Raw genomic sequence first — 576,716 nt, 5'->3', positions numbered from 1 at the left:
TTCTGTTCCTTTTGGATTGTGCTTGATTTGTTGGAAAAGGGCGTGGGTTGGAACACTACCTGTTACAGGAGAAGTAGGGGACAGACACCAGTAAAACAAACCAAAAAGTGCCAGTCAGCTTCCACTTTTGTAAAAGGACATTGTGATCTCATTAATAGTTACTGCATCATCTTCCGTCGGTATTTGCAGTAACCACAGCGATGATATTGATGGCAAGAAGTGGTTTTGAATGAGAATAAGCCGAGGATTCTTGCATCAATCCAAACTGCTGTAGGCAGTGGGAGGCCTCAAAGCCTTTTGTTTTGCTCTTTTCTTATGCATCTAATTCGTTTCAATGGTCCATTTACAATTAGTAAAGATATGTACATACCGGTCAAATCAGACTGAATTGACTGGAGCCCAGTAGTTGACGCTAATTCCTTGCAAAATATCTAATTTTACATTTGTTGTTTTTTCCCAGTGTATATTATTTATTTAACAATAAAATGAGAATGTATTGATTTGAAACCTTTCTATTTGGTTTTCCTAGGAATAGTTGTACATATTGTAGGTAGGAAATAGGGAAACTTCCGTCTTTTAGAATATATTTCCACTTTTCCCTTTTTGGTTGATCCTTGGCAACAAAATGTGTTGGCTCTGGCAACTTGAGATAAGCTAGTAATTTATGGCTTGCTATCTGCAATAAGTCTTAGATCTAACCCTTCTGGATAACTATCTCTTTATTTGAACAATCAATTTGATTTATGACAAGGATAAACTATCACAGTTGTAAAAACTGAACTTTCTACAGCTGGGTATTTACCTGTTTCACATAAACTCATATAAAGCCCATATAAAGAATTCAAGTTTCTTCTATTTTTCAAGCTTACCATGCTTAAGCTTTTCCGCTATTCATTATTTCCTTGTAAGAAGAAAGGGAAATGCTGCCTGAAATCAATTTTTAGAAAGCTGAATGAGGAGTGCTAGTATTTTGCTTCTATATATATATAGAGAGAGAGAATGGTTTTTTCTTCATCCTGATTGGTTGGGATGAAGAAAAAACCACTCTGGCACAACAGATGGCTAGCACCAAATTTAAAACCATATGCCGGTGAAAGTCTGACTCACAGACGAACACTATACAGAAGCCTGATGATGGCAGATGAGATTCTACCGAAACGTTGCTACAGTTTTAAAAGCACAACTATAATGACATGGGAAAATACCCGAACAAAGCTGAATACTGAATACTAAATATATATATATATATATATTACTCTTGTAAATGTAGATAAATCTGAAAATACATTTTTATTTGTCTTTCCGTTGACTAAATCATCATAATTCAGGATAGAACATGCAAATGTTTAATTCAATACACCATAAATCAAACTAATCTAGCTATCTACGCTTATCTGCTGTCTTAAAACTGTAGATTAATCCAAGAACATGAACAATCATTTTATTATTTCCTGTCATGAAGAAAGTAATGCTTACATCCATTCTGCTGTCAAATAAGAACAAAAACGTATGTCTGTCTTCATATCTCGGTACCTGTAGAACAATCTGGCATTGGTTTTCCTTCACATTTTTTATATACAGTATTCAGAAACACATTAGGCTGAGTTTTAACCTAATCTTCACAAACAGACTATCTGTTCAAGGAAGGGATTCAATCTGTTAGAGCAGAGTGTCAAGCTCACATTGTCACAGTGTCATCACATGACATATTGGGACTTTTCCCCCTTCGCTAAACCAGGCATGGGTGTAGCCAGTGTGCAACACATCCAGCTCATGGGTTGGACGTTTGACAGCCCTGTGTTAGGGTATAGAAGTACAATAGTCCCTGACCAACAACCATTTGTTAAGTGACCATTCAAAGTTACAATGGCACTGAAAAAAGGTGAATTTATGACCAATCCCCATACTTACAACCATTGCAGCATCCCCACAGTCATGTGATCAGAATTTGGGTGCTTGGCAACTGCCATGTATTTACAATGGTTGCAGAGTCCCAGAATCACCATTTGCAATTTTCCCAACCAGCTTCTGAAGTCAACAGGGGAAGCTTGATTAGCATGTGCTTCCCTTAACAACGGCAGTGATTCTTCACTTAACTGTGGTTTTTTTAAAAAAGTTGTAAAATCAGGCATGACTCACTTAACAACCACCTTGCTTAACAACAGAAATCCTGGTCCCAGGTGTAAGCCGTAAGTTACCAGTAAATAACCTAGAAGATTCTTTGGCTCTTCATACCAGTTCTCAACTGTTCCTGTTAGCTTCAGATCAGCTCTGTGGAACCTAGGCGGGAGGAGGAATGGACAAATGTTGCTTTTCTGCATCCTCCAAGGAGAAGATGTCAGGAACAGAGTTGTCCTCTTGAGTAATTTGAATTTGGATTTCAAATCTAACAAAGAATTTGTTGTTGTATCAACCTGCCAGCAGGTATGCTGGAAGGGAACTTGTTTTTGTCGCTGTTCTGCGCTTACCTTCACATTATTTAGCCCGTTCCATTAAAGATGCTACTGAATTACAAATGAAGGATCTGGGAAGTTCACAGTTGGGCCACTAAAGTGACGAGATACACGTACAACTGTGCTACATCACTGCAAACTGATTTTATAAAAATGATATTTATAAAGCTAAATCTGTGCGAATAAATCAAGTTTTTAATTTTTGTGATAGCTTATAATTACTGAAGGTGTTGAGCAAGATTAGAATGCAGGGCTAAACTTTAATCAAAATCTTAAGTGTTACCATCTCATTACTACAAGGTAGCAAAATAACTTTTACATTATCCAAAAGCATGTAAACTTGGATTAGTTAACGTCCCATCTTTTAAAGCAGGTCCAGAATTGTGCAACTAATACCCAATGAATGGGAAAAATAGCAATATTTTGTTATACTAACGTTATCACACTCATTTCATAAAAGGTACTTTCAAAACAGGCACTAAAAATATCTCATGCTGTTATTATTTATACGTTGACCTTTGGGATGAGAAATCTGCTGAAGAATTATGAACAGTGTGAGTTTATATCAAGGAGCAAGATGTAAAGCTGCTTCAAAATACTTGTTTTTCTTTTTTACTGCTGCCTCAAGAAAGTACATATTCTTCTTCATCAAGTTTAGATCAGTAATTTATACAGTTTAGATTCCCACATACATAGATTCACAGTTGAATATGATGCAATGGAGAAAACACATTCTGCACATAGCTAAACTATTAAATTGCACACATTTCCTTTTTCAAAGAAAAGTAGGTGCGTTATATTTCTCAAAGAAATAATATGTGCCAGCTAAATTCTTTTTGTCATTTTTTTTCCATAACACCACATGCTGCACATAAGTGCCAATTTCTCTACTTTTTTCCTGGAAATTTTCTGTAGTTCGTGCTATACAAGTTTTTTTTTATTGCATTTGTAGACACTGGAGAATAATAGACCAGAGGTCTCCAGCCTTTGAGATAATATAATGGTTATCATCAGACAATGGCTGCCATGGGAGAAACTGCCCATTCACAGAAGGTTGCAAAAATAAGTTGGGGCATTTATAGAACACATATTTTACCAAAAGAGAAAACTGGTGATAAAAAAAGACTAATATCTTGCCACAAACCTGAACACAGGAGACAACAGCCTAAAACTAAGACTAATACTACAGCATTCTTCTTCAAGAAACCAAAGGTTCAGCATTGCTGATTAAACCAGAAGGTTTAATCAGCAATGCTGAACCTTTGGTTTCTAGTTTTGTAGAAAGGAAGTAAAGTTTCAGATAGATGTGTTTATAGGCATCCCCTTCCTCAGGCATTTCCAAACAAACACCAACTATTTAACATAAAGCTTGTGCTGTTTACAATCTCCTTTGTGTTCTGTGCATGTTATATTGCGAATGTATTGAAATATTTTGAGTCACTGTATATGTGTATGTGTACATAAATAAAGTATTCTATTCTACATCTATATACCCACATCCAAACTCATGGAGACACACTCCCACCTAAGAGCAAGGAAAATTGTAACTTGGAGGCCAAGTTGTAAATAGATACAATTTGTGACAATTTATGAATATTTTGACACATATTGCTCTAATTACACAGAATAGAATAGAATTCTTTATTGGCCAAGTATGATTGGACACACGAGGAATTTGTCTTGGTGTAAACCGAGTTCAAGTAGTTTGATGTCAAGATTACACGTTCACTATGCGTAACTTATACAGAGATATCGAAATGTCTTTTGTCAGCCTCAGATGGTGTTTGATGTTTTGAACTTTAAACTGCTGATTCTTTGGGCTGCTTGGTGTCTTTATACGTGGATGGAAATGGAAGAAGGGGACTACTATTATATTACAGATTTTGTTCTGATTCTGTTTTGATCCATTCAGTAGGACACTTTCATCTTGGAGTAGGAGATAAAGGGGTACTTTGTGCCTTTGTGGTGAGACTTACATTTCTTTGAAGTTTTGCTTAGAACCACAAGTTCTTTGGAGGCTTCCCATGAATCTGTGATGGAAATGTATGCAATAATTTTCTTCTTACATTGAAAAAGAAAGGCACTATGCTTTATAAAAAGAAAACAAGAGTTTTGTTTAGCATTTTTGGCCTTTCTCAAGAGTATATTGACAGTTCTAACATCTGTTTCTGCCAGTTGATTTTAGTGCAAGCCATTGGGGCCTGATGTCACATATTCAAACTAGTGGTGGGATTCAATTTTTTTTACTACCAGTTCTGTGGGTGTGTGGCTTAGTGGGTGTGGTGTGGCTTGATGGGTGTGGCTTGGTGGGTGTGGCTTGGTGTGCATGGCAGGGGAAGGTTACTGCAAAATACCATTCCCTCCCCACCCCACTAACCTGCTTTTCAGCTCCGTTCTCCTGTGCAGGGCAACCAAAGAAGACCCAGCCAATCAGCTGGGATTTGGGAAGCAGATAATAGATGGGGGCAGGGCCAGTCAGAGGTGGTATTTGCCTGTTCTCCAAACTACTTAAAATTTCTGCTACTGGTTCTCCAGAACTGGTCAGAACCTGCTGAATACCACCCTGATTCAAACATACAAGTGATACATTCTTTTCTCTTAACCCCAGCAACTGTGATCCATTATTCATCATTATACCTCATGGTATGCTATGTGTAGTTTTTATTCATTTTCATTGACAGGTTCTTAAGTTAAACTTCTGGATAGTTTGATAAATAAACCAACAATCACTAAATTCTTCTATCTGAAATGTTTAGCTGAAAAACTTGCAGTGAGACACCCATGTTTATTTAGAATTAGCTCAATCCTTTAACTAATTATTAAATCCAGACCTTATAGATGCCTATGGCTAAGACTTCTTGTTTTACAATATAAAGACATTTTAGAACTTGATAGAAGGCATATCTCATGATAGAAGACACATCTCGTGATATTTTAAAGAATGTTAAATGAACATTCTTTAAAAAATGTATTATTTATATCCCACTTTTATTGTTTTTATACACAACTGAAGATGGCAAACATATCTAATACTTCTTCTTCTTCCTATTTTCCCCATAATAACAACCTTGTCAGGTAAGTTGGGCTGAGAGAGTGAGTGTGACTGGCTCAAGGTCACCCAGCTGGTTTTCATGGATAAAGTGATACAAGAACTCACCATCTCCTAGTTTCTAGTCTTGTGCCTTAATCACTAGACCAAACTGGCTCTCATACATAAGAGGTATATGTTTATTTCCACCCACATGGAATACTTCTTTTTTTCCAAACCCAGGCCAGACAAAACAAAACAAAATATAGAATGTCAGATTCCATATTTCTGAAATTCAACATTACATTTAAATCTTCTATTGTTTGTCCCCAAACTTATATTAACATAAGTAATATTTTGAAGCCATAAAATTACCATAGATTTAACCAAATCAGAAGAATTAGAGAGCTCTCAATTTTTTTGCAATGATAGTACAAGAAATCAATATCCAACCCTTTTAAAAGATTCCTTGGTGAGTCCAATAAACATGGAACAAGCTTTTCTAATGAATTTGCTTCATGTCTAGACTATAAGAAAAATATTTTAAATTTCTGAAAGTGTAGTTTTCAATTGGATCACCCAGTTTTTATTTGACATGCCATTTATGAGTCAGAGCCCATGAACAAAGTCTGGTCCCATAGACAATCTATTATATAAATTACTTTAAAGGTTTGAAAGGGTTGCCATTTTCTTCTAAACCCTTTCTCATTTGACACATGACCTTTAAATATCCCTGAGTATGGTAACATTTTTTCTAAAACAAATTAATAAAACATATTGTGACTGTGATCTATGGGATCTGACTTTCAGTATACCTGGTCTATTATCAATATTAATTTTCAAACCATTTCTAAGTATTATGTAAAATTAGATTTGTTTTATTTCAAATACAGCATTTCTTAAACTTCCGTATATTTCAGGACATCCAAAATTGATAAAGCATCTGGGCCATATTTTATTAGTACATATTGTAATTACCTATATTGAAAAACAAAATTATTCAGAGAAATAATATTTTAAAATCCTTATAATAGTTGTTATAATCAATTGATTCAATGCTTGGCAAGGATTTTGACTGTGTTGTGAGGTAGTCCAGACAAGAAACACAACAAGAAGTACTAGATCTACTTTATTATAACATTATGTTAACAGAATCTTGAAAGTATCAAAGGTACATTTCTCCCCTATCATCTTTATGATCCACAAAACTAGGGAGGGTCCCTACTGAGATGTTTACTACACCCACATTCTGAGGCTAATCTACTTCTTTTCCTGTTGTTGCCTTGGCTCCAGATCTCCTCCTGTCTCCCAAGGTCATTCCCACATACCATTCCCACATACCATTTGTTGGGTATATGGATACACCAACTGGTTTGGGTTGAATAAATATGTAAACCTAGGATTAAGTGCTATGTAGCTTTAAGCACAAGAAACTGCAATGTCATTGTGGGTGCGGTTGCAGGCAGCCATAAAGGTAGGAGGGGAAACTAATAGCCCCGGCTTCTGGATGCAACTGCCTGAGTCCGGCTTCTGGATGCACCTGGTTACTGTTCCTAGTCTGCTGCCTACTGTGTATTGGAACGTCTATCTGCTTACTTTAGAGGCTACTGTGCCAGATACCATTTCACCTGAACACAAGGACTGTTTTACTGGTGAGCTGTGGATTCAGCGTTAGTACTTGAGAGAAAGGTATCTTAAGAAGAATGATTACAAGCAGATAAGGACATTGTATTTACTGTAAATGGACTTGATAACTGGATTGATAAACTGGATACTGACATATGGACTGAATGACTATTCTTAATATCTGTATGAATTAAATACCTATTTAAACCACAAACAGTGTATTTGTCTCAAGTGTGTGTATACTCTAGGGCCCAGCCTCACTCTCATTTGGCTGCCTGGCTTGACTGCTGCTGTGCACTCAGCTCAGGGGTTTATCCCCAAACACTAACATTGGTTATGGACCCAGCAGTGTGCACAGTCTAGCTAACCAGGATATACCAGTGAGAGTTTGGTCAAGAGTTACACATTGCTGTAAAGACAAACTGTTTGTTAAATAGTTATTTTTCTGCAGAGCAATGGCACAAATAAATTTGCCAAGTTTGTCCATGATATCCAGACTAGATGGAACAAACTATGTTTCATGGTCAATGAAGTGTGGTTTACTGCTACGAAGAGAAGGTTTGTGGGACATAATAACAAACCCACCAGATGTATCAAACTTAAATCCTAATGATGAAGAGGATTATAAACTGATACAGGACTATGAAAGAAAGAATGAACAGGCTTTGTGCATCATAGGTCTCACCCTGTCTGACCAGCAACTCATTCATATCCGTGGAGTGGAAAATGCTGCAGACTGCTGGGATAGTCTTAAAAGGATTTATGTTCGAGACAGTGTAGGAGCTCATATCAATCTTACACGGAAGCTGTTTAGAACACATCTTGAGATAAATGGAGACATGTTGACTCATTTAAACTGTATGAAAAGCATTTTTCAACAACTGCAAGAAAAAGAGCTTATATTTAATGAGTTGCAACAAGTATACATCATACTGTCTTCTCTGGATCGAAGCTATGATGATTTTGTGACTGCATTGGAAGTATTGCCTAAAGACAGTTTATCAGTAACTGAGATAACCGGCCGGCTATTAGAGGAAGCCAGGAGAAGGAGTGAACGTGAACAGCTGAGGGAAGATAAACATAAGGAAGAGAAATTATCTTCAAAGCCTGAAAGAAACCAGCTGTGTAAAGGAAAGCACCCGGAAGAAGAGAAGTTATCTTCAACGGTATACACAATTAAAAAGTGTTTTAATTGTGGAGGCAGAGGACATTTGGCAAGATTCTGCAAAAAAGGAAAAAGCCAGAATTTAAAGAAGCCAAAGAAATCCTCTGAACTGGCCATGTTTAGCAATTGTGATATTAAGAATAATAAGTGCACACTGGAAAGGGATAACAAAAAGGTAACTGCAGCTTTAAATGGAGCATTGTATGTCTTACATGATGGTAAGAAAGGGGAGGCACAAACTGTATTTAATAATATCAAGCCTCATGATGAATGCATCCATTTATTGCATAGACGTTTGGGGCATGTGAATTTTAAAATGCTAAAACGTACAGTAGAGTTATCTGAAGGAATAAGGTTAAAACCTTGTGAGAAATATTTGCGTTGTAATGTCTGTTGTGAAGATAAGAGTAAAATAATGCCTGCAAATAGGCTAAATGGTTTCAAAACTAAAGAACCTTTAGAAGTAGTATTTGCAGACATTATAGGTCCAAAGAAACCCAGTATGGGGGGTGCTCGATATATACTGAGCATTATGGACCATTACTCTAGATATGGGTTTTGCTACCTAATGAAAAGCAAAACTGAAACATATCAACATTTCTTCAACTGGTTAAAGTTTGCTGAAAGAAAAAGCAAACGGCAACTGATAACCTTGGTGACAGATAATGGCACGGAATTTGTTAACAGCAAATTCCAGAATAGATTAAAGGCAGCTGGAATAGCTCATAAGACATCTGCACCATACAGACCACAGCACAATGCATATGTTGAAAGGCGAGGCCAAACATTGCAGGCGATGACCCGTGCTATGTTAACTGATTCTGGGTTACCTGATTCTTTGTGGGGGGAGGCCACAATGTGTGCTAATCATTTATTAAATAATGTGGTTAACTCAACCACTGGTGAAATACCATTCACCATGTGGCATGGCAGGAAGCCTGATCTGAGTTACCTGCACACATTTGGTGCACCAGCATGGGTGCATATCCCTACACAACTCAGGCGTAAAGGGCAACACAGAGCTAAACAATTTTTCTTCGTTGGTTACCAAGCTAACCATAGGGCATATAGATTTTGGGAGAAAGGCACATCTAGGGTGTTATGTAGTGCCAATCCCCAATTTCTAGAGCACGTAGGATGGGATAAGTTAGAGCAGGATAGCAATAAAGAGGTGGTTATTGAATCCTACAGAAATCCCATTAAGTATCCCTGTAACTTTAAGAATAAAGTAAAGTCAGAAGTACAGGAAGAGATTGTGCCCATAGAAGAAGAAAAGGAAGAAAAAGCTGAAGATGAGAAACAGGTAGTAACTCAACCAAGCCCTGTAATTCCCAGAAGGACTACACGTATATCTAGACCGCCTGATAGATACCAGGCTAATACAGTGTGCCAGGAAAATAGAATCCCAAGTACTGTGGATGAGATTAAAAGGTATCCTTCTAAAGAGAAAGAAAAATGGTATGCAGCAATTAATAAAGAATTGAAGTCTCTGAAGGATATGCAAGTGTATGAAAACGTGAGATTACCTAGTAATGAAAAACCCATTGGCTGCAAGTGGATTTTTAAAATAAAAACAGATAAGGATGGAAACACAATCCATAAGGCAAGACTAGTAGCCCAAGGCTTTAGACAAAGTGCAAAAGACTATGATGAAGTATTTGCACCTAGTCTGAAAGCAGCAACTTTAAGGGCAGCATTAGTGTGGGCAGCAAGCAAGCAATATATAGTTAACCATTTAGATGTGGAAACTGCTTACTTGCATGCTCCACTAAGACATACTGTGTATATGAAAAGGCCTAATGGATATAAAGGAGACAATAATAATGATAATGATTGTTGGTTATTAAAGAAGAGCCTCTATGGTCTTAAACAATCAGGCTATGAATGGAACCAGTATATTGTAAAGGAACTGACCAATATAGGATTTAAAGCTGGTTTAGCTGACCCATGTCTATTTAAGAGAGAAAAGAATGGGAAGATATCATTATTATTATTGTTTACTGATGATATTGCTCTGGTTACTAAAACTAATGATGAAGCAAATGAAATAATTGCATCATTAGCCAAGAAGGTAAAAATCAAGCAATTAGGGGAGATAAAGAGATATCTAGGATTGAATATACTGAGAACACAGAAAGGGTTTAAGATATCTCAGGAAGATAAGATATCGAAATTGCTAGTAGATTATAAAATGGAACTTTGTAAGCCTGCAAAGACTCCAATGAGTCAGGATATTTGCAAAATGGATACACAAAGTCCCAAATGTGATAAGGAACTGTATCAATCTTTGATTGGTAGCTTATCATATATTAGCAATTGGTCAAGGCCAGATATTGCTTTTAGTATTAATCAGCTGGCTCGACACAATAATGACCCGCTTCAGTGCCACTGGATAGCATTGAAAAGAATCCTAAGATATCTTAAAGGTACATTACACCATGCACTGTATTTAGAACCAGAAGGTGATCTCATATTGAGTGCTTATGCGGATGCTAGTTTTGCAGCAGAAAGAGATACTAGAAAGTCGACTTCAGGAACAGCCATAATGCTGGGTAAGACATTAATAGGCTGGAAGTCTATAAGGCAACAGCACATAAGTTTGTCTACTATGGAGGCAGAATTCTCCTGTTTATCTTTATTGTGTACTGAGTTGATTATGTACAAACAAATGTTGAAGGATATGGGTATAACTGTAAATTACCCTATAGTTGTACATGAAGATAATCAGGCAGCAATTAAAATGGCCACTAATATTGCAGTTAAAACGAGAAGTAAACATACAGATTTGAGATATCTTAATGTAAGACAGTCTGTACAGAGTAAATTGATACAGCTGGAGTACTGCATGTCGGAGGACAATGTAGCTGATCATTTTACTAAAGCCCAAGGTGCTATTAAGCATCTAGAGAATTGTAAAAAATATGGGTTTAGAATGTAAAGGCATTACATATTTATGTCACCCAAAAGGGGAGAATGTTGGGTATATGGATACACCAACTGGTTTGGGTTGAATAAATATGTAAACCTAGGATTAAGTGCTATGTAGCTTTAAGCACAAGAAACTGCAATGTCATTGTGGGTGCGGTTGCAGGCAGCCATAAAGGTAGGAGGGGAAACTAATAGCCCCGGCTTCTGGATGCAACTGTCTGAGTCCGGCTTCTGGATGCACCTGGTTACTGTTCCTAGTCTGCTGCCTACTGTGTATTGGAACGTCTATCTGCTTACTTTAGAGGCTACTGTGCCAGATACCATTTCACCTGAACACAAGGACTGTTTTACTGGTGAGCTGTGGATTCAGTGTTAGTACTTGAGAGAAAGGTATCTTAAGAAGAATGATTACAAGCAGATAAGGACATTGTATTTACTGTAAATGGACTTGATAACTGGATTGATAAACTGGATACTGACATATGGACTGAATGACTATTCTTAATATCTGTATGAATTAAATACCTATTTAAACCACAAACAGTGTATTTGTCTCAAGTGTGTGTATACTCTAGGGCCCAGCCTCACTCTCATTTGGCTGCCTGGCTTGACTGCTGCTGTGCACTCAGCTCAGGGGTTTATCCCCAAACACTAACACCATTACATAACAATCTGAGGACCCAGACTGTTGGGGCAATATGCTGACTCTGTAAACCACTTAGAGAGGGATGTAAAAGCACTGTGAAGTGGTATATAAGTCTAAATGCTATTGCTATTACAGATTTCCAATAAAACTAGATCAATTTATTATGGTTTGTTGCACAGTCAGGCAGATGTTCAGATTGAATTTGGCATTTTTATCCCCCTCTGAATTCCTTCCAAAGGACCTAGGATAGGGAGATGTTTATGTTTGACGACATAGAGGTATCATCGCAGGATGTAAGCTGTTCCAAGTAAAGCTGCCTTTTGCAATGGACTGATGGTGAATTTGTCAGTGCCAGTGGTATTCAAGTGGTGCTCTATTTATGTGGGGATTACACTATTCTAGGTGGCTTATAACAATAAATAAGATAACGTAGGCTAGCATTATAGACTGTGAGGAGCACAATACAATAATCTGGTGGTTAGAAGAAGCAGGTTTTACTATCTCAACGGTTTGAGCAACATCAGCAAGCAAAAACTCCAAATTTTATACTTTATGATTCTAGCTTTGGATGACCTTACAAACCTCCTGTTGAACTTCACAGTGTTGGTAACCTTAGCAAGTTGCTACCACATATCCTACTTTACCTGCACAGATTTACATGAATTTCAGTATACTATAGAATATATCAATCAAATTTGATTCCATTGTATCATAAAAATATAACTACCAGTTTTGGCCCCAAGCATCTTCAGACTATTTCTTACTATTTCACACATTGCACTCGATCTGGAATGGCCAAACCATAAACATTCAAGCTATATCCTTGATAGTCCCTAAGTAAGTTCTATGCACAAAATTTAAAATCTGACAAGTTTCCTTTTTCCTTACTTAAATCTTAATGAGTGAGTATAAATAAAAGCTCAGATTATTGCATAATAGATAGTTTTGCACCGTAGAAAGAATGCATGAAGCAAGAAGTTCTAAATTAAGTGTGTAATTTTTATTTCAAAGAGTATTCTTCTCATAGTTGTGCGAAACAAAACGAGGATAACTTTTATTTAGGAAATATCATGATACTTCGAAACTTCAAATTACATCTATGCCAAAGCCCAAAATTTCCCTAATATACAAACTGGCTAGATCTTGATAAGCTTGTATTGTATGTATTCTGATTTTAAAAATTAGAGTGCAATTATTTACTTTTTTTTTGGTTAGGCCAATTGACCACTTTCTCATAGAAAAAAAAAGGTCCCATTGATTAATTTTCTGTTTTCTATGTTTTCATCCAAGTTTGCATTCATATATCTTACTAGCCTGAGAGTACTTTTGCATGTAATATTGACATTAGTTCTGCAGTTGCCTTTAGATACTTAAGCTTCCTACTCACGTGACAGCAATGCAGCCTTTCCTTGATGTGTACACCTTCTGGCAAATATTTCTATGGCTGATGAAAAGTCTGCCGCAGTAACTGTTTATATGTACCAGAGCTACCAATGCTGCCCTTTATCAGCTATTGAATTACAGACGCTTGTTTATTTATCTTTAAAGAAAGTTGCTTTGATTGATGTCTCTAATTTATCAGCCTTTGGCAGTCCAATTCCTTTGGAATTTGCCTCTTTCATTCAGTCTTTTTGAATGAAAAGACAGATAAGCTTTGACCTTATCTGGGAAGGTTTTGTACAGATGCAAGTTGCCTCTGGAAATGCAACATTTCTGCCAGGTTGGGTGAATGCTTCTTCCTCTCATTCTATTATTTCTTAAATGTCCTTTCTGAGATGATATTCTAGCAAACATTTTTGAACAAAACTTAATGTGAAGTTTTCTTTCATTGGAATAGTGTTATTGATGCCCTCATATTATGGCCCTCCACAATCTAATTGGAATGGGGGCAAGGGAATATAACAGAATAACAGAGTTGGAAGGGACCTTGGAGGTTCAACCCCCTGCTTGGGCAGAAACAAATGGTTGATCAATCTCTAAACACTTCAAGTGTTGGAGCACCCATAATTTCTGGAGAAAAGGCATTCCACTGGTTAATTTAGTTGTTTAGTTTAGTTTACTTTATTTTATTGTCATTGCACCTCATACAACGAAATCAAACACCATCTTCAGTGCACATCATGACCATGAAAATAAAGACAAACACACATCCTTCAACCTCTACACATTGAACCGAAAACCACAACACCGCACCAACACTGCACTATACAGTAGAATTCAACAGAGCTACTGCCTTGGGGTAGAAGCTATTTGTCAGCCCGTTTGTCCTTGTTTTTATTATTCTGTACCGTCTGCCAGATGGTAATAATTCAAAAAAAGGGTGCCCAGGATGAGATGGATCTTTGAGAACATTTTGAACTTTCTTAAGGCAGTGGGAGCTATAAAGCTCTTCCAAAGAGGGGAGAGGGCAACCAATGATCTTCTGGGCAATGACGTTAACCTTCTGGAGTGCTTTCCTATCTTCCACTGTGCAATTGGCAAACCATACAGATGCAATAAGTTAAAATACTCTCTCTATGGTGCAGTGGTAGAAGCAGTTTTTCATTCAGTTGTTTTCTGAGAAGTCTCAAGTAGTATAATCTCTGCTGGGCCCTTTTGACCAGTGCTGCAATGTGAGCACCTCGGGTCAGGTCCTCTTTTATGGTAACACCCAGAAACTTAAAACTGGCCACTTGCTCCTTTCCGTCTCCACTGATAAGCAAGGGCTGGATGTCTGATCTGTTCCTTCTATAATCCACAATAAGCTCCTTGGTCTTACTGGTGTTGAGGACCAAGTTATTGTCTCCATATCATGAAAACAACTGGTCCACCTCATCTCAGGAGGCAGACTCATCCCACCCACCCCAGAGATGAGTCCCACCACTTTTGTATCATCTGCAAATTTAGCAATAGTATTACTAGCGTGAGTGGGAATGCAGTTGGAATTGTTCAGTTGGAAGAAAATATCCTTCTGGGTTCAGTTCCAATAGGGGAAAAAGACACTGGAAACATGGAGGCTGTTTGGAAAGATGGTTTAATGGTGAACAGGCTCACACGCCTTGGATCTCCTGCGAGAAAAAAAGGAAGGGATGCTGAGAGTCCCTGGGTTTTATGCCCTCTGTTGGGCTTTGAATTTGAGCTTATGTTCTGTTTGGTTGTTAAACTCCCATGGGGCCATGCAGGGGCAACTCTGTAGGCTGTCCTGAGTCCCAGGCTTGGTTGAGCCTTGCTGGATGATGATGTAATGAAAGGGCTTTGGGGTTCCTATTATGGGTCTGCCTGAAGGAGGTAGATCTTTGTTATGTAGAATAGACTGGCCCAGGCCTTAATGGCCTATTAGCAAAGATAGAGAGGCTGAGTTTCGGCCCCTCTGAGTTTCCACTTCTCTTTTAGGGGAAATATTCTGCCTTTTTAATATATCCTAAAATATTTCATTTCCCTAGGAGAGGGGTGGCTTTTAACTTCCAACAGTTCTAACTGTCAGGAAATTCCTTACTTCTCTCCTTGATTCAGTCCCCTCTATTGTTTCTTGTCTGACTTCAGATCTGACTAAAGAATGCCAAGAAAGCAGGGGTGGGATTCTACTGGTTTGAACCGATTCGGTAGAAGCGGTTGTTATGATTCTCTGTAGTTTGGAGAACATCACGCGCATGCATGACCTTGCTGCCTGCAGCCTGCTTTTGTGCACCCACCAGGCTAGCCATTGCTGCCCGCCTTCCACTGCGGCCCCCCCTAAACTGATCTCCCTGGGTGAATGAGGGTCTACCATCACCGGTCACCTCTCCCTCCCCATACCATTTGCCTTTTGCCACTGCTGCCGGTTGCCTCCCCCCCACCACTTGCCTTTTGCCACCATTTTTATTATAAAAAAACAGCTTCCAATCTTACAGTTATAGATGAGAGAGAGAAAGAGAGATGAGAAATAGAGAGAAAGAAAGAGAGAGAGAGAAAGAGATGTGTGTGTATGAGAGAGAGATGAGAAGGACAGAGGGAGAAAGAAAGAGACACAGAGAGAGATATACCTGTTTAAAAGAAAATAGAAAAATGGCTCTTTCAATGTTTAAGGTTGCAGACCCCTGGGTTAGGCAAACACCATGGTCATTAAGTGAACCTTGTGGTCATTAAGCAAACACTGATTGTTAAACAAGTCCATTTTCCCCAATGGGCATTTTTAACTGGAAACCAGAAGGAATTGTTGGAAACTGGCAAAAAACATAGAAAACTTCAATCAGAAGACTGTGTGGGATGTTGTAACTGGTCATAAGTGTGTGAGTGTGTATGTGCATGAGTGCATGAGTGTGTGTGTGTGTGAGTGTGTGTGTGTGTGTGTGTGCACGGCTGTCAAAACATCAGAAACAGGTCAAGTCACTCTGGGGAGGTCAGTCATAAATTAGAACACTTGTGTTAGGAATATAAGTCACCTAACAGGTATTGGGGTTAGATATATAAACCAGGATAAACATTTTAGTACTATGTCCTTAAGAGATTGCAAAAACTGCAATTGGGTGTGGTTTTTCAAATGGCCATAAGATGGAGCCAGAAACCTGGATTGTATTAGTCTGAGTCTCAGAAGAGAGTGTGAGTGTATCTCTGTTTCCTTCTGTTGTAAAGTATTGCCGTTGCTCCATTTCTTCTAATTGACTGATATTTCTGGATTTAATGTAAGTCTGATACTGAACTGTTTTTTGACACTGGACTTTGATATTTGGATTATCCCTGGATTGAAAACTGACTGATTTACTTGTGAATGACTTTGGATTGCTTATTTTGGACTTTGCTTAAACCTTTCTGGAAGTAAAAACCTACATTTACTGTACAATGTATCTGTGTAGTGTGTGTATATTATTCAAAGACTTCTCTCATATACGTCTCCCTGTACGTGCTCTAATGGGGAATTACCTCAACAACTTGCTAAGCAAGTGGCCAATAAGTGAGGACCACTTATATTTGGTTTGCCAGTCACATTGTCACCTACCCACGCCCACTCATCACATGACTATCTAGTTACACCAGCCGGTCACATGACCAGCTAGCCATGCCCAGTCAGTAAGCCATGCCCACCCAGTCACATGACCGCCAAGCCACATCCACAAATTAGGCCACACCTGCAGAAATGGTTGCTAAGAAATTTGAATCCCACCGCTGCAATGTATTCTAAGAGTGTATGGCTCCTAACAGGTCACCCCTGGTCTGATCTAGCTAAAGCTATCAGACACCTGTATTTCAGGCAGTAGGAATCTATGGAAATGCTGAAAGCAGATTATGACTCTAATGACGATAGCAAGGATGCACAAGAAGGCAGTGGCACTTTACAAGAAAAACAATTGAACAGGCATGATAGAATGATTGACAATGTAGTGCTGGATGACAGCTGCTAAGTTTGACTGATATGAACGTGGGTCGGGAGATAGCTAGGTCCTGGAAAAGTAGAAAACCTGGGAAAGAAACTCAAAATAACTCAATGGGTTAGATATAAGTTGAACTAGAGAGAGCTTTGATAGTTTTTCAAGATTCTGCTATAATGCTCTAACTGCATTAAAGTACTTTCTAAAACTCCTAGCAGTTCTTGTTCCTGACCTTGACTATGGCAAAAGATGGCACTCAATATGCTTGAACAAATAACAATGATTAAGGCCGCCAGAATAGCAGCAGGAGAATTTTGTATCTCCTTCAATACCCAAAGCAGTAAAAGAAGAAGAGAAAGAAAAGGAGAAGAAGAGGAGAAGATTATTGATTTCATAATCAGGAGAACTATAGCAAATGCAGCACTTGTATATATTATAAACTAGTGAATGACTAAATAAGGTCAGTTAGACTTTGTGGTCAGCCCTTAATGATTATTCAAATTTATGCTCCAACCATTGATTCAGAGCTGATTAGTTGTATGGTCACGTTTAATTCGAAATAGAATGTGCAAGCAAGATATGCTGCTTGTGGTTTGAGACTGGAAAGAGGGAAATAGTAAGGAGGAAAATGTATTTTATTGCATGGCCTAAGAAACAAAAGAGATAAGAGAATGATTAATCAATTTCTGCTAGTCTAAAAATTGATCATTGACAACACATTTCTCAAACAACAAATAGATTGATTGGTTATGTGCCTTTAAGTCAGTATCAGCTCTTAGCAACTACATAGATTTTCTCCATTATCAAACAATAGAAATGACTCCTATATACATGAACATCACCAGGGAGTGCAGATAGGAATCAAATTGACTATATTACTGCAACAAACAGGTTTAAAAACTTAACTAAAGAGCAAAGATGTGATTCCCCTCAACTTTTATATTCTGTATTTCATTCTTGTTCCTTGTTATATTTATTTATTTAACGTATAGCATGTATTAGCCAGGGATCACTGAGGTGGCTGGCTGCCTCTGAAAGAAAAATTTTGGGGCGGTGTTATCTTTACCCATGAGACGCCTGATGTAAGCAGTCGGGGGAGGCTCCTTTCTTGTCCCTTCTGCAGTTTATTTGCTCTTGGGAATCGAGCCGCTGAGCTGTTGACCTCAGTGGTACGCATCTTACCATGAGAGCGACCCCTCCTTGTTATATATCTTACCTGTACAGTATGTATATATATACACACAGTGTTTAATATAGGTTTTATGTCACTGTTTTCTATCTTTAGGCTTTAATAAAGTTATTTGATTTGATCTGAAATCTGGAAAATAACACAATGGCCAACACATTGGAAGACGTTAGTCTACATACCAATACTGAAGAAAGGTGAACCAGATTCTTTAATTTTATATGCTAGCACAGTAATGCTGAGGAGAATCCAATGCAGATTAAGATGCTATGTTGAAAGGAGATGCCAAGTGTTCATAAGGCTGAAGAACAAGAGAAGATACTGCAAATGCATATTGGAGAATTGAGAAGGCTGTGGCGGCATCTCCACCCAGACTTGAGGGAGGTGTTAAGAGGAGGCCAACTTTAGAGTCCTTGCACTGCAGAAAGTGGCATGGTTCTGATCCCCCATAGAATCTCTGAAGCGGCATCTAACTATTTCCAAGGAAATGCAGTCAATCTGGAAACATTATTGTAACATTTTGGTAGCTAACAATAAAGCTTCTGCTTGAGACCATTCTCAAAAGATTCAGGTTGCTTGTGTCTGACAAAAGCCCAAGAATACTGCCACAAAGCCAACATGTGTTTCAGTGACTATGGAAAGGAGTTCTAAACATGTCAAACTGTGGAAAGATTTTGGAAAATGAGAATTTTCACACAGTTGGTCTGCAATGCAGAGATCTAGTTTGTGGAAACATCAGTAATAGTTATATGAGCGTCTTACTAAGGATTTAGTGAAATGAAATGGAATTAGAGATGATAGGTGTGTTTATGTTTATAGGTTGTTTTTTTTACTCTATTTTCTAAGATTATTTGGAAACTTTTAAAGTTTTCCTGAAGCCTTTTTCTTAAGTGTCATGATATTAGCATATGCTGGAAGTTAATTGCTCCTGCTGCTTCAAGGCAAATCAGCTTCTCAAGGCAATTAAAAACTAATAAATGGAAACTGCTGACAATTTCAAACTAGGTACAGGGTGAATTGCTTTAAAACATAATTGTTTGATGTCCTTCAACAAATGCTATTGTTTTCTGTTTGCATAATAAAAATTCAGCATAGGTGCTATCTATCTATCTATCTATCTATCTATCTATCTATCTATCTATCTATCTATCTATCATCTATCTATCCATCTATCTATCTATCTATCTGCAAGTATTGAATCCAAATGAAGTTCAAAATGTCTAATATTATTTTTTTTAAATTAGATCTCCATCTTGTGCCAGAGCTATAGATAATAGCATGCTTCAGCAAATCCTCAAAATAAGATATTTATGTGCCACTACCTGACTAGTTGGTATTATAAGAATGCTAAGCTTTTCAGGTGAGTCACAAAAACTGAGCAACATATAGTATAAACTCTGTGCATGTTTTACTTGAAAAAGAAAGCTTACATTTCACTTTTTTTCCTAATGAAACTGCAAACAACTATAATTAGGATTAAAAGTTTAAAACATTTAAATGACAAGAAGTTTATATAGTTTAACACATATTTTCCAGGCTTTCAAATGTTGGCAGAAAACTGTCCCAAACAGGGTTGTTGTTTTTTAAAGAAAGCCTTCAAGTGAATAGGAAAATAGAAAGTGGCTACTATTTTTCTTCGGCTGAATTTAACATAAATCAAAGTGATGTGTGGGTGTGCCCTATTTATTATGGAGTAGTTTATTTAACCTGTCAAGATCAACCTTTGGCTTAGTATAAAACTATAAGAGAACAATTTCATAGCATGCATATATTTTAATAAAATACATGCCATTCTGGAAATAAATTAATTTGGAACAAGTATGGGTATATCCTACACTATAGAATATCATCCAGAATTTGAAAGTCATACTGGTGTGGCTACGTCAATATATTGACAGCTGAAAAATGTGTGAGTGACAGAGTGAGTCCCATTTAATGAAGTGATGAACATATTTTTGAAGGTTTGAACTTCAGATAATCAAAGATGAAGCCAATGCTGGCTACTTGCTCCAACAGAGTCAGGCAACGGGAACCGGTGACACATCTTTTGGAGTTGTAATCCACCCACACATGCAGAATCTCCAATCACTTCCCTGCATCCCTACCCCAACCATGTTATCTCTAAATGGGTTCTGGATCAGAGAGGAAGAAGGCTAGGGAAGAAACTGCAAATGTAAGAAAATTCAAGGATGGTCTGAATGCAGCAGACTGGTCCAGCTATTGACCTTTCAATCCTTCTGGCTATGCTTGACTCTTATGGGAGAAATGCCTACTTAAATAAGGAACCAAAGCATTTGGAACTATATGCAACAAAGCATCTTTTATTGGCATGTTTAGCTACAGTGATCACTGCGTCCCCTGCCAAAGGAATGCAAAGAGACCCAATTTAGGCAAGGTTATAGGTTACATACTTCAAGAAATGCTACACTGGAATGACAAAGAAAACACTGTAAATCAAACGGTGACCTTTCCAACATATAGTTGTTGATAATACTATGGAATGACCTTATTATGACTATTCCAGCACCTCTACATTTTTATGGGATTCTAACGTGCCTGAAGGATGGATACTAACACTGTGCACAAAATAAGCCATTTATTATACTTATATATTGCCAACGTAATAGGAAGAAGGAATGACTTGAAGAACAGGAGGAACAGCTGCTACCACAGCAACAGTCAGATAAAGGCCAGAGTTGCAGTCAGAGAAAGTATCTCAGACAAAACCCTTCCTAGTATTCAACGAAGATAAAGAGAGGGTGGGGAAAAACACAATCAGACTTACAGACTAACAAGATGATGTAATGGTTGCTTTATAATAATAGCAATATTAGTCTATGTGACTTTGATTTCTTCTCTCATCTACCTAGATAAACTGACAACTTCCTTTCACAACTGCCTGGTTTATATTACTTGTGTATTTTTTTCCCCAGAGTCATCAAACATATCTGGTTTTCCTGCTCCTTTGTATTTTTGTGCCTTTCCTTCCTGGGCTTATGCTGTGTACCTGACAACCTTCCACGTGTTAAAAGAATTTTTCTACTAGGAACCTATGAACATTCTTTTAATATACATATTGTTGTAGTGATCTGCTATTGCAGAATATTTTTTATCTACTTTGCTAAATCCACATTATGCTTTGGATTCTGGCAAAAGTGTCTTTTCCCCACCCCTAAGTCTGACTTTCAAAACACTTTGATTGTGGCAAAAAGGACGCTGAAATGAGAAACCCTGGCAAAAACAGGTTTTCAGTTCCATTAATTTATATTTACCTACTATTAAAGTGTTCATTAAGTTAGAATAATGTTTAGTTATAAACATACATAACCTTTTATTTTCTAGTAATTATGAGTTATAATGGATCGTAAGCAATATAAAAATGTGATTTAAGGATACCGTGACACCATTTTTTCCTCATTCATGGATGGAAAAACTTCTGTTTGGGGACACAGAAAAGCATCCTTTTAATGTCATGATTGCACATTGTGATCATTATAATCTTGCTAATGTGATGGATAAAGTGTCAGTTCAGCAGGCTGGCAAAATAATAAGCAGATGCTAGCAGTATATTTTTATAATACAAGATAGAAATGACACCATGGCATTTTGTTTTCTAAAGACCAAGCCTGTTCATTGTAACTGTCCCTTTTCGGTTGATGATTAAGCAAGAAACTGTACAGTAATATTCAATATAAACTAGCAAAATACTGTTATGGCTGCTAGGTTAATAATGGTCTATAAGATATCATGTAAATGGAGCAATGTAACAGTTATTATTTTCTCAATGGTTATTAATAATTAGTAGACTTCTAGAGATTTTTCAAGACTAAGCCATTAGCGATTTGAGAAGTTCTCTTGACTTGTAGCAAACTTGTCTTAGAAAAACAGAAGGGAGGACAAAAAGTGCCTTTTCGTAAGGGACCTAATGTCAAATAGTGGACTTCCTAACTAGTGGAATGGTACTGTCATGCCCCTGTTGGTATCTGATTCCAAGGAGGAAGCCGAGCAGCTGACAGGGAGTGGGAGTGTGGCTCCAGTGGCTGTGGAAGAAACTGGGGAAAGGCAATGTCTGGCTGGGCAGAGCAGGGGAGAGGTAAAGCAAGGCAGAGGGAATTCAGAGGAAGATCAGGCCCACCCCCTCTTCATCCTAGGGAGGAATGGGGAAGGGAGCAATGTGAGTTGTGTGGCTTATGGGGAGGAAAGGGCCCTGATTCCCTTCATTAGCTGCAGCTGGGAACATAGTGTTTAAAAAAGGACTTTGCGCACAGCAACTTGTGGGAAGCAAATTGTGTTATCTTTTATGGTCGAGGTTTATCTGGGTTCCTGGCATCTTCCCAACTGTGTGTGTTTTGTTGGCCTTTGAAATCCGCAATTCCTTATCCTGCCCTGTCCAGTTAATTGCTGCAGCGTGGTTTGTGTGGATTTTTATTTACAGTTTATATGTACTTTGTTTTCAGACTGAATTTCCTTCATTTAAAGACTGTTCTTGGGAGAGTTTTTTCTCCAGCCAAAAGTAACTGGACATTGGGGGCAAAGTTGGAGATTATAAAAGGACTTTTCTTACTTATGTGACTGTGTTGCCTTTGTGCCACGCCCCGGGTCATCACATGTATACAGGTAGTCCTCCATTTACAACAGTTCATTTAATGACCATTCAAAGTTACAAAGGCACTGAAAAAAATGACCATTTTTTCACAGTTATGACCATTGCAACATCCCCATAATCATGTGATCAAAATTCAGATGCTTGGCAATTGGTTCATATTTATGACCTTTGCTGTGTCCCAAGGTTCATCTTTTATGACCTTCTGACAAGCAAAGTTAATGGGGAAACCAGATTCACCGAACAGCTGAGTTACTAACTTATCAACTGCAGTGATCCACTTAACAACTGTGGCAAGGAAGCTTGTACGATGGGGCAAAACTCACATAACAAATGTCTCATTTAACAACAGAAATTTTGGGCTCCTTTGGGATTGTAAGTCAATGACTACTGTACTTACATTTGTAGTCTACAGGTGAAACTTGAAAAAATTAGAATATCGTGCAAAAGTTCATTTATTTCAGTAATGCAACTTAAAAGGTGAACCTAATATATGAGATAGACTCATTACATGCAAAGGAAGATAGTTCAAGCCGTGATTTGTCATAATTGAGATGATTATAGCTTACAGCTCATGAAAAACCCCAAATCGACAATATCAGAAAATTAGAATATTGTGAAAAGGTTCAATATTCTAGGCTCAAAGTGTCCCACTCTAATCAGCTAATTAAGCCATAACACCTGCAAAGGGTTCCTGAGCTTTTAAATGGTCTCTCAGTCTGGTTCAGTAGGAATCACAATCATGGGAAAGACTGCTGACCTGACAGTTGTGCAGAAAACCATCATTGACACCGTCCATAAGGAGGGAAATGTTCCCAAAGTGCTGTATCAAAGCACATTAATAGAAAGTTATGTGGAAGGGAAAAGTGTGGAAGAAAAAGGTGCACAAGCAGCAGGGAGGATTGTCAGGAAAAGGCCATTCAAAAGTGTTGGGGACTTTCACAAGGAGTGGACTGGGCTGGAGTCAGTGCATCAAGAGCCACCACAGACAGACGAATCCTGGACATGGGCTTCAAATGTCGTATTCCTCTTGTCAAGCCACTCCTGAACAACAAACAATGTCAGAAGCATCTTACCTGGGCTAAAGAAAAACAGAACGGGTCTGTTGCTCAATGGTCCAAAGTCCTCTTTTCTGATGGGAGCAACTTTTGCATCTCATTTGGAAACCAAGGACCCAGAGTCTGGAGGAAGAATGGAGAGGCACACACTGCAAGATGCTTGAAGTCCAGTGTGAAGTTTCCAGTCTGTGCTGATTTGGGGAGCCATGTCATCTGCTGGTGTTGGTCCACTGTGCTTCATTAAGTCCAGGGTCAACGCAGCTATCTACCAGAAGATTTTGGAGCACTTCACGCTTCCTTCCACAGATGAGCTTTATGGGGATGCTGACTTCATTTTCCAGCAGGACTTGGCACCTGCCCACACTGCCAAAAACACGAAAACCTGGTTCAATAACCGTGGAATTACTGTGCTTGATCGGTCAGCAAACTCACCTGACCTGAACCCCATAGAAAATCTATGGGGCATTGCCAAGAGAAAGATGAGAGACATGAGACCGAACAATGCAAAAGAACTGAAGGCTGCTATTGAAGCATCCTGGTCTTCCATAACACCTCAGCAGTGCCATAGGCTGATAGCTTCCATGCCACGCTGCATTGGGGCAGTAATTACTGCAAAAGGGGCCCAAACCAAGTACTGAGTACATGTGCATGCTTATACTTTTCAGAGGTCCGATATTGTTCTACGTACAATCCTTGTTTTCTTGATTGCATGTAATATTCTAATTTTCTGAGATTATGGATTTGGGGTTTTCATGAGCTGTAAGCCATCATCATTACAATTATGACAAATCACAGCTTGACCTATCTTGCTTTGCATGTAATGAGTCTATCTCATATATTAGTTTCACCTTATAAGTTGCATTACTGAAATAAATGAACTTTTGCATGATATTTTAATTTTCCGAGTTTCACCTGTATATTATGTGTTCACCATCTGAACTTTACAAAACCGTGTAAAGTTTCTTCCCCCACATCCTTCAAAGGCAGTCAGCTTCATTACAAAGCAGTGGATTTTTGTGACATTTCAGGCAAATGGATATTTAAGAATACCAACCATAATGGTATATTTGAAGGAGTCTAGAAAGATACATTGTCCACCCTTTTAGATCCATATTATTGAACACTGTTGGTTTGCTATTCTTATTTTCAGCAACACTGCCACAATGTTCTCACTTTTTTTGAGCGAGAGGGCAAAAAGGACAGGAATGTTCTGAATCACAAGAGCACATAAGCTAAGCCTGATCTTCTATTGCAGTAGTTAAATTCATGGAAAGTCATAGCCTCAATTTAGAACCTTATTTGTTAGTCACTCTGGATCAGTGGTTTGCAACGTTTAAATGAGAGCCATACTTGATCTTTGAATGGCATGTTAAAGATTCCATTCTAAAAAGGAGAAAGGGCCAGGATGAAAAACTAGGTGTAGCCATGACAAAAAAAAATCTGGTGTGAAGCTCTTATTTTATGTTTGGCTTGAACTTGGAATACCCCTTGTAAAAATGCTGATGCATTATTGTAATCAATCTCATAAATTGGTGTGGTTAAATTTATGTACCCCAAACTCTTTATTCTTCTGAAGTGAATTCTAAGACCCTGGTATGCCAAATGTTAAAATGCAATGCTTATATGAAAGCCTCCATAGAAATTTTCCAAAATTCCCCATAATATCACTTCATAAGAAACTGCCTGAAGTAAGGTAGGATTTCCCTTTTCATTTCTCCTGAAACATCGCTCTGGAACAATGTTTTTCTAGTACAAAATAGCAATTTTTATTTATGAGTTTTCTTGGATAGTATTATAATAATCTTAAGATATGTACTGTAATGAGCCATGTAAAAAATGTGTTTTCTGATGTACTTCTCCTTCCTTCCTTCCTTCCTTCCTTCCTTCCTTCCTTCCTTCCTTCCTTCCTTCCTTCCTTCCTTCCTTCCTTCCTTCCTTCCTTCTTCTCCACACTTTACCTCTCTGATTTCCTTAATTTCTCCTTTAATTGCTTGAAATTTATTTTATTTATTTATTTGTTTGTTTGTCAAACATGTACAAGGAAACAAGTATAGATATGAACATAAACATGAACAAAGGAAATAAATACAGATAAATGGGGACATATAAATGAAAAGAAATAGACCAGACCGGCTGCTGTTCTAAATATCATGCTAATTTGAAAGTATAAAAAAGTTTTGAGAATGAAAAGTGCCAAACTTAATGAAAATTGCCACACAGCCATTTGGAAACTAAACATATGGCAGTAAAAGAAAGTAATATTTCAATAGCTTAACAGTCATATAATATACAAAGAGATAACTTAAAGTTGAAATAAACCCAATGTTTTTAATTGATGGCATGGAAACAGAAATACATGTTTTTCAATAAACTAAGCAAGTACAGATGGTTGGTTTAAGTGCTCTAAAATTATACTGTCCCCAAAAGCTTAAGATGAACTATATTTGAAAGAGATGTTTTAATTCTTTGTTAAGAAACTGAACATATTCAATTTAGTTTAAAAAAAAACCAGATCCGCAATACAATAGCTAAACAGTATGGCTTTTAGCAAACCACTTCTTATAAGTGCATTATATTATATATAAATGTAATTAAAAGTAGCTCACATAATTGCACTATCATGGGGTTTAAAATTGCTTGTAAAACTTAGAGCAAAGAATATAGAATGTATCTCTTATTGATAATACTGCTCATTTTATTGAAAGGATTATCAAAAGGCGAGCTGAAGAAAATGCTTTGTCCATAGTTTAAATCATATTGTATGGTTTTACACATTTATTTCAAGGTAAATTATAACAGAATGTAAAAACACGTTATTCATCAGAGCTGAAAATCAAGTCTGTATTTCAAAAGCAATGGAAACAAGAAATGGAAATAAAATCCATGAATCTAAGCCCTTCCTATGTTTAACTTTTAGAAGTCTCTTCTCATTCCTCCTTTAAAATACTTATAAGAATTCAAACAAAATGATTTCTACTACAGATATTTTTCACATCATGATAGCAATTGGCACTGGGATTTCTGTTGCTAAATGATGCAGTCAGAAAGCACAAATAACAGCAGTGCTTAGTGGCGATCCCAGCAGTTGGGATTGCTGTCATAACCCTAAGATGTGAGTGTTGTTAAGAAGGAAGTGGAGGACATACATATATCATTAAAATGATGGTCCAATAACAAAACAACGCAAAATAAAAAAATAATGCCCCTGCTTATTCTGATTTCAAGGAAGTTGTGCTGGTTAGACAGTATATACCGTGTTTCTCACAAAATAAGGCTGGGCCTTATTTTATTTTTTTTGAGCCCCGAAAAAATGGCTAGGACATCTTTTGGAGGGTGAATTAATTTCTTCCCCCCCGCGCACCAGTGCTGTCTCCAACAACAGTGTCTGAGTCACTCCTGCTTTTCCCGTCCCCAAAACGAGGAAAAAAAGATTTTGAGGTACCTGGGAGTGCCACGTGCTGCATTTTGGTTTAATCCCGAGCGGCTGGGTGGGTGTGAGAAGAGCCAAGTGAGCGTCTCTGCTACTGCTACCCTTGGGACTCCAGCCTCGGGCTCTGCAAGTTTGCAAAAGTCCCAGTGCGCAGCCCATTCCTGCATTCCAAGCGCCCAGGCCAAGCTGCGACTATTCCTCTCTCGCCAGCGCCATCTCCAATAACAGCGGCAGCAGCGGCGGGAACCATGGAAGTTACAGAGGAGGCTCCCCCCACCTGAGAAGCGGCTGAAACACTTCCACGGTTCCTGTTGCTGCTGCCGCTGTTGTTGGAGATGGCGCTGGTGAGAGAGGGACAGCTGCAGCTCAGCCTGGGCACTTGGAATGCTTGGGCGCTTGGAATGGGCTGCGCACCAGGACTTTTGCAAACTTGCAGAGCCCGAGGCTGGAACACCAAGGGTAGCAGCAAGCAGAGACATTCGCTCAGCTTGTCACACCCACCCAGCTGCTCGGGATTAAACCAAAACGCAGCTTGCGGCGCTCCCAGGTACCTCAAAATGTTTTTTTCCCCTGTTTTTAAGGGGACGGGGAAAAAGCAGGAGCGACTCAGATGCTGTTGTTGGAGACGGCACTGGCAAGAGAGGCGCCAGCACCGGTGGGAACCTTGGAAGCTATGGAGGCCTGAGAAGTGGCTGAAACTCTGCCGGACATCCACGCTGACGCCGCCCACCTGCTGACCCTGGTAAGGGAGAGGTAAGGGAGCCCTCTGTGCTCCACCATGATTGGCTGTTAGGAGTGGCTGATGGTGAGGCGTAGCTGCCCACGGGTCACTCCTAATGGCAAGTTCCCCCTGCCTTCCCCCCCCCCCAATTTCACATGTTTTAAACTAGACCTAAATTTTGGGGGAGAGGCTTAATTTCATTTTATGCCTAGAAAACATGCTGGGTCTTCCTATTGGGGGGGCGTATTTTTGGAGAAACACGGTAGTTAGTTTGGGAATGAGAGCTGCCCCCTTAAGGGAATGCTTCATGGGAAATATAGTTAATGCTACTTAGGAGATGTAGTTCATGTCACATGGTCACATCTGTAATCCTGATTGGTCACTGAATTGGGCTGAGGGAGTTTTGGGGCATTCTTACCTGGAGCCCAGCATCGTGCTGGTGTCTTGCCTTGGTATAATGCTATGGGATGAAGATAACCATCTTTTCACACTATTGAGGTGACTATTGAGGCGACTATTGAGGCAAAGATTGGACGTTAGATGAATCTTGACATAACTGTGCGTTATATTTGAGGATGCCTAATAAAATCCAATACATGAACTTTGCATGGAAGCCTTTGTAGTGTTGAACCGCTTGTCTCTATAATCAGCCAGAAGATTAGAGACTTGAAAGTGAAAAGGAAGATTAGAGACTTGAAAGAAGTTGCCTACCACAGTCAAAAATCATTTCTGCAAAAGTCAATGAACTGGTCAGGCTTGGCATAACAACAAGGCAGAAGCCCAATGCTACTCTTAAATAATAACAATAATAACAACAGCAGCAACAACAACAACAACAACAACAACAACAACAATAATAATAATAATAATAATAATAATAATAATAATAATAATAATAATAATAATGAAGGAGAAGGAGAAGGAGGAGGAGAAGACAGGGACATTTAAGATGAGAGGTCAGGCAAAAAAAAAAGAAATAACATGTTAAGGAGTAATAATGACATGTTTCAACAACGCTTTTCGTCAGAAGTGAACGTGGACCTAAGAAAATAAGTACTCTAATTATCATCTAGGAATAAATACAAATATCAATTAAGGCTTATGGAAATTGTCAAATTTTTGGTCAATCATTCATCAAATATTTGTTCAAGCAAAGAGCTTCCTTCTTGTGGTGTTCTTTCAACCAGGACTATTCTGATCCAATAATTAACTGTTATATGTCAATGGAGATTCTCAGTCATCCAGGTCATGATTGTCCCAAAGACGCTTTTTCTAAAAGGCAACTGGACTTTTGCCTTGAAGATGTTTTACTTCTCACTGAAGTCAGAATTGAAGAAGCTTTTTGGATGAGAACTGAAATGTCTTCAAGGAAAAACAAAGTCCAGTTACCTTTTGGAAAAACCACCTTTGGAATAATTGTTATATGCTTTCTACTTTCTAAGAAGCATAGAGTCAAGGTATCTTAGAGTCAAGAATTACATCACTGGAAATTACATTCATAGTTGGAATAAAGATTGCAGGGGTCATTAAAAAAAACCCTACTGAACTCTTCAAATATTTGTTGCCCTCCCGATTTGTCAAGGTTTCTGTTTCTAGGAAGATGAAAAAAAGCAAAAATAACCTGGATTTCAGTAAAATATCTAGTTTGAGGAATTTTCCAGCCACGATTTTGGCCAAGATTTCTGTTTGACAACCAAGTTGCATCCAGCTTTTCTAGCCTCCCCACAATCTCTGCATCAATTACTGAAATGGATGAGAATCTTACAATGAGTGAGGTTCTGTAGGAGAAATGTCAACATTTTAGGGGATGTGACATGAAAACGTCAACACATCTTGTGATGTGACCCAGAACTGCACTATGAAATAATGATCCATCTTCAAACCTCTAACAAATCATATTAATTGTTGAGGAAACAAACTATTGAAAGCATGGGAGAGGAAGAACATTTCATGTTTCCTAGAATGTACGATTGCTTTCCTTAAGGTTTATTAAGGCATCAGTTTAACAAGTTAATTTTATTAATTATGCTAAACGAAGCACTCTATGTTTCCTAGAATGATTTGATTATTGTACCCTATGACTATCGTTAAGTGTTGTACCCTATGATTCTTAATGAATGTATCTTTTCTTTTATGTGTACTGAGAGCATTTGCACCAAGACAAATTCCTTGTGTGTCCAACCACATGGCCAATAAAGAATTCTGTTCTGTTCTGTTCTGTTCTGTTCTATTCTATTCTGTTCTATTCTATTCTACTCTTAAAATCTGAAACACTATATTTAATATCATGTTCTCCTATTAGTGTAACAGGATTTTGAAAAAGCCTTGATTTTTGTAAATTAAAAGATAAAAAGATTTAGGGAAGTGATAGTTGCCCACTGCATTCTTGTTTAGAAAGAGAAAATTGATATATAAGAGAAAAATACTCATGACTGTTCAACACTTCCAAGTTTTCTGTTTACATAATGTAATTTAGATTAATTAAAAGTGATTCAAGTGAGGATGGTGTATTTAATTTTTTGGCAGGCAGATAGTATTTGGATTTATTTCAGTTCTATAGAAGAGTAAAGAAGATTATCTTCTTTACTCATTTTTTTTATTTAACCAGCAAATGTTTTCCAAACTCATCCAAATGCATTTAAGATTTACATTACAACTAAAACTGATCAATATTTGAAGTGTGTAAACCAATCCATTTTCTTCCCACGCATCTTTCTAAGATTTAATTGATTTTGGGGGATACTTTTCTATCTACAAAATTCAGTATTTCACTCCTTTATCCGGCCAACTAATCAAATTATTATTTAAAAAAATCTTTCTGTGCTGTTTAAGGTCTCAAAGTTTTATCAAATAACTTCTTAACTCAAACAAATTTATTTTTACTGTACGAAGCACCCTAGTATTAACAACTGTAACATTAAGTGATTTTTGCTATGTCAGCTACACTTCCTGGAAAGAAAATTGTATTTGTTCACTGTCTATATATTAATAATTTATGCATTTTTAAATTGGTTAAATGTTTTCACCTTCTTGAATACCAAACATTTATTTACAGAGTCTTGGAAAGCCTAAACTGGAATTAATTCAAATCATTCTATAATGTTATGAATATTATAAATGAGGTGGACCGGTTGCTTTCATGGTATGAAGACAATAACTTGGTCCTTAACACCAATAAAGACCAAGGAGCTTATAGTGGACTATAGAAGGAACAGATCAGACATCCAGCCCTTGCTTATCAATGGAGACCGAGTGCAGCAAGTGGCCAGTTTTAAGTTTCTGGGTGTTACTGTTAGATCTGGGAGGATGGTTCAAGAACAGAGGCAAGACTCAGATAACAACAACAGCTTTTATTAGTACTTCAGATCTGAGCAAACTATCCCAGCCACAGCAGCCCCTTATATAGGGCTGGCTGCGGCTAGGCAGCCAATGATTGGCAGGGCCAATCGCGGCAACCCGTTTACTGGCCAATCGCATCAGTCTATGGCGACTGTTAACTTTGGGTAATGAGAGGCTGAACCAGAGCATGAGTGCAACAAATACTTTATTATAACAATAAAGGACTGACCGTGCTTGCCAAGCCTGGAACTGGCTCGCAGCGATCAGCAACTGGTTGGACCCCGCAGCCTGCTTTTATAGCTGGCTGCTGGGGAGAACCAACCAATGAGCGAGGGGAAAACCGCCCCCGCAATGTGAACGGACCTGAGTGGGAACTCCTAGAGTTCCAGGGACATAACACCCCTTCCCCCCAGATGCGAACACGCATAGTCTTTGAGGTAGGCAGGAGGTTTATGCTGGCGCCCAGAACGGCGCAGCTCTGGTGGGTTGTCTGTCAGTTCAGAGTCTGTAGGGGAAGGCAGAATCGGTAGGGAGTCACTAACGCACCCCTCGGTTCGGGTTGGCTCGGGACTCGTAGGGCTGGTCACTGGGGACGTGCTCCCGTTGACTGGTTCGGACTGGTCAGCCATCTGGACGTCGCTGTCCGTGTTCAGATTCCCTGGAGCGGCTGCTGGTGTAAGCAGGTCACTGGGATTGGTGCTGATGTGGGGTTGATGCTGAGGCCTCGCCCCGGTTTGTAATTCTGAGTCACTGCTGACGAGGGTGCTGTGACGCCTTCGCAGCTGGTCCAGGTGCCTTCTCCATATTCGGCCGTCCTCCAGTCTGACTCGATATGACCGGGGTCCGGTGATGGCCACGATCTCGCCCGGAATCCACAGAGGGTCTCCAGCGAAGTTCCTCGCGAATACGGGTTCCTGTAAGATAAAATGTCTAACCCCGATGTGGAAGCGAGGGAGAGTCAGGGCAGTAATGTGGGTGAAGTCTGTCCAATACAGTCCTCAGGCGCCTGCCCATCAGGAGCTCAGCTGGGGACTTATTGGTGACTGAGCACGGAGTTGAGTGCTGGCTCATCAGGAAACGCGAGAGTTTGTGGTGCCAGTCATCCTTGCTGAACCTAGCTAGGGCTTCTTTAGTGGTCCTAACGGCTCTTTCAGCCAATCCGTTACTGGCAGGATGAAATGGGGCCGTGAAGATGTGGCGGATGCCCAGGTTGGCAGCGAAACGGCTGAACTCGGCTGATGCGAACTGTGGGCCATTGTCGGAAACAATGGAGTCAGGCAGCCCGTGTGTTACAAACAGGCGAGTTAATACCTTGGTAATCGCTAGTGTGGTGGTCGTGGATAGTTGTGCCACGTCAATCCATTTAGAGTAGGAGTCCACGACCACTAGGAACATTTTCCCGTGCAATGGGCCAGCTAGGTCGATGTGAATTCTGGACCACGGAGCGCTGGCGCTTTCCCACTTAGTAGGGGTGGCAATAGGAGAAGCTGGACGGGATTCCTGGCAGGGATTGCAGGAGCTTACCCATCTGATGATGTCCTCGTCGAGGCCCGGCCACCATACGTAGCTGCGTGCTAATGCCTTCATTCTGACGATGCCAGGGTGCCCCTCGTGCAACGCTCCAGAACTCGGAGTCGCAGTGAGGTCGGGATGACCACTCGAGTGCCCCACAGCAGACAGCCCTGCAAACTGGATAATTCCTGCAGGCGGGTCTTGAAAGGTGTAAATTTGTTTTCAACATCACCGCCCGGCCACCCCCTCCTCACCCAGTCCAGTACCTGGGCGATTGTTTTGTCTGCCTTGGTTTTGGCAGCAATGTCAAGGGCAGTGATGGGGAGGTCCAATTGGGTGACCTCAAAGATAGCGTGGACCGGAGCAGGGTCTTCAGCTGGAGCCAGCAAGGGGCAGCGGCTGAGAGCGTCTGCGTGGGACAATGTTTTACCTGGGAGGTGTATGAGTCTATACGAGTATGCCGCTAGGAAAAGGGTCCATCTCGTCATTCTAGGAGAGAGGACTTGAGGGGTCTGTTTGTCCCCAGCTAGTAGACCCAGGAGAGGCTTATGATCTGTGACCAGCTCGGAAAAGTGGCCAAAGAGAAATTCGTGAAATTTCTTCACTGCTGCAACAGCTGCTAGAGCTTCCTTATCGATCTGGCTATAATTGCGCTCTGTTGCAGAGAGCGTCCTGGAGAAAAAAGCGATGGGAGCCTCGGAGCCATTGGGGAGCCTGTGGCTTAATACTGCCCCAATTCCAAAAGGGGATGCGTCTGCTGCTAGCACTAATGGAAGGTTGGGGTCGAACTGAATAAGGACCGCCTCTGACGTGAGTAGTGATTTGACGGCGCGAAAAGCGGAGTCTTCTTTGTGACCCCAGTGCCAAGGCGATTTTTTATCCAACAGTCTGTGCAGGGGTTCTGCCACTGATGCTTTATGGGGCAGGAAAGACGCGTAAAAGTTCAATAGCCCCAAGAAGGCCTGCAGTTCAGTTTTGGAGGTTGGAGTGGGTGCCTCGTGAATTGCCTTAACCTTGGACTCCAGGGGTGAATGCCTGAGGCGTCAATTTTATAACCCAGAAAGTCCACCTGTCTAGTGGCAATGGCACATTTTTCTTTTTTTAATTTGAGGCCATGCTGTCTGAACCTCTCTAACACTGCTCGAACTCTCTGGAAGAGTTGGGGTCTGTCCCTGGCTGAGACTAAGATGTTGTCGAAGTAGGGTACTACACCAGGGAGGCCCTGCAAAATCCGCTCCATGAGGGATTGAAAAATGCCTGGGGCAACACTTACGCCAAATTGGAGACGCTTGCACCGGAAAGCACCCCTGTGGGTGACAATGGTCTGGAGTTCCGCTGTTTGGCTGTCAACAGGGAACTGTTGATACGCTTGAGACATGTCCAATTTGGCAAAAATGCTGCCAGGTTCAAAAGTGTGTAATAAATGCTGAATGACGGGCACTGGGTAAGCGCTAACTTGTAAAAACTTATTAATTGTGGTCTTGTAGTCCGAGCAAATTCTCAGGCTACCGTCTTTTTTGAGGGGTGTGACAATGGGCGTCTCCCATTTGGCGAAATCTGTTGGCTCAATGACCCCTTGTTTTAATAATTTATCCAATTCTGCATCTAGTTTTGGCCGAATAGCGAATGGGACTCTACGCGGTTTTAGCCTGATTGGGACTGCCTGGGGGGTCGACTGAGAATGAGATAGGGGTACCGTTATAACACCCCAGCTCATCGCTGAATACATCTGAGTAATCAGCGAATAAGGAGTCAGTGTCAGAGGTTGAGACAGCATGGACTCCTGTTAGCCCTAGGCCGAGATGGGGAAACCAATCGAGCCCCAAGAGTGTGGGGAGATTGCCGTTAACTACCACTAGAGGTAGGTGACCTTTGAAAGCTTTAAAATTGACAAGGAACTTGCCTCTGCCGATTACAGGAATGACCTTCCCCTGGTAGTCCTTCAGGCTAAACTGGCACTTCTGGAGCCGGGTAGTAGATAGGCTGGGGTGGAGTCTCTTGAGGGTGCTCCACGAGATAATTGAGAGCGCTGACCCTGTGTCAACCTCCATGCGACACAGTTTACCTTCTAACAAAACAGAGAGAGAGATTTTACTAATGGTATGGCAAGTGTGCTTGGCATGGTGGTGAGTGCGACAGTTCAATACTTGCCTCTGAGGTCCAGAATGTGAGAAGGAAGGGTGCCTTTGTGCCGAGTTTTGAGAGGCTTGACAGACTCTCGCGATGTGCCCCCTTTTGTGGCAGATGTTGCAGGTGGCTCCTTTGAATTTACAGGCGGCCCTCGGATGAGATCCACCACAGGATAGGCACAGGGTGATGTGCTTGGGTGGACTGATGCTTTCTTGCTTGGCTCCTACCTGCGGATGCCTGGCGTTGGTGAGGCGGTGGATGTCGGTTTCATCACTAGGGGCTTCCTCTACTACCACCTCCTCGGAGTGGACTGGAACTGTTGTTAGCTTGGAAGTTGGACCATGGATTTCGGTGGCTGAGTGTGCTGCCAGTTCTGCTGCCAGGGCCTCCTCGACGGCTTGTGCGAGGTTGAGGTCCTTCTTAGTGAGTAGGCGCCTTTGGAGGTGGAGATCCTTGACCCCGCAGACTAGTTGATCGAGGAGCATGTCCTCCAGGTAGGTTCCAAACCCACAATGGAGTGCTGCGGTCCTGAGGGCGGCCATGTATTGGTTGATGGTCTCTTTGTCTGATTGCTTCCTCATACGGAAGGTGAATCGCCTGGCAATCTGTGAAGGTCTGGGAGAATAGTGGTTAGTAAGGATTTCTAACAGTTCAGACCATGGAACGTTTTTTAACTCACGTGGAGCCACGAGTGCTGTGGCAGTGTCAAAGACGATGGCTCCACAGTAGATCAGGAAATATGATTTTTTCCGGTGCTCCCCTGCATCAGCCAGCCCAATTGCATCGATGTAATGGTTAAAGCGGTTCTTGTATGACTCCCACTTCTCCTCATCCGGTTTGAACGCTGGGAAGACTGGATTGGAATTCATAGTGAGGAAATCGGTTGTACAATCTGTGGAAAAAAATCTCTCTGGGGCAGCAGCAGAAGGTTTCTAGTGCCTGTGGCAGGCAAGTGATTTCAGCTCTGGAGAGGCTTTTTCACAATCCTCTCTCTCTCTCTGGGCTAAACACGAGGTTAGGCTGCCGGCCGTTGGCAGCGTTTTGAAATTCGCGCCTGCGTGGGCGTCAGTGACTTGACTTACAGCACCGCGCTGTACTTTTTAGGTTTGAAATTCAAATGACAGCCGTTTGAATTTCACGCCTAAAGAAACGAGCGGCTGCGGCTCGCAGCGCTTCACTTTTCCTGTAGCTAGGCTAACAAGCGGCTACAGACGCTTCTCACTTTCGTTGCTGGCTGACCGCTTTCTCTGGCTGCGGATCAGCGTTGCTTCTGTTGCTTGCTGACCGCTTTCTCTGGCGGCGGATCAGCGTTCGCTCTCGTTGCTTGCTGACCGCTCTCTCTGGCTGCGGATCAGCGTTGCTCTTATCGCCGTCCGATCGTTCTCTCTGGCTGCGGATCGGCGGCTAGTGATTCAGCGGTTGCATTGTGCTTCTGGTAGCCATCCCACCCTCGTCGCCAGTGTTAAGTTTGGGTAATGAGAGGCTGAACCAGAGCATGAGTGCAACAAATACTTTATTATAACAATAAAGGACTGACCGTGCTTGCCAAGCCTGGAACTGGCTCGCAGCGATCATCAACTGGTTGGACCCCGCAGCCTGCTTTTATAGCTGGCTGCTGGGGAGAACCAACCAATGAGCGAGGGGGAAAACCGCCCCCGCAATGTAAACGGACCTGAGTGGGAACTCCTAGAGTTCCAGGGACATAACAGCGACCAATCACGATTGGCTATTCGCGGGCCAATCAGAGTTGCAGGCTTTTGAGCCTGCTAGTCTGGAACAGTTACCATAAAAGAGGACCTGACCTGGGGTGCTCACATTACAGCACTGGTCAAAAGGGCCCAGCAGAGATTATACTACTTGAGACTTCTCAGAAAACAACTGAATGAAAAACTGCTTCTACCGCTGCACCATAGAGAGAGTATTTTAACTTATTGCACCTCTGTATGGTTTGCCAATTGCAGAGTTGCTGATAGGAAAGCACTCCAGAGGGTTAATGTCATTGCCCAGAAGATCATTGGTTGCCGTCTCCCCTCTTTGCAAAAGCTTTATAGCTCCCGCTGCCTTAAGAAGGTTCAAAACATTCTCAAAGATCCATCTCATCCTGGGCACCCTTTTTTTGAACTATTACCATCTGGCAGACGGTACAGAATAATAAAAACAAGTACAAATAGGCTGAAAAACATCTTCTATCCCAGGGCAGTAGCTCTTTTGAATTCTACTGTATAATGCAGTGTTGGTGCAGTGTTGGGGGTTTTCGGTTCAATGTGTGGAGGGTGAAGATGTGTGTTTGTGTTTATTTTCATGGTCATGATGTGCACTGAAGATGGTGTTTGATTTCGTTGTATGAGATGCAATGACAATAAAGTAAAATAAAGTAAACTAGACTAAATTAAGAATTTGTTTGGTTAAAAAAAAAGAAAGAAAACCATATAGCGGTTTCATTCTGAGGCAGAAAACCAGAGAGCACATCTAAACAAAACTGATCACTTTACAGGTAGTTCTTGACTTACAACTGTTCATTTAGTGACCATTCAAAGTTACAACACCACTGAAAAATGTAACTTATGACCGTTTTTCATACTTATGACTGTTGCAGCATTGCCATGGCCATGGGATCAAAATTCAGATGCTTGGCAATTACCTCATGTTTATGATGGTTGAGTCATATGATCCCCTTTTGTGAATTTCTGACAAGCAAAATCAATGGGAAAGCCAGCCCATAACAACCGTGTTATTAATGAAACAACTGCCGTAATTCATTTAACAAGTGTGGCGAGAAAGGTTGTAAAATGAGGCAAAACTCACTTCTCACATAACAACAGAAAATTTGAGCTCAATAATGTTCATAAATCGAGGACTATCTGCATTGTTATAAAGCCACTTATTTAAACATTATTCAGGGCGTACACAATGGATTTACAACATCATAAAAAGCAAAGGACCAACCACAAGAATACTAGTGTACAGGTAGTCCTCACTTAAGAACTGTAACTAGAGCCAGAATTTCCAGCGCTAGGTGACACTGTTGTAAAATGCAATCGTACATTACCATGCCATTTAGGGACAGAAATTCTGGCATTTCCAGTTGTTGCCATTAAGCAAATTGCTGCAGTTTAGCAAGTAAGGATGTCATATGGTCATTGTTTCCAACCTTCATTGTTAGCTTCCCTATTGACATTGCTTGTAGGATGCTAGCAGAGCAGGTCACAAATAGTGATCTGGTAACCATGGGACACTCCAATGTGATTTCAAGCCAGCCACCAGGTGCCCAGATCATGACCCCATGACCGTGGGCATCCTGGAACTGACATAAGTATGAGGATTGGTTGAAACTACCACTTGTTCCGCACCGTCATAAAGTTCAATCATCTCTGAAGGAGTTATTGTTAAGCAAGGATCCCTATATTGGAGAAATATACAGTAAAATAAATAAAAGAAATCCCAAGAACCATTCCAATGGGATCACAATCCTAGGAGCTGTGATGGTGTCGTGGTAAGAATAGAGTATTGCAGGCTAATTCTGCTGACTGCCAGGGATTCAATTCTCACTAGCTTAAGATTGACCCATCCTTCCATCCTTCTGAGGTCGGTAAAATGAGGGCCCAGATTGTTGGGGGCAATATGCTGACTGTGTAAACTGCTTAGAGAGGCCTGTAAAGTACTATGAAGCAGCATACGAGTCTGAGTGTTATTATTATCACAGTCACCTTAGCCCAATTTTTGAAAGGACAAGCCTGAGGCCAAAGTGACTTTGCAAGAAGCATTAATACAGAGGGCAAGAGGGTTGACTTTTCAAGCAAAATCAGACAGATAACCTTGTCCTGCATTAATAAGGGCTTTAAATATTAAATCCATAGTGGTCAGAGAAAAAAATTGGTATTCCAGAGACTGAACAATATTGAACTAACTTGTTATACAGCTATTGAATTTCTGAACTACCAGAAGTTTCTACAGTTCTTTTCAGAGACAACTCTACACAAAGAGCATTATAGTCATTCAGTTACTGCTGTAAAAGTCTCTCTGTGTGTGGATTGGAATGTAATATGTGTAGGAGAGTTCATTAGGAGCAGGAAAGAGAGAGAATATTTGTATCAATTTTAGATGTATATATGGATGACAATACAGCAGCTTGCATTTATATATTTATTATAATTATACTGGTACAATTGTCAATTGTCGATTTGATGATTTTCAATCAGAGGATATCATATTTGTATCTTTAATATATATTATCAATTTAATAATTAAAGAATAGTACATGTGTACTCATAAGTGTATATTTCTTTTTCTATATAAATTTTATTAACAGTTTAAAAGGGAACATAAAATCTAACACATTAATACAGAATAAAGAAAAGAAAGAAAGAAAAGTAAACAAAAGTACAGAAAGATAAAAAGAAGTAAAAAGAAAATTGTGATACCCATTGCAGCAAATTTAAGTATGATTACAAAATTACCTCTTCTTCTATGATTAAAAAAACCCTCACTTTTTCTATTATCCATTTCTTTTTCTAATCCTCAAAGCCAGGAGTGCAATTTTATGCACAAAGTCTATAAGGGGTTTCCACTCAGCCCTAAGTATAGATATTATCATTTCTTTAATCAAAGAAGTTAATTCAGCCATCTCTCCAAGTTCCATAACCATTCCTTTATAGTGGGTAATGTACTTTTGAGCATATAGTGGTCTTGCTGCAATTATCATAAACAAAAACATAAATCCCAAAATAAAAGTCTCTGGTCATGTACATTAGTCTTTAAAACCTTCTGAATTAATGTATTTATTTGTATCCAAAATGTTTTGGATTTTTTACATATCCACCATACCTGATAAAATGTTTCTTCATGTTGTTCACATTTCCAGAAAAGATTTGAAGTATCTTAATATTCTAGACAATTTCTCTGATGACAAATATTATCACTTCTCTTAACATAATATTAATTTCAATCCTTTCAACCATATATTTTCCATAGAGCCATTTGTATATGGTAGCCAAACATATTAGCCCATTTTACCACAATCTCTTCTTCTCGTCTTGTCTTATAGTTCAACAAAAAATTATATATTTTAGCAATAATCTGTAAGATACACGTATTTAGAATAGAATAACAGAGTTGGAAGGGACCTTGGAGGTCTTCCAACCACTGCTTAGGCAGGAACCTTATACAATTTCAAACAAATGGTTATCCTATCTCTTCTTAAAAATTTCCATTGCTGGAGCATTTACAATTTCTGGAGGCAAGTTGTTCCACTGATTAATTGTTCTAACAGTCAGGAAATTTCTCCTTGGTTCTAAGTTGCTTCTCTCCTTGATTAGTTTCCACTCATTGCTTCTTGTCCTGCACTCAGGTGCTTTGTAGAATAGCTTGACTCCTACTTTGTGGCAGCTCCTGAGATATTGGAATACTGCTATCATGTCACCCCGATACTTTTTTTCATCAAACTAGACATACCCAGTTCCAGCAACAATTTTTAATATGTTTTAGCCCAGGGGTCGCCAACCTTTTGGACCTCAGGGACCACCAAATTCATTATTTTAAATCCCAGGGACCACTAACCAGCTTCTGTGGGCATGGCCTAATTTGTGGGTGTGGCTTGGTGGTCATGTGACTGGCTGGGCATGGCTTGTATGTAAATGTTATAAATATTTATATAAATATTGAATTATTTTATTTAAAAAGAGCAACTTTCACCCAAAATCAGGCAAAGCAGGCAGGCAGATTGAGTTGCTCACAGAATCACAGATTCATTCAGAGATCTATCTAGCTGCCATTGGCTAGCTCAATCTGTCACATAAAATTTGCTTGCAAGCAAACTCACAAAATTAACTGACAACATACCATGTATGTAAATATTGATTTTTTTTATAAAAAAGAGCAAATTTTACCCAAAATCAGGCAAAGAAGGCAGGCAGATTGAGTTGCTCACAGAATCATCCAGTGATCTATCTATCTGCCATCGGCATTTGGAAGCCTACACTCACAAACAAAAAAATCTCCACACCACAAGCCAGGCAAACACCTGGGCACAGACAGATCCCCCCTGATACCTCCAGCTCAAACACACCCCAACCAGGCACCCAGATGAAACCTAGCTTCCTAACTAATGATAGCCATCCATTTACCCGGAGCCAAGCTGCACTAAAGGCCTCCAATAAAGTAACACAATGTTGCCAGCCAATCAAGATACAAAAAGAGCCAAAAAACAGACAGAAGACATTAGAAACACCAATCAAGCAGAACACAGCAAACTCCAAGACCAATAAACACAGACCAAGACTCCCAACCAATCAGGGTGAAGAAAAAAACCATTCTGGCACAGCAATAGGCTGCCCCAAATTTAAATCTGAAACCACTGTAAAAGTCTGACTAACAGATGAACACTATACAGAAGCCTGATGATGGCAGATGAGATTCTGCCGAAACGTTGCTACAACTTTAAAAGCACAATCCACCATCACCCAAGACTAGGCACGCACGCCCCTAACTACCTCAATTCCAACTACTGCTGGCCTTAAATGCAAGCTACTCAATGCAAGAAGCCTTGTAAATAAAATACCTGAATTTTTCCTCCTACTAAATATGGCTAAATTCGACATTATATTTCTCTGTGAAACATGGCTCAACGCATCTCTCCCTGACTCCATTACCACAGTAAGAGACTATCATGTTTACCGATCAGATCATGAAATTCGTAGAGGAGGTGGTGTTGCTATCTTCTATAAAAAGTCCTTACATTTAAAAAATATCCAAGTTACCCAGGAGCTTGCTCTTCCTGAGACCATTATCTGTGAACTATCCTTAAATATCACAATTCGATTCTTACTATGTTACAGAGCACCTAATTATGACATCAAACATGTAAACAAGCTAAATACACTGCTAACATGGGCAGCATCCTGCCCATACCCTTTTATCTTTCTTGGTGATTTCAATCTACCTCATATCGACTGGACCCTAAATGAATGTACAACTGAAACAATACACGCAACCTTCTACAATGCTGTTACAAATCTGGGACTGGAACAACTAGTAACCAACAACACTAGACTAAACAACTGCCTCGATCTCATCTTCTGCAATAGTTTGAATTTAATTTATGGAATACAAACTAAAGAACCCTTTTCCAGCAGTGACCACAATATGATTGACTTTTGTCTCAACATACGTCCACACAAAAACCACCACAATGATATAATCCCCAATTATAACTTCAAAAAAGGCAACTATGATCTTATAGAGAACAACCTCTCATCCCTTGATTGGCAATCTCTATTCACTGGATGCAATACTGTTGAAGACCATTACAACATATTTTTACTTGAAGTCAAAAGAGTCATCAAACTATATGTACCAACAACAACTCCCAAAACAAAACAAAAAAACAGATTACCCATAACAATAAGGAAACTTCAATCCAAAAAGAGATCACTCTGGCGGAAAAACAAATCTGGTCATGTTGCCAATTTCAAAAGCCAATACAAAAATTTATGCCACCAGATAAATACCGAATGCACCAATTATCACATTAAACAAGAGGAAAACCTTCTAAGCACCAATTCCACCCATGCTTTTTACAATTTTGTAAACAACAAACTAAAAGACTCAAGGTCCATCCCACCCCTGATAGGACCTAATGGTAAAGTCTGCAACGGCGACACCATTAAAGCCAACATCTTTAACACATTTTTCGGCTCAGTATTTGTAAACAGCAATGGATCGTGCCCAGTATTTCCTAGCCGAACCACAGATAACTACAATGATCTAATACATATCAATTTTACAGAAGACAATGTTGAAAAAGCACTTCGCAATCTAAAACCATCTCTATCTATTGGACCGGACAGAATATGTGCCTACTTCTTAAAAAAGCTACCAACTGCCATAGCCAAACCTCTAAGCATAATCTTTGAAAAATCTTTCAGGACCAGTTCCTTGCCTAACCTATGGTCACAAGCCACAGTCATCCCCATCTTCAAAAAGGGAGACCCCAGCCTAGTTGAAAATTACAGACCAATCTCCTTATGCTGCGTCACCTGTAAAATCATGGAATCAATTATTAATCAATCCATCATCCTCCACTTAGAGACAACCTACTCTCCAATAAACAATTTGGTTTCAGAAAAAAACTATCCTGTAATCTGCAACTCTTACACTGCAAAAACATATGGACTACACAACTTGATCAGGGTAAAACAATAGATGCAATCTACATAGACTTCTGTAAAGCCTTTGATTCAGTGGTACACGACAAACTACTCCTAAAAATAAAATCCTATGGTATCTCTGGACAACTGCATAACTGGATAGAAGCATTCCTGTCAAACAGACAACAAATGGTCAAAATTGGGAGCGTCCTATCAAATTCTGTACCTGTCAATAGTGGTGTCCCCCAAGGCAGTGTTCTAGGACCAACTCTCTTCATACTCTACATAAATGACCTCTGTGATCATATTAAGAGCAACTGCGTTCTTTTCGCTGATGATGTAAAGCTGTTCAATACCACAGACAATACTGCTACCCTTCAAAAAGATCTTGACTATGTATCAGAATGGTCAAACAAATGGCAACTTCAAATCTCAACAAATAAATGCTGTGTCTTACATATTGGCAAAAAATAAATAAATCAGAAAATAAAATACAAGCTGAATAGTCAAGAACTTGTTGATGATCCAAACTCTGTCAAGGATCTTGGAGTACTCATCTCTAATGATCTAAGAGTTCTAGAGCCCACTGTAACTACATAGCCAAAAATGCATTAAGAGTTGTTAACCTAATCCTACGTAGCTTTTTCTCTGGTAATATCACACTACTAACTAGAGCATACAAAACCCTGATTGGTTGGGAGTCTTGGTCTGTGTTTATTGGTCTTGGAGTTTGCTGTGTTCTGCTTGATTGGTGTTTCTAATATCTTCTGTCTGTTTTTTGGCTCTTTTTGTATCTTGATTGGCTGGCAACATTGTGTTACTTTATTGGAGGCCTTTAGTGCGGCTTGGTTCCGGGTAAATGGACGGCTATCATTAGTTAGGAAGCTAGGTTTCATCTGGGTGCCTGGTTGGGGTGTGTTTGGGCTGGAGGTTTGGGCTGGAGGTGTTTGCCTGGCTTGTGGTGTGGAGATTTTTTTGTTTGTGAGTGCAGGCTTCCAAATGATTGACAGTCTGGTGGAATCATCTCTTCTATTCATGCTTTCTGGTCTTTTTTCAATCTCTATGGCTTCTCTGATGATTCTGTGGCTGGGGTTTTCTATAGTGGCTAGGGTTTTGGTGCCATTGAAGTTGATGCTATGACCTGTGGCTTCCATGTGTTGGACTAGTGAGGAAGTGTGTTCCAGCTTTTTGACTGCATTTTTGTGTTCATCCAGGCTGGTACTTATTCTTCTATTGGTCTGTCCAATGTATGTGGCCGGGCATGATGCACAGGGGACTTCGTATATGCCTTGGTTTTCTAGGACAATTTTATCTTTGGGGTTTCTAAGGATGGCTGCTATTTTTCTGTCTGTTTTGAAGGCAGTCTTGATGTGATGTCTGTGCAGTATCTTACTAATTTTGTCTGTAATACCTCTTATGTAGGGCAGGACAGCTGTTCCATAGGTCTGTTCATCTTCTGGGTCTCTATTATGTCTCAGTGTGTTTTTGTGGATCAAGCCGGTGATTTTGCTTTTGTGGAAGCCTGATGATGGCAGATGCCTGATGATGGCAGATGAGATTCTGCTGAAACGTCGCTACAACTTTAAAAGCACAACCACAATGAGAAAATACCCGAACAAAGCTGGGGAAATACCCGAACAAAGCTGAATGCCATGCATGTAAGTACCCGTGAAAACTTAAGAAAACACACACACACACACACACACACACACACACACACACATATATATGGATCTTTGGTTGTTCGGGTTTTCTCCCGCGTAAGATTCGAAGTATCTAGGCAACGTTTCGATGAAGTCTCATTCATCATCTTCAGGCTTCTGTCTTCGGCTCTTGCTTCTCAGAGTGATGTGAGATTGCAGCTGCTTCTTCCTTTTAACTGCTAGTGGGGGTGGGACTTGATTGGGTGGGGGCTTGGCTGTGTTCTGATTGGGTGGGGGTGTGTTCTCATTGGTAGGGGGTTTGGCTGTGTTCTGATTGGTTGGGGGGTTGGCCATGTTCTGATTGGTTGGAGGCGTGTTCTGTTCAGGTGGGGGCTTGGTTGTGCTCAGGTTAGTCTTAGTTGCTGGGGGATTTGAGTTGGTGAGCTGTGATCTTGCTGTTTGGCTTTGAGTTCGTGGTCGTGCTGCATCTTCATAGTGGGTGTCGGTTTGCTTCATACTTGCCTAGATACTTCGAATCTTACGTGGGAGAAAACCCGAACAACCAAAGATCCACATAAAAATACCCGCGAGAACCTCAGAAAACAAATATTGCACCTCTACGGGGAGGAAACCCACCATCTGACCAGGACTTATGAAAAACTTGAAGTCCAAAGAGCTTCCATTTTATGTGACCTTGCATTCCTATGCAACTGCCGAGATCAAAATTTAATTCCCACAAGCTTCCAATTGAAATTCCACACCAACACAGCAGCCACCAAACGCATCCTAAAAAGAACAGAATTGGCCCTAATTAGAAATGAACTTCACACAAAAAGGTTTCTCCTAGACCAAATCAACAAAGATCTCCTCACACTCCACCTCAGACTCAGCAACAAGATTCACCCCCTACTTTGGGACAAATCCAAACAACTCGCTGTCTGGAGAGCCGAAACACAGACCACCCTCAAGACAGACACACACACCAACAAACTCAGGAAACTACAACAACGCCAGAAACCAACTCCTCCCCGCCCACAGCCACACATGAAACAAACAGTGCACAACATCTCAGACAAGATCCTCACCGAAGCTGAAACCAAGGTCCTTTCAAAAGGATTCAACTTTGCTGTCGCTCCCAAACACATCCCCACAGAAACCATCATATGCGGAGTTGAAACCAGCCTGACCAAAACCAACCCTGATGATGCTAACAAAATCAGACTCGAAATCACCAACATCCTCTGCACTAGCAAACCACCCAAAAGCAACTTATCCAAAAAGAACAAACTGCACTACTTAACCTGAAAGAAGACACCAGCATAATAATCCTACCAGCAGACAAGGGCAACGCGACAGTGGTTATGAACACATCTGACTACCAAACCAAGTTAACCAACCTACTCCAAGACCCCACATACAAACCCCTAAAGACAGACCCCACCACCTACCTAGAAAAAACTACCAAATTCAAAATAAAAGCCTCCCCCATCAGTGAAGAAATCCAGCAAAGAATCATATCCAGAGAGAAATCATCCAGATGCCCTAAGCTTTATGGTCTCCCCAAGATACACAAAGAAGGAACCCCACTCAGACCAATAGTCAGCTCCATAGGCTCACCTCTACAAAACCTGGCCAAATTTCACGCCAAACAACTACAACCCTATGCAGAATCCATCAACTCACACGTAAGAAACTCATTCCAGTTCATCGAGATCATAAAGAAACAAAACTTACAACCTAGCGACCTACTAGTAAGCTTCGATGTCATATCCCTCTTCACCCAAGTGCCAATAAAAGAAGCCTAGACAGCCATCCAAAACAAATACAACCCCCCAAGCACATCCTAGATCTGACCATCCACTGCCTATCCAATACATACTTCACCTACAATGGACAAAAATGCAAACAAATAGAAGGAGCACCCATGGGATCACCCCTCTCACCTGTCATCGCAAACCTCTACATGGAACACTTTGAAACACAAGCTCTAGAAAAATATGACCACAAACCCAAACTCTGGCTCAGATACGTAGATGATACCTTCATAATCTGGCCACACGGGAAAGAAAAACTGAACAACTTCCTCACACACCTCAACAGCCTACACCCCAAAATACAATTCACCATGGAAACAGAAGCCAACAATCAACTTCCCTTCCTAGATGTCTTGGTATACAAAAGATCCAATGGCTCCCTAGGACACACCATCTACCAGAAGAAAACACATACAAACCGCTATCTACATGCACTCTCACACCACCACCCAGCACAGATCAATTCCGTAGCCAAGACACTCATCTCCAGAACAAAATGCTTAGCCGATGAACAACACCAAAAAACCGAACTACACACTCTCACCAACGTACTTACAGCCAATGGATTCCAAAGAAAGAAGATTACCCACCTAATCCAAAAAGAAACCCCAACCAAAATCCAAGACAAAGAACAAGAAAACGGCAAAGCCCTCCTCCCATATATAAAAGGCACTACAGACAAAATCAGCAAGATCCTCCAAAAACACAACATTAAAACAGCATTCTGCACAAACAGAAAAATATCCACCATCCTAAGAAACCCCAAAGACAAAATCGAATTAGAAAACCAAGGAGTATATGAAATCCTCTGCACTGCCTGCCCTACCACATACATTGGACAAACTAACAGAAGAATAAGTGCACGCATTGAAGAACATAAGAACTCAATCAAAAAAGAAGAAACGACCTCTTCCCTGGTCCAACACCTCAAAGCCACAGGACATGAAATTGATTTTAAAAATACCAGAACTATCGCCAAAACCGAACACTTCAACAGCAGAATAATCAGAGAAGCCATAGAGATAGAAAAACGCCCACACAGCATGAACAAACGAGATGACACCTCCCGCCTTCCAGCCATTTGGAAACCCGCCCTCATGAACAGACGAGTACCTAACATGAAGAATGACACCAGACCCACACCCATGAGAGCCACACAAGATGCCACCACCACACTTTCATGTAGAAAACAGACTCACACCCACTCAGAAGATGAGACACGACCATGGACCAGAAGCTGCACTGCAGCTGCATCACTACCCACTTCAAACCCCTCCGAGCCATACATGAAGCAAACTGACACCCACTATGAAGATGCAGCACGACCACGAACTCGAAGCCAAACAGCAAGATCACAGCTCACCAACTCAAATCCCCCAGCAACTAAGACTAACCTGAGCACAACCAAGCCCCCACCTGAACAGAACACGCCTCCAACCAATCAGAACACGGCCAACCCCCCACCCAATCAGAACACAGCCAAGCCCCCACCCAATCAAGTCCCACCCCCACCAGCAGTTAAAAGGAAGAAGCAGCTGCAATAAAATCTCCACACAAACATACTTTGGCCATTGTTTAAATGGTACATGAGTTGTATTTGTGTGAATGGTTTCATATTTGGACTCAGAGCTGTGCTCGCTTGGAAGGACTTTTGAGGAAAAGCAGTATGACAGCTGTGAAAAAGGCAAATTATTTTATAAAAGCAATATAAATCACTTAAGTAGTTAGAAGTCTCTGAAGTGTCAACTTATTAGCCTGATAAATTAACAGACAATCTTTAATAACAGAGCCTATCAACTCTCATATGAAAAAGATCCTGATACTAGAGAAATGGGACCATTAAAAATACATTCCCAAGTATTCATTTACTACAAAAGTTTTATGACAAAATATTGGGTCATGATTATTTTTCCTTGGAGGATATTGCACTGCTAATCCTAGCATATGCAGAATGCATTTGTATTAGTAAAATAGTGCTAGTAATACTTTCAAATATACTGCATTTTATTTTACAATTTATGCTGCATTTTTAAAAAATGACAACATGGTCCATTAGTCCTATTATGCAAGTTCCTCTGAAAGGGTTCACAGAGGTTTTTCTTCAATGGTAGGAAAGGAGATTTGCAAGAATAATGTCAGCCTTATCAGGTAGACCAGAGATGAAACATGGCCAGATAAGCTAATTCTACTTTATGATAAAACTACATTAATAGTAGTCTGAATAAGTCTGAAAGTTACAGACTTTTACAATTCTTCTGAAATCACCTTTACAGCCAAATAACGTGTGGCTGCCTTGGGATGAGATGGGTAGCAAACAAATTTAATGAATAAACTTAGAGAAAAGTCTCTCTTGTTCCACCCATTATGCAGCTGTGGACTACCCTCCCTCTTATTTGACTGTTTCCCTACGCAGCATCTCAGTCTTCTAAGGTCATTCTCACATACCATTAGAAAGCACAATGGATGAAAAATCAAGTCTGGGTGGCTTTCCAAAGGGTTACAAGGGAGGGGGACTTACCAAGTGTTGGATAGGTGTTCCATAGGTTAGGAACAATCATGGAATACACATGCTTCCAAGATCCTATTAAGAGGCAAGGAAAATACCTTGATCTGGTGGGACTGTCTAGGGGAGGCATGGTCCTGCAAACAACCAGGTCCTGTGCCATTGTAGGGCTTTAAAGGTCATAACCAGTACATTAGATTGCATCCAGAAGAAGAGAGTTGAAATCTACACATTTTAAAGTTGCCAGGATGGAGAAATGCTGCCCTAGAGATCGATCTAGCAGTTTCAAAAGGGCTTTCTTGCTTTGAATAGGACACTAGGTAGGATAGTGGGAGGGAAAAAAATATAAAAGTTTTATGTCTTTAATGTTACTGTTTTATCCCTGTCTACACTGGCTAATCGTGCTGTAAAACTGAAATACAGTGTGCCAAATTATGAAATAAATTATAAGCATCATGATTAGTTTGGTTATAAATATGGTAGAAATGGAAAAGGAAGTGCCAATATCTCCCTATGACTCAACTGTACTTTAATTTTTCTATTACAGTAGAAAGCCAGCAGGAACTTCAACAAACACTGAACCATGGAATGATATACTGATAAATCTGAAATATTTCTTTAAAAGTCTAATAAAGGAATATTTTATTTTATAAGCCACAGTGATGCAGTGGTTAGAGTACATACTGCAGGCTACTACTGCTGACTTCCAGCTGCCTGCTATTTAGGCTCAATATTGACTCAGACTTCCATCCTTCTGAAGTGTGTAAAATGAGGACCCAAATTGTTGGGGGCAAGATGCTGACTCTGTAAACTGCTTAGAGAGGGCTGTAAAGCACTGTAAAGTGGTATATAACTCTAAGTGCTATTGCTATTTTTCCCAACCAGCCAGCAAGTAATCAAATAAACTACTTCAGTTATCCCTTTTAAGGAAAACAAAAGGAATTAATGACATTGTAGTGTGCCTTTTCTTAAAGACTAACATAAATAAGTTTTTTCCTCTGTCCTCATTTTCACAGTCCTCCTTACTTGGTCATGAGGCTTGCAGGGATATTAATGGAATCAAAGACTCTCATTTGGTATACAAGTCATCCTTGACTTACAATGATTCATTTAATAAGTGGTCAAAGTTACAATGGCACTGAAAAACATGACATACGACCAGTCCTTGCCCTGTTACAACTGCTGTAGCATCCCCAAGGTCACATGGTCAAAATTCAGGCGCTTGGTATCCACCATGTATTTATGCAAGTTGTAGCATTCCAGGGTCTCTTTTTTGCCTTTTGCAACCTTCCCAGCCAGCTTCTGACAAACAAAGTCAATGGGGAAAGCTGGATTCATTTAATGACTACATGATTCACTTAACAACTGCAGTGATTTGCTTAACAGCCATGGCAAAAAAGGTCATAAAAGCAGGAGTGACTTAATAACCACCTGGCTTAGCAACAGAAATTCTAGTCTCAGTTGTGGTCATACCTTGAGGAGTACCGACATTCCTATAATTGCGTCCCACCAAACACATCCATTGACATTTTTATAGAATGTTTGTTTGTTTCATTTCCCAGTTGTCAGTTTTTCACCACTGAACTAAAGTAAAGCTAGGAAAATCAGCAAGGAAAACAGCATGATCCTAGCCCTGAGGACAAATGATGGTATAAAACTTTCAAGCTCAATCACAACTGGCAATACTAATTATGAAGCAAACGATAGATCTCATCATGTTGCAATATTTATTTTGAGAAACAGTTGCCAGATAGATACATTGAATACTAATTTGATAACTATGTATTTTAAAACCAAGTTAAATACCACTAATTGGCTCAGCATGAAATGAGTGTCCTCTCAAAAACTGTAATTATCATTCAGAATTTGTTCTTAGAAAATAGATCATAATAAAATCTCAGAGCGTTTCATCCGAGGGGGGGAAAAACTGTTTCAAAAGTGACAATAACGTTACCTGTAGGTTAGATGAAGTTCCATAAAATAATATCCAGATTTCTTTTTTTTTTTTTTTACTTTTTTGCATTTTCACAATCCTTGTCAAGGTTAGAAAAGGAGATGGGAAAAATTCACGGAAAAACACAAAAAACCCACTGAGATTGAAGCCATACTTATGCCAGGCTTCAACAGATTGTCAACATGCAATTTGGCTATCAGATGTAAACCTGATGTGCTGGAGAATGTCCTGAAGTTTGCTGGGAGAAGAAATAGGTGATGGCTCATCTCCCATGTTGTAGAAAACTAGTGCTATAGTTTAACTGCTTTCCCATACTTAGATATCATCTTACACAAAAATGAATACAAAATTGAAATTAATTGGACTGGAGTTGGGAGTACTTTAAAAAAAAAAATCTTCCATGGGCCCTAGAGATGTGATAGTGATCCAGTGGCAGCACTATAGAAGCCAAGGACCTGGAATTCCTTCCTTCCTTCCTTCCTTCCTTCCTTCCTTCCTTCCTTCCTTCCTTCCTTCCTTCCTTCCTCCCTCCCTCCCTCCCTCCCTCCCTTCCTCTGCCATCAAAAACTTCACATGCACATTTAGTCTTTGTTTTCACTTGACATTGTCTCAAAGCCTATAAGAATGCATAAAGGCTGCCTAAAAATTATGCAGTCTACTATTTTGTAGATAAACTAGTTTCAGCACATACAATACATGCTGTGTACGGATGGTCCAAATAATACCCAGAATTCAGGGATTTAGCCAAGAGATATTTATCATCTTATTACTTTCAGAATTGCACTATGGATTTCGCTGCCAAGGAATATAGATTTCCTTGCGAGAATCATAAAACATCACAAATTACTCCTGTGATAAACTAGGAATAAGTCATTTAGAATAGGCATGGATTCTAAAATGCTCTGAAAATATATTTGCTATATTTCTAGCTATTTATTTTTAGAATAGCGAAGGCATAGACAGATAATTTCATCACACTTTAGAGTATCTGTCTATCTCTATCTCTAACTTTTTACTTTAAACATTCTGAAAGGACTTGGAAGGGAATTCTGGAATTTCATATCAAACAGTTATTAGTTATCACTGGTTGGTTGACTGGCTGACAACTTGACCTTGGCCTAGTTAAGCCTTCTACATCTGTGAGAAAATGACTGAGAATCAACTTCAAGCTCGAATGAATTCAGATATCTGTATACAGAATTCAGGTACTGAGAAAATGCTGTACCTAAAATACCACGTTCTATCATGAACATCCTTTTGAAAATGGCAGTAAGTCACAACACCCTTTCATCTGGCATAAATCTTACACAACTTTTAGTTATTCAGTATGTGGAGCAAGAAGGATAGTAAAGGGATTAAGGCGTTTCAAAGCAGGGATGTAATATTTAAATATGTTGAATAGAGCCTAGGGCTTTTTAAAATATGTATCCAAATAGACTGTTTTCGGTAAAAGCCCATTTGTGCAATGCTCTTCAAGCTCATTTACAATTAGCTTAATTGTATAAATTTTCAATAACAAATGAAGACCTCTCTGTTTACTCAAAGTTTGATGAAAGTTGCACTGGTGTATTTTCATTTTTTGTTATTGATGTTCCATACCATGTAATAGGGTTTTAAACAGTTTTACAGTTTTTTAAATTGCTGGGTTTAATTTGCTGCATCTTTGCTTTGGAATTATTTTATCATAAAAAGCAGGTTAGAAATTTTGTGAACCTGAAGTTCCAAAAGATTTTCCAGACAGCTCTAAAACTGAATCATGCAAAAGTCATATTATCTAAGTAATGAAAAAAGTGACTGTAGTATTCTAGAAATTATACGAGTTCAATCTCTTATTCATAAGTACTTATTTCTTCCCCAGCTGTCAAGATTATTCCTGTAGACATGGTTGACATTTTACACAAACATTTATCAATGCTTTAAAGATTAACAGAATCATTTTAGAAAGCAGGATACCTTTTAGAACAAGTTTTTCAATTTAAGGTGAACTTACAAAGACGCCAGAACAATAGCCAATTGCACATTCATAAAAAGGCTACAATAAGATTCTGCAATAAAATATTGACCTATGGGTGAAAAAACACTCTAAAACAAAATGTGCAAAATGTGCATAGATCTTAGAGCGAGGATTTTTATTAAATGTAGTATTGTCATCCACTTCGAAAGACTCTGGAAGGTTTACAAAATCCAAATACACAGGTAATCCTCAATGTTGACCAATCGCTTAATGATCGTTTGAAGTTATGATAAACCCTGGAAAAGGGACTGACACAGATTTGAAATTTTTAACAGATTAATAGAGTTGGAAGAGGCCTTGTAAGTCATCTAGTCCAACCCCGCACCCAAGCAGGAGGCCCTACACCATTTCTGAAAAATGGCAGTCCAATCTCTTCTTAAAAGGCTCCAGTGATGAAGCTCCCACAACTTCCGAGGGCAAGCTGTTCCATTGATTGATTGTTCTCACTGTCAGAAAGTTTCTCCTTATTTCCAGGTTGAATCTCTCCTTGTTCAGTTTCTATCCATTATTCCTTGTCTGGCCTTCAGGTGACTTGGAAAATAGATTGACCCCTTCCTCTCTGTGGCAGCCCCTCAAATATTGGAACACTGCTACCATGTCTACCCTGGTCCTTCTCTTCACTAGACTAGCCATGCCCAGTTCCTGTAACCGTTCTTCATATGTTTTAGTCTCCAGTCCCCTAATCATCCTAGTTGCTCTTCCCTGTACTTTTTCTAGAGTCTCAACATCTTTTTTGAGTTCTGACATGTCCCCTCCAAGTCACGTGACTCAGTGGTGGGATTCAAATATTGTTGCCACCGGTTTGGTGGGTGTGGCTTGGTGGATGCACTTTGTGCATGTGCACACACTTTGTATGCACGGGCGTGCCAAATGTGCACTTTGCGCAGGCGCAGAGGTGTTTGTGCAGGCACAGAGGCATGCTAACTCACCTCCTGCAAGCTTGCATGATCCCAGTCGCTTCAGCAGCTGCCGCATGGCGCTATTCTGTGCTGCGCAAAGCACTTCAAAGCAGCAAATAAAAGTGAGTATGAGAGCCCGGGCGGTTGGGTGGGCCCAACATCAGAGTTGCGGAGAGAACCATTAGATATCCACTGCTCATCGTTCCTACTGGCTTGCCAGAACCGGGCCGAACCAGTCGAATACCACCATAGAAGTGACTATATTTTGGGTGCTTAGCAACTGACCACATTTGCAGCCATTTGCAGCTCCCCGCAGACATGTCACCTCGATTTACAACATTTCTGAACTTTATTTATTGTTTCCAACTGGAGCTGCCCCATAGTGAAAAACTGATTCATTTTATGACAATGGCATTCACTTAATTGACCACAGTTTGCTTACTGACTGCTGCAAAAAAAATGGTAGCAAAATCGAGCACGGTCATAAGGTGACCCTCTTTGCAACTGTCATGACTAACAGCTGAAATTGTAGGCTTAATTATGGTCATAAGTTGAGGACTATCTTTATAACAGTTAAAAACATGACAACAAAATGAGGCACCCCATAACAATTATAACAATGAAAAACATGGTAAGTGCTCCACAAAAACACTAACCCCAGGCCTGCGGACAGAGCAAAGTCTTTTTTTAAAAAAAAAAACAACTTTATTGATTTTATCAATTAAAAAAAGCAAACAACATAGAAGAAAAAATTAAAAGGTTTCAACAACAGATTGTGGTATCCCATTTGTAACATTATTTTGTGCAATATTTACAATTAATATCTTATGCGGATATATATTCACTACAGTTACTGCTTGTCTTCTTTTACTGTTTAGTATATAGTCTGTCTTCGCTCAATCCATTCATACCAATAATCCCAAGTCATATAATACTCTGATGATTCTTTATCTTTTAGGGCTAGGGTTAATTTATCCATTTCTGCACAACTTATTATCTTTTGAATCGTCAATTCCTCTGGTGGAGTGTAAGACTGTTTCCAACATTGAGCATAGGCCAATCTGGCCGCAGTCAGTATATAGTATTATGTATTTTACATTTTTTGCATATTTTTCCTTAAATATCCCTAATAAGAACAATTCTGGTTTTAGTTCAAAGGACAGAGCGAAGTCTTAAGGCTTTCCAGAACCTCAAAAGTGTTGAAGGCCATGTGTGATGAAAAAAAGAAAGTTCATGACAAACCATATCTGTATTGTTGCCAAGAAATCTACATGTAAGAACTGAACTTGATGGGAGAGTGTCTTTTTATTAAATTATCTGTTAATAATACCTGATTAAAACAAGTGATAAATGATTAATGAAGGAAACGCACAAAGGAAAAGAACAAAGGTTTGGAGTTAGAGATAGTCCTTGGCTTACAACAGTTCATTTAGTGACCATTCAAAGTTACAAAGGCACTGAAAAAAGTGACTTTTGACCGTTTTTCAACAGTTGCGATCTTTGCAGCATCCCCATGGTCATGTGATCAAAATTTGGACGCTTCATATTTGTGAGGTTTGCAGTGCGGCCTTCTGACAAGCAAAGTCAATGGGGAAGCCAGATTCACTTAACAGCCATGTTACTATCTTAACAACGGCAGTGATTCACTTAACAACGGTGCCAAGAAAAGTCATAGAAGGGGTCAGAACTCATTTAACAAATGTCTCACTTAACAACATCAATTTTGGTCTCAATTATGTCGTAAGTCGAAAATTACCTGTTTCTTCACTGTCAAGGAAACTAGGCTCCTGCTAGCAAATACATGACTGCATAAGTGTCAGAAACGATATTGTAGAAAACTGATTCTCCTCCTTTCATCATTTGCAGCACATCAACAAAAGTGACAGCAGCAGAAAGAGTTTAGATTAAATTCCCACATGGTGTTCCCATGGGAGAGACTTTCTGTTCGGTTGCGCTGTGTTTCAAATCACAAGGATCTTGAGACACAAAGCTTTGGATTTTGGGAAAGACTCCAGCATGTTCAAGTCATCAAGTTAGATGGACTTTTGCCTCCTGGATGACCTTTTAACCAATGAGCCATGGTGGCAGAGTGGTTAGAATGCAGTATTTCAGGCTAATTTTGCTGACTGCCAGCAGTTTGATTCTCATCGGCTCAAGATTGATTTAACCTTCCATCCTTCTAAGATCGGTAAAGTGAGGGCCCAGATTGTTGGGTGTAATATTCTGACTCTGCAAACCGCTTAGAGGGGGCTGTAAAAGCATTGTGAAACAATATATAATTCTGCTATTGCTAACTCTGTGTCCAATTTATTTGCTTCCTTAAGTTTTAATTATAGCCTGTTCAAAGCAAGAAGAAACAAATTAAATGCCTACAATTACTACAATAACTACTGTTTCTTCCTAGTTTTCTTCCTGATGTAGGGGAAACAAAAAAAAAATGAAACTAAGTTTGCTATATTTGCATGTCTGCTTCTCTGTCTTTTTAAAATTTCTCTTCAAATAAAGTCCCATTGGCATTTATGATAGTTCTTTTGTGGATTTAGAATACTGCACGCTGTTGCATTTGTACGATCAAGAGGCCTGCCTGAGAATTTTCTTTAGGTCTATGTAAACGTCTAAACTGAAAAGGGAGGAAAAACAGAAGCTGAAGTAGGAGAGAAATATGGAAATGTCTGCAGGACTTATCTGTATCATTTAACAAAGCTTGCTTTTACGTACATAAGCAGATGAGGGTTGTGGGACCAAAGCAAAGTGAAAGGAAAAAGTAAAAAGCAAATCTTTCAGTACCTTTTTTGGAATAATGGAGGAAATTTTGAGACAATGCGTGACTTTAAAAAATAAACTGTGGGCATCAAAAGTAACAATGAGCAAAGAATAAACAAGGAAATGGATTCAAGATAACTCGATGTCATGGAACCAGTGAAAGAAAATAATACATAACAGTGGAAATCCCCATGAATATTGTTAACAATCCCTGTTCCTTTTGCCACATTCAAATTTGCTCTCTGCAAAGATTTCACTTCACTCCTGGGTGTTTACTGTGCTTTTTAATTCCTTCTGAAGTTTGTAAGTTGTTTTCACTCATTTGACTTTTTTTTCTAAATGCAAAGGGTTTTCTTTGTGTATAAAAATGATGGAAGTTATCTAAATTACAACTACCTAAATGTGTGATTCCATTACCTACCTTGTCAACTCTTCCCTTTAGGTTGAGAAATTGTTTGAAAATTGAATTGAACACTTGGCATTTTGATGAGAGACAGAAACTATTCATTTGTCCCTGGGCTGCTGCCAAGAAACATGTGTATGCATCTATTTTTGCGTGTGCTGATATATAAAAACCCTTTTTTCTTATTTTACTTCAGAAATATATTGAGAACGAGACATTTTTTTAACCCAATTAGAAGCATCTGTTTTTTTTGTGACCTTCCATGCTGAGCAATCAGGAGTTATATACCCCCAGTGAAAATATTATTAAGAAAAAAATGGCCACCACACTTAATGAATGCAAGCAGTTATGAAACAGATCTAACTTGTTGCAGCTTCCATGCAAATTGGCTTTTTATTTTTTAGCGTCTGGACTTTCCTGTATGGAAAAAAAATGGATCATAGCTATTAGGACTTGGAGATCATCACAAATTTCAGAGCTGTTCACAAGACACACCCCAGAAGAAGGCAGAAACAAACCAATTCCACACTGTTGCAAAGAAAATAGCACATCTATGTAGCTATTACAACTTGAATTTAATTAAGATGTTACTTCTGTCTGTGCTTTCTCACAAGTAGTCCAGATTTTACTCAGAAATATAAAAGCACGGCAAAAATCAATCCAACAAGCAAGCATAAATAATTATAGGTGACTTCCAACATTCTGTGTCTTGAACGCTCATTTTTTAAAAAATGGATTTTTTTTTTTTTTACTGAATGAGAGAAGAATATATCTGTCTCTCTGGGTACTGCTCTCCAGAAATCTGCTTCCTATACCAAGTTCCCTTAGCCTTAAAGAATCTTTGGTAGGCTTTCTCATGATGCTTGGATCATATGGATGGAATAATACTGGACAAGGTAGTCCATGATGTGTCCCAGTAGCACACGATATATAACTTTATATATCATTCAAAAGAGACAATAAAAACAAGAAAACAAAAATCGCAGAACACATTTTCTCCAGCAACCAACACCCAAATAAGCAGGGATTAACACTAGACAAACAAGCAAGCAGAAAACAATACCTTAATCAAGGAACTACCAAGGAGGAAATGGCACCCCTCACCAAAATTGGCAGGGCAAGCTACTGTATATTGACAGGGATCAAACATCACACTCAGTAGTATAGATGTCAGCCCCTAATCAAGTAATGAAACATCTGCAAGCAAACTACCAAGTTCTGAGAATAGCAAGGAGTCCAACATAGGTGATTATCATAGGTGATTATTATCATAAATGATTATCAGCACTGTGATTTGTTCCTGAATGCATATGGGTAGCAACACAGAGACCTCAAAATAAACCTAACTATGCAAAGATGGATTTCCCTAACTCGTACTTTCCAAATCATTTCAAAGGCAGCCTCACCTAAAGCATGAGGCACTAATTCAATCACAAAGTAATCAGATTGTGAGTTACAGTATTAATACCATAGTATCTTGCTCCATGTAGGTTCAGTGCTGGCATATTAGTCTGACCAGTAGGTATATAGCTAATCTGTTTTCTTGAAAGACTATCTGAATTAAATTCTTACGGGCTTCTTAAGAACCTTTCCCAAAACAAGACTGGAGAGAGGGCAAAACGCAGTGAGATCAATCTCTTCAACCAGGACATGCTACCATCTCCTTTGAGAACAATGGCCAAAGAAGCCTCTAAAATGTCCCAAATCCAGCTCTCACACCTGAAAATGCCAAGAGGAACCTGGCTTAAACTTTACAAGTGGCAGAGTTCATATTATAAAGGATTCTAATAATAGTATGTTTCAAAGAATCCATAATGGAACAGGTGAACAGAAACCCTCACCACTTCTAACACTTCTAGCTCAGAAATATTTTAGGCTTGAAATGAGATGGAGATTTTAGCAAGACAACCTTCTGAAGCCTGCCTTCAAACCATCCATTAAGTGCTCTCTGGAAGGAAAGATAAAAGCTTTTGATCAGTCTTCAGTACTGACTATTAGTGAAAATCTGTAGAAAGGTTTCAAACATGCAGTACAAGCAAGAAGACCAAAGAATGTTTTTGAGCTAAAAGAGTTTGTCAAAGAAAAGTGAGGAAGAAAACATTACAAGAAAAATAGAATTGAAATAGACATAGAAATAGAAAGACTCAGCTGGCTACAGACAATATTTTTTTTTTACTGCCAAAGGAAATGCTACAAAGGACCCAGACAGAAACGTCCAAATTTCTTCACCTATTTCATTCATTGTTGTCTTATTTGGATTCATAAACATCTGCACCAAAAATGTTATGTTTCACCTTGTACTCAGTAAAGCTTCTACCACCTCCTATTACGGTTCACTGAAACATACATCCTGACTAGGTGTACCTAACCTTGGGCCTGCACAAAAGAGTGACCCATATATACAGGTTTGTGGTGGGAGGGCACTTCAAGGAATGAATTCAACTAGAGTTAGCAATTTGGTTTCACACAAAGCTGAGCCTAAATTGGATTTGGTCTAAGTTTTATGCCCTCCCCCTTTCAGTCCAGGAAGTTTTCCTTTTGGGAACTGTATCTTAAATTCATGGTGGTGTTCCTTTTTGGATAAATGTAGGATTTAAGTTACCTTCAGTGCCAAACAACATTGCAAGTATCAGAAAATGGATCATTTTGTTATCATGAACTGACATCAGCTGCAAGATAACTTTTACAATGTGGATAAAAGCCTACAGGAAAAATAATAAATAAATCAGGGTTTTCAAAATTCATAAGGGCAGAAATGTAAATGTTTGTGGCTAAATGTTCATAAATGAATAATTACATAATGTAAGCTTTAAAAGCTGTGTTTTAGAAAAAGCCATCTGATACCATTTTGTCTTCCCTAATGCACCAGCGTCTTCTGCTTTCTGCTTTCAATGAAACCTGCATGATGCAGTTACTATCTTAGGAATGACTAAAAAAAGACAAAGATACAGAAAAAAAGGGGGGCGGGGAGAGAGGGAGAAAAGAATTTTATTCAGAAAACAAAAATCCCAATGTTTCAAATGGATCTCATTGACTTTTTAGAAACATTTTGAACAATTGTATTAGCAATTGTACCATAATGATATGCCCTGTTATAAAATATAATGCTAGGTAACTGTAGGCGTGAAAATTTCACAATTGGCCGTTTAATGGTTGCAATTATGGCAAAAGAATAATGAACCTATTAGAGAAGGAACTGGCAATTACTCTAAGGTTTATTGCAATACAGCTGCAGAAAAAGTAATACAGAACCATGCTTAAAAATGGTTATTAAAAAGAGATAATGCATGATGTTTACCATCCAATGGAAGGGATTTCTCTGTTCCTTTTCTTTCCAAAAATGAAATGGGGCTTTTGATGGTCAAGGTGCAGAAGCAGTTATCAATTCTTGCTCTTTCAAAGTCATGTATTTTGAGATCTAGAATTCCCCTTCCTATGAAAGATAAAAAAGGATTTACAAGCAAATAGAAGCAGCCAAGATGTAAAGGCAGAGATTAAATCACCAAGCAGATGGCAGAAATTCAGAGAATTTTTCAAACTAGACAAATGGTGTAATTCATTAACAAAACTATTATACATCTTAAGCTTTTTGTCTCAAAAACTGATAAATGGGAAGCCCAATCCCTAATGAAGGTTACCAATGAGTTATCGAAACAAATTCTTATTTAGCCTATTAGACATCTGAATGTATTATCCTTTGTGTTCTTTAGACTTGCAGTGATAGCAAAAAACACAAAAATATATACATTATCTTAAGGATTTAAATCAAGGCCCAGCCAATCAAACATTCAGCCTTTAATAGTGACTAAGAAGATGTCTTTAGAAGCTACCAGCAAGATCTGAAGGCAATCCTCTATTCATTTGTCTCCATTATCTGAGAAGAAGTTACATCTTCCCCATCTCACTCTGACGATACATGTCCTATCACTCTCACCTAATGTTCAGGGACAGGCAGCATCAAATTGTGGGAGGATGGATTAGGTGAGAACCAGAGGTGGTATTCAGCAGGTTCTGACCAGTTCTGGAGAACTAGTAGTGGAAAGTTTGAGCAGTTTGGAGAACCAGCAAATACCACCTCTGACTAGCCCTGCCCCCATCTATTCTCTGTCTCCCAAGTCCCAGCTGATTGACTGGGTCTTCTTTTGTTGCCCTGCACGGAAGAATAGAGCTGGAAAACAGGTTAGTGGGGTGAGAATGGGGATTTTGCAGTAACCTTCCCCTGCCATGCCCACCAAGCCACGGCCACCAAGCCACACCCACAGAACTGATAGTAAAATTTTTTGAATCCCACCACTGCTCTGAACATGATGTTCCATTGAGTTGCCATACTTTGGATAATATCTGTTCACCAGCTTCTCCTATCATGAAAGAAGAAGGTTAGCAATGAATCAAAGGCGCTTTTTCAAGAGGCAACTGGACTTTCTTGCTTTTCTTTGAAAATGTTTCACTTCTCATCCAAGAAGCTTCCTCAGCTCTGCAGCGGTGTTGAACTGCATAGGACAAGAGGGCTTTATGTTGAGGTATTAATATAAGCAACACAAAAACAATGAAGTGAATTTTGGTGTAAATTAGTATATTCATAAATAGGAATGCTAACCTATTGCGTCTTGTTTTAAGTCTATTATGATCTGACCTGCACCAATATTCCTACGGATTGTTTTCACTTAACTGCACTAATTGGGACTAGCAACTCCATCACTTAAACAAAGTGGTCTTTAAGCAAAACATCATGTGACTGCTCTGTTTATTTATTCATCATATATAAGAACCAATCATCTCCCTCACAGAGGGACTATGTTTAGCTAGTGCTTGCAGTGCCTGGATGATGTCACCTATTTTGGTAATGAAATGTCTGCAAGAAAACCACCAAGCTTAGAGAACACCAAGGACCCCACAGTTCAACCTTGAGCATACAAATATTCTCTTTAAATCAGCATTCTGATTTAAAATGGGAAGCAGATCTCCCCATATTTTTTTAGATTTTCTGTGCTTGCTACTTTTTACAGCAGCTTAACGGTATTATGCTTTGAAGAATGTCAGTTGCTGATTTCTATATAACAAGTTGCAATTAAAATCACTAAAAAGTAGTTATCAGCTTACAATTCTATGATTTTCATACATAATATTTTTAGTGGTAAATTGTCAACTAATTCCTGGGAAAAAAAAGTATTTTAAGCTCTTACGTGTTTGGGGTTAAAAAAGAAGAATGGTCCAAATAGGTAGGTGGTGAAATGTACTTACTGTATTTATTTTAAAAAATGTTAAATTTTACTATCAGCAAGACAATTATCTCATTGGGGAGCCTATTATTTTGAGGCATAATCATGTATCTCAGAAAGATGAATTATGTGTGAAAGTCCTTTGAAAATCATTTGTAATTACCCTCATCAGGATTTCTTGTGCAGTTAGGCCATAGTTCCTTTTTTCCTTCCTTCCTTCCTTCCTTCCTTCCTTCCTTCCTTCCTTCCTTCCTTCCTTCCTTCCTTCCTTCCTTCCTTCCTTCCTTCCTTCCTTCCACCCATCCATCTATCTTTCAATCAGTTTTTTACTCCTGGAAAATACCTGGCTAGTCCCTGCAATTTCTTGTCAAAATTTTTCAGAAGTGGTTTACCATTGCGTCCCTCCTGGTGACTGGCTCAAGGCCACCCAATTGGCTTTGTGTCTAAGACAAATCTAGAATTCATTGTCTTCTGGTTTCTAACCTGGTGCCTTAATCACTACACAAAATTGGGGTTTTTTTCAGGATTAATTTGCTAAAAAGATGCTTTAATGCTTTAAGCACACATACACACACAGAGAAAGACAGACAGAAACAGAGATAGAGACACAGAGAATGAAAGGCAACTTAATACAGAACTAAAGCAGCTGACAGGACATATTTAAGTCATTTTTGACTCCTAGCAACCGCACAGATTGATTTTCTCCATAATGATCTATTCTAATACGTTACACTGTAACCAAGTTCATCTACTTGACTTCTTTCACTTTGCTCTTTGATTTTTAATATTAGGGCTTGAAGATTATTTGTATTTTCAGCTATCAGGGACATGTCATCAGCATGGTGCAGGTAACTGATATGTCTATCTTCAGTTTTAAAACCATGCTCACCTTCGCCCAATGTACCTTCCCTAGTTACAATATGTATATGGCATATAAATTGAATAAAAACTGGGAAATGTGTAGCCTTGTTGCACTGTCATGCCAACCAGGAGCTAAGCTTTCCCCACGTTCTCTCCATATTGTGGCTTCTTTCCCCACGTTCTCTCCATACTGTGACCTATATATAAGTTTTTAACAAGGACAATGAATTCATATGTTTCTGGCACTTTCCACAGCTTGATGTGATTGACACAGTCAAAGGTTGTTGTTTTTTGTGTAACAATCGATAAAGTACATACCAACTTCCTTTTGGTATTCTCTGGCTTTCCCCTCATGGCTCTCGACTTCTATAAAAGTCTTTGCTTTTCTATTGTTGCAATCCCTTTTTCTTGCAAAGCAGACAGGCAAGTACTCATTGACTCAAGACCTGACCATTTCTCCTCAGTGTTCAGCTCCTGATGTGGATTGTTTTCCACAATTCTTGTATGTGCAAAAAGAAAACATTGGAGTGCAACACTCCTTGCTGATCTTCCACAGCGACAAAACAATGTGTTGTTGTCGTTTTCTCTTTATGCCTTTCCCTTGTCTTTTTTTTCATGGACTCCCTTTCTCTCCATTGACAGCCTCACATTCCCAGCAGACTCTATCTGACAACAGCACTGTTCAAATAACTGTCACGCTGAATTGTGAGCACATACTCCATCATCGCTGCTAGAGATGACATGCTGGCAAGTCCCAGTGGCAGACTAGATACATAAACATTTTCCAAGCACACAGTGAAAAATGTGAAGTGTGACTATAGCAGATAGATGGTTAAAACCCATGTGGTATGCTCAGAATATCTAAGTGTGTAACGCAGAGGTGAGACTTAAGCTGTCGAAGCAACTTTCTTTCTAGAAAGGTTTTTTTCACTCCTTTTACATATTCAGTTCAGCAGCACCCATTTAGAGGCACAATCCTGAATACATTTATCAGGCAGATCTTAGAAGCAGAAGCAGAAAATCCAGGAGTGAAATTAAGAAGATTAAGTGAAAAGAAAATATGTTAGGAAAATATCGATTAAAACAGGATATTAGGACTGTCCTATCCTAATCTAGGAATAGACTTGTGTTCCAAATATTAAATAAACATTCAGAAGTTGGAAAAAGAAGTTGCTAAAACAAAATAAACATGTCAAAGTGGCTTCCAGATTTTATGGTTTCTCCATCATCATAAACATTAGCTAAACCCATTCTTTGAAGAAACAATTTACAGTATTTGGTGGAAAATATACTTTAAGACATTTTTCAGATTTCCTGTTCACAGATTAATATTTCATCTGTTTTATTGTTATAGAATTCTAGCAATGGGAGAAAGAAGGTGGATATTCAGATTTTTCCATTAGTTGATATTGGGGAAACAAGATTGGGCATTGACACAGAATATATAGAAAAATTAGGAGCCAAAGAATTGTGTAAATGACATATCTTAATATTTTCTTTTGTCTAAGCCTGATAACTACTTAACACAGTATGATAGTAACCTAGTAATCAAGGTTTTCCTGAATCTTGAAATGTATGCTTTAAGATATATGTCTTGTTTTGCTTACTGGTTGATTATTTTACTGTAGTCAGTCTGATTTCATGCTTTTAGCTGTTTTTATGGGTTTTTTTTCTAGTTTTGTATGCCACTGGGGTCCACTGGAGTGGAATATCCAATAAATTTCAATCAATCAATCTTAAAACTCCTCTACAATTCCTGAGAATTAAGAAATCAGAATTCTACATTATTCATTCTATACATTGTCCCAATATATGTCTAATAATATCTATGATCAGCTATATATGTCTAGATCTGACTTTCTATTAATTGCCTGATTATTTGACTATTCATTATTACTTTATCTTATCTATGTAATTTTAATCTGACAATGTTGTTTTTAAGTTCCACTTTGGGCTATTGTTAAATTAATCTGACAAATCCCAAGATACCTTATCATGCACTGCTTAACCATTTGTGTAACTCAGAAAGAAAGCTAGTTTGAACTGAAATGTTGAAGAATATTTATTAGGACTTTTATTAGCTCATTTTCAAAGGCTGTTATGTCATAATAATTGTCACTGTCTTAGTTAATCTCTCTCTGTCAATAATATGTTACATTAGATTACTCATCAAGAAATAATTTTCAGCCTCCTGTGATATATATTGATTAATTTGCACAGAATTGATTTTTTTTCAAATTAACACAGTTCCAATTTATTTGTATTATTTTTAAAATTTGCATCCATTTGTAAAACATCTATCCTACTTTTCACTGAGAAATCAATGTGATTTATGGAGGAACATTCCTAATTAGTTGAATTACTAGACAACATTTTTTCCTTTGATCATATTCTCCTTATGCATCAAACTATTGCTGGCAATCAAAAGTAAACACTTCTGACACATACAGCAATTATATTCATGTCTTTCTCTAATTTTTTAAAATTTCAACACATTTAATAGAATAAAATATTGCTGAAACAGGTCCTACCAATTAATGTTAGAAGTGAGCTATAAATCAATTATAAAAGAGACTTTTTTCCCAAATAGTCATTTGTGGAAGTATGATAATGGAGAACCAGAACTATAAGTAAATATCTACAGCCATTTCCATTGCTGGAACTCACTTCTTTTACAATAGTGAGTCTTGATACATGCTGATGCTCTGGAGATGTGAAAGTTAGTCAATAAATACTTGTGGCTGACTGCATGGGTAGTTTAAGAGATAATTATAAAATCTTGGCAAAACTTTCCTACCACGGAAGACTTTAGCCTCAAAAGTGAAAACTAATTAGCAACATGAATCCATATGGCGTTTTGCTTATTAACAATGAGTGTTACAGCAATTGTTCTGAGTATTTCTAGGGTGAAACAAGATGCAGTAGTCAAACTCTCTAAGGATGACAATCGAATGGCTCACTGATAGAATGTCAATGAATATGAATATGAATGGCAGTTGCCAGCAATGATACTTCATGTATACTTCAACACCCCATATTAGCCCTCACAATCTAGAGGAAATAAAAAATTCACTTACAACACAAAGTCTCCATCTATCAGCAGTCATCTTGTCTGCCCTACTTCTTTGTTTCTGAATATTTTAGAATAATACTTTGCACAGCTAGAGATAAATTGAAGCTGTCACACCCACTTTTAGAGCAGTATTAGGACCGAGTTGAAACATTTATTGAGCATGATGGGGGTCAAGTTTCAAGCTTTGATGGCAGGTTGTTTGATGTATTACTGATAGCTTGCCAAAGAAATAAATCTGAGTTGTTAAAGGCATTTTCTCTAGAATTAACTACTGTTAATTTTCATGACAGATTCTGTTGTGACATTTTTGCTAATGTGTATAATTTTCTCCTTTTCACTTCTCATGTAACTAAAATGGAAATCTTGGCTTGCACAGATAGCACAAATACATCGCTAAACAAATTTAATGTAATGATAATGGTGTCCTCTAAACTCAAACACAATAGAGCTACTGCTGTGAAAGAAAACTGGGATAGTTTATAGAAATATTGAATATTGTGATAAGAAGAAAACTAGGGTATTGAGAATCCCTAATAAGTTTATAAAATGGCTTCATTCATGTATGTATGTATGTATGCATGAAACTTTTTTTAAGTTGTACCCCATGAAAAAAAAAAACCTATTCATTTTTCTTTTATTTTATTTTGCAATATTTAACAATATTTAACCTGAAAAGCAATTTACAGAAATGTAAATTTGTGGCATAGAAACCTGAATCAACATTGATTTTTCTCAACCTCCAAGTTCCCTGAATATGATACTGATGTTTTTAATATGCTATTGTCCATTTATGCTTAAAAGAACATAATCACAATGACATCTACACATCCATAAAGAGGAAACAAGAAACCTGCTACTGACAGATGAAGCATCCTGAAAAAGATATGTTTTATTTAGTACACTGATCAATATGACTAATGCAAAGCAAATTGTAGGAAAGGGACCATTTTGTAAAGCTCTTTCCTCAGTAAATAAAATTCAATTAGTTCCTAATGGAAAATACAAAGAACAAATATGTTTCATATAATACAAATGTTATGAGTATTTATTCAGAAACCATTCCACTGATTTGTGTTGGATGCATGTATCAAGTCAGATCCTGGTGACTCTGTTTGCATTTTTTCCAAGTACTGTACTGTACATGATTTTCATTATATTTATTGTGTTTTTAAAAAATATTTAAGGCACGTTCAGAATTTTAGTTAATAAGCAGTATATAAATCTATTAAATGGATAAACACAGAGACACTTCTAAAGGGATCCTCAGAGGCACAATTGTTATGTTAATTAAAATATCAGATGTGTACCAATATTTTTCAAACTTGGTAACTTTAAGATGTGTGAATTTCAGCTCCCAGAATTTCCTAGCCTGCATGCTGCATGAAGCCTGCCAAGTTAGAAAAACACTGTAATACATATTACTACATATTAATACTCAATGGTTGTTACGCTGTGGTACAACTTTTTTTAGGCTTCCATGCAAACTCAGAACAAAAGAGTGCTGTGGTTTGAAAAGTCATATTTGATTCATGGAGCTGATTCACTGAAGCAACACCCCATTTGGGGGTTGGCTTTAAAGTATGCTTTGTGTGCATTCACCTATGCTGCAAAGCATTTCTGTACAATCATTTTCAAAATATACTGAAGTCTCCTTGGTATCAAATCTCAATGAATTCAGTGGGGCTTATTTCCAACTATACAAGGGTATTCCCAAAAGTGCTTTTTCAAGAGGCAACTGGACTTTCTGGTTTTTCTTTGAAGATGTTTCACTTGTCATCCAAGGAACTTCTTCAGCTCTGATTGGATGGTGGGGAATGGAAGGATTTATACTCCTTGCAAATAGCTGGTCATTTGCATTCTTTTTTTTTATATATAAATTTTTATTATTTTTTTAACATAAAAAACACAACAACAAAGCATAAAAGTATCAGCTCCCCATATTTTTGTACACACCGTAAGTCGGTTGGTCCATCGGTTTTGTGCATTCACCTCATAGTCACAATTACAGTTACTTTATATAATACTCTTATCAATACAAATTTATAAATCCTAGTATCTCTATTAAAGAAAAAAAAGAAAAATTTGACTAAACTTTTATTCGGTCATGCCTTTATGAGATAACTATATTTTAAATATTTTATTCTAAACAAATCTTATAATCATACCAATTCTATCCCAAATATGAAAAGAAAGAAACAAAGAAAGCTATTATATAAATATAGTATCAAAAACCAATAAAAGGAAAGGGAAAATAAAGTCATTATTATTCCTTATTATCTAACTTTTATATTTTAATATTTCATCATTCAACCATTGATAGAAAAGATCCCAAACTAAATAAAATTGTTTATCTTCTTGCTCTCTAATTTCAAAAGTCAATCTACTCATCTCAGCACATTCCAAAATTTTCTTTACAACTTCTTCTTGCAATGGAATTTTCTCGCTTTTCCAATTTTTTGCAAATACAATCCTAGCAGCAGTCAATACATTTACAATCAAATATTTCAACTCTTTACTATAAGTATCTGGTAGTATTCCCAATAGAAAAAACTCCGGTTTCAAGTCTATATGCTTCTTTGTCATTTTTTCCAGCCACATGTGGATTTTAGTCAATATTTTCTAGCATCCTCACAAGTCCACCACATGTGATAGTATGAACCAGGTTTCTGATGACATTTCCAGCATTTTTCGGATTTGTTCTAAACATTCTTGCTATCCTTGTCGGGGAAAATGCCACCTGTAAAACATCTTATACAAGTTTTCTTTATAGGCTGTAGACATTGTCATTTTATAATTTTACACCATAATTTCTGCCATTTCTCTAAATCAATCCCATATCCAAAATTCCTCCCCACGCAATCATAGTTTCTTTAACTTGTTCTTCCTCAAGCTTAATTTGCAATAAATAACCATACAATTTTTAATCACCTTTTCATCAGTACCCATCAAAATCTTATCCAAGTCAGTTTGCTTATCATAAAATCCCTCTGCTTTGGAATCCTCATGGTACTTTGAATATATTTGCAAATATGAAAACCAATTCATCCGTATACCTTGTTCTTCCAATTTTTGCATCGATTTAAGTTCACCCTTTTCATCTAATAATTCCCATAGTTAACTGTTTGTTCCTTTTTATAGATTATAGGATAAGAAAACGCTTCTATCGTCGATAACCAAACTGGAATTTTCAAATAACACTGTTTTTTTATCTTCTCCCAATTCAACCACAGAGACTCCTGTATATAATGCCTTCTAAAATACCCTGTGTTTTAGTTCCCTTGTACCATAAAAAAGCATGCCAGCCCAACAACAAATCATGACCTTCTAATGTCAACAATCTGGTTTTCCTTAATGTTATCCATTCTTTAACCCACGTCAAGTTTGCAGCTTGGTAGTACAACTCCCAGTTAGGCAGTCCAAACCTCCTCTAAATCTAGCATCCTGTAAAAGCTTTAACTTTATTCTTGCTTTCTTACCTTGCCATATATACTTCAAAACAATTTTATTTAAATCCTCAAAATATTCTTTTCCAAGCCTAATTGGTATTGTTTGAAACAAAAATAAGACTCTGGGTAAAATGTTCATCTTAATTGTTGAAATCCTTCCTATTAATGACAATTGTAAGTTCTCCCATTTTTTCAAGTCTTGAGCTATCTGTTGTTTAAGTTTAATATAATTATTCTCCTTCAATGTACTACATCTTGATGTCAAATATATCCCCAGATACTTAACCTTGTTTGTAACTTGAATTTTTAACAGTTCTGACAACTCTTCCTTTGTTTCAGCAACATATTCTTTGACAAAATCTTTGTTTTATCTCTATTTATTTTCAAACCAGCCACCTCCCCATAGACCTCTATCTTTTCCAACAGTTTCAAGGCTGTTTCTATAGGGTCTTCCAAGATAAAGACTAGGTCATCTGCAAAGGCTTGTAGTTTAAATTCTTCCTTTTTAATTTTCATTCCTTTTATAGTTTTATCTTCTCTGATATTTCTATTCAACACTTCCAAAGTCAATACAAATATCAAGGGAGAAAGAGGACAACCTTGTCTTGTGCCTTTTCTTATATTAATAGGATCTGTAAGTTCTCCCTCCATCATTACCTTAGCTGTTTGTTCATTATAAATTGCTTCTATTGCCTGAATAAATCTTCTAGCAAAGCCCATCTGTTCCATTAAAAGTAACATAAATCTCCAATTCACGTTATCAAATGCCTTTTGAGCATCTAAAAATATCAAGGCCATTTGCTTTTCAGGATGTGCCTCATAGTATTCCAGGGTGTCCAGAATTACTCTCTATTGTCTCTGATTTGTCGCTTTGGCAAAAACCCATTTTGGTCTGAGTGGATAAAGTTATTCAAGTACTTTTAAGTCTTTCTGCTAATATTGAAGCAAAAATTTTATAATCTGCATTTAGTAAAGAAATCGGTCTATAATTCTTGATTTGCAGTAGGTCCGCCTCCTCTTTGGAATAAGTGTAATGTAAGCCTCTGACCATGTTTTAGGTATCATCTTTTTTAACATAACTTCATTCATAACTTCTAACAGTGGAATACACAGTAATTCTTGAAAGATTTTATAAAATTCTACAGGAAACCCGTCTGACCTGGTGCCTTTCCATTATTTTGTTTCTTAAGTGCTTGACTTAACTCCATCATTGTTATATTACTTTCTAGCATTTCTTCAATCTCTTTGGGTATCTTAGGTAGATTTGCATTCTGTAGGTATTGTTTAACTTTCTCCTCGTCAATGTCTTCTTTCTTATACAAATGCTTATAAAAACATAAATAATCTCTTTTTTTCTTTGCTGCCATAACAAATTTTACCTTGGTCGCCTATTAACTGCGGTATTTTCCTCGACTCTTCTCCTTTCTCAATTTGTATGCTAGCCATCTACCTGGCTTATTTGCATCCTCAAAATAATTCTGTTTAGCATTCCTAATTTTCTGTGCCAGTTCTTCTTTCTCTATTAAATCCATTTTATGTTTAGTTATATCCAGTTTCATTTAACATCTTTTCTGTGTGGCATTTTCTGTAATTCTTTTCAAGTCCCTTATATTCATCATCCAAGGCTTTAAGAGTTCGCTTTTCCTGTTGTTCTTTTTCTTGTATAGTCTATTATCAAGCCTCTAACATAGGCCTTCATTGTGTCCCAAACATTCTGTATTGAGGTGTCTTCTTTTCTGTTCTCTTTAAAGAAGAAGGCCAATTCTTTCTCCATCCATTGTATAAATTCCTTATCCTTTAAAATAGAATTATTTAATGTCCATCTCGATCTTTTCCTTTGTCCCTTCCATTCAATTGTCAATGGGTTATGGTCAGCCCAAGTACTTGTTTCAATATTTACTTCTTGAATACTAGACATTAAATCTGTTGAGATCCAAATCATATCCAGTCTGGACCATGATAAATGCCTATTTGAATAGAACGAAATTGCTTAGATTTATCATTTCTTTCTCCATATGTCTTTTAAAGTTAATTCATCTATCATTTTAAAAAGGATTTAGGAAGAGTTTTCTGTTATGCTTTACTGTTGTTGCAATATAGTCAAGTCTATTATCCACAATTCCATTAAAGTCTCCCATCATAATTACATTAGCATAGTCAAGTTCGCAGTCTTAGTATGTAATTTTCTATAGAATTCTTCCTGTTTATCATTCGCATAAATTGCAATCAAAAAGTATCTTTCTATTATTGTCCATTATTTCTACCATTAATATTCTCCCATCATCATCTGTATAAATCATTTTGCTGGAATGGCCTCTTTAATATATAAAACCACCCCTCTTTCTTGGATTGTGTCAAAGAGGTATACAATTTCCTAATTTTGGTTGTAATAACAATTGTTCATGTTGCTTTTTAATATGAACTTCTTGTAAACAAATTATGTCGAACCTTAATTTCATTAATTTATGGAAAATCTTCCTTCTCTTAGCAGCTAAGTTCAGTCCATTTATATTCATTGTAATCAATTTTTTTCTTCCATAATTATGTTTATATTTAGATTTAACCACTCTGTGGTCTTGCCTCACGTTGATCTTTAATATCAACTTGTCCACCTACTGCACCTTCTTCTTTTCCAACCTCCATTTGTTCCTCTTGAGATTCAATTGATGGGACCTCCTTTCCTGCTCCTCCTTCTCTGCCTCCAAAAATCTCTGCGCAAAACAGTTCTGCTTTCAATTGAATCAATTCTATGTCTCTGTTCCTGCCACGTAAACATCAATCCTTCTGGAATCAACCACCTGTAAGACACCTCTTTTCCAATAACCTTTTAGTCAGGAATCGGTATTCTCTTCTCATCTCTCTCACTCTTCTAGGTATTTGTTTTAAAACCAAAATTTCTTTACTTTTGTATTTCAGTGGCTTCTCTCTTGCTACTTGCAATATTTGTGTCTTCAAAGATTTTTTAATAAATCTAATATGAACTTCTCTGGGTAGGTTATTTCTCATCGTGATATCTTGTAAAAACTCGATATATCTCATCAATTCCATCCATCATCTTCTCTTCTGTTATCTCGAGTGCCTCCGCTCAAGATTCCTACCATTATCGCAAACCAAATCTTGTCCTTTTTCTTCTTCTATATTTTGGAATCTAAGATAAAATTCTGATCTATCCAACTCCCACTTCAACATCTCACTTTTTTCTTGTTCAATCGCTATTAATCTATTGTCGATATTTCCAATTTTCTCCTCTCTTTGTTTGCCTCCCTCTTCAACATTTTGGAGTCTCTCTTCATATTTTCCATCATCTGTTCCATCCTACCTGTTCTTTGTTCAATAGTATCCATTTTACCTTAAGATCTTGAATTCCTTGCATAATCATCTGAAGGATACTCTTTCTTGTTCTTTTCTTTTCTCCTTATCTTGCTTTAACAATGTCTGAATTGAACGCTGTCCAGATGGTGGGGAGGCAGAAGCAGACATAGAGGCACTCGAAGATATAAATTTCTACTCATTTTAAGTGGTTCCAACTTTCTTCAAGTTTTTTCAAATTTTAGTCCACAAAAAAGAGAAAGAAATATGAAATTTTAATCCAAGGTAAGAAGGCCAACAATAAAAAAGCCAAAAGTGAGAGAGAAAAAGAAAAAGAAAAAGAAAATTCTTCAAATTCTTCCTGACCTTAGTTCAATAAAAAAGAATGAGAGAAAAAAAAAACCATAAAAAAAAAAAAAAGTAACAGTAAAAATAAAAACCCAATAATAATAATAAACAAGACAAAGCCAAAAAGGAAGAAGGGAAAAAGAAAAAAGAGAAAAAACAAAAACAAAACAAAAACCAAGAAAAATAAGTTTCTTCAGATTCCACACCTTAGTCCAGCCAGAAAAAAAAAAAAAAAGAAAAACCTCAATTAAAAAAGGAAAAAGAAATAGTCCGCTAATGTACATTAAAAAAAAAAAAAAGGAAAAAGAGAAAACAGGATCCAAATAGACAAAAGAAAAATAAAATCAGTTAAATCAAAATAAAATATAAGTAGAAAAAGAAATTCAGAGGCTTCCTTTGCAAATAAATCAAGCTTAAAAGTCAGGACCTTGATGTTAGTGAAGGGGTTGGCAGAACTCAAAAAAAAAAAAACAACAACACTGCACTCTATTTAATTATCCAAGGCTCTAATTATAACTCCTTCTCTTTCCCACAAGCTTCAAAGCTGAGCCATGTATATCCAGAAAGACACCTGTAATAATATTCCACAAAGTGCTTTCCTCTATCTTATCAGGGATGTCCTTGAGAAGAAGAGTCTATTTTCTTTTTTTTAAATATTTCCGAGCCTCTAGGTGGCAGTGTTACAAAGTATCATAGTTCTCACTTTCCCCTCCTCTTTTAAGGGAAAGCCGTCTTGCAATACACAAAACAAACACCTAAAAATCAAACAAAATCAAGAGAAGCCTCTAGCCCAGAAAAATAAAAATAAAAAGTCCAGAAAAAAATAAAACATATGAATATATAGAAAAAAGAAAACAGTCCAGTTATCCAATAAGTAACAATAGAGTCCGAAAGCAAAGAAAAGAAAAAAAAAAAATGGATTCTCTCTTTGACGTTTCCTAAAAAAACGCCGCTAAATCAATTTTGTCAAAAACAAAACAAAAATCACACAGGTTTCTTCAGATAATTAGAGTAAACTTTCCAAATTCAAAAATTAAATAAAAAAAGAAGTTCTCACCCAACCGACAAACTCTTTCTCAAACTCTTTCCGTCTGAGTCGCCCGCCTCAGCAGCATGGGGCTGCCTCTCCGCCGCTGGCAAGAAGAGCTTCACCCGGGCTCTCCAGGGATTTTGCGGTATCCCCGAATCCTCAGGATATGCTCTTCACGATGGCTGTCCCTACGGGACAGCGTAGGTCCGTTGGACCGGCCAGTGGCGGAGATATCGGCTGCAATCGAGGAGCTCGATTGCAGACCGTATCGCCACGGCGCAAGCTCCTCCCATCTCCCGTCATTTGCATTCTTTTAGCGAGTCGCTGAGGTCACCTGGAGGTTTATCTTTGTCATCAGGGTCATCTGAGTGGTGCAAATGAGTGTGGAGCCTTCTTGGAACTGCTGAAAGGACTGTGTTGTAGACTGGAAATGGATGATATCCCATCCCTACTCCTCTGTTGAGAAAGGGATGTTCAGTTTTGACATAGATGGCCTCTTTGATCCCTCTTTCAAACCAGTGGTGTTCTCTGTTCAAAATGTGAACTTTGCTGTCTTCAAAAGAGTGGAATTTGTTTTTTAAGTTCAAGGGTATTGTTAGCCCCATCAAGGTAGTCCAGAAACTGGTGCACACCAATTGTCCAGTCTGTGATTCTCCTCCTCCTGTTTACCAAGGTCATTTCCACATACCATTATAGAATGCACTTCTCCCTTCCGTCTCTTTTACTTTCTTAAAAGGTGCAGAGGGTCCCTTCTGAGACACTTCCCAACCTTTTCCTTCAGTGGGCTGTCATACCTTTTGTTTGTCAAGAGTTTCAGCTCTTCTTCCTGTCTCCCAAGGTCATTCCTGCATACCATTTCAGGCATCCACCGGGGAGGTTAAAAGAAATAACCTAACGTGTACTACTGTGTGATTGAAAACTCATCCTTTTTAACATGCAATACATCACATAAAAACAGAGGGGAGGTTTCAATTTGTATGGTCACGCCTGATGTACTTTTTAAAAATGTATTTAAATTTTATGTATTTATGTATTTATTTATTTTTATTTATTTATTTATCAAGCTTCTTAACCTCCCATGTCTCTCATAGATCTTCATCTTGATTATCCTCCAATTCTGGCTACGTTTTTTTTGGAGCCCTGCTAGTTTTTATGTACTGAGAAACTAGTTTTTATTCATCAGCAGAACTACATTGAAATTTTAAAAAAATTACAACCTGTTATAGTTTGGTAACTTCCTCTTTGAAAAATGCAGCCATCTAGGAGACAAGAATTCAAATGAAATGCACTTCCTGTCATTCTCTAAATTTTGTCTCAGTCCCCAAGGGCGAATGGCACAAGCAGAGTCAAATGCCTTTACCCTGAATTGAACTTGGTACTCATGTGCAGCCTTCTCTGGATTCATCTGATAAACATATTAAAATTATTCTGGTCTAAGTTTGTAATAAAATACCCATACTAAAATTTCAGAGTGCAAAGGGCCAATTTCCTATTTAATAACATCAACTATTCATTTCAGAGCATTGCTCTTTCCCTTGAGCTATTGCTATACCCAAAATCTCATCTTGCAACTCTTTTCTTCAAGTATCGAGCATTTAACTGGCAGAATATATGCTCTGTCAGCTGGATTTTTCTGCCACACTGGTAATATTTAGTGCTTGATTGGAAAAGTTTTAATGCTACGTTTCATGTGGATTTCATGGAGCGCATTTCAGGCTAGTGCATTTTATACCATAAGCAGTATCCCAGATAAATCCCACCATTTCATTCATTTGTCATTCCACAACATCCGTTCCTACCTTCCTCTTTAGATAACTTTTATGTCTGGGATTTCTCTACCATTCAACTTTCAATTTATATGAAAAAAAAAAAACCCAGGCATTTGTATGTGCCAAATACAAAGTTGTATGCTCACATTTAAAGGACTTCTGTTATCATAATCATGTATGACATCACACGCACAGGGAAACCTGAAACACAAAATATTCTGTGTTTCATTCCAACTTTCTTACATGCTCTTCTAATATTTTCAGGCAATACTCAAACTCTGACATTAATAAAATAAAGCTTGGGTGGAGGTTTTTTTTTTTTAATTGTTTTAATGAAATTTTAACTTCTTACTGGAAGTGTTGGGATTCTAGTATGAAACTGTGATGACCGGGGCATGGCACAAAAGCAACAAAGTCATAAAAGTAGGTAAAGTCCCTTTAATACCTCCAACTTAGCTCCCAATGTCCAGTTATCATCGGCTGGAGAAAAAACTCTCCCAAGAACAGTCTTTAAAGGGAAGAAATTCAGTCTGAACCCAAAATAAATATAGATGATAAATAAAAAACCAACACAAATCATGCTGCAGCAATTAACAAGACAGGCCAGAATAAGGAATTGCAGACTTCCAAAAGATAATAAAACACACACAGTTAGAAGGACTCCAGAACCTAGATAAGCCTCGACAAACAGAAATAATGCACGCTTTGCTTCCAGCAACTTTGCTATGCATAGTTTGCCTTTTTAAACAGTTTTCCCAGCTGCAGCTAATGAAGGGGATCAGGGCCCTTTCCTCCCTCGTAAACCACATAACTCACATTGTTCCCTTCTCTGTTCCTCCCTGCGTGCTTAGGATGAAGAGGGGGTGGCCCTGGGTCTTCCTCTGAATGCCCAGCTGAACTGTGCCCTTTCCCAGAGCCACCGGAGCCACACTCCCACTCCCTTTGTAGTTTGGCACTAATTTGTGTTGATACCACTTCAAAAATACCTGCTTGAATCTGCCCTTGACTCAATTTTATGGAGGTTACTACTACAAAAGTCACTGTCCTTGAAATAAATTGATCAAAATCAAATCTAACAGAGCCTCAAACCATGAGTGAAAACACATGCAGTCCTCCAACTGAAGGAAGCCCACTAATTTAATCAATCAAATGCCCAGAAATACTTATGAGCTTTAATTATAGAAAGAATGTTAAATGCTTTCAATCTGAGAACTGTCTGATTTAGTTAGTACTTTCATGACAATAGCCAAATTCATTTGCAATTGCCACTTATTATAGAAATGGGGAGCATATGATCTTCCAGATGACATTCGGCTAAAACTTCTAGTAGCTCCAACCAACATTTGTTGTTGTTGTTATTGGTCGCGAAGTCGTGTCTGACCCATCGCGCTAGTAATCCACTAGCAATGAGTATAGTAATGAGTATAAAGAGTCCTTGGTGTTCTCTGTGCTTGTTTTTTTGCTTTCAGACAATTCATTGCATACCCAGGTAATACCTGTTTATATACAGTAGTTTGACTTTCCAATGTTTTGGTTTCTGGGTTTTTTTCTTGCTTGTTCCTAGATTAAGGTATTGTTTGCTGCTTGATTGTTTGCTTGCTGTTAATCCCTGCTTAGCTGGTTGTTGATTGCTCTACCTCAGCTTTTTTTTATTGCCTCTTTTGATTGGTATGTAAATAAGCTTTATTTCTATGTGCCTATTGATGGCTGTCTTCCAGCTTTTATAGCTTTTTCTATTTTAGAGCTACCAGTTATGAGTCATAAAAATCTGGATAATCAAAATCCAGATCTCATTAGTCCATTTTATTCTTCTTTATGTAAATTAAATTTCATTTTATAAAATGGAGACTAACTAGCTGTCTTTTGTCTCGGCTTCATGCAGACAGTATCAGAGGTGAGACCTAGCTGTTAACTAACAATGCTCTAATTCTGCAGCTCTAATTTTACAGCTAAAGGTAATCCATCTCTCCTTTGTTTTGTTCCAACAGTTTATACATCCAACAACAACTTTCACTTGACTTTCCACATCCAGACATTCATATCTGAATGCTTAACTAGGCTCTTGCAGTGCTAAATTGGAAATCTTCCATATCCTGATATGGTCTTCAATGAAAAGTAGGATTAATATGTATGAAATAAAATAGGATTTCTTTTTAAAAATATATATACTTTTAACAATGAAAAATGACTGGTGGTATTTATGATTTGTCTTTTGCAGTTTAAGGGCTGATTTAACTTTGGCTTCCATTAATTAAAGATGGCTAAGTGGAAAACTTCTTTCTTTTCTTTTCTTCTTTCTTTCTTTCTTTCTTTCTTTCTTTCTTTCTTTCTTTCTTTCTTTCTTTCTTTCTTTCTTCCTTCCTTCCTTCCTTCCTTCCTTCCTTCCTTCCTTCCTTCCTTTCTTTCTTTCTTTCTTTCTTTCTTTCTTTCTTTCTTTTTTCTTCTTTCTGTGATAAAATGGATGCGGCAATAAATTGTGCCTCTGAAGTTGAGAGGCAGGGAAATTTGGAATGACAACTTTAGAAAAACTAAAATTAATGCAGATAAAAAAAACTGCAGGAGAATGAGGAGAAACCACTCTCTGGAGAGAAAGCAAAGTCTTTAGATCAGAAAATGAGGAGTCAAAAGCCCTAGTAATTGGTTCAATAAAAAAGAGTCACCCAACTTGACAATTTTGATAAACACATACCATGCTGAAAGTAAATAACTTTTAAAATTTATAGGTTATTTGTAGAAATCATTTAAATGTTCTTTAGACACCAAGGAAAGATCCATATAAGTAAGGAAGAAATTTATATGAAACATTTTTTCAGTGCAACTGGAATACAGTTAGAAATAGAAACTATTTATCAGGTGAGTGTCTGTTTCCATTCAACAAAAAATGCAATCCTATTGTAATGAGATTTTTAACAGGGGATCATATCCTACATTTATCTCAGCAAGAGCAACCTTTGGAATGGAAAGCAAGGAAGACAATTATTTTTCCTTCACACATAGTTCAAAAATGTAAATTATTTGACAAAATAAAATAAAATTCCCCAATTCCCTAAAGCATTTTTAAAGCCATAAATTCTGGGATAGGGTTTTTATTTACAAATTGCAGAAAAGTTTGGGATCATTTGAAATAAACAGTGGAGATATATAAGTGATGATATGTATGTACGTGTGTGTGTGTGTTTATGTATGTATACACCCACCCACGGACATACCCCTGTATTTTCAGTGCATCTTTTTTTGAAAATCCTTGTAGAATATTTTTTTAAAAAAAAAACTAGCTTCTTTAAGGGTTTTGGCTTTGTATATTTCTTTTTTAACCATATATCATTTTCTTATTCAATTTTCCTTCCTCTTTTTTCTGTTTGTGATTTTTTTTAAAGTGTTTTTCTTTTTAGCTCTTTCAAAGCTTTGTCTTAGTTACATAACAATTCTTCCCCCCACCTCCTTAACCTGGTTTCCTTATGTACTCTTTTTTTCACTTACAAAGTCTTTAATTGTTTCCTAGCATGTAGAGTAGATGCCTTAAATCTCCTTGAAAGAGAAAGTGGATACTTGCTAAATAGGGCAATTTAAAATCTAAAATTTGGGATTTTGCAAGAAACACATATTCTTCCACATAAGAAATATCTCTCATCCAGATATATTAATAAAAAATATAATTCAAAATCTGCAAAAGACATGGTCAATACGTTTAATAGGCTTTCAAAATGCAAAATGGATAAATCCAAAATGGATTCATAAGAATAATAATACTAATGTATTCATTATTCTGGCTTTAATAAGAAACATCCAAATATTTTATATGGGTATCTTTAATTTCTTTTTATTTTAGCTGTGAAATAAATAAATAGCTGGAGATTTTAATCAAGTTTTAAATCCTTTGTCAGATGATAATATACCTTGAAACTGAGAATAAATTTATTTGTGATAATGAATTTATTTACAGAAAGTGCTATAAAGTTATTATTACTAAAACATTAGTAAAATATATATTATTTTATATTAAATTTGTATATATGATGACTTTTTATACCTTTATAGGAAGTTATACTTTTTTTGGTCCCTAACTCTTCATCCATAGTTGTTCAAAAATAAAAAAATATCGGTTCTATTGTAACATTTCATCATGTTCCAATAACACAATTATTGTTTTAAATTGTCCTATTTTTTTGAAGATGGAACTTGAAAAATCAGAACAAAATTGTTACAATAAAATAAGCAGAAATAAGAAACCTTTGAGAATATATATTTATTGTATCCCAAAATATGGAAATGACATGCTGCTCGTCTTGAAATACCTAGTTGTCCATTCTGTTTATAATGCTGAATTGAAAGTGATGCTACCGTTTTTCTCCAACAATACGACCTCCACCAATAGGAAGCCCCATCATGTTTTATTGGCATAAAATCAAATTAAGCCTCTCCTCCCAAATTAAGGCTCATATTAAACTTGCAAAATGGGGGGGGGGGGATGGCGGGGGGGGAGGGCTTGCCATTAGGAAGTACTTTTGTTGCATGCCCAGATATGGTGCTGCCTGCATTGATGGGGCACTTCATATCGGGAGACCTTCCGCCACCATTGCTTTCCCTTCTCCCTTGCTGCCACAGCATTAGAGCAATGCCAGGGCGTTTGGCGCAGCCACATACGGCCAGCCAGGGCTCCTCCCTGCAACCAGAGCCCTGCAGAGACACTTGGCTTCAGGCGCTCCTGTCGCCGCCTTCCCTTTGCCTTCGAAGGTAAAGCGAATTATTTTAAAAACGACACCCTACTACAACAAAGCCTCCCCTGCCCGAGAGGACAGCCCAACCCCACGTGGGGAGGCAATCTCCCAGGGCTGCAGTTCAGGATCGGCCCACCTCGGGAGAAGCGCCCAGCCGCCATCCCTGCCTGGCGCCGGGCAGAGCATGAAGAGCTTCGCCTGGGATGCCCAGTGCAGCTGACTGGCGGGCCCTCCTTCCCGGCAGCAAAGCTCTCACCAAGGCAGCGAGCGCCTCCCCACCGGGCCCTCCGCTTATCCCGCCAGGGCCGCACCAGAGCCGTGAGGGCTGGGCAGAGTGGCAAGGGAGAAGGGAAAGCAATGGTGGCAGAAGGTCTCCCGAACATCTAAGCTGTCGCTGCCCACCCACCCGAGGATGCAAGGGGGGGGAATCAAGTCACCCCCAAAAAGACGGCCTAGCCATTTTTTCGGGGGTCAAAAAAAAATAAGGCCCGGCCTTATTTTGTGAGAAACACGGTATTAACTTGTTAAGGAATTGTGTTACAAGTTATCTTCTGCATGTACAAGAGAACTTCTTCTGCAGTTCTCTTAGTGTTTAGAAATCAGGAAATATGGATTTTTATCAGTCTTCCAACTTTTCATTTTATATTCTTAATATAAGAATATATTATAAGATAGAAGAATATTCTACTTTATTCTTTTCAATACTATAATAATATATTGCTAATATAGAATGAGAAAGGCGGGAAAATTTGAAAGAACCCATCAGACATTTAGCCCAAACTGTTGCTCCACACAAAAAATCCAGCCAACATCTGGAAACAGTTCCAGACTCAGTCTGAAGGCTTTCAGTAATGGCCCATACAACACTCTTTTAGGCTATTGATTGCACTATCCAATGTCTCCTTGCTATCTTGCAAATTCCATATATATCACTCAAGCTCATTCAATTTGGGCCTGTCTTTGAGACAATAGAATTCAAGAGTTTGTCTTAGTGTAAATAATAAGCTCCAGAGAATGTTGTCTTTTAAAAAGAAATCCTTAGGGTATGTGGGGATGAAGGGGGGTGAGTTGGAAATAAAATAATGAGATTGGAAGTCCTAATCTGGGGGAGAAAATGAACCTTCAGTCTTTTGTTCTTCAGGTTAAACACATTGTAGGGTCAATTAGAGACGGACCAACTGTAGGGCAACTACTGGAGCAGGCATATTTTACTAACCTGTGCAAGGAAATATTTTGCACAACTTGGATACACCTTGCTGCAGTTGCAATCTGTTTGGCTGCCATACAACTTTCTTGTTTAAGGGATCTCTTTATGACATTGTCTAATATTCCATGAGTCGATAGGATTGGAGCAGTAGAGCAAATTTCAGAGATAACCTTGTCCTCTGCTCCTTCCTTACTCTACCCAGGCTGTGTTTGGAACAGCTCTTTTTTCTTCTTTAAAAATTGTATGCTGCCCTGCAGTAGCAGCAACGTTATTTTGCAGGCTCTTAGCTAATCTGAGAAATGAGGATAGCAGTGTGTGCAGAATGCCTCTTATGGTGAGCAGAATGCCTCTTATGATAGAAATTAATTTTAAAGGGCTCCTGCTGTTGTTTTCATGTCGGGGGGGAGGGGCAAAGCTATAGATCTCTGGAAATTGAGCTTTAACAATGCTGGTGATAATATGTAGCTGGAGCCGCAGGCCTTTTCCTTCTGAAAACAAACGCAACACAACGAGTTATAACAATCTGTTACAGGCTGCTGTGTTGTTGTGGGTTGGATCTAGACTCTAACTTTAAATTGTTCTTTTCGGATCCAGAATTAATGTCATAATCCAGCTGTTTTATTTTCACCTGGAAAGGCTTCCATATTTGTTATACATCAGTATAATGTGCCATTTCCACTGTCCTATTGAACTGTGTTATTGACTTACAGGAAGTTCTAACAAAACATTTCAAAATTAACGTTTGGCATCTGCACTGTTAACTTAAATCTCGAGGAGTGCGTATTTCTCCTTTTAAGTAAGAGGTACGATGGCTACAGTAGCTCCCCTGAAAAGGGAATTTACCTTCCAACTGTCAGACAAAATAGGCATATGCAGTGAGAATGATGTTCACCTGCTGACTTTGTTTAAGACAGTATCTTGAGCCATGGTGGCACAATGGTTAGAATGCAGTATTGCAGAATGAACCTGCAATACTGTATTCTATCCATTGGGCTGGTTCGGCAATTCAATTCTCACTGGCTCATGGTCGACTCAGCCTTCCCTCCTTCCAAGGTTGGTAAAATAAGGACCCAGATTGTTGGAGGCAGTATGCTGACTCAAAAAACCACTTAGAAAGGGCTGCAAAGCACTATGGATCAGTATATAAGTCTAAATGCTATTGCTATTGTTGTTATCTTTAAGGGATTTGAGGTAAATCATTTTTTTTTTTGTATTTAGCATAAGCAAAAGGCAGCTTCTAATTTAGCCTTGAAAAAAATCTTCATTAAGTTCTTTCTCTTCTCTCTCTCATTTAAGAGATGCAAAAAAAAAAAAAGATGCACTTTTTAAACTATCAAATGAGTAGCAAGGAAAGACTAATTTAATCTTTCTTTGATGTTTTTGTTGCCGGGAAGATGCCTCCACAGATGGGATAGATAGTGTATTTCTCCTCTGTATATCCATTGTCCGTTCTCGGTGTACATGTGCAGGTAATGCTTTTATGAGACATTATTCCAGGCTCACGCAGAGGTGTGGTGCTAAGGGAGATTAAACTGTTTCTGTTATGTCTGTTCAGAAAATATCTTTTATTTGGTAAGCTTCAGGCTGGTTGCAAGAAGCGGGTTTTAATACTTAGTGATGGCGGAACACAGGGGCTTTCAGCTGCTCAGAAGAGTAGATTATGTTGAGAGAGTATGGCTACTTAATTATGCATTTTGTTTCGTGAGGCATACAATCAGTCAACCCCTTCCAGAAATTTAAAATTTCCCCCATGGCTAAAAGTGTTAAAGACTGGATTTTTTTTTTAATTGCTTCTGTTGCTTATCGAAATGGAAGCAGAGAGAGCAGCAAATAGCCCTGGGAAACATAATGGAGATCTGAGCATGTTTCTGCTGAAATTGTACAGCTGTAGGTAGGAAATACTTTACCCTAACAAATTGGCAGCAGATGGACTACCTGGTTTGGCATCTAATTCTGCATCCAAGGATAGCAGAAAAGTTCTGAGTAGGGGTTGGATGGAAAGTTGTTATGCGGATTGAGGCAGCTTTGAAATGTGGATCAGAAGCGCCTCCAATGCTGCTTCAAGAGTTTTGGGCTCGGCACATTCATTTTTCGGCATTCACAGCTTGTTTCGATGACATTGCAACTGTCTCCCCGAGGTGGGGATGAAATTCGATCACAGCATCTCCAAAGTAAGCTGTTCCTTTCCACGGGAGCAGCTTAGTGGTCATATTCCTGCATTTCAGAATATTCAGGAATTTCTAGAATATTAGTGCTGTGATCACTTTATTAGTTACAAAAATATTTAACGACAGAAGATATGTATATATTCTTCATAAGCAAATTCAACCTTTATTGCAAGATTATAAAATACTTGATTGGGCTTTGCAGATTTATTTCCTCCCTCCCTCCCTCCTCCCCTTCCCTGCCCTTCCTAATATTTTTTTGCTTTAAGATTTTATATAAAACATATTCTAAGAGTCAAAACTGGAGGATATATGGATTTACTTTCAAAAATTCTTTGACAGCATATTTATTGGATTTGTTAGTACACTGCATTAGATTGTTCTATCCAGCTCAAGTTCCCTCAACAGAGGGAATAGTTCCACTGAATTTTCCTTGTCAACAAACAGGGCAACTCAAGCAACTACATATAAAATACGTATGGCACTCAACTAGAACAAAGAACATATTTGACAAAATGCCTTCACTAAAGCTCTTTTCTCATCATTTCAATACAGATAGTTCTAGACTTACAACATTCAACAGGGAACCAGTCAAAGTTACAACACTGAAAAAAGCGATTTATGACTGTTTTTTATACTTAACCACCATTGCAGACCCTCCATAGTTCCATGATCAAAATTTGCATACTTGACAACTAGCATGTATTTATGATGATTGCAGTGTCCCAGGGTGACGTGATTATCTTGAAAGCAAAGTCAATGGGGAAGCCAGATTCACTAAACAACTGTGTTACTATCTTAAAACAAGCAGTGATTCACTTAACAATTATGGCAAGAAAGGTTGTAAAATGAAGCAAAACTCAATTAGCAGCTGCTATGCTTATCAATGGAAATTTTGAGCTCAGTTGACGTAAGTCGAAGACTACCTGTACCTGGATCCATAGCAATATTTGATATCAGGCTATGGCAAGGTACCAAATGACAAGAAAGTCAAGTAATGTTTGCAATATTTTACACCTGTAATTTTAAACAGTTGAGTTGAAATGAATTTTATAAACTGTCTTTATGATTTTATGCAATCCTACACAAGTCTAGTCATAAATATTGTAGCTTTAGGTAAACATTATATAGGACTGCAGCATTAATGCAACAACTGAGGTATGTCACATAAAGAAGCACCGTACCTCTTTCTACATTAACAAGAAACTCAAATAAAACTGAATTAAAACACAACAATGTATAAAGAACAATGACATCCTAAAATACTATTCCCTCAGTCCACCTTATTATTCTGATTCCATCTGATGAGTCTACACATACACACAAACACACACATATAGACATACAGAAGGGGGGATTAATGAGAACTATTTCCTTAAAACACATTAAATACCACTGTCAAAATGTATAATTCTTCATTAAGAATAAATGAGAGTGTTAAATATTCATGAATTGTTGCTCATGTTGTATAATTAATCCCATGTCCAAAAGCATTTAGAATATGAAGAGTTGAGAAAATGCTGTGGCAGAATGATCATATTTTAAAAGAAGCTGTTGAAATCAAAGAAAAGAAACATATTAAATCTTAAACATTTGCAACAACTTCTAATTTTTTCCCCTCAGTACTTAATGGATACGTCAAGATACTTCCACAATCTTCACTCTCTATTTCTTTCAAGGGGGAAAAAATCCTAATAGACACAAATTTTCTATTGTTAAAATGTTATGCTTATTACATGGGTGTCAAATGGAATGGTATGCGGGGAAGACCTTGGGAGACAAGGAGAAGAGATGCTGCCTAGGGAATGGTCAGATAAGAGAGAACACTGCCCACAGCTTTATAATGGGTGGAGAAAGAAGTTCAGAAAGGACCTTCCTCACAGATTTGTGTTTTCAGACACCTGAAATTTTTGCTCAGTCAGTCTTATATGTTTACTCAGAAATAAAGTGTCAGCCTTGCAAGATTGGGATCGGCGTTGCCAGGCAGATCAGACAGCAAACAAGACCAGATGAGCTAATACTGCTTTATTGTGAGGCTACATTAACAGTATCTTGCAAGTTTGAAAACACAAATATCCTGCCATCTCATTTGCAGCCTGAGAAGTTGGGGAGGGTCCCGTCTGAGTCTTTTCTCCAGATATTTTGCAGATGCAGGCTATATATTCTCTTATTTGACCATTCCCTAGGCAACATTAGATTGCCTTCTCCATCTCCCAAAGTCTTTTTCACACATTATTACATCAAACATGGGATTCTTTTGGAGGGTGGGGGACAATGAATGGGATTGCAATTCTTATTGATTTAAATAGCTGAAATTTTTGCTCAGTCAGTCTTCTACATCTACTCAGAAATAAAGTGTTCTTTCAAGTGAGTGAATGCATCTATGCTTGCAGCCAATATAGCAGTACTGTTGGGATATAAATCTCATAGCAGTGGTCAGTTTTTAAAAAGTTGCATAAGATGACAATCCAATTCTCCTAATGTGCCCAGAACCATTTTTCTTCAAGAACTAAAATTACAGTGGAATGTTACTGGTTTTAATCCTTAAGCCAACTATTACATTAACTGAAGAGTTATGAAACGAGCACCAGAGGTACTTGTGGTGGCAGAACATCCTGGGGAAAAAAGAGGTTAATGGGAAGTGACCTTATCTGTTTCTAATAGTGACCTTACCTGTTTCTAATAGGAAACCTGTTCTGATTTGGATCCAAAGCTAAAAAGCTGCTTTGGAGCAGAGAAGGTGCCCAACTGCCCATGTTGGTGAATGCTTAAATCAACTTTTGTTGGGTTCTTTCGTTGGGTTGTTCAGAAGCTGCATGGTTTCAGGAAAATGTACATTTGAGCTAAGATGCTATGCAAATGCTAGGCTGGAAGATATTTTGTCAAACCTGCTATTGTTTTCTCAACCTTACATATTGTTTTTTAAAGTAAACAAACCCGGGAAAAGTTGTGGCATCATTAAGATACCACTTCAGAGAGGAGTGGCACAACCCAATGGAAAACCTCTATGATGACCCGCAGTGTCTCAAAATAACCCAAAACATACATTATAGTTCGGTAAGGCCTTCAACTTAAACTTCACTGTTTTATTAGGCACAGTTTAAAGTCACAAAAGTAAATAATGAGGCAAACAGAAAACCAAAACAAACTGCATTGATGAGAGTTCCGAAGCAAGCTAAGATAACTAATCATAAACTCCAGGAAAATACCCGAGAAAAGTCCATGGGAAGAATGCCAGCAAAGATAAACCTCTTTCAAGGTGAACACTAAATTGACTCCTGAAAATTCTCATTGCGCAGTTGCAAACTTATATACATAGCTCCCACCTGCAAGCCACAAACAGGATCATGGTAATCTCCTCTTGAGTAGACCTCGCTTTTCCCTGATTCTCTCCTCCCTGTGTGACCTAGGATGGATAGGGGATGGGCCTGGATCCTCCTCTGACTGCTCAGCCGGCCTCTGTCCTTCCCCAGCCTCCTCCACTACCCCTGGAGACACAGTCCCACTCCCTGTTGGCTGTTCCTCCTCTTCCTCAGAGTCAGTCTCCACCAGGGCATGACACTATCCCCCCCACAGGGCCCCCTTCCCCGGGATCAGGCAGACAAGGACGTTGAGGAAATGAGAGTGAAAGTCCTGGACCAAACGAGGAGCATGAACATCAGTGGCATCGACCCAGGTGAAGTCCTCTGGTCCATAACCTTTCCATGCCACCAAATACTGAAATCAGCCCCGCAACTGGTGTGAATCTCGGATGCTATCCACTTCATACTCCTCCTCTCCCAGAGGAACTACTGGGGCCGGCAATGATGGAGCCGGTCTATGTGGACTGTCGGCTGAGGCAGGGACTAACAGGGAATGATGAAAAACAGGATGGATATGCACGGTCCATGGCAGGGAGAGATGATAAGACACAAGATTGATCACCGCCTCAACCGGAAAAGATCCCAAGTAACAGTGATTGAGCTTTTTCGATGGTCGCGTCATTGGTAAATATTGAGTAGAGAGCAAAACCCGATCGCTGACTGCTAAAGGTGGAACATCGCGATGATGTCCGTCTGCAAACCGTTTATAGTTTTCCTTGGCTCTGTCTAGTTGATCATGGACCATGTGGTGCATGGCCTTTAACTCCTGCAAAATGTATCCACTGCCAGAACTTGGGAATCAGGCGGGGCTAAGGGGAAAAGTCGTGGATGAAACCCATAGTTAGCAAAGAAAGGGCACACACAGGTGGATGCATGTTGAGCATTGTTATAAGCAAATTCTGCCACCGGCAGCACTTCCGCCCAATTGTCTTGTTGAGTATTTCTGAAACAGCAGAGGTACTGCTCCAAAATACTCTCTCTATCCCCCCATCAGTTTCGGGGTGATGAGCAGACGACAGACACACCTGAACCTGCAGTTTCGCGAGTAGGGTCTGCCAGAAGTGTGCTGTAAATTGTACCCCCCAATCTAATACCATGCGGTCTGGTAACCCATGCAACTGGAAAACATGGGAGATAAACAATTGAGCCATTATCTTAGCCAATGGACACAGAATCAAGTGGGCCATTTTAGTCAACATATCCACCACCACCAAAATGGTTGTGGCATCATTTGATGGTGGTAACCCAACGATGAAATCCAATGAAACTGCCCCACATGGTCGTGGCATGGACAAGGGCTGCAAGAGACCAGGGAGCACATCAGGAGCATACTTTGCTTGGTGACAGATCCCACAGGACGCCACATATCTCGACATAACATGTTTAAGTCTCAGCCACCGAAATGCCCTAGAGATGAGGTGCAATGTTTTGAACACCCCAAAGTGTCCTGTCGCCGGACTATCATGACATTGACGTAGGATAAGGCCATGAAGAGGACCTCCAGGCACATAAATGCGATCATGGAACTGCAACAGGTCCCCAATATATGCCCAAGGGGTCTCTTGTCTCCCATTCTCATCCAATTCTCGATGTCGAGCTGCCACAAATGGATCCTGCCACTGCGCCTCCTGATTCCTCACTCGAAGGTCCACAGGTTCTTCAGTGGCCACAAACCACTCCAACAGAATCACCACCCGGGGCAAGATTTTATCCTCCCTTCGGGTATATGTGGGCTTCCGAGATAGGGCATCGGCGTGTTGATTCCCTCCACTCGGAACATAGGTCACTCGGAAATCAAATCGAGCAAAGAATAAGGACCATCTCTCGCTAGTTCAATGTCCGAGCTGTACATAGGTGTTCCAAATTATGATGATCCATCTGAACCTCGATTTGGTGATGAGCCCCCTCTAGGTGGTGCTGCCATGTCTCAAAAGCAACCTTAACTGCCAATAGCTCCTTGTCCCAAATCGTATAGTTGCACTCTGGAGCCGACAACTTCTGGGAATAATAAGCACACGGGAACAAGGTGCCTGCAGGAGCATAGGCCTGGAGGAACACCGCACCAACAGCCATATTGGAAGCATCTGTTTCCACCACAAATGGCTGGCCTGGATCAGGGTGTTTGGGGATAGGCTCAGAAGCAAAGGCAACTTTCAACACCTTGAAAGCTGCCTGCTCCTCAGCACTCCAATGGAACTTCTCCCCCTTCTTGAGCAGATTAGAAAGGGGAGCAGTCAAGGTAGCAAAGCAGGGAATAAATGTGCGGTAGTAGTTCGCAAACCCCAATAGTCATTGCGCATCCTTAATCCATTGTGGAGGTTCCTACTCCTGCAACGATTGAATTTTTTCCGGGTCCATTTCCATCCCAGCAGGTGAAATACAATGTCCCAAGAAGTCAATCATTGTTTGTGAAAACTGACACTTCTCACGTTTAGCAAACAGGTGGTTATCATGCAAACGTTGCAACACCAGCCGCACATGCTGCCAATGTTCCTGCAGGGAGTCTGAGTAAATCAAAATAAATGACCACGAATTGATCCAACACCTGGTTGGGCTGGGTCAGCAGAGGCGTTGCCCAACGTGCTGCAGAGCTTGACAACAAACTAATCAAAAACCCCACCTTATCCCTGTCAATGGGAAAGTCCTCAGGCCAAAGGCTCATGTAAAGCTGGCACTGCCCCCAAAATGCTGGAAATTGGGCCAGCGAACCATCAAATTTATCTGGCACTGCCACTAGGCATTTTTGGCATGTCTGGGCAGCGTGCATTTGTGCCACCTGTGCAATCAAAAGAGCCACTTGCTGGGTTAACTGGGCAATCTCTGCTCTGAGCTGATCCATGGTCACCCTACAAAAAACAAAAATAAGTTGAAGGGATGGCAGGAGTTAAATGTGATGACCCGTAGTCTCTCAAAATAACCCCAAACCTAAAACATACATTAAAGTCTGGTAAGGCCTTCAACTTAAACTTCACTGTTTTATTAGGCACAGTTTAAAGTCACAAAAGTAAATAATGAGGCAAACAGAAAACTAAAACAAACTGCATCAATGAGAGTTCTGAAGCAAGCCAAGATAACTAATCATAAACTCCAGGAAAATAACCGAGAAAAGTCCATGGGAAGAACACCAGCAAAGATAAACTCTTTCAAAGTGAACACTAAATGGACTCCTGAAAATTCTCACTGTGCAGTTGCAAACTTATTTACATAGCTCCCACCTGCAAGGAGGATCATGGTAATCTCTTCTTGAGTAGACCTCTTTTTTCCCTGAACCTCTCCTCCCTGTGTGACCTAGGATAGATAGGGGATGGGTCTGGATTCTCCTCTGACTGCTCAGCCAGCCTCTGCCCTTCCCCAGCCTCCTCCACCACCCCTGGAACCACAGTCCCACTCCCTGTTGGCTGTTCCTCCTCTTCCTCAGAGTCAGTCTCCACCAGGGGCATGACAACCTCTTTGGCTTCTGAACTGAAATGCAGCATATTCCCGGGGTGGGCTTCAAACATTTTAGCAAAATTCTCTGCCTAGTTGCTGGGTGAGCTTGACCATGGGGGGCATGGCCTAGTTGGACTCCTGCACCATGGTGGGGGTGCATTTTTGCCCTCCCCAGGCTCTGGAGGCTTTCCTTGAACCTACAGGAGTGTGAAAATAGCCTCCCAGGCTCTGAAGGCTCTTTGGAAACCGGAAATGAGCCTATTTCTGGCCTTACTGAACTTCCAGGTGGTCTGTTTTTCACCCTCCCCAAGCCTCCACGCGCACCCTACACTTATCTGTCTTCCAAAATGGACTGCGGGGGACTCCTGGAAGGGGACGGGCGGGTGGGGCCAGCCAGGAGTGGGATTTGGGGATTTTCTGAACTGCACAGAATCTTAACTAGGGGCTCTCCTGAACCCCTGCAAACCCCCAGCAGCCCATCCCTGCATATTCCTCTTTTCTTGTTAATGGATGTTTTTTTGGATGACCACAGCAACTAGTTTGTAGGGCATCTGTAACATGCTCTTGAAATGTGATCACTGAATTTAAAAAAGTCCCCTATCTCAATAAAATAATTCTAATTTTGGAACAAAGTAAATCTGATTTCAAAACTCCACTTAGATTTGAAATATAGTAATTACTCTCAAGAAGTGTTTTTCTATCACCAAGATCTTTTGTACAAGTTTGTATTGTGTATCAGTTGTACCAGCCCCTGTCTGCTCTGGTCATTTCCCCAAATGGATCACTGCAAAAAAAATGTAGCGGTCCATAAAGAGCATCCAGAAGCTTCATCTAGTGCAAAATGGGGTGGCATAGGCAGTTATATGTGCTCCAATATTCCCACATGCTAGACCGCTACATCGTGAGCTACGTTGATTGCCAGTTTGGTTTCCAATATGTTTCAGGGTGACAGCTTTGACCTTTAAAAGCCCTTTGTGGCATGTGCCAGGTTATGTGAGGGATCCGCCTATTCCCAATTGTATCTACTTGTCTCATCAGGTATGGTAGGAGAGACATGGTAAAAGTAGGGACTCAGCAACCCATGAGCCTCTTCTACCATAGTTCCTATGCTCTAGAACATCATCCCTCTGAAGGTAAAGTTCACCCCAAGCCTTGTGGCCCTATAGAAAGCCCTCAAACATGTTTCATTAGCTTGGGGGAATCTTCTGTAATAGGAAGTTCACATACTGGCTGAATTATATATAATATCTTCCCTCTTGTGATCTTGCTTCATCTCCGTTTATTGTTTTAATTGGTTTTGTAGAATGTTTTAATTGCTGGTTTTATTGTATGTTACCCACAGCCACTATGTATGAGATGGGAGGCAATTTACATTTGACAAATGAATGCGAGGCCCAAGAATATAACTGGAAAGCTTATATTATAATTTTAAAGCCCCCTCCCGACTCCAGTCACCTCAAGGGAAGAAAGTACAGATTCATCATTATAAGATCAGTCCTGTTTCTTTGTGCTACATTTGAGGAATGGAGCACTCGGTTATGATCCAGGGGCTCTCCTTAAATAAGACAGATTTAGGGTAACACTATCTGGAGGTTTGTACACTTCAATGTCTTTGGAATAAAAAGCTGAAAATCTGGTTGGACCCTGAAATAGCATGATCATGTTCCAAACCAACCTAAAAGAATAGATGCTATAATGAGTTGTGATTGTGCATACAAAGTGCTATTCAGTGCTTATTCTGCTGCTGAACTGGATGTGTACAGCTGAAGAAAAATATACCAGATGTATGAATAAGCATGCAATGGAGAAGGTGTAATTTATCCAAAAGGTTGCATCATGCTATTAGTATTTCTTTCTGATAATACGCTAATGACCCTGAATAAAACTTAAAAAGAAAATTCTGAAAAAGCAAGAGACACTATTAATAGACTATACTTTATAAAATATACTTTGAAAGGTCCTTTCAGCCATAGCAATATATAAGAGTGCCCAGGGAGTAGTTTGCACTGATAAAGAGAAAATTGTATACTGCTATGTTGTATTTGTCTGGGATTTCTGAAGTAATACTTAAGAAGAAAAGGCACTTACTTGGAAAGCTGGATTCCCTAAAACCTGAATGTTATATTCTTTCTGAGAACTGGGGCTAATAGTCAGACATTTATTTGAGCTGCATCATATCTATCAGGTTGTTCTTGATGGATGCTACTCTTTTGTCAAGGGCATAAACACAAGTTGTCCAGGGCTGTAGAAATCCAATAGCTGAATAATTAGAGGCCCTGAGCAGTTTTCTGACTTCAAAAGCTTCCTCTGCTCCCAGATAAAACCTAAAAATAACATAATCTTCCAAGGACTCTGAAGGTGACTGAAATTTTGGAAAATCTGCCTGGCTTTGCAAAAAGCCTGACAAAATTGTATTAAATTTGTAAAAAATGGTAGCATTTTTAATAACATCCCAGACATTGTGTAAATTGTGAGCATGGGTGATCTTGGCAGCTAAATGTAGTAACAAAACCACAACTCTTTCTCAACCTCTGGGACAAGTTGTGAGAGGCAAGCTTTTCCAGCTTTTGTTCAGGCAACTCCCCCGCAACTCAAGTTAATGTGAGTGCAATAAGCCTATTGATTTGCAAATTATTATAAACCCTTCACCTTAATGATTGATCAATAAAATACAGTTGATAGATTTTTATAGCATGTTGTTTAAAGAAAAGAGAAAATCCGGAGGGGAAAGTGTATATGTTTATTAAATTTAAAATATTCCAGGCACATTTTTTTTTCAAATACAAAGAAAAATCCTTTTCAAAGCATAAAAATATTGAAATGGAAAATGAAAGGCAAAATAATTTACAGTTAGAAAACAGACAAATGACAATGTCAAAAGTATATTTTAAAATGCCTACAGAAAAAAGTGACTCCAGATTCTAGAGGGAAATATATTGTGCACACATCTGTCAGTACTAGCCAAACTTCAAAGTAATGTAGAAACATAACTAAAACATATAAATAGTTTTTGTTAACAATGGTTATTTGTAATTTAAAAAAATGGATTGCATGTATAAACTGTAGAGAAAGAAATAAAAATAAATAAAGCATAATTCTAGAAACTAATGATAGTTTCTTACATAGTTTTGGAAACAGAAAAATGAAGGCTTCTGATTTCCATGGGACATAATCCATGTGAAGACATATGAGATAGCTACAGACATAAATAAAACAAATCAACAGAATCCGTCTTATTTGCTTGGTTATCCTCAATATTTTTGAACTCAATTTTGCTAGTCTCCTCTATACATCCTCTTCATGCTATTCAAGACAACCTTGTTTGTATTGAAACGTCCACCATCTATTCACAATAAGCACAATGCAGTTTGTACTACAAGCTTTATGAGCAGGTATGGAAGTTTGCCAATCCTATCAGCTACCTCCCTCTCCCTCTTCCTTTTCTATTACACTAGGCTACTACTACTTACTTTTGGGACAAGGAGTACTAAAGGAGATCAGTGGGGAGGCAATTCCCAGTGTTCTTCAGAGCATATTTTCATACTAATACCAAACTGCTTGAAAATATATGGGACATATTTTCAGGGAATGGATATATAGATAATATGAGATGCAGCCAGCAAATCACAAGGTATTTTAAATGCAACATATTATTCATTATTAACCTATCATATTAGATATTTTTAGAACAATGTTGGAAAAACATATCTAAGGAACAACAGTGTCGAACCATCATTGCATCATGAGTGTCAGAACTGCCACCTCATGCCTGCACTCAGTGATCATCTGATGCCAGTCTGCTATGAACCCTTGGGGGAGGGTGAGAGGGAGGAGAAGTGCTTGAGGGTGGGGGGAGATAAAATGAAGGTTAAGAAAGTGATGGTGCCTCTCTGAGACAGCGTTTCGAGGTTGCTCTGCTATGAGAAGAACGCAGCTGCAAGCCAACCTACCATCAGAGTGTCCATTTCAAAAACATCTTGGAAATTAATTGGATGATGAAGGTTCAGCAAGGGGAAGTGCCTAAGCAAGGGAAAAATTCACTTGGGGATTTGGAGCACAACTTTCAGTACTGGCTTTGCTTTACTGTGTTTCACTTGACCTTTAGTAAACAATACCTTTCTCAACAAATGGTGCCAAGGATCATTCTTGCTTAAAGGTTAAAGTTGAGACAGAACTGACAATAAGGTAAAGATTAAAAGAAACAAAAATGGAGCAGAAATTTGTAAGTCTGATTAGTTATTCATCAACTATGACTTTCAGGCAAATATCATCAAGTCATAGTTGATGAAGCATTGGAAAGATATATTAGATTTGCCTGATATTTTATTGAAATGTAGAAACCTGAGAGCAATAAAATTACCAGAACATTTCCAATCTTGATGGTCTTCCATTTACGTCATATCCATTTTGACTCAGAACTATTTTTATAACACTTATTTGATATTTATCTTCTTGAAGATATAAACATAATTAACTAAAGTCCTCAACTTTTTTCAAAAAGTAATGCATTCTTATATAAAATCATCTTGCATGACTTCTTGAATCATTTCAGGAGGTTGCAGTCCAGCCTGTATTGAACTATGTTCATCAAGCTAAAATTCTAATGTATATTTATTTTATTTTATTTATTTATTTTGATTTGTCAATTGCTTACAAGATAACAGGTGTAAGTATAAACATAGTTATGAATACATGGATACATATAAGAAAAATAAAAGAAACAATATGACAGGGACGGTAGGCACGTTTGTGCGCTTATGCACACCCGCTACAGACCTCTTAGGAAAGGGGTGAGGTCAATAGTAGACAGTCTAAGGTTAAAGTTTTTGGGTTTGGGGAAGAAACCACAGAGTCAGATAGAGTATTCCAGACATTGACCACTCTGTTGCTGAAGTCGTATTTCCTGCAATCAAGTTTGGTGTGGTTTACCTTGAGTTTGTATCTATTGTGTGCTCTTGTATTGTTATGGTTGAAGCTGAAGTATTCATTGACAGGTAGGACATTGCAATGTATGATTTTATATACTATACTTAGATCGGACCGAAGGCGGCATAGTTCTAGGTTTTCTAGGTCTAGAATTTCAAGTCTGGTGGCATAAGGTATTCTACAACGAGTAGGAGTGGAGAACTCTTCTTGTGAAATATTTCTGGACTTTCTCAACTGTGTTAATATCAGATACGTAATGTATCTGATACTGATGAGCTGTATTCAAGTATTGGTCTAGCAAAAGTTTTGTATGCTCTAGTTAGTAGTGTGATATTACCAGAGAAAAAGCTACGTAGGATTAGGTTAACAACTCTTAATGCATTTTTGGCTATGTAGTTACAGTGGGCTCTAGAACTCTTAGATCATTAGAGATGAGTACTCCAAGATCCTTGACAGAGTTTGGATCATCAACAAGGTCTTGACTATTCAGCTTGTATTTTATTTTCTGATTTATTTATTTTTTGCCAATATGTAAGACAGAGCATTTATTTGTTGAGATTTGAAGTTGCCATTTGTTTGACCATTCTGATACATAGTCAAGGTCTTTTTGAAGGTGTTGAATAGCTTTATATCATCAGTGAAGAGAACACAATTGCTCTTAATATGAATATGATTAATATGAATATGATTAGTATAGTTCGTATTTCTTGTAAAATACTTACTTTCTTCCAGATTGTCTCAAATCAATTTCCCTTCAATTAAGCTAACTTGAAACACTAACTTTCTTTCAGTTGTTTCAAATCAATTCTGCTTCAATTAAATCCTTTCCAAATCAATTTTACATCGAAAATAAACCTATTTCTATTTTTATGTCCATTTTGAAGAAAAAAACCATTTAAAAATAAATCTATTCCAACTCCTTCGGTAAGGTTGATTTCTATAGAGGTCTAGATAAATACCTTTTTATTTTAAAAATATTATCCAAGAAAATGGTTTGTAAGGAAACTGGGTGGAAGGTAAGAAAACTTAAAATTGTCAGCAAAATAGCTAGATTGAAGGACGGTGAAAATATAACATTTTAAAATAGGTAATTAGGTAAACAGAGGTACAGAAGAGATGGATTTTTTTTTAAAGATGTCTCTGATGTCTCATTATAGCTCAATTAATACTAATGGGACAATGCTATTAAACAATGGAAAGGAGGAGAGAATGAAGGAAAGTAAGTAAGAGAAGGAGCTAGGAAGCTATTTAAGAAATTTAATAAATTCAACTTAAGGATAGACAAATGATAAGGAAAGAGGAAAGGGTGGGGAAGGGAAGGAAAGGAAAGAGAGGGAAGGGGGAGACTATTTGTGTTCAAGAGATGAAGGAGAGAACTCATGAGGCATGCCAGAAATAATCCTCTGGATTGGTAATCCTCTGCTTGGTAATCCAAACAATATGAAGACCTGGAAATTTGAGCGAAGTGGAAGATTCTGAGAAGCTGTTTGGAAGTTTAACCAAGGAGAAAAGCACTATGGGGGAGGGGAGACACAAAGAAAGGGACCAAAAATTGATTGAAAATCTGACTCATGGAGGTAAGCAGCAAGCAACCAAGGCCAAGGTCAAGATGGCCAAATGCAGATCAGTCTGAGTGTATTGCTCAGTGTTTTGCATATACTGCACCAGCACTGATTAATACATCATGTAGTGCATGCAAATGCTATTCCTTGTTCAAGTAGCCCAGATTATGCAAATCTATGCCAACTTCAAGCTAAAGATTAGCTAATTTAAATAACAGCTTTGAGCTTCGTTTTTTTCTCCTCTCTAAAAGCAAACTGCAATGTGATTTTTCTTCAGCTGGGAGGCCAAAGGTGCATATGGTTAGCTTACTACAATCATTCCAGGTGTTATTATGTTCATAATTTAATTGCAACTTTCCCCTTTCCTATGGCATCAGTAAAAAGAAACGATTCCAGTATCTTTAAGAAAGAACTAAAAGTATCTTCACTTTTGGACAAAAAAGTCTTCAGAAAGCTGTGGATTCCCAGGGGAGATATCAAGGGGGCCCTGCAAAAGTGAAGCTGACAACTATGGCAAAGATCAAGGAATCAGTGAATAAACTTGTTCCTTGGAAGGCCTCTAGTTAAGGAGAGGATGGGAAATCACCCACATATGCTCCAGATGGCTGCTTCTTGCTAGGAGATAGGAGATCATTTCTCTGCAGGTTTGAGCACAAGGAAATGATAAGAATTAACCATCTTAGTCACAACCATAGTAGATCCCTTTAAACAAAGTTAAGTTCACAAATATCACTGTCTCATCACTTTCAGAAATGGCCTATTAACTATAATGAAGTGATTAGAGCACTCTGAAATGAAAATTTTGAAAAATCATTATTGGGTGAGTTGAAGATAAACTCTGAACAAACAAAAATTAATTATAGGGTTAAGAACTTAAAGAATTTGAAATAAACAGCAGAAAGCTAAATAAGATTTTGATTAACTTATAAAACTGGAAAATGTTTTCTTAATGGATTTACAAAAGAGAAGAAATCTATGCAAGGGGGTAAAGAAGAATTGAAAAAAAATAAATCCTATGACAATATTTGATTGAATAAAATATTAAGAGTATTAAATGTAAAAGGAATGAATATAAAATTGGTTTATTTGATCAAGCTTCAGTTGAGATTTTTATTTGCAATGTTCTGGCAATTCTTTATGGACTTTTTGCTGACAGTTGAACAGTTCATGTTTTATGGATTTGGTCATAGATAAAAAATAGGATATGAGTGGAAGAGATCTCTTTAACTTTATAAGGCATGAAACATTTTTAAATTTGTTTATATTTATTGTGATGAAGGTTGGAAGGAATTTCATTAAATATTTCTTTTCTTTATTGTAATCTCTTTTTCTTTCTTTTTTATTCTCTTATCTTTCTGTAAATTTAGTGTTGTAATTATAATTATTAATAAAAACTATACTCAAAAAAGAAAGCTGCAAATGATACAAATCATTATGCAGATGATCCATGTATTATTTAAATCCTTCATAAATAGTTCTTGTGGAAAAGGGGATCTATATGTTATATATTCAAATTAATTAAAGGCTACTTAATTTGTTTTCTCAATATTTTAAGTAAAATATGCCACTAAATCTAAATTTTGTATTGCTTTCAATAAACCAGGATGTATGAGGAAAAGCAAAAGAACTATACTAAGTTTTAAAATAATGCTCTCTTTCAAATTGTCCATATTAGTCTGTTTATTTAAATGTAATAATCTATTTTTCCATTCACACCAAGCTAAAACAAGTGCTATTGTATATATTGGCGTGTATTAGTGTACAATGGTAATTCTTCAAAATAAACAATCATATGATGGAATATAATCCAGGACTTATCTTTTATTGGAGCTATGCTTCTGATTAGCATAAATCCCAAACTAGAGTGAATTGGGATTCATTTTTAAAATAGTGTATTGAAGAAAAGTATTGAAGATAAAACAGACAGCTCTAATCTGACTTTATCCAATTTAAAATAATATACTCTGCCTTCATCATTTAATTCAGGAGCTCCCTTTGGAACTTGTTTTTAGAAAGAAGACCATTCTTCTTTGTAGGGAAAAGACAGAGCGTGTAAATCCAAGGACCGAGTGCTTTCCCCTCTGAGAAGAATCACCCTGTGATCAGATGATAATCAGTTGTCCTTATCAATGTCTTGAGTAAACACAAGGATATTCTTCAAAGAGAATCCTTACTTTGACCATTTATTTAACTCACAATTTTTTAAACTGAAGACATTTTGTTGCTGTTCTAGATATGTAGCTGGCTTAAGAATTATATTTTGTTTTACTTTTCCTCACCTTCAATTCTTCAGGGCAGTGCTTCCCACCCCAAACATTTTCCTTCATTATTCCAAACTGCTTATCAGAAAGTCCTTTCCACCCAATGTGAGTAAAACGTAAATGTCCCTATTGTGATATATAATGAGTACCCAATTTCGGGTAATTTATCCAAATTTTGAGAAGTACTGCCTTAAAGTCTGCTCTACCATATTCCGAGAAGAATATTGTTAGTTGCTACCACTTTCCCCTTTGCACAGAAGCCCCATCAAGCTATATGGCATTTGCCAGATATTCCTTACACTGGGGATCAATTTTCTATCTCAAAACACAAAAGGTATTTATGTATTGTTAGATGTCCAATTTATTGGAATTCATCACAACTATGATAAACTCTGTAATATATATTTTTAAGATATGTAGCTCAAAAGCCTGAGTTATTCCTGTGATATTTGGCATCTTTCCTGTATACAAAGTATGAACCACTTCTGCAATTTCCAAACCTTTCTGTTAGAAAGGGAGGGAGAGAGGAAGGAAGGAAGGAAGGAAGGAAGGAAGGAAGGAAGGAAGGAAGGAAGGAAGGAAGGAAGGAAGGAAGGAAGGAAGGAAGGGTGTAGCTATTTATTAATTTTGCATGCTAGATAATGGGAAAATGGAATATCATTTTTTCTTATTCATTGTCCAGATTAAGAATGAGCTGGAATGAATATATGGACTAATATTCTGGGCCAAGGATATAGCTGAAAAATGATTTGGGAAATCTTCCTGCAGTTCTGTTTATGATAGTTATTTGATAATTTATAATACCTGGAACTGTTGTCTCTCTGAGGCACAATGTTGGATACTCTTAGCATCTCTTGAATCCTACTAGAGCTTGCAAAAATCTAAAAATCATGTTGGTGATACCTTCAGGAAATTTTTGTTCAGAAAAAAAGGTCCTATGTTTTTATAAATTGACTGTTATGTATTAATTCAGCCCATTTCTTGACAGTTCTAGGTAATGGAATACAAATTCCATTCCACCTATATTATCTCCATTTTCAATGAAAGCTATATTCCTATTACCTCCACTCGTCTACTTATCTCTAGCTTGCACCAAAAACTAGCCAATAAAGTAGGTAACTTGCAACTCTGTCTGATTAATCAACGATTTTTGCTGATGGCAAGCAAGTTAATCAGTTTATGAAAGTTTAATCTTAAAATAAGTGTCTGAAGTATTTTTCTCAAATAACCTATTATTTATATTAATTTCAGTGTTCACAAAGTAAGTAGTAGTTAACAATACAACAATCTATTAAGTCTGTTTGAATTCTTTATTTGTTCAGTGTGAAAGGAATTTTAGTTTTTTTCTTCTCTATTTTTATACAACATTTGTGGATTTATATATGGGATAAATGAAATGTAACGACAAAACTTTGGGAAAGCAAGATACAAAGAATATTCCACACTTCTGCACTATGGTGTTCTAGAAGACTCCTGAGAATACCAGGGGCAACTAAGAAAACAAACAAACGGATTATCGAACAAATCAATCCAGTCTTTTGACTTGTGACACAAATGCTTGCTCAAATTATCAAAGAACTTGCCTCTCTGGAGAAGACTCTAATATTGGGAAAGGTGGAAGGAAAGAAAAGGAAAAGACCAATAGCAAAAAGGTGGACTCAGTAACATCAACAATGGGTGCAATGTTGGAACACTTGAATGACCAAGTTGGAGAAAATCTATTTCTAAGAGTCAGCTTAGAGACAACACCTCTAAGCTGGCTCTGTTTGCTAAGAGTCAATACCTCCTTGATGGCACATAACTTGTCAACTAATTACAAATAAACAATCAATGTTTTGTTAATTACTTTATTTATTAAATTTATATGCTATCCATGTCGCTGTCCAAGATGACTCTTTTGAATAACCATTCTAATTTCATTCATTTGTTTTAGTTTATCTATAATTTTATTATCTCAATTATTGCAAACCCAATGGCCTCCTGAAGTAATGGCACATACAGATAAAAAACAACCAATATATAAGTATTTATATATTAGCTTCCCACAAATTTACCAGTTACTTTAATAGGTGTTAGATTGAGCTAAGAAATTTCCCAGTTTATTTCCATATTAAAATCCTAGTAGGTATGTTTTTAAAAAAATCACAGAAGAATACATTGGCAAATTACTTCACTATCATCCCTTCAATATTAATGTAAGCTTCCAGGAACTGAGCTCAGTCAAGATACTATCTCCTATGATTTTCTTGTTCCTATATTTCAATTTTCAATTTCTCAAATGGCATTTTTAAAATCCTAACTTGCACTTGCACAGCTAAATTGCTCTTTCAAGCATCCCAAGCTATTCACCAAATCATTTTCAGACATCTCATGAATGGAGAAGAGGCATTTCCCCATGTTTATTTGTATTAGCTTAGGTTTCTTATTTGGTCAAATTATTGAATTTTTAACTTTTTAACTTCCTAAACATATTTTTCATCTCCATTCCAAAATAGAGAGCAAAATTAGTGGACCATTAAAACTTTCTTAATTAATTTATTATAACTGAAGGGAAAAAAAGTTGCAACGTATGATTGAAATAATGACCTAAAATGGACACCTAACATCAAAAACGTCATCAAAAAAGCACAAGAAAGAATGTTTTTTCTGCACCAACTCAGAAAGCTCAAACTGCCCAAGGAGCTGCTTATACAGTTCTACAGATGAATTATTGAGTCTGTCATCTGCACCTCTATAACTCTCTGGTTTGGTTCTGCAACCCAACAGGAGAGACACAGACTTCAGAGAATAATTAGGACTGCAGAAAAAACAATTACTACCAGCTTGCCTTCAATTGAGGACCTGTATACTGCATGAGTCAAAAAGAGGGCTGTGAAAATATTTACATCCTGGACATAAACTGTTTCAACTCCTTCCCTCAAAACAATGCTATGAAGCACTGCACACCAGAACAACTAGACACAGGAACAGTTTTCTCCCAAATGCCATCACTCTACTAAACAAATAATTCCTTCAACACCGTTCAACTATTTACAAAGTCTGCACTACTATTACTATTAACCTTCTCATCACTCCTTATCACCCCTCCCTTCCCACTTGTGGCTGTATGACTGTAACTTTGTCGCTTGTATCCTTATGATTTATATTGACTGTTTCCTTGTATGTTTTGATTGCTGATTGTACCCTATGACTATTATTAAGTGTTGTACCTTATGATTCTTGACTCTTGACGAATATATCTTTTCTGTTATGTATTCTGAGAGCATTTGCACCAAGACAAATTCCTTGTGTGTCCAATCACACTTGGCCAATAAAGAATTCTATCTATCAATCAAATTTCTCTCAGTGCAATATATAGGTATTTATGTAATTTATGCTGCCCTGGATTGTGAAGTAGCTAATACCAAATTAACTTGGTATCTAAATTATTTTCTTAGGTCTTTTTAGGATAATTGTTGATAGTTAGCACCAGTTGGAATAGGTTTTTAAAATTTATTTTACTTGTGGAATAAGAATAAATTCAGTAAAATAAGTAGCAAGTTAAATATAATTTCTGTACTATTTAACTATAGTAAGTTTCACTGAAACCTATTTTCAGTTAGGAAAGCTTAGAGTTCTAAAGTTAGCTTTTGATTCCGATGTACTTACCTGGAAATCAATTCCCATAATCAATTGGAATTAAAATAGATTCTTCATCATTACCACCAGTTACTAAACCAATATTTTTGCAGATTTTATTATATATATTATGCTCTTCAATAAGTGGGATATTTTGGAGGAATATGTGAGTATAAATGCCAGGTATAATTAGTTAAATTATGTTAGGAACAAAATTTCTAGCCCCATTCTTAAAACTACACTTGAGTAGCAATCTTGAAAGGTATAAGATGTAGAAATGTAGAAAAGCAACATAAGAAAATATGCTCATTAATAGGGGCCTTCAGTTATGCTAGCATATAATTGCTTAAGATCAAGGTAAAGATAAAAAAACATTTTATATGATAAAATGTTTGTACCATAGTACAGAGGGTGCTAAGATAAAAAAACAAGACAGCAGGTCAATTGACTGGTAGGAGGCTATGAATGCAAATATTATTTAGGTAGTCCTTGACTTATGACCACAATGGAAACTAATATTTCTATTCCTAAGCAGGGCAGTTGTTAAGTGAGTTGTGCCCCTTTTTACAACTTCTTATGCTGTTATTAAGTAAATCATAGGGTTGTTAAGTGAAGCTGGCTTCTCCCATTGACTTTGATTATTAGAAGCCAGCTGGGAAGGTTACAAATGGTGATCACATGAGCCAGGACAGTGTAACTGTCATAAAAACATGTTAGTTTCCAAGCTTCCAGATTTTGATCATGTGACCCATGATTGTAAGGGTGAAAATCAGTCTTTGGTGCTCTTGTAACTTCCAACAGTTACTAAACAAATGGTTATAAGTTGAGGACTACCTATAATTGAATCCAAAACACTGCAGGGCACATCGCTCAAACATCAGGGTAGTGTGGAAAATAAATCCATCTGTTGGAGGTAGATTTGTATTGGAGGTCTTTATTCCATCAGAGATAATCTGGGCTAGCAATGGAAAAAGCAAAGGATGATGGAATACAGAATCAGAGCTAAATATAATATGGATGCTACTCTCTTTTTCTTTGCCATGCCCTTTTATTTTTACTTTTTTGTACTTACCTTCTCCCGCTTTTTCTTCTCTTAGCCTCTGCAAAATGACAAGCTATTCTTTCTACAAAGCTGAAGAACTGATTGCTCAGAGGAAAGTTGGAATTAGTTCAAGGGCAGCAAATTCAAATTGCCAACATCTGATTTATCCCAAATGGCAAACCCAGAAACTATTAAAATCAAAGAGATCTGTACAACACAATCAAGGGAACAGTTAAATGACAACCAAGTGTCTCCTCTCTTTCTTTCTTTTAGATGTATCAATGACCATATTATCTATTTAGTATTAAAACTTCCAGCTCCCACTTCGGTTGCTTCTTCTCTGTGAACATCTACCCTACAGACTCCAAAGTGATTTAATTTCCCAGATTTAATTTCATGTAATTTCAAGAAATACTGAGGATGTCTAGGAATCAACTATTCTTGACACTGTTCTAGCTAGGAGGATTTTCTGGAAAGAAACTGTATTATAGAGGTAGTATAAAGTGGATATATGTGGGTATTATACACGTGATCATAAATTCCTAAATCCCACTTTAATATCTCATTAGCATTCATACCATCCTATACCTGCCAAGTACAATGCATATGGAGTTCTATAAGGAAGAGAAATACCTGGCTTTCAAAAAGAAATATAGCATATGAAAACAATTCAAACAAATCAGAAGTAATAATATAGTCTTGAGGAAAAAAATGGAATCAACTGAAGAATAGTAAAACTGCAGAGTAGTGGAATATACTGATGGTAAATGATATTTTCCATACACACATTCTGTTTTAACCCTTGACTGCTGAACCATCTGACACAACTTTATGTTTTCTTTGAGGTAGTGACAAATTCCCAAATAAAACAGAGACTTGTGGTAACTTACTAGATGTTACCAAAATTTCCCAGGATAAAAATGAACAATTTACCTTTGGATAGGGGTGGGTTTCTACTGGTTCTGTCCACCTCTGTAGAACCGGTAGCTCTGAAGAGCAGCAGACATAGAACCAGTTCCATGTCTGCTGACGTTTTTGCCCACCCACCCAGCTGGGCTCTTACCTGACCTTTATTTTCTGATTCTTTCAATTTCAGCTGCCGTGCGAGGCACAGTTGCAGTTAAAAAAGCAGGGAAAAAGGGCTTTTTGAAAGGCTGCTTCTCTGCATGCAGCATGCTGATGACAATTTACAGGTGCGCGGCGGCAGCGTACAGGAAAGCACATCGTAAATCACCAAACCTCGTAAATGACCGAACTGGTAGTTAATCCTGTCAGAACCCACCCCTGCCTTTGGATACTGGAGCAGAAGATAACTAACCTTCAAAATACTGTCAAGATAAACAACCACACAATATGTAGCAGCATGGTACTTAGTAACCGGAAATGGGATTATCTAGGACCTATAGACCTCCATATACAAATATACAATACAAAAACCAGTCCTTATACAAACTTTTTAATATGTAAAAATACGACTTTGCTATCGCCTTTTCATGATTCAGCAAAGCAATACAAAACGTGGGATGAATCCAATACTTAGCCTCTTTGAACATTTTATACAAAAATGATGAATACATCTTTTTGTTCAAGTTTTAGCAGTATGATTACAGTATTGCAGTTAGGATATCCAAGTATTTTGCAGATTTTTAAGGAACTTTTTGAAATGATATGGATTTTGAAGTTATTTAGGCTGTTTTACACACACACACACACACACACACACACACACACACACACATACAACACACATACTTCTCTGATATAAATTGAAATAGTTCCTCAACTTAAAAAATAGAATGAAATTTTGGTATAATGTCTGTCATTTCTTTTTTCCCTGCTTTTTAGATCTCATATCTCTGTAATAAATCTTTCTAAGTAAAACGGAATTTAAATGATCGAATGCTTTGTATGCTCTCTGTGACATGGATAAAACAAGGCGTGTAGCACTTCAATTACACATGGGCAGCTATTAAGCATTCCAGGCTCTCTTACCATCAAAGGAGGGGAAAAATATGCAAAAAAGAATCTTTTGAAGAAATTAATCTACATTGAGCTTCTGGAGCTTTTGGAATATTGCTGTAGAGTTTTAAAGAAATGATTTCATACACACGGGCTTAGTATTCTTAAATAGGAGAGAAGGAGGAATATGTGCCAAGAATCCATGGACTTCTACAAAAAAATATAAATAAGTATATTTGATTGATTAAAAAAAATCACTGCACTAGCATTGATTTCTCTTCACAACACCCTTTGTGAGGTAGGTGTTCGAGAACTGAGAATCGCTCGAGATCACAAGAAATGTCATTGCCCAATACTATATACCTGGACTTAGACACCATTCTTAGTTGTGCTCCAAAAAGGGGGTATAACTTAAATAAATACATGCTGAGAAAATGGAGACCATGTCAGAACACTTGGAGGTAATGGAGCCATTTTGCCATATGGATTGTTTCCGAGTTCAGACCTACTCAGTTCTCTTCTAAAAATCAAGTGCGATCAGGATCTTCTTAGCACATCTCTATGTGGCTCATTTGCAGTAAATCTGCAGTCATGCAAACTGTACATTTACAAGACTGATTTGTCTGCCTGTTACTGCCCAAAGGTGGGTGGGTTGCTTTAATAGTAATATTTATCATTTAAATTCAAGTACTAGAGACATTATCCACAGAACCCAGCACAGCACTGAGCTTGCATTAGGACAGTGCTTTCCTTTCTTAGCAGAAGTTCATCCTCTAAGCAGATAAGCTGTGGTCATGTTGAACTTCTAAGAAATAAAAATTCCAGTTAAAATGAGACAGAATAAGAATCCTCCATAGTTGAGTACACACAGACACACAAACAGCACACAGCAGAACCATCACTTTCTGCACTTTCACCTAAGGAGGATTGCCATTTAAATCCAGGGCCTATGTTGTGGAATCCTGGGACAACGAGCATCAAGACAAAGTCCAATTAGGGTGTGTAAATGTTATTGTATGTTTCTTAGCCCATTCAGCAAATACTTTCTTTTCTGTGATGAATCTGTGGCCTCCGTAGGGTGCATTTTCATGAAGGAAGTACTCATCGCATTCACTCCTCCCAGGTTCATAGTAGTGATACGGGACTTTCCTAAAGCCTTCTGACCTAGAACAAAGTCAAAACACAGACATCCATGAAATACTCTCCCCCCACACATGCCACCACAATGGTGAGACCCTTCTCTTCTGCTGTCCCCATCCCATGGAATATTTTTGTCCTCAGAGATGAGATTGACTAATAGTCTTTTGGTCTTCTGGCATTGTTGGAAGACTTGCCTCTGTCAACTGGCTTGGATATTCAAGAGTGGCGCGCAAACTGGGTTGGTGATGATTGGTAACCTGAATGTGTTCACTCTGCCTTATAACTCTCCTTTTAATCTCTAATTTTATTTTGTCCTTCACTCTAATTAAGTATCTTTTATATGACTTCATTGTTTGTATTTGTGAACTACACAGGGTCACTTAGGTAGGCATTTGATAAATAAATACGTTTTATATATATGTTTACCTGTAGGTGTACAAAGGAGCTTTTTCTCGCCTGTAACACCCATATATTTGTAATAACAACCTTCAAAATTCCAGAAAAGAATAGTCACGTTGACTTAAAATTCTGGAAGTAACAGGTCAAAACAAATGGGAAGTCCCAGGTTAGGGAAGGCTGCTTTATCTATAAAAAAAAGACAGATAGGTAGTCCTTGATTTACAATCATTTAATTAGTGACTGCTTGAAGTTACGATGGCACTGGAAAAAAAATGACTTATGATCATTTTTCATACGTGTGACTGCAACAGGTAAAGTTCTATGGTATATTGTAAGGATGGTAGAGAGTTATGGTGGCTTTCATTTTATCATACAGTATGATTGTTAACACAGAGATTCTAGCTGAATTACAGCTTGCAGTGTAACAAAGCGAAGAGATAAGCCTTTTGTTTTAGTTCCAAACATGGCCATGATTGTCATCCCTGGGCATGAAAAGATTCTGACTCTGTAACTGCATGACAGAAAAAAATTAATGCCAGCCATATTTTTTTACAGCCTGATTCAAGGCCAGTGTGAAAGCAGTTTTGGGTTTTTGTGGTATTAGCATGAAGGCTACATCAAAAAAAAAAAAGTCAATTGATATATATTCTGGCTCAGTTGCAGTCTATTTGAAACCACAATAAAGTTAGTTTTCTCTTTGAAGGACTATGAGACATTATGGGTGGTTGGTTTTCACACTTGTACAAACTCTGGCCCAATGAACTTCCCAGCTGTTTTTGTAAGGAGCAGAAGTGAGGGAATGCTTGGTTCTTTGAGACTTCCAATAACTGAAGAATTGAGAGCCCTTTTCTCTCCTCAGCATTGAGAAGTTGGCAGAAGAGAAGGCTATCATCTATTATCTTCAAACTGCTTTCATGCAACTGGAGGATAGAAGCAGTGACAGTACAGAAGTGCCTAATTCAGAAGCTAGAAATGTGCTGATTAACATATTTTCACACACAGACATCAAGTCTATCAAAGATGGTAGAAGATCCAGAAAAAAATTGTGGAAAATAACTACACTTTGTTACGGTGCTTGAGAACAGTAATTATCCTTAATGGCTTTCAAATATTATACAATAGTTATAATATTCTACAATTATTATATGGGCAGTACTCAGCTTATGACCACAATTGGGCCTGAAATCTCAGTTGTTAAGGGAAGCAGTCATTAAGCAAGATGTTTTGTTCAATGACTACAATTCTGGCTCACCCACACTTTTGGCCTGTTCCCCATCTCTTGCACTATTCTTCAACTGGATGTTATTACCATGATCCTTAAAGCCTCCTTAAAAATGGAGCCCAAAGAATTGTGAGATGTGTGCCCATTTACAGAATGGCACAAGATGGCCCCTGCAGGAGGGTTGTGTCTCACATCGGCTGAGTCATCTGTCAAAAATTGCAGATGAATGGAAAGATACATGGCGCCCTCTTGGGCACTGGAGCCGGCTGAGGGTTCTTGTGTAGGGCAGGATGGGGAGCAGGCTGAAGCAGTGTAGGGCACAGCAGCTTCATTTGTCCTGGGAGGGCAATATTACATTTCAGAACAGCTGGAAGTGCTTTATGGGCCATCAAAGCTCCCTTTCTGAGGCAGTGATAAGTCAACAACTACTTTTAATATTGGAACAATGGATGAACTGTCAGCACTAGATATGTAGAAAAAATATACCTGTAACATCTTAGTTTGATTAGGCTCACCAATTTTAATTGAATTATTCCATCTCATACCTGATGTGATGATCTAGTCTAGCTTTCTGAAACAAGGCCATAAACAGATAAAGATTTTCTATATATTTTGGATATACAGGTAAATTGGAAACAAAATTTGTCTATTAAAAGAAATGAATATTGTCCTTACAAATACCTGAAAAAAGTCTTCTAAAAGCAGTTTCCACAAAATGATTTTATATCTGTCTGTCTATTATTTATTTATCTATCATCTATCATTTATCTATCTATTTGTCTGTCTGTCTATCTATCTATTATCCCTCCTCCCTCACGTCCCCTCTCATCATCATCAATATCACTGAAACATGACAAAAAAGAGATAAAGTTTTTATATATTTGGGATATTCAGGGGTGTGTGTGTGTGTATATACCATGCATCTATTATGTTTAGATTTTATGTGTGTGTGTGTATGTGTATATATATATATATATATATATATATATATATATACGGTATTCAGCTTTGTTCGGGTATTTTCCCACGTCATTATAGTTGTGCTTTTAAAGTTGTAGGAACATTTCGGCAGAATCTCATCTGCCATCATCAGGCTTCTGTATTCTGTATTATATGTATACGTATATGTATATGTATATGTATATGTATATGTATATATGGCATACATACACATATACACACAGATACATACACATAAAATCTAAAATCTACATTTAGATAACTCTAAAATGGGGGAATTTAGATAAAATCTCAAAAGTCTCAAAATATATATAACTAAGTCATAATACTTTTAGATTCAAGAAGTAATTAGTAAAGGAAAGCAATGCTGGTTTTGACAGGAAGATATGAAAACAATATAACATCTTGTTTATTAGGCTATAGCAGGCTTATAAGTGAGTTTATAGGTTTTGTTCCTGCATATTAGGGAAGAGTGTTTGTGTGTTTTTTTATTATTTTAAAAATGTTCAGTCTTTGGGGAGATCACAAAACAGCCTTCATTCTTCAAAACGACAGGAAACTATTGCTATTTTTTGAGGATTGTAATTGGCAGGGAAGGGAGAGTAGGGGGCAAATTAAGCTGTGAGAGTGCAACCTCCTAATTTGTGGAACATAAGGAGACTTTGCAATGAACGATAAACAGAAGACACAATATTTTTCTCTTTTGGACTTTCCTTAAATTGGATCTCACTTTATATCCACAAAGCACTGGATTTTGCAGCCAACTCGGAACTTGAGCTTTTTACTGCTGTAACAGAACTTCCTAATGTGTACATGATTTATATCATAGGTTTCTAATCTGGTAGGAAATAATTGCGCATCAGCCTCTTTATTTAAGTGATGGCACTGTGGAAGATGGGGGGATTTGCAAAGTTCGCTAAAAATCTGCTCAGGAACAAATTTGTGCATCCTAACCTGAACACTCTCAACTGTACAAAAACTGTGGAAAGCAAATACGCCTTCCTATTTTTCCAGTTCAGTCCAACTTGGCAGAAAGTGCTTTGATGTTAAGAGGCCTTTGTAACATTGGTCATTACATTTTTATAAATACTTTTATTTAATCAATACAGTATATCATACAGGATCTAAATACACTGTCAATAAAGTGCCATGCCAATATAGTTCTCCTAGGCGGCAGCTGCCTAATATATTTGTCGGGTTTATGATATTCAAATGAATCATTAAATTTTGACAGGGCATTAGATCTGTGGATGCATCAAAAATAATGTGCTGTGATCTTACTTGCAGTAGGTGTCATTTATCATTCCGTAGACATGTATTCTGTAGCAGGCATCCATCGCTAGAATTAAGGTGAACCAACCAGTGCTGAGATAGGAACCAGACTGGATTCTGTAGAAGAAACAATACAAATAAGACTTCACTGAGAAATTGTTTGTACTTCCTTAAAGACATTATTATTATTTGTTACATGAACAAAAACATTGATAAACTGACAGAAAAGTTTTTTTTAATTATAAAAAAATTATTTGGGTTTTCAAAAAACATAATACAAGCAAAATTTCTTTTTTTGAGAATAGCATGGTCCTGGGTTATCACTTCTCTATACAGACACAAATTCAATTTCATATTCATCTTTGTGTTCTATTCCATATCTTATTACTATTTTAACATTTTCTCAATAATTTTTCCCTTCCCTTAGTTTTCTCAATCTTACTTTTAATTATCTCATTCCTTTCTAAATTCAATTATATATATACATATTTCTAAGTTTCAATATCTTTCTAGTCATTGTATTTATATTTTTGTCTGTCCTATTTCAATTTCATATTTTCTTTTCTCATTAAACAAAATTTTTCCCTTTAGTTACTAATTGGAGTATGACACCTTTGTATCTTTTAATTTTTATCCATTCAACTCTTATTTAAACTTCAATTTATGCTTTTACAATTATAACATTCAATATAACACATAACTTCCAGTTGAATTCTGCTTGGTACATTCTTAAAATACACACTAAGTTCTTAAAGAGAAAATATACATATAACAATAATAAATAAAATACTTATTCTATTCCAATTCAGCTCTATCATTAATGTTAGTTATAATCTTTGACATCTTTAACATTCCTTTTCAATAGGGTATCATATTTCTAGGAACACTTATAATATTTCCATAATTTTTTCATGTTTCTTTTATATTCCTCTTCACTTAAATTTTTATAACACATTTATAATAATTAAAATGTTCCCCTCCTTTCCTAATTTCATTCTCTCATTCTCTTTATTTCATTTATTTATTAAACATTCCATTCCATTACAATGAGTATTTTATCTATCATTTTAATCACACTTGTTTCATATTTTCAAAGTTCATTTCTATTTCTAATATAACAATACTATCTTATGCAGAATCCCTCTTTCAATTAAATTTTCACCCATTATCTCTGTGTCTTCTAAATACCCTTAATCCTTGTATGTTTTTCCTGTTTCTCTATATCCTTTATAATTTCTTTTCCTTTCCCTCTTCCCCCTCTTCTTCTCCCTTCCCTTTTTGACCCCTTCTCTCTCTAATTCTGATTCTCTCTTCTGTAATCCTCTCTTCTTCTTAATGTTGTAATTACTTTTCAAACTATTCTTTTTGGGGGTTGTTTTTTCAAATCTTAAATTTTTCACTCTCTTTCCCCCCTTTCCTTTCTTTTCCCCACATAGAAAAACTTGGTCATTGAAAATGGCTTCTTCTTTCTTGTTGTTCTACAGGCATTTCTTGTTGTTTTTCATGGTTCAGGATCTCCATTTCTAAAAATTGAAATACAAAGCCAAAAGAATGTCTTCCTTCTTGTGCATCTTCTTTGTTTTTTAAGTTCCATTCTCAATTCTTCCAAGAATAATACCATTTTAAAAACTTTCAAACAATCACCCAATGAATTTTAGTCCTTTAGATCCAATAGCCAAAAATCACCAAGTAATCCATATAATCCAAAGCTGTTTCTTCTTGCTTCTTTTTTCCAGTTTCTCTTCCTGGGGTTCTCTTATCTTGTTACAAAGTTTCAGTTAAAATGTATCTTTGGGGAATCTTGTTAAAGTTTCACTGTTAATTCCTTTCACTTCCAGGTGGTCTCCACCATTTTTCCAGATCCCACCCTTTTGTTTTTTTCCTTCTTTTAAAAGTCTTTGAGGATCCAGAAATCTTTATCCCTTTGACATTTTATTTTCAGCTTAAATACCTGTTAACGTCAAAGTGGATTTTTGTCGGGTTCTTGTTTAAATCTCTTAGTTGTCAATATAGGGAAGAAAAGAAAAAAACCAAATCCTTTCCCTTCCCTCTCTCATTCACCGCTTCAAAGTCTTCTTTGGGAACAATGTTGTTCTTTATAATTCAAATTCCAGGGTACCTTATATTGTTGCTTTTTCAGTTCGACCCGGTCAGCCAAAACTTTCTCTTATCTTCCTCCTGAATATTCTTTTCCGGTCGAGTTCTTCTTTGAGGTGGCCATTTCTGACCACCACTGCAACCGCCTTTGGGAAAGGGAGTAATGGCCAGCTGGGGAGGAGAGATGTGACTCTCCTCGACCCTGCTGGCAGTCTCCCCCCCTCTTCACCACCTGTACGGGGTGGTTTAGCCCCAAAAGCAGCCGGCTCAGGGCATTCCAGTGGCGAGTACAGATCAAAACTGCGCACGATCACAGATTTCGGTCTGTCGGTGAAGAAGCTCAAACCGGAAGTCCCCCCTAAACTGACGAAAATGTTTAATGATTTTGAATTATACTGGTGTGTTTGACATGCAAGGGTAAGCATGAAAAACAGATGCTTCATAAACTGTAGAAATAAAATTTGGCAGAAATAGCTGTTTTTTTTAAAAAAAAATGTAAGCATGTTTAAGTCTAAACTATTATTTCGGGAATTTGGGAATTTATTATTACTATTGTAGAATGACAGTAGTGTACAAATTAAGGAGAAACATTTAGAATGAGAATGTTGATTTAGTTAACTGAACATACAAATGGTGAACCTCCTCAACTCCTTTGCATTTAAATTCAGAAATAAATAGAAAGGTCTCCTGGGAGAGAGAGGTCTTCTGGGAGAGCCCCACTGTGCATGTGCACCCGCTGCCCAACCGCCAGCTGATTGTTGGGTATCTGTCGTGCATGCGGGGGGCTGTGCACACATGCGCAGGGGGCATGGGGGGCCTGCACACATTGCCTTCTGGATGCTGGCACACGATTGCGCACACCTAATTTTTGGCACCTGAGCCCAAAAAGGTTAGCTACCACTACTATAGATGAATGATGCAATACACAATGCAGCAGAATGTTTGCTTCCTGTAATATGGAAGACATCCTTCTATAAAAATCTTTAATTTCAATTGGATTGAAATATATTTTACACATCATGCTTGGACTAAAGAAATCATGATGTCAATGGACTGTTGTTTTTCTTTCTTCCTCCTTCAAATCAGGCCAGATTCCTGGAGAATATCTAAAAATATCTATGTAGTAATCTAGGCAACATCTTTGAAAATGGTGCATCTTTGCTTTTTTTCTATGGCTGAGGGAGACTGACTGGTCCAAGCTTGATTCTGTGCTGAAGTCATGACAAGAACTCAGGTTTCTCACTCTTGATCTGGCACCTTAATCACTATATCTCAGTTTTTATAAATAAAATGTTTCAAAGAAGAAGATGCGTTTCCATCACCTGGAACAAGAAACTTTCATTGACTCACCTGATACATTGTCAAATAATTCATAATGTAAATATAGGAGAATACACTGTAACTCTCACCAATAACACCGATTATGATTTAAAACCCAGTGCACTGCCTTCTTAGTAGTAAGGCAGGCTTCAAATAAAAGTAGAGAAAACTCATGAAACATTTCTTAGAAAAGGAAAAAAATGGATGATCTAGAAAGGAAATGAAGTGCTGCTGTTTGTGCACAGCATTAACAGAGCTAGACAAGCCCATTCATCAATCAAGTTTCTCATTACAGAAAATCCTAACAAAAACATTTACATGTCACCAAGAAATACATCAGTTTTTTGTCCAATTTAATCTCTACTGACATGATGAGGATTTTATCAAATCTGTCCTGGGTAAAAGTGTTCCATCACTGCCAAATCACCATAATCATCTCAAATACAAGTAGTCCTTGACTTATGACTACAGTTGAGCCCGTTTCTGTTGTTAAGTGAGTTTCCTCCATTTTATGACATTTCTTTAATAGATGTTAAGTGAATCACTGCAGTTGATAAATTAGTAACCTGGTAAGTGAATCTGGTTTCCCCATTGACCTTGCTTGTCAGAAGGTTCAAAAGGGGATCACATGACCCTGGGATCCTGTAATGGTCATAAGTATGAACCAGTTACCAAGCCTCTGAATTTTGATCACATGATCCTGGAGAGGCTGCAAAGGTTGTAACAGTGAAAAAGTCATAAGTTACTTTTTTCAATGCTGTTGTAATTTGAATGGTCTATAAATGAACTGTTGTAAGTTGAGGACTACTACATCCCTTCTTGTTTTAGAAGAAACTAATTCTGCTTTTGCTGAGACAAAGAAATTACATTTTTAAAAATTTTATTTGTTTTGTCAAGCATGTACAAGGTAACAGGTATAAGTATAAATATAAACGTAAAGAAAGGAGGTAAATACAGACAAATGTGGACAGTAAGGCAGGGACGGTAGGCGCGCTGGTGTACTTATGCATGCTGCCTTTACGGACCTCTTAGGAATGGGGTAAGGTCCATAGTAGACAGTTTGAGTTTGAAGCTGTGAGGGTTTGAGGCTGTAACAATGGGATCAAGTAGAGCATTCCAGGCATTGGCCACTCTGTTGCTGAAGTCGTATTTTCTGCCATCGAGTTTGAAGCAGACAATTTTGTGTACTATGCTTAGATCGGACTGGATTTTGACAACAGATCAGTTATCTATATAACTTTGGTAAAGAAAGATAGATGTTGTCCTTTATGTTGTAGGAAATTATGAAAAAAACAACCCTCGCATCGCTTTTCAGCCCATGTTGACAAAAACAAAAAAAGAGGATTTCCTGAACACATTTAGGAGACCTGTCATCTATCCAAGGCATTTATTCATAAAAATGTAAGCTGACAACATGCTATTTCAACAGAATCCTTCTCCACCTTGATCTTGATGGTCTGTATGGTAATGTTATATTTCTATAAATATTCCTGAAATATTGACATTTCTTTTAATAAAATTGTGCATTTTGATGTCTGCAATTATTCCTTTTCTAAAACAATCACTACTGCACTATTTGGTGGAAAGTGTCTTCATAATATTGAAAAGCAGTGTCCAACTTTAAGGTTTGTGGACTTCAACTCCCAGAATTGGCTGACATGCTAGGGAATTCTGGGAGTTGAAGTCCACAAGTCTTAAAGTTGCCAAGGTTGGACATTCCTGCTCTAGTTTTTTTTTTAAAACCCTAATAAGAAGTAACTCTAAATGAACTCAGAGAGATTCTCTTGAAAGAAAAAAAATCAGCAGGAAATTGGCCATAGATAAAACTCATTTCACTCTGAGAAGTACCAATAAAGCCATACTGAAGCCAAGCTATTTTTATAATGCTCACAACTGCCAGCTTTGTATGATTCTCTTTATTCTTGTCTTTATTTATCCCCTGAGTTTCTCCATCCACTCAGAAAAGTGTTCCCTCTAGCCACTTGGACATACTACTAAATACATTCAGAGCTCTCCTATAAAACCTGGCAGGAAACCAGAGAACATGATGCCTTGCATTTAGCTGTCTTTGTTTTATCCAGTGTTTTGTCTGTGCAATGGAAGCACCAACTATAGGGTTTTAGAGAATTCTTTTATCAGCGGGATTATGAAAAGACTATTCTTCTGATAATGAATGTTTCCTGGGAAATGCAATGTTGCCAATAGCCTCTAAAACTGCTATAAACAGGAGCAAAACAAAAGCTTTTATTTATTTATTAATAAAAAAGAATTAATCAATACCTCATGTCTTATTTTAACAGTATTGGACATCAGTCTTCTCATCAGTATACTCTTCTGGCAAGGTAAATAAAAATAACACGTACTCAGATACATTCCCTAAGAAATTGAAAACATGACAAAATACAAATTCCATAGTTTAAAGCAAATGTCCAATTTCATCTGTTTCCCTTCTGAAGAAAGATATGTAATGAAATGAAAACAGATGGTTTGTAACACCTTACAATTCAATCTGAATTCTCTAAACATATTTCTACCAAATAAAGAAGTTGGTATTGGAAGTGTGAAAAACAATTTTAAATTTTCCAGAAAGGTCATAAGTTTCTAAGTAGTGTTGTCAGTCTCTTCTAAAACATATTGCGAATAAAGTTATATCTCCCGTCCAAAGCTGTAACAACAATATAAACTGTATATTCCACACTTTAATATATATAAACTGTATGTTCCTCATTTTCAGGCCAGTATACAGAAAGCCAGCAAAGTTTTACATGGTTTGTAATAAAGAACTTGTACTCTAAAATTATTTAGTGTGGGAGAATTTCTTAAATGTTTCTTATATGTTTGCATGAAAAACTGTGCATGCCGAATTTGTGTCCTCATTACATGCAAATATCATGCAGCTGCTTACTTGGAAATTTGATCATGTACATATAATGGGTGTGAAAGCATCGTTTTTGGGTAGAGTCACTACAAATTCAGATTCTCCCAGACACATCTATGTTTTGATCTAGTTGTTGTCAGGTGCAAATAACCAACAACATTTGTTGTGTTCAAAGGATATAAGAGTTTATTATTGCTACCTATACACAAGGATTGAGTCAACTAAAAGTCAAAGCTAAATAAGTACTAGATAAGGGTCAATCGAATTGTGTGGTGAGCCTGGGTCTTTTGTGACAACACAATGATTCCAAACTGATGACATATTTAACTCTGTCTTCCAGGTCAGCCTGCTCGTCTCCTACAGTTATGTATTCTCCATGGCTAGGGATAGAACTTATCTCAATATATCATAGCTTAAAGGTTCCAATCCTGGACATTTCAAGTTGGATTGGGAATAAGCAATATTCAACATTAAGGAGGGAATAGGACCAATCTTCTAGATTGGTCCAGTGATTAAGGCAGCAGGTAGAACCAGGAAACAGTAAATTCTAGTCCTGCCTTAGTCACGAAAGCCAACTTGGTGACTTTGGACCAGTCATTCTCTCAACCCAACCCAACTCAGCGGGTAACTGTTGTAGGGAAAATTGTAGGAGTAAGGAGCATTAGGTATGTTTGCCACCTTCAGTTATTTATAAAAATAATAAAGGCAGGAAACTAACACCCCCACCCCCCACAAAAACAAACAATCTTCTGGTTGGCTAGAAACATATCAGCACTGTCTGTTAGATGCCAAAAGGCAGGATCCGGTATTTTGATTTGCTTCTTTAGTGAGTTTTTTTTTCCCTGTTTGCTTCTGCTTGAGAGAGAATTTTGCTAAGACAGGTTTAAATGTCAATGACTTTTGACTTCAGATAGGAAATAGTGATTTAAGTGGCAGAGAGGTGTAATTTCACACCACAAACATTGCTTTAAATGACAGGTACTTTGACTTTGAAATACTGCTTCAGGCCCAGTTAGCTCTGGCGGGAACCATACCTGATTTAATGAGCCACTCACTTTCATTGTAATAGAGGAGCATGCAAATATGTAAATAAATAAATCCAGGCTTTGTTGCTGTTTTTAATATAAACATTCCCTTCGTATAATATCTTTCCTCCTCCTCTAAATATGGCAAGTTGGGGAGCTATAATCCTTTCCAACTTAAAGAAAAAGTATGAGGAAAAAATAAACAGTAGCATCCAACCTATATGAATATTGTGACTAACAATTCTAAAGGGAGCAAATCTAATTGCTGGGTCTTTCCACCCCAGTACCATTGCTTGATAGGAGACAAAACTATGCCACAAGGGCAAATAACTATCCTAGAATAGCTCCCCAGAAACCTATATATAGAGGATATATGTAGCTCAGGAATGAACTGTTGGGTCTTGGTTTCCCTGAGCTTGGCTGTTTCTGCCAGATGTTTCATTACCATGTTAGGTAACATTATCAGTTTCCAGGGGAGTGAAGTTTGTTGATTATTTATATAAAATAGTTTGGTCTTCTTATATATAATAATTTGTCTTGCCAATTATGCTTGAAGTGTGGTTTCTTCCTTGATCGTTCCTTAACTAGGGCATTGTTTCTTCCCTGAGTTTATCTGCTGTTTTTGCATATCTGAATTTTGATTGCTGATAATGATGTGCTCTAGGCTGTTGGTTTTCTTTTGGGGCCTTTGTTTATATCCTTTAAATCAGGGGTCTCCAACCTAGCAACTTTAAGCCTGGAGGACTTCAACTCTCAGAATTCTAGGAGTTGAAGTCCTTCAGGCTTAAAGTTGCCAAGGTTGGAGACCCCAGCTTTAAATCATATGTGTCTGTGTGTATTCTTCATGAAGGAAGAGACTATACCTCAACCAAGACTGAGAAGACAAACTACTGTATATAAACAACTGGCAAACTCCACTACAGTATCCTTTTTGGAGATATGTGGAAAACAGATCCTACTTCTATTATACCAGTGGGAGGGAATACTTGTAGCTCAGGGTTCAACTGTGATGCCCTGGGTACCCTGTGAGCTTGGCTGTTTTCTTGCAGACATTTCATTACCACACTAGGCAACATCGTCCATCCCTACTCCCCTTTTAGCACTGATGATGTTAACTAGTGTAGTAAAGAAACACCAGAAGAGTTGGGCCCAAGGATCCTATCTACTTCTATTGGTATACTGTGTAGCAAAACCTGGATCCTCAGCGCTCCATTCAAGACTTCCTATTTTCACTCAGGCAAGGCACAGCTAGCTCTTTCATCAGGGACAAAGAATATCAGATATAGAAAAAAAAATGGAGACAGAAAAATTCACATGGTATTGGTAAAATAATTTTTTAAGAGAAGGGATCTAAGCCCTTCTCTGGTCTGGAATTGAGAAGAGGCAGAATTGTAGCCAAGAAAATCTTCAAGAAGAGAATAAGCCCTGTCTGAACAGGGAAGAGACAGGACAGTCTGAAACACAGGGTGAGAAAAAAAGCTAAGAGCCTAGGGAATAAACAGAAACTGAGAGGAAACGTATCTAAAATTTGGACTGAAGGTTGAAATCTATGATTTAATGGAGAATCAATCTGGGGGGGAATCTCTTCTCTCCAAGAGAAAGTAAAAGTTGTAAGTTGATTGTGATAAGATTTGTTTCAAGGTATGCTTGTCTGTTGTGACCTTTATCCAGTCATTTGCTACTGCATGGAATGGACAAATAGAATTCACCCCAAAACAAAGGACAAACTCCAGACATGTCATTTCTGTATAATTTGCATCATTATGTAATTGACATAAATGGATATGAATGATATAAAAATGTCAATTATGTAATTTAACCAAAGATGTAAATTACATTAGTGACATAAATTGAAATTTAATGAATGCCCCTTCCCGCCAAATGGGCCGTTAAATTGAGGTTTTGCTACATTTTTGTGTTGCCCTCCCTTCATGCTTTTTTCCCCTTGAACAGGCCATCTTAATACGTGATCTAAAACTTAAACACTATGTTTCAGGTGAGAAAATGGTTTGTTATCTGGAAGGCATCATAAATTATTTAGATGACCTGGAGAGTTGACTGGTTGCCATAAGGCAGATTTATAAAGAGGTGAGATTTGTCTTTCTGCTGGACCTTATGCTAGCTCAATATAGAAGAACCTTTTATAAGTCCTTGATATCCTAAATATCCTGTGTTGTTCCAACTCTAAAATGGGATTTGAATGCTTTTGAGTTTTTTGTGTTTCAGTTAGGCAGCACAGATATTCATAATGTCTAACTACCTTCCTTTTTTCTATTTCTGTTCTAAAGAAAAGCATTAGCAAATGGATTTTATCTAAAATTATGTTGTATTTACATTTTATACAGGGGGCTAGCAGAATTTTAATCAGGTATCCTATCAGTTTTTAAATCTGTATCTATGCTAACACATTTCTCAGATATAATTAAAGTTTCTAGTGATAATGAAAAAATAGATGTTGCTAGTAAAATTAATGGCTTGATCATTTCCCCAAATGATTTTGTGTAATCACAGTAACAGTAGAGTAAAATACAGGTAAACCTGAAAACCGTTAAAGGAAGAACAGAAACTTCACTGATGGAGAAACTAGGACGTGTCAAGATTAAGTTGCTCAAAAAATCTGCAGGCAAAGCTTCACAATAACAATAACTCAAGATTTGTGAGTGGAGAAATTGTTTTCTGAAATAAATGAGATTCTATATTTATTGAAGAAACTATCTCAACAACACAAAGAGAACAGAAAAGCATACTTTAAAATGACTGGGTGTTATTTTCTTCAGATTTTAAACTCCACAAAGAAATGAATGACCAAATTCAATAGACAAAATTTTTCTCCTTGCAAAATGCAAAAGCACTTCCTCAGAAGCAAACAATTTGCTTTATGGAAGCAAATCTTGGAAGCAACCTAGACAAACATTTATGGCTCTATGCATGGGGCTTACTTCCATGCAGTATGCCATGGTAAATGGCCTTTCTATAGCAAAAGATATATAACTCGGAATAGCTCTGTTTGTTTCAGAATGCTGGCCTATCTGCACAATAAGCAACCAGAATGAGATGGTTTGATTTGGATCAATGCCATCAAGATCTGGAATGGAGAATTCTAATTTTTCCACCAATGAATTCTAATTTTTCCACCAATCACCTTATTTTGCAAGTTTATCTTGTTAAGCAACTCTGTGTGTTTATCACCAGCCTATTACCACCAATATCATAGGGAGGATATTTATGCATGATTTGAACACATGAATTAATTTTTCATATATGGTCCCATTCTGAACCAGGCTACTGTCCACTTCTTATATGTTAAAGAAAGTGGGTACTAGTAAATAATTGTATTCATTTGATCTAGCTTGAGAAGTTGGTAGATTTTCAGGAGAACCATTTTGTTTGCCAATCATACCTGTTTCTGGATCAGGAAGTCTGTTCATAATAATTCATGCCCATCACCACCATTGATATCACCAAATTGTCTAGATTTGGGCAATGTATCTACAAGAGATTATTGCCCTTGAAGACTATCCTGAAACCAACTGATTAGGAAAGCAAGCAACTAGTAATAATGGGCACACCTCAATACGTCTGTATAGCACAGCCATTTTACTTCATAATATTTTGTGCTGAACCTCAAACTAATTTCTTTCTTTTACCACAAGTTATAAGACAATAAAGGAGGACAAATAAGCAAGGCACATAACCCAGACCAAAGAGTCTGAATAACTTTAGTTGTAAAGCATCTTCATTTTTTGGTTATCTGACATGGAGTTTGGCAGACTTCTATTTCCTGATGAAACTAAGTGAAAACAGAATATAGGTAATTCATCCATGCACGATAAAGCTGCTGACAAAGACTGCACTGAGTTGAGAAAGAGGAAAACAATATTGTTTTACCAAGAACAGCTGCAAACGCTTGACTTTTGAAATATAACTTTTAGGAAGGAAGACTTCAGTACATTTTAGAATAGTACCATTTAATAATGTTACTGCAAATCCATACTATTATGTGGAAATTCTGAATAGAAAATCCAATTTTTTATACTCATATAAAGCAAAGGGGAAAACAAGGGGGATGCCGTGGAGATTTTCCATTTATCTCAAGATTACTAGAGCTCAAGAACATCTGTCATTCTTTTGAAATTGTCACATGTAAATACCTTATACCAAACCATTCTAAGAGCAATGGAACTTCAGGTTTTAGCTTACAAAGCATGTGTTTGTTAATCCTATTAGGCAAAATATTTATGCAATTTCAAACTATCTTCCCGAAATTATATTCTGGGACAAACTCAAGCATTGATTTCTATTTTATCTGTTACATGTAACGAAGTCTTCTTCTTCTTCTTCTTCTTCTTCTTCTTCTTCTTCTTCTTCTTCTTCTTCTTCTTCTTCTTCTTCTTCTTCTTCTTCTTCTTCTTCTTCTTCTCCTCCTCCTCCTCCTCCTCCTCCTCCTCCCTCCCCCCCTTCTTAAAATCCTGACTTGGAATGATTTTATCTATTTTTAGCCTCCAATAGACTGAAATAGACAGCAGATATGATTAATACTGTCTTATAGGATTGGAAGTTTGGTTCTTTGCAGCGACATGCCCTTTTAGCTCTAAAATCTAAAACAACTGTATCTTTTCAATTGTACAAGCTCAAGTTTTATGAATGAGAGCTGTCAAGCAATACATAATCAACTTATGGGCATATACAGTAAGTGGAAATTAAGGAGAAAGGAAATCTAAGAAACATGTTGAATCATTTGCACGGCATATATTATAGATAATGCTTCATGCAGGTACAAGCTCAAGGACTGAATGTTACTAGGGTTCATCTGGATTTTTGCAGCCTTGGATCTGTGACAAGGCCTACATTCCAAACAAACTTGTAATAAAAAAATGAAAAAAAAAAAACAAACCCACAAAATTCTTACATTATTATCTAAGAACAAGGACATTGGGTAACCTGATATAGGTAAGACATAGGTAGCAACATTTTCATGAAAACAAAGTTACAAGGAAACAAATTGGATGCATTTTAAAACCAACATGTAAGAATTCCAGCTCAAAATTATACTAATTGAATATCGCCCTAAATATATATTCTAATCAAAGCTGTTGTTTTTGTGCATTGTTGAGAAAGTAAGATAAACAAAATTCAGGTTATTCAGGACCTTATAACAAAATTAATTAGACAGCAATTTTTTCCAGTCTATTTTTTCTCTTTAACATTATGAAGTTCATGGCACAGCTACTAATAGCATATTTCAGTGAACTTTACAATAGATGAATACAGAAGTAATAGCCTAGTTAGCTGGTAACCATGTCAAGGACAGCTACTGAATTACTTCATATTCTCATAGGTGAAACCTTGTAATTGTAATAATCAGGTCCCTCAGTGCCATCAAAGTACTTTAATTAAATAAACGAACAAAGGAAAGAAAGGAGAGGAAAGAATTCTAATGCAAATAATGCTGCATTGATTAGCAGCATATATATCTGAGGTACAATTTCATTCAAGTGGACTATTAACAAAAAACCCAGAAATATTTGGATGAGCAAAAATAAGAGTAAGAATGTAAACAACAGAACAGGGCAGCTATCAACATTGTGACATTGTGAATTGCTTAGCCAGAGGGGTGGCCAAGTATCTCAGGATTGCAAATCAATTCTTTCCTACAGGTAGCTCTGCACCATTGCTGGGTAATAAATCTGCAAACACAAGCATCTTTCAATCCTATTCAGAAAAAAAACTGGTTTCTGCTATGTGTTCTTTATCTCTACAATATTGAAGGTTTTTTTAAAAAATATGGAGTACCAGTACATTTTAAAAAAATAGAAAGATAATTGAAACGGAGAACTCTGATATATATGTAAAATGGATTTGAATGGTTCAAACCAAAGAATTCTAATGCAAATAATGCTGCATGTTACTTCTTTTTAACTAGCAAGCTACTGATTTCAGCAGCATAGGCATGCTTTTTCGGACTGATTCTGCTGCCATATCTTAAGTACTAGATCATGGAGCAAAGATTTTTTTGGGGGGGGTTTCTTCCTACAGATAAGTGTCTGAGTAAAAGCATTTCTTGTTGGAGTACAAATGGGAAATCCTGAGGTTGGCTATAATGTCTGTTTCTTGCATCCAAGAATATATAGAAATATAGATGAATATAATAAAGTATACGTTATCATCAAGAGAGCAAAAGAATTGAAAAGGAAATGGTCTGGCCAAATAGCAAGAAGAACTGATGGCAGATGGACCAAGGCAGTTATAGAATGGATCCCACTTGATAAAAAGCGTTCACAAAAGAGACCAAAAAGACAAGATGGATCGATGACATCAGCAAGTATTATGGGCCCAATTGGCAAAAGAAAGCCCAGGGCTGTATTGGTTGGAAACATGTAGAAGAGGCAGTAGATAGACAATGGTTAAAAAGATGATATAGTATTATTATACATTAAATATATAGGAAAAAAAGAGAAAATACAGCCTTCCAAGGAACTTTTCTCCTGAGACTGAAGAGCTTTAGATGGAGTGCTGTCATATGTGGAGTCATATGTGGAGGACATGCTTAATTCACAAAACACTTTTCAAATGTTCTTAGCTGTTCTTCTGAAACTGATACATTAACCAGAAGGAAGACACATGAATTAAAGATCACCCCAGGAAACAAACAACTTTAAACAAAAAAAAAAATTCCTGTGCCATCGTCAGCTTGTCCACTTTTGTCAAGCTAGGGTTGAGAACTATCTTTCTTTCTTTCTTTCTTTCTTTCTTTCTTTCTTACTTACTTACTTACTTACTTACTTACTTACTTACTTACTTTCTATCATCTATCTATCTATCCATCCATCCATCCACCCACCTATCATCTATCATTATACCTACCTACCTACCTACATACATACATTCAGGTCAAAAACTTGGTACAAAACTGACCAGGGTAAGGAAAAATAATTATGAATGGCATGGCTAAATATTGATCAATATTGTTTGTAAAAGTTTGCAATCTTGTTTTTTTTAATTAGTTGATTTTTTAATTGCATATACCAATACACAAAAACTGTAAGAAAGGCTTTGTTTAGTCATTATAAACATGATTAAAGGACAATCTTATCTTCAATAGCATTTTATGAAAAGGGAGGAAAGACATCAACATGCCCCTTTAAAAAGCACTTATTAATGTTTTATTTATTTATACAGCAATTAATATGATATTCTTCTTGTAAGGCTCAGGATGGTTTGCTACACACCATATAGAATAGGTGATAATCTCACAATTTGAAAGACAATTACTTGAGAAGACGCTGTTTCCCTTCAGAAACCTGACTTCCTCTTTTATTTATATTGTGTATTTGGGCAATTGTGTCTTCTAGATATTATTAAGGACAGTGTGTTTGCAACACTTGCAATACTAAGACATAGGTCCATGTTATGTTTCTTACATAAGGACGAAGTTTTCTACTGGTGTTGTGAAACTGGACACAGAATTATGAAATTAAGTAGATTATGAGAGGTCCCTGGTGCTTTTTCAGCTTGTTTGTTTTCTTGCAGATGTTTCATTACCCAAACTAGGTAACATCATCAGTGCTAGTTAGGAGAACAGTTTGTTGCCAGTTTATATTCTAGTGCAGGGGTGTCAAACAAGGCCTGTGGGCTGGATCTGGCCCGGGGTGTGTGTGCTTAGATCTGGCCCATGGGTCCACTCTGGAAACAATGAAGGACCGGCCCACAGTGCCTCTGTCAGTGGAAACAGAGCTCGGGGAGGCTATGTGAGTGGCCATGCCCCCGGCCCCCCAGGTCAAATACAACTCTGATGCAGCCCTTGTTAATGTCTATGTGATTTTTAATGGCTGGTTTGTCAGAGTGCCAGGCTTCTAGAAATTCCCTGCTGTTTTTGGACTTGTTTTGGTCTAGGACGGTTACATTTTTCCAATTGAAACTATGGTTAAATCTGTCAATATATTGTGAATTAAAGAATTTTCATCATGTCTTCCGACTGCTTGTTGGTGTTCGTGGATGGATTCTGTCAGTCTTTTGCCTCGCTGTCAGACATAGTTGCAGTCCTCACATTGTGCATTGTAAATGACTCCTGTTTTTTCTTCTGGGATTGTTGGGATTTTTGGTCTGCTTAAGATATTTTGAAAGGTTTTGGCTGGTTTGTGTGCTATGCTGATTCCATGTGGCTGTAATAGTCTGTTGGTGGTTTCTGAGATATTCTTGATGTATGGCAGTGTAATTCTTTTTAGGGTTTGTGTTGGTTGTGTTGTACTGGGTTTAGTGGTCAGGGACTTTTTGATAAAGTTGCTTGGATATCCATTTTGTTGGAATATGTTGTATAAATGATCTATTTCCTTTTTCAGTTGTTTCGGGTCACTGCAGTGTATTTGGGTTTGTCTAAATAAAGTCCTTACACAGCTTTTCTTGTGGGAGGTTGGATTGTTGCTTTGGTAGTGAAGCACCTGGTTAGTATGGGTGGTTTTTCTATAGACTTGTGTTTCTAGTCCAGAATTAGTCAAAGAATCCATAACTACATTGCTCCACAGTACATCTGACTTAAACGAATACATAAAGATAGAAACATCCAGGATTATGGATCTCATAAACCATAATCTCTGCTTAATCACACACTTCCACTTTGATGGACATATCTACCAATAAATTAAAGGGACACCTATGGGATCCTGACCTCCGCTTTCAGGATTTAGAGTGGAGATTGTCACGCTAAACTACCCATACTAACCATGTCCTCCACTACCAAAGCAACAACCCAAACTCTCACAAGAGAATCTGCATAAGGACTTTATTTAGACAACCCCATACAAACTGCAGCAACCCAGAACAGCAGGAAAAAAGAAAAAGAAATAGAGCATCTATACAACATATTCCAACAAAATGGATATCCACGCAACTTTATAATTTATAACCATAATAATGTCATTTTTGTGGATGGGGAAAAACATTTTGAAATCATTGTATTCTTGCCAAAAGCCTCCTCTTTCGAAGCTGACAAGAAAGCAAGGAGGAAAGGAATTAAATCAAAAACCTATCACCCTGAGCACCATAACTGCAATACTGTTCCTATTACATAGCTGGAAGTATATAAGGGGAAAAAGGCAGAAACAAGTTTCAAACCTACATGTAGATTTAGAAAGACAAAAGAATATTGTGCTCCTTGGTATGATGATAGTCAAGGAGAAAGCAAATCTTGTGTCTTTATTGGATGTCTTTTCTGGGCAGCTTAATGGCTAAAATTCCCAGGTGGATAGTTTCAAGCTCTCTTTCTTTTCTTATCCTGTTTTACTTTTACAAAAATAAAAGCATATAGGTAGTCAAATTACAATTGTTCATTTAGTGACTGATTGAAGTTACGAAGGCACTGTTCGAAGGGACTTACTTATGATTGTTTTTCACACTTATGACTGTTGCAGCATCCCCATGGTCATGGGATCAAAAGTCAGATGCTTGGCAATTACCTCATGTTTATGACGGTTGCAGAGTCTTAGGGTCACGTGATCCCCTTTTGCAACCTTCTGACAAGCAAAGTAAATGGAAAAGCCAGATTCACTTAACAACGGTATTACTAATAACTGCAGTGATTCATTTAATAAATGTGGCAAGAAATCTCATAAAATGGGGCAAAATTTGCTTTCGGGTGCAATTCAAGGTGCTGGTTGTCACCTTTAAAGCCCTTCATGGCTTGGGTCCAGTCACATCTACCCGGCCCATTAGAGCGAGGAGGCAGGGAAGGTTGCAGGTCCCACCCCTGAGGGAGATGCACCTGATGGGACCCAGAAGAAGGGCTTTCTCTGTGGTAGCTCCCTCTCTCTGGAACATCAGTCCCCCAGAGATTAGAATGCCTCCCTCTTTAATACTCTTCCAGAAGGCACTGAAGACCTGGTTCTACCAGGGGGCCTGGGGAATCCCGAGAGGGATGGAGCCCATCAAATGGCTAGTAAGATCTGCTGTCATTGGGGTGGGGGTGGGGGTGGAAGTTGGTTTTTGCTTTTTGTTTTGTTTTTTTGTTTTCCCAAATTTTGTTCTATTGTACTTTACTAATTTATTTGATTCTTTTTGTTAGTTTTTACTGTTTTTTAATTTTTGGTTCAAATATGGTTTTACATTGTGTAAGCTGCCTCGAGTCGCCATGGGCGAAGAGGCAGCAATATAAATCAAATAAATAAATAAATAAAAGTCACTTAACTAATTTCTCACTTAGCAATATAAATTTTGGGCTCAGTTGTAAGTCAAGGACTACATGTACTGATGGAGGGACATTTGGAAAAAAGAAGCTCAGTAATTTCTTTACCAAGGATTGCCACTTGGATCAAATGCAGTCTGGCTTCCATGATAGTCAGATTAAATGTAACATAGTTGATGAAAAAAATGGCATTGGAATTATATCATTTTCCTGAGGGATATGAAATCATGTGAGTTCAAGAACTGTAATAACCTTTTCAGTTCAGCTTTTTTAAAGAGGCACTTAGATAGGTCTTATTTTCTATTTATTTATTTATCAAAATAGAGGACTTTTGGTCCAGGGGTTAAAGCAGCAGGTTAGAAAGTGAGAGGCTATGAGTTCAATTCCTGCCTTAGCCATGAAAGTCAGCTGGATGACTATGAGCCAATCTATCTCTTTCACTCCAACCTACTTCACAGGGTTGTTGTTGTGGTAAAAATAGAAGGAAGAAGGTGTGTTGCATATGTTCACTGCCTTGAAATATTTGTAAAAATCATAAGGACAAGATACAAACACATACATACAGTTGTTGCATTATTATGCAGTATATTACCTCAAATCAGGGAAAGAAGGCCATCAGTAAAAGTAGAAATTGTACAAAATTCTAGGTCTTTTTTATTTTTATAAAACAGACAGCAGCTATCTAAGTTTATATATATGCCATCTTTTGCTGCATAAGGTAGAAATGTTCTGTTCTTCTATTCTTTGGAATATGCTACCCCCATAAGATAAATACAGTATAACTATGAGTCTCTCTAGAATGGGAGAACAGAACAGAACCCTAAAAGTCATTCACATTCCTACATTTTCACAATGCTTTTGTTTTTGTCTTTTTGACGTTTTCCCTCATGAAGAAAATTATGTTGCTAAATCTCTCGTTAAATCAGTGGAAGCAAATTAGATTTTTGAAGGTGGGCATTAGAATAATACATCACTCGTATGAGATGTGGGCTATATGAATTAATGAATCTGAAAGAAATCTCCTTTTCCCCCATATATAAAATCTTGCAAACACAATAGAAATATCCAGAAAACCTGAAAAAGTTTTTTAAAAAATGGACAGATTTGTGATGCACTACATATTTTTAAGTATCCCTCTGGCTGGGTCTTCACAGATGCGATCTTATTCTAATCAGTTTTACTGATTCCTTGAATGCTAAGTTAGAATCAATGGTCCAACAACAGAAATGTGTAGGAAAGTAATACAGAAGTAACTCTTGGGATCAGATTTTAACTACTGTCTTAAATGAAAAGTATCAGTTCATCCAACCATCTCAGATAATGAGGCATATTTTGAGTAGGGATCTCTCAGTGGGTGAAGCCTCTAGTAATGCCACCACAGAGGCTCTGACCATAATTTATTTAAACACAGAACCACAATATTGCTAAATCTTTTAGTGAATGTTACAGATGGACTGCTTTTGAAAGTGATTAGGGAACTATACTGACAAAAATACAAGCTAGTTCCAGAAATTCATTTTAAACAAGTAAATAAATATAGGATGGTGTTTTTATAAATATTCTTTGAAGTAAAGGAAAATGTGAAATATCTTTAAATGACTTTTTGCCCACAGGCAAGTATATTTAATTCAAAACAGATAACATTGCCCCAGTAATTTATTAAACGAATGTGTTGCTAGGAAGCAAAAGTAAGTGCTAATGGAGATACCAGATTAAATATTAACAAATTTAGTCACACAGGATTACCAGCGAAAGTCTTAGAACTGATACTACCTACCACATTATGCTTGTTTTGGACCCTTTTTTCTGCTTCTAAATCCTGTCTGCCTGATGAGGTTTTGGCAACAAAGGGACTCTGATAATTACAATTTATTATATAATCTGGGGAAACTGATAACAGATTTGATTTCACCTTGCAAAAATAATCCTACCGTTAATGGTCTTTAGCAGTCATTAAAACAAAAAATAAATGAAAGATCCAGATCACTGTGCAGCTATTTCTGAACGTCCTATGAGTGGCGTGCAGAATGAGGCATTATGATGTTCATAATGCATCATAAATATATATGTATATATTTTATTTGTTGTTTTATCATATTATAAACTCACAAGTATCATTTGATAATGATAGGTGGCTTATAAATGTAATTAATTATAATCTTAGAGACATTGATTATATTACATTAATTAGATTGAATTGTTATATTAGATATTAATTCTGAGCTGAAACATTATCTGATACCCCTATAGGTAAGCCATGGTTGAGTAAATAAATATTAGTTTAAAATAATGATAGAGCATGTCACAAAATAAATGAGGGTACTATCTTTTGATGTGAAAATGCAACATAAATATGCCACAGATGTGCCTCTGAAGCCTGAACTTGGCATGAATGCAGTGAACAGACAGAACAGCTATAAATTTTTCCTCCTCGTAGGAAACATTGGGCATACATATGATGGACCAATAAAATATTTTATGGCCTTACTATTTTTCTTAAGTTTCTTTTTTTTGTCCCCTACAAGGCAAATTGGTGTTACACCTTGGGCAAGAACATTTTCTTGGCATTTATCTGATACAAATTGAAAGTTGCTATGTGGAGAATATTTCTTTTTTTAAAAAAATTAGTACATTTTATTTAGTTTTCAAAATTTAAAAACATAAAACTTTATACATCATTATATCAACATCAAGATATCTTTTACATTTCCTTATCATCTTTCTATATACATATTTCTTTCATTATATAATTTCAATATATAAATAAATAGATAGATATGAATATAGATATAAGTATTTACATAGTTTCTTATTCTTTACCTAATTGCCATTTTGATTTCTTTTTATTCTTAAACCATTCCTACCAGGCATCCCAGAAATTATAATATATCGACTCTTCTTTGTCTCTTAATTTCATTGTTAGTCTGTCCATCTCTGCACAGTCTAGTTTTTTTTTATAACAACACCCTCTAGTGGTACAATTTCTTGCTTCCAGCATTGTCCATAGGAAATCCTAGCAGCTGTTAAAATATGTAGCATAATGTATTTATCTTTTTTATTATATTTTTCCATTATTATGCCTAATAGGAATAGTTCTGGTTTGGATCCAATTTCCTGTTTTATTATTTCTTCTAACCATAATCAAATTATATTCCAATATTTCTTGACCTCTGAGCAGGTCCACCACATATGAAAATAGGAACTTTTTTCCTTCTTACACTTCCAACAGCTTGGGCTTAGGTTGAACATTTTTGCTAGTCTAGCAGGAGGAAGATGCCACCTATAAAACATTTTATATAGATTTTCCCTGTATGCTGTGGACATAGTTAATTTGTAATTTAGTCCCCACATTTTTCCCAATCTGTTCCAAATTTATATTGTGGCCAATGTTTTTCGCCCATACCACCATTGTCTCCTTTACCACCTCCTCTTCCATCTTGAAATCTAATAAAAATTATGTATTTTTGAAATCATTTTTTTCCGTTCCTTGTATAATTACATCTAATTGGTGTTTTCCTGTGTGAAATCCATATTGTTCTTTATCTTTTTTATATCTAGCCTGAATTTATATGTATGGCCACCAGTCTGTTTCTATATTTTGTTGTTGAAGTTCTTCCTTGTTCATCTAATGTCTTTATAATTTCTCATTTTGGCCAGATCCATTGCATTGGGGTAGATTTGTGCTTCCATAGTTGACAGCCAGCATGGTACTGATTCATAATGATTCTTTTTAATTTTATTCCATATTCAAATTAATGAGTCTCAGATAAGGTGCCGCTGAAAATATGAATGTTGCTTATTTTTCCCTTCCCATAGAAAGCTATGCCACCCTTTTTTGCAAGTCGTGGCCTTCTCTCAAGAGTATTCTTTCGTTTTCCAGATTGATCCATTCCTTGAGCCATACCATGGCTGCTGCCTGATAATACATTTCCCAATCAGAGAGTCCAAAGCCACCCCTTTCTCTTTTGTCCTGTAATAGTTTCATTTTTATCCTAGCTTTTTTTTACCCAAATAAACTTCATTACTATTTTGTTCAATTATCCAAATTTTTTTAATCTAATTTGACTGGTATACTTTGGAAAAGATATAGTACTTTTGGTAATGTGGACATTTGGTAATGTGGACAATATTTCTATTTAGATGAGTAAACCATCAACGTAAATTTAAAATTAATAGGGTTTGTGGATGACAGATTTCTTGTCTTGGTTACAAAAAGTGTTTCAGGATTTGTAAAAACCCAGAAGAATAGAAAACTTTCAAATTCCTCATTTTTTCAACCTTAAATCCAACTGTGAATTTTTAGAAAATACCAACTTTCAACTTCTAAATCCCACTGGCCATTATGGCCTACCTCACTGTTCACTTTGTGCATTTCTTTATAAATTGTTAAGTTGGGCAAGTATTGATAATGCAGACAATAAATTAAATAGAGAAATATTTTCTTCTTTTCTTTCTTTCTTTGGTCATCTCCCTGTATTGCTGTATGAGATTTTATGAAACAAATAAAATAGTTTTCTCAAGTGCAATCTAGAGCATTGAGGAATTCTTGGAGTTGAAGTTCACATATCTTAAAATTGCCAAGGTTCAAAAACACACCACTGGGCATTGCTTCTGTTCCCACACTTAGGGAATTTCTATTTATTTATTTTTTCACTAATAGGTTTTACAAACTGAAAAAGTTTGAAAAACTTTCCTCTACGGGATTTCCATTTTTAAAAATCCTAATAAACAGCAATCGGGGCTAGAAAAAGGGAGGAAAAGAAGGAGAGACAATTCTTTCTTTCTAGCGTATATGGTATGTTACCATTATCCCAAAGGAGGAAAATTTATGGAAAGAGTACTTTGAGGAGTCAAAGACATTTATTTAACTATTTAGTGTATTTTCAATATGCTATATGACTGCCCATTGCAGATAACCTGATTCTGGGCAGCATACCAACACAACAACATTTAAAACAACCCGTTTTAAACTACTGACCATAAATCAAAAATAATTATTATCCTTGGCATTAAAAGCCAGGTAGAATAATTATCAACCAATATCATAATATCAGCTTGCAGGCAAGATATGATAAGTTGGTGATGAAAAGAGCTATAGGATTAATTTGGAAAATAAGTTCTTTTCAATTTAGAGAAAATAGAAGGTAGATAAAAACAAATGCAGATTTTTTTTTGCCATAGATAAATCATTTTTTTTTATTCTAATAGGTTTTTAGCTGATACAATTTCCTTCCAAGAACTAAATGCAATGACTTGGATTATCTGCACACTGTCAATTACTTCAGTGTAGTCATAATGCGCTGTAATGATTGTAATGATTTTAATTACTTCTGTATTTTTTTGCAGATAATGAGGGCTACAAAATCATCTATAAAAAAACAACCAATTACAGAATGATTAGATACGTGAATTATTAAAAGTACTCAGAAATCCAGAGTCATATTGAGAATTTTGAATAGGTATAAGGCAAAATTATCTCCTAAAATCCTTTTATAGCTGTCCCTTCAATAAGCCTATTTTTAGATGGGAAGTGACAGTTAAACAAAAACAGTTAAAACTGTTGAATTGTTAAGTGAAAACTTGAAGGTTTTATATGACACTGGCTTAGCTAGACTCAGTTAATGGAAAGATTTAAGTTGAATAAGGAGAATTATGAATTTGAAAGGGGTAAAATTGAATTTGATCTAAAGCTTCATACAATTGAGGAGCATACTATTGATATAACATATAAAAATGTATTGAAATGAAACAAAGGACAAGACGTTAAAGATTGTATGATCACATGGGAAAAAAAACTGGAGGAATTGGTAGAGACAGTAAAATTGATAGCTTTGATCTAAGAAAAGATTTTGGCAAATTTTATTTCTGTTTGGAAACTATTACTGGTCATTTTTCAAGAAACGGAAATAAATGCAAAAAATGATTTTGGGATTTGATGCTTAGTGTTATATGGGATAATCACATCAATGTAACAAATGTTAGAGCAATAGTTTGATGTATTCCTATATCTATATCAAAAAAAGTTGGAAGTCATTATTTCTCTTACTTTTATTCTTTTCTAAGCCTTTTCTTTTCCTACTTTTCTATTTCCATTTATCTTTTAACTAACTTTATATGGTTTTTTTTTAAAAAAAACCCAATAAAGTTATAAAAAAGAAAGTAAGAAAATCTCTACTTACATATTCCTCAATAATCTAGAAAGAGAACAGCCATGTAGTATATGCTATTGAATAAAGGTGGAAACGCCTCCGTCTTATTGAACCAAAAGATGAATGGGTTCTACAGTATATTGAAAGTGGTCCAGGAATGAAATTTCTGAAAAGTTTTCCCTTATCTATTCAATAAATCTTGTTTAAGAAATATCTGTGGGAATCTTGTTTTTGCTTGAGTCAGCTACCAAAAGCAACAGTAGACCTGCTTTCATTGCAGTGTATTTAGAGAAACAAATACACATATTGACCAAGTATTAAGATCTTCCGTGATTGACTTCAAGTGGTTTTTAAAAATTGGATACTTTACATAACCAAATGATAGGAGGATCACAATGATAGCCCTTTTAAAAATCATGTTTAGTATATAATATTCTGGGATACAGTTTTAGTCACTTTAATCTAATCTCTACTTTTTTAATATTGTCCCCTTCATATATTTTTTTTTTCAAATCATGTATATTTGATAAACTGCTTAGATTTTTAAAAAAAATTATTATACCCACTTGGGATCTGATTTGATGTGGAGTGGTGCACAGATGTTTAAAATAACATAAAATAATAAGTGTCAGCTAAAGGAAGTAGGTTCTATATATTGTGCAGCCTTACTAGTGATAGATTTTGCAAGATATAACTTTACATTATGATGAAATATAAGATAACAGTTTTTCTGTATGGTTCACAAGCCAACATTATTTGAGTAGGTTTCTTTCCCAAGGATTTTACAGCAATCAGACAGAGGAGAAAATATTTCTGACAATAATCCACAAGAAGCATTCTCTGAATCTTCTGGTTGGCTGCATCTACCAGAAATGTTTTTTCATTTTTGTGCAAAAATGTTCTTTGTTCTACAAGCTGACTGCTGGGTTGACACACAATCTAACCTAAAGGCTATGGATCAGCAAGCAAACACCTGAATTCTATTAGTTTTTAGATCCAGAGTCACCTTTCATTTCAAATAAAATCTAATCCTTACATATAAATAGGTAAAACATGGAGTATACATCCTTTCCTGAATCATCTAATTATATATTACCTAAATATGAAAAAGAAAGCCTTTTGAAACTTTGCAGGAAGTATAATTCCTGTACTAAATTATTCTGCCAGGGACAGTAAATAGAAAACATAAAAGACTCCATTTGGAGGAAAAAAAATTAAACCATGACAGTCATACTATCAAGAGGAGGCAGGGGAATGAAAACTTGTAGAAGGAGAAATGCAGAGGAACTCCAATCGAGTTTTAACATTCACAGAATGTTTTTTTTTTATTGTTGTAAATGTTTGCTAGAGTTTTTTTCTAAGTTTTCCTATATGTTACTTATCTACATTACTATACCAGATCCATCTATGAACGGTTGAATGATGCATGCACATTTTTCTACTGCATTGGTGGCAGAACACAGTATAAGTTCAGGTAAGTGTCTGAAAGTATGTTATCGCAGGATAGTTAGGCTCTGAGATTACAGTTTCTGTAAAGACAGTAAACATTTTTGGATTTTGGAAAGCAAGCACCAATTTGTAGATAAAAAGAATCATTTTCTTGCAGTCTTTTCATATTAAAGGATATCACACATTAAAGTCCCCTTAAATTCTTTTGAACATCAAGATGTATGCTCAGAAGAAACATTGCTGAAGCATCCATTTTGAACTAGGCAAAGTAATGCACACTCAGAGTCATTTTAGAGCTACCAACATTTTAAAAATATATGTTTAAAGAACATGTTTTCATGTACGTGTGTCAAATTGAATTGGGTGTGGTATAAGTCTCATGGATGAATATAGACTGGAAAGGTCTGCTATCACTTAGTAGCTCTGTTGTCACTCTGTGTTATTCTTTGATTTAGGCAAAGGATCTGCAACCTTAAACACTCAGAGAGCCATTTGGACCCATTTCCCACAGGAAAAAAAAAAACCCATCAGGAGCCACAAAACCTGGGTGGGCATGGCCAACTCGACATCACTCACTCCAACCCAGTCACATGACCACCCTAGCCACGCCTACCCAGCCAGTCATTAGGGCAGAGAATGGGAACCACAAAACCCTCTTCTCTCTCCCCCCTCCATATCTCCCTTTCTATGTCTCTCTCCCCACTTCTCCCTATCTTCCCTTCTCTCTCTCTGTCTCTCTCCCCCTCTCCATCTCCCCCTTCTCTCTGTATCTCTCTCTCCTCTTGCTCTCCCCCCCTGTATCTGTGTGTCATTCTCCCACTTTCTCTGTATCTCTTTCTCTTCCTCTCTCCCCATTTCCGTATCTCCCCCTCCCACCTCTCTGTATCGCTCTCTGTATGTGTATGTCTCTGTCTGTCTCTCTCTGTGTGTTTATTTCTCTCTCTCTTGTGTGCATGCACTCTTCTCTCTCTCTGCGTGTCTTCTCTCTCTCTTGGAAAGCCAAGGCTGGGCCAAGCCAGAGAGCTTTCTTTGGGGCTCTTTGCTACTCCTTTTTTCTTCTTTTTGGAAATTCAGGCTGGCTGAGGAATGAGCAGGAGTCATGGCGAAGGCTTCCCTCCTCCTCTTCCCCCTCCTTATCCTCTCATGACCGCCTGGCTAGCTGTGATGGGACCAGGAGGGTGCACACACACACGGAGAGACTTTCCTCAAGCGAGTGGCCAGTCTCAGCCCAAGTGCTTCAGCTTTCTGAGAGAGAGAGAGAGAAAAGCCGCAGAAACAAAGAGAGCACATGCACATGCGAGAAACATACACACACAGAGAATAGAGGGGGGAAACCAGCTGATGGGTGAGCATCTTTGGTGAGGGTTTTCTCTGAGTCTGACCCCTGGGGTGGGCATGCGAGGTTCTGTGGGGCCAGCCCCCTTTTCCCACTGCCCTGAGCTTCTTAAAGCCGTGGCTGGACACTGCAGTGCCTGGGCACTTTCTGTCATCCCCTCCTCCTGGGTCACATTCCCACCTCACCAGCCCTCATGTTAGTGAGGCCGGTGTAGGTCATGGCCAGGTTGGGCCAGTGTGTCGGGGAAGAGAGCAGGCTGTGCATCTCCCCAAGTGACAGAGGCATGCCTAGCACCAAGAAGGGCCGGAAGAAGCTCCAGCAAGAGTGAGGCACCAGAGAATCAGCCTTGGCTGCTTCTCCATTCCTTGCCATCACCTTACCTTCTCAGGCCAGGCGAGGGAGGGGAGGATGAGGCCAGCCAGTGATGGGACAGGGAGCTGCAGCGGAGGGCCCAAAGACCCGCATGTGGCTCCGGAGTCACAGGTTGCCGACACCCGATTTAGGCGAACAGCTTATGGGGAAATGAAAAGCTGCATACAAATGTACTCTACAGGTATTTATAGATAACAGTGATGATGCAGAAATACTGAACATGTATAGTGTGCTTTTTTCTACTTGCATCCCAACATAGGATGCAAGTATGTTAAATCAGTGTGAGTTCTGTTGATTTCATTTTGCACACACAAAATTACTCCCTTCCAATAGATGTATAAGTACAGCACATGATATTTTTCTTCTTATTCTAGGCACAGGTAAGATTTAAAAAACTGACTTAGACTTGTCCTGTTTCCAGACAAAGTGAGTGAAAGTTGTACTGTGGTATCATTGAAAAGCTACATAGATTGTAAATTTTTCAGAATGCTCAAGTATAGAAATAATTTGATACAGCTGCTACTCATAGAAAAATTAAGATCAATATTTGTTTTTGTTTTTTAAATAAGAGATGGTATATTTTCTTCTTTTTGGAATCTAAGGTAACGTTTCTCAAAGTGTGGGTCACTACACTGGGGATGTGTGTGTTGTGAGAATGGAGGGTCATTTTCCTTCCAAGTCTTTTTCAAAGACATTTACCAGTTTAATGCCAATTAAACTAATATGATGGCTTCAGAGCCCTGTATGAAGCCAGAGTCTTATTTTTAAAAGCATTTTTTCAGCTCATCTCTGTTGCTTTAGATCATAAATAATCAAGAGCTTTTATGCCAAGCTCTGACCATCTGATCTGAGGGTCACTTTATGAGGAAATTATAACAAAGGAGAAAAGAAAATGGAAAAAGCTAAAAAAGGAAAAAGAATATTTGCAAAATAATAACAAATGAACATTAAAAGCTCTACAATGATAAAAGCAAAGAGAAAAATAAGTAGAATATTGGGCGAAGAGCAGATATTAAAAACAGTGGAGCCATCTCAATATTTCGCCAGTTCCCTAGGATTCTCGAGTCTTGAGGGATTTCCATAGATTAAAAAGGGACGAAGCCAGCCTCAATTCACAAAGACAGAATATTCCATAAAGTGGGCACCATGGCAGAGAAGGCCTGCCACTTAGGATCTGCCAAATGCAGCTCTCTATTTGATGGGACCTGCATCATACCTTCTCTGCTGCAGAATGGGCAAATGTAATTGGGAAAGGCAATCCCATCAGATAACCAGGCCACATCCCAATCAGGGCATTAAAGGTCAAAACCAGCACCTTGAATTGAATCCACAAACCGACTAGTAACCAATGTAGTTAGCAGAGGAAAGGTGTAACATCTGTTCTTCTAGAATCTAACATAATGGCCAGCACTGTTGCATTCTGTATCAGGTGAAGCTTCTGGATACTCTTCAAGAGCTGCCCTACTAACATTTTCTGAGCAAGAAAATTTAATATATAATTTGAATCTAATAATTGAAATTAATGGCGAATGAATTACTTATATCACTTGTATTCACTCTTACTATTTTTTTGCCAGGATTCACATTTGGCAAAAAAGTATATTTGAATCATTTTTTTTCCGGACTCCTATCCCAAAGGTGTGTTGTCAACTTTCCAGTTTTTCTTTGAAGAAGTATTGCTCTCATCCAAGGAGCTTCTTCAGCTCTTCTTGGATGAGAAACGAAACGTCTCCAAAGAAAAACCAGAAAGTCCAGTTGCCTCTTGAAAAAACATCTTTGGGACAACCATGACCTGGATGGCTGAGAATCTCCATTCTGTCTCTTATGTACTAGGTACTATCTTATGTTCAGGGATAAAACAATAGTTGTTATTCCCGGATGGGAGACCATCTGGGAATTTCAGCGCTAGTGGCTAGACTAGGAAGTCAAACAACATCCTGGAACCTGAGAATGGAAAGCCAGTTCAACACTGTCATCTACTAGAAGTCTAGATCAATTTTAGCATCCCTTTCTCTTTTATTTTTAGTATGTGGAAATGTCTGAGTGCCATGTGGTGTTTTTCATTCTATAATCATTTCTATAAAGTATTCATGTTTTAATTTTAGCCAATATGGTATGAATTATCTGTGATTTTTTTTTTCAGTGCTATCCATCACATATGAAAATCCTTCAGAAGAGTAGTGACCAAATGCTTCTATTTCTAGTGCTGTTGAAGAGGAACGATTTATTGGCAGAATACCTGCAAGTTAATTTAATCATGATCCCATTACTTGGGCTTCAGACAGAAGTTCTTCAGAACCTTTACTCTTAAATCTCTTGAAACTTTACTCTTAAATCTTTCAGCAAATAATCTATGGAAGAAATGTCTTTTCTATTCTTCCATAAGTCTAATTTAAATAAAGTGGTACTTGGATAAATTACTCTCTCCAAGATGCATTCAGTTGTTATTGTTCTTGCTGTTTAAAAAGGAACAATGAATGATCATAGTAAACCTGAAAACACAGGAGTTTATACAATGAATTTTAGTTATACTGAACAAAATTTTCTTTCAAGGGCGTTAGAGTAAGACTAGTTTGCAAATAATAACAAATATAACAATCATCACTGCTGTTGGATTCTCATGCTGATGAAAGTTAAGTGAGCTAGAAAACTCAGCTTGTGATTTTTTTTAGAGGATCCATGCCTAGGATGGATTTTTTTAGAGGATCATAATAAGCCAGAGATGTAAGTCAGTAATAAATGCAGTTTATGAATTTGGCTTATTTAAGAAAGCAACACACCAGGGATCATATATAACATTAAATAAGACAATTATGAAGCTTTCTGATTGGTTTAACAGCTTTTGTTGGTGGGAGGAGACAGTTGGAAGTGATTGACCTGGTAAGTTCATAGGGCAGGAAAAACAGGCAGCTTGTTAGTGCTGCTATATTATCATGGCTCCCTGTGAGGTTCAGCTTGAGTTGCATGCAGTTTAATACCAGGATGGGCTGGCAGATTTGTTTAGAAATGGCTGCTTTGAACTGTAAGTTGGTATTTCTATTAAGTCAAGGGTTGGGATGCGGGGAGAGGTTCTTGACTTTCCTGCTCCATTAATTTGATTTTAAATAGATGAAAAATTATCTTGAAATGACTAGATCTTTAAACAAAAATGAACAGCAGATAGGAACAGATGAAACTATTGCTGTCTTAGCTTTTTCTGTGCTTTCCATTCTAGGGTGGTACTTGGCTCTATAAATAATCTGAATTCCTCACGATCAATCTCATTTATCATCTGACAGTGTTATTGTGGTTTCACTTTCAATGGGTAAAGCCATTTCTGTGATACTTTTAACAAATCAGCAAGCAGTAACTGAGAGTCCCCATCTACTTTTACTTTTAGACAATGTTTAAATATTATAAGTAAAAGTATTTTTAAAAGAGGTAAATCAGTTTCAAGCCCCCTCTCTTCAAACCGTAACTTTGTTCTGTGTTTACAAAGCTACATGTGTAGTGGCATGGGTAGAATGATAGCTACATTACATGACCAGGCTGAGCTTGAGGGAGGGGGTTAAGTGCATCATCAATCTTGAATCCCTTTGTGCCCACAAGAGATGTAAATCCAGCCCACCTTGAATTCCATTGACTCTTATCGATTGCCAACTTGCTTTACCGTCAGTAGTTCAGATTCTTCTAGAGAATCTTCAGCATAAAATAAACCTATAAATTCACCTGAACCGGACTCCTGATTTCCTGTGGTTTACATCAGGGTGGAATATCAGTTCACCCAATAAAGGAAGGCCCAAATCCAAAGCTTTACCCCATGTGGCTCTTAGAAATACAGGTAGTCCTCGACTTACAACAGTTCACTTAGTGACCATTTAAAGTTACAACGGCACTGAAAAATGTGGCTTATGACCACTTTTCAAACTTATGACCATTCTTACATTCCCATGATTTTACATTCAGATGCTTGACAACTGACTCACATTTATGACTGTTGTAATGTCCCTTTTGCGAACTTCTGACAAGCAATGGGGAAACCAGATTCACTTAACAACCATGCTACTAATTTAAGAACTGCAATGATTCACATAAGAAATGTGGTGAGAAAAGTCATAAATGGGGCAAAACTCACTTAACAAATTTCTCACTTTATGACAGAAATGTTGGGCTCAATTGTGGTCATAAGTGTGAGGACTAACTGTACCACTCTTTCCAGCATGAACCCCATTTTGTTGTCCTGGCCTTTTCTCAGTGAGATAAAGCAAAGCACACTTTTGTAAGCTTTAAGCAAAAGTCCCTTGGCAAAAAAACATGCTTAGATTCAATATTCCGCTGGATCCTCTCAGGAAAAAAATGGTATTTTCTGAGATTTGTTTATCTGTAGCCAACAAAGAATAGTTTACACCATTTAGTGACAGTCCATATATTCCATTCTAAAATAACTTGTCAAATACAACAGGCAGGAAATCAATTTTTCTTTTGAGCTGTACTTCACGCTTGCCATTTTAATACGGACTTTCCTCCTCGCATTTTGCAGAAAGCATGCTTGAAAGATTACAGTGCAATACTGATTCCTGATTTCTATAGTTTTATCTTCCAGTAATCTCCAAAAATAAAAGCTAGCTGAAATAATTTCCCGTGCTTACATTGAAAGGGAAGAAATGTAGCAATATGTGGTATGTGACCAAATAAGCAAGATGAAGAAAGTTTTAAAGTGATTTTTTTTCCTGGGTTTACTGTTGCTAAAATGTATAGTCACATTAACCGTTATGTTTGCTGCAGAAGACACCAAATGGAAAATTGAAATGGAAGCCTCTTTTTGATTACAGGACTTAGAAGAAGACCTAATTACAAACTGGTTCAGTATCTGAAAGAACTGGGGGGAACTGAATGATAGAGCTATAAATACGACTCTACTAGCAGAAAATAATGCTGGTTGTGAAGCAAAGAGACAACAGAACTCTTTCTTTCTGCTTGCTTTAATGCTTTGGAATAAGATATTCTGAAAAACTGTGATACTAGAAGGTGAACCATAATATGTTGCAATACTATAGCAATAGCACTTACTTATATATGTTTTACAGTGCTTTACAGCCCTCTCTAGGTGGTTTAAAGAGTCAGCATATTGCCCCCAACAATTTGGGTCTTCATTTTATCCACCTCGGAAGGATGGAAGGCTGAGTCAACCTTGAGCCTGGCGAGATTTGAACTGCCAAATTGCAGGCAGTCGGCAGTCAGCAGAAGTAGCCTGCAGTACTGCACTCTAACCACTGCACCACCGAGGCAAATTGTGTGTCCTTCCATCCAACAGCGTATTTCTCTATGGGAAAATATGTTTTAAGTAGCATCAGCCTTTCTGTTTTTGGGGGGTGGGAGTGAACAAGGCAGCAAAGGAGATGTGGAAATCTGAAGATCATGAATTCTAATCTCACCTTATCATAAAAGCCAGCTGGGTGACTTTGGGTCAGTCACTCCCTCTCAGCCCAACTCACCTCATAGGGTTGTTGTTGTGCAGAAAAGAGGAGATGTCGTCTGAAGTATGTAATTGTTTTTTTGAGTGTTTATGTTTGTCCCAACTGACGTGGCTCAGCGCAGCAAGGAAGACCTTTTGCAAAAAAGGTCCCTATTGTAGATGGCTATATGGTTTCCCCTGTCCAGTGATGTCCGACTCTAAGGAGTGGTGTTCATCTCCATTTCCTGGCATGCCTATACACCAAAGTGCATGGAATGCTGTTACCTTCCTACCAAAGTGGTATCTATCTACTTGCATTTGCAGGCTTTCAAATTGCTAGGTTAGCAAGAGCTGGGGCAGGAACGCCATCACATGGTGCTTGGATCTTGAACTGCAGGCATTTTGATCAACAGCCCAGTGTCTTAACCGCACTCCCATATCTGGGTTTATACACATTGTAAGCCACAATATGTGTGATTAGATGTTTTGTGCCTTAGTATAATGGATGAACTCAGCTACTAACCCTGTAGCTCACAATGCGATAGTAACTATTAAGAATAGATTAGGCACACCTAAAAGAATTGAAAGACATCTTCTGCTGTTCTGGGCACAAAATTCAAAATCATATGTGCAAAAGTCAACAACTCCTTCTTCAAGATTGAGGAAGGGGGAACATTCTCTCCTGCTGACTAGCTTAGTAAAAGCAAAATCACATAGCTCTTTTTCCCATCTTCTTATTGCCTTTCGGCATTTGCTACCTGAGATTACTATCTCACTCTGCCTAACACAAGACAGCCCTTGGTGCTTGCTTGCTAGCAAAGCCATTGGTTTGTATGGATAAGATCTATGATTCAGTATTGAATGCTGCAGGTGGGAGAAAAACCTGCTAAAGAAGAACATCAATCAAATTGGACTGACAGCAACTGAATTAACCACAACTAACCCAGAAAAAGGTAGCGCTATATACAATATCTAAATGTGTTATAGCAGGCATTCTCAAATGACAGCCCATGGCCCATCAAAGCCATTAATCTGGCCCACGTGGGACTATGAGGCTGTCCTGCCAACATTGCCCCACCCACCTGCCAGCCCCCACCCTTCGGTCGAGCACAGGACTTCTCTTTGCGAGTCCCGTGGGCTACAATTGGAAGGTAAGGCCAATGTTTTTGCCGGCAGAGTGCTTCTGGGGGACAAGGGAGGCCAAAAAAGAGGCGGGCGGAGGCCTTGGGGGACATCCGCGGTCTCTGTTTTTGGCTGGCAGAGTGCTTCTGGGGATGGGGGAGGCCAAAAAAGGGGCGGTCAGAGGCCCTGGGAGGCATCCGCATGCCTTGTTTTTGGCCAGCAGTGCTTCTGGAGATGGGGGAGGCCAAAAGGGTAGGTGCGTGCATGTTTACAGGGCATGGGGGGGTGCACATTGCCTTCTGGGTGCTGTCACAAACGCGAGCGTGCAAGCACACGCACAATTTTTGGCATAGGAGCCCAAAAAGGTTAACCACCACTGACCTAGCCACACCCACCCAACTGGTCCCCCCCCCAACAGTCTGAAGGACTGTTATGAATTGTCCCTTGGTTTAGCCCTTAGTTGCTGGAAATATTTAGGTACATTCTATTTCAGTTCTGCTCAAATTAACTGTCTGAAAGAGTCATTACTCACAGTTCAAACCTTTGAAGAAATCTGTATTAACTCCAAGTAGTTTATTTTTCTAGGACAGAAGATAACTTTTGCTCACAGATTAATTTAAACTTGAAACTGATAAGACTGCTTTGATCTGAATGGATTACAAGGGATTTCAGAAAATAGTTCAGGTTTCATGTGGAAAACAAAAACAACATCTTCCAGCAATGATTTCTAAATTGTATAACATCCTTCCTTATTATCTTAGGATAAAGCAAAGCTTAAGGTTCCAATCTGGAGTAACAACTTGAAGTGGATAATATCATCTCTCCAAAGCAAAAAATATTTTTATGGATCCAGATTTGATTTGGACTCTGTGTATGACAGAGAGATTGAAAATCACTTCAGTGTCCCATAGCTTCCCCATGTGGCAGCAGGATACATGCATATTCTGAGCAACAATTTCTCTACAACCTCCTTGATGTTGATTTTTGATTTCATAAAATAAAGCTAATTAAGAAGAAATGCCTCAGGTAGCAAGTGCTTAAAAATATTGTTTCATAGTTTATGGGAGACAAAAAACGTGTTTGATGCTATGATAATTGCTGAACATAAATATTCTGATATAATTGCTGAATATTGGTCAGGGGCCATTAAAACAAAAATGAAGTCACTCCGGTTTGAAGTCTCTTCGGCAACAGACAGAAATCCGTGATCGTGCGCTAAGCCACCCTGTAGAGGTGGTGAAGAGGGGGGAGACCGCCAGCAGGGTTGAGGAGAGCCGTATCTCTCCTCCTCAGCTGGCCATTACTCCCTTTCCCGAAGGCAGTTGCAGCGGTGGTCAGAAATGGCCACCACAAAGAAAAACTTGACCAGAAAAGAACGTGCAGGAGGAAGATAAGAAGTGAAAGTTTTGGCTGACCGGGCTAAATTGTAAAAGCAACAACTAAGGTACCCTGGAATTTAAACTTACAAAAAAATAACATCACTCCCAAAGAAGAGTCGGAAGCAGCAAAGGAAAGTGAAAAGGGAAAGGTTTGGTTTTTCTTTTTCTTCTCTCTCCTTCCCTATACTGACAACTAAGAGACTTAAATAAGAAATCGGAAAAATCCACTTTGACATCAATAGGCAATTAAGCTGAAAATAAAACAAAATGTCAAAGGGATAATAAAGATTTCTGGACACTAAATTTTTTTTTTTCATAAGCAGGAAGGGAGAGAAAAAGAATAAGGGCAGGATCTGGAAGAGGGAGGAGACTGCCTGGAATTAAAAAGAATCTACAGTAAAACTTCAATAAGACTTCTAAAAGATACATTTTAACTGAAACTTTGTAACTAAACAGTAACCCCAGGAAGAGAAAGTGAAAAACAGAGCAAAAAGAACCAGCTTGCATGTATTTGGATTATTTGGTGATCTTTGGATTCTTGGTTATTACATTTGAATGACTAAAATTAATCAGGTGGTTGTTTAAAAATGTATACAATGGCACCACTTCTGGATGAATTGAAAATGGAACTTAAAAAGTACAAAGAAAATGCACAAGAAGGGAAGGGTTCTTTTGGCTTTGTTTTTCAATTCTTAGAAATGGAGATTTGGAACTATGAGAAACAACAAGAAACGTCTGCAAAACAAGAAGACTGACAAAGAAGAAGCCATCTTTAATGAACAAGTAATTTTATGTGGGGAAGAAAAAGGAAAGGGGGGAAAGAGAATGGAGAATTTAAGACTTAAAAAAAACAACCAAAGAAAAGAAAAATAATTCAAAAAATAAGTATAATACTGGAAAGCAACAGAAAAGGGGAATACAGAAGAGAGAAATAGAGGTAGAGAAACAAGGAGGTAAAAAGGGGAGAGAGAAGAAGAGAGGGAAGAAGGAAAGGAAGTTACAAAGGACCGGAGCGAGATATAGAGAAACAGGACCTATTTAATGGGTGAAAATCTAACTGAAAAAGGGATTCTGTAAAGGTATATAAGATTGTATTGTTACATTAGTAATAGAAATAACTTTAGAAAATTGGAAACAATATGATTAAAATGAGGGATAAAATAGTAAGTGTAATTTAGTGAAATGTTTGTTAATAAAATAAGTGAAATAAAATAAATGGGAAAATTGAATTAGGAAGGAACAGGAACATTTTAAATAGTTAATGTTTTATAAAATATAAGTGAAGGGGGGGGGAATTAATTATGGAAAGCTTATAATTGTTCCCATAGACGTATGATATTTAATTGAAAAGTAATGTTAAAGAAGTTAAGACTTTAATGAATATTAACATTAATGATAGAATTGAATTGGAATGGAATGTGTTGTTTTAATTACATACATTTATATTTTTTTCTTTTTTTAAGAATATAGTGTGTATTTTAAGAATGTACCAAGCAGAATCCAAATGGAAGTTATGTATTATATTGAATGTTATAACTTTAGGGTATATATTGAAGCCTAAATAAGAGTTAAATGGATAAACTTAAAAGATATAAAGGCATCATGCTTCCATCAGCAACTACAGGAGAAATTTTGTTTAATGAGAAAAGATAATAGATAATTGAAACAGGACAGACAAAAAACATAAATATAATGATTTGAATTGAGATGAGATAAAATAAAATTGAGAAAATTAAAAGAGGGGAGAAGCTATGCAGAAAATGTAAAATAGTAATAAGATATGGAATAGAATATAAAAATGAGCATGAACCTGAATTTGTGTCTGTACGAAGAAATGTAACCCGGGATTATGCTACTTTCAAAAAAGATGTTTTATTTGTATTTTTTTTCTCTTTGTGAAAATTTACAAAAACAAAACAAAATGAAGTCCAGGCTATGCAAGTCTTTAAAACATAGTAGCTCAGAAATTCAAATTAGTTAAATCAAACATTATGGATTAAACCACTCCAGGCTTGTGATTCCATGGTGTGTCAGAACTTTAGTTGGCTTCCTTTAGCTGGGAAGAAAATAAGGGGAAAAAATTCTGTTGCTGCCTACCAGTATCCATCAGTATTCATCTGTCTAGTGTCCTGTCAGTGTGTGAAAGAGCTGAGGGGTCTTTAGAAACTGAGAGTATTTGCTGTATGAGACAATAAGGGGCCTGGGTGTGGCTTAGCTCAACTATTCTGAACTAAAGCTGCTTGGTGCTCTGAAACTAAAACTCTCCTCTGCTTGTGTTTTGCATTTGGAACAGATTTTTTTCAGGTGGGAATGGGGAGTAGAACTCCTTAGCATCAGAGTGTGTTAATAATAATATAGGAAATACTAATGCTCTGCTGGTCATTTCAAAAAATCCTTTGTGAGCACCTAAAAGCCAAGAGGAACGTACATGCCAAATTTCAAGTTTGTAGGCTTAACAGTTCTGGAGATTTTGTGATGATTCGTGACTGGTATTTCGCTTTTACATATATAGTGTCAGGATTCCAGCAATCACTCTAATTAAATCATGATTCTCAAGCCAAACTTCAAAAAACTTCAAAGGATTTATTAGAGGCGACATACTGGCAGTGCCCTGTATGAAGCCAACTGGCATACGTAATTTACAGTCACCTGTGACCCTGTTTCCCCCCTTCCCCCAGGTATCTCATAAACCAGATTCTCTAATTGAGCACTTTCACAGGCTGGGTGTCATCATTCATATTCTCCAATTAAATATATTCGCAGGCAAAAACTCTGGTATTTCAGTTACAATCTTTTAAAGATAAGAGTTGGAATGTATTTTCGTTTTCAACTGCTCTTCCAGATTTCTTTCCTCCCCCTCCTTTTTTTATGGCAACTACTAAAACAGACATAGGAATGTTTTATCAGTTGACATATAGATAGGGAAATTTATCTGGCAATATTTGAGACTCTATCCAGGCTTCATGCTGTTGATACCAATGCAACTGATGGCTGATGGTGCCACAATTCGACTGAATCTGCTATGCTTCTAGCATGCATACTATAGATCAGGGGTGTCAAACTCGATTTCATTGAGGATTGCATTAGGATTGTGTTTGACCTCAGGATGCTGGTGTGGTGGGGTGGGCATGGCCAGCTCGACGTCACTCATGTTGGGGGTGCCTGTGCTGGCCCAAGTGCTCTCCTGAGCTCCATTTTTGGTTGCAATGGCCTCCTGCAACCCTCTGCCAGTGAAAATGGAGATCAGGGGAGGGATGTGCAGTCCTACCGAACTCCATTTTCTCTGGCAAAGGTACCATGGGCTGGTCCTTCGGTGTTTCCAGGGCGGCCCCAGAGGCCAGATCTAAGCACCCTGTGGGCTGGATTCGGCCTGCAGGCCTTGAGTTTGACACCCTTGATATAGATTATAGCACTAGCAAGAACAATGCCGAGACATAGTCTGGGAGTTTCCCCATGGAGACATAGGGATAGGCCATCAGAAGTAATATTTTTAGCATGCATAGATGCTTGACCATCAAGTTAAATCTAATTTTATGAACATAATGGTTGAGTCCAGCCTAATAGTGTTGCAAGTCAAGAATTAGACCTGGAGTTACTCTTCAAAGTTAGATAAGGTGATTGCCTGTCAACTATTAAGGGAGGCGGAGAGAAAATGCAGATCTATGACCCGTGGCAATAAATCATTTTAAATCTGCACTGATAATCTGTATAGTTAGCCCAATATTTTAAACCTGGGTGGCAGAACGTTAATTTCACAAACGTTGGAAAATGGCCAGATATGAAGTTAAAATTCTGCTCCCCCAGCATTTCTATTTTGTTTTCCAAGCATAAGCTCCAAGAGTAGGTTACGATCCCTCTTTCGGGCCTAGCAACAAGGCTTTGGCACCTTAGCCATCGGCTGTTAAGATTGCAACCTTTAAAAAGAAAACGCTTATCTTTTTCTGCTTTCAGGGCAGGCTACATAACCCCTGTTCTTCCAAAGGGCTCATTATTGTATAACCTCAACAGTTCTGCAGTGTCCAGTTATTTGCAGTTCCTAATGCAAACTAGATTACAGCCTCTAAAGATAAAGAATATGGAGAGGAGGGGAAGACTTTAATGACAAAGCTAATATGCACTTTTCTTCTATCGAGATGACAGAGTTTGACTCATCTAAAGAGTTGATACTGGCTTTTAGTTGAAAGCAATCGGGTCTACAGTCTCAGAAAGTCATTCTCAAAGGTTGTGCGCTTGTCAAAACTGACATTAGCAAAGCAGCATTTGGCAAAAGAAAAACAACTGGGTAAAGAAGAAAGTGCATTAGCATACTTTGTTTGGAACTTGTCATTAGGATTTGCACGAGAGCCTCGTTTTGATGTTGAGAGGCTAAGGAAGACAAGTGATCTATCAAAATCACATTGCACCAAAAGGCCTCACTCAAGCTTCTCTACTCAGCTAGCAAGTGACCTGCCATGATTTGGTTATTATTTCACTTGCAGGCTTAATTGGTTCTAAAAGTAATATAATGATTCCTCCCTTGTCCCTTTTAGATTTCCCAATGTAAATTTAGCTTTTCATACGCCGACCCAAGATGTCACATCAAATGCAGATGAACTGGAAAACAAATAAATGAAGCAAAATAACAAATACTTAAGGGTGGAAAAAAAAGGCCCTCTTGTTTCTCCCTGCTGGTTCAAATAAGTGTTTCTTTGCATCCTTGAAATTGAAGAGCTTTTCATCCATTCCAGGAAAGAAGCTGTTTCAGAGATTCTTTCAAACTTTAAAACCAACAACAGCAAGTACTCTTACAAGGTGCACTCACTTCAAGAGAGCCTTGTGGTTAAGGCACCATGCTGGAAAGTGGGAGGCTATGAGTTTAAGCTTGAAAGTCAGATGGGTGTCTTTGGGTCAGACATTCTCTCTTAGCCCAGTTTCCCTCATAGGGCTATTGTGGTGAGGAAAATAGGAAGAGGAAGGTGTGTTAGATATGTTCGCTGCCTTGAGTTATTTATAAAAATAATAAAGGCAGGATACAAATAAATAAATACAGATAACTTAAGGAAATGTTTCCTACTGAAGCAGGCCAATCTCCTGAAGGGTTTAGGCTGGTGGTGGGGAGGGTGTCTCAAAAAAAAAAAAAAAATCAAGATGGAAGCCATAATTAGATGCATCATGGCATCCTTTTGAAGATACCCTTTTTTTGTAAAAAAAGGGATTCAATTTTGATTATTTTGATATCTACCCCTATTACCCTGCTAAATAACCATGGGTCAGACCGAAGCTCTAAGCAGGAATTTTCTTAATTTGGTTTTTCCCTCTAAATGAAAGGCATAGCCATTAACATGCAAAAAAGTCAAGGTCCATAACAGACAAGGCATTAATGTAAAAAGGTCAGTTAGTTTGACCTTTCAGAATATGTGTATGTGTGTGTGTGTGTGTGTGTTTGTGTGTGTGTGTGTGTGTGTGTGTACAAGGTAAAATAGAAAACAGTCTTCAAGTGATTATGCAATAAAGATGTAATAAATATTAAAATAAACTGTGACACAAAATTAAAAAAGTGAGTTAACTGAAAAAAATCGTAATGATTAATAATATACATTTTGATTCAATCATTATTTCTAGACCATATAAAATTTCTCGTTTTTGCTTATGCAGATACTTTTCAAAAATAGGTAACAAATTCATATTGTGAATTTGTGTTTTAAAATCAGAGTACTTCCCCGCCCGCAATAACATACAATCATTCTATTTGCCATACCACAGAGCCAAAGCCTTTCATGAAATAATGATTGTATATTTAGAGATATTGAAACCACTGACAGTATTTATTTCTAAGTTTGTATTAAGATATCTAGTAATTTTACACCAAAACAAACCTCTAACACAACCAAATCATATCAGTTACAGAACCTTCATATTTCTTACATTACCAGCAAAAGAAATCTACCGGTAATACCCATCTTTTTTCAAGCATTCTTTGTAAGGTTCAATAACTATAAAATATTCTTTTTTTGATTAATAAATTTCATTTTTAAATTTGGTGTACTTAAAGAATTATGTATTGTATGACTCAGAAGACTGAGGTTCAGATCGTCAATTAACCATAAACCTTGCTGTAAATGAATTGGACAATCCAAATTCTTTGCTCAACCTCCTTCCTTGAGGATTTGACTGTAAGGATAGAATTACTGTAGATATGACAATGCAATAACCGTGACTAGATTATTTATTTCTAGCCATAATAAATTGTTTATTATGCAAACATAAAATTTTAGAAAAATACGAAGAATGTAATTATACTTCTTACCTTCTTCTAACAGAAATATGAAGACAAATAGGTTAAGTTTATAGTACTATATACATCATGCATATTAAAATACTCTGAATAGGTGCTGGAGCTATGGATATCTATCTCTAAATATATTTTTCTGGAGCTGTCCTTAAACACAAATATAGTTGATCATTCCACGCAGTTTGTGTTCACAATCAAAAAAATATTAAACTGTCATATGAATTACTTTAGATTCTTAAGATGTTCTCTAAAAACTATTAGGGCTAGTTAATCTTCGCAAACATATTAAAAAGGAAGTTGCCTCAAAAGAGACACATTCAATCATTTCATTTTATCCTGTTTTTTAAGTAAGCACAAAGATGATTTAATTTTGTTATGTCAGTAAGGTTGATGAAGCCATCTTTGCAATCTGGGAGGCGGGAGAGGAAAGATGATTTCCTTGTACATATTTATCTTTTTTCTCCCTATTTACTTGACACTATTAAAATGAATGTTTTTAACCAAATCATTAATTCAGACACTGATTTTACTTAGTGATTGCTTTTTCTATTTTATGTTTTCAAAAAGAAGAAAAGCTCGGACTCTATTTTTAATTATGCAGCTAATGATTATAGAAATAATAAAACACTTCTAAAAATTTTAAAGAGGGTTTGTATATTGTGCAAAATTGTTTGCTGACAAGGTAACCCAGAAAATACAATTAGCAGGAAAATCTATTTGAAAATTCAGATTTGGTACATAAAATGCATAAGGCCACATCAACAATATAGTGTGCCCTATTGTGATGTATGCACTTCTCTATATAGTCTAGAGGTGCCATATTATCCTTCTATGAAATTAAAGATGATTTATCCAAACGCGTATTAGTTCTCATTTTATCTTCTTTCTTTGATGGCTGCAAAATCAAGTAGTGACTCCCATATCAATCAGATACTTCAGACAAATAATAAAGTTCTATTTATATGTGTTATATTTCCTCAAAATTTATATGTGTCAAAATATGTTTTGTATTATGTTAGATTAGGAATTAAGGGAATGATACTCAATGGTCGCAAACCAGAGTTGAAGAAGGAACTACCATATGCTACTTACGAGGGAGATGGGCATCCAAATTAATGCTATCCAGAAGGAAATGAATGCTTGCAAACTGAAGTAAGTAAGGCTCCATCCATCCAAATTCTGTGAATGGCTGCTATCTTCCTGTTTTTCACTGAGTGAAAGAAGTAAACTTGTGCAACCATCTAAGAAACTCAGGTCAAAGTTTTTCAGGTGATAAGGACATCAGGACAACGAATACTCCAGTTATCTTCAGGAATTGAATATACTTACTGTACATTAGTTCCCTCTTGCAGATGACAGGATTGAGTTCCTAGGCTAGCATTACCCATTCCTCTAATGTTAAAAAAATAATATATGGATCTGCAAGCAGGCTACTGACTTCTACCTTGCTGTTGCTTTCTCCTACTACAATCTCAACTTTGGGGTGGGGTAGGGCTGGGGATGAGGGGAGAGATGAAATAGAGGAACACCTACAATTTTTGAAAAGTATGGCTTAGATACTTTTGGTTTCAAACATGGTGTTGTTTGTGAAATTTCAATGTGAGCTTTGCAAACACAAATATTTGAAATCAGCACTGGATTCTAAATGGTTACAACGTTTTCTAACTTTATAGCACTATATATGTCTGGGAAGACACTGTGATGCGCATAAAAGCTGCTGGACAATCATACAGAAGTGCCTATCAGTCAACTCCTTCTAACAAATCTAGGAGTATGGTAATGCCCTGTTGATTCAAGTTTCATGAGACACAAGATTCCTTCACAGTGGTAAGCTTCCTGAGTTTTTTTTTTCTTAATATAGGTTCTCCACTAGCACGTAAATAATCTAAAGCTCTACTTATTGTCATATGGGGAAAATATTTTCCCTCCTCTCAGAGAAAAGCGTAAGAGCACTCAGAACATTTCATTGCTCTTCAGATATAATTGCATGCATCTGAGAACTCTTTCTGGATATATACTTAGTGTGTGTTTGTGTGTGTATATATATATACACATATACATATATATATATATATATATATATATACATACACACACACACACGTTTTCTTAAGTTTTTGTGGGTACTTACATGTATGGTATTCAGCTTTGTTCAGGTATTTTCCCACATCATTATAGTTGTGCTTTTAAAGTTGTAGCAACGTTTTGGCAGAATCTCATCTGCCATCACCAGGCTTCTGTACACAGATGAACACAATACATATATATATGTGTGTGTGTGTGTGTGTGTGTGTGTGTGTGTGTGTGTGTGTATGTGTATGTGTATATGTATATATATATGTATCTTTGGTTATTCGGGTTTTCTCCCGCATAAAATTGGAAGTATCTAGGCAACGTTTCGATGAAGTCTCATTTATCATCTTCAGGCTTGGGTCTTCAGCTCTGTGCTCCTCAGAGTAATGTGAGCTTGCAGCTGCTTCTTCCTTTTAACTGCTAGTGGGGGTGTGACTTGATTGGGTGGAGGCTTGGCTGTGTTCTGATTGGGTGGGTGGGTGTTCTCATTGGTTGGGGGTTTGGCTGTGTTCTCATTGGTTGGGGGGTTGGCTGTGTTCTGATTGGCTGGGGGTGTGTTCTGTTCAGGTGGGGGCTTGGTTGTGCTCAGGTTAGTCTTAGTTGCTGGGGGATTTGAGCTGGTGAGCTGTGATCCTGCTGTTTGGCTTCGCGTTCGTGGTCGTGCCACATCTTCATGGTGGGCGTCAGTTCGCTTCATGTATGGGTTGGAGGGGTTTGAAGCGGGTAGTGATGCAGCTACGGTGCGGCTTCTGGCCCATGGTCGTGTCTCATCTTCTGTGTGGGTGTGAGTCTGCTTTCTACGTGGAAGTGTGGTGATAGCATCTTGTGTGGCCCTCGTGGATGTGGATCTGGTGTCATTCTTCATGTTAGGTACTCATCTGTTCATGAGGGTGGGTTTCCAAATGGCTGGTAGGCGGAGGTGTCATCTCATTTATTCATGCTGTGTGGGCGTTTTTCTATCTCTATGGCTTCTCTGATTATTCTGTTGTTGAAGTGTTTGGTTTTGGCGATAGTTCTGGTATTTTTAAAGTCAATCTCATGTCCTGTGGCTTTAAGGTATTGGACCAGGGAAGAGGTCAGTTCTTCTTTCTTGATTGAGTTCTTATGTTCTTCAATGCGTGCACTTATTCTTCTGTTAGTTTGTCCAATGTATGTGGTGGAACAGGCGGTGCAAGGGATTTCGTATACTCCTTGGTTTTCTAACTCGATTTTGTCTTTAGGGTTTCTTAGGATGGTGGATATTTTTCTGTTTGTGCAGAATGCTGTTTTAATGTTGTGTTTTTGGAGGATCTTGCTGATTTTGTCTGTAGTGCCTTTTATATATGGGAGGAGAGCTTTGCTGTTCTCTTGTTCTCTGTCTTGGATTTTGGTTGGGGTTTCTTTTCGGATTAGGTGGGTAATCTTCTTTCTTTGGAATCCATTGGCTGTTAAGATTACCCACCTAATCCAAAAAGAAACCCCAACCAAATCCAAGACAGAGAACAAGAGAACGGCAGAAGCCTGATGATGGCAGATGAGATTCTGCCTAAACGTTGCTACAACTTTAAAAGCACAACTACAATGACGTGGGAAAATACCCGAACAAAGCTGAATGCCCCCCACACACACACACACATTTTCTGATATATATATATATGCATACATACATACATACTATAACTTTAGAGTTTTTCTTGCAAAAAAGAATTTCATTGGATTTTGACCCAGCACCTTCTCCCAAATATTAAGCAATCATCAACATACTTGGACAGATACTTTTATAAATTACAATTTGCCTAATATTTTCTCTGTATCTTTTAGAGAGAATAATACAGTTATAGCATAACCAGCGTTTGTTCTTCTTGTAATATTTAAAAGTATCTCTAAAAATCTGTACCTAATTACATATGCACATACAGGCTGTTCTTCCCAGATCTGAATAGTAACATTTGGTTCTCAATAAAATTGCAGCCCATGACTTATCAAAAAGATTAACATACTCTCCTGCTTCTGTCTGAGAAATATCTACAATAGATCAATCCACTGATAAATTCTTTGCCGAGTTATTTGACAGAGTGCTTCTACACTCAGATAATTACACCCATCCAACTAAAGACAACTTTATAAACCAATATAGCCTATTAAACCTACATTAAACTGAAAAAATACTTTTCCCACATAAAAATACTAATCTGATAAACTAAGGTGGTCATCTCAAATTTGATTTAGTCTTCACAATAACAGAGATTATGTGGTAAAATCAGAGTATAGAGGATCTCTTCAAGACAATAATGGACCTATAGTTATATTCTACTTTATTTTAATCTTAGTATCTTGTTTGTGAGTTGCTATGTTTAACATTTATAAATGATTTCTGGCAACCCACACACAGCCTGAGAACTTCACGTTCCAGATTTATACTGAACATCCCCCTTGGTATAGAAAGAGCAAGGGAAATATTTAAAAACCAAAAGACAAGAACATGCACTGATTGATCTAATTCTGCATATTCTTCAAAGTTCAGTTTGTTTCTGTCTCTATGAACAGAGCGCAGAAATGTAGTCTAGGAAAAAAGTTTAGAAATAAATGGATTGAGTTCCTATTCAGTATCCATATGCAAACTGGATGCTATATTAACATTTCACAGGAATACTTGATGAAGTTTTAATGGAATTCAGAAAGGAGACAATGTCAGTTGCTGGTCAACAATATAAGTTTGGTTGGACTGGGTAGGATCATATCCTGGATCAAGTAAAGTGTCAAAATTATTGATTCTAACTTTCCTCTACGCTGAAGGAGAAATACTTTTGTCCAATTGTTGTTTAACAGATCATCAAAGATCCTGTAGCCTTTATTCAGCAGTACCATAATTTCAGTCACTGAGTGAATGGCTGCAACTTGAGGACTACCTGTACATTCTGTTCTGAAGTCAAGCCTCGCACTGTGTATTCTATTTTATTTTTAGTAGAGATGGATCTGTCACATGATCTCTCTTTCGTATAGGTGGAATTGTCATTTATTTGTTAAAATTCATTGTGAAGTCTTTGTCACAGCCTGTAATATGTAATATAAATCACAAACGTTATTTTAATAAAACGATACACATAGAACAAACACTGGTCATTTTTCTTATGCACGACAGGTTTTATCTCAGAAAATGCAACCATTGGGTAATTCAGCAACTCACATAGGGTAGTCTTGGATCAGCAAGTAGATTGTAAGGATTTTGCTACCAGGTTTCTAGCTCACTGTATGTAAAATATCTAGAATACAGAATGTTATCTCTCAGATAGGTTCAGCTGTCAAAATATTAAATAAAGTAGGGAAGGCATGGAATTATTTCTAGCCCATTCCCCAAATTCCTCATTACATATAATGTTGTAAACATCAGTACCACAGCAGGCAAAATCCCCTGGTATAATAGAGCTATATTATGATACTGTTATTACTAAATTTCAGTTATTAATGGCTTGCTTTTTTAGCTTTTGAGACAGCACAGTACTGTCTCAAAAATCTTTGGTTTTGGTTTTATAGCAGACCCACAGCTTTTATCTCTTCATCTTTTAACTTTAAAGTCATTGTCCTTGCAGTTTTAGACAAGTTGCTTTTATGGTACAGTACAGTGGTTCACTTCACAGATTCTATGTTTTTATTTTATGCAGGTCAAACACCAAAATGAAGACTTAGTAGTGCTGTATTGCAAAAGGGCAAATCATCTGCTAGTAGCTCCATCCAAAATAATGGAATTGCAGTTTCCAGATTTCTCGGCTTAGTAAACCTAATGCAGCCAAGAAAGTGGTATCTTAACTTGTTATTGACATGTATGGAAATGAGGCTGACTCAGATACAAAACAGTTGGCTTAAAAATTCCAGTCACCCACAAGGACTTTAATTATTGAAATTGCACTAAGAAACAGTTCTAATTTTAACAGGATATTTTAGATGTCCATTTACAGACACAACTTCTTGTTCTATTGTAATTCGTAACTCCAGTGTACATAAATATAAGAGGAGCTTAATCTAAATGAAAGGGCTAAAGCATATATCTCCCCATTTTATCCTATTAGGGATCATTAAAAAAAAAACAAATATTGCCTTAAAAAACACTGGAAAAACAGATGCCAGCTGAGTTCAACCAGACTGAATAAACAAGCTTTCAATCAATTGGCATTCTATATTATATGAATATACAGAACAGTTGTTATGGAAAAGAATGAAACCTTCATAAATAATGGGTGAATTCGGGAATATTTAATTGCTTTTGCTGAATTTGAAAATGAATCTGTGCATTTGAGCACTCCATATGCACCTATTATTTCTAGATAAGCATAGAAACACCTATTACCTCGAGATAAGTTTGTGCAAGCAAGCCATTAAAACCTCCTTAATCCCTCTTGCTAAACATTCCCTTATATTGCTTTGCTTGGAATAAATTCCACTAAATTCAATAGTGCTTACCTCTGCGAATAGCGCTATATGATAAATGAAATTCTCCACATACTCTGTGCATGGGTTTTTGAGATCCAGCTTTGTAATGTCAACTTATCTTACCTTTTAAAAAATCCACTTGAAAAGCCTAATTAGCTCCAAAGTTGTTGAATTAAAAATGTAGGCTACTAATGTATGCTGATTGAGCTAATAAAGGAAACCAACAGCTGAATACATAAACAAGCAATATAGCGTAAAACAGGAGCTAGAGATGACGGCCGTTTGGTCAACACACATTAAACCATGTGAAATAGTTGCATTTCATTCTATATGCAGCTTGTTTTGAGTTTAGCATCTTTATCTATATATATAAAAGCGAAATACCACTCACGCATCATCACAAAATCTCCAGAACCATAAAGACTATAAATTTGAAATTTAGCACGTATGTTCCTCTTAGCTTCGAGGTGCTAAGAAAGGATTTTTCAAAATGACCATCAGAGCATTAGTATTTTGTATATTATTATTAACATGCTCTGATGCTAAGGAGTTCTACTGCCCCTCCCCACCTGAAAAGAAATGAAAAACACAAGCAGAGGAGAGGAATTTCAATTTCAGTTTTACTTTCATAGCACTAAGCAGCTTTAGTACAGAACAGTTGAGCTAAGCCAAGCCCAGGCTCCTTGCTGTCTCCTTCTTGCTCACACAGCAAATATTGTTTCAGTTTCCAAACAGCCCTCAACTCTAGCCAGATGAATACCGATGGATGCTGGTAGGCAGAGGCAGAATTTCCCTCCTTATTTTCCTCCCCCCCAAACTAAGCCTGACCACATAGTTTCATAGTGAAGCATGGGTATCGAGCTAATATTTTATAAGGCTAGCATATTTCTATGTAAGACAACAATTTTTCTCCTTAAGATGGCCATCTACACATCGTTATTTGAATGTAAGATCCATTTAATAAAAAGGGACTTAACGGAGTAACACTATATGGAGTATAATGTTAATGACTGACTTTTTATATTGAAGGAAAACAATTTCTTATATGGCAAAGTTATATTATCTTCAGAGCTATAAATTATATAGATATAAAAGTAAATAAATATAAAACATTTAAAACCTCAGTAATTCTGTATATTTAACAAGCACATACTTACTTCCCCAAGTTGCCCAGAAATTGAGATAAATTCTGTAAATAGTATTCTGATTTTGATTACTAGATTATAGGGTTAGTGCTCAGGCTAGTGATACAACTAGATTGTAATTTCTATCCTTTCTATCTGAATATCCTTGCCATCATGCCAAAGACAAAGCATCCATTTAATTATTTCTCTTATTAGCAAAGAGGAAAATGATTTGGCAAGCAGAATTCAGAAAGACAAATATAGATAGGGAAAAAAATATACTTGAAAGCAATAACATGCTGAGGCAAACATTTTGAAACTGAGCAATTCCAAATCTTGGTTGTTTCACAAAACCATTTTTTAAGGCAAGATTTTCCATAAATCTCCTGAAAGAATAATTTGCTGTTGTTCTAGCAAGCATCCATTAAGCCTTATTACAATTTATTGTTCCTTCTAGAAATCAAAGTTTTAGGAAATACTGCAAGTACAAATGAAAAATGTAAGATTAATCCCACCATCAGCAGATATAAATTGAGATGACTTCATGATTTTCATATAATTCCCTTCTGCTGTTGATTCAATAAGAAAATTCAATAATAATAGGATCCCGCTTTAAACACAACTCCTGTTCATGAACATTGCGGAAATAGTACTTTGAGCAATAGCTTGTATATTTTGTCCTTAGACATATAAAAATATAATCAATTATACATTGGTATTTATAATCTAGAAAAGGTAAGCAGAGCTATTTTATTGTTTGCAAATTATTGTTTGTGGCCCTCTGCTTATTATTGTGGCACTCACTGTTCGCTTTCATCTTAAGAAATGAAGTAGATTTTACCACCTGCCATTTCTTAATAAAACAATTCTCCTTTATATCTTACATTTGAATCCTTATAAATTCACTCTGTGCTATCTCAGTAAAGCAAAATACTAAATGAATAAATATCTATGAATACAGATATAAGTATTTCACAAAAGCTCAAATCCATACAGATAGAGTAGAAAACATACAGGAAATGTATTCGTTTCCAAAAACAAGCAGGAATCAGCCTGATCCCCATATTGTTTCAAAAAGTTTATTCATTTTTTTCAAAGGATCTCTTGCACCATGAAATTAATAGAATTTTATGCAGTGTGAAATCATGTTATAGTTAAGGATATGACTTTTATGAAGTTCAAGAGAAAATGCAGTTTGTAGAATAGACTCAAATATGTTATCAGTATCCATTTTAGTATATTTGTAAAATCATCTAAATATATTAGATGTATGTTAAAAAATGATCCCTACTTCTCCAACTCACAACAGTTTGTTTACTGGCTGTTTGAAGTTACAATGGCAATGAAAAAGTGACTTATGATGCTTTTTCACACTTACAACCATTGCAGTATCACTTTGATCACTTGATCAAAATTCAGATGCTTGACAACTGACTCATATTTATGACTGTTGCAGTGTCCCAGGATCATGTGATCAGCTTCTGTGACCTTCTGACAAGCAAAGTCAAACCAGATTCATTTAACAAATGTGTTACTCACTCAACAATTGCAATGATTCACTTAACAACTGTAGCAAGAAAAGTCATAATATGGGGGAAAAATCAATAAATGTTTCACTTAACAACAGAAATGTTGGGCTTAATTGTGGTCATAAGTTGAGGACTACCTGTAATGGCCAATATTATTTTTCCCCAATTCTCTATCAAGACCTACGTCAACACCTGTTCTAAAAACTGAAAAGATCAGTGTTACATGTACACTCATGTCCAATATTCAAATAATTCAGATACTGATGTATCTTTCTTGGAAAATGAAAGACTAATTGGAAATCAAAAATATTAGACTTTATCTTCTAGAAACAAATTTTTGTAGTGGAAAGCAAAATATGTCAGTTGAACCTACACATTTGATAAAAAACATCAGCTCCTACTGCCTCTCTCTTTAGCAACATGCAGAAAAGAGGCTAAAAAAGAAACTACATTTACCTCTGCCTCAGCGTGTATATAGCTTTCCCCAAAATTGGAGACTCTGTTTTATTATGAACTAGAGGATGAAAAGAATTGCATTTGCATACAATACAAATTTCCAACTTGAGTGCATAATATGGTAGGAAATGGGGATTGCATATCTAGTCTTAGCTTCAACTATTTAGAATCCTTAATGCATTCAGATGAATGCTAGAAAAGAGCTACAGAGAAAGAGAAGCTTAGCTTCAATAGAACAAAATAGCCTAGTGAAGGAAAAACAAAGTGATTAAAAAAAATTGCAGGAAATAGATTTGAATGCATTGGCATAAGGAGATGAGCTATTAACTGAGAAAATTAAGTATGAATGAGAATTAAGCATTCAACATGAAGAAACAGACAAAACTAGTTGTTTTATCAACTTCTTGAACAAAAGATATATATTTTTTAAAAAATATAAAAATGGTATTGATGTAGAGAATTGTTCTTGGGGTTGCCTTTCCAATGCACCCGTGTGTTTAGGATATGAATTCAGTTGCGGTTCCAGAACATTTTGGAGATGTGAATAGTTTGAGAGACCTATATTGGTAAAATACTGAACTGGCTTCACACCTTTATTCTGTATCTAGAAGAAATTGGAGTTGGATTAGAATGATCTCAGGGGTTCCTTTCTTCTTTAGCTTTCTTTCTCATGGGCTTCTCTTTTCTTCTCTTGCCAGGGGAAAAAAGGAAAAAGCATTTAGTTTTGCTGACAATACAATTATCTTCTCTTGGCTCTGCTTGTTCACTTCTCACTGCAGAGGATTATCAACTTGATGACATTTACTGATTTCTGCCAGGAGGTGGAAGAATTCTGCCTGAATACCTCCTTAGATTACTACTTTCCAAAGAAAAGAAAATCTAATCTAGCAACTGAAAAACATGCATGCAGCTTTCCATTAGGAAATTATAGAAATTTCCATATTAGATCTTTTAAAAATACTTTTTTGGATTAGATTTAACCTTTCCTTTATAAGCATGTATGCCTCTGGCCCAGTTCTGTAATCAAAATGAATCATTCTCAAGGAGACAATTAATTCTTTTCAAAAAATTATATTCTTACTATAGAATCAATTCTATTAAATCAATTCTGTGCCTCCCCCAATATTCTTTAGCTATAGGGAAATAATAGATGCACATAGAATTCATATATTTATGTTGAAAAGAGAGCTCTGGGGCTGAAATGTTATTACAAGCAATGGGCTTTAAATGCAATTATCTCGCAAACAGAAATATAATCGGTTCTCTGCTTAAATCCAATGATCTTTATGGGTGGAATGTAAAGCTCTTATCATTTCCATTGGAAATTGCTGTAAGCTAAAGAACAAAAGAAAGGATATTAGCATGGCACATATTGCTAGTTGAGAGAGATTTTTTTAAATATATGAAAGTGTGAAAAGAAGTAAAAGAAGCCACATGATACTGAAGGAGAAAATGGCCTGAGCTAAACTAAGCAGATACCATTTCCCAGTCTCCCCCCGTCACCTTTCCTGGGCCCCCATAAAATGCCAGAACAGCCATAAAAATAATTAGAAGGAAAGTGGATATTAAAGAAAAAGGAATGCTTGGAAACAAAGAAAGCTAAGGGAACAGAGCCAACACAGTTTTCAAAATTGTGCGGTCTTGGTGCTCTCTGAGTTTAGTTGTTTCTTGCATATATTTCATTAGCAAACTAGTGGGCTGATTAGTTTGTAATAAATAGCAATGGCTCTTATATACTGCTTGATAGTGTTTTACAGCTCTCTCTAAGCAGTTTACAGAGTTAGCAGATTGCCCCTAATAATCTGGGTCCTCATTTTACCGACCTACGAAAGATGGAAGGCTGAGTCAACCTTGAGCCTGGTCAGATTTGATGTGCCAAATTGCAGTCAGCCGGCAATCAGCAGAAGTAGCCCCGCTCACCATGGCTCACTTGCTTTTCTAAAGCAAAACAACCCACAGTTCAATCCTGACCTACAAATATTCTTTTCTATGGTCAGAGAAAAAAAATTAAATATAAACACAATAAAAATCACATAAGCTAACATTAACATTTCCTTCCCCTATTGGCTGTGTCTAGATTAGAAATGTGGCTTTCACATTATTGATCAGCTATTTAAGTGGGAAGAGTGGTCAATAGAACCTCATGATTTCCATCTGTAAAATTAATTAATGAAGGAGAGTGTTGTAGCAAATCTAGACCTGCATACAATTCTCAATGAGCAATATAGTTGTTTCCTGTGTCCACATCATACCTTTAAAGTTCTAAATAGTGCAGGAGTATATCAAGTATGAATTAATCTTTCCTCTTCTGCCCTTGACTTTAAAAACTCCTGCTGACTTAAATCAGTTATTCTGAGGGAATGCAAAAGCCACTAGAGACTTCATGTCCCTCAAATCACCTTTGCTGCTGCATATCTGTGATTTTTTTTCCTGTCTTTTGCATTTTGACATTTGTCTTTATAAAGCAACCAACTCTTGTTCAGATGGACTGAATACAGAGCTTTCAGCTATCAATGGCCGTGGGTCATCGGCACTGGCATCTTTCCCAGTGAGGTGCTTTATATGGAGTGGGAAAGAAATACCTATTGCTTATTCAAGAATGATTTCACATTATAATCACTAAAGACCTACGGAGGAGAGATTCCAAAAGTAAGTTTTTCTCCTTAACAACTTAGATAAAATAGTTAAATAGTTACCTGACAATATAACCTTCTTTTTTCCATTACAGCTAGGCAAGCCAGGTGGTGCTATTAATATCAACTGCTTGCAGCTGGCAATGAAGAAATTGGCTTCAGGAAAGTTTAATAGACTCTTTAGAGAACCATCTCTTGGCACGGTTAGTTGCTGTGCGTAAAGCAATTTGCTTATGGTGATAGTTAAGTGCACAATCTCTTTTGTTAGCAAGTTCTTTTGTTGCTAATAATGATTAGAATCCTTTGCCATTTAGGGACTTCATTTAAAGTTAGAGGGCCTTACAATTGTTGTAATATTTAATAAATACGATCAAAATGCCTCTTTACCTGATTTTGTCAAAATCACAATTATTTGTCTAAAAATAGGTTTCACTGATTTGAGTAGTTAACAAATGGCACTTAGACCACAATATTGGTGGCAGTAACACTAGGAGGGATATTATTTAAATCAGTATTATTTAAATGTATATCATCCTCATTAAAAATAGAAAGCTCAGCAATTGTTACACTTTCTTGAAGTTCTTCTCCCCCCCGCCCCAATACTTCTCCTTTGTACAAGGTAATGAAGAATTTAAAGAGTCACCTGTCTCTTGGGTTAAGGTTTGCAATTTTTTTACATTTAGCATTTAGCAATTGTTTTGTCTGTGGAAACTTCTGGTTGTAGGATGTCAATAATTTTCACCTGTTATACTGCCTTAACTGGTTTAAAAATCCCAGGGCTGCCTTTTTGGGGGTAGCTGGGTGGTGGAGGGTGGGTCTGTAGTAATACAAAAATAACAAAGCAAATAGTATTTATCTAAGATTTGGTTTATTATCTTGGAAGACATATTCTTTCTTCCAATTCTTCAGTTGGTTGCATTTTCATAACATTTAGAAATCACACACCAAATGTTAACCACTATTTTAATACAGCCTCGGTATTCTTAATAAAACCATTATCTCTGTAGTCCATGGGTGTCAAATTTGATTTCGTCATGTGACATATCGTGACTATTTGCCTTTGCGGAGCTGGGGTGGATGTGGCTTGCGTGTGACATATCCAGTCCATGGGTCGCCAGTTTGACAGTTTGCTGCAGTTCCATTTTCATAATTTCCCTGTCTCTGACCTTTATACATATACTTTAATCTGCATAAATCCATAAAAAGGGGCTTCTTCTTTAGGTTTGCTATTGTAGCACTGCAGTTGTTTGGTACCGAAATAAATGCAGTGTGTCCTTTTATTGATGGGTGTTCTGGTCTCTCTTATTAAATGAAGTCATAAAGGGGAATCTGAACATTATGAGTGGCAGTTACAAATTAAGAGCTTTTCCTCTTTGATAAACACTATTCTAAGTATGGAATCCTTGCTCATGTTAGAGGCAAGTGGAAACACACAAGTGGAAACTTTGTTGCTTGAAGCTGCATTTATCCCATGGTAGCAAAGCTGTTGCAAGATGCTATCGCATATAAACTATTCCATACTGGCAACATTTACAACTCATTTACTTGAACAAAGACCAGATTCTTCCACAGGATGCTTTTTTCCCTTAATAGGCATTTTCTTGAATGTCACTTGAGAAAATGATTGAGATTTTTAAGGAGGAAGAGAAGAGTGTGTCCACTTTTTGGTATATTTGTTATGTTTTTTATTGATCCATCCTAGGATCATCCATCAACCTCATGCACTAGTGCCCAATCTGTTTTCTCCAGGTAACTTGGAGGTATGGTTTCCAAAATCACAGCTACCATACTGTGACATCTGATGACTGTAATTATAAAATATCTGGAGAGTTTCAAGCTGGGAAGGCTGCTCTAAGCACTTCAGTAACACTGTACTATATATCATGGTTGTGTTTCCTTCTTGTTACAGTTCTTAAGTCTCTATATTTCTTCCTCTATGCCATCCTAAAAAAATAGCTTTAGATGTTGGAGTTACTAGAAACTGAAAAGTCAATACACAGGTATTTTTACCTGGTAACTAAGGGAATCTCTTAAAAAAAAAATTTCTATGGAAATTTAAAAATACAATGATTACAAACTAGTACAAACTACAAAATGTATAAAAAAGAGAAAAAGGCAGAGAAAAGTAGAAAATGTATATATGTATGTGTGTGTGTGTGTGTGTGTGTGTGTGTATAAACAAATGACTTTCCCCTTTAGCAAGTACACACAATTTCAGTAACTTCTCTTAACATTTCAACAAAAGATCTCTTCTTCCCATATCTTTCTTATCTATAAACAAATTATAAAGTCTCTAATTCAGCAAAAGTCCCTTAAGAGTTACCAGAAATAACAATTATCTATCTATCTATCTATCTATCTATCTATCTATCTATCTATCTATCTATCTATCTATCTATCTAGTTAACCTTAAATAAATAAATTTTATATTCTTTTACTTTTAACTCAGTAACTTACCACTTTTTCTAAAAATACAACACAAAAAATCTTCTTCCCATATCATCTCTTAAACATTCTTTAAAAACTTATAATTTTTCAAGAAAAATCCATTAAGAACTACCAGAAGCAATATACTAAGAATCTTGATTTTAATTCTTTCAAATAGTGTGCCACAAGTTAGTATTTTATCATTTTCTCTTTGTTTCTCTCAGAAACTCCTCAAATTTAACATGTACCAAAAATTATATTTTTAATCTTAGTCAAATAAGCCAACTTTATAATCCTTTCCTTATACTTTTAACACCATAGTTTATCACTCTAAAAATATAACAAAAAATTCTTCCAATATTTTACCTGTAATCAATTTTTAAAGTTTCATCATTCAGTCCTAGGTGAGAAAAACCCTTTGAGAGGAACTAGAAAAAACATGCTTTAATCTTGATCAGGGCTGTCAAACTCCTGGCCCATGGCCAGATGTGACATGGGCTGGCCATGCCCATGCCTGGCTTAGCTACGGGGAGAAAAGTCCCAATATATCACATGACACCACCATGACGATGTGAGTTTGACACCACTGATCTTGATCAAATAAGCCTATTTTATATTTCTTCTTTTTTGCTTTTTAAAAATAAGGATTTTTTTTCTTTAAATAGTTTCCACAAAGCTGATATCATTTCATTTTCTCTTTGTCTTGTCAGGAACTGTTGGAGAGCAATTGACCCAGTGGGAAGGAGCACTCAGGTGGAAAATTACATAAATACAAGAGGATGATTGTCACCCTTCCCGAATGTCTCTGAAACTTACCTAGTTTTGCCTGGGTGAAAGTTACTAGTATTAAGGAGATCCTTCTGAAATGGCCATAGAACAATAAAGTAACTTGTTTGAACTCTACAAGTATGGGTCTGGTTGTTCAGCCTGATAGAGTCTTTCATAAGTCTAACGTATCACTTTTGTAAGTTCAAGTTAAGAAAGTAGTTGGTATCATTTATAAATCCAGTGTAATACCTTTTTCCATAACAGAATAAGAGTTAGAAGGTCTTCTAGCCCAATCCCCTGCTCAGGCAGGAAATTCTGACCATTTCAGACAAATCATTGTCCAATCTCTTCTTAAAAACTTCCCTTACTGGAGCACCCACAACTTCTGGACAAGTCATTCCAATGATCAATTGTTCTGTCAGGAAATTTTTCCTTAGTTCTAGGTTGCTTCTCTCCTTGATTATTTTCCATACGTTGCTTTTTGTCCTGCCTTCAGGTGCTTTGGAGAAGAGCTTGACTCCCTCTTCTCTGTGGCAGCCCCTTAGATATTGGAATGCCGCTATCATATCACCCCTAGTCTTTCTTTTCATTAAACTAGTCATACTCCAATTACTGCAACTGTTCTTTATATGTTTTAGCCTCCAGTCCACTAATCATCTCTGTTGCTTTTCTCTGTACTCTTTCTACAGTCTCAACATCTTTTTTACATCATGGCAACCAAAATTAAATGCAGTATTCCAGATGTGTGGTCTTACTAAAGCATTATAAAGTGGTATTAACACTACATGTGAATTTGATTCTATCCCTCTGCTAATGCAAGCATATCATTCTTGTTATTATCATTTTAAAGTCTGAATTAAAGCACTAATTCTCAATTGTATTCTTTTCTGTGTATTCTTTTAAAGCCATTTTTATGTTATCAGACAATCCTAGTAAAAATTACTTAGTTCATTGTCCCCAAATATCCTTGACTTCTTCTAAAGTTAAAATGCTTTTCTCTATTTTCCTTCAGTTATAATTTTTACTTCTTTCTGGTTATCTTTAGTTTCCAGACTTTAGAGCCTCCTCTTAATCATGTTTTTTTTCTATTCCTCAACATTTTGCCACAGGAAAATTTCTTATACCTAGATTCAAAATCTTCATATATTTTAAATAGGATTTTAAACTCATAGGAAGGATTCTTATCATTTAAAAATCTTGTTTTCAACCCTTCTGGTCCCTTAGTCCATTTATAACTTTTCAAAATTCATGTTCTAGTCACCCTTTTGCTTGTTATTATACATACATATGTATGTATGTGTGTACTTCAATTTACATGAAAATTCTTTCACTAAGGATTGAAAGGAAAATCCTCAGTATAACTTGTGTGATGAAACTTGTCATTCTGAAGGTTCTTGATACCTAAAAGAAGTTAACAACCAATTTCCTGAACTGATGAAAGACAGGAAGTAGCCAAAACCAATATCTGTTTGAAGATTCCAAACTGAGCATTGGACAAAGCTCACTTTACTGGAGCATTGGAGACCACCATTTGATCGGGTTGGAAGACTCTGTATGAAGTACTTGTGGGTGATCTGAAGTTCTTCCCTTTGCTTGAACAGTTATTTGGCAGCACCAATCCATTTTGTCCGCCACTGCTTCCCTGGAAGGCCCAGTTAGCTATGAGAACCTGTTCCAAGTAAATCTGTCTAAAATTTAGGCATCTTTGGACTTAGACTAACTTTTATTGTCACTTTAAATGTACACTAATCGGCGTGCATTAAAATGAAATTCCATTGAATAAAGCTCTCAAAAGTCACCACCTCCAATATACACTACATAAACATGACAAAATAAATACAAAATTGTGCATATACCCACATATACATGACACAGAGAAACAACACAGTTTAGTCGGGATGTATACATGTACATGGGCATGTATACATCCCAACATTGTATACATGGAGAACTATTATCATTTGCAAATAGAAGTTCAAGGTGCTATAGTTATCCTATTCCTAGATGAAATATCCTGTGAACAATTAGAAAAATGTTTCAAAATAATTGTAACTTCATCCCATGCTGACTGGGCTTGACTATATGCACTGATTTTGAAACACCTGTAAGTGCTGCAAATGTCTACAGATGATGATATCATAAACAGAATTATCATTCTATTTTACAGTTAGAAAAACACAAAGGGATAGTGACAGTGGCCAACAATAGAAAAAAATGAATTTTCTTTGTAACTTTATGTGATGACCCGGGGCGTTGCACAAAGGCAACACAGTCAGATAATTAGTAAGAGTCTCTTTATTAGCTCCAACTTTGCCCCCAATGTCCTGGTTACCTTCTGGCTGGAGAAAAACTCTCCCAGGAACAGCCTTTGGCTGCAGAGAATTAAGTCCAAAATGCGGTCAACAAAAACTGTAACTCTAAGTCCAAACAAGGCAAAATGAGATAATTGGACTGGCAGGGCAGGAGCAAGAATTCCAGATGTGAAGGCACAGCAATTACTCGACATGGTTGGGAAGACAGATAACTAAAGTCAACACAAGATAAACTCACATTTGCTCCCAGCAGCTGCTGCACTCAGCATGCACCTTTCTTTTAAACTCTCATTCTCAGGTGTGGCTAATGAAGGGAATCAGGGCCCTTTCCTTCCCTGTAAGCCACACAATTCATGTTGTTCTCTTCTCTGTTTGTCTCTGCATGCCCTAGGATGAAAAGGGGACAGGCCTGGGTCTTCCTCTGAATTCCCTCTCCCTTGTTTTCCCTCTCTTCTGCTTTGCCCAGCTGGACTTTGCCCTTCCCCAGTTTTCTCTACAGCCAACGGAGCCACACTCCCACTCCCTGTCAGCTGTTCATCTTCCTCCTCAAATTCAGACTCCGACAGGGACATGACACTTTACTTGTTCCCTGCAAGTCTTAAGGAATGTGATAATGATTAAAATCCATCACCCTAGTGTTTTTCCCAGATGTGCAAGGTCCAGTTGAGAATGATTAGAATACATGTCCTGAAATAATTCCTGGCTTTGTCCAAAATTGCGTCAATCTACTTTATATTAGTTAGTTTTTGAGCTCTCAGACAAAATTACTATTTGTCTACCCATCCACTCATCCCAGGCAGAAGGTGAATTTCCAATTTGATTTGCGTATATTTTTATTTTCAGATCCTTTGACCTTCCAAGAATCTGACATGAAGCCAAGCATACTAATACTACGAATTTCTTTTATTGACTTTTCAATGCTCAGGGAGAACATGCTCTTCCAGGACTATTTACACTTTATCTAGACATGAAGATTTTCTTCTTGAGACTTCTGGTTGTGTTTCCTTTGAAGACGGACCGAAGACCATGATCGTGCATGGCTTTGATCTGTGTTGTACCTGTTAAAGGGCTCCGAATGGGGCTAGAACCATCTTGAAGGGTTGGGGAAGAAGGGGGAGACTACCTGTCAGGTCGAGGGGAGCCGCATCTCCCCTCCTTGGCTAGGTAAACTTCCCCTGAAGACAGGCTGCAACGGTGGTTAAATATGGGCACCCTGAAGGAGAGATACCCAGGACAAAGATTGTGCAGGAGCAGTGAAGAAGCAGACAGTGTGTAGACCAGGCAAATTAAGTGTAATATCTGAATACAAGGTACCTCAGATTTAAAACTTTAAAAAGACTTTAAAAAAAAGACTGGAAAAGCAGGGGGAAAAAGGAGATAATTAAAGTGCTTTGAACGGTAAAAGAAGTAAATTGAAAGAGGGAAACATCTGTGTAAATTGGATTATACTAAATTACAAAATTGACTAAATAAGCATACTTAAAAGCTGAACTTGAATGTGCCAAAAGTAAAAAAATATATAATAATTGGATTTACTGGATTTTTTAAAAGCCATAAAAGAAGGAAAGTGGAAAAGAAAAGGTAGAATTTGGACATAACAGAGAGTACACCTAATGATAAAGGAAAGCTTTCAATTACTTTAAAAAAAATGTTTGGTTCTATAAAGACTGGAACTTGATACAAAGTAAGAGGATCTTTCAAACAATAAGACAGAAACCCTGAAAAGTGACTTTACCATATTATGAAGGAAAAAGAGAGAATTCCTGGGAATACTAGGTGACTTTGGGGAAAATTTAAAACTCAACAGAAGGAATTTAGCAACAAAAATATATGGACATTTGACTATTTTGACCCTAGAAACTCGAAATAGGATTTTACAGAAGTGGATGGTTAGAAGCTGGATTAAATTAACTACTGGATAACTGGATTGGATTTAAACACTGAAGAAAGAGGTAAAGGAAAAATTAAAATTAAAAGAGGTACACAAAAATGGCAGAATACTGTCTGGAAATAAAATTGGACTTAAGAAGTATAAGGGAAATGATATGGGAAAAGTGGAATTGTGCAGTATTGCTTTGCAAATGCTAGAAATGGCGTCATTGGAGAACAAAAATGGACAAGGAGAACCAGAAAGGGAGGAGTTGATTGAAGAAGAGGCCAGCCTTAATGGACAAATGACACAATGAACATTAAAACAGGGGGGGAAATGTGGAAATTAAAACCTGGAGGTTTGAGGGGACAATTAAAAAGGTAATTGTTAGGAAAGTCAAACGAAGAAAAAGGAAACAGCAGAAAGGAGAGTTACAGGAGAAAGTTCAAAAGAGGGATGAGAATTAAAAATGGAGTCGGAAATGGAGGGGAAAAATAAAAAATAAAAACATAAAGGAAAAGAGGAATAAGAGAAAGGACCAGAAAAGAAGGGGATATAGAAAGCCAAAAAAATGAAAAGAAGCTATATGGCTAGAAGACCTAGAGATAATGGGTAAATTGAGAATGAAAAGGGGGATTCTACAAGGTAATATATAAAGAGGTATAAGAATATAGATTGTAAAAAATGGAATGATTGGAACTGATGTTTTTATTTTTTTATTTGATTATTTCTAAGAATTGTTAAGTTAACTGGGATACATGTAAAGATGGGATTATAATAAGAATGTTAATTACATTAAATGAAATTAAAAATATAGTTAAAATGAATTATGAGAACTGTACTAAAAAGACAAATATCAGTTATTTTATTTAGCTGAAAAGATTAATGTATTAGAAAAAAATAATTGCTTTAGAATAAAGAAAAGAATACCATGTGGAATCTAACCTAAAATGTATATGTGATATGTAGTATTTAGGTGACAACTAAAATGATTATTTATGGTAATTTTTAATATGAATTTAATATAATTTTTAATATAGGAGTAAATTGAATGATGTATAAAACAAAAAGGTGGTGCACTCAGATGGGAAATTAAGGGAGAAATGTTTGGAATTATTAATACTAAGATAGAATTTATTGAATAATGAAATAAGAATATGTGATGAAATTGCAAATATGAAAGATACAAGTATAAGAATACAGTGAACGTAGAACAAGAAATAAAAATTTTTAAGATATTATATAAAGAAGAGTATAATTAAAGAAAAACAGAATAAGTTATGAATTAAAATTGGATAAAATAAAAGCAAATAATATAAGAATGTTTTTGAAAATTTATAAAAAAATTGAAAATGCAATGATAAGAAACTGAATATGTGAGATAGATATGTAATTGTGGTCATGTTTGTATGGAAATGTAAACACCTGGAATCACACTGTTCACTAAAAGAGATGTAAAAGATAAAAAAATAAAAAACTTTTTGAAAAAAAAGAGATTTTCTTCCCCTAGTTTTTTTTGAGGGGTCATGTCTCTGTGGTTTTAAGAAAAGTAAGTTAATGACTATAAATTTCTTCCTTTTCTAGATCAGCAGCTTTTCTTCTATAGTTCTCTTTAATTGGTTATTGACCTGTTGCTCTACAACTATTTATCAAATGTGTACTTGACTGTTACCAGGCAGCTGGCTCTGAGACTCCATATAAGAGGGTCTACTGTTGTGTTATCTTAGGTTCACCAAAAAGAATGAGGGTTAATATTGCTGAATAAACCATAGGGGGAGATGTGAAGGCTGTAGAATTTCTTTCATCCCAGAGCTAATGAAAGATTTTAAAAAGGAAAGAATAAGCTAGGAAGACATGTCCAAGTAAGAAAACTAAGGTCTACCATGGCTTTTAGCAGATACATATGTCATCCCATCCCAATGGAAATAATTGTCATTAAGTCTTCTATATTGTCTTTAATAAAATGAGGATTTGCAGTGTTCCTCATGTTAGTTTTTACAAATATTATTTTCATCTCAAAATTTTATTATCTTCTTCTGTCTTAAAATTGTCTGGATATATTGGGCAACAAATACTGTCAAACACTAACGGTACAGTTTCTGGGGTTAAACTGAACTTGCCATTCAATAACTAATATAGCCATCTAAAGTTTTCTAGATATTCTCCCCCACTCTCCCCAACATGGTGGTAGATTATTGAAAATATTGGTCCGGAAATTGAAAAAAAAAGTCAGAACAACTACAGTATTCTTTGTTTCCCCAGAATATCCACTTCAGCCATGGATTTTGATTTTTGAGAAATGGAAAATGCTCCTGTCATTCTCCCTGGAGGCTATAAATAAATAAATGTAGTGTATACACACACATATGGAGATCTATGTGTATTACATACATACACACACACACACAAATTAATCCCTATTAGATAAGACAATTAAACAGTTTTGGAAAGAGCAAAAAAATAATAAAAACTTAAGAATGGAAACCTATGAAGGGATGCTCAAAATTAAGGCATACCAAATTCCTAAGGTTTACTTCCAATAAACGTGAAGAATAATTACAAAACTATAATTAACAATTAGGAAACATAGTTCTGGAATGTGATGCATTCATTTCTTGTTGTGTTACTTGCATCAGTTTCAGGGATTCTTAGTAAAAACATGATCTGTCAACACCACATATAGATGCTTTTCCCAAATGATTTGCATTTCTAGTACAAAGAATGTTTTGGCCAGTAATAATGTATTAACTTCTTCATGTCGGATGACTAGGAATTCTTGGTTGTGTTTATAAAACATTTGGGAGACATAGACCTCATTATAATGACTGTTTGCAATTATGATGATCATGATCAAATGACTTTATGACCAATCCTCACATTTATGACCTCTGCATGTCTGTAAAACAAAGCAAAGCTGAGATAAGATTAGAAGCTCAGTTGTGTTTCTCTTAGCAACCACTCTGCTTAAAAACAGAGTTGCCAGTTCCAATTATGGTTGATAAATGAGGACTACCTCTACTTCTGGTGTATAAGAAAATGAAAGAGCCAGGCCAACCTAATATTATATAAACTGGGGTAAAAACATACCAGTCAAGTGTCTAAATTAAGATTAATCAAAGCATTCCAGCAAAAGCACTTCAATTACAACCTGATTTTCAGCTAAAAGATCTTGGGATTCAAGAAATTGGTTCTAGAAATTGTACAACTCAATAGCTGTTCTTGCAGTGCAGAAAAGCTACCAAAATGTTTAGGTTTTTTTCTTTTTACTATTTTTTAAAACCATTCTACAGCATTTGGGAACTTATTGAACTCCCTCAGAAGTTAAAGTAATTATTCTTCATTATATCACCTCAGACCAGTAATGACACCTGTAACATTGCAGTGCAAGAAAATGCAGCTTTTGCTCTGTGTTTGTACTGCATGCACTACAAAGCTTTTAAAGGAGACTTTGTTTTTAAAGCCATATGGAAGGGTGAAAGATTAATAACTGTGCTATATAATTCTCTGTGTCTTTAGATCCACTTCCAGAATGTTATTAACTTATCCACAGCCTCTCAACATAATAGTAGTGCTGCAGCTGGAACAAAGCTTTGCCAAACTGGCAAGATTGACTTCTCAAGAGATGAAAAAATAATTCAGCCTCCAGATTTATAGAAACCTCTTGGGAACAAAACCTGCTCACGGTGCCAAGGTGCCAAAAAATCATAGTGCATAATACATGCAGACTGCTAAACTCGATTAACACGAGAAAGTTAACTATATATTTTAGAAGATAATCAAACTGAATAGGCTATGGGGTAGCTATCTCCCATTTGGCAGATTCGGCATTGGCAATCGAATCCATTGAGTTTAGCGGGATCTGTCCCACATCACCGGGATATATTCTTAGATTTTATTACCTATATTGTGGGATTCTATGGAGGGGGAGTTAAACTGTTGGAGACTTTGGTCCAAGTCTATTCTTAGTGATGGGAAGATCACTGGGTGGTTTAGAGGACTAGAAGTCTCTCAACCAAAGCTATCTCACAGGTTACTATTATTGGGATAAAATAAAGGAGACATTTCTGTATGAATCCTCTACAGCTGCTGAAAAAAAAAAGTTGAATGTAAGCTGAGTAAAACAAATAATGTTTTCGAAAATAGCCAAGATGGATCTATGGCACTCAGCTGTTGTCTCTTGACACTCCAGCTGTGGTACTCCAACTGCAAGTCTCTTGTGTCCTTCTCCAGGAAAACCAGTGTTCAGGGATGTTTGAAACTCCAGTTCATTAACATTTGAACAATACATCTACTTGTTATATAGACGCTATTTATTATCATGAAATGGCTTTGAGATAGTGGCTTATCCCATCTGCTGTCCTCTTAAATGGGGTGTAATTCTTTACTGCACCGGAGCATTTCCATTCTACTACTCTATATCATAGCACCATCCTTCATCAGTTGTAAAATAATGTCACATGTGTCTCAGGAATGATTGAAAGCAGCGCACAAAGGATCCACTGTTGACCTCAGATGCAACCTTCAGTTTGAAAATGCTATTGACATTTCCATTAGACATTAAGAGAACTCTGAACGATGCCACCAGAGCTCTGTTTCTTCACACTGTGGTGAAAAATTAATATAGTGAAGATATTAATCCCATTTATCATGATATAGGGTGTGGCCGATATCCTTGAAGAAAGGGCAGAGATGGGTGCAACTGAATGCACATTTTGACACTAGCATAAGCTACACAAATACATGCTATGGTTGATAAAGACAATTTTTTTCTATCTTCCAATATCAACTGCATCTAATCTAAAACCCCAAATGTACAATCCCACTATTAACTGACATAGCCTATTGCAGGATGCAAAGCAATCCCATTCATTCTACATGGTGCTCTCTTAAGGTTGTTTCCAGCATGTCAGGAATAAAGTGTTATGCAGCATTTAAGTGCATTGACAATGGTCAGATACAGTCATACAGCACCTTCAAGGCATCTCTAATAATGCAAAAGCATCTGAAAGAGCATAGCTGAATTTAGGATATGGTTGTTCTCATTTGATATTGTGGTTATTCCAATCCATGGATCTCTTGTAACTGTGATGAATCTAGATTGTGGAAAATAAAATCATTCATTATTAGTTTCAAATGGTATCAAAGCAGCCATTTTATCCTTCAGCCATTTTGCAAGCCAGCTTTGTTCGACACACCCAGCAATGTTTAGAATGCCAAATCTTTTAGAATTATTTGATATCTCTGCTTTTCCAGCCTGCTGAAAATGTTGTGCAATCCAAAATCTCTGCTATGCCGTGTGCGTAATCATGTTTTTTTGCCCGAGTCTCTCATCAGTATTAGTATTAGTGTGGTGACACTACGCAACAGACATATGGAAGTGTTATTTGTTTCTCATTTAGCAAACAGATAAGAATATGGAAATAGTTTCAGTCCATTTGTTTGATGAGCTTCCTAAGCTAGTAATAAACAAATCAATACAATTAGTTTTGGCTCATCATCATTTAGAAACCTTCACTACAGGGACACAACTTAATTATACCTCTTGCACTACAGCAGCAGAAAACTGTTGAAAATGGGCTACTTTGCCATTTATTGAACCAACAAGAAGAAGCCCTGGGAAACATCACTGACAGCATTTGTCTTTTAACTAGGGCAGGCAAGATATAAAGCATATTGTGCAGCACCATTTTCCCGATTGAAATGATAACGTTTTCCTACCGTTAAGGGAAACCCAGGCATAAAGAATGAGAGTCTGTGACATCTGACATGCTTCATGTGAATAGTACCATTAACAGAGGCTGTATCAATCTCACATGGAATTGATTGCAAAATATACTAGTTAATGCATTAATTAAACTTCAGAGAGAAATGGGGGAAGGGGGAAATGCCATATTTGCATTTCACTATCTAGATGAAATTGTTTCCTTCCTGTCTTCCTCAATAAAACATATTTCTGATGTAAAAAAGGAACACCTCTGATGAACCTTCGAAACGGCAGCCTTTTTATTAGACACAATGAGAAGCTATTATGTGCAAATACGTCCCTCAACCAACTGCCTTCTTTCATTTATCTAAGGGAAAGAAGGAGATTGAATATGGTAGCTGGATATTTTCTGGATACTGATCTAATCCAAGGAACTGTATTAGAAAGATGTACACTGGAGAAGTAGACACTGGGGATGGAGAGAAAAGAAGCCAGACAAGCATATACAGCTAATAAGTAGATAGTGTTGTCTGTTTATAAGAGATGATATATGTATATCTATTCATCTACCTAGGACTGTGATGTTTAAAGATTTGTGAACCGCTCTGAATGTTCAGTATTTCTGCTAAATATGACCTAAAACATGATCTATTCTCCAAGTGCCAAAACTAGATAAAGAGAATCCAATTAAATGAGTCAAAAACATTATACTTGTTTATTTTTTTGTTGATGGAAAAGATCCAAAACTATATATTATGGCCTAGGATAATTATGTATTCTAATACCTTATTACTCTGAACTTAACTAAAACCATTTAAATCTTGAAAACTTTGCTTAGATTACAACTGTTGTTTCTTCCTCCCATGCTATCTTTTCTACAAGCTTAGGGATGCTCCTATCTGCTTGTCTCTTTATACTCTTCTGACCCACATGGAGTTTGCTGTACCATCTCCAAGACATCTTCCTGGATCTTCTCCCTGGCAATAGAGCCTCTGGCTCTCCCAGCCATTGCCCTCTCTGCTCAGGGTCTTGTCCAATTGCTTCTCTTTCCAGTACAATCTCCTGCCAAATGTAGAAGAAACCCCTTCTTCTGTCTATCTCCTCTGGCTTCCTTTTAGGGTTCTTTTTAACCCTTTTTAAGCCAACCTAGAGGTGCTCCGCCCTCTTTCTTTGTAGTTGTTTATGTGACCAAGCTGGGTGGTTGACAGACCACTTCTGGAAAAAAAAAACTGGCGACCTTGATAGTTTTAAACTATTTCTCCTTCCACAGAAGGATTTTTTTCCCCTCAGGTTTTTGTTGTTTTTAACATTATAACCAATTCGGGTTTATAGTTTTAATGTGATTTTATGATTGTTTTGGTCTTTGATTGGGGAGTTACCCAGAGTTAGTTAAAAGATGAGTATCTGTGTAATGTTTTAAATATATGACACAGAAATGGTTTAAAAAGAGCAGCAGCCACTTTGTGAATAGTCCCAGATTACTGTACTATAAGCATGCAGTTCATTTTTGAGATTTCTGTTCTTTACATATTAAATTTGTATGCCGGTAAATCAGCTTCTTGTAACCACATAAAAATGTAGCTGAAACCCAGAGTCAAAAACATGAAGCAAAGTTTGAAATACATTTACATAAATAAAATAGTATCTGAGACAGCACACATTCACTCCCTAGAACTATAATTTTCACTTATTTTGGGAGAATAATCTCAAGAAGGCCAGGCTAGCTACTAGAATACAGCTGTCATGATAGAAAAACAGTGCTTCTGACTTCAATCCCTTTCACTTCATAAAGGAAAGAGTAATATTTGGAAAGAAATGTTTATAAATGATTTTGGAGAGATTAAAAGACATCAACCAACGTATAGGTGAAAAAAAGTTAGGCTGGATAGTGGGGATAATGAACATCTCTGAGGACATTGTCATGATTTAAGAGGATTCAGACAACTTAAAAGCACAGGAAGAAGCGAGCAAATGTAGGGACAAAACCAAAGTCTTACTATATTTGGGTAAGAAAAATCAAAAACATGAGTGTAGGTGAAACACAACTGGGCTTCAGTACATGAAAAGAAGGAGTTGGTTGCCTTAGTAATTCACAGGCTGAACATGAACCAACAATGTGATGCATTTTCTAAAAAAAAGCAAATACTGTCCTGAGTTGCATCAAAAGAAGCACAGGGTTAGGATACATTTTCTACTTCTTGGCTTTGAGGAGGATTTGATAGTGGGGATAGTGAACAAGTCTCAAACCAATATCATGATTCAGGAGGATTCTGATAACTTGAAAGCACAGGAACAAGTCAACAAGATGAATTGAAAAGGTTTTAAAGGAAAGAACAGGAGAAAGGTCCATCATTGCTATTACCTGTATTTTCCATGCAAACTCAAAAACCTTCAATAAAAAGACAGACAATGTAGCAGAAACAGGTTACTAGTGGCTACTCTTCTTATCCATTTACCGTATTTCCCCATGTATAAGCCACCCCTTTTTTCCAAAATTTTCAAGCCCAAAAGTAGGGGGGTGGCATATACAAAGCAGGTACACTTTTTATACGTGAAAAAAATGCATAAAATAATAAAGTAGGAATAAACTGGTTTTCCAGCAGTATGCTATACTTTTTGTAAAAATTGTACGTGATGATACGATTACGAGTGCGAGTACGATAGAAATGCATACGCTAGGCAGCGGCCTGAATGCTTACGTTCCTACTCTCGTTCCGATGCGTAGATTGCTAGCGTCGCCCGCACCGCTTTCGGCGTCATGACCGAAGTTGTAGATCTAGATGTCGAATTTTGTTTCTTTGTAAATTTTCTTTCTTCATAACTTGTTTCTCTAATAAAATATTTTTTTCAAAACTTCACAGTCCAAAAATTGGGGGTGGCTTATACAAAGGGGGTGCTTATACATGGGGAAATACGGTAAGTTTGCTGATAGCACAAATCTTTTTATTCTACTGTTCATCTTTTTCTCCATCTGTAGGCATTATGTTTGTTTCTCATGCATAACTACTTCTATATCTGATAGGTGGATAACTTTTATTCATTTGGTAATGTGACCTTTAAGTCCAGAAAGCTGGATGGCATAACCAATTATTTCAAAGGTACACAAATGGAGAGAGGTCAGATGTTCCAGACCACTTATGCCCCAGGAAGTGTGGCCAATGGATATTGCCAATTACATTATATATAATGTACTGAATAAAACTTTAGCTGTCTTTATTTATAGCCAGTTAAAAATGTCAGCTAGAATGTTGCCTTTACATAGATTCTTGCATTTAATATTTTTTTGCATTATTCAGTTTGTTGCTTGAAAAGAATGGAGATAGTATAAAATGAGCTATGCATAAGAATCCCACCTAATCAAAACTACTAGTAACTATTGTAATCTTGCTTTGCACTAAGACTTCCAAATATACCTCAAAATTCTGACTTCTCTCTGTTCTATATTAACATTCTCGAAATCCTGAGTTCTGATTGGTCCATGCGGACCACAATCTGATTGGCTAACTAAACTACTGTGATTGATGCGCTAAGAATCCACCGCGATTGGCCGAGCTGATCATGGGAAATTCAAAGCGCTGCCATTGGCGCCGAGCCACCGGCCGGCTGAATAAAGCCAAGCGGCTCGCAGGTCTTGGACCGAACTGTATATTCAATAAAGAGCTGAATGTGCACTTTGAGTCTCGCCTCTCTATGCGACCCGATCTACCCAGGACCGATCTCCCGGACTTAACACTCTCTATAAGATAGAATTCCAAATAACTGAAAATAGCAAGCCTTGTACAAATCTATTTGAGTCAGTTGCCTGAATGTTAATACTTGCTATAATGAAAAACAAACTGTCCCAATACTTTCTACCTCCCTTCAGCTTTTAATACAAATGAGTGGCGCAAACACCCATCATAGAGCTTTGCTTTAGGGATTATTTCTTCATTTTAATTTTAAATGTAACATTTTATCAGTGGAAACCTGAGTGTGACAGTAGGTTTAGTCTCTTCGTTTTTCAGATGTACAGTTGTAAAATACATGGATTTTTTTTTTATAAGTCTTTACATATTGATTACCAAGCCCTATTGGATGGCAGAGGAAAAGCTAACCTTAATACCAGTTCCTTGTATTGCATTGTTTCACAATAGAAAAGGTGACAGCACTATGTGGCAGGTCATGAATGATCTCGTATCAATGATGCTGTGATTAGTGATACAATCTGAAGGTACCCATATGTCCATTCCACTGCTGTGCTGGTTTAGCAAATAATTTGTCTCATGTTGCATTATAAGAGAAATATTTTTGGGGGCAAGTCAACATTTCATTTAAACCAGAGTCATCATATGATGAACAAATAGTCAAGCTTAAATTATTCTACTTGACTTACATTATGCAAAGATCTAGCAATCACACATAAACTATTCAATTCAAGATCCTTTCAATAATATTTGGGATAAAATGTACCACAAGTCTCCTATATATAATTGGTTCAATTATGAAGAACAGGAAATGACTAAAGGTATTGTGAGTGAGAACTGACACACACCGATCTAGAGAAAAGCCAAAGGCATTGATTTCATAAGAATTTAAATGCAGAGAACATCAGCTATGATAAACATAGATATAAAAAAACAAAAATACTTAACATAGTTAAAACTGAATTTTTGTTATCAAAACCAGAACTTCTTTGTAAATGGTGGAGTTAATTTTGAATATATTTAGTAGACAACACAAACAAACCCAGTACTCAAACATATAATCCACTAAAGTATTAAGCATATTAAATTACAGTACTTGAATAAATCAATTCCTTGCCTTCTCTTCCAAAAGTCAGTGCTCTGAGAAGAGATTATTATACAACATTATTCAAATACAGTTATATAAAAATTCTAGACTCTAGAAACATTAATAGCTTAAAATAAATGCAGACATTGACTTTGAGATACCAATTTCTGGAGTAGAATTGCTGGAAAAACAGGTGGTCTTCAGAACAAGGAAAACAATGCTTAATTGTATTCTTTCTTTTTCTGTTGCTACATAAAAATTCAATTTATGTGGAAACCAGAAACATCTCATTCATATTGATAAAAGATAAAAGTGAAGATATAACAATCCCAGTACTTGGCCACAACATGTAGATGCTAAGTATTACTTAAATTAGAAAGCAATTATATTTAATTTCTTTAAATGAAAAACAATTTAATTTTTAATTTAAATTAAAAACAATTTAATTTAATTTGTTTGGACTGTAGCCAAAGGCTAAAATGATATCTGGAGCAAAAGCAAAACACAAAGCAAAACAATACTTTTCCATTTTTCTATTAGAATGTGGCTGTTAGCTATGAAACTGAAATTTAGCAATGCTTGAAATGGATTTGGTCAACTTACAATCAAACTCAGTGACTTGGACTTCAGGAAAAGAGACTGAAACATCTCAGAAAAGAGATGTTTTCATAAAGGACTACTTTTTCTCAGTGAGGATAGTATAAGTTTAATAACTTATTATGTTTCTAGTTAGCAAAATGTGCTACTTCCATCAATAAAACTTACTCATATTTATGACAGTTAGAGTGTCCCGGGGTCATGTGATCACATTTATGATGTTCTGACAAAGTCAATGGGGAAGCCAGATTCACTTAACAACCATGTTACCACCTTAAACAACTGCAGGGATTCACTTAACTAAAGTGGCAAGACAGCAGAGGTGGTATTTGGCAGGTTCTGACCAGTTCTGGAGAACTGGTAGCAGAAATTTTGAGTAGTTTGGAGAACCGGTGGTAACCTTCCTTTAGTCATTTCCTGTTCTTCATAATTGAACCAATTATACCCTGTTTCTCCAACAATACGGCCTCCCCCAATAGGAAGTCCCAGCATGTTTTATAGGCATGAGATGAAATTAAGCCCCCCCCCAAAATTAAAGCCTATATTAAAACATGCAAAATGGGGGGAATAGTGGGGGGGCTTGCCGTTAGGAAGTATGGATATGGTGCTGCCTGCGTTGACCCCAATACAAAGTGCCCCACCAACGCCAAGGTCAACATCTAAGCCATCGCCACTGCCCACCCAAAGATGCAAGGGGGGGAATTAAGTCACCCCCGAAAAGACAGCCTAGCCATTTTTTCGGGGCTCAAAAAAAAATAAGACCCGGCCTTATTATATGAGAAATACAGTATATAGGAGGGAATGGAGATTTTACAGTATCCTTTCCCTGGAGTGGGGTGGGAATGGAGATTTTATAGGATACTCCCCCTGCCATGCCCACCAAGCCACGCCCACCAAGCCATGCCATGCCCACCAAGCCATGCCCACAGAACTGGTAGTAAAAAAATTAGAATCCCACCAGTGCAAGACAGGTCATAAAATGGGGCAAAGCTCACTGAACAAATGTTTCACTTAGCAACAGAAATGGTGACTCAATTGGAAGTCAAGGACTACCTGTATTGGATAGGGCAGGATAATTTCTCCACAAGATGGGGTGGTTCTCTGTGCTACATGCATAAAAGTATGGTTAAGCAGACAGAAAAAGTAACAAAGTTTACTTTAAAATTGGTAAAGAGAGTCATTTCTGACAGCCCAAGATCCTGTTTACTTATTGATAGGCACTGAATGTTCCTCAGAGTGCGAATCAACTAGCACACTAAATTGAAATAGAAACAGGCAGCCCTTCTTTAGGCCATAGACACAAAATGAGAGGTTGACAACATAATAGCCAACTTAGCCCTAGAATCTCTTAGTTCTCAGCAAGACTGGAAATACCACGTCTCCTGAGATCTACCACTATTGCATAATGTTCAATTTCCACTTATGAATTTCCCAAAGGCAAATGGCTGAGAAGCAGGCCGGTGACAAGGTAGAAGCCTTTTTAGCTATTCATGTTGAGTTAACATTATCTTGAGGTGTTAGTTTTGCAAGCCTTGCTGTAACCATCCCTATATATCCTCAACCCTTATGCAGTAATATATAAAATTAGATTGTATAACTGTCTGATGACCTGCACAGTGAAACTGGATTAACTTTACTGGCATGAGGTTTCTTTGGTTGAGTTTTCCTTTGGAATGATAAATATATTGCCTAAGTTGCTAAACTGTACTTAATTCAATCCCACAGAAAGAGCTCTAGGTCAGGTGTCCCCGACCCCCCAGTCTGTGGCCCACTACCGGGCTATGGCCTGATTGAAACTGGGCTGTGGGAAAAATGAGCAAGCGCATGTGCAAAGCTCCCCTTGCACAATTGGAGGGCACTTGCGCTCATATGTGAAAGTCCACTTGCGTCAGTGGAGGGTGCTCGTGTGAGTGGAACTTCACATGTGAGCACAAGTGCCTGCCATTCAGGCAAGTAGAGCTTCGTGCGTGAGCTCAAGAACCCTCTGCATGTGCATGAAGCTCCATTTGTGCAAGTGGAGGGTGCACACGCACCAATTCTACAAATAAAGTTGGGCGTATGCGCCTGCCACTTACCCCTTCGCCACCAAACTGGAAAGGTTTCATTGGGTCAATGCATTGTATATTAATACCCCATGTCAAAGATGCCCAACCTATGGCAATAATATGGGCTTTGGATATTGTGCTACTTTTCACTATTAATGAGGTCAATTAATAGTTTAGCATGGTTTGTCATAATATGCTGTACCAGCATTTACTATAAAATTGATATAAGTATCTTATATCATCTTTGGATTTTAAATATTTGTCATTAGAGGTGGTTCTCAACTTAGGACGGTTTGTTTAATATATATTCAAACTTACAGTGGCCTTAGGAAAAAAAAACTTATGACCTATTTCCAAAATTACAATAGTCACACCACCGCTACAATCACAGGATCCCAATTTGGGTGCTTGGCAGTAGGCTCTCATTTACATCAATTATAGCACCAGGTGATTATGTGATCACAATTAATGACCTTCCCTGCCAATTTTTGAAACTAAGTAAATTGGGGAAGCAGGATTCACTTAATGACATAATTGGTAAAAATTAGTCATAAAATTGATCTAGTCACGTGATGACTCATTTAACAACCACATAGCTTACCAACTGAAATTCCGGTCCCAACTGGGATTGTAGGTGAAGGACTACCTGTATTTTCTGAATGTTTTCATGAATCACATAAATGTGATTCATGAATAAATTCACCTGTATGTTTATACACATACACACACAAATACATGCACATATTTTAATACACACATACACACACACACACACAAAATCTACATCTTTAGAATGCAAAATGTATTGTTTATACCAGTAGTTGGGTAATATGTGCCCATTAAGAAAACCTGTGAACTTTCTTCATTAATAAATGGAACATTTCCTCATAATATCTAACATTCAGGTTTAATTTCTGTTGCCTGTATCTCCTTTGTTTACTTCTCTTTTCACTAATCAAGTGCATTTAAAATGTGAAAGTAGGATTGTGAAAAGTAGGATTGTGTAAAATTTATATTCCTAATATGCTTATTCTTCAGTCCTGCGATACTACTTGCTCTTCAGATATTTGGACTGTATATTTGGACAACTGCAATTTAGACTGTGTTTCAATAGAGAAGTATAAAAATGTTATTTGAAAGACTAAACTTGATGGCTTGCTAGATTATTTCAAATTATTTCAAATTTATATTACAGAAATGTAGATCAAAACTAAGCACATTGTGTAAAGAACAGCATCTGAATTAACCCTATATTTATAGGTTAAATGAAATGTTATTCTTATATGATATGTATAATTAGCTTTATTGGAATATATATGGAATGCATTTTTACTATGAATCTTCTTTTCCAATATCAATATAATTTCATACTGGAGAAAGGCCATAAATGGTGCCTATACTAATCAAAACTTAGAAAGCTTTTTTTTGGCTTGGCTTTTGAGTTAAAATGATGATCTTCAACCTAGTGATATTTGATATGCTTTGTTATTATTTTAATAACTATTTAGAGAAATTAGTTTTGTTCCTATTATTTTTGTGTTCCATTTTATTGAAGGTTGCATGTGTTTACTCTGGTCATGTCTATCCCCGACTTCTATGCATTTTGGAAAACATCTTAATGTTATTTAAATAAATTGTTCTAAATTAAATTTTCAAATCATATTTGAAGACTATTTATGACTAGAAATATGCAGACTTCTTGTGTAGATGTTTTCAGAATGTTGAGAGCAGAATTGGCAGCGGTACCATAACCATAGTTGAAATGAGAAAGAATATAAATGTGTTTGGCAATAAAAAGGAGGAAAAAAACCACAACTTGAATTTGCTAGATATTAAGTCTAGGTCAGTGTGATGATAATCTACAAAGAGAAAAAGAAATGAAAGTAAGAATACTGGGGTGTTGTGATACAAAAGAATATCTCTGTAGATATTCTATTTTGTTCCTCCACTACGTTCTACTACTGAGTTGTGGCAAAAAAAAAAAAAATAGGTTACTTTATTTTTTAAAAGATAGGTACATCAAAGAACCTACTGCTAGAACACCATAGAATACAAAAAAAATAAATAAATCATGTCACAATTTATCATTGACTTTGGCACTGTTTTCAAAATGGAATTAGAGTGACATGGAAGAATACAGAGGAGAAATGTCTATTTAAGAGAAGTGAAAGTGAAGCCTGGCAATTTTGTATTTGATCTGTCTTAAAGGAAAAATAAAAAATAAAAAAGCTCTACTATTTTTCTCAGTATGTAGCACAGTATACTCCTTCAGTAATAGACAGAAGGACTTTCTGAAGTATAAACTTTTACAACAAGTTTGAGTTTAGTTGAACTGAAAAAAAGCAACAGTTCCTAGGTTTGGTGAAAATCAGAGATTGGATATTTCAGATATTGCTTTTTTTGATCCCTTAAAACCTGACACTATAAAGAAAGCTCTTTCCCATGAAATTCAACTGCTATAATCCAAAATATAATTTTATATTCTAAAATGGGTTTTCAATTACAGATGGTCCAACAATTTGTTTAGTGAAGCTACAATGAAGCTACAATGACACTGAAAAAAAGTGACATGACCATTTTTCATGACTGTTGCAGCATCCACATGGTCATGTGATCAACATTTGGGGCCTTGGCAACTTGCATGTGTTTATAATGGTTGCGCTGTCCTGGGGTCATGTGATCCCCTTTTGTGACCTTCTGACCTTTCACTATTTGTAACCTTCTCAGCCAGCTTCCAACAAGCAAAGTAAATGGGGGAATTCAGATTCACTTAGCAACCTCATGATTCACTTCCGAGGTGGTATTCAGCAGGTTCTGACCAGTTCTGGAGAACTGGTAGCGGAAATTTTGAGTAGTTCGGAGAACCAACCAATACCACCATTGACTGGAGATTTTATAGTATTCTTACCCTGCCACGCCTACCAAGCCATGCCCACAGAACCGGTAGTAAAAAATATTGAATCCCACCACTGATTCACTTAATAACTGAAGCGATTTGCTTAACGATGGCAAAAGGTTGTAAAATGGAGCAGCCCTCACTTAACAAGCACCTTGCTTAGTTATGGAAATGTTGGGCTCAACTGGTCAAATAGTTGTAACACAAAGACCAACTTATTTAGTTTATAAACTGATGCAATACCTGCAGATTATTGGCTTTCTCAATCATCCGTGTATAGGATTGAGAAATTTTTTCCAGATCACATATCAAGGAAATATTGTAACGCTTTCCAATGGGAAATGATCTATAAAATACATACAACCATAAAAATTATCCTGAAATAGTAGCTTCACTTTGAAGCCTTTTTTCATAAAAGAATTAAACTCAAATTTGGATTGAGTTATCTGATGGATTTAATCCATCACTACTGAAGATTTATCCAACCTATAAAGGAATATTATAAGTTAATCTATATGAATTCCTTATGTAGGGAGAAAACGGATGATGGCTTTCCGTTGAAAAATTCTTATAATGACATTCCAGTAAGAAATACATTACAGCATTGTCACAGGATTTAACTTATCATTGTGGTTAGTTATTAGGTTATTGTTTCTGCATAAGCCATAAATTATTACTTACTTCTGAGAACTTGAAAGATGAAAGCATTGAAGATCCATATCAAAAACAGCATTTTAATCTTTGGATAGATTCTTGTGAGATGGTCTTGCCGCAGATATGGCAACTACATTGACATAACAAAGCTTCTGTCCTAAAGGTAATAGCTTTTTAAACAACTTTGCAGAGGGCAAGGCATACAAATCTTTAGCTCCTTGAGGCAATCCTTAGATCTAACACTCCTACTTTCTAGATATTAATGCAGCTTTCTCAGTGGTCAATCTAAAGTTTGTTAAGCTAGCTAAGGAGTAGAGCTTGCCTTGTCAGTTAGAAGCAGATGAGCTGTCCCATTCATCTTCCTGATAAGATCTGCATCTGGAAGCGTGGGATGTCAAAGTTAATAACAAAACTGCCTTCACATTTTCCCTCCCCCACCACTGCATCACTCTGAATTGAAAATTACTTTTGAAGAGATGACACTCAGAATCATGATTAAAACACTCAAACAGGCAGGACTTGAACTTTGTAGACTATTCCAGAGACAAAGCCCAACTACCGTGTTTCTCATAAAATAAGGCCAGGTCTTATTTTTTTTTGAGCCCCCAAAAAACAGCTAGGAGGTCTTTTCGGGGGTGACTTAATTTCTTCCCCCACGCACACCTCCACCTAGAGTGCCCCATGCGCACTCACCTCTCCATGTGGCTGCCACTGGAAGTTCCCCAAAGGTAGAGTCACCAGCCGCTTCTATCGGCCGGTAGAAGCAGCCTTGGGGCAAGCACCCACACGCACTCACCTCGCCACGAAGCTGTTTCTATCAGCCGATGGAACGAGGGGATGGAACAGGGGAGTGCGCATGGGAGAGAGGCTACAAACTTTTCTTAGCAGAAGGGAAGCAAGCTGAGTTTCTCTTTCTCTCTCTCTCTCTCACACACACACACAAAAACACCACCCCTACTAGCCCTCGTCCCTGCACCGGGTCAGCCAAGCCCTTCTGGTGAGGGAAGGTCTCAGCATCTGCGGGATTCCCACTGCCGCCCTCCCCTCCCCAGGCCAGACCTTTTCCGGGCACCCTGCCAAAGTCCCAGGGCAGTCGACCTCCCTTTGCCTGCTGCTGCCACTGGTTTGGGGAGTGTGGGGGGGGTTTGCCAGGGAGGGAAGAGGAGGCAGTAGAGCTCGGCTACTCTTAGAAGGGAGATTGGGTGGGCTCCTGAAAGGAGATGCGGGAGCGGTCCTTGTAGGAATGCGGCGGGGAAGCGGGGTGAGTGTGAAAGGGTCGCCGCTGCGGCACAGGAGGGCAGGAGGGAGCTGGAGCGAAGAAGGGCAGGAGAGAAGCTAAACTGTCCTTTCTATTGCTCTGGTGAGGGCCGAATATTTGCAGGGGCTGGTTGGAAAGGCCTAATTTTAGTATGAACCTTGAGTCGTGGTGGGAGGAACTCAACGGCGAAGGCACTCTACACATGATCTGAGGCAATCCTGCCATAGCTCAGGGGTGGCATTGCTAACAGTTGGGGGTCGTCTGATAACTTCAGCGACGCCTCCTTTTCTCTCTCTCTCTGAGTGCCTGAAAGAGCGCCCGTCATTAACCAAATAACCAATGCCAGCCTTGGAATCCCTTATTTCGGCATAATTCGGGACGAGAGAGGAGCCATAAAACCAGGGACTTGGTGACGAGGTGCAGGTTCTTTTTTTTTTTTTTGATTGAGTTCAATCACGAGACATTTCTTGATTTCATCAGACGTCGGAGGCATTCAGAAGAACTGTTGAAAAACTTGTGGGTCTAACTTTGAGAAGCAATGAGTTTGGTCCTCTCAAATGGCAGAGGTTTGGGATGGTCTTTGGAGACCTCCCCTCTCTTTTAGCTGAAGGAGACCTGGGCAATTTTAGGTTAAAAGCTGCCCTGGGGAGATTAATCAGAGAATGGGCAAGAAAGCAAAACAAGAATACATTTGGGCTAAGGCGTTTTCTCCCATTCCCTCTGTCGCAATCTCACAATTTTCATCCAGACACAGATACGTGTGTGCTTTCTCTCCTGCCCCGCTAGTAGATTCAAAGACAACTAATGCGAGCTCCCCTCACGAGGCCATTTCTATTGGCCGATGGAAGCTCCCCAAAGGCAGAGTCGGCAGCCACTTCTACCGGCCGATAGAAGCAGCTGGTCACTCTGCCTTTGGGGAGCTTCTATCGGCTGATGTTCTATCGGTAGTAGATCAGGGTATGCTAGCCTAGGCTACCTGCATGGCGCTCCTAAAGGCAAGTTTCCCCGCCCCCCTTCCCTTCCCATTTCTCTTCAGCTCGTGTAGTTCTAACGAATGATGTGAAAAATGGTGGGGAAATGCATGGTTTAAATAGGCCTAAATTTTGGGGGCGGGGCTTAATTTCACTTCATGCCTAGAAATCATGCTGGGCCTTTCTATTGGTGGAGGCCGTATTGTTGGAGAAACACGGTATTTTTTTATACATCTCCTCAGCAGAATCCAGACTAAAAAACACACATACAGCATGTTCCATACTCTCAATTCAGTACATTAAACATAGGCTGGAAGTGTAAATAGTTGCCTTGGAAACATTCTATTTTCACAGAGACCTTCTAACGTCTAGACCGGTGTTGTGGCATGGGCTCTTCTGACAATCAAGAGAAAAGGGATCCTGAATACACTCAGATGAAAACCTGAGGAGAGACATATTTAGGGTTAGGGCCTGAGGCTGGGACTGTCTTATTAGGGGGTCAGAACAAGCTACTCTGAGAACATCTTTTGGATCTGAACATAGAAATGAAACTTCAGTAAATAAACTGATAATGTGATATCAATCTGCCTTCTTTTACACAAAATGTAGGTGGCATAGATATCAACTTTGAAGCCCCACTTAGAGGTTTACACCACATAAAGAAGCTGCTTTTACAACCACATTCATGAAATTCTTGGATGGGAGTCCACCTGGAAATCCCAGAGCTGAGGACTATGAAGAAAAAAACTACGAAGAAAAAAAAACCTGGAAAAGTCATTGGCAAAACATTTCCATATTGCTGCCAACAATACTCACCAGGAATCAAGTTTAATGAAAGGACCATTTGATAGAACGAATTGTGTGCTATGTGTAGACTTCTCAGAGGCATCTGATTGTCCATAGTGAGAACACAACCTTGGGGTTCAACAGGAAAATACTCTATATTAAGACAGTTATCTTGCATGAATCTATAATCTATCACAAACAGTATATCCCAATCTATAAAGTAATACAAGCACTATCCTACATGTTAATTATTATTGTATACAGACCAAGGTGAAATCACAGCTGCTGGTTCTTTAGTTGGTATTGGCCTCCATTACATATCTAGTTCTTCCAAAGAACCTAGGATGTTGTAATATATCAGCATACTGTAGTAATATGTGCAAATTCAAGAAGTGTTACCTTTCGTAATTGACAAAAAAGGAAATTTCGTCAATGCACCTATTTTCTAAGTGCTACCTAATATTTTTTTGGTATGGCATTTCTGAAAACCACTGGGATCACTACTTACAGCTTATGCCGTAATCTTTCAATTTCTTTTCTTCAACTATTTTCTAATTATTCAGCCATACATTCAGTCTGGATTTGGCATTTTTATCCACCAGCAAATTCTTCACCAGGTGAAGTGATAGTGTTAAAGGTATCATAACTGAATGTTAAGCTGTTCCAAGCAAAGATACCTTTTGCAATTGACTGAAGGCAAACTTGTCAATGCCAATGATATTCAAGTAGTGCTCCAGATGTTTTGGGGTACCACCCAAGGCATCTATTACTATTGGTAGTATCTTTACTTTAGCTTCTTCATTTTCTATTACTTTGACTATTTTATAGCCCACAAGTTCTGTATTGTTGTGATTATTATATTAAAATGAATTATTTTATATTATTTTAGTGCTCTTCACTTCCTTCTCTATTTAAGGTACAGAGGCATTACATAGTACATATAATCTCATGGTTGCAGATAAACATCTTTTTTTAAAAAAGGTTTGTCGCTCAAGAATACATTGAGATGTCTTAATCACATGGGGACAAAATGGAGATCATGATTCAAACCAAAATATTATTTGCTAATTATGAAAATATTCAGCAAATGTGCTTTAAATATTCTATTATCTTCTCTAGCAGCCCAAGAAATTCATAATATTTGTTGCCTAGGTTTTTTTTGCAGATTTTATAGATAGATAGATAGATAGATAGATAGATAGATAGATAGATAGATAGATAGATGATAGATTTAGATTATATATACATTAAATATATTTTTGTCTTGTGAAAATTGAAAACTTGCACTTCATTTGCCTATCTTACATATATATTTTAATGTATATTACTAGTTATATATTGCCAACTGGCTTCTCATTGACATCTTCTATAAACTGAGCAAGAGACTGCTAAACTATGACTCACAGCAATTAAGCAGTATCTCTTCCATTATTGTACTACTATAGTTGGTATATATTACAACAAACATTTCTTTTTCTATTTCTTTTTCTCTCCAAATATAAACTCCTTTTTCATTTCTCTTTTTTTCTGCTCATTAATGTGCTTGGAACATGCACTGTAAAATGAAAGGATGTTTTAAATAGTTGAGTTATATAGAGTTTTAAATTTTGTTTTCCTATGAGAAAGTCTGAGGTAGAAATAATTTAGAATAAATCAAGACATGCACACTGGAGACTAGGCAAACAGACTACAAAAGCAATTTAAAATTTTATGCTCTAAATGCTTTCCTTAAAAACATCCTAAATTTTAAGAATGAAGAGCAAATAGTTTTCAACTTACAACCATCCATTTAGTGACCAAAGTTATAGTGGCAATGTTATAAAGTTACTTATTCATTTAATAAGCATGACAAAAGTCATAAAATTTGGTGCGACTTATTTAACAATTGTCTTGCTTAGCAACCAAAATTCTGATCGAGGACTACCTTGTAAATCGAGGACTACCTGTAGTAAAGTTGACCTTTTAAAAAAATAATCTGTATAATAGCTAGGACTCAAAAACAGAACAACTGAAAAACCTAAGCAAACTTTCAGGCATCTTATTCTTAAATCATTCAGGGTTTAATAGTTAGCATTTTATATTGGAATTATATTTACAGCCTCTTCAACAAAGGATGTATAAACTTCCTACATAGCCATTATTAATAACAGGATGTAGCATTCTCGATTAATTGTGGTCCAGAATTCTTCAAAAGCAGCTCTATCTTGATTATACCGCAATAATTTAGGAATGATTCAAAGAAGGCATGTATCATTTTGGTCAAACTGGGTTGACACAATATCTCAGCTGAATAAAGCATTCCTGCCTACCCACAGTTGACACCTGGGCATCCAACATCAAGCTTTGATGAAGAACAATTGCATAATTTTCATGAAAACTTTGTCATCCACGAATGAGAAAGCTTTAATTTAGAATTGATCTTGTATGAAACAACAGCACTACAAGTATTCAATAAGACAGTCAGAATTATCTAGCTGGAAGGAAACAAAAATGAAAGTGTCTCAAAATATTTACCCCGTTTCCCTGAAAATACAACCTACCCTGAAAGTAAGTCCTAGCTTGATTTTTACATGTGCACCCAATATAAACTGTACCCCCAAAACAATATAAGCCCTACCCTTTAATTAAAATCCCGCCCACTCCCGAGTGCACGGGTAAAAATTAAGCTAGGGTGGGGATGGGTGTGTGTGGAGCTGCCCTACTATGTACTTTTGGACAGTTGTACCCAGACCTTGCACACCCCGACACCTGCCTCAGTGGCCCATTTCTTCTGCAGCCGGCAAGGGTGGCAAGGCTTTCCTAACGGCCTCTGTAGCTGATAACAAAGCACTGGATCGATCTGGAGCTCTGTTATTGGCTGCAGAGGCCTCAAGGAAAGGTTTGTCAGTTACAAAAGAAGTTCCTGAAAGCCTCTGACAGCAAAAATAAGGTGGAGGGCAGCACGCAAGTGAGGTGAGTCAATGGATAACTTCTCCCCAAAATAAGACCTGGTGCCTTTTTTGGTGTCAAAAAAATATAAGACAGGGTCTTATTTTCAGGGAAACATGGTAACTGGATGCACTTCAACAGAGGAATGGAAAAAAATAAGTACAGTATCTGTGCATATGCCTGGACATCAAAACAGCAGATAGATGTATTCATAATTCTTCTGTAGATCATAAGCAAGACAGAGAACTGATAGGGACAGAGAAGGGATGGTTTACCTTACCTTTGTGATTATCTCAAAATGCATACTTTTTTCAATTGTCCTTTCTTTAAATTGAGGAATCTTGTTTAAAAAGAAACTAATTTAAGAGATATAGGTGAAACCATTTTAGATATAATTTGCTCAGATAAAATAGTGGTATGAGAAATGGATTCCTTTGCAGAGGCTGTCCTTCCAAATATGTCGATCAGGTTTCATTAATGTAGTTATTTCCCAACCTGATGCTCAGATTAAAACTTCCACAATGCTGGCTGGGACTTCTAAGAGTTGGGGTTTGAGACATGTGGATAGAGCCATGCTGGAGAAAAATCCAGCAGAGATTAAAATCCTTGTAACAATCAGCTTTGATAGGCTCTCTTTTATTTTTCCACAAGTGGTAAACTCTGCCAAATCAGACAGTACTAACCTCCACTCTGCTGGAAAGGCTCTTTAATATGCAGCATCCTTTATGCAGCCCAGAGATTTTATGATTAAAAAAAGTAAATGCATTTTCTTTTTGCAATTTAATTCAGATAAAGATTTTAAAAAAGATACATATAATGTACATGATTGCGAAATCAGCCATTTACCTGAGTAAGTGTAGTTGTGATCTATCCCACAGAGGAAGAAAAACAGTTCATTTGGATCCATAATGCTACTTAAATTTATGTGTAATTAAAACTATCCATTGACTGTCACTAAAGGTTTAAAGTTTTATATGGAAGCCTTTCCTAAAATTGATGTAGTTATTCTTAATAATATGATTTTAAAACGAAACGGTTTCAAGGTTATTTACCTGCAGCATGGCTTTAGAATAGGATGGGGTGAGATGGGATGGGATGGAATAGAATAGAATGGAATAACAGAGTTGGAAAGGATCTTGGAGGTCAGTAATCCAACCCCTTGCATTCCATTTCAGACAAATGGTTGTCCAATCTCTTCTTAAAAACTTCCAATGTTGGAGTATTCACAACTTCTGCAGGCAAGTTCTTCCACTGATTAATTGTTCTAACTGTCAGAAAATTTAAGGTTCCTTCTCTTCTTGATTAGTTTCCAACCATTGATTTTCTCTTTCCTCTTGGTTTTTAGGAAACCCTTTAGTTAAATTTCAATTCAGATTTTTTTTTAATAGCAGAGAAGCAGCATGGTAAGGGTACAATGGAAATAATTAAGCTACAGGAGCATTGTAATAGAAGTAAAAAAGAAGAGGAGAAGGCTGCAAATGCTTGATTAAAGTCTTATCCCTTTTACAGGCATCATGCAACACTTTAAAAGAAAAAGTTGAGGTACCCTTGCAGCCACCATTTTGACTTCTTTTTACTTTGTCTATCTAGTTTCCCAGTACCAGTTTGGATTGTGCAATCTCAAATTAATGCTCTTATTAAACATTTAATTTTGCAAAACAGAACACTGGTGAAGAGAAAGAGAAGGCAGTGGGCAGACTATATATATAATATTCTAAATAAATATGGTAATGAAGCAAAAGTAGAGGGTAAATTATACATAACATTTTAAATAAATCTTATAAGGGATGAAATAAAGAGTTTTTCCATTGCTTTTAGCAAAATTTATTACATGTGCTTAGGTTTTTATCATCTTCAGTACAACCTCTAAAGCACCAGAAAAGGATAATGCAATATGATGATGCATGCCTGCTGTCTCATGAATCCAGAGGTAAGTTTATACCAAACACAGTCATAATTAAGGTATGCTGGGTCTGGGACACATTCTGTCAAACTTTCCAATATGGTAAATAAATCCTGGTGTGCAAAGCCACAAATAGTTAATAAACCGTAAGTAAGCCAACTTTGACTGAACCATGAGGGGTTTTTATAAATATACATAATGTATATGGATTGCTTTGGGTTTGAGACACTATTTTATTTCATTAATATGGCTTAATATTAATTACCATGCTTCTAGCTTGTTCAGCTAAATTTCCTGAATTAATCCTCCTTTAATATGCATATCTCCCTGTAATCAACAGGCCAGTGTTGATGGTAAGAACATATTGCTATAGAGATTGCTAAAAGGGGAAAAATGCATTTTTAAATTTAGTTATTTGAAAAATAGCTGTAAACCATATTTCCCTTTGAAAACCAAAAGAGATCCAGTTTGGTCTAGTGCCCTGATGGCGAACCTATGGCACATGTAGAGCCATTTGTGCGGTGAGCCCCAGCCAAACTTTCCTGCACTATGCATGTACATGCTTCCCAGCTGATTTTCGGCCCGTTTGAGGTCATTTTCGCCCTCCCCGAGGCTTGAGGGAAGCCTCTGCAGCCTTTGGAGGCCAAAAAATGGGCCTTCCGGAAATACCGGAAGTGCCCATTTTCAGCCTCTGAAGGGCCTCTGGAGCCTGAGGGAAGTCGTTTTCGCCCTCCCAAAGGCTTGAGAGAAGCCTCTGGAGTCTCAGGAGGCTGAAAACGGGCCCATTTCAGCACTTTCAGTATTTCCTTATTTATTTAAAAACCATTTATTAATTCTGGTATGTATTTTCCACTAGCTGTTTATATATGTAACATGCTTTGGCCAACTCATTGAATAAAATCTATATAAAAGTAATCAGTAATATAAGAATGAAAATGAATGGATATCTTCTAGGCGCTCTGCATCTGAAACAAGAATAGACAGCATAGAGTCTTCTCATTATTCTCTATATTTTAAAAGTGATCCCACTGGGCATGAAAGAGGTATATCAGAGGACTTTGATCATAGTCATGCTGATAACCTTCCAACTAGGTTAAAGAGTTGTTGCATTGCTGGGAATTGAAGGCCTACCTTCATCCCCCACACTATCAAGTGTGAGAAATTCAAGTCCCATTTTTATTTCTCTCTTTTTTGTTAATAATTTTACTGACATTTGTAATAAACATAGTAAAAACTGATACAGACTAAACTAGAAGAAAAAGAAAAATGAATGTCCAGATGATGCAGAAAAAAGAAAAGAAAAAGAAATAAGTAGAAAATAAAAAAGCACGAATCTATTATCTATTTACAATCCAGAAATCATTATTTTTGCCTTCCTGGTTCAGCAAAAAAAAAAAAAAATCCATTGGGAGTTACCAGAAACAATTAGTTTATTCCTGGTCAAATGGTCCAACTTTATATTCCCATTTTCTTTTCTTTTCTTCTTCTTTTTTTTTTTGTTCCTCACAATCTTGACCTTTAAATCATTTCTACAGCAATGGAGCATTTGATCTTTCATCATGCTTTGGCATTTAAAAGGAGTCTTCAAGGCTTTCACTGGCCTACTTCGAAAATCCCATAAAGAGGCATCATCCAAAATTTCTTGTTTCAGCTGTTGTATGTCCAGAAACTTTCCTCGATTTTTCTTTTGTACTTCCATTTTGGTAATCTCAGTTTTGTTATCTTCTGTCTTTTAACTCTATTATGCCAATGTCAGATAAAAGGTTTTTTAAAGTTTTTAAATTTTTCTCATCATCTTCGAAAGTTTATCCATTGAAATCTGTACCCCTAATTCTGATGTATTAGTTATTAATATTTCAGACCATGTTTTTTTTAAAAAAACCCTCTTTTTTATATTATAGTTTGCTTACCCATTTTAACTGTTTAATTCCTGGTGCTTTAGTTCCATCTTTATCTTCCTTTAGTTCTATCTTACAACCTTCATCAAGCCTCAATTCTTAATTTGGATTTTGTTCCATTTCTGTTATTTCCCATGAGAATATCACATGCTTGTTTTTCAAAGTTTGCAGGAAAAGTAACCAATATTTCACATGTGTAGTCTCTCAATCCAGTTAAACCAAGTCCCGTATTTTTACTTTTTTCCAATTTTATATTATTTTAAATTCCTAATTCTCTATTTAAAATTTCTTAAATTTGAGGAAGGTAAAACTCACTAGTTGTAAAATTAATCTCACCATTTTGATATCCTTAAGGTGGTTAAACTGAACATTTCCAAATGTTGTTTGGAAGTGTGTTCTGCTGGTGTGTCCAGCTGGCTTACTGTACTTATGAAAGGCTCTGTTCACAAAGGTACCTTTTCAAAAGGCAACTGGGCTTTCTTTTCCTTGAAGACATTTTGCTTCTCACCCAAGAAGCTTCTTCAGTTCTGACTGAAGGGCTTTGCTGTTTCTGAGAACAAAGATGCAGTCTCCCTTGGCTCCTCCACTCAGACCTATAGCAGGCCACTGCTTTCTGATCTTCCATTCAAGAGCACTCATGGGTGATCTCCCAATCTCTCCTTGGGAAACATTCAAAGGACCACTCTACTTGTTGGTCTCTTGTTCTTCACAGTGGCTGTCATCTCTGCTCGCAATCCAAAGTAATGTTGCAGTTAAAAAATGGGGAGGGAAGGAACAGGATGCGGGGAAGGGGAGAAGACGTGGGGTTTCTCTTAATTCAACAACCGCCTCTAGTATGATACCTCTTCATTGGGGCCCCAAAACAGCTGGCAGAACCTGATCTTCATGCCCTTACATAAGGTCAAAAAAGCGGAAGCCCTAGCAGAGAAGCCTCTTCTTCTGGATCCTGTCAGTAGAAATTCCAACTGACAGGGGTCACAGCATGCTCCCTCTGCCAGTGCAAGTGTGGGGGGGAGCAGTCCCATTGGAATGAGAGATTACTCAACTTGGACTCATGTCATACAGGGCATTAGAGGTAATAACCAACACCTTGAATTGCACCCAAAAGCAAACGAGCAGCCAATGTAGCCTGTGGAGCAGTGGTATAACAGGGGCTAGCCTAATGTTTCAGGAACTGCCTGCTCTGCCACATTTGGCACCAGTTGAATGCTCTTCAAGGATATCCCAATGTAGAGAGCATTGAGTAGTCCAAATGTGAGATGATCAATGCTTGAGTGACTGAACATAGGAATTTCCAAATCCAGGAAAGGCCACAACTGATAGACAACAGATCTCTTAGCTACGACTACCACCTCCTCTTGGGAGTCCACGTTGCAAATCAAGTGTGTTTGGGGTAGTACAACCCTATCCAGAACTAAAGTTAAAGTCCTGGATCTTAAAGATCCAGGTCCCCATTCGGTCTTGTCAGGGTTCAACTGAACCCTGTTGCCTCCCACTCAGGCCCCTGTCAGCTTCTAGGCACCGCAAGCAATAGCATTACTTAGATCACCAGGGTTGGAAATATAAAGTTAAGGATCATCAGAATGTTGATGATACCTCAACTCATGATAGCAAATGATCTCAACCAGTGGCTTCATGCAGATGTTAAAAGGAGGTATGCATTCTGTTACGTTATGATGAAAGTCAACAATATTTTGGAGTGAAGAGCAGAAGCAGAATTTGAACTTGTATGAAATCTAATTACTGAAAAGTGTTTTTTTTTTAAAAGCTGGAGGATAGGAGGTCAAGTTATTTGAATGTTCTATTAATTAATGCTGTCTCCCTGGCAGCATCTAATCTTTGAAAAACTGTTTGCAATCCATAGCAGATCTTAGCAGTAGAATCATTAATAGTAAAAATCAGAAGCACAATAATAACTGGCAGCTGTGATTTCACATAGTTGTGTATATAATCAACATGATCATGGGTTCTTGTGAAGAAATGTATGAAGCCAACATCAGCTGAAGATTTCTCATTTTTGTGGATATAATAATCATAGCAACATAATTTCTAATTTCTCATTTTCCCATGCACTCAACACACTTGTAAGCCCACTTAACAGATCTGTCCCAAGTGAATACATTTCCAATTCATTTACAAGAAAAGAATTAGTCCTGGTGAATTATAAAATGGTCACATTTCTAAACAATAGATAGCCATGTTTCTTACAAATGCTGTGCTAAAACTCACCTTTCAGTGATAATGGTCTTCAGTTTAATTAGACATAATCTTTGCCGTCTTCATTAGCTATTAACTTTATATAAAGATAAACTTAAGCATAGTGTGTATTTTCATTATCATATAATTGTTATTTTAATTATTACATTATGAGCAATATAATATAGTACATATTTTTACTTCTTCACATTAGCAAGCAATTATTTCTAATGCCTCCTCTAATAATCTATCCGTCCACAGAGGCCAAATTATTAATGCTTTCATATTATTACTATGGTCATGTTTTGTGGGTCAATAAAATTGGTCAGAGAAAGTAATCTGAATTCATAAACTAGGCCATGTTGTGTAACTCAGCAAGTATTACTTGGGAGAAAACTGGAAAATAGAGAATTAAATTAGGCAGATATGTGACTAATAACTTACATTTGAATTTTAGCTTGATTTAATATAGTTTCCCCAACATTAGGGAGTAGTGCAGTGGCTAAGACTCCGGGCTTGTCAGCTAGAAAGCCAGTAGCCTAGGTTCAAGACCATAGCACTACATAATGGGGTGAGTTCCCGTCCTCGCTCCAGCCAACCTTGCAGTCTGAAAGCATGGCAATAAAAAATAGATAGATAGATAGATATATAGATAGATAGATCACTTTGGTGGGAAGATAACAATGCTCTGTGACATCATGCTGGCCACATGACTGCGGAAATGTCTGGCTCAATGGCCTTTTAATGGAGATGAGCAACTCCCCGTACAGTCAGCAATGACTAGCAAAATAAAATCTGCAGGTACTCTTTTTTTTTAAAGAATTTTTCCAGTTTTTTTAAAGTTTAAGCTAAGCTATTCCATAAAAATTAGAATGAAAAACATTACTAATGATACTTATATATGCATCAATTATGAGGTGGTGGTAGTTGTTCTGTAATTTCTTCTAAAACATTAATAACTTTATATTGTCTCAAAACTGATAAGACCTTTAGTTTACTTTATTGTCATTGCACCTCGTACAACGAAATCAAACACAATCTTCAGTGACCATCATGACCATGAAAATAAACACAAACACACACCCTTCACACTCCACACATTGAACTGAAAAACCCTGACACCTCATCAACACTGCACTATACAGTAGAATTCAACAGAGCTACTGCCCTGGGATAGAAGCTGTTTTTCAGCCTATTTGTCCTTGTTTTTATTATTCTGTACCATCTGCCAAATGGTAATAGTTTAAAAAATAGGTACCCAGGATGAGATAGATCTTTGAGAATGTTTTGAACTTTCTTAAGGCAGCAGGAGCTATAAATCTCTTCCAAAGAGGGGAGAGGGCAACCAATGATCTTCTGGGCAATGACGTTAACCCTCTGGGGTGCTTTCCTATCTGCAACTCTGCAATTGGCAAACCATACAGAGGTGCAGTAAATTAAGATATTCTCTATGGTGCAGCGGTAGAAGGTCACCAGCAGTTTTTCATTCAGTTGTTGTTTCCTGAGAAGTCTCAGGTAGTATAATCTCTGCTGGGTCCTTTTGACCAGTGCTGCAATGTGAGCACCTCAGGTCAGGTTCTCTTTTATGGTAACACCCAGAAACTTAAAACTGGCCACTTGCTCCACTCAGTCTCCACTGATTAGCAAGGGCTGGATGTCTGTTCTGTTCCTTCTATAGTCCACAATAAGCTCCTTGGTCTTACTGGTCTTATTACTTTATTTAAGTAAGCATAACAGAATGGGTAGATTTCAGTAATACTGAGGGAAATTATTAATAAAGTATCTCACAAAACTGGGCAGAATGTGATTATATAGAAATCTAATGTTATAGCTAGTATTGTCCATCCAACTAATATATAATTTTACAATAATATAGTATTTTTAAATCTCCTATGACTTGTAGGATTCAATAGCACATGAATCCTTTATCATTCCAGATCACAGACAAGGAGCAGCTATGGGGCACCTTTTGAGTGAACATTTCATCCTACTGAAACAAAAGCAATTACCAGTATAATTTCTGATTTTTACATTAAAAGAACACCCCTGAATTCCCATAAAGAAATTATGCAACATATAGAATACTGTAAAATCAATAAGGCCATTTTAAGGTGCAATTGCATGACTATTATTTGTGATAACAAAATTAATAAAGATTTTCCTCAGGTTCCATTATCTGAATCAGTTTCAGAAAAGAGGCCTTTTATCTTTATTTTGGTGTGAAACTTGGATCTACTACAATGGTGGGATTCAAATTTTTTTACTAGAGGTTCTGTGGGCATGGCTTGGTGGGTGTGGCAGGGGAAGGATACTGTAAAATCTCCAGTCAGAGATGGTATTTTCTGGTTCTCCGAACTACTCAAAATTTCTGCTACCAGTTCTCCAGAACTGGTCAGAACCTGCTGAATACCACCTGGCATTATATAATCTGGAAAGTATCTTCAAAGAATGATTTTAATGGACTTATTCAGGTGCTTTACCCTTGCAAAAAAATACAACCTCACAGTGATTTATTCATTTATACTTTGTCATTAATGTTTGTGTCACTAAGCTAAGGGAAAATATTTCTTAGTTCATGAAATCCCTGGATGTAATTTTCAGTGGCAAAAATGCCAATAATTTCTCTCACACATAAATAAAATTCAAACAAAATATAAAAATACACAGCATTGAACAAAAGATAAAAGCATGACACCGAATTTCTATTGTACAAGCAGATATTCTTCTTGGTTATATTTGCTTTTAAACATTTGACATAATTTCAAGGCTGCTTTTAATTTCCTTCAATAAGATCTTGCTCATTTGAGTCACTGTTCTTCATTGTCTGTGAAGTTTCTGTGAATTTTCGCTTGGTCAAACAAGGTGTGAATTTTCGCTTGGTCTGTGAATTTTCACTTGGTCAAACAAGGTGTATTGCTGTTGTGCTAACTTACATAACTACTCTTTTTTTGTGGGGGCAGTTGCTTTTTCTATAATAAAATATTTAAGCTTCCTTATTTGTGATTGCAAAGAAAATGCCTCAAAATGTGCACATTGTCAAATGATTCTACAAATTGCCATTTTTTGCACTACAACAGAGATACTGCAAATGAAATAGGTAAACTTGTATTTTTATAAAAGAAAAAAAATCTGAAAATCAATAAAAATAGTAATGTCTTTTGAAAATAAACCTGATGGACTTGCCTATGAACTTTCATTCCACACTAGTCACCAATACTCTTGAAGAACAACGAGCATATTTATTTTTGACAAATAAGAAGAGAAAGAGAAGTAGGAAATACTAATGGTTCAATTTACTGTGAAAAATATCCTGAAAGAATCTGCTTTCTGGCATGTTGCATGGTGGCACAGTGGTTAGAATGTAGTATTGCAGGCTAATTCTGACTACTGCCTGCAGTTTGATTCTCATCAGCTCAAGATTAACTCAGCCTTCCCTCCTTCCAAGATTGGTAAAATGAGGGCCCAGATTGTTGGGGGAAATATGCTGATTCTGTAAACTGCTTAGAGAGGGCTGTAAATCACTATGAAGCAGTAAATAAGTCTAAGTGCTATTGCTATTGCTATGTTCCACCAGAAAAAGATTAACATGGAAAATTCTAATTCCCATGCATAATAAAAATTTAGATATTGCTGAAGTAGAAGTCAGTTGCTCTCTGGGGATGGTGGTATATAAAGGGAATGTTATTTGCAGAAAAGATGCACAATTCTTGCAGATGACTGCATCAATAAGTTACAGTAGCTTAGCCCTGCTCTAGATGCATCATGAATCCAGGTTAGAAAATATTTCTTGTACTCTAAATTGCCTTAATTTTCCTTTTATTGGCATCCAATCTGATGTACATGATTGATAGAACAAACAAACCACCATTAAGAAAATTTATTCAAACTGGCAAGAAAAATATTGGGTCTTTAGGTGGAGAAGAGTTTGAAAGGAATGATCAAGAAGAATATGAGATGCAGAAACCAAGTGAATTCTTTATATTATTGAATTATTGCAGGGACAAATACCTAAATCCGTACTGATTTTCTCAAGGAGCCAACTGGGACAATTAAAATAAATTAAAGTTGCAAGAGAAAAATTTCAAAGATTACACAGGAGTAAAGAACTGGTCTTTATGGCATCTGTCTGAGAGTTTTTTAAGAACTCAAAATTGCTGACCTCTTAATAAAATTATATAACTTCTCCCTCAGTTCTACTAGAAGATCAGAAAATAGCCAACATTAAACTAGTTTTTAAACATAGACACAGGGGACATTGAAGCGCAACTTCACAGGAATATCACCAAGCACAGAGAGGAATAAGTCTTGCTAAGAGAAATCAACTTGGATTCTGCAAGGGTAAATTCAGATACTTGGGACTTTCAACAAGCTTTTGAGAATTTCATCATAGATTCTTCTATTATGGGCTAAGACACTTAAAAACTGAAAACAGAATACAAATAAGTGGATAATTTTGTCAATGGAGACAGATAACAAGCTCCATAGTCAGAGGTGGGAAATACAAATGGTATTTCTGGAGAACCGGTAGTAGACATTTTGAGAAATTTGGAGAACCGGCAAATACCACCTCTGACTGCCCCTGCCCCTGTCTATTCTCTGTCTCCTGAGTCCCAGCTGATTCTTTTGTTGCCCTGCACAGGAGAATGGAGCTGGAAAGAGGTTAGTGGGGTGGGGAGGGAATGGAGATTTTGCATTATCCTTCCCCTGGAGTGGGGAGGGAATGGAGATTTTGCATTATCCTTCTCTGGCCATGCCCACCAAGCCACCCCCACAGAACTGGTACTAAAATTGTTTGAATCCCACCACTGTCCATAGTGATCTGTGAGATTTTTTACCCTTTTTCATAAATTATCTTAAGTTAGGGGTAAGTAGCGACAAGTCAGGATGATGTGGCCTCAGTTTGGGAAAACATTTATCTACTTACAGGGAATAACAGTTAGAGAATATGAAGTAAAAGTCATTCTGCTGGCGACTGTGAGAAACTAAGATGGGCCTGCTCCAGGACTATTTTCACTACCAAACTGCCTGTTCTTCCTATGGGAAAATATATTCAATTTATGTTTCTGATTGATTGGCATCATGCTATGAAAAAGATGGGTGCCTCAACCATGAAGGCTTTATTAAAAAAAAACATAAAACACTTAATAATAAACTAGAAGGATTAAGTTTAGACCTTTAGAAAGACCTCTATTAAGTTCATGAGTTAATTCCTGACACAGAAAGTGCCTGATGATCAAGCTCAAACTTAAAGACAAGACAATGACATCCAATCAAGTTCGATCCTTCAATTGCTTGCCCCAAATGGATTAAGGTATAACTTTCTCACCTACTAGATTTTGTATGCAGTGCAAGACAATTAATAACAAGACAATTCTTCTTCCCTCACTGAGGCCCAGGTAAGCCAAAAGGTTGCACACCAATGCACTAGAATAGAGGGAGATGTTCAACATTACCACGCAAAAAGGTAACTTCTTCAAAATTCTACAACAGTGGCTGAACCTATTATTCCTTCTAATATACACATCTACTAGGAAGCATTTATACAAATACAGATATATTATTTAAAAGATCAAAATGCCCTTGAGTTGAGATCAACTTTACTAAGGAATATGATCTGATCTCTGGAAAAACACTCACGAAATGGTTTTACATTTTGAGGCATAAAGATAATGTAGTTTATCTTGGAAGACCAGTGATTGGTCTCATTTGAGACAGCGGAGAATCCGCATACAGACAGGAGGTTGTACAACTTGCCTCGTGGTGTAACCAGAACCATCTGGAACTGAACACACTCAAAACCATAGAAATGATGGTAGACTTTAGGAGAAACCCTCCCATAATACCACCTCTTACTTCTGTGGCCCCTTAGCTCCAGGCTGTGTCAGCTCTGAAGCAACGTGAAGAGAAACCTCCTTAGAGGAAAGCTACAAAAAGAAAATGGCCACAGTTAGGCCAGCTTCAGGGTTGACACCAAGCTCAGGACAGCTGTTTCAAGAACCCTGCATTTCAAAGTTATGTTACAAGTTTCAGATAAAACAAAGACAGTGCCTAAGTCTATGTAAAGCAACAAGTATTTGCTATGATACCATTATCTACACTCAGAACATGCATTATAGAGCATATCTGCAACTATATTAAAGCATATGGTTGGGAATTGGGGAGTTGAAGAAGTGTTAATGCATTCACAGTGCATCAAATTAGGAAGTTGTGCCCTGTTATTGGTGTGAATACTAACTCTGAGATCAGGTGACAGTCACATTTTGTAATATGCAACTTGTGTAAATAGCTGAATAGAATAGAGACCTGTTAGTCAAGGGGTTGGCCATGAGAGGACACACTATTTGTTTTAGGGACTATATAATCAAGTTGTAAGCTGCAAGATAAAGAATTATAGGAAGACAAATTTTAGATTGGCTCTGGTTGAACCTAACTGATAGCAGCATTGTTTAGTGATATTTTCAGCATCATTTCTATGAAAATGATTTGTTTGTAAATAGTTGCAAGCTGAACCTTCCATTAAAACCACTCCCCCTTTCTACATTCCCATCTGATAAGGCTATAGTAGTATGTGGTGCATTGATCTCTTTGGTTCTAACCTTCATTAATTTTAGAGATCCCTAAAGATGGAACAACTTTTGTGCCAGCTAATTAAATGCTCTCTAGAGTTTCTCTCCATGCATTTTACTAGGCTGAAATGAACTCTTTTTCTTTCAATGCAATCTACAAAGATCCCCCCCCCCAAGCTATTACTAATTAAATGATGCTGTAAGAATTTCTATTACATTTTTAAACATCAGGGAAACAAAACTGCACATCAGAATTCAGGTAAACATTTCCCCTCCCCCCACCAAAAAAGGGAGGGAGATCTTTTTTCACATGTTGTTATTAAGCTGGCATCTCTTCACATATAACTTAAATTCTCCTTTCATCTCTACTGCTCCGAATGATGCTAATGAAATACTGGAAGAAGCTGTCAACTTTTGAGCACCTTCAAGACTGTACAAACTAAAAACACATTACTATGAAAGTCTTTCTGCCATAGTATAATTTTTTTATGCACAACAACATGACACAAAAGGAGAATCGGCAGTGGCTTAAAGTACCTTACTAATTAAAATCTTCAGAAAGAATAAACTTGTCTTCACATTCATATCAAGATGGAAATGAGAGCAATTTTTAGCAGCCTGAAATCTAATTTTTTACTTTTGGGGAATTTGTAAAGGGCCTAGACCTTTCAGAATCACTAACCAGCGTGGGACTTAGGAAAGTTAATTAATGGTAAAATAATGTGTGTGTGTGTGTGTGTGTGTGTGTGTGTGTGTGTGTGTGTGCGCGCGTGCGTGTGTGTGTGTGTGTGTGTGTGTGTGTGAGAGAGAGAGAGAGAGAGAGAGAGAAGGAGGGAGGGAAAGAGAAAGAGCGAGAGGGAGGGAGGAGAGAGAAGAGAAACAATGATGAATATAGTATTGAGTTGCGAGCACGGAGGCAATCTTTCATACTATGATCCACTGCTGAAATGATCAGTTGGAAACCTTATCGCATCACTAAAACAAATCAGTTAAAATATAATCTGAATAAATTAATTTTTATTGTTAGGCTTCCCATATATTGCATCTCAACATCAATGAATGAAAAAAATAATAGACAGAAAAATAATAGATAATACATAGTGGCATAGATAGGATGCAGTGAGAAGAAAATGGCACTGAGGGAACTTTGATGATATTTTGCCATCAATCTTAAAAAAATTATTATTATTGGATTCTTAAAAATGCTAGTTTGGGTTCTTCTATCAGCATATGTAGATATAATTAATAAATTATAAATTCTGTTAACATTTTGCATTAGAAAAGTGATTATAGTACATGCCTCTTAACTGTCTCTGAGAAACATACAATATAGATACTGTAATGACAGAAGCATTTCGTTTTGCAGGATCATATTACTCTGCAGAACCATCAAATGTCTGGTAATGGCTCAACATATTTTGTTACTTTGCTAGACTAGCCATATACAGCATTTCCACAGTTAATATTTTAAGAATAAGCCTCCCAAAATTTCCATTCCCAACACAAGCTGTGCATTTGTGTGTCCTATGAGTAGCATTTGGCATCCTCCTAATTTTGCTGCAAAGTCTGAGTGCTGTTTAATACCACCCTAATGGAAGAAAAGTTATTTATCTGAGGAAGCAAAAAATATCTGGCTTTACTAACGAACAGGAACTATGGGAGAAAAACCAAGAGTGAACAAATGTTTAATGGTCTGGCAAGACATATGTGGTCATTTTCTTCACACATGGAGCTCGGTTACTATTTGACAGTTCGGCAAATGGCTCACAAACAGAATAAACTTCTCTATCTGACTCTGGTGTCTCTGTGGAGCCAAGATTGAGACAGCAACATATGGAACATGGCAGAAGAGTCAACATGGTCCATAAGACAAGACTGCCTTGCATTTTAATCAAAAATTCATACACTGGAGTCCTGCGCTACTCTAAACTGCACTAGGTATTTTTGACAAATGGTTATATCTAGCCTTCAATTCTTTCATATAGAATGGGCGTTGGTACCTGACACGCCATTTCTAGTCGAGCTGCGTAGAGCATCCAGAGAGTGGGAGGTGCTCTAGTCTTCACCAATTGCAGGCTGAGCTATAATTTGAGGAACGCTCCTCCCACCACGTGGCTTCTCCATGCATTCCCCAGTTTTTACGAAGACGAGAAGACAAACAACTATCCCCTCATCTTAACTATAAACAACACTTAACCACAAAAAAACAATATGAATCGTTGGCCGAAACAGGATTCCCCACCAGACGGACCAAATAGGGTGGGGCTGGATGCTCTACGCAGCTCGACTAGAAATGGCGTGTCAGGTACCAACGCCCATTCTCAATCGAGCTGCTCCGAGCATCCAGAGAGTGGGACATACCAAAGCATGGCCTGTCCTACGGGGGGGACACCATCTGGTTCGGAGCATGTTCTGGATCTCTCACCACTTGCTGAAGGACTCGTCTGCCAAAGGAGGCTTCTGCTGAGGCAAAAACATCGATTTTATAATGGTGATTAAATAGAGATGGAGACGACCAGGTAGCCGCTCTGCAAATATCATGAATAGGAGCCTGAGTAGCCCAGGCTGCAGAAGTAGCAGCACTCCTTGTAGAGTGAGCGGTTACTCCACTGGGAACAGGAAGCGCCTGTGACAAATAGGCCTTGGATATTGTAGCTCTAATCCAACGGCCAACAGTAGACGGGGAAACTTTGCAGCCCAGCGTCTTTGGTTGAAAAGATAAAAACAAAGCCTCTGACCTCCTGATAGGCTGAGTGCGACTGATATAGATACGGAGCGCCCGTCTAACATCGAGAGTATGCCACTGCCTTTCTCTCTCTTGAGAAGGACTTGGACAAAAGTTAGGAAGGACAAGCTCCTGTGATCTGTGAAAGGCTGAGTTTATCTTGGGCATGAAGGAGGGATCTGGTCGCAGGACCACCCAATCAGCGTGGAAAATGCATAATTCCTTTCTAACGGATAGAGCTGCTATTTCAGATATCCGACGAGCCGATGTAATTGCCACAAGAAAAACCACCTTGAGCGTGAGGAGTTGGAGTGATGTCTTTCTTAGAGGCTCAAAGGGGGGCTTAGTTAGCGCCGAGAGAACCTTGTTGAGGTCCCAGGTCGGGTATCTGTGAACTACTGGAGGGTTCAAATTAGTGACACCTCTAAGAAAAGCTCTAATGCGAGGATGGTGGGAAAGCGGGCCAGACGGGTTGCCAGAGATAACCGTAGATAGGGCCGCCACCTGCCTTCTTAAAGTGTTGGGGGAAAGACCTTTGCCCAATCCTTCTTGTAAAAAGGCCAGAATTTGTGCGATTGATGGAGAGACTGGATTAATGTGTAACTTGTGGCACCACTTACAAAATATGTTCCCGGTGGCATTGTATATGCGAGTGGTTGAAGGCCGCCTGGCTGCCAGAATAGTGTTGATGACCAGATCGGACATGCCCTCCTTCCTTAAACGGTCCCGCTCAACCTCCAAACGGTCAGCTGAAGCCATTGTGGATTCGGATGCTGAAGAGGTCCCTGGGACAGCGAAATCTTGACCAGTGGAATCCTCCAAGGAGGAGCCACTGACAGGTTGCGAAGGTCCGCAAACCAGGGCCTCCTGGGCCAATATGGGGCCACCAGAAGAAGTTCCACTTTCTCGAGGATTACCTTTTGGATCACCTTGGGCAGCAGCGGTAGGGGGGAAAGCGTATCAGAGCCCCGTGGGCCAAGGGCAACGCAGGGCATCGTGGTTCTCGGCCCCCTGGGTGGGGTACCGGGAGAAAAACCTTGGTGTCTGGGCATTGGATGGGGATGCAAACAGGTCTACTAGCGGAAACCCAAACCTCCCTGAGACCTCCCGGAAAGGGGAGGGATGCAGATGCCATTCAGACTGGTTGGCGACGGTTCTGCTCAACCAGTCTGCCTGAACATTGGGAGACCCCCCGAGATGTACTCTGCCTTTATGGATAGCAGATTGGCCTCCGCCCATCGACAGATCCGTTCGGCCTCTTTCATGAGTCTGATGGAGTGAGTGCCCCCGTGCCAGTTGATGTGGGCCTTGGTAGTAGTGTTGTCCATCAAGACCAAGACGTGACGCCCTCGAACTTGAGGAAGAAAGGTGCGTAATGCCAGATATACTGCGTGGAGCTCTAACCAATTTATGCTGCAAGAGCGCTCGTTTACTGACCAGGTTCCTTGAGCTGACAGCGAACGAAGGTAGGCCCCCCAACCTGTTAGGCTGGCGTCTGTTGTGAGGGTGACTCTCTGGGGTTCTTTGAACGGATGCCCTTTGTTGGTAGTGGGTCTGGTCCACCAGAGTAGCGAGGTGAGAACCTTTGGAGGGATCCTTACTACAAATCTTGAATTGCTCCTTCTTGAGCGTTGATAAGGTAGCAGGAACCATTGAAGGGACCTGGAATGAAATCGGGCCCAGGGAACAATGGATATACATGAGATCCTTTTCCCAAGCAATTTAGATAGGTCCAGCAATGAAGCTTTCTTTGCCCGCCTGATGGCCTTAATCGAATTTTGAATGCTAGCAAACCTTTCCGGGGAGAGGAAAACCTTTCTCTCAACTGAATCAATCACTGCCCCTAAATGAACTATTCGAGTGGAAGGGGTAAGCTGGCTCTTTTCCCAATTTACAAGGAAACCATGATCCTGAAGTACTGAAAGAGTGGTTCTGGTGTCCCTCTCAGCTTGGCTTTGAGTTGGAGAAAGAATGAGAATGTCGTTAAGATAGCAGTAAACACGGACAGGGAGTTGTCTGAGGTGAGCTGCTAAGGCTGCCAAAACCTTGGTGAAGGTCCTGGGAGCCGAGGCTAACCCAAAGGGAAGGGCTACATATTGATAATGACAGCCATTGTAATAAAATCTCAGATATCTAGAAAAGGAAGGGTGAATGGGTATGTGAAGATATGCCTCAGAGAGGTCAATGGAAGTGAGCCAGTCTCCTTCCCTGGTGCCCTGTAGGATGGACTGAAGGGTATGCATTTTGAATTTATGATGAACAATATAACGATTGAGCCTTTTTAAATCCAAAATGGGCCTCCAACCCCCAGAGTGCTTAGGGACTAGAAAGAGGAGGGAATAGAATCCCTCTCCTCGTTGAGAAGGTGGCACGGGCTGTATGGCCTTAATATCCAACAGATGTTTAATGGCGGTCTCTAGGAGAGCGCGCTTGGTATGATCCCTGGAATGGGAGAAACCATGAAGTGTTCGGGTGGAGTGACTTGGAACTGAAGGGAAAAACCAAATTGGACCGTGTCTTTAACCCAAGCATCAGACGTAGATGCTTCCCACTGGCTCGCAAAGAATTTAAGGCGACCGCCAATGGGTAAGGGGGCTGAAAACCTATCTTGGATGGCGGGGAGTCTTACCTGCTGAACCCTGGAAGGGTATTCTGTAACTACCCCCCCCCCCGGATCTGTCTCCCGAATCGCCCCGGTCTCGATAGGCCGGGCGAAAGGTTGGAGATCTCTGATAACGGGGGAGAAGGGAGTTTGAAAGGGGTATGGAAGGAGCCCCTTCAAAAGGGCTGAAAGGATCTGGACTCTTGCCTATGAAAAACAGCCGGAAGAAATTTCTTTTTGTTCCGGCTCTCCATCAACAATGGTTCCAGGGCCGGACCAAAAAATTTATTTCCGGAGATGGGAGCTGAGGCCAGTTTCGACTTGTTTTTAATGTCGGCCTGCCGATGCCTAAGCCAAAGCAGCCGTCGGGCCGTAACATGAGAGGATATGGCCCGAGAGGAGAACTTCACCGAGTGAAAATTTGCATCGGCCGCAAACTCAGCTGCTGCTGTTAGTTTTGCAATATCTTGATGGGCCCTAGTATTAGATGGAGGAACATGCTGCTTCAGCTGTCGAAGCCACCTAATAGACGACCTAGTAAAAAAGGATGAGGCGGTGGCAGACCGAATGGCCCAAGCATCAAACTGGTGCGCCCGTCGCAGCGCCATCTCCGCTTTCTTGTCCTCCGGCCTTAAGGCTTCCAGAGCGTCTGTGGGGTTAGATGAGGATGCCGGTCTGATAATAGGGTCATCCACCTCGTGGGTGTCTAGCATGGTGGAGAAGTCTGCGTCGAGATTAAAAAATCTCTTGTCCTGCCCTGAGGGGGCGGAGGGGAGACCGGAAGAGGCTAACTGTTTCGCCACTAGATCGGAGAAGATTGGAGGGACTGGCACAACTTTGGCCTCCACCGCTGGCTGCCTGAAAATGGCATCCTCTGGAGCCCCAGAGGCTGCTGGCGAGGAATCAGAAGATGGCTGGGGAGTTAGGCCTGAGATATTCTTTGCTTTGAACAACAAGGACTTAAATAAATGAGGCTTGAACAGGCCTACAAGGGAGGGCTGGTCGGGGGAGATGCCCTCATCCTCCGACATGTCCCCTTCCAGCTGTTCCATTTCGGAAAAGGGCTCAGAATAATGGAGGGACCACCTCTCTGACCCTTCCTCTGCCCCGTAGGGTGCAAAGGCCATTTCCTCTTCCTCGTCCTCCTCTTCCTCCCCTTCTGGGAAAGGAGGGTCCCCTTGGGAAGGTACCTGTCTGTGGAGAGTCACCGGTCTGGGTAGAGGTTCTCCAGAGGCAGAATCAATCTCGGGTGCCATTGCTTGAGAGGCTGTCTTGGACAACTGTTGCATACCTTCCGTGATCCCCTGGCGGATGGCAAGCTGCATCCATTCCTTAACGCTGTCAGGGATGATGATAGTTGAAGGGTCTTCTGGGCGTAGGCCAGCAGTGGTTGGGGTGAAGGTCTCCTCTGGAGTTTGAGTGGCCCGGGGGCTCTGGACAGGTGTGTTGTGCCCGGAGAGAGAAGGTTGTTCTGGCAAAGGGGGAGGTTGGTTAGAGGTAGAGGGAATAGAAGCTGGAATTACAGAATGAGAGTCCCTGGAGCGCCTATCAAACTCCTTTTCCAGAGCTCTGTGGCGCCTCAGGGCATCCCTTTCAGAGGCTGTGGTAGGTTCCTTGGCCCTTTTGCGCAGATGGTGAGTTTTAGACTTAGCCTTTAGGGAAGGCCCTCTGGGATTTTCCTCTGCCATTATAACCAAAAGGTAGAAACAAGGTATATTGAATATGAAGGCGGTTGGCACGCCTAGGAATGCGGTCCACAATGGGAGCTGGGTATCCTACAGTTGAGCCACGTCCCCCTTTTGGGAATTTTTTTAGATATATTTATTTATTTATGATTTATTTATTTATTTATTTTTGGAAAAAGGAAAAAAACACCTCTAAGGGTATACAATAAAAAACTGCACCAAATGACCAAAAAAGGAACTAAATTATTAATAAAATATAAATGGTTTGGTTTTTAAAAAAAAAAAAAGGGAAAAATTAAGATGAGAAAACTATCTCTAAACAACCAAATTTAACCAAATGAACGCTGAGGCCAAACTTAAAACATGAAAAAATATACCAGGAAAGAAACTGTAAAGGCCTCTGAGGCTGCCTCCCAACAACCTGGGAAGTAGGTGCCTGTCTTCGCCTCTGAGCAGGCTGTGGAATGCCAACAATTAAAATGGGGCAACAGGGCACAAGGCCACAACACCCCTTCTGAAATAAAAGCTCCCACAGGCCTGTAGGGCCTGCTATGGGGCTCTATCAACTTCGCAGCAATTTGAGCCTGGGCAAAATGGCGCCCGCCACGAGGCACGCCTAAAAATGGCTACCGGGCTGGAAGCAGGGCTCAGAGATGGAATAGCCCTAAGAAAAAGGCAGTCAGCTAAAAAGATTGAGCTGGACAAATGAGGGCTAGGAAAAGGCGTTCGTGGGGGGAAGACACAACACGTGCTAGGAGAGCACGATAGCAAGCCTCTGCTTAAAAGCAGGAACAGCTTGAAAAGGCAGGAAAGAGGGAAGGGGGGATGGGGGGAGCAAAGGCTCTAAAACCCCTCTATCTCCCCCCTGAGGGGCGAAACTTCGCTCCTTTACACACAACTAAAACTCAAAAGCGCAGGGACCAAGGAAAGAAGCCAAAAACGAAACGATCAAACCTGAAAGTGAAACAGAAATCCTGAAACGGCCAAGGAGAATGATCTATAGCTGCCTGTCTCTTGCGAGGCTGAGCTAAAAACTGGGGAACGCATGGAGAAGCCACGTGGTGGGAGGAGCGTTCCTCAAATTATAGCTCAGCCTGCAATTGGTGAAGACTAGAGCACCTCCCACTCTCTGGATGCTCGGAGCAGCTCGATTGAGAAATAGGGCATTGTGGCACAGTGGTTGGAATGCAATATTGCAGGTTAATTCTGTCGACTGCCAGCAGTTCAATTCTCACTGGTTGAAGGTTCCATCAATCTTTCATCCTTCTGAGGTCAGCAAAAGGAGGACCCAGTACGTTGGGAGCAATGTGCTGACTCTGTAAACCACTTAGAGAGGGTTGTAAAGCACTGTGAAGTGGCATATAAGTCTATTATTATCAGTCTGCTTCAGAGGTATGGAGGAATAATAGAATGGAAGACCAATGCTATATCTCTGCTCCAGGTGTAAGAGAGTTCACAGAGTGTGTGTGTGTTCTATAGAAAGCTACATATAATAATAGAAGACTTTTTCTATGCATTTCTACCCTGGCTAGAATAGTGGTTCTCAATCCTTTCTTCACCACAGACCCCCCTTTTGTGGCCATGGACCACTAAGGCTTAACTCAAGATTTAAATCATAACATTTCTTCAACCCTTCATACCCCCTATAATGACATTGTGCCCCCCCCCTACGCAGAGGTCTGTGGACCACAGATTGACAACCACTGACTTAGGGTGTATGAGGTAAGAAAATACCAGTTATAACTCCCTCCATTTGTTTAATAAGGCTACATTTCAACATTTTTTCTGCCTTAATATTCAAGCAACATACAAATCCGTACTGTAAAAACAAAAAACCCTAATATTTTTTCAGTCAATGAATGTATGAATTTATTGTCACTTCTACTTCAAAATCCTGTTTTCCCTGAGCTATACTTCCTTTCATTTGTCCTGCTGTTGCCCACTATTGACTTTCACATGTTCAATTTAGGGTGTAACAATTTCTTATACTCTGTATAGTGCTGTGTAATCTAGTGATACTTTACCAAAAAAGCTTTACTAAGCACATTTTGTATTTTCAAATTTAGTTCCTTTGCGAGCATAAAAAGACATACAACATTTATTCAAAAAGTTGTGGAAAAGGCTTCAAAATCCCTTTTTCTTCTTCTCACCTTTCTCTTCATGACCAGAAAAAATGATCTCTACTTAAGCCATTTTAATTTCATTATGTTTTGTTTAAATAATACCTGATTTGTCTTACTTCAATTTTTGGATCTTGTGCAGCTTATTCCACAAAATTGGCCTAAGAGGTTTCCGCTGTCTCTTTGTAACTTCCTTAAATACTCAACTAATTGTTCAACCTATTTTTTGTTCTTCAAATTTTACAAAGCAAATTTGATACAAACATCTGGAACTAAATAGAACATAAGAATAGTCTACATTATCTACCTTGGGATACGTTATCATCCCATGCTTATGAAAACGCCAGAAGGCTTGAAAATTCATAAAATCTCTAACAAGCAGTACACTAATAATGTATTTTTCTTTTGTGTTTCTTTTTATATATGGCCAACTACAGTAGCCATATATCATTTGACAATACCAGTACCAATACCAAACACTTGAGGATAAAACCATCCTGCCTACAAATTTTAAAGCATTAACTTTTAAAGTATTAAAATCCTTTGTATAAATCTGTATGTTTGAGGATCTTAGCCAAAAAGAAAGAAAATGGCAATTAGAAGATAATGGACAGGTCTTTTTCTGGTCAGGTGCAAAAACATCAGCCAAAAGAGTATCTTTTTAAAACACTAATTTGAGAGACTAATATATTAGTGACATGTACAGATTTTAAAAAATAGCATTTTCTTGTTAAATTGGTGAAATAATTATTTTGGTCTGCAATGCAGGACTTACCGGTCCTTCCCAGTTTCCTTTTTAAATATCTCATCACAGTAGCTCATTCGTTTTTCAGTGGTCACATAGATTTTGGCCCCAGGATAACTGTCCACAGTCTTCTTCAGCATATTATATACAATGCCGCTTCCATCTTTTCTCATATTTCGGAAAGGTCCCCAGATGACATAAATTGTACTATTGGTTTCCTTGAAAAAGTAGTCTGCATTCTTCAGCAAAAGAGGGACACTAGTATGGGAGACAACTCTTATTGTTGTCCTTTTTCCAACATCTTCTTCATAGCCCTTGGTGGGAGCATTATTCATTCTCCATATACAGGAAGCATGGTCAATTTCAGATCCTACTTTCTGTTCTGTCATCTGACCTGAGTTTGAAATAATGGCACAGAGATCACACTCCAGCTGCAGAGGCTGTTGGAAAGGAAGGGAGAGAAAACAGTCAATCAATTTTCATGAGACTTGGAAGCAATTGGGTAGTAGGGGATCTAAAGATCTGGAATCCGGTTACATGGATCCCACGCATGAATAAGTGCCCACCAAAGATCTCTGATCCACCACCAACAGCAGTTATATCAATGAGTGTCAGGGGCAAACTTTTCTATAGAATACCCATGCCTCTCTAGAACATGTGCTTTCAGCCATTTCTTGGTGACTTTTAGATTAGATCAAAAAATATCTTTTGTATTTTAGTTGGCTTTTGAATAATTATAATGCAAAAGCCAGCAATGGGATTAATTTAGAGGGCACCGAATAAATTCTGACATAAAATTCTCTTTTTCAGCATCTTTTTATCCTCAGTCAGAATCTGCTGCTTAAGGTAAGTAGTTCACTTGTCTAATTGCAGCCCTGATTGTAATGCAAAAAGGATAGCTGGAGAAAACTGCAGTGTGCACAAAAGTAGATTTAGAAAGAGCAAAACAGGAAGAAGCAACAGCATACTAGAGATAAAAGTCTGCCAAAGGGAGTTTTGATGAAAGAAATTATGACATGAAAGAAGCAGAATTATTGGGAATGAGCAAGTGAAAAGGAAAGGCCAATAGAAAGAATTGTGGAACTATTAAGATAGGGCATGAAAGAAGCTGCCTAGACTCCTTTCTGAAGCATACTCCTTGTGCATTTAAAAAAGAAAAGCAAAGGTCAGCAGGCTGGAAGTTCAATGCATATAAGAAAGGTATCCAGAAATGATAAGCAACGTGGATTGTTGCATAATCTATACATTGCCAATCCAAATGTCAGTTCAATTTGGATCACTGATTCAATTTGGATTTCTGAACTATACTGGGTTTCCAAATCAGATAATTTAAGGAAGTCAAACTGATTTGGAAAGCAAATTCAATTTAGAAAAGGACCGTTCTGCAAATAGATACCCAGCATAGAGTCATTGGATTAATTTTGAGGCAAATGATTTAATCCAAAAAAGTAAATATGATTCAGAGGCAATCAAATATTTTTTTATCTAAACCCACTGAACATCAATTATTTGCACATTATTTCAATCCTGTGCAACATTGCTCAATATAAATAGTCCAGATTCAGTAAAATACAATTATTAGAAAGTTAACCTTATTCCATTTGGTTTTCAGATACAGTAAATGGAACATAGAATAATAGGGTTGGAAGGGACCTTGGAGGTCTTCTAGTCCAACCCCCACTCAAGCAGGAGACTATATCATTTAGGACAAATGGTTGTCCAATCTCTTCCTGAAAACTTCCAGTGTTGGAGCACCCTTAACTTATGGGCAAACTCTCCCATTAATTAATTGCTGTCACTGCCAGGAAATTTCTTCTTAATTCTAGGTTGGCTTTCTTTAATAACCTTCCACCTGTTACTCCCTGTCCTGCCCTCAGGTGCTTTGGAGAATAGGTTAACCCCTGCTTCTCTGTGACAACCCTTGAAATATTGGAAGGCTGCTATCATTTCATCCCTACTTCTTCGCTTTGTTAGGCATACCTATTTCCCACAGCTGTTCATCATATGGTTTAACTTCCAGAACTCTTCTCATATTTGTTGGTCTTTTCTGAACTTTTAAGGCTAATTGAAAGACCGCAATTGAGAAAATAAAATAAGTGCAAAATGTTGAAGGGAAATAAAATGAATCAAATCATTTGTTGGCATAACTATTTAATAATAGGATGGAAATGCCACCAGCAACATTTCTTTCTCTTTTTATGTCATCATTGAACATTGTCTAAAATGTCTATTCCATTCTCTGTGATTTTAAGTCAAACAATTATTGCTTGTTGCAAAATGTCCTTTTCCTTTACAAAATGGACTGCAAAGAAGAGCAAATACATTCAATTGATCTGAAGTCAGTACTGCTTTAACACTAAAAACTTGAGATATATTAATTCACATTTTTTCTTGTGCATTTTTGACAAATAAAATATTTATTAATAGAGGTATAAAGGAACCAAATGTGTGTATCCTTGATAAGAAATGGAAGTATTGAAAGTTCATATGATCAGGATAGATCCTGTCAATCTTCTATGGTCAGTGTTATTTTTCAATTTAAATATTTTATCGCCATTAGTATGCAGCCTCAGTGTGCCTTATATGTGTAGTGCCAATACATGCTTTGTATCAGTATATATTAATATTAATACAAGTTCGTGGGATGTAGGCAAATGCTTTGCTGGTTTTAGATTATAGATTATCCTTGCATCAAATAGTATGAGCATGCTTGGAGTAAAACTGAATTTCTATTATGGCTGGCCAAAATATGCCCAAATTCTCTTTACTTTTAGCAGATAATATTGCATATGGCACAAATGCTATTAAATCTGGTAACCCACCATCTGTTTTACTAAAGACTATTACACAAAAGTTTCAGCTGACTAAAGAAAGGACAGATAGCAGAGGTCAATATCTATGCACCCATCTGGGGATGTCAGGTCTCCCAGGAAACATCACTAATTGAACTTTGCCAGTTATTTTGTTGTAAGGCAGTGGTGGGTTTCAAAGTGGTTTACCACCAGTTCAGTGGGTGTAGCTTGGTGGTGGGCGTGCTTTGCGCGTGCACACACACTTTGCGGGTACACACATGCGGAGACTTTCCTACTCACCTCCTGCACTCTTACACTCTTCCTGTGTCTTCAACAGCTGATACACGGCAATCTGCTATGCCGCGCAAAGCAGCTGTGCTTCAAAAGCAGGAAATAAAGGTCAGTATGGGAAGGTGGGCGAGTGGGCCCATCAGCAGCTCATTGGAGCGAACTGGTTTGGTTTCAGCTGATCTTTAGAGCTACGGGCTCGGCAGAACCGGGCCGAACCCGTAGCATCCCACCTCCTTTGTAAGGCTAACTTAGTAGAATCTTGCAAGTCTGGAAGTATAAACCTCCCACACCCACTTTAACTGCTTGACCCATTAGAATCAAAGTTTTATTTATTGATATATAAACATTCTGAATATAGTATATTCTCCAGGCATGTCATTTTACAAAAGAAAAGAGAGAAAAAAGAAAAGAAATAGTAACATATATGCTAATAACAATAATAGTGGTACAACTAGATGATTTTAACCAAACTTATAATTATATTGGCTTATTTATAATCCTATTAATTATATTAGCATACTTATACTTATAAACTATGTGTTTAATTTATACATAGCAATACTCTTTCTTCATCTAATTTCTACCTCTTATCTCTAACCACTCATAAAGTCTATTCCAAGTTAAGTAATACTTTGTATCTCCTTTATCTTTTATTTTCAATGTCAATCTATCCATCCCTGCACAGTCCAATATTTTCCGAATTATATTTTCATCTGATGGGGTGTTCTCATTTTTTCCAATATTGTGGAAATACAATTCTTGCTGCTGTCAATACATGTAAAATTAAGTATATTGTCTATCCCCTTATCATAACTTTCTGATATTATATCTAACAAAAATATTTCAAATCTATATGCTGCTTAATCATCTTTTCCAGCCATGTATGTATTTTTGTCCAATTTTTTCTTGCTTTCGTACATGTCCACCACATATGATAATAAGTACCTGAGGTCTGATTACACTTCCAAATTTGGCAGACATGTTGTAAAACATTTTTGTTAAGTCTTGCTGGTGGCAAGTGCCACCTATAGAACATTTTATAAACTTGACCCATTAGAGTGGGTGCTTCCTAAGTTTCTTTCTTTGACCATTAAGCCACTGGGGGCTCCTGCCTGACTGTTTCCTAGGCAGCATCTCTCTTCCCTTAGTTCCACAAGGTCATCCACACATTCCATTAAAGGTGGAAACATGGCATATGGAAGTTGTACTAGGCCTGTGAAGGAAATCAACCACTTGAAAACTAAAATGCTATTATTAAGACTGGCCACAATAGGACTACGAGTTTGACTGTATTATTTCTCCCTTTCTCCATCTAATACCCCAGTGAAATGGGAGGAGTCTCTCTGATCCACTACTAAATATCACATCCTTTTTCTAAATTTTTTGCTTAGGTAACACTTCCTGTACATCTTAGTGAAGCCCAACTTCCTTGACTATTTCCTACAGTCATATAAGAATACATGGTAAAGATAATAAATTAACAAATGGAATGAATGCATGAAAAATAGATATGATGTGTACCTGTGAAACGAGAAAAAGTGGAAAGATGTATTAACTGATAGATGAATAAAAGTCATCTTATGGAATAGACTTGAGAGTAGATGCAAAATAGGGAAGGCATAGGTTTCATTATGAGTGAAAGTGTTAAGCTATGTGCAAGGGTAAATATTTAAGTGTGAATGGGTTGTTGTAGACATGTATGGAAGCACAAATAACTGAAGAAAGTCACATGTTCTACTCCAGTGAATAGTGCTAATGGAAGAACCAGATTAGAGTTTTGATAAATATTCCACAATTTTATGAATGAATCTGATTCAGGGGAAAACATTTTGCTAGGCAACATGAATGGTGGGGAAGGAGACCCAAGAGAGCAGGAAAAAAATGATTGGGCCATTTGTAGATTCCACAATGAATTAGAGTGATAATTTCTTGTCAAATATCTACTTAGAAACCCTATGCTTATTCTTGTTTGGAATATACAGGATTTTGTGGTTTAAGCATAAGTCTCATTGTACCTATTCTTGGCAATGGAATAAATTTAATTTTAAAAGTATGGTTGAGGTGACTGATGAAAGATCGAGAAAACACAGACTATAAAATGACCAGAGATTTTTAAATGTGGCTCAGATCGTTTCTTAATGTCAAGAAGGAATCTTGTAAAAAATAGAGTTGAAGCACAATAAAAGAAAAAATGAGAGTGAATGTAAAATGATTGCAGGAAAAATGTATATAAATAGTATATGACAAAGTGGTAGAAAAAAGATTAATCACCCAATTGCCTGAATGGAAAATGGATGTAATAAAACAATATGCAATATGCTTGAGACAGAAGAAATTGTATTTATATATCTCTATCCCTTTATCTATCCAAGTGCCACAGAAATGCATGAGAAATATAAAAAAGAATGTTTGGTGGAATTTGAAAGAAACTACACATGAAGAAAACCACATATCAGAGAATAATCACTACAACAGATGAGAGAGAGAGATTGTATGGCTGTATAAAAAGTAAAGAAAAAGAAAAAGATTGTTGCAAAAGAATGCAGTCAAAGAGAGCAGTGATTGGCTAATATTAAAATAGGAAGCAATTTTCATGGAAATAAAAAATTGTCTTGGAGGTGGGTGAAAATTGCTAAACCAGATGCCTCCAGCATAGTGAATGGACTTTAAAGTAAAAATAATGCATTGATTTACAATGAAGCTGAAGTGAGAGAATGCTGGAAGGAGTATTTTAGACTTTGTACAGGAGTGATATTGATATGTCAATGAGTGGAATTGAAATGAAGGCAATAAATATTAGAGTCCAAGAAACCACTGATGAAAAGGAAGTAATAAATGCTGAGAGCATATTGAAAAATTGATGGTATAACTGGACAACTGTTAAAATATGATGTAATTTGCTTCACAGTCATTCAGTGATGGATTTATAATCATTTAAGATATGTATGGATAAATATATGGGAAATGTTTGTGGTAGCATGTTGGCTGGAAGGATGTGAATGTGCATTTACTTTTCTGTGAAAACAATGCTGTGTTGTTGGCAGAGAATGATAATGCTTTGCAATAAACTTCAGATAGTTTGCATGACACAATGAACAATATAGAGCTCAAAAAATAATGTATCAAGGATCAAGGTAGTTGTGTTTGACAGGAAAACATTTGAACATTTGCAGATCACACAACCATATAATGCAGATTAGGCAGATGAAGTAAGTACTGTTCCTGTTGTATTTTACACTCTCCAACAAGATGGCTTCTGCAAAATGATGGCTTGTATACCATTTTAATTATTCCACATGAAACATTTGTATGCCGAATAAAAGTTTATTAAAACTAAAAAATGAATGGAAAAAAATTAATGCTGATAGAATGACAGTTGGTAGCATGTGATCTGTAAGGAATGAATGTTTTTTGAAAAGAATTACTGATAGTGTATAGATTGTATAGTGTAGATTGCTTAATTGAAGAACTAATGGGTTTAACCAGATGAGACTGAAACATACATTTCCTCTTCAGTTGAAATGTTTTAAAATACTCTCTGTCCATCCCCATCCCACTTTCTGGGAATTTTCTTACATGTGCTAGTATAAAGCAGATTTATTTCCATATATTACTTTTCTTTTTATCTTGTCTTGGGGGGACGGGGGAGGTTGCACACTATCTTCTCACTCCTTTCAGTGCTTTGCATGACATTGTTTATTCCTAAATGGAATAACTACGATCCTTTAAAAAAAACAATAGTATTGAGATTGCTCTTAAGACAATACTTTGAATTGCATCAGTGATTATTTTTCTTACAGTATCCAAATTGTTCAACAAATTCTAACAGAAAAGTAAGAACATTATTTCCAAGTGTTGCATGGACCAATGCAAAAAGCCAATTTCCACCATAGAAAAGTAAACAATTGTTTTATTCCTGTGCAAAACTCATAAAGCACAGGATGGCGTCTCATTCATGTACAAAATATTATCGGCATGTTGAGATCACTGTGGTGAATGTCCCCATAGGGTAGGCCATTATGCCCTAGTTTGCTTGATTTGTTCTTAAGAAACAAGCTTAGGTAGCTAAGCGGAAATGCATGCAGATTCTCCTCTTTATAGCTTTCTGTTCAAGCAAAAGTTACTTATTTTTTCTTCTTTTCCACCAAACAGCTAAGCTTGTCAGAGTTAAATCTTCCCCTAATTCTCCAGGGGAAAATGCTGACTAAGATGTATCACTTTCTTAAAAGGGGGTGTCTTCTTCCTAATCATTTTACAAGTAATCCTTAACTTGCAAACATTCATTTAGTGACCATTCGAACAACACTGAAAAAAGACACTGAAAAATTCGAACAACACTGAAAAAAGAGACTTATTGTGATGACCTGGGGCATGGCACAAAGGCAACACAGTCAGATAATCAACAAGACTCCTTTAGTAGCTCCAACTTTGCCCCCAATGTTCAGGTTACCTTCGGGCTGGAGAAAAACTCTCCCAGGAACAGCTTTTAACTGTAGGGAATCAAGTCCGAAACATGGTCAACAAAAACTGGAACTTTAAGTCCAATCAAGCCAAAATGAGGTGATTACTTTGGCAGGGCAGAAGTAAGAATTCCAGACGTGAAGGCATGTCAAAACTCACACGGTTGGAAACACGCAAGGAACACAGTTAAGCAAAGACAACACAGGATAAAGTCATGTTTACTCCTGCAGCTGCCACAGTCAGCATTCAGTTGTTTAAAACTTTCATTCCCAGGTGTGGCGAACGAAGGGAATCAGGGCCCTTTCCTCCCCTATAAGCCACACAACCCATGTTGCTCTCTTCTCCGTTGCTCTCTGTGTGCCCTAGGATGAAGAGAGGGTAGGACTGGATCTTCTAAATTCCCTCTCCCTTGTTCTATCTCACCCCTGCTCTGCCCAGCCGGACTTTGCCCTTCCCCAGCCTCCTCAACAGCTAATGGAGCCACATTCCCACCACCTGTCAGCTGTTCGTCTTCCTCCTCGGATTCAGACTCTGACAGGGGCATGACACTTATGATCATTTTTCACACTTATGACTCTTGCAGCATCCCTATGGACATATGATCAAAATTCGGACATTTGGCAACTGGCTAATATTTATGATGGCTTCAGTGTCTCAGGGTCACGTGATCACCTCTGGCAAGCAAAGTCAATGGGAAAGGCAGATTCAGTTAAGAATCAGTTCAATAACTTAACAGCTGCAGTTATTCATTTAACAACTGTGGCCAAAAGGGGCATAAAATGGGGCACAATTCACTTAATAACAGTCTTGCTTAGCAACAGAAATCTAGAGCTCAATTGTAGCTGTAAATCAAGGATTACCTGTATTTGCCTATATAACTATGTAGCTTAGCATAACTATTTAAGATCCTCTCTGATCAATTCAGCACAGTATGAGTATCAAAGAAACCTATCCCATATAAACCTCACTTGTGACATATGCATAGGAGTGTATTTTAATCAGCAAGGAACAATGCAGTATTTGACCTTTCTATTTTTCAAAAAAGCCTTTGGTCAATAGAAAGCATAATTAAATGGTGAATTAGGGCTTCAAAAACAATGTGGTTACAGTAGGAAAGAAATAGCTATGTAATAAAAGGTCACTTATTAAACAGTCCCAATGATTAAATCTTTGCATTTGCACTGAACTAGCTCAGAAACAAAGGTTATCCCCATTAAATAATGAATACAACCAAGCTGAAAAAGGTCAAACTAACTGGTCCTTGCTAATAGTTGCTATGTATTTACTCACTTGTGGCTGAAGAATTGATTATGGTACGGTTTCCAGTATGTTACAGGAAAATGTTATTTTTATTTCAAAGATTAGCAGGGAATCTGCCCTTCTTTGGTATTCTGGATAGCAGATTCTCCTTCCAACAATTTGTTCTGCATAGCAAAACTAATCTCATGAAGAAATTATAATGGATACCCAGGAAAGCCAAAATTCCTCAATTCACCTGCTCTCTTATTGATGTACTTTTCATTTGTAATTCAAAAATAGTGAAGTGATCCTTTGTTTAGAAGGAGTAACTTTTAACAAGTCATATCACATACTAATTGAGTCCTCTAAGTTGAGCTTCCTTGTAATTATCCAATTTGTCTGAATTCTAATAAAGCAGGTACTAAAGCTCCAGAGATACATATTTTATTTTAGTGCTATTTATTCGTCAGCCTTTCCAGAATACCAACAGCAGTTTTTTTTCCCTTTCTGGAGAATACAAGATGTTTAATGATACCAGCTGGGAATAGCATTTGCCTTGATTTTTCTTGATGTTCTTTTGAGGTCTCTCGGTTGAAAGGTACAAAAGAGTCATTAAGTGGCTGACATTATGTTCATTGTCTTCCTGTGCTTTCTAAGGAAACAAAATATGTATATTAATTTTCTTGTGTTTCAGGAATAATTAACCGAGCTGCTTTGATCCAGAAATTATGGCTTTCTACAGCCACATTTTTTACAGAGGAGAAAACCAGATGGGCCAATTTAATGCAGCTTTCAGAAGCGACATATAAAAATCCCATTGTATAAGCACCACGACACACTTACACACAAAAAGCTCAATCTGGTTATTTTTATGATATTTTTAGTCCCCTGATTCCCATACTTTTTCAACAGACAGCAAGCAAGCTTTGTGCTGCAGGAAGAATCCCCATCTTCATAAAATTTGATGTCCATTTGGAAGTTATTTAAAAATAAGAAAACTGCCAGCATGGTTTCAGTTTTCAAAACAAGTTCAAGATTATGGTCTTTTGCAAGGCAGAGGTCACAAAGCAAATTATGATTAAAGTGCAATAGGGTAGACTCCTACTTTAATAAGATGCGTATCAAGAAAATAATGTGCAGTTGATATTTGGTGAGTAAGACTACAACAAAACAGCAAATTGAATCATACATGCAAAATAAGAAAGTGCATTTTCCCAAATAAAAAAACATCCCATAGGAAATGTGTATTCCACTGAAATTACTCCTCAGCTGTCATTTTCTATTCTAGCAGCGCATTAGCAGATCACATAAAATAGGTCATAATACAGATAATCCTCAACTTACAACAGTTTGTTTAGTGATCATTCAAAGTTATGATGGCACTGAAAAAAATGGCTTATGACTGTTTTTCACACTTACAGCAGTTGAAGTATCCCCATGGTCACGTGATCAAAATTCATATGCTTAATATGCTTAGACAGGATCTTGACAGGTACTGATGAAAAAATGATTATACACTTATTTGTTGGAAATTTTATTAGAGGAGGAACAAGTTAAAGAAACGATGATTGTTTGGGGGAAGAATTTTGGATATGGGATTGATTTGGAGAAATGGGAAAAATTGTGGTCTCAAAATTATAAAATGACAATGTCAACAGCTTATAAAGAAAACTTGTATAAGATGTTTTACAGGTGGCATTTTCCCCCAACAAGAATTGCAAGAATGTGACTAAAATTTCTTGTTATTAAAAAATAAAAAAAAATTTATAAAAAAAAAAATTCATATGCTTAAGAACTGACTCATATTTATGATGGTTGCAGTGTCCCAGGCTCATGTGATCCCCCTTTGTGACCTGACAAGCAAAGTCAATGGGGAAGCTTAACAACCTTGTTACTAAGTGAACAACGGCAGTGATTCACTTAACAACTATGGCAAAAAAGGTTGTAACATGGGACAAAAGTCACTTAACTAATGTCTCGGTTAACCGCAGAAATTTTGAGTTCAGGGGCGGTCTTAAGTCGAGCACTACCTGTTGTCCTATGTTAGATATGTTATATAACAATATATCTTTGTGTTTAATGTTAATCAGCAAAATAGCTGCAGAGAAGAGAAATAATTGTAAAGATCGCAGCAGATCTAGGAAGCACATTTAAACCATTCCTACACTCTGCAGTCCTAATAAAAATCAATTCTATGCAGCTATTTGCACTGAGAGGAAATTCACCACTCTTATTTCTTCCCAATCCAAACAGAAATTTGGGGTGAATTATTTTCATCTGGACCATGGAAGGACAAAGGTTAAACTTTCTTTCTCCATCTAATGCAATCCCAGCCATTTTATTGTGGAGTTGATCTGAAAATGGTGAGGTGCCAAGATGGGAAGAGTTATGTTTCTTTTGCACAATGGGTGGGATTGTTATTTATTTCTACATTTGTATTTTTATTGTTATCATATTCTGAGCCTCCCAAATTATTGTGTATAATACGGACGGCCATTAAGTCTCATTTATAAATAAACATTTGCAGTTTTTGCAATATTCACATTTGTTCAAAGGAAGAATACATTTACTGATATATCTACTAACACTTTGATGTTTTGTGGGCAATTAAGAGAGACCATGGAAGGTGGTCATATTAAACGTGTCCGCACTTCTCAATTACCCTACTTTTCTATCCTCATTACCTCAGAAAATTAGGAAACATGACAGTTGTGTTGTTTCAGTTTTCTAGGTAATCCTATATGCCCCCACCACATCACCTTCATTGCCTACACTGACTTCTCCCCAAAGTGCACCAAAACAACATTCCTTCCTAATTTGTATAGTGAATTTTATTTTTCTAGACTCTCTTTGTGTAGCTCTCTGGGTGAGCATGCCATTGAGAGCCAATCTGTTCCTTTCTCCACTGTTAGAAAAATCACTTTTAAGAATGCTACTCATTTCATTAGAGGCCTTGGCTAAACAGTGGAAAATGGCAAAGGGACTCTCCAATTCATTTGGAAAGTACACACACACACATACACACGTAGAGAGGGGGAGAGAGAGAGTGCACTGGGATAATACTGCACAGTATTAGTTCAAGAACTGGGAGTCATTCCAAATGAATGCTGCATGTTGAAGCCAAGAGGCCATTCGTCTTAAAAACCACCGTACTGTTCACCTGCCTCTCATTAGTACTGCACAACTGTTTGCTTGCAGCCAACAATAATATGGCATTTGAACGAGAAGCCGTTCCATCAATTTGCACTAAGTGGGCAACACAAAAAGTAATCAGCCTTCCACATGGGACAGATGCCATCCAATCTCTCTTTCTACTTTTAAGCTTTTTAGTCATTTTCTTTAATTTGCTTGCAAGAATATTGCTCTAAAATACTTAGCGCCACTTAGCTGCTGCATGCTGGGTCCAGTGAGATATTAATTCTTCAGTTTGGAGGGTCTCTGAAGATTGTTCTATTACGAGAACATTGCCTTACAGTTTTACATGTGATTATTAGTGAGAGCATTTAATATGCTTGAGAAATCGGGCAGGGAGACAGATTTCTTTCTGTGCCAGGCATGTTACGTTGATGAAGAGCACAAAACACCAGGAGGTAGAATGTCAGTTGCAGCTGAAGGGTACATGGTGAGAAAGAACATAATGTTAGTACATGGACTGAATTGTGAATGATTCTCAACAGGAGAGACCAAAATAGTTTCTCGCTTCTAGTATCTCACAGGGTAGCACAATATGTTTCCAACATGCACCATGTAAAACTTTCTTAGGCACTATGTTACACAATGAAGACCCTATGCTAGGCTGAATTCTTCTTGCCTTCAAGGAACAAGAGACACCTGGTTCTCAACAACACAGAGAATAAATGAGATGTTATTACATGTAGGGAAACATTAATGATTTAAAGCTCTCAATCACTATAATCTGTTTTTGCATTTCCCATTTGAATTTCGTGCAATACAAACTAGCAAGCGCAATATCAACAATTTGGCTGTCCAACCTGCTGCTGCCTCCAATTTGCAGCTAAGATTGCACTGCTAATTGTCGCTGATGTCTTAGTGGCTGCTGTTTAAAAAGGAGATAGCAGTGTTGACTGATAGAATTGAAATTCAATCTCTCTCCCCTGAGAATAGAATTTCATTCCTCTATTAAAAGAAGGTAACACCATAAAGGGAAGTTGGGACTTAGAATACCTATTTGTTTAGTCAACAACATCATGTGGACTAATAACACTATAACATATGAGTAATAAGGCAGAAAATAAACTTCTGGATCAGACCAAACTAGGATACCAATAGTCCTCAAGTTCTTTTAGTGACTGTTTGAAGTTATAATGGTGCTGGAAAAAAGTGACTTATAACTGGTCTTCAGACTTAAACTCACACAACGTCCCCATAATCGCATGATAAAAATGTAGACACTTAGCAACAGGCATGTATTTATGATGGTTGCAGTATCCTGGCATTATGTAATCACCATTTGCAACTTTCCCAGCTGGCTTCTGAAAGGCAAAGTCATTGGGGGATTTGCTTAACAACTATGTGATTCAACAACAATGTGATGACTTGCTTAATGACCAGAGCAAAACTGGTCATAAAGCTCACCTAACAACCATTTCACTTAGTGACAGAAGTTCTGATCCCAGTTGTGATTGAAAATTGAGGACTCCCTGTATTGTTTCTCATACTTATGCTTGCCTCTGGGGGTGGGGGTGGAATACCAAGTAAGATTTCCAGGATTGGTGACTATGAAGAAGAAAATCATGAGATGGAATGATTAGGATTGGCAGAAAATAAAGGATGGGAAGGTGAAATGTTCAATGATGTTGGATTATGAGAGAAACCACCATGTGTTTGGATAGGAGGAAGAAGGGAAAAATTGTATAAGGCGCCTTGGAACAAAGGGAAGGATTTGGGATGTTTGGAATAAGATAAATATTTCCAGGCCTTTGATAAGCCATAAAGATGTAAAACAATTCCATCACACATTTCCCCTAAAAATAACAAGATCATCCAAAATGTAATCTATCTATCTTTGAAGTATTGCTTAGCTTTACAATTTCACACAAAGCTGGGAGTACCAAATGTATTCAAAATGTGTTTTAAATCATTTTTTTTAAAATAAGAATTGCCTCAAAGCAGGAAATCACACCAAAAGAAGTGTTTATTTAAAACATTGCTTATAAACACGTATTAGGAAACAGATATAAAATATGTATGTTTTGAGAAAAACGTGGACAACTGTAAGATTGATGTGGGTGTGTTTCTTATGGTTTACATGTTAATAAGTTCTTTTGGAAGTTAATGTTTTAGCAGAGAGCAGACTTGATTTTTCTCTTTACACGCATTCAGTTAATACACTTACAGTCTTAACATTTCAAAGATAGTCATGAGCAAAATTAGGGCATTAAAGGAAAGGAGTTATTTTTTCTCTGTACTCTTCTCATGCTTGGTAAAGTAAAATTTTAATTGTTTGACTGAGGGTAAGAGAACCAAAAGCAGTAACTTCAGAGAACATAAAACTGAATGGAAGAGACAGTTTTCCTCATGGGAGAAACCATATGTTATGGCCTGAAGGAAGCAGAGCAAAGAAAAAAGAGCAACTTTGCTTGTGCAAAAAATAGGTGGCCATTTAGCTTCTTTTATGATTAAAGGATAAGAAATGTAACTTACAAAATATACTGGGTGAGTTGCGGGCTCCTGCCATCTGGACAGGTTGGAGATGCACATGATGAAAAGGGATGTTTTTATTTCCTGAAGTGTCAAAACGTGTAATAAAATATATAGCTCACAGTAATGGCTGTCATCGGAATGAAGGTGAAGCTTTGATCCAGTGTTTATCACATCATTCATGCTTTTCAGATTTTATTCTCTGGGCTACCGAAATAACCAGCTATTTTGGTTGTTGAGCCTGGTAGGTGTTTCAAACATACCACTCATACTCGTACGCAGAAAGCTGTTCCCAGAGACCTTTCAGAAAGAATTGGCATCTAGCTTCTCAAATGTCTCTCCATTTAAATACAAAACTGACACCAACTTCTGTTGAGCTCTAAAGAGTTCTACATATGATTGACTGTGTTGCCATATTGAAGCTGAACGAGTATAATCCTTCCTGCAATGACCCCCCAGCCCTATTCTGACAGTCAGTATGCCACAAATAAATAAACAAACATACAAATACTATGTTTACCATCGTATACATGCAATGCTTCCATGCTGGAAAGCATTCTCCATAGAGACTGTCCTTAGGCTAGATACTTTCTAAGTGCAAGTGAGGCACCATTCATATCTAGTAAAACTCAGACTCTTAGGCAGTTTGCAATACATACCTGCTCTGTGAGAAAACTGGCACTTGGCAAAGAGCTTTGGACTCATTATTACTATAATTTTAGCATTTGCAGATAGCTCCAGCGAAAAAAGTAATTTCTGAACATCTCATTAAATAAACACCTGGGCAGGAAAGCCTCCAATCTAAATTAAGTTGGTTAATTAGATCCTGAATATTAAGATATCCCATCCATCAAACATTTCAATGCAGAATGGAACACACAAGTGCAAATGCTACCACCATGATCCCTGCAGGAAATTTAGCAGGTTGGCATAGGTAACAGAATAACAGATAATGGAAGCTACCTACCATATTCATTAGCTTTTGTGAGGCAAGATTTGGATTGCAAATTTCAAATTAGGCATGCTGGGTGGTAATCATAATAGCTTGTTTCTATGCTGGTGTTAATAATCTCCAAAGTCTTTCTTTTAAAAGCTGTTTATACTAGCCTTTAGAAGACCATGGGAGTGGGAATTGTCCTTACTTTAGGAGTGCCTGCTATCATATTCCCTCCCAGTGTACTCATTATACGAATAAACCTTTAACGGGTACTGTTTAGCTGCTTTTTTTCCCCTTAGGTAGAATCTAGCTGGGAAAGTTAATTTCTTGGAAATTCAAGCATCAATCCACACGAAGCTTTATAGATAGCAACCTGTATCTTGAACTATACTCAGAAACACACTGGTAATCGGTGCGGTAATATCATGGCAGTAATGTAATATGGCAGGATCAAAGCACTTGTCAGCGTTCCAGGAAAGCAAACTCCAACAGCAAAACTTCGAAGGCGTTTTCTCAAAGTTCCATTTTATTAGAGTTGCCATGCTGGCACATCTGGGTAAAACCCAAATCTGAAAGTTACGGGTTTTCCTCCAATAATTAAAAATTACAAATCCATCCCCTGCACCCATCATTCAATCACATGCCCCAATCACCATCCATTCTAACTTGAGACATCCCTTTAACCATTCCTCATCCAGGTGCAGAAATAACATGACCTTGACTTTAAAGAAGAATGCTATTATGTCTAACTATATATGCTCCAATAAGCCCCCTCTCCCAAATTCCCAAGCTCAAGAATGTGGCAGTGTGGAAGCTTCTGGTGCCAATATGGCTTCCAAAGCTGACAGCAGTCCAATATACACGTAGGGCGTTGCTTTTTGAAGCAGCTAAGGCTTCTGAGTGGTCTTTATAGGCAGCACCGTGTAAAATGAATAATACCAGCCCAATTGTGAGATGTCGAGGGCGTTCATGACTGTTCTCAGTCCATCCTATGCCAGATAATGCTGCAACCACATGCACCAGCCAGATCTGTGCAAAAAAAAACCAACAACAGTTTTCCCGGTCACAATCTCTACTTGTCTTAGAGCAGGAGCTATGGAAACCAGAAGGTTCCTGTGTTACAGTCTACTCCATCTGGGGAAATGCTCCTGTCAAAGTCAATATTATCCCAGAATCAGTCAGCTTGTGAATTAATGGCCACTCTGTTTTACTTGGATTGAATTTGAACATGTTTCTCCTCATTCAGGTCCTGATAGCCTGCAGGCATCAGATCATGTTTTCTGCTGCCTTCCCCCATCCCTTAGCTAAAGTCCAGTACACCTGGAGGGAATTGTACTTTAATAGCAACAACTTGGAAGGCATCAATTTAGAGAACAGATTTTTTTTTCCCCAGCGGAAACAAATCACTTCAATATTTCCATACCAATATCTATTTCTTGCAATTATTTGTTCTGTGATCTGAGCAAGCAGTATCAGAATAAGAAATAAACCCTTGCCTAATTAAATTGCACAGTTAGTTACTGCACCTTAAAAATAGAAATACAGGTAGGCCTCACTTTACAACCATTGTAAATACATGCCAGTTGCCAAGTGTGGGAATTTTGATCATGTGACTCTGAGGATGCTGCAATGGCGTGTGAGAACCTGTTGTCACTTTTTTCAGTGCTACTAAAACTTTGGGCGGTCACTAAATGAATGATTGTAAGGCAAGGACTACCTGTATACACTCAGTAAGAGATCAGACAACCAAGTTCAAACTTTCTAACTAATTTTAACTTCACTGAAGTCATAATTTCTTATTTAATATGCCATCACTAGAAAAACAAATAACATATCATTTTTAATATGCAGGCAAAATCCCAATGAGTTAATTTTTTGACTGAAATTAATTTCAAAAGTAACAATAAGTATTATTGCAATGCCATTATTCCATGACTTTTTAAACACAAATTTGCAAAAAAGAATAAGCACCAGCAGCAAATCTAAATAAAATCCTGAGCTCCTGTATTTCTAATGACTAGCCGCTTTATCTATTAAGCAAATGCATGCATTTCTCCAGCCAGATATTCAGAGTCAAACTGGGACTATTTGTAGAACTACACAATGCTTATGGAGATTTTAAAACTCATAGCAACTTAGGATTTAGCTGCAGGATTAATTATCGACGTGGAGGACTGAAGTTGTTTTAAAATACCCACGTGTAAACTTTTATTGTTATTACGGAACAAACAAGAAACCAATGTACTTCTCTCTTTTGAAGGTTTCAACAGGCAGGCAATATTAATGCAAAATGATGTGTCCCCTAAGCAGCAATCTTAGAATAGAATAATAGAGTTGGAAGGGACCTTCTACTCTAACCCCCAGCTTAAACAGAAAACCTTATACCATTTCAGACAAATGGTTATCCAATCTCTTTTTAAAAACTTCCAGTGTTGGAGCAATTACAACTTCTGGAGGCAAGTTGTTCCACTGATTAATTGTTCAAACTGTCAGGAAATTTCTCCTTAGTCCTAGTCTAGGTTGCTTCTCTCCTTGATTAGTTTCCACCAATTGCTTCTTGTCCTACCCTCAGGTGCTTTGGAGAATAGCTTGACTCCCTCTTCTTTGTGGCCCCTGAGTTATTGGAACACTATCATGTCATCTAGTCCTTCTTTTCATCCAACAAGACATACCCAGTTCCAGCAACCATTCTTTATATATTTTAGTTTCCAGTCCCCTAATCATCTTTGTTGCTTATCTTATTTTAATTTCAGTTGTTAGTGGTACATAGTGTTACTCCAGGAGCTGACGAGTGCTTACAGTACATGGGTATATTCCTTCAGTTTATCCTCATAACGGCAATCCTTGGGGGTAGAGAACACTTTGAGAATAGAACATGTAAACAAGCTAAATTCACTACTAACATGGGCAACATCCTGCCCACACACTTTTATCTTTCTTGGTGACTTCAATCTACCTCATATTGACTGGACCCTAAATGAATGTACAACTGGACCCATACACGCAACCTTCTACAATGCTGTTACAAATCTGGGACTGGAACAACTAGTAACCAACAATACTAGACTAAACAACTGCTTCGATCTCATCTTCTGCAATAATTTGAATTTAATTTACGGAATACAAACCAAAGAACCCTTTTCCAACAGTGACCACAATATGATTGACTTTTGTCTCAACATACGTCCACACAAAAATCATCTCAATGATGTAATCCCCAATTATAACTTCAAAAAAGGTAACTATGATCTTATAGACAATGATCTCTCATCCCTTGACTGGCAATCTCTATTCACTGGATGAAATACTGTTGAAGACCATTACAACATGTTTTTACTTGAAGTCAAGAGTCATCAAACTATATGTACCAACAACTCCCCCCCCCAAAAAAAACAAAAAAAAAACAGATTACCCATAACAATAAGGAAACTTCAATCCAAAAAGAGATCACTCTGGCAGAAAAACAAATCTAGTCACGTTGCCAATTTCAAAAGCCGATACAAAAATTTATGCCACCAGATAAAGACTGAATGCACCAATTATCACATTAAACAAGAGGAAAACCTTCTACGCAGCAATTCCACCCGCGCTTTTTACAATTTTGTAAACAACAAACTAAACGACTCAAGGTCCATCCCACCCCTGATAGGACCTAATGGTAAAGACTGCAATGACGACACCATTAAAGCCAACATCTTTAACGCATTCTTTGGCTCCATTGTAAACAGCAATGGATCATGCCCAGTATTTCCTAGCTGAACCACAGAAAACTACAATGATCTAATACATATCGATTTTACAGAAGACAATGTTGAAAAAGCACTACGCAATCTAAAACCATCTCTATCTATTGGACCGGACAGAATATGTGCCTACTTCTTGAAAAAGCTATCCAGTGCCATAGCAGAACCTCTAAGCATAATCTTTGAAAAATCTTTCAGGACCAGCTCCTTGCCAAAACTATGGTCACAAATCACGGTCATCCCCATCTTCAAAAAGGGAGACCCCAGCCTAGTTGAAAATTACAGACCAATCTCCTTATGCTGTGTCACCTGTAAAGTCATGGAATCAATTATTAACCAATCCATTATCCTCCACTTAGAGACAAACAACCTACTCTCCAAAAAACAATTTTGTTTCAGAAAAAAGCTATCCTGTAATCTGCAACTCTTATACTGCAAAAACATATGGACTACACACCTCTATCAGGGCAAAACAATAGATGCAATCTACATAGACTTCTGTAAAGCCTTTGTTCAGTGGTACATGACACACTTCTCCTAATACTAAAATCTTATGGTATCTCTGGACATACCTCTTGTTTCCCAACAGAAACCTTGCCTAATCTGAGATGTTATTTAAACTACTTTTCATTTTATTTTGGCATGCCTTTGTAGCACTCAGTATACTCTTTATTTTTATGAAGTTGTCTTGGTCCCATTTGACCCTTTAAGTACTATTAGAAAATTAATGTGAGGGATTTGAATGCTTTGTTTGGAAATAAGCCATTCTCTCCAGAAAAAAAGGACACAAGTAAGGTACTAAGCATGGAAAGAGTACATTCGTACCTCTTGCTTTTCTGTTAAGTTATGCATACAGTAGATTCCCCCATTTTGCATACAGTAGATATCCTCAAGATAGTCTCAAAATGGTAAATGCATTCCTTGGTCCAAATGTTTGCTTTACATCCCCATTAAAGATATCATCCGTAGTATCATTTGTATGTTCCTCTTTGACAAATGTCTCAAAAATTTCCCCATTATAAACCTTGGAAGTAGGTACAAAGTCATTTAGGACAAAAAGAAGCCAGTGAGGTAAACATGCTTGTCTGTTCACTCTCTCTGCTTGGACATCATCACTAATTCAAACTATACACTTTGGGCCTCTACAGTTGGATGGGAAGATTTTGGTCATACACAATGTTTTTAGTAACTGGAAATGCACAAAAAAGTGACAACCATGACTATGGATTTATTATAAATAATGAAGCAAAAATTATTTCAGCCTGAAGTTAGTCAAAATGCCAAACAGATTCTAGGAGATGACTTGCGAAGAAAATAAATAACCCAAGCTGTAGGCCCTTGAAATTTATTCTAGTTTTTGTTTGTCATTATTTTTTAAAGTTACAGCTGCTCTTATCTTTGTTGCTGTCTAAAAAGAAAGGATAAAACTCACACCATTTGATGTATGTTGATAAGGCTCCTGACAAAACTACAATCCTAAATGTAGTTTACTATATGTGAAAATATAGATGTAACAGAAGGAAAGTACACAACCTGTTTTTCTTCTGTAATCCTAGAAATTCTTTCTATTTCATCTACTGTGACAAACCATATGATAATATTTATTTGCACTGGCTTTTCCAGAACATACAGGTTGTCATCAACTTACAATCACAATTAAGCCCAAAATTTATGTTGCTAAGTGAAACATTTGTTAAATGAATTTTTCCCCATTTTATGATCATAGTTGTTAATTGAATCACTGCAGTTGCTACTTAGTAACATGCAGGGGTGGGATTCAAATTTTTTAACAACCGGTTCTGTGGGTGTGGCTTGGTTGGTGGGCATGGCTTGGTGGTCATGTTATTGGCTGGGCGTGACCAACTCAATATCACTCACATCGAGGCATGCATCTCCTTGCTCCTCATGACCGTGGGGATGCTGCAACAGTCGTAAGTGTGAAAAATGGTCATAAGTCACTTTTTTCAGTGCCATTGTAACTTTGAATGGTCACTCCATACAAGCAAAATACCAGCAAAGCAGGGGGAAAAAACTCCAGAGATGTTCCTGAGACAGGAAGTCTAGTCCTGCCAAGAATGTAATAAGGATTAATGGAGAGGCAGTTTCTGTAAATAACACTAGAATGTTTCCTTCCTGCCTTCCTTACAGGATTAGGCCAGTAATTTCTTCTAACAACCAGTTCTCTGAACTGCTTAGAACGTTAACAACCAGTTCTAGCGAATAGGTGTGAACTGGTAGAATCCCACCCTTGGTAACATGGTTGTTAAATGAATCTGGCTTCCCCATTGACTTTGTTTGTCAGAAGGTCACAAAAGAGGATCACATGACCTTGGGACACTGAAACAGTCATAAATCTGAATTAGTTGCCAAGCATCTGAATTTTGATCACATGATCACAGGGATGCTGCAACACTCATGAAAAACGGCTGTGAGTCATTTTTTTTCAGTGCTGTTATAACTTTGAACAGACACTAAATGAACTGTTACAAGTTGAGGACTACCTGTATATTATGCTTGGATAAAAGCATAACGGTGAAGACTGCAATAGGTTGCTTGCTCATTTGCAAACAAATTAACATTACATTCATCTTGTAATTATCAATCTATCACGAAATAAATAAGTGTATGATTTAAAAGAGAACTAGAGAACTGCCTGAAGAACAGTCTTACTTTTGGGTTATGGACAGGGGCGCTGTAATAGTTACAATATCATTTTCAAATTGGGATGATCTGATGCAGTGCAAATTTATTTTATTTATTTATATTTATTTGTCAAGCAATTATAAGATAACAGGTATAAGTACAAACATAGTTATGAATACATGAAATGGATGCATATAAGAAAAAAAAGAAACAATAGGACAGGGATGGTAGGCACCTTGGCGCACTTATGCACACCCCCTTCAGACCTCTTAAGAAAGGGTTGAGGTCAATAGTAGACAGTCTAAGGTTAAACTTTTTGCAGTTTGGGGAAGAAATCACAGAGTCAGGAAGAGTATTCCAGACATTGACCACTCTGTTGCTGAAGTCGTATTTTCTGCAATCAAGTTTGGTGTGGTTTACCTTGAGTTTGTATCTATTGTGTGCTCTTGTATTGTTATGGTTGAAGCTGAAGTATTCATTGATAGGTAGGACATTGCAATGTATGATTTTATATACTATACTTAGATCGGACTGAAGGCAGCGTACTTCTAGGTTTTCTAGGTCTAGAATTTCAAGTCTGGTGGCATAAGGTATTCTGCAACGAGTAGAGAGTGGAGAACTTTTCTTGTGAAATATTTCTGGACTTTCTCAATTGTGTTAATATCAGATACGTAATGCGGGTTCCAGACTGATGAGCTGTATTCTAGTATTGGTCTAGCAAATGTTTTAAGAAATTTAATAAGAAATTTCAGGTTTTTTGTTGGGATTGTTGGGAAAAAGAGGTTAACACCTCAATATGATGGGTATCCAATCCTGCACTTAATCGTTGCTTCATAATTGTAAGTAAAATGACTTGCAAAATAAAGCAAAGGTAGTACCTTGAGCAAAAATAATACTGGTAGGACCATAAAATAGGCAAAGTAATAGAAAATGAAGAAGCTAAAGTGCTCTGGGACTTTAGAATTAAAACAAGCAGGCACCTGCCACAAAACACCCCAGAGTTTAAAAAAAGCTGCCAATAAGAAAGATACAAAGTTTGGATAGTACACACTTTAATATCTGGAGAAAAACAGAAGAGAAGAGAAAGAACTGAGGAAAATTACATAATATAAAAACCTGCAAATAGAAGTAGAATGACTGTGAGGAAAAGAAAGTAAACATAGTATCAACAGTGTTAGGTAGATTGATTGCATCAACAGTGGTTACAATCTCAAAACCCCTGGTTTTTTTCTTGACATCAGCATTGAGAAAATCACCATCAATCAATTGCAAAAGGCAGCTTTATTTGGAACAGCCTAGATCTTGTGGGGATACCTTTAAGACCATCAAACATTGACATCTGGCTATCCAGGTCCTTGGAAGAACTTGACAGGTGCCTAAAAATGCCAAATCTAGTCTCATCATCTGGCTGACTGCCATCACAATAACAATAATCAAGCATATTAAATGAATTCCCCATTTAAAATACTTGGCTGTAATAATCTCAATGATTTACAGAGACAATAAAATGAATTTGGGAAGATAAATACAAAAGGTCAAATGATTGCTGCCTTGTGTTCTTGATCACAAGCAAAGTTGTACGTCACCACCTCCAGTCAAAGAATGGAGAGCCCTGTTTCTATTAATCTTTCACAACTTAGTGATTTCTAGATATGGCAGAATTTTCATCATGCTCAGGTGGAACATGATAACAATTATAATTACACATCTGGAGGGCATAAAATAGGAGATGAGCTGTTTAGACTAGAAAAAAAAAGTCCATCTTCAAAACCATCTATCATATAAGCAAATACCTAAACACTGGAATGGAGAGAAATTTATAGTTCACACGGACTAATAAACAAGTGCACAATTTAAAACACAGCAATAAAAAACCCAAAATTAGAACAATTAATAATAAGAAAAAGGTATAGCTTCTGCCAGCCATAGCTATTGCTAGAAGCTTGGCAACCTTTATATAGTGTGGTTCAGTTTGGGTCTTATAGAACAAAGATTGTAATTTCCTTGATCAAAAAGGAAAATAAAGCTTTTGATAATTAATGTATGAGTGGCAAAACATGGGCTACTGGAGAAGGAAATGGAAGCCCACTCTAGTATCCTTGCCAAGAAAACCTGATGGATAGTACTAAAAGGCTAAAAGATGAAGCTGAAATACTTCAGAAATCTAATGAAAAGAAAGAAAGAGCCCCTGATGTTGGGAAAGATTGAAGGCAAAAGCTGAAGAGGACAGCAGAGGTGGTCAGATAGTCTTATTGATGCAATGAATTTGGGCAAACTCTAGGAGACAGTGGAGGACAGGAGGGCCCTGGTGTGCTGTGGTCCATGGGGGTTGCGAAGAGTTGAACATGACTTAACTTGACAAGTCGCAGATACTATGGGCAGATACAGTAGGGAATACAACAGTACGTGGGTTACCAACTCAACCTCTGTATCCCAGCAGAAATAATTCACACAAACTATCTATAATATAGGTTATTATGGAAGATTGTGAAAAATAATCCTGGATGAAAATACCTTTTTTCATAACGAATCAGAACCCTTTTTCTCACTCCCTTTAAGGTTACAAATCCTTTACCTGCAATATTTAACTCCCCAAATTGCTATTGCTACCTTTATTTCCTGTTCTTTCTAACCACACCTCCTGAAGTACAATAATGAAAATAAACTTTAAAAAACATATGGTCCCGTGGTGCTTTTCCACAGTCAGTCTACTTACAAATTCATAGCACAGCATGAAGATTATTAAAATGCCACATGTGAGAACCGTGCATAGCACAAAGAGATATGAATTGGCATTCCACAGAGATAATGCTATCTAATGACCAAAACAAGTAATGCACTTTCATTCTGATTCATAGTACATTTGGAAAGAGCAAAGCATCCAGTAGCTGTTTTTAGTTCTTTGATCAATCAAAGGTAAAGGCCTTCTTTGCTCTATCAATGCATTAATATGTTATAATGCTTATTAGTAATTGAATTATTCTTGTGAGTTGGCTACATCTCTTTCCTACTACCTACGCTTCATCCAGAATTTTGCAGCATAGATCTGACGTTTCTAATCATCTTGCAATTCCCCTTACTCAGTGCATCTGAACTCTGTTTTATTATAGATCTATATCAATAAATTTAAAAAGTCAAGAATTGCTGGGTGGATGCTGTAGAGTAGGGGTCCCCAACCCCTGGTCCATAGACTGGTACCAGTCCATGCCATGCCAGAAACCAGACTGCACAAACAAGTGAAACCCCATCTGCGGCATGCAGGCAGCACACAAAACCACATCCCCTTTGGTCTCTCCATGGTCCCTGATGCCCAAAAGATTAGGAACCACTGCTGTTGAGAAGCATCCTTCTTGGGATATTTTGGCCTGGTTTCAGTGATAGCAGTGACATGGATCTGTACCCAGGTAAAAGTGTATGACTGAATCATATAATTTATTTCGAACATTAAGCTTTTCTTTTCCATCACTAAGGGTAAAAAGATCTAGTACCCCGAAGATCCAACTGAAAAAAGTTAAAAGTTTTATAAGCATAATCAAATTGAAAAAATAAAAAATAAACAAAAAGAGGAATAAATAAAAAGGCTGTATCATGTATATATAGCATAGTACTAATGTGACGATTAAAAAAAGTCTGTTCTTGTAACAAAAGTACAGCCTTCCTGGTTCAGTATAGAAGTCCATTTCATCTAACAACAGACATGCATTCATACATAGTTCTTGACTATCTAATACTTAAAACCCTTTAGAACAAGAGTAGTCATTTTCCTGTGTGACTTCTATTTGATTTTTAAAAAAATTTCAACAACTGCTTAGAAGTTTCAATCTACATTAAAAATGAAAGGCTTCATCCTCCCACTCTGATGTTCTTTCTACAACTAATAGAAACAGATTATAAAACATGAGAAACCTTTTAAAAAGTTATCTCTCAACTTGTTTTAATACTTAGGAAATAGTGGCCATGTGTCATCACATGCAAGAATCAACATGTACATAGGATTATGATGCGCATGCTTTGTCCTTACACAAAAAAGCTTTTCTTGAAGCTTTAAAAGAAATTTACCCTCGTAATTGAATCATTGTAGGAAATAGTTTTATAGCATTGGGGGGAAGACTTAAAATTCGTTTAATGATATAAATCTTTCAACTAAGCTATATTTCAACAACATCCCCATCCCCTCAATTTGATTATGGAAGGATAGACAGGATGAAGAAAAGGTTCCTTAGATAATAGAACTATTAATGGTTTATCAGCCATGTGTATATGATAGCAGTATTTCTACAATCCTGCTAGATCCTGCTAATTATTGTAATAAAAGGCATGTAGATCTAGGGACAATTCAACAGAACCAATCATAACATCAACAGAAATTTCAGTTTCTGTTCAAACATTAACTCAAACATAAGCAACCGGCATTCAAATGTCCCTAGCCAATTTTTTTCTCTTTTTGAACAACCAAATTTGAGTGGTACTTTTGACAGACTAACCGGATTTGACTGGTTCTACTTACATACCATTGAATAACAACAGAATATATGTAGAGCAGGAAAGTAACAACATAAAAGAAGAGGGAGTTGCAGAGAATAGGAAGTCATGGAAATAGCAAGCAGTTTTCTCAATTATTTATTTGGCACTTAATGAGCATCATCAACATCTGTTACAACTGTAGTCCCATTACTCATTCTGTTCACTGTGTTTCTCTTTTCTCCACTGTACAGCCGTTCTAAATTGGGGCAAGAACTGTTCTTGGCTTACTCACTTTTTCATGTCATGAAAGCTGCCAGCGAGGCTGCCAGCAACAGCTGCCTCTCTGGGGTTGAGCCTCTCTGTACTTCACTGAAACTTCACTGTACTTCACTGAAAGCCAATATATTTGAAGAGAGGCAGTGCTCAAAATCTCATACCATCCCTAGATGATGTACTTGTGAACCGGCATGTAGAATGGCACAGCAAGAACACAAAGGGCTACAAATTACATGTACTGAAGAAAAACATTTCTATGTAATCAACCAGCAAGCTTAACAATAAGTAGAGCTTACTACCAGAAAAAGTAGTCATTGCTACCAGTAAAATATTTAGGAAGAGCTACTGAGGTATCAATTCAGGCTTTCCCCAAAAATATGTTGTGTGGAGTATAGACTTAATAATGGATGGTAGATGAGAGGGAGGGTGGGAGGAAGGAGGGGAGAAAAAAAAGAAAAGAAAATAGGGAAGCTAATGGGCAAAAAAGGAAGAATAGCATCTGCTCCATTTATGTTTGGTCCAAGCCTCGCCCACTACTGCCAAGTTTTCCCACAAGCAAATGGACCCCTCATTTACATAATTGCATAAGCAAAAATTATTCTGCTCTTGAAAAGATTGCCTTTATACTTTGCAGCAAAATATTTTGTCCTGAACATAAAACACATGCCTTGTGATCAGAAAATCTTCACTCTATAACTTCATACATCTTTTCTTTCATCTGTTTACTTGTGCTATGAAAAATAACAGTGGAAAAAATTGATCCAGTGCTATTAATTGCTCTTGGGAAATAGAGTCATAAAGGTCATAGCTCAACATTTTTCAACATGGTATGTCACCCTGTTCATTATAACTAGTTAGTGGTAATCTCTTAAAAGACTATGTGTAGGCTTATTAATATGCAATGTATAGGTATATTTTGATTAGGAAATGTCATTTGACAGCTAATATATCAGTGGGTTAATGAACAACTCTGCTGTTTTGTACATTTTAATATCACTGAGTAACTATGCTGTTTGACCTACAAAATGTAGATCAAATATTACATTTGCATTTCACACATTCTTTGTTTTTAGGCTGCTAATATTTGATATGCAAAATCAAACCATTGTATATATAAATAAAGATGGATTTTAAAACATTTTGAGTGCACCAAGTAAAAAAAATAACAAGGGAATTCTGGAATACAGCAATAGAGTTGGGACTATACCCATAAGAAATTATTTGAAAGAGGTGTTTTAGTCTTCACATAAGCCTCTGGTGTTTTTTTTTCAGGCTTTCAAACATGCCTCTCTTCTAAGGAATCAACTTTTAAACCATTCATAGTTGTAGTATGAAATTCATTTATTACTCATTTTAGAAAATTCTTTAGAATTTAGTACTTACTTATTTTCTAAAAATTTCTTTAGAAAATTCCATGAATTTCCACATATGTTATCTCCATGTGTATTTAGTAATGCAATTCCTGAAAAGCACATTAGACTATTGCATTATAACACAGGTAGTCCTTAGTTACAGGTAGTCCTTAGTTAACAATGACAATTGGGACCAGAATTTCCATAGCTGAGTGAGGGTTTTTTAAAGTATGATATCACATGGTCATGTTGCTTAGCAACAACTGTTCCAGCACTTCCCCATTGCCATTGTCAAGTGAATGATTATAGGTCATTAAATGAGGATGCAACATGGCCATGATTGGCAACATCTTGCTGCTTTCATGATTGACTGCTTCTTGGAAGCCAACAAATATGGTTGCAAACAGTAATTACATGACTGTGGGACACTGAAACTATTGTGTGGGGGTACTGCGACATCTGGAACTTTGAGGATAGGGAACTTTGTTTATAAGGACCCCTTGTTGAACCTTGTTGCAAATTTGGTCAGAAGCTGAACAAGTGGTTGCAAAATGAAGATCACCCATATAAGCATCAAGGATTGGAATGTTTCAATTAAATTAATGCAATAATGAAATTAGTGTAGTAATGAAATATATGTAATATACTGTATATAATGTATCTGTCTATTTTTTCCCCAATTACATTCAACAAATCCAGCATTTGACCACTAAATGTCACATATTCTGTCCATTATAACATAGCAGCTCTTTTTCTATTTCATGGGTGAAAATAAAGAATTCTGATTGTTTATATAGAATAAATTTAATAAATAGGATAAAGAATTGAATATATAATAAATTTAATCAACCAACTATGAATGGGACAAGTAAATTACTTATTAATTCAGGATCTAAATAGACAAACACTCTATGATACAAGACGCCCAGTCCATTGTATAACATCCTGGTTTAGTAAACTAGCATATGAATGAAATACAATCGACAGGCATTTCTTTTGTACTTACTTTACCGTCTTCTTCAAATAAGCATATGAGCCAGAAAGCCACCTGTTATCATAGCTGTTATGACATTTCTTTTTCTTGAACTGCAAAAATGAGAATCTTTGGGTTTGTTCATATGTTTGCATATATTAATATTTTAAGAAGTGCAGAACTATCAGTTTAAATGTTTAACATCTAATGGTTTACTGTCCATTTATACTTAGAACCCTTCACAAAGTAGAATAAAGCTTATATATGCTGGAAGAAACTTTTAATATATTTTTCAAAAAGCTTGAACAGAAATGGGAAAAAAATTAAATCCCTTCTACCAAATACTAAGATTAATTCATTTTGACATCAGCGGACTTAATCGTTGATATCATTTATTATTGATTAAATTCCACTTGGCACTGTAGATAAATAAATAAAGTCCCTGCCTGCTCTTCCATTTGCCGTCTAAAGCAATTAACTACAGTAATGCTACTATCTCATTTAAAAGTAACAACAAAAATGCAGGGAACATGACTCTGTAATGAGGGAGCAAAGGCCTACAGTTTTGCTGATTGCTTAGCATCAGCACCATTGAAGAATCTAAGGATGTTTTTCAAAACATATCAGGCTCTAGTAAATGTGAACATTTCTAAAAACATTGGTCATTTGAGCACTGAACTTTTTTGGGATTGTAAGAATGTGTAAAAAAAAGTACTTCCATAGATAAACAGTATTCAAATTTTCTGTGGATTGTCCCAGATAGGGATTTTACACATTTTATTGTTGTTGTCAGTTGTGAAATCGTGTCCGACACATTGCGACCCCATACACAATGTTCCTCCAGGCCTTCTTGTCCTCTACCATCCTCCAGAGTCCATTTAAGCTCATGCCTACTGTTTCAGTGTCTCCATCCAGCCACCTCAATCTCTGTCGTCCCCTTCTTCTTTTGCTTTCAAACATCCCCAGCATTAGGCTCTTCTCCGGTGTGTCCTTCCTTCTCATTAGGTGGCCAAAATATTTGATTTCCATCTTCAGGATCTGGCCTTCTAAAGAGCAGTCAGGGTTGATCTCTTCTAGGACTGACTGGTTTATCACCTTGCAGTCCAAGGGACTCACAGGAATCTTCTCCAGCACCCTAGTTTAAAGGCCTCAATTCCTTGGCACTCAGCCTTCCTTATGGTCCAACTTTCACAGCCATACACTGCAACTGGAAAAATCATAGCCTTGAGTATATGCACTTTTGTTGGCAGGGTGATGCCTCTGCTTTTTAGTATGATTACTAGATTTGCCGTAGTTTTCCTCTCCAGGAGCAAGGGTCTTTTAATTACTTTGCTTTGTTTTGTACACACCTATATTTCATTACAGGTAAGTGAGCGAGTGAGAACTGTGCCTGACATAGCTTTCCAGTCTGGATTGCATCAGGCAATACCACAGGTATACAGAGCTATACAGGTAGTCCTTGACTTACAATGGTTCATTTAGTGACTGTTCGAAGTTACACACGGCACTGAAAAAAAGTGACTTATGACCATTTTTCATACTTATGACCATAGCATCACATCAGATGCTTGGCAACTGTCTCACATTTATGACATTTGCAGTGTCCCAGGGTTATGTGATCATCTTTTGCAACCTTCCAACAAGCAAAGTCAATGGGGAAGCTAGATTCACTTAATAACTGGGTTACTAATTTATCAACTGAGGCAAGAAAAGTCATAAAATGGGGCAAAAATCACTTAACAACGCAAATTTTACGCTCAATTGTGGTCATAAGTCAAGATTACCTGTAGGTGCTTTCCAGGGTTTTTCTTCCCAATGAAACAGTTTTCACATCTGAAGTCCTACTTAAACATAATCAGAAATTAAAGATGCAGCTGTTTTACTTTCTTGGAATATTACATCAAGGTTGGGAATCTCCAGTCTAGCCATCTAATTCTTCTGTGATGGTTCTCCACCTAGCCTCTTACTTCTGAGAGAAACCTTATTCATGTCCTAAAGTCTCCTATCTCAAGGTCTCACTCCAGTTTTAATGTCATTCTCATGTTCTCTGCTGCTTAGGTCCCACTAGCTTTTAAAATGGCTAACACTGTCATACAAAAGCATTTCTCAACCTTACTGCCATAGGAAATAGGCATGTAACATATAGGGAAAGCTGCTACTTCATTCTGATCAGGTATAGCCTCTTCTTTTTTCCACGTGATACGCGTGTGAAAGAGAGGCAAAGAGGGAGAGATTACAGAGAGTAAGGTTAGAAGGAATCTCACTGGAGTGTCTCTATTTAACTTTCAACCGTGGTCATATCTACTGTAATAGACCAACTTGCAACCAGATTAAGGCCAAGGTTATTTAGTCTGTACACCTTCAAAAGAGTGCAGGTTTGAGCAGAATTCAGAGCTAGGCAGAATCAAGCTATAGAAAAGGAAGTCTTTCTGTACACAGTCCATTGGTTATCCTCAGGTATTTATATCACACAGGTAGTTGGCTCTGCAAGAGAATACATTTTCCTCTCCATCCCTGTTTCAGAGAAGTCAAGATGCAAACTGACCTTCATACATGGATTCTTGTGAAAATGGTTCTGCCTTCAATTGCTTCAGTAAGCTTTCCTACAGCGTCAGCACTATTGAAAAGTGTTTCTCTTATACAAGATGCCCTGTGACCTAAGAGAATCCCTACCGTTGTCCAATCTAAAAGCAAAAGACAAAATGAAAATGTCACTTTCTTAGCAAGGGCAGAACACCATACAAAAGATAATGCTTTCCTTCAACCAAGGACATTAATTCAGTTTCCTGTAGTGGGTTGGGGTAAGGTGGGAAAAGCAAATAGATAAGGCTGGGATAAGACTAAAAGGATGATTTGTCTGTATAAATATTCAAGGTATACTGGAAAAAGCAGTGCCTATGGTGATTTACCTGCTATATTAATTGTTATACTTTATTGTTACAGTGGCAGCGGTGGGATTCCAAATTGCGTGCTACCGGTTCTGCGCGCTACCAGTTCATGCGCTCATGCATGCTTTGTGTGCGCATGCAGCACTCAAAGATCACCTCACACAGCACTCAGTGATCACATTTTTAGCTCAGCTGCAGCGCAAATCAGCTGAGCTAAAAATCAATGGAATAAAGAATAGGAAAGCGTAGGTGAGCGGAGCCAGCCAGAGGTAACTGATCTAGACAAAGACAGAATCCAGGTTCCTATGAAATTTTGCTTTTAGGTAAGATATCCAGCCGAAATATTTGAAGGAAGAAATATTCATATAATACTAATAAATATATGTTTCAATACAATACAAATTCATTTTTTAAAAAAGATGAGAAATTTTGCCTGTATACTGAAATATCACTCGAACTATTTAGTCATAGCCATAGCACTTAGACTTATATACTGCTTCATAGTGCTTTACAGCCCTCTCTAAGTGGTTTACAGAGTCAGTACATTGACCCCAACAATCTGGGTCCTCACTTTACTAGCCTTGGAAAAATGGAACGCTGAGTCAACCTTGAGTCGGTTAGGATCGAACTGCTGAACTGCAGGCAGCCAGCAGTCAGCAGAAGTAGCTTGCAATACTGCATTCTGACCACTGCACCATCTGGGCTCATTTAATAGTCACTCAAGAAATGGTATCAACCATTTTGATTAAACAAAAGACTGTAAGTACTTTTGTTTCCACATGGAGACCACTTCTGAACTTTGTGCTTGAAGTGGAAAAGAATGAAACTTTGATTTGGGGTTTTACCAATCTGTTCTGACCTAGGCTTCACAAAATCATGAAGCAGACTCCTTGTTCTGACAAAATCCGTTTTCATTAGGCTGTGAATTTCTATCATTCACATCTACAAAGTCCTGGGAAACAGTCTTTCAAGGATGAATTAAAACCACAGACTTTATCAGGTTGGAGAGTTGCTAGGCCGATAGCTTCCAAGCGCAACGCTGTACAAGAAAATACTTGGCAGGGAGTCTCTGAGAGTCACAAACAAATCTTCACACTAATTAAATGAACTAATGCTCTCCTGCAAACACAACACCCCCTTTCACTCCTCTTTATTCCCTATGGGAGAGGCCATTCACCATCCACTTGTGCCTTTACTCCTGAGTCGACCTTTGTTCCTTAACTGTTCCCTTCTTCTGGCAGCTCTGCACATGCACACATCAGGAACAGGCTCCATCTATTCTTCTGCCCCACTGATCTCCAACTCCAAAGGCAGCTGATAAGTATCAGATGGCCCTGGCCCCATCTCTGCCTCCAATGCAGAACACTCATCGGAGCCTTCCCCAGACTCCAGGACTGGCCCATGCTCCTCCCCAACCTCCTCACTGTCCAAATCTTCCACCAGCTCTGCCGGCTGCTGGCGGGCCACAACACAATTACACTGACAGATCCTTATAGAAATGGCTAGTTTATATTATTATGAAAAAAAGTTGTGATTTTATGTTAATGCCTGCAACAGAGAGAATAGGAAGTCAATACTTCTTTTTCTTTTTCCTAATCCTTCTCCGCTTTTCTCATCCCCCCTTCCTTCCCACTGTTTTCCTATTTATTTTTGTATTTTGTATCTTATTTTATCTTATAACTCAATAAAAAATGTTAAACCGAAAGAAGTGGTATTGCTGAACATGGATTCTAAAACAAGTGTTAGTGCTTTGTGTTGAGGTAATTCCCCGTTAGGAGGATGAGTGCATACAGGAGACGTATTTGAGAGTAGTGTTTGAATAATACACATACAGCACACAGATACACTGTACAGTAAATATAGGTTTTTACTTCCAGAAACGTTAAGCAAAGTCCAAAATAGGCAGTCCAAAGTTATTCACAGGTAAAATCAGTCAGTTTTCATCCAGGGATAATCCAAATACCAAATACCAGTGTCAAAAACAGTTCAGTATCAGACTTACATTAAATCCAGTAATATCAGTCAATTAGAAGAAATAGAGCAACAGCAATACTTTCCAACAGAAGGAAACAAGAGATACACTCACACTCTCTTCTGAGACTCAGACTAAACAACCCAGGTTTCTGGCTCCATCTTATGGCCATTTGAGAAACCACAACTAATTAGTTTTGCATTTTCTTAAAGATACATTTTTAAAATGTTTATCCTGGTTTATATATTTCTAACCCAAATCCCTATTAGGTGACTTATATTCCTAACACTTTATTTCCTTTCCTGCCTATCTTACTTGACTATTACAGATAGCATAACTGATTGAATCATCTCCAGCAGCTTGACTTATTCCATTTTACAATGAAAGACTCTTCAAAATAGGGCTTATTCAACTACTATGGGAACCCCAGTAAATGTGTTTCCAGATGCATATATCGCATTTTTTTTAGGAATGCACAAAAAACCAACGTTGGTGACAACTCTTATCAACACTATTTGTAAATCAGAATTCCAGTAATTAAAATGAACCTGTGAAACATTGGGCATTCAAAAGGAATGAATACATAGCACCTTGTGCAAAGTGTTTTTCCTTAGAGGATCAAGATTTTTTTATTACTTGTATTTAAATCTATGTTACTGGAGCTGTACTATAAGATTACAAAATAGGATGCAACTACTTGATATTGTAACTGTTATAATTACTACTTTTGTCAGGATACAGCTTAATGCTGTAATGATTTTTATTTAGGTATTAGTAATATAGAAGCCTTAGTGAATATGTAACATTTACACAAATATGTGCACCTTCTCCATTATAGCTTTGCACATTCACCAATAAAGTCATGGTTATAAAGCACACATTTGTTTTGACATTTTTGAAAAAAGCTTATTAGTATATCCAGTCTAGGATATAAATGTGAGAGAAGTGTGCTTTTGTAATCTCCACATGATGAATTTAAATACATTTTTGAAAATACATTGAGAGTGTTTAAAAAGTAAAAAAGAAGCTGACTCATGTTAGTATACCAAGTCCATTTGATCCTTAGGTTAGGTGTTTGGATGTGAAAGTAACAAGTGTAAACCTTGGAAGATTATGACATGTTCATTAAAAATCAGATATGACCCTTAAAGACAGTATGACTTTCTCCGGACCACTAAACTGCCACTCATATATCCATAGACTACAATGAACTTATTGGAAATTAGAAAACAGATCTGAAGACTGTCCAGGATGGACAAGAAAGTTTGAATAGAGGAAACAAGAGAAACACAGTACAGCAATTGTACACTATTTATGAAATGGGAATTCCAGTAATTAAAATGAATATGTGAAATTTCTAAAGAAATTGCACATACATTGCACATTTGCAAACTGGATCAGTTCATGTGAGAGACCATCTCTTTCCAACTGCATCTATCTGTCCAGGTTCAGCTGGAGGTCTATGCTCCAGGTCCCATTAATTAAGAGTGTCCCCTGGAGAGGTCTAGGAAGAAAGCCTAGATCAGAGGTCACCAACCACTGTTCCGTGGACCACTGGTGGTCCATGATAAAATTTTGGTGGTCCGCAGCGTACCCGTGTCTGCAACAGGCATGATACCGGCAGCAGATAGACTGATGTGCATGGGGAAGGAGGGTAGCACGGAGAAGATCGTGGCATTTGGGCCCTTCCCGGGTGGCTTGCAATGGGATGGGGAAAAAAAGGAACCTCTGAACTGGTCCTGGATGGTGGGAATCTGATGTCCCAAGGCTGACGAGCCACGTGCCAAAGACCAGATGGCTGGCGGGGAGGTGGGGCCATCCTGCAATCTCCCTAGCAAACCGTGTCATGGTTGCTGCCTCCTGCCTCTGCAGGAGGCCGAACAGCAGCAGGTAGAGCACAGAGCTCCTGAGCTGCAGGAAGTGGCTGCCAGTGATGCCCTCAGATGAAGATGTTGCAAGGCTTGACCCTCTCCCCTCAGGAGCCACAAAGCACTCGCTGCCCCTCTGGCAGCCACCAAGACTCCTCCCGCCATGCTTCTCTTCCTCCTCGCCACAAATGCTCACATGCCCAGTGGGAATGAAGAGGCTTGGCAGCTGCCAGAGGGGCAGTGAGTGCTTTGCAGCTCCTGAGGGGAGGGGCCAAGCCTCCCCCTTGCAACATTTTCACCTGAGTGCATCACTGGCAGCTGCTCGGCCTCCTCGATAGGAGGCGGCAGGAAGCTGGAGGCAACACCAGTTCAGAGGTTCCTTTCCCCCTACTCCTTCGCAGGCCAGGGAACACCTGGGAAGCACTCTGATGCTGTGATCTCCTGTGCGCTACCCTCCCTTCCCTCATGTATCAGTCCATCTGCTGCCGGTATCAACCCTGTTGCCCCACTTCCCCGCCAGCCATCTGATCTTCAGCACATGGCACATCGGCCTCCAGTCATCAGATTCCCATCACCCAGCACCAGTTCAGAGGTTCCTTTCTCCCCATCCCCAGGGACCAGGGGGGGAGAGAAAGAGAGAGAAAGGGAGAAAGAGAGAGCGAGGGAGGGAGGAAAAAAAGAGATGTGTGTGTGTGGGGGGAGGGAGAGAGGGAGGGAAGGAGATGAGAGAGCCCGATGTTTTGTTTTTTGTGGGAAACGGGTCCAAATGACTCTTTTGAGTATTTAAGGTTGCAGAAACAGAGAGCCAAGCTAAGTGCCTGAAGGACCCCATCCTGTCAGTGGGAGTCCAGGAGGTATGCTGGATTCATATTAGCGGTCCACGGGATTTAAAAATTTGAATTTGATGGTCCCTGAGGTCAATAAGATTGGAGATCCCTGGCCTAGATCAATCTCCCAGAGATTAGATGGGCCCCAATCCTGCTGGCCTTTCATATGCTCCTGAGGGAAAGCGGCAGAGTCAGTCCTTGTATTTGTATACTTTATTTTGTTTTTTAAGTTGTTCTATTGGTGTTTTGTTTTTATATTTGTTTTAATTGTTAGTAAGTCATCCGGAATATATATGAGATGAGTGGCTGTATAAATTTGAATGATAAATAAGTAAACAAATAAACAAGTAAACAAACTGCAAAGGACAATTGAGAGTTGAAAATAGAAACAAAGAGAAAACTGAGTTAGTAAATATCTATATATGTGAATGGAAAGGTAACTTCACTGATAGCATTATAGATAGATGTTTAACAATTGCTTTATTTAGTGACCGCTTGTAGTTACAAAGGTAATGAAAAATTATCTTTGCAACCAATCATAATATTTATGCCTTCATAGGTCTGTAAAACAGAGGAAAGTTGAAGTAATGTCATAAGCACATTTGTGGTTTCACTTTAGCAAACATTTCACTTAACGACTGAATTGCTGGTTTCAGTTGTGGTTGCTAAACAAGGATTGTCTGTACTTTGTGCCTTAAGCAAATGACTGAGGATTCAGGTAAGGTTTAAATTAATTCACACCTGTTATCTTTTAAAACTATAACAGACCAATCAATTTAAAATGACTGAACACCATAAGGCTAGGATTGGGACTGGGGGTAAAAGCAGACAATCACTATATGGGCAGCAAAGCGTTATAGTTTCTGGGTTTCTTTCCTGCTACCTAGTGGTTGTCTGGATTTTCACAGCTTAGATACAATAGTTTTGCCCAAGTTGACTTTGAAATATACTCTATGGATGAATAATACCAAACCACCACCTCCTATTAGAAGATCCCTACCACACAGCATGTTTGGATTAGACAAGCAAATCAGAATTTCTGATAATGGAGTTTCTCCTTGCAAAATTTTCACTCATTTGTTGTCAAGATGATAGAACACCATGCTATCACTGAATAGTTAAGGATCACTGAGAATAGGTTATTTAAAGGGAGATTGTGTATGACAAATTTGCGGAATTTCTTGAGTATACCTCTACATTGGTGGAAGAGCAGACATAATTTATCTTGAGTTCTCAGGAAAGAAAAATTATACTGTTTCACCCCCCAATTGATTTACAATGAAAGAAAGCATGACATTGAGGAAAAGGCTAAGCAGAACGCACCATAAATCATCTCGCAAAATGAAGCAACTGAAGCTGCTTGAAAAAACAAAGTAGTTCAAGGTGCAAATATGTATTGTATCACAAAGATTCATCCACTGATGTTTGATTTCAAATAATGCTCTTTCAAGGGAAAAAAGCTTCATTTGTGTATTTCAGATATACAAACAATTGAGAATACTATGGTGATCTGTAGAGTTGTAATTGCAGGAATGTTCCAATCTCGGATGGCAAACCTCAGATAAAGAATGTATCCAAGCAAATACAACTCAGGTAAACAAAGTCAGTAATCTAAAGGAGGATTAGAGAGAGGAAGTAAACATATGTTAGACTTTAACTAGACATAATTAATTGTATGGATTACTGTGCAAAACAGTAACGAAAGTTAAGCAGTAACCAAAATTAACCAATGATGGAGGATAATTAAAAATGTGTATAAATGCAAGACTAGACTCCAATAATCAAACAACTCGACTGCCTCGTCATTACAACAGTGATCTTCTCCATTTAGGCTTCCACAGGAAGAGAAATGAGGGTTACTGATGAAACATGTAGCCTGATTCAAAAATGAAAGAGCAACGCTTGCATCATGACAACACAACACATGTTTTGTCACCTTTGTGTCATGATACAACCTTTTCTGTAAAGTTTAGAGATCTGTGTGCACTCTTTTTAGCTGAAATATTTTATCATTTCCAGGAAATTCTATGTATAGTCCTTGTTTAAGCAGACAGCAAGAGTGTTAGTTGGATTGGCAGCATTATGGATGGAAAATAACTACATATCAGGATAAATGTGGTATTTGTGCACACTATACCATGTGGCACAAATATAGCCTCACTAACATCTTGAATTCTCTTGAAAGTAGAGCCAAAAAATACTTTCACGGAAAGATAAATTCAAAACACATCATGAATTCTCATTCAAAAGTCACATGAAACAAATAGAACTTAATCATGTTAAAAACAAGTTAGGTAAAGGTGCTGCAGAAATTTATTGAAATTAAGAGAGCAATTACAATTATCTCTGAGGGATCCCTTGGTGCTCTCTGAGCTTGGTTGTTTTCTTTCATTACCCAAACTAGGTAACATCATTAGTGCTAGTAAGGAATAGGGGTTGCATTCAGTTTATATTCTGGTGGCTTGCTCAGTCAGTATTAATGTGAGTGGTCTAGTTAGTAGGTTTTTTGCTGGGCTGTTTACTGTTAGCTTATATTGATTGGGGTATTATTTACTTCTTGTTTATTGCCTTGATCTTAAACTTGGGGTTGTCATGTTCATCTGAATGGTGGGGGGAGGGCGTTATTTTGTCATTTTGTTCCTTTTCAGGCTTATTGATTGTTTGCTTTGCATAATATGTAGATGTTATTTATGTCTATGTGTTTATTGATGGCCAATTTGTCAGGGTCCCAGGCTTCCAGAATTTTTTTCTCTAGTGTTTTTAGACTTGGCTTTGTTTAGGTTGGTCCATATGGATGGTTAACTCCATCCATATGTTGTGAAATTAAACGGTTTTCATCATGTCTTTCGACTGCTAGTTGGGAGTTCATTGATGCATTCTGCTAGTCTTCTGCCTATTTGTCTTATGTAGTGGCTGTTTCAGTCTTTACACTGTATGTTATAGATGACTTCTCTTTTTTCTTCTGAAGCTGCTGGGATTTTTGGTTTATTAGGATGTTTCAAAGGGCTTTAGTTGGTTTATGTGCTGTACTTTATTCTCCTTTATCAGTATAGTTCCCTCTGTTTTGCTTGGAGACAAACAAAAGTGAATTAGTAATATAACAATATTTTATCTGTCAAATGTTATGCTGTTGCAATAATACTTATCATGTTGATTAGTATGATATATCAAGAGGTTTTTTTGTACTTATAATGGGGGTTATAGAAATAGAACATTGTAGGTTTATTGTCATCTTACAGAGAAGTAACTGAGACAGTATGAAATAACCTATCTCAGGAAAACACAGGGTAGTCCATGGTTAAATTGAGAGATAACTACTTGCACAGTATCTGGTAAATGAACTGTGTTAAAAGCAAAATTTAGACTGAACAAAATCTTATTGAAGCTAACCTTGTTCTTCCATGCAAAAGAATGAACTGTAGCAAAGTATTTTTTAAAGTTTTTTTTGCTGATTTTTACTTTTCTATACAACCCCCAGTGGCTATTTTCCATGCTGTTTCAGAGAACCTCTGATCTTCCAGAAACTGTTTGAGATGCTATATAAAAAATATAATTGATTAGCAAAAATTTTCTCTTCTTTCAACCACAAATCATGTAATCAGTAAATTTCTGGCCTCATAAGCTTTGATTCATGCTTCAATTTAAGAACTGGTAAAGCACAATCGCTAATTCCAATTGGAATACCACCAATTTGCTAGATTCTATAAAAATCCATAGAATCTCTAAAAATTCCTCAAGTTTCAAGAAACAGGCTAGAGAATCACCCATAATCCATGTTTATTTATGTTATGATGTTATTGTTGTTTTGGGAAGGACCTGATAGGCAGATAAAAATACCAAATCCAGGCTTTGCAATCAACCATAACAACAACATTCCTTTAAAATTTGCTTTCCAATTTTGCATCAATTAAAGTTTGTGAACCTTTAATTTTATTTTATTTTAAATAAATAAGTATGCACAGGAGATGTCTGGCAATATGCTTCAAGTTCCTTCAGTCAAAAAAAAAAAATGCCACCTATTGGGACCTTCTCTGACACAGTGACTGGTTTCTGGAACCTGGCATGATATCCCTCCCCAAAGATCTGTTTGGCTTCCATCCTAATGATGTTCTAGAAGTCTTTTAAAACTTGGCTGTTCTCCTAGGGCTCAAGTGATGGTGCAGAAATAGCCCATTTGTTTTATGTACAACGAAGTGTGATTTATCTGGACCTGCCAAATTCTTTTTATTATTTTCTACTTTTCTAAAATGAAAGCTGCCTAAAGATGTTCTGAAGGCCAAGTGACCTCGAAATTAAAACAAATATATAAATAATATCTCAGGAAGTGATATTTATTTTAGTAATTAGCCAATTACTTCTTGTACCTGGGCACATGCTAAAATATCAGGTGAAATACTCTCGAGTCAATGAAGGACTTTGGTTTAACATCCTATTAGATATTTTCCTTAAATGAACACAAATAGCTAGAGGTACTTTCCATGTGCTTTACTGACCTAATCTTAAAATTAAAATTTGCACTACAACATAAAAGTTATAATAATAAATCTTTCCATTAATACATTTCAACCTGCAGTCTTCTTTCTAAAATCCAATATGTAAAATGTCCTTCTTACGTAGCATTAATTTATAAGTTACGTATGTCATTGTGCCAAACTGGGATACAGCAAAGCATGGTACTTTCGTTGCACATAATTCATGTCTTAATAAATGAGTTTTCTGGAGTAATATAGAAGATTGTAAACAAACCAAAGGAACAACACAATAATAAAATACAAAAGAAAGAAGAACAATGGTGTGCCCTTCACAGCTAGAAGACTCAGGAATCATCATGAATTATACATCAAACCATTTGTATAATGCTTTACATGGTTAAAGAAATGTATTATATATTTTTAGCAGGAACGGAACTCTGATTTTCAAACTCATGCTTGGGAACTCCATATAGATTAGTGTCATATGTGATTTCATTCCATTGTTACAGAAAAATCAACCAAAATATTATTGGAGTTTTGTTTAGAAGTATGTGTAATTAAAGAAAACTAAAGATTGTCCTCTCTCCTAAGTTATCTGATTCTAGAATCCAATATGAGCAAAGTTTCTCAATACAGCATACCTGAGTTGGACAGCTTTTCATTGCACTACACCACACCACACCACACCACACCACACCACAAAACAATGGAAAGAAAAACATAACTGTGAATGACCTGGGGTGGGCACAGAAGCAACGCAGCCAGAACGAAGGCTTAACTCCCCTTTATTGCTCCAACTTTTCCCCCAAAGTCCCACTGTTCACTGCAAATGCAGGAACAAAGCTCTAAACATGCACCTCCAATAGTTCCTGGCTGCTATTAGTTCAGAGGAGCGGGATGTTCTCCTCCTGAGTTGTCAGGTTACTCATCCCACCTCATCCCACCTCCTCTCCATTCTCCATGCTCAGGGTAATTGCTCGTCACTGGAGCTCTGTCATTCTTCTGCTTCACTGCCTGCCCTTTCTTTCCCTCTTGCTTGGTTGTTCTGTGCTGTTAGGAATATGAGTCGCCTAACAGCTATTTGGGTTAGAAATATATAAACCAGGATAGACATTTTAAAACTGTATCTTTAAGAAAATGCAAAACTGTAATTAGGTGTGGTTTCTCAAATGGCCATAAGATGGAGCCAGAAACCTGGGTTGTTTAGTCTTAGTCTCAGAAGACAGTGTGAGTAAGTCTCTGTTTCCTTCTGTTGGAAAGTATTGCCGTTGCTCCATTTTTCCTAATTGTGTGCTATTTCTGGATTTAATGTAAGTCTGATACTGAACTGTTTTTTGACACTGGACTTTGATATTTGGATTATCCCTGGATTGAAAAACTGACTGATTTACCTGTGAATGATTTTTGGACTGCTTATTTTGAACTTTGCTTAAACTTTCTGGAAATAAAAACCTACATTTACTGTACAGTGTATCTGTGTAGTGTGTGTGTATTATTCAAACACTTCTCTCAAATACATCTCCTGTATGCGCTCATTCTCCTAATGGGGAATTACCTCAACATGTGTCCTCTCTCCTTCACTAGCGACCTTCCCAGGACTGAGGGATTTGGGACTGCCTCGTCCTTCTCTTCCGGTCATTTCTATGTCAACCCTACTTCTGTCTTGTCCTCCTCCTTGGACCCAGGCTCCGACATGGCCATGACAATAAATGTAAAACTACTTTGTCTATTCTAAATGTGTGAAGCAGTCACTATGCACATGAGGTAGACATTCATTTGGCTTACATCTCAAGGAAACCATATCTAATTTAACACTTTTAAATTATTAAGGCTTGGTTATTCTACAATATTCAAAGTGTTGCAATTCAGTATATGTTTGTGTATATCAAAAATACACATAAACCTATACTGATGCACATATTATTGAAAATAGTTAAACGAATCAGATGAAAATCCTTTTGAAAAGTAGCTTAAGCAACATTGGGTTTTCTGCAGAAAAGACATTCAACAATATACACAAAAATCATACAATTTTTATACACAATGCACTTACAATTTATACATACATACATACATACATTCATACATACATAAAACAAAGAAATACCACAACAAATAGATTATCATCTATGACTCTTTCAAAAACACGAACCTCTTCACCTAATGCAAACCAAGCTACATGATAAAGTTATAATTTATGCATGATCAAAAGTTACCTCATGTTAATGAACGTGAGGCATGCTTCATGAAACAGGAGAACTGTGCATGTCTGAAGAACTGCTGTATTTTTGTTTGTGCATGTGTAAATTTTGTGTCCTGGGATTGACCTCTGGATGAGGTTGCTATGTAAATGAGTAGGCCAGAAACTGAGTTTTGCTTCTCTGCATTGGGCCAAAGGCAGATGTGGTTGCCTTGGTTACAGTTGCTATGTAAGAGAGGCTTGATGTTGACTAAAATGAAGAAATATCAACAAATTTGGAATGGTAGTTAGAAGGCCTGTATGGTTCATAATTGGTTAAAACCTCTGGCTGGGATTTTAAGAAAGAGAAAAAGAAAAGGTCAGTTGGAAAATAATAAGCAATCAGTAAATTACAGTGATTATAGTAAAAGGAAGTTGACGATTGCTGAATTGGTTGAAGAAAGCAAAGCTCAGAGGGAAGTCTTTCTGCCTGAAAATGCTAGCAAACAAAACACTATTGTGCTTTACACCAAGTTTGGTGGCTGAAGTGGTAAGACGTTGTGCTTTTAGATGATGGAAAACCTCTAAGAAGGCAAGATAGTGCTCACAGAAGATGGTTTCAGGAAAAATGTTGAATAGAGTCAACTCAAGGAACAAAGGAAAGATATAGAAAAACTAAAATCTCCTTGAAAATTGGAGGGAATAAAATGATTTGGAAGCAGGGAAATTCTATTGTATTGTACACATTATGTTGCATTGATTTGTACTGGTAGAAAATTTAGAAAAGGCTGGCTGAAGGTCTTCTGTGTAAGTTTACTAGGACAAGAAAAACAACAATCAATAAATAAAATCAAACTACAGTCTAATTTACTATTTTAAAAAGTTTTAAGCCCTCATGTAAACAATTAACTTCTTAAATGCCGCAATTTTGTTAATTTATAAAGTCTGTGTCCAAAAGCAAAAGCAGTGTTATGCTTTTGCCATATTACAACATTGCCAAAATATAAAACTCAGTGATTTATGTTATGCTTGGGTGGTGGAGGAGGTCAATATGGTCTCATCGAGACTTTTATCAAAACTGAGCATGTTCAAATAACCTGTGACATCATTTTACAACTGCAGCAGAGAGTGTTGGGATTGTGGTGACTGAGCTAACTGCTCACAGGGGCATCTCGCTTAACAACTGCTTCACTCAATGACTGAGACTCTAGTCCCAATTATGATAGTGAGGACTACCTATAGCACAGCTGTCAAACTTGTGGCCTGCAGGGCCATGCTCACACCCAGTTTAGCGAAGGGGAAGATCAAATCAAAATCAAATCGTTATTATCAATGCACAACATATGTACAATGAAATTGAATGAGCCTCCCTTGGTGCAGCCCCCGCCCCAAAACACAAATACATCTCAATAACTCAATAAATGACAGAGAAATCATTTATAGAAATAGAAATCCCTAACCCAAAAGTAACAACTAACACACATTCCCATATACCTATATGTATTTCTTTATTTTTTATTCATTTATTTTATTTTGTCAAGCTATTATAAGATAACAGGTATAAGTATAAACATAGTTATGAATATATGAAATGGATACATATAAGACAAAAAACAATAGGATAGGGACAGTAGGCACATTGGTGCACTTATGCATGCCCCCTACAGACCTAATAAAATATAATGTATGTAATAATAATACAATATAATATATGTAACATTATATTTTATTACACTGGTATGAACATGTTGCACATTGTGTTGGTCCTGCAAGTCTATCATATTAAATGTAATTGTGGTGTTATGTTGCATTCAGAAGTCTGACAGCCGACCGATAAAGCTATTTTTCAGTCAATTTGTTTGGCTGGCTATGTGTCTATATCTCCTGCCCAATGGTAGGAGAGTAAAGTAGTGCTGGCCAGGGTGTGAATCATCTCTGAGAATTTTCCTTACTCTGCTGAGGCAGTTTGCCACCCCTGATCTATAGTAACAAAAGACTGCTTTAGGAAAGAAGTCATGTCAAGGTTTGTACAAATAACAATATTTTTGCGAAAGATATGAAAGCAATCAGGGAAAACTTTGGAAAATTGAATTTGGGGCTATAATGGACATTTCAATAAAATCCCCGCTGTGTAGATGTTATGAGGAACAGCAGATTCCATGCTATCTACAGTTAGTTGTAAGACTAGATAAAGTTCTGTTCAACGGTTTCAAAAAGAATACCGCGGAGCTGAAAACAAACAAACAAAAAGGTTATGCAAAATTACTAGGGAACTAACTTTTCCTTGCAAGAAAAATATAAAGCAATTTAGGCCTCTTGACTAAAAGCAAAGGAAAGATAAGAGAAACACAACAGAGGAATATAAAATCAAACATGGTGTATAAAATGTAGATCTAAGGACAGAACTATCCACTGAAATGAACGGTAGAAGTACTTCTTCACACATGTTCTTTTAAAACATGGAATTGCTGCCATGTGTGCTGGCATAGACACCATTAGTGTATTTCCCTGATCAATATATTTTATATAATATGATTGGAAGCAATAAAAGCAAATGGACTATCCAATGGCCTCTTTTTCCCTATTTTTGTTATTCCTACTCAGAATACTGCAGCCATTTTGAGCATAGTTTCAAGTGTTTCATTCTCTTGATTGATTCTGGTGGACAGATCTACTTGCTCTGAAGAAGACACAATTTTACGTCCATGTTGCTTCCTTTTAAAATGATGCAATGCTTTATCTAAAAAGACGTTTATTTAATATATAAATATTAAATAAAAATTTTGTTATTTAACAAAAGAGATTTGATCAGGGGGCACATATGAGCATCCTTAATTTCAAAAAGGCAATGAATATTAATATATTTTTAGAATTCTCTGTGCTGGTTGAGATTTATTCTTGTACCTGTTGATACAAAACATTATTGGTATCTGCACAAACTGCTCATGGTGTGACTCAAAGATGCTCTTCATGGTTCATTTAGAAGTGGTTGCTTAGGCTGTTGAGCTTTTTGACCTTCTGTAGTTGAAAGATACGTTCCTAAGCTACAAAGTCTGTATCTATTAATGGTCTTTCTTCTGCCTCTTTGCCTTCTTAACATTTTAGAATATAACACAAATAAGTACTTTCCAATGAAGTCTGGATAGAATACTGTTATTATGCAATTTTTGCTATAATTCATTTAAATTAAATTAATTTTGCCAATTACGCAATAGTTGGGTATGGTCTAAACATGGCATGTTTCTGCAACTTATTAAATAATGATAGTCCACGCTCATAGAAATCTATTGTACACACTATAGAAAAACTGGAAATGGGGGGGAATGTTAATTAAAATAATGAAATCTCAGTGTATTTATAAAATTACAATTTCTCTGACATTACACAGACAATTGAAAACATGTTGATGACATGACTTTGTTCTTCTCCGCTTTAAAGTCTGAATTGCTTCAGGGCATATTTTTAAAAAGTGAAATATTTAAATAAAAGATTCTAGTATTTAAATGTAAGATAACAATTATCTCCATTATTTCTTATGAGGATTCTTTTTTATGTTTTCAAAAAGGGGTTTAAAAATCCCCTCTGTAAACTTTTCTGTAGTCTGGCTACACACAAGTGACCACCTTGGATAACCATCCACATATATATTTTTTTTGGCTCAGAGAGTCAAACAATCAAGTGAGAATCTTGTTCTGAATCAGAACTCATTCTCTGCTATAGTTAGAGGATTTGAGATGTTTTGAGTTTTGTCCTAATAGAGTACAAAATATCATTCAACCTTTAGAGCTTTGTCTCCTTGGAATACACCCAACTGAGAATATTCTGATGGAGCATTTTGAATACAGCTCCTTTATTCCATTCTTTCATTATCTGCATTCTACTCCTGCTACCTATTAAACTATTCATATATATGTTTAATGTTTTAAAAATCTAGTTTGTGTGTAGGTGTGTGTAGGTATGGATGTGTATACACTCACATACATATACATACTGAGAAGGGATACAGAGAGATACAGTGGTACTTAAAAGTTTGTGAACCCTTTTGGATTTTCAGCATTTTTGCATAAATGTTCTGTCCTTCAGATAAAACCTAAAACTACATAGAGAGCCCAATTAACCAAATGAACCCAAAATATATTCATTTTTTATTGAGGAAAATGAACCAAAGCTACAATATTTGTATAGTGAAAATCAGAGGTGGTATTCAGCAGGTACTAACCAGTTCTGGAGAACCTTTGACTGGCCCTGCCCCCATCTGTTCTCTGCCTCTCGAGTTCCAGCTGATCAGCTGGGTCTTCTTTTGTTGCCATGCACAGGAGAATGAAGCTGGAAAGCAGGTTAGTGGGGTGGGGAGGGAATGGGATTTTACAGTATCCTTCCCCTGCTATGTCCACCAAGCCACACCATGCCCACCAAGCCACGCCTACAGAACCAGTAGTAAAAAATTTTGAATCCTACCACTGGTGAAAATATGTGAACCTCTAGGATTACCAGTTCATTTGAAGAGAGAATCAGAATCAGATGTTATCATCCATGGGATGATAATCAGATGTGAATGTGAGGGGTCCTGCCTTCTTTAAAGCAGGAGCCTCCAAACCTTAGGCTGTGGCCCACTACTGAGCCATGGCTTATTTGAAACTGGGCTGTGTGAGAGGCAGGCCAATGTGCACACACAGGTCACTTGCACGAGCCGCAGCTCCCCAAAGGCTTCTCCTCTCTCGTGTGAGTGGAGCTGCACGTGTGCACCAGCCCACCACTCATGTGGCGCAGTTCTCCTCTACCACCACATAGCCAGGCTGTCAAGCCAAAAGGTTGGGGACCGCTGATTTAAAGAACAGAATTCTAGTATTCACTATCAAAGGCTGATTTTCACAACATGGTATGTGGAAATGTGTTATGACTAAAACAAAGGAGATTTCTGAAAACCAATTACTGATGCTTACCAGACTGGAAAATATGGAAAAACTATTTCCAAAATGTTTAGACTCCACCAATCTATTGTAGATCAATGGAGGCAGTTTAACACCATTGCTACCCATCCCAGGAATAGTTAACTAACCAAGAAGACACCAAGAGCAATGTGTGTAATACTCCTAGAGGTCTCAACAAAGCCTAGAATAATGTTCAAGGATCTAAAAGTCTCCCTTTCTTTGCCAAAGTCATTGTTCATGAAACCACTGTTAGTAAAACACCGAACAACAATGGTGCGTGTGGACTGCAAGGAGAAAGTGACTGTCCTCCGAAAAGAACATTACTCACCATCTACAGATTATGAAAGATTAGGTGGGTAAACTGGAAAGCAGAAGAGTTCACAAACTTTTAAGCAACACCATCTATATGTAATTGTATCAGGTTAATAATTTGTAACAATTCCCAAATTTACAATAAGCTTTTATGACAGACAGAAGATATAATGGGAACTAAAACATAAAGCTTTACAACCATATATTAATGTACTTCTCCTTACAACTTGGAAGCAGAAAATAAGATGAAGCCACCCGGACATTCAGTTTTGAAATGATTTATTCATCAAATGTTTTCTGATAGTAGTGTACTAGTTAAAGAGTTTAAAGCTTTCCTCTATGCTCTTTTGTTCCATGTACTACAGAGAATGCTGCCAATTAGACATCTCTACATGTTATTTTAAAATGTTTCCAATCCTAATTCACATGAACAGCATGTTACATAAATGTGTGAGCTCACAAATCCTTCATTGTGAGGTAAGTGAGAAAAAAATGAGCCCAAAATAGCACAGCCATTTATATATCAAAATAATATAAGTAAAGCTTCTGAAACTACATTTCACTCCAAGACTGTCAGATTCTCTGTCAAGGCAATTCTAGAAATAACAAATGGGAAGGTACTAAAGTTTTATACTCTCTGAAAGATAAAACAATAATTTGAGATATGCCATAATGCAATTCACTGTCAAATGATATTAATCCAGCGGCAGCCCATTTCTAAAGGAAAAGCATGCTGTACTTTTTAAAAAGAATGCTATATCAGGGATAAAAATGGATAAAATAATCTATAGCATTATATTTGAAGCCTTTTGTTGCCTAAAATATATTTTTATAGATACGTAAACTTCAATCAGTGGAAGGAACATTACTGTTAAATGATGAATTATGAGAGAAAATGAAAGAGATCCAAAGATATTTAAAATAAATTATATGAAAACGAATCTGGCAGGTAGCTTTTCATTCAGACATTAAGTCATACGTGATTGATTAAATATACAACAAAAATGGAATCTGGTTAATTTGGGGCATTACTTTATTCTTTTTTAAAAAAGTCATTTAACATTCTTAAACCTAAATGTTAAATGATATTTGAGTACATCAAACCGTGTGACTTTCTGCCAATCACTATCTTTTTGCCCAACTATACTAGTTAATCTCCTCTAGAAGCTTATTTTCAGCTCTTCCAGGTTTACCTCTTCCAGGTAAACCAGACAAGAAACATGATCAGGTGAGCTACTTGTACTTTCTTGAAAGGCTACATTAACAGAATCAAGTCTGAAGGTATGAATTCCTATTCTCTCTGTCTCTCTCACCCATTTTATATATCCAGCAATCTAACCAAAAGCAAGTCTGGAGAGTGTATAATAAAGCTAAAACAATTAATAAATACTACTTATTTAAAAATATAAAAACAAAGCAAACAAGGAACAGTCTGATCCATTAGTGTAGATTCTCCCTAAGTTTCTTTCTCTGACTGTTAATCTACCAGGGGGTTCTTCATTCTCTTCTCTGATCAATCCCTAGCACATCTCTTTCCCTCAAGGTCATTCCCACATACCATTATGTTTATGTAGAGGTAGAAAAACATGGGAAGATAAAACAGAACCTGCAGGACAGAAATCAGTGGCCCTAACTGTTGAACGTAAGTTCCCTAATACCACCTTCTGGATCTCAACCGCATAGGAATGACTGCAAGCATTGTAAAGCACTACTTCTGAAAGCCTAACCCTTCCAGGAAATCTATAAAGATACTATAAATGATGGTCTCAATAGCTGCTAATAGGCTAGAGATAGAGTAGGATTGCACTCTCCCCATCCAGTTTCTAGCATATCCATCAAAGGCATGACCTAAAAGTATCTGTAACAGTTATTAAAATAGAAGTGTAACTTTTAACATTGGATTAATATAATTATGTTTAATGGATAAATATTATTAAGGTAAGATAATAAAAGATAAGTAATTAATCATTTAAGATAATAAAAAGTTATCTTAATATAAAGACAGATTTAAAAAGCTCAATATAAATTCTCCTAGAAACTATGCATTATGTAAAATGTGACCATCCATGCAACTATGTATTATATGAAATATGACCAATCATGCAATCTTGCCTCGGATGCACATACATTTCCACATACACATCACACAGTGTCTACCACTTGGCAGAGATCTTTAGCTGTAGCTTCCCCATTTATCCCAGCTATTATCACCCAGCAATTTCCTTCCAATACTACCACATTCTCTCTTCCAAATCCCATGGAAGGCAGTATTAATAAATATGTTGAAGCAAAAAAAAAAGTGAATGGAAGTAGACCACAACTGGAGATTGATTGATAACACTGTAGATTAAATCATCAAGAAAAAAAAACCCCGATATTGTATTTGTAAAGTTCAGGTAGTCCTTGACTTACAACCACAACTGAGCCAAGAATTTATGTTGCTAAGCGAGAAATTTGTTAAGTGAGTTGTATTCCATTTTACAACTCATCTTGCCCCATTTTTAAGCAAATCACTGCAGTTGTTAAAATAGTAAAATGGTTGTTAAGTGAATCTGGCTTCCCCATTGACTTTGCTTGTGAGAAGTTTGCAAAAGATGGACACAGGACTTATGATGACTCGGGGCATGGCACAAAGATAATGCACTCAGATAATCAATAAAAGTCCCTTTATTAGCTCCAACTTTGCCCCCAATCTTCAGGTTATCTTCTGGCTGGAGAAAAACTCTCCCAGGAACAGCTTTTGACTGTAACAAATCAAGTCCAAAACATGGTCAACACAGACATTACAAACTGCAATTATAAGTCCACTCAAGCCAAAATGAGGTAATTAGTTTAGCAGGGCAGGACCAAGAATTCCAGATGTGCAGGCACGGCAAAACTCACACGGTTGGGAAGACGCCAGGAACACAGATAAGCAAAGACAACACAGGATAAAGTCATGTTTGCTCCCAGCAGCTGCCGCAGTCAGCATTCAGTTCTTATAAACTTTCATTCCCAGGTGTGGCTAATGAAGGGAATCAGGGCCCTTTCCTCTCCCGTAAGCCATGCAACCCACGTTGCTCTCTTCTCCATTCCTGTCTGCTTGCCCTAGGATGAAAAGGGGGTGGGTCTTCCTCTGAACTCTCTCTTGTTCTATCTCTCCCTGCTCTGCCCAGCCAGACTTTGCCCTTCCCCAGTTTCCTCCACAGCCAACGGAGCCACACTCCCACTCTCTTATCAGCTGTTCGGCTTCCTCCTCGGATTCAGACTCCGAAGGGGATGACAGGACCTCTGGATATTGCAATGGTCATAAATTGTTGTCAAGCATCTGAGTGTAAATCACGTGACTATGGGGAGGCTATCACAGCCAGAAGTGTGAAAAATGGTCATAAGTCACTTTTTTCAGTCTGCTGTAACTTCGAATGGTCACTAAACTAACTATTGTAAGTTGAGGGCTATCTGTACATACAAAATTAATTCTTTTAAACAGGCAGAGTTTTGAGATGCTTTTTTCAATCCTATGTCCATAAATATACCAATAAGGAAAATAGTTGGGATCTGATATGGTTTTATCCAAATGTTGCCTAGGATGTTTGTAAAATTTAGGGCTTGATTTGATTCAGAGAGTTATAAATATCATTACAATTGCAGCTTTCTCTGGAAACCAGCCCATTTCCAGAATTATCATTCCCTCTTAACATCCAAAACACAAAGGTGCCGATTAGTGAATTTATTAAAAGGAAGACAAAAGTCACAACACAGGATTTTTGTGCTTCTGCTTTCAAATGAGAAACCAATAATATAGGCAATGTAAGACATAGAGATTGGCGTCTTTTCTTATTCTTTGTGGAGCAGGTGAGTGGAAAACCTATTTCGTTTGTGAAGATTAAGCTGTCTGCATGTGTTGATCATTTTGGTAACTGCTGCTAGACATATTAACAGTGTGAGAAAGTATTGTTATAATTACAATTGGTGTCATATTTCCAGGAAAATATTTCTATTCTGTATTTTGCTGACAGCTTGAGGAAGCATAGATGAAGGTGTTTCTTTTATCCCTGCAATAACCTTGTGGTGAAAGAGAATGATTGGTTTAAGATCACAGAGTTTTGTTGTTCAGTGGGGATTTAAGGCAGAGTTTCACTGGTCCAATCCAGTACTTTAAGTATTTATACAACTAGTTTGGAAACAAAAAGGTCCATGCACATTGCTTTCATTTCATTTTATAAACTGAAAGTGCAATAGTAAAGATATATATTTTAATCAGTTAAATCGTCTTCTGATGTCAGACTATCTTCTCCATTTATGTTGCAGAATGTATTAATCCTAGAGGAGTGATATTTCCTTTTAGCTTTGCATAGCAGTATGTACAAATAAAAATGTTAACTGCCAACACATAATTTTCAGCCTGCTTGTCTTACTCGAGATGTGTGCTTTCTGTTAGCAGCACAGCTGTTCTTGTTTCTGAACATGAGCTGGTAGTGTTGTAAATATCTTCTCCACTGAGATCTAGATATTTTAATCACTACACAGAGGGCAACATGTAGAACTTGTATTCATGCTGATATGTTTTTCTGGATATTGAACTATATTTATAGCAGGGAAAAATTCATAAATGTATTTTTATCTTTAAATTATTTTGACGTACTGACGTCTGGGGTAGGTATGGCAAATGGCTCTACAAAAGTGGAGCCAATGACGACAACAAATACAAGGAACTGGTGAGTAAACTAGTTCCTTGGAACTTATCTGGAAAGGATGAGAGATATGCTCTGTCCTTACAAAGAAAGAGACAACAGTTTTCCACAAGTTTGAGCACTGGGAAATGATGGGATTAGCCATTTTGCTTTGGACTCATCATTACTGAGTTCCAAAATACTTGATGAGTGTCATCAGCCTAGGCATGCACCTGTCATGGCCTAAGTTCAGGACTTGGTCTCAGGAAGGACAAATCCAGGAATCACATGAGGTTGATCAAACACAGGCATCACCAGAGCAGCAGGAAAAGCCAGGTGAAGGCAACATAAGAGCTAGCACAGAGACATCTGATCTCTGGCAGGACACTTGTGTGTGGATTCTGTTCTTGAACCTCTGACCATTGGATTGCCCAACAACCTTGACCTAGCTCTCTGAAACATGTCTAACTTGGATGATTCTTCCACATGCTCCTATTTCAAAGCAAACTTTCTAGGTAAGCCTTTGCTTTATTTACATTCATTTGCTTCTTTGGCCTGTCTCTGTAACCTTAAGTAGTATATATCTATGGAGATACTCAATTATCCAGGACATGGTTGTCTAAGAGGTGTTTTCTCCCAAAAGGCAACTGAGCTGTTATTTTTCCTTTGAAAAATGTTTCACTGCTCATCCAAGAGGCTTCAGAACTGTAAGATCATAGCAATAGAACCTAGACCTATATACCACTTTACCGAGTCATAATATTGCCCCCAACAATTTGGGTCCCCATTTTACCAACCTCGGAAGGATGGAAGCTGACTAAATCTTGAGCCTGGTGGGATTTGAACTGCCAAATTGCAGGCAGCTGGCAGGCAGCAGAAGTAGCCTGCAGTACTGCACTCTAACCACTGCATCACCGTGGCATATTCACAAATCCAGTCCTATAGTAGGGATTGTCTTTTTCAGACTTTCAACCATTGTTCTTTCAAGAAAACAAGGTGGATTTTTGTTGTTCAGACAGTTTCAAGGCTGTCTGCAAAACTGGGCCTGCAATTCTGCAAAGGAAGTTCTGCATGTGGGCTGTTGGGTGAAAGTAGGAGTAGTTTGGGAATTTGACATTTAGACCTGGATGACATAATGAAGTTGCTACATTGGTTGTGTGAAAATTGCATTCAGAAATTCTATATCAATCTGCAAACTGGAAAGAGGTGTGAAGCAGGGATGCTGCAAGGTTCATTCCTTGGTTCTCCTGTAGATGTTGATGATTAGTGATCTGGATGACAAAATAAGGGAATGCTTCTCAAAGTTGCAAATGACACATAATTAGGTGTTATGGTAAATGCCCCACTAGGAAGAAATAATACTCAAAGCAAGCCTGAAAGTTAAAAAATAGACAGAAAATATCAGAATGATGTTTAACAGGTTAAAATGCCAAATTTTTAATTTAGGAAATAAAAAAACACATGCTTATGGGGGGAAAAGATATTGTACTGGCTATGTTCAATGAAAGGCTTGACAGCCGTCTATCCGGGCTGACTTAATTTGGATTCCTGCAGTGAGTAGGGGATTGGATTAATGGCTCCTTCCCATTCCATGATTCTATTATTCCAGCTGAGTAAGATTCTGAGATGTGATGTGATATGTGTGTGTACATAAGTATCATACACGCACATATGAGAATGAATAATACCTAAGTAGGAATATAACTATATCACCCCACCCCCCAAAAAAGGTTTGTTAAAACCTGCGGGCATAAAAATAAATCACACCAAGAGGCTGAACAAATTTTTATCTTGTATCAATTACATATGAAAATATGAGTTCTGTACCCTGCAAGATTAGAGGATGTTGCTGCAAATCGGGACATTAATGCTGTTATTATCTTGAATAATAAAAAATAGCAGATGTTATATTTCAGAGACATAATTCTTTCCCAAAGCATTCTTCTTAATGGTATGGAAAGATTCAACTGAAAAGTTATTCAAGTGAGATGTTAATGTGTCTCATAATAAATCTATTCAATAGCCTTCAGATACGTTAAGATCAAACACATTTTTGCAAGCCACTCTGGATTTCTTGATATCTTTCAGTATGCCAGTTTCACATATTAAAATTCAACTGAAAGATTAAGTCTTCAGGAAAGTATTGCTCAAGTTCAAAGCTCAGGCCATGTTGAAGCTTAAAATTAAGCTAGACATCAAATAGTACATAAGATTAATATTACTGATTATCTTGAATAATCAGAAGATAGAAATTGTCAAAGACAATGTATTCAGTCATAAATATGAAGCTCCATCAATAGATGCTATTTTAGGTTGCTAAAACTAATACATCCATAATTACAATCCTAAAGAATAGGCGCCCATTAAATTACATTAATGAAAATTAAAACAATTTTAGGCGAAAAGCTTATGCTTCTCTTTACCTTGTAAGAAACCTATCAATGGCTTCAAGGTTGCATGAAATTTGAGGAAATCTCTGAGCAAATCAGTCCATTTCACTAAAATGGCTAGCTCAATTAATTGCAAGGTCCATTTTTTCATTGGGGGTATATATTTTTCTTTCCTTCCATCTTAACATAATATTTGTATTTAACACATTCATAGTATATAACATATAACAGTCTTGCCACCATAGTGATAATAAAAACAAATTCCCATGTTTTTTCTCCACTTGTTTATCCCCATCCCTAAAAGAAAAAGCTTTAGGTTTTGGTATTATACCCATTTTCTAAATTTTCTAAACTAACATCAGTATCAGATTCCAAAATTCCTTAGCATTACTACAATGTCTACCTAAGATGATAAACCATATCTACTAACTATATTTAAGTAAATAAAGTAGAACTACGTGTACAGGCAGAGCTGCTTTTTTAGGTTTTTCAGGATCAAAATGCATTTAGTTGGAAAATATCATCCTGTACAAAACTGGAGTGCTGCTGCTGCTGCTGCTGAACTGGCAAATTATAGATATTATTTCAAGCACTAGGTGAAAATCAATTAGGGAACACTGAAACACAGAAATCATAATCCAACAAAATGTCTGGAAAAAGCAGAATTTAAAAGCATGTTTCCAACTCACTTAGTTATCCTTCATATAAGCAGGTTCTGTAATGCTGTGCCCAATGATTGCCAAATACATCCAAATCAAAGCAGCTTGCCAAAATCCTCAGCTGTAAAAATTACATCTTTGATAATAACCATCAAGCCTTGCAAAATAACCTGTTGGTTTTGAAATCCAGAAACGGAAGTCCTACCACATCAATCTTACCCAATCAGATATGTTCACCAAATGTCTTTGAGCAATGTCTCGCAAAATTTTCAGTCAATGTATGTAACTCTTTGGCGTGCTTATTTGGAAAGTATGGAACTGTGGTCTCAATGCATGTAGAGAAAGCTCCAAATTGTGAAAGGCTGCTATATACAATATCAGTATAAATGGGCAGGGAGGAAGTCATGCAAAGTGTGTACTTCATGCCTGTATATACAATACAATAGACCATACAGGCAAGATAAAATGAGATTTACTTTTTTTTATAAATATTCATAGCTTATTCCCTTTACTAGAAAAAAATGATAAACCTTATCTTTGCTGGCATGTTTCTTTTCACCTGAACTACTTTTTAAGCCAAATTGATGCTAATTATAGCCTCCCACATAAGCAGTCTCATTTACAGTTGCTTCTATGGAATCATCATCAATTTTGCTCTCTCTAGGCACTGCACTTTTCCTGTCTCACCATCCCAGAAACTGCCTCTTAGGGGAACCAAATGCATCAAGTGACATCAGCCACCATTTTCACCTTCATCCTTTTCTCCCAGAAATAAAGGTAGAGAAAAATAGGAAAGGAAAATTATAGGTGGTGGAAGCAATTTACTCCGCTGAGGTGTTAGGTTATTAACTGATTGCTACCAGCAGTTATATTTCACAGTGCCAATATTGCCTAAGTCATTAGCTCATTGTCCTTAGTGCCTGCAGCTGTTTGGAGGCTATTGTACTACTGCATTTTCCAAGGAGCAAGAGTACATGTAGAAGCAGCAAACTTTAAAAAAAAAACACTTGGAAACCCTTTTAGTAAATGCTATTATTCATTCAGAATTGGGCACTATTGGAAATATATTGAGACTTCAGTATTGTTCTCAAGGCTCTTTTCATAAAGGCCCTCTCTAAACTGAGTGACCTTATACAAGGTTGTTCTTTCCCTAGCAAATGAAAATAAGAGTACCTGGAATAAATAGAAAACAGGTAATAACTGTTTAAAAGGTAATAACTGTTTAACTGGAATAAATAGAAAACAGGTAATGGCTACATCTGAAGGAAGACACTGATGTTAGCTCCTAGATGATAATAAATCAGCTGCACAATATGCTGCATTGTGTATGCAAATACGCAATATACAAACCTTTACTGACATACTGCATTTACTGTTCTGCTAGGCAGTGAGACCCATTATTTGGGGTGTAATAGAATATACTTTTTATCAGCTAAGAAAAGGCCTTAAAGTGCTTTGCTATGACATTTTTTTCATACTAATGTCACCAGGCTGTTTCTATCAAAAGTTGTTCCCTTCCCACTTTAGCATGATAATTCTATTCTAACTGAATATTATAAACAGGTAAGGGGGGGCATGTATTGGGGCTACAATGGAAACAAGGTGATATCAAAGTAAATATGTAGATAATGCTAATAGGACAGGTATTTTTCATCATGAATCACATTTATGGCATCCTGGGTATGGAAATAGAACCAAAAAATACCATCCTGTGTGTTTTCTTCCTTCATAGGGAAGATAACTGTACAAAATAGAGAACCTTCCACACTTTTCTGCCTAAAAGGCAGAGGTAGGCTCAGGCTACTCAAGAGAGCAAATGTTTGTTCTTGATGTGAGGAAAACTGAACATATAATTCCATAACACAAGCTGTGTAAAGAACTGATCAAATTCCAGATTGGCACTGAAAAGTATAAACCTTGACTAGGCCAACCTTTGCCTCAGTCAGATCTTATTTTATGACTGCCTTTGCCTCTGATTTGTCACTTACCAGTAGTATGTCTTAGTTCTCTTCAAGTGAATCCTGCGAATGGAGAAATTGAGAAGAGCTTCAGCTGTGCACTGACATACACAATAGCCCAGCTATTAATGGCCTACTCTGTGTCAGATAATCAACAGTAAGCCATCAGCAAGAACATTTCTTCTAGCTGTACTTTCTTTTGGCATGCTGAAGACAGAATGCTTAGGAATCAGAAAAAAACAACAGTAATACTACCAGCACCATACTAAAGATTTTTTTTTTTAATCCTGAAGATACTTTATTTTTTCCTTTTGGGAAGATTTTTCAGACACCATTTGTAAATTTTTTAAATCAAGGAATCTGACCATTTCTAACATTATTGTTTTTGTACTCAGATTAATAAACCTGATCAGGAGAATTAACTACAAGGTGTCATTATTTGCTTATGTTTGCCTAACAGATGTAAACTGTGTTAAAAATGAGAAACAAAGTATGTAAGAAAAGTCAATATTTACTAATGACTGCAGATGATTTACAGTATATAGCAATTGTTCTTTTTTCCCTTTGGTACAATTATGGCAATTATTATATTTTTACTTTTACAGTCCTGATCTAAAGTCTTGGATTCCATTCTCAAAATGGAAACAATTACACTGGATGAGATTTATCACTTGATTGGATGACCCAAATTTAATGGTTTGAATTACATTCAACTTGAGAGGCTAATTTGCTCTGAATATAAACATTGCCAGGATTATTTATTAAGACTAGCTATGCAACTTATCCTGCTACCATCAAAGTATATGTAATTCATGAAGTATTCACAGGCTAATAAGTTGGAATGTTATACCAATGACAAAAATTCAAGGATTTTAGAAAGTAAAGAATTGTGATGAGTAAACAATGCAAACAGAGATAGCTTTGGAAATTTTCCACTTTAGAAAATAATATGTGAGGGTACTTAAGAGCAAAGAGATAAATTTTTTATTAGAAAAAGAATGATTGAAGTCAGCAAAGATATTCGGCTTCAGTAAGAGCACACTAAGCTTATATTTGTATTGATTATATGAAATGTCTAAAGAGACTGCCCTTCTCAGTTACATAACTGTATTTAAGAAGTTGTTCCAATAAAGTCACCTTGAGATACATATAAGCCAGATGTTATTATTTTAGCTTAATCAGTTAGATTTTCTATTGTATATCTTGTACATGGTGCTCCTTTGCATCATAAATCATTATTGGTGTCAGCAGAAGTCCTATGCCATTCCAGAATTTAACATGATGATTATATGTAACCTCTTAAAGTTAAAAACTTTATATCTATGGATCAATTGCTGAGGACAGCAAGATAAGAAGAAGACATGTTTTCATCACTGTATATTGGTTTCACCATGGGAGGCAAAACCAGGGTTCAGCTACCGTAAATGTTTAGTTTTATAACAGCAAGGGGTCTTTTCATTCTTTCACCATCCCATCTTTTCTAAGATGATGTGATGGAATGATATAAAAGAGTATATCAAGTATCCTTTATATCACTGCAGATGCTTCTTTCGTGGCATGTTCTCATGTAGAGCAGGTGGTTGGGTCAAAAAGAGGGTATGAGTTTTGTGTGTGTTTGTTTTCAGCCTGATGCTGCTTGAATTAGCCAATTTCATGAGGTAGCAAGACAAGCCAAAATACAGAATACAATTGCCTCTCAATTGTAGCCCAATCAAAGCAATGGACACAAAAAAATCCCTCCCAATGTTCTGTTGCCTCCTGGTTGACTCTCATCTCATTATTTATGGATGAGGAAAAGCTACTGTTTTATCAGTCTGGTCATGTGATTCTGTAATTTGTTTATAAACATTTGTTTGTTCATATTTTGAGTTTTTGGAACTTACCACCTAACTTTCCTAGCTTTTAGCACAGCATTAATCATTATCTGAGGCAATGAATGTTCTTAATTGTACCAAAACAAGACTATTACATCTATTACACTTCTCTAATAATTTATGTATTATGTGGCCAGTGGTAGATATTCTGACACAACACTTTCTTCCTTCTCAAATCTTAATATATTTTTGGGTCAAACATTTTATCAATGTGTAATTCTCAAAGGAGAATATAATTTTCTGTACACTATAAACTGTTTTTCTGTATATCTTTACAAAACCTTTAAGGAGGCTGGTAGTTAAGAAAAATATGCATACAATTATTGATTTTTACATGTTTTATGTTTCTTTTTAGCTTTTGATTTACCTACATGGTACTACCGCATACAACAATAGGTAATGTTTGATGTTTTTTGTTAAATTTGTTGCCATTTTATTGCCATTTATTTCTTTATTATTAAAGAAATCTTTCCTAGCTGGGTCCTAAAGACAATTAGTCAAATAGCAAAAAGCTTTGTAAGGACCCAACTTCTTCTTTGTTTGCAGGCCTTGTGCTTCAGTCTCTAAATGTTAAGAACTTATTATTTTCTGCAGCTCCTCAAGGTAAAAAGCTGCAGAAAGATTTTCTTTGCTTACTTGCTTCTGTCATGCACCTTCCTTCAGATCCCACTCCAGATGTGAGTTTGGAGGAGGAGGAGGATCCTGACAGCTGGGGAAAGAGACCATGGAGCCACACGACTGTTTGGATCGGGGAGCAGAGAGCTGCAACCTGACAAAGCCACAGCTGGGTTAATTGGATGGGCGGCAGGCTGATCCCAAGCTGAGGGAGCCACAGCTGCAGCAGGTTAGTCTGGAGGCTCCATGTGAGGAACAGGAGCTGCTGGTGGTGGTCAGCAAAGATGATGGGGTGGAGTCCACACCTCCTCCCAATCCAACAATGTGCAAGGTGGAGTGGAGATAGGCACAACGCTGGTTGGCCAGGCTACTTGTGAGGAGGCAACCTTGCCCATTGTGAAGGGCCACACCACCACTGCCTATTTAATCCTGACATGAGAGATGAGCATTGCTGGAAAAAACTTGTCCAGTTTGTTGCCATGCATTTCCATTCAGTGCAACTTGACCCATTGCTCATTTTAAACGTGTTGCCTTATATGTAGGAAGTGGTTTCCAAAGCCTACCAAGAGCTAAGAGGAGGTTTGCAGTCTCCTGGCGGCCAGTTGATCAGGTCAGAAAGCTCTGAAAGCAGCCACCATTTCCCCAAGGAATTTTCAGAGCCCTAAAAATGGTGGCTGCTTCCTGGAAGCATGGGGAGGGGTCCTCTTGGGGCAGGAGAGGGAGTAAAGAGAAGGGAGTGGGCACTGCATTATCCCCATGATCTCTTGTAAAGATGAATGAGGAGTGCTGCAGCTGTCATAACTCTGAAACAGAGTTATATGTGATTTTGGGGTGTCTGTCATTAATTTAGTTCTTAAAGTAACCTGTCGTATCTCAAGAAATACCAACGTATGTTTCATTTATGTTCATTAAATGGTCTTGAGGACTACCTGCATATGTTTTGTTTATGTATAAAACAAAACTCAACAAGTAGCCATTATTGCCCTAAACTAGTTGTTGACTATGAATAAACCAGGCACGTCTCTAAAGTGCTATTGAGAAAGAAAATAATTGTTATTGTATGTGTTCCTTCTGTGATCATGTATTTTTCAAAAAGCATAATCAGAACAACATGTTTTTTTTTCTCTTTCAAAATATGTTTTGATGTTCCTAATGGGGTACATTCATCAAATTTATATGACTGGTCATGTCATGAAAAAGTGACCCTGTGTGGTACACATCAAAACTATAAAACAGTTAACATAAAATATCATATCATAATACAATTCCTATCCAGAAAGACCATTTGTTTTATTAAGTCCATCTTGTAATAAAAATTCTGCTGGCCACTGCCATCTGTCTGACGATGAAATAATAATGAAAACAAAGTAGCATAAAGCAAAGAAAAACAAAGCTATCTTGTATTTTAAATATTTTACAATTTTTAAAAATGGTTTTAAATTAAATGTTGCTTTCAGTAAGCAAAATAAGAGTTATGTCCAAGATAGATTCAAAATGTCAAGATAGAAAATGAAATCAACAAATAAGTCTTAGGACATTTTTGCTGCCATAAAATAGAAGCAAGAAATAAATCTGATAAAATACTACTTCTTTCTACCTCACAGTTTCTAGAAAACAAGGTTCAGAAAGTCTTCATAGGTTTTAAAGAAGCAGCATTGTCCCATTATTCATTCACCTGTCATGGTGATTCACAGTGAACATCCACATAAAGGGATAATTTTCCAAAGAAATAATTGCAGGAGAAAACAATGAGTTAGTTCTGCTTTCATCCCCACAGCAGAGAAACTTCAACTGCCTTGTATTGTCCCTACTAGGGAAACAGAAATAATCTAATTAGTTTTCCAGCTAACTTAGTTTTGCCAATCTCAGTAATCCGCTTTGTAGCGCTAAGACAGGAGTGCTATGGGCTCTATTAAGCTGAGGCTGTCTATTTCTATTCCTATTCCATATAAATTATATATAATTTATATAGCCTATAGGCCATATCAATATACAGGTTCAATAAAATCCAAACAATTTAAAATGAGAATAGGGTAAAATACAATAGTTATAAGATAAATAAATGTATCATCTTTGCAATCTATTCCAATCAAGCCCTCATATGCCTAACTCAGACGGACTATTTTAGTCAGAAATTGTGCTATATTAAATGTTGTTTTCAGATTCTGGCCACACATGAGGTATGTTGTTTTAATATGGGCCATACATTTAATATGTGGATCAAGGTACTTATACAAATAGCAATCAAATAATATATGAATCAGATCTTCTACCTCTTCAGCTCCACAGATACATGTACATTGATTAATGGAATCTTCCTCTATTCCTATTCAAATAATTGAACACAAGACAATTCAAAACTAATGAAATCATTTCTAAAAGTAATCGATCTACCAATTTTGGCATATTAAAAAAACAACAAAGCAAAAACAAAATAGATTTGTTATTTTCATTTCACAAGATACTGATTTCATTTCTGGTCCCAAATTTATGCATTTCTAAAGATGTTAATTTCCATTTTTTATATAAAATTCCATGTTAGATATTAAAATTTTGTCTGTTTCTCACCGCATAGTCAGAAAATAAGGGTAGGGAGAGAGACCAACAAAACAAGACTTTTTTTTTTTCAAATTGTGAAAATAAATAAGATTAATTGCAAAATAAATGAGGAAAGTTGAACAAAGGGGGATATTTGGACATTTTAGAAAGTCCAAGGAAGGACAGAATAATAATCAAAACAGATGATACATTGAAGTTAAACAAGACAAGATAACGTATTTGTTCAACTTTCCTTTGTGAACAGAATATACAATAATGTAATTAAATTTCATACATACCCTATTCTGCCTGTCCATACCCTTTCAGCAAAATATTACAAATCCGTTGTCTTTGCTAAATAAATAATTTTGAATGCAGCTTTAGTTTAGATCTTAACCCTTTCTCCATGATTTAAAAATAGAGGTGTTTTAATTATTGTTATCTAACTATATGCACACGTTTCCAAAATCTCATTAATTTAAGATGTACTGGATCAACATTATTACATGTGACTATGGAACAATTTAGGATTTGCTATCCTGGCTGGGACTGTACATTTCCTCACTTTGTAACCTTATGCTCTGAGTTCCGTGAGACAAAAATGTACTTAAATAATAAATTATTTTCAAACATTTTCAAAATTCAAAATGTTGTTACTTACAAGAATATAACTCTGAGAATAAAATACATCCCTGAGACAAGTATACACATGCAAACAATAACAATAGCACTTGTTAGTGGAAGCTCATATCTACCAGTTCCACCAGGATATACATATGGAGAGTTTATATAAAGTATAGATTAAAATGGGTCGTATAAGGTGGACCATGACTTACAACCACAACTGAACCCAAACTTTCTGTTGCTAAGCAAGACAGTATTTAAGTGAGTTTTCCCTCCTTTTACAACCTTTCTGGCCACGGTCATAAGTCAATCACTTCAATTGTTAAGTTAGTAACATAACTGTTAAGTGAATCTGGCTTCCCCATTGACTTTACTTACCAGAAGATGATCACATGACCCCAGGATACAACAACCATCATAAATACATGCCCCTTGCTAAGCACCCTAAATTTCATCATGTGACCAAAGGGATGCTGCAACAGTCATATGTGTGAAAACAGTCGTAAGTCCCTTTTTCAGTGGTGTTGTAACTTCACTAGTCACTAAGTGAATGGTTATAAGTCAAGGACTAGCTATATGGTTGTTTACATAAATAGCCCCCCCCCTTCTCCCTATGGATGCTCTCGTGTAACATGAAAAGAATAACAATTCTGTTTTAGTCTTTAAAATATTTTATAGAAGTACAAATGTAATTTTCTAGAGACCCATTTAAAACACAATCTTAAAAACGATTATATCAGTAGAAAAAAAATGTTTTCTCTTTCTTCTCTTTATTAAACACATTTAATCTACTGAATCTAAGAGAATTAATAGAGCATTCTTTCAACTCATCAATTAAAATTGTATCATTAGAGCAAAAATAGTAATTGTATTCTCACGAGTGGCGGGGAGAACCAGCATCCTTAATTTACAGGCTAATTCTTTTAAAGTGTGTAATAGCTGTTTTTCAGAAGAGCTTAGCAAATTATATACAATGAGTGAATTCACCTTGGGTTCCCCCAGGCGTCACCCCAAAGTCAGAAATGATTTAGATTGTAAAGAGTTCTACAACTATCTTTGTGTAAATTGTTTCTGTTCACTGTTGCTATAGCTACAACACCAGTCTAGCACCAATAGCACTACATCACGAAGAACTTTAATCAAAAGTTAGCCAAGGCATGTCTTTTCTCGGCAGTGAATGAATGAGGATATTTTAATTATACCTCATGATGAAGACGCTGTGCTTAAATGAAAAATCTTCACAGAAGAAAGTTACAGTCTAATTGAAATATTATTTATCCTTTCAAAAGAAAAATAGTTCTTTTGCGCTTGAGGTTCTTGTGTCAAGGCTCAAATTCCAATTCCACTTACTTGATATCCTGTTCCATACATACAGATAGTCTTCAGCTTGAAAAAATTACTTATGACCCTTGCAGCATCCCCAAGTCATGTGATCAAAATGTAGGCGCTTGGCAACTGGCATGTAGTTATGATGGTTGTACCATCATGGAGTCATGTGATCACCATCTGTAATCTTCCCAGCTGGCTTCCATCAAGCAAAGTCAATGGAGAAAGCCAGACTCGTTTAATGACTCCATGATTCACATAATAATTGTCGCAAAAAATTCGTAAAATGGAATTTTGGACACTTAACAAGTCAAAAATGGTAAATGGACACTTAACAAGTATCTTGCTTAGCAGTGGAAATTTTGGACTCAATTGTGGTCACAAGTCGAGGACTACCTGTATCTTACTTGATTTAAAATCATGCAAAAAGAATTACTGTAAATAATTACCACTAATTAATTTTAATTCATTGCTTAAATCATTAATAACATTTCTATTTTCAATTAGCAGTTCCACTTACCCACATAAAAGAAAGAAAAGAATACTTAAAACTAGCTTTAGGAAGGAACATCACGTAACTCCATGTGAATCCTTACCTCTTGGTTTTTCACATTAAGGTATCCATAGTGAGACCTTAGGTGTCGTTTTTGTGTATAGGAAAATGGCATCCACTGGACACTGGATTGTCCAAAGCAGCTCAGCATGAGAGGAAAGCTGACTTCATTTGTAAGGCGGGCAATGATGACGATTAGAAAAGCGGCTGTAAAGCCAATTACAACAATGGCCTTGCGCTGCAAATGGGATAAAAAAAAATTAACAAAAAAAAAATCAACACGACTTTACTTTTTAACCTAAGGGGGGAAAAAATCAGCTAGGCCTTCCTTGACTTCCAACCACAACTGAGCCCAAAATTTCTGCTGCTTAGCAAGACAGTTTTTAAGTTACCCCATTTACAACCTTCATTGCCACCACTATTAAGTGAATCCCTTGCAGTTGTTAAGTTGGTTAACATGGCTGTTAAGTGAATCTGGCTTCCCCATTGACTTTGCCCCTGAACACTGCAAGCATCATAAATACAAGCCAATTGCCAAGCATCCGAATTTTGTTCATTGTGACCATGAACATGTGGCAATGGTTATAAGTGTGAAAACACAGACATAAGTCACTTTTTCAGTGCCATTGTTAACTTCAAATGGTCACTAAAAGAATGGTTTTAACTCAAAGCCTATCTGTAAATATAACTTCAGTGTTTAGCTGGCTGGGGAATTCTGGGAGTTGAGGTCCATAGGTCTTCAAAGTTGCTTAATGGATCTTTGGACTACTCACTGACAAGTACTCATTATTTCCTCTAGGGAAGTGATAGAATACAGTTATTTATTTATTTGTTTGTTTGTTTGTTTAGTCAGTCAAAAGCTTACAATGCAATAGAAATAAGAATAAGCATGAGTTTAAATATAAGAAATAGGAACTAATAATTGGGGACAATAGGACAGGGACAGTAGACACGATTGTGCACTTATGCATGCCCCTTAGAAGACAATCTTAATTCCCTGTACAGGGAACATAGCAAGAAACTTATCTGATACATCAAGATAATAAGGGTAAGAACACTGAGGGCTACAATGTGTTTGGCTTGGGAATAAAGTGAGAAGTGAAAGTTATGTTATCTATTTTCAAGTTTATATTTCTTAACATCTCCCTATTTAAATACCATGTGCAAGCTATTTAATCACTTTACAGTGTCAGGCGCAAAGAATCAGGATCATCCATTAGGTTGAAGCACAGAAGATTAATTCAAATCTATATACAATAATCTAGTCAATTAAAATTCAACATTAAATTGGTGCCAGATAAAGGTCAGTGGAATACAGGAGGGGTTGGACTAAGACCATTTTTGGGAACATAACAAATCTAATCTGATGGTGCGCTTAACTCCATCCCACAGTCTGCCTCTTTTTCTCCTACATACAGAAAGTAGTTGAATGACTCTAAACTGGCAAGGAAAATAAAATAATGAGTTTGAACGGCATCTTGTGTTGTCATTATTGTTTTTTAAACATGGCCTCCAGTGGCTATAACATTTTTTAAAATTTATTTTGTTTTAAATTTTGTTTTAAAGCCTAGAAACTTATTTAGCTGATGGGTCACTTTCTGAGAGAAAAATAGTGTAATCTGATATGAATGGAATGAACATTAAATTACTTATTCTCTCCCCTTTGCTTCCCAATTTTGGTGTAAACTCTCAATCATGATGCCGTCCTGTCTTTCCACATGATTAAGATGGTCATATTTTTTTTACCCTGATCTGAACATTACCGTCATCACCTCAGAATTTATACAGAATTTATGCCAAAAAAAGGAATCGATAAAATAGCTTGCTGATACCAAGAATATTTTTCTAAGGGTTATGATTATATTTTTAAAATTATAAGTGCCCAAAAGAGTAAAGTATTAAATAAAACCTTAATAGGAAGTCATAATAATTTTAATGTGCTCCGATCCTTTCATACACTTCACTATTCAAATATTAAAAAGAAAATTACATTCATAAGTCCTTTTTGCTGATGTTTACTAAGTGAAACATGCATTAATTTAGTATTGCTGTGACCAATATGTTTTATAGGATAACACTGAATGAACACAACCTCTTCACACTCCTAGTATACCCAATCAATCTATGAGTATTGCCATCCTTTTCTAGCAATTCTGAAAATTCAATCTCAATAATAAGATAACTCTAATCCTTGTCTTACTTGAAGCAATCAGAATCGTTTGACCTAGTGTGTATATCAAAATCAATAAGCAGAAAACATGATGAATCACTCTTTTTAGAATTAAATTTATGAGTGCTGAAGACAAAGGACAGGGAAATTTCAAATTTGACCTATGCTTTTTCCAGTAGTGCTTTGAATGAAAATGAATAAAAATCTAATTCAATGAAATTTCAGGCATATGTGTGTGCGTTTGTATATATACATATGTACACAGATACACACACTCTCAGTTAGTCAAGCTACAAAATCCCAAATTGTGCTGATCAGAAAAGGAATGCAGCCCTTTTTCTTTCCCCCCTAAAGCAGCAAATTGAAACTATTGCCAATTTTCATATACATACTGTAAAGCTGGGGGGGGGGATTTAATCAAGGCCAAATATCTATAATTATGTAGTATATTTATCATGTCTTTGAGCCATATGTTTTTTTTCTTAAAGTAATAAAGAGTGTATGTCATTTTCAATAACCAAATGATTCTTCTATCATAAATGTTTCCATTATTCTATAACTAGATCTGCATACCACAGCTAGTAATGGAATATGCCACTGTATATTTTTCCTCCAATAAGCACCTGAGTTAACTTAATAGTACACACAAATATGCACATATGCATAAGAATCATATTATTTCCTTTTTGGATAAGCAATAATATGCAAATCATAAGAAAGGAGTAAGAATATTGAGTCAAAAATTTAAAAGATACAAGATTGAATAAAAGTAAAGGAATCTGGTTTACATAAAAAACAGTAGTAGTACCTCTCCATAGTTTACAACCCATCTTTCTTTCTATTATTTCCAGTTTCATATATTGCCTTTCATTCTTTAAATTACTCATTTCTTTCTTTTGAGGTTCTCTTCAATGCCATCAAACCATGCTCCTACTTCATATTTCCCTTCTTCTTCATCACTCACTCTTCCTTCCTGAATTTGTTTTGAGTTTTGATCTTTATTAGATAACCCATGCCCTGTTGAGTCATCATTTCAAAGATATTTCCTTAACCTAAATAAAGAAACAGAATGATCAAGGAAAGCTGACAGCTTGGGTTTGAAGACCCGATTGCCATGAAATGGGCGAGCTCCAGTTCCTCTGCAGCTCCTGCCCACCTAGCAGTTTGGAACCATGCAAATGCAAGTAGATTAATAAGTACCACTTTAGTGGGTAAGTAACCACATTCTGCGCATCTTTGGCATATAGCCATGCTGGCCACATGACCACGGAAAATATCTTAGGATAACTCTTGCTCCCTTGTCTAAGAAATGAAGATGAACACTGCGTCCTAGAGTCAGACACAACTGGACATGGAAATCTTTTGCCTTTTGATTACAATAATGGTTGATTAACAGAGGATTTGAAATTTTAACCTTGTTTTTTTTATTATTATTCTTCCTGTTAAATATTTTGTCATTAATATAGTATATAGATTACAGGTAAATAATTTTCAAATAGATTTACTACTTTGAAAATTTGCGGGGAAGGCTTATTCTCAAGGGTTGGGAACCAATATTGTAGTAATGTATTAATCAGTATCCAAATACAGGAATAACAAGTGTATATGTTTTAGACTTTTTTCTTTTCAATGCACTTTTTTATTGTCTTGATTATTTTGTGTTTTTGTGGATTTTCTTTTAGTTTTGCATTTTAACTTCCTTATGAATAAAATGAAAAATACAGAAAGAAAAAAGTATTTTCATTCATTCTTTCTGCTTATCTTTTATATAGGGGAATATTAACAGCATTGTTCCATTCATCAAGTTTTCCCAGTCTCCAAACACATATTAAACAAGTTTCATAGATATTCCATAAAAAAACCCACATCCATATTTCAACACTTCTCAAATTATATTCCCTACACTTGTAACCATACCATCAGAATTTTTCATCATTCTGGCATTTATGACTTCCTTTCCATCTTTTAAAAATTTATTTTTAATTCCATTATTTGACACATCACTACTATTCCCATACGGATCTCTAAAATACTGCTTTTAGCATTCTCTCATTTGAGTTTCATTCCAAATCAATCTTTGCTTTGATTGATTCTAATCTCTCTGCTATATAGGCTCTTCATTTAGTGCTTTTTCCCACCTCCAGTTTTTTTTCATTTCCATCAAAAATCACTCTGTATTTTCTTTATCTCCTTTAACCTTAACAGTTCTTTGCTTTCTTTTATATTCTTTATAAGTTCTTCTCTCTACATACATTGTGTAATATATTTTTCTTACTATTTTTTGCAGTATCCTCTGATAAGCACTTTTTGTTAAACTAGAAACTCTCTCATGTCATTATGCCATCTTTTTAAACCACATCACTTTTGTGATATGAAAAGTATTTCACACCATCCCAAATAGTCTTTTTCCCCCTTAAATCCACTTTTGTGGGGAGATTAATTTATATTCTAATACTCTTTCAAACAGAAGTCATAATTTCTGTTTTCCCCACTCATTTTCCCTGCATCTATTTTTCTTTAAGATCAATTCCTGACATTCAGTGTCCAGATGAACCTGACCCAGACATATAGGAGCCATTATCTAGGCAAGATGGTCTGAAGCATTTTTAAAGTCCAGTATGAAATAGCATTAGGAAGCAGCTGAGTCAGACACCCCATAATCCACTGAAATATAGAAAGAAGGAAAAGGTACAGCACTTGCAAGAATCTCTAATTATAGCCAATCACAATAAAAGTAGCATTAGCCTTTTCCAGAGGAGTTGATTTCTTGGTCCATCTTCATTCATATCTATTGTTTCCTTTCTCTGTCTCTTAGTTTCATAAATACAACATGTTTATTTTTCTTTCATTTCATCTGTTAATTCATTTATTCTTTTTCCAAGTCACAGTCTTCCATTTTCTATTGTTGTTAGTGATTGGACCTCAACTGGAGAATGGCTACCTATCATGAATTTTTTCACTCAAGACTTTCAAATATTGCTTTTTTTATACTGTAGAAAAGGTATTGACTAGGTTATGATCCTTAAGTCATATCCACTTTTTGCTGATTTATTTATTTGAGCATGTTTTGGCTGGTACTGCAAACATGTTTACGCTATTGTGTAAACCATAGTTTTCTAATCTGGAGACTGTCATGTAGGACAATATACTATTGCCCACATACCAACAATTAGGATATACATAGACATTTTGTATTCCTGAAAAAGAAAAAGAATGTGTAATTGTATCATTTCCATTTTCTTTTCAATATAAGGCTCAATTGTTCAATTCCCTTTTAACTGAACTATTCATTAGTTTATGTCTAGAATGGAAATAGTTATATTTCTCACCAATTACTATATTACATGTCTTTCAAGACTTGATATGCTATAAATGACAGTATTATTGTTCAGTGTTAGGGTTTAATTTAATTACTATTTCTTCAGCATTTACTGAATTACCTCTTTATACTTCAAATTTAGTAAAATTGGTTGTAACTGGGTGCTCATTGTTATAATACCAGTATTTGTATCAAGTTATTGGTTTAAATCTTACCTGTGACATGAACTCAAATGAGTTTTTTAAAATCTGCATAAGTTTCTATAAGTAAAGTTAGGAAAATCCTATCTAAAATGATGCAGAACGTGGCCTAGTAGTGTTGACTAATGTTGAAATAATAGAAAAGTAATAATATTAGCGTTGACTAATCTTTCTCAGATGTGTTGATACTATATGCTCTTCAGATATATTGGCACTACAAATTTCAGAATTCCCAGCAAATCACAATCAACTGCACTGGCAGTGAATGCTGGAAGTTTCATGAGTACCAGATGGATAGAACAATAGTCTGATCATGTGACCTGATTCTCACATTATGCTAAGCCAAAAGTAAACAATCTTCTTGTGGAAAAGCTAACTCTCTGAAACCTTGTATAATAATATGAGCAAAGTAAGCTAAAATAGTGTTTTTAATGGCTTATATCAATGAAATTGCCAACTGCCCCCCCCCCCTTTTTTAAACAGACCATGCAAGATTTTCGCAATTCAGCATGTGAAAACAGTAAAATCTTGCAACATTGACCACATGGTCCATAAATGCTCCATTCTTAAATTCTGTCACAAACCCTAGTTTCTATAACCATGGGTTGACTGAATAAGTCAAAATGAATTTGGTCGAGTCACTCCATAATGGTCATAAACCAGGAGAAAGCCACTTGCTAGTTACATTTTGTTTACAGTCTCTTTCTGTGTATCTGTGTCTCTATGCCTTCCCGCCTCTTTCTTTCTTTCTTTCTTTCTTTCTTTCTTTCTTTCTTTCTTTCTTTCTTTCTTTCTTTCTTTCTTTCTTTCTCTCTCTCTCTCTCTCTCTCTCACACACACTGACACACACACAAACACACACACAGAGACAGAGAGCATGAGTCAGTCAGACACAAAAGACACATAGGCAGATTTTCCCCTTTTCTGATTACCCTCAAATTAGTGTATTTGTTTGAAGTATTTTAAGGGTCTTGATGAAGAGAAAATTACTAAGGGCTGAAAACTTCAGCTTGTCCCTCTTTATGATTTTACTTGTTATTCTTCCATCCTCTGAAGTCCTCCAAGGGCAATAAAAAAAGTGGGGGATGATAAGGTTTATTCCCCAGAACCCTCTTATGTTGATCCACTGCAATATTTAGATGTTAAAGCTGTCTTTTTCTTCTTCTTTGATTTATTGGAAAATCAGAAAATATGTTCAGCAAAAATACCCTACCTTTTGTGATAAAATAATAACATAATAAAAAAAGAATGAGAATGTGAGAAGCATGCGACCATATTAGAATATTAAGAATGGTCTCCAAGAGCTAGTCTGATTACTCACAAATGTTGGGCATGACCTGGATATAAAGTGCAAAATCTAGCCAAATGGATAATAAAAATATTTGTAGCAGCAAGAAAATGCCTACATGCACACTGGTTTTGTGACAGTGGCTGACCTAGAAGACTTCACTTTAAAAGTAAAGATTAATGTAAAAACCCAGAATAACTTAGATGATGTAATAACATCTAATACTGCCCTTGGTCTATTAGTATTTGTTTCTACAATTGTAATAAATTCGATTGTACAGTACATTGTAACAGTTTATTATAAAATCGGTACCAGTTTTCAGGCCTCATTTCACTTTACTCATGTGTTATGCATTTGAAATAATAATGACTGCAATTAATAAATTGCTTTTATTTTAACAACTACTGGAGTGAAACTTGTTTTATTTAATATTGCCTGTTAGAATTATTTCACTGAAATGTGGAAGGGGAGAGGAGGGGAGGGGGAGAAAGGGGAGGGAGGAGAGGATAGGAGAAGGGGAAAGGAGAAGAAGGGAAAGAGAAGCGGAAAGGCTCCTGTTGCATTTTAATACAATAAATGAAAAGATCAAACCATTTTTACACATTGCTCTTAAATGACACAATTATGTGGCAAAGAGATCACCATCTCTTCTACTTAAGCAACGTAAAACAGTGTATTAAAGATTAGCATATTTTATTTTTTCCCCTTCCATCAGCCTCTGTTCACGGTTGTCATTTTTTGATTGTGAAAGAAAAGTAAGAAAGGCCCTTTCATGCATAAAACAAGCATGGTAGTATGTCCCAGATTCCACATTTCCCAGGAAATATACCATAAGTTAGAAAAGACTGTTGCAGCATAGGAGGAAAAAAATTGAATCCTGTTATCTTTTCCATTGAGACATGGACAGTGAAAACATTTGTGGCTATGAAAGCATTTTAAAATGAAGGGAATCATAACTTTTAAGCAATTGCCTATCACTGGTTAGGACAAAATTGCCTTTTCTTTAAATAGCTCTGATACGCTTGCTAGTCAGCCTGTCTGATTTCCAGCTAACTATAGAAGCCAGCTTCTCACTTCATTTTCCTTTTAAAAGCCACTCAAGAATAAGAAGGATTTTCACAGTCTGTTGTTCTGCAAAATACTCATGTTGTATATGCCATTCTTTATGTACAGAGCAAGCAAAAATCACAATACCCATCTTGCCAGAAGCATTTATAAATTAATGCCCAGTTAATACAACCGTCAAAGAAAAACCCTGAGTGAGCAGTCTTGGAAGTTTTATGCAATATTAGAATGTTAATGTCATATAATGTATGTGTACTGTTTTCTTCCTTCAGCACAAGATATTGCCTTGTCTGTTTCCTTGGAATATTAAAGTAACATTTAAGCATATCTGAAATCTCACTCTTCTTTTCCCTTACATAGGATGAAATGTCCACAAATCTGAGAGAACATACATACATCTATATATTATGCAGTTTATAGGGGATATGGCCACAGATGGTAGATACGGGTAGTCCTTGTTTGATGACTTTTTGCTTAGTGACTGTTTGAAGTTGTGAGGCACTCCAAAAAAGGTACTTATGACTTAGATTCAAAGTTCTGATGTCATTCTCTCATGATCACATGGCTACATTTTTGGAATTTGGCAACTAGCCTATATTTACAACCATTTGCCAACGCCCTACAGTCCTATTACCACAATTCACAGTATTTTTGTGTAGGAAACTGGCATTTACTTCCTATTTCAGCCATTGTGAACAATGAATTTACTTAATGACTGCAATATTCACTTCATGACTGTGTTCCATATACAAGTAGTCCTTGACTTACAATCATTCATTTAGCAAGCGTTCAAAGTTACAACAGCAGTGAAAAAAGTGACTTATGATCATTTTTCTCACTTATGACTCTTGCAACATCTCCGTGGTCATGTGATCAAAATTCATCCGCTTGGCAACTGGCATGTATTTCTGTTAGTAGCAGGGTGCTCGTGTCATGTGATCATCTTTGGCAATCCTCTGATAAGCCAAGATAATGGGGAAACCAGATTCACTTAACAACTGTAGTGATTTACTTAACAACAGTGGCAAGAAAGGTCACAAAATGGGACAAAACTCACTTAACAACTGTCTTGCTTAGCAACATAAATTTGGGACTCAGTTGTGGTTATACATTCACTACAAAAAAAAGTCATAAAATTGAGTCCGGTCCCGTGATGGTCCATTTAACAACTAGTACAACTTATGATTATAATTCCGTGCTCAATTACGGTTGTAAGTCAAGGACTACCCATAAAATCTTTTCTCGTAAAGCTGTCCTGTGGAAGAGGGTTTCATATGCTTTTCATAAGACTTCTTATCCTTATCCAGAAAGGATTTCAAGTTCCATCAGAATACAGTTTTCTCTCAAAACAAAAAGGGAGAAAGAGGTCATTCCATAGTACTTTTGACTTGAAAGAAGAAATAAAACAAAAAGATTATTATGGCTTCAAAAAGAATTGGCAAAGCCATATTTCTCTGACAGCCAACCAGATTTAGTAGACATTTGAGGATAAAAGCTGCCATATTTCCCTTGAAATATAGATACTCCTCTTTCATTCACTTTCACTGTCCTTCTCTCTATGGATATACTGTACATTCATACAGATGTGCAGACACACAAATATCCAAGGCCACTGCTGCTAGTCATAATTTGCAGCCTCCACAAAGTGAGCGTTTATAGCAAATATGTAAGCGTAATCAATGCTCATTTGAAATGTTAATTTTTTTTACACTGTGCCTGCTCAAAAATTAGCAGATAACAATTTAAAATGCTGTCTGTAATCTAATGTTTAACTAAACATTAACTAAGCATAACTAAGCATGTTATGCTCCTGTGCCCACCCCATATTTTTCTCCCCAAAATAAATGGAGCAGTTTTCTTAATTCTCTTACATTATCTATGCATTACAAAAGGGTAAGCAAATGAAACCAAAAGTATTAAATACAGATAATTATCAACTTAAAACTGCAAGGAAACCCAGCATTTCCGCTGTGTGTCAGGAGAGTTGTAATTAGGAGTGGGATTCTACCAGTTCTGTCCGGTTCTACAGAACTCCTTGTTAACTTTCTAAGCAGTTTGGAGAACTGGTAGTTAGAAGCAATCTCCTTTTGTTTTTCTCCACCCTTATTACATTCTTGGCAGAAAGCCTAGACTTCCTGTCTCCGGAGCTTCTGAGGCTGACTTTCCTAAAGGGGAAGGGTTGTTTTAAGATATTTACACTGCTGTTGGAAGGAAATACTTCCCTGGACAAGAAGAAATAATTGAATAATGAAGCAAAGCTTTTAGTGACAGGGAACCAAGATGAGTGACATTCATCAAGGCTTCTTGGCTAGCTAGAATAATTGACATTCAAACATGAGTTTACATACTCTTTCTGAGTTTTGCTCTAAAACTGGTTTTTGGTGGAGCTTAATTCTGTGCTTGGTGACGTTTAATCCTGTGTTTATTGATGAGATAATTTTCCCTATTCAGCTTCAACAAGCAATAGCTACTGTTGTAATTTAATTATTTGTATTGTGTTTGATTTTTTTCCTGCCTCATGGTTTCTTTTTCTATGTGGGGAGGGGGTATTCCTTCACTGCTTTAGTACTATCTGGCACTGTATTTTTGGGGTATACTTCCAAGAGGCAGGACGCAAGCTTGGCACTGATTTTTTTGTACTGCCTTTCTGGGGGGCATGTGACCTTTCCTTAAATCTGGATGATTTTCTTAGGATATCTTGTGAGGTGAGTGAGACCAGCTGGTATCTTTAAGTGGTGCAAATGGATCTAAGGATTGCATTTCCTGGGTGTGCTTTTTCTGGAGAGCTTAAATGACCTCTCTGCTAAAGGGTTTCACTTTATGAGCAAGAGTTGGCTGCTTGATAGTTCTCACTGCATTTTAACTATTTTTATTCCTCAAGGTACTCTGGCACCCTGCCTAATTTGTAACTCCGGCTTGCAGGTATTTTTAATCAAATGATTGGTATTTGGGGAACTTTTTGCAAGCAAAGAAGCTTCTTGTATTTTTGTACAGGTAATCCTTGACCTACAACAGTTCATTTAGTGACCATTCAAAGTTACAATGGCACTGAAAAAAGTGACTTATGACCATTTTTCACACTTATGACCACTGCAGCATCCCCACTGTCATGAGACCAGGAAAGGAGAAGCGCCTCTTGACACGAGCGATGTCGAGTTGGCCACATCCACCTAGTCACATGACCACCAAGCCACACCCACCACTAAGCCACGCCCACAGAACCAGTTGTTAAAAAACCTGAATTGGTTGTAAGTCAAGGCAACCACATGACTGAACAATTTTACAACACTTTTTGTGATTATCATTAAGTGAATGACGCCATTGTTAAGTGAACCCATTGTCCACATTTTTTTCCTACTGGAAACTGTTTCCAAGTTTCCAGCAAAAAAAACATTGTGAAAGTGTTGATGTGGCTTATGGGACTCTGCAAACAGCTGTAAACATGGGCCAGCTTCTGTGCACATGACCACAGGGGCGAGCGGATGTCCAGCTGTTAGAATTTTGAATCTGGATCATAAGTACCTTTTAGGGGAGTCCATAACTTAATGGTTGCTAAGCTAATTGATCAGTCGTAAATTGAGAACTACCTGTAATGAAAATTGAAACCCAGCTAAATCTATAGAAATCAACTACACTCACTATACTTCATTGCCTTTTTTATCCTTGCTGCATCCTGCACTGATTCATACATTAATTCTTTACATTTCTCATCAGTATTTGAAAGTTTATTTTTGAATCCCTGAAATTGTTTCACGAACATAGAGCTATATCTTAAGATGCTTGCTGACATAAACAGTGTTAGAAATGAACATCTTTCCTCTATATTATCTCCTACATTTAAACCTGCAGGAAAAAATGAAGTGAATTGTCATAAACAAAGTAGAAAAGATTTTGTGCAGTGTTATTAGGCAAAGTGTTTCCATATGCTTTCTCTTTGAAAATAACTGGATAAATAATTGTTTACAGTGAATACAATTGTCTACAGTGAACCCAGCTCTATTCACCATTCAGTTTGAAATTATCAGAGCTCCTTTAAATGGACTGAACTCTGACTTCTCCTCACAATATTAAAAGAATGTAAATCTTTGGTTAAAAACGAGAAGAGGTGAGGTTATTATAAAATAATTCCAAGGACTGCTATGTATCAAATGAAAATCCTATTCACAATGAAACTGAAATTTAAATTTTGGTGTCGTTTTCTCCCACCCATGTGGTATGAAATACATGAAGTACTTTTGGAAGGGACGAATTTTTTCATCCTGTCCCTTATTTTAGTATAATCTTTATTTAGCGACTGCCTTGTTTAGTGACGTTACAGTGACAGTTACAATGATGCCTTGCCACCAACCCTTCCATGTACGACCTTCACAAGTTTGTAAAGCAAAGAAAAGCTGAGGTTAAATCACAACTTGTGTTACAGTTTCACTTAACAACTGCTTTGCTTAACGACTGAGTTGCCAGCCCCAATTGTTTTCAATAAATTAGGACTAGGTGTAACTGCCTTATTTTCAGGTTGTTTGTTGTTGACTTTTTGAAAACTGCCTCTCTTAGTACAGCTGACATTTTGTGAACCTATTTAGTTTTGCCTTTGATATGTCTGGGAGGAGTTTGCAGAAACGTAATGTGATGGTGTCAATGACCAGTCATTTGCAGGATGCAAAGATGTCTGACTGCCTGAGCAATGTTTATTGCTTTTATACAGTTTTTACAAGCAGAAAAAAAATAAAGCAGCAACAGCTTTTTTATTGGTTAATTCTGACTGCCAATCCTTAAGAATATACAAGTAAGGAAGTGGTGATGTTAGCCAGGTGAGATCATGTACCAGCCAGGGTCAGTGTTCTGCAACATCCTGATGATGTGAACCGAGTGAGATCATGTAGGTATTTGAAGTATGGCAGTGTGCTGCTTGCGCCCCCTACAAGACCTCTATCTCTACAGTAATGCACCATTTCCATTTCTTGTAAATCATAAAAATTGCTTCCGGGCCTTGTGGAAGCTGGGTGGGGGAGATTTTTAAGGGCATAATTTTCTACAGGATGCATAAGGCATCCATTTTACCTTAATTTCTCCAGTCATTGAAAAATGCCAAAATGATTTTTAAAAAAATAAAAAAAATAGTCCTATTCACTACAGCCAGGGCCCAGAGGCAACCCCTTTCTACCCCAATTAAGTGCACAATCAATCTGAAAGAAGGACATTGCAAAAGTAAAATATGTGCATATGTGTCCAGAATCACACTATATACCAGGTGTGCCGTGAATAATTTACGTTAGAACTCTGTGTGAGGGTCCCAAACATTGCTACAGATGAGTTGGTCAATTATTAAGATAAATACATAGGTGCATGTCTGTTGGATATCCACATCCAAACCCCTCAAATAATATATCTTTTTAAATATTATTTATTGTATTATCATAAAAAGTAAAATACAAAACAGAAAAACAAACAAAAAGAAATGAAACAAACACATACATTCAACCCTAACAACAACAAAGAAGAAAAAAATGGAGTACAAAAAAGAGGAAACAGTGATTAAATAAATTTAATATTTAGCATATAGGATCCACCTTGGCTAGATGCTGACAATGAAAAAAAAAACCCAGCAAATTCTCCTCTCCTTTTATAATTATAAATACATCGTTTGAGGCTTTCCATTAATTTGCCTCTCCAAGCAAGCATATTTGTTGCTAAATATCCATGAATACATTGGACCAGCAAATTAATTAGAAAATTATTACTGAATCATCCTTACCTGGTGCTTCCACACAATCCCTGGAGGTTAACATGGCCTAACCCTCTTGTTTACCTGAGGTAATTGCCACAGCAATAAGCCTTAATGCTAAGAGCACAATATGTCTTTTCTTGCTATGTACAACATTTAAAATTCTCTCATTATTCATTCTCCAGGAATTTGATCTTTCTAAAGGTCATCACAAGATGCCTTAGGAAAGGCTCACCACAAATGGAGAAAAAAGCACAGTGTTATGGCATCTTAATGTTATATTCTATCTTGAGTCATTTTATCTGTTTTGTGATGAAACTCAAGAGCATATGGGGTCAACCAAAATCTTTTGACGCCCAAGGAACTTCCTCGCCAAACCACATCCTGTTTCTATTCCTACTTGAAAAGGTTAAAGATTAATATTTTTAATTTTATATCTTATTCATAGTATTTATTACATTTTAAACCCATTTCCCTTCCAAGGTGATTCTAGATGGTTTAGGTATGAACCCAATAGGGAACTATGTGCATTAAAATTATATGTTTGTTAGTACTTGGGACTAGTAAGAATGCATCCTATATATTAAGTCACTAAACCACTGAGAACAACTGGGAGGAAAACTAAAATAAAATATAGAATGTTATTTAAATATTATATATTATATAAGGAAGAAATGTGGTTAGAATAACAGGAATAGATCAGTTCAGAATATCTTATTCATAAGCAGGCAATATGTTCTACACTGGTTTCATCAGTCTGGATGCAGTCACTTTGGGATGTATAGCACTTAGTTTAGGACATAATGTTCAGAGATATCATTTACTATTTTTATTTAATAGTTTATATATTTAAAATAATGACTACAGTCCAAAGACCCAAATCATCTTCATGAAGCCACATTAAAGAAAGTGCAAACAGGAGGGAGATCCGGTTTGAGCTTCTTTGGTGACAGACCGAAATCTGTGATTGTGTGCAGTTTTGATCTGTGCTTGCCGCTGGAGCAACCTGAGCCAGCTGGATTCGGGGCTAAGCCACCCCGTAGAGGTGGTGAAGAGGGGGGAGACTGCCAGCAGGGTCAAGGAGAGCCGCATCTCTCCTCCCCAGATGGCCATTACTCCCTTTCCTGAAGGCGGTTGCAGTGGTGGTCAGAAATGGCCGCCTCAAAGAAGAACTCAACTGGAAAAGAATGTGCAGGAGGAAGATGAGAAGAGAAAGTTTTGGCTGACCGGGTCGAACTGGAAAAACAACAATACAAGGTACCCTGGAGTTTGAATTATAAAGAACAACATTGTTCCCAAAGAAGACTTTGACTCGGCAAATGAGAGAGGGAAGGGAAAGGATTTTGTTTTTTCTTTCTTTTCTTCCCTATATTGATAACTAAGGGATTTAAGCAAGAAATCGGCAAAAATCCACTTTGGCATTAACAGGTATTTAAGCTGAAAATAAAATGTGAAAGGGATAATAAAGATTTCTGGATTCTCAAAAACTTTTAAAGGAAGGAAAAAAACAAAATGGTGGGATCTGGAAAAGGGGAGGAGACCACCTGGAAGTGAAAGGAATTAACAGTGAAACTTTAACAAGATTCCCAAAAGATACATTTTAACTGAAACTTTGTAACAAGATAAGAGAACCCAGGAAGAGAAAGTGGAAAAAAGAAGCAAGAAGAAACAGCTTTGGATTATTTGGATTACTTGGTGATTTTTGAATTTTTGGCTATTGGATCTCAAGGACTAAAATCAATTGGGTGGTTGTTTAAAAGTTTTTAAAATGGTATCACTCTTGTATTATGTTTTGTGAAAACCCAAATAAGATTTTTATATAAAAAAAAGAAAGTGTAAACATGAGTTCATTATTTCTGATAATGATTTTTGCAGAACAAGACAAAATTCAACATTTAATCGAGTTTTCCCAGAAAATCATCTTTACATAATGAAGTCTAATCTCCCAATATTCCTGATCAAGCAGCAGGGAGGCAGTAACTTATATGCATGTAACCCAACTAAACACATATTTGATCATCATATCACCGATATCTTTCTGGGCAAGCCAGATGAGTTGAACTCAACCTTCAGTGACTTTAGAATGTAACAAAACATCTCCGTTTCTTAACATTTATTGGTGCCTTTTCTGCATGGTTAGCTTCATTGCTTTAAAAGTAATGGTGTGAGCTGTGTAAAAACCTATCATAAACTCTGATAAATCACACAAACAGAAGACAGATTTATTTTGTGTGGGTTGCTGAAAAGTTCATCTAATCAGATACAAGATTTACATTTCCTTTTTCCAAAGAGAGCTTCTGGCTCCTGGACTTCTTTTCTCGATATGCAACTCAGTGGAACATTAATCGAGATGCAAAGAGGAGAAAGTGATCTGAAGCATGTACAGATATCCGTAACAACTGCGGCACTTCCTTAAATTCCCCTTTTCCTGAAATGGCACATAAACCCAGGGGAAAAAAAAATGTAGTGTGAAACTATGGGTACTCCAAATTGTGTTTACCTCTTTCAATCTAGTAGGAACAACTATGATAATTTATTGGATTTGCCTGAGAATACTATAATCTTAACTGAACTTCCAACAACAACAAAAAATTTCACCAAAGCTCTCTCATCATCTGATCCTGATGCCATCTGCTTTCTCCTACCCTCTTTACAAATAGAACTTTACCTGTAACTTTGCCTGAAGCCAAATCTAAAATCAATTGGATGGCTTCTCTTTAGGAAAAGGATCTCTGAAGAAATAAAGCAAGTTTGCTCAAAGTTGAGAAATTTGAACACATCTCTGCACTCCCAAACTAGTTTATTTAGGGTTTGGGCAAAGGTGCGAAGATTTTTAGTTTCTGGTAACTGGAGGAAGCTGCCCTCCCTAATTTTCTCATTACTTTTTCTGTGAACCTGTGTGCCACTGAGACAGTCCATGCCATTTTTTTTGGTAACATTTGTTTAGGGCATAATTTGTCACTGTCCTATTCCTAAGGCTGAAATTACCCACTTGGCTTTGTGCCTAATGCAGGACCAGAAAACTCTATCCTAGTTCCTTCAACCATTGTACCAAGCTGCTCTCACCTTATGACTTTATTTATAGGTTATTCCTAGGTCAGGAAACAGATCCCCATCCCAATTACCTTACCAAAGTCTTTTATCTGTGATCCGTCAAAATTTTTAGATTGCTATGACATTTCTGTTGCCTACTAACTAATGTTGGCTGAAATTGTAGATCAGAAAAATAAGAAGGCCTACGTAGCTTGTGTTCACTGCCAGGAGGTCGATCCTGGCTGGCTCAAAGTTGACTCAGCCTTCCGTCCTTCCAAGACCCAGATTGTTGGGAGCAATATGCTGGCTCTGTAAACCACTTAAGAGAGTGCTATAAAGCATTATGAAGCTATGTATGTCTACGTGCTACAGCGATCGCTATTTTGCTACATAATAAAAACAACAGGAAGAGATAGAGGGAAAGGAAGGGACTGGGGTTAGAACAATGGAACACTGGCAGATACAGAGGAGAGTCAGGAAGTGATGCACACTAATCATATCATAGTCATCCATCACCCTCATCCTTTCCAAATTTGGTTTGTTGGAGAAACTAAAAGCATTCTGTGATTTGGTTCTGCCCAACAGTGTTGACCCAAAATGGTCTGGGAGAACATTCAAAATGTGATGGTCAGTGGTGTGTCAAATGTTAAAAGAAAGTGTGTGATTTTAGCCTTTGTTTTTCTTGCCCCCATGAATCAAAGATTTAAAATTTTCTCTATTTGCATAGCAATTTATAGCTATGTTGTGCTGCATAGTGCTTTGCTAAGCAATTATGCACGTGCACTTGTGGCTACATAGGTTAGCCACATGTTCCAAATTGAACGTTTGGCTGGCTACAACTTTCAAAATAAAAGCAGCACCTATAATTCCAGAATGCCATCCTTTTATTCTCTTCAAACAATGATTCCCATTTATCACTGCAATGAACCTTCCCAGATCAACAAAACAAATTAGTAGTGTTTGCACAACCCACCCATCAATCAAATGCTATGGCAATATTTGCAACTGTATATTGAATGAAATAATTATTATGCTCAATCATACGCCTACTCAAATCAAAGCCTAATTCCATGACATTGGTTTATATATGTCAGGTCATAAACCACCTAGTCAATTATCAACAGGGTTCCCCCCCCTCATCTTGAACCTCTCTTCAGATCATACAGGTAGTCCTCAACTTATGATCACAATGGAGTCCAAAATGTTCATTGCTAAGCAAGGCAATTAACTGAGTTGTGCTTCATTTTATGACCTTTCATGCCCCAATTCTCAAATGAATGAACTGTAGCTGTTACATGAATCATGCGGTCGTTAAGTGAATCTGGCTTCCCTATTGACTTCGCTTGGCAGAAACCAGCTGGGAAGGTTACAAAGATTGATCATATGACACCGGGACAGGCAACTGTCATAATACATGCCAGTTGCCAAGCATCAAATTTTGCTCACATGACAGTGGCGACGGTTGTGTGAAAATCAGACATAAGTCACTTTTTTCAGTCCTGTTACAAGTTTGGTCACTAAATGAATGATGATAAGTCAAGGACTACCTGTGCCACTATTGCAGGAGGGTAATATGAGGAAAATGTGCCTTATTTTCCTTTGTGTTTTTCTGTATGAAAATTACCTGTCTTCTGTATTCATATGCACAGCAGATCTTGGTGAACCTTAAGAGTTTAAAAGCAAGCCTATCTGTTTCTCCCCATTTACCACCCTCCTGGTTTTTCCTAGACAGCTGTTTCCTCATCTCTTAATCCCCCTTAGTTCAGAAATATTTCCTGCTTTCAAATGTGCTTGGCCAAGGTTACCTACCTATGACAAACTAATTTCATATTATTCATCATGGAAATGAGCATACCAGTGAGACAACACGATGCATCTTATTCAGAAGGCAGGCCTATTTTTTTCATGAGAAAGCCATACTCTGGGGAACAGAGGGTGCAGTTTTTTAATTCTATGTTCAATGCAAGTGGCACCCAGAACTAAGTGGTTACCAAAAAGGAGTGGAAGAGACTGAAGGAGTTTCCAGTGAAGGATTCCAATCAAGTAATAAGGTAGATTGACATTCTACCAATGGGTGTATGTTGCCATTTGAAGGATGGCAGTCAGCTCACAACTTTTTTTCCCCCCTGAACTGTTCTTTGAGGGGGGAGGGGTGGCTTTAATACAAACAGAGAACTGCAAGGAATATTGCTATAGAAGCAAGCGAATTTCACTGATATTTCAGAAGTAGGATAAGAGCAGAGCATTGACTAGTTGACATATCTCTCTTTACTCCTGACCCAGAAGAGCACATTAAGATTGGCTGCTGATTCTTGAAAATGCTACTGACTTCAGAGGACAGAAGTGTCCATAATACTGAACACAGTAGACTCAAGCACCATTTAAACGGTGAAATTTGGACAGTTGAAAAATTCCATAACAGACAACATTCAGCATGATCCGGTTTTAATGACATCATCATCCATCTCAGAACAACGAATGGCTATGTGTTTCCCTGAAAATAAGACCATCCCAAAAATAAGTCCTAGCTGATTTTGGGGGGGGTTGGTCTAATACAAGCCCTACCCCAAAAATAAGCCTGGGGGAATGGGGCAGTACAAGAGGCAGCGAGTGCACGGAGGCCAACAGTGTCCAGCAGTGGCCGCAGCCCACTGGCTCCTTGGCACTGTCCAGATAAGTCCAAGTGCAGAGGCAGAGGTGGGGAGAGAACAGGCAATCCGGACATGCTGTATGGCTGCTTGGCTCACAGGAGACGTGTGCGGTGGCACTGGCAGCAGACGGAGGCAGAGACACGGGGAGGGGGAGGATGCAAAATAAGACACCCCTGAAAAAAAGCCCTGGTGCTTATCCCCCCCTCCCCACAAAATAAGTCCCAGTCTTATTTTGGGGGAAATATAGGTAGCAGAAAGCTACATTTCTCACCCTTGGTTGGCCTCCTCCACTTCACTTCTTCTAGTGCAGTGGTCTTCACATTTAAGATAACAAAGCAACATTACTCAATGTGAAATATCAGTGCAGACCTCAATCAAAAACATAGTTTATTTGAACAAAATGTTACAATGAATGTTTCAATAACACAATGTAAACTGAAACTGTGATGCTCAACTCCTTAGATAATATTCATGGAAACCTTGGAGTACTGATTAATAAAATATAAATACCATAGCTGTCATCCATTAGGCACCAAGCCAGCTGAGTGATTTTGGACCGGTCACTTTGTCTCGGCCCTAGGAAGCAGGCAATGGCAAACTGCTTCTGAAAAACCTTGCCAAGAAGACTGCAGAAACATATCAATCAGAATCAGATTGAAAAGAAGAAAAAACAACCCATTAGGAGAATGCATCAGAGGAAACTGCAGCTGCTTCCTATATTAATTTCAGCACAGCTTAGTCCCATATAAATCAGTATAAGGTGATAGCCTCAGTAGTCCTACCAGTTCCTTTCCTTTATATCACTTTTTAAATCAAATGTATTTATTACCTGATTGTTACTTTATATAAAGATTATAAAATCATTCTACTATTGAGGTGCAAGATCCAGATAAGGAAAATAAATCTTAACCCAAAAGCAGTCTCTTAAAAACTCCTATGAATACAGGCATGGCAACGAATGTGGTTGTCAAATTAAGATTTCAAATGAACTTGCATACTCAGTACCAGAGAGAGGCGTGTTTAATGGTCAGGCTGTATACCCATAAATCTTGAAAAAATTATCCCTTGGGTATAGAAAAATAACAATGGAGACTTCCTTAGAAAATCTGGAAGATTTTTCTTAGCCATAAATCCAGATAAATAATGCTATTTATTTAATTTAAGACTCTTCATCTGAGATGAATAGGACAGAGAGGATAGATAGGATAGATCTTGTGTATTTTCCCTTCACTATTGGACAACTTGTCCAATAGTGAAGGGAAAATACACAAGATCTATCCTATCTTATTTCATTTCCAGGATTAATCACTTTAACTGTAATGTAATGTGACGTTCGCACATTATTAAAGAGGCCAGAGAACAAATTGCATATCACTCATCAGCTGTTCATTTTTCATTTGATTTCAGCCTGCCCAAATTAATGGGGCCCTTCCTTTTTCATTAGACCTATCTTTATAGCTTTAAATAAAATATGTTACCAATCACACACTTTTTTTTTTGGTTTTTGCTTGCATACATGAATGAACCTTAAGAGAAAGATAAGATAATCATCCATCCCCCCCGCCAAAGTCTTCATTTTCAAGTTTTAAAATATCATTTAAGATAGTTTTAATTAACAGAATGTATGCCAAACTACTAATATTTCATTGATTCTTAATTATGAATTTATTTTTATATCCACATTGCACCCAGATTTAGTCCTACTGATTTATAAACAATCAACTTTGATTAATTTTTGTACTCCCTAGGATGATCAGATAAAGAAATCATGATAATTTGTATAAATCATATGTCTATCTTGTTTTGCCTAGAGATCAATGGGATATAGTAAGATCATTCAAAGCGGCTCATGTTAGATAGCTCACAACAGACAAAACCAGTTTCAAAATAAGGCAACTTGTTTTGGATCTGCGGGAGCACAGTGTAGACAATTATTCTCTAGTCTAAACAAAAGGTGAAGAAACAATTAGAGCTATGGAGTTTGAGGCGGGACAGAGAAAGGTGAAACTAGCTGGAATATCCACTCATTAAAAAAAAACAACTGCAGGCAACCCATTCCATAAGAATGATGACAGAACCTATCATGCAGCAACTCCAATGCTATGGATATTTATTATAATTCTTAAAAGACACATGTCTCTTTCTCTGTTTTGATGCAGTTGTGGGACAGAAGAGACTATGAAGCAGTCATCAGAAACTGAGCGTAAGAGGGTAGGGTTGTCCTGGTTTATCAAGCTGGAGACAGTAGGGTTTGTGATTCATCAAGCTGAAGAATTTTCTCCAGAATGATACGGGGCCTTCCTACTCAGGGATATGACCACCACTGTTTGCCATTTTGAAAAATTCATAACCATTTTATCAGGCAAGGAAAGCGTGCCTACACTATAGATCGGCTGCCACTTTTCAAGTGACTAATCTGTGAAATACTGAATGAACGACTACAAAATAGGCTCATGAGCATGAAATAGTTTTGATTTACATTACAAGCAGAAAACCATTTCTGAAAGCATAGGAACCGATTTATATATTGCAAGCTGGGTAAATTAACAATTCAACCTCAGTATATTTTCATGGCTCAACAGCCTCACTATCCTTTGATCACATGTCCCATCCAGTTAAGTGCTCATATATGGAAGGCTAATTCTGAAAACTGGGATTGAAATTTAACCAAGACGAAACAGAACCTGCCTCAAGACTTTCCAGGTTTGGAGAACTGCAAAGCTTGCCTCACCTAACTGATGTAAAGAACGCACTGATCATGGTGAGAAAGAAGAACTTCTAAATATCGCACAGGATCAGCTGATTATTTGAACCAGATAGATCTTTTTTGTAAATAAACACAAGACATGCAAAAACAACAAGTGAAATACATTTTTTTTCATAAGACTTAAATGTACTGAATTATATGCTATACACAATCTAAGCTGCAAACAGCTTGGCTATTCAAAATATTGATAAAAGCAGACATTCCACTGGCAGGAAAGTTAAAAGAGAAAATTTGCTGACAGAGAAACCCAGAAAGCCCTCACTTCTCCTTCAGGAATCTATGAATACAGGTAGTCTCCTACTTGTAACCATTAATGTAGTGACCATTCAAAGTTACAAAGGCACTGAAGACAGTGATTTATGACCATTTTTCAGACTTATGATGGTTGCAACCAGTGGTGGGATTCAAATTTTTTTACTACTGGTTCTGTGGGCGTGGCTTGCTGGGTGTGGCAGGGGAAGGATACTGTAAAATCTCCAGTCAGAGGTGGGATTTGCCGGTTCTCTGAACTATTCAAAATTTCCACTACTGGTTCTCCAGAACTGGTCAGAACCTGCTGAATACCACCCCTGGTTGCAGCATCCCCTTGGTCATGCGATCAGAATTTCGACCCTTGACAACTGACATGTATTTATGATGTTTGCAGTGTCCCAGGCTTATGTGATCCCCTTTTGTGACCTTCTGAGAAGCAAAATCAAGAAGAAAGACACATTCACATTAACAACCACAACTTAACAATTGCAGCGATTCTCTTTAACAACTGTGCCAAGAAAGGCTGCGGAATGGGGAAACATGCACTCAACAACTGTCTTGCTTAGTAACGGAAATGTTGGGCTCAAGTGTGGTTTTAAGTCGAAGACTTAAAAGGGGTACACTGCTGGCTAGGAAATGTTTGGGTATGGGATACTCTGAATAATCTTGCTCCTAAAGTAATCTTAATGTCATGTTAAGACGATGTGCTTTTTTCACATATTCTCCTAAAATATTCCGCCCCCCCTTTTTTTTACATCTTACCACCTTAGAAAATACTCCAAGGAACACCTTGTCACAATCTACATCTGTGTTACTTTGAAAAACTCCCCAGGAAATTAGTTTAAGCGGAGACTAGCATGGAAAAACATGGGTTCAAGTCCAATTACAATCTGCATTTCAGTCACAGTGCAATCTGTATTAAATAACTTATACCCCATTTATCTATCTGCAGATCAGCTGTAGTGTTGTTTTTGGAGGTTAAAAAGGTATGCAAGGTGTCTCAAGCAACAATGCGATCCTATCTGTTCCGCTACCAGTTCGGTGATCACACCCGCGCACCTAACGCGCCCGCACAGCTTTCCACACACCAGCTGAGGCCTGCAGCGTCAATCAGCTGAGAGGATAAAGGAGAGAAATGCACAGGGGCAGGTGGGAGGGCTGATCCTGCCCTTTACTCTTCTTTTTCCTCTCAGCTGATGTCGGCTTTTTTCCCCCTCCTTTCAGCTGTTCCTCAGAGGCTTTTTTTGCTACTGGTTCAGCCAAACCAGTAGCATAACACCACAAGGGATATTCACACCTACTCTGCATAGCAACCAGCTCCTTGAACTCACTGTTGTGTATTGGAATAGAAAAATAACTTCTCCATTCATTTTGTGAACAGGATGGGGAAAGATCTGAGATACATACAAAGAATCACAATGATTATTCATCCAAACATTAAACAATCCAAGCTAATCTCTCTTTGGATGTTCTATATTAGACACATCAAAAGATGAAAAAACATGCAACAAAATAGTTTTTCACAAAGATCTCAATTTTTTTTTTTTTTTGACAAATAATGGGTTATACTTTCCACAGTGATTCCTCACCTCCCACCCCGGTTATTATCAAGCATACATACAGATGTCATTTAAATTTATTCTTCTATGAACAGAGTTCAGGCAGATTTCTCTTATTTAGGCTTTTAGGCTTGAACTATATCTTCCCACGGGTGAACTGAGCTAAAGCTTGCATATTAAAACAGTTTTTCTTCTCTGTTATCTAAATTTCTACATGATTAGCGTTTAGATCAGACAAGGCCATGACCCCCTAAACCACATGCAGCCCTTAAGCCCCACACGCAGGCCTGTAGAAATTCTGACTACAGAAAGTTATTAGTTGAAAGTTATTAGTTCAATTTCCCATCATTTTCAAGCAAGAAACAAAAAGCGAAGGAAGAATTTTGGCATACCCACATGTGAAAAACTCCTGTTCAATGCAGGCCTGTGTCCTTCAAACATAATGTGCTCCTCAGCCGTGAAGAGATTACCCTTTCTACTTTAGGTAATAATGACTAATGCTGATGTTGACAATTCTCTTTTCTAATTATATTTTTAAACTACTCCTGACACTTAAATCTAAAGTGATTTAATTCATACCATGGTTAGATTGTTCCAGGGGTGGGATTCTACAGGTTCGCACCTATTCTCTAGAACCAGTTGTTAACATTCTAAGCAGTTCAGAGAACTGGTTGTTAGAAGAAATTACTGGCCTAATCCTGTAAGGAAAGCAGGAAGGAAACATTCTGGTGTTGCTTACAGAAACTGCCTCTCCGTTAACCCTTATTACATTCTTGGTAGAACTAGACTTCCTATCTCAGGAATGTCTCTGGAGTTTTTTTCCCCTCCTTTGCTAGTACTTTGCTTGTATGGAGTGACCATTCAAAGTTACAATGGCACTGAAAAAAGTGACTTATGACCATTTTTCACACTTAGGACTGTTGCAGCATCCCCACAGTCATGAGAGGCCAGGCGAGAAGATGCATGACTCAATGTGAGTCATGTTGAGTTGGTCATGCCCAGCCAGTCACATGGCCACCAAGCCATGCCCACCAACTAAGCCATGCCCACAGAACCGGTTGTTAAAAAATTGGAATCCCACCCCTGGATTGTTCTCTCAGTCATCTTGGTTATATCTTACCCAGAGTCCATAATCTTAAATAATGTGATGTTCTTCACTAGAAATAGACAGAACCCTGATAAGTCGGCACTGTTTAGGGACCCAACAATAACTCTTAGACAGCACTTCTACTAACATGCACAGATCTACTCTGGCTCATCTTCTTTTTTGTCATTGCAATAAGTTCCAAGTATTACAGATATTTAAGTCTTCTTATCAACTCATTGATATGAAAATTCATACATGAAGTGCCTATAGCTCTCTAGTCAATCATCTACTTTTTGCAGAATGCAGAATCTCTCATCTTACTTATGTACTAGGTGAGTCTATCAGTGGATGAGAGAGATACAAGGAATATGGATGTTTGATATAGGAATGCTCCATACTACTTTGTCTCTCATTCCATTTACCGAGTATATATATATAAGCAGGGTCATGCCTGAATTTGCCCTTGGTTATTATTTTATATTTTCCCTTTCATTGTGAAGGGCTGAATTAACACAATAACCAGATATATACATCTCAAAAGAGATAGTTATTCAAGAACATAGAAAATTCCACCCAGGTGAATGATTAATACAGGTGGGAAAGCCAATGTCTTCTCCAAAACTTCAAAAGATGCAATGGGATATTCTCATCTTTTTATTAACAAACTTGAAGCACTTCATCTGATTATATTTTTGCCTGTCAGGCAGATGTTAATTCCTACCAGGAAGAAAAAGATTGGCAATACCTTCCACTTTTATTTTCAAGGCCGGTATGAACAATGCTTTAATTATGATATTCTCTGGTAATTAATGGCATGGGAGCCATTCATCTTTAATGTCTCTTCCCAAAATATAAACCATCCAACTTCACTGGAATGAGATTTTAAAGTAATTACCATTCCATCAAAGTAGTTTTTAATACCCATTTGAGATTTAATTTGAGCAGGCTCCTCTCACCAGAATGATGTTATATAAAGTCATACAATATTATAATGTATTGTCAGCTCTAACTCACTTTTATGGAGACAAAAAATATCTATAAAACTTAGTCAGAACAAAAAGGGAAATGTCTTTGATTCATACTTGCACAAGTGGCTTTCAATTCATTTATATCCAGAAAATATGCACAGGAAAACAATCTGAAAGGGCAGGTATCTATTCCAAAGAAGGTTCAAAGTCCAAGATGGCTAAACTTAGGTGTAATTTCTCATCTACTAAAATATTTTGGACGCTTCCTTCCATGAATATTGGGAACTAACCATCCAGACAAGGAGGAGGGCTCAAGCAGGGAATTAGCCTTGAGAGGGAATGGACTGACCCTCCACAAGCACCACAAAACCTTATTTATCCCGTATTTGTTTATTTGTATTCGGCTTTTACTATTTTTACAAATAACTCAAGGCAGCGAACATTTCAAATTCCCAGAGGTTGTGGGAGGAGATGCTGGCTGCTTGTAAAGGAAGCAGAGGGTGAATAGAAAGGAGAAAGATAGCGGCCGTGCGCATAACAGCGCGCAAATCATATAACTATAAACCAAGAATACCAATAAGACATTTAGGGTAAATGCGCTTGAGATTGTGATTTTATTTTATTTCAAAATGACCAGCTTAGTTCAGTGTAATACTTGTTTTACAGCTGTCTTTCGCAGTACTCTTTTCAAACTTGGATACTGTCCTGTTTGTAAAAAAATTACCACTCTACATGGACAGATTACCTATCTAGAATCTCTAATCTGTGCTCTCCAAGCAGAAATTAGATGCCCAATGTAGCCATCTATTGAGCTGCCGTGCTACCAGCCCCCACTACCACAAAGATCCTACAGGAAAAGAGCAGTATGGACAACCGTGAGGTCTGGCAGGTTGAGAGCTGTGGACCATAAACACAAAACCTTTGCTGTGTCCCAGGATAACAGATACAATGCCCTTGCTGACCTTAATAAGGACACTAAAGTGACAGGTCAAGGTAGTTGTGATAATGATAACTTAAATAAGCCGGGGATCATGGTCAAAGAAGAAGTTACTTTGGAAAGGAGAAAGTGTGAGGTATTATGCACCAGTCGCACAAGAAGAGCAAGGCATCCAAAAAGAGAAGCCACCTTCTGGTTGGGGACTCAATTGTAAGGGATGTAAATCTAGGAAAAAATACTGAGGTTTTGAAAGAGGTCAGGTGTCTACCAGGTGCTACTGCCAGCAGAGACAAGGAAGCGTATTCTTAAGACAGTCAAGAATGCCAGCAAGGGCTGTGATGTTGATGCTATTATACATCTTGGTACAAATGATCTGTCCCAGAAGGATGTACTTTCTGTTCAGAAAGACTTCCAGAGCATAGGGTATGAACTTACCATGTTTCTCACATAATAAGGCCGGGCCTTATTTTTGTTTTGACCCCCGAAAAAATGGCTAGGCCATCTTTTTGGGGGTGACTTAATTCCCCCCCTTGCATCCTTGGGTGGGCGGGCGGCAACAGCTTGGATGTTCAGGACTGTTGCTTTCCCTTTTCCCTTGCTGCTGCGGCGTTAGAGCAACGTCGCAGCGTTTGGCGCAGCCACATGCGGCCAGTCAGGGCTCCTCCCTGCAACCAGAGCCCTGAGGAGACACTTGGCTTCAGGTGCTCCTGTTGCCGCCTTCCCTTTGCCTTCAAAGGTAAAGTGAATTATTTTAAAAACCTCCGCTCATCCCACCAGAAACGTGCCGGAGCCATGCGGGCTGGGCAGAGCAGGGAAAGCTAGCCGCGGGTGTTTTCTGCTCTTCCCAGCCCACATGGCTCCGGTGCGGCCCGGCAGGGAGGTGCTCGCTGTGGACGTCAGGCCCTCATACTGACCTCATGGAATCTGTTTCTGACCGTTTGAGCAGCCACATGCATATCTGTGGCCCGCTGGAGGTCATTTTGCAGGGCTCTGGCAGTGCTTCTTCTGTCCCTCCTTGCACAAAGGTGGAGGTAGCGGTCCTGATGCTGGCTTGTTGCCCTCCTACAGCCTCCTCGACGTCTCCTGATGTACTGGCCTGTCTCCTGGTAGCACCTCCATGCTCTGGACACTACGCTGACAGACACAGCAAACTTTGCCACAGCTCGCATTGATGTGCCATCGTGCATGAGCTGAACTCAGTGTTGCTACCTAAGTGGACAGTTTGATTTCGCAGAAGTGTGATGGACTTGGAGTTACATTGTGTTGTTTAAGTGTTCCCTTTATTTTTTTGAGCAGTGTATTTAGATTTCAGCAAGTCATTCAACAAAGTAGACCACAACCTACTTCTTAGTAAGCTAGAAAAAAGTGGAATAGATAGCACCACCACTAGATGGATTTCGCAACTGGCTGGCAAACTGTACTCAACGAGTAGTCCTTAATGGGCCTAAGTCTACATGGAGGGAAGTAAGCAGTGGGGTGCCACAAGGTTCCATCTTAGGCCCAGTACTCTTCAATATCTTCATTAACGACTTAGATGAGGAAATAGAAGGGGAACTTACCAAATTTGCAGATGATACTAAGCTGGCAGGAATAGCTAACACCCAAGAAGATAGGCTCAAGATCCAGGTGGATCTTGACAGACTAGAACACTGGGCCGTATCTAACAAAATGAAATTCAATATAGAGAAAAGAAAAGTCCTACACTTAGGCAAGTACACATATAGACTGAGTGAAACCAGTAAGTGTGAGAGGGATCTTGGAATGTTAGTGGACAACCAGCTAAATATAAGTTGTGACATGTGAATCCCACCACTAATCATTATTAATAGTCAAAACACATGACTCTATCAGCAGAACCCTTTGATGAGTACATTATTGTCATGCAATCCCTTTGGGGGATTTCATGTCTGGACTTTATAAACTTATACATTCCAACTAGAAAATCCATTAAAAAGATTGAAAATCATTTAAAACAGATGTAGGATCTCCACTGTTTCAAATACTGAAGGAAATCAGCTTCTGAATTGCAATGTTTTTTTTATGAAGTCTATAAGGGCATTTTCAGCAGGATTTATTTTTCTGTGAAACCACAAGAATCTCTCCTGTATAAGCGCTTTAAACCTTTGAACAAAATTTGATTTGCCTTTGACCACTTGTGGCCTCTGCTGTGACCCAAAAAAACAAGGTGTAGCAAAAGAAAATGAGTAACATGTGCAGCAGCTCAAGAGTGGCAGGAGTTCAGTCCATCAAACTGTTGCTCTTCCCATTTTCTGGTGACCCAATTCAGGGTGACAACGCAGAGCTCCAAAATCTTGGCTCAAGCTGTGTTTCAATTCCATCCTCCAGGAGAGTGTGATATACAGTCCATTAACTATTTCAATTTCCATTAGACTTGGAAGGGATGGAGAAAGGCTGCACAGATTCTTACGTTTGAAATAGGCTCCCCCTCTCAAAAATATCTAAGGGTGGTAAATTATGATTTTTATAAGTCCATGAATTATGGATTATTACATCATATATTTCCAACTAAATACACTTATGTAATATCAGTCACTGTGTGGAACTTCAAATGAGAGCAGGAAGTGATGACGTAATTAGAACACAGTACTGATTTATGTCAGTGAGAGACAGCTTCTACCATGTAATTAATGCAAAGAGTTACACAGTAAAAACCACAAATTAATGGATTTGTTGCATATTACACAGTATAACACAAAGTATACAGTATATTACAAAGTATATTGATTTTCATGATCAGCTGGCAGTCCGCGGCCTGGAGGTTGGGGACCCTTGGTATACGGTGTCTCCTGCTTGAGCATGGGGTTGGCTTAGATGACCTCCAAGGTCCCTTCCAACTGTTATTCAAAGTTGATCTAAGTATTCTTTTTTCAGAATAACGATATGAACAATTATGCTATGAGTTAACAAATTGATATCTGATCTGTGTTTATATTTCAGTTGGAATTAGTGACCAGGAATGTATTACTAGTTGTTTAACCTTTATTTGTCCGATTGAGATACCAGAAACTGAAATTGGGGTCTTCTCAAGGCAAGACGGCTGATCTAGAAGTAAGTTCAGCCTTTTCACTAGTGGTTAGCCTTTCCATTAATAATTATGCCCAAACCATACTACGGTATAAATGTTTCACAGGTATTGATGGAAGAGAGTTTGACAAGTATATTTCTGTAAAACTCTGATTATCAGAAAAATCACTTTTTTAAAAAATCCTCAGCTTGCGGTCAAACAGAACATACAAATTGGACAAATTTCTTTGATATTCCATGCAGGTTCCAAATTCATTTGCAAGCCAATAATACATTTTACAAATGCCTTGAGCATTAAAACATTTTGAGAATGTTTGTGGATCCCATTCAAACAAGGAAATGCTAACACTGTTGCCAACTAAATTAATGAAAGAAAAACAAAACAGTGTTGCTATATTACCTAGTCTTGACTAACAGGTTTTTTTTTAAATAAAACTAATTTAAAGAGAATGAAATAGGAGCAGAACAGTTGATGTTGATCAATTAACATTTTGGTATAAAATATTTACAGCACCGATCAAAATACCAGGTCTTCAACTGTATGCAGCACAAGGTATGCTTACGATAGCTTTGCCATGTTCACAAAAGTCCAGCCGATTACACCTGTGCCCAGAAGATTGTGAAAGCTGTCTCAAAGGATTATAGCCTACCAGCTTACATTTCTGATTTGTAAAACTGCTGGCATCAAGAAAAAAAATTTTTTCAGATGATATAGGGCAGTGTATGAATCCAAATCATACATTAGACGTGCAAACTGGCTGTGATGTATACCAAATAAAGAAAAAAAAAGAACCTTTTAAGAAAATAAAACCTTTTTTTTACACGTCAGCTAGAGGCAAAACACCAAACAAACACCCACCATGCTTCAGAAATTAAAAGACTCGCTTTGATAAAAGAAATTGATTGAAACTATGTTGGTTTTCAAAGGCCCTGAACATCAAGGTTGTGAAAATAACTTTAAAAAATCAGTGAAAGGATTTTTTTTCCTTTCTGAAGAAAAGAAAATTGTATAACAGTTCTTGATTGTGTTTGTGTTAACTTCAGGAATACAGGACTGTTTTGCTTTGGGGGATCTGGATGTTTGCATTTGGAAAAATGTTCACTCTATTTAGTAAAATCTCATGGTTCATCAATGAGAGGTTCATGTGATATAAATGTGAAGAGAAAAATGAGTTAAAATATATGTTGCTTAGTACTGGACAGAATCAGGACTATATTCTAATAATTCAATACAAATACCAGTAAAATATATTGAAGTTATCTAGTTTCATTTAGACCAAGTAATTTACTGCCAAACAAGATAAGTGAAATTAACTGTTTTCACAATAAATTCCAGAAAATAGATATCCATTATACCAAGTAGAATAATTTATATATTGCCATAGTAAATTATTAGACAAATAAATCAATATTATTATTGTGCCCATAACTTTAAAAATAATTTTAAAAAATAATATATTGAGATGATTTTCTAAGCCATTTCAATTTTAAAGCTCTGCATTTAGTTTTGCCATGAAAGCTGAAACAAGCACTTCTATTCTGAATTTTCTAAAGATAATGGCAGTCAAACTTTTCAAAGTAATCATAACTTCTGTCAACTAACTGTATAAAACTGTGCATATAAATTTCCCTCCCTTTTCCCTCCATGCAGTAAAGCATGTCTACCAATCAATCCCATCAATCAAAGGATTAACGTGAAATAAATTATAGATATGTGTGTGAGTATGTGCCAAGAATGAGAATGACATATATTGGGAAAAAAGTATGGATTGTTTTTTGTTTTTTTCATGCCCAGAACATAAGAAATTCGAAGAAATTGAAGCACAAAACAATTTGTAAACCAACCGGCACACTGTATGTACATATATGGAAGATGATTTGATGTTTTGATGTTTTGTTTGTTTATGTTTGTTTTAAAAAACAATAAAAAATTTTAAAAAAGAAAGAAATTCAAAGAAATTGGGTAGGGCAATAAAGGAATCCAGCAGCTGGGCTAGATGATTTTTCAAATTGATCCAATACATAGTCAATCTATCTGTGTTCTAGGACTAAGGCATATCTTGAAGAATTCCACTTCTTTTCTTCATAAGCTGCAAAGGATAGTACTATGATGCTTTCATATAGGACTGTAGGTCTTTCATAATTTGCTGTCTTAAAATGTGTTGGGTATCAGATCTTGGCTTAGTGCTTCCAACAACCATATTGTTATGATATGTACAGAATAACCCTTGAGTAACAAGGATATGCACATGGAAATGTTTATGAGAGTTATGAATAATTATTCAGCCACCCACAGATACACTAAATTGAGTTAAAGTTTATTTTAAGAAATAGCACAGTCCAACAGTCCAGGTCATATCCGTTTAACAGTCCAAAGAATATCCAATTACAAAGTCTTCTTACCAGTTGCCTTTGTCATTTACAGTAAACAAAGATATCAAAGTATAAGCACAGCATAAATAAACAGAGAACCTTAGATAGCAACAGAATGTCAGAGAGAGCAAGCTATGATCTCTAGCTCCCTCTTATGGTAATTTGCAATATAATCAACCAATCGGAATATAGTATAAGTCAATACAGTGATTTTGTCTTAAAGCTACAAACATACATTGTTAGTTTATATATTGCCAATCCAACTAATTGGTGGACAGATTCCTAACAATAGTGTTTGTGTGGTTGTGCTTGTGATCTTTAAAGAATTCTGGATTTCCATCCAAAAAAATCCACATAACCAAAATAGAGTAATAGAGGTGGGAGGGACATTGGAGGTCTTCTAGCTCAACCCCTACTCAAGCAGGAGACCCCATACCATTTCAGATGATTGTCCAGTCTCTTTTTGAAAGCCTCCAGTGATAGAGCACTCCAAACTACCAAAGGGGTTGTTCCATTGATTGATTGGTCTCACCATTAGGAAATTTTTCCTTAGTTCTAGATTGCTTCTCTCCTTGATTAGTTTCCATCCATTGTTTCTCATCTTGCCTTTTGATGTTTTGCAAAATAGTTTGGACCCCCTCGTCTTTGTAGGAGACTCTCAAATAAGTAGGTATGACATAATCCATGCTTTAGTTAATTTAGCTGCAGGAAGATTTTCAAAACTGTATTTCATAACTAAAAAAGAAATTTTTGAAACTCATCTTCCAACTTAACTCTGTTGGATATGATTTTTCTTGCCTTTTCTTTCACTGCTGGATATTTGCTTTCAAATTGTACTTAAATGCATATACACTCCTATAATGAAATGCTTGTGAGATGGCCCTGCTAGCCACAAACATTTCACTGCAGAGAAACATGATGTGATGATAATGATGATGTGCAGAGAAATAGATGATGTGAAACAGATCCGTGGTTAGATTAGGCCATCAAGATAGGACTCTTTTTTTATTCAGCATTTCAATCTTGTATATTATTTACTATTACCATAAAAAGAATTAATCCTTGAGATATCATTCTCTAAACATTCTCCTTATCATCTCTAGAAGCAGGTAGCACCCTGAATAGTTTGATTCCACTTTTAACATTTCTTGTTCCTACACATTTAAACCTTTTCAAATGTGACTGTTATCTTCCTGGGGCAAAGGTTTACATTCTTCAAAGGTTTTTTTTAAAATTCTGCTTCTTGTAGGAGAGGGGTGTTAAGGAATCATCTGTTCTGAAGAGAAGGAAAACTTTATTTTAAACTGGAAGCAAATCTCTTTTGATCTCACTCCAGCTAAGTTACTGAATATATCTGCATTTCTGGCCTTGTGAGATGACTATTTCTGAACACTACATAGTAGCATGTTTCTACTACACACACACACACACACACACACACACACACACACACACACACTGGGTGATATGGCTAGAAAGTTGCTTATTTTCATAAAGCAAAGCCTAGTCTCTAAAAACAATCCCAGTATTAATATATGAGATTTTCCTTTCTGTCATTTCTTGTGATCACATTGAGTGTTCTGGTCATTTACACCTATCATTTACTGGCAATTAGGGTTTTAGGTCTGCTCTTAGGATTCACCAACTGGTACACAACATTTAAAAAAAAAATCGAATGGAAGCAATAGTGGTAAACAACCACAAAGGTCACACTGATTCAGCTGATCTTGTATTGGCCAAACTGTGGATCGGCTCAGTCAGAGGTTGTGATTGTTATTACCTGGTACCAAGAGCCCATTATCCCACTAGGCCGTGATTGCAACCTGTTTATTATTTACAGCAGTAAAGAAGAGCTCTCTGGAACCCAAGTAACAAATTGACACACAAATGAGCATGGCCTTTATACACTTCTCTGAAGAAAGACACATGATCATTACCAAGCAGTAAGCAGGACTAGGCAGTAAATTATTCATGTCCCCCCCACCTGCCTCCCGAAGGTGGGTTCCTGGCTAAAATATTACAGGTGCCTTCCCTCTTGTCCTAACTGATAAACTTATAGGCTGAGTATAAAACATTTTTTAAATATCTTCTCTGTAACAAGAAAACTACAACAAGAAGAATGGGAATTGGCCTTGAATCTGCCGTTTCTCTGGGAGAGGCTGGTAGGAGTCCTTTGATAACACCAACAAGTCAATCCTTCCAGGAATTTGCAGGACTGAGTAAGGGGAACACATAAGGGAAACAGAGACAAAAATGGAATTTAAACAAAAATGGAGTTTCTCTGGCTCACAACAGCCAGCCCTTCACTTGGACACTGTTTTGAATTCCTTAAGGACCATATTTCAGACTCACTGAAAATATTCCCTGCACTTATATGACAACTATATCTGGATAAGTCCATGAGAAAAAGATTCATAAGGATTCCAATTGCAATATCCAATAATACTTTTATTAAAAAAAAGAAACATCATGTTTAATTATGCATTTCATTAATTTATACCAAATTAAGTGAAAAGGTATGCACAACTGCCTGCATAGAACCAATGAGAACTGCCTGTCATTTTGTAAACCACTCTGATTTCTGCAATCTACACTGTAACACACAACTATGAGCACCGTGTGAACTTACTTTAGGGACAACATAACTGTAAAAAGAGAACAAATAGGAGTTGTCCTTCCATTTTTACTGTCCTGGAGCCAATGAATAAATATGATTTAGGGTCTGGAATCATCATCTATTCATCTATATTCACAATTGGCTCACTAAGTTGAAAGGATATAGGAAAGTGTGATTTTCTGACTTACTTTTGTGTTCCACTGTCAAAGATCCTAATGAAGCTCAAGAAGTACAAAGCAAACAAAAATTAGAAATTGGTCAAGCAAATCATGATTATTTTACTCATCTACAAGTTTGATTCTGAGTGGTTCAACAAAGCTGGTTAAAAGAAATCGTAATTTAGTATTCTGCATAACAAAGCTTTTGTCTGAAAAATCCTATAAAAATGATAATCCAAGTTTCAGTATTCTAATGCCAAAGTATCACCAGTTCACCTGTTGCATCCATGAATGTATTAATGAATGTATGAAAAATTTGCCTGGCTATTTTATCTTCCAAAAATATTGTTCTTTCTTAAATCTTACCTCCTGAGATTCCTTTTGATTATTTTTAGACTTTAAAAGAGATGCAATCTTTACTTTTCCAAGCTCTTTTCATCTTGGTTTGGCTCATTATATACCTGACAGTTCTTTTATTATAGGATTTCATTCTGAATCTGGCTTTCTCCCTGTTGTATTATATGCTATTGCAAGCTCTTGTTTGTCCTGTCTGACAATTCCCTTATTAGTATATTTGACTCTGCTTTTGTGTTATGTGATATCTAACCTCAATCACTAACAACACTCTCTCTCATTTTTTCTTCCTTATTTTCTTTCCCAAGTTTCAAAAATTATTGGTGTTTTGTTACAGCTGGTAGCACCCTGGCATTCTACAGGAGAAGGCAATTAGTTAAACAGTAGTGAACAAGGCTGGATTTGATTCTAGAAATCCTTACCATCAATCAATTGTAAATAATTTGGGGTTTCCAATTTCTTAACGCATCAAACATCTTCTGGGACAAAAACACTGCTTGCTATTTTACTGAGAAATGAGATATTTAAAAATGGGGGAGGGGATCACAACAGTTGCAAAGTGCAGCCTTGGCATTTCAAATCCCTGTCCTCCTCCTCCTCTCCTCCTCCTCCTCAGCTGTGTTGAACTAAAATTCCCATTAGCCTCATCTAGTATGGGCAGTGATCACATTTTGCAAATTATAGTACATTATATGCTCCTACCCTAAACAGAGATCTGTATATCATGTCACACAACTATATGACTTATTTGTTTTTATCACAGCTTGATGCAAACCCTCCATTGTGATTTAGCATGATATACTACTGAGCTTACTACAACTTGTTCAACCAAATATTGTTTTTGGAACTGTAGTTTAAAATATCTAAAGGGAATACTGCTCTAATCCATAGCTAGTTAACATGGCTACAGCTGCAAGGATTATAGCTTGGAGCTTTCATATTAAGAAAAATATAAACCAAAATAACAGAAGTCGGGGAAATACTAAGTGAAAATTCTTTGCTTCATGTTTTTGAGCTCCTGGGACATCTGGAAGAATGCTACTGGCTAACAAATGTTTAAGCAATAAAAGTAAGCAAGGAAGATAAATAAATCAGTTAAGGAGAACTAATTACATAGAGACAAAAGATACTGGTAGATGACACTTTGGGAAAAAAAAGTTTCAAATATGAGAGTATTACTTTTTTTCATTTTAAAGTAAAATGTAAAAAAAATGAAAATGCCTTTTTCTATTGAAACAAAACCCCATCCAATTTGTAGACTGATGAAAATGAGGGTAAAACAGATTTAGTGGTGAGTAAATGCAAATCACAGATTAAAAATTACCTATTGCTAATTCAAGTGCTAAAGTTTCTCTGGTATGCATGATATTATCTTTTTGAACTTTAAGATTAAGACATTTCACCTTTGTCCAGGCCTTTTGAATGTTGCTCCTTTGTTTTGTATTGCAATTGCTTGCACTATACTGAGATAGCTGCTTTTATGCATTTTATCTACCCAGATCCTAATTTTTTTTTACTGTTTTCAAATTCCTTGCAGATTCTTTAATCTGTCCAGCAAACTCTAATCATCGCAGGCATTAAAAATATATAGTAATACAATAAAACAAATAAAACAAAAATATAAATTAATATAAATATTTGTGTACTCGACCTGGAACCATTTTGAAATTATTTTCATCTTTCTAGGTTATTTTCTCAGAATAAAGAAAAGAGACTTATAAGAATTTGCTTCTGTAATGATAAAGAATTGCTGCTTTTGTGGTGACATCACTGAGCTGTGAACAACCAATTAAGAAAAAAAAAAATAGCTGGAAAATCTATCATGCAGGGAATTATTCCTCTTATAAATATTTAAGATGCACTCAACCACTAAGTAAGAAGCAGACAAGAATGTTAGAAGAACACTTGTGAAGTAACACTGGATATGGCTGTCAGGTTAAAGAATTCAGATATGGAAAAGCAACTCCTTTTGTTAATATACAGAACTTGAGTCTCAAAGATAGTGCTTCTCAAGACATGCCACGCTTAAAAACTGCGTCCTGTAATTTTAGCCTTTAAGCAAGGTTACCTCACTTTACATTAAAATCTTCACCCAAATACGTAGTTCAAAATATTTCAAAGTAATACCAATAAACTTCTTGTCTTCAAGCACATCCTTGGGTCAGTCTAAAGCAGGGGTGTCAAACTCATGGCGTCCCACCAGAGGTGGTATTCAGCAGGTTCTGACCAGTTCTAGAGAACCGGTAGCGGAAATTTTGAGTAGTTCAGAGAGCCAGAAAATACCACTTCTGACTGGAGGTTTTACAGTATCTTTCCCCTGCCATGCCCACTAAGCCACGCCCACAGAACTGGTAGTAAAAAAATTTGAATCCCACCACTGTGTTCCACTGTTGTCACATGTCGTATCGTTACTTTTCCCCCCTTTACTAAAATGGGGGTGGGCATGGCACAGCGCGTGACCCATCTGGCACACAGGCTGTGAGTTTGACACCCCTGGACTAAAGGTTCAAACTTTATTGGAAAAGCATGCTTAAACTAGTTCCTTATTCTGAAGAAGAAGAAAAAAGACAATGAGGACCTGAATCCTGACTGTATCATGGCATCTGTTATTTACCTATGCAGTACCTTTGCAGGGTAAGTAAATACAGGACCTTGAAAGACAAAGAGTGGGAAGGGATAGCATTTTTCACAGAAATATAATATAATGCTCCCTATGAATTGTAAGTATATTCCAGATCAGAAGCCTGAGGCTACTTTTCCAAAAAACAAAATGTCTATTTAAACTTATGATTTGCATTATTAATTAACTAATTAACATAGCATACAACTTTTCCCCTGGAAAGAGATGACCAGTCAACTGTTGCTATGGAAGAATTATGACTAGAGATGTGATGCCAATAGGCAAATATCTTTGATAAGTCACTCATCTCTATGAGCATTATCAGATAAGAGTTAAATTCAAGATAGTATACATTATTTGAGTTAATGGTCCCAGAACTAGCTGAAGATTCATGTTAAAATGATTGTACAAGATGCTATCCAGATACTGATTTTTTTTTCATATCAGCTTGCAGAAAATTTGTGACCACAAAGGACATGTACTGAAGAAAACAACAACACCCCCAAATTAGAATGTGCAATGTATGCACAATAAACTTGTATCTCTCTTCTCTGTGCATTAATTTAGTGTTTTTCATATCATTTGTTATCTAGCACAAGGACATACTTGAATATTCACTTTCATCTGATAGGACACATTAACTATAGTAGGTTTTCTCTATTTTTATTGTTGCCCAGATATGCCTTTAATGAATTGGGCTCCCATGAATTCTTTTGAATCATAAATGTATGATTGACATGACATTATGACATACATTATTCCATTTTCACAGGGCTTTTGGGATTAAGGGATTTAAGGGTTTTTCTTAATAGATGAAACTTCTGAAAGATATATTATGCCCAGCTAAATCTGCCCTTTGAAACTGCAAATGAAGTGATTCCGTCACACATACGTTCTTGCCAGAAATTCAATACACATTTCATTTATTGGTTACAGAAAATTACACAGTTGAAGCAGAAGCATCAGTAAGGCACTTCTAAAAGGCAAGAGAAATACACAGAATAAAGCCATAATGCTTGTAAAACTAATTTTATTTTACTTGAGCCATAGAAAACAGTAGATGGTAACCCAAGGTTATAAAAGGGACAGTAATTCACTAGTTTCTTACTTCCTGTGCTCACAATGGAACTGATTTTTTTTAGCAAACATAGACAATAAGAAAGCCTTCTGCAAAAGAAAATCATCTTCCAGCTACTCTGACCTTATTTCATAAATTCATTTACTATCACTAATATATAACGTTGCAATTACCAGCAGCTACATGAAAAGCACTCATCTTTGAATATGGGATGTTGGAAAAAAACATGTACTCAGTAGTGATAATTCTAATTAAGGTTCTGCTAGGATGCCTAAATTGGAAAAAGGAACTATACTAAATTCTATACCACATATTTTCCAGATCACTCAGCTAAATAAAGTTGGAATCTATAAGGATTTCAGCTATGTCCTATACTACCTGAGTAGAAAAGGGAAGCCAGTATTATTTTATTTTACAAAGAAAGAATAAACAGATAAACAACATCAATACACTAAATGTAAATCTAATTAAGGATGATTGCTTTATATACTAAATTATAGACTTAAAACATTGCTTTAGATCAAATCTGTTACGTAATTCTAAATGAATGTATGTTTTACATTGGGGTCCATCTGAAGCTCTTCTCTTGATTATCATGGCTCAGACAACAAATAAAGTCACAGTCTCTGGGACAGGTAAATTGGCAAAACGTAATCACCGAACCAGTAGTAACACCTATTGAATCCCACCCCTTAACAAATCCCACCCTAAATGTTGTCTATATAGGTTCCACTGCAGTGTCTACAGCAGACTGCATGATTGCAGTAAATCAGGGGTCCCCAAACTTGGCAATTTTAAGACTTGTGGACTTCAACTCCTAGAATTCTGGGAGTTGAAGTCCACAAGTCTTAAAGTTGCCAAGTTTGGAGACCTCTGCAGTAAATGGATCCAAACCAATACGTAATATGGAGACATCAAACCTAGAACTTTGAGCCTCTCTCTACCTGGAAGAGAACTGAAGAATGAAAGATAATGTCTTCCTTACCATTTTCCTTCAGTGTAACATATTCACTTTTATATCTAAATCCTGGGAAATGAGAGTTAGCATTATACGGACTAGTGAGACATTCAGCCAGATAGGATAGAACTTGATTTATGCAGATACCATAACATAAGGTGGCTTTAAAATGCTATTTTAATTGTTTAGTTTATCATAAATATGAACTGCAGTTTCCCCAGTTTCTCTGAAAAAGAATAAAATTTAATGTGAATTATTTTATTGTGACTTATTCACAAAACAGTTACCAGTTCTGATTTAAATCCAACATCCAATTAAAAACATGAAAACAATTTCATTTGAAAGTATGGCTTAGTATCTATATATTTAACGTTTTATACAGGGCATTTAGTATTTTCCTGATGGAATGTAAAAGAAATGGAAATATTAGAGTCTTTATCCTCTTGACATGCAGAGGATGCTAATTAAAATGCACTTTGAGCAATTTAAAATTGCCATGTACTAAGCTTACTCAGTTCAGATCATTTCACCAATCAGAAGAGAATTTGCATATTTTGCTTTAAACACAATCACACTTATAATTGCCTGTTTGCTATTAGCTTAATGTCCATGATAATAGTTGAGTCCTCCTGTTTTAATTCCTTTGTTCTAATTTCATGGAATACACTCTGGTTATTCTTGGTTAAAGGTAATAAATGGAACATATTGACCTCTCAATTAAATCTATAAAATATGTCCAACAATCACTTTGGCTATTTAAATTGTTGGCTAAGTTGGTTCTAACTGGCTCTGGGGCTGCTTGCCAGGCCGCAGTTCAGAGATTTCTTGGCATTCCATGCCTCTGGGGCTGCAGGAAGCCTCTGAGCCATGGTACAGCATGAAATGCCTACTAGGAAGTCCCAATAACATGAGTGCAATGCAGTGGTGGGATTCAAATTTTCTTATTACCAGTTCTGTGGGTGTGGCTTGGTGGACATGGCAGGGGAAGGATACTGTAAAATCTTCATTCCCTCCCCATTCCAGAAGAATACTGCAAAATCCCCATTCCCTCCCTACTCCTGGGGGACGGTTACTGCAAAATCCCATTCCCTTCCCACCCCACTAACCTGCTTTCCCGCTCCGTTCTCCTGTGCAGGGCAATAAAAGAAGACCCAGCCGATCAGCTGGGACTCGGGAGGCAGAGAATAGATGGGGACGGGGCCAGTCAGAGGTGGTATTTGCCAGTTCTCCGAACTACTCAAAATTTCCACTGCCAGTTCTCCAGAACTAGTCAGAAACTGCTGAATACCACTTCTGGTGCAATGCCACAGACCAGAAGACCCCAGTCACACTAGAAAACCACAATAGTACAGCAGAAAATGACAGCCATCCTAGGAAATGCCAGTAGTGTAGTACAAAGTCAAAACCCAGTATCATAGTGTGAAGCCACAGCCATCTCAGGAAGCCCCAGCTAACACAGCCCAGTAACCTTTATCATTCTGCACACTGTGACATTTTACACTTCACCACCCTAGGTGACCTTTGCCATCTACTTGTTCCTACTGCTAACAAGGCTGGTCTTCCCTGGCCCTTTGCAAGGCAGTATCCTCTCCAAGAAAACCATGGTGTGTCATCTGGGGAAGACAGCCACATATGCCCAGCAGATACAAAGGACCGGGCCAGACAGGTTTGGTCAGCAGCAAGAGCAAGAAGATGGCAAAAGTCAACTAGGGTGGCAACGGATGGGTGGTGCAGGGGACCATAAGGACATGTTCAGGGAGAGAGATGGGTTGAACACCCTTCCAGTGGTAAGTGTCTGAATTTTGTTCACCTGACCACAAGGGGGCACTGCATCAGCCATAGTTTTGTAGGTGCTTTCATTCAGCAGCTTTCATGTAAGTTGTAACTTCAAACAATCACTAAAGGAATGGACGTAAGTCGAGGATTACTTAATACTAGCACAAAATGGAGTGTTCTCAACTTTGCCAAGTCTATTTTTTGAACAGGTCTAACTGCTGTACTCCCAACCTTGTGTATTATTCTGACCATATCTTCAGATACATAAAGATTGTCCTCTGGTTGATATTACTTGTTTGCTTTGTTCGTTCATTGGCATTCATTTGGGGTGGGAACGTAAAATGTGTCCTCACAATAGACAATCTCCATTTGGCAAGAGAAAAATAGGGTATCAATCCATAAAGAAATAATTCTCCTTAGTGGCGCCATTGGATTAAGCTGCTACCCAGTTTTATTGCTTGTGGTAGTGAGAATGCTTGTTTTGAATACAGCGTTACAAATAAATGATACTACCAGCGCACTCAAAGCATTTCATTAGTCAATTTGGATGTCCTACACATCCCACAAAGAAAGAAAACAAAAGCAGATCTTGCATTATTAGGTAGCTGTTTGATGTACCTTCCTAATTGAAAACAATTTTCTTCAAAGGGATATACAAGGTTTTCAATGTTATGCATTTAATTAAAAAGTTTCCCATGCTGATCTTAATCTTACAGAAAATTCACATGCCATTTCTTTTATTTTGTCTCAAAAAGATATGCGAAGGGGGAGGGGCAGAAGGAAACATTTTCTGAATTTTAATGTCTTAATGTATTCACTGACATTTAGTAAAATGCTTTACTACTTTGGCCTTTGTTCCTTCCTTTTCCTACCCGCTTTTTATAATTTCAACCAACCGGTCATCTTTTCTGTTTTTCATGGTCAACAATATTGCATATGAGGAGACTGTCAAATTGTTTCCTGAACTGAAATTGCCTTTCCCAATTTTCTTACTATTAACTCTTGAAACAAGACTTATAAATATATTTTTAAAAGCCTATATACATGAATGTGTATGTATGTTTCATGAGTAAATATGAATGATCTATAATCTAATTTAGGGTGGGCTTTGAGATCTCCTACAAAGTAAGAATATTTTTTTCAAGATCAGAAGAACATTTAACCCAATAAGACCATCTACACTACCCAAATCTCTTTAAATAATGCTCAAAAGAAGTACTCTGTCTTAGTTTGTTTTAATTCTTGTTACTCTAAACTATGTATGGGAGAGTTAATAATAAAATAAATCAATGAATTTATTAATAAAAATTAATAACTTAAAAACTTAAACCATCAAATTAGAGTTATATTTATAACTATAGCTATCATTGTCAAAGATCATGGCAATCACTTTCCCTTGAATACCATGAGCTAATTATGTATTGTCTCTTGCCTTTTAAAAATCTGAATATTCTTAAAATATTCTTGGATGGTTTTGATATTTAGCCTTAACATTAGTACTTCAAATATGTCTTTGTGTCCTGCAAAACTCTATGTGAGTCCTCCAGTGATCAGATATTGCCTACATATATTACCACAAGGAAGAGAACAGTCAATGCAGTGGGACAGGTATATATATAAGCTCTGCTTTCTTTGGCTTCTATGCCGAAGGTACATGGTTAACAAAATCGTTTAGCATTAAACAAATTAATAAAGTAGCCAGTAGTACATTAAGTAATTTAGATACTGGACCAGAACAATAATTTATCAACTCTGGGCTGTGAAGCATTAGGTAGTGCAACACAATCCACCCCTTGATGTTCCACTAAGAGTAACATGGCTGCTTCGTGGTAACAGGGAATGGGTACTTTTTCATATCACAAAATCAGTTCAAACAATTCATTAGAGAAAACTATGATGAGTCATTTATGAAGCCCTCCCCCTAAAATCTCACTGGAAGTAGTTCTGGCCAGTGTACAACAATCAAGTAAGTCATAGTTTCATGTGAACTTTTATTTTTTCTTTTGAACATTACTGCAGATGATCAGAAAATGAACAGATAACCAAAGCCTTCCCAATCTCCATTCATTGCACAGGTGAAAGAGGTCAAAGAATAAAATCATAGTGGTCCATTAAACTATCCTTGGCAAATTGCACACCTAGCAGCTGGAGAGAACATAATGGCCCAAGGAAGGTACTCATTCTGAATATAACACTTACTAAGTATCATCTCTTTTCTAGAAAATGCTTCTCTTCAGAGCAGCTATTTATTTTACACAAGGGACTTAAACTTTTGTTGCGGGTCTTTTGGAAGAGAAGATACCTATAATTTTCTTCACCGACAATATAAAAAATAACTCTGAAATATCAGGCACCAGTGGAACAAATACTTTGGAATAATGACATTAAAACCAGCCTTGTGTAATAAGAAAAATACATTTAGACTGCTTTCCTTCAACTGTTCTACTGGCAATAGGATATCTCAATGTCTACTAATCATGAAAATCAAGGGTATCTCCAGAATCTTTGACAGTAATGTCAAATTATTCTCTTCTTATTTTTTACAAGTGTCCTTCATGAAAGAGGTATATTACTATGCACTAAGATAGGATTTTCAATAAAGTTCAATGGTTTCAAATTGTATGCTACTGCTAATTGGAAATCTGTTTGAGTTCATTGATTTTTACTGGAGACTTCCTGTCAATATTGCTCTTTCAGAAAGTTATATCTTAAATATTACAATCCATCTATTACTAGCATGTAATTCCTAGAATCAATTCCTCTAACAAATAGCAAACATAAATACAATTTATATGACAACATTCACAACACAGGCACCTGTTGTTTAATGATAGTTCAAAGTTATGACTGCTTCAGAAAGGGTGCTTTACAGTCCATAAAGTATTTCCAGTCATTGCAATGCTGCCCTCCATGATCACATAAACTACATTTCTAGGCATTTGGCAACCTATCCACACTTAAAACCATTTGCCAAGCACCCTACAATCATGTGATCATGCCATTTTCAATCTTCTCTGCTGGCCTCCCCTTAAAGTCAATGGGAAAGCCAGCAGGGAAGGTTACAACAGTCACAACACATGCTGAGATAATTCCCTGAGAGATCCGAGGCCTGTATTTTTAGCCCAGCAGAGGTGTCCTCTTCTGTGCACAGAGAGCAACTCAACCCCTCCACCAGGCTGCAGAAACAGGGCTTGGATCCTGAAGATCTAAACTTGATTTCGGCAGTTTGGCAGAGACATTCTCTTCTCCGCACAGAGATTTCTAGCCTTCAGAATGATCGTGTTTTCTCTGAAGGAGGCTTTTTTTTTATTTTGCTGGTACTTTCTTAAAAGGGAAGGGTTGTTTTAAGATTTTTACACTGCTGCTGTGAGGAAATTCTTCTCTGGGCAATCAGCACTTTGAAGAAATAATTAATAATGAAGCAGAGCAGTCAGAAAGAAGCTTTTAATGACAAGGAACCAAGATGAGTGACATTCAGCAAGGCTTCTTGGCTAGCTAGCAAGATTGACATTCAAACATGAGTTTACATACCCTTTTTGAGTTTTGGCCTAAAACTGGTGACCATTCGAAGTTACAATGGCACTGAAAAAAGCGACTTATGACCATTTTCACACTTACGACCATTGCAGCATCCCCACTGTTATGAGAGGCCAGGCGAGGAGTAGCGCCCCTTGATGTGAGTGATGTCGAGTTGGCTATGCCCACCCAGTAACATGATCAGCAAGCCATGTCCATCAACTAAGCCACGCCCACAGAACTGGTTGTTAAAAAACTGAATCCCACCCCTGGCCTGCCTGCAGAAAAAGGCAAAAGAAGCAGACATGATGGGAAGAGGGACTGAGTCCCACTAGACATAATGGGACAGGGAGAGAGTCTATCTCTGGCACTCCACTTGAACAAATCCATGCAATTGCTTAATGACTGCAACCGAGAGAGGAAGGATTGCGGTCACTGAGCCAAGTCGTCACATCGCATCTGCTTTACTCAGTGATTGAGATTTTGGTTCCAATTGTAGTTTTAAGTGAGCCATTACCTGTACTTTTATTTTAATAGCTAATTCAAGGATACAATTGTCAGACTTTAACATGAAAATGGTTGACGTAAACAATTAATTCATAGATCAAATGCTTAGGAGCTGCACCTCCTCCTGATCCACCCACCAGCTAGGAGAAAATAATGAAACATCATAAACTAATTTAAAATATATTTGTACATTTAAGGCAAGAACATGAATGAGACAATAACCCAAAACTGTAATTTAATAGTTCAGTTGCAAATGAGTCATTCTTTCAATGAAACATAACTTCTCATGCAGCATTAAAATATAATACTTTCCAACAAAATAACTTCTGGGAGTTGAACCTGGAAGATATTTCTATAAAAATTATATGAGGGGATTCTCAGGAACAACTAAGGGACAACCATGATATCAAATTGTAATTTTCCATATGACAAAAGTGGGGGGGGAAATATTGAATGACTGAAGAATAGTACTGAAGATATTTAATTCTGATAAAGGGTACATGATTGGAGGGGTATGTGGCCTCCAGCATGAAGTTGCTCTAGGATCAGACAGTTGGACAAATCTGTTGTGAGTAAACACAAAAACATAGCATTTGCACTAAATACCTAAATTTCCCAGTTGTTGCAAAAAATGTTTTGTATTTGAACCTAAGGTTAATGCTTCTTGGAAAGCAAGTGGGAGAAAGCCTATTCAGTTAAATTTAAAACTATTTTAAAATCTCCACTGCCTACAAGAAAGGGAGTAAATAAGCTATTGTGGTTTTACACCATTAGTCTTGTGTACATGATTTACATCTATTGAAATAATTCAGCAATCACAGTTGAAAACATAAATGTCAGGACAGGCATAATATATTAGCACCAATAAAGTAATCTGTTCTGCTTTTATACCAGACAAATAGAAAAGGAACTTGATTAGCCTTTCCCAAGAAATAAATATAGATGTTCAGAAACTGAGATAATTAGATGCACATTGTGTGGCTTACTTAGAGAACTTGAAAAAAGGACCAAAACTATGCAAAATAGTTTAAAAACAATGAGTTGAGTACTCCCTCCCCGTTCTTCTCAGTTAGAACTATAGTACTTTTTAAAAACCCTTTACTGAATTGCAGTAATTGTGATACTGGAGCATAATGTTGAATACTGCAATGATTTATTTATTTGAAGAATGCAGGTATATAAAAATATGAAAATAACAAAGGAATATATACCCAACAAAAGAAATCTTGGCAAGAATATGTGTACAATGTGCCAAAAGGTAACTTTTCCACTGCTCATATTTAATGTTTTACTTTGCAATCTGTATTTTCTTTCTGAGAGGTAACAATTTAAGAAAGAAAGAAAAACATATAATATGTCAAGAAGGCATCTAAACAAAATGGTTTCAAGTACCTTCTCTGCCCCACTTACAGAGCTTACAAACAAAATTTTAGCATCTTGTTCTCAAGCAAAGTAGCGTTCCCAAATACACACTAAATTGGCCTACACTAAATAAGCCAACACTAATAAAAATTAAACTATACAAATGAGAACTTGCCTCATTTCTTTTTGCCATCAAATAAAAACATTTTTTACCCTTTTGTGATCTGCCCACCATTTGAAATTACAGCGATGCTATCTGTTGTTGTTTATGTAAGACAATTTTCTATCTGAACAATGCAAATAAAGAATCTCATTCAAGTATGCTGGTTTTTACTTCTTAAAAAATAAAGTCTCTCTAAGTCTCTGATGGCAGAGTAACATTGAATTAACCGGCTCTTATTCAGAAGAAACTAGTGACTTAATATTTGCAATGGAAAAGTGAAAGAAAATTGCAAGATACCTACTAGGGAATTGGCAGGACTTTGGTTTAGGGTTGGTTCCACAGCCTGATTATCTCATTGCTAAAAAGAACCAGTATACAGGTCATCCTCGACTCACAACCACAATTGAGCCCAAAATTTCCACTGCTAAGGAAGACACTAGCTAAGTGAGATTTGCCCCATTTTACAAATTTTCTTGCGATGGTTGTTAAATGAATTACTGCATTGTTAAGTTAGTAACACGACTATGCTGCTTCCGAGCTTGGTGATTTGGTTGCAAACCAGTGGTGGGATTCAAATTTTTTTACTACTGGTTCTGTGGGTGTGGCTTGGTGGGCATGGCATGGCTTGGTGGGTGTGGCAGGGGGAAGGTTACTACAAAATCCCATTCCCTCCCCACCCCACTAACCTGCTTTCCAGCTCCGTTCTCTTGTGCAAAGCAACAAAAGAAGATCCAGCCAATCAGCTGGGACTCAGGAGGCAGAGAATAGATGGGGGCGGGGTATTTGCCGGTTCTCCAAACTACTCAAAATTCCGCTACCGGTTCGGTCCTCCAGAACTGGTCAGAACCTGCTGAATACCACCTCTGTTGCAAATGTTTCATCCCTATTCGAGGAGACATCTTCAATTCGCTTTGGACAATCCAAAGCACGCTGATAAGGTCCCCTCGAATTGGGACAGAAAGTTGGCAACAAAATCGCTAAGCTTGGAGCTCAAACCAACAACAAAGCTACCAACCCAAGCTACTAATATTCAAAGACATTTCCAGTAACACAACTGTTAAATGAATCTGGCTTCCCCATTGACTTTGCTTGTCAGAAGATCACAAAAGGGAATCATATGACCCCAGGTCACTGCAACTGACATAAATACATGCCTGTTGAAAAAGATCTGATTTTTGATTATGTGACCAATGGAATGCTGCAGTGTTTGTAAGAGTGAAAAATGAGCACAAGTGGCTTTTTTCAGAGTCATAACTTCAAACAGCCACTAAAAGAATGGCTGTAAGTTGAGGACTATCTATAGTCCTTCCTTTGTACATATGTGTTGTCATGTTCTGATCTATCCTATATCTATGGATTGTTGCTTTTAACAGATTTAACAGATAACCAGAGTTGGAAGGGACCTTGTAAGTCATCTAGTCCAACCCACCCACCCAAGCGGGAGACCCTACACCATTTCTGACAAATGGCAGTCCAGTCTCAAGTGATGACACTCCCACAACTTCTGAGGGCAAGCTGTTCCATTGGTTGATTGTTCTCACTGTCAGAAACTTTCTCCTTATTTCCAAGTTAAATCTTTCCTTGTTCAGTTTCCATCCATTATTCCTTGTCTGGCCTACATGCGCTTTACACAATAGCTTGACCCCATCCTCCCTGGGGCAGCCCCTCAAATATTGGAAGACTGCTATCATGTCTCCCCTGGTCCTTCTCTTCACTAGACTAGCCAAGCCCAGTTCCTGCAACCTTTCATTTTATGTTTTAGCCTCCAGTCCCCTAATCATCCTGGTTACTCTTCTCTGTACTCTTTCTAGAGTCTCAACATCTTTTTTATAATGTGGTGAACAAAACTGGATGCAGTACTCTAGGTGTGATCTTACTAAGGCTTTATAGAGTGTTATTAGTACTTCCCTTGATCTTGATTGTATCCCTCTGTTAATACAATTTAGGATTGCATTAGCTTCTTTGGCTGCTGCTGCACACTGCTGGCTCATATCTAGCCAGCTGTCCACTAAGACTCCAAGATTCCTCTCACAGTTACTGCTATTGAGCCTGGTTTCACCCAGTCTATATGTGTACTTTTGGTTTTTCTTGCCTAAGTGTAGGACTTTACTTTTTTCTATATTGAATTTCATTTTGTTAGATATGGCCCAGTGTTCTAATCTGTCAAGATCCATCTGGATCTTGAGGCTATCTTCTTGGGTGTTAGCTATTCCTGCCAGCTTAGTATCATCTGCAAATTTGGTAAGTTCCCCTTCTATTCCTTCATCTAAGTCGTTAATGAAGATATTGAAGAGTACTAGGCCTAAGACGGAACCTTGTGGCAAGCCACTGCTTACTTCCCTCCATGTAGACTTAAACCCATTAAGGACTACTTGTTCAGTACCGTTTGCCAGCCAGTTGCGAGTCCATCTCTTGGTGGTGCTATCTATTCCATTTTTTTCTAGCTTACTAAGAAGTAGGTTGTGGTCTACTTTATCAAATGCCTTGCTGAAATCTAAATATATTATATCCACAGTATTTTGCTGGTCTACTAATTTAGTCACTGTGTTGAAGAATGAAATAAGACTGGTTTGGCATGATCTGTTTTTAACAAACTCGTGCTGACTGCTAGTTATTACTTTGTTTCTAGATGTTGGCAGATCTGTTTTTTTTATTATCTTTTCCAGTATCTTCCCAGGTACTGATGTTAGGCTGATTGGTCTATAATTTCCTGGGTCTGTTTTTTTTTTCCTTTTTTGAAGATGGGAACCACATCAGCTCTTTTCCAGTCCTCTGGTAGTTCCCTGGTGCTCCAGGATTTTTGAAAATGGTGCAGTGGTTCTGAGATGACCTCTGCCAGCTCCTTTAAAATTCTGGGATGTAATCCATCAGGCCCCGGTGATTTGTTTTCATCAAGATCAGACAGGTGTTGGGCTTCCGGTTTGAGGTTCTTCAGCAACAGACCGAAACCTTGTCTCTGTGAGGCTTCAATCCATGCTCGCCGCTGGAGCGCCCCAAGCTGGCTGGCTTCGGAGCTAAGCCACCCCGTAGAGGTGGTGAAGAGAGGGGAGACTGCCTGCAGGGTTGAGGAAAGCTACATCTCTCCTCCCCAGCTGGCCATTACTGCCTTTCCCGAAGGCGGTTGCAGTGGTGGTCAAAAATGGCCACCACAAAGAAGAACTTGACCGGAAAAGAATGTGCAGGAGGAAGATAAGAAGTGAAAGTTTTGGTTGACCGGGTCAAACAGCAAAAGTAACAAATAAGGTACCCTGGAATTGAAACTATTAAAAAACAATAACATTGTTCCCTAAGAAGATTTTTAAGCTGCGAAGGAGAGAGAAAAGGGAAAAGATTTGGGTTTTTTTTCTCCTTTTCCTATACTGACAGCTAAGAGCCTTAAGCAAGAAATTGGGAAAAAATCCACTTTGACATCAATAGGCATTTAATGCTGAAAATAAAAAGTCAAAGGGATAATAAAGATTTCTGGATAATTAAAAGCTTTTGAAAACAGGAAAGGAGAGAAAAAGAATAAAAGGGCAGGATCTGGAAGGGAGGAGACTGCCTGGAATTAAAAAAGAACTTACAGCAAAGTCTCAACAAGGCTTCCAAAAGATACATTCTAACTGAAATATCGCAACAAAAATCCCAGGAAGAGAAAGTTGAAAAAGCAATAAGAAGATATAACTCGGGACTATCTGGATTACTTGATGATTTTTGGATTCTTGGTTATTGTTTTGAATGACTAAAATCAATTGGGTGGTTGTTTAAAACTGTTTAAAATGGCTCCACTTTTAGAAGAAATGAAAATGGAACTTAAAAAGTATAAAGAAGATGCACACGAAGGGAGAGGTTCTTTTGGCTTCGTATTTCAGTTTTTAGAAATGGAGATTTGGAATTATGAGAAACAACAAGAAATGCCTCCAGAACAAGAAGATTGCGACAAAGAAGAAGCCATCTTTAATGAACAAGTAATCTTACATGGGGGGGGAAAAGAAAAGGGGGGAAAGAGAATGGAAAGTTTAAGATCGGGGGAAAAAAAGAAACTCAAAAAAAAAAAGAGTGAAAAATAAGTCTAAAATCAGAAAGCAACAGAAGAGGGAAATGCAGAAGAGAGAATTAGAAATAGAGAGACCAGGGGGTAAAAGGGGGAGGGAGATGATGAGAAGGAAGAAACAAAGAAGTCATAAAGGACAGAAACAAAATACAGAGAAACAGGGCCTATTTAGAGATAAGGGGTGAAAATTTAATGGAAAAGGGGATTCTGCAAAGGTACATAAGATAGTATGGTTATATTAGAAACAGAAATAATTTTAGAAAATATGAAACTATGTATGATTAAAATGTCTGACAAAATAGCTATTGTAATTCAGTGGAATGCTTGTCAATAAATAAATGTAATAAAAGGTATATTTAATGATTTATAAAACATATATGAAGAGAAATAAGGGAAAAATTAATTATGGAGATTATATGAGTTTTTAAGGAAGTATGATATTTAATTGAAAAGAAGTGTTAAAGATGTTATGGTTTTAATGATTATTAATGATAGAACTGAACTGGAATGGAATGAGGGTTTATAATTACATATATTTACAATCTATTTTTTAAAAGAATATAGTGTGTATTATAAGAATGTACCAAGCAGAATTCGATTGGAAGTTATGTATTATATTATATTGAAGGTCATAACCTTAAGGTATATATTGAAGTTTAAATAAGAGTTGAATGGATGTAATTAAAAGATATAAAGGTGTCATACTGCAATTAGTAACTACAGGAGAAAATTTGTTTAATGAGAAAAGATAATATGAAATTGAAACAGAACAGACAAAAGTATAAATATAATGATTTGAATTGAGATGAGATAATCAAATTAAAACCAAGAAAATCAAAAGAGGGGAAAAACTATATAGAAAATGTAAAGTAGTATAAGACATGGAATAGAATACAAAAAGGAGCATGAAATTGAGTTTTGTGTATGTATAAAGAAGTTCAACCCGGGACCATGCTATTTTCAAAAAAGATGTTTTACTTGTATTTTGTATGTGTGAAAACCCAAAAAAACCTTTATTAAAAAAAAGATCAGACAGGTGTTCTCTTACTATTTTTTTGCTTATTTTAACTTTTATTTCTGGTCTGTCTTTTACAGTTATGTTTTTGGTGGGTTGAGCTAGTTTCTTTTTGCGTGAAGATGGATGAAAAGAATGAGTTAAGCAGTTCTGCTTTATCTCTGTTGTCTGTTAGTTCCTTGCCATATTCTCTCTTTAGTGGACCAACTGTTTCCTTGATTTTTTTCTTGTTATTTATATGTTGAAAGAAACTTTTTTTATTATCTTTGACTTTTGTTGCAAGTCTTTGTTCGTTCTGAGCCTTTGCTATCCTGACTTAGTCTTTGCAGATTCCAGCTACATGCTGATATTCTGCCTTAGTTGTATCTCCTTTTTTCCATTTTTTGTACTTGCCCTTTTTTTCTTTCAATTTGCCAGAGATCTTTGTGCAGCCATGCTGCTTTCTTTTTGGATTTCTTGTTTTTCTTTTTCAGTGGTATTGTGCTGGTCTGGGCTTCTATGATCATACTTTTTAGAGTTTCCCAAGATTCTTGAGTTGTTTCCCTCTTTAGGATTTTCATCCATAGAATCTTTCCCAAGTTCTCTCTGAGTTTTTTGAAATCAGCTCTTTTAAAATCGAAGACTCTGGTGTCATTATGTTCTGTTGCTTATGTTTGTGTTATGTTGAATTCTAGTATGACATGGTCACTCTCACCCAAGGTTCCTGCAATTTCAACTCCCTCTATCACTTCTTCTCCATTTGTAAGAATTAAGTCCAGTATGGCTGTCCCTCTAGTTTCACCCTCTACCTTTTGGACAACAAAGTTGTCAGCTAGGTTGGTTAGGAACTTATTTGATTTCTCACTTGGTGCAGAATTAGTTTTCCAATTGATATCAGGATAATTGAAGTCTCCCATTACTATTGTTGTGTGTTTCCTGCATATGTTTGTTAGTTGGCTGGCAAAAAGGACATCTATATTTTCTGCTTGATTGGGTGGCCTATAATATATACCTATGGCTATGTCATTCTTTTTTCTTTTATATTGACCCATATGCATTCTAGGAGGTTTTCATCTTTGGTTTCATGCATTTCTGTAGCAATATAGTGGTCCTTTACATACAGTGCAACTCCACCTCCTCTTTTATGGGGTCTGGTTTTTTGGAATAGTATGTATCCTTCTACCAATACATTCCAGACATGGGTTTCATCCCACCAAGTTTCTTTTATTCCAACTATATCATATTTACCTTCATGTATTCGTAGTTCAAGTCTACCCTGTTTGTTCCCCAGACTTTGTGCATTTGTATATAGGCACTTAAGATCTTTATGTCTGACACTGTGTTTACTGTCTACATAACCTGTGTTGTGCCTGCCTGCCCCTATTTTCTTGTCACCTGTTTGATTAGTGCACATGGTATGGCACTCACTATTAAATGCTTGGTTTTGATTGGCATCAAGGTTGATAACCTTACCTGCACAAATATCTATTTTGCATGCACTGGTATCCTTATTAGTTTTAGGTTGCTGGGGACAGAAATATTCTGAATCCATTAATTGTCTGTCCCCAATGTTCAGTTTAAACGTTTATCCAGGAAATCTGTGAATTTAATGCCAAATAACTTGGTCCCTTTCTTTGAGGGATGCAAACCATCTCTTTTGTACTGTTTTTCATTGGACCAGCTGCAGACATCATGACTAATAAAACCAAAGCCTTCCCTTTTACACCAATCCTTTAGCCACTCATGAAACTCTGCTACACACTGCCCTTTCCTTTTTTGTTCCTTGTATACTTTATTCCTTGTATACTTGTATACTGGCAGAACCTCTGAAAAGATGAGCCTACAGCCCATATTACTAAGTTCATACCACAAGCTCTTGAAGTCTTTCTGAACAGAAAGTACATCCTTCTGGGATAGATCATTCAATAGCATGAACATCACAGTCCATTCTGGCATTCTTGACTGTCTTAAGAATACGCTTCCTTGTCTCTGCTGGCAGTAGCACCTGGTAAACACCTGGCCTCTTTCAAAACCTCAGTATCCTTTCCTAAATTTACATCCCTTACAATTGAGTCCCCAACCAGAAGATGGCTTCTCTTTTTGGATGTCTTGCTCTTCTTGTGTGACTGGTGCATAATACCTGATTCACACTTTCTCCTTTCCAAAGTAAGTTCTTCTTCAAGGACCATGATCCCCAGCTTACTTGAGTTATAATTATCACAACTACCTTGACCTGTCACTTTAGTGTCCCTATTAAGGTCAGCAAGGGCATTGTATCTGTTATGCTGGGACACAGCAAAAGCTTTGCGTTTATGGTTCACAGCTCTCACACTGCCAGATCCCACGGTTGTCCATACTGCCCTTTTCCTGTAGGATCTTTGTGGTAGTGGGGGCTGGTAGCACAGCAGCTCAATAGATGGCTGGATTGGGCATCTTATTTCTGCTTGGAGAGCACAGATTAGAGATTCTAGATAGGTAATCTGTCCATGTAGAGTGGTAATTTTTTTACAAGCAGGACAGTATCCAAGTTTGAAAAGAGTACTGCAAAAGACAGCTGTAAAACAAGTATTACACTGAACTAAGCTGGTCATTTTGAAATAAAATAAAATCACAATCTCAAGTGCATTCACCCTAAATGTCTTATTGGTATTCTTGGTTTATAGTTATATGATTTGCACGCTGTTAGGTGCACGGGCTGCTATCTTTCTCCTTTCTATTCACCCTCTGCTTCCTTCACAAGCAGCCAGCAGCTCCTCCCACAACCTCTGGGAATTTGAAATGCAGTTTTACAACTTGACCATCTTCTGATACCCACTGGGATCGCCTCCACCACTCCTCTGCTCGCTCAATCCAACCTTCCTCCCGCAAGGCCTCTCAAACAGCCAGCTGAAGCCTCCAGAAGCATTTCCAGTTATACATTTATAACACTGAATGTATATATTCTTTAGTATTTTGGTGTTTTGGGACAAATCTCTGAAATACTTTTTTCCGCATTCAGTTTCATCCCAATAAGTTAATTTTAATTCCATTCATCCTAAGGGAGGCTCATTTAACCTCTTCACCCCTACAAAATATTTTCTTTCCATCAAAATCATTTTCATATTTTATAGTACACCTTTCATCTTAATTGTTTCTTGTTCTCTTTGATATGGTCTTTGCCGGTATACATATACATTATAGAATAACTCCTTCTCAGCCTCATTTCTAGCTGTAATCATTCCCTTATGTGCATTTTTTCTTTTAATATTTTTTTTCATTTCATATTCTATCAAGCCTCCTTTATCATCCTTCTGTTATTTTAATTCTGAGACATTCCGTTACATAATTATTTTCATTGTATTCTGAACAACTTCTACATCCTCTATTCATTCCTCATTCATTTTGTTGGAAGATTAATCTATTTTCTAATACTTTGTCATACAGGACTCGCAGTTCCTCTTGTTGCAGTCATTCCATTTTCACGACAATTTCTTTTATATATTCCCTTTTATTCCATATTCTCCCCAAACCTAGTAGAATAACTCCCAGGATTAAATTACATTTAAAATTCTGAACATCCCCCCACAAACTCCTATCAGCCATCAACGCCATCTATGGGAATGTTGTTTGAATCGATTATTAGTTTGTAGAGTCATATTTTTAGTTGGACCCATAACAAGCTGATGAATCCCAATTCATATTTTCTGACATAAATTGTAATCCTTTCATTCATATGGAATCTTGCACTCTCATCTCTTTGTATGTATTCATGTTCTCTTCTTTATTTCCTCTATTACCGTTATGGGTGTTGAGGGAAGCATGTATTCATCAACTCCACAAAATTAGGCAACCTTCACTGAAAACTATCCTGGCCTTCCTTTTGTCTTCGTTTCACCAACATGCATCTGTTTTTCATTAAGATTACTTCTTCATTCACACTTTTTATTGTGTATTTCTCTTGCACTCTAAATTACAATCTCTCACATGCCATAGGTATTTATCTCTACCACCCACGGGGCCTTTGGTCAGTAATTGCTTTCATGGAATATGTTTTAGAACAGGGGTCTCCAAACCCGGTGCATGGACCAGCACCAGTCCATGGGATGTAGAAACCAGGCCACGCAAACAGATGAAGCCCCATCTGGTAGCATGCGAAACCATGTCTCCTCTGGTCTGTGGAAAAACCTCTCTCCATGGAACCAGTCCCTGGTCCCCCCAAAGTTGGGATGCCCCTGTTTTAGAATATAAAGATTAAGACTAAGTTACCAACTCCAGAAATATATATGGTAACATCCCTTGCTAATGCTAAGAAATTCAGGTCAGCTGGGCACATTTGACCAATTTGCCACAAAAACAATGAAATCCCAAAGCTATCACTAGTGTGCTTGGGCTATGCTAGGATCTCTGATTTTAGAATACTTTGCAAGCCAACGTACTGCTGCCCACGTCTTACCAAAACAGAAATATAGTACCCATAATCAGAATTATTATTGTTTTGTGGGTAATCTACAGTTAGATGTACAGTCTAAGATTGGTGGAAGTGATTCAAGTCCTAACCAAGGATCTAAGAACGATTAACATAGCCTCTAAGAAGAAAGGCAGTTCCAAGCAGGGTAGTTTGTAAAATTAGGGTATTCAGTCTGATAAATTCAGTATTTCCAGATATCAAGGAATTCCTTTAAGTATTGGTCTGAGGGTTCTAATCACAATTGATATAGCAATTTATTTTCCCCCCATAAATATTGAACTTCAATCTGCAAGTCCTTTTTCTAACTTTTTCTAATGGTTTTCCCTCAATCCTATCACCACCCAGAATAGCAGCATTATTGAACTGTTCTATCAGGCATGTTATGGACAATATGTCTGTCTATGTGGATCTTAAAGTCCCATAGGATCTTAGCCCACTCATTTTCCAAAACCTTCTCAACTTGATGGTCCCAGTAGTTTTTATGACATTCAGAATTCAAACTTCAGGCAAAGGTTCCAAACAATAATTCTGACACTTGGGTCACATTCCTGCTTGCAGTCAGTTTATAAAATTTTGCTGCAGTCATTGATCAAATGGTCAGTTGTTTCATTCTTTTTACTGCAAGAGTGACATTGGCTGTTCCTTGTAATGTATTTGCCTTCATGTAATTAGTTGGCAAAACTTGTTCTTGAGTCATTATAATAAAGTCTTCCGTTTTTTTTTAATACTCCTGTTGTTGTTGTTTTGTCTTATGAGCTTTTCTTTATTGACCATGCATTGGTTTCTACTTCTAATTAAGAAATTGGTTTTCAATTATTTCTTTTCTATATTCAGCCTTACCCTTTGTTGTTTTCAAGAGCTTTCCTTGATTGACTTTCTTTAGAAAGGATTATTGGCTTTTCTTACTTCATTCAGGTCATGTTTTTTTTCCTCCTCAAAAGTCTGTTTCACCTGTTGGAGTCATCTACTCCACTCAGTTGTTAGAAAACACAGCTGATCAATATGATTTTTGGGTGCAAAACATGATGCACTGTTATTAATTCTCTTGTCTTCAAATCCCAGTTAACATTCCTGCTGTATATCAAACAACAGACAACCCAAGTATTAATTGCGTTAATGATATTTCCACAATTTAGTTTTGATTTCAAAATTTTCCAAACTCATTTGATATATTTTGTCCAGTATTTTCTTTGACTTTATTCTGTAATTAATTGGAAACTTCCAAAGTTCTCCAAAATTTGTAATCTTCTGGGAATATTGCCTTTATTATATCTTCATTTTGAAGCTGTATTCTATCGTCAACAATTTTGCCTGCATATATGGCTATGGTTACTCATTTTTCAATGCCAAATCATATTCCATATTTTTACTGAAGTTGTTTATGCTTTTTAATAAGGAATCTAGTTCAAATAATTTTAAATCATCCATAGAGAGCACATGAAAACTTTTTACTCTTTTTTTGGCCAATTCATATTCACAATTTGTCTTGTTCAAAATTACTGACAGTGGGGCCATTGATAATATATGCGTGAAAATGATAATGAGTCACCATGGAAAATTCCATGTTTGATTTTGACTTTTCCTAACTGTTTCCCATTAGCCATCACCCCTGCTAGCCAAAACTTCACTGAAGTATTTATGAATTGCTAAATGTTTCTGCTGATTCCAAAAACTTTGAGATATTTTTCAATCCAGTTGTGTGAAACAGTATCAAACGCATTTTATACTCTATTCAAATTTGTCCTTTTTAAAATAAATAATAATAATTAATTATTAAATTTCTTTGCTGCCCATCTCACTGCTAATGACTCTAGGTGGCTTTTATTACTATTGCCTTTGATCCAGCCTTGACTCTTTGTGACAATGTGTACTAGTAATTATGGGACTTTTGGGGGGGCAAGATTTGGTTTGCCACTGCTTTCCTCCTATGGCTGAGAGAACGTGAAAGATTATCTCAAAGTGTTCCAGCTGGTTTGCACCTGAGGTAGGACTAGAATTCGTGGTCTCCTGATTTCTAGCCTGATGACTAAACCACTACACCAGGCTGGCTGTCCTACAATCAGAATATCTCAAAAAGAAACCACAGCAGTGCTTACATTGTTGTAATATAATTAACAAATGTGGAACAAAAAAATTCATCTTGCATCCATCCTAAAATGTTTTGGGTAATGAATAGGATATAATGGCCTTCCTATGTCATATTTCCCACTGATAACCAAAACAACCCAAGTACGCTGAATTAAATTCACAATTAAATGTAATAATTCTCCTACCATTTCATATGACCTTGCTAATAAAATCATTTCATTTAAGAATTCCTTCTCTTGCCACCTCTTCCTACGGTCTCCAAATTAGCCCCAGAATACTAGCCCCAGAAAACCCAGAATATATTATAAGCAGAAATGTATGCGTATAAAGAAAAAGCTAAGCCAGTCCCTCACTTAAACCCAACAGCTCACCTATACCAGTCCTGCTCTCACCACTTTGGATTTTTATGCTTTTAAAATGAGCATTGAAACATTTGAGGAGAATTAAGAAGTTCTGAATGACATTAAAACATGAGAATACTGAACTTCTAATCAAATCTCCTACAGGTCCCTAAAGATAAATCTTTGAAGCATCAACTTCCTAGGTAGAAAAATGTCCTTCAAGAGCTTCCAGTGTGTTCAGCACAAACTGGGAATGAGACAACAATGACAAAGAGAGGGCTTTTAAGTCTGTAAACATTCTGACTATGGAGTATTTTATCCCAGAAAGCTCAGCCAGAAATAAATTCTATTTTCTTTTCAATCCCCCACTGAATACATTATTTACCCAAAACCTTTTAGAATCTATTTTAACATTGATTTAAAGCCTAGAAATCCTTAGCTCTGCTTTTAACTGTTTTAATGCAAGTTGTTTTAGAGAAATCGTCTAGTGGAAAGCAGGATGTAAATATTTATATTTTAAAAAAATCAGTATAAATATTCTGTAATCTTTTATCGGGCCTAAAAAGATCCAATAAGCAGTCCCATATATATAAGAGAATATTAAGTTTGTGCTTCATAAATGGCTTGCTCTCACCCCAGTGGCAAAAAAGAATTTCCTTTATTAAATGTATATTGCACCTTTCCTGAAGAAACTCAGTAAACATTACATTTCCAGTAAGGCAGTAAACATTACATTTCCTCCAATTGCATTTCCCTCCTCTCATTGAGGTAAAATAGGTTGTGACTGCCTACCACATGTTTTAACATGTAGATGAATTTAAAGCTATCTCTCTCTACTCTTTGCCCTATATCTTAACCACTGACCAATAATGGAAACATATAACAATAAGACGGTTTGAAAAATACTCTTGTCCCAAACAAGGATTTAAAAAAATATCCCCATTCATATATGAGAAACAGACATACTCATATCATCGTCAACGTCATTGTCATCATCGCCATCCCTTGTTGAAGAGCCATCAAAAATGAAAGAGTCTAGCAGCACCATTTAAATCTAAAACATTGTATGATAAGCCCTTGGGCTTCATAAGCTTCGCCTCATTTCATCAGATGTACGGCATGGCTTAAGTGATATAGGTCTCTAATACCCAGGGATGGGGAAAGAGAGCCTTTATATGTGAGCCAGATTACAAATACTTTACAATTGTAATAGGTTAAAAACTCCACTGTGTTAGTTCAAGCCTTCTGAGATTTCCTGAAACTTACTGATGTATGAGCTTACCTTCTTAAACTCAGTTGTGCTGACACAGAAATTTCTTGTTGCTCTTCTAAAACTGCTATTTTGACATTTGTAATGGAATGTCCTGGAAGCTACAATGTTCTGCATTTATCTCTTTTTGAGTCCTAGTGTTGAATTTGGCTCCATTAAAGCATTTGCAAAAGTGTGGCTTATTTATTCACTATAAAATCCAGAAGTACAAGCAGATAGCCCATTAAAGTAAGACCATGTAAAGACATCTATAGATTTGGGTGTAAAGTTGACTTTGCTGGTGTAAATGAGAGATAAGCCTGACATTTGACTTCATTGGAGAGTCTGGTTCTCACTTCTTCTGATTCTTGCTCTTCCCCCATTCCCCTCCCCCAAATACTGAGGAGCCCCCAACTGTCAGTTCTTTCCTAGCTCTAGTCTACAGTAGCCTTTTATATTCCTGTCCAAAATGTTCAGTATGTAACATTCCTATCATAAAATGTACTATTATTGCTTTAAGGACATTACTGAAGAATTTCTTGTATTACATATACATAGCCTTTCTCATTCTAGGAACCCCTTCAGATGTTTGGAATCAACTTCAAGCATTTTGGGTCTATATTCTTGGGAATTGTTATAGTTTATGTTCAGAAACTTGGAGATGTTCAAGATTAGGGCAACTAAAATATGTGAAATGGAAAACCTAAATTTTGATCAATACGCATGATTTTATTTCTCTGTTTTCTCAGTTAATGAGCCAGAATCAGAAATTACATCTTAAAAAACATGGATCAGAATCTGGCATGGATTTATTTTAATCCCTGTTTTTTTAAATAAGGCACAATGGCTTGATTCAGTCTGAGCTACAAATCAAATTAATAAAGATTTATGGCTGGGTTTACATATCATGCTAAGTGGCTTAACAAACCATTTTAGGATTGGTGCAGTATGCCATGGAATCATGCAGTAGAGCAATCCAATAAATTAAATTTGTCTCCTGAATTCAAACAACCTTAGTGGCACTTAATTCCAACTGGGATCTAACAACATAATTTAATAAACTATCAACTTTTCAAATCTGTATCATAACGTTATTATTCTGGTGTTCCTACTTAAACCACCTAAAACTGTGAAGGTTATCTAATGTAAAGGATTCCAAAGTAACACCAATTATCCAAATGGAAAGCTCTGAAAATATATTTGAAAACTGAACTCTTAGCTTACACTTAGAATCTTAGTTTTCTAATTCTTTGCCTAAAGCAACAAAACTTTAAAAAAACATTAGCGTCCAGCTGTAATGTTGCATTGTATCCATCTCTGATCAGACTCTCCATGCAACCAATAATGAGTCTTCTGCTAGTAATTAGCTATGGTATTGTGGAACAACAAAATATTTGCATAGCCAATGTCATTATCATAGAAGCTAAACTCGCCAAAGGCAAGAGATAAGCTATTATAAAATCATAAACCTAAAGAAAGTCTTTAAATTAGAGGGAAGAAATAAATAATTGGTCATGAGCTACCAAGAGAAGCAGTTGCTCAACATACAACAGCTTATTATAACACAGATTAACTTTTAGAATAATAGTATAGTAGCAACATTTTAAAGGCCATCTTGTGCCAATAAATAGTTCCTTTCAGGTAGCAGTAGAATTGAGGTTTGCCTTACCTAAAGCTGTAGTTCTGATGATTAAAGTTTGTTGAAATAATCAAAAACTTGGGGAATTATTTCCAAATCAATATGTAAATTAATTGATATTGCAAACCAACTTTTTTTCACTCGAAGGTGAATAAAAATTGTTCTGTCCTAGGCTTCCCCAAAAAGCACTAAGCAAACTCTTTTCCCCAATCAAACACATTTGATTAAACTAATGTTAATTTCTTCCATTCACATTCAGCCAAGGGTCTGGCAAAGAGTCTTTCAAGAGTATAATTAGGAGCTCAAACCTTATCTATCTTGGAAAGCTGCCTAGTAAATATTTCCAAACACAGTGCTGACAAGGAAGGGCTTAGCACAGAGTCTCTAGGATACACAGACAGATCTTCACAATGATGGAACGAACGAACAAATTGTTTCCTGCAAAAGCCCCCTCCCCTTTTGCTCCTCTTTTAATCCTTGGGGGGGGGGGGGCATTTATCAACCACCTGTGGCCTTACTCCCACGTTGACCCTGAGTTCTTAATTGTTCTTTCCTTTTGGCAGCTCTGCACATGTGCAGGCTGGGAACCTGTTCCAGCTGTTCCCCCGCCTCACTGCTTTCCAAACCCAAAGACAGCTGATGACTGCCAGCCTGCCCTGGCCCCATCTCTGACTCTGATGCAGATCCCTCATCTGAGTCTTCCTCAGCCTCCAGGACTGGCCCAGGTTCCTCCCCAACCTCCTTGCAGCTCCACCAGCGGGCCAAAACAAGAATCCTATCCCGACATCAGATCTAAACTGTGTTTTCTTTTCCCCACTTTAACTGAATACTGAATGCTTTACTGAAAGAAATATTACAATATTGCTCATTTGTCACAAATGAAATATTGATTATGACTCGTTTATCCACCGTCATAGCCTCAGAAAAGTAGGCTTTTAACTCAAACTCCCTCCCACATTGTTCTCACACCATCTAATTTTTTTGCAAAAGCACCTTTTAAGCAACTATAAATTGTATTTAAGATAACAAGAGACAATTACTCTCCCCCCCCCCTGTTGATGGCTATCAGACAAGCCACAGAATTTGTTCTACCTTTATTTTTTCTTGCTGTAATGTGGCTGCTAAGGTGAAAGGGTAGGATAATATGCACAGATAGCAGTAAATACAATAAGGAACTTTACTTCCAAGTTTTTTCAGTTTCCATTATGCGCTCAATCGAATTACTTTTCTTATTGATCTTTCCATCAGCTGGGGAAAGCTATGCTTCAACTTATACATCAACCGTGGTGATTTCAAGCCTATATTTGCAATCTATTTTATTCTAAATCAAATGCTATGGGAATTTTTCAAATTGCTGAGCACTTCAAGTGATAAACTGCATTGGTGAAATCCAATCCTAAAAAGGGGAGAAGCTACCAACTTTATTTCTGGAATTGTCTGAAAATAACTTCTTCCAGCCAAAAGACTTTTAAAAATGAATTCTTCGGTGATTTACTGTTTTCACTCTGTTGCTGATGTCCTCCATGCTTGATTTGTGATCAGACTGAGTTATTGACTTTTCTTCATATTCTCACAATCGTTGAGATCCATTGAAAAAAATATTATTAAAAGGAATCACTCTTTCTATTTATGCTAAAAAAAAATTCCATGGATGTTTTTAAAAAGACACAGGGGGCCCAAATGTTTTTATTTTATTTTTATTTCCATGTGATGCTGCTGGACTTTGGTTATAATAAAGATATCTGTCTATTTTCAATAACTTAAATGCAGAAAATGGTTATACATATCATCCTTGTTCTTTTCAGGCTGCCAGGGTGGCGTGGGGGGTGGAATCTATCTTCTTACTAAAGGCTGGAAAGTTCCATTACGAGAGCAACAATGTCACTTATCCCCAAAAAATTAATAAGGTCTTCACTCAGCTTCTTTGTACTTGCTTGGCAATGGGAAAAAAGAACGTCTACAAACATTTTTCACCATGGTCATAAAAAGGCATTGACAGAGACAAGAACTCTAAGGAACCGTAATTCATAAGACAGAGTCCCCATTGGTAATCAGGATCTCATACTGTTTAGCTCAAGGACAGTAAATATTGGAGTAGCAGCATAGGAACCAAGAGAAAAATGGGGATACACCTACCCAATTCTTTATAATGGGGCACAAACTGTTTTCTGTGGGACTTTTCCATTTCTTTTTCTTCTGTCTCCCTTACAACTGGCTCAGCTTACCACACAAAACTGGGCTCATTTTTTGGCGATCTTAAAAATTAGCAGTAGTTCAGAACCGCTTCAAAGATCAGAAAAAGCAAAGCATTTATCTCAGAGGTCAGTTTTTATGTATTGAGAAGGCACGGCTTTGCTTCTGGTTCCTTAACAACTTCAAAACATTGTGACATAATAAATCATGATCGAATTTATCCTTGCATATCATCACCAGCCACATTAGGTTCTGTAAGCATGCTGGCTCCAGGCCAGAGATTCTGAAGTGTAGTTACAAGCTGCAGGCATGCTGATAAGTGTAAGGAGGACCTTCCCTGCTATACAAATCATGGAAACTGTCAGTTTTGACACTGACGGTCCCTATTAAAAGGGAGGAGATGGTCTCATCTCTTCAAAAAGGCATCTTCCTGCATTATCAGAATTCAGCACATGGAAAATGGTTCTTTCTCTATGTGTATGTGCATGTGTATAATATATGTGCATTTCTTCCATGACAAAACACCCAGAGATTTATTTATTTATTTAGCAAATGCACTATATATATATAGCCACCCATCCCACAAAGAGTGACTCTGGCTGACTTGCAAACATAGTAACAATCAAAAATCCGACTACAACAAAGATCAGACATAAGTAACAGAAATAAAAGATTTTAAAAAACATAAAAAGAACAGCAAGACAGTAAGGAGACAACCATCATTTAGCCTCAATCAGGATTCTACCGGTTCGGCCTGGTTTGATGTGATTTGACCCAGTCATGTGCTCACCGAACATTTTGTTACACTGGTTGAATCACACCCCTACATTCAACCACTTTGCAAGCCTGCCATGGGATCCCCAGGGTTGGGAAACCACATTTTCAAAGCTTTCCTGAAGGCTGGGCTGAGGGAGAATGATGTTACACTGAGTGGAGGCTACAACAGAAAAGCCATGTTTCCTGAGTTCTTCCAGATGGAGCTGCCTAGCAGAGGGATCCAGAACACACCTCTTCTGCTAGACCTGATGGGATGGGTAGTTGTAACTGGAAATAAACGTTCTGTCGAATAACCTGATCCCATGGCATGGAGAGCTTTAACAATCAAAACCAGGATCTTGAATTGCACCCAGAAGCAAACTAGCAGCCAATGCAGCTCATGGAGCAGAGATGTACCATGTGCCATCCTATAAGTACATATAATTGTTTATACAGTGTGTGTGTGTGTACATGTGTGTGTGTGTGTTGCATATATATTGCATATGTAAGCCATGACAACCAAAGACACTTCAGCAGGTGTTTGCCAAGATTGAAGACTTTTTTTTCATAACAATACAATGACACTCAATTAGACAATGTGCTCTGCACTAATAGGGGAAGGGAGAATTTTATTCTTTAGTGATGTGGGTTTGCACGGGAATTGGCTAGATCTGGTTTTGCCCTCATGAGTGCCAAAATGATGTACTCAATGAAGTTTTGCATTGAAAGATTGGAATGTCTCTACTTTGCTTGATTTGGTTGGGTTTGTCAGTTGGAACCTTGACATTAAAGCAGATCTAGCTAATTGCCACACAAACCCATATCACTGAAGAATAGAATTCTCCCTCCCCCTATTAGTGCAGATCACATTGTCCAATTGAGTGCCATTATATTGTCATGAGAAAAAGTCTTTAATCTTGGCAAACACCTGCCAAAGTGCCTTGGCTTTCACAGCTCATCTTCTTGATGTCTGGAACCTACATTATATCTCACCCTTCCCTCCCCCCTGAGATGCAATAAAAAACAGAGCAAGTGTATTTGTGCCATATAAAAGACAAAGAGAAAAGTTACTCATTAATAGGAAGAAATGGGGAAAATATCATTTATTGACCATGTCCATCAGCTCTTGAAGTATGTCAGAAGCAAGGATCAGAGACATGAGAATTTCCAAATCCGCTGACAATTATCCCTTGCTACCAGGACATCTGCAGGACAAATAATACTGCAAGAGCCAGCTACTCACATGTTAAAAAAACACAGAAGAATATTCAAGCCCTTGGCATACCAAGTGATATTTTTATCCATCCCTCCAGTCTATGGGAGAAACTAAAAAAAGTTTTTTTTAAAATGATTGACTATAGAAATGATAAAGATAGGAGAGAACTGGATTATGGGACTTTGGCCTGAGTTATTTAGTTGATGTGCAAATGACTTTTATGTATATTAAATACTATTAGCATGACTCTTATGACTAAAATACATCTATTAAAAGATACATTTTATTCAGAATGAACTATGCAGCAGAAAGCCTAAAGGAGTTGCCCGGTATATTAAAAGCATCAATGACTGCTCAGAAATCCAAATGAAATAATGTTGCGATGTTAGAGTATTTGAGTTAAAACAAATGGAGTAACAAATAAAAGAAGGACCGCTGCTTGTGTCTACTATCATCTGCTCAACCAAGGGAAATATGTTAATAATGCCTTTCAGAAACAAACTGCAGATTTTCCAAAGAAGCATGAAATCATAGTCATGGAAGACTTTAATTATTCCAACTCTGTCAGGTGACAAAGTCTGCCAAGCATGGTAGTTCCAGGAAATCTCCGAGTTGCCTTGCTGACAAAGTTTCTTCAGAGGATAGAAGAAGGTAGCTCTCTTTAACGGGTGATACTCATCAATAGGAAATCCTTAGTTGAATAAGTAGAAGGAGGAGGAACACTGGAACAAAGTTACCATGTGCTGCTGAAGCTCTTGATTTTATAGGAAAATTAAAACTAAGCTTAGTTATTCAATCTGCTTTTTAGATCTCAAAAAGTTGGTTTAATGAACCCAGAATGATAAGAATTAGGATCCTATGCAGAAGTAGTTAAAGGATATAGGAACTTAAGGGCAAATAAATCTAATGACAGAGAAAAATGAAGGACAGTAAAAAGAAATGCCAGTGCACTAAAATAAAAGAAATCATGGAAACAAAAACAAAAAAAGAATATAGGAAATGAAAATATCACAAAAGACAACTATGAACAGATAGACCAAACGAAATGATATCAGCAAAATGAAAAATTAATTCGAGAATATATATTTTAGGAATAAGTATAAGGAAAAAAAAAGAATACATTCAAATTAAAAGGAAAGGGGAAAAACGGTAATGGCAAAATGATTTATTAACAAGTAATAAAGTCCAAACAAAACTATTTAAATCATATTTTGATGCAATCTTTCCCATCAAAAACAATGGAAGGATAGAACTGAAGTTTGATAGTAATGTGGTCAGGGAATTTTTTCAGGGCCAAACAAATTTCATCCTAGGGTTCTAGGGGAACTAGCTGTCATTTGGCACTTCAACAGTTCTCTGGGACTTTTCTGGTTTGAAAGTGTAGGGAAGCAGAGTGTGATGGCTTAAAGAAAACAATTTGCTATATTTAAAGGTACACTTTATTCTACACAAAAGTTAGAAAAAGCATCCAAGTTAGTTTACTTGAGAGTTGTTACTTACTGAGGGCCATTCTGGGCAAGGGATGTACAGGTAGTCCTCAATTAACGACCGTAAATGAGTGGGGAATTATGGCCATAACTTGTGCCGGTTGTTAAATGAGTCAACATGTAACCATGTCCAATTTTACAACCTTTTTTGTGACAATTGTTAAGTGAAACACACTGGTTGTAAAACGAATGCAGGAGTTATAAAAGGAACATGGTGGTCATTACATGAACCCATTGTCTGCAAAGGGTATTTTTTGCCAAATAATGTAATACTGGGTTCATCCCCCCCCCCTCCCAAAAAAGTAAATCACGATCATGAGACTATGGGAGGCTGCAAATGGCCATAAATGCAGACTGGTTACCAAGCAACCAAGAGGTCATGTGACCATGGGGTGAGGTGAAGGTGGGGATCAGCCATTGAATCTGGGCTGCAAATGTCTTTTTTGGACTCTTAAAACCATCCAGTTGTAAGTTAAGGATTCCCTGTAATCCATGCTTATAAATATTCACCCTTATGTTGTGCAAATATTGTATACATGTATAAAATACCTGAGTATTTATTTTAAAAGGAGTTAAAAATATATTAGATTTCTGCATCCTGTACAGAAGGGACTTGATATGTACTTAGTCACACATTCACAAGCTACTTGTGTAGCATTGTGTGCATTTCATATCACCACACCATGACTACCTCATAATCTTATTTATTTATCAAATTGAGACACTGCCCATTTCCTACACAGAGGTAGTCTACGGCTAATCTGCTTCTCGAAGCAGAAGAAAAGCTTTCTAGAAATGAAGTGATTCATTTAAAATGGACCAATGACAGACCTGCCAAGAATGACTTATATAACATAATCAGCTCTTTTCTTACATGAGGCATAAGACAACTTCATTCAGAACTCTGATGTGAAATAATGTAGACATTTATGATTCTAAACTATTTTAGAGTCCCTTGAGTTTAATCTGTCATTCAACCTGTATAGATTGAGGTTTTACTGCCAGCATTAATACTCAATTCTTTCAAGCATAAAATATATCATGATTTGACATATTTACCAGAGAAATGTCTGTTTCTATTGGGATTTAATTTGAAATGTATACTAATGACTTTGTCTCTCCCCATCAAATAATTTTTTTTAATTTAAATATTTACAAGTTATACGAAGAATGTATTCTACTTTTCAGAAAAAAAACAAACATTTCTGATGTCCAGTGATATTGACTAACTTGCCCTAAAGGCAGTAATTAATTAAAAAAATATATCTAAAGGGTGAAAGCAATACTACCTGTCTATATTGTGTTTTTGTTCAAGAAGCTCAAACCAATATACACACTAAGTTCCTTTATTATTTAATCTGCATAATAACTCTATGAATTTCTCTATGGAGATTCTCAGTCATCCAGGTCATGGTTGTCCCAAAGGTGCTTTTTGCTTCTTGGATGAGAAGCAAAAAGTCTTCAAAGAAAAACCAGAAAGTTCAGTTGCCTCTTGAAAAAGTACCCGCCTCTGGACAACCCTATGAATTATTAAATTGTATTGAGAGAGTAACTGGCTTGAAGTCACCCAATTAGCTCTATAACTGGGTATGAATGTCAATTTAACTTCCCCCAGTCAAGTCCAGGATCTTAATGACAATACTCAGATTAAATTTCACAATGTTTATTTCTACACTGTTTATACTCCTTTAATCCTTCCTGACCGTAGCCAAAATTAATCACTTGTATTTCATCATAACACTCTACCATGAAGAATGTAGATAGTTCTCCAAGGTGAAAATACAAAAGAATGCTTCTTTAGGCTGACAGACCAAACTTTATCCAATGAGGTCAGGAGGAAGCATGTGGCCTTTCACTGATAAAGCAATAATGGCTAAGCTATTATGATTTATCAAATTTTATGCCACCCATCTCCTATATAAGGTGACTCTGAGCAGCTTACAATTATACCAACTAACATTTTCAGTGCTGCCGACTATATATTGACTGAACCGCCAACAAACTATGTAGTCTAACAGCCATAGAGACTGAGCTAGGCTATGCCCAATATTCCTTGTTATGGGTTCTCAGATACTGTTTTGAAGCAGACTAACAGCAGTAATACTGATAACCTCTGAAGCTTCCTTGGACATTTGGAGATAGGAGTACTATTACAGTACAAACTAGTTTCTGACAAGATCTTATGTTCCTGAAAAAAATTCAGAAGCCAGGCATTGAAAAACAACAGGTGGTTTATGAGTAAAAAAAAAAATGGGCTAGCATTCTGGATTTGTTTATCAGTTCGGACAGTTCTATAATTTGATTAGCATCAAATTATTGCTTTAATTACCATCACAGCTTTCTCAGCACAGCAGGGGCACCCATTAATTAGAATAGCTAAAATTGTCTATATGTGTATGTATATGGGTGCATAAAAGTTATTCTGTCTAAAATACAGCTGTTCTATGATTGTCTGATAATTGTTTCTGATAACTCTACCCTAATTGGAGTTCTGTATATGACTCTGCTATGCAGGGTAATATAATAAAGGCAGTTATTATAATAATAAAGCTTACGATTATACGATTATGAATCAGTAAGGGCAATCAGTTGACAGCAATCAATCTGGTTAAAATCTGGGATAAACAGTCCAGCCTATGTTCCACATCACTATTTTTTTTTTTTGCTTTATGCTACTATCCCTGCCATCATAACATTTAAGGGTGGCAGAAAACTTGGCTAATCAGGAAGCATAGAATGTATATACTTCACAGCTGAAGTGTCATACAGTAATATATATTTAAAGCAGGGGTGTCAAACTGGCAGCCAGTGGGCCGGATGTGTCACATGAGGCCACGCCAACTCTTGATCCCCAAATGGAGAAAATGTTGCAAAACGTCATGTGACAGCAACACGAGGCGGCAAGTTTGAAACCCGTGATTTAAAGGGATGCAGACCATCATTAAGTTTAGTGCAGCGGTGGCTAACATTTCTGGGCTCCTGTGCCAAAAATTGTTCACGTCACTGCCAAAAGGCAATGCACGTGGGGCCCCCACGCCCCCTGTGCATGCATGCGCGATCCCATCACCATCACCCCCTTACTTGCACTGCATGCCTCCAAGCTGATTTTCAACCCATTTGAGGCCTTTTTCGGCTTCCCAGAAGCTCAAGGGAAGCATCTGCAGCCTTTGGAGACCGAAAAATAGGCCTGTTTCGTCACTTCCAGTATTTCTGGAAATACAGGAAGTGATGAAACGGGCTTGTTTTTCGGCCTCCAAAGGCTGCAGAGGCTTCCCTCAAGCCTCTCAGAGGCCAAAAAAGACCTCAAACGGGCCAAAAGTCAGCTGGGAGTGAACGCATGCATAGCACAGGTAAGTTTCGCTGGGGCTCGCACACCTGCACAAATGGCTCTGCATGCCACCTGTGGCATGCATGACATAGGTTTGCCAACACGGGTCTAGTGGATAAAAACATCATTAGGGCATGTGAGAACAATTACTGAGTCTTGGAAGACAAGCAAAATGCTTAGTATGTTAATATCAATTAAAAGTACCTACATAATCCAATCATCCAAAACATTTTTTGATGAAATAATACTTGTCAGGTTGTTTTGTCCCCTATCAAATAATAAACATTTTTGCATCAACACAGGAAGATATCCATTTTTAAAAAAGATGAAAATCTAATTATGCAAAGTACAGACAAACCTTAGGCTTCCGTTCTGACCAAATGTGAAAAATCAATCTTAGTGAATCCATCTTATTCTTTTTTTTAAATCACCACCTAGACATGAGTTTAAATGATAGGGGGTAAAAAGAGACCTCTTTAGCAAAACCTTCTGGTTAGGATAAGATTCCATTGACCGTATGGCAACTCTAAGAGCTAAAGTAATTCCATTCTTTATGTTCTGCTTCTCTCTTAGCTCAGAGATTTAATTAAGCAGTTTGCAAATTAGAAAATGGACAATCATTGTAAGGTTTTCTTTGACATAATGATCTGATTGTTCCATTTTGAAGGTCATGACCTGCAATCAATCAATCCATCACTCAATCTTAAAAATAAAGAGCTTTTTCCATCAAACTTTAAAGGAGAAAATTGAACGGCATGAACTGTTAGGAATATAAGTCACCTAACAGGTATTTGGGTTAGAAATATATAAACCAGGATAGACATTTTAAAACTGTATCTTTAAGAAAATGCAAAACTGTAGCTGGGTGTGGTTTCTCAAACGGCCATAAGATGGAGCCAGAAACCTGGGTTGTTTAGTCTTAGTCTCAGAAGAGAGTGTGAGTAAGTTTCTGTTTCCTTATGTTGGAAAGTATTGCCGTTGCTCCATTTTTCCTAATTGACTGATATTTCTGGATTTGATGTAAGTCTGATACTGAACTGGTTTTTTTGACACTGAACTTTGTTATTGAATTATCCCTGGATTGAAAAACTGACTGATTTACCTGTGAATGATTTGGACTGCCTATTTTGGACTTTGCTTAACGTTTCTGGAAGTAAAAACCTACATTTACTGTACAGTGTATCTGTGTTCTGTGTGTGTATTATTCAAACACTACTCTCAAATACGTCTCCCTGTATGCGCTCATTCTCCTAACGGGGAATTACCTCAACATGAACAATATTAAAAAATGAGTACAAATGTCTATATCAAATGGCCAATATCTGTCAGAACCATTTCTGATTTATTGTAGACCAAATATCTATATCTATGCCTTCCTGTATGCATATAAATACAATTAAATAAGTACTGTGATCAGCATAATTCAATGTAAATGACAGGTCAAGTTAAAATAGAATGACACCCTTGAATTGTCTATTTGAATATTAAAAAGCAACTGCAGCTCTTTTGGTTCATGAAAGAAAAAAATAGTTTGATGAACTCTTCAGAAGTGATGATGTTGCAAAGGAGGAAATTTCAATTTTAACTTATTTTTAATTTCACCAAGGCAACAAAAAACCATGAGGGCCTTCCTGCTTTATCTCCAAGGACAGAATAGGCCTATAGCCATGGTTTCTTCAGTTCATAAGACACATTAATCCTTAACTAGTTATGCTTTCTCAACATCCAATAGTTAATTTGTTTGTATTTATTTAAGTTTGCTGTTAGATCTTGCTGTCTAGTGTGGGATTTCTAGAATTCTGCTACACAGCTTTGATAGATGATTGAGGCAAAATCGTTCCTTGGATTTACAAAGAGACAAGGTATTAGTTTTTCAAAGCTATAAGCCCTGTCTTTAGTCTTGTTACTTCCCTTCCCAGCACAAAAGCTTTCTATCCATCAAACAGGTATACTGGAAGTGACAAACTGTAAACCCTCAATTTAATGGGCCAGTAGCAAGAAGGGTTTCCATTACAATGTCTATTAAGCAGCAAATGGAATTTTACACATGCATATAATGGCATTGTGTCAACATACAATAATGAAGAAATTTTATCTGTGGCACTAAAAAAATTACTAAACTGAGAGATAGTAGATCAAATATACAAAGGGTATACCATATTTGAAACTTTGTCACTATCTGAAAGAAGGCATATAGCAACAGATGGAAAATTACATTTAAAAATCTTGATGTGAAGGTTATAACTTCAAATATTATGTGTTCATGCTTGCATGAAATCCAAAGCACTTCTTTCAAATCATTTTTGAAGTACGTAGAGTTCAATTTTGTACTATTAGCAAGCTCCCTTTGTCCAAATTCTGGGTGAGTTTAAACTTTTTAAAAAGCTTCTTTCACATAATAACATTCCTTAAATAACCCCTAGAAAAGTCTTTCTAGCAAATACTTGTATGTCATTGAAGTAACTGCTTTTCTATTAAATAGTTTTAAAAAAATCACTGCCAGATAAAGGTACATTGTTCAACCTCAAAAATTACAAAGTAAAACTTTGGAATACTATAGTGATAGGGACACTTAAGAGGAAATGTACTGCATGAAAACTATTCCAAAGCTTTTTCCCCCAATAGTTACATGTAACTATAAAAGGCACATTTAAAAAAAAACCTTGGAAAACAAACTAAACATTTTAGTTAAGGCAGTTTAGGTTTTACTGGCAAGACACAATTTCATCTGCCTTTTGTATCACTATCCAACTGAAGTATTAAAAGGCAGTAAGCATTTTTCAGAAAAGGGCTTCTTCAAATGACCACTGCTATCCATCCAGCAGAAACCTAGCAAGTGATAATGGGTATAGGAGCTTGTGAGAAGACTACAACAGCCTGAAAACATGAGATTAAATCAAAGAAAACAATTAGAGCCAATCTAAGAATAGAATAAGAAATGCAGTAATTTAAAATTATAATATGGGGATATTTATTTCCCTATCTGGTATATATTTAAATATCAGCCCATTTACCAAAGAAATATAAATCATTGAATCAAGGGGCAGGGGACAAGAAATTGGAAAAACAAAAGTAAGATTATTTCTACAAATAGGAAAAAAACAAACTCTTTGTATTGCAAAGAAATCTAAGTTCTGTTATATTTTTAAAACAAATATTCCAATTTAATGAAAATTGTGGGCCCTGGCAGGTGCTGTTTCCAGAATACAGACCTACAACAATGAACATCTCTGGCTATTAATAGGTCTTCTACACCTGGGCTAAAGAATGCATGAGACACAGTAATAGAATGTGATGATATGACACCAACCCCTTCTACTGGCTGAAGAAAATAACTTCTAGGAGAAATAAATGAAATTTCCCTTTGCGCTCTCTGTTTTCAAAAGCATCTGAGCAGCTGCTGCCACAAGCAAGTTAAGATGAGGATGTTTGCACCTGAGGCAGATTAGCGTCAGATTCCTGACATTCTGCTCTACTGAGGCCTGTCTTTACATCTGAAAAAGGCTTTGTAATTAAATTAACTCCCTCAGAGTCAAATCTGGGCAAACCGTCTAGAGTGGCCTTCTTCCTGATTTGGTGGCAACTGACAGCAGCAGTGCCCTGCCATGAACGCCTGCAGGAAGCAGGCAAGGAAGCTGACCAGTGGCTACAAAAAGGAGATAAGGAAGCCATAGGAAATAAAAGTTTCAAAAGCACCCTGCTTTAACTGGCCCGCCAGATGTCTGCTTGGGTGTAAACTCCTACAGTTTTCAGGATCATGCTTTTTTACCCCTGGCTATATCAAGGATGCTTTCTGAAACCTGTATGGATCTTACTTCTCCAGATTGCCAGCCACAATACCTGAGGGGGGCTGACCATTTGGGTTGAACTCTTATTTCTCATTCGAACAATGGTTTTGACAGAGATTCAGCCCAGTGGCTTGTGAAATGAACAGGAATTAATAATAGCAATAGCACTTACACTTCTATACTGCTTCACAGCCCTCTCTAAGTGGTTTTACAGAGTCAGCATATTGCCCCCAACAATCTGGGTCCTCATTTTACCCACCTCGGAAGGATGGAAGGCTGAGTCAACCTTGAGCCTGGTGAGATTTGAACTGCTGAGTTGCAGGCAGCCGGCAGGCAGCAGAAGTACTCTGCAATACTGCACCACTGCAGGTCATAAATGAAATAAATGAAAAGCACACAACAAACTATCCATATATATGCAACATGGATGTTGCCCCTCAGTTTTCATTATCCCATCTTATCTAACTGTTTACTGGTATGAAGGGTTGAATCCTCCACTTGTCTGCCTACTCCGCTGCCAACAATCATACAACTGCCAACAATTATATAAGCAAAGGAGTCCTTGCTCTTTTCTTTGTCCCGGGGCTGGAAATGCTATTACAACACACACAGAGACATAGACACACACACACACCCTCTGAACAAATTCCAGGTTCCCAGTGGCATTTTGAAAGTAACAGAACCACCACTCCAATCTCTTTTCCTCAGAACAGAATGAAACGAAAAAGGTTGCAGGAAACTAACAAGCAAAAAAGTAGGGGGGAAAAAAGAGGAACCAGGAAGTTTGTAGGATCTCTCTATCGATCCCTTGCTCTGCACCATAGCAAAAGACTTGCGTTTTGGAAGCATTTCTCTCCAGAAAGCTTCCTGTCCCGTGCAATCGTATAGATTTTCTTCTGTCTTACTTGTCTTAGCGATATTGATCCTTCCATCCTCTTGCTCAGAAAACCAGGAAGTAGCATAAGTGATCAACAGGTACTGTAAGCATGGTGGAGATTAGAAAGGTTGAATTTAAAATGCTTGGTTCCTTCAAAAATGTGCAGGCTGAAGAAACAGGGGTGACATATTCATTTTATTTTGCATTTTCTTCAGCATTTTATCTGATAAAGTACTGCTGTGAAATACATGCGGTGAGTTAGCAATTGGACTTTATATACACACACACATGCGTGCACACACACACATAGATGAATTCCCTACACTTTCTTAATTAGCACATAATGCCAACTATATAATTGTAAGTAGCACTATAAAGATATTCTTGCAGAATTTATCCAGACTGAGTGTGATGACCCAGGGTGGGATACAAAAACAACACAGGCACAAAAACAGGGGAAGTCTCTTTAATTCCTTCAGCTTGGCTTCAAAGCTCCAAATATCCTTGACTGGAACAAAAAACTCCCCCACAAACAGTTGCAAAAAGGAGGAAATGCCATTTAAATTAAAAATACCTATAAATTATTACTAGAAAAAACAACACAAGCCATACTGAAGCCATTAAGGGAACCAGGCAAGATAAGGGCTTGAAGACATCCACAGATATCGGAATACATACTGGGAAGGACACCAAACTCAGGTAAGAACGGACAGACTAGAAATATTTTCACGCTTTGTTTCCAGCACTGGCTCATGTGCAGCCTGTCCTTTTAAATCAGGGGTGTCCAACCTTTCACCTTCCCTGGGCCACATTAGAAGATGAAAATTTGGTTTGGGCCACACATAAAATAAAATAACAGTAACAATACCTGCATCCAAAAAAACCATAGAAAACATAGTTAACATATTAAATTTATTTGGAAATGAAGTTAGTGAGATGTTTTTATTATTTATTATTAATTATTTATTAAAAATTATTTATTTTTATCACGGTTTTTTTATCATGGTTTATCACGGTTTTTTTCCGGTCAAATTTTGCGGGGGAGAAAGCTCACCCGCCTCGCGCCTACCTCTCCTCCTGCAAATGGCCTGGCTGGATGAGGCAGGACTGGAAGGCAGAAGCGGCGGCAGGGGCAGAAGCAGCAGTGGTGGCGGGGGCAGAAGCAGCAGCGACAGTAGGGGCAGAAGCAGCAGCGGTGGCTGGGGCAGAAGCAGCAGCGACAGCGGGAGCAGAAGTGGCGGTGGTGGGGGCAGAAGCAGCAGCGGCGGCAGTGGCAACAGCAGGAGGTGGCGCTCTGACGGCGCCTGCCTTTTCTGTTGCTGCTTGGCGTGGCGCTCGCCTCGCCCCACCTCGCACCTGCCTCTCCTCCTCCTCGCTGGCTCTGGCACAAAGGTTGGGGTGGGCACTGGGCCGCATTATGAGGTGACCTGGGCCTCATGCGGTCCGTGGGCCGCAGGTTGGACAAGCCTGTTTTAAATAGTTCTTACAGCTGCAGCCCTTTTGTTCCCCATAGACCACTGCATTCACATTTCTCCCTTATCCTCTCCTCCCTGCATGCCATGGAGAGGGGATGGGCTTGGTTCCTCCTCTGACTGCCCAGCCACCTGTGCCCTTCCCCAGCCTCCTCCACAACCTTTGGAGCCACACTTCCACTCCCTGTCAGCTGTTCCTCCTCTCCCTCGGAGTCAGTCTCCAACAGGGACATGACAATGGGGCTCCCATTACATGTGACAACATCAGTGGCACACCTTCCTGAATTTGAATCAATTATTTAATTTTGGTATCAGCCCTCCCCCATAAAACGCAACCCAGCTATTAAGAGCCTTTTACCTAGGAGGTGACATGAAAGAAAAAGAGAGAGAAGGCGTTCAATTTTTGTTTTATTTTTATTGCCATTGTGACATAAAGAAGATCTAATCAAATCTACTTTGAGATGTCTCATAGATCAGATCAAGAGCTATATTTCAACCCAAGCATATTAAGGGTAGCATGACTTATCATCCAGAGTATTTACTGCATGATATATGGTAGTGGAATAATCACACTAAGTACACTGAGAATGGTGGTGTCACTGTCATAAAACATGCCACAACTTCAAATGCTTTGGATTTTTATTTTTTTTTGGTAATGAACCAGGCCTAAGGCTCAGTTGAACCTTAATGCCACACATAATGGTGCACCTCAGGTAGAAAATTAGAACTGAAACATTTAATCAGTTTAATTACCACATTTAAAAGTTGACTGACTTTCTCACAAGGTTGGCAATCTTTCTTTTACAGAATCCACATTAAACTGGGGAAAAAAATAGTTACTGATACTGCGCCAAAAAAATTGCTTACCTAAATGACATTATGATGAACCATGTATCAGAAAAATATCAAAAGTGGATTGATTAAAAGTAACGTGCATCCCCCTAGATCCAGTAAAGTGTACCAGTTCAATTCCATCCGGCCATTCCTTTTTCTTGCAGCAACTCTTATGTATTACAAGTGATAAATTCATTTTTTTCATTACAGTGATGGTTGCACAGTGATGTTCATCCCAAGACCTTCAGGAAAGATCATGCTCTTGTGCCACTGCAGGAAATGTCGCTTGTTTGAAGCCAAGATAAGAATATCACAGAGTATAAATCTTCCTGTCCACAGAGATCAGGTGCTCTCAGGGAACCAATGCCACAGAACAGATAGCTTGTTTTATGGTCCATAGGTTGTCAGCTGTACTGCTTCTTCCATAGTTTCATTTCTTGTTAAAGAATACAATGAGAACAGTCTGCCGAGTTTCTAGATGGCTTCTCTCTCCATTATTTGACTTACTTCTCTCAATCATTTCCTGGTTCTTTAATTCAATGTGGGTTTCAAACAGGACTATCATATACAGGCTGCAAAAAATCTGAATGACCACTACATGTCAGCAGAGGTACAAACAAACTTAGCTCTATGTTGCCATCTACTGGTGGTCTGGACTTTACAGTCCCAGTTTGGTAGTTCTGCACCACCTAGTAATTATTCCCATGACTTTGTGTCGTATCTTGGTATTATGTTTTATTCCATCTGCCTTTCTGTGCTTCCAGAATCTCTTCATTTATATAGGTAGGAAGGAAAGAAGGTTCTGTTTTTACATTTTATGTTATAGTATATTTGAAGTTTAATGTTACATTATCAGTTAGGTTAATTCTACTATTGGTGTTCTGTGCTAAACACCATAAAGATATCTTGAAAGCGAACAGCCTTTATATATGTAACTATTACTAATATTACCCCAAATTTATGCCATTCGTTCCAACCTAAGAGATCATTTTTTGTCCCTACTAAACAAGCCCTGAACAGAAGAAAGTTTTTAATGCTCAAAATTCTATTCAGTAACCAAAGTGGCTTTCAAATTTCCTTTCATATAAATTTTATTGAATTTACAATTAAAAAAATAACATAACAACATTACATAAGAAACAGAGAGAGAAAAAGAAGAAAGAAAGAAGAGAAAGAGAGAGGAAAAAAAAAAAACGCTCGGTCTTGCGACCGAAAAAGGAGAAAGAAGAAGTATAAAAGAGAGAAAACAAAAAACAAAAAAACAAAGAGACGGAAGAAAAAGAAAATACGTTAAAACCAGACAAATATTCTTTTTGACAGTCTACAAGATCCAATTCTCCTACCTTACTTTAAATATACACATCTTATCGCTATTTATGGATATTTATGCTTATTTATGCTCATTAAACAGTTTATCTCTGATATAACCAATTATACCATGCATTCCAATTATTATCAAATGCTGAAGACTCTTTATTTTTAAGAGCTATGGTTAAATTGTCCATTTCTGCGCAGTCACATATTTTCTGAATGACCAATTGATCTGTAGGTAAACGGGATGATTTCCAGCACTGGGCAAATGCTAATCTGGCCGCAGTTAGAATATGAATTATTATGTATTTCGCCTTTTTAGGAAAATGTTTATCAGAGATCCCTAGTAGGAAGAACTCTGGTTTGTATTCAATTTGATCTTTGGTTATCTCCTCCAGCCATTTTCTAATTTTTGCCAGTATTTCTGGGCTTCTTTACAGGTCCACCACATATGAAAGTAGGTTCCCTCTATGTTTTTACATTTCCAACATTTTGGACTAGAGTTTGGGTTCATTTTCGCTAACCTCGAAGGGGTAAGTGCCATCTATATAACATTTTATACATATTTTCTTTGTACGCCTTGCAGATTTCGTAATCTTAATGATTCTATTCCAGATCTTTTCCCATTCTGTTAATGTAATGCTTCTTCCAATATTCCTACTCCACATTATCATGTTCCCTTTCACTATCTCTTGCTCTAATTCTACCTCCAATAAATATTTATAAAATTTAGAAATATTCTTTTTATTTGATCCTAATAAGATTTTATCTAAGTGTTGTAATTTGCTATAAATTCCAAACTCTTTGATATCTTGTTTGTATCTACAAACTTCCATATTAGCCTTGCAGGAAGCTATATCTAAAATGCAAGAAATGATGATTAATAATCACAAGGAAACTAGAGCAGATATAAGTGAATTGAAAGATGAGATGGGGAAAATGAAGGCTGAAATGAAAGCGGATATAGCGAAGGTGGAGGGTAAGATAGGGTCTCTACAGCAGGCCATGGAGAGAAACGAAGTGAAAATAAAAGATATAGAGAGTAGAACAACACGCATGGAGTCTAACTTTGAAAGGATGGATGAGGAATTTAAAAATGTACTTAGAGAAACGGAAGACTCTCTGATCCACCTCGAGATGGACAAAGCAATGGCGTATTTAAGATTCCAGAATGTGGCGGAAGCCAAAAATGAAGAATTGGAACATTTGATGGCAGAAATATTGGCTGAATGGCTAGGAAAGGAAAAAGATGATCTAATTAAAGAGTTTGATGAGGTATATAGGGTTAGCACAAGCTACGCCAGGCGTAATAACTGTCCAAGAGAAATTCATATCCGCTTCTCTAGGAGATGTCTGAGGGATTTAATTTTGAAAATGTCTAGGAGGAAACAATATCATATAAGGGCAGAGAAATTAGGATTTTAAAACAAATTCCAAAGAGAGTGAGGATGATAAGACAAGATTATAAATTTTTAGCTAATGATTTAAATAAAGAAGGAATCCATTTTAAATGGTTAATCCCGGAAGGGATGTTAATTACATGGAAAGAGAGGAAAATCAAAATAGAATCGATAGAACAGGCCCAAGTTTTTCATCAACAGCTCACAGATAAGAATAGTCAACCCACCAAAGAAGAACCTAAAACAAGACCACAGGAGGTCCGATATTATCACAGAACCCAAAAGGAACGACTTTCTTCAATTTCAAGAAGTGATAATCCACAACATGGGAGAGAAGAGCAAATCCCACAACAACAACAACAAGAGAACCGAATCATTACTAGGCAAAAATCTAAGCAGAAGTAGATAAATGGTGGAGGGGAAGAAGTTGCTCTCCATCAATATAAACGGATTAAATTCATTATTAAAAAGAAAAAGGATATTCTCAAAACTTATTCAACATAACGCAGATATAATATGTCTTCAAGAGACACATATTTCAAGAATGACGAAAGATATCTAATTTGTCCAAAATTAGGTAAACTTTTACAGCACCGGCCGACCAACACAAGAAAAAGGGAATTGCAATTTATGTAAAACAAGATGTAAAGGCAGAACTAATCTGGTCGGATCCCAAGGAAGAACTCTGGTTATACAAGTTTGGATAAACCACATCACATTTTTACTTGTAGCAATCTATGCCCCAAATGATGACCAGGGGAAATTTTTTAAACACCTTCACCAAAAAATAGTAGGCTTTGAAAAAAGAAACATTTGCTTGATTGGCGATTTTAACTCCATTGCAGACTACCAGAAAGACCATAGTAATATGGGGAAAAACAAGAAGGGAAAAGGGAACTCTCTGCAGCATGTAAGGAAATGTTGAGAGAGTTAAATTTAAAAGATCTATGGAGGAACGGAATCTTGAAGGAAAACAATTTACATATTATTCTAACCCACAAGACTTGGACCAGAATAGATATGGCTTGGATGGATTTGGACTTGGCTAATGAAATAAAAGAAATCAAAATTCTACCGAATGAATGGGCTGATCATAACCCAATACAGCTAATTTGGAGGGATAGGAGACGAATAAAAAAAAGGTGGCTTTCAAATTTCAAAGGTTCATTTTCATTTCATGTTTGTGTGTGTGTGTGTGTGTGTGTGTGTATGTGTGTGTGTATATATATATATATATATATATATATATATATATATATATATATATATATATATTTGTTTTCTTAAGTTTTCACGGGTACTTACATGTATGGTATTCAGCTTTGTTCGGGTATTTTCCCACGTCATCATAGTTGTGCTTTTAAAGTTGTAACAACGTTTCGGCAGAATCTCATCTGCCATCATCAGGCTTCTGTATTGTGTTTGTCTGTGAGTCAGACTTTTACAGTTGTTTCAGTTTTAAATTTGGGGCTACCTTACTGCTGTGCCAGAATGGTTTTTTCTTCATCCTGATTGGTTGGGTGTCTTGGTCTGTGTTTATTGGTCTTGGAGTTTGCTGTGTTCTGCTTGATTGGTTTTTCTAATATCTTCTGTCTGTTTTGTGGCTTTTTTGTGTCTTGATTGGCTGGCAACATTGTGTTCCTGTATTGGAGGCTTTTAGTGCAGCTTGGCTCCGAGTAAAGGTTAAGATACATCAATGACACATTTGTGATTTGGCCCCATGGAAAAGAAAACCTAAACAATTTCCTAACACACCTAAACAGCACACACCCCAAAATCAAGTTCACCATGGAAACATAAACAAACAACTACCATTCCTAGATGCACTAATCTACAAAAAAACAGATGGTACACCAGGACACACCATGTACCAGAAGAAAACACACACCAAATGCTACCTCAATGCCGAATCCCACCACCACCCAACACAGATAAACTCCGTGGCCAAAACACTAATTGCTAGAACCAAACGCCTGGCAGACAAGACACCCATAAAGACTGAACTATGCACCCTGACTAAAGTACTGACAGCCAACAGCTTCCACAAAAGCAAAATCATCGGCTTGATCCACAAAAACACACTGAGACATAATGGAGACCTAGAGGATGAACAGACCTATGGAACAGCTGTCCTGCCCTACATAAGAGGTACTACAGACAAATTCAGTAAGATACTACACAGGCATCACATCAAGACTGCCTTCAAAACAGACAGAAAAATAGCAGCCATCCTTAGAAACCCCAAACATAAAATTGACCTGGAAAAACAAGGCATATATGAAGTCCCCTCTGCATCATGCCTGGCCACATACATTGGACAGACCAATAGAAGAATAAGTACCTGCCTGGATGAACACAAAAATGCAATAAAAAAGCTGGAACACACGTCCTCACTAGTCCAACACACGAAAGCCACAAGTCATAGCATCAACTTCAATGGCACCAAAACCCTAGCCACTATAGAAAACCCCAGCCACAGAATTATCAGAGAAGCCATAGAGATTGAAAAAAGACCTGAAAGCATGAATAGAAGAGATGATTCCACCAGACTGTCAATTATTTGGAAGCCTGCACTCATAAACAAAAAAATCTCCAGACCACTAACCAGACAAACACCTGGGCACAAACAGATCCCCCCTGATACCTCCAGCTCAAACATACCCCAACCAGGCACCCAGATGAAACCTAGCTTCCTAACAAATGATAGCCGTCCATTTACTCGGAGCCAAGCTGCACTACAAGCCTCCAATACAGGAACACAATGTTGCCAGCCAATCAAGAGACAAAAAAGCCACAAAACAGACAGAAGATATTAGAAACACCAATCAAGCAGAACACAGCAAACTCCAAGACCAATAAACACAGACCAAGACTCCCAACCAATCAGGATGAAGAAAAAAACATTCTGACACAGCAGTAAGGTAGCCCCAAATTTAAAACTGAAACAACTGTAAAAGTCTGACTCACAGACGAACACAATACAGAAGCCTGATGATGGCAGATGAGATTCTGCCGAAACGTTGCTACAACTTTTAAAGCACAACTATAATGATGTGGGAAAATACCCGAACAAAGCTGAATACCATACATGTAAGTAGCCGTGAAAACTTAAGAACATACACACACACACACACACACACACACATTTCAGTTTCCAAAATAATAGCACTTCACACATTCAAAATACTGTTCAAAATTTAACTAATCAGCTCACACAATGCTGATAGAATGCAACAGTGAACATCTCTTTAAAAACATACATTGTGGGGCAAATTAGAAATAAATGAAATATTCAAGGTCATACAGCAATTAGAAGAGGCCATGTTATTCTTCACAATGAACAACTTTTGTTGGCTTTTGGTTTACTGTACAGAAAGGACTATCTACAGTACTTAAAACCAATTTCAATAGCAAATAAAGGAGGAAGATAGATTTGTGGAAAAGATTTGAAATCGTGGACACTCTATATAAGAACAAGACAAATAAAACCAACAACTTGAAGGGGCTTTGGCTATTTGTGACATAGGTCATGGAATCCTCCAGACCTAGTTCTATGTTGCTAATAAGCATTCCAAGAAAGCATCAGGCCTACTCTGGAAATAGGATGGGAGGGCAATGGAAAGGGTCTTGACCCAAATTTGCTGGTTTACTGCTTAAACTAACAGCTTCCTTGTTTGACATTAGTGCTGGCCCTGGATTTAACTTAAATGCTACATGCTACTTCACTGACTGAAATATACACTAAATACATTTTGTTTCGAGAGAGACTGCCCAAATGCTATCTAAAGCAGCAGAAAATACAGACTTCCAAGATGATTGGTAAAGTCTGCATTTTTCCATGTTTTGGAACCGATTTTGTTTCAGCCTATGAAAGGGCTCAATTTATCAAAAGCAGGCTAGCTTTGATTAATATCAATTCTGATTTATCTACATCAATGGAAAAAGCAACCTTTCTTTTATAATTAGTTATAATAAACTTTAACTCATCTTGGGAGATTTGTGCAGATGGATCAAACAGGATTCCAGAGCCGCGGTAGTGCAGTGGTTAGAATGCAGTTTTGCAAGCTACTTCTACTGACTGCCAGCTGCCTGCAATTTTGCAGTTCGAATCTCACCAGGTTCAGGGTTGACTCAGCCTTCCATCCTTCCAAGGTCAGTAAAACCACATTGTTGGGAGTAATATGCTGACTCTGTAAACCTCTTACAGAGGCGTGTAAAGGACTGTGAAATGGTACATAAGTCTAAATGCTATTTCTATTGCTATTCCATGGTTGAGTCTGTATAATATGCTTAAGGAAGCCAATTAAAGATCTCATGGCCATTATTCATATTATACCCTATACTTGGATTAATTGAACTTGGGCTAGGATGCCTGTGTGTTTTATTATACAAGCTCAGCCTATTCAGTCTAGATCCAACTTACACTGTGAACATAGAAAAAAATTAATATTTTAGTAATTTTAGTAATTCAGTAACCAAGTTAAAAGCATTGGAGTACTTTCTTCTTGTATTTCTAAAAAACAGTACTTCTGCCACACATCTCTATGAATACATGCAGACTTGAAAATACTGTCTGGCTGTTTAATAACTCATACATTTAGCAAACTTGTACAATTAAGAATTAATGAAGAATAAGTAGCATGGACCCAGATAGGATGGTACTGTATGTTTTGACATTTGTATTCACTTCAAGGAAAAGGGTGTCTTTGAAAGACTGCCCCAGCCACTTAAGAAAGGAGAAAGCATTCATGGATTGATGCTCTAAAAGCTTGGAATAAGGTTGCAAAATACTCTGGCCTTCCCTACAAGAAAAAAAAAAAGAAAACTTAACAGTGTGTAGTGAAGAATCTAAATATTTAACAATTCCCACAGAGGAGAGGAGGAGGAGGAGGAGGAGGAGGAGGAGGAGGAGGAGGAGGAGGAGGAGGAGGAGGAGGAGGAGGAGGAGGAGGAGGAGGAAATAAAAACTAGTTTTTCTAACATTCGAATGACTTATACCTACACCCAAGGGATCCAAAGAATTGGCTAGTTCCTTAGAACCCTGCTCAAGAGGTGTCCAACTATAACTGAGTTAAAGAGCCTGTAGTGTATCAGTAATTATTATCTATTGGCCAAGGTTTAGGTAATATTCCCCCCAAAAGTGGGGAGAATGTTACTGGTAGATCTTAGCTTACAACCACAGTTGGGACTGGAATTTTGGTCATAACTCATTGCAGTTGTAGGTTGAGACATCACTTGTCTAGATTCAATTTTATGATCGATTTTATGATGGTCATAAAGTGAGGCACTGTAGTCATTAAGTAAATCACATGGTCATTAAGCAAATCTAATCTCAATGGGCTTTTTTTGGCCAGAAACGGGGGGTGGGGGGGGGGGATGCCAGGAACCAGCAGAAACATCCCAAATCATGGTCACAGGACCAAGGGATGTTTCAACCAGTCATAAATATGAATGGGTTGCCAAATGTCCAAAATACAATCACATGATGGCAGAGGGGGGACAATTGTTAACTTCCAAGGGCGGATTGTATTTTTAAAGTCTGTCATAACTTTGTACAGACATTTAACAACCAGTGTAAGTCAAGGGTACAGTTAGTGAACTGTATAGTTGTAGTTAGCAGATTTAAGGAAGAAAATTATTTGAACTAGAAATACATGTTAAATACTTAGTACTGGATGCAATCACGTAAGAATAATTTCTCCAAGTACTGGCAGACTGTTTTAGGTTCTGGATCCAAAAACATCAACCAGAAACAGGGGTGAAAGCTGAATCCCTAGGAGAGGATTATTTAGCCACATAAAAAGTTGAAAAGATCAGCAAAGTGGCAAAACAGGACCAAAGCAACCTGAAATGTCCAAGTAAACACTAAAAGAATTTTTTTTTAAATGAAGGGACAGGAAATCCTCCCCAGCCAGAAGGAAATATAGTAAATAAACATTGAAGAGATAAAATGTTATAACTGTGGTAAGTTAGTTTGTCTCAACCAGTGTACCTTAAACCGTGCTCCTTAAAATCATTTGCCAGCCTATGATAAAAAAAATAATACAGGGTTAAAATCCCATTAAACATTGTGAGAAGCAGTATTAGAATGCATTAATGTTAATTTTGAATATAGTAAATATCAATACATATAACCCACACAAAGAAAAGCTCTTTTGGAGGTCCTCTATATTTTTTTAAAAGTGGGAAGGGGTCCCAAGAGAAAAAAAAGCTTAAATTTCCCAAAATGCCTAGTATAACAGTTCTTTAAAAAATCTCTTAAAAGGACAAGAAATGACAGTATATCTGCAAAAGTACATGAGAGAAGAATAACCCTTAAGAAACATCAAAGTGCAGAAGAAAAATGGTGTGATCCCATTTAGTTTTTCAGAGCCTTACAGTCCTGCTTGGACTAACAAGTGCAGCATTTTTAACGCAAGTTCCTTTTAAAATAAAAAGAACTATTAAGGAACCTTCTTGCATCAGCATCAATCTTTCTGAAGCATAATTTAGTCTCCCTCTACCCCGCCCAGTAGCCAAGTGTCATCTCTTCTCTAGTCATTAGCTGTGGCATAAATAGCTGACAGAATTATAAATGAAGGTGCCAACAGTTCACCAGGCACAGCCAATATTTCACCACGCGGTTGAACTTTCCTTTCAAAGCAAACGGGAAATGATTTTAATCAGTGCCTGTATATTTTTACGACTGACATTGATATTTCTTGTAATCTTTTTTATCTTTGAAAAAAAAAGTTTTTAAAAAAGAGCTGTAAAACTCAAGCAATGTTAAAAATAGTGAAGAGAGATAGATATATTCAGTGAAAATTGCAGCAATTCCTCAGCAATGAACTAGTGATGTGCCGATGCCTTTAGAAATAATGTAGGCTAAGAAGATATTATTTTACATTACTTATTTAACCTTGTTTCTCTGTTCAAATGGTTCTGCTGAAAAAGGAAAGCCTTCAAAAAATATTCTGAACATATAGATCACCTTCAGTTTGAAACCAACCAATATAAAATTACATTTCTAAGATGATGTTATTAATTTTTTTACACTAAAAAGATAAATAAGACTCTCAGGAACTAATAATTAAGGTAAATGGAAGAAAAATGCCCCTGCACATGTGCCCCACCCCCATGCATGTGCAACAGAGACCTGAAGGCCAGCTGGCCAGTGGGAGGCGCATGCACAGTGGATCTGAGCTGGGGTGAGGGCGTGTGTGCCCACAAAGAGTGCTCTGCCTGCCACCTGTGGCACACATGCCATAGGTTCGCTACCACTGCCCTATATACTTCTATGCAACATCCAGGTGCTTATACAAGGTATCTGTCACACACATTTATTTCATTACTTCTGTATCACTGCAGTTTGTACTAACTAATTGTGATGGAGTCTCCAGCAAGACTGGAGGAAGGTGTTAAGAAGTGGGGTGAGCTTAAAGTCTTTGTGCTGAAGAAAGCAGAACAGGTCTGACCTCTCTCAGAATCCTTGAAGTTTTATGTTCCCAATGGAACACAGTCAGTCTGGTGAGATTCTTGTAACATAGGTGACTAACAATACAACTTCTGCATGAGACTATCCATGAGTGCTTCTCATAGCTTGCACCTGACACTAATCCAACCCAAAATGAACATTTTTCCTGGGATAAGGAGAAACTGCAGAATATCCACAGGACACTGACATCTTCAAACAGGCCACAGGAACATGCCCTTAAAATATGAAAGAAGCAACCCTTTGGGAAAACCTTCTCCGTCTAGTATCTGCTGGACTACAACTTTCCAGAAAAATAAGACTGGCTAAAAATGTTGCAGTCTCAATTGCAGCCTGAAAGATCCCACATTTTTTTTAAAAAGGCTGATTTAGGATGTTCAAACATCAGACACATTCAAAGAATGTAAGAGATGTTCAGGGCAAACTCTTTGATTATCCGGAGTCTGAAATCAGATATTTATTAACCCATTTACAGCACTGTCATGTAGAGCATTTCCTGGCTTCTCTGAAGACCTAAATCAAACCTATTAACCAGCTCCAATTCAGAGAGATTTAAAGGTTCACTTTGTAATCAGTGCTGCATGGTTTAAAAAAGAAAACAAGCCAACAGATAACAGATAATCAGAGTTGGAAGAGACCTTGTAGGTCATCCAGTCCAACCCCCCACCAAAGCGGGAGACCCTACACCATTTCTGACAAATGGCAGTCCAGTCTCAAGTGATAACGCTCCCACAACGTCCAAGGGCAAGCTGTTCCATTGGTTGATTGTTCTCACTGTCAGAAAGTTTCTCCTTATTTCCAGGTTAAATCTCTTCTTGTTTAGTTTCCATCCATTATTCCTTGTCTGGCCTACAGGCACTTTAGAAAATAGCTTGACCCCTTCCTCCCTGTGGCAGCCCCTCAAATATTGGAAGACCATTATCATGTCTCCCCTGGTCCTTCTCTTTACTAGACTAGCCAAGCCCAGTTCCTGCAACCGTTCGTTGTATGTTTTAGCCTCCAGTCCCCTAATCATCCTGGTTGCTCTTCTCTGCACTTTTTCTAGAGTCTCAACATCTTTTTTATAATGTGGTGACCAAAACTGGATGCAGTACTCTAGCTGCTAAACATCTTCTCCAGTGCAAAAAATGCAAGCAACATCTAATCTGATTTTCCTATAGGGACATCAGATATTAACACTAAGACTATTGCTGAAAGGAGGCAAGGAAGTAGCAATGAAGGAGGCGAAATGAAGCCTATGCATTCAGCATTTATTTTGATTTCTTGACACTTTCAGAAGGACCTAAAAGGCCCACAATGTACTGCTCTTGTTCAGAATTGCTATTTTATAGCTGGAGGAGAATACTTGCTCAATCCTTTGAGAGGATGGCACGTCTGAGAAATGGTGCAGAAAGCGAGTCTTGGGACAGCAAGTACTGAAACAAAAGTTCACTTCCTGATTTTTATGGGTCAAAATTGACAGGCTCGGAGAAGGAACTTGTGCAGCGAACTGATGACAGATATCATCTAGATGCATCTCACTAGCAGTTGGTCAATTATTTTCATGCAATGTCAAGTTTTACTATTAAGGAGAAGACAAGCCTTAAAAAGCAGCTCAGAGGCAGCTGTTGTAGGCAGCAATATCGTCACAGCAACAACATATCCTCCATACATTCAACACATATTCATTTCTGAAATACCTGAAGGGTTTTTTTTGGCTCAGACGTGGTGCAGGCTTTGTCCTTCATTGCTAATACTACATACTTCATAGAGAAAAATAAAGGGACTCTACGAAGGCTTACAATTTCCAGGAAACGTACAGGGATTGCCTCATAGCAATGCCTAAAGAATCTAATCGGCCTGCCTCTACCATGTTGAGGAAATCTCAGTACAGTAAATCTGAATTAGTTCGGCTTAATCTTTCATTTAAAGTTCCAAGAGCTCCCTCTTGTGGAAGCAAGCTCAGAATAGGCCACTTACCAGGATGCCCATACCTCATTAATACTTGCAGAAAAATAATTAACATTCTGTTTTTACGCATCGCTTCTGATTTCCTATTTGTACTGCTTCCTGGCATGCGAGTACAAAAAGTTCCTGACTTTCTCCCACCCGCTGCCCAAGTTGTATTTTTTACAACTCCACAAGTGGGAATGAATAACAGGAAGAAGTCCAGGGAAATAATTTGCAATCATTTTCTTCTGTATGATTTCTCTTCCTGGACAACCAAGAACTTCCTCAACTGTCTCCCATCAAATGCAGCATGGGAAAGTCATCCTTCTTATATGCTCAAACAGTCTGATGTTCTAGCTCTCAGTAGAAAACAGAGTAAGTGCGTTTGTGTGTGTCTGTGTGTGTGTGTGTGTGTATGAACAGGAAATACGATAGACAAGAGAAACAAACTGAAAAGCTTCCCTGGTTCTTTGCTGTCCATCTCTGTCTCAAACAGGTTCAGTGCACAATTTCCAGGAGATAATGGCCTATTTACTCAGAGATGTCTGAAGGGAGCATCATTTGGCACAAAGGAAAATGAAAACTGAAAGGCTAGTAGCGGTAGCCGGAGGTAACATATTGACTAATGCCATGGATTTTGAAGCTGCAGGTGCTCATTAGCCCGCACAACTGTTCCAAGCAAAAGCAATGCCAGATTTGCAGAAGCAGGTGCGTGCGAATTTCAGCAGAAGCTACCATAATTACCCACGCAATATGAGCAAATGGGAAAAAAAAATTCCTGGGAAAGCATTTCTTGAAACTGTCAGGGGGCATATGGTGAAAGAAAGCAGAATCAAAACCAGACTCTAAATCATAATCTCAAGGAATGTAAGGTTATGTTTACCTCATTCGCATGTTTAGAATAGTATACAGGAGCACTAGAATACACAGATCAGTAAAAGGCGCTTGCCATCTTGCTAATGGATTATCAAATCGTTATGTATCATTTATACCCATTTTAGAGGAATTCGGACCACAGAATGCAAATATTGACTCTGATGCAACTTTTATCATTCTGGAATAATAGTCTCCCTTGTCACGGTAAACTGGTACTACTCACTTATATGTCTCTGAGATTCTCAGTCATCCAGATCATGGTTGTCCCAAAGGTGCTTTCTTTTTCCCCCAAGAGGCAATGGGACTTTCTGGTTTTTCTTTGAAGACATTTCACTTCTCATCCAAGAAGCTTCTTCAGCTCTTCAGAAGAAGCTTCTTGGATGAGAAGCGAAAAATCAGAAAGTCCAGTTGCCTCTTGAAAAAGAATAAAAGTACTTTTGGGATATTCACTTATATCTTCATCTAAGAATGTATTGATCTGGTCAATCAGCAGAATTGAGAAAGCAAGCTCAGATTATACTGTGTGGATGTAACCACTCCCATTACATTTGTTGGGGCATTATCACAATAAGATTACAACTTAAAAGAAGGTCAACTTTCACTCCAACTTAGAATAGAAGTGTTAAAGCCTCAACATAACTGTTTTACAGTATTTGGATCAAATCAGTGAATACATTCATAATTTGTTTCAAGCTTAACATTTAAGGAAATGAGAGCTAATAGCAACAGCACTTACACGTATATACCACTTTATAGTGCTTTACAGCCCTCTCTAAGCGGTTTACAGAGTCAGCATATTGCCCCCAACAATTTGGGTCCTCATTTTACCCACCTCAGAAGGATGAAAGGCTGAGTCTGGTGGGATTTGAACTGCCAAATTATAGGCACTGGCTGCAGCAGAAGTAGCTTGCAGAACTGCACTCTAACCACTGCGCCAAAGAGGCTCCTCTTAAATATAGATGAATGAACAAGTATGGAAATGCAGACAAAGAACGAGCAACCAATTCTATCAAGTACTCTATACAATTCATCTTATTAAAAGAAGAGATCTTCATTGCCACCCTTATTCTATCTTCTTGGTTCTCTTGGGTACCAGACAAGAAATAGGACTAGATGATTAAATGTTTGAGGAATTGGGAAATAAATTAACTGAATCATTTGATAATAAATTGACTAAATCACTGGATATTAAATTGACAGCTTTTGAAAAAAGATGGAGGGGATGAAAGATCTGTAAAGATGAAAGGGGAGATGAAAAAAGAAGTCAAGAAATAGAAGGCTTTTGGAATTAGAAAGACATGACTTGGATAACATGGGATCTGCAGCACTACAAAGTCAAGATTTTGTGGATCTTAACAATTATTATGTTAGTCATAACAATAACATAAATAAAATTATTGTGTAGGCTTTTATGTTATTCGTACCATATTGAGAATATGGAATAAATAATCAAGGTGACACCTCAGAGCACCTTTGTAGGTGTCTACACAAGAAGCATCTTACAGATCAGAAATAAGAGAAAAACACAAATGGCTAAATTATTTTGAGATATTAGAATTCTGTCAAGGAGAAACAAAATAAAATCAACTGGTGGCAGAGGGACATAATTGTCAATGGTTTTCTTATAAGAAATATTATAAGGATTTAAAGTAGACATCAGAGTGTATGGTTTTAAACTCGATAAGAGTGAGAAGGAGTGAAAGGATATACAATAAAGTGGAATAAAAAATTAATTACAATATTACTATGGAACAATGGGAAATATGTGGTTGAAAGACTGAACTGTTATATTTCTAAAGAAAATGTTTATAAAAATATTTATCATTGTTATAAGTCACCAGGGAAATTGTCTTGAATGTATAAAGGCACTTCAAATTCATACTGGAAATAAGAAAAACAGGAACTGACATTTTATCATGCTTGGTGTAAAAAAAGCCAGAAAATTTTGAATTCAAATATGCACACTGATTGAACAGATGTTAAAGATTAATGTACTACCAGGATCAGAGGTCTGTCCTCTGAGCCTGATGGACCAACAGTTGGGAAAAAATCATGGAATTTTACTTTTGTACAACAAACTGCAGCAAGATTATTGTATGGAAAGATTTTGCAATATCTACAGTGAAAGAATGGTTGGAGATGATGAAATTTGCTGAGATGGCAAAATGACTTCTTTCATTAAAGAAAAAGACAATATTCCTTATGGGTATTGGGAAACCTGTTATGGACCTCCCAAAGGTGTTTCAAGAGACAACTGAACTTTCTTGTTTTTTCCTTGAAGTTGTTTTACTTCTCATTTGAGAAGCTTTTTCAGTTCTCTTCTTGGATGAAGCTTCTGGAATGAGAAGCAAAACATCTTCAAGGGAAAAACAAGGAAGTCCATTTGCCCCTTGAAAAAGCACCAACCATGACCTGGATGGCTGAGAATCTCCACAGACTCTTATGGACCTTTTCCAGACAACAAAAAATAATGAACTTATATGATTTATGGTTTGGATGATTAGGATATATAAAGGATATATAAAGAGACATGCTGTGATTTTAGAAAAAGAGATAAATTTATAGTTGCACTTATAACTGCTGTAAAAAAAATCAGAAGTCATGTCTTTGTGTCTTTTTTTTTGTTTTCTATTTTTTTTTACTTTTCTTTCTTTTCTTGTACTTTTAGCTTTCTTTCTTTTCTCTTCCTTACTCTAGTTTGTATTAGCTTTTTTATCTTTCTTTTTAAAACTTTTAGTAAAATTTAATAAAATTATTTAACTTTTTTTCAAAAAAGAAAAGATATCAGCAACTATGTTTTAATTTTAAAATTAGACCCTATCATAATGAGCAAGAATGAATCAACCCTTCATGAGGAATCATTCCTTGTGGACAAGTTCTTAACCCTCCAAGTTCAAGAGCTTGGATTCAGATAAAAAGAATACCGTATAACTCTTGGGCAAAACTACAACAAACATGTCCCCAAATCCCATTTCAGTAGACAAAATAATGCTGACCCACCAAACACCTTTCAAACAGTTGTGGAGTTTTCATCACAGGATAATCTGGCAAGATCCTTAAAGGCTGCTAGAATGCATTTCTTCCAAAAGTATCTTAAAAGTACTTCTGCCATGTTCAAAAAGATTGGAAACAAAACTGAAAAACAGACCGTACATAATTTAAACAAATGATAAATTCAGAACTTTTTGCAGAGAACCTGATGGGATGAGATCGAAATCCCAATACACAATGCACATTGCTGCCAGAAGGACACCTTGGAAATGACCTCTCTATATTTCATTTCTAGCATTTTTCCTCTTCAGTTTTCTGCACTGCATCATCATCCACACTGTCCTGCTTCTGATCTATTGCTGAGAGAGTTCTAAAATGTCCTTCATTCTCTAATTTAATGCAAATCCCCTGTTTGTAGCATTCCTTTTGCTTGGGGATGATTAAACACCTGGATCTTTGAACTAGAGTGGTTTCCGGCCATTTGTCTTTCAGAAATGCAGCCCTACATTGCAAGACAATACACAACCATTCTTTTTGTAATGCCAAATACGTACCCTTTAGTTTGCAAGGAAACTCAGACAAAAGCAGCGTTTGGTAAGGAGCGACAACCAAAAGATATTTAGGATGGAAAATATTCAGAAAACAATAACTGGCAATTAATTTGTAACACAAAATTCATGTTGTGGAAGTAAGCCCTACTGAATATAAGGGGATTATCATGTAGGGTTTAGAATTTGCTAAGTAAATTATTCTAGACAAATAATATATGCTTTGAGACTTGGAAATTATAATCAGAACTAGGGGTGACCATGGGTTGGGTAAAAAGTCAAAATTACTCTTTAAATATACATTTAGAATCATTTATATGAAGATGGACTAGGATAGGAGCAAAATTAAGAGAGTCTACATCACAGGACCCAATGTAAAATATGTAAAATGTTTAATGCATCTTTTAATTTATTATTGTTTAGGGATAGAACCAAGCACAAAAATACAAATGCCAGCATGCAATTTTTCCTCTGAAAGCTGCACAATTCTTAGTGGATGGTCCAAGAAATAGAGAAAGCAGGAACCGATTTGCAATTGAACTTACTGCAGTTCCTTGGAGCTAGATAAGAGATCACAACAATGGCACTTTGCCAGACCTAAAAGAGAATACATGGTATATAGCAGTGATAGCTAACCTTTTCCAGACCGAGTGTCCAAAGCACACACATGTGAGCATCCAAACCCCCAAAATGCAATGCGCGCCCTCCTGCACGCGTCCCCCAAATGTGACACGCTCTCCCAAACATGCGTGCATGACCCACCTGCATGTGACACGACCCCCTGCACTTTCGTGAAAGAGACCTGAAGGCCAGCTGGCCGGCAGGATGCGCATGAGCATACGTGTCAGAGCTGAACTGGGGAGATGGCTCGTGTACCATCAGAGAGTGCCATAGGTTTGCCATCAAGGGTATATAGAAATCTTCCCTGGACAATTGTTGATTTTTTCCCCCATTTGCTCTTCTGGCTTGGTTTATTCCAAATGCTAGCATTATCAAAATTTCAATTCCATCCAGATCACTATTTTCACGCATTACAACTTTCTTACACCAAAATTCACTCTCATGAGAGCAATTCTCTCCATTTAGGATGTACACTAAAAGAACTGCAATTATCTTTATAAATAATCTTTTCCACTTAAAAGAAAGTGAATTTGATTATATTGATAAAGGTTTTGCTATCAGCTATTGGGGGGGAAAGCAAAATGGGCGTTGGTAGAAGTTACCCTGAACGCCCTTTCTATCTATGCTGCGAGAGAGCCCAGGATGGGTTGACTCCTTCTTAAGATGTCATTTAGCTGAGTCTGTACTAAGATATAAAAGCCAGCCCCCGGAAGAGACCCCAGCTTTGGCGAAGATACTTGACAGACTGAAAGGTGTCTCTGAAAGCACAAATGAATACAGAAATATGACTTACCCTCTCCAGACGAATCAAGGGAGGGGCTGGGCTCTCTCGCAACATAGATAGAAAGGGCGCTCAGTGTAACTTCTACCAACGCCCATTCTCCTCCATGCTGCATTGAGAGCCCAGGATGGGACATACCAAAACTTGCATGTCCACGGGTGAGTCCTCATCCGGCTCATCACACCGACTGTTGAACCACTCGTTGAAGCACCCGTCTGCCAAAGGCTGCAGTTGCCAAGGCAAAGACATACAGACTGTAGTATCTGATGAAAGGAGACGGAGATGTCCACGTGGCCGCACGACAGATCTCCTCCAAGGGTGCTTGGGTCATCCAGGCAGCCGAAGTGGCCGCGTTTATGGTAGAGTGTGCTGTCAGACCTCGAGGAACCGGAAGGGCTGCAGCTTTGTAGGCCTGCTCAATGCAAGATCTGACCCACCTGCTAACACTAAGAGAAGAGGCCTTGTGCCCCAAATGAGAAGGGGAAAGGAAACAAAATGGCTTCCGACTTCCTGAAGGAGGGAGTGTGTTTAATGTATATTCTAAGAGCCCTACCTACGTCTAGTGAGTGCCACTGCTGCTCGAAGTCATGGTGCGGGAGGGGACAGAAGCCGGGCAACATAATGTCCTGGGACCTGTGAAATAGGTGTTAACCCTTGGAATAAATGAGGGGTCCAGACTGAGCACAACCCTATCATCGTGAAAGGAACAAAGGTCATGTCTGATGGAAAGAGCAGCAAGCTCGGATACCCGCCTGGCTGAAGTGATGGAAACAGGGAACACTACCTTCAGAGTCAGGAAACGGAGAGACAATGTTCTAAGGGGTTCAAAGGGGGGCTTTGTAAGGACATAAAGGACCACATGGAGATCCCAGGAAAGATATCTGTGAACCACCGGAGGGTGCAGGTTGGAAGCCCCTTTCGAAAACCTCCTGACTGAAGGGTGATGGGATAAGGAAGGAAGCGAACCCCATGAAAGAACCGAGGAGAGGGCCTCAACCTGCCTGTGTAAAGGTGTTGGGGGCCAAACCTTTCTCCAGATCATGCTGAAGGAATCTAAGAACCTCTGCCAACTGGGCTAAAGTGGGAGAAAGACCCTCAGGAGACCAGGATGGAGGATGGAAAAGCTCATAGATAACTTCTCCTCCCCTAGGAGAGTTTGGTTGGGGCCCACGAGTATCACCTGAAACATGCTGTAGTTGCACTCCCTTCTGTTGAATAGTTCTGTTGAATTGCCTCTCTAGGGCTGCATGTCTGCGCTTTCCTGCTCCTCAACTCAGCCTGTGTTGCCTTCTTAGGCGCTAGAGCCTTAGCTCTGATTTTAGCAGCCACCTCCCTTTGGACTGATGGGGTGCGTTGCCTACACCTTTTTCTCTTATTGGCTTAAGAGACTGTTCCACTGAGGGGGGGACTCTGCCTGACCCGTATCTTGCTCCATTTGAAGAATAAAAGCTCTTACGATGGAAAGAAACTGTTTGTAAATTTTTTGTATATATCCCTTAGGATATAAACCCATCCTGGGCTCTCGATGCAGCATGGAGGAGAATAGAGAGCTCCTTAAGTTCTGATTCTTAGGACCAAAAAAACTCACAAGAAGGAATAATACAATAATCATTTACCTAAGGAGGGGAAAAACCCCTCAAATTCAATAAAGAACTTAGTTCAGCCACTTATTACTCTCTGTCAGAAAACCTACATCCTAGCATGTGAATGTTGAGGAGCCAGAAAACAAAAACATTTGGACTTTAATGCTTAAAGAAAAGTGGAAGACAGGTTAGGAGCAAAGGTCATATTACAGCTAACAACCACTTTTACGCTAAAGTTATAAAAAGGGATGCCCACAAAGTCTGTGCTTTATAAAACCAGCACACATTTTAACAAAGTGGGAGATATAAGTAAAAGAACAAAAGCTTTTGTCCATTCTGCTGGCAACAAAAATGTTGTGCTTGATAGATGCAGGCTTATTTTGCATAAGTTTCAAAATACAATTTGTGTTCACTCATTATTAATTCATTAAATAACTACCATCAACAAAGAGGACCAAAACACTCACATAACCGAACCCAATTTTGAAATTATTTTTACAATGATCATTAATCAAATCACACAATTGACAGTCCATTAAGGAAATCCATTTTCCTGCGGAAAACCAACAAAAACAACCCCACCAAAGAAGGGGAAATAACATTGCAAATTTTCATCACATAATGGTGGGACACTGCAAATGGTGGTAAATGCAAGCTGGTTTGCCAAGCACTTGAAATGTGATCATGTAACCAGGGAAGAAGATGGTGCAATGTTTTCTGAAGGCTGGAAGCCCTTTCCAAGGTTGTCATAACCTCAAATGGTCATTAAATGTTTAGTCATAACATAAACACAACTTATCAAGCTTTGTTATCTGTATTTTTTATAGATCCTTTAAAGTTTTGCTGGTCAGCCCTGGTCAGCAAAAGTCCATTAAGGCACCCAATCTTTTGGGCAGCAAGGACCAATTCTGTGGAGAGAGATTTTTCCATGGAGTGGAGGGGGTGTGGTTTTACATGTGGTCTGCATCCCGTGGATGGGGCTTCACTTTTTTGCATGGCCAGTTTTCTGGCATCCCGTGGACGAGTGCCGGTCCATGGACCAGAGGCTGGGGACACCTGAATTAAGGATTACCAGAAATAATCACAATCTATTTGAATCTTGATCAAACAAATCCAATATTCCTTTCTTTTAACAAGCTTTATATTTAATTCAACATGTTCAGTGCTAATAGTATTTTGTTCCATTATATGTAAGTCAAATTTAAGTGCTCTTCTCTTTAATTGTATTTTTTAATATCTTCTGCTTCCCGCTAATGTCAAATTCTTATCCTATCGTGTCTTTTTTATGAATTCAAACAGCAGCATTTTCCTGTGTGAAGAATTCTTATGATTAATTTCAAAATCTTATTTTGATGCCATCTGGACTCTTAGTTCATTTATAATTTTCCCAAATCAACATTCTAGTCACCCTTTTCTGTTTATTAAAAATATTCTGTCATTAAACTTATATTTAATACTTCTTTCACTATGTAAGTGAAGGAAATTCACTGATATATTGTAAAAAAAATCAAAAAGCCTATCTTGATGGCAAATATTGAAATCAAATTTTGTTCTCTCCTATTCACACAAAGCTTCTGCAAATAACTACAAGTAGCCCTTGATTTACAATGACAATTGGGACCTAAAATCCAGTCATAAGTCCTTGTAATCATAAACTGAGGCACTAACATCACTTGATTCACTTTTCTGATATATTTTATAATTGTTAAAAGAATTGCTGCAGTCATTAAGCTTAGGTTCACTACCAATTTACTTCCAGTATAGAGAGAATATAGAGACTGTATTAAAAGTTGGACAAATGTTTTAAAGGACTTTCTGTATTGAAGTAGCAAGAATTATGGCTTACTGGCCTAAAGATAATGGGTAGATATGAAGATACTTTATATGAAGTGGTTGATTGATTGATTGACACTGATTATGTGCCATCAGGTCACTTTCAACTCCAAGTGACCACAGAAGATGGATTTTCTCCAATGATTCTTCAAATCATGGATTATATTTACATGTGTGCTTGGATTTAAACAAAAAATAAAAAACGTCAGCACTCATTTCAATGACACTTCCAAATAGGCAGCCTAACAAAATAGGCGACCTGCTATTTTTCTGAAAGTTTCTATTTCATAACTCTTCATGGTGGCTTCAAACTGTAGCCTGTAAATTTATAGAAAATTGTATAGTTAGGAGCTGCAGTTCCCAGATCATTTTATTAGCAGGTTACAAAGCTGAACAACATACCGAGACTCACTTCCTTTCCTTTCTCCCCCACTCCCCCTACACACCCTGGAATGAATATAGCCAGACACTATCCACAGCTTCCTGTTGTTTCAAGAATCAATTCAGAGTCAACAGGCCTCAGTTAAGAGGCTACAGGAACCAATTACTATTTGTTCATGGAGGTAAAAGTCTGGATGTTACCAGATTGACTTTTAAAGACCCATGACCATTAACGAACACCTCAGGGGGTTGAAGATTTCAGTGTTATCCCTTCAGATCTTATTTTCATGGAAGCAGCAACTTGCTTCAAAATAGGCCAGGCAGGTAGGTATATACCACACTGCTTGCATTAAAAAACACTTTTCCCAACTCGGAAACCACAGCATACATAGAGCATAATGCTTACCAAGATCATTTGAAGGACAAAAATAATAATTGCTCATGTTCTGCATGAAACTCTACGGTCTTTTTCTTCTTTGTGTGTTTTTCACTGTACTGTACCAAACTAAAATTAGACTAGACTGCAAAGTGGATTTTTAAATGAATATGTGCAAAAATGAAAGCATCATTTTAAAGAATAAGGTCTGGAAACTCAACATCAAAAATATGTATTCTTTAGTGTAATTCCATTGCTCTTTAGTATAAAAACGATGTCATGAAATGCTCGAAGTTGTTTCTTAGATACCACCAAGAGGAAGTGACTGAATCTCTTGCCCTATACTCTGAAAATTAGAAAACGCAATTCTTTTTCATAGAGTCTTGTATTAGAGTTCCAATTGCAAACATCATATTTTAATAAAACATCATGAAATCAAATGTTGTGTGTACATGTGCAATATTCTGCATATTACGATGAAGTTTCCACTTTCAATCTAAAAGTGTCCTGAAAGCACAGGGATTCTATAGGCTTATGTTGTAAAACTGTGTAAGAACTTCCATTAGATTCCATTGTAGGTGTTAATACCACTTTAAAATACCTTGGTAAGACCACATTTGGAATATTGCATGAAATTTTGGTCGCCACAATATAAAAAAGATTTTGAGACTCTAGAAAGAGAACAGAGAAGAGCAGCAAAGATGATTAGGGGGCTGGAAGCTAAAGCATAAAGAACAGTTGCAGGAATTGGGTACATCTAGTTTAATGAAAAGAAGGACATGATAGTAGTGTTCCAATATTTAAGGGGCTGCCACCACCCATTATCTGAAGGCAAAACAAAAAGCACCACATGGAAATTAATCGAGAAGAGAACCAACCTAGAACTAAGGAGACATTTCCTGACAGAACAATTAATCAGTGGAACAACTTGCCTCCAGAAATTGTGGGTGCTTCAATACTAGAGGTTTTTAAGAGATTGGATAACTATTTGTCTGAAATGGTGTATAAGATTCCCTACTTGACCAGGGGATGGGACTAGAAAACTTCCAAAGTCCCTCCAATCTCTGTTATTCTCTGCTATTATTCTTAATAGTGCAGAAAGTAAGTAGGGAAGTGACCATATTTGGGTTTCAAAAATCTGTTCAACCAAGAAATGGTAGCAGAAACACACAAAAAGTGCTAGTTTTGCTTCCATCTAGTAACTGTCTGAAATTTTGGAGCCAACATCTGGTAGCCCCAGTTGTGCATCCTTTGAAAATGATTCAAAAGGACAATATTAAGACTCACATGTGTACTGGAACCACACTGCTTTCCAAATGAGAATTTTTTATTTAAAAAAATAAAATAAAAGCAGGGAGAAAGTTGAATAATGGAATTACTAGGTATGTTTAACTGATATGTTGGTAGGCATTTGGAGAGAGTTTTGAAAGGTTGAAAATAAGCATTGAAGGATTATGAATCAATGTGAAATATGTGCATTGAGAGATATGATTGATATTAATAATTTTGCCTACACTAAAATGTATGATATATTGATGCCACACTATTAATGTATTGTTGTGTATATGCAGATTGAAATAAAAAAAAATGGAAAAAAAAGACTCACATGTGCAAACATACCACCTTGCTGTTCTTTAAAGGAGCTTATTCTTTCTCAGACTTCTATGCAAGCCTGAAAATAGACGTTGTTGCTTTAAGAGTCATCTTCCTTAATAACTTCCTTCTTTCAATTCACTTTTGAAGCATTCTTAGTGATTACAACTTGTTGCTTCTTTGCAACCTATATGCATAATACCTAGAACCATTTTATGTTAGCCTGCCCAAGAGATAGCAGTTTCAATTGTTTTATGTAAACTATGGTTGTCAGGTCCAAAAAATGAGGTCCACACATGAAGGTCCAATTAAACTGATTTATTGCTATTCATGCCTATTGCTACTCATGCATGTTATTTTGCATGGAGACATCATCATGACTGCTGTCAGATACAACTGGCATAGTACAACTAATATATGAGCCGCGATGGCGCAGTGGTTAGAGTGCAGTACTGCAGGCTACTTCTGCTGACTACCAGCTGACTGCAGTTTGGCAGTTTGAATCTCACCAGGCTCAAGGTTGACTCAGCCTTCCATCCTTCCAAAGTCGGTAAAACGAGGACCCAGATGGGGGGGGGGCATATACAGACTCTGTAAACTGCTTAGAGAGGGCTGTAAAGCACTGTAAAACAGTATAGTCTTAAGTGTTTTTGCTATTGCTATTGCTATCTAATTCAAATAAAAATTAGGTCTTGTCGATCAGAAAGATCGGCAGTTCAGCAGTTCAAATCCCTAGCGCCATGTAACGGAGTGAACTCCTGTTACTTGTCCCAGCTTCTGTCAACCTAGCAGTTCGAAAGCATGTGAAAATTGCAAGTAGAAAAATAGGGATCACTTTGGTGGGAAGATAACAGTATTCCGTGCTGGCTCTTTGGCTTTGTAACAGAGATCAGCACCGCCCCCTAGAGCCAGAAACAACTAGCACATATGTGCGAGGGGAACCTTTACCTTTACTTTTACCCCATTCAAGAAGCTAGGCATTACTGGTGTTCTAAATCTCAGGCTCTGCGTAAGGAAAGACATAGATTCAAGGCAAAGAAGATCGTGCTAAAGCATTCAAAACCAAGTATTGTCAGTACTATCTGTACTTTCAAGTATTACTTTGAAAATAACAAAAGAGCTGTCCCCCAAAAAGATGATGCACTTTGCTAGATATTTTGAAAATATCTGTAATGTACAAATGCATTATTTTAAAGGCAGCATATCTCTCTAAAATGGCTTCATGGCGACTCAATATGTTACTTATAATGACATGGACAGCCCTTAGGATTTTTTTCAGTGGACTAAATATATGTCTAAAGTATTTATTGATCAACTCTTTAATGAAACACTAAAAGAACTATATTTTTCTATTCTTAAGTAATAGTTTACTATAGAAATTTACTATAGAAACAGGTAATCCTCAACTTATGGCCACAACTGAGCCCAACATTTATGTTGCTAGTGAGTTTTTACCCATTTTACATCCTTTCTTGTTACAGTTATTAAGTGAATCACTTCAGTCATTAAGTGAATCTGGTTTCCCCATTGACTTTGCTTGTCAGAAGTTCGCAAAAGGGGATCCCATGACCCTGAGACATTGCAACTGTGATAAACATGAATCTATTGTCAAACATCTGAATATAAATCACATGACATTTCAATGTCAGAAGTGTGAAAATTAAGGTCACTTTTTTCAGTGCTGTTATAACTTTGAGCGATCACTAAATTAACTGTTGTAAGTTGAGAACTACCTGTAAATAATTTTTCGGTTAAAGAAAAATATTGAAGGCATTCCCTTAAATATTAATAACACATAGTCTAAACATGTAATTTTGAATTAAATATTTATCATGAAATACACATAAACAGGTACGATGATATTAAAAAAAAATTCTTCTTTCTGCACCACAAATATTTTATGTGGGCAATGACCTGTCATTACAATGTTCATTTCTCCTCAGATTTGGAGCACTTAGATACTCCATTAATTGTTGGACAACTCTTTTGGCCTCCTCATTTCGTAGTCCATAGATGTTTTGCTCATTTCCATTGAGCCTCTGGTTTCTATAGTACTGAAACTGCTGCTAATGCAACCATTTGTGTCGCTTCACATTCATTGAAGTCTTGTATCTCCTTGCTCTAGCATTCACAACCACAAACTTCTTTCTGACTTTATTCCCAGTCTAAGAATTTAAAGCCCAGTCTTTCTTTTAAAAGGCTCTATTTGTCACCACTTTTACAATATTGAAATAAGTTCCTCTTTGTAGCCATTTTCCAGCCTTTTTGCAAAATGTTCCATATATTATCAGGGAAATCTTTTCCAAATACCGAAAATGCCACTTAAATTTGTGCATATCCCCTTTACGGTCATCTTTTGCTTTTATTTATATTGGATTTTCTTGTTCTTTCGCTTAAGAGGAAATTATATTTTAACAAGAAACAGAGAGACACCAAATACCTCCCATCCTTTTCTTGGTTGGTACAATACAGGATAGCCAAATGAAGTTTTCAGGTTGGGCTCATCAATTTGATTCATGTAATGGCTGGAGTCTTCCCAAAGCATTATAATCCTTGCTCATGGATAATTTTGCAGAGCCATTTCCAGTTATTGTAGCATCTGTTTCCTTTATTATACATACAATAATTATTTTTAATAGAAATAGGAAAATCATCTGCACAAAGTTCCTGACATGAAAATAACAGTTATGCTTTGAAGGATAAATATTGGGAAGCAACATCTTTTTTATATCTGGGGAAATGAGTCTTGCAGAATTATAATTATTAATATTATATAATATTATTATATTATTATTTCCATGTGGACAAAAGAATCACATAGTCACATGAATCTGCACACTCACCCAAACACACATCATTCTGAAGACAAATGCTTCAGTGCAAAAGTATGCACTCTTTATGAATTTAAAAAATAATAATTGTGGGTCATTAAAAAAGAATGCTGAAACTTCAGAAACGTTCTTAAAATTTAGCAAGAGGCATCGTTATGGATTTAAAAACTTTAATGTAGCCAGGTAGCATTGCCAGGAGACAGTTCTGTTTAAGACCTTAGCAGCTGCCATTAGTTAGAAAGGACGGTGGTCTGACACAATTAACACTTGTTTTGCTACAGCATATATTCTGCGACACTCATTTGAAATAACAAAAAGCCATTTCTTATAAGAGCGAGAGGTGCAATAAAAAAGATCAGGAGAACTTCAGGTCTCACATGACTATAATGCTCCTATATGGCAACTGGCCCATTGTCATGTGAGGCTGTGATATTCTCTTGTGGCGGGAAGTGGGGTGTACTTGAAGGTTGAACCAAGAGAAGCTGGGAATGCACACCAAGAGTATAGCAATAGCAACATCACTTAGACTTATATACTTCTTCATAGTGCTTTTACAGTCCTCTCTAAGCAATTTACAGAATCAGCATACTTCCCCCTCATTTTACCGACCTCAGAAGGATGAAGGCTAAGTCAACCTTGAGCCGGTCCAGATTGAACAACTGGCAGCATAAGCAGAGTTAGTCTGCAATACTGCATTCTAACCACTGCGCCATCACAGCTCAAGTTCCCAGTTCAAGTATAAATTCCCAGCAGGGTCATCCAAGATGAAGGCCATCCCAGCTACCCAGTGAAAGCAAGCAGTCATCTATATTGGGCAGCAGTAATATAGGAAGATGCTGGAGGTGGAAGATCATTTTAGAGACAACAGCAAATCCATAAATTTGTACTGCACAGGAGAAGGCAATGGTAAAACACTCCTGTACTTTTTCCAAGAAAACCATGCAATGATTGACAATGCAGTGCAAAATAATGGGCCCCTATAGGTTGAACATATATATTAAGGGAAGTTGGATTAGAAAATGTTGAGCATGGTTTTAAGGCTGGAAGAAAAAACATCAATAACCTATTTGGCTGACACTACTCTGATGAAAATGAAAATAACCTGAAAACCCTAGTAATGAAAGGCACAGTGAAAAAGAGACTATGATTAAATGTAAAGAAGACTAAGATTGACGATAACAAATATAGCAACCAGTCTTAGAACTGGCAATGAGGAAACTGAAATGATAGATATTGTCTCCTTTTTTTGGATTGACTACCTATAGAAAAGGAATCAGCAGTAAAGAAATATGCTAAAGACTGGCATTTCATAAAGCTGTAATGAAAGCCCTGGAAAAGGTATTAAGATGTCACCAGATGTCTATAAAGATCAGAATCATGCAGGCAATGGTTTTCCATATGACATTCTATGAAAGTGAAAATTAAACATTGAAAAAGTAGGATATAAAGTGTATTGATGCTTTTGACCGTTGATATTGAAGAAGACTCTTGAGAATACCATAAACAACAAACAAATGGATCATTGAACAAACCAATCCAGAGTTCTCCCTCAGGTACAAATGACCAGACTCAAATTATCAGATTTGGATTCATGCAAAGAACCAATTTCTTTAAAAAAAAATTCATAATGCTGGGAAAAGTGAACAGAAAAGTGGTGTTCTTGCGTGAAATCCAAAGCACTTCTTCTGAACCTTTTCAAAATGTGCAAAGTGGTGCACATCTGCAAAATGTGCAAATACCGGTAGTTTCATACATTTACCATTTAAAGAGGTCCAATTATCTGAGATGGGAAAGCCCATATCATTTCTTGACTAGTCTTAACTAATCTGATGCTACCCAGAATGTTGGGGCTATTCCTCCTAGAATTCAGTTGGTTATATCATCTGGGAATTCTGGAAGTTCTTATCCTTACTCATCTAGAAGTATTGCCCATTTACATGAGAAGTACTCACCTAGAGAGAATACGTAAGTATATATAAATAATCCAATGATTATCTATATGCTTCTGTATTTCTTCTTGAAGACTGGCAGTGTCAAGATTATAAGGAATGTTTTCTTTATCTTATGCACCTAAAGCAATTTGAATTTGTCCTAAAAAGTAATGAATTGCTACGCATAAACAAAGTTTGCTGGGCCATGTTACAATGTTATTTTCCACTTCTTTCTCCCTACTACATAAACGTTATGCTGTAAGTAAGATCTGTGATAAGCCTTTAATTAAATCTTGCTATAATCTTTTTATGGTACACATGTAGCAGCAGCTGACCATGAATCGATTCCTTTTAATTTAACTGCATTACTAAATACATTCCCTTCTGTATTAGAATAGAGAAACTATTGAATTCAAGGGGAATAATAATATTAAACTTTCCAATTAAATTAGTTTTAATTTAATCCAATGCAGTTTCACTTTATCCATCTTTCAACACCTGGCCTGGTCTCTGTTTTGAAATGAACTCTCAACATTCCAGTGTAAGCATCAGAATTGTATACTTATAAGATAATGGAGCAATTATTCTAATTAAAATAGAAGAAAATGCATCATCCATGTAAATGTATTTATTAATTCAGTGAATTAGTTCCAACCTCAGTTGGCACTTCCTGCATTTTCTGTGGCACACTAATGGAATGAAAGAGGCTGCTAGAGATAGAGTTAAAATACACCATGAATTTCTTTTTAGAAAATACTAGGCAGTTGGGAGAAAAGAAAGGAGAAATAAGGAAAATGAATTAAATTTTAATTGTGTGCATGTGTATGCATGGCACTAGTCTCTTTAAGGTTGCTGTGCAACAGAATGAAGATCACTAGTTGGGGAGCTGAAAATGAAGACAAGTATTTTGTCCTTGAAGGTAAATGGTTGAAAAATTTAAACACACATCACACTGATCAAGCAAGTAAAATTACATACATTCCATTTATGTAATTGCATGATGACATTTATCAATTTAGTTATTTAAAATAAATAACAAAAACTGAAGTGTCAGGGCATCTACTGTGCTTTCCATCTTGTTCTAATTGAAACAGGATGAGGGCTCCTTTCAAAGCATTTTCACACACTTTTCTATACATACAGGAATAGAAATCTCAAGGGGTTATGAGCATCGGAGAGAGCTCTCCTATCAAAAAACTGGGCTTAAAAAGAGATACAACTCTGCTACTATTGCAGATGTTTCACAGTTAACATTGTTTTTATAGAAAAATTTACTTGATGCAGAAAGATGTCTTAACAGCCATGAAATTTCAAGCATTTTAAACCCTGTTTCTCTTTCTACTGTCATTCTGTTCTACGAACCTGGATTAGCCGAAAAATTGCTTGTCGTAGTAATTATTACTAGTTGGCAGCGGTAAATCATTCTTCTACCAGCTTAATTATTTTCAAAAACTATCAGTGTTCAACCAGCTTCAGTAATCAAAGTGTGCAAGAAAACCCATTGGGCATCCAGAAGAAGGAAGAAGAACTAGACAAAAATGCTATCGTTTTTCTTCCACAGATTATAAGAAATACAAATCTATTTCACCTTTTCAGCATACAAGATTCTTTAATATGCTAGAAGATGGATGGATGGATGGATGGATGGATGGATGGATGGATGGATGGATGGATGGAGCTGAGCATTTACTGGGCAGATGGCCCTTCCTCATGGCTACATGGAGTTCACAGCAGATATTTTCCCTTTGCGCCTTGAGAGAGAAGCATCTGTCGCTGCATAGGATTGAAGTCTCAACCTTCCAAGTGAGTTCTTCACCACTAAGCCATCATGCAATGTGTCTGTCTGTCTGTCTCTGTCCATATATGTACGTATATATGGTTGCCAAGTGCAAAAAATGTGATCACATGACCACAACTGCCATTCCCTCAGTCTATCAGAACTTTAAATCCAGATTGTAAATATCGTTTATGGGAACCTCCGTAACTTCAAATGGTTGCTAAGTCACCAGTTCTAAGTCAAGGACTACTTGTAATCTGCCATAACTTGTCTTACTGACAAAATTCAACATTCAAAGCTGATTTCAGAAAGGGAAAAAAAGATGAAATCCCTCCCACTTCATTGCTTTCTCCTTTCTAATAAAAAATACCTTATTCATAAGCTATTCCCTCATCCATTGCTTTCTGTTATAAAAACATGGTGGAAATAGCCTATTGCTAATGAACTGTACTACCTCACACATTCAAAGTTGCTGTTCTATACAAAAATGTTAATCAGCTCCAATATGGGCTTTCAATGGGGCTCCTGGGAGAATCAATACCGTTTCTAGCTACAAATAGTGACCCCATCTCCAAAATGAAAAAAAAAAAAAAACACAGTGAAGCAGAGTCATACCACTCTCAAGCAACCATGGCTTAAAGTTGGCTTCCGGCCACAGCAAACAAATTCAAATTAATTCAAAGATCTGAACTGATAAACTGTAGCATCTTTTCCCTTGTTCTGAAATAATCACATGTATTCAGACTGGTGGAACAGAAGATGGGCTGCAATTTGATTCCAAAAAAGCACACCAAGTTATACTGGCAAAGAACAAAGCTGCTACAGATTGAAGCTACTGTTGTTGTTGTTTTAAATACAATCTGCCTGATACCAAGACATAAATACTAGTTCTTTTTAATGAATTCTTCTGCGGATTTCCTTACTTACTTACCCTAACCTAAGGATTAAGTGGAGATTATAATACCTGAACTAATTTGATTCACTGAACCACCATATAAAAGAGGAGTCAAGTAACTCCCTCTAATTATTTGCTGAGTTTTGTGTGGGGAGATTTGATCTTACTGATATCCAAGCCCAGACCTATGACCTGCACCATGTTGGTTTCCTGAATGCTCTCTTCAGGAATATTAAGAGAGTTGTTTCTTGCATTTATACAAATATATATATGTAAAAATGTTAGTAATTCTCAGCACATCACCAACACACTTTTGAAAAGCAGTCTAAAGGGCTTAAATTGGGCGTTGGTTCTTACCTGACACGCCATTTCTATTCGAGCTGCGAGGATCATCCAGAGAGTGGGAGGTGCTTCAGTCTGTGTTGATTGTAGGCTGAGTTTAACTATTGAGGAACGCCCTCCCTCCATCACGTGGCTCCATCCGGGCGTTCCCTCAGTTTATGCGAAGTTGAGAGGGAAGAGAAAACCGTACTCTCATCTTACTAGACTTAATGATTCATTGGCCAAAACAGGACCCCACCAGACGGGAAGGATAAGGGTGGGGCTGGATGATTCTCACAGCTCGAATAGAAATGGTGTGTCAGGTAAGAACCAACGCCCATTCTCCTTCGAGCTGCTCGGATCATCCAGAGAGTGGGACATACCAAAGCTTGGCTGTCCTACGGGAGGGACCCCGTCTGGCTCAGGAGCCTCTCTGGGTCCTTGAGGACCCACCGCAGGACACGTCTGCCAAACGAGGCCTTAGCTGAGACAATATGTCGATCTCGGAATGCCTAATGAAGGAAGACGGAGGAGTCCGGGTGGAGGCCTGGCAATTATCAGTGATAGGGGCTTGAGTAACCCAAGTTACCGGTGTATCTGCCTCTCTGATGGGATGCGCTGCATTTTCACTAGTACTGGCAAACTTGTGACAAGTGAGATCTGGGGATAGTAGCTCTGATCCAGAGTCGAAGGTTGGAGGGGGCACTTCGTGGTCCAAAGATTTGGGTTGAAAGGAGGAAAGGGTTTCAGACCTCATGAGGGCTGGTAGTGCGAAAGGTAGATGCGAGGGGCACGGTACAGGTATCTTTCTCTCGCACGAGGGTTGGGCAGAGGTTTGGGGAAATGAGATCCCCTGCCTTGCGAAAGGCTGGGTTGACCTTGGGCAATAAGGCAGAGTCGGGCCGGAGAACCGCCCGGACGGCGAGGGAGATGCAGAAGTCCTTTCTTACCGACAATGCTGCAATCTCCAAGAATCGACGAGCCAAGCACTGGCCACCAGAAACGGAACCCTGAAGTTAAGAGCTGGAGGGAGAAATCCCTGAGAGGCTCAAGAGGTCCTGAGAGAGGGGTAAAAAGGACCCTAACAAGGTCTCAGGCAGGGTATGAGAAAAGTTGGAGGACACAAGTTAGTGGGTTGTCTGAGGGATGCCTTATAACAAGGGCTGACCCGAGATAGGTGACACCGCTTGCCGAGTTATTTTGGGTGATCTCATGGGTTTGGATGGTTGAGGATCGTCTGAAACCAAGATGGGGTCAATAATCTGGTCAGGGGACTTCTCGTTCTCTCTCTCTTTTCTTTTTGATTGTTAGTTTGATTGTTTGTTTTTAAAACGGTTCTGCTCAAGCTCTAGGGACCAGTTAGAGCCAGGGTTCCGGAGCCGAGGGGCCCCTGAGAGGGGGAGATCCCCCCCCGCGGGGGGATTTTCCAGAGAGGAGCAACCGATAGGTTGTGGAGGACCGCCAACCAAAGGTGCCTGGGGCAGGGGAGAGCCACCGGAAAGTTCTGCATTCTCGGGATCAGCTCCTGTATGACTCTGGGAAACTAGTGGGGATGCAGGGGACCCCTGGGAGCCGAGGACGACGTAGGGCAACATGATCCTAGGTCCCATGGGAGGGGAACCTTGAAGGAAATCAGGAGTGTGTGTTGAAGGGGATGTGAAGAGATCCTCGACTGGCAGGCCGAAGAATGTGACCGCCCCTAGAACAGAGACGGGAGAGAGACGCCGATCGGATTGGTCCACCATGGCCCTGTCCAGCGAATCCACTTTGGTGATTGACACTCCTGAGATGGCTCTGCTTCAAGAAGGAGATTGCACTCCGCCCCGTGGCCGAGACGCTTGGCTTCTCTCATTAACCGAGAGGTCTAGGTGCCCCCTTGTCTGAGACATGGCTTTGGCGGTGACACTGATGGTGAGGAGGACGCGGCGCCCGCATACCTGGAGGTGGGAGCTGCGCGGGGCCCGGAGTATGACGAGGAGTTCCACCCAATTTTGTATTGCGTACCCTTTTCTGTCTTCAACTATCGGCCCCGTGCCAAGAGAGGGGATCCCGCATGGTACTACTACACCCGCGGCGCCCTTCGAACGAGTGGGTAAAGTGCCCCAGTTGGGCAGGCAGGCGTCTTTGGCGAGGGAGGATCGTTGGGGCTCCCTGAAGGAGTGGCCCTAGTTGATTGCGAGGTTGTATCGCTGGAGGAGAGGGGTAAGGCCCCTTGGAGGGACCCTGGGCGTGGATTTTGGATACTTCCGCCAGGCGTTCGAAGAGAGCAGAAACCACTTAGGGGTTCTGGCGAGAAAAACGGGCCCAGGGAACAATAGAAATGCTTGAGACCAGCCTACCCCAAAATTTAGACAATTCTACTAGTGTTGCCTTTGGAGCACCAGATAGGTTTGACGGGTCCTTGTATGCTAGGGATCTCTCCGAGGAGAGAACTATTTTTCCCCCTTTTTACCAAATGAATTACGGGCTCGAGTTGGTTTATCCGGTTAGATGGCGACAGTTGGTGCTCGTCAGGTTACGAGGGGCCCATGGTCTTGGGGGAGGCAGAGAGAGAGAGCTCTGGGGTCCCTCTCTGCTGGACGTCTGAGGAGGGGCAGGATGAGGGGTCCCCGTGTAAAGGTGGGGACGAACGGGAAGGTTCCTGAGGGGAACCGCTAGAGCTGCGAGAACCTTGGGAGGTTCAGGGGACCGCTTTCAACTCAAGGTAGGTCCGCCTAATGAGAGTGGTAAAGGTTGAAAACAAACCCCGCGGAATTTGGGGGGGTAGCCCGGAAAAGGATGGGTAGAAACGTTACTGGAAGAACCATAAGAGAGAGCCGGTCCCCTTGCCTGGTACCCAATGGGGAGGACTGCAAGGTGTACATCTTAGTCCTGCAGGGGCAGGAAAGATTAGGTTGTTTTAGGTCTAGGAACGTTCTACAACCACCTGAGGGAGTGGGGGCCCCAAGAGGTGGGAGCAAGGCGCCGTCCTCACTGAGGGTGGGGCGGGTTGGAGCCTGTATAAGGGGTGTGCGTTTCCGAGCCAAGGTGTCGGAAGAGACTACAGCTTGGTCCCCTGAGGGGTCTCTTATGGGTACCGCCCTTTCTGACCCTGTCGCCCAAATCGGCTCAATCCTGTGGGATGGCCGAGAGGAGAGGGGGGATCGGAACCTGGGAGGTTATCTAGTCCAACCCCCAGCTCCAACAGGAGAGTCTATTCCAAATATTAGCCTATACCTGGGCTCGAACTCACAACCTCTTGATTGGGAGGCACGTGCTCCACCTCTAGGCCACCTGAGAAAGGGCCAGAGGGAGGCTGGTGGAAGGGTTGGGGAACCCTCTCTGACATGGCTGGGGGCTCTGTGCTCTGGCCTCCACAAGAGAGGGAAGGATTTTTGCTTCGGGAATCCACTAGCAGGGGTTCCGGAGCTAAGCCGGTGAATTGTCTCCCTTGATGGGAGCAGTAGCCAAGACGGAGTTTGACATCCGCCTGTCAGTGTTTGAGCCAGGGAGGCGGGGGCTGTGACAAGAGAGGTTAGCGCACTACTGGCGAACTTAACTGAATGGTAAGTGGCGACGGCCGAGGATTCTGCCACGTCGAAGGTCAGCGATGTCCTGATGCGCCCTTGAGGGGATGAGGGGACATGCTGCTAAAGTAGATGGATCCATCTGGACGAGGACCCAGAGAAAAAGAAAGCATCAGAGCTGATCTGAAGGCCCCAGCATAGGCTTGGAGCGCCCGGAGGTTAGTTCAGGCCTCTCGTCCTCGGTTGACAGGACCTCCAGAGGATCGCAGGGAAGAAGGAGGGTGCTAAGCCGACAAGGGCTCCTCCCCCTCAAGGGTATTAGGTGGGTTAGAGGATCCTGGATTGGGGATAACAAACCCCTTGTCCTGGCTGGATGGGGCAAAGGGTCCCCGGTGGGGGACAGCTGTTTTAAACCAGGTCAGAGAAGCTGGTCGGAGTGGCCGGAATCACTTCGGTTCCCACAACGGGCTGCTTGAAGTTGCCATCCTCTGAGCCCACCTCCACGGAGGAAGGCGGAGGGAGACTGAAATAACAGGCCAGGGATGCTGTCTTGGAGCCTTAAGGACAAGCGATTGAACAGGAGTGGCTTGAACCAGCTCACCGAGGAGGGATGGTCGGGGGTAAGACCTTCATCCCGAACATCTCTCCCACCGAGAACATTTCCAACCGGGGTGCACTGCAATGAGATGGCCCCAGTTCGAATTCTTCCTCCTCTCTGAATTGATCTAGTTACCTTCCTCGTCCCCCTGTTCTCTTTCTGGAGGACAGACCCTCTGTAAGGTACCTGACCGTGGTAGAATCCGATCTGAGCGGGGACCGGACCAATGGCGACTCGTGTTCGGGAGTCATCGGGAGGAAGCCGGGTAAGGAAATCTGTTGGAGACCTTCTACAACTCCCTGGCGGGTAGCCAGCTCCATCCATGAGTTCATTCTCGATTATATCTGGCTCCTCTTGGCACAGATCCGTGGTCATGAAGTAAGTGTGGCTTCGAGTGCCCATCTGGTCGGTGGACCAGGGCCTGCTGTCCCTGGGGAGAGCTGCACCTGAGGAGGGAAGAATAAACTGGAAAGAAAGATGAGGAGGGGGCTGGGGACACCAAGGGAGACCCCCTGGATCACCTGAGGAATTCCCTCTCCAATGCTTATGATGCCTTAAGGCATCTCATATAGTCATCGTGCTTATGTATTACATTGCAGTGCTTTAGAACTCTCTGTGAGCAGTTGACAGAGTCAGCATATTGCCCTCAACAATCTGGGTCCTCCCTCTACCCATCTTGGGAGGATGGGTCAGTCTCGAGCCCAGTGGATCCCGAGCTGCCAAGCTGCAGGCAGCTGGCTGTAGAGTAGCTTTGGAGTGTTGCCCTGACATCACTGTGTCACTGGGGCTCCTCAGAAGCCTTTGAAGTTTCCTTAGCCTGGCTGCGCAAAAGGTGAAACTTACTTGGCCCTCAAGGGGGGGCCTTAGTTGTCATCTGCCATTTTAAAAGGTAAAGATCATACAGAAGAATAATAGAGGCGGTTGGCTCGCCTAGGATTCAGACTATAACAGAAGGCCGGGTATCCTTTTGGCTGGTACGCATCCCCCTTTTGGAATTTGATGTAAATATATATATATATATGATATTGTTATTATGATTATGACAGGGCTTTCCCATGTATTAGATTCCATTCTGTTTCATTGCATATCCTTAGCATGATAGAAGTACAGAGTCATTTGCCATTGTACTATTAACAATGCTCTGAGCATTGGTTATCAGTATGAAAATATACATAAATATGTATAAACAAGGTATATATTCACGTATTATTGTTTATTTTTGTTTTGCTTTTTATTTTTTATTCTTAGTTTCATTTTTTATTTTATTTCTTATTTTTTATTTCTTGTTTTTGTCACATGAAATCCGATCTCAATCTGTGCAACCCAGGCAAACTTATCCAATTAGTCAAATGAACGCCTGAGGCCTCTTTAGGCACTGGGTTGGAGAGGTGAGGCCTCCAGCAGCTTTGCTCCCAGGACACAACCAGGAGTACCAAGGGTGCTGCTCTACTTCGCCCTGAGCGCTGCTGCGGAATAGCCAACGATATCAAGAGGAATAGAGGCTCTGAACAAGCTGGAAAGGCCTGTAAGGCGAGCTAGAAACATTCGCAGCGGTCATTGTAATGGAGATCGGAGAACTGATTAGCTCCCGACCACGAGGCAGCGCTCAAATGGTGGCTGCCTATCAGTCAAACATCGGGACTGCTCAGGGCGGAATTACACCCCTCCGGCAAGGCTAGGAGGCCGATAGGGGCGGCGCGGCGTTCGTGTGGGGGGAAGAACCAGCAGCGCTTTAAAACGCAAGTTAGAGCCACTAACAAAGAGCGGCTGGAAGCGGCAGGAGTTGAGATCGAGGCTGGGGGGGGGGTGTAGCACGAAAGCGCTCAATACCGCCCGTTTTACTCCCCCCTGAGGGGGCAAGGAACGCTCTCCCCTTCTCTAGAGACACAGCCAGATGCCCAGAGGCTAAGGAAAAAACAATTTAAGGCAAACCTTAAGCAAAAATACGAAGTCCTGAAACGGCCAAGGAGGGATAAACAACGCAGCCTAGCTGTCACAGGGCTGAGCATAAACTGGGGGAACGCCTGGATGGAGCCACGTGATGGAGGGAGGGCGTTCCTCAATAGTTAAACTCAGCCTACAATCAACACAGACTGAAGCACCTCCCACTCTCTGGATGATCCGAGCAGCTCGAAGGAGAAATACTGTATCAATAATGCAGTACATTAGGACCAACAGTTCTCAACTGCAAAATGCTGCATGGCTACTAGAAGGCAATCAAAAGATAGGCAAAAAATTTTTTTTTCCATCTAGTGTTCACGCAGCTTTCTATAACTCTATATTTTGTGTGTGTGTGTGTGTGTGTGTGTGTGGCCCCGATTACAATCTTACAGCAATTTTTTATAGTTAAGAGGTGTCGCATTCAGCCCTTTGCCCTTCCCCTAATAATGCATGCGTAACAGATAATATCGATTGGTTATTTGGCTCTCAGCCTCCTACATAGCTAAATGTCGTGTCGCCTGTGTTTCACCCCAGGTCATGGGTATCTTGCAGTGTCCTAGTTTCATGAGCCAGCTATGTGGTTTTGGGGATTTTTTCTTATAAGCAAGCTATTCTTGTTCCTTATATCCTGGCTAGTGGTTTAAGGTACTAACTTCTGCCTCGCTCAGAATGTGCAGTTCCAACCCCTTTCCTATTGCAGAGCAGCTCAAGGTAGCTCCCCCCCCGTAACCCCCCTTTCCACAGAAAAAAGTAAAAGCAGTTTTAAATCTTTGTCTGAGACAGCACCCCCACTCCCGTGACCCCCCCTCCTTCTGTAGAGAGGGACAGGAAGGAGCAAGGCTGCTTAAGGCACAGAAATGAAGACAATAGAAAATGTTTTATCGGAATTCATATTCCTCACTCTCATGCCCATTCCATCCATACCTGGATCCTATCTCCACATATGACCCTTCATCTGATCCCCAGGGCCTCCTCTGTACATACATTCCGTCATCTGATCCTTCAGAACCAATATATCTTGCACAATATTAAAGATTAACCTCAGTCTATTCAAAACAATAATTTGCGTATTTTCAGAAGATACCTTTTCTTGCAATAGAGCCCTGAGTATTTTTAGTCAGGTGAGTGACAAGATGGTGAAAGAAAACAAAGCCCTGTGGAGAAAATACTAGGGGTGATTAGCTTGGAGAAGAGAAGATTAATACATGACATGATAGCTCTCTTCAAACATCTGAAGGGCTATCACAAAGAAGTTGGAGAAGAGCTGTGCTTTCTTGGTCCAGAAGGCCGAATAATAACAAATAGATAGAAACTACAGGAAAGCAAAGTTCAGATAAATGTTTGAAGAAATATCTAACAATGGCACACACAGCCTCAGGAGAAAATAGCTGTAGCCTTTCAGCAGATAAATACAATCATCACATAAATACTGTATAGGTAGTCCTTGGCTTATGACCACAATTGAGCCCAAAATGTATGTTATTAAGTGAAACATTTGTTAAGTGAGTTTTGCCCCATTTTACGACCTTTCTTGCCATAGTTAAGTGAATCACTGCAGTTGATAAGTTACTAACTCAGTTGTTAAGTGAATCTGGATGCCCACTGACTTTGCTGGTCAGAAGGTCACAAAAGATGATCACGTGATCTTGGGACATAGCAACGTTCATAAATATGAACCACTTGCCAAGCATCTGAATTTTTATCACATGAGGATGCTGCAAAGGACGTAACTTTGAAAAACTGCCATAAGTTACTTTTTTCAGGGCCATTGCACCTTTGAACAGTCACTAAATGACTAAATGACCTGTTGTAAGTCAAGAACTACCTGTAGTGAGCAGATTTTATTTAATTTATTCATTTAAAATACTTGTACAGCTGCCCATCTTAAACTCAAATTCTGGATAGCTTCCCAACATTAACATAAAACAATATCAAGCAAAAATTAAGTTCTGAGGTCCAGCAGGAATATGATGCAAATATTAAGCATGGCTTCATTCTCAGTCATTGAATAAACAAAAGAAAATCAGTACATTTTTCTGTGCTGCAGACTTAGTTTAGGCTCTTCATACCAGTTCTGAAATCTCTTAGCATTTTGATCAGCACAAAGTCTCTACACCTGTCAAGCAGCAGTTTGTGAGTAACTGTGATTTAATTTCTTCCTAATTAGTGTAGTTTCTTCAGCTTTCTAAATGGAAAAAAACTGACTGACTCCAGATGCTAAAGATGTTCCATATATTAAGATTCTTTATGGGAGACCATCTCCAGGCTTCCTAATTCTGAAATAGATGACTGGGAACAAAATTGTCACAATGATTATTTATATGTGTTGCCATCCAGACATAAAAAATATGCAGTAAGTCATAAAATTGAAATAGTTGGATGAAGCCAATTATAAGACTAGAGATTTCATGGGAACTAGTTAAAGAATTCTAGTAGTTAAAAATATAAATTAAACGCAAGCTTTGAACTTCAGAGAATGTTTTAGCCACAAGCTACTTTTTTTAAAAAAAATTGTTATTAATTATGGATTTCTGAAGCCAGAGCTTCAAAACATATGTTGCTTTAAAACTTGCTTTGCGACAGTGCTTTGAACCTGCCATCATGCATCAAAGAAAGAACATCAGCTGAATTAAATTAATTTTCTTGGATTTTCCAACAGAGACTGACATCTATTATATTTCTTTGCTTTCTTTTGTGACTGACATGGAAAAATGAACTTATAAGAAGTCCAGTTAGAAAGAGAAATAGCACATGCTGCCACAGATTACCTTCAGGGTTAAATAAAAAGCTCTCTTTTGCGTATCTAAACAGTAGATTCTTAGAAAAAAAGGTAAGAAGAGCAAGGAGGTCAGTATCTTACTTCCTAATGGTGAATTAACAACTGTACACCTGTATTGTTTCCCTTCTACATTCAAGACCACAACGAATTGCCGGCTCTGGGTAACACACCTGTTGCAATTATAACAAAACCAACAATTATGGATCCCACAAGTATACAGTTCAAAGATGACAGGAGGGGGGGGGATATGAAAACAATAGTCTTCTCTCCTTCCTCTTCTTCCTCCTTCTATTCAACAAAATGTTTACTTCTGCTAAGAAGGAACGCAGACGTATTCGGGATCAAAGCAATTACTTTTCTTCCTGGACTTACCATAGGAATGCAATCAGCCATTTGAACTCTGCAGCATGCACCAATCCTTGCAAAACTGTGGACTGAAATAACTGAACAACTGAACTGCACTGATAAAAACTGAAAACATGAACATCATGCCATATCTAGAATATGGTAATCCATGAAGAAACATGAACATGGCTTTCAAAACTAGCCAGAGTAGCTTAGGTTCTAACCAATTGGGCATTGTTTACCTGAACGCCACTTTTCCTTGTAGGCGACACAGGTCAGGATGGGTAGTACTCTTCCTTATCTGCTTAGGACTGAGTCTGTGCAAAAGGCTTATCAGCCTAGCTCCGCCCACTCTGAGTGACTCCCCCCACCCAGTTTCTGCGAAGTCAGTGCGACAGACTGGGTTGCCTCTAATGAAGGAAAAAGAAAACAAGAAATTAACAGTGAGCCTCCTTCCTGTGGAGACCATAACCCCTGGGCCCAGAGGGAACCTAGATGGGCACCCCAACCAGATAGGGAAGCATCTGTAGTAAGGACCAGACAGGATTCCAGCTTGAAAGACTGACCCTTGGACACGGCCCTGGACAGCCACCAGTGGAAGGAAAGTAACACTTGCTTAGACAACTTAACATTCCTTGGGGGTATGACTGGACCCCGCTTTCTGGAAGGGAAGCAAAAACCACTGGAGGGGTCTGGCGTGAAGCCTGGCCCAGGGAACAATTCCAATACAGGAAATCATTTTGCCCAAAAGCTGAGAAAGAAGGTCTAACGGGACCTAATAATCCCTTAAAGGCCAATCAGACGCTCATGAGAGAGAAACACTTGACACCCTCCCGTGTCAATTATGTCCCCCAAATGAAGGAGACGCTTAGTAGGAGAGAAATGACTCTTTTTTTGATTAATGGAAAATCCCAGCATCGAAATAGTAACCTGCAGACCCTGCTGAGCACTCTGAAAAGAAGAGATTATTAATATGTCATCTAGATAACATTGTAAACGCACCGGAAGGGAGCAGAGATGCGATGCCAAGGGAGCAAGAGCTTTTGGTAAAGACCCTGGGGGTGGAAGACAACCCAAAGGGAAGGGCCGTGTATTGGAAATGTCGACCCTGATAATAAAACCTAAGAAACCTCCTGTGGGAGGAACAAATAGGAACATGTAAATAAGCTTCCGTCAAGTCTATTGATGTGAGCAAGTCCCCCTGCTGAATGCTTTCCAGGATGGAAGAAAGAGTGTGCATTTTGAAACGCCTGTAAACAACATATTTATTGAGTCATTTCAGATAGAGAATTGTCCTCCACCACCACCCCGAGGCCTTAGGAATAACAAAGATTCTGGAGTAGAATCCCATCCCCTGTTGGTCAAGGGGAACCTCCTGAATGGCCTCTAGGTCCAGCAACTGCTGGATGGCCGACTCCATCAGACTCCTCCTCCCAGCATCTCTTGATACTGGGCAAGAGATAAAGAACCTCAGAGGAGTGGAGTAGAATTCCAGTGAAAGACCCGATCTAACGGTTGACAGAACCCAGGCGTCTGAAGTAATACTCTCCCTTTGGTCAGCAAATCATGCTAAACAACCACCAATGGGAACAGAGAGAGCACTAGTGCTGGTGACGGTATGGGCGACTTCCTCCTCCTCAAAAGGACCATTTAGAAGAGAACTGCTGTCTGCCCTTGCCTGAGCGATCAGGAGGAGGTTCTTGACGTCGATAAGCAGTTTTTGAAGGACGTTGGAAACTGGAAGATGACTCCCCTCTGGACTGAGGGCACTTGAAATAGGGAGCGGCCCGATGTTCCACCCTCTTTAGGAGTGAAGGAAGGATCTTTCTTTTGTCCTAGGTCTCAATCAATGGGGGCTCAAGGACCTCACCAAAGAGTTCCTCCCCTTGGACTGGAGCAGCCGCTAGCTTCTATTTACGTCTGCCATCAGCTTGCCAGTTGCAAAGCCAGCACATGAGCCTGGCTGCCACCGAGGAAGCAATGGCCTTCGTGGCAAATCTGGCACTGTGCAGGGTGGCATCTGCCATAAATTCTCTGGCCACCATGATCTTGTTCATGTCCTGGTGGGCCCGGACATCCGATGGGGGAATCCTCTCCCACAGCTGGTTCAGTCATTTGAGCGAGGTTCTCATAAAGAATGAAGCCACTGTAGAAGCCTTGACAGTCCAGGCAGCACCCAAATGAGATCACTGCAGCGACTGTTCCACTCGCTTTTCTTTTGTCTTAAGGACTTCCTCCAGGTCCAAAGGGGCAGACAAGGAGGAGGTCAAAGCTGCAACCTGTGCATCAACCATGGGGACCTGAAGGGTCTTGGTAAATTCAGGCCCCATGTTGAAGAACCTGTAATCAGAGGCCAAAGTATTAGGCCCCGTGGCAGGAGCTTCAAACTGCTTCTTGATTACCTTCAGAAACAGCTTAGGCGAAGAAACCACTTCCTTCCTGACTTCAGGCTCATCGAACAGCATATCTGACTCCTCAGGGGGAAGAGTGGTTGGGGCCTCATCATCTGCATTTTTCAAATTGGCGGTGTTTCTAGCCTTGAACAACAAGGGACTAAACAGGGTGTGTTTAAAACAACCAGTAAACACCAGAATTTCCTGTGAAGGGCCTTCATCCGCTGACATATTGGATTCTGGCCGATTAGGTTCCCCCACCAACGATGAAGCCACTAAGGCAGCAGGAACGAAGTCTTCGGCCAACTCAGAAACTGGTCCCTGGACAAAGGAGCCTCGTTCTGGCAAGAGTTTCACGAACCCGGGATCTTCTATCTGACAAATCAGAGGCAGCTGAAGAATGACAGTCACTCTCTGTAAACCTTCTGAGATGCCCTTCCTGATTGCCTTGTCTGTCAGGAGTTGTAGATTCATTGGGACATCTGGATCAGAAGAGTCAGTATGGCAGGCTGCCGATGCAGTAGAAGGGAAGGAGGGTTCCACCCCCTGTCTACTGCACCCATGCTCCTGCCAAAGTGCCTCATCTTCCTGAAGATCCTCAGCATGATTGTCGCCTTCAGAAGGAATTGGAGATGCGCCTCTCCTGGATACATTAGGGGACCAAGTTTGGAAATCAGGTCCGGAAGAAGGTCCAGGCTCCTCCAAATCCACTTCATTGTGTGCAGCCCGAGAAGAGGGGCATGCAGACGTTACACGGGAAGAGGCCTGATGTACCTTGGCTATGTGCTTCTTGATGGCTTGATGGTGCCTGGAAGCATCCTTCTCCTCTGCCCTTGAGGCCTTCTTAACAGGCTGCTTTCCTTTGGTGGAAGCAGCAGGAGCCACCTTTTGAGGCTTGCTGGTTTAGAAGCTCTGGTTTCCCTTGGGGGATCAGCCATTGTGGAACAGCACGGCCAAATCTGGGCTGGAAGTCCTGTGGCAGGAGGAGAGCACACAAAGGGATTTATGAAAGTTCATCTTCAGGGGAAATTTTTTCTATCCCCACAACAACAACTTTCTTCTGCCCAAAAGCACTTCAGTGGAAAGTTTTCTCTTCCTACTGGGACTCAAAACCTTCTGGGCCTGTTAGGGCAATATGTATAGACCAGGCCCTGGCGTGAGCCCAAGGATCCTGGTCTACTTTGTGATAGGGAAACCAATCCCCCAACAGGAAATTAGAGATTTTTAGCACCTACCCTTCAATGTCATCTGCAGCAGGAACAGCAGCTGGTAGTGACAAAAAGTGCAGGAGTGGTTGGAAGATGAACACGAAGAAGAAACATGGTCAAGATGGCCAGCTGAGTCTTCAAGATGGTTGACTGTGTGTTTAAAATGGCCACCAGCCACAAGGGGTCTTCAAAATGACCACCTGATTACCATGAGGCATCTATCTTCATCCAGGGAGGTTGTGAGTTCTCCTTGGATCGTTGTTGCTTTGCAGAAGGCGGAGAATCTGTAAAAAGGCATCCGCAGGATCCACGCGGCTGCCTGCTTCACTTGCAAGGAGCATGGTCGACTTCTATGCTTTGGAAAATGGTCATCCAGCCAAGCAACAGCTTTCTCTTTGCCGCAGAGCACCGAAAAATGGCCCCGCGGCTCTGTAGATGAGGCGGAAGCCTCCGCCCTGATGAACAGCCCTCCGGCTGTTTGAACTTCGATCTTTGCCCTGGGGGGCTTAAACCGGCCTTTGCGGCCTCTTCAGGCAGCTCTGGATCCCCAGAGCAGCCCTCAGCTGTTTGGCGGCTCCTAATCACCAGCTGAGAAGATTGGAAAAAGGAGGAAAAACAGAGGCTTTTTTTCCCTTAAGGGGAAATTTGTTAGAAAAGGCTGCCTTTGGAATTAAAAAAACTCCAAAGGCAGGAGAGGCAAAACCCACGTCCTTAGCTGCTAAGGACTGAGCATAAATTGGGGAGGAGTCACCCAGAGTGGGCGGGGCTAGGCTAATAAGCCTTTTGCACGGACTCAGTCCTAAGCAGATAAGAAAGAGTACTACCCATCCTGACCTGTCGATGCCTTACAAGAGAAAATTATGCAATTACATTTATGTAGGCACACATCGTATATCCTTCTTGGTCATGAAAATGGGGAAAGAAACATCTGCCATGCATTCTCATCCTTTCTAAAATTATCCAGCATTAATGGAAGTGTCGGGTTTTTTTTCCCCTTTTCAATTATATTGGATTTTTGGAGACAACCTGGACGAGGTCCCTGAAGTTTTCTTGGCAAGGTTTTTCATAAGTGGCTTGACATTGCTTCCTTCCTAGGGCAGAGACAAAGTGACTGGATGAGTGTGATCCAGCTAGCTTTGTGTTTAAGGCAGGATCAGACATCATGGTCTCGTGGGTTTTAGACCTTAGACTTAGCTTAGATGCAGAATAACTTTATTGTCACTTTGAACGTACACTAATGAAATTTTGTTGCATCTCAAAGGGTCTAAATCTAACCTCCAATATACACTACATAAACATGACTAAATAATAAATAAATAAATAAATAAATAAATAAATAAGTGTGAGAAGCGTTAATAAAGTATCTTTTTTATGACTCAAATCTCATGTTGAAAGATAGATTATGTCCTTGAAGTAAGGGAGTGCAGTACCAGACACCAGTTACTTTTTTGGAACGTCTTTGAAGCGCTGGGAATTATCACACTTTTGGGAATGTCTTTGAAATGCCAGATACCGGGTAAGAAAGTGTTTGTTATGTGCTGGGTACCAAAAAGATAATAAAATGTAACTTGTATCCTGAAAGATGTATTGTAAATCACGCCATTTGTATACGGGGGAGGGGGAAGGGGGAAGTGGGGGTGTAGTTTTAAGGTATAAGAGTAGAGCAAAAGCTGTGCTTTTTGTTCCTCCCAGCTGCCAAGGGTGGAACCCATCTGCAGATGTATATCCAATAAAGCCTTTTTCCTTGGATCAACTTTGAATCCTGGTGGTTTTTCTTTAGCCACAATCTCACATAAGCATATACCCACATACCCACATATATGATATTACACACATAAACAACACAATCCAGTTCGGATGTGTACATGTACATGGCGAGAAAAACTAATCTTGCGAGTTTACCAGACGGATGGCATATGGAACAAAGCTATTACAGAATCAGGTAGTCCTACCAGAAATACTTCAAAACTTTAGCCTGATGACTTAAACACTATACCAAACTGGCTGACTTAGTTTGTACTCCCAGTCTAAACCAAATGCAGTTCAGAGATCTTTATAGTTCTCTTCCGTTACCATCTGCTGATAGTGTTGGGCATGTTTGACAGTCACCGCTTTGCTCGTTTTCTTTAGTAAAAGAAAGAAAGCATGGTATCCCATTCCAATTTTCACACTGCCAACTGAAACACCTTTAGCTCTTTTAAGGCTTTACTCAGTGGTGGGATTCAAATTCTTTTACTACCAGTTCTGTGGGCGTGGCTTGGTGGGTGAGGCAGGGGAAGGATACTGTAAAATCTCCAGTCAGAGGTGATATTTGCCTGTTCTCCGAACTGCTCAAAATTTCAGCTACCAGTTCTCCAGTACTGGTCAGAACCTACTGAATACCACCTCTGGCTTTCCTAAACTCTCCATGCAAGTAGCAGTAAGCAACTTCATTATTTTTTTTGAGGTGGTGCACTAATGTCAATTAAAAAGTTCCCTCTGTGAGTATAATGTGGAAGGTCACACTCCAGAAGTCTTCACACATGCATCTGTATTTCTTGGCTTCCCTATGTCACCAGATTCTCTGCGGTCAACTGTATGTGTGGAGGTCTACACATCTATGACAAAGCTATAATATGCACACCTATGACAAAGACATACAGGCTTTTCTTTAACTGATATCAGAGGCACAACACAGGGAGTGTGAACTTGCTTTCTGCTGCTTGCATTTTACTAATTCTCCTAGTGGTTCATTAAATTTTGAAATCACATTCCCCTGAAGTCTGTTTGACCACAAACTTGCTATCATTTAACTCACACATTACACCTTTGCAAACCCCCTTATGCACTTTCCCACCTGTCAGCAGCCACTTACCTGTTTGCCAGCTTGCTTGTAAGCCAATTGGGACTTGCAATTTCTTGCTGGTTTCGCCTTTGACTTGGTTGTGAAAAACCAGCACGAGGCTGCCTTACTTAACAACTGTGGGATTCAGTTAATGATGGATGGCAATCAGGACTTCTGGGGTTGTCGTTGCTAAGTGATGCCTTACAACCACATCGCTTAGGTACAGAAATTCCAGTGCCAAACGCTGCCATCAGTCAAGGACTTCCTATATCGCCATACAGGCAGATAAGTTTCCTTTCTCGGTGGCCTACCCTATTCCATACAGACAACAACGGCAGAAAATAAAGAAGATTAAATAAAGAAGATTCTGAGGGTTTTGGAATCAGAAAAAAATGAAGCAACAGCAACAATTTATTTCTGTTTCCATTTTCTCATCAATTTCTGTTCTGAAAAGAATCTACTTACTATCTTCTTCCTGATGGACACAACCAGCTGGGTACACAGGTGATAAGGAAAGGAAATTTCTCATTAACCGTAGGAAGTGTTTTATAGTTTTATTGTAAGGTTTTGGAAAGTGCAATAACTAAAGAGAAAAGGAATACAAGATTGGTTGACAGCTCCTGCTATCAGTGCTGAATGGACCTGCTGAAGCTCTATGGACAAAATGTAACTTGTGTGCATGTCCTCTGTGTAGAAGAGATAGAGGTTTGGGGGAAATAAACAAATACACTGTTCACACAAAGAAAAATAACACACTTTTGACATTATTACCAAGGTGATCATCACAAATAACATGTAACAATTAAGATAGCAAAGTTTGCAACAAAAAGTAATGTAATATAATATTGTAATATACCAGCTTTACTGCCTATTGTACTGTAGAAAACCAATTCCTGATTTTCTAAATTAATTATCATATATTGCCCAGAGATCCAAATACTCCAAAACTGCTAGCAGTACAGTATACCTTCATTTTTTAAAATCCCTATTTTGTGGAGTTCGAATACAACCAACAACATTTTCATTTCCTGAAAAAACAAATTGTTTGCATCACAGTTAGTCTAGACAAAACCCTTGAATTTATGTTAAATTATATTTAAGCCATTTCTGCCCATTTGCACCATATGTAACAGTTTAAATATTAATGTAGTCCATAAATATGAATCTCAGCATATGCAAATCCCACATTTAATTTTTAATGAGATGAAAGATAAAAAGTTATAAACATGGAAAGGGACCATAATAATGGAACTTGAAAGCTTCTACATTCTTTCCCAAGGACGCAAAACTGATTAAAAACAGCTAGTCAACACTGCATCTCATATGTTAATCTGGCCTGGCAATAGCACAAGAAATAACACACTCCATCAAATGAACATTTAGCATCAGTTTTCCAAACAATGTTTCATTTCCTTTTATAATTCATTATGTTTTCTAGCCCAATCATAGAAGTTTCATGTTAGAAAGCCAGGCATAACATATCATGATTTCACAGAGATTAAAACAAACTAACTTGTCAGTGGTTAACTGTAACCCAGACTATAGTAGTGCCCAAATTAGCTCTGCATTATCAACATTTTATCGTTTTTTAAAATCATACTCAGAATGATGATGTACAGAACAAATGCAACAAAGACACAAGCACCTGATATCTGTTAACTTCCGCAAGGCAAATTTAAAGCATAATCCTATATATATTAAGATATGTGTCCCAGATAGAGAAGGTGCAAAATAAATTTTTATGCAGTGTGTGTGTCTGTGTGTGTTAGAGAGAGAGAGAGAGAGAGAGAGAGAGAGAGAGAGAGAGAGAGAGTCAGAAAGAGACACAGACACTTACAGAGAGAGATTGAGAGAGAGAGAGATGTTCAGGTTTTAGATAGGAATAGTGTACAACTAATAATTAAGTCACTCAATATAACTGGCAGAGTTATAAACTGAAGAAAATCTTGTAAAGTGAGAGCTTGAGTCTCACCTGGATATAGGAGGTATTTTATTGCACAGATAAAGCTGACCAGACCTGGAATTTATAAATTGAGCTCCTAGCCACTACATTACTTTTTATGTAATCACTCAAAAGTAAACCCATTGAACTTAACAGGGCGAAATATAAACACTTCTAAAGAAATTCGTAGAGAAACTTCCCCAAATGGCTCAGATGATACATTCAAAAAATGGTGTGAGTCATTCACCAAACTGGCTGGGATTTCTAGATCCTGCAATTCAGACACATCCACCAGGTACCAGATTAGGGAAAGAAGGCATAAAAAGACAAAGCCTAATGCAGAATTATATTGTTTCTTTGATTTTATTTGGTATTTCTATTACACAAGATAAGGAAAAGCTTGTCAAATCAGGTGCAACTCTATATGCATCAGTGTATGGTAACTGCCAGAAGCAGGTCAGAAAGCAGCTGTGCAACTCTAAAGGCAGAGGCGGTTACTTTAATACAAAATACATGTTTGTCTATCCTTCTCTGTGTTGTGAAGCATCTTCTAAGCTTTTCCTCAATCCCATGGCTTAGTTTTCAAGGTCACCCATGGGCAATGAAATATACAAAATATATATCTCTACATCTGCTTAGTTGCATCTGCATTTCAGATCTTATAGATCAGGTTCCTTCCCTTCGTTCCAGTGTTTTATCACTGCGTTTGATATTTCTTCATTTTCTAGCACTCCAACCACTGCTGGCATAATTGATTTTTCTAAGGAATCTGAATACACGATACGATCAAAATAAGATAGCTTTAGCATGGTAATCTTAGCTTCCAGTAATATTTCTGTCCTGATACAGCCTAAATCTTCTAGTGGGTTTTTTTTTTTTTTTGCTATTCAAAGACATCAGCGATTTTTTTTTCTATTTGCTTGTTCAAATTTTTTTTCCAACTTTCACAATTTGTAAATTGATCCAAATGGTTAAAAGGGATTGTAGATGTCTGTACTTACAGACTTGCAAGATTCTGTTAATGTAACCTTACAATGAAGTAGAATTAGTTTATCTAGACATGTTCCTTGTTTGATTTACTCGGAAGGGTTGACATCACTCTTGCAAGTTTGAAAGTACAAACTTTCCCCTCTCAGTGGTTATAAACTACAGCTTGCAAAAGAGTCAAAAAAATATGTTAAGGAGAAAACGTTAGGCAGGAAAACTGTCATCACCTGGTGTTTGTCATTCCTTCTGGACATTGATATTCTGAGTTGCCAACCTGCAAAATCACTCCACCCAATTTGCTGCTAGCCTCAAAACTGTCTGAGCTGAAATAACAACAAGGCAAAGGTAAGCAAATTTCAAACCAGTGAATCTTTCTGACACTAAAGGAATTTTGGATATCATCCTGCAGAATTATTGAAAGGCTTACGTTATTAACACAAAATTCCAATATTTTCCAATCAACCCTACGAATATTAAGCCTAAGTGTTCTATCATAGAATACTTTTATGCTGACAATCTAGAAATGCTACCATAAATGTCTGTAAGAAATATAGAGATTTTAACATTAAAATCTATATACTGTATATATAAGCAAAATACCACCCACGCATCATCATAAAATCTTCAGAACTATAAACTTAAAATTTGGCACGTATGTTCCTCTTGGATTCTAGGTGCTCACTAAGAAAGAATTTTTCAAAATGACCATCAGAATGTTAGTATTTCATATATTATTATTAACACTCTCTGATGCTAAGGAGTTTTACTCCCTCTCCCCACCTGAAAAGAAATCTGTTCCAAATGCAAAACACAAGCCGGAGAGATCACAGAACAGAACAGAACAGAACAGTTGAGCTAAGGCACGCCCAGGCTCCTTCCTGTCTCCTTCGTGCTCACACAGCAAATACTGTTTCACTTTCCAAACAGCCCTCAACTCTCTCACACACTGACAGGATGCTAGCCAGATGAATACTGATGGATGCTGGTAGGCAGAGGCAGAATTTTCCCCCCATTATTTTACTCCCTAAAAGCCCAACCACATAGTTTCATAGCGAAGCACAGGTATCAAGCCAGTTTGCAATAAAGAACTAGTTGGCTGGGAGATTTGGTGAAGGAGAAAGAAATGAAATGGTGACACTTTCTGCAGTTTTATCAAGAAAACTGGATGAAGATGAAGACATGGGTGTGTACAACCCAAGTGCTACTTGGGCATATACATTGCCAAATGGACTATACAGTAGCCTTTCTCATCACCTGACTCTAGAACACTCCAAAAGTTGACTAATTTTCTGGATACAATTATGAAACAAGAAACATTTAAAGTCCTTCAATACAGACATATACGCTTAAGGTATTTAAATCAGGTATTTCTCACACTGCAAACACCACCCAATGAACTTTAAAAACAAATCAACAGAACCACTAAGGTTTCCAGGACAGAAGTATTATAGGAAAAAGTAAAAGAAGTAACAATAGATTACTATATAGTAGATAGTAGTTAGCTTGTTAATACAACAATTCCAAGTTATACTCAGTAGTTGATCTTGGATTATAAAACTTCCCTCTCATAGGTGTGGCAAATCTTGATTTATTCACAGTTCCCAAACTGAAAAAAAATATTCACTTTTAAACTAGGCACATGCAAGATGCCAACTTCAATACCTTATCTTTTCTAGCAATACTCTTATAATCCAGTGATATATATCCACAACATCAGGAGACAAGTATATTCCATATAATTATGTCATAATGTGTCAGCAATGTTCTGTTATCTTTTATATTTGACAATGTCCATTTGCTATACAAATGATTACGCCAATAGAGATGTTTTCAATGATGTTATTTTTGTAAATATCAGAAATGACAAAATTCTGAAACATTTCCCTTTCCTGTTGCTATTTTTTTAAACCTTCCAGAGTGTTATGTGATTGAATTCAAGACAGTTATTCTTAAAGAAGTTGCAAAAATTATTTTCATTGATTCCAAAGTATTTCTCAGAATGAAAACTGTTTAAGAGTTATTGTCTCCCTCTATCTCTTAAGAAGCTATAAAATATAATATTGTATCCAATAAATTGTATCACACTTTATTGCTTTTTGTATATGTGCATAAGCATGCATCTAACTATGTATGTTTGTATGTATGCAGGCATTACTATTTCTCAAAACTATGTTAAGGCAACTGATGAAGTTGACTATAATCCATAAAACTGTATGATAAAGTTTTGTTTTGTGTTTTGTTTCGTTTTCTTCTAGATTTTGTTTTTTTTTGTTGGGAGGATTGCTACAAAAGCTATCACAATTGGAAACGTTATATTAAAAATATTTTTAAAGAAAAAATATATAATAGGAAAAAGATCTCAAAATTATTCTTTGACTTTTAACAGTTTTGCCACCTCCTTTCATTATTATAGAACAAGAAAAAAATCTATTACTCCCAATGTTGTTATGGGATATTGATCTCTCTCTCTCTCTCTCTCTCTGTGTGTGTGTGTGTGTGAGAGAGAGAGAGAGAGAGAGAGAGAGAAGACATTTCAGCTTTGATCACTCAACCTCCATCAGAACTGAGAACAATCCAGATGGATCAGCTTGAAAAACATAGTCCTTGCAGCCAGATTTAATTGAGTGGTATGGTTGGCAGTGGTACATTATTTGTTTTATATGCGCCTCTTAAAGTAGAACCCTTAGTGACAATTAATGTCACTGCTGATTTATCATGTAAAAACCAAGTAATTTTCATTGCAAGCTGTTTGGTTTCCTGCATGAATCTGGAAAATATCCTCAGTACGTACCTGCCTCATAAAAACATTTTGTTCTCTCTGCTTTTTAAGAATGGAGTTGTGCAAATACTGCTGCTGCTGCTAAATTCTTTGACATTCAATTTTATGCTCCAGAATTCATATTAAGATAATAGTTTTATTAGGTCAGCTGAAGGTCTACACTTTTTACATTCGCAAGCTTTCAAGAGTCCAAAACTCTTCGGTAGGCAAAAAAAAAGTTAAAATCTAGAGAAAAAGAAATGAAGGCAGGAGAGGGGGAAATGTGGCTGATATTCAACCCATAATAGGTTCCTATCTTAAAATTATCCTTCAGAGATCTAGTATGCAACTAGAGTTATTAGGTTGTATAAGATTCTCCAAGATTTAGGAAAAAGTCCAAAAATATAAAATCAGCCTTTACTCAAAAATGTATTTTAAAAAACTTTGTAATCAACGGGATTACAAAGGAAGTAGTAGACAGAAAAGAGAACAATTAAGCAACCTTTCTTGTAGATAGCTCAAGCTATCTGTCCCAGATAGTTACAGAATATTTTCTCCTACACCGGTAGTGCTCAACTTATAACCCTAATTGAGCTCAAAATTTCTGTTGTTAAGTGAGACATTTCTTAAGTGAAATTTTTATGATCTTTCTTGCTCTAGTTGCTAAGTAAATCACTGCAGTTGCTAAGTTAGTGACACTGTTGGTTAAGGGAATCCGGCTTCCCCGTTGACTTTGTTCATCAGAAGGACACAAAAAGAGGTCCCATGACTCCAGGATACTGCAGCCATCATAAATATGAGCCAAGAGTCTGAAATTTGATCACGTGACCAACAGCCATAACTGTGAAAAATGGTTATAAGTCAGATTTTTTTCAATGCTGTTATAACTTTGAACGGTCACTAAATTAAGTATTGTAAGTAGAGAACTGCTTGTAATAATAACCCTGGACCTGAGAGAGAGAATGACTCAGTCACCCAGTGTGAACTTCCATGGGTTGAAGCTGGACCCGGGTAGGTCTATCCAGTCCTACTTCAACCCACTAATGAATTCCTTGCTCTGGCTACATATAGATCCTCTGCACTGCTCTAGCTGAATAAAGTTTACTTTATAAATTATACTCAGATATAGTATGCGTAGCAATCAGATGCAGCCTTGAAAAGTTATGCTCTAGTTTTTAGGAACCGCAAGATACTATACCATTCTTACAACAGTTGCAAATAAAACAGCTATCTTGCTATAAAACAATTATTCTTTATTTAGATTAAATCCATAAGCGTCGACGTTCAAATGCGAAGAATTAATTAATTAAAAGTATTAATTAATTAGAAATTACTTGTTTTAATCAACTAATTAAAAAGAAATACTAGTGAGCACATAATAGAAATATATTTCTAGATTACAGTTCCCAGATATGGACTACAAATGGACCAGAAAATGATGCAGAGATTCATGGTCTTTCACTTTTTGCTGCCATCTCCCAGTTGTCCAAATTTTGCAACACACATCTGGGAGGTCTAATCTGGATTCTTAATTTAAGTTCATGCATGCATAGAAATTTAAAATCCAAAATCTAATTTCACATAACTTGCATGTTGTAGTTATGAAAGGCTGATATCTCAGGAAGAAAACAGGCAGTGATAATCTTAGAAAAGAAAGGCCACAGTCTATGAAAAGTGCCCTCATATTTAGATGATACCATGCCAGCTGGGTTTCTTTATGATAGTATCATGGATGGATTAATTTTGTTTTGACTTATTCATTTTTAGAACAATTCACACCATACAAGTGTTTAATCAACATTTCTTTCTTTCCTTATTCGGTCTGGGAAGCACCTGGGCTTATTTAAAAACAAAATGATAAGCTGAATCATATTCGACTAAAAAGGCTATTATTCTCTTTAGATGTATTCTTTGAGAAAACAAAATATATACAATCAGATCAAGATAAGTTATGTTTAAAAAGTAGCAAGGAATATTAAGTGCCACAACTGTAGCATTACTTGATTGTAAAAGGCAACTTCATACACTCTGCTGTACGTTGAATAGGCTGCACAAATTGTACATGACCAATTCAAGAAGAGATACTATACCTTCATATCCACCACCTAACATCATCTCTGGACAGAATTACCACTGGCAAAGGACTATGGAAGAATCCTTATTAAGGAAGAGTCCCTGTACCTGGAGAGGACAGATAGTCCTCAACTTACAACAGTTCATTTAGTGACAGTTCAAAAGTTACAACAGCACTGAAAAAAGTGACTTATGACCCTTTTTCACACAAATGACCACTGTAACATCCCCATGGCCAGGCGATTTACATTCAGATGCGTAACAACTGATTCACATTTATGACGGTTGCAGTGTCCCTTTTTGTGACCTTCTGACAAGCAAAAGTCAATGGAAAAGCTAGAGTCACTTAACAACCATGTTACTAATTTAAGAACTGCAGTGATTTGCTTAACAAATGTGAGAAAAGTCATAAAATGGAGCAAATTCACCTAACAAATTTCTCACTTAACAAATGTTGGGCTCAATTGTGATCGTAAGTTAAGGACTACGTGTACTAGGTTACTTATCCCTTATCAAGCAGAATCTCATTTATCATCCATGTACAATACCTCTCCAAAGCTGTGACAAGGTATCTGCCTTTATATTTCCTAGGAATTTGTAAGCACTTGGAAGGCATGCTTAACTCAAATTGCCACAATTATTTGTGTCCTAGGCAGACACTAATTGTTAGCCTGATGATTTTGAAGAGGCAGCAGAATACACAGCAAAACTTTCCACCAATAGAATACTTAATGGAAACAAACACATGGCCCTTGAGAAGTTAACATGAACTTGTACTGTACTTTATAAACTGAACATGCAGAAATACATTCAACTTCCTTTAAAAAGATCTATAGTTGGGAAATCACCAGAATAAACTATGGTATGCAAAATAGTCTACCATCATTTCCTCCTCTTTCATCACATACCAGTTTCAGATCTGACAACGGAATGGCTAATGGGACACACACACAAAAACCACCACCACTTTATTACCATACAACCCATCCCCCATTTTGCATCTGTATATTATGATGATATACATACATTGAAAATGGACAAAGTTCAAAATGCAACACAGTTTTTATCCTTTTGATGAAGGCATCGCCTGTGGACATTTCTGCAAGTAACTTATTTTGTGTTAAATCAGCATAACCAAACTGGGAATTTTCTAGCTTGCTGACTCTTACTTTCTACCATAGTTAATGCTGCATTCTGTTCTAAGTTCTTATCAGTTTGAATTTCCAACCATGTAATCAGTTTGAATTCTGAAATCCCATCACACTTTCATATCCTTATTTTGCAATATCCTTTCAGGCACACAGTCCCCACATTTGAAATTTGGAGTACATCTCTCATTTAATGAGCCAGAATGTGAATGTATTACTATGTCCTCATCTTAGCAGAGTTGGGTCAAAGGTTCTTTTTGATTTGAGATGGTTTTATTCCAAGGCAGTATGAAAAAAATGACACAATAACAACATGAGACAGCAGTCAAAGAAAATAGGGAAAGAAAGACTTTATATTCCTCTTCTTCCACAGTTTCGTTGTACTTGCAACAATGACAATAAAGTTCTTCTAATTCTAATTCTTCTGCCAGTCAGAGAGCTCTACAAAGATGACGCACCCTACCAGTTAGGTCTGGATAGATGTTCCATTCCATGGAGTGAGCTATTTTATGCAGGCTTATCTCACTGGAGATTGGCCAGGATAAGTCTATCTTATCTTGCATTTGGAATGCTTTATTTGGTCATGCCAAGAATGAGACCATCTGTGGTTAAGAAGTATTTGTTTATGCCAAGTGATGATGAGTCCATCTGAGAATGAAGGACTATCTATTTTCCAAGGGTGTTTTGATTGATAATGAGAAAGATCATTGTTTGAATCATTACTGTCTTTTCATTTCCCTAAATACTAAAACAATAGTTACAGATAAGGATTCATACAAGAAGATTTAGAGGGTGATACAGTTTTTTTTTCCCTCTATTTTCAAGAGCCATAAGAACTAATTCCCCAAACTGGATGCCACACGAAAAATCTATATTCATTTATTTCTATTTATACCATCTTCACATTAACCATGGGAAAAATAATACAGTACAAAAGGGAGAGTCAAGATTTTGTCTAACCTCTTTGTACCTTATGCAGTCTGTCATCATGCAAAGGATCAATTTTGCCATTACATTCTTTTCTTGCATTTAAAACAATGAAGTTAACATACTGGTGATATATTGTATATCTGTATGTATACATTTACAATGAGGTCAAATGAGAGGGAGGCATATAACTATTGTCTGAAAAATAATTCAAATCAGGCACCAATATTTGTAGTGTGTGCCTTCGCTTAAAGGAGTGTAAACTGATTTAGCAAGGCTTAGTTGCAAGCAACTCCATCACTGATGACAGTGAACAAGCAAATGCTGTTATACAATGACCTTTACAAACATTTCCCAATAAATATTTATAAAATGCAAGTTAAGAAACATAACACTGGAACTGACCATCAGCGGGATTTTGCTTCTGAATTTACAGGAATGAAGTCCTGTAAACAATATACACACTATCATCATCCTGAATTATGTACATATTAACAACTAGCATTCACATGAAATTCTAAAGTTGTGGAGCAGTTTGGATTGGCTACTCACAAATTCAAGATCAAGGATTGTGCCAAATATTTTATTGTGATCATAGTTTAAAGAAGAATTGTGTGCAGTGATGAAAGTTGCCGAAAATTACTCCTTCCACACTTGTCAACTCACTGGACACAATTCAGAGATCTGGAGGCAGACATTAAAAAAAAATCACGAAAAAAAACCACAACAGCATGTGTCAGTACTGTTTAATTAAATGGCAAGTGGTGTTTAATTTATTTTGCAGAAAATTGTCATTGATGTTTGTCTTGGCTTTGTTTTATGTTCTGAAACTGTTGTCTTCTGTATTCATTTTTAGTTGCCTTGAATACTTAAATTGAGTAGAAAAGTGGGACAGAAATTAAAAATAAGCCAATCATTAACCCAATTCATAGAGATTGAATACAGTGTCTGCAAAGTATACGTAGGCCTCAACTTATAACAACAAATGGGATCTGAATTTTCTTTGCTAAGCATTAATTAAGTCATCAGATGATTGCCAATTTTATGACTTTTTTGCTGCAGTTGTTAAGAAAATCACAGGGTCATTAAGCAAATCTGGCTTTCCTCAATGGTTGTAAGTCAAGGACTACATACAGCTAGTTATTTCTCAGATTTGTCATGCATGGGTAGAAGCAAAAGTATGATATAACTGTTGCCAAGAAAATTTCACAGGGTTAACAAGGAGTCAAGCTCAAAATAAGAGAGGCTTTACTTCTTAGAAGGTTTTTAAACAGATCATTTGGATTCTCTTCCTCCGCTTCCAATAACAATGTCTAATGGGAATTACAATCACTATCCTATAAGAGGTGGGCCTGACAAGAACTTCCTATCCTAAAGGGAGCATTATTTGTCTCACTGAAGTAAAGAAATTACACAATTTGATTGGAAAAGGTGTTTTATGCTATATCTGCAGCCTGCACCAGCATGTCCAGTGACTACTGGTGGAGAAGGCAACTGGGGTGGCATGAAACATTAAGGCAGTTTTGCTCTGATCTTTAAGAGGACCTCACTCAAAGAATCATCAAAGTCGGCCACTCCTTTGATCAGCTTCAGAACCTTAATATTTATAGCTAAACATTTGGTTTCCTTTCATCACTGCTTATTAATAATGTTAATTCCTTCAACTGGCTTGTCTAATTAGAAAGTTTTAAAGAAACTTAAGAGTAACCAAGCGTAGCTTAGTTCTATTCATGCTCAACATTCATCCATGAACCCAAATTGGTGGTCAAAATTTAAGTTAGGTCAAAACTGACATACATACGTTAATACATTTATTGGGTGTCTTTGAGTTAATGTTGACTCCTGGTCATTGCCTGCACTAATCCCTGCAGTTATTGTGGGAAAATTTTGGAAATGATTTGCCTTCTTCCTCGGTTGAGAGAAATAATAAGGGTTCTGTTGCAAAAAATCCATTTAAGAAAATTTAAAATAAAGATTAGATTATCTGAAGATCTTGATACAAACGAAACTTGTCTAGTTACATAATTTGATTCCTGTGTAAGACGTTTTGCTGGACTTGTGGAACTTGCTTTATAATAAAACTGCTCCCCCAATATCTCTTCTTTTTAAAAATGCTATACCTTTCTGCATTAACAAGATTGGCTAACTAATATCTTTGCTTAACAAGTCCAACTTGTTGTCTCCCTCTTCTTTTATAATATAAAAAACAAACGGACACAACATTTGGAAGAGGCCAAATCTCAATGGAAAGAGATAGGCTAATTTATAATTAATTAAATATGTGAACAGGCTTCATATTTTAAAATGCAAATGTAATATATAAGGATTAGGAAAACCACATAATTAGGGAAATGCTGTTTATCTTTAAAAATACTTGTATCTAGTTTGTACTATGTTTAAAAGTTCTCAAAGTATTGACTCTGGAAATACTCATCATACCTATCATCTCTAGGCAACATTAAACACATCGAAGTATAAATGGTTTAAGCATGGAATCTGAACTCTACCCTAGAGAGAGGTGGAGGTTAAAAGAACAAAACAAAAAATTCTTCTTATTGTCGTGTATGGTTTTCTTTTCTTTTTTTTTTTAGAGTTTTAAAATAAAGTTTATTTAAGTTTCATATATTTAAAACATTTAAAAAGAAATATATATATATATATATACACACACACACACACACATACATATATATATATATATACATTTTGCAGCAGGTATTGAGCATTGGTTACATTTTTCTTTTCTTTTCTTTTCTTTTACCCCATAACATTGACATGAACTACCTTGTTACAATACCTTCCTCGCTCTCTTCTTATGTGCCACTGAAATTTTAATAGGCTTAATAAACAGATGTGTCTGGAAATGCTGAAATAATAGCCTGATCTTAGATTAAGACTACTTCATTTGAAGTTGTGTAGATTATTACGTAGATATTATTAGTATGGTTAATTTTATTGCCTCGAATGAAATGTACTGATTTATCTGATCATTTCAAATGCTGAACTATTCTGGTGGGGACCTTTTTGTGAACCTTGGATGCCCCTCCTAAAGTAGAGTCTTAAAAACACACTTTGCCAAATATTTGTTACAATGGTGTCTTGTCCAAGTAGACTCAGCGCATACAGAAGTGCAAGCGTGGATTCTAAGCTATTGAAGTATATTATTGGTGTTCTCTCAATTAAGAGGTTATGTCTAAAGGTGGAAAATCCAAGTTTAATCACTAAATTTAATCGGGCTGAGGAATTCCAGCGAAACTAGGGTGATCAGAATCGGGAAGCCTACTAGAGGGCTACAAAGCAATACTGTACATAAAACTCTCAAATCTTTGCTGTCATCTAGTGGTCCCCCAGTTTTTGCAACCCAGATCTTGTGGTAGCTAAGTGGTGTATTTCCCCATAAACAAAGCAACAAATCCAGTCATTTACAGCCAATTTGTTACCACCCACCAAAAGAGGGCTGAAGGAGAACCCCAAAATGTAACCCCCCAAAAATCTGTAAGAAAATGGATTGATGATTATTCTAATACAACTTCTCTTGCAACCCACCAAAGTAACTTGCAAACACAGGGAACCAGAAATAGAACTGGAGTCACTAAAAGCACCAGATAATGTTTTGTTGCAGGTTAGCTTGCATTTGCTAACCAGGACTGCAATAAAGTGGGCCTCTCCGAACTTCCCTAATGGCCTGTGAAAATAAGACCCTGCATTCATCAAATGAATCTAGTGGCCAACAAAACTTTTATGGTATTGAAATATTTCCATATCTGGAAGACTTTTTGAACTTCAACCTATATTTATTCAACCTAAATTTATTTGAACCAACAATTCTCCCCAACGGAGAATCCAAAGGTTTGCATAGGAAATTCCAGAGACTGGTCAAGAAATCTGCTTATAGGTTCACCTCAGCTTGGTGTGCTGGGCGAAAACTACTGGGAGTAACACAAAGGCAGGAAAGAAAAGGCCCCAAAGTACAAGTCTCAAATATACAGATTTTTTTTCCACATGTGATCTGTAAGGAGAGATGGAACACTTCTAATGATTTTATTTGTAGTATTTCTTAATTTTTTTAAAAAATAAATGTTTCCCTCCTCTCTTGCTCCTCAGTTTCCTTCTACCCGATTCAACTCTTTCTGAGGTGCTAACCTACTCCTGACCTAAATATACATTGATTGTGTGTGTGTGTGTGTGTGTATATATGTGTATGTATGTATGTATGTATGTATGTGTATATACACACACACACACACAGAGAGAGAGAGAGAGAGGCGGCGGAAACAAAGGGATGATAGTGAAGCGGAAAAGATTTGATTATGGTTCGTTTCTCTCCTTCTGGAGGGAGAAGGACATTTAGAAACCAGAGGTTGAGGAGGACGCCAGCCTCCTCCGACGAGTGAGGGATACGTTTATAGGTTTCTGCTGAAATCGAGACGGGGGGGAGGCAGTGAGAGAAATGTGCGTTGTGTGCGCGCTTCTGGAGCAAACTTGTCCATCTGAAAACAGCGCGAGATTCGCGCCAGAGATTCCCCAAAAGGAGGAGAAAGGACGGGATCCTCTCCCCCGCCGCGGATCCTTCAAAGCGCCCGGCCGGAGTAAGGTTATGCCTGGAAGGAATCGGCCAGCGGGTTTTTCCCTCCCCGTCCCTTGTCTCCTCGTCTCCTCTGCCTGCCGCATTCCGTGCTGCTTTTCTCGCCCCCCCCACCTTCTTCCTTTCCCATCCCCGCTTGAGCTTGAGAGATGGCAGTAGCAACGGTGACGAGGAAGCGAAGAGCCGCGGGGAAAGGAGAGGGTCGGCGGCGGCGCGACTGAGAACCCCTCGGCATGTTTTGCAGCGGGGATTGCTAAATCGGGGAAAAGAGGCACCGGGGGGTTGGGGGGGGAGAATTCAAGATATTTTTCCGATTAAAATGCAGACGGGGTGTGGGGGTGGGTGGGTCATCCCGATTTCCATGGCTCGGAGAAGCGAACGGGACTCGTTTGCGTCGTTATTATTATCCTTATTTTTCTCAATCTCTTCCTTTCTTTTTGAACAATCCAAGCAACAGATAGAGATTTATTTATTTATTTTTACCTTCAAAATGCAGGCCATGTTCTATCCTTCCTTAACCCTCCTCCCCTTCCAAAAGCAGCAGAGATCTGCTTTGGGAGTCAAGAGATCCAACTGGCGGAGGCAGGAGACTGTGAAAGAGCCGCCCCGGGGATACCTCCGCTTACATTCCGGGAGATCCCAGCACATGAGGACCCGCACCGTTCCGCGATCCGTTAGTCATGTTGGCTTTTCTTTCCTTTTTTTTTTCCCATGTTCCTCCCCATCAGCTTCTGCCACTGGCTGGGAACCAGCTCCGTACCACCAACCCCTTTCGTCACGTGACTGAGCTGGGCTCTTTCCACCGCCCCACTCACCCCGGCTCTTTTTATTTATTTATTTATTTATTAACTTCTTCTTTTTTTTTCTGAAGAATTTTCGTTTTCTTTGTTGAAAAAGGAAGCGATCGGGTGCTTCTTCCCTTCCTCCTCCTCCTCTTCCTCTCCTGCTTATCAGAACGGTATGCGAAAGAAAACTTTTGATGCCCGAAGATGCGCCGCCGTTTGGAAAAGACTCTCGGAGTGGGCGGGGGGTGAGAGTAGAGAAACTTCGCGGGACTTTTTTTCCCTAATAAAAAAAGAAAATTGATCGGGAATCTCCGGCGCAGAAAAGCCGGATTAGTGTTGGAAAAAGAAGTTCTCCTTCCCCCCGCCACCCTTATCAACCAACATGAACAACGGACAAAAAGATCTCCGATGCCCCGCTGTAGGCTGGAAGCCTGGAAAACAAGCCTCTCTTTCTCCCTCCCTCCCCCCCTCTCTCTGTCTCTCTCTCCTTTTGTCTGAAATTTGGCGGTGAAAAGAGCGACCCCACGTTGCACATAATCCACAGGATCGCATTGTGGCTCGGTCTACTTGTTGCCTTCCCTCCCTTGCATTTATCCCAGGCACAAGTGATGCCCTTGCATCATTTTTCTCCCCTGTGCTGCCTGGTCCCCAGACTGTGATAAGAGACAACAGCAGTGGGTCTTGGTGTTAGTCAGGATCTTTTTGGCTTTTCGGCAATTGTACCAAATACATATGTTCAGCAGTTCCCTCTGGATGCAGGCTTACTAGTCTTCTGGATACAGGTAGTCCTAGACTTATCTTATCACTTAGATTTAGTGATTTGTAGGAAGGCCCCTGCCCCCAGATTAAGATATTCTTCATTGTCAACATTAAAAAAGAGGCAGAATATTATATTTCCCCAAAGGAGAAATGGAGAAACATGTTCTTAAAGGCAGAAAGCAACCTCAGTCTTCCTGCATAGGAAACAGCCTCAAACAGAAGAGGCTTATCTTTTGGAATGGAGATTTTTGTATCCATTCAGAAAGATTGGGTCAATCTGTTCATAAACAAAACAGCAGGTTGGAGCTGATGGATTAAAATCTACTTTCCCCCACCCAAATTCTAAGGACAGGACATAATAGGATTTGCCCATCACCATTAGAAATAGCAAAAGACATAAGGCTTACTACACTGCACAATCCCCTGGAGCATCTCAAACACACAATCCCAGGATCCTATAAAGATCCATCCACTCATTCAGCCATTTTGTCAGCCACCCCAGAAACATGCTCCTGTCACTGAAGTTTCTGGAGACCAAAATGAATGCAGATCTTCTTTTCTTGTAGCCACTGATTTTTTTTCTCCCGACTTGGAATCGGATTTGATTTTTCTTCCTACAGACTGAAGATACAGCTTCACTGAAAAGACTGACTTATGATCATTTGCCATACAACCTTTGCAGTGTCCCCTTGGTCACATGATCAAAATTCAGGTGTTTGGCAACTGGCATATATTTATGACAGTTGCACAAGTCTCAGGGTCATGTAATTACCATTTGTAACCTTCCAGGCCAGCTTCTAACAAGCAAAGTCAATGGGGAAAAGCCAGATTTGCTTAATGACTGTCTCATTTACTAGATAACTGCAGTGATTAACTTAACAACTATAGGTCCTTCCTCCTCTTATTATTCCCACAACAGCAACCACATTAGGTCAATTGGTCTGACCCCAAAATCATCCACTTGGCAGGACTAGAACTCACAATCTCCTGATTTCTGACCCTTAACCACTTAAACTCCTTATAGCCACCTTTCTCACAAGAAAGTTACTCGGGGAGGTGTACAACATAGTTGCCAGAATAAGAAGAAAAACATTCCTTTAATGCTACTATAATTAAGGACAATTTAATCTTGTCTCTCTCAAGTGGAAAGGATGCAATATAATACAATAACGTGAGTTGAGATGAAACATCATGGGCCATAAAAGGACAAAATATTTTTCCGGGGGTGATTGTCCCCAGGTTATGTGCAAGTATAGCTAGACTTTGATGTAGGACCATGATTGAACCCAAAATTTCTGCTGTTAGGCAAGACAACTGTTAAGTGAATTTTGCCTGTTTTACAACTTTCTTGCAATTGTTCAGTTAATAACACGGTTAATCTAGCTTTCCCATTGACTTTGCAAAAGGCGACCACATGACCCTGGGATAATGCAACCATCATAAATGTGTCCGAATTTTGATCATGTGACAATGGGGATGCTGTAACGATCCTAAGTGTGAAAAACTGCCATGACTCACTTTTTCCAGTGCTCTTTTAACTTTGAATGGCCACTCGGACTACCTCCCTAAAAAATCCCTCCCTAAATTCCTTGTAGCATTCTTATGCCTTTTTTTTCTGCAAAGGGGCCTTTAAGCTTAGTTTAAAAAAAATATATATATTTGGGAGCTGCAGACAGGCTTCTATCCTCTATCCATAATTGATGGGTTTGTTTCAGATGCCAACATATAACTTCATTGTTTTGACTGCAACAAACAGTGAAGAAATATCCATTCTAACTCCTCCATTTAATTGGAGAGAGGGAAAACCACAGGAAATGATTAAGAAGACATCCTGAAAGGTATATGGCATTTGTGGTTTTGTAATTCCTTCCATCCCATGGGGGAAGGGATTTACATAGCAAGTAGGGAAGAAATGATTTGACAGGCCCAGCCTACTAGTTGTAAGAATAGCATATAGCATATAAATCTTGACACAGTCATAGAGTAGAGATTTCAAAACAGCTTAATTTCTTAATAGCTTCAGGAAAAGCTATTTCCTGACAATATTAAGGTCCCTATGTGTGTTATGCTATTTACACTTTTTTTAAAAAAGGCATGCCTTTTAATTTTATTTTTCCTATTATTTTATTTAATTTCACTTTGAAAACAAGCCATCCAGAACAGAAGCCTGTCCTCACTTCTTGCAGTTCTTGTTTACAATGCTATTATTTGTTCCTGCTGAAGTTTCTAGAAAGTCCACCACTCTCGCCACCAGACAACACTTGAAACTAGGAACATAGTCTCACACCGGATTCAGTTACTTGTCATCCTAGCTGAAGGGTGAGCAATTTTCCAGATTTGGAAGCTGCAGTTTAGTTTCCAATTGCCTTAAAGGCAACAAGTGACATCGTTGGAAAGGTGATCATTTCCCAGCAAAATTTAGATGACCCCCTCCCTTTTGTGTGTGTGAGCGAGGAGGGAGACAGAAGCCTTTAGAAGTTTAGAAGCAAGATTCCTCAAAATGGCTTGTAATTTACACTGCTTGTAATTTACATTGCCAACACCAGGGTGAAGAGGAATCACTTTTTTTTTTTGTCATGATAGATTATATTACTTGGGCAGCTTGAAGATTTTAAGAATGGATATTAGTAATTTGCATTTTTCTCCTATTGATTAATTTAAAAAAATCTTTTTGAGCAGAAAAAATATATGAAAAATCACAACACCCACCCCCTGCAAAGGCAAATATCTTTAAAGTCTAGAAAATCATTGCAGTCGTGTCTTGTTTATTTATTTATTGGATATTTTATCCTATCTTTATTACTTCATAAGTAACTGAAAGAGGTGAATGTACATAATACTCCCACTTCCTATTTTCCCCTCAGCAATAAACTCTATGAGGTGGTTTGGTCTGACAAAGAGTGACTGGCTCAATTTCACCCAACTGGCTTTCATGCTTAAGGCAAGCCTGGATTTCACTGTGGTCAAATTCCTACCTACATAAAAGATCACCAACAGCCATGTTTTTCAACCTCAGCAAGATGTGTGGACTTCAACCCCAGAATTCCCCAGTCAGCACGCAGGCTGGCAACATTGGGAATTGAAGTCCACGCATTAAAGTTATTGAGGTTGAGAAACACTGCTGTGGAGGAAAGAGGTAGAATGCAACTAAAACAAGTTTGTGTCCATTAGAGATGGAAATATAACATTAAATTCCTGAAGGCTCCCTCCCTGATACAGCAGTGAAAGAAAGGCATCTTAGCATCTGCATACAGAATGCGATATAGAAGAAAATAATGCTAAGAACTCTTTATACCAAGTGTGGCAACTATGGTTCTTTACTATCTATGGACTTCAACTTCCAGAATTCCTGAACCACCTTTTAGTGAGGGAGAGCTCACTTTGCATCCTCTTCCCATGGCTTTTTCTTGACCTAAATCCTTTGCGGTAGGTATTCTCCAAGAAAATGCATTGGGAGAAGGTGCAAGGACCAGCAAAGTGAGCTCATGCTTTCCAAATGGTGCTCCACATGGAGGTTGGGTCATGTCTATGTTCAACAGGCTGAATGACAGATAAAAATGGACTGAAAAGCAGCCATTGATTCTCTAAACACTTTAATTAAAATTAGAATTTAAATTAAACTCTGTTTTCTGGGGCTTGGTGATCGTGCATGAAATCTGAACTCACAATTTATAAACAGACAGACATACGATAGGGAACAGACATTTCTGGAGACCAGAAATGACTACATTTTGCAAAATTACAGGATCTTCTCATTTTCATTCTTTTCAATCTAAATGAAGGTTTGAACAAAAATATGAAAAAGAGATACAAGACTCTGTCTGTGCATTAGTTGAACAATTCTTTCAAAACAAACTATCAGATCAAATTTAGTGTATTTGGAGAAACCAGCAAAGAAAGAACAAGTTCAAAACTGGGCCAGATTCAGCCAGAGGCTCTGGAGGGAAAAAAAAAACCCAGAACATTTGCCCCAATATATATTATAGGAAGATAATTGCATTTAATACATGATAGTTATGGTTGGTTGTCAGCCAGATGTTTAGTTCTAGATTTGGAATTTTTATCTATCAAGTCCTCAAGAACCTGGGATAGGCAAAAAAAATTTTTTTGATGATGATGTTAAAGTATCATCACATCATGTTAGCTGTTCCAAGAAAAGTTGCCTTTTGCGATTGACTGAGAATGATTTTGTCAATGCTAATGGTGTTCCTGTGATGCTCCAGATGTTTCAGGATTGCACCCAGAGCACCTATTACTAGTAATCCACTCTCTTCCCTCTTGGTCATGTGACTGAACGCAAAACTGTTCTGAAGAGGTTGGAAAGAATCCCGGAAACCCTATTCTGCATTTATTCTCCACCTTGCTGTTAATATTGATTTGACACTTACTTGGATACATATATGAGGCATTGATATATGGTTGCATGCTTTCTTATAAAAAACAAGTTCAGTAGAAGAAGGATGAAGAACATCACAATTGGAACCCTTTATTGCTCTTTAAAAATAATTTTGCTCGAGATTACATGACTGGAAAAATAGGCAGGCTTAGAATAGAGCAGTGGGCAACATTCTGAGCCACCACCCAACTACTTCTTCTGTAGCACTGTTGAATTCTGAAGACAACACATATTAAAGTTGCCAAGGTTGAGAACTACTCTTCTGTAGAGAAGCATTTGCATAATTTTGCCTGGACTTTTTTCTTCACAGTTTCCGATTCTTTTCTGTGAATTTAGGCTTCTTTTTGTGTGGCTTCTCTTCCCACACAAATCTGAATGCATTTCATTCTGTTTTTCAACAGTATTGATGGACAGGCAGACAGGCAGACAGTCCCAAATCTTTTTACATAACTTCTTTTTAAACATCCTATTGGGCTAGAAAGAATAAAAATCAGAAAATACTGAATAATTTAGGAGGATTGGGAACAAGTCTCAATTCACTGAGAATCAAACAAGTGTAAAATTCTACAACTAGAAGAAGAATGTTAATTAAGCCATGTACACAGTATCAAATCTGTTCTTATTTAAATGGAGGTTATTTGAATGCAGAAACAAGCCTGGAATTTATTATTAAGATTATATCTTTGAGGAAATTACTCTAGTTCCTGCGTCATATTAGGATGGACGGGAGAAAACAAAAAAAAAGTTTTGCATATTAGATTTCAGTGAAAGCAGGGCTTAATTTTACTTTAAGTTTCAGCCTTTTTCATAAGCACAAAGAGGAGGGATTCCTTCTTTCTCAGAATGCCAATAATGTAATTTTGTAAGTCCTTTCAGATTAATCACAGCTTATACGTAGCTAAGTATTTATACAAAAAATGTATTATACATTATATACAGGGTCTGTATGAGCGTTGAGTATTATACTCATCAGAAAATATATGTGTCCTTTTGAACATATACAGCAGAAGTTGTATTCAGCAGGTTCTGACCAGTTCTGGAGAACCAGTAGTGAAAATTTTGAGTAGTTTGGAGAACTGTCAAATACCACCTCTGACTGGCCCTGCCCCTATCTATTCTCTGCCTCCCAAGTCCCAGCTGATCAGCTGGGTCTTCTTTTGTTGCCCTGCACAGGAGGATGGAGCTGGAAAGCAGGTTATTGGGGTGGGGAGGGAATGGAATTTTGCAGTAAGCTTCCCCCGGGAGTGGGGAGGAAATGGAGGGAATGGAGATTTTACAGTATCCTTCCCCTGCCACACCCACCAAGCCATGCTCACTGAACCGGTAGTAAAAAAATTGAATCCCACTACTGATATACAGGTAGTCCTCATTTAGCAGCCACAATTCAGACAAGCAACTCATTTGTTGTCAGTTGTTGACAACGTTGGTCACTAAGGAAAACTTCATAATTTTGTTATCTTACTTCAGCTTTCCTTTGCATTACAAATCTGCAAATGTTGTAAATGTGAGGTTGGTTGCACAATTACTTTTTCATATTAGGCTGCTAAACAAGGCAGTCACTCATACTCTACAATAAATTTCCCCAAGCTTTTACCTTCGACTGTGTTAAGATTTTCTTCTTCCATTAATCCCAAAGAATGATTTCCAGTTACAACTGGCGGGTGTAGGTTCTCCTGTTATTTCCACTCCAATGTCATGGTTTATTATTGCGAAAATTACTTATTTAAAATTGCGTCTTAAATAGGAAATTATCAAATGTTAAGTTCAGCAATAGCCTGACATTTATGTAACTATTGAAGCGTAGCTAAAGAACTGCTTTTATTATTTCTGAATCTTCCCAGTTATTTCACCTCCTGACAACCTGCCAGTAGTATTTTATCTTTCTGTACTTCTTGATCAATGAAATTGCTGTGCTATTAAAAATGTTTTTGAAATGATTGTTTTAAGTACCATTTGGAAAAGCTTGATCTCTCTAGAACTTCCATCCTTATTAGAAAATAATTATTGCTGAATCATAATCACCAGTGCAGAGATCTCAACTTCAGCCTTAAATCTCAGGGAAATGAAACACACTGGAGCGTTCTCTCCATTACGCTAAGGAAAAATGTGCCTTCTATCTGAAGCCACCCTTTCTAGAACCATGTGCAATATTTTAGGCATACTTTCAGTGCAACATACTGGTTGTTAGGACCTTTCTATACCTTCGATAGATCCAGAGATCAGAAAATTCATTTTGAGCAGCTTCTTATTTTCTCCTCAGGACATTCTTTGCCAACACAAACTTCTTCCCCATTGGTTGTTGTTGCTTTTAAAATCAGTGAAACTTGCGGTGCGCTAAAAAGAAGTATACAGCAAGATCCCAAATATTGAAATACCTCTTGGATTCTGCTGATTTATGGTATTCTTCAAATGAAAAAAAAAAGACTGAATGGTATTTTTATAGTGCCCTCTCTAGGCAGTTTCTTTCATCTACCCAGAGGATACTGGTATGATGTAGCACCATAGCGGAGAACACATTTACACTGTCAAGTGAGTAAGAAAAAGTCTAGCATTCTTTGAAAAGGATATGTAGAGGTATCTGTGAGAGGCAAAGAATGCCACTGCTATGAGAAAACAAAATCAAAAGACAAAATCGACCTTAAATAAATGGTATCTCTTAGTAATTAACTAATCTGTTAATTTATTCTCAAGCTGTTTGTACTACCTCATTATCAAACTCTTGGCAGTTTATAAACAATAAGACATTGGAAGGTAATGGGAATAATTCATTTTTTCTTAAACATACAAAATTAAAATTGTACCATGAAGTTGAATGTAACAATGCGAAGATCAATCTATCCCTATTCCAACAGAAAATATGTCAGGTATCAATAACACAAGTATCTCCAGGATACAAAAACAGGACATTCAGGATGAACCCATGTGTTGAAACTCTACCCATCTGTTAGGTAAAGGTTCCCCTCACACATATGTGCTAGTTGTTTCCGGCTCTAGGGGGCAGTGCCCATCTCTGTTACAAAGCCGAAGAGCCAGCACTGTCCGAAGACATCTCTGTGGTCATATGGCCGGCATGACTAAACACCGAAGGCACACAGAATGCTGTTAACTTCCCACAGAGGTGGTCCCTATTTTATTATTTGAATTTTTACATGCTTTCAAACAGCTAGGTTGGCAGAAGCTGAGACAAGGAATGGGAGCTCTGTCACTTGGTGCTAAGAATTTGAACAGCTAAACTGCCGACCTTTCTGATCGACAAGCTCAGCATGTTAGCCACTGAGCCACTGTGTTCATCTGTATGAATATATAAAAGGGTGGCATTTCTGTTGCAGACTTGATTCCCTGCCCTTCCCCAATATCTCTGCCAACTAACATCAGTCAAACAATAAAATAATTTCATTTTGGCTATCTTTCTGAAGACCATCAGTCTGGGAGATAAAGACAATGAAAGGGCAGCCACGGAGAAAATGTGGGCTCCTGGCTTTCTAGTAGTACTTTTTAATAGTAGTTTTATTTAGTGTACACAATACAGATACATCTCACCTACATGTTTGGAACCTGAACTATCACTTCTTGGAGAAAAAACATATTGTGTCGGAAGTCAATTCCAACGAAGAAGAGTCCAGTCCATGTTGGGGTTTATAGGTTAACAAGAATACTTTGCATTGAACCTGGAAACCTCCTGGCATTCAATGTAGTGGCTCAAAAATTGATATTTTACTTCTTATCACTGTCAGCCAAGAAACCATTATTTTCTATTCTTGAACTCTTGCACAGCTACATTCTTACAAAGACCAGAGAAATAACTGCTAGGGATAATTTGAGTCTGATCATTTGTTCCTCAGATGTGTTAATTGCCTTGGCTTATTTGTAAAAATAATAAAGGCAGGATATAAATAACCAAAACAATAACTGTTTCAACAAGTTCTTAATCAAACAAAAGGACAAAATCTTGCAGTTCTGAGAAGAATGCAAGGTAATATTGTAGCAATTCAAGCAAGATTTGAAAAAACATAAAAAAAGAAGGACAAAGAGAACAAAGGATTTCTTTAGGCAGCACGATTACCCCTTTTAACTGGGTGGAAAACTATTATTTCTGAAATAACATTGTTATCCCATTAAGTAGATAATCTTCAGGTAATTTCTTAGAGCTTCATCAGTGTGAACCTTGGATGCATTCCTGAAATATTTATGATTTGCAAACTTGAATTTTTTTTTAATATACATTTTATTTCGGTTTTCACAAAAACATAATACAAATCAAACATCTTTTTTTTGAAAATAGCATGATCCCGGGTTATCACTTCTTCATACAGACACAAACTCAATTTCATATTCATCTTTGTGTTCTATTCCATATCTTATTATTGTTTTAACATTTTCTCCATAATTTTTCCCCTCCCTTGGTTTTCTCTTTATTTTTAATTATCTCATATCTAAATTCAATTATATATCTTTTTCTAGGTTTCAATGTCTTTCCAATCAATATATTTATATTTCTGTCTGTCCTGTTTCAATTTCATATTATCTTTTCTCATTAAACAAATTTTCCCCTGTAGTTACTAATTGGAGTATGATACCTTTATATCTTTTAATTGTATCCATTCAACTCTTATTTAAACTTCAATTTATGCCTTTAAAATTATAACATTCAATATAGTACATAACTTCCAATCGAATTCTGCTTGGTACATTCTTAAAATACACACTATGTTTTCTCTCTCTCTCTCTCTCTCTCTCTCTCTCTCTCTCTCTCTCTATATATATATATATATATATATATGTATATGTATATGTATATGTATATGTATATGTATATGTATACATACATACATACATACATACATACATACATACATACATATATGGTATTCAGCTTTGTTCGGGTATTTTCCCACGTCATTATAGTTGTGCTTTTAAAGTTGTAACAACATTTTGGCAGAATCTCATCTGCCATTATCAGGCTTCTGTATTGTGTTCGTCTGTGAGCCAGTGAGAAGCGTATTGTTTATGACTTTAAAAGCACAACTATAATGATGTGGGAAAATACCTGACCAAAGCTGAATACCATACATGTAAGTACCCATGAAAACTTAAGAAAACAAATATATTTATATTTATATTTATATTTATATTTATATTTATATTTATATTTATATTTATATTTATATTTATATATATATATATATATATTTGTTTTCTGAGGTTCTCGCGGGTATTTATATGTAGATCTTTGGTTGTTCGGGTTTTCTCCCGCGTAAGATTTGAAGTATCTAGGCAACGTTTCGATGAAGTCTCATTCATCATCTTCAGGCTTCTGTCTTCGGCTCTTGCTTCTCAGACTGATGTGAGATTGCAGCTGCTTCTTCCTTTTAACTGCTAGTGGGGTGGGACTTGATTGGGTGGGGGCTTGGCTGTGTTCTGATTGGGTGGGGTGTGTTCTCATTGGTAGGGGTTTGGCTGTGTTCTGATTGGTTGGGGGTTTGGCCGTGTTCTGATTGGCTGGAGCGTGTTCTGTTCAGGTGGGGCTTGGTTGTGCTCAGGTTAGTCTTAGTTGCTGGGGGATTTGAGTTGGTGAGCTGTGATCTTGCTGTTTGGCTTGAGTTCGTGGTCGTGCTGCATCTTCATAGTGGGTGTCGGTTTGCTTTGTGTATGGCTCGGAGGGGTTTATAGTGGGTAGTAATGCAGCTGCAGTGCGGCTTCTGGTCTGTGGTCGTGTGTCATCTTCTGAGTGGGTGTGAGTCTGTTTTCTACATGGAAGTGTGGTGGTGGCATCTTGTGTGGCTCTCATGAGTGTGGGTCTGGTGTCAATCTTCATGTTAGGTACTCGTCTGTTCATGAGGGCGGGTTTCCAAATGGCTGGAAGGCGGGAGGTGTCATCTCGTTTGTTCATGCTGTGTGGGCGTTTTTCTATCTCTATGGCTTCTCTGATTATTCTGCTGTTGAAGTGTTCGGTTTTGGCGATGGTTCTGGTATTTTTAAAGTCAATCTCATGTTCTGTGGTTTTGAGGTGTTGGACCAGGGAGGAGGTCGTTTCTTCTTTTTTGATTGAGTTCTTATGTTCTTCAATACGTGCACTTATTCTTCTGTTCGTTTGTCCAATGTATGTGGCGGGGCAGGCAGTGCAGGGGATTTCATATACTCCTTGGTTTTCTAATTTGATTTTGTCTTTGGGGTTTCTTAGGATGGTGGATATTTTTCTGTTTGTGCAGAATGCTGTTTTAATGTTGTGTTTCTGGAGGATCTTGCTGATTTTGTCTGTGGTGCCTTTTATATATGGGAGGAGGGCTTTGCCGTTTTCTTGTTCTCTGTCTTGGATTTTGGTTGGGGTTTCTTTTTGGATTAGGTGGGTAATCTTCCTTCTTTGGAATCCATTGGCTGTTAGTACATTGGTGAGAGTGTGTAGTTCGGCTTTTTGGTGTTGTTCATCAGCTAAGCATTTTGTTCTGGAGATGAGTGTCTCGGCTACGGAATTGATCTGTGCTGGGTGGTGGTGTGAGAGTGCATGTAGATAGCGGTTTGTATGTGTTTTCTTCTGGTAGATGGTGTGTCCTAGGGAGCCATTGGATCTTTTGTATACCAAGACATCTAGGAAGGGGAGTTGATTGTTGGCTTCTGTTTCCATGGTGAATTGTATTTTGGGGTGTAGGCTGTTGAGGTGTGTGAGGAAGTTGTTCAGTTTTTCTTTCCCATGTGGCCAGATTATGAAGGTGTCATCTACGTATCTGAGCCAGAGTTTGGGTTTGTGGTCGTATTTTTCTAGAGCTTGTGTTTCAAAGTGTTCTACATGGAACTACACACTCTCACCAATGTACTAACAGCCAATGGATTCCAAAGAAGGAAGATTACCCACCTAATCCAAAAAGAAACCCCAACCAAAATCCAAGACAGAGAACAAGAAAACGGCAAAGCCCTCCTCCCATATATAAAAGGCACCACAGACAAAATCAGCAAGATCCTCCAGAAACACAACATTAAAACAGCATTCTGCACAAACAGAAAAATATCCACCATCCTAAGAAACCCCAAAGACAAAATCGAATTAGAAAACCAAGGAGTATATGAAATCCCCTGCACTGCTTGCCCCGCCACATACATTGGACAAACGAACAGAAGAATAAGTGCACGTATTGAAGAACATAAGAACTCAATCAAAAAAGAAGAAACGACCTCCTCCCTGGTCCAACACCTCAAAACCACAGAACATGAGATTGACTTTAAAAATACCAGAACCATCGCCAAAACCGAACACTTCAACAGCAGAATAATCAGAGAAGCCATAGAGATAGAAAAACGCCCACACAGCATGAACAAACGAGATGACACCTCCCGCTTTCCAGCCATTTGGAAACCCGCCCTCATGAACAGACGAGTACCTAACATGAAGATTGACACCAGACCCACACTCATGAGAGCCACACAAGATGCCACCACCACACTTCCATGTAGAAAACGGACTCACACCCACTCAGAAGATGACACACGACCACAGACCAGAAGCCGCACTGCAGCTGCATCACTACCCACTACAAACCCCTCCGAGCCATACACAAAGCAAACCGACACCCATTATGAAGATGCAGCACGACCACGAACTCGAAGCCAAACAACAAGATCACAGCTCACCAACTCAAATCCCCCAGCAACTAAGACTAACCTGAGCACAATCAAGCCCCCACCTGAACAGAACACGCCTCCAGCCAATCAGAACACGGCCAACCACCACCCCAACCAATCAGAACACAGCCAAACCCCCTACCAATGAGAACACAGCCCCACCCAATCAGAACACAGCCAAACCCCCACCCAATCAAGTCCCACCCCACTAGCAGTTAAAAGGAAGAAGCAGCTGCAATCTCACATCAGTCTGAGAAGCAAGAGCCGAAGACAGAAGCCTGAAGATGATGAATGAGACTTCATCGAAACGTTGCCTAGATACTTGAATCTTACGCGGGAGAAAACCCGAACAACCAAAGATCCACATACAAATACCCATGAGAACCTCAGAAAACAAATATATATATATATATATATATATATATATATATATATATATATATATATATATATAAATATATATAAATATATAAATATATAAATATATAAATATATAAATATATAAATATATAAATATATAAATATAAATATAATGTCTCACCTGTGCAAACGTGGTGAGAAGTCCAAATTTCCAAATGAATATAAACAAGCAAACAAGTCCAGTATTGACAGGGTTAAATTCCTTGAGCCGAGAAAGTTCTTGGCAGTCTCACACAAGCTGTCTGCCAAGTCTGACAATAAAGCAAGAACATAAATCACAAGCTATCGCCACACACAGAATCTTCTGAAGCTTCTCTCACAAATTAACACGTTGTCCCGAACAAGTTCTCAGAGCAAACACACCCTGTGTGGCATGTCAATCCCTCATCTCAGTTTCTGATTCGTCCTTTCTTTCTACGTTGCAACTTACACTTTTGCCTGCACCGTTGCCTCGCATCAAGCCAGCATTCCTCAGCTTGATCCTCAGTCAGAGGCTCTGATATGCTCTCCTGATTATCTGCCGACACCTGAAGCACAATCAGGGAGGAAGGTCCTGCTGAGGAGGAAAGTCCTGGGGAGGAAGGCAATTCCAAATCCTCTAACAAAGCAGGCTCAAACTTCAGAGCCAAATCCTCACCTTCCTCACCATCCAAGTCTTCGTCCTCTAGCAAAGCAGGCTCAAACCTCAGAACCAAATCCTCCTCTTCCTCATTGTCCAAGTCCTCGACCTCTGAGAAAGCAGGCTCAAATCTCCGAGCCACAACACACACACACACACACACACACACACACACACACACACACACATATACATACATACACACACACACATACACACACACACAAAATAGTATATATATATATGTGTGTGTGTGTGTGTGTGTGTGTGTGTGTTTTCTTAAGTTTTCGCGGGTACTTACTAAAATACCCGAACAAAGCTGAATGCCCCAAATTTAAATCTGAAACCACTATAAAAGCCTGACTCACAGACGAACACTATACAGAAGCCTGATGATGGCAGATGAGATTCTGCCGAAACATTGCTACAACTTTAAAAGCACAACTACAATGACGTGGGAAAATACACATATACATACACACATACACACACACACAATAGTAAATAAAACACTCATTCCATTCCAATTCAATTCTATCATTAATATTAGTTAGAATCTTAACATCTTTAACATTTCTTTTCAATTGAATATCATACTTCCTTGTGAACACTTATAAACTTTCCATAATTAAATTTTTCCCCCCATATTTCTCTTCAGTCATATTTTTATAAATCATTAATAATAATTAAAAAGTTCCCATCCTTTCCTAATTTCATTCTTTCATTCACTTTATTTCATTTATTTATTAACAAACATTCCATTGCATTATATTAAGTATTTTATCCATCATTTTAATCATACATTGTTTCATATTTTCTAAAATTATTTCTTTCTAATATAACAATACTATCTTATGTACCTTTGCAGAATCCCTTTTTCAATTAAATTTTCACCCATTATCTCTAAATAGGCTTATACTTTCAATCATTATACATTTTCCCTGTTTCTCTATATCTTGTTTCTGTCTTTTATAACTTCTTTTCCTTTCCTTCTTCCCACTCTTCTTCTCTCTCCCCTTTTTGCCCCCTTGTCTCTCTACTTTTAATTCTCTCTTCTGTGATCCTCTCTTCTGTTGCTTCCTAATATTGCAATTATTTTTCAAACTATTTTTTTTGGTTGTTTTTTCAAATGTTAAACTTTTCACTCTTCCCCCCCATTTCCTCCCCCCCCCCCCATAAAGTTACTTGATCCTTAAAGATGGCTTCTTCTTTGTCCCAACCTTCTTGTTCCACAAGCGTTTCTTGTTGTTTCTCATAGTTCCAGATCTCCATTTCTAAAAATTGAAATATGAAGCCAAAAGAACCTCCTCCTACTTGTGCATCTTCTTTCTGTTTTTTAAGTTCCATTTTCAGTTCTTCTAAAAGTGATGCCATTTTAAACACTTTTAAACAACCACCTGAATGATTTTAGTCATTTAAATCCAATAGCCAAACATCCAAAAATCACCAAGTAATCCAAATAATCTAAAGCTGTTTCTTCTTGCTTCTTTTTTCCACTTTCTCTTCCTGGGGTTCTATTATTTTGTTACAAAGTTTCAGTTAAAATGTATCTTTTAGGAATCTTGTTAAAGTTTCACTGTAAGTTCCTTTTAGTTCCAGCCAGTCTCTTCCATTTTTCCAGATCCCGCCCTTTTATTCTTTCCTTTTCTCTCCTTTCCTGTTTTTAAAGGTTTTTGAGTATCCAAAAGTCTTTATTATCCCTTTGACATTTTATTTTCATTTTAAATGCCTGTTGATGTCAAAGTAGATTTTTGCCAATTTCTTACTTAAATCTCTTAGCTATCAGTATAAGGAAGGGAAGAAAAAAAACCCAAATCCTTTCCCTTCCCTCTCTCCTTCACTGCTTCAAAGTCTTCTTTGGGAAGAATGTTATATCCAGCATACCTTATGTTGTTGCTTTTTCAGTTTAACTCGGTCAACCAAAACTTTCTCTTCTTATCTTCCTCCTGCTCATTCTTTTCTGGTCGAGTTCTTGAGGTGGCCATTTCTGACCACCACTGCAACTGCCTTTGGGAAATGGAGTAATGGCCAGCTGAGGAGGAGAAATGTGGCTCTCCTCGACCCTGCTGGTGGTCTCCCCCCCTCTTCACCACCTCTACGGGATGGCTTAGCCCCAAATCCAGCCGGCTCAGGGTGCTCCAGTGGCAAGCATGGATCGAAACCATGCACGATCGCGGATTTCAGTCCATCACCGAAGAAGCTCAAACTGGAAGAAGAGTCGCAAACTTGAATTTTGACATGCACTGCGATAAAGAGTTTTAACAACCATCACAGTTTCAAGGAATAACAGGCTGCAATGGGTTTGCCCAGAATGACCTTTTCACTTCTGTGTTTGCAGAAAATGAAATGTCCTTTTTATATCAGAAAATAAAAAGAAAATGAAGAAGGAGACATAAGCTTTGGCAAATTTGAACTAGGCTTGCTATCTTGACTTGTGGACTACCCACAAGTAGTTAAAAATACCAACTTGGATTTCAGCAATGGAGGCAATGATTCACCCAAATAATTTGGATATTACTAAAATGATTAAATATAAGGACCTATTGGATACGCAAGGAAATCTGAAATCGTGGCAAGAACTTTAAGATCGAGGATTAAAAATTGATCAGTGGGCATATCTTCAAATTCAAAGTAGATATAAACAGGACAAGAAAGAATTTGGAATTAACAATAAACTCCAACAATTAGACAAAATTTTATTAGGATCAGGCAAAAAAAATATAACAAACTTTTAGAATTATTTATTAGAAGTAGAATTAGAAGAAATTGTAAAAGGGAACATGATAGCCTTGAGTAGGAATATTGGACGTAGCATCACCATAACAGAATGGGAAAAGGTCTGGGGTAGAAATAATAAAATTACAAAATTGGTAACATACAAAGAAAATGCCTATAAAATGTTTTACAGATGGCACCTTCCTCCTTCAAAATTAGCGAAGATGCACCCCAATATGAGTCTGAATTGCTGGATATGCAAAAAAAAGAGGGAACTTTCTTCCATATGTGGTGGTCCTGTATAGAAGCTCAAAAGTATTCGCAGAAAATTAGAAATTGGCTGGAGGAAATAACAAGAGAACAGATCGAATTCAAACCAGAGTCCTTTCTATTAGGGATCTTTGATAAACAAATACCAAAAAAAGTGAAATATATAATAATACATATTTTGACAGTGGCCAGATTGGCTTTTGCACAATGTTGGAAACAGCCTCTTGTTCCATCAGAAGAGATGATTATTCAAAAAATTTCAAGTTGTGAAGAAATGAACAAATTAACCTTGGCACTAAAAAATAAAGACACTTCAATATACTACAACAACTGGAACTGCTGGTACAAATGGATAGACCAAAGATAGATTTCACACTAAAAGGCAAAAGAGGATAGAATAGAACCATAGTAGTGATATACAGATATATGTAAGGATTAAGTGTGTATATGGCATAAAATAAGGATAAAAAGGAGGTCTCACAAACTGTTGAAGATGAAAATGTTTAATTGTTTTCTATCTTTTTCTTTCTATTTTCTTCTTCCTTTCTTCTTTTCTTTTTCTCTCTTACATTTATGTATGTGTTGTTGGTCTGTTTTAATTGTAAAATCAATAAAATTTATTTAAAAAAAGAAAAGAAAACATAATCAGCTTACTGTAGAGAAAGTTTGAACGAGGAAGGGGAAACTAGAATGTCAACAGAATAATGATCAAGAGACCATATGGCTGATTCATACTGTGAACTTCCTCTGGCAGTATAAAAGAACCCACTTCAGGTGGGCTAATGAAGAGAGTTTCAAAAGTTTTAAGGCTGCTAGTTAAAAGAACCCCAGACCCCCTCACCAAAATGCCAAGTTGTAGGAATGGAAAACTAGCTGCATTTGAATGAATTTTTTTTTAAAAAAAATTGTTTTACTATTTTGCCCTTAGAAATCATCAACTACATAGTTTCCCAAAGATCACAGTTTGGAAAACCCTGAGCTAATGCACCAACTTCCAAGAAATCTGGCAAACAATCCTGCGCTGTTACTCTAGTGGAGGTAGGAGGGATCCAAAATTCATTATTTGTATTAGGGTCACCCACAGTAAGACCACAGAAGTGGCATGTTTGGAATTCTCAAATTCATGGAGTTCCTTTCCTTTCCTTCCCTTCAGTGGTGGGTTTCAAAGTAGTGGGTGTGGCTTGGTGGGTGCGCTTTGTGTGGGTACAGACACACTTTGTGCATGTGCAGAGGCTTTCCTACTCACCTGCAATCCTGCATTCTCTCTGTAGCTTCAACGGCTGTGCCACGCAAAGCAGCTGCACTTCAAAAGCAGGGAATAAAGGTCAGTATGGCAGCCCAAGTGGATGGGTGGACCCAACAGCAGCTCATCAGAGAGAACCGGTTTGGTCTCTGACGATCTTCGGCATTATGCCAGAAGTGGGCCAAACTGGTAGAATAGCACCACTGCTTCCCTTCCCTCCCTTTCCCTCCCCTCCCTTTAAGTCAGTTTTCTTTTCTTTCTTTCTTTAATTCTGTGTCTGCCTAGACTCATCCCTGCATTTTTCTTGGCAGAGTTTTTCAGAAGTGGTTTGCCTTTGTCTTCCTTCGGGTGAGAGACAGTGATTGGCCCAAGGTCAGCCATCTACCTAAGGCGAGACTGGAACTCACAATCTATAGTCATGATGGCGAACCTATGGCACACATGCCAGAAATGGCATGCAGAGAGCCACTTCTGCCAGCATGCGAGAAGTCACCTGGAAGAGCCCCACTGCGCATGCACGTGCGCCACCTGCCCAACAGATGATTGTCGGGTATCTGGCGCGCATGCGGGAGGGGCGGGAGTGTGAGGGAGATGCACGGGGGGTCTCGCACGTGCATGCACAGAGATGCATGGTGCATGGGGAGATCGCACACGCATGTGCAGGGGGCAGGGGGCCCCAGCACGCATTGCCTTCTGGGTGCTGGCATGCGAGGGCACACATGCAATTTTCGGCACAGGAGCCCCAAAAGGTTTATCTATGATCTATGGTTTCTAGCCCTGGGCCTTAACCATTACGCCAAACCAGCTGTCTCATTATTGTCAATTGCTACAAAATGTAATCAAATCAAACAAGTTGGGGGATTGGTGGCAAGCAAGGTAATCTCTCCTTCCTCCAAAACAACAAAGGCTATATTGAGCATAATGACTTTACAGAGAACGTTGACCATGCAGAACGTTTAAGCATAGACACGTATTGTTTATGTCCTATTAAGCACACACATACACACTATTCCAGCTTCACCTCAACAGTCAACAATTTCTCCTGCTGGAGCAGCTGCCTTCCAGACAGAGAGGTAAATACCGCAGCCTAGCTGACTGACATTTCATTTAACCAGAATGGCATCAGAGTGAAATTGGTAAATACAAAGTCACACATTTCTGTCCAGTCACATTTGCAAATGGAGACAGAAATAGTGAGCATTACCCTAAAGTGCAGCACGGCTGCTTTAATTTTAATGCCAGCTCCAGAAAAAGTGCCCAAGGAAGGTGAACACAATCTGTGAAATTGCTGAGCTCTATCATTGACCCTTGAGTGACTTCACTGACATTGATATTTCTGTAATGGCTCTCCTTTATTTCTGTTTCCAAGAATGAATTTCTTGTACTTTTGCAAACATTACATCTGAGTGATATAAACACGATTATCTACTTAGAAAAAGTAGATGGGAGGAAAGCCAACATTAATCCTGCCCTTTATTCCTTTGTTTGAGGCAATAATAGTTTCAACTTAAGGCAGATCATCTTGAAAGGTGACTATCAGGGCCCAAGAGCTTTAGAGAATGAAATCTACTGATATTCAAACTTCATGTCAGCCATATAATTGGCCAAGAGCAGAAGGCACAATGAGGGAAATCAAATTCCATTTTCATCAAACAAGGAGCTCACAAAAAGAGGGAAATATTGTGGAGTAGCGGAGTGTGAAAGCAAACCTGGGAGACACCTTGTGTTCAGCCAAATAAATCCCTTTTAAAATCTAGTCTTTGTCACTTTTTTGAAAAATAGAGCTTCATATCCCCTTCTTTGTTTTCTGAAGCAACTCTTCTGAAGCAGTACAAGCTAAAACCTAAAAATGTAGCAAGGATAAGCAAAGGAATGGAGAAAATTCAATATAAAAACAAACATACGGCTGATATACTAATTACAGGCATCTCAGATTATTTGACTAAGCTATTAAAACCTAAAACCTCTTGAAAAAAAGAAGCCTGTGGTAGCCTAATGGCTTTGATTCCTTGAAGTGGGCAACAGGCAAGACTAAGCACTATGGATGAAATGAATTGTCCCTTTAGTCACCTGTCAAATTTTATATGATAAAAATTATCTGGAGAAGGGCCTCTACTAAAAAAAATAGCCAAGTCTCCTGGCATAAATGGGTATATTTGCCTTTAGCAAAAGGGAATGCATCTTTTGTTGTTTTTCAGAGGAAGGGCTGCCCTTCTTGGTAGGGCAAGAACAAATATTTAATTTGACAGAGCTTTAAAGACAATTAAAATCCAGTTCTGATCATTAAAACAGTTACAATGATTACTCATTATGAATTTTAAAACTTCCCCCCTCTGTGACTTTAAAAATCAATTCAGCAATAATTTTGAGAGTATCTCTTGGAGCTATATTCAAGATTTTTATGAACACTTGAGGTTCTGGCGGTCTCAGGTTGTAAAGATGTCATGCTCTAGTGACAGAGATGGTATGACAAGTCTAGTTTCTGAGGTCATCTGATTTTTCTTTGGTTGCCTGTTTCCTGTTTTCCTTCCTGGCATCTAAGAAGACACTTGAATGAAACTTCAAGTCAGTCAGTCCACCTCATGCTGGTTGGAAAAAATAAATCACAGGAGCTTTGCTGCTAATTCCTGGTTTATTTCCTTGTGTTGACTTATGCAATGCCTTGAAACCAAAGCTCCCATACCAATACATCTAAAAATAGATGAGGCCTGCCATATTTAGGCTACAAAAATCTGGACAACCAGTAGATGGAATCAAAATGTTGCAGCTTTCTGTAGCTATTGCTCCTGTATCATGTTGCTGCCATTTGGCAACCCAATTACAATATCCTGTTTGGCTACAAGTCACAGCAATGCCATAATCCAATTTGTCTAAATATGGTACCTCTACAACAACCATAAACTGTAACTTAAATGTTGCCCATTATATCCTCAAAATTCTAAGAAATATTAATCCAGAAGAAAATAGTTCGAAATATAACCAAAAAATAGAAAACAAATAGGCCTGAGCTTAAGACCCAAACGTTAACAAAGGAATGTTAGCCAACCTATGAATCGTCCTGGTCAAAAGCTGCGTTTGTTTTTTCCACTTACAGAGTAGACAATTATCATACAATTATCATGTAGAGTAGACAATTATCATACAATTATCATGTAGAGTACACAATTATCATACAAATTGCAGCCTCTTATTCTGTGCAGTGCAAAGAGGTGTGTTTCAGGACTAAATCACAAAATGAAAACACCTAATACACAAATGGGTATAGTCAGTGGTGGGATTCAAATAATTTAACAATTGGTTCGCCCAGGGTCAGGTTGGCTGTCATGGGAGACATGGCGCATCCCTGTCCTCCAGCTCTGATGCACATGTGGGATCAGCCTCCCCTGACAGCGAACGTAAACCTGGGCAAACCAGTTTTAAATTAATGTGATAATTTAAAAACTGGTCTGCTCGAATCTGTGAGAACCGGCTGAAACCCACCACTGGGTATAGTATTCATACCAGAGGTGGTATGCAGCAGGTTCTGACAAGTTCTGAAGAACCAGTAGCAGAAATTTTGAGTAGTTCAGAGAATACCACCTTTGACTGGCCCCACCCCCAATTTCTTATCTGTCTCCCGAGTCCCAGCTGATCGGCTGGGTCTTCTTTTGTTGCCCTGCACAGGAGAATGGAGCTGGAAAGCAGGTTTGTGGGGTGGGGAGGGAATGGGATTTTGAAGTATCCTTCCCCTGCCATGCCCAACAAGCCATGCCCAGCAAGTCATGCCACACTCAAACAAGCCATGCCCACAGAACCGGTAGTAAATTTTTTTGAATCCCACCAATGATTCATACACTTTTGTATGAAGACAAGGATACATGGCCATTGGCAAATAATAATGTATCTGCAACCCTAGTAGAGGATGGCCCTCCCAGAAGACGAGTTCATTACTACAATACTACAACCCTCCTCTTCTGTCCCTATAACTGATAACTGTTAGTGTTTGGGGACAAACCCCCAAGCAGAGTGCACAGCAGCAGTCAAGCCAGGCAGCCAAATGAGAGAGAGAGGCTGGGCCCAAGAGTATACACACACTGGATACAAAAACACTGTTTGTAGTTTTAAATAGTTATTTAATTCATTTAGAATTTAAGCATTGTCATTCAGTCCATATGTCATTTATCCAATATATCCATCCAGTAACCTAGTCCATTAACTAGTCAGTACAATGTCCTTATCTGCTTGTTGAAATATCTTCTACTCCCGATACCTTTCTCTCGAAGACAACGCTGAGTATGCACAGGATATCAGCTCACCAAGTAAACAGTCCTTTTGTACAGTAGAAACGGTATCCAGCACAGTAGCCAACAAGCAATAACAAGCAGACGTCTCATACAGGAGTAAACAGCAGGCAGCAGATAGCAGAGAGACCAGCGACCAGTGACCAGACCAGGAGCAGTAACGTTTCTCTTACTGCCTTATATTGCTGCTTGCAACCGCACCCTTAATTATCTAATTACATTGCAGTTTGGTGCTTAAAGCTACAAACACTTAAACCTAGGTTTATATATTTAGTCACCCAAAACTAGTTGGTGTATCCATATACCCAACAATAACGCTGATCATTAAGCATGCAAAACATTCTAGCTAATTTATCTGCATCTAGAAAAAGAGAAGTTAGCACATTCTAACTAATCTGCTTACAATAGGAAATACTGTCAGGATAAACACATTTCTAATTTGTGTCTTACGTTTCATGTTGCCCTGCAAAACTCAGCTTGTACTTTGTCAGCCTTTCAAGGTAGACCAGAGAGGAAACACAGCCAAATGAGCTAATTCTACTTCATTCTAAAATTACATTAATAAAATCTTGCAAGTCAGAAAGTTTTTCTCCCCCCCACACCCCGTTTCCTTTACTGCCCAAGAAACTAGGGAAGGTCTCCTCCCCACCCATTTTTCTGCTGCAGGTTCAACTGCCTTTATCTAACAGTTTCCTTAGTTGTGTCTACTGTATTTAGAGATCCCCATTCAAATAAATTCATAATTAGTCCCCTTTAAAAAGCATACCCATCAAGCTAAGTCATCTCAGTTTTCACTAACTTGTTATAAACTATTTTGGATTCCATTTAGAAGTCACAATTCACTGCAAAAGTTTTGTTTAGAAGGTTCTTCCAGTTTTCAGCCTTGGTTAACTGAGCAAGACTGCACAGCTGGTCACATCCTTCAGCACATCCCTCAGGACACTGCAGGGAAGCTTCATTCAGATACGGGGGGGAGGGAAGGGAAGGAAAACTGCTCAAATCTAAACAGCAAATGCATTCGGAATTAGTATGTGGCTTTTCTTGTAGTGGTACTAACTCCCTGGGCGTTTTGCTACTCTGACTGAAAATCTCGTTGCAGATGCTCTTTGAAAGCCAATTCAGGGCGGAGGGAGGGGAGTGCTATTTGTTTAAGAAACACCAGCAATTATTTGGTTGGCTTTTCACAGTTCAGGTTGTGCACAAGGATGAGAATACCAGCCAATTTATTTTAATGAGGACAGAGGAGTTTTGACCCAAATAACATTTGAGCTGATCTCTCTCTCAAAACAAGAGCAGAAGATGGAATTATTCAAAATATGTTACACCTTATATAATCTGCTGTTAGCAGTGCTCTGGATTTAAATGTTGGCATCATTGACCTCAATTTTGAACTAATTAAACTATGATATAACATTATACACCTTTCAATTCCCTGTAGAATAAAGCTTGCTATGAGAAGTATTTCCAGAGCAAGCATAAAGGACTATGAGCTGAACTGCTGGTATTAATAAATGCCACTTCCTGAATAGCTCATGATTTTGTTTGTGCCAAACTAATTCTTTTTTTTTTAATTTATAAAGGCTACTTTTACTGTGAGTTCACAAGTCATACTAAGCCAAGTGTGTGAACCCAGCCACAGGGCCAGTTCTAGGTCTAAGCAACCTATGAAGTCACTTAAGAGTGCCAAATTTTAGAGGGTGTCAAAATGGGAAAAAACTTCCCAAAGATACAATTTCATTTTCTTCCTAGTGTTTTCCTGTTCCAGATTTTTTCTGGATTTTCTGGATCAACTGTTTGTCACCCAAGCCTGCTGTCATGGGCTGAGAGACAATGATTGGCCCAAAGTCACTGCCTAAGGTGTTTCCTCACTGTCTCCTTGTTACTAGGCCAGGGCCTTAACCAACAGACCAGACTGGCTCTGAAAACACACAATTTGAGTTTAAAATCTGATAATCTTTCTTCATAGTTTTAGAGGGTTTTTTCCTACTCTTTTTGAAGATACTTACCCACAAGGTTTGTTAAATGGTAGTGAACAGCACATAAATCAGACACTGCAAGTCTGGAGAAGAAATTATTGTTATAACTATGGGCCTCAGGAAGTTGGAAATGTTACTGAAGCAAGAGAAATAAATGTCTGGCATTTGGAAGGGAGGGAGTGAGCAAATAGCACAAGTGTCAGAGTTGTACCTGGACGAATAGTGATATTGCACTCGGTAGTGCCAGTGCACCCACTTGACAGGTAAATACAGGTAGTCCTTGAATTACAACTGTAATGGAGCTTGGCCATTACCGTTGTACATTGTAATGGTCATGTGACTGACAATGTTTTTTGTGGCAGTTGTTAAATGAGCATGGCACTTGTAAGTGCCATGGCCATTAAGCATGTGCTGCAATTGTTAAGCAAATGTTGTGGCTGTTAAATGAACCCATGCCCTGTGCCACTAGGGCACAGTTTTGCTGTGCACAGCAAAAGCAAGTGCTGGTTTTCATCAAAACTAATGCAAAATGACCACAGGTTGCTGCAAACAGTCATGTGGTTGTGTTGCTAAATGCTAAATGGTCATGAGGCTGACTGTCAGAACTTCGGATTCAAGTTCTAAGTCCTCTTTTGCAGGCTGGCCATAAGTTCAACTGGTTGTAACTAACACTGGTCAGAAGTTGAGGACTACCCTGTAAAATTTAACAGGATTGTTGCCATATGTCAATACTGTAGTAATTAGTATTATTTACTGTGATTCACTGTAAAATTATTTACTGTGTACTGTAATTTACTGCTATTCACAGTAAACGGAGTAAAAATGTCCAAGAAATGAATATTGAAAGAATAAAGCTCAAAAAACTTCGAGGAAAAAAAACAAGGTGCTGTTTTGAAATTTCTAACAACATCAGATGAACCAAACTATAGGAGACAACAGAATATGACTGCCTAGGGCACCAGAATGTCTAGTGCCAGCACTGCCAGCCATTAGGGTTTGTAAACCATGAATTATGGATTAGTATTTTATGTTAATCAAGGAAATTATGGTATGTTTTATTTATTTATTGTTTGTATGATCACAGTACACAAAACTTACTGTATTTCCTAAAATTTGCTTTTCCCTCAGTTTTATTTCCTTATTAGGTTTCAAAGGAAAGAGTGACTAATTTAGAGGCACATACAATACCATAGGACACTGATCATCCATTGCAATTAATATTTTTGTTGTTTTATTTATTCTTTCAATACCTTTTTTGAAGGTTGATTAATAGGTCTATTGCACATGGCTTTGCTCTTCTAATTTGAACTCAGTATAGAAACAATCAGATCAGAGAAGCAATTGACCAACTTAGGGCCTTCTAGATGCATTAAGCTCAAATAGTTGGGAATTATGTACTTATGGTACTTTAAATCAAACACACCTGGATGCAATAGATGTGACCAAAAATGGTCCAAGTACAATCACAGCCCATACATTTCATTTATTTATCACATTTATACCCACCACAATCTATCAATCAATTTGCTTAAAACTCTCAAAATTATGTTCTGTCTCCAGCCTTCCTTTAGTCATAAGAGCAGTAAGAAACAGCTACAACTCTTTGGAGAATGTACAATCAACTTATCTCTTGTGCAAAAGTGAAAAGTCTTGTAAAAATGTGCGATGTCATGATTTTTTTTTAAAAAAGGTTCAAGGTAGTTTGTGATAATAACATCAAGCAAAAACAATTCCTGATCAAACATCCATGGTGCATTCAAGAGAGAGCAAAACACTGGTCTACAGACCACTTGTTTGAAAACATACAAACCTTGTGATTCCCAAGCAATTTAACAGTATTGATCAAGAAGTAGAATTTGTAATAGACCTACCTACAGCTGTCTAACAAGGGCTCTTCCTTTAGAGTAATTAACCACATGAACTTTGTGCTTTCTCTTCCAGTACAATTCAATTTCTGCCCTCGTTTCATCCAAGATTATGCTAGATGGACTCATACAGGGTAGTGGAAAGGGAGAAGATCATGAAAACCCTTTGTTATTCATGGAACAAGAGTCAGTTTGGTGTAGTCGTTATCAGACCAGAAACTCAGAGACTGTGAGTTCAAGTCTTGCCTTAAGCATGAAGTCAACTGGGTGACCTGGAGTTAATAACTTTCTTATAGCCCTAGGAAGGAAGCAATGGCAAATCACTTTGGAAAAACACTGCCAAGACAACTTAAGGGGCTTTTCCAGGCAGTCTGTGAGAATCAGATATGACTGAACAGAATTTTTTAAAAAATCATGGCATAGTGCATTTTTACAAGCCTTTTCACTTGAGGACAAGAGATAGACAGATGGTGCATTCTCGAAAAGGTTGTAGTTGTTTCTTTTTTTTTTGCTTTTTCATTAAATTTTATTAAATTTTCAAAATCTAAAAACATAAAACTTTATTATATCAACATCAATATATCTTTTAGATTTCCTTATCTATCTATATACACAGTTTTGTTGTTGTAGTTGTTTCTTACTGCTCTAGCCTGACTAAAGGCAGGCTGGAGACAGAACATAATTTTGAGAATTTTAAGCAAATTGATCGACTCACAGGCAACTAAGACATAGAAATGGCTTTTGTCCCTAGTTTTTCAACATTTCTTTCCAAACCAAGAAAAATCTCTGATTAAAAGCAAACACAAAAGTAATAGGAATAATTGAAAACCACCAGCAGTGGAAGACACCAGAAAGACTTTTTTTTTTTTAAAAAAAGTCCTCTTTTAAATATGAACAGAAATGAACTTTGGCTTTTAGGACTCTTTTTCATTTGCCAGCAAAGAAAAGTATGGTCAGCTCATATATATTTTATTCATTTATTCCAATTCAGAAGTAATCTGACCCTAAATGATTCTGAGTGGCTTGCTCTTTTTTTAAGGAACGCTAGTATAAAATTACAATAAAATAAAATATTGTGTACTTCCAGAAAAAAAAAAGCATATTTGACCCACAAAAGAAAAAATTGATCAATCACTCTGCCCAAAGCCATGGGAAAACAGGAACATCAACAAGATGAGAATCATATGAATCTAGAAGGGATATTGTTCCAGAAGGCAAGCACGATAACAAACAAATGCTTTAACTGAGTATACAACCTTAAATCACCTTCTTCTGGTCTGGCTTTTGCTACAGTCTTTGTGAATTATTATACTGATCATAGTTTAAAAACTGCAACTTGAGAAATTACTCAAAAATAAGGGAGTTATTGCTACAACTGAGAAGTCGCCTTGTTTTCATCCAAAGGCCTTTGCTGTTGTTGCTGTTTATAGCAGGGGCCACAACCTTCCTGTGCAGCTAAAAAGGAGGGAGAGGCAAAGGGAAATGCTTATACAATTACTTAGTGCTTAAAAGTCCAGTCAATTGTTTTGGTGCCAGGGAGCTGAGACGTTGATCTTAGTTGTCATGGCCAACACAATTCTCTGTTTCCTACCTATTTCCCTGAAGAAAGGGCAAGTAAATCTTTTTTCAGCTCCAAATATGGAGTGAAACATCACGCAATGTATGGCAAGGTTTGGGGCGTTTCTAAACTTATTTTATTTACTTATTTATTTGTTTTATTTTATCAAGCGATTATAAGATAACAGATATAAACATAGTTATGAATACATGAAATGGATACATATAAGAAAAAACAATAGGACAGGGATGGTAGGCATGTTGGTGCACTTATGCATGCCCCCTACAGACCTCTTAGGAAAGAGGTGAGGTCAATAGTAGACAGTCTAAGGTTAAAGTTTTTGGGGTTTGGGGAAGAAACCATAGAGTTAGATTGATTATTTCAGACATTGACCACCCTGTTGCTGAAGTCGTATTTCCTGCAATCAAGTTTGGTGCGGTTTACCTTGAGTTTGTATCAATTGTTTGCTCTTGTATTGTTATGGTTGAAGCTGAAGTATTATTCATTGACAGGTAGGACATTGCAATATATAATTTTATGTACTATACTTAGATCGGACTGAAGGTGGCGTAGTCCTAGGTTGTCTAGGTCTAGAATTTCAAGTCTGGTGGCATAAGGTATTCTGCAACAAGTAGAGGAGTGGAGAACTCTTCTTGTGAAATATTTCTGGAGTTTCTCAACTGTATTAATATCTGATACGTAATGCGGGTTCCAGACTGATGAGCTGTATTCAAGTATTGGTCTAGCAAATGTTTTGTATGTTCTAGTTAATAGTGTAATATTACCGGAGAAAATGCTGTTCTACATTTTAGTAAATGTATTCAACAAATTCCAGTATAGTTCAGAAGCTAATGGCTTACCAAGTGAGGTTATGACATACACCTGGCCTATTAACTGACCGGAAAAAGAATGAAGTATATTGCTGAGAAAGCATTCTTCCTTGCTTGCTAAAATTTGAATGGCTGAACTGAACATTATTTTAAAAATATTGACAAGGAGTAACCATAAGGCAATAAACAACTATGTGTGTTTCAGCTTATGTGCTTAAATTATCCTGTACTGTACCACTGCATCTTATTGTTTAAAAATACTCGCTGTTAAATGCCGACTATAAAATCTTCACTTCACAATATGGCAAAAAGATTAAAGATAGTGCTAAATGAAATAATACACGAGAATGTTTTTTTGCCAATGAGACAAATCAGGAATAATATAAGAATGGTTTTAGACATCTTAGAGTATTACGAAGCACACCCCGGGAAACAGGCAGCACTAATCTTTCTAGATGCACAGAAGGCATTTGATAACCTTAATTGGCAGTTCTTGGTCCAACAAATTAAAAATATGAAATTTGGAATTAAATTTGAAAATATGATTAAGACAATATATACCAGACAAAATTCTAGAATGATAGTAAATGGAGATTGTACAGAAACATTTGGAATCAAAAAAGGAGTACGTCAAGGTTGTCCTATGTTTCTTTATATTAATAATAGAAGTGCTTCTAATTAAAATAAGGCAAAATGAGGACATAACAAGATTGAAAATGAAAAATCAGGAATATAAAACCCAAGCATTTGTGGATGACCTAGTGTTTTTCATTGAGGAACCGATGGAAACAGGGATAAATTTGTTAAAGGAAATTGAACAATATGGATTAGTGGCAGGATTAAAAATTAATAAAGAAAAAACAAAAATGTTAGTAATTTAACAGGAAAACAAAAGAAGGAATTAGAGAATTGGGACTAGAGGCGGAGAAAAAGATTTGGGAATTTGACTTACAGGATGATGTTCGACAATAAAAGAAGATAATTATAAGAAATTGATGTTACAATGCAAAAAAGATTTAGAAAGTTGGAAAAAGTTACAAATATCGTTGATGGGCAGAATTGCCACAATAAAAATGAACATTCTAACAAACTTCCTATACTTGTTCCAGACAATTCCTGTAAAATCAGACAGGGAATTTTTTGAAGAGCTGAACAGAACTGTGCTAAAATTTATTTGGCTAGGAAAGAAAGCACATATTAATATAAAAATGTTACAAGACAATAGAAGTAGAGGTGGCCTATGAATCCCAAAGTGGGAATTATATTATCAAGCGGTGGCATTGCTCTGAATTAAGGATTGGACAAATTTGGATAATAAGAGGATATTAGTATTAGAGGGACATGATCTCCATAGAGGATGGCATACCTTTCTATGGGACAAATGGGAAAGGACACATTCATACTTTTATCGCCATCAAATTAGGGATTCATTAATAACAATATAGGAAAAGTTAAGGAAGAAGCACTATATTAAATTACCAGACTGGGTGTCACCGATGGAAGCAGTAATTTATCCAAATACAACAGAGACCAAAAAAAGGATTAGATATAAGGAATGATTAGATAACCAGAGGGATTTAAAAATAACCAAAAGATTAAAAGAACAAGGTATAACTGTAGATTGGTGGCCATATATGCAGATCAAAACTAGGTATAAAAAAGATATGGAGGAATTTGGAATAGAAAGGGAAGACCAAATTTTAACTGGTAAAGAAGAAAAATTATTACTAGAGCATATAATTATTTACTCCAAGTAGAAATGCAGGAGGAGGTAGTTATGTGTCCGATGATCGCTTGAGCTCAAAACGTAGGTCGCAACATACAGTTAGAAGATTGGGAGAAAATGTGGACCAAGAACTGCAAATTAACATTATCAACAGCATATAAAGAAAATCTTATCAAGATGCTTTATAGATGGCATTTGACACCGGTGACATTGGTCAGAATACACCCGAATATGAACCCACAATGCTGGAAAGGTAAGCTCGTAGATGGAACATACTACCATATGTGGTGGCAATGCCCCAAAGCCAAAAAGTACTGGGAAAAAGTGAGGAGATAGAAAAGAGAAATTACAGGGTACAATATTGAACTTAAGCCAGAAAACTTCTTACTGGGGATGATTAAAGGAAATCTGGAGAAATCTACCCAACACTTTGTTTAACATGTAATAACAGCGGCAAGAATTGCCTATGTCCAAAGCTGGAAAATAGATGACACCTTCTGAAACCATGGTAATTAATAAAATACTTGATTGTGCTGAGATGGACAGGCTTACGAGAAAACTAAAAGGCAAAGAGGAGTTTTATGAAGCTTGATAGTATCAGTAAACTGCCAACTTCAATGTTATATATATGGTTAGAAAAAAGAAATAAGATTTGATATGAAATACAATTGTAAATAAAATGTAACGCTTGACACAAAACTGTTAAAATGTAAAATATACATGTGTTATGACTCCCCTTCAAAATTCAAACGAACAAAACAGAAAGCAGCCGTTTCACAATTAAATCAAACGGAAAGAAGTCTTACAAGATAACGGCTGGCAGAAACCACAGTATAATCTTTACTCTGTCCAGCAAACCAGTCCTGGCAATAAATCTCCAGTCTCAGAGCTTCTTGCTGTAACGTCCTCACTCAAATAGTCACTTTGTTCCTGGCAAAATGTACCAGCCCAGCTGTGTCCTTTTATACTCATTGAGGCAACGTGCTAATTTACTGACTCGCTCTCCTCATTCGCTCCAGCTGATTTTGCCTTCTCAACCGTCTTCTGTTTTTTACATTTAACCACAAATTTTCCAAGTTCTCATCTCCACTAGAAGACTCTCTCAAAACTTCCCTGTCAGCCATTCCCGGCTGTTGATCAGATAAGGAACCAGAGGAGGTCAAAGGTCCTGACAATTCTTTTTTTTTTTTAAATAAAATTTTATTAATTTTCAAAGAGAGTACACAAACAAAACATAAGACATAAGAACATAAAACATCTTTTCTAACAGGTACTTAACAAAACAAATAAGACATCTCATTTAAGTACAATATAGTTCTAAATTATCACATTTCCACACACAACTTAATATGCATCTTATATATTCAACTTCATATCTTATTACTGTTTTCCACCTTCTTACTGTTTCTTCCTTTATTTCTATTCAATTTTATTCATTAGACTTATACTTTCATATATTTCATATTACTATATTTCATATTGTTACTATTTCATATGTTCTTATCCAACATTACTCCTCAATAGACAAATGTAGACTAACAAAACACATAACATAAAAATATAAAACTTCTTTTTAGAAAGTGGCTTAACCCCGGGTTATAACTTTTGGTACAGACGTAAATTAAATTCATGCTCAGCTTATATACTATTTCATATCTTATTTAAAATTCTACATTTTACATATATCTTCTCCCCTCTTTTCACTCTCTTAATTCTACTTTATTTATTTAATCTCAATTTAAATCATTACACTTGTATCTTTTGTCCGTTCTTTTTCAATTATCCATTTATCTTTCTCTTAAACTCAAACTTTTTCCTGTAATGACTGGTTGAAGTATGACACCTTTCTATTTTCCCCCCAAATTCAACACTTAAAATTAAACATTATTTCTATTCTGATTCTGCTTAGTACATTCTACATGACATTTTAAAATAAAAGACATAATAATCTTATAGTATATTAAAAATAGTGTTCCATAACAAATTAGTTAATTAGACATTAATTACACAATTCCTACAATATTCTATTAACACATATTTCAAATACGAATATAAAATACAGTCTTGTGTACCTTTGCAGAATCTCTATTTAAATTATATTTTACCCTTTATCTCTGAAAAAAAATTGTTTATTAACATCTTGTTTAAAGTCTTTATAACTTCCCTTCGCTTTGTCCCTTCCTTCCTTATCAAATCTAACCTTTTTACCCCCCTCTCTCTCAATCTCCAACTTTTTAATCTCCCCTCTCTGTTGTATTCCTCTTTTCCGTTCCTTTCTATCATTATATCGATTTTTCACCTTACTTTTCCCTTTCTTGATTGTTTTTTTAGAACTTAAATTCTTGATTTTCTTCTCCTTTTTACCCTTTTTAAAAATCATATGTCCATTAAAGATGGCTTCTTCTTCATCATCCCAGCCTTTTTCTTGTTGCATTTCCTGGTAAGCAGAAATCGCCATTTCTAAAAAGCAAAAGATAGATCCAAAAGAGCCCTCTTCCTCTTCTCTTAGTCTTTCAAATTGCATTTTCAGTTCTTCAAAAGATACCATTGTAAAAAAAAAGGATTTTTTTTTTAAGCAATCCAAATGTTTTCTTAGTCTTTCAAAAGATAGTTAAAGTCCCAAAGTCATCAAGCAATCAAAGTCAGCACAGTCAGCACAGTCTGTTTCACTTTCTTACTTGCTCTTCCTGGGGCAGAATTCAATTACATAATTCCAAGACATTTTTTGGAAGTTTTATTGCGATTTAATCTCTAATCTTATAAAACTCCAAGCAGTCTCCTTCAACAAACGTTAGTATAAATCATTTACCCCTCTTCCTTCCCACTTAAAGCAAAAAAAATTGAGTTTTAAAATATCAGTATTTAGGAATGTAATTTCCCCTTGGCTTCAGTTTTGAAAGTTAGTACCTTCTACTGCCAAAGCGGGTATTTCCGATTTCCATCTGCTGTCTCCGTGGGAAGGAAAGTGAGGAGAGAAAAAACTTTCCCTTTACTTTCCACCGCAGCTTAACGATCCTCTGGGAAACAATATATCACTTGAAAAGCCAAAGTTCCAGGGTATTCAGATGTTAATTGTTGTCCCGGTTCAGCCAAAAGCTTTCTCTGTCTTCACTTCCTCCAGCACACCTCCTGCACAATCTTTTCCAGCTGCCAGCTTCTTGGTGGCGGCCATTGTGACCACCGCTGCACTGCCTTGAAAAAAGGCGGTTAAGCTGGGTGGGGAGGGGGTCTGCAACACTGCCAAACCCCTTCCCAGATCCTCCCTATCTTCGGCTGCCTCTACAGGGCAGCCTTATCCTCCAAATCCATCTGGATCGGAGGCACCAAGACAGCGAGCACAGCAGGGATCGCGAAGAAACGCAAATCCCTGCTGTCACCGAAGCCTGGCAACCCAGAAGCAAAGGTCCTGACAATTCTAATACATCAGGTCTGTCGTCCTTTGTCATGTCCATCTCCTCATCCTGGTTATCAGTCCAATCACTGAGCCATGCCATCTCATATTTTTCTGCCATGACCTCCTCATTTGAACTCATATCAGTCACAGGAGCTGAATCCAAGCCCAGAGCCACAAGACACATGTATTTTGAAAATAAATAAAATTTAAAAAAAAGAAAAAAACAATTATTGTTTAAAAATAAATAAATAATAAAGTAAATTAGGGGCCTCTGGGGTTAGTTGGCATATTTTGAGTTTTAGGAGCATGTTGTAGACACTCTTAACAAAATGACTGTCATGGTGGAAAAGCTTGTCTGCAGCTTGCCACAATTTAAGTGTTTATAAAAATGCCTCTGAGATCCAGATAAGGTCTTGAGGAATTATTGGAGATACAAATTATGATTGAAGTTGGCAATTTACTGATACTAGCTTCCTATCCTTTTTTATTATTATTAAAAGCATCTAACGCATAGAATTGAAAGACAGTAAGAAATATGTTTATGGGCACCTTATTAGTCCTGAGCACCATGATGCGGACTGATGGTGTAGATTCTTGTTTTATGTATCTTTGAAGCTTGCTTCAGACAATGTTTTGGCTTATTTGGCTATTATTTATTGAATTGCCAACATCTAATTAGTTTTGCCTTAGATCTATGCCAAAATCATTACAATGTAAATTTGTTTTTTAATTATATATTATTGAAAAAATGTGAGTTAATAATTGGGCTGTTATTTATCAAATTGCCAACATCTAACTAGTTTTGTCTTAGGTGCTACGCCAAAATCATTATGGTGTACATTTGCTTTTTAATTATATATTATTGAAAGGTATGAGTTGAAGTAATCTAGCAAATCTTTTGCCTTTCACTGTGATCATAGAGAAGCATGTGGCTGACTGACAAAAAGCCATGAATAGAAATTGGAGTTATTATTCATGAGCAACCAAAATCATGTTGGGGTTGTTTTCTGAGCTTGTACAGTAGTTTTTCTTCTTGAAATTCACTGTGGTCTTTCTCCTCTCACATGAATAAAATGCAGGGTAGTATTACTAATCATATGTAATCTTCATCTCTCTTGAATTTTAAAATGTTGATTCTCCTGTTCCATCAGATTCTAGGACAGCAATATTGTATTTCTGTTTCAATCTTCTTTTCTTGACAAAAGTTCCTTTTTATATTCTGATGTGTTCCCTCAGCTTCTCTAAGTAGCTCTTGTCCTCTGTCAAGATTGTCTTATCCTCTGCATAACTCCACAACATAGCTTGTTCTACAAAGCATAAATAGGAATTGATAAAACCCTGGGTGGATTCTAGAATGAGGCTATTTTCTCATTAATGATTTATACAAGTCTTCCAGTATAAAATTACCTAATCATTGTATGTTCATGGGTATTCAAGGAGTTGTCAAAATCAGCAAGATGGCAAATGTTACAATAAAAGCCCTACCTTTTTTATAGGTGTGTTCTACTCATGTTGAAAGATGCAGGGCTTGTATCGCAATGCTCTGTCCACCATTTTTTCATACTGACAACCATGCAGTGGTTGCTGCTAGTTGTGCTAATAAAATAGCAATAAGGGCAAATTTTAAATGGCCTCAATAATGGCTAGATGTGATAAAGATGTTGTAAATTCCTGATGAAGAAGAAAATTAAGGTGGTTGAACTTAGTTCTCTTGCAATCAATGGCATTCAAGCAATTGAATGCAATTCAATTTTAATTGAATACAATTAATTGTGCTCTAATCTAATCCAATTACATTTATATAGAGAGCTAATACAATTAATTGTAGTCTAATCTAATTGTAGTCTAATACAATTAAGATTGCTTGGGTCCAACTCATTGCATTTCATCTAGTACACATCAATGCTACATTATTAAGTTCTATTTATAGAAAAGTTTCTCTGTCCAGAAAAAATTATCAGGAATCTGAGCAGTCAGTGTGATTTTTGAATTCAGACTAACAAAGGAGGATGTGAAGTCCTTTTTTTTTTTTGCTTTAAATTGATTAAGATTGGTTAAATAATCTTTTGTAGTATCTGCTTCTAAAATTCACACAGGTCTTTTCGGTAGGCGTCTCACTAAACAAACATTTGTAGAAGGCAATCAAAACCTCTTAAGTAACTGAATGGAAGGGCCTTATGTGATTTCAATTCTCCCCTTTCCTCACATGTCTTTTGTACCTGAGAAACTAAAGAGAGGTTTTTTGAGCCTCTTGCCCCGCCCATTATATAATTGTGGGCTATTCTGTCTCTTATCTGATTATTTTCTTGGGAGCATCTCTTTGCATAGTCTCCCAAGATCTTTCCCAAAAAACTGTCACAGGAAGTGAAGGCAAAGTGTTTTTCAAACCCAGGAATATTTGTACACAATGGACCAACTGACCACATCTCCATGCAAAGATCTTCATAGCCACCAAATAGCAAAAAATTTACAAAATTTCTGCTACAACCTGAAGATCACTTGGAATTTAATAGGATTTAAAAGGGACTTACAGTCAGTCCTCTTCCAGGAGTGCAGCAATGTGATAGACTATAAATATATTTGAAAAGGTATAGTTTTTACACTAACACTACTAAACTATTACACTACAGGCACACACGCTCACATTGGATCAAGTAACAAATATGAGTAGTTCAGAGATGCAACTCCTATTTTTACTTCTTCCCATCTCAACTGTGCTCTAGAATGCTAATTTTAGAAGATTAATTAGTGCTGTTATCCCCATGTTGTATGTGAGATCAAAGAGATGGAAATCAGCAATTGACTAATTGTAATCTAATTATATTAATTTAAATCCTTCCCTTCTTGCCATTCTATTTAATTGCTTGTTTAAGGCTATTCATAGCTCAGACAATACTATACTTCTTCTGAGTACAGAATGATCAGTAGTATATATATAGTTATGTTTGCATTACATGCTCCTCTGTGTTCAAATGAATAGTAGTTACAAGATTAGCCTAATTTTCTGGGCTTATCTAACACACTGAGCCATAAATGCATGTGGGCTGGGCTCATACAATATGCTGTTGGCTGGCATGTCATTCAGGGTGGTCATTTGAAGAGTTTGTATTCAGATGTCACTTGATTTAGAAGTCTTCAGTTTCAAGATGTGACCTAAGGTTTGTGGAAGTGGTCATCACACCATAAAGAATGTATACTTGTAAGAAGTCTGAAGGGAGCTATTGCAGAGATCAAAATTCATATGAAGGGGAGTATTAGGAGCCCAGCAGATGCAGGCACAATGTTGGCAATGGGTACCTGCATTTTTGAAGAGCTCTGTGACATTTTAAAGTTGACATGGTATTATCCCTTAAACCTCTGTAGATTACAATCCGTTTCATCTGATGCATTACCACAATTCTTTATACAGGTAATCCCAGACATAATCATAATTGAGCCCAAAATGTCTGTACCTAGACAGTTTTAAAGTGAGTTTTGCCCCATTTTATGACCTTTCTTGCAGTGGTGGGATTCAATTTTCTTTACTACCAGTTCTGTGGTTGTGGCTTGGTAGACGTCGTGTGGCTTGGTGGGCATGGCTTGGTCGACGTAGCAGGGGAAGGATACTGTAAAATCTCCATTCCCACCCTACTCCAGGGAGACAAAATCCCCATTCCCTCCCCACTCCTGGGGGAAGGTTACTGCAAAATCCCATTCCCTTACCACCCACTAACCTGATTTCCAGCTCCATTCTCCTGTGCAGGGCAACAAAAGAAGACCCAGCTGATCAGCTGGGACTTGGGAGGCAGAGAATAGATGAGGGTGGGGCCAGTCAGGGATGGTATTTGCCAGTTCTCTGAACTACTCAAAATTTCCACTACCGGTTCTCTAAAACTGGTCAGAACCTGCTGAATACCACCTCTGCTTTCTTGCCACAATTGTTAAAGGGGATCATTGCAGTTAATAGCAAAAGCACTTAGACTTATATACCACTTCAGAGTGCTTTTATAGCCCTCTCTAAGTGGTTTACAGAGTCAGCATATTGCCCCAACTATCTCAGTCCTCATTTTACTCACTTCAGAAGGATGAAAGGCTGTGTCAACCTGGAGCCTTGGAAAGATTTGATCTGCCGAATTGCAGGCAGCCGAAGTAGCCTGCAATACTCTATTCTAACCACTACACCATCACGGCTCTTAGTGAAGTTAGTAAAATGGTTGTAAAGGTTCCCCAATGTTTTTGCTTGTCAGATGGTTGCAAAAGGGACTTAGACATAAAGTAATTTTATTGTCACTTTGAATGTACATGAATTGTCATACATTAAAATGAAATTGCGTTGCATAACAACTCTCAAAGGGTCACCACCTCAAGTATAAACTACATAAACATGACAAAATAAATAAATACAAAATTATGCATATACCCACATATATTATATGACATGGAGAAACAGCACATTCTAGTCTGAATGTATTCATATACATGGCGAGAGAAATGAATCTTGTAAGTTTATGACAGATGGCATAGGGAACAAAGCTGTTCAGAATCTGGAAGTCCTGCTAGAAATACTTTGAATACTTTGAAATCCTAGAGAGGGTCAGGAAAGTGCAACTGTCATAAATACAAGCTAGTTACCAAGAATCCAAATTTTGATTGTGTGTCCATGAGGAAGCTACAATAGTTGTAAGTGTGGAAAAGGGTAATGAGTCACTTTTTTTCAACGCTACTGTATCTTAAAAACTAAGCAAATGGTTGTAAGACAAGGACTACCTCTGTACATCCGCAGGTGTTGTTTGGGGAGGAAGAAGTGGAAAAAGATGGCTTACAGTGAGAGACAAATCAGAATGTAGGTATGATGCTACCATTATTGCATTTGAATAGCTTTGGAACTTGCTCTCTAGCTGAATTTCTTTATGAGCTAAAGTTCAGCTGTTTTGCAATGAAAGAAAGAAACATCTTTCTCATTATTTTCTTCAAGGATGACCATTTTGGATAAACACAAAAATGTTTAACAAGTGAAATGTTCTCCTGCTGAGTTTCGGATACTGTTATTTCTAATTGTATGTCAATGAATCATTTTATATACAACATGGCAATTTGTCCAACTAAAATATTACCAGTCACATATCTTTCCATGCAGAGCAATCCACATTCGTGGGTTTCCCCCCACCACCACTTTATTAGTACCAGCATGTTGCAAAATAAAGGCATGACTTGCTTTTTAAGCAGCTAGGTTGTCTACCTGTTTGTTGTAGCCCTTCCAGGATTTGAACTACAAATGATAAGTAGATTTGGTCCATTTCTGTTTTTAAATTCTTTGCGGTCAGGCTCCTTTTTCTCAATTGTATATTGTAAACAAGAATGCACGGAGTCTATTTCCTATAATCTGGATAGGATTTCTTGTTCATCATAATAGGATCATAGCAATTTGCACATTTGTCTCTGTTTCAACAAAGTTATCATATCTGTAGAGTCAGGAGTTTGTTCACAACTGAGCGAACACTGTGCTTCAGAAGCCAGCGTGGGAAGCAGCTGGTTATTGCTGTTGCTTACATGGTATTTGCTCATAATTCACATAAATTTCCTTCATGGGGAGAGAGAAAAATAATCATATACCACCTACGTGGTTGTATAAGACCATTATGCAGACTATTCACAAATAATCATAGCTTTATAAGCAAATATTGGCTTCTTTTACAATCCTCTTACAGCAGTTTTCTTTGAGGATTTACTGCAAGAATGGCTAAATAATCTCAATTGCAGTGGACGTCATTATCAGATAGTGCAAAACTTTTGTTCTGGCAAACCAAAGAAATATTCTCTTTATTTTGCAAAATAATAACAGGGCTATATTTAGAATTGACCCATTATCGTGTAGTGCATATGCAATGGTTTAAAAAATAAATCAAAGGAAAAGATCTGAATTGGACAATGGAAACAATGTTTCCAAGTTAATTGATTATTTGTAATACTTTTTTTCCTAGGAATTTTATGAATTTTTTTTTTCAGAGGTCCTGTGTAAGATCTCCTATCAGTGATGTCCCCCATCAATGGATGGTCTCCTTGCCATTATCCTTCCTATTATTCATTTTCTGGGTTAATGCAGCATCTTTGGCAAGAAAAATAAGAGGACCTTCAGGTTATTTCCTATGGTTCTTGTTCCCCACATCATACCATGGTGGCCCTTTCCCACTACCAAGTTTTAGTGCTGACCATCCATACCTAACTGCCCACAAAACTATATTGCTTAAAATTTGCTGCTCCTGGTGGTAATTTTTTCCACTGCTTTTATTTCATACTACTGCAGTCACCTGACTTCCCTCCATTAGTGAGAAAGGCTGGCAGTTTTTATACAGTATCTCTCGATGTAGCCCTAGTTTAATACAGATGCAACTAAGGAAAATTTAAGCATATCTAATTTATCATCTGGAGACAGGATATAGTTTGTTTCCCGGGAAATATATTAAATATGTCAAGAGAACTGAAGCTTGGAGAAATTAAACTTTTCATCCTGGACATCTGGAATTTCACTTACTTACTTAGTGACGCTCAGATGTCTAAATGAAAATGAGATAGATAGATAGATAGATAGATAGATAGATAGATAGATAGATAGATAGATAGATAGATAGATAGATAGATAGGCAGGCAGGCAGGCAGGCAGGCAGGCAGGCAGGCAGGCAGAGAGTCAGACAGACAGATATAGGCTGGTTCTAGAACAAAGAAATATTTGAATTTTCTCTAGGGGAAAAATTAATAGTTATTATTGGGAAAGGGACTAGATTTTCTCCATAAATAAAGAATTAATAATAAAACCATAAAAGCATAAATATCTAGAGAAAAACCAATTGTGCTGCAATTTCTTGTAATAATGAACTTCTTTCACAGGAGGTAGCAATATGTAGTTGACCATGAAAAAACAAATATGGTCAGTGAAATCTGCTTAGTGTTTGAGAAGGAAGGGAGGGAGGGAAGAAAGACAATTCTGGAAGAAGACAATAGCAAACACTGTTCTTACAACTAATTAAACTGCAAAGTCCAGCCAAGCCAAAAGGTTCCTTTAGGATTCAGAGACAATAACCATAGTTGGGAAGAATAGGCAATGCAATAAAAGTTTGTTTGCTGGAAGGTTTAAATTACTCAGGGAAACTTAAAAGAAATATGACCAAAAGCATGCTTCTTCTGCTGCCAGAGGTCCTGTCAAGGCAGCAGACAACACCCCAGCCAGTCCAGTGAACAGCATATTATCCATATGCCTTAAGCCTGAAGCCTTCAAAATTGCAAGTGTCTCTGACTGCCTTTTATTCTTAAACCTCACTTTATTCTGACCATAAGCTTGTCCTTGGGCCAAATGCCAAGGGCATCCTTATCTGAGTATATCTGGATCTTTTCAAGTGTGCTTATTAGGGAAGAGCCTTGTGTTAGCCAGAAGCCTTGGCTATATAACTTTGTGTCACTTTTTCTGCACTGAGAGAAGCCCAAGTATAATTAGATTTGAGAAAAGCAGTGTTAAGAGTGGGCTTTAAAAACCTACTTTTCTAATGGATTAACATTTGTTGATGCGGTTAGAATATATTTTCCCTTTGGGATTATGTCACTTGCCTAAGTTTTGTACTTCAATTCTCTTCATCATTTTTGAACAATCTTAACATGCTAGCCAACAATTCTTGAGCTAGCAGAAAAGTGGGCCAGCATAACATTTTGATTGGAAGTGTACTCGTCTTCTCCTTTAAAAGAACAAAATGAGCAAAAATAGCAAGCTAAGCTGGACATATGAGTTGGAGCCCTGAACTGCATCTTCAGAAAACAAATAGGAATTGAAGCTTTTGGGATCTTTCCTAATAATTGTGGGGATTTTAAAACGCAGATGAATCAGTGATTTGAAAAGTTTAAATAGGCAATCTGTTTGTCCTACCAAGCTTGTGGGAAATTTCAGACTGTACTTATGTTTTTTTTTTACCTATTTAACATTGTACTTTTCTATTTGGCCATATACCTATGGAGATTAACAACAACAAAAAGAAAATGATATATATATATATATATATAATATAACATTAAAGATTAAACATCTATATGATCACTGAAGTTTTGCAGTGTACAAACATTATAAAAACAAATTATTTTACTATTAATTCCTATTGATATCTGCCTTTCTATCTGAAGATACAGAAGACCTATGGACTTAGGGCAGAACATAGTGCCATAATGGTTACTATACCTGTGGACATTGCTGAGCTTCTCTTATTAATTTTAACAAGCAGACAGATTTGAGTTAAGACATTAAGTCATTTCTCAAGTTATTTAGAAGTGTAAAGGTTAATATAAATACCTTAAATCAGGGATGTCAATTTTGGCCACTTTAAGATTTGTGGGCTTCAATTCCCAGAATTCCCCCCAAGCCAATTTGGGAGTTGAAGTCCACAACTCTTAAAGTGGCCAAGGCTAGACACCCTGCCTTAAATTATATCAAGAAGCAAGTAGCAATTGGTTGAGATTGGTTTTAGCCTAGGCATTGTATAATTTCTCTATCTTGCTCTAGTTAACAGACAGTATTTGGATATTATACTAAATGCAAAGCCTGGAATGTTTTAAGAGTGCATAGAAATAACAAGCAGGAGTACAACTAAGGCATTGCAAATATTAGTATGGTTTCCAGCAGAGATTTCCTACTGTGGTTTACTATATCAATTACCTTTGTAAAAAAAAAACAAATAAAGGATCTTATTACCCATTCTAAGTCAGAGCCGTGTCTTCAGTTAAACTCAATCAATAATGCTTTTAATTTGTTCTGAAATAATTTCCATTAGATGTGGTTTCACACATCATAAAATATATTTACATGTGGAAAACACTTTCTTTGGCAAAGCAGACATGTTCCTTCTTTTATACATGCTGAGTCAACCTCAGCTCTTTTATACAAAGAATGTGCATTTTTTCTAAGCAAAAGGTCAGGAAGAAAGCAGACCAATATATATATTTAAGTATTATCTTTGCCATTGAAAAAAATAGTACAATTGTAAAAATGCTCACAAAAACTCCAGTGGCTTTTTACTGTTTTTTTTTTAAATCTGAAGATAAATTAAATGGTTTGAATTATGAGAACTCTATGTAAGTATTCTTCTTCTGCACATTAAGCAGCTATGGGATAAATTGTTTAAGTCTGTGCTTGCCCACGAATCAAGGAAATTCATTACACCATAATAACTCTGGCTAGAGGACTATTTCAGTAGAACATCAGAAGAAGATAAACTGAATGTTCCTTAGAATTCATAAACCTGGAAAACAAAACCTTGACTTGTCCGATTTAAGTGGCCATATGATTTAACTGGTCTTATGACTTTAAATGTTTTGTAACCAGCTGTTGTGTCAAAATACACATTGGTAAACCATATTTGTAGCACACGCTTCTGAATGTTAGCCAAGAAGAAAGTTTTGGAATTATTAATACAAAGTTAAGAAATAAGTTTATATTGAAGTTAAAACTAGTAGGTCAGAAGTCCTTTGCAAATATTCTTTTTGATTTCCTTTTTACAAGCCAAAACTGTTTCGGTCCTCCAGAAGTTTTTATGAAATTCTCTGTTATGGGTCATTCCCAAAATAGTGCTTTTGAACAAAACCTGCTTGCATACACATTTGGATTATTTACACTCTAAGATTTGGATATATCCTCAAGTAAAATTATAAAAAAAACCCTCCCAACCCACCAGCTAATAAGCTACATATTAATATAAGGATGGAGGGATTAATGTGTATTTGGTTAGTGTTGGAAAGAAACTAAGGTAAGGTAAGGTAAACTGAGTCATCTGTGAACTTGTTTTCATGGGGAGCATATTAACAATACACTCACATAATTTTTCTCATTTAAATAATAACATCAGTTCCTGTAACTTGTAATTTATGGAAATTATGTGACTTTCATCATTTGCATAATGGTATCATTACACAAAAGATACTTAGGATGTGATTTACATCATTAACTTATTTTATTATATTACTCAGTGACTGAATTGATGTAAAAGCCACTATTGATTGTATCTCAGTATAAACTAGGCCTTAGATGTTAACCCTAGAGAAGAAGTGTTCTTCAGATACTGTGGTTTTAAGCCATGGACCCTTCAGGGGATTATTACCAGCAAGCAATGAAATGGAAGCGGAAATGGACCATATAATGGACCATGAAATGGACCATATAATATTGGCACAATAGTGTGCTTTATGTGGAATGTGAAATGGAGACCCACAGATGAAGCATCATATACAATTTACCAAAAGACAAGGCAACATGAAGTTTAAATCTTAGCATATTAACCTTTGCAAGGAGGTACAATAAATAGCACCCTTAATTCATTAACGTTGTCATAAATTAATTAAATATATTATAGTGCAAGGCCAACAACATAGGATATCCTACCAGAACAAAATAATGCATGATAAAACAGGCAGTATTTATTTGTTGAATTTAGAACACCACCCATGTCACTCATAAAGTAAGTCTGTGATGATGTACATTTAAAATATAAAACCTAAAAACCTAAATCTAAAAATACAATAGCATAAACACAGCCAGATAAAATCAAGAATACATTAAAAATTAAAAGCTGGGGGGTGGGGGAAGGCTGTCAAGGCTCCAGGCAACCCAAGGATTGCATGCCGCTTAGCAATGCCCATGCCAGTTGGCAGAGCTAGGTCTTCAAGCTCCTAACAAAGGCCAGGAGAGAGAGGGGCTGTGTCACCTCTGGGGGAGACGACTTCTTCTTCTTCTTCTTCTTCTTCTTCTTCTTCTTCTTCTTCTTCTTCTTATTATTATTATTATTATTATTATTATTATTATTATCATCGTTGTTGTTTGCTTTGTTGTTAATTGCACAGTCAGACAGATGTTCAAACTGGATGTGGCATTTATATTCACCTGTTGAATATCCCCAAAGGACCTGGGATAGCGGATGCTGATGTTTGATGGAGTTGGAGATATCATCAAAGGACATAAGCTGTTCTGAATAAAGGCGCCTTTCTGTGATAGAATGTTCCATATGATTAGTGCTATAGCAGAAAAGGCTCTTCTTGACCCCACCAGATTATTCCAGAAAGAAGCCATGACAGAGAAAGCCCTCTTCCTGGACCCTTCTTTAACCGAGCATACCTTCCTACCTGACCCTATGGGATAGGCTGACATGAGGAGGATGAAACAGCATAACAAAAACAAAATTGTTGTTTTATGTATTACAGTTGGATGCAGTTTTGCAAGTATCTCATTATTTATTTTTGCATTAGCCACTATCATGTCCTCAATATTCATTGTAGATATTTTGCATAAATAAATATATTATTGATAATGTTCCTATGGCATGACAAGGACTTCCAGTTTTCTTTGGTTCAAGTGGAGCTTGTCTTGTGCAGTTGGTAGTGTTAATCTCCCAACTTGTTAACTATTTTTAGTCTTTTATAATGACAATTACATGGATGTTGAATGAGGTTTTTTTATGTGACTGCTTTGAAATACTGGCAAATCAATTCAGAGTATAGATGCTAACTTTCCCATCTTTGAAGCAGTGGGACATAATTGAGCCTTATTAGGAAATAGCTGAACGTTGACTTGGAATCACATAAGAAATTGATGTAATAAAGTAATCCCAATTTTAAAAAAGAATGGGAAAACGTTTGTAACTTCTTCACATGTTTGTAGCTTCTTCACATAGCATCATTATGCTATTGAGAGCCTTTGGCTAAGCAAGGGATCAATGTTTTGAATCAATTGATTAGTAAAGGCTCTTTTAAGCATTTTGAAAGGTTACTTTAAAATAGAACTTATCTGAATCATATGCCTGACATGATATACAGTTACAATGTAATTCAGATGTAATGGCAGCTGTAGAAGTAACTAAAATATTTGGATGTATAAGAAATGTTGCATTTGAAACAAAACCAACGGTTCACTTTTATGTGACATTAAATAAAAATATGAAAGTTAATATAAATAATATATATATGAAATAAGAAATTAAAACACCCAAATCTGGAAAATTAATGGGCCCAAGTTAATACATACATTAATACAATCTGTGGGAAACATAAAATATTACCTTTATGGCTTAGCAATAAACTTAAATCAGAAAATTTTATTCCAACTTATTGGACTCTTCAAAGAATTATCTTAAAAGGTTGGATATTAGAATTTTTGTGCTGAATTTGTAAGAAGTGTAGGGCTCTTTGATCCTATAATTTGGATGTGTTCCTTCATGTCCTTCTTTGGGTCCCAAGTTAATGCATACATTAATACAAACTTGGGGGAAAATGTAATAGTTAAAGAAAGAGATGGGATGCTGAATTATATCTCAAAACTATGAAATATGATATTTTATGAAGAACTCTAGCCAGGGGTGGGATTCAAATTTTTTAACAACCGGTTCTGTGGGCATGGCTTAGTTGGTAGGTGCGGCTTGGTGGTCATGTGACTGGGCGGACATGGCTTGGTGGTCATGTTATTGGCTGGGTGTGGCCAAGTCAATACTACTCACATCGAGGCACACATCTCCTCGCCCGGCCTCTCATGACTGTGGGGATGCTGCAACAGTCGTAAATGTGAAAAATGGTCAGAAGTCACTTTTTTCAGTGCCATTGTAACTTTGAATGGTCACTCCACACAAGCAAAGTACCAGCAAAGGAGGAGGAAAAAACTCCAGAAATGTTCCTGAGACAGGAAGTCTAGTCCTGCCAAGAATGTAATAAGGGTTAATGGAGAGGCAGTTTCTGTAAGCAACACCAGAATGTTTCCTTCCTGCCTTCCTTACAGGATTAGGCCAGTAATTTCTTCTAACAACCAGTTCTCCGAACTGCTTAGAATGTTAACAACCAGTTCTAGTGAATAGGTGCAAACTGGTAGAAACCCACCCCTGACTCTAGCCTTATCAAAGCTGGCATTCAGCCAGTGTGGAAATAACTCCTGATATTAAAGATATATGGATCCATTTCTTTACATACACTTATTGTAAAACTGGGCATAATGGTTAATCTAAGATTGAAGACCTTAAGATCTAAATCTGAAAGATAAATATAAATCCAGGCTTTCTAATTCTAATAAAGTGTTAAGAAGAAACCACAGACTTAAGATCTGAGCCTCAAAAAGGAGCAAAAACTAACCCATAAGTAGACCTGATCAACTTTAGCTGATCTTGAAAAATGTAGCAGAATTACAACTGCTTGATATTTGGATGAGAGAGAGCACTAGATGATCCCAGAACTGAAAACTAGACATGGAACTTTAAAATAATTTTCAAAGGAGGCAAAGATTAAAAAAACACAAAAACCCACCTCCATATTACTGCCATGGAAACTGCATGGAAGTGTCTATATCACCAAGAGATGAGATGAACTCAAGGGAACCCTAGATATAGTCTCATTCTCATTGCTGGCAAGAAAGATCTAGTACACACACACACACACACACACACACACACACACACACAAACACACACACACCTTTTAAAAAATGTAATGTAACACATATGTAGCTCTCCAATAGCCCTCTTAAAACACCACACCCCATTCCCTTCAGCAGTTATTATGAAATCACACCAAGACCAGAAAATGGTCAATTCTTCTCTGACAAATGTATTTCAGCAATGCAATATGATTTTAAGCAGAGACAGATTTTCAGCATCTGTAGCTGTTTAGTAAGCAGATAAGAAAACCAAGGTAACCAGCAATTTTTTCTTACTCCTCAAAGTGTCATAGGTACACACTGCAGTGCTGATAAGGTCCCACAAGCTTCTAGTCTCCAGAAGTAGCTTCTTCACATAGCATCACTACACAACTGAATCTATTTCCACATGTCCATATACACAGGAAATACAACCAAATAAGCTAATTTATTGTAAAAGATACATTAACAGAATCTTGAAAGTTTGGAAATATATCTCTTCCTCCATTTCCTTTATAGTCCAAGAAACTCTTCTGTGAAACAGAATTTCTTCTGTGCCTCTTGCCAGCCCATGTTTCTGACGGGCTCAACTGTCTTTTATATGACCCTTCCCTTTGCTGTTTCCCAAAAACATTCCCACATACCATTATATCACAGGAGGAACAATAGAACCAACCTGGACAAAGAATGAAAATATGTAGTCCTTATGATGATGATGTTATTAATCATAAGGGCTGTATTGATTGCCACGACTAGATCAGTATGAGTCACAGAAGAATAAAAACATAATTTGAGTTCATTCAAAGTGGACAACTCAAAGCTTGGCAAAGTCAAAATCCACTCCACGACCAATGTGTAGCAGATAAAGGGATAGAGTAGAATCAATTTCAAAACCTGCTATACATTGACTTAAACCAACCTTTTTCGGGTTTCTTTGTGTTAACCTGAACAAAGATGGTAATTTAAATAGCAGTTAATGTTAATTTTATGGGGCACAGTGGCCTAGCATTTAAAAGGCTTAGAAGACCCAAGCACTGGTGATTTCTTGTCCAGCTCCTTCCAACCTAGCAGTTCAAAAGCATGCAAATGTAAGTGGATAAAGATACCACTTTGGTGGGAAGATAACAGCATTCTGGTCACATGACCATGGAATTGTCTTCAGACAACACTGACTCCTTTAGATAGAAAACAGATATGAGCACTGCCCCCTAGAGTCAGACCTGACTGAACAAGGGAAACCTTTTACTTTTTAATGTTATTTTTTTCTAAAGTAAAGCTAGCACAAATTCCCAAATCTATTTTGTCATAATCATTTTCAAAATCTGAACATACATGCATACATTCATGAGAAAAATGTAGACACAGCATTTTAAGAAGAGATTGGAAAATGGTTTGTTAGGAAAGATGGAGCCCAGATGTACAAATACAAACTTTGTAAAAGGAGAAAGTTCCAGTCAAATAATTAGAATTTTAAGAGCTCCATGATCAATATAAATGCTAGTTAATCAAGGTTAGCTATTTCTGTACTTACTTAAATGCCATAAAAGAGGTTACCATTAATGATTTTCAATTTAGCAGCCATAAATATTGCAGAGTATTTAAAAATCTTGATTAGATAGCATGTATATAATGTGAAATAATTATGATGTGTCTATCAATGATGAGAGCTTAGTAAAGAAGCGAAACCGCACTTACATCAACATCACTGCCTTTTATTTACCATATTTTTCTGACTAAAACTGACACATATTCTTTGAGATACTTAGAAAATAACTTAGATCTCTTCTGCAGAACATTAGCGTGAATTATCATTTCTATTCAAACAAAAAATTTTGAAGTAACTTTTGAGAAGTTGCTTCTATTGAAAACATGTTTTCTTAATAGTTTCAATACATTGGTGTGTTTGACCAGAATGCCACAAATGATTTCTATTTTGTGAGCAAAATAAATGAGAATAGCATACAAATTCCAAATGAAGTAGCACAATTGCAGACCTGGTGACATGCAAGATTCATTTTCCCTAAGATTATTGTGTGCTTTGGGGAAAGTGGATGACTTGGGGGTCTACTAACTTCCATACAAATAATTTTTTTAGTGCAATGTTTCGTTTTCAGAGACCCACTGTATTATCCATACAAATTAGCAGACTGCGATTGTGTCACATGCAAAGAATCAGGACCATTCATAAGATTGCAGTGTAGAAGATTTTTTTTCAAACCTATACACAAGAATTATGCAGCTCCGGTGGCCTAGAGGCTGTGAATTCCATCCTAGGTAGAGGCTAATATTTGGAGTAGATTCTCCTGCTCGAGCAGGGGGTTGGACTAGATGACACCCACGTTCCCTTCTAATTCTGTTGTTCTATGATTCTAAAAGAATCATCAGGTCAAGTAAAATTCAATACTGAATTGGTGCCAGAAAAGAGACAACAGAATTCAGGAAAGATTGGACCTGGAGCACTTGTGGGAACGGAACAATTCTAAGCTTATAATGTGCTTAGCTCTGCCTATTCTTTTTTTTTTTGAAAATTTTAATTGCGTTTTCACAAATACAAAATACAAATAAAACATCTTTTTTGAAAATAGCATGGTCCCAGGTTATCACTTCTTCATACAGACACAAAACTCAATTTCATGCTCATTTTTATATTCTATTCCATATCTTATTACCATTTTATATTTTCTACATAGCTTTTCCCCTCTTCTAATTTTCTCAACTTTGTTTTGATTATCTCAATTCAAATCATTATATTTATACTTTTGTCTGTCCTGTTACAATTTCACATTATCTTTTTTTATTAAACAAATTTTTCCCTGTAGTTACCAATTAGAGTATGACACCTTTCTATCCTTTAATTTTATCCATTCAAGCTCTTATTTAAACTTCAATGTATAGCTTTAAGATTATAGCATTCAATATAATATATAACTTCCAATCGAATTCTGCTTGGTACATTCTTAAAATAGACACTATATTCTTAAAAAGAAAAAAATTATATATATATATATATATGTAAATAAAACACATTCCATTCCAATTCAATTCTATCATTAACATACATTAAAATCTTAACATCTTTAACATTTCTTTTCAATTGAATATCATACTTCCTTGGGAACACTTATAAACTTTCCATAGTTAATTCTTTTTTCCCCCATATTTCTCACTTATATTTTTATAAATCATTACTAATAATTAAAATGTTCCCTTTTAATTATCTCAATCATTTTAAAAACTTTTAACAACCACCCAGTTAATTTTAGTCATCTAGATGCAAAAACCAAAAATCACCAAGTAATCCAAATAATCCAAGGCTGTTTCTACTTGCTTCTTTTTTCCACTTTCTCTTCCTGGGGTTCTATTATTTTGTTACCAAGTTTCCATTAAAATGTATCTTTGAGGAATCTTGTTAAAATTTCACTGTAAGTTCCTTTTAATTACAGTTCCATTCCTTAATTCCAGGCAGTCTCCTCCATTTTTCCAGATCCTGCCCTTCTATTTTTTTTTCTCCTTTCCAGCTTTTAAAAACTTTTAAATGTCCAAAAATCTTTATTATCCCTTTGACTTTTATTTTCAGCTTAGATGCCTATTAATGTCAAAGTGGATTTTTTTTTTCAGTTTCTTGCTTAAGTCTCTTAGCTGTCAGTATAAGGAAGGGAAGAAAAAAAAACCTAATCCTTTCCCTTCTCTTTCTCCTTCGCAGCTTCAAAATCTTCTTTGGGAACAATGTTGTTAAGTTTAAATTCCAGGGTACCTTATTTGTTGATTTTGCTGTTTGACCTGGTCAACCTAAACTTTCTCTTCTTATCTTCGTCCTGCACATTCTTTTCCGGTCGAGTTCTTCTTTGTGGTGGCCATTTCTGACCACTGCTACAACTGCCTTCGGGAAAGGGAGTAATGGCCAGCTCGGGAGGAGAGATGCGGCTCTCCTCAACCCTGCAGGCAGTCTCCCCCCTCTTCACCACCTCTACGGGCTGGCTTAGCCCCGAAACCAGCCAGCTCAGGGCGCTCCAGCAGCGAGCATGGATCGAAGCCTTGGAGAGACAAGGTTTCGGTCTGTCGCCAAAGAAGCTCAAACCCAGCTCTGCCTATTCTTCTCCTACTAATTGGTTGCATACGCACTTCTATAGATTTAATCCACACATTTGCCTCTCTTATCACACACCCACTATTTTTATTTACATTAAAAAAAAACCTTGGAATTCTCACCCTGAACAATTATTAGATACATAATTTGCGGAAAAGACAATTTTCTCTGTTTTTAGGAAGCTTATTTCCTGTACTTCTGCTCACATATGGGAAATTATTTACTTGTTTTTGAAAATATGAAGTGGAAAGTTAAGTGAAATGTGTTAATTTCTTGTTGTTGTTGTACTGTGAAATTTCAGTATAAAGAAACAAAAATTGAAGGTTTGTGCACAAATGTATGCAACTCCTGCATAAGTGCTCTCAAATAATTGGAACATTTCATGGGAATAATTGGAGGATTGTATAGGAGTATCACAACTGACATTCAAACTTCTTTCCCTCTCTTAAAAAATTATGGTAGCAAAACAGAATGGAATATCCACAGGTTTGGATATTTACACGCCACTTCCATTATAGCTTATTCACACTTGAAGAAAGATAGATGAAAGGTAGAAAAACATAAATTGACAAAAGGATATTATCTGGATGCTCAATAGGGCTAATGAATTGGGCATTCTGACCATTAGAAAAACCTTCTGAGTCATTATTGTCATATAATATTTGGAACAGGGCTTTGCTGAAAGTTAGCTAATTAGGATTATTTAGGATTAATTAAGATGCAGTAAAAAATGATAGACTATTTCTTGGAAATGTAAATCACAGAAATATTGCCGAAAGATACTGAATGCGCTTGCTAGTTCCAGATAATTTTTCAATGTGGCATCCAGCAAGTGTGGCTTGGACAAGTCCCTGCAGTTTCTTTCACAGAGTTTCCATAAATTTCCATTCTTTTGAGAATGAAAAGAAATATGGCTGATAGCAATATAGGCTTTCCTAAATTTAAGAAGGTTTTGTTTAGGAAAAACAAAATTACTCAAACAAGATATTCTGTAACAATTTTTTTTACATTGTTTATAAATCTTGAGTGTAATTAGTAAAGGTTTCAAGCAATGTGTTTTATTCAAGGAATCCATTTTTGAGATTTATATCTGAATAAAAGAGATCAGAGAACATAAGACAGAAGGAAATCTGAGATAAGTATGAACTATATAGGATCTCTGTTTTTAAAATCAATTTGTATTATTCTAGTATCACTAGCATGGAATTTGGGAGTGACTGCTATATTTTCTCTGTAGCAGGCTATTTGTCCCATGCTTAGCCTTTGCAGCCTTTTGTTAAATATTAAACCATGATTATATTTTTAATCTTTTTCTTGAATGTTTTTGACCAGTGGTTACTTTTTTGGCAAGCCCTAGAAGATATTTGAAGGACAAAAAGTTCCATTCTCATTTCTTCTACCATTATTGCTAGTTGAATATGTTAGAGAAAAGATACCAAGACAGACCATTTTTCATAGTTTGGTGACCTTGCAATTTTTATGACTTCATTGGAACAAGGTATACTGAATAGATTTGCTGTCAAAAGTAATATATTCCTTCCTAACAAAATATAGTATCAAACTAGTTTGCCCCTTGGATAATTGTATCCTTGTAACTAAAAAGAACATGGATGGTATTTGTCGAAACTATTCTCTTTTGAAGCTGTAAATATCTTCTAGGAACAACAAGGCAACTTTGCATGTGTTGAAGAAGTCATTTCATAAAACTTTCCATTTTATCAACTACACTTATGTATAAATGTCATTCACAGAGAAACATGGATCTACTTGGAGAACTAGAGAAACATATGGATTTACTCGGTTATCTCCCTTTTTACAACCCAGTAATTCCTTAATTAGGGGTACAGTTGGGGGGACTGAATGGAGCTGAGCATTAACTGGCTAGATGTCCTTCCAGACACCCACACAGAGTTCACAGTAGAATTTGTTTTTCTTTGCACCCTAGGAGAGAAACATTTGGTGCAACCTAGGATGGAACTCTCAACCTTCTGAATGGCAGGTGAGCATCTTTACCATTAGGCCACCACACTGCTTAGTGTACCCTGTTGCACTTTTGCAAAAAAAATTAAATATGGAAGTCAACTGATTTTTACATAGGTAAAGGTCAACTTTCCTTAAGAACAAGGAAATAAGATGAAACATCATCACAGTCCAATCAATTGAAATGAATGTTTATATGTATGATATATGATGATGTAAAACTATTCAATATCACTGACAATACTACCATCCTTCAAAGTGACCTTGATTATGTGTTTGAATGGTCAAACAAATGGCAACTCCAAATCTCGACCAACAAATGCTCTGTTCTACACATTGGTAAAAAAAATCAGTACACCAAATACAAGCTAGTGGATATGACCTTCACTCTGTCAAGGACCTTGGAGTACTCATATCTAATGACCTAAGCACCAGAGCTCACTATAACAGCATTTCCAAAAAGGCATTAAGAGTTGTAAATCTAACCTTACAAAGCTTCTTCTCTGGTAATATTGAATTGCTAACTAGGGCATACAAAACCTTTGCTAGACCAATACTCGAATACAGCTCATCTGTCTGGAATCCGCACTGTAAATATCAGACATTAATACAATTGACCGAGTCCAGAAGTATTTCAGAAGTATTTCATGAGAAGAGTACTACACACCTCTGTTTGCAACAGAATACCCTATATCACCAGACTTGAAATTTTGGACTTGGACAACCTAGAACTACACCGCTTAAGGTTGGACCTAAGCGTAGTAGACAAAATTATCTGCTACAATGTCCTACCAGTCAACTTCAGCTTCAACTGCAACAATCTAAAAGCACACAACAAACTCAATGTAAACCACTCCAAACTTGATTGCAGAAAGTACGACTTCAGCAACAGAGTGGTAAATGTCTGGAATGCACTACCTGACTCTGTTGTTACATCCTCTAACCCCCCACTCCTTTAACCTTAAACTTTCTACTATTGACCCCATTCCTAAGAGGTCTGTAAGGGGCGTGCATAAGTGCACCATCGTGCCTACCATCCCTGGCCTACTGTCCCCATTTATTCGAACCTATTTCCTATATTCATACTCAGGTTTATTCTTATACCTATTATCTTGTAAGCAATTGACAAATCAAATAAATAAATAAAAATAAAATAAATAAAATGATATAAAAGTTTCTGTACGCTGATCGATCAATCCATCAAATCTTTATTACCGGCACAGACCAATATAAAAATGGTAAAATACAAGCAATTAGTAATTCTAAAAGCTAAAAAAATACACAAATTAAAGAAAAGTTTTAAATACACACACATACACACACAACCTAAAAACTATTTAAAAAGGTAAAAACATTGAGTAAATAGAACCCCTCCCATACAAGTTAATATATGGGTAACTAAATCTATCATAAGACAAAACATCTTAACTAAAAAATTAATACTCACTACCACTGGTTTGAAGTACAGGTCATGTATCCAAGTCCTTCCAGCTTGAGAATTGTGTTTGCCATTCAAGACTGTATTTAGTCTACCTGTGAATTAACATCTGGACCACAGACATTTAAGTAATATCTACTGGTAGTCAAGCTTGATTCTGGCACCTTCAATGATACATTTATGTTGTCCCTCCACCCCAATTTCCCAATCTAGCCTATTGTGTTGGAATTCTATGAAAATCTCCCATCCAATCCAAGAACTAACCAGCAAGCCTGCTTAGTTTCCAAACAAGGGCAACCACGCACTTGCCACTTTCTGAGAACTCAATGGATTAAACAATAAATGTAACCTAGATTTGTATTCTAGCTTTATCTTATGTTCTCGGTTTATAATAGTCCACCAAATGCCTAAGAGGAATCTGTAGATGATCCGATTGGAATCTTTTTTTGATGCCAAATACAGCAAATACAGCTTAGACAAAAATGGGTTTGTTTGTAATAATTAGAAACCATCTTGTCAAGGTTTCAGATGTTAAGAAAATACATTGTGAAGAGGACGGCTCCGATTATCTTGTGCAACAAGGTCCCTGAATATGGACTCAAACAAAGCACATGATACCCACGCTTTTCTAAAGTAACAGAGATCTCTTTCTGGTTTAGGCTAGGTGACAGTTCAGTTTACCTGCTGCTTGAATTTTGAAGGCAGGTATTGTATATGCAACACATGAATTGATCTCATATTTAAAATTATATTCTGATCATGACAATGTAAAATTTAATTCTTTTCTTAAACATTACATACTTGATCTCATTCTTAGTTGCTTCTGATTGCTGGACTGTTCCAATCTAAGCTATAAATTAAAGTATATTTTCTTGATTTGTATTAAAAAGTTATTCTAACAGTGACATCTGGCTCACTCACAAAACAGATGACATGTTGCCCTGCATGTCCTCTTGGCACTGTATTCCCTTAATCTTTCATGTTTCCTGCTTTATGGCAGTTTTCCAACTTCTATGCGTTATCAAATAAAAAGGGTTTCAATCTTGAAGTATTACAGTATAAGTCTTCCTGTATACAGACAATTAGTAAAGTTTGCCACCAGCAGCAAACATATTCTACAATCGTAAAGCTTTGTTGTAAAAAAAAAGAGCTGAATTTTAGCACTTCTAATTTTTCTTGTACTACTGGTGTGTGCTTCATATTCACACTAGCTTGATACCCTTGCTTCGCTACGAAACTAATATGATCAGGCTGTTTTTCAGGAGGAAAATAAGGGGAAAAAAAAAATTCTGCCTCTGCCTATCAGCATCCATCGGTATTCATCTGGCTAGCGTCCTGTCAATGTGTGAGAGAGGTGAGGGCTGTTTGGAAACTGAAACAGTATTTGCTCTATGAGCAAGAAAGAGACAGCAAGGAGCCTGGGCGTGGCTTAGCTGAACTGTTCTGTACTAAAGCTGCTTGGTGCTGTGAAACTAAAACTAAAACTCCTCTCCTCTGCCTGGGCGTGCCTTAGCTCAACTGTTCTGTTCTGTGTTCTCCCCGGCTTGTGTTTTGCATTTGGAACATATTTCTTTTCAGGTGGGGAGAGGGAGTAGAACTCCTTAGCATCAGAGCGTGTTAATAATAATATACGAAATACTAATGCTCTGATGGTCATTTTGAAAAATCCTTTCTTAGTGAGCACCTAGAAGCCAAGAGGAACATACGTGCCAAATTTCAAGTTTGTAGGCTTTATGGTTCTGGAGATTTTGTGATGATGCGTGAGTGGTATTTCGCTTTTATATATATATATAATTATTTGCCATAATTGTATTTCAAAGAAATACTGCTATTATGATACTTCAATATGAAAAGAACTTATTTTAATTCTGCCAAAAGGTCTAAGCATAACAAAATGTATTATTGCTTTCTGTATAATCTGCTTCCTAGGAGATCACCTTCTCTATATATCCACAAAATACATTTTTATAATAAAATATGCAGAAAATATGTAGATATTGCTTTTATATTTCAAACAGCTGCTTAATAGTCTCCTGATAGTTATAGGAAATATCTGTGGTCCCAGTATGTTAAGGGTCCCATTTCTTGTCTGTATTAAACATTAATAGTTTTATTTAGTAAGCATATGTATTGTTGAGATGGGTAGGTACAGAAATCCATCAATCAAATCTTGGGTCCTTGGTATTCTGAGCTTAGTGGTTTTCTTGCAGATATTTCATTACCAAACTAGGTAACATCATCAACCCTAACCTACAAATATTATCTTCTATTGAAACAAACAAATGGCTCTACAAAATTTGGAGCAAAGATGTAGAAAATTTGATTTATACAGCTTACTGAGGTCACTTTAATCAAACTTTAATAAATATATAATATGAACATTATACAAATGTTCAGATTTGTTTACATTTTTCTTTTCTTTTAACGTAAACTGTAATCATTATTAATACAAGAAAATTTAAAAAATCATTAAAAACAACAGAAATATTAAGTGAACACATCTACATAACTTAAAATGAACAGATATCGCTAAGTCTCAAATAAAGTGATTAGCAAATTGTTGTTTTGTTCTCTTTCTCTCTCAGCCTACATTTGGACAAAGAACAGTTCTTTTGTTTGTCTAATACTGCATTTTTATAAGTCATATTAATGGATCAATACATGCTTTTTAAAAATGTGATGAGATCTTTTGTAAATAAAAGCTTTTGTGGGGTTATTTAAAGTGATAATTTCATTATATGTTCTTGTTAATATTTCCCATTTAATTAAGAATGCATTTACTGTATAATTAAAATATAACAATTATATATTAGGAAAAAAATACCCCATATAGTGACTTATAAAAAGTAATGGTTATGTAAATATAATTTTAATTCTAACTGTATTTGCATTAGTTAATTCTGCAGAATAGAGTGTACATGATTTACCGTCATCTAACATCTGCAGCTACTTGTTCAGAGGCAATGCAATCAGTTTCGTACTTTTTCTTCAAACCTTTCAAGTATATTCGCAAGCTGTCTGGATCCAGTTGAGAGTTGCGAGCAGTCTGAATCAATCTATTTGCTAAGTGATACATAGCCTTCTCCTTTAATATTTCAGGATCTGTTCTTTGCTGTTGCTGTTTATTTAAAAGGACACGCGCATATTAAAAACTGAATGCTTAGGATATTCACAACATCAGTTATCAGTTAGTTATAGTTGATTAACGTATTCTCACATTAATCAATTAAATCACTGTAGAAGATGAGAAAGCAAAGCTACAGACCTATTTTTGCCGTCAAACCTTAGGGTAAGAGTTTGTAGGAACAAGATGATTAAAAGGAAATAGCCGGAATGAAAACTTTCTAGCTCATTGTTCCTGTTTCTAGCCAAATCATATACCTGTTTTTTAATAGAACTCAGCAAACCTGTAAGACGTTAGTTGATTGGAGCACTCTTATCCTCTTTTCTGAATATAGGTAGTCCTTGACTTATGACCACAATGAAGCAAGACAGCTGTTAAGTAGTTTCGCTCCATTGCATGACTTTTCTTGCCACAGTTGTTCAATAAATTGCTGCAATATTGTGGCTTTCCCATTGACTATGCTTATCAGAAGGTTGCAAAAAGGTGATCACATGACCCCAGGACGATGCAACCATCACGAACCAGTTGCCAAGCACCTGAATTTTGATGACGTGGTTGTGGGAGTGCTGCAACTGCCATAAGTATGAAAAATGTTCATAAGTCTCTTTTTGTGTATGTGTGTGCCACTGTAACTTTGAATGATCACTAAACAAAATGGTTGTAAGCCAAGGATTATCTGTATGGTGTATTAATGGCAGCACTCCAGTCCTAAGGAATGTGATGAATGTCGTCTATGTAGAAAAAAGAAGGTGCCAGTATTAGCCTTCAAAACTCTAGTTAAATAGAATTGCCAGCAGGAATGGTAATGGATAATTGGGAGATTGGCTTACTTAGGTATCCATTTTCTATTATTCCTTACAGGGATCTCCAGCTCAGTTGGGAAACTTTCATGGGAGAACCATTTCCAGAGAATAACTACTAGAATATGGGAGGGGGAAGGGAAAGCAACCTTTCTTTCTCTCCTGCAAATACAGATGCTGCAACAGTGCCGGAAATGATGAATTGGGAATCCTCCAATTTTTGTTATTTAATATAGCTTGGTCTATAAGTATGCTATAATGTCCACCTTTTTTAACTGAGCTGTTTTCAGCAAAAAATAAACACATTCTTTCAAAATAACGAGGGGTGATTACTTGATATAATTACCAAAATTTTGCCATGCCTACAGTAAGAGACCCTTGTATTCTCACAGAAAAGTTTAAAAGTTTCTTTCAAGTCATTAGGTGGGTTGCAGGTGGTTGGTTAATAAAGAAGCTTGAACTATTAGACTGCTCGGTCTGATAGGGATAGTTTGTCAAGAAAAAGAAGAAAAAACCAGCATGTTATCAAAATATCTTTTCTGCTAGAAGATTGTGCAGGAAGATTTTTGACATTATGCGATATAGTCTTCCGCCTGGTAACTTCCTGAGTAAACAGATAAATGTGGATTTGAAGCTCTATGCTGCCATATTTTATGACAAAGATTTTCATGAGATACAGGGGCAGTATTTAATCCATCATAAATGGTAGTACTGATCGTAGGCTAATCATCTGAGCTTTAATCCAGACAGGAAATGGTAATGATGAAGGATTAATCTATGATTAAAGAATATTTAGATTTATCTGCTTGTTAATGGATGTTGCCAGCCTGGGCAGATATCTAAATGGAAGATTGCAAGACTATGCTTGACAACATTTTTATAAATGATCTAAAAGAGGGACTGTTTGTCAGAACTTCAGATAAAATAAAGGTAGAAAGGGTATTTAAAATGACTTTGGGATCCCAGAGCGTTGATCTAAAATCAACAAAATAAAAATAAAAACAAAAGAGAAATAAAATTCAAGGCTTGAATATAAGCTATTGCATTTCATTATGTAAAAAAAAAATGTGAAAGTTTTGATGAATTGGAAGCAGTACATGAGAAAGCTGCTAAAAATGTTAACTCATAAAAATACATAATATTCAGATCATAGAAAATGATCTCTTCTGTTCTCTTCTACATCAATCAGCTGCTCTGATGTATTCTGTTACAAGACAGACATTGACAACCTGGGAAACATCAAAAAAATAGACAGAGGTTGGAAAACAAGTACTAAGAGAAATGATTTAAAGTGTTTGGTAGATTTAGCCTGAATAGTTAAGGAAAATATGGTAGCAGTCTTAAAAATCTGAAAGGTTGAAATGCAAATGCAAAAGCCAAAACTGATCTTCTGTTGACCCTGAGGGCAGTAGTAAAACTATAGGACTGAAGCTTCAAGAAAGCAGTTTTCAGTTAAACATTGGAAAAAGCTTTATAATATTAGGAATGTTTAGCTTTGAAAAGCACTGCCTGTGAAGTGTTGGGCTCCTTAGAGCCATCTGTCAGAGATGTTGTCATGCCATCCTAAAATACCAATGCAATACTGAATTGGATGAGGACCAAATATTCCTCCAATTCTCTTTATTGTATTGAAACTTAATATGATTTATTGAGTTGAGTGAATCCAGCCTTTGATCTGCAAACTATATTATGCTTAGTGTATTGAGGAAACATGATTAAACAAATCCAAGTTTAATGCATGTTAGGATTTAAATCTATGGCTTTAACGCTTTTTGGCTAAATATATATATGAAGCCATTTTTCTTTTATACCCAGATTTACTGATATTTCTGTGACTTCCGTGGTTTAATTCATACTGTACATTACTTCACATGTCACTACAAAAAAGAAAAAAATGTAGAGAGCACATTTCAAAATATTTTTTCAACAAAATTCAATAAAAAGTAAGCATGTTAATAATAGAATATAAAATGAAAAAAAACCTTTATTCTGAAGTTATCTGCTAATAATACATACCATCATTTGTTTATCAATAAGAGTTACTAGCTTCTTGGCATCCAATATTATTGATAATGGAAGAGAGGAAACCTCTGCAGCTTTCAAGCCTAAATGTAAAAGAAGAAAATGAAGCCTTTTTTTTACTGTGAAAGATAAGGTCGTTTAATAAAAACATCTGTTTTGCCAAACACCAGATCAAATGCAATTCAAACTCTTTCCTTCCTATTATTAATCTTAACCATGAGTCAGTGTTACCTTGGCACATTTCCTTTTTAAATAGGATCTGTTTAAAAATCTGAAGTAGGCTTGCAGATCAGAATTAGGCTTGCAGATCAGAATTAAGAACATTTTTTTTTTAACTAAAGTGAGAGTTCAAGTAGATGTGATACTAAATTGAACAGACAAGAAGACTAAACAATATGACATACTTTTATGGATCTATTTTTTAATTATATTTACACAATCAAAAGCACAATGCCGACATCAGATTTCTATATTTTTAAAAACAAACCTACATATCATTCTGTTTTCTCCATTCTCCGTTCTAAATACTGTAATCTACCAAGAATCCACTTCATTTAGTTATTTATCAAGTTTATATAGCTGCCCATATCACAATTGTGATATTATATTCGGAATCCTACAGAGTAACTACCTAGACTCAAATATATCAAACATTACAGCAATTTGCAGATCAGCAGCCTTTCCACAACTTGCTTGTAGACTCTGTTATGGATTTGAGAAACACCTGTTTTACTGAGGCCAAGAGACAAGAAAACGAAGAGCATGTACAGCATAATTATTACAGCTTGTATTTCATGCACTTAATTTCTTTCCTAATCTTAATGCTAACAAATTTGACTCTTTTATGTATACATTTCAACATAAAACAGAATGATGGAACTAGATCCTGGTCCATGAAAACTTACCAGATCCAAATATAAATTCATTTATTCCTAATAATATTTCAAATGCCACGAGAAAAATATTAGTTAGTGACAAGAAATAAAACACCTTGTGAAATGGAGAGGCTAATAAAACTAGCCTCTAGTCTTAGTGACTTGCTAGACTCAATAAGGAACACATCATAAAATATTAATATCTTGTTTTTTAAATAAAAGCAGACTGTTCTAAATATAGCTAAAATTGCATGTGCAAACTCTTATGCTAGATGATCCCCTCCGCATATGCAAATCATATATCAAAACTTTCTTGTGTGTGTTGTCATAAGCCTTAATGAATCAGGACTATTACCATAATTTTTTTCCTCTGTGCATCCTTTAGAAAGAATGTAAGTATAAGCAATTTTCTCCCTAATTTCACAACTGCTTCTTACATGCTGCACTTCAAAGTAATTGTTTTCCACATTGGGATATAAGTTATCAATTTGACATAATTCCAAGAAATGAGTAGCAAAGAGTGTGAATGCCTGCAAAATGAAACAAGAACTGAATTGAATTATTGAAATGGGAAAAAATAGCAGAAGGTATAAGAAAATACGTTTTTAAAATAATATTACTTTTAAATTTAGAAGATATTCACAGACTGCGTAACATATGCCGATGCCTTCCTCAGGACTGGTACCTCTGCCAAGCTCATCAATTATGATAAGTGATCTGTCATTAGCATTTTGTATGATGTATGTTACCTAATGAAAGAGACATCAAATTTCATTATTAATATTCCATTTGTGGATAAAGATACTTTCATTTCCTGCTCAAACCCCAGATAGAAAATTTAGTTTAGTAACAGTCAACCAGCTGCCACCTAAAAACAAATCATTAATCAGCACAAACAACCCAATTCAAAAGTTCTCTGTATTCACAATAGTTTCAATTTCCACAAAAGCAAATGCATGCATAACTTTATGCTGTAGGCTGATCATCCACAATGCTGGAGTAATTGAAAAGAAATTATTGTAAGCAATCACCTTTGATTAATGCTTTGTTTGTAGTGATGGGTTCAGATGGGCCTGTGCTTGATCAAAATTTCTAAATTCATGACACATCCTCAAAAAGAGACATCATCAATGTAAAAATCATGTTAATTGTATATTCCACTCACATTTACACAAGAAGCAACTTCCAGCAAGTTAAATCACAGTTCAAACAATAAGACTGAAGTGAAAATTTAAGATTCAATCCTATATTATTAAACCTGTTAAAAGTGTAGTTTGAATGCAAATAAGGTTTACCTGAACCATTAAAACCTGCTTGAAAAGAAAATAGCTACTTTGCAGGCTTGCCCAGCAAATGACCTGTTCCAGTGATTATGATGGATAATGAGCTTAATGAATTACATGATAAAATATTCAATCTAATAAAGTGCATATAATCAATCCAAATGTGTCAGTGCATTAAAAGGGACCCTGCATGCTTGGGTGGACTAGAACAATGATATGTCAAAGATCAGGAGAAGATCAGAGTATGACTGATGGATAAAAGTACCAAGAATCGGGCATGAACTTCTATAATCTAAAACTGCTCAAGAACACCTAGACTCCTTCCCAAACCATTTTCTAAATCATAACAATTTTGCATACCAAGATTCGTGAAAAGTAGCTTGTCAGAATCCAATACTTGTCAGAGTCACCTTGAACCAAGAGATAGGCAACAAATAAGTTTGATAAGTAAAATAAATAAATATGTATGTTTAGGCTATTAAACAGGACGCAAGGAGGAATGCCGAGAGAAGCATATCTGTGTGTAGTAGGTAAGAATGCTCCATTCTGATTGCTATTTTGATTGCTGTTTTTTACTTGCTATTTCTCTCATTACTGTATCTTTTCCATAAGACATGGAAACCCTTCCTAGACTATACCTTAACACATGGATTTGTACCTCTTACAAAATTTGGAGGTTTTGTATCTATTTAAACCTTTTTCCTAAAAGAATAAAATTAAATATGTATAATTAACTGAAAAAGTTATTTTCAAGTTAAGCTAACAATGCAGACAATAAGGGACTGTAGGTAAGGGAGGTAAATAGGTCATAAAGCTATCTATGTCATGATGTCATGATACAAGTATGACACAAAGCAATACAAATGTGTAATTCATTACATCAATTTATTAATTTATTTTACTTATGTGCCACCCATCCTGTCCAGAGATGACTCTGGGTGACTTACAAACATTAGTACTACTACCCATTAAAATAATAAAGCAAAAAATAACAAGAGTAGTAAATACTGTTAAAAGATATTCGCATTGGTTTTGGATTGCAGGATCCAATCTGGGTCGGGGTCATTGGGATGAGAGGTTTTGTCTTCCAAGTTTTTGGACTCGTCCTGGAGCCCAACTTCAGGGAACTTCTCCCTAGCAGAGTGTATGCTGTGACCAACCTAGATTGGATCCTGCAACATTTTCCTGAAACACATCTATTCGCTTTCATTCGTTGTTTTGTATCATATGAAGCAAAAGGACAGAGACATCACATTTGCCTCATTTATATGGTGACATCATGACACACATGGCATCATTTTGATCTAGCTGCATCTAAATCTGTTTATGAATATATATCCTATAAATCAATTAAATATGAATCAAGGCCATTTATTAACTAACAACCTCTATTAAATGAATACCTCTTTCATTTCTTTCATGAAAGTTGATGAATTTGTTTCTATATCATCATCCATACCTATTCTGGTAAATATTTGTTCAGTAATCCTAAAAGAAGAATATTCTGCTGGGACAAAAGAACCTGCAGATTAAGGAAAGGAACAAAACAAATGGGTTTACTGCATTTGAACTAACTTTAGCGTTGTCAAATTTGTGAAATAGTAAGAAAATTGTATATTATTTTTATACACTTAAATATCCTTTTACTTATAAATCATAATTGGTACACACACACATGCACGTATTTGGAGAAGTTATTATTTACCCATTTGTGCCATAATCTGAGAAAGGGCTATCTGTTTTAGGTAGGTTGATTTTCCACTCATATTTGGTCCTGTAATTATTATAAAATTACTTCCTTCTGTGATATAGGTATCATTAGAAACAGGTTTCTCAAAATGTACTTTTTCAAGAACTGGATGCCATCCTTGCTTTATGGCTAAAGTATCTGTAAACTCAGGACGTACTAGAAGGAAGAAAGACAATAACATATTTTAATATCATTTGCTACTGACAAGTATATAGTGTAACACAAGCTGGTTTATGAACCATCCAGAAACGTATATGTTATGTAATGTAAACAATGTGTAGACTTGCACTATTCCTAAATTTTTAATATTACTATCTGCAGAACATGCAACATTTTAGCAGTAATGCAATCCTACATATAGGTAAATAAGTGGTTTTTCATTAAGGCTTATTCTCACAAAATTGCACAGCCCTCCAGCCAGTGGTGTGCCAAGGAGGGCTACATACGTGTGGTCCACCCTGTGGGCAGGCAATAAAGGGAATGCTTTATGAAACATAAAGAAGCTAGCAGTGGGTGTAGAATTGTTAATGCCTTCATGCCAATCTGCTGTTTGGCAGTGGGTAGCAGCACAGCAGTGATGAAGCGGGCGGGGGGGGACTGCTTTCAAGTCACAATCGGCAACTGTCCCCTGTAGTTTTACTGGCAGCATTTTTCAGAAATGGCTTGCCAGTTTCTTTTTCATAGGAGTGAGAGAAGAGACTTGTCCAAGATCACCCAGTAGGCTTTGTAACTAAGGTAGAATTAGAATTTATAGTTTCCTGGTTTCTAGTCTGACACTTTAGCTAGTACACCAAACTAGCTCTCAGCGATAAAGGGGATGTTAAAAATGATCCAGTTCAGGTTATCAAATGTTAGGTGTGCCACTGCCTGCAGCCTAAATTAAACAAAAGTGAAACTTGTGTATCTTAACACATATGCAGTATCTTTAAATTTAAATATAAGTCTAACCTATATAATTTTCCAGTTGCATATTTATTTTAGAAATCAGAACTATGGCAGGAATGAAGTATACACAAAGAAAGTAATAGGAAACTGCTATTTTGAAAATAATTTCTTTTGAGATATGATATTCTGAGACGTCCATTGTCAGAATTGTGGAATACCTGGAGAGCAATACTTTCACACACTTCATCCTTTATCAACACTGTTAATAAGATCCTTCCAAGAAGGTTTTCAAATATTATGTATTCTATCTTTAACTTTGTTATAATAGAATGATAGTATTTTACCCAAATATTAATCTGTGTGCCAAAAACTTCCTACAGTTAAGGTATGGGCTGTCATAATATGACAGTACTGTAAAATACATCTTAGGAACTTGCATGCTGATGCAGTCATTCAATGAGGCAGTAAGATTATGCTTGATACTATTATTTTTTTTTTTTACATTACTTAAGTATTTCTTTCCATTATATTAGAACTGCAAGTAGTTCTTGTTTAGCAACTACCATTAAGACAAACAACTTGACTGTTAATCAAAGTGATCATTAAGTGAAACTGCAACTATGCTTATGATTTTACTTCAGCTTTTTTGTTTTGCTTTATAGACTTGTGATGGTTCTAAATGTGAGGATTGGGCATAAAAAAAAACTTTGAAACTTGATCACCATTGTAACTGTGAACTGTCACTAAGCAAGGCAGTTGCTAAAAAAACAAGGACTATTGTAGCGAATTACTTTGAAGATATGGTTTAAAAAAATAAGTGGTGTAAGTTTCAATGGGAGTTGTTTTAAGAAACAAAATTACTTACCATAGTCAGACAGTGTGCAAGCATGGGCAAATGACTGCAACATATCTAGCATAGAGACAGTGTCAGAGAGTTTGTACAAGCAATGGATATGCTCATAGATTTCACTCAATAGTTTGCACACTATCCTGTAAACAAGCATAAGTATTATTTTACCATTTAAAGTAATTTACTATTAATAAATGTATCACTATAGTCTAAGAAATTTTCCTTTACATAACTGAAAAAAAATTACATATTAAAAAAATTGTTGGTAGAATTTATGTGGCACAAAATAATGACATTATTACATCATACATTATCAGAACTGAATAACAACTAGGGCTGGAAATATTTTGCAAATATTAGGAATAAACTAGTATCTGTATAAAAGGAACTTGGTTATCTTATGAAAATACACTTTACTATCAGACATTTTCAGATTCAAAAATCTGAAATGCAAAATGCATTTTTAGGGTTCATGGGTTAACATGTCAAGGAATATAATCTGAAATCATAAAAAAGGCCCTAAACTTAACAGTCAGTAAAGAAATTCTGAAAAGGGAAAAAGAAATATTAGAAATGTGACATAAGCCGATCAAACCAGGTTTTGGATCTTCAGGATCCAAATCTGTGAATTAACTTAGCTCCATTTTTAGGGACAAAATTTAAAATTGTCAAATGCAGGACTTTTAGAGGTTGCAATCTCTAAACAATGCTTTGCTTTAGGAATGCTTGGCTGAGATATGTATTTGTTAATGTATATATCTAATTTAAGAGAAACATAATCTACTGATTATGATTGCCCTGTTTTAAAGAAACCTACTGATAGCCCTGTTTTAAAGAAATGACTTAAGTGAATATTATAATACCAGATGATACATTTAATGGCGAACCGGTTCTGTAAGACTCTCAAGTGGTTCCTATTGTTCTTTGAGCAAGCCCATTTAAAAACCTTAGGGTTCTAGAAGACCTTTGAATGACTGGAATTTTGAAATTAAGTTACCGTAGTTCAATGAAAACAACAATTTTGGAGGCATCAATATTGAAAGAGAAATATTTTGAATGTGAGGCTAATAATAAATGAGCTAAAATAAATTTGCTACTACAATTTGATGTCATATAAATTAATATAGTTGTTAGCTTGGTTGTATAGTGGGATTTTAAATAAAATTTACCCAACTAAAAGACACAGCAGCTTTAAAAGATTACAGAAACTTTCCTATGAGGAAAATCCATGTGGTCCTTTAAATGCTCATAAAGTGCATGCAGTTATGAAGGGTATTAAAAACAGTGCAATTTTTATGAAACTCTCATATAGTCACTCTATAAAATTTATTAGCATTTGATGTAGAGCATAAGGAAGAATGCTTTTATGTTTCTTCATATAATGCATAATTAATTTATAGAAATCAATTGCTGCAAAGTGTATTGATTATGCAATCATTTCAATGGCTTTATTAAACAGACAAATTAGACAAATTCAAAGATAAATGGCATGTTTAATAACTCTTAGGCCTGATTGCATGCCATAGAATATTAGTCACTCAAGGGCTAACATTGAGACTAGTCTTTAAACTTTGCTTGCAGTATCTCTGGAGGCATCAAGATAATAAACCTACAAGCAGCCTTCTTTCTTGGTAAGTCAGTTTGTGACTAGAATTGAGATGCTCCTTTTCTGGTTCCACAGTGAAAGAGTTGATTTTAGCACTTTTTTCTTTCTTTCGTGAGCACAATAGAATACAACTCGGGAGAAATAGTCTGCAGATTGATTTACTGGATCAAGCTCTAATCACCTTTTTACAAAATGGAGGACAGAAAAATAAAAAGCTTCGTAAATGATTTCTCTTTTATGCCTTCAGTTGTCTAGCTCCTTAACTACCTATATCACTAAGTGATATAGTAATATATTCTCTAATTACATCATTAGATATGCTCATTAGTCTGGTCATGATATCAGGCAAGTAAGCTTACCTAGCTACATATACCGTACCTATTCTTTGGAAATGGGTCAAACCTGTTACAGTTGTTTTTAGCGAATGCCAGAGGTGAGTTGAAATGTTCATAGTGAATGAAATGTTGCATATACATTCTTTATTTAATACACTAAGAATTGATCCAATTATCAAACAAAACATTTCATTTAAAAGGGGAAACTAAATTTACGAAACTCTATTTTTATTCCTTCTGGCTTGTGTTTAATTACTTTTGGAGTGTTTGTGGGGGTATAAACACATACACACATACACTCATACACAAGGATATAATAAATGATATATAAAATATAAGTCACTTGTGTATCTGCTATATAGCTTGTCACAAGACCAGTGACATTTTGTACAGATAACACAAGATGGCTCTTAAAGACTTCTTGCCTTCAAAATTCTAAGTTTTCAGTAATATTTCATTTCTTTGGTAGAGGCTGCTGATAAAGAGTGCCAGAATCCCTCTTTGAGGGAAATGGTCAGTCCAGAAATGCAAAACATAAATAAATTTAAAAAAAAAAAATTCTGGGAAGGCCAGATGAAACACATTCAAGACATTACAGTACTGTATTTGCTTATATGTAGCACCCATTTTGGTGTCTGATTATTGGCAGGCATTTAAATTATGTACATTGTACAATAAACATCAAGGCTGAAGTAGAGACTGAATCATGAAGACAGGAACAGGTCCTAAAACTTCTAAAAAGCCAGGTCTTTGGGCTCCAGAATTGAGGCGCAGTCCCAGTCTTAAAAACTTTATAGTCTATGGTTCTTCATGACAACAATTTTAAAAGCCTCACTATCATTTAACACAGTGATTCTACTTAGAATAATCAATATAATTGTACTCACAAGTAAGTCATGTGATAGATTTCTCTCAGGGATTCCTGGCATCTTTCATTCATTTTCATTAAATCAGGTGAAGTAAAACTATATACATTTTTCATTTTAGTAATCTGTGGGAAATTTTCAAACTGAACATTAAAATATATTAAATAGACTGAATACTCCTACTCCTAATTCCCAAAGATCAACCAAAAATTATCTCTAAAGTGTGTGCTAAAATAGAGTACAATAGAATTCTTTATAATAGAATAGAATTCTTTATAATAGAATAGAATTCTTTATAATAGATTAAAATTCTTTATTGACCAAGTATGATTGGACAAACAAGAAATTTTTCTCCAGTGGATAAGCTCTCAGTGTATATGCAAGCAACAAGTGATAAATCATGATCATGATCATAAAATAAACATAAAATAAAAAAAGATAAAATAGAAATAGAAATATCTTGATTAAATGATTCAGCTAATTATACTAAGTAACAAAGCAAAGACACAAAATTAAAGCATTAGTAAGCTATGATGATAATACTGTTCGTTATTAAAAGATAAATAGTAATAAATGATAAAAGATATTTTTTATCCCAGTCATGATATACAAAGGCAGCAAATTCAGTCAGTATCTTCTATTATACGGTGCTTCAACATTACACAAATACTGAAAACAAACTACAAAGGAAATTCAGTCTATACAAATTACTCTGATTATGGCAATAATAAAATAAAAATACAATGCATTACATCATAGACTTTGTTATTTTTATTAAAAGCAACAATATTCTTTAGTGAAAAAATACATTAGTTAATTATAATTTTAATATCTTAGACATAAAAGCCAGCTGGGTCACTCCTTCATCAACAACCTTACGGGGTTGTTGTTGTTTTTTATTATTTATTTGGTTTGTCAATTGCTTACAAGATAATAGGTATAAGTAAAAACATAGTTATGAATACATGGATACATATAAGAAAAATAAAAAATAAAAGAAACAATAGGACAGGGATGGTAGGCATGTTAGTGCGCTTATGCATGCCCCCTACAGACCTCTTAGGAAAGGGGTGAGGTCAATAGTAGACAGCCTAAGGTTAAAGTTTTTAGGGTTTGGGGAAGAAACCACAGAGTCAGGTAGAGTATTCCAGACATTGACCACTCTGTTGCTGAAGTCGTATTTCCTGCAATCAAGTTTGGTGCGATTAACCTTGAGTTTGTATCTATTGTTTGCTCTTGTATTGTTATGATTGAAGCTGAAGTATTCATTGACAGGTAGGACATTGCAAAGTATGATTTTATATACTATACTTAGATCGGACCAAAGGCGGCATAGTTCTAGGTTTTCTAGGTCTAGAATTTCAAGTCTGGTGGCATAAGGTATTCTACAACAAGTAGGAGTGGAGAACTCTTCTTGTGAAATATTTCTGGACTTTCTCAACTATGTTAAAATCAGATACGTAATGTGGGTTCCAGACTGATGAGCTGTATTCTAGTATTGGTCTAGCAAATGTTTTGTATGCTCTAGTTATTAGTGTAATATTACCAGAGAAAAGCTACATAAGATTAGGTTAACAACTATTAATGCCCTTTTGGCTATGTAGTTACAGTGGGCTCTAGCACTTAGATCATTAGAGATGAGTACTCCAAGATCCTTGACAGAGTTTGGATCATCAACAAGGTCTTGACTATTCAGCTTGTATTTTATTTTCTGATTTTTTTTGCCAATATGTAAGACAGAGCATTTATTTGTTGAGATTTGAAGTTGCCATTTGTTTGACCATTCTGATACATAGAATGGTATGAAGGGTAGCAGTATTGTCTGTGGTGTTGAATAGCTTTACATCATCAGCAAAGAGAACGCAGTTGCTCTTAATATGATCACAGAGGTCATTTATGTAGAGTATGAACAGAGTTGGTCCTAGAACACTGCCTTGAGGGACACCACTGTTGACAGGTACAGAATTTGATAGGGTGCTCCCAATTTTGACCATTTGTTGTCTGTTTGACAGGAATGCTTCTATCCAGTAATGCAGGTGTCCAGAGATACCATAAGATTTTAGTTTTAGGAGTAGTTTGTCTGTACCACTGAATCAAAGGCTTTACAGAAGTCTATGTAGATCGTGTCTATTGCTCTGCCCTGATTGAGTTGTGCAGTCCATATGTTTTGCAGTGTAAGAATTGCAGATTACAGGATAGTTTTTTTCTGAAACCAAATTGTTTTTTGGAGAGTAGGTTATTTGTCTCTAAGTGGAGGATAATGGATTGGTTAATAATTGATTCCATGACTTTACAGGTGATGCAGCATAAAGAGATTGGTCTGTAATTTTCAACTAGGCTGGGGTCTCCCTTTTTGAAGATGGGGATGACCTTGGCTTGTGACCATAGTTTTGGCAAGGAGCTGGTCCTGAAAGATTTTTCAAAGATTATGCTTAGAGGTTCGGCTATGGCAGTGGATAGCTTTTTTAAGAAGTAGGCACATATTCCGTCCGGTCCAATATATAGACATGGTTTTAGATTGCATAGTGCTTTTAAAACATTGTCTTCTGTAAAAATACTGAGCCAAAGAATGTGTTAAAGAGGTTGGATTTAATAGTGTCGTCATTGCAGTCTTTACCATTAGGTACTTTCAGGGGTGGGATGGACCTTGAGTCTTTTAGTTTGTTGTTTACAAAATTGTAGAAAGCGCGGGTGAAATTCGTGCGTAGAAGGTTTTCCTCTTGTTTAATGTGATAATTGGTGCATTCAGTCTTTTATCTGGTGGCATAAATTTTTGTGTCGGCTTTTGAAGTTGGCAACATGACCAGATTTGTTTTTCCGCCAAAGTGATTTCTTTTTGGATTGAAGCTTCCTTATTGTTATGGGTAATTTGTTTTTTCTTGTTTTGGGAGTTATTATTGGTACATATAGTTTGATGACTCTTTTGACTTCAAGTAAAAATGTGTTGCAATGGTCTTCTACAGTATTGCATCCAGTGAATAGAAATTGCCAATCAAGGGATGAGAGATCGTTGTTTATAAGATCATAGTGGCCTTTTTTGAAGTTATAATTGGGGATTCTGTCGTTGTGATGATTTTTGTGTGGACGTATATTGAGACAAAAGTCAATCATGTTGTGGTCACTGTTGGAAAAGGGTTCTTTAATTTGTATTCCATAAATTGAATTCAAACTATTGCAGAAGATGAGATTGAGGCAGTTGTTAAGTTTCGTGTTGTTGATTACAAGTTGTTCTAGTCCCTGATTTGTTACTACATTGTAGAAGGTTGCATGTGTGGGTTCAGTTGTACGGGTTCGTTAAGGGTCCAGTTAATATGAGGTAGATTGAAGTCACCAAGAAAGATAAAGGCGTGTGGGCAGGATGCTGCCCATGTTAGTAGTGTATTTAACTTGTTTGCATTTCGATGTCATAACCAGGGGCTTTGTAACATAGTAAGAACTGAAATATGATATTTAAGGACAGTTCACAGACGATGGTCTCAGGAATAGCAAGCCCCTGGGTAACTTGGATGTTTTTTAGATGTAGGGACTTTTTATAGAAGATAGCAACACCACATCCTCTACGGATTTTACGATCTGATCAGTAAACATGATAGTCTATTACTGTAGTAATGGAGTCAGGGAGAGATGCGTTGAGCCATGTTTCACAGACAAATATAATGTTGAATTTAGCTGTATTTAGTAAGAGGAGAAATTCAGGTATTTTATTTACAAGGCTTCTTGCATTGAGTAGCTTGCATTTAAGGTCAGCTGTGGTTGGAATAGAGGTAGTTAGGGGCGTGCGTGCCTAGTTTTGAGTGATGTTGGATTGGATGGGGTGGGGTTGGATGCGGAGTTGTGGGTTGTGTGACTTTCTTTTGATGCAATCAGCTCTGTAGTCAGTGTATAGATCCTTTTCTCCATTGTCTGGGCAGTTTTTGAGTTCTGTGCGGAGTTCACGGGAGTGGATTCTTTGCAGTATGGATAAGTCTGGTCTTGAGCGAAGTTTTTTATGGGTGGGATTAGATTTTGCAATGGCTTTTATTGTATTAATGAATATACGTTTGCTGGACTCATTTTTGCAAACAACTCTACAAAATCTTGGGGCCACAGAGCCGTCATTGTATTTGTACTCAGGGCCATCTCTGGTTATTTCAATGATATCTTCAGGAGAGATGTTTGTTGTATTTGAGTTGCTTATGATATTGCAAACTTTGGTGATGTCATCTGATTCGTTGGTGTCTTTGAGACCAAATAAGATGGCATTTGGATGTTTCTGTTCACATTCAATGATGTCTTTGATGAGTAAGGAGATATTATTTGTGGAATTATTTGATGGGATAGTAATTGTTTGTGGCTGTGGTTTGGTGGTTATTTTTGGTTGTAGTTGTGATTGTAGTTGAGGTAGTGGTTGTGGTAGTTGTGGGATTTGATTTTGAGCTGATAGGTAATCACTTATCTGTGCTGTATATTTTTTTCAAGAGAGATTAGGCTTTTTTATTTTTTATTGTGGCAATAATAGGAGGAAGAAGGAGAATTATGTATGTCTGCTGCCTTGAGTTACTTATAAAATACTAAATACAGGATGAAAATCATATAAATAAAAATAAAATAATAGATTCGAGATCCAACATTTTCAAATTGCTTACCTTGGTAAATTCTGAAGGAAGTTGACCATTGTGTACTGCTGCACAATCAGCACTCACCTGGATAAAAAATCCTCGAGCTGAACTAAAACTTGTTTTCAAAGGAAGGTTATGTTTTTCTGCAAGTTGTGTTATCATTCCTTAATTGCAAAGTATAAATAAATATTTTGGTTATGACAGTCAACCACACTGTATGGGCACTAAAACTAATCAGTATGGTGAAAATCATGACATTTTTATACATCTATAAGAAGACAGAATAATTAGGCCTTTCCCACAAATACATTTGAAACAGAGAGAGGGAGGGAGGGAGGAAGGGAGAACCGATACAATATGACCTAGAAGGCCACAAGTAGAGATTCTTGTTTCATACACTAGCTCTGTCATGATCTATAAAAAACCAATTTATCTCACACGTAACTCTCCTTTCTATTCTATTCTTATATTGCATATCTATCACCTGTTCTATACTTGCTTCTTTCTGATATCACTTTTTTCATTTGTCAGCTGGCTAATAAATATAAAGAAATTATTAAACCTTTGGTTGCATAGGACCAATGAGACAATTCCTATTTATTTCAAAATGGTCATGAAAGAAGAATATTCTAGGAGATGTTGTCCAATGTGAATAACATTTTACAATCTGTAAATAATTTTCTTATTTGACATAAACACTTAAAATTTAAGACTACATTTCCTTAAATATACATTCATATATTTATTCATAAGGAACATATTTCTGTATGCACTAATACTCTGCACTATATTGTAAATTATTAAAGCGTATATATTGCTGTACTATTTATTTTTATTGTTAAATTTACATGTTTTGTAATTTGACTTTCTGTTGTTGTAAGCCAGCCCCATGGTGAGTTGGTGGCAAGTACATTTAATAATAAAGAAACAAATAAACAAACAAATATTTTCTAATAAATTATTATTCTAAATTGACTTCCCATACCAGCTATATCATCCACAATTTCAGTGTACGTTCTTCGTGCTATATCAAGAAATTCATTAATATTAGGTTTCACCGCATAGCACTTTTGAGTTCTCATATTCAAACATCCTTTTGTGTATCTTGTATCATCATTAATAACAGTTTTAATCTTTTCAAGAATGATTCCAAACCTAGAGAAAGTATACATAATTGAGGGTTATATTTTCAATGTATTAACTATCAAAATTTATCCCAACTCTGATATTTTTATAATCTCACTATGTTCATATATGTTAAATTGCCTTATGCAATATTTATTTTTCATTATTATTTATAAAACTATTTATCTTCAAATGATACAATTTCTGTCAGGATTCTTTAGTTACTTACACTTTCATTATGAAAGATATGTTTAAAACAAGTTAATAATGACACTTAAATCTAAATACTACTATATTCTTGACATGAGTAATACCAACAATTACAATGAATAGTAACTTTAATTTTTATTGTCTGGTGTAAAATGTTAGATATAAAACTGTATTTATAGTACCTGCTATCTTCCAAAGAACTATAATAAGCTTTTAACAATGGCGTCTTATAGCTTTTTAAGGCTTCCTGTTTAAATAAAATTAAAATATTTATAAACAAGAGTAGAGGAATGTTAATGTATTACTATCTTATTTCACTAAGGTTTGGATGGAAAGAAATATAACTTTATTTTTAAAAATTATTTAAAATATAAGTAAATAAAAATTACAGTATAATAAATACATGCACAAAAAAATTGGCTTAAATAGTTTCAACCAAGTAATTTAAAAAGTAATCACTTTTAAAAATTGATTCATGCAAATTTAACCACAAAAATGAGAGAGAGAGAGAGAGAGAGGAAGAAAATGCCCCACGGCATATCCACGTGCATGTAAGAGGAATCAGAAATCCCCGCGTTCAACGCCTGGCACAGCAGAAGAGAAAACGCAGCTGTGAGCAAATACTGAGAAAACCTGATTGATCAGAAGGAGGAGGCAAAAGAGGGAGGGGTGGTGGTGGATGGAGGTCCCACTGGTATTTGTGAAACACTCAGTCGGCAGCGCTTAAAGTCAACGTCCTTGCTCCCACCCACCCACCCAAAGCGACGAAGTCCCCCAATCGCGCAGCCCAGAATTGCCCTGCCCTCAGGGGGCAGCAATGACGCCCAGCGTTTCCCGAGACAAGAAGCTCCGCCGTGCAATGAAAGAGCCCTGGCTCTAGGCTCGTGGGCTCAGAAAACAACACAAGCTGAGGTGGCTTCGGCTCTGCTTGGCTTCGTTTCCTTAGCCCCAGCTGCTTTCAGTCTCCTCGGGAGGAGGAGGTGGTGGTAGCGGCTTGCGTTGTTTTCTGAGTCCGCGAGCCTAGAGCCAGCACGCTTTCATTGCACGGCGGAGCTTCTTGTCTTGGGAAACGCTGGACATCGTTGCTGCCCCCTGAGGGGAGGGCGATTCGGGGCTGTGCGATTGGGGGACTTTGTGGCTTTGGGTGGGTGGGTGGGTGGGAGCGAGGACGGACAGAGTCCACGAAGTGGGGCTTTCCTGCCCTTGATGGCTGCCTCTGCTTCCTTAGGGGCAGGGAAGGGGGCTCATCTGGACCAAGGGTGAGTCTCCCCCTCAGTTTCCCCTGAAGATTCTTCCGTCGCTTTTGCCTTCTCCCTATGTCTTCCCTCTGTTAAAATCCCCCGCCCCACACACACACTTATTTTCGGGCGGATAGATTTCGTGTCTGAGCATTCTCACATGACGGTGGGTCTTCTCCCCCCCAAAAAAAACAGTTAAAAAAAGAAAAAACAATATATCCTCATGCAAGAACTTTTCTGCTTCCTATTACCCCCATGCTTACAAGTTGCAAAGGAAACATGGAAGCAGGGAAGTAGCTGCCCAGTTCCGGAGCTCCACACCATTTTTTTTCAGAGGGGAATCTGTCACTCGAGTATAAGCCAAGGGGGGTTTTTTCAGCACAAAAAATGTACTGAAAAACTCAGCTTATACTCGAGTATATACGGTATATAACAGATTGGTTCTAAAAGTTATAAAGAATCTCTATCAAAGATTCTCTATATGCAGCCAGTCCACTTCCAGTTTCTGTGGAAAATATATGAACAATATTATTGGTAAAATCCCTTTGAAGCATTATGTGCCTTTTCCATATGATCATTTTGAGGAAAACAGATTATTCTTGCTATCTAATAGAGTTCAGTTTGACAGCCTGGAAATGATACTCTGGTTATGGAAAGGCAGTTATGGAGAGGCAGTTATGCTCTACCATTTTCACTACAAGGAAGTACAGGTAGTCCTTGACTTACAACAGTTCATTTAGTGACCATTCAAAGTTACAACAGCACTGAAAAAAGTGACTTATCACCATTTTTCACACTCATGACCATTGCAGCATCTTCATGGTCATGTCATCAAAATTCAGCCACTTAGCAACTGACTCATATTTATGGCAGTTGCAGTGTCCCAGAGTCATGTGATCTCCTTTTGAGACCTTCTGACAAGCAAAGCCAAAAGGGAAGCCAGATTTATTTACCGATTGAATTACTAACTTAACAACTGCAGTGATTCACTCCACATGTGTGGCAAGAAAGGTCATAAAATGGGACAAAACTCAAGTAACAAAACTCACCTCACTTAACAACATAAATTTTGGACTCCATTGTGGTCATAAATCGAGGACCACCTGTAGGTTCCTGGGTATGCTTTGGGCAAAAATTAAACATGCTCCCTCTGAATTTCCTTCCACCTATTTTTAATCTGCCTTCTTGAGCACACATATATAAACCCATGATTATTAGATAGCTTCAAGCAATGAATACACAGTCCGGCAAATAAATATACAGGGATTGGACAATCTGAGAGTTCAGTGTGTGACTATGTACTGGGGTATATTTAGGTACACAGATATTTGTTATATTTAAGGATCAGGTAATATCCTAGTGTCTCCATTATCTTCTCTTTAGCTTAGCTGTATCACATTCTGGGTGGCATGATAGTAATATTTTAAATAGAAGAAAAGCAATTCCTCCCACTGGTGTAGTAACACGATAGCGTATAAAGTTCTGATTTAATAGTGTTTATTCCTTGATTTAAGAATTAATGAAATTATAACCATAATTGGCATTTACATAATATTTTAGGATATAATACCTTCAAAGGCTCCACAAGTTCCAAAGTATGCTTCAGATAAATTAAATTGGTTATCTTTGACTCAGATGCATTAACCTATTTTAAAAATACATCACATTATTGTTGGTATAGTAGAAAACAGATACTGTTTATTATCATAATTATTTGTGTTTAACTGTCATTACTATTTTCCTTGTAAGCAAAATAACCAGATGTATGTTAGAAAAAAATGTTAAAAGGTATTTCCTTTCTCCTATAAATTGTTCGTTCTTAGGGTGTTTAGTTTGGCAGTGTTACACTACGGTGCATCCCTCTAGTATTAACATTGGGTAATCTCATACTGTCAAGTTTTAAAGAAAAATGGGAAGGAAATAAGGGGAAGGAAAAAAGAGAGATATGGTTTCCAAGTTGAGCAACAACTATTTCTTCTGATTTGTAGAGTCTTTAAATAAAGACTTTCATTTCATTTCCTACTAATTATAGATAATTTTACAGTCATCCAATATAATACTAAATAATTAGCCATTTGGTTATTGATAAAAAACAAACAAAAAATCTTAAGAGTTTAATTTTGTGTAATTAAAACTAAATTATATATTTACTTTAGTGAAGATGAAATAACTAAATTCTATTGTGCATATTAGAAGATAGCAATATCATAACTGCCAAGCTAAATTTTTTTATAAATAAATTATAGAGAATCCAACACTTCTAGCATAATGCAAAGGATAAAAATACCATATCTCAATATATGTATGTCTGTGTATTCATATCTGAAAATCTTTTTAGAAAAGATTTGTGTTTACTATGAGAACAGAATTCCCTAAGACAGATAAGCAATAGAGATAGATAATGCATAGATATTTATAATGTAATCCATAAAAAAAATGTAATCCATAAAAATATTTATAAACATACCGTATCCTGCTTTGGAATTTGTACTAAAACTGAAAGTAATTGTTCAGTGTCCAAAAATCTTCCTATAACTGGGGGAAAAAGTCAAACAGAACTTTTAGTTCGATCCACAAACCAGTTAAACTTAAATTCTAGGGTTTATTTATACACATGTACATAATTATTCAAGTTCAAAATGTTTTGAATTCAAGATACGTGTATTTTAAGTTTCATGTTTTTTATTAAAAGAGCAGAAATTAGATTTGTGATAACATAATCAATACTGAGATGGAACCTGTTTCCTGTACATGTGGAAATCATATTTGCTGGAATGTAAAAATATTTGCCTCCATTTCCTTTTTCCTTTCTCCAATTACACCATGAAATAACAATATCTTATAAACATGATGTGGGGTTAGGAAATAATGTCAAGCAAGACAATGGACATAGATACCACTATGAGATGATTGTTTTGGTGCTATTGCTGTGTTCTGCAGGTCTGACCATACTAATTACAAACATCTTCGCCCTTTCCTGTAAATATTTTCCATCAACTTTACACTCTTTGTCCAGAGAATGATCACATATCATTCACACGGGTGTATTTGCTTTTCATTTAATTGAACCTAGCTGCTCAAGACTCATTCAATGATTCATCCCTTCAGACAGGAAACAGACTGATTTGGATTAGTAAACTGTCCATGGCACTTTTTCTGTTTTTTGCTGCCCCATTAACTACTCTCCTAGAACAATCCATATGCAGTCAGTCAACCCCCATGAAATAATCTCTACTTATCAAAGAGTCATTACTCTTGTCCAAAAGTATACTTAGCCTGCCCAGCAATCTTCTTCACATCAGTTTAACAACTGATCCAATCTTGACTCAAAATGTAATTCTAGCTTTAAAAAATGTCTATATATATAATGATTCTCCCTAACATGAAACATTTTAGTCTTTAAAGAAGGACTATAAGAAGCTTTTAAAGGGGGAAAAAAACCCACAAATTTGAAAAATCTAAAGTATCCAATGGACTGTCATCAATAAAAATTATTCTCTGTTTTGGAGTTTTGTTTCTCAACTTCCAGCCAGAGTTAACTCTGAAAATAATACCAAATCTCCAGAGACTTGGACTACATACTTTCTTGGTAATTTACTATGTCCCAAGGCAACAAAGCCCATGTCCAGCTTCTTGATGAATCTCTCTCTGAATGACCTCCAGGTTTTACCTTCTGAAGTTAAAAAATGAATTTCTCAATTGATGAACTGCAAAAGCCTTGGTAAACATTTAATTTTGTCAAAAAATAAAATAAAAATAAAATTCTGTATGTGGGCCACTGTGCTACCCCTTTTTTTTTTTTTACAGATATAAATAATTCCTTTTGATCGTGCACATAATGGTCCAATTTGGCTGGCATAAATTCTGGCTCATGGAAGTCTAATGTGAGCGAATCTCACATTAACCAGTTAGGTTTAGATCTACCCTAAGGAGACAAATTAACAATGATTTGGTGTACGGCAGCCCTTACTTGTCAGCACTCTCTGCTCTTGGCTTTGATTAAACTCTGGCTGAACTGAAGCAGAGAATTTGGGATTTAGATATTCAGACTGATAGAGCTAGTATTTTCCATATTTTTCTACAGTGCAATCGCTCCCTTGTTCCTTGGTCTAAATATTTAATGCTCCCATTGGAGATATTTTACTTTGACATGAACAGGTATACTACCAAATGAGGATGACAATTAGTCAGATAGATTAAATTCCTGCACTTGCTTGTGCTCAGATAGAGAAGTTGAATCTATATCACGTATGCTATTAAAATGTTCGCTATATACCCAATGGCAATTGAAAATTTTCATTGCTCCTGTGATTATACAGTAATCACTTTTCTTTTACATGATCAATTGTACAAGAAGGCTGTAAAATCCTTTCTGAAATTCTCTGATACCTCCTTTTCATTATTGTCTCTGGATTTTTTCATAATTTGATCCTTTTATTTACTGAGCCTCTTGTATTTCTTTGTTTGGCTGTTCTTGAGGCTATAATTAAACATAGGTAAAATAATTTTTAAAAATCCCTGTCCTATATTTAACTTGCTAACTTATTACATTTGGGTAATTTATTTACAATGCTAACTTATTAATGTTATAAACTAATACATTCAGAAGATTTGAAAATTAACGTACGATACAGGTGGTCCTTGATTTACGACCACAATTGAGCCCAAAATTTCTGTTGTTAAGTGAGATATTTGTTCAATTAATTTTGCCCCATTTTATGATCTTTCTTTCCACGATCGTTAAATGAATCACTGCAGCTGTTAAGTTAGTCATGCAGTTGCTAAGTGAATCTTGTTTCCCCAATGACTTCACATGTCAGAAGACCATCAAGGATGATCACATGACCCTGGGACACTGCAACCGTCATAAATGTGAGTCAGTTGCTGAGTGCCTGAATTTTGATCACGTGACTAGAGGAATGCTGCAATGATCATAAGTGTGAAAAACGATCAAATGTCATTTTTTTCAGTGCTGCTGCAATTTTGAACAGTCACTAAATGAACTGTTGTAAGCCAATGACTCCCTGTAGGCTGCACCAATCTAACTATAAACTATTTTATTCCTTTTACAAAGCAGAATTTGTTTACCTGACTGAAGACGAAAAAAGCATTCCTCTTCCTGAAGGAGCTCTTGAACAGAATCCAATCTTGTGTTGATGCTATCAGCATCAATCAGAGGTTCCAGAATATTAGACCGAAGTCTTCGACTTCCCCCCGGTGTCTTAGTATAATTTAGAATGCCAAAAAGAGTATGGCCTTTCCTTTGAAAACAATACAAATTTGAAAAATGTCATTAAATAAAGTTAATGCAAATGTAAGTGTACATTTATATACTAATAGTTCGGTTTTCAAAACGGGCAACACAATATGTGCACAAACCACAAAGCCTTTTTAAAAGGCAGAAAACACAGGGTGGACCCACCCCTAACAAAGTTGCATAAACTCAATGCAATGTTCTGTTTAATTGGCTATAAAAAATCATATCACTTAAATTGCTTTAACGCTAGATCTTTCTCTAGAATACCCATTATGTATTCATTCATTATGGTGAATTTGGAAAATATTATCTACTGTCCAAACATGTCAATTATTTTTTTAAAATATTTTATTTTCCCCTAATGATGTAAAATCTAATAATGTTTTGTTATTTCTTCCTGCTGACTAGAGATAGATTTAATGGTTACTTTACTTTCATTTGAGTCTCTTTGTTTTTAGATCTGATGTTATAGCTCTGGCTAAGAAGTCCTCCTTAAATGAAGACTATGCTACATAGTCAATATCCAGATGCAAAAAGCTGAAACACGAACAATGGCAGAATTGTTGTATCAGATCCTATGGCCCTTGATCATACTGTAGCTCATTTGATTCAGGCTTCCAACCAGCAAATAACTCTGTAACCTACATTTTGTTATAGCCTTACATTTGTACTTGAACTACTTTGACAATGTTGTCCGCTTGTTGTCTCTTGCCTATGCCGAGTAAAGGTAATCATTGACTTATAACCACAACTGAGCCCAAAATTTCTGTTCCCAAGTGAGACGTTTGTTGGTGAGTTTTGTCCCATTTTATGACCTTTCTTGTCACACATGTGGAGTGAATCACTGCAGTTGTTAAGTTAGTAATTAAATTGGTAAATAAATCTGGCTTCCCTTTTGGCTTTGCTTGTCAGAAGGTCTCAAAAGGAGATCACATGACTCTGGGACACTGCAACTGCCATAAATATGAGTCAGTTGCTAAGTGGCCGAATTCTGATCACATGACCATGAAGATGCTGCAACCATCATAAGTGTGAAAAACAATCATAAATCATTTTTTTCAGTGCCGTTGTAACTTACAGATAACAGATAATCAGAGTTGGAAGGGACCTTGTAGGTCATCTAGTCCAACCCCCCCGCCCAAGCGGGAGACCCTACACCATTTCTGACAAACGGCAGTCCAATCTCTCCTTGAAGGTCTCAAGTGATGGCGCTCCCACAACTTCTGAGGGCAGGCTGTTCCATTGGTTGATTGTTCTCTCTGTTAGAAAGTTTCTTCTTATTTCCAGGTTAAATCTCTCCTTGTTCAGTTTCCATCCATCATTCCTTGTCTGGCTTACAGGCACTTTAGGAAAGAGCTTGACCCCTTCCTCCCTGTGGCAGCCCCTCAAATAGTGGAAGGCTGCTATGATGTCTCCCCTGGTCCTTCTCTTCACCAGACTAGCCAAGCCCAGTTCCTGCAACCATTCGTTGTATGTTTTAGCCTCCAGTCCCCCAATCATCCTGGTTGCTCTTCTCTGTACTTTTTCTAGAGTCTCAACATCTTTTTTATAATGTGGTGAACAAAACTGGATGCAGTACTCTAGATGTGGTCTTACTAAGGCTTTATAGAGTGGTATTAGTACCTCACTTGATCTTGATTGTATCCCTCTGTTGATGCAATTTAGGATTGCATTAGCTTTTTTGGCTGCTGCTGCACACTGCTGGCTCATATTTAGCTGGTTGTCCGGCTAACTTTGAATGGTCACTAAATGAACTGTGGGAAATCAAGGACTATCTGTATTCTTTTTAAATCTAGGCTGTATTTTACATCTACTCTACTCCAACCAGAACAGTTAATGACATTAGTACTGGAGGGAAAAAATATTCTATCAGTTTCATAGAAAAATAGTACACAACGTAAACCAATTTAGAAAATTCTTTTTTTTAATAACATGGGAAAGAAACATTAATAGGGCTTCATTAGGATTAAGACAGAAGAACTGCGTTGCTGAAACAAACAAACCATAAAATGCTACATGTTTACTCTAAAGTAGATCTAGTTATGTTAAATGTCTACTTTCTAGGAAGTGCATTTATAATTGGAAAATATGTATCTTGCCTTTTTATTTCACTTCTAGCTTAAAAACACAGTGCTAATTAAAGTTGAAATATCTTCCAACATTTTCTCTTCTAGTCCCCAGATAGGTGAGTTTAGGAGAGAAAGTAGTTTGTGCTTTAAGGAAATAAAGTATTGGGCCTGCAGCAAATTGAGTTTTATATCACAGCACATCCAGAATAACAGCAGCCTATTTGTGGGGCAGGAAAAGCTTATGCAAGTAACTTTATAGGGAACTGATCCAAAACTTTGCATATAGGAAGATAGAAATTTCTGACAATAATTATGCAATACATTAATGCAGGTTTGAGACTGGTGGCAGCCAAATTGAGTGAATAAATTAATACATACAAATATGCATTAATGATCCAAGTGTATATTTTGACTGTTAATGTCTGACTAGACAGATCAAAAAGCTTCTTTAGAAAATAAATGTTTCTTGGTGAAAGGGAAATAATTTATTTAATCTGTCAAATTAATGCTGTGATTACAACACATAAGACAAAATGTTAAACATTTATTCATAGTGATCTTACTAAGAACTGAAAGTACACAAAACACGTATGCTCTGTCAACCAAAAATAAGGACTGCCTTCACAAGAATTTATGTCAACAATAAATTGACATCAATGCAACAAATTAATGCACAAATTTAAAATTTGTGCCTATAGTGAGAACAAGATAAGCAGGAGTAGTAAGTCTTTTTATTTAATACAATCACACAATCATCACTGTGTCAACATCAAGGCTTCTCTGAAGGGCCATAGCAGTTAAATTCTCCTAAAGTTGAAGGGATCTGGTCAAAGGCCAACAAAGGCCAAGTCAATAAAGACAACATAAACAAAACTCATGGAGTAATGTATTCTTCTGTAATATGAAGAGTAAGCCATTTCCCTTTCCTGAAACTGGATCAATTCTCCTCCTCTATATTATACAATCTACATGTTAGAAATTGGTTGGGTTCTTTCATATCCCATTTTTTTTGTTCGCTTGTGATTATGATGAACCTTCGTCAATCTGTGGGAATCACAAAGGAAGAATCCAAACTTGTGACCAGGATGCCAGGACTAAAGCTGACCAATCCAACTTTGCCTTTAAAAATTCTGTCTGTATCAGATTATCTCTGACTGCATTGCCATCTTAAAGTTGTAAAACGAATTTAGAAGGCTCCAGCAAAAACATGAGGGATTGTTTTGCTAAGGCACCAGGAAAAAGACCCCAAAATGGCATAGTCTTTGGCGCACTGCTGAACAGAGTATGGAAACATTTGGCCTACATCTCAGGAGTAATCAGGTGGTGAGACTCAATGGAGGTTTTGTGGAAAAAGGGAGGTAGGGTTTGCAAGAAATCATCATAAATCAGTAGGGTTCTTTTCATCAATAATGTAGAAGAATGTCTGCCAATTACCTTCCTGGGTCTCTATTTTCTTCCCTTCTAAACAGAGCTTTGTACTTTTTTTTCTTTTCAAATCTCATGAATGATTTGAATGGGGAATTCTGTATTTTCTAAAAACTGGTCCTAGCTTTGAATGCACTTATAGTCAAACCAAAAATTTGATAAAGGCTTGGCTCCCTGGATCTGGTCCAATAGCACCTCCTGGACATAGCTAATTAGCATTTAAAAAGTTAGAAGGTGCAGTTGTGATAGGCTGCTTGGTACAAATACAAGAGTCACCACAGAAGAGTGAAAACTGTATTTAAGAAGTACAAATGACATAGATGTAGCAAGTAATCAAAATCCTTTCCCTGGAAGGATTATCTCAGTGATTTGTGTCTTGTTTGTAAATTTGAGCATTTTTGACTGATTTAGAACGTAGAGTAACAGAGTTGGATGGGTCAGAAATCTTCTGATCCAACCCCCTGCTCAAGCAGGAGACCCATATAATTTCAGACTAATGGTTCTCCAGTCTTTTTTTTTGTTTGAAAGCCTTCAGTGACGGAGCACCCACAACTTCTAAAGGCAAGCTATTCCACTGGTTAATTGCCCACACCGTTAGCAAATTTCTCCTTAGTTCTAGGTTGCTTCTCTCCTTAGTTTTCAATCATTGTTTCTTGTCTTGCCTTTTGGTTCTTTGGAAAATAGTTTGACCTCCTCGTCTTTCTAGGAGCCCCTCAAATATTGAAACAGTGCTATCATGTTCTCCAAGTCCTCCTTTTCATCAGACTAGACATACCCAATTATTCGTATGTTTTAGCCTCTACCCCCTAATCCTTTTGTTGCTCTTCCCTGCACTTTTTTCCAGAGTCTGAACACCTTTTTTGTATTGTGGTAACCAAAACTGGATGCCAAGTATTCCAAGTATGGCCATATTAAGGCTTTGTAAAGGGGTACTTAAACTTCATGTGATCTTGATTCTATCTCTTTATTAATGCCGCCTAGGATTGCATTTCATAATGAGCAAGAGATCATTACTGTCAAATTGAGCTGATAATTGAGAGAGGTGATATTTCATAAAAATCTAGTAAATACTAGAACAAGAACCTTGGTAGCAGCACCCTGGTGAGGACTACATTTAGAGTATGGGGTCAAACTTAGTGGCCTTTTAGAATAAACTTTATTACCTATAAAGATGGATCCTTAGAATCCCAGGAAAAGAGTGAGAGTAAGCAGTTCCCAGGAAATACCATTAAAGTTACTCATCAAGATTTAATCATTTGTATTATAATATTTAAATTTGTCTTACACTTTTTACTCCTGCTTCTCAAGATCTCTTTATTAGATACAATGCTTGTAGCAGAGTCTGTTTTGTAAGGCAAAACTTATAATCCAAATCAGTTATAAGGGTCTTACATCACTATCATAAAAACAAGAAAATATAAAGCTGAAAAACACCTAAGAGCTTTCTCATTTAAAAAAATGTAAAGAGATAGTTCTGTGCTAAATGTTAGCAACATTCTGAACCAATCTCTTGATAGGTCAAGAAATATGCTTCTGTAAGAAATTCTATGTTAAAAAGCACAAAAACCATGTTTAAAAAGCATAACCAAAGCTTGAACCTTTGCTTCATATCTGAAACCTCTTCCCTTCTTGTAAAGTTTCAACTCCCTCTACCTTCTCCTTCCTACCTCCCTTATGAGATCTTACAGATAACTAATACAACCTAAGCCTCAAATCTCTGATCCCTCTTGATAACTAGTGACAAAGAGTCATATGGAAAAATAAACAAAACACCGACACATAGTTTGTCCAAACATCTGCTGTGTGAAAACCGTAATTATTTATAGGTCTTGACAACTTTAAAATTAGAAATTAAGGCTATCAATTCTTGGCTATCTATGGACAAAAGAATCAATTAGAAGGACAGTTTGTTAAGCAGAGATGTTGTTCCATTCTAAGCATTTTCAAAAGAAATATTTTGTGAAGGAAGATCTAGCCACTTCACTTCCTGGTGTCTCCAATCTTCTCCTACCAATCTCTTTGCTGTTCTGCCAAACTCCATCTTTGCATAGATTGGTAATGAGTGATAGAATGTCTATTTCCAGTTTTCCTGATTCAGCAAGCTTCCTTGTTCTTTACTTTCCTCCTGAATCCTAGCCTCTCCTCCATCATTTATTTCTATATGGTTATAACTTAAGTTTTAAGCGAGGCCGTAACTGTACATAAACATTTGGTGTTTTAGTAAAGAAAATATTAACCAGATTGATTTCTGCACACATTGCACTTAAAAGAAACAAACAAAAGAGAATATAATACAGATGTATAAAAAAAGTAGCATGGCCAATTGCCGGCAGAATGTAGTGTGTGAGAGATATGTGTAGGTCACCATTCATTTACACCATAGAAATTTCTAAGGATGAGAAACTGGCAGCTCCCACTTAGTGGCAAAAGAGTTCTTAGATGAAGGTAATAAATTCAGAGAGAAACATAGTTCCCATCCAGAAGGCAGATTATTGTAGATTAGACTTCCTAAAGGGCAAATTACTAATGATACTGGTAATCCTCGACTTAAACAGTTCATTTAGTGACCATTTGAAGTTACAACTGAAAAGAGTGACTTATGACCATTTTTCACACTTATGTCCATTGCAGTATCGCCATGGTCATGTGATCAAAATTCAGATGCTTGTAAATATTTACGACAGTTGTAGTGTTCTGAGGTCATGTAATCACCTTCTGTGATCTTCTGACAAGCAAAGTGAATGCGGAAACCAGATTTAATTAACAATTGTGTTAATAACTTAACAACTATGGCAAAAAGGTTATAAAATGGGGCAAACTTTACTTAACAACTGTCTTACTTAGCAGCAGAAGTTTTGGGCTCGATTGTGGTCGTAAGTCAAGGACTACCTGTATCCACTAGGCAAGATTGTCAATCCCTTAGGAAGCAAGATAACTAAAGATAGAGTTATCCTGCCCCTAAATTAAGAACAATACTGGAACACTTAAAAGCTATTTTTCCACTATTAAAATCACCTTAAGATAGGTGACAATATTGCAACTAAGTATATTGTAGCTAGTTGCTTTTCTTGAAGTTCACCTCTCTTTACAGTAGAGTATTCATGCTTTCAACATACCACAATACTTAATGAAAGCACAAAACTTTCAGACTATAAAGAAGCAGGTTTATATCTGGAAATCTGTACATTTAATATTTAACAACATAGAAATCATTCCATCACTAGCAGAAATAACCCTGTCAACTATTTTTGCAAAGCTGTTAATAGAAGATTGTATCTCAACTTATCTATCCTTAATGGCAGATAATTCCTGAAAGATCAAAGCCATTGCATACTTTGTTTTTAAAAAAGGGAACTAGTCTGTCACTATATTAACAATGATACTTTGGCTGGTTTAAATATAGACATTGGCATAGGTATTCAGATGGTGGTGTAGAAAAGCCAAATTATGTTGTAGGAGTATAGTATTGTGAGAGTGAGAGAAATATATAACCTTCCAAATCTTCTGACCCAAGTTACTGTGAAAAGTCCTTGGTGCTCTCTAAGCCTGATTGTTTTCTTGGAGATGATTTATTACCCAAAATAGGTAATATCAGTGCTTGTGATCACTTACAATGCTAGTGATTATCTAGTTTGGGTAATGAAATGTCTGCAAGAAAACAACCAAGCTCAGAGAGCATTAAGGACCTCTCATTTCAACCTGACCTCTCATTTCAACCAATAAACCTCTTTTATTGGTACCAAGTTATTGTTGCTTATTGAATTGTTGTTTAATGTGAGAGGAAAGGAACCATTTGCTGGTAAGAAAGTCTCTACCCATGATTATTAAAAGGCTTTCAATGGGCTCAACTGAGATAGTTTCTTCTCATTTTCAGGTAATGAGGAGGCTGAAGATGCAGAAACCCCAACTCAATAAACAATTTATTGAGCTGAATAAACAATTCCTTCCCCATTTACTAAAAGCTGGGTGTCCTGAATTGTACTCAGATGAATAATTAAAACAGCTAAACAGTTTAAATAGCTACTTAAATGTTTAAATTTAGATAGCTATTATAGACTGACTAAGCAGAGGAAAAGAAAACCAAGAATCATCCAACCACTTTCTTGAAAAAAACAAATAGCAATGATACTAGAATAAAACTGTCTCTGGTCAACTGCTGATTATAATTAGACCCTAGGAAGTCTAGTTCTAATCACAAATGGTTGATCCTGATGGTTCAGACCTGACTGTTTGATGAGTAAGATAACGGTTCCTAAAATCTTGATGAATTCTGCAGCCAAGATCCAATGCAGGCTATTTAATGAAATGTGTTGAATAAAATCAACTAAATGCAGGGATAGTGTGGGGAAAGATCAATTATATTAAACCAATTTCCCTTCTTTTATATGTATCACCAAAACTACACAATTGGTATTAAAGGCAATAATAAGAATTGCTTTTAAAACCTTTAATAAAAATTGCATTTAAAAAAACCCTTAAACAATTGGTTGCTTATATAAATGTGACCCAGGTAGTCATTTATGAATCCAAACAAATGCATTCTTACTTAGTACAGTAGCAAAGATGCAGCAATCTGGAGCCTGGGATTTATATCAGGAGCTTCTTATAGGAAATATCATATGTATGCGAAGCAGAGCTCCTACTATTTTCCTCCATTCTGAAGATCAAGAGGATAGCCTTAAGTTCAAGTATGTCATCTGTGACCCCAAAACAGGAAAACACCTAGGCGTTAACAAATTCACAAATGATGGTTAAAGAATCAGTTACAGGAAGGCAATCTGTTTTTTTTATTGTCTTGTGTTTCCCAAACAGATATGAATAGAAGGATATTATTGGATAAATGTGGGAGGTTCTAAATACATGGGAGCCTGAATACATGGGATACCAGAAAGAAAACTGCAGATGTAGCTCTGAGCTAACTGAATGGCCTCTGAAACAGTTTGATTTCAGCAATAACTCAGTTGACAAATTAGTGAACTAGCTGAAAATTAGGATGCCCTCATCATCACGCAGTTGGATTACTGCAGTAAGATCTACTTGGGGCTGCTATTGGAGTTGATTCAGAAGGTGCAGATGGTGGTAAAATGCAGTAGCTAGGCTGTATGTGGAACAGTCCATCCGTGTGTCCCCCCTCCTTTGTTTTAAGGCTTTTCTTTTTCTCTTGTATATTATTCATTTGCCATATTGGACTTTTTGTGAGAGATGGGAAGCAGAATACCAAGACAGCATGACTTCTAATGTTGTTTTCGGCACCACTAAAAACAGTTGTATGACCTTGGACCAGTCATTCTCTCTTAGAAAGGCACAATGAACAAACCAGTTCCAGTTTAGTCTGAACCTGGGTTCTAGTCCTATCTAAGTCAATAGGTGATTTTGGGCCAGTCACTTTCTCTCAACTCTACGAACACGCAATGACAAGCCAAGGTTTTGCCACTACTGAAATGCCTATCGAGCTTCTGATGAGTTAGCCTTCTGTTCATCTGTGTGTGTGTGTGAATCACACAAACTGTGATGAAAACCCAGTTACCTACCTTAACTGATTCCTTAAGCATCATTTCTGAAGGTGTGTATGTTTTCATTCTTTGGATTCAAAGATGTTTCAGCATAGAGCCATGTCTTGATCTTCAGAACCGAGGAACATAGTTGGAGACCTTCTACACAGATACATGCTACAAGATTTCTCTAATAAATGAATCCTTATGTTTTGGACCTGAGTTCCATGCAACGAGTGAGCTCCCATTACCTGCCTCACCTCCTGCCCACCTCGCATTTCAAAAACATGCAAATGCAAGTAGATTAATAGGTACCACTTCAGTGGGAAAGTAACAGCATTCTGTGTGCCTTTGCCCTATGGTCATGCTGGCCACATGACCATGGAAATTGTCTTCAGACAATGCTGGCTCCTATGGCCAAGAAATGAAGATGAACACTGCGCCCTAGAAGTGGACATGACTAGGTAGGGAAACCTTTATCTTTTTTGTGTTCTATCATCTTCCTTTAAACATTTTGATGACTGAAAATGTACGTTCAAATGTACTTTAAAGCACAGACTTGCATCCAACACTATATCATAATTATAAATATAACTGTCATATCTTCTCCATAGTTTAGAATTTGAAACAAAAATATCTTACCTAGGATCTCTATTGTTAGTAATTAATTCAAGATTTAGGGCTGATGTTGAGTCAATCATTGCTGTTTGCTCACTTCCATGGAAACGAATCTTAAGTGACTTAGGCGCATAAACTGAATTTTGAATGAATTCAACGTATTTCAGCAAGGCAGCAACAGCTGCAAGACAGTAATACCTAAGAAATTATAATCAAATGAATGAAAATACAATTTAAATAATGCATTATATTATCACAGCTTTTAAGATTTAATGTCACCAATTTTGCTGGCAATAACACTGAAAATATCACAAAGAATTTGTTATATCTATTTATTAGGTGTATGTTTTGGCTTTTCTTCAGGACCTTAATTATACTCTTTCTACAACTTTTTCTTCACAACCACAACCTTGCAAGATAGTTTGATCTAAGAGACTGAGAGTCACTCATGAGCTTCTATCGCTCAGAGTGAACCTGAATTAAAATTTCTTCAGTGCTGGTCCACATTGATCACTACATAATGCTAGCGCTCACATAAGATGAAAGCTTTTTGTAGATTTACTACAAAATTTACTACTACTGACTTATGGAAAATAAAAGTATGTTTCATTTTCAAAGACAGTAAACACATAAAATCTGAAGGAAAAGAAGCTGTACATAAATATTCACGGTTGTTAAAAATTTCCACCCAGAATGGGTTTCCCCTAAGGTTACTACTTAATTAAACAGGGGACTTTTCAGAAATTCTGACTGGAATCTTGATCTGATCAGGATCGTCGTGGTGCAGTAGTTAGAATGCAATACTGCAAGTTAACTTACTACTCACTCAAGGAGTTTGATTCTGAATGGCTCAAGGTTGACTCAGCCTTCATCTTTCCAAGGTTGGTAAAATGAGGACCCAGATTTTTGGGGACAATATGCTGACTCTGTAAACCTTAGAGCGGGCTGTAAAGCACTGTGAAGGCTAAGTGCTATTGCTATCTTCAAAAGCAAATATGACAAAAGACCTAATAAATAATTTTCATTTCACAAGCAAAGTTGTAACCTTTTTCCATTCTACAATAATCTGATCGTTTCTTGTGCACAATCAGATAATTTTCAAAAAGCATCTGTCACCACAGACATCATAATAAATAAAATAAAGTGTCAGGCTTTCAGTAACAAAAGGTGAAAACAATTTGGATAGTACCCAAATGGATTTTTTCCAGTTTAGAAAATTTATGCATACATTAAAGTCTTCAATGAACAGCGTATTTTTCTACAATGTTGCACTTAAATGTGAAAAGGTCAATTCAAATCCATCTCCAGACATGAATTTCACTGAGTTGGCATAGCAATTCACTCTAATTTGGTGCAATTTATGGTCAGGAATCCTAAATCGTACTCTAAATGTCTTAAAGGGAAGATAAAAGTGAAATAAATACATTTAAGGCAGAAAATTGTGGATTTATTCCAGAATCTTTCTAATGAGCTCAACACTCAAGGAGAATAAAAACTTACTCAAAAAAAGACATAAAACTGGAAAAATAAATATTACTTGTACATAGTTTATAAGACAGATGATAGATACATAATATCTATCTTGTGGGAAAATTAATTTTATTTATAAATCATATTTATATAATCACCCATTTCATAGTACATAACTATTGATGGCATAAAATAAAATCATAAAATAACAATATCAAAACACAATGCTATTAAAAACATTGATGCTATTATTTAAAAAAAGCTAGGCAAGAGTATTTGATGTTATGAACAGTGATAGGAAATGAATATGGGTAATTTTGAATTTAGTTTCCATCCAGCACATTCCTAATTGCTTCCTTCAATTGCTACATTCAGATCAAAACAAGCATATACATTACTGACTTCAGCTAGCAAAATATGGTTTGGCATTTATTTATTACATATCAGCAAACATTAAGGATTTAGATAGAAGAGGACAACAGATCCAAATTGCTCTCAAAGGAAAAGTGGAAGCCATAACCTAGTGAGATGTTCACTAACTCCAGATCTCTCTTCTGCAAGACCAGTCACAAGGTGTTCCTCTCCTGATACCTTCTGCCCACAAATGCCTTGACCCTGTTCCTGAGCCCTTCTGGCCTTGGAGCCAGCTCTGCTACACATTTTCTTTTATTCTATTGGCCCTATAACCCATGCAGCCCATCACTTCCATTGTAGACTAATTATGGTTTTGTGATCTCCCTCGACTGACCCATAGTTTTACAATCCCTGCTTTACTTTATGGTTTTTCATTTGAGAGAAATAATATTGCCTCTAATGGGAAAAAAAATCCAGATAGACATGTTAACCCTCAGCATAAGAGCATAATTCATAGTTCTTAAGAAACGGAAGCAGCAGTTAATTTTCTGGGGGTTTATTATGAATACAACCATTAGCAAAAACTACATGGAAATAGTTATTCTTATGTTACTACAATTATTTAAGAATTATCTAACCAGAGATCCTAAATATATTCATTTGAAAGTTCAGTATAGCTGAGGTTTTAAAATCAAATTTAGTCCCAATGAACTTAGTTTAACATTGTAAGTTATACATAAATCCTACCCAGTTACTCAGAATAAGGGTTTATTAAGCTAATTATTATTATTTTGCAGAATCAACGTAGATGACCAGGCTGAACCCAAATGCACCATCCGTTTGGAGTCCCTTTGCACCGAACAAGTGATCCAAGACCAGCCCCTCTTGAACTCCACTGACTCTTACCTACCCACAATTTTCCTTGACTGCTAGTATTTCAGATTCTTATTTAGGAATAGCATGGAATAAACTTGAATTCCCTTAAACAACTGTGGTTCCTGATTACTTGCACCTGACAATATTATCATGGGATCCAAGACACAGTCACGGTGACAGAAAAAGGAAAGAAAGTAATTCGTAAATGAACCATCTGCTAGGAAAATAATTACAAGGTAACAAAGTAATCCAAAGTAAACTAGGAAATATAGAAACTTTCATTTGTTGATTATCTAGCAAGTTCACTGTATTCTTGCATGTCACATTCCAAGATGTTTTTTCATGGTCCCAAGAGGCCTACAGAAAGGCAACTACTGAAACTTTTATTCATATTCCTTGGATCCATTTCAATCTAAAATACAAGTTGGGTCCAAGTTAATATATGTGGTGTTATATTTAAAAATATTTATTTAGTCAAATAGAAGGTGACAAAGACTTATAGTGTTCCCAAGTTACTAACTGAAAAATGATCAACAATACAGTAAACTAAAGTGAATGAAATATTTTTAGAACACACATACTTAGACTGAACTTCCATTAAAACAGTGCTGAATTCTGGAGTACATAATTGTTCAATGTATTCCAAACCTTTGGTTTCATTAAAATATTTTCTCTGGACTGTGGTAAAAGTCACATTCTGAAAGGAAGCAATGGTGTCATTATAATAAAAAAAACAGTTCTAGTGTATTACCAATATTTAAAAGTAATAAAAACTAAGTTATTTAGGTTCAAATACTGATAAAAGGCAAAATAGGAATTTACTATTGGATTGATTCAGATCTACATATTACCTTTGTTGATTTCTGGTGATTGTCCATATTTGTGCAGCTCATAGATGACAATTCTAGCATGCATGTACAATTAAATTTCTTTTTAAGAGAAATTATTATTGTACAAACACTGTTAAGCTGAGGCAGAGCACAAGATTATCTTGCTTGGGCATAGGAAAAGAAAAGAACAATCCCCCATATTGCTTTCTGCTTCTGTGCTACTCTTGCTTACAATTGCCAAGAGACATCAGATATCTCTGATGTTAGTTTGCTAGTTCTTTGCAGGACTCACACTGTTGACACTGTCCTGACTCATGACTTCCAAATCTGAGGCTTTTTATATTTATACAGATCTGTCCAAATGGTTTTTGACTTGCAACCAGTTGTTTGGTGACTCTTTGAAATTACAACAGAACTTCCCAGGGCTACTTATGACCTAGTTTCAAAATTCTGATGGTCACCTAATCCCCCACCCTGTAGTATTTTGGGATTTGGAAACTTATCTACATTTACAGCCATTTGCAGCATCCCGCAGTCATAACCATGATTGGTGACATTTTATTTTTGCCAGAATCTGGTGTTTACTTCTTGTTTCCAGCAAAAAAACCCCAAAACCCCTACCCATTGAAGGCAATGGATTCCTTAATGATTGCTGCATTCACCTAACAATCATAGTGTTTGATGCACACAGTGATTCACTTAACATCCACTGGAAAACAAAAGGTTGTAAAATTGGGCATGGTCGTTTGGTGACCTGCTTAATTAACAACTGCTACAACTTACGGTTTTAATCACAAGTCAAGGAATACCTGGACCAGACTGTGTGGGATAATTAATGGGGGAAGAAGTTGAATTGCTAGTCAGATAAAGACTTAAGATATCCATCATGGAGATTGGAAAGAATAGGGAAAATCTGAAGAAATAACGGGGGGGGAGGGGGAGAGACACTGGGACAGGAGTGTCAAACACAAGGACTGGGGGCCGGATCTGGACTGTGGGGTGCTTAGATCTGGCCTGAGGGCCTGACCTGTAAATAGTGAAGGACTGGCAAAAACGGGGCTCCTCCCAAGCTCCGTTTTCGCTGGCAGAAGTTTGCAGGAGGCCATCCCAACTGAAAATGGAGCTCGTGAGGGCTGCATGCAGCCTCCCAAGCTCCATTTTTGCTGGCAGAGGGTTGCAGGAGGCTGTGCCAGCTGAAAACAGTCTGGGAGCCCGTTTTCTCTGGCAAAGAGCTCAGGCCACCATAGGTGACATGAGTGACACCATGCTGGCCATGCTCACCCTGGTTCCTGAGGTCAAACACAAGCCTGATGCAACCCCCAATGAAATTGAGTTTGACACCCCTGCACTAGGACATTGTGACTTGGTCATTGTTGCAAAAATAAAGTACTATTTGATATACCTTTTTCATTTTATAATGTAAATCAAAAAAGGAAAGGAAGATGACCTTTGAAATTAAAATGTCTTGTTCTTCAGTGCAAGGTCAGTATGCTTGTGAAACGTTTATTATCTAGGTAGGATATAATCCCAAATAAAAGCATTGATCTGGCATATCAGAGATAAATGACTGAGAGAAAAAGGAACTTCATCTTTATTACATCTAGCCATTTCTATTCACACCGTCAATATTAGGTTATGGCCCTTGGAAAGGTACTTCAGGGGCCATCAGATTATTAGACTTCTCTTTCTAAATCAGAGAAAGGGCTTTAACCACAGAAAACTAGATGCAAGTTCAGATGTATCCAGACTAATGTAAAACTGCTACCCCTGAGATACATTTATTTGTATCTTTTCGTACCGTGTGATGAAAGGATAAATGGATAGTGAATTCTACTTTCTGCCTTCCAGCAGAGTGCCTCCAGAACTGGATATAACCAAAGGCTCTATAAAATTGGGAAATAACTACAGTATAATGTTTAAAAATAAACTAGTAAGGAGTTTTAAACATACCTTGAAATTTTCTGCTATCAAAGTGTACAGTTTTGTTGCATTTCCTGAATCACAGGCAGTATTTGACATTATTATTTCTAAGGGTGTTAAAATTCTGAGTTTGGTGATAACCTAGAAAATGTACAACACAATTTAGTAAAAAGGTCTGTTTGAACAGTGTTCAGAACATATAGCTTTATTATAAATTTTATTGTATTTACTCATATAATATCAGTAAAATAAACACATTTCTGCATCTAGACTTAAATACTAGAGGCAATATATACAGGAAAGACTGAGACAATTAAATATATATAAACTTTGTTTTTCTTAAAATGGAGAAAATGGGAACACCCAGCCAAGTTTGGCCAATCACCAAGGAAGAAAGCAATGGCAAACATTTCCATGTGAAGAAAACTAGAGTTTTACCAAAACTGTTCATAAAATGTGGTTGTTGTACACTCATTGACTACAATCCTGGATCAATGCTTCAGCATTTCCTGTCAAGCAGTACTGCAGTAAATATGTCTTCCATAAGTTTTGCTTGTTTGAGAGAAACAACAAAAAAAGAAGTCTGGTCCCACCCATCAGTTGGAGGACAAACTTCTCTTGCTCTGGACTATAGATTTCAAGCAGTGGGAGATCTCAACCCTTCATGCCAGAATGTTGTTACTATTGTCAATCTCTCCAGACTTAAGAGGCTACTGTTGTACTCTCTTTCAATACACAATGGGCTCTGGTTTTATTCATTGTTGGTCTCAGCCCTGACAAGTTTCCATAGTGCCTGAAACTCCACATGTTCTCATTCTTTTTTTCTTTATTGGTTCATAGATTATTCCAATAGTGATGAGTGACGTACATCCCACCTTCCATTAATGAGTTTTAATGAATCCCATTAAAACAACGCACTAAAAAAATAAAACATTTAATTGATATCATAACCAACACATATAACATTAATCATATTAACTACCATTTTCTTTAACTAAAATAAATCTTTCACGGCCAGAGATAAGTTCACAGTATTCAGGCTTTCAAAGCCTTCTTAGACAGTTGTAGGGGTAATTCGGATAACTGGGAAGAAACTGTTATATAGAAAGGGTACCACAATTGGGAAGACTAATTTTGTAATCTTTGTAAATGGTCTTTCCTGACCAAAGGAATATGGAGGGAGCCCTTTCTACCAGATCTTGTTGGATGAGCAGGTGCTATTGAACCACTATTTTCTATGTTTTATTGTTATTGCTACCTGTAAACCGTTATATATAACAATATGTTTATTTGGATTTGGCACATACAGTTTTATAATGATTTTGCAATCAACCAAGTTCAATTCTAACATCAATAAAAAGCAATCAGAAAAATGTAGAAACCTAATGCCAGAACAATGGCTATACATAATTCTGCTGATTTAGTGCAAGTATCTTAGCTGTTTATATCATGAAGATTATAGTATTCAGAATTTACCTTGGTATATGTTGTATTATCAGCAAACTGGGATAGTACGACTTCTGGATTTTTTAGGTCAATACTTGCCATTCCCACTTCACCTCTAGCAAATCCTCTCCCTTCTATTACAGCCACGATAACCGATGCAATACTGTGAGTGGAGACTGCTGAAGATGATGTAACTGTGAAAGATACATTTAAAGTACTGACTGAGCCAAGACCTGCTCTGAAAAAGTCTTACAAAAACCAATAAAGGAGAATATTTGTAGCTCAGGTCTGAAATGAGAGATCCTTCATGCTCTCTGAGCTTGGTTGTTTTCTTGCAGATATTTCATTAACCAAACCAGGTAACATCAATAGTACGAGCAGCATCTAGCACCACCTAGCACTAATGATGTTACCTAGTTTGGATTATGTTTTCTGCAAGAAAACAACCAAGCTCAGAGAGCACCAAGGACTCCTCTTACAAAATGGATAGCATGTATAATGAGTGGCAGTTGGTGATTGCCACTGGTATTTAAAATAATTGTCCTACTCTTAAAAATTTGGCATACTAGCCAAAAAGTGCCAGCAGGGCATTTTTTTTTTTTTTGCAAATGCAAAAAAAAAATCGATGTACCAAATTGTAACTTGATTTTTTAAAAATCAACTATATTTTTCAGCAATTGAACAAATAAATAAATAGGAAACAGCTGAATATGAATTCTGTTTTTCCTTGATGATTTATATTATTAAATTTAGTGCTTGGGGAGACTTTTTGCTCTTATGGGAAGAATGCAGTCTTTAAGTCTGGAACATTCTCATTGTTTCATCAGGCTATTATCAGTTTGTGTCCCCAAAATGTAATTATATTCATGTTGTTGCTTTCTGAATTACTGTGCAGAATTAGAGTATATTTTTCAAATAACACACATCTTCATTTATTTTTCCAGGGCTCTTTAAACATTGTTCTTTATATTGAGCTATTAACTTCCTGTCAATTCCTTTCACAGTCTTTGCTAGGTCAGTGTTTAGGTCTTGCAATTTAATTGTGTGTTTACATTGCTACAATCATTAAGACATACTTTTTAAAAAAATTCTCTGAGATATTTTCTTCAGGTTTCTTTCCCTTCAAATGGGATTTAAATGTAAACATTTCAATTTGCTTAAAACATCATATCATAGGTTTCAAAAACTTCTTTTGTGTAAATATAATTGTTTTATAACTCAGACTATCTCTAACATGAAAATGAATGTTAGTAAAATATATTCAATTCACACCTATTCATTTTGCACATAATACATATAATTATCTAGCTGTGCCTAAAGGGAGGGACTAAATGGAAGCAAACTGGATTGTTCTGCACTCTTGGCTAATTACATATTATCTTCATGGGAAATGTTCCCATTCCAGAATCAGAGAAAAATAAATGATAGCAACCCAGTCATATATTGGCTATCAGCTGGCTATTAGTGTACCTTGCAAAGAGGTTGGCAAATGGATAACCATTTGAGGATTTATGGTTGCTACAAAGACTTTAGCAAGCCTTCCTCTTCCACTACACAGCAGACATGATTATTTCAGACTTTATTCATTAAACATGAAACTCAGTCAACTGAATATTTAAAAATTATTATTATTATTTAATTATTAAGCTTCTATATCACTCGTCTCACTGAGGCTACTCTAGGCAGCTTAACTCAAAAAATTAAAATACAATATAAAACCTTAAAATAAATAAAAATTATATATTAAAAATTTAGTTATGTGTTTTAAGGTATGTCCAATAAACATGACACCACTTTGACATCACTTCAACTCTAATTGCCTCCAGGGTTGTTCCCCTGCTTAGAAATCCTAAAGAACCAAGTTTAGGGTACTTTCTCTGATATCTATAATTTAAGGTAGCCATGCTGACATCTAAATAAAAATCATAAAGAGATCATCCTGTTACCATCTTGGAAGACTAACCTCATTTATTTCTTGTTTTGTCTTCCTTAATGGATTATATCTTCCTTGATAGATTTGGAGAAAATTCTGGAAGTAGTATATGATAACATATATGTCACAAAGTCTCTGTTGAGACTCTGGTATGGCTTATTTGCAGGATTAAATGTGGGCTGGCTGGCATAATTATTAAACAATGCTAAACTGTAAACAATCTGGAATATTTTAAATTGTATTCCTGTATTGAGCAGGAATTGGACTTGATAATCTAAATAATACCTTCCATATCTATAATTCTATATAGGTATTTGTTAAATCTTAACATAGAATTTGTACATATTATATTTGGAATAGCATAAATGTTTTTTAAAAATAATCACCTAATATTTTCAGTATTAAGTATCTGAGAAGTCTCTAACATTTTAGTTCAGAAACACTAACTGGAATCCCAATGTAAGATATTTTATTTCAATTTTTTCTCCTCTCCTGAAGGTACTATTCAATTATAGTTCTTTTATACCATAACTAACATCATATTTCTAGCTCTTTCAATAAAAACAAATTTAAAATCCGAGTGCAATTTTATACTGCCCTCTGCTGTCCAGTTTAACAACTACATGAAAGAAAATACATACAATAATCATCAAAAACATCAAATGCCACGCAAACTATTAATATATTTGAGTTCCTATCAATTATTTCCAAGGTGTTGAATATATGTTTGCTAGTTGTTTAAAATAACAGGAAACAAGCAGTTTTTCGTATTATTTAAAAATATATTTTTAAACAGGAATTTGTAAACTCCATTTATGATTGCTAACCATCCTTCTCCATGCTATTGTCTTTGCTGTGTTGGCTGAACATAGTGGGAATTAGTTCACACACCTGGAGGGCAGAAGTTAAAGAAGGCTGCTTTATTTATCAGTTTGGAAGCCTTTCTCTGTATTTTCTTATTCAGAGTTTTTGCAGCGTTAATTCAGCGCCAGAAAAACAAACACAGGTGGCTGATGCTTCATTTAATGTCTTACAAACCAGTTGTAGATTTCTCCAACATGGAGTAAACTCAAACAGAAACACGTTGCAAGTAACTTCAGCAGCAGAGGAGCAAAATACAGAGAGAGAACTTCCAGTTTCACTTTCCAGGTCAGCTCCCATTGCCTGGTCTGTTATCATGCCTACTCACTGACTTTGTTAATTATGTCTCTGCCAGTAAATGAATACTCTGACATTTCTGTCCATTTGAACTGACAAGTGTATGTCAAGTGGTTATTTAAAAAAGTAATTTGACAACTGACTGGACCACACTTCAATGCCTCTTAAAATTAAGGAAAGTTCTGCTAAAAAATAGAGAATTTCTTCAATCTACTAGGTGGCTGTAATAATTGGTCCAAACTCTTCTTGTTAAAACAGTTTGGATCAATTATTACAGCAAGACCAATTATTGGTCCAAACAATAACAGTTTGGACCAATTATTACAGCCACCTAGTAGATTATATAACAATCAGTGAATTATAGTTCAACATATTTGAGGGGCACCAGATTGTTCAGCAACTTTTTGGGAACACTGATATTATCAATGATCATACTGTGCAGTCTAATTAAACCACAGAGTGGTGAACAAATATACAGAATGCAATGATAAGCAATACAAAGCTCAGCAGTAAACCAAACTGAATTGGTTGTTGTTTTTTAAATGTAAATGTAAATGCAAACGTGAGACTCAGCATGTGCTGAGTACAATAATAGTAAATAAAACATGTCAGTAAGTCAAACCAAATCTTAATAAATTAGAAACAGCAACAGTGATAGGTTTCCTTCTGTGCAGGCAAGGCATTCTCCTTCCTTTTCTTCTGCTTGTCTGATTTGCAAGTCAGAGTATCCACACTGCATGAATGTTGCATGGTCTCAGATACAGCACAACTTTGTACAAATCATGTGGGCAGTAATCAGGGCCCAGCAACATTATTCTTATTGCTTGCAAGTAGGCAGTGGAGTTGTGCAGAGTTACTCAAAAGTTTTTCTGCCATGTCTTTTATTCTGCAAACATAGTGACTATCCTCAGAGTTTCCCGTTTTCTGGCATGCTCATTCTCAGTTGAGAGCACCAACCAGCTTATTCTTATTTTTGTGGTATGTTGCCTTGCATTGTTTTCTACAGTTTTAAGTTTAAAGAATTACCTATCTGCAGTTGCCATTGTAATAGGTATGGGTTTTTTGTTTTGTTTTTTAAAAACCAGACTTTCAGGACAAGCTTCAATAACATTTGATGACCAAGTATAGTTTTCTATCCAAAGACATTCTACCATTTCCTTTACTTATGATTTGTAAAGAAGTATCAAATGATCTGAATGAGAGCAATTTTCATGGAAGTGTATCCAATGTCATGACTATATTTCTTAATTTCTCCAGGTGTATAAATAGAAGATAGTTACATCAGCTGCTGCTATCATAGTTAATGGCTATAGAGTATAACATTCAAAAACGATTTTATTCAAGCAGGGAAAGACTATGCCTACTGTACAGTATATGTTCTCTGCAGATGTTGGTATTTGACCCTCACAAAGGATGCCTTCTTCACCCACAACACCAATGAATTTTGACATTTCTGAGATATATTCCCAGAACTGGGCCATTGCCAAACTACATTCCTAAACTATATTGTACAGTATTGATCTCTGGCATCTTGTAATTTATTGAAAAGCTCTGTAGGTTTGCTTAGGTCAGTTGGTGGTCATGTAATAATTTTGAATAAGATTGTAATATAAAAGTTTAGAATCTGTTTTATGTTTTGCATTTCTCTTTTGCAGTACTCAAAAGAATTTGATCAAAAATACAAACTGGAATTACTCCATTTACATTTCAGAGATCTTGATTTATTAACAAATTTCTCTTTCCCGTGAGAATGAAGATCTTTGTTAGTATCTCTGATGTAAAAATGAAATGCTACAAGAGCTCCAGAGTAATGTTGACTCTTATTAATAATACTGCCTTCAGCATAATTTTCTACTAAGGTATCATGTTATAAAGGAGCACAGAGATAACCTTGAACGAACAGTTTAGGAACTAAACAGAACTCAGTCCTGTGAAAGGAGCTGTGAGGGGGAAGAAAACAAAGAACCTATCATGATGCTATTTGCTAGAAACAGGAGTTTAAAAGAATTAGAATTAGAATAGAATAGGAATAGATTAGGAATAGAATAGATCATTATTATAACTTTGAATGTACATTATTCAGAAAATATTGAAATGGAATTTCATTGCATTCAGCTCTCAAATGAAAACCATTATGCAAATACCCACATGCACACACACGACACAGAGAAACATCACAGTCTAGTTTGAATGTATGCATTGGGGGGGGGAGAGGATCCTGGGAATTTACAAGACAGGTGGCATAAGAAACAAAAGCTGTTACAGAATTTAGTAGTCCTGCTACAGGTACTTTGAAACTCCCTCTCAGAATGGCGCAATAGAAACAGATCATGAAGTGAGTGTGTGGTAACAATGCCTCAAGTTCTAAGCACATAGTTAAAGCACATTATAAGCAGTATCCTGAATAACAGGAAGCAAGCTTCCTATAATCTTCTCAGCTGTCCTTACCACTCTCTGTATGGATCTTCTATCTGAGGCACTGCTGCCAACCAAAACTAACAGTGATGCAATTTGTTAAAAGGTTCTCAATCGTGGCTCTGTAAAAAGTGGGCAGGACTGAAAGGAGTTAGTTGTGGTCTCCTCGTCCGACACAGGAAATGCAAATGCTGGTTTGCACACTTCACTAAAGATAACATATATAGAGACCAAGTCAGATTATCTGCACCCCCAGATACTTAATGCCATTGACCATCTCCACAGCTGCAGCCTTAACACAAAATGGAGTATGACTATGCTGATTCTTTCTAAATAACAATGATTTTTTTTATTAACATTCAAAACTAGGTTATTTTTATTGATGGGCATTCAACATTGTTTTATTATATTTTACAATAAAGCAGTATTCCTATATTCCTTGGAATGCCTGTTTCATGATCTGACTACCATAAAGGCTTAACACCAGGTCTCAGATGGATTATTTCTAGTGAGCCTCCACTGACTGATATATCCCCTTTCTCTATGATTGACAGATAGTTGCATCACAACAGCAACTCATATGCTCCCCTTCCTATAATAGAAGAAATATTGCAACCATGCCATGACAATAGAACACATGGGAGAATTAAAACCTTGCTTTAGGTTTCTCAAGAGACTTCGAGTAGCTGAGAGTGAGAATAAATGTTGAGGGCTATGTTTCATCCTGCCGTGCCTGTCACAGAGCAAAACACAGCAAAGTGCCTGTGTTTATTCCTGCAAGGACTTTTCATTGGCTGAAGAGACACATTTTTTTCTAAACCACTATTAGACATTCAAATTAATGTCATCTTTGTACCTTCTGACCTAGGAAAGGTAGTCATAAAGAGTGAATAAATTATTTAACCAATACTTAAGATGGATGTCTCTTAAAATAGGACAACTGTTGCCTCTTGCAGAATTCACCTGCAACAACTTAGTACCAAATGTGCTTTTGGACTTTCTTGTTTTTCTTTGAAGACATTTTGCCCCTCATCCAAAAAGCTTCTTCAGCTCTGATTGGATGGTGGGAATGGAAGGATTTAGCATAGCATAGCATAGCATAAATCCTTTCATTCCCTACCATCCAGTCAGAGCTGAAGAAGCTTCTTGGATGAGAAACGAATAAAAGAAAAACCAGAAAGTCCAGTTGCCTCTTGAAAAAAAGCACCTTTGGGACAACCATGACCTGGATGATTGAGAATCTCCATAGACAAGAAGTTAGTATAATCCTCCATAGAAAGTCCTCTTATTAGAGAATCTATGACTAGATCATCCCCACATCTTATTCTCCAGAACTCAGCATCTGTTTTCTCGCATCTCTGACTACAAACAATATGCATGTGCCACAGATGCCATGGGCAAGTTGCCAAGACTGAGGGTGGGGCATTTGGCTGGCCTTTCTGTTGTAAGAAAATCTGAAGATGTCAAGATGGTACCTTATGCTTTATTTTGTTTAAGACCATTATAAGTACCTATTAGTTTTCTTCTTAGATTTTCTACACTCTCCTCAGTCTTTGAAATACCAAAGTAATCTTGGGGAGTTTTGCTGTTTTTATTTCCTGTTGGTTTTGCTTCTAAACCCCACTGTAAAAATGCTAGTTGGAAAATGCTAATTGGCAATGTCATTTTAAATTTAACCTATTTCTTCCATTTTGCTCTTTTTGCATTCATTAAATGGGAATTATTTGAACATCAGAACCTTGAAGGTGTTTAATATATTAGCCATAGTTAGAATTAATGGCCTAGCTAATTTTGTCTTATTCATTAAGCCATAGGGCAGTAATAGCTTAATGTGATGTAGAAAACCAGCCACTGTTTTTAACTGATATTTTTGATATTTCTGTAACATAACACTAACAAACATACAGTATCTGCATAAAGTGCCATGGAGGGGTGTGTGTATGTGTGTTCTTTAGTTGAAAAAAGCCACTTCTTGTCTACAAAAACATTTTTATTCCCATGTCAATAGAGACTGCACTCAGAGGGGTCTTCTGGCTCTGGCTACCTTGCTGGACTTATTAAACAGTAACCTACTCCTTCCTTCTGCTACCATAATTGATGTCTCAAAGAAGCCATGTTCCTTTAGGACACTCCTGTCCAGCTATTGTTCCCCTGCAAATGATATGCTGCCTCCCCCACATCCCAAAAAAACTAGAGCTAACAGAAGAAGCTTGTACCCCAAGCCTCTTATGTACTCGGAATTTATCCAATGCCCTTTTAAAGCTATCAAAGTCAGTAGCTATCACCACTTTTTTTATTTTCACAAATGCATAAGGTGAAGAAGTATTTTTGATTACTTGTTCTAAATCTCATTCCATTCAGCACACTTTGGAAAGAGAGACATCCAAATAATGCATTATATTATACAACTGCCTCTATCAGTCATGATTTTTTTAAATCAAACATTCTAGCTTGTTCTCACAGGAGAGTTCAAGCCCCGTGGCAATTTTGACAGATATCTCCTACACATTTTCCATCTTTATAAGACTGCTTTGCAGATGTGGCAAACAGACATAGCATTCTAGATACAGTTATACAATGAATGTGTATGTAATTACAGTATTGTTCCCTTTTATTTTCAACTCTTCCTATGATCCATACCATCATGGAATTTAACTTTAAAACTATGGACCTACTATGGACTATGGACTATGAATCCAAGATCTCTTTTCTGGTTAGTCATAGTTAGCTCAGACCTAAATCAGCATATATGCAAAATTACTTTTTTTCCTCTTAATGTGCATATTTTGAACAGATAGTGCTTGACTTATGACCCCAATTGAGCCCAAAATTTATTTTCCTAAGCAAGACAATTGTTAAGTGAGTTTTGACCTATTGTAAGACTTTTCTTGTCACAGTTGTTAAGTAAATCACTACAGTTGTTAAGTTAGAAAAATGGTTGTTAAGTGAATTTGGTTTCCCATTGACTTTGCTTTTGAGAAGGTCACAAAATGTGATTAAATGACCCCAGATAGTGCAACTGTCATAAATACATGGCAGTTGCCAAGCATCCAGTTTTGATCCCATGACCATGGAGATGCTGCAGCAGTCACAAATGTAAAAAACAATCATACATGACTCTGTTTCTGAAAAGAGTTGTAAAGTTACAACTTATGAAGCCTCTGTGGCGCAGTGGTTAGAGTGTAGTTCTGCAAGCTATTTCTGCAGCCAGCTGCCTAGAGTTTGGCAGGACAAATCCCATCAGGCTCAAGGTTGACTCAGCCTTCCATCCTTCCAAGGTGGGTGTCAGCCTTCAAGATCTTCTACTACTGCTTTGCATCTTTTGGCTGCCATAAGTAATAGGGGGGAGGAGGGGGGGATAATGTCTGGGAAGAGAGCTGGAGGTGTTACATTCTTGTGTTGTGTAAATGAGGAGTGGGGGGGAGTATAAATCCCTGTTTAAGTTTCTATTTCTCGCTTAGCTTTCTTTTCTCTGTGCAGCTGCAAACCTTTATCAAAATATGCCAAGGTCAACGGACAGAGGCCTCATCACCACCTGAAAATGTCCACATGATCATATTCAGAACTTTTGATTGGAATAATCTTTTGAACTATGGGGAGTGGAAACAATTCCATCACTTTGTATATCTGATTTGCGCGCCTTATTTCTCAGATTCAGAATTGTACTGATGTTACCACTTCATTTTCAGTAAAAGACATCTTTGCTCTAATCTAAAGAGTCTAAGTTTTCTTTCTTGAATTTTGAATGGAGCATCACCTGACAGTGGGTAAAATGAGGCCCCAAATTGTTGGGGGCAATATGCTGACTCTGTAAACCACTTAGAAAGGGCTGTAAAGCTATACAGCGGTATATAAGTCTAAGTGCTATTGCTATTATATTTTAACTTTAAATTGTCACTGAATGAATAATTGTAAATTGGAGACCTTGTGTATTTAAATTGCTCTATATTAGCAATTTGGTTGACCATTTATCCAGTTTAAAAAGATCCTTCTAGAGATCTTTACAATCACTTTATAACATAGAAGTAAGATAACTGAAATTAATATCAATCTGGATACAATATATGTATATTTAGTATGAATATTGCTTTTGAAATGAAGTAAACCAGCTTCCTTACCTGAATATCCCATGAAAGGAGTCCAGTTTCTACATCCTGGTCTGTTGGATGAGACAGGTGTTTTCCGTACTCTAGAAATCTTTATATCCTTGGTGGAAGAAGGGCTTGTCATATTTACTGTACTAATGTTTTCTGCATAAGAACTCTTGTCTCCAAAATATGAATCTAATAAAAATAAAAAATTTCCTTTGAAAGCACTTAATATAAAGTGGTCACATTTCTTTATTTCTAAGACAGTTATTTGAAACACTATTTAGTAATAAAACATTTAATTCTTTTAAAGAAGTTTTTTGGAAATTTGGTGCCTGTGAGTGCCATAGCATTTCCACCCTTAGATGCTCTGGGATATCCAACATTAAAATATGATATATAAATATATCTTAAATATAGTATAAATTGAAACTCATCTACCTCTCATTATAGTTCTAAACTTTTCAAGATAATTTTTTCCTACATTTTTAAAAATTGGAGACACCTATGATACTGCAGAAAACTAGATAATGATACTTTCAGATTACTGACACCCACATTGGAGATAAAATGGAGCCAATCCATTAAACAATTTCTAAGTATTCCTTGTCAAAGTCACAAAGTTCTATTTCCTAAATTACTAGGTTCTGCTCACCTCAGAAAAGATTTCCTTTTCAATTACACAGTGGAACAGATATATAAAATTCATAGGTCCATTAATTAAGGAAGAAAATGTAGTTGCACTGAACAAATAGAAAAAGTTAATAACTTAATCCCATTATTTTCAATGGAACTAAAGTATAACTAATTTAACCTGAATACAATCCAAATTTAGCCTGGAATCTTAAAAAAAACAGAAAGCAAAGCCACAAATAGTTTCACCTCCTGTATTAGCCCACTAATACCTCCCCATTTTATATTTTTCAATAGTATATATTTTTCTTTGTTTTGTGGGACAATTCTATGCATGCTTATTTAGAAGCGTACCCATATCAAAATAACTTACCTTATGTCCGGCCAGAACTTGAAAATCATATTTAAAGTAGCACAGTATCTAAACAAAATGATTTGGTTGAGATCTGCATATGTGGGATTGATTGGGTAAATTGCAAGGGCGACTCCGAAATATAATGTTATTATATTTTATCTATATCTTAAATTATTGTACATTATTACAATTTCATTTTCGATTGTATTTTATTACTATTTCATCTTAAATCGTATTTTGTCTAGATTTCATTTTAAATTGTATTTTATCAAATTTCATTTTGAATTGCTTTTATTAAATTTTAGTAACAAATTGCTGCTGGAACTTTGCACTTTGATATGGCCTAAGGGCTAATCAATAAAGACTTATTATTATTTAGAAGCTGTGTATGGTTACATTCTTACATTAAGATTACGACTAAATAAGTGACATATGTGTGAGTGAAAATATTTCAATTAGCCATAAAAAAGTATGCTAGTAGAATGTCATCATTGGTTATCATCTTATGGACCGGAGCTAGATTTAGAACAGATCCACTAAAAACAAATAAAATAAATAGGTAAGCTAATTTAAAGTGCAATAATCAATAGTCAGAAATATACATATTTTTTCTTAGCATCACACACAAACTATAATGCCTCTTATAAAAATACGTTTTGTATGTAAATCAATAAATATAATGTAATATAACTGAGCAGAATCTTCTTGCTCTCTAACTGCTTAATCATTTGCAAGTTTATTTAGAAAAAAAACAAGCCCCTTTAGAGTTTTAATGTCCTAGTTTAAAAATTATTTTGAATTTCCACCTTTTATTTTCTACATATCAGATCCATTAGTCAAATTGTCTGTGCATATTTATAATTATAGCCTTAAATTATATGTTTAATAAATTATTTGATATTTAATATGGCTTAATTTACCTCAGAATTTTAACCCCATCTAATAGTGTTGAAAGTTGTCCAATGCATCCTCCACTAATTATATATTTTATTCAAGTTTGTAAAAAATGGTTGTTTCCCTCCTATAGGACATGTTATCTTAATGTATGAGCTGTATTTATATGTATTAATTATATGTATTAATATGTATCTATGTTTACCCATAATTAAAAATAATAGGAAAAGCTTTCTTCGGGATACTTTTACCAAGATAAAATTCATCATTCCAGTATTCAGACAAATATTCTGCATTCAAGGGTTAACAAGTCAGATGTGTGATCAGATCAGGGGTCCCCAAACTTGGCAACTATAAGATGCTGGCTGGAGAATTCTAGGAGTTCAAGAAAGTCTTAAAGTTGCCAAGTTTGGAGACTTCTGGATCAGATCAATAGAGAGAGCCAATAGACTGTATTTAAAAAGTGGAATTGCCATAAAAGAGAACCAAGCCTGAGCCACCTCACAGGGCTGCTCTAGGGGGAAAAAAGGAGGGGAAGCTAAGCATAACTCTGAGCTACTGACCAAAAGGAAGGATGTGAATAAAATAAAATGCTTAATAGCCAGAGTCATCAGAAAAAGCTAAAAACCTGACTGGAGGACTTTGGACCAATGACTCTCTCAGCCAACCCTTCTCATATGGAGAAAATAGGAGGGAGGACTATTATGTATGTCTGCCAAATTGAGTTAGTTAGTTCTCCACTTACAACCATAATTTAGCCTAAAATTATTGTTTTAAGTGAGATATTTGTTAAGTGAGTTTTGCCCATTTCATGACCTTTCTTGACTTGGTTGTTAATGGAATCACTGCAGTTGATAAGTTAGTAAATCAATTGTTGAGTGCATCTGGCTTCCCCATTTGACTTTGCTTGTCAGAAGGTCACAAAAGGGGATCACATGGCCTTTTGGGACACAGCAAAAGGTCATAAATATGAGTAAGTTGCCAAGCATTTGAATTTTGATCACACGATCATGGGGATGCTAGATGGTAATTGTGAAAAAACAGTTGTCACTTTTTTCAGTGCCATTGTAACTTTGAACAGTCACTAAACAAACTGTTTTAAGTCGAGGACTACCTGTACTAATGAAGTGACAAAGGTGGGATAAAAGTGTATTCGATAAATAATAATTGAAGTTTTGCAGTTTTGCCCATTCAAGAACTGGGTAACTTATTACAAAGAGACCTAAACTTTGAGAATCAGTTGCTCTAATGCTTCCCATTCACTTATTAGAGAAGCCTTGAAAGGCGAGTTGGGGATTGAGGTGTCCGCCCAGAAGAGAGCGTTATTTTCACTATTTCGGGAGCTGCGATCGGATTTTCTTCGAGCAATGCCCACCTTCCAACCCTCTCGGAGGGAAGATCGCGGCGCCATTGGAGCCCCTCGTGTCCGTTTTCCGCGGTTGGGGGTGAGAGGGTTCGTCAGTTAAGCCCGGCGTCTCCTGAAGACCGAATTGGTAACGGGGTTGACGCTCGGGGCCAGAAGAAGACGAGCAGCGGCCCGAATAAGAGGTGGAAGCAGCACTTGCTTCCTCCATGATCTACTTGATTCGACGATCGCCTCTGGGAAACTCCAGCCCGAGGCAGTTGAAGAACCCTTCCCCCCAGTTTGCCTCAGAAGTCAGCCCGTGCCTCCGCTGTGCAGAACGGAGAAAGCGGACTGTACTATTTCAAACAGCATAGAGGGGTGTCTCCCAATTAATTGATTTCGCTAAGTGACAAAAAGTAATTCTCATCCGAGGTTCCTCAACCTTGGGGAGGAACTTTCTTACACAGGTGAACATTGGAGAGTATGATTTAAGTATGCCCCCTCCCTCTTAACATTTTCAGCCGTTGTCTCAAAGTTGAACAACCCATCAGAAAAGAACACCGTTAACTGTGGAGGGTTCAGCGGGACGGCTTTTCTGACAAATCTTTTTGACAATCTATTGGGTTGTCCAAACGTGATGCGTGTCACCACTTTCAGATGATGGGAACCGTAATCCAGTTTACACAGGACCTTTGGTTAAGCCGTTAAGGAATACTAGCCCTGAGTTGTACTTTAAAAAAAGGCGCTTCCTAAGCAGTTAACATCGCAGAGTTCATTTGTAGCAAGAATGCAAGTGCTATTAAGTGTTAATAGCACTTAAACTTCAATAATTTTAGATTGTTTCGTCCAGAGCAAGGCCCCCTCAGTGCTGTCAGTAGCCTTAGCATTACTGGGGATGAAGATTGCATATCCTTGTTTTTAACTATTGCTTATAACTACAGGCTAATCTAATCCAGATAGATGTAGATCAAATTAAAGAGAGGGAAAATCCAAATACGTTGATAAAGAAAACTGAAATTAAAAAATGTAGCAGTTGCAAATTGACTGATAATGGAGAATGGATACATTCTTCAGTACAAATGAATGGTGGTATGGGTTTCCTGATATTCTTTGAAGCCAGTTTAGCAGCAATGTACTTTATTAGTACCAGAAATTGATTTTCAAGACACATTAAAAATCTACAATTATAGGATTATCAGTTCAGAAAAAAGACATGTTTGCATGACACATTGTTTGACCATATAACCTAATAAAATTCAGTTTAATTGGAATCAGACATCTTGGTTGGTGTTTAGGTCACACTTTAAGTAACTTTGTATAGTTCTTTAAAAATTAAAATTACAGAAATTGAGTGACTACTGCCGAAAAGATTGAAGATGGTTTTGTTTTTTAGCACCATTTTACTTTCTTCTTCCATATGGCAAGAATGAAAAAATGGAAGATTGTATGGTTGGGACTGGTATAATTTGTAGCCATTTTAATATTCCATCTATGTCCACAGACTGAAAGCAAATGATAACAGTCCATTGGTAAAGATCAGAATTGACATAGAGCTGAATATTTAATTCTGCAGTGGCACATGGTGCAAGTCCAGAATTCAGCATCCCACGAATCCACTTCCCCCCATCTTGCTGTTTTCAGCTATTGGGAAAAAAAGTTATCAAATGAAAATATATAGCTGGTGCTTCATTTACAGTGTTTGGGGCTGGAATTGCTGTCACTAAGTGATTTGGTTGCAAAGTGTGATGTCCTATGACCATGCTGCTTACCAATGGCAATTCTGGTTGCCATAATCTCACATGACCATAACTTCAGATTTTCTGTTGGCTTTGCTTGTCAGAAGGTAGCAGGGAATGTTGGAAATCATATTCAGGTGACTATGGCTTGCTGTTACATAATCATGAATACGGGCACCAAGCCCAGATTGTGATCACATGTCTGTGGATACACTGCAGTAGCCAGAAAGCTGAGAACTGATCAAAATTACTTGTTTAGCGATTATTTTGGATTGTTGTTAAACAAGTATTGTATAACCAGAAGACCCACTTGTACAATTCTGCTTTTACATAATAACAACTCTGGTTTAATAATTTTTTGCCTTTCTGGGTCTAATGTGCATGAGTCATATGTAGCATAAAGGCTAGACCTAAATATCTGATTTTTAAAAAAACCCTTGTCAGACACTTTTTTGAAAACAGAAATGCAACAAAAATGCAAGCCTGAAATCTTCTCACCTCCAATGGACTGTGGACAAATACTTCTATAATTACAATTAACTTTAATCTGTTTTAAGCAAAACATATTTATTTATATTTCAATTTCAGTCAACTTACAAATGCAGTTGTGACGTGTGAAAGAGAGGTATTTCTAGAGTTTTAATGGAAACAAGTATTTTCTCTTGCAGAAAACAATCTTATACAACTTTATTCTTGAATATATACAATTATTCCAAGTCTGCTAAAATTGGGATTCAAGCCACATCGTACAATAAATATTTTAGAGCAAAGAAAACAAGTTGTAGAATTCAGCAAGGTCATTAGTTAAAACCAAGTTACATTGTAATTGTATTATTAGCTTTCATTAAATAATGTCTTTAATAGAGAGTAACTATTTGGATACCATTGTATTACTTCTATTATGGTTTGATAAATAAAACTGGATTTAATTATTGCATATCCTGAAGGGGAATTCAAGTGCATGAAGTGTCACTGGCAAAATAAACAAGTAAATTTTATCAACAGAAGGAATACCTAGGACAATTTACTATCTAGTACTTGTTGCTTATCACCCAGATGGATGAATGATTGTATCATAATCATAATTCAAGTATTTATCTACTGCACCTAACACAGTATGTTATTTTCAAAGTGAAGCAGCACTGGAGGCAAAATACTTAAATACATACATCTGTTACTGAAAACCTCAAGTACATGTCACACTCTGTTCATTTACTTTGTTTATGGTAACATGTACAAAATGATAGTGCTTACAGTAAAGTAGCAATTTATAATGTAAACACATTTAGAAATGCCTTGATGGAAAAAATTAAAGCTGCTGATTAAAGTATTTTATACATACTATATCCTAGCTAATAAGTTCAGGCTGTACATTTATTCTTTGAAGGACCTCTTCAGGCATACAAAACACAGGATTTACAGGCTTAATTTGTTCTTCACCCAGTAATGATAGTCCGGCAATTCCAAACAAGGTGTGAAATGGATCCACCTACAATATATTAAGGTATATTTATTGAAAACATTACTTTCCACGGGATAATATATTTTAAAAGATTAAGCAGTTATGCAGTAAATTTGAAGATTCAAATTAAAAACAGTGGAGATACACATTAACTAATCATTTTTAGAATACCAGGAAAAGCTTGAAGTATTTTAATTAAAGGAAATGCAAACTAATTAGCAGAATACAATATATCAATAATACTGTAGCTTCTTTTTAAATTCCAAAGTATATATTTTAAAATGTTGAGGAAAAGAAACAGGGCACCTCCATTTGTGGTATGATGCTAAAATTCAGAGAAGTCTATACATGCAATAGGTTGAAATTACTATATTCTAATCTGATGGTAGGGACTATCTTCATCATTTGTCAATTTATTCATTGCCTCTGAACTTCAAATTCAGTGCAGCTAAATGAATGGGTTCCTAGATTGGTAGGAGTACTTTTAACATTAAGAGCATAGGTATGTTTCATGTATGATATACCTTGGTTTTGGCACTGGCTGTAACTTTAGGCACAGGTTGCAAGTTCCATTTTTCAGCACCAATGTAAACTTTGAATGCTTGCTGAACAAATGATTGCAAGTCGAGAACTATTTGTAGTTTGTTTTTAGCTTGGAATAAAATATATTTTCCAATTCATGTATAATTTTAATATGTGGCTCTAGGGCTTAGCCATTCCAAAATGTCAATGTTAACAAAATACTATTCCTTGCTACCTATGTACTCCAAAAGGAGATTTATTATCATGAAACCTATATTTATACTTTTTCTGGTCAGGAAGATGTACTTCTACACTAAATGTGAAGTTAAATTGATCAGTTTTACTAATCTAACAAGGGCCCCACATATTTTTGACAATATATTTACTTATAGGCTAGTGGTTTTCCTTGCAATATCCCCACTTCTCATTCTGAATTAAAATAATATCTAAAGTCAGATTGCGATAAAATATTGGCAAGGAATAAAGGTTATATCTACTGGTATTTATTTGAAAGCCTTTGTGTTACATCTTCAAGAGACATTTTATTCAGAAGATTTATTCCTCTAACTGGTTCAAGATTTCCAAAGCATTTGATTAGCTATATCCTTGATTCTGGTAACAAATTTCCCTAGTATTAACTACTTATGATTAGAAACAAAATATAATAATAAAGTTATCTTCAGATCATCCACTAAAGTGGAACTAATCTAATCTGAAAAGAAAAATCCTTTAATGAACACCATCATTTGTTATAGATTTCTAGATAATATGAAATTAATGCACATGTGTTTCTAAGCATCAAATACTGCTATGATTTACTAAAATCAAAACTGTTTGAGACTACTTGCCATATCTCCTGGCCTGTCAGCAAATCCTCCTGTTTCCTCATCCTGGCAAGCCAAGATAAAATTGCATAATTTCTGTCTGTCAATCCAGTGCAACCTGCCAATTATCTTCAGGGATGCTAATACCCACCATGAATAACATACATCTGGTAACTGCCAAATGAAATGACAGCAGAGTATGTTAAGGCAATTGTGATTGTTTAGAGCAAGAATAATGTGATTTAAGTCAAAATAAGATATTTTCCCTGAATAAAAATTTTAAAAGACATGGGAAGTCTTTTCCTTCTATCACTGAGCAGAAAAATCTGGAGTCTTTTTTTAAAACCAAACATGCACAATTAAATTAAGCTGTACAAAGTTTACCTAAAATTACATTATGCTTGCTATTTTAATTTTTTGAGAAATCTTCCATGCAATATTGACCTGTTTAATGTCCATAGCTAACAAGATGAATAAAAATATAGATTAAAACAAAATCTTAAAAAGCATATCATAAATTTACAGTAAATCTTGAAATGTTCTTACTGCCTTACTTTTTCTAAATGGTTAATTAGAATTACAATGACTATGTTTGAATGAAGTCATAATGCAGTTGCTTTGCAGCTTAGTTCTTTGTGTAATTCAGCCTTTGTTTTAAATAGTACTTTTATGTCTTAACAGAGTGAGAAAGGATTTTATTGTGGTATCTGAATGCATTAAAATACATATGCATGGACTTGCAATTTCCTAAAATGTATGGATTAGATTGTTTCTGTTTAACTAATAAAAGAATATAAGAAACAGGATACTAAATTCAAAAAAGATAAAGGGATTTCTACACAAGGTAATTGAATTAATGGAAGTATAATAAACCAATATATAGTATTAGTAAGATATGGGGAAACTCTACCACTTCAGTTGTCATAGCACATTGATAAGGTAGACCTGTAAGCTTTCTAGTGTCTTGACAAATTTGATATTCTGTTTCACTGAAAATAAGACTTTTCTTTTGACTCCCGAAAAAACGGCTAGGGCTTCTTTTCAGAAGGGTCTAATTATTGGCTCACTTCGCGGTGGTGGCACTGACAGCCCCATCCAGCAGCCCGGTGCTGCCCACTTCTGTGGCCACTCATATGCATCAATCCTGGACTCTATTTTGCCACCAGAGCCTTCCGGAAAGCCCTCTGCAGCTGTAAAACGAGCTCAGAATTGACACACACAGCAACCCCTGGCTTCCATTTCGCCTTCAGAGGCCTTCTGGAAAGCCTTCTGCAAACGATAAGAGAGCTTCAGATTCGGAGCTGTTATTAGTTGCAGAAGGCCTCTGAAGGTGAAACGGAAGCCAGGGGGCACTGCACATGTCAATTCAGAGTCAGTTTCACAGCTGCAGAGAGCTTTCTGGAAGGCTTTGATGGCAAAACTGAGGCTGTGGGTGCCGCACATATCCGTCTGAAGCTCGCTTCAGAACTGCAGAGGGCTTTCCAGAAGACTCTGATGACGAAAGGAAGGCTGGGGGCAAATGGTGTCAAGCGGCCGCAGAAGGCAAAGCAGGCGTCAGGGTGTTGGAGGCCTGCTAAGTAGGGTGGCTCCACCCTCCACAGCTTCCTTTTTAATCTGTGCCTCACCCCACCCCCGCACCCAAGTGGGTGGGGTATTAATTAGGCCTAATTTTGGGGACAGGGCTTAATTAGAGTGCATGCATTTAAAAACATGATGGGTCTTTTCAGGGTGGGTCTTGTTTTAGGGGAAACAAGACCCCACCCTGTTACATTAAGGAATAGTTTATCTGTCAAATCTACTCCCAAAACCATTGTATAAATATACCATCCAAGCATTGCCTCATGGTGTTTTCCAAATGATGATGGCAAGAGAAAATGACTTTAATGCTATTCCTTTATTATGGTGAATGTCTATAACAGGAGTGTCAAACCTGAGTTGTCACGTGACATATCACAACTTCTCCCCCCTTTGCCAAATTGGGTGTGGGCAAGGCCAGCGTGTAACACATCTGTCCTGCAGGCCACAAGTTTGACAACCCTGGTCTAGAATAAACCTAATGCTGCTTGGTAGTTTGTATGTTGTGTACACCTGATCTAGAGTAATGTTTCAAGGTTATTTGCAAATGCATAAAGAAAATAACCACCTCTATTGAATCAAGAATCCTTGCTAAAAATAGAAAGTGTTAATGGGAGTATCAATGAATTCCAAATGTTGTCTTACAACAATAGTACACATGGCTAGAACCAGTCAGTCATTTTTTTAGAAAATTCTGCTTCCTTCCAAATTATGGAATTCTGAAAAACAAAATGTGGGCAAATTATACCTTTTCTGGTCTTCCATTAAGGCCACCAGATGGCAATTGACGTTCACAAAGCCACCATCCTAGAAGATCAGCATTTATTTGGTGTAACTGGCCAGTTATAGCCAGAAATCCTGTGCAACAATAGATCTAAAATTACAGATATAAAGTTCATGTCTATTTTAGAAAGATATTCAGAAAAAACCAAGAAAAATACAATGTGGGATATCAATTATTTATATAATAAATGCGACAAATTAAATCTCTCAACTTTTATCTATCATACTTGCAATTAAGTATTTAAAATATGAAACTAATATAACCTAGTAACATTTAAAAATCAATAGTGATGCACAGGGTCAATGGATGCTATTAACGATATCCTTACTGTTCTTCTTAGATTTTCCTTACCCGGGTTTTTGATAAAATTATGCAGAAGGATTTAGTATGTTTAATATTTAGGGGACTAATTAATATTTAAAAAAACCTTAAAATCAAAGATAATTTAGCATGTTATTTTATTACTAAGCTTTAATTACAATTTACCTGTCCTGCATGCGATTCAGATCCTGGTCTACAACCAAATCCTCCATCAAAATTCATACAAGATAACACAAAATCTATTGCTTTGTCCATATCAATTGCATCCAACTTCCCCTGAAAAGCAGAAAATTGAAAATTACTTCTTTGGCAAAACTCAACTAAGGATTGTTGTTTACCCAACTTGGCAGAGGAAAATACAACTTTTTTTGTAGAATACAATAGAGGTGCTCCTTCTGCAATGACTTTCTACTCAATTTGACACATCTAATGTTAAGAGAAATATTTAAAAGTCAATGCAGTTAATTTCCATTATTGACTGCTCTACAATTTAGCAAATTCATAATTTCCAGTGTCTGAATGAACAAGGAGCTCCGAATGCAGAACATAGCATTTGTCAAAACTAATAAACGTCAACAAAGGACTGAAGACATCTACCGAATATGATGGGTTTTTGGGTGGTAGAAAGATAACATTTTAAATTTATTATACTTGATTCTTTTTCCTGTAATCTGACAATACCAATTTCAAACTTGGAATCTTTTAATTTAATTTTTGAGCTTTAATTCCTGGCATTGCCAGATAACCTGGTTAATACTAGTTTTCCACTCTAGGAATATTTTAAATGTTACATTCCTAATAATATCCTGGGAAGTTTTTTTAAAGTCCAATAAAATAAAATACAGAATATTGGAAAACATATCTTGACCATTTCAGTATATATATATGTTTGTTTCAAAGGACTTACCAGAAGGGCTAAGGTTGCTACTGCACAAAATGAAAACCTAGTATCAATTTCTCCTAGAGGAAGAAATAAAAGTAGCTATATACATGACACGAAAAAGGTTTATAAAATTGAGTTAAGTTCAGAAATACAAAAGTAAAACAAATATGTATCAATTCAAGGAAAAACAAAGACATCATAGACAAGGTTAGCTTGTTTATAGAAATATTCCCAAATAAGATAAAAACATTTTAAGAAACTATTGTATTTAAAAGTAAATATATTAACAAATTAAAAATTCAATCAATCAATCAATTCAATCACACGCCTATTTAAACACAAGTCTTACTGTTGTTAAATTTACATAGAAATGCACAACCAAACTATATTTTCACAATAAAACTGGCAAAAATTGTGCTTATGCAAAAAATTGTAATTATTAGTATTAAGCAATATTTCTCAGATCTCAGAGTAATTCTAGAGCTAAAATGGTGATATACATCACATTTAGAATCAGATGTATATAAATTCTCATCATAGATCTAAGTAACTAAAATTCAGAAAAAAAGTGGAAATACCATCACATATCCTCTTGAATTATGATTTTAAATCTTTCATCAGAAAATGGAAATCAATATACTTTAAGTTACCCCAAATATCTCCAGCAAATGATCCATCTTCCTTCTGTAAGCTTTTTACATAATTAACAATCTTATTTACATCGACAACATCCAGACTGTCATATAGTGTTAGAATCTGGAAAACAAAACCAATCATTAAAAATTTAGAATATAAAAATACATGAGAACATAGTTATATATCTGAAAACAATTCAAAACTATTTTAATTAGAATTTTATTTTATTTCACTAGTCTGAAATATACAAAAAATCCAATCTTGTTATCTCTATTTTTCTACCTCCAATATAAAGTATTTAAAGGTACATTAAATTTTAAAGAGTTTCCAATTATATCCAAAATATGCTGAGTTATAATCTATATTTAATTACACTTAAGACTTATATGAATCAATAGAAAGTTAGGCATGACTAAGACTGTTTTCCATGACGTTAGACATGACTTAGGATCCAACCTAAGTTGTTTTTTTAATTAAAAAAGCAAGTATGTCATAGTAAATAATTCCAAGCTACTTAAATAACTGATATGCAAATATTATTTTTTTCAAAATGCCTATAGTAATTCTTTCCACTAATAAAATCTTTTTAATCTAAGGGAATTCAAAGAATACTATAAACATTTATTCAATCATCATGCATTTATTTTAATTATAGTAACAGTTTGTATGATGAAATTACTACTCCATGTTTTAGGTATGTGTAGGTGTGCAATAATTAGAATGTAAAATAAATAGAATTTATTAACAAACTTACAATAATTTTTGAAACAGATTAGACAGAAACATCTACATTTCTTCTACTCTTTCTTATGCTAATTTGGGATTTGATCATTGAAGCTCCCATCTGATTAACTTAATAAAAGGCAGGTGATTTAATATGTCTTGTATGTACTTTACTATAGTTTGTGTTGGTTAATATGATATGAGCTACCATCTGGAAGGCAGATGATTTATTTATCCAAGTCTAAGATATTCTGGAATTTTGAATTAAGATTCAAGAATTAAGTTGCTCTGACAAAATCCAGAAATCTAATGCATAATTTTTTTAAAAAAATTCTCAGGTCTCAGAGTAATTCTAGAGCTGAGTGTTAAACCACATCAACTGCAGATTCAGATAAAACATCATTCCATCACTGACCCAAGAAGCTATAATGCTTTGTGTTAAAAGCATTAGTATTAGTTATAGGAAGTTACTTAAACTTGCCGAAGTTGGTTTGGGTGAAATATCATTATTATGATTGGTCCAGGGTTACGCTATATAAGATGGATTGTTATACAAATACAATCAAACAATCAAAAATTCAACTGTACTTTACATTTCTCCAGTTTAAAAACTTAAGACAAAAAAATAAGCTAAACCATTTATTTTAGAGTTTGTAAAAAAACAAAAGGTGCATTATTTTTTAGCCAACAATGAATGCTGAATCTAAAGAAAACTCAGTAAATGTAAGGAATTTTTTTTAAAGAAAAGCGTATCTTGGAGCCTAGAAAACAATTCACTTAGACATTAACACTATGGATAAACCACCAGTGAATCTGTATAAATAACATATGTGTTTACCTGAACAGCACTTAATGTATATAAAAGATGAGGATCATGGCCTATACTGGCACTTATGCCACCACATTCATGTTGGCATGATTTGATAAATGCTAGAATTTCTTCTTTGTTCATTCGATGAAGCTGCCCCATGAGATCCATTACTGTCAATCCCCAATAGACGCCACTCATTCTTAAATATTCTGACATGCAGTATTCCTGAAATAAGTATCACATTTATATTAGTTTCTAATCTAAAGAATATAAAGAAATAATGAATGTAAAAGATAGCATGACTATTTATTTAAATGATTAGGGAAAGAATTCCCAACATAGGAACTTTTATTTTACCATACATACACTGAGGATTCATTAAATCTACAAGTATAGAAGAGCCTAAAACAAGTATGATGTCATTCAGGTACAGAAACGTCTGAGATGAGTTGTTCCAGGCATGGAACAAATTTGCACATAGAATATCTTGCAAATTGCTAAAAGTTCCCAATTATTTATTGGGAACTTTTATATATTTTTATATATTCGTATATACTTTATATACTCATTCACTAAACTATCAATTGTGTATATATAATTTGTTAAAGCTGACAATTGTTAAATGCTAGGTACTGGTAATCTATCTCATAGTGCCATTTGTATAATCATCCCATCTTTCCTTCCTCAGCCATCACCCATACTATCCTATTTAAATCTACATCAGCATCTCCATGCATCTGGTTAAATGAGCTGTGGTTCCTCAAAGCTTATGCCTTTTAATAAAATCTGTTAGTCTAGAAAGGTGCTACCAGATTTTGGCTATCATGGATTAATACTGCCTATAATTAACCATTTTAATTGGCTAAAGTAGCATATTACTTTGTTCCAAATTTTTAAGCAAAGAACATTTTGAAAACCAGAAATAAGTATTTAACATAAAAATATGTTCAATTAATTTAAAAATAGGTTTTTTTTAGGTCTCAGTATCATTCTAAAGACTTCTACAGCTCTGAAGTCAGATAATACATGCCAGATTACATCACTGACCTAAATAAACTATCTGCAATGTTTATGAGAGTTGCCTCATAGAGTAGATGTGCACCATACAAAAATTAACATTAAATAATGAAAAAAGAAAACCTCTTCTATATTCCATATATATCTACAAGTGCTACGGAGAGCTAAATAAATATTATTTGTTAACATATTACTCACATAATCATCTTTCTTCGTTCCATAAGCAGCTATGTAGTCTGCATGTTTTTCTAACAGTAATGTTGATGGAGCATCATTTTTTATTATGACATCTTTTTGTGGTGTTCCCTTAAAAATGTTATGGTAAAACTTATCAAAAAACTGTTGCAATCAAATTACATAATAGAGTTTCCCAACATGTTCAAACAATGAATTACATATATTTATTATAATTAGTAAACTAAATTTTAAAATGCTAACATTCATAGAAGTAAAAAAAAAATCTGGATACAATAATGTAAATTTTACTGTACATATTTTCCTACAGGCAGAAAAAAAATAAATTTTCTCTTAAGCCGTTTATCAACATTAGTAAAAAGAGACATATTACATAAATCTGTCAGCAACAGAGAACTATACCATGTTCATAAAGGTTAAACTGTTTTTCCCACCAAGATGGCCACCTAGTTAATGAATGAGTGGATGTGATTGATCACTGGTTGCTTCTTTTATTTTTAAAAAATTTACTATCTTGCTCACAGTTAAATTTTTTCTCACGGGACATACATTTTAGTTATCTCATTCTAGTTCTTTCTCTTGATGCTGTTTGTCCCATGGTAAACTCTTTGACCCTCGCCATTTTGAAGTTAAGCACATGGCATTCCACTTTTCCCTTAACGATTTTGTGGGTGAAGAGGCTAAAAAACAACAACATGCCCAGCAAATCGAAAAGTTTAGGATTTAATTCGCAGATCACCAAGACTTTTCTTTTTAAACCAGAACAAAAAAAGTTATCAAAGCAATTGCTTAAACTACATGCTACGTTTTGGCTTTTGCACAACCTCAACAGTCACATCCTCCCCCACCCTCTCTATATATACAGAGAGAAACCCCTGCCCTATATAAACTTTGCTGTACTCACCCAGCAAGAAATTAAGGAAAGTTGCCAAGGTACCTCGCAAATAGGTAGGGGCTACGACTTGTGGACTATAAAGGAAAGCGCGCAGCATTTTTGGTTTAATCATCAATTGTTACCGTGATGGATAGCCTTTTTCAGCAGATTATGCGGGAGGGGGAGAAAATGGCACCTGGGAAACGTGGCTCCCCTAAGCAGCCGTGACCAATTTCTCGCTCGCCAGCAAATACAAATCCCGGCCAAAGACCGCGAAAAGGGCTGGTTTTCCCACCCCCAAGCTACCATCTCCGCCTCGGCCTCAGCCTCAACCCGTCGTGGAATGGCCAACGGGCCTAACAAAGGGGGCTCCGTCGACTATTTTCCCTCCCCGAGGAAAGCAACAGAGGGATGAGAGGGGAGGGAGAGAGGCAGCAGGAGCAGCGAGGGCGCGAAAAGCAACAAGAGCGGGAAAAGGAAGTGGACACTCACCATAATGGTACATCGGCGATGGCTGCTCACGTGATTCTCATACGCATGCGCATCACTCACCGGAAAAAAAGAGAAAGAAGTCGATTTCCGTCTGGTGTTCCGAATGGATCCGGTGGAGCTGGCTAAGAATTTCCTGTACAGAGAAAACTTTTGTTTCCGCGGCGTTGTTTTCATTTTCATTTTATTATTATTATTTTTAATCAACAGCTGTACGGCGAAAGCTACTTATTGAAGCAGAGGAAGGAGTTTGGTGCTTGTTTCGATTGAAAGAAATTATTCTGAGACGTTCTTTTTTATACTGGGGAACACTAAACTGGGGGGAGTTATCAATTTCATTTAATAATCTTATCTGGTTTCTGTCTTTATAGAAGGTAGATATTGGTAGTGGGGGGGGGTTCGTGCCGTCTTTACAGGTTATCGACTTAAGGACTGTAATCAAGCCCAAAATTTGGGAAATTGAGTCATTTGTTAAGTGAACGTTGTCCCTTTTAACGACCTTTCTTGACAGTTAAGTGCAGTTATTAAGTTAGTTTTAACTTTGAATGGTTACTAAATGAACTGTTGTAAATCAAGGACTACCCTTGACTTGCTTTTGCTCTATTCCTGATTCCCACCTCTCACCTTTGTGGTTTTAAGGTTGAATCATGCAAGATCATTTTCTTAAAATGCCAAAAGGAAATAAAAGTGGTATTACTTATATAATTTAAAATTTGTTCTCCATAGAAGTCCTACAATTAGAAAAGCAAATTAAACAGAGGACTCAAAAGCAGACTTGTTCATTTATTGAAGAAAATTATCCAAAGGTATATATTTCTGTGTGGCAAAAGTATATAAACCTCACCCTCATTTGATGGTGAAATTAGTCAGGTGTTTCAATGGGATGGTAATCGGATGTGAGAGGTCCTGCCTTAGTTCAAGAGTAGATTCAGGTTCTTCACTATCAAAATGAGATCTTCATGACAGGTCTACATAATTGGGTCACAGCTGGAAGAAAGATTTCTGAGGATCTATGAAAAATAGCTGCTGACACTCATCAGCCTAGGAAAAGTGACAAAACTATTTTTGAAGAAATTGGACTCCACCACTACTATTAGGCAGACTGAGTACAAAGGACATTCAAAACCATTGTTATCCTCTGTACCATACCTTCATCCCATTCTGGAAAGGAGGGAAAGTATGTCATCTGAAAATCGGTCTCCATTCCGTACTATGGCTCCATGTCAAAGTCTGCAGTGTTGCTGCCCTCACAATAGTAGTTATTGCATCTATTGGAGTACCCATGATGGCTTCATTGATAGGTAGGTAGGGAAACATAACAATCTGTGCTTAGCCTGGGCACTTCGCAGATCTGGGTAACAATAAGTGTTGTCTACTGTTTCCTGATTTAAAAAAACAGTATTCCACAAGGTTCACATTCCCCAGATTGAACCCCCACCAAGGGGAGGAAAAGCTATACAAAAGAGGTATAGCTCTTCAGCAGCAACAGTTACTTTGTCCTTACTGTTAGGAATGTAAGTCACCTAACAGTTAGTTGGGTTGGAAAATATATAAACCAGGATAGACATTTTAATACTGTCTCTTTAAGGGAATGCTAAAATGGTAATTGGGTGTGATTCTCAAACTGCCGTAAGATGGAGCCAGAAACCCGGATTGTTCTGTTTCTGAGAGTCTTGCCGTTCCTACATTTTCCTATTGTTACTGATCATCGTTAGTCTTGGATTTGATGTAAGTCTGTTACTGAACTGTTTATGATACTGGACTTTGTTATTTGGATTATCGCTGGACTGAAAACTGACTGCTTTAACCGTGAATGACTTGGACTGTGTTTGTACTTTGCTTAACTGTTTTACTGGAAGTAAAAAACTACATTTTACTATACAATGTAGCTGTGTGCTGTTTGTGTGTTATTCTTCAACACTCTCACTACGTCTCCCTGTGTGCGCTCATTCTCCTAATGGGGAATTACCTCAACACTTATCCCCCTTTGACCAAATGCAATAGATGGGAGATAATACTGCACAAAAATGTTCAATCAGGAGGTTTTCTGGCATTTTCCAAAAGAAAATGGCAATCTTCTTCCAAATAATCTTAATCCAGCATAGATTGCTGTGCTAATGTTCTCAATGAACAGTAAAAAGGCTAGAGGTAAAAAGCCTATATAAGTAAAAACTTTCAGTGCTTGTATAGCTCTGCAAACATAACTTAAGCATATTAGTCTTCCTGTTATAAATCTAATGTTATTTTAACAGATTTCCACTGGTATGATGGAGGCTTTTCAAAAATAAATGAGGACCCTAGGGCTTGTGAAGGGTGGGAGAAGAGAGAGGAAAAAAAGAACATTAGCAAATAATGTTTTATTGGGGAAATAAAATCAAGCCCAAATACATTTTTTAAAATTTTCCATTTGGTTTTGCTATTTTTTAAAACTTTTCCATATGGTATTTGCTAAACTTTGGGAGCAGTACCAAAGTAACTATATACATCCATTATAATAAAAAGGTCATATTTAAGCATATAGAATTTTGGCTCATTAGAAATTTGAAATGACAGCTCATAAGAATACCGTAAATATAAAATCATTGGGAAAAATTTCACTGCATGACTATATTTATCATATTTGATACGTTTATCAAGTCCTCGCAACAGCAATTGTGAAAGGAATTTTGCATTCTCAAGGGATGTGATGTATGGGGGTGCATGAAAGGTGCTGCATGGATCAGGAACAGTACGTGAGGTGCCAGGAGGGGTTGGTAAAGGTGTACAAAGTGTCATGTAGCTCAAAGGGTGTGCACGGGGTATGGATCAGAGGATAAGTGGCTAATGCGAAGTGAGTGATAAGAAACACCTCAGCAACTTGCAATCGTCCCTTCCATCTTCTCCATTGGACTTCTGGGGAAGCCAGAAGGAAAGATTGCTGGCAATCATGATTGTGGGATGCATGTCAACTGACTGTAACTGTGAACTGATTGTCAAGCACCCAGATTGTAATCACATGATTAGCAGGGTGCTAGGATGACCAAAACTCCAAGAATTAATTATAACCACCATTCGTTAAGTGGCATTGTAACTTGGAATTGTTGATTGATCAAAGATCAAATAATACCTATCAAGGAACACCATAACATTTAAGGTACCATTATCTCTCTTCTTTTACAACACCCTCAAAAATTTATCCTAGAGAGTTGAAGTAGATTCCAAATAGTGGAGCTAAGGCATGGGAAAGGAAATTGGGATAGATTTTTTTTTTTGCATTTTTCAATAAGGAACTTTCATTAAATTTCATTATGTTCTGTAAAACAAGAATAACTTCTATATTCTTTATGAATCCAACTCCAGGCAATACAATTAATTTATCTGCAAAAATATTTTTAATGTAGTCAATATGTAATATGCAATACAGATCTAACAACATCTAATTTACACATGGCTCCCAGACTTCAATCTGCTATGAAATTCTTCATCTAATTTATGTCAGTGACCTGTTCAACTACAAAAATCCAAGGCACTTTAAATATACTATAGAGATTTCAGAGAACAGAGATAATCATGTCATGATAAAGGTGAACAAAAATGTGAAATCTCTTGAATAGTTCTAGAAATTAAGTGACTAGCTTTTTCATGTATTAACTATTGATAATACCACTGTTGATGCCATTTTTGTCCAATATTAAAAGTAAAGCTTCAGGAAAAAAAAAGCCCAACATTTGTAAATCAAGCTAATAATGCACATCAGGGACATTCTCAAGCTTTAAACTTGCCAATATGTTCACGAGCTATAATTATTCTCTGAATTTGAGCTGTTCCTTCATAAATCTGAAAAGAGAAAATATAGTGTTTTGAGTCAATTTAAAATAGGACAAAGACAAAATGTTAATGAAAACAGTACAGCTTAAATTATTGTGGGTAATATGTAAACATTATTATAAATGCATAATTGTGATAATAAAACACGAGAGAACTAAAATCTAAACTTAATTGATAGTCCAGAGAGCTACTTTTGATTAAACCTGAACCTAGGGGTACTAGGATGTTTTTCTTTTTCTCATGAATAGGCTACCATGGCACATCACACTCAAAATTCCTACTCTGTATAAAACTAAGCTTAATTATATATTGTCTAATGTGAAAATATGTAACAAGCAGATATGATGAAATCTGCATCTGTATATTTAAAAACTGCATTGCTACATATTCTAGAAACTATTATTAAACAAAACATTGCAACGCCTCAGCAAAGCAAAACACAGGAAGAAAAATAGTCACCAAGAAGTGGTGTTTTTAAGTCAGAAATAACAATGTTATATTTTTGAACTTGGAAATACATGCAGGTAGTCCTTAGTTAACAAATACCCTTTTTAATGACTATATAGCATTATGATGGTACTTAAGAAGTAACTTTACAATTGGTCCTTGAATTTGCAACTGACATGATATCCCATGGTTACTACTAGAGTGCTTTGCAACTGATGCACATTTTACAATCATTACTGTGTTTCATAGTATATGATTGCTATTTGAGTTGGACTTCCAACAAGGAGAGTTGGTAGATAAGTGGGCAGTAAAACCACAAGTCGTGGTCATGTGGTGTCTTGCTTAGCAACTACAGTGGTTTACTTTATGATTGAAGCGAAATTGCCACCACAAAACCAACACGGTCATAAGATATTTTGCTTAACAACCACATTGCTTAATGATGGAGTTACCAGTCTCAATTGTAGTCATTAAGTGAGGACTACTTATATTACTGAATAAAATAAGATTCCAGCCACTCTAATGGGACCAGAAGTGAGTACAACAAAGGACATACTGTCAGGATTCCAGTGATTGCCCTAATTAAATCATGAGCCTCGAGCCAAGCTTCAAAGGAATCCAAAAGATTTATTAGGAGCAACATGTCTGGCACTAACCCGTAAGAAGCCAATGCTGAGACACATAATTTACTACCACCTATGACCCTGCTTCCCCCCACCACCCCCGGGTGGTGCTCCCTCAGACCTTTCCCCATCTCCTTATGGCAACTTGGAAGCAGGCATAGGAATGATTTATGAGTTGACACATACTTTCAAGCTAAACTCTTTACATTATTTTCCATATAAAAATGGCCTTTTCTTTATTCCGTGGTGGCTCAGTGGTTAGAATGCAGTACTGCAGGCTACTTCTGCTACTGCCTGCTGCCATCAGTTCAACAGTTCGAATCTTAGCAGACACAAGGTCTTGAGCGTTCCATCATTTCGAGGTCGGTAAAACCAGGACCCAGATTGTTGGGGGCAATATGCTGACTGTAAACTGCTTATAGAGGGCTGTAAAGTACTGTGAAGCAGTAAATAAGTCTAAGTATTATTGCTATTCAGTGCTATGATAAAATCTGTTGTATTACTAAATCTACAATTAGTTAATAGAAAAAAGAAAAACATTCTAATTAAAATGAAAAAAGAGCATATTAAACATTGTATTAAAAATCCTTTACATCCTTTCAGGGGGAATAGAAGAGCTGCCATGAGTCCTGTTAATACAGATAGTCTACACGCGCATCAACCAAAAAAGGCACATTTTCTAAGGTTACTTACCTGGTATATTTTTGCATCTCTCATTAGTTTCTCCACGGGATATTCACTATTGAATCCATTTCCTCCAAAAATTTGGACAGCATCAGAAGCTACTTGATTTGCAATGTCTCCAGCATATGCCTTTGCTATGGATGCATAATAGGTATTTCTACGACCGACATCTACCTCCCATGCTGCCCTCTGGTAGGCCAGGCGAGACAGTTCCACTTTCAGTGCCATTTCAGCCAACATGAAGGACACTGCTTGGTGCTGGGATAATTTGAGGAAGAGGTAAAAATTAGTGTTGAAAACTTGACTTCCAAATATGCAATGGTAGAATGTATTTAAGCAGCATATACAATTCAGTCTTATTTATTATATGTCTACTGCTCTCTGAGCTTGGTTATTTTGTGTAGATATTTCATTCACAACTAGGGTAAGCTAGCACGAATGTTACCTAGTTGGTTATGAAAAGTGCAAGCTCAAGGGCACCAAGAACTCCACAAGAAAGTCCTTAAATGGCTTATTGATCAATATGCATAAAACGTATGTTAGTAAACAGCAAGCACAATACAAATATAAGTGACTCTGTAAAGGAATAAATATAGGCTTCTTGTTGGGATATTGCATTGCAATGCTCGCTATGTTTAACCATTTGCCCACTGTTGCCGAAGACCAGGAATTTACCTACCACTATTTCAGATGGAACATACAATGTAACATATGGAAGTATCAGCAATAGGTGTACAATACATTGGCCTAGTACTGTGATGGCAAACCTATGGCATGCTGGCATGTAAGAAGTTGCCCCAAAGAGCCCCACTGCACATGTGCACGTGACCCCCACCAGTCATCTGATTGTTGGGTATCTGCTGTGCATGCATATGGGGAGGAGCACATGTGGGAGACGCATGTGCATGCGCAGAGGTGTGCAGGGAGTGTGCGAATGGGCAGAGATGTGCAGTGTGGGAGGTTGCGCCACATGTGCAGAGACGCGTGGTACACACACAGGGATCATGTGCACATGTGCAGGGGCGGGGGAGTCACGTGCGCATTGCATCATGGGTGCAGGCATGAGAGTGCACGCATGCACGCACACTTTTGGCACGCATCATGGAAAAGGTTAGCCATCACTGGCCTAGTATCTTAAGTAAAAGTGAAGCCATTTTTAAATTTCTTATACCACACAAGATTCTCTTCATTTACAGTAAGCGGAGTCTGGTAAACCTAACTGAATATTTTGTTACTGTGTCTGAGTATTTTGTTGTAGTTATTATTTTCTTAATATTTTCTTATTATGACATTATTGTGACTTTAACGTTATTTTGCGTTATTGAAAACTTCCAAATACAAAACTGTAAGGACTCTGTGAAAAAAATATTTCAAACATACCTCCTACAAACTACAAAAATTCAAATACGTGCTTCCATTAACAGGAAAATAGTTCCACTTAATGGTATGATTTTTCCTTGTTAACTCTTTACACCAGTGTTTCCCAACTTTGGCAAACTGCGTAGGCTTTACCTCCCAGAGTTCCCAGTGCTGACTGGAGAATTCTGGGAGTTGAAACCCACATAGCTTAAAATTGCCAAAGTTGAAAAACACTGCTCTATCTCTGCTCAAAATCCACAAGATGATACAGGGTGAGGAACGGGGCAAGAAAAAAGGAAGCTAATTGAGCTTAAATTTATTAATGGAATATTTTATTTAACACCATATTACATCATAATTGGAATTCCACCTACCTCTGCAATGGCCTTCCCAAAGGTTTTTCTTTCCATGGCATATTTTGTAGCTTCATCCAAAGCTCTCTGTGCTAATCCAACAGCACCAGCTGCTACCTGTAGGTCAGTAATAAATGTTACAAAGCAGAATTTCTACAATTAAAATTCCTCTTTCAAATGTACTTTGAATACTTACTGGAGGCCTTGTTTTATCAAAAGCTCCCATGGCAATTTTAAAGCCAGCTCCTTCACCAATAAGTACATTTTCTTTGGGTACTCTTACATCCTCAAAAACAATCCCTCTCGTATCTGAACAGCGCTGGCCCATGTTAAGCTCCTGAAAAGGAATTTTATACGATAAATAATTACCATTTTTAATTCAACAAAATTCAAAAAAAATGAAGTAGGTTCATCAGAAAGCTAAGATTAAAACCTGTTCCTCCCACCATGTATTTGTTTGTACAAATATATTAAAAATAAATTCAATAAAGTGTTTTAGAAATCAGATTTGGTGGCAATGTCACAAAGCTCAACAATTTCGGAAAATGATTTATAACAGAATGGAACAAATTCTACTGACTAAGAATAGCCAATACTAAATTTTTAAATTAGCATTAAAATGCTCCACTTCTACCTTTCTTCCAATCTGTACTCCAGGGCTGTCAGCTTCCACAATAAATCCAGTAAAAGCTTTACTTGCAGGAGCTTTTGGATCAGGATTGGAACGTGCCAATAAAAAATACCTAGTTGGAACATAATAAAAGCACAATATTAGCTTTACAAATTTGCTCACAGACCATCAAAAACTATTAAATCTCTTGTAGCTTTCTTATAATGTATAAAATACTGATCACACATTTCTCATGAAAAAATAGAACAGTCTTATAGCATAATCCTTTGTTTTTATTCAGACATATGCCCCAATAAATTCAGTGGACCTTATTATGATTTTGATTCTAAATTTCAATTCATACATAAAACTAGATATGTCATTACTGTACACTGATTCTGGATGAAGGAATGACTTCACCTCTACAAATTTATCTTCTTTTTAGCCCACGCTCATCTATTGAATTCTCCTCTTCTTTTTTTCCTAAAGAAAAATGACTTATGATTTAGAATGAGGGAAATAGTACTATTTGCCAAATGAATGGGATAAAAATTGGTATCTAATAATATCACACCATTCAGGTTCAAACACTCTACAGCTTGTTACAGAATGATACAAGTGTGATACAAGAATGAAAATACTCAAATGTTTAAATAAACATTTAAATGTTTATATCTAAATTATGACCACTACTGAAAATATATAGTAGGATCCTCTATACATTTCCTTAAAAAAATGTTAGGGATATACTGTATCACTGAGCCTTATTTAACTATCTTAAATAAATTACTATACCAATTAGCTTTGCCACCATTGGTGATCCACATTTTTTGTCCATTAATAATATATTCATCTCCTTTTTTTTCAGCTCTTGTCTTTATACCTGCTACATCAGAGCCTGCACCAGGTTCTGTTACACAATATGCCTTAAAGAAAAAAAATGCAAATAATCAAATTACAAACTATACAGTATTACACATACTAAAATGTGAAGAAATGAACATTAAATCCATTCTATATGAACATAATACAAAATCATCAGTAATTTGGTTAACTTTCATTATAATTTTATTGATAAAGAAATGAATAACTTAATAACTTAAAATTATAACAACTTTTAAATTGTGGAGAACTACTGAGAATACGAAGAAATCCTAATGAAACACCACTATTTTATTGTTAAATGTTTATATTACTTCGTTAATCACAAAGGTTGATACCAATTCATATTTAAATTCTTGAGAATATGCAGAACCATCTTATGAAATGAACTCTATATAACTCAACCATTAAAACTGTGCGTGTGTGTGTGTGTGTGTGTGCGTGCGCGCGTGCATCAGAGGTTGTATTCAGCAGGTTCTGACCAATTCTGGAGAACCAGTAGTGGAAATTTAGAGTAGTTTGGAGATTGGCAAATACCACCTTTGACTGGCCCCGCCCCCATCTATTCTCTGTCTCCCGAGTCCCAGCTGATCAGCTGGGTCTTCTTTTGTTGCCGTGCATAGAACAGAGCTGGAAAGCAGGTTAGTGGGGTGGGGAGGGAATGGGGATGATTTTGTAGTAACCTTCCCCTGCCATACCCACCAAGTCATACCATGTCCACTAAGTCATACCATGCCCACCAAGCCACGCCCACAGAACCAGTACTGAAAAAATTTGAATCCCACCACTGGTGTGCATACACACACACTCCAAGACCACAAGCTGCCTATTTATTTTATCACTGACTCATCCAATTTTGGACATTACTGAGCCTAAATGAACAACTGCCGTTTCTACTTTGTGTAAACACAATAGCTGTTCATTTCGGTTAGTACTGTAGTGAATTCTGTAGTTATTATAGGAAGGTATGACTTCATGCTCACATAAATATTTTGATTACTATTAAGTTATGTTGTTAAAGTTCAGTGTATTACTCTGAATAATAACATAACATACTATGACATAAGTATAACATAATATACTTTTGTAGATTTCTTTCACGACAGAAATCAAAATACCATTCTATCAATATTGTAAAAACACTTACACACATTAGGGGTTCTTCAGTCATCCTTCCTAAATATTTTTTCTGCTGTTGCTCATTTCCCCCAATTATGATTGGCATTTGCTATAATAAAAAAGTTTATTATTTAACATGTGAAGACATAGCCTAAGGCCAATGTTAAAATAATGTAAATAGTAAGTGAAATTAAAGCAGAACACTTACACCTAGGGAATTTGCCTCAATAGCTGTCTGAACTCCTGTACATCCATAAGCCAATTCTTCAGTAATAAGGCAAGTATCAAAAGAGCCAAGGCCAAGACCACCTACAGAAATTGTTTTGGATAACAAATAATATTCCATACAAATAAACGTTATGTCACAAATTTAATTATTTCATGCTCTATTGCACCCTTCCTGATTTAGTGATGCAAGCCATTCCAGCAACTTAAGCAAAATGTCTGCTTATGGGTAGTGGGGAGGTGGGGGGAAGACCTGTAAAATTCCTGGTTGCTGCTGATCATTCAGATAAAATTACTCTGTGTCTGATCCATTTCCATCCCTTTTTTGCCCCCTTGTAGAGTGGTGCAGTTGCTTAACCAAGCTATCTTTTCCTGAGCTGCTTTTCCTTGCACCCCAGAACTTCCCTAAAATGTGTTAACAAGCTAACTCTACTTTGATTAATTAATTAGAAGTCTTATTGCTGCCTGAAACTGACTAGACATTGATCATTTTCACACTGAAGCTTTTTTGTTGTCAGGCCATGAAAGCAGAAAATGATTTTTATTACTTTTTATGTATTTGTGAACTGTATTTGTAAATACAGTTTACAAATAAAGCGGCTGTACATTAACCAACAGATATGCCAAATTTGATATATACTAAATACTGTCCTTCACACACACAAAAGATAATCGATTTAATTCTACGGGTGTTAAAAAGATTTATTATAAATATGCTATCTTTTAGTTGCAAAGCTTTCCAACTTAAATACAGTATCAAAGAATATCATGAATACTAGAGTAAATAATTATATTTATAATTAATAATTGTTGGAGAGAAACAGTTTGAGCTCAACAGAATTTCATTCAATGAGGTCAATTCTCATGTTTACATATCATCTGTAACATATTATATAATGTAACTTGTCTCTTCAAGACCTGTTCTTATCTCATAAATTCAAAATCAGATTGGACTGTAATATCTTCTGTGTTGTTATTGCTTATAAATATATTGCACTGTTTATTTGATTTTATAGCTTATCAAGTACTTTACTTACCACAACTTTCTGGTATGTGTGTATTCATCAAGCCAAGCTCCCATGCCCTTTTAATGAGAGGAACAGGATACTAAAAAGGAAACAGATATGAAAAATAAGATGCAGAGCTCTTCTGCTTAGAGTCTTATTCACTGAAATTTTAAACAAGGTTAAAACTATTTAACTACTACTATTTATTGTATATCTACCTCTCCAGTTACGTCATAATGAGAAGCAACAGGTACAATTTCTTCTCTAGCAAATTTACGAGCTGTGGCTTGAAATTCCTTCTGTTCATCTGTAAGTTCTAGAAAACATAAGATTTCAAGTTCCTAGATATACATAAAAATTAGTAGGCCATAAAATATTTATTTTATTTTATTTTTTAAAATCTTATCCTTATTATTTTAAAAATAACTCAAGGTAACAAACATACATAATGCTCCTTTTTTTCTCCTATTTTCCACAAAACAATAGGCTGTAAAGTGAATTGGGCTGAAAGACAGTGATTGGCTCAAAAATCACCCAGATGGCTTTCATGCCTAAACTAGGACTAGAACTGGAAAAAATATGCAGACTAATCTACATGAAATACTTTCATCACTCTCATCCTTAACCATATGCATCCCATATCCCATTTCCTATAATAAACACTATTTTTCTTCAACCACAAATATCAATCCAAAACTTTGTCTACCAAAAGTCATGTGTAAAACACATATATGGAAAGATGTATGCTCAATGTTAAACCTTAAAGCAACATGTGTTAGGATTCTGCCCTACATACTAGTAGTAATTGTCCAAAAACCAAGTATAGTTTTGAAGCATTTCAAGTAATTCAGGAAATGTATTACCTTTTATTACAAACCGCTTCCACTCTGTCTAGAAACTGCAAATGCTTCTTAACAAGCTGCAGTAGATAATGCACATAAGGGAAAGCAGGTGAATAAAATGTCCAGAAAGGAATACATTTCAGCCTTACATCTTCATGGTTTATCCTATCTAAATATTCTATCCTTTTCTTCCTAGGCTGATGTATAAAAACCATAAGAAAAAAGTGGATGTATCAGAACATGCCTGCATATGCTCATATACTGGATAGCAAATATACTCACATAGTATATAGCAAATCATGACAAATGAATCAATTTAGATTTATAATACTAGAAGCTGCCAATTCAGGGCCTTCGGGTGAAGCATTTATGGAGTATTTTTACATACCAAAGCTATAACCAGCGGCAGATTTGCTTTTTGGTGATGTTGCAGTAGCATGACTGGATTGTGCTCTCAAGCCACTAGCAACAATGCTTCGCCCAACCTGAAATTTAATGTAGAAAAAGAAGTGTTACAGAAGCTTTCAATAAATGTCCCAAACTTTATTACCAATGCATAAGCATTGCAAGGTTATAGAGCCCAATACATTGAATGAAATACAATTTTTATCCCAGATATGGTTAAAAATTTTCATATGTCAATTATTAAACTTATAATATAAATACAATCTAAAGAGAGGGGGAAAGAATATAAAATGCATTTTGTTTTACTATTATAAAGAGTACAAAACATTACTGTTTACTGTTAAACTACTGTCTAAAAAAAAATGAAGTATTAATTCTTTAAAATAAAGTGGTTTATCTACAACATACAGTGTAGTGACTGCAACAGCTTCTATGTAGGCAGAAGATTAGCAGTGAGCATTCTTGAACACCAACTGGCAAATAGAAGACATGATGCAAAGTCCTTAATCTCATAACACATGGGCAGAAATAGACCAACTAAATCCAAAAATGCCAGAGGATTCTTGGAAACTTGGCATATAAATCAGCTGTCCATGCAGGTATTTCTCAACTTATGACCATTTGTTTAGAGACCCTTCAAAGTTATGACAATGCTCAGAAAAGTAACTTATGACCAATCCTTGAACTTAATGATTGTCACAGTGTCCCTGCAATCACATGATCATGATTTGGATGCTTGGCAACCGGAGTGTATTTATGATGGTTACAGCATCCCGAGGACACATGATCATCATTTGCAATCTTTGCAGCTGGCTTTCAAGAAGGAAAAACAATGTGGGAAGCCAGATTAATATAACTACATAATTTGCTTAATAACTGACTCACTTAATGATCACAGTGCTTAGTGACAGAAGTTCCAGTCTCAATTGTGGTTGTAAGTTGAGGAATTTCTGTAGACATAAAGCACATTTACATACCATTCTAAAAAGACAATTAAAAAAGAAGGAAACAAAAAGAACACATCTTCTCCAGCAACCAGTATCCAGATAAGCAAAATTTATACCAAACAAACAAGCAGAAAACAATACTCCAAGGAACTACCAAGGAGAAAACTACACCCACATCAACACCTAGAGTGCAAGCTAGTGTATATAAACAAGAAACAAACACCACGCCCACTAGCACTAATGTTACCTCATGTTATTCTTCATTGTAGGCAGTAATGAAATATTTGTAAGCAAACATCCAAGCTCAGACAGCACCAAGGACTCCAAACGTTGGTTCTTTGTTAATTTTCTTTGACGGCTCACAGTAGTTGTAGTTACTTTGTTTGTAACTGTGACCCAGCAAAGTCAAAGTCAATGTTTTACTAATTATCATTTCACAGTACATGCATATTCTATGTACTCCGCTTAGTAATTTAAAGTCAATAGACAGGACTTAAAAAAAACATATGAAAACAATTTTCTCTGCTGATGCTAAAAAGGGGAGGAAGAAAGTATTAAACAACTTGCAGTTATGCAATAGTTAACACAAATAAGAAATGATTTTTTTTAAAAAAACAGAAAAATTAAGCAAAATTGTTAAGAATCCTTAACAGAATCCTTAAACAAGGGAAATTTATGTAAAAGGTTCCTCAAAAATTCAGTTATGATAAATCAACATAAGAAAACTTAATTTAGGGTTATAAGAATCACTCAGCAGTGAGATGGGAGGCTTAGAAATTAAATAAACAAAAAATAAATTTCTTTTTATTAAGAATCAAATGGAAAGGAAAAAATGCAATCTAAAATATAGGAGCCATGGCGGCGCAGTGGTTAGAATGCTGACTCTACCCACTACCAGGAGTTCTATCCTGACCAGCTGAAGGTTGACTCAGCCTTCCATTCTTCCGAGATCAATAAAATAAAATAGTTGCACGCAATATGCTGACTCTGTAAAATGCTTAGTGTGTTGTAAAGTATTATGAAGCAGTATATAAGTCTAAGTGCTATTGTTCTAAGTGCTGTAGAAATAAAGCAAAAGCAATAATTTAATGAGCAAAATAAAAGTACATTAACTCACAGCTTGCAGGAAAGACTTCAGAATGCCATAATTTGAGATGAACAAGATGATTTGGGGAAAATAATTATCCCTTACATATTAAATATGAAATAATAACTTTAGACATGATATCTGAAATGTTAATAAGAATGAAGGAACTCAACAGAAAGTCAAGTGCAATATTTTATACCAGAGATCTTTTTATATCAGCAACCAAAGACTCACTTTTGCATTTTTGGCAGCTTGGAAGTAACCAATTTCATCCCCTAAAACTGCAAAATCTTTCCTAAAATTGGCCTTGATTCAATTAATTTTCTCTGGATAAACAGCTAAGCAGAAATGTGCAAAACTACATGAACTTCAATTCACATCTTGTCTTTGGTATATAAACTGTAAATTAAATGGCAAGTGAAAGACAAACCCAAACTACTCAAGTTAATGCACAATTAGCTCAATAAAAAATGAATACCCATAAGCAAAAAGACCTTAAGAAGAACAAAAATAGATCTTACACAAGACGGCTGCAAGTAACTCCCTGGAATATCTTAAGTATAATATTAACTAGAAAGCAAGCACTTTTTGTTAATTACGTGTTACTGGTTACAAAAATCATTTATATTTGCAATTTGATATTTTGTATAGCAGACCTTTGATATCTTGTTTTGCAAGATTTGGAATGATTTCTTGTGGCACATTTTTTTTTAAAAGCAGATTGCTCATAAGTGTCACCTTATTCTATTACTATCACAATAGTTTTTGTTTGGACCATTCTATTGTGGCTATATTCCAATTTTCCTTATGGTAAATAACTTATTTTTCAAATTCATAGGAATTGTTTTGTTTCCTAAATCTTTGCACATTTGGACAGATGTAAATAAAAATTACCTGATCCCTGGTAAAAAATACCCTATCCTGATCTAATTTCCTGGAACTTCCTAGGAGAAAATTAACAGGAATATTGACAGTAATATACTAATTACATTATGTTATTCTTTTACAACCTTGATATATTAATTGTTCAGAACATTTTAGTTGACATTTAACACATATATCATCATGCCAAATGACTAATGATTCTTCATATTATATTAGCATCAGTACTCTGCCATAAACCCTATGGACTTTCAAATTATATACGGTAAGTATTGCAAACAATTTCTAGAATTGTTCTAGAATTTCTAGAAATATTTTTATATAAGTTTGCAATCATTTTGAACATAGTATGTTCAAAATTTGTTATATGTCATTTATATTTTCAAACACCACAAAGGCTCCCAGACTCTATAATAATCGGTATGAAACGATAAAATAATGCAGCATTGCTATGTACAAGACGAACTTTGTACTGCATACTACAAATGCCAACTGACAAACTTAAAAATTAACTTTTAAAATAAGATCCTAAAAACACTTTGAATTTTACCAGGGATTAGGTAACTTCTTGATGTAGAAATATATATTTTAGATAAAGAAGAACATTTTTATAATTCTGAGATTAAGACAGTTTCTGACGTGGATTATTTTCACATATACTACGGTAGGAAGTAACAGAAGCCCAGTTGGGATGGCAAACAATACTATTCTATTTGTATGCTTACCTGCTTCGGAAAGTTCATCTTATATGTTTAAGTTTAAAAGAAAGTGGGGAAGTTTGGGGGGGAAAAACAAGCAAAAACAATGGGAGTGATTTTGGAGTCACTTTACTCGGGTGGACAGAAGCGGGGGAGGGGGAATAGATAGGCGACCTTTGACATACTTTGATACGATATCCCGTAATTTTGCTAGTAGTAGTAATAGTAATCGTAATAATAAAACACCCAGATCTCTTCTCCTCCACCGTAACTGATTACCAATGAGTGTCATCTTGCGGGCTGCAGTCGAGATTTGGCGACCCTCCTCTTCAATCCCTGGACTTTCCCTCTAGCAGGACAACCCAAGCCTGTTCCACCCCAGCCTAACCCGGGCGGCCGTCTCCAAATCCTGCAAACGGAGACACCCTCCAGCAAGGCAGGGAAGAGTCAGAAAGATTGAGCCGAAGTCGCCCTCCCCACGCCACCCCCCCTCTCCAATGGCTTCCGCGTCCCCTAAGTCCCCGCGTCCTCTCTTGGCAGCTTTCTTCTTACCCGACAGGCTCTCAGAGCAGCCATGACAAAGCCTTTCTTTCACTCTTCCTCACTGAACCTGCCAGGCCGTGACTGAACTATACACCGATTTACATCGAGCCTAGACCCGCCTCCAGCGAGCAGGCGGGGGGAGGGGAGAGAGAGAGAGGTTGGCCCGTTTGGAGGCCCCGGGCGGCTGAAGCAGAGAACAGGAGAGGGAGGAGGAGGAGGAAGGCTGGCTGGCTGGCTGGTTGGCTTGGCGGCTGCTGTTGAAGTGCTTGCCTTGGTTATCAACTTCGAGGGAGTTGGCCTCGTTTTTATTTTTTTATTTATTTATTTTTATTTGTCAATTGTTTACAAGATAATAAGTATAAGTGTATACATAGTTATGTATACACTTATAATGTGCGGATCCAAGCGTGAGCCGTTAGTTTGTGGTTCGGTGCCCTGGGCAGACCAAATGATTAAATCATGAGAAAGGGTGTCCAGAAACCCGGCTTAATCTGATTTTTGGTTTTACGGCAGCACCGGAATAAATTCGACTTGCGATAGGAAGGAAGGAAGGAAGGAAGACGGGATGCATTTGAACGGTGATAGGAAGGAAGGAAGGAAGACGGGATGCATTTGAAGGGTGATAGGAAGGAAGGAAGAAAAGAAAAGGAAGGAAGGAAGGAAGGAAGGGATGCATTTGAATGGTGATAGGAAGGAAGAATGGATTCAAAGCATTAGGAGTGTGAAGTTCTTGCATCTGGATTAACAACACTTTATGCCAATCCACAATAATTTATTTTGCATGGGCTACCATCTCTGCAGTTTTTCTGAAGCAGCCCAAAGGCTTCCTTCTGTCACCGGGCTAAGGTAGAATAAAATATAGTTTGAGTTGGGATTTATTGTGGGAACCTAGTCAATAAATTGTGTCTTAGGCCACAAAGAATTGACCCTAGTTAATTGGTTCTTACTTGATAAACCATGATTAAACCATAGCTTAGTGGGATGTTGAAATCTTGTAGTACCTAGAAGGGGAACATAGGCACTTACTATTTCATTTATTTATTTATTTACTTTAAATAGCCACCTCTGTCATTTGCATGTGACTCTTTCACAGTGCCCAAAAAGCACTAAATGCTCTGTAATGTTTCCATTAAACAGTAAACCACAATTACAAAAGTCAGAGAATAGTGAAAACTAGCTATTTAAAGGGCTCCATGCTTCCATGGGATCCCCAGACCTAATAGCTAAGCCATGTTGTGACCAGCCTCATGGCGTAGGGGGTGGGGAATGATGTACCAAGGCAGAAAAAAGTCTTGATTTGGGCATGAAGCTCTTTGCTGATGTGATCTGCCATATACCTCTCCTGCTGGACCTGATCAGACAGATGGATGTAGCTGGGGTAAGCCAATCTTGCAAATGTAACAAATATAACTGTTCATCAATTATGGGCAACTTTGTCCAGATGCTAAAATGATACATCTCGAAGTAGATATGTTCCTAATATGACATAGATTTTGTCATAATGCCATGATTGTACAACATGTTTACCAATGCTTAACTTAGTCATGATTTATTGTTTTCTTTATTATATCATAAACAACTTTAGCATGACCTTACAAGAACTCAACTAGTTACTGACAGACAATCCTAAGATCTGGAAGCAGCTAAGTAAGTACAACAACCAATGTTTCTTGAGGCAGTTCACACCCTTATTCAAAGTTATACAATGGAGAAAAAGCAATAAATCTGTGTCTTGAAAACTTCTTGGTCTGCAAAGTTATTGCTTCTTTATCTGTCTTGGCTTTATCAAAATCTAAGGGCATGGAAAGGGTTGTGACACAGAACTAACAGGAATATTTATTGTGGATTTATTCTTCTCTGTGTCAGAGCAACAAAGGAATGGAATGAAAGATGCCCAAAGAAATTATCGGTTATTGAAAGTAATATTAGCTAGAAATTAGCCAATGGGGGAAATGAGAAGAAGAAATTTGATATTTTTTTCTTTCTTAAAAAGGAAGGAAAAAATTAAGATATTTCAGTAATACATCCAGTTTATAGACAGTTGTGATTTTCTCTTAGTACACAATATGTTAATATGTTGCTTTTTTAAAAAAAAATGCTTCTTGAATAAGAAAACTGTAATGTTATCCCCTTTTCCTTTCATTAAGTTATTTTGGCAATATTCATAGTAACTATTAAAATATAAGTTAAGTATAAACAGTTTTCAGGATCTCAATGTCATGTACAGTATATATGAATACCTGTAGAATAGTTATCCATTGAATTCAGTAACTCTTATTTCCAAGTATGTATAGAATCCAGTTTCAAAATGTAATATAGTTTGCTTCATTGAAAATATTATCTCTACCAATTAGATTTTAATAAAATATTTTTTTAAACTATACCTCTTATCTGTATCTATTTTTTCCTTAAACTGGTAATAAAAATAATTTATCCTTTTAATATTTCCAGTTATTCATTTGACATTATTTTTCTTTTCCATTACTAATTTCTGCATTTTAGATTCTATGTAGAAATGCATGTGGATATCAGAATATTTAATATCTTCTTGTACTTTCATTTGGTTATGAATAACTTAAAACTTGAAACACATATTTGACCGTTTATTATTTAACTCTTTCATGAAATATTTAAATTGTATTTCTGTGGAAAGAATTGTAAATATCAGTGACACGAGCCTCTCTTTCAAGTCAAGTTAAAGGGGAGAAGCATATACTACTTGAAAAATTATGTGTCTCAGGATTGGACAAGGATCCACAAAATCCTCCACTCTAACTTTCACACATCCTTCTCCCCTCATTGATACTGAACTTGAGGCAGTAACCAATCTTTTGTGGGTATTTCTGCTTCCTTTCCCTTCTACTAGCCTCTTCGTTTCAAATTTCACTTTTCCTTTTATTTATTATGTTAAATAATTTCAGAATCAAGCAACTCTGGGCTTTTTTCTATATTGCAAGTGTTGCTCCTCAACAAATGTTTTCTGTTCATGAATCCTTAATCTTCATCTCTTTCCCAATTTGCTTTGAGTGCGGAACCATGGAATAAGCATCCTGGTGATTAACAAGTCCACAGTCAAAACAAGCCCATCAAATATTGTCATGTATTGAGAGGGTTCTCTGGTAAAGCAGAAAGGTGTTGCCAGATTCTGAAAGAACTTTTCTGCCATGCCATGCATCTGTTTGTTTTGAGTCTGTGCTTAACAAGTTAAACTTGCAGTTAAAACAAGCTTACTGACCAGCTTTTAAGTAGGCATGGTAAAATGAGAGAATCCCCAAAAGGGGAAACCATGCCAAAAGGAGGCAATATTCAACATCTTAAGGGGGAAATGTGCCCACGCTAATTGGTGAAGAATACAGGTAGGCATCGATTTATGACCACAATTGAGCTCAAAATGAGACATTTGTTAAGTGAGTTTTGTTCCACTTTCTTGCCACAGTTGTTAAGTGCATCACAGTTTATTTAGTTACATGGTTGTTAAGTGAATCTGGCTTCCCTATTGACTTTGCTTGTCAGAAGGTTGCAAAAGGTGATCACAAGAACTTGGGGCATTGCAACCACCATAAGTACATGCCAGTTGCTAATTATCTGAATTTTGATCATGAGGATGCTGCAATAGTCATAGGTGTGAAAAACAGCCATAAGTCACTTTTTTTAGTGTCGTTACCCTTTCTGAGCACTTTCTCACTATCTCCAATAAGGGTTTTTTGCTCAGAAAAAGTGTACCCACTCCTGAAACAGCATCACCAAGTGGGAACTGTTGCTTTAAATCTAGGTTGCAACAGCTCTCACATTGCTAAACCTGAGGATGCTGCAACTGAACTGACCCCAGAAGGCAAAGAAGCAATATCCAAACTGTTACCCACAGCTGTAGGAACTGCTGCAAATATGCCAGAGGAAACATTGATTGACTTGTTCAGTGCAGTGTCAGAACCTGAGCAAGTTAACATCATTCAAAGATTGGATGACCTAAAAGAGGCATTGACAACAACTCAATCTACAGCAAAGCCTCTATTTAATTTGGCTCCACTAACCACGCAATCTTGTGACAATGTATTTAATCAACAAACTGCCTCTACCTTTACAGTAAAAGAAGGTACTGTCACACAGGCTAACTGTGGGGTAACTGCACTGACTGACCCAACCTCTGAGAAACAACTGAAAGACAAAGGACTTCATCATACAGTGCCCCCTAAGGTGACAAACACTAAGGAGATAATCCAGTTTGCTCCTTCAATTGATTTATAAGCTCCCATAACAGCTTTCCACAAGATGAATCCTCAGCTATGCCACTCCAAAAATGGACATAAATCTACATTTATAGATTTAAAACAGAGTACCTTCCCGTGGGAAAAAAAATCATTCTTGGAGCAAGAGCAAAGGCATACTGGCAACCGAGATATAGAGGAGCAACAACAAGCTCTGCAACCCATGAGGAGAAATATCGAACCTCACAACAATTGTGTTTTTATGGGAAGCTTAGATGATATTAATCTGGCTCCAATGTCAAGTTGACATCTGACATCTTTACCATCCAGCCAATTAATCAAGCCAGATCATCTTGCTTCTGAGAACCCCATACAGTTGGTGACCTGGAACATAACGGCCTGGAAAGGGATAGTTGATAGTGGACTAATGAGTTTTTTCTCTAGACTTGATGTAATATCCCTTCAAGAAACTTGGCGAACCGAAGTGGATGAACCAGTACAACTGCCAGGATTTCAGGGATGGGCCTCCCCAGCCCAAAAAAACAAAGAACAAAGGGAGACCCTCTGGTGGACTATGCATTCTTATAAAGCAAGAGTTGCAATGGCAGGGAGAGAAATTATATAAACAAGATAAGTATCCTGTCACATTTGACCAGTTTGAATTAATATTGGTAAATGTGTATATTCCCCCAAGCACATCCCAGCACTATAATTCTGAATATTGGATGTGCTTGGAAGTTATCCTAGAAGATATAGAAATACTGTATTACCAGTCCATAGTGGTTTTATTAGGAGATCTGAACGCTAGACTGGGTCCCTCTTTGTATGAGCTGTCCCAGAAGAAGGGAATTTCAGGGGAGTTCTTTGAAAACCATCCTCAGTGGCTCTCGAGAGATTGTAAAAGTAATGCCACTGGTTTGCTCCTAGTCTCCTTAATTTTTAAGGGTAATCTCCAAATTTTGGGAGGTAAGGATAAGAATTACATATACCCTTATACACACCACTCAACTAATTCAAGTAGTGTACTGGATCTCTTGTGTGTCTAGAGATAAGGCTGACCTGTTCTCAGAAGTCACAGTACACCTTAGCGACGATAGCAACCATCAGCCTATAAGTGTGACATTGTGAGGCCGCTCAAATTTAAGACCATATAACATGGCTGACAGATGGCTTATTAAAAAGATAGAAGTGACTCAAAATAAAAGGTTAATTTGGGCTAAGGTTGATACTAAGGCAATATTAGAATGCCTTAAAACAGAGAACACTATTAAGCGGGCTAGAACAATCCAGTCATTTACTACTGACTGGATGTCAGCCTACAATGCATTCTCCAATCTTTGTAACATACTGAAGACACATCTAACAATCTTACCTGCTACAAAAAGAGCCCAAGTGGGTAGACCTCGCTGGTTTGATTTGGATTTCCAGCGACTGAAAAAGAAATTGAAGGCAGCCATGAGGTTTGCCCAGAGGAATCCTACTGCCTATATACAAATCAAGATGTTGCACACAAGAAGGAAATATAAAAAAACTATAACATTACAGAAAAAAAGTTTTGCCATTTCAATCTGGTCAGAACTTGAGTTAGCTGCCAGAAGTCATAACTCAGTATTATTTTGGCATTCTGGAGCAGGTATCCTGAAGGAAATGAGATTTGCGTTTGACAATCTCTGCATACATAAATACACACAATTTACACACATAAATAACACCTGCCATATACCAGACGGGTGGAAGATGGCAATAGTTGTCCCCATATATAAAAAAGGGAATAAAAAGGATCCTAGTAATTATAGGCCCATCAGCCTGGTTGACATTGTAGCAAAAATATATGCTAGGTACCTTTTGAACAGAATTGAAATCTGGGTAGAGGAAAACAACATCCTCACAGAAGAACAAGCAGGTTTTAGACAAGGCAGATTTACTATTGATAACTGCTTTGTCTTGAATCATCTAATTGCCAAATATGCCTTTTAGAGAAGATCCCTGTTTGCTGCTTTCATAGACCTTACAGCAGCATTTGATATGGTAAATAGAGACGTACTATGGAATAAACTGACCTCTCTTAAAATAGAACCTAGACTCCTAGCTTTGATTAAAGCCCTTTACACAAGTACCTGTTTGAGGGTGTGGTATGGGGTTAACGGGGCCCTGACTAACAGGATTTGCACGAATGAAGGGATAAGGCAAGGGCGTATCCTGGCCCCATTATTATTTAATTTATACATCAATGACTTGCCAGGGTTAATGAAGGATACCATGGTACACATGCTGGTGATCTTAAATACTTACTGTAACAGCTTGCTTTATGCTGATGATATGATTTTATTATCATACAAGTAGGATTATGTAGGCTATTAAGAAGATTTAGCTCTTATTGCCAGGATAACTCTCTAATCATTAGTAAATCTAAATAAAAAATAATGGTGTTTGGAAGAAACCATCAGAGACATAGGTGGCAATTGGATGGTGAACCAATTGAACAGGTTAATTCCTTTGTATATTTGGGCGTAACTTTTTCCAAGACTGGATCTTGGGTCTGCCATCATCAACGGAGTACATTTAGAGCAAAACCCTGTTTGAATTTATTGCTCAAACTAAAAGAAACATAGTTATCCAGGGTCCCTAGTCCCATTAATCAAGGTTTATAAGGCTAAGGTTACTACAATGCTCTTGTATGGAGCAGAAATTTGGGGTCTTTACTCAATCACAATCCTAGAACAAACACAGTCCCAGCATTTGAGATGTATTTTGGGTGTAGACCCAAGAACATCTGCTGCAGCAGTTAGATGAATTGGGAATCTATATAATTCAGGCATTATCTAAAATTAGAGCTTATAACTACTGTGCAAAGTTAATGAAATGAAGACTGATAGACTACCCAAATTATGCCTACTAGAGCAAATAAAACCACAATCACAAATCTCCTGGATCATTAAACTAACAAATTTTGTAAGAAGTTGTGGTCTTCCTATCTCTTGTGTAACAGGAGAACAATCTAAAAAAAGAGTTGCCCAAAGAATTAAGGATATAGATGCACAAACTAATATAGCTATCCTTAGTAAGGTAGGTAACTTGAAATGGTTGAGTAAATACAAATGTACTTTCCAAGTAGATAGCTACTTGAAGTCACAACTCCCAAAACATCTTAGGGAGATATTCACGAGAGCGAGATTTGAACAGCTTGACACAATGGTTAGATATGGGAGATTTCATGCAATACCGTACAATGAGCATCTCTGCATCTGTGGAGTGGCAGAGGTAGAGGACCTGGCTCACATCCTATTTGACTATAAGAGGATGAGAGACAGATATCTTGGTCTATATATTAGATGAATGACCCATTGGGATACCCATATCAAAATAACTTACCTTATGTCTGGCCAGAACTTGTAAATAACATTTAAAGTAGCACAGTATTTAAACAAAATGATTCGGTTGAGATCTGCATATGTGGGATTGATTGGGGTAGATTGCAAGGGTGACTCTGAAATATAATGTTATTATATTTTATCTATATCTTAAATTATTGTACATTATTACAATTTTATTTTGGATTGTATTTTATTACTATTTCATCTTAACTGTATTTTGTCTAGATTCCATTTTAAATTGTATTTTATCAAGTTCCATTTTGAACTGCTTTTATTATATTTTAGTAAGAAAATGTTGCTGGAACTTTGCACTTTGATATGGCCCAAGGGCTAATCAATAAAAACTTACAGTGCCATTGTAACTTGGAATAGCCACTAAATGAACTGTTGTAAGTTGAGGACTACCTGTACCAGATGTTACACACTTTGAAACCACTACAAGATTCTGCCAGCATAAGTACAAAACACTCCTTAAACACAAGCATAACTAGCCACAAGTTAAGATGATGCTATGCATAGACTGATGATGAAGCAAAACCAATTGTCAGGAAGATGTGGCTAAATAAAGGTATTGTCTAGGAATATGTAGCATGCAAATAAAGAAAGGCCTTTTATGTCAAAGATTTAGGCAGAGGATCTGCTCATTAGGGATACTTTTTTCTTCTATCTGTTCTCCATTTAAATTACAATTCATAGGCTAGATTCTCAAATAGTACTAAGCTTAATGCATTGTGTGTCAGGATTCCGGCAGTTATTCCCAATTAAAGCATGAGTCTCGAGCCAAATTCCCAAAACTTCAAAGGATTTATTGGAAGTCAACATGTCGGCATGACCTGTGTATAGCCAACTCTGAGACATGTAATTTACTGTCACCCTTGACCCTGCTTTTTTCCCCACCCCTCTGGGTGTATCATAATTCATATTCTCCAATGAAATACGTCCATAGCCAAGAGTCATCAATCATGCTCTCCAGTTAGATTTTTTCCTGGCAAAAGCTTCAGTCATCTAATCAGTCTCTGAAGAAAATATGAATGGAATGTACTTTCAATTCCACACTGCTGCCTGCTCTTTGAAAATCCCCCCTTTCTTCTGTTGGCAACTATAAAACATGTATAGAAAATGTTGCATGAGTTGACACTGTGTTTTGTGTTGGCTGTGTGATGTGTAAATTCAACCACTATCAATTCAGTAAACTGGTTGAACAATTGCTCACCATTGCTAAGTCTAGTCATATTATATTTTTCAGTTTCCATGGGAAAGAACTTGTTCATGGAAACCTTATGCAACTTTCCAGTTTCTCTAGGAAAGAACTTGTTCATAGTAACTTTATCTAACTATGCCATGATTAGAAAATAAAAATCTGAGTAAAAAACCACATTCTTGCAAAATATGGAAGTATGCTGAGTTTATTGTTATGATACAGGTGGGAATGGAATTGCATTTGTAGAACTTGCTCTGAATTACAAACATGGGGAATGCAGGGGCATCAATTCTATATTTATTTTAAGGAATAAGGCTGCTTTACATAGCTCAGTATTTTAGAGTTTTCTCATATTATTTTATATAATTAGAAAGAAAAACAGTTTCTGGCTTCCCAATCTCACATTTTTCCTAAGAGCTCACAAGAGATACAGTGTTAGTTACACTGCTTATAACTGAGTATTGGGCTACTTTGCTCGTAAGCCTTCAGTTCCTTGGTGTATAATTTGTATTTTGAGAATTTTTCTTGTTGCTGGGTGGAATATAAATTGGATAACTAGCTTCATTAATGCAGCAGAATCCCCTTTTATTCTAATAAGTATATATGAATTATCAATCAGATATATATTAAAAACCCATTTGTTTAGACACTTCCATGATTTTTCCTAATATGTTGCTGCTATGTTAGCTATTGCAATAATCTGTTCTATGTTTATAAGTTATTTATTATGTATTTTTAACATAAAAGCTCACTAAATTACAAGTGAATTATATAGATTTACATTTTCCAGTGTCCAAATACTTGTAAGAATGGTGGTTACCAGCAGCTGCTGCTGTCAATATTAGGGATGGAACTTGGGGGTATTCTCTAATAAATTGAAGACGAAGCATCTGCATTGCTTGAGTGAAGGAGAGAAAAGTAGGCTGATATAAAAAGAAATGAGGTTGGGATAACTAAGAAAATTACAAATGGGAAGACTATCATCATAGGAGATGGTAGTGAGTAATGCAGAGTTCAATAGTTTGAATGCAATCTTGTGGGACGTTTCTCTTACATTAGAAACAGAACTATTAGTTGCCAGGAAAGCTCTAGAATGGGGGGAGGAGGGGAAGTGGCCTTGGCAACTTTAAGACTGGTAGACTTCAACCCCGCAAATTCCCCAACCAGTCATGTTGAAGAGAGTTGAAGGGAATTGAAGTCCATAAGTCTTAAAGTTGCCAAGGTTGGACACGCCTGCACTGGATCTTGGAAGTTGAGGAATTGGCCATGGAGGTGCACAACCTCTTGGTCAGATTGTGTAGGAGCAGTTGTGCATTAAGCCAATTGGACCCCTGGAGATGACTAGCCTCTTCCAGGCTCTTTCTTCACAAATGTAGAAGACAAATGTATAGAGAAAGGGCTAGTACCAGGATGAAAACTCCATTGTCAGCACCACAATAAAATGAATGCAAACTATTTTGATGCTGGAACATGGTAGGTACATGGATCACCCCTTAGTCCTGAATAGGTCGAAAGCAAGATATAGCCAAATATCGATGTACTATGTGTAAAATGAAGTTTGTTATAAACTATAATTTATTATAAAGGTGATGCAACCAGTATGGCTAATGTGTTAGAAAGCACAGGTATTAATTTTAACATAATTGTGCTCTATGTTGCTTAACCAAGCATATTTCTTGTACCTTTGAAGTTTTTTTTTTTAACTGAAGTAATTGGTTCCTATGTCTGTTCATCCTCCTTCCCACCTTCCCTCCCTGTAGATTAATTAGAAGGAAATTATATAGAGGAATTAAGTTATCTTTGATTTATTTGATTTAGGTGCTTTCTGACTTTGGATTGCTCACAGCATAAACATACAGAATAAAAATACAATAGAAAATAGAAAAAATAGCAAGATGGTGAATCTGCCGGTAACAAACATATCCAACAAGGATTCCTAGCTACTGTATTCCATGACTTGGCAGGGCAGCCAATTCTTTTAAGTCTTCCAGAACACAGTTACAATGGGAAGTGCTTGGATCTTTATGAGAATCTTCTTTTAGGAAGAAGGCACAATGATAGACATACTTTCTGAGTCCTGCTAGATGATGCTTTTTAACCAAAGGGACTCAGAGCATGCCAATCTTTGCTCCTACTAGCTGGACATACACCAGAGGAGATAGCTGATCCCTCAAATAATTAAACCCTGTGCTATGTTGGGTTTCAGAGAACACAACCAGCACCTTGAATTGCACCCAAAATCAACTACCATAGCAGCTCATGGAGCTTGTGAAAGTGGAATGTGACATAGGCGTATTGAAGCATGCCTATGATTGGCAACACTGCTGAATTCTAGATCAGTTGAGCCTCCCAAATGGTCTTAAAGGGCAGCCCCATGTAAAACACCTTGCAATAGTTCTACTATGAGGGGTTATCATCTGTCTGTCAAGCAATAGTAATAGCACTTAGATGTATATACCAGTTCGCAGAGCTTTACAGCCCTCTATAATCGGTTTACAGAATCAGCACCTTGCCCCCAACAGTCTGGGTCCTCATTTTACAGACCTTGGAAGGATGGAAGGATGAGTCAACCTTGAGTAAGTAAGAATTCAACTGCCAAACTACAATCAACAGAAGTAGCTTGCAGTTCTGGATTCTAACCACTGTGTCACCACGGCTCATAGATTATTACAATTCTGAAAACTGAGAATTTGGTATGGTGGGGGAGGAGCCAATGAAAGACATAATTACTTTCAATAATGGAATGGATTCAGCAGGAGATTGGAGGAGGAAAAAACTCAACTCTTTCCCTCCATCTCATCCCAATACAATTTTTAAAAAGTTTCATTCCATGATTATTTGATGTGTGATTGTTAATGTACCTATTTTGAAAAACAAGGAGAAACAAAATTCTAATTTTAGTTAAAAACCATTATAAAAGCAGTCTTGTAATATAATGGGTTCCACTACACTAGTAAAACAACAGTAGGCTATTGTACATATATACTAAACAATTTACTTGTATTTAGCATTTGAAAACTATACAGAATTATGTAGACATTATTTTATTCACCCTTCTTAAAAATGGAGAATCTAAATTTGCTCCCTTCCCATATGACATTAAACTACATTTTCATTTTATGAGCATGAGACATGATTGATCATTCTTCCTCCTTTCTCTGCTGCATAGTAATGAGAAGGCCCAAAACTTATTTCCCGCTAATTTATTGTTTCTCATTATATCCAAAATGGGAATGGGTTTATTGAAACAAGGCACAATTATTAACATTGACCTCTTACATTAAATCATAGTTCATACCATGGTCTCTCATGGTTCAGATATAATGAGCTGAAAATTGAACTAAAAGCTTCCAATCTCCTTGCAGTTGTGCTAGAAAGAAATTGAGAGTTGGCAAGATTAAAGCCTTCACATATGATATATAAGAAATATATTTTAGTGTGGGATTCAAGGCCAGGCTATTGTCATCGATATGTACTCCAATCAATGTGTAAGGGGTAAAGAGAACATTGCCAAATAGCCACAAGGAATGAAGCTGAGGAACATATTAGCAAGAATGTCGCAGCTACTTCCGTCAGCAACTTCTGGTTTATAGTAACCATTATGGAACCTGGAAGCTCCATACTTACAGTGGTGAGAATACATCCCATAGATAAGCCTAGTGTTTCTTTCTCACAGCTCTAATGTCATAAAACAGGGCTTCACAATCTGGTCCTTGAAAGTGAATGCTGGAAGATAAATTAATTTTTGTATTGTGCTATGGTATTACTATTCTTTTGGGGAAGGAAGGTGGGAAATTTTGCTTTCTGTTCTCTTTCTTCGCTCTATTTGCAGACTTTCTTCAATTAAAAAGTAACTGATTGTATCCAACCGCCAAGTATATATACACCAATAAATAACTTACCTGAACTTCCCTATATATTGAACACAATATGCTGATAGTAAATGTGGTCAAACATGGTGCTCATGTAATATTAAAAATGTGTTCTTTCACTATGTTATACTTGATTTACACGAAGAATTTTCTTCTGTGCTTCTAAAATTAATAACTTTTTAACAGTTTTCTTAGGTCATGGTGATAACAGTTTATTTGGTAAATTATTTTGTTTTGAACGTATCAATACAGATTTCATGAAAGCTGAACATCTGAATTTGTATTTTTAAAAATATAATTCAGCATGGAAGAATGCATGTATAAATTAGTCTTCAAGTAATTATTGCCAAGGGCAATAAGATAAAAGGAAGCTAACTATTTTCAAAGTCAAATGAAAGATAGTTCCACAATTCATCTAACCTATGGATGTAACCTAGCTAAAGATAGCTTCATTGTAAAATTGTAGAACAACAGTAGAGGGAGCTATAGCAGGAAATTGTACTCACAAGTGAGGCTAATAAGCTGTATATTTTACAACATATATCAGCAGATATTTCTTCTGTTTAATAGAAATGATAACGGTTATACACCCCTTAATATATTTAAAATAATAATACTGGCTATTATGAAATAAATAGCAATATTCAGGGGATTTCAGAAAGAACATATCTTTGCATATAGTAGAGATTCTTTCATTTAGATTGATATAACCTAATGTACATATTCAGAAGAATAA

General features: G+C 37.2%; 4 protein-coding genes, 1 long non-coding RNA gene and 3 other non-coding genes across 9 annotated transcripts; 1 reads left to right on the top strand and 7 right to left on the bottom strand.

Annotated features, from left to right (window-relative positions):
* Nucleotides 1-106,066: 106,066 nt before the first annotated feature.
* ST6GALNAC3 (ST6 N-acetylgalactosaminide alpha-2,6-sialyltransferase 3) lies at nt 106,067-423,238 on the bottom strand. 2 transcript variants are annotated; one of them, XM_026700193.2, is made up of 5 exons: nt 422,944-423,238; nt 282,754-282,948; nt 217,271-217,680; nt 111,593-111,700; nt 106,067-107,754 (listed from the first exon to the last, which is right to left on the bottom strand). In XM_026700193.2, the coding sequence occupies exons 1-5, from the start codon at nt 422,959-422,961 to the stop codon at nt 107,568-107,570; spliced, it is 918 nt and encodes a 305-aa protein (XP_026555978.1). In that variant the 5' UTR covers nt 422,962-423,238; the 3' UTR covers nt 106,067-107,567. The 2 variants fall into 2 exon arrangements, with proteins under 2 accessions (XP_026555978.1, XP_087786165.1); XM_087930039.1 differs by lacking the exon at nt 282,754-282,948.
* On the top strand, nt 422,263-427,099 carry LOC148126157 (uncharacterized). The gene is made up of 3 exons (XR_015742894.1): nt 422,263-422,464; nt 425,720-425,842; nt 426,869-427,099. It is a non-coding gene; the product is annotated as an uncharacterized LOC148126157 (long non-coding RNA).
* A 53,232-nt stretch (nt 427,100-480,331) lies between these two features.
* On the bottom strand, nt 480,332-534,213 carry MSH4 (mutS homolog 4). The gene is made up of 20 exons (XM_026700080.2): nt 533,987-534,213; nt 530,760-530,924; nt 521,166-521,329; nt 519,720-519,830; nt 517,521-517,636; nt 514,264-514,437; nt 504,467-504,639; nt 501,846-501,913; nt 500,949-501,023; nt 498,323-498,387; nt 497,791-497,960; nt 496,833-496,969; nt 492,229-492,332; nt 489,416-489,540; nt 487,621-487,821; nt 487,319-487,437; nt 485,253-485,381; nt 484,988-485,162; nt 483,752-483,840; nt 480,332-480,929 (listed from the first exon to the last, which is right to left on the bottom strand). The coding sequence occupies exons 1-20, from the start codon at nt 534,183-534,185 to the stop codon at nt 480,741-480,743; spliced, it is 2,748 nt and encodes a 915-aa protein (XP_026555865.1). The 5' UTR covers nt 534,186-534,213; the 3' UTR covers nt 480,332-480,740.
* A 2,029-nt stretch (nt 534,214-536,242) lies between these two features.
* On the bottom strand, nt 536,243-547,000 carry RABGGTB (Rab geranylgeranyltransferase subunit beta). The gene is made up of 9 exons (XM_026700191.2): nt 546,812-547,000; nt 545,449-545,556; nt 544,261-544,458; nt 542,714-542,819; nt 542,088-542,140; nt 541,346-541,456; nt 540,824-540,949; nt 538,525-538,674; nt 536,243-537,181 (listed from the first exon to the last, which is right to left on the bottom strand). The coding sequence occupies exons 1-9, from the start codon at nt 546,989-546,991 to the stop codon at nt 537,041-537,043; spliced, it is 1,173 nt and encodes a 390-aa protein (XP_026555976.2). The 5' UTR covers nt 546,992-547,000; the 3' UTR covers nt 536,243-537,040.
* On the bottom strand, nt 542,524-542,606 carry LOC113436196 (small nucleolar RNA SNORD45). Its single transcript, XR_003374038.1, has one exon. It is a non-coding gene; the product is annotated as a small nucleolar RNA SNORD45 (small nucleolar RNA).
* On the bottom strand, nt 543,758-543,838 carry LOC113436194 (small nucleolar RNA SNORD45). Its single transcript, XR_003374036.1, has one exon. It is a non-coding gene; the product is annotated as a small nucleolar RNA SNORD45 (small nucleolar RNA).
* Nucleotides 545,208-545,281, bottom strand: LOC113436195 (small nucleolar RNA SNORD45). Its single transcript, XR_003374037.1, has one exon. It is a non-coding gene; the product is annotated as a small nucleolar RNA SNORD45 (small nucleolar RNA).
* Nucleotides 547,001-550,160: 3,160 nt separating the features above from the next.
* On the bottom strand, nt 550,161-563,400 carry ACADM (acyl-CoA dehydrogenase medium chain). Its single transcript, XM_026700189.2, has 12 exons — nt 563,338-563,400; nt 559,155-559,251; nt 558,143-558,240; nt 557,955-558,024; nt 556,901-557,001; nt 556,721-556,801; nt 555,487-555,617; nt 554,716-554,824; nt 554,278-554,418; nt 554,103-554,198; nt 552,379-552,627; nt 550,161-550,624 (listed from the first exon to the last, which is right to left on the bottom strand). Exons 1-12 carry the CDS (start codon nt 563,359-563,361, stop codon nt 550,553-550,555), a joined length of 1,269 nt encoding a protein of 422 aa, XP_026555974.2. The 5' UTR covers nt 563,362-563,400; the 3' UTR covers nt 550,161-550,552.
* Between the last annotated feature and the right edge of the window lie 13,316 nt (nt 563,401-576,716).

The sequence above is a fragment of the Pseudonaja textilis genome, chromosome 3 (genome assembly GCF_049901715.1).
Source record: "Pseudonaja textilis isolate UNSWEBS1 chromosome 3, rPseTex1.2, whole genome shotgun sequence".
Lineage (NCBI taxonomy): Eukaryota > Metazoa > Chordata > Lepidosauria > Squamata > Elapidae > Pseudonaja > Pseudonaja textilis.
This window is presented reverse-complemented; position numbering and strand designations above follow the sequence as displayed.

Coding starts and splice junctions, on each gene's coding strand:
- ACADM (XM_026700189.2), bottom strand. CDS start 563,361: ATGGCTGCTCTGAGAGCCTGTCGG. Junction 554,199..554,277: donor TTGATAAAACAAGGCCTCCA/GTAAGTATTCAA, acceptor ACTGACCTACAG/GTAGCAGCTGGTGCTGTTGG. Junction 552,628..554,102: donor TTGGGAAGGCCATTGCAGAG/GTAGGTGGAATT, acceptor AAATTATCCCAG/CACCAAGCAGTGTCCTTCAT.
- ST6GALNAC3 (XM_026700193.2), bottom strand. Junction 111,701..217,270: donor AAGGAAACTGGGAAGGACCG/GTAAGTCCTGCA, acceptor TTTCTTCTACAG/AATCCAGTCTGGTTCCTATC. Junction 107,755..111,592: donor ATAAATGACACCTACTGCAA/GTAAGATCACAG, acceptor ACTTTGTTCTAG/GTCAGAAGGCTTTAGGAAAG.
- RABGGTB (XM_026700191.2), bottom strand. CDS start 546,991: ATGAAAATGAAAACAACGCCGCGGAAACAAAAGTTTTCTCTGTACAGG. Junction 538,675..540,823: donor TTAATGGAAGACCAGAAAAG/GTATAATTTGCC, acceptor TTCATTTGGCAG/TTACCAGATGTATGTTATTC. Junction 537,182..538,524: donor CTGACAGGCCAGGAGATATG/GCAAGTAGTCTC, acceptor AATATATTGTAG/GTGGATCCATTTCACACCTT.
- MSH4 (XM_026700080.2), bottom strand. CDS start 534,185: ATGGAGGAAGCAAGTGCTGCTTCCACCTCTTATTCGGGCCGCTGCTCG. Junction 501,914..504,466: donor CTTTTTTCGTCTTCAGTCAG/GTAAACAAATTC, acceptor TTTTTCCCCCAG/TTATAGGAAGATTTTTGGAC. Junction 485,163..485,252: donor AATATCTTCTAAATTTAAAA/GTAATATTATTT, acceptor TTCATTTTGCAG/GCATTCACACTCTTTGCTAC.